Consider the following 461,679-nt stretch of genomic DNA (forward strand, 5'->3'; position numbering starts at 1 on the left):
GCTTGTGTGAAAAAGACTTACGTCCGACAATCATAATACTAGGCCTAAAATTAAACTTTAGCTAATATGCTTAGCCCTAACCTAGAGGCCTATGTAGAAAATAATTTAATCAATTTTGATATAATAATAATTGGTGTAATATTAATAATGATACACTATTCCTGTTTAGATAGTAGGCTAGGTATATTGCGAGCTATTTTTATTTATTGTTGTCCATGTACGTACTCTAATATCTAATAAACCTGGCGCTAGTTTCCTTCGGTTGTATTTTGACTCCAAATTTGATAACTAACTTTATCGTGTGAATATACCACACCTTAGGCCCTGTTTCTGCTGCCAACTAAATACCGTATATTATACGGTATTTTTTTAATACCGTATATATACGGTATATTTTTGGCAGCAGAAACTGCGCTCATAAAAAATATACCGTATTTTGTATACCGTATTTTCCCCACAATTAATGAATTTACAGGCGTGTTTCACTATTCACGAATTTCGCTTATTCAATGTTCAATATTTTTGTTTCTATGGAGCGCAAAAAGAGCCACGATAACAGAGAACTAAAACTCAGTGGAATGCGTCAATTTCTCTTGCATTTATTGGTGATAAACATGTTTAATTACAATATATTTGTTAATTTGTCAATAAAAATCTGTAATATGTTACTGCTGATACTGTTCTGTTTTCAAAGATTAATAATCGATCCTTAATCAGCATCACCACCTAGCCTAGACCTAGGACATCCTTGTTATTGTCACGATCTTTTTGGTTATCCGCACTTGGCGGATAACCCCTTGTTATTGTCAGGATCTTTTTTTTTTTTTGGTTATCCGCACTTGGCGGATAACCCCTTGTTATTGTCAGGATCTTTTTGGTTATCCGCACTTGGCGGATAACCCCTTGTTATTGTCAGGATCTTTTTTTTTTTCTTTTTTTTTTTCTATGTTCTTCTTTCTTTCCACGATTTTTGTTCGCAGCGTATCTCTAATTCTGGCCAACATATGATTGTATAACTTTATCAAAAGATTGCTCTGTTGCTGTAGATGTGCAAGAAACTTTTTTTTTTGAATTTCGAGTAGCGCAGCGTAAGTTACGCGCGATTTTATGAATTTCAATGATTGATCATAGATTAAAAACCAAAAGCCATTTTCTATTGAAACTTGGTGAAAATTTAAGTTATATCATGCGCAAACTTTCTATGGATTAAGAATGGCATGTTTCACATAAAGTTATGCGCGCACGCGCGCTCAAAATTTCAAAATGCGCAAATTTCATTTCTAATCAACTTTCTACGCGTTTCATGTCATTTTGAGCATTTCAAAAATTCCAACAAATGCGCATTATTTTTACGCGCGCGTGCGCACGTAGCGCAAAAACATCTTTGTTTTGCTTGATTTTTGTTTTTTCAGCCTTCTCTAGTAATTTTACCAACTTTCAAACAATTTCGACTTAAAATCACGTCATACGAGCACGTAAAATTGAACAATTTGCGCGCGTTTTTGATGAAAAAGTTCAAAAATTCGTGAAAATTATGCCTTTCTTTAAAAAGTTATAAATTCTAAACTCTGTGGTGAAAATTTTTAAAATTACATATTCTGGTAGTAGATGAGTTGCAGATATCGAATCATGTATCAATATGGCTAACAGGACATTTTGACGTCATCGTATGGCCACTCGAATATAAAATATAGGATTTTTGTCTCTTTCGCATAGCTCATCAAATTTAATAGAGCGCATCTCCACTTATCCGTATTCCATTTCCCCCCATTTTGTTATATTGTCTAGGCCAATCAATTATCTTTTGCATGATCTACCATTTTTTAAATTGTGATGACGTCATCATGTCCAAAAGCGTCAATAACTATAGGGTCCCTTATTTTCACCTATTCTGCACTGTATGTAGTACGTATACAGAATATAGTGTATACCGTATATACTTTGACGTGACGCAAAATAGAGAGCGCACTAACATTTTCTCAATGGCATAATCGTTTTTCTGCGCGCAATATTCTAACGTATGAAGTGCACGTGGCGTTTGCGCTGCGGATAACCTAACTCGTCCGTAGTGACGAGTTCAAATCTAGTTTTTTTTCTTTTTTTTTTTTTTTTTTTTTTTTTTCTATGTTCTTCTTTCTTTCCACGAATTTTGTTCGCAGCGTATCTCTAACTCTGGCAAACATATGATTGTATAACTGTGTCAAAAGATTGCCCTGTAGGTGTAGATGTGCAAGAAACTTTTTTTTATGAATTTTGAGTTGCGCAGCGTAAGTTACGCGCGGTTTTATGAATTTAAATGATTGATCATAGATTAAAAACCGAAAGTCATTTTGTATTGAAACTTGGTGAACATTTAAGTCATATCAAGCGCAAACTTTCTATGGATTAAAAATGGCATGTTTCACAGGAAGTTACGCGCGCACGCGCGTTTAAAATTTCAAAATGCAAAAAATCAACTTCTAATCAACTTTCTACGCGTTTCATGTCATTTTGAGCATTTCAAAAATTCCCAGGCATGCGCAATTTTTTTACGCGCGCGTGCGCACGTAGCTCAAAAACATCTTTTTTTTGTTTGATTTTTGTTTTTCCAGCCTTTTCTAGTAAATTTACCAACTTTCAAACAATTTGGAGTTAAAATCACGTCATACGAGCACGTAGAATTGAAAAATGTTCGCGTGTTTTTGATGAAAAAGTTCAAAAATTCGTGAAAACTATGCCTTTATTTAAAAAGTCATAGATTCTAAACTCCGTGGTGAACATTTTTAAAATTTCAGATTCTGGAAGTAGATGAGTTGTAGATATCAAATCATGCATCCATATGGCTAACCGGACATTGTGACGTCATCGTATGGCCACTGGAATATAAAATATATGATTTTTGTCTCTTTCGCATAGCTCATCACATTTAATAGAGCGCATCTCTACTTATCCGTATTGCATTTCCCCCCATTTTGTTATATTGTCTAGGTCAATCAATTATCTTTCGCATGGTTAACAATTTTTAAGATTGTTATGACGTCATCATTTGCAAAAGCGTCAATAACTTTGGTCACTTATTTTCACCTATTCTGCACTGTATGTTGTACGTATACAGTATATAGCGTATACCGTATATACTTAGACGTGACACAAAATAGAGGGCTCACTAACATTTTTTTCAATGGCATAATCGTTTTTCTGCGCGCAATATTCTAACTTATGTGTCATGCGCGTGGCTTTTGCGCTGCGGATAACCTAACTCGTCCGTAGTGACGAGTTCAAATCTAGTTTTTTTTTTTTTTGGTTATCCGCACTTGGCGGATAACCCCTTGTTATTGTCAGGATCTTTTTTTTTTTTTTTTTTTTTTTTTTTTTTTTTTTTTTTCTTTATTCTTCTTTCTTTCCACGAATTTTGTTCGCAGCGTATCTCTAATTCTAGCCAACATATAATTCTATAACTTTGTTATAAGATTTGCCTGGATCTGTAGATGTGCATGACATTTTTTTTTTCGAATTTCGAGACGCGCAGCGTAAGTTACGCGCAATTATATGAATTTCAATGATTGATCATAGATTAAAAACTAAAAGTCATTTTGTATTGAAACTCGGTGAAAATTTAAGTCATATCATGCGCAAACTTTCTATGGATTAAAAATGGCATGTTTCACATAAAGTTACGCGCGCACGCGCATTTAAAATTTCAAAATTTGTAAAATTAATTTCTAATCAACTTTCTACGCGTTTCAGGTCATTTTGAACATTTCAAAAATTCCCACGCGTGCGCAATTTTTTTACGCGCGCGTGCGCACTTAGCGCAAAAACATAAATTTTTTGATTGATTTTTGTTTTTTCAGCCTTTTCTAGTAAATTTACCAATTTTCAATCAATTTCGACTTAAAATCACGTCATACGAGCACGTAGAATTGAACAATTTGCGCGCGTTTTTTATGAAAAAGTTCAAAAATTTGTCAAAATTATGCCTTTTTTAAAACAGTCATAGATTCTAAACTCCGTGGGGAACTTTTTTAAAATTTCAGATTCCGGAAGTAGATGAGTTGTAGATAACAAATCATGCATCGATATGGCTAACCGGACATTGTGACGTCATCGTATGGCCACTCGAATATAAAATATAGGATTTTTCTCTCTTTCGCATAGCTCATCACATTTAATAGAGCGCATCTCCACTTATCCGTATTCCATTTCTCACCATTTTGTTATATTGTCTAGGCCAATCAATTATCTTTCGCATAATCTACCATTTTTTAAATTGTGATGACGTCATCATGTTCAAATGCGTCAATAACTTTGGTCACTTATTTTCACCTATTCTGCACTGTATGTAGTACGTATACAGTATATAGTGTATACCGTACACACTTAGACGCGACACAAAATAGAGGGCTCACTAACATTTTTTCAATGGCATAATCGTTTTTCTGCGCGCAATATTCTAACTTTGGTGTCATGCGCGTGGGTTTTGCGAGGCGGATAACCTAACTCGTCCGTAGTGACGAGTTCAAATCTAGTTGGTTATCCGCACTTGGCGGATAATTGGTTATCCGCACTTGGCGGATAACCTCTTGTTATTGTCAGGATCTTTTTTTTTTTTTTTCTTTTTTTTTTTTTTCTATATTCTTCTTTCTTTCCACGAATTTTGTTGGCTGCGTATCTCTAATTCTGGCCAACATAAAGTTGTATAACTTTGTGAAAAGATTGCCCTGTAGCTGTAGATGTGCAAGAAACTTTTTTTTATGAATTTTGAGTCGCGCAGCGTAAGTTACGCGCGATTTTATGAATTTCAATGATTGATCATAGAATAAAAACTAAAAATCATTTTGTATAGAAACTTGGTGAAAATTTAAGTCATATTATGCGCTAACTTTCTATGGAGAGAAAATGGCATGTTTTACAAAAAGTTACGCGCGCACGCGCGTTTAAAATTTCAAATTGCGAAAAATCAATTTCTAATCAACTTTCTACGCGTTTCATGTCATTTTGAGCATTTCAAAAATTCCCACGCGTGCGCACTTTTTTTACGCGCCCGTGCGCACGTAGCGCAAAAACATCTTTTTTTTGCTTGATTTTTGTTTTTTCTGTCTTTTATAATATATTTACCAATTTTCAATCAATTTTGCCTTAAAATCTCGTCATACGAGCACGTAGAATTAAACAATTTGCGCGCAATTTTGATGAAAAAGTCCAAAAATTTGTCAAAATTATGCCTTTTTTTAAACAGTCATAGATTCTAAACTACGTGGTAAACTTTTTTATAATTACATATTCTGGTAGTAGATGAGTTGTAGATATCGAATCATGTATCAATATGGCTATCAGGACATTGTGACGTCATCGTATGGCCACTCGAATATAAAATATAAGATTTTTTTCTCTTTCGTATAGCTCATCACATTTAATAGAGCGCATCTCCACTTATCCGTATTCCATTGCCCTCCATTTCTTTATATTGTCTATGTCAATCAATTATCTTTCGCATGATTCACCATTTTAAAAATTGTTATGACGTCATCATGTGCAAAAGCGTCAATAACTTTGGTCACTTATTTTCACCTATTCTGAACTGTATGTAGTACGTATACGGTATATAGCGTATACCGTATACACTTTGACGTGACACAAAATAGAGAGCGCACTCACATTTTTTCAATGGCATAATCGTTTTTCTGCGCGCAATATTCCAACGTATGACGTGCACGTGGCTTTAGGACTGCGGATAACCTAACTCGTCCGTAGTGACGAGTTCAAATCTAGTTTTTTCTATGTTATTCTTCTTTCTTTCCCCGAATTTTGTTCGCAGCACATCTCTATCTTGTGGCCAACATAAGATTGTATAACTTTGTCATAAGGTTGACCTATAGCTGTAGATGTGCAGCCAAGCTTTTGGACGATTTTGGAGTTGCGCAGCGTAAGTTACGCGCGATTTTATGAATTTCAATGATTGATCATAGAATAAAAACTAAAAGTTGTTTTGTATTGAAACTTTGTGAAAATTTAAGTGAGATCATGCGCAAACTTTCTATGGATTAAAAATGGCATGTTTCACAAAAAGTTACGCGCGCACGCGCGTTTGAAATTTCAAAATGCGAAAAATCAATTTCTAATCAACTTTCTATGCGTTTCATGTCATTTTGAGCATTTCAAAAATTCCCACACGTGCGCAATTTTTTTACGCGCGCGTGCGCACGTAGCGCAAAAACATCTTTTTTTTGCTTGATTTTTGTTTTTTCAGCCTTTTCTAGTACATTTACCAATTTTCAATCAATTTCGACTTAAAATCACGTCATACGAGCACGTAGAATTGAACAATTTGCGCGCGTTTTTGAAGAAAAAGTTCAAAAATTCGTCAAAATTATGCCTTTTTTAAAACAGTCATAGATTCTAAACTCCGAGGTGAAAATATTTAAAATTTCAGATTCTGGAAGTAGATGAGTTGTTTTTCTCGAATCATGCATTGATATGGCTAACCAGACATTGTGACGTCATCGTATGGCCACCCGAATATAAAATATAGGATTTTTTTTTCTTTCGTCATAGCTCGTCAATTTAATAGAGCGCATCTCTACTTATCCTTATTCCATTTCACTCAATTTTTTTATATTGTCTAGATCAATCAATTACCTTTCGCATGATCCACCATTTTAAAAATTGTGATGACGTCATCATATTCAAATGCGTCAATAACTTTGGTCACTTATTTTCACCTATTCTGCACTGTATGTAGTACGTATACAGTATATAGTGTTATACCGTATATACTTAGACGCGACGCAACATAGAGAGCGCACTAACATTTTTCAATGCCATAATCGTTTTATTTTTTTGCGCGCACTATTCTAACGTATGACGTGCACGTGGCTTTTGCACTGCGGATAACCTAACTCGTCCGTAGTGACGAGTTCAAATCTAGTTTTTTTTTTTTCTATGGTCTTCTTTCTTTCCACGAATTTTGTTCGCAGCGTATCTCTAATTCTGGCCAACATAATATTGTGTAACTTTGTCATAAGATTGACCTATAGCTGAAGATGTGCAGCCAAGCTTTTTGACGATGTCAGAGTCGCGCAGCGCAAGTTACGCGTGATTTTATGAATTTCTCTTATTTAAGATAGATCGAAAACCAAAAATCATTTTGTATTGAAACTTGGCAAAAATGTAATTTATATCAAGCGCAAAGTTACGCTCGCACGCGCGTTTAAAATTTAGAAATACGAAAAATCAATTTCTAATCAACTTTCTACGCGTTTCAGGTCAGTTTAAGCATATCAAAAATGTCTGCGCGCGCGCAAAATTTCACGCGCACTTGGCCATGTATCGCAGTAAAAACATCTTTTTTTTTCAGCCTTTTCTAGTACTTTTACCAACTTTTAAACAATTTCGAACTAAAATTACGTCATGCGAGCACGTCGAATTGGACAATTTGTGCGCGTTTTTTATGAAAAAGTTCAAAAATTCGTTAAAATTATGCCTTTTTTAAACAGTCATAAATTCTAAACTATGAGGTGAACTTTTAAAAAATTACATATTCTGGAAGGTGATGAGTTGTAGATATCGGATCATGAATCAATATGGCTAACCGGACATTGTGACGTCATCGTATGGCCACTCGAATATAAAATATAGGATTTTTGTCTCTTTCGTCATAGCGCATCACATTTAATAGAGCACATCTCTACTTATCCGTATTCCATTTCCCCCGTTTTTTTATATTGTCTATGTCGATCAATTATCTTTCGCATGATTTACCATTTTTAAAATTGTGATGACGTCATCATGTTCAAAAGCGTCAATAACTTTGGTCACTTATTTTCACCTATTCTGCACAGTATGTAGTACGTATACAGTATATAGTGTATACTGTATATACTTAGACGTGACACAAAATAGGGAGCACATTAACATTTTTTCAGTGGAATAATCGTTATACTGTGCGCAATATTCTAACGTATGACGTGCATGTGGCGTTTGCGCTGCGGATAACCTAACTCGTCCGTAGTGACGAGTTCAAATCTAGTTCTATTTTATTTTTTAAAAGGTTAACGAAACCGTGTACAGTATCAATAGTAACATTTTTCCTTACTGACAGTGACAAAATCTATTGAAATTGTACGTGATTTTCACCAAATAATGCGTTAAATATATGGATTTCACAGAGTTTTTAGCCCTCTAATTAATTTTGCTCTTTTGGCGTTCCATAGAAACCAAAATATTGAACATTGAGTGTGCGAAATTCGCAAACAGTATGCGAGAAAAACGTCTGTAAAATCACCAATTTAACGGATTTATTGTTACTTTTATGTGATTTTTCTTTATTAAAGTAGGCCTACTAATTCTAAGGTGTGGTATTCAGGATAAAGTTGGTTAACAAATTTCGAGTTAAAATACAAGGCAGGTGCAAAAGGGAACTAGCGGGCCTAGGCTACTTCAATTTCGGTGATTTCCTGCCTCGCATTTTTGGATTTGATAAAATGATGCCTCGCATTTATTGATGATGGTATAAACGATGCCTCGCATAAATTTCTGACTTGTCTCGCTTGCCTTCCCTGCCTCGCGTGCCTCGCACTTTGTTACTACCCACATAGATGCGAAATTCGCATGAGAAAAACGTCTGTAAAATCATCAATTTATTTAAATAATTTATTGTTATTTTATTGATTCTTATTCATCTAATTCTAAGGTGTGGTATTCAGGATAAAGTTGGTTAACAAATTTAAAGTTAAAATAAAAGGCAGGTGCGAAAGACAATTATTGGGAATTTTGGATCTTAGGTTTCGTGATCTTAGGTCTTAGGGGCGTCTTAGCTTTCGTGATCTTGGGTTTCGTGACACCCTTGTTCCATTAGAGGTAATCTGTGATGGCGCTAGTAGATAGGGAAGATCTGTACTGCCGTTCTTTGCAAGAAGATGGGGAAGTCCGGTAATATGTCATGATAATGTAACAAGCCATTGATGAAGTAAAATCACGAATACATTTGGCTGATTGTCGTTGTTTTAGTCGTCGTCAGAAGTTTATCGACCTACATCTATTTCTCATTATAACACAAGTTCATTTGGAATTTTCAGTAAATTACCAATGGTTTATTCAAAGTCAACACTGTAACTAATCCCTTACTATTCAATCAAAATGTTATTATTATACTACTATATTGTTGAAAAATGGATGGCATGATATGAAAATGGATTGATAGTAAAACGTAACAAAGATACGTTCTTGTCTGGTTGTCATGCACTGATGAAAGCGGAGGATTATTTTTGTAGCGTTCCATTTAAAATAAATTTTGTTACATAAATTTTGGTTGTAAAGGTCGTTAAATTCATTGGCGCCAGCGTTACTTCTTTTACCAATTTTAACAATTAAGCTAACGTAACATCAAAACATTCAACAATGATAAAATGCCCTGCAACTCTAGAACTACTTTATGACTAAGCCTATCAAGTTCCGGGTCCTTTTTTAGAGAACACACTAACTAACTTTTTTTTTCTTGCGTCACTGCGGTACTTCTGGTACGGTAATAAATAAAATACTATTAATCTATATATAAATTTACGTAAGGGCAAAATTCGGTAAATCGCGCCTTACTTCTAGAATTTTTACTCGATGGTATATAAAGTTGGTTCGTACTTTCGGTACTGATTTTAACCACCTGATGTAACCCTGTTTACTAATTAAATTGAGTTAGATAATTAGTTATTGACGATTAAAACGAATTTAGGTTCAACGATTTGCCCCAAATAGGGGTGTTTTCCAATCGTGGTATACACTGTCTAATGGATGTCCAACTTGAAAAATACCCGCACACAATAATACGAGGACGCTTCGCATTTTCCTATCTCCTCCTACGATAATTGTTTTTAATAGCTGAAAACCGGTTGAACTGCTCGAGTACAGCATCATAATGTTGAAGACAGGCCGATTTTCTTTAAAAAATACTATTTTGATAGATTTAATTTACGTTTTTACAAATGTATTGATTTGCGATGAATGCAACATTCCAATCTCTCAGTCTGCCAGTTTGGTTTAACACAAGTAGGTAAATTTATGAGCCCTTGGAGAATAAACTTGCAATACTTTGACAATACAGTACTGCAAATAACCATTTTTGGTCGTCATTTGAATCGAACATTTCTTACTGTGAATAGATGTAAAAAAAATATATACAAACATTTCTTACTGTGAATACTGTTAGATGTAAAAAAATATATACAAATAAACTTTATTACTGACAGTTGCTTCTCAATGTTTGCATTAATTAATAATTACAAAAAATATAAACGTTGTAGTGGTGTATCGTTACATGTTACTTTACTATTTCAATCGACTATGACAGTGACAGTTTTAACAAAGTATTAAATCGCAAATGTTTTACTATATTTAGTCACCGTTAGTGGTATATTATTTATAGGCCTATAAAAAATGAAAACAATATTTCGTTACTGACGTGGATAAAGAATATATTTAAAAATTGTTCCTCTTTGTACCTATCCTCTTTCCCATCCCTCAACCCTAATTGGGTTTCTTTAAATGAATAAACAATTTGGACTCATTTTGTGTTAAGTTTCTCTTTCGGAAGTAATTCCCAGGGTGCTAATTTTGGTTGACTACATAAATCATTGTGTCTACTTATTCGTTTCTGTAAACGACAATGTATTATAGTCCTGCGGTACGTGCATTTGAAATCGCCAGATTTTTTACCCTGAAATTACTGTGTATTCGAGAACCATCTGTGGGCACGACCTAGATGGTACGCGAGCGAAGCGAGCGTACCATCTAGTTAATGTAAATTAATTATTATTATCAATTAATGATTTTAAAAAGTTAAACTGAAAAATATGAAGCTGCTGCTATAAATATTAAGGAAAACGTTAAATTGTATTATTTTGAATTAAATGCTAAATAAGTCGGCAGTTAATTAAAACCACAATTTCCAAAATTAATTTTCATTTATTCACTATAAACTGTACAATAAATAATAAATATAAACAAAGAAATTAATTATAGGAAATTTGCAGAAAGAAGCAAAATTTGCTCTGCTACAGGTATAATTCTCTGTTACTACGAAAATTCGATTACATCTAATATTAGGGACGTATACGTACGGAAATGAAGATAAATAGGGTACTACACGGAAAAACAACGCAAAATTATGATTTGGCCTGGAAAAACGCAATAATTATGAACAAATCGACGACCCATATGACGGTTTTTTCCCGTCATATTTTTTTTTTATTTATTTATTTATTTCGGTATATAAAACATTACAAAAAGCAGAACAAGTCTGAAATTATTGTAGCACATTATATAAAAAATTTACATTACAGATAAAAAATACAAAACAATTTACAATATGCATAAGAAAAATAAATATACTGTACATTAATCATTAAAATTTATCTAGTATTTTAAAAATATTTATCAAGGTTTTAATTTATTTTAAGCAATATATACAATAGTATTAATTTAAATGAATTTATTTATTTACTTATAAAAATCCTATATAAAAAAAAATTATTTCGAGTTGAGCAGATTAACAATATACGGTACAGCAGACCGTTTATATCTGTCGGTTTTGCATTTAGGCACTTCCAGATTTCCACCATTGGATCTAAGGTTTAATTTTCGCTTGCGGCAAGGAGGGAGCATATCTCTGTGCAAAGCCGATTATATGAGACCCTGACCAAAGGAAAGCACCAGACTTTCCCTCCTTGCCGCAAGCGAAAGGAGTTGCATCTCCTCTAAAGCTAAATCGTACGATATATAATTTTTTCCCAGGATAGTTCTTAGAGCTCTTTTTTGAACAGCTTCAATTTTATGTGCTAATTTTTTAGTAATTGCACCATGCCACACAGGGCATGCATACTCAAGAATAGGTCTAATATAGCAACAGAACACCTTGATCAGGTCATCCACAGATGCGCGAGACCTCCTCATCACAAATAAAGCAAACATCTTTCGAGATGCCTTAGAGACTATGTCTGTGACATGCATGTCCCATTTCATATTATCTTGAATAGTAACCCCTAACAATTTGAGGTTGCCAACACATTCAAGGATAGTATTGTTGAGGGTGAATGGCTGGAACTCACTAGCATTACGCAAAAAATTAATTGTCATAACATGGCATTTAGACGGTTTAGGCAACATATTGTTAGCTTTACACCAGTCATCCAAATCATCAAGGGAGACCTGTAAATAGGAATTATTGTTTTTTTTCACGACTTCACCTAGAGTGAGATCATCCACATACTTCTATCTTCTGCAGCTTCCTAGACTGGCATCATTAATTAGGACCAGAAATAAAACTGGGCCCAATTTAGTGCCCTGGGGCACGCCGCAGGTGATCTTTCTTGTACCCGAGATGGTCTTACCCACTCTGGTATTGATGCCTCTATTAGTAAGGAAGCTGCAGATAATGGGTATTATGGATGATCTCAATCCGATTCGTATCTCTCATCAGGAGAGAGATACATCATCTCCCTGCTCTCATGATGCGCACACCACAAGCAACTAGCCAATCAGAAATTCATTCTGCGCATGCTCAGAAACTTATCTACACTTATCTGTGCGCGGTATAATAGGCCTATTGGTGACTGTTGTGCATTATGCCAATTTACACATTTTCTCTTCCAGACTGGACTTCCATAACGTATAAATATGGATATTGTATACGATGATGGGACTCAATTTTAATTTAGTGGCAGAAACAACATTTATTTTAAGGGTATTGCTCGGGCCACTAGGGCAATACTCCTGGGTCCGCCTCTGAATTACTCATTGAAACTTTCAATTGCTAAAAAGTATGTGATCTATTAAAGCATCTTATAATGAAATGTAATATCATTACTTTCTTACATGTTGATTACCAAAATATCTTAGTTTTGTACATGAGTTTTGATTGATTGATTTTAAAAGTGTTTTTTTTTATCACACATAATGTAAGAAAAAAATACTTTCCCAGACCCAGTGGGGTCTGCTTACGAGAAATTCAAAAGGTAAGATTATTTGCAAATACTGTTTAAAGAGAGGAATTTGTTCAAATCCATATTCCTTTTTATTTTTCAGATTGGTGCCATTTTATAAAATGGCAGACATTGATATGGCAAAAATTGCTATTACAGGTCAAACATTCTTGTATTTGAAATCTAATGTTGGTAAATGCTATGAAGGTATCAAGTATCTGTGGCTACGGTTCTGTCTCTTCGATCATTTAGATTTAGGGGACATCACCCGAAGAGACCACACATCACATGATTTATTTAATTTGTTAGAAAACAAAGGCCTTATCACTCCTAACAATGTTAAAATTCTCTTTGAAATTGCCGAACTATCACAATTGAAGGAAGCTGTAGATCTTGTCAGTCAGTATATGAAAGACAATGTGCAGAGTACTGATGGTTATCAACAGTTGTCACCATATAGGAGAACCCTGTTTAAGGCATTGAAACAAGTTGACCCAGATACCTACTTGCGGATTATTGCTTTCTATGAGCTAAAGAACTTTAATTTCCAGTCTATATGGGATGTAGTACTTAAACTTGAGATTAATTCAAGTTTAGACAGCACACCAGGCAAAATAAGGAACTTTGCTAAATGCCTTGAACAGCGTGCACAAAATGTTTTGCTAAATAGAGGTATGTAGATCTCTGAAGTTTCTTTTGAGGTCCTATTCTTTATTTATATTAGAAATTCTATTTTTATATAATTGAATGTTTTGGTTATTAATGATGAATAAACATATCTCAAATTCGTGATACCAAATCATCCTTGAGTCACATTATCAAAATGTTATTATTTATATTAAGCAAGTAAAGTACATAAACCATTTTGGAAATCTGCAGTTTAATTGGATTGTTAAATTTGCTATTATCGAAATAATGATAATTCAAAATAGAGTAGTATCAGTTTCAAGTTTTTTTTTATGCCCAAGTGATTTTATTGCTCAGCTGTTGTAACAATATCCCCTTACTACATTTTATAATTATATTCAGTTTTGTTAACAAAAATCAATACATAATTTTTTGGAAGGTGCAATGATTTCGTTGAATTTCAACTCCGAGACTAATCTGAGTTTGCTTAATGAATGTGCTGAATCTTTTGGGCAAGAAAGTGGATTGGACCAAAGTTTTTCATTGTCATCTGTCAAGTGCAATGGAGTTGGAATCACCGATCCAAATTCATCACTATTTTTTCGACTGCAAACAAATAAACGAAAAGCTTTAAAAAAGCTAATGAAGATGCATTTGAGTGACAAGCTGATTGAGGGTTTGGCAGACATTTTAAATACCAAAAGACGAAAGTTTTCGAAAAACTGGAAGACCTACATTGACTTGGAAAAGTACAAAGAAGCTTTGAAGGAACTAAAGCATAAAGGTATAATGTAATGGAAGATAACATTTTGAGATAAACCATTAGGTGATATGTAGAAAAAAAAGTAAAATGAAATAGGAGTGTTTCTACTAATTCTATTCTCTTATGTTATTTATGAGGCAACGTTTTTTAGGAAAATAAAAAAATCAAAATGATGACATATTTGTTTTTGTCACAATTAGAAGGTTTATTAAAAATTAAATACAGGATTTTTTTTTTCTTGCAGATTATACTGCAGGACAGGAAAGCAATCATGGTAATTTGTAATTTTCAATTGCTCCATGTTTATTTTATTATATTATTATTTATATTATATTATTATTATTTTAAGAATGTATTTACAAAGGTTTTTGTTAGTTGAGATAGGCAATGGGGGTATCAAATGGTAAAAAAAGTGAAATCTATGAGAACTAGGTATGTACTTGGTAAAACGAGTGTTTATAAGCTTGACCATGGTTTAGAACAATTATTGAAGGCTGAGATGCCTCACAAATACGATCAATACTCGGGATATTCGTAAAGACCAGTACATAGGTCTCATGCCAAATACATTTTTTACCCATTTTCTACTACTCCACATTACTTAATTGATTAATTAATTTTTTTTGTGTGTCTTCCAACATATTTATGGATTAGCCTCTACCTGATGGACCACCTTTCTTCCAGGGAGATGACATCTTCCTGCTTTTTTAAAGCAATATTTATTCTATCAGAAATTTTAAACTAAGCTTTGATTATTCATGTTAAGTACTGTAGTAACTGTTACTTAAAAACTTTATTTTCCAATTTAGGCGTGCAATTAGTAGTAATTCTTGTAAAGAAAGAAGATTCTGCCAATGGCAGCAAACAGCCAAATGCTCTGAAGCTCCTTTTCAAATTAATGGACAAACAGAAAGAGTGGAGTACGGAAGCTGTTGATGAAGTTCATGGAACAATAACAAAGCTTACTGCTTATTTTAAAGAAAAACATCTACTATTTCAGAAGGTAGAAACTGGAAGTATAGTGTTGCATCTCATGTCACATGACACTAAAGCGTTGAAAGAGCTGTGGAAAATGTATTGTGATAAAACTCTGCATAAAGAATTGGCAAAGATATTAGCAGTTCACTACCAATCGATTGACATTACAATTAATGGATCAAATTACAAAAATGCACTAAAAAAACTGGAAGAATTTGGTAAGAAATTTTACTTTCTTGTAAAGTGTAAAAGAAGAACTGAAATGATATTAAAATACATGTTTATTAGGTATTATTATACAAACAATGAATGTTTTGCATTCATTGAACGGACAGAATATTTCATGAATTGAAAGATTGATTCATTCATTCATCAATCATTCAACTCATAACAATATTATACATACATATATACCTTTATTCTTATTGAAATAAAACTATAAAGATATTTTAACAGATAAAGATCGTACAGCAAAACAAATTAAGAGATCATCAAGTCCAGATCCAGGTAATTTATAATCATATTTGTGTATTTTTTCTATGCATGTATGAACTTACAAATAACTTGTTGTATGTTTGAAAAACAAAACAGAAAGTATGAAGTTTACATAATCGCTTTTTAATTAATTGTACATCAGTCAGTAATCAGTCATTTGTCGTTTTGTATATTTTAAATTGTATTGGCTTTTTCTGTGTTACTAACCTGAGAAAACAGAATAGTACATTTCTCTATGCAGGATCCTTGCCATCATTTATGCTATGAAACTATATTTATAAAGGATGAGTAAATAAATGTGAATTGAATTTAATTTAATTAATTTTTAGCAATTTTATGTCAACATGAATTTCCTTTTGGACAAATAAAATGAACTATGAACTATAATGATACATTGTGATAATGATAATAATATTGAGCGCTTCTAAACTAAATTTGACTGTACATTAGTATTGGTATGGTCGCCTGTGCGGTATTTAAATAAATTACGCCTATTATTCTTCAAAATCCCACCATAGAAACCATTGGAATTGTTTATCACTGTGTGAGATCTAAAAGAGTGCTTTCTCTGACCTTCCCTCCTCATAATCTGAATTTGCTTTATCCTACCATAACACATTTTTATATACTTTACACACAATTTATTTAATTTTTATTGTATAACTCACTCTTTTTAATAGATGAATCTTCGGCATCAAAACAATTCAGACATTCAAAGGACTTTGAAGGTATGTTTTGTTCTAGCAAAGTAAGACATCTTCACCACACAGTAAACCTGATTAAACAAACAAATTGCAATACGTCAGCAAGGAATTTAGTCAGTATAATGTGATTGAAATCATTTGAAAGGGTGAAAATCATTAGGAGTAGCATAATTGAGATGAGCAAATAATATTGCACAAATGAAAGGTTCTTTGTTTTTATGCATTCATTATGTTTAAACCTAATAGATGAAACTTCTTCTGAAAGTGGACATTCTGTATTATCCGATATGGATTATGAAAGTGTTGGATCTGATAGTGGTAAGTTCTCAATATATGCATGCGCAACAAAGATCAAATTGATACACTATTCTTTCACTAATACATTCACAATGTGGAAACTTCAGAAATATACACTATTGTGTCAAAGACAAATAACTAATATAACTAATATAATATAACAAATATAACTAATATATAGTATAATGCATTACTTTCTTGTTATTGGAATTGGATTGAAAAGGGATTGGATTTGGTTTGCATTCTGTACCTGATTTTTTAAATCCATAGACATAAAGTAAACATATAAAACAATATTTATATTTATCTAAAGTTTATTGAAAATTGAGATACAAATAAACAATTTGCATATAATGGTAATTTCTTTAATATTTCTACTATTATTTACACTGTATGTATTCACATTTATCGTAAGAATCAGCTGCTTTGACAATTTCTGTATTTTCGTTTTGTTTTAAATTTAACCCACATTCTTTTGCATAAAAAATATATATCATACGTTTTTGTTTCTTTTGTTCCACAAATAGACCCTGAAATAACAAAAGGACAATTTGAAGAAGAATTTAAATCCATTGAAGGTAGGTTTAAATATGAGTTTGTGCAACTAACCAATAACCATTATTAAAGCAATATATCGAAAGTTCTATTTGATTTTTTTTAAACAGGTTCAATAAGCTTCTATGAAAGTCGTAGAAAAGAAGTTGAAGAAGAACTTTCTTCAGCTTTAGGTGAGTCCTCATTCAATAATTTAATAGAGACTAAATCACAATTGTAATAAAGAAAATCAATTAAAATGCTTATTTAAATGCTTAATTAATTTTATTATCTCTTTTTATTAGGTTTTCTAAAAATTTATGAATCCCTTAAAGAAGAACATTTAAGTAAAGGTATGTTAAACACTATTTATATTTGTCTAGTCACATTATTATCACGAAATGGTGACCCAAATTACATGGTACATAGGTATGAAAAAAATGTCAGATGTTACTATTAAAATGTACTGTATATAAGGCAACCACAGATATATATGAGCATAATCTCTAAAACATTCTATATGATTTTAATTATTAGTTCATGGACAATCATACTCTGAAATATCTGTAAGAGAACTTGAAAAAGAACTCAAATCCATTGAAGGTAGGTTCATGTAAATAACAATAGTCTGTAATCACAATATTAACCATTAAAACAATTGTTATTAAAGCCATACTTGTTTTAACAGGTTCGTTAAATTTCTATGCATGGCAAAAAAAAAAAGCAGAAGAGGAACTTGCTGAAACGTTAGGTGAGCAATTATATGACAATAATGATTTCATAATTTCATCATTGTGAATCGGATTATGTAAAAGACTAGGACACAGTGGAGTTTGGATTTTAGTCATGCAACAGGGAAATTTAAGGCCGTGTTTCCGCAGCCAAAACAAAGTTATCGGTTAATTTGTTAACCAATAAAGTGCGCATGATCAGTCATTACCAAACAACCAGATACCCAATCAGATCGCAACAATTTGTTCTCCAGGTTAAACATTATCGCATTTATCCGATAATTATCTGATTTGAATGAGATAATTATAGGTTAATTTTTCTCGAGTGGAATTGTTTAAGCCCCGTTTCCACAGGCAATTTATCGGTTAATTTAAATGGTTTAATGTTCTATTTGCCATATTTTTATAAGGTTTACTAATACGTTTTGAATCGCTGAAAGAAGAACATGAAGAGGTTAAACGTAAAGGTAGGTCACTATTTATTTATAGCAGTAATATTTTTATTTGCTGTGAAAGCACTTATAATATGCTGTATTTGATTTCTTTGACTAGGTGCAGGAGACTTTGAAATGCAGGAAGAAGTAGTACTTGAACCATCTAAAGGTTGGTGTCAAAGAAATACGTTCCTTTATTTTGTAACATACCAGAGTGTATCTTTGCCATTTGGCTACTTATCATGTATTTATTGCATTTATGTTGTAACACTAGAAAAGCATAATTGTTTTAAATTGTTTGTATGATTTTGTTTCAATAATGGGAACTATACAAAAAGTGGAATCATTGGGAACAAGGCCATATATATAATATACATGGCTACAGTCGCGAGCTCAAATTTGAGTTAGAGTTTACCGACCGACCATCCGACCGACATAGTGCGACATGCGACTAAAAGCAAAATTATAAATTAAATAGACTCAATTTAAAATTCTTATAAAATACATTAAAAATATGATAAAACATACAAATATTGCAACATTTAAAATACCGAATTGGATGCAAAGTAGAGACATTATATGCCGCTCTCTACAGGCTGGTTTTCGGTGTCGCATTATTTATTGGCCTATTACGATACGACTCTTCCCTGATGTAACAAACTTGCTATTAAATACATAAATAGAATTATAAACAAATGATTGTCGGCAACATTTAGTTTTTTTTGTTCAGAGTGATCAGTCTACCAGTTTGGCTAAGCTAAAAGAATTTATTTAGAGGGTGATCGGAATCTTGACAAATTTTATTTACAGTTTTTACGATACGTCCCTTTCATGACGTGAAATAAGAGGTTCAAGGCTAATACCGATGATTTTACTGTACCCATTTTAGCTAGTTTGATTTTTTCCCTTTGAGTTAGATTCGAGAACCAGGCAATAGAGCCGAATAAAAGAACACTTCTGATAACGCTATCAAATAAAGGTTAAGAATTTCACAAGTGATATTGAAGGTTTTAAATTTTCGGAGGAAAAACATTCTCTGACTTGCTCTTTTGGTTATGATAATGTGTTGGCTTCCCAGTTAAGGTTTTTATCAAGCATAACGCCAAGATACTTAAATTCCTCGACCATTTCAATATTTTGTTCATTGATAGTATTGGCAATTGGAAGTATTCTTTTTGAGCGTCTAAAGTAAAAAATGATCTCGTTAGTTTTAACAGGTCAGTCTAATAACCGAAAACGACCATAAACAATAAAAAAACAACCGAAAACAAAAATTTTAAAAATCTAAATACAGAAAACAAACTTGTATAATTTGTTTTAATGTCGCCCTCTACGTGTTTGTTTCTAAAGCTAAGACCATATGTGCCGGCTTAGCGCACCTGCCGCCGCATTTGAATAGTATTTTAGCACACGAATGACTCGTTAGGTATACGTAGTTCTAGTGGACGAATCACTATACATTCGTCATATCATGCAAGGGATTGTATCGTGCGATGCTGGTGCATTTACAGTTGTTGTAAGTAGCTAAGTTCATAATAATGTATTACGATATACCGACTTAACTTAACCTAAAATTGATCTTGATAGATTACTACTGTACGTTGTTATCTTAGTACATATAGGCCTATTATTTATGATAGCTTTCTCGCCGGCATTGGCTGGTGTGGTACTGTTTGTAGGTAACACTTCACATAGCCAGGATTTGCGTATTGTTTGCCCGATGGGCTTGGCTCCCGTGCTCTATTATTATTATTGTTATTGTTTCAGTTACCATATAACCGCTTTACATATTAAATTGTACGGATCCAAAGTGCTGTGTTCGTGTTGTATTATAACCGGTGTGGTTATCTGTCTGGATAGCGGGCAGCCGGTATCCGTGAGGCCAGAACAGTAAAACAACTATTTGTACATCGCATGAGAACCTCAGTGGAGATGTCTTCGAAAAAAAAAGCAGTAGAGCAAGTTCACGACGCTTATCCGTGTATTCGCAGCTCGCATTGACAGCCGCAGAGGCTCGGGCAGACGCTGCAATGAAGAAGGCACGCCTAAACTATACAAAAGAAAAAAGCAAAGTCCAAGTAGAAGCAGCGAAGGCCAAGGCGGCATACCAATCGTTGCTGGATGAAGAGGCTGCTGCAGCTGCAGAGGCTAGGTCAAAGGTGCTTGACCAAGAGCTTCTCGAACTCAATGTGGATGACTTCAGTGACGATTCCTTGGATGGTGTTCCTGCAGTTGAGCGTAACCGTCTCGTAGAACAATACTTAAAAAGCCTTCCTAACCAGACCAAACCGACTCATTCGACACCTAAGATGGCAGAGGCAAAAGCAGTTATTGGAGAAACCAAACTCGACTCATCAAAGGGGGACGTTTCTGACTTTCTTCAAGGCATGATGCATATATACGCTCGTCGGGATCTCGTCACGGCTTGTATACCAAACTTCGACGACCAACCTGAAAGTTTCCGGGCATGGAAGTTATCGTTCCAGAACGCAATCCAGGATATTCCTGTGACGCCATCGGAACAGATTGACCTCATTCTAAAGTATACTGGACCTGAATCAACCGAGATCGTACGGAGTGCAAGGGCTTTTCACATTTCCAACCCAGCTAAGGGATTGTCTGTTGTATGGGATCGGCTAGAAGAAAAGTATGGTACTCCCGAAATAGTAACTACAGCTCTAATTAATAAGCTGCTTAATTTTCCAGATATACCGAAAAGTCAGTACGAGCAACTGAGGAGGTTTGGAGATGCTATCCAAATGGTACAGCAAGCAAGAATTGATGGTGGTCTTCCCGGACTTGACTATTTAGATACATTTCTAGGCGTCAATCCTCTGGTGTCAAAGATGTCACGAGATCTTCAGGAGAAGTGGCGTTCTCGAGCCTTCCGTTACAAGCAAGACTCGGATGGTAAATTCCCACCATTTTCATTTTTCTCCAAGTTTGTTACAGAAGTGGCTAAAGAACGAAACGACAGGAGCCTGATGCTCTCCGACGCCGTGGAACAGGGGAAACAGAGTAACCCGAAAAGATCGACTACGCCCAAAGCTACCTACCATGCTAATATCCTGGCTAAGTTGACAGGTGTTGACAAAACCAACGATACCGACGTCGATGTCGAGACGAAGTGTCCCATTCACAAGACTCCTCATCATCTGTTGCGTGATTGTAGAGCTTTCCTCAAGATGTCTACCGATGTGAAACGAGCACTACTGAGAGAATTGGGGTATTGCCTCCGGTGCATCGCATCTACTTCACACGTAGCTAGGCAGTGTAAAGCCGACATCGAATGTTTATTGTGTGGTAGCAAACGGCACCTGGACGCCCTGCATGCAGATAAGCCGAATACAGAAACCAGCCAGCAAAGCGGGGAGCAAGTCAACATTCCTACTGATGATAAAGGCGCCCAAGGCAACGTTTTCGCTAATAAGTGCACCAAGATATGCCACAACGTGCCGACAGCAAGGTCCTGTTCCAAGATATTTTTGGCTTGTGTGTATTTGAAGGGCATGCCTGAGACGGCTATTACCACTTATATTGTCTTGGACGAGCAGAGTAACAGGTCACTCACTAGGTCTAAGCTGTTCGACTTGATGAAGATCGATGGAGCGCCAGTTCCATACACACTTAAGACTTGTTCGGGCGTTACAAGCACATCTGGTCGTCGTCTCACTGGACTCGTCATCGAATCGAATAGTGGTGTATGTATACCTGCTCCGCCGTTAATCGAATGCAACGTCATTCCTGATTGTAAGACGGAGATACCTACTCCAGAGGTAGCTGAATGTCATCCGCATCTGAAGTCCATTGCTAAGGAAATCCCAAATCTCGACCCTGACGCAGACATATTAATCCTCCTGGGACGTGACATACCGCAAGTTCATAAAGTGCGTGAAGTGCGTAACGGCCGAGATGCTGCTCCGTGGGGCCAGCGATTGGACCTCGGATGGGTGGTAATGGTAGAAGTCTGCGTAGGGAAATCACATCATAGCACCAACATTAACACGTTTCAAACCCACACCATGCCTACTGGACGACCTTCATGTTTCAACCCTTGTACTAACCTCTTCGGAATTTCTCATCATCCACCTGTATATTCAGACCATGTAGGGTGCGACGTCTTCAACCTCTCAAAACATGACAATAAGATTGGTAGCTCTACGGAAGATAGGCAGTTCTTGAAGGTAATGGAATCTGGGTTTGTGAAAGGCGTTACAGGCAACTGGGTAGCACCACTTCCATTCCGTTCGTCAAGGCCTACGTTACCCGACAACCGACGTACCTTGCTGAAGTCCTTTTCACGAAAGCCTAAGATGAAACAGCAATATCTTCAGTTTATGACTACTATGTAGGTAAAGGGTCATGCGGAGCAAGTTATTACAGGTTGCTTACCCAAAGAACGATGGTACCTCCCACATTTCGGAGTGTACCACCCGAAAAAGTCGGACAAAATCCGCGTCGTGTTCGACTCAAGTGCTAAATATCGGGGTGTATCGCTAAACAGTGTGCTGATAACCGGACCCGACCTCGTCAACAGCCTAATCGGCGTTCTAATTTGGTCTCGAGAAGATACAGTTGCCTTTATAGCAGATATAGAGCAAATGTTTCATTCTTTCCATGTGAAGGAACAGCATCGTGATTACTTGAGATTCCTGTGGTTTAGGAATAACGACCCGGAAAGTGATATTGTGGATTACAGAATGAAGGTTCATATATTTGGAAACGCACCGTCGCCTGCTGTTGCCACATTCGGATTGCGCAAAACTGCTCAAGTTGCATCAGAAAGGTTTGGCGAAGATGCTCGAAAGTTTGTGGAACACAATTTCTACGTTGAAGACGGCCTGAAGTCCCTCCCAACTCCAACAGATGCTATTGACTTGTTGAAACGTACACAGTCGATGTTGTTAACCGGTCAGTTGAGACTCCACAAAATTGCATCTAATAGCCTCGAGGTGATGAATGCGTTTCCAGGCGAAGACCACGCTGGAGATCTACGGGATCTCGACTTTCCATCACAAGAACCTCCCATTCAAAGGTCACTGGGAGTGTATTGGGACATTAAGCGTGATGACTTCACCTTCAAGATTAGTCCAGTCGAGCGACCCTTCACCAAACGAGGAGCATTAGCCGAAATCAACAGCATCTACGACCCTTTTGGCATTGCCGCACCAGTTTTAATTGAAGGTAAATGGCTGTTGCGTGAGATGACAAGGGATAGTTCACTTGATTGGGATGATCCCTTACCAGAGCAAACACTATCTACATGGCGCAACTGTCTGCTTTTGTTACCTACCCTGTCGGAGGTGCGCATCCCTCGTGCATATACACCTGTTCCTACTACTGAAGCGACCAGGCGGGAACTACACACGTTCGTTGATGCTTCCACCCAAGCTATCGGTGCTGTCAGCTATCTCCGGGTTTCCGACAAAAGTAGAAACGTCTACGTAAGCTTTGTTTTCGGGAAGGCGAAGTTAGCACCCAAACAAGCAACAACGGTGCCGAGGCTCGAACTGTGCGCCGCAGTGTTAGGTGCTGGCATAGCAGAGCTCATTGCAGACGAACTAGACCTGAAACTGGACAGGATGGTTTTTTACTCGGACAGCCGTGTGGTACTTGGATATATTTCAAATCAAACAAGAAGATTTTATGTATATGTTAGCAACAGAGTAGAACGTATTCTCAGAACCACACAACCAGCCCAATGGCGATACATCGAATCCGGGAAAAATCCAGCCGATCTTGCTTCGAGAGGCATTTCTGCCTCAGATCCGACGTTGTCGGAATGGATGATTGGTCCTGCGTTTCTCCGTAACCAGTATCTTCACTTGAATTCAGCCGACGAATATCCAGTCCTAGAAGAAGATCCCGAAGTTCGGCCAGTGGTTCACACGTACGCTACGGTGGCCAAACCTAAAGTCACCACGATTGGATCGGAGCGATTTCAAAGGTTCTCTGATTGGTTCAGACTTTTACGAGCAGTTTCTAACTTGGTTCATATAACACGTTCATTTTCCCACAGACATACCAAACCAGATGGGTGCAAAGGTTGGCACATATGTGCATCATCTACGACACTGGATGACTCAAGCCGAATTGTTATAGGCGCCAGCCAACGCGCTGTCTTTGCAGATGAGCTGGAGTTTCTGGAGAGTGGTAATCCGCTGCCTAAGTCAAGTGCACTCATCAAGTTGGACCCTTTCATAGACGAAAATGGACTTCTCCGAGTTGGCGGTCGTCTTAAGAACGGTGGGATGGGAGAGCTGGACACACACCCGATAATTATACCAGGGTCACATCACGTGTCCGACTTAATCATTCAATATTACCATGCACAAGTCCAACATCAGGGAAAGCATTTCACGCGAGGAGCTATTAGAAGTGCTGGATACTGGATTGTGGCGGAGAAACGAAGGGTCGACAGTATCATTAGCAAGTGTATCAAGTGCCGGAAGCGTAGAGGCAAGGAACTGGGTCAAAAGATGGCGGACTTGCCAGCTGAGCGCTTGTCCATGGCCCCTCCTTTTACGTACGTTGGCCTAGATGTATTTGGACCATGGATAGTGTCATCACGTAAAACGAGAGGAGGTATGGCGAGAGCAAAACGTTGGGCTGTACTGTTTACATGTATGTCTTGCCGTGCCATTCATATTGAGATTACAGAGTCTATGGACACGTCAAGCTTCATCAACGCCTTGCGGAGATTCCTTGCCATTCGTGGACCAGTAAGTCAGATTCGATCAGACTGTGGCACAAACTTCATGGGAACGTGTAACGAGATTGGTATACTTGGCACCGATGGTGGAGTCAAGAAATACCTGTGAGTGGTTGTTTAATCCTCCCCATTCCTCCCATATGGGCGGAACATGGGAAAGGATGATTTGCATATGCAGACGCATCCTAGATTCTATGTTTGCCGACTTAGGACCTATCCAGCTGTCACATGAGGTTCTGACGACACTTATGGCAGAAGTTACGGCGATTGTGAACTCAAGACCGCTTACGCCGATACCAAGTGATCCACAATCTCCTGATGTGCTAACACCAAATATGATTTTGACTCAAAAGTCTAATCACGTGAGGGCCCTCTTGGTATCCGTTTTACCAAGAACGACTTAGTTGGAAAGCAATGGCGGAGGGTGCAATACCTGGCCGATACGTTTTGGTCCAGGTGGAAGAAAGAATATCTTCCCCTTCTACACGGTAGAAGGAAATGGCATCGTGTAAGACGATGTCTGAAGGAGGGCGACCTCGTCCTAATGAAGGAAAGGGCAATTCATCGAAATAATTGGCCAATGGCAAGAGTCACAAGCACTCTTGAAAGTAGTGACAAATTGGTGAGGAAGGTGGAATTAAAAGTGAGCCGAGATGGTTCAACCAAGCTGCTTTCTAGACCAAGCCATGAACTGGTGTTACTGATTCCGGTAGAAGATATGGAGTGAAGGATTGTACGGTGTAAAATATCATGTTCATTCCTTTAAGAAGCAGAATTTTAGTTCAATAATTAATATGTTTTTCATATGTAATTTTTAAAAGTAGTGGTATACTTTGTATACCAAACGGGGAGTGTGCCGGCTTAGAGCACCTGCCGCCGTAAAGCGTGGCTCATTTGAATAGTATTTTAGCACACGAATGACTCGTTAGGTATACGTAGTTCTATTGGACGAATCACTATACATTCGTCATATCATGCAAGGGATTGTATCGTGCGATGCTGGTGCATTTACAGTTGTTGTAAGTAGCTAAGTTTATAATAATGTATTACGATATACCGACTTAACTTAACCTAAAATTGATCTTGATAGATTACTACTGTACGTTGTTATCTTAGTACATATAGGCCTATTATTTATGATAGCTTTCTCGCCGGCATTGGCTGGTGTGGTACTGTTTGTAGGTAACACTTCACATAGCCGGAATTTGCGTATTGTGTGCCCGATGGGCTTGGCTCCCGTGCTCTATTATTATTGTTATTGTTTCAGTTACCATATAACCGCTTTACATATTAAATTGTACGGATCCAAAGTGCTGTGTTCGTGTTGTATTGTAACCGGTGTGGTTATCTGTCTGGATAGCGGGCAGCCGGTATCGGTGAGGCCAGAACAGAGAACCTCAGTGGAGATGTCTTCGAAAAAAAAAGCAGTAGAGCAAGTTCACGACGCTTATCCGTGTATTCGCAGCTCGCATTGACAGCCGCAGAGGCTCGGGCAGACGCTGCAATGAAGAAGGCACGCCTAAACTATACAAAAGAAAAAAGCAAAGTCCAAGTAGAACCAGCGAAGGCCAAGGCGGCATACCAATCGTTGCTGGATGAAGAGGCTGCTGCAGCTGCAGAGGCTAGGTCAAAGGTGCTTGACCAAGAGCTTCTCGAACTCAATGTGGATGACTTCAGTGACGATTCCTTGGATGGTGTTTTTTAATGTTGCCCTCTATTGATGGGTGTTTCTAAAGACCATAACAGAGAGAAGACCATGCGCGCAAAAGCCAAGGAAGACCCTACGAAATGGTAGTGTTCACAAAATACAACTAAAAAGAGTACAAACTCAATGATAACACCGTACATTTACTTACAGAATCTGTAAACATATTTTGATTTTAGTCTTTCGATTTTTTATCCAGAAACCAACGCAGCTACTCCTCACACACACACACAGAATACAGATAATCATGATCAATTTAATCATAGATTTTCAAAAGAATATTAATATTAGGGACTAGTAAGTGTACTTAAAACAAGCTCATGATAATGACATCTGTTCAGTAAAATTACCATAGTCGAGTTATAAAATATAAAATATCATTTTTATCCTTAATCACTTGAAAATGTGCGCATAAGCAATGCTATAGGTAAAATCATGCTTTGTTTTTGAAAATCGAAAAACTAAAAACGAAATGTGTTTGTAAATGTAAGGTGTTATCATTGAAGTTGTAAGATTTTTAGTTGTATTTTGTGCACAATACCATTTCGTAGTGTCTTCCCTTGGCAACTGTGCACGCGGCCTTCTCTCTGCATGGTCTTAGCTTTAGAAATCATCAATAGAGGGCGACAAAATATTATACAAATTTGTTTTCAGTATTTAGATTTTGTAAAATTTTATTTTCGGTTTGTTTTCGGTTGTTTATAGTTGTTTTCGGTAATTAGACTGACCCGTTTTAACTGTATTTAAGGTTAGGTAAATATTACCACACCATGTGGCAAAATCAGTTATTGACTGACTATAGTTTAATTCATTATTAGGCCCATCCTTAATAGATCCAGTTATAACACTGTCATCGGCATACTTAATTTAACAGCAGCAAATTTAATTTTAAACTCATTTGTATATATGCTGAACAGAAAATTAACTTAATATTAAATTGCACAAAAAATCTATTTGAACAAATGGACAACCTGACTTTTGGATGAAACACCTTAAATCACCGTTGAATGCCAACAATTTACAATTTAAATGTCAAGGCTAAGTAGTGTTTTAGTATTCATTAAATTAAAATAACTTTTTTAATTTTTTTACAAATTTATATTTTGATACTAAGGTCAACTAAAAAAGTATGAAAAGCTTAAAGAAGAACTTCAAAGAAATCTTGATTCAAGGAAAGAACGTAAGTTTAAAGACTTGTTGTCCCTCTGAAAAAAAATGATTCACTTTGAGCAAAAATAGGTGAAACAGGTGATAGCTTTTTCTATCCAAAATGTTTTGTTGTTGTTAAAATATACTAAAATATACTAAAATATAGGCCTATACAGATATTAGTATCTAAAATCTACCTTGGGTTGTTTATTAGTAATTACTTATTTTCCATAAATTCAAAATGGCTGCCATTTGAAAAATTTTCCTTAATTTTCTCTTTAACCACTAAGTTTGTTGTAAAGAATGTTTTAAACACATACAAACATTATCCTTAAAATTCAGAATAACTAATTTAATTTTGCCTTTGAGTCTAGGTCAAAGGTCAATTTATTACACTATACACAATTATTTTATATCTTAGTATTAAGAATGTATTAGGTACAAATATAAATGTGGCCTTAAAGCTTTAAAATAACATTTAATCTGTGCTTTCTTCTGGAGATACAATGTTAAAGGTCAAAGGCTTAAATGACCCCCACACTTTTTTTTTAATTATTGAATAAGCCATTTTAATGTTACAATAGTTAATCACTTTGACAAAAAAATTGATGGAAACGAAAAATTATTTAACCTAATAAAATCATAATTTAAAAAAAGAGTAGTAAACTGGAAGCCCATTTTCTGAAATTCAATGGGTTTGTATTTGATTTACTGTTTTTAATTTTTTTAAGCTAAATCATTATTTTTTTAATAACCTAATTAAAACTACAAAGGGACTACAGAAAGGGATGTGATATCCATTATAATATCCAAAGAATTTAGATTTTCACTCCGATGAAGTACATGGTGACTGAGTTGTTCCATCCAACCCAATATATTTATAGAAAAGACAACTTCAAAGAAGGGACACAGACAAGGCTATCAAGTTGTTTGATAGCCTTGCATACCAGACTAATGAAAGTGGTCTATTCTGTTGGCCAGGGAAAGATTAACAAAAATCAGGAGACACCTCATCTTGTGATTAAGTTCTGGACATGGGCACAAGTTTGAGCATTGAAGTAGTGAAGGGAAAAACAGGTTAAAAGCAACAAAATACAGTACATGGGATATGAGAGGTCTACACTACGTACATTTTTTTATATCTTTATGTATGCCTACCTATATCCAGTGAACAAAAAAATCGATGTTACGTTATCATATGGCTAGTCAAAGTTAAACAGTACAGTAGTTTTTTTCATTTCCTCCTTCAAAATTATACAAATTTCAAGAGGCGCGCACCACGCTTCTACGTGTCCAATTTTCTTTCAAGACTTGTATCCTTTTGCTCAAATCATTTTCTTCCGAAATTGTCATCTTCATGTTTAATTTTGATAATGTCATCATACAAAAAATTAGAACATATGTGAGTTCCGTAATTTCACCTATGCTACAGTACGCTGTATATAGATATATAGTATACAGTATACTGACAGTAAATAATATTCTATATGACACATAATTGGCACAACTCAGCACTAGTGTATAATGCATCAGGTCATAGGATGGCACACGTCAACATTTTCAATCGTATTTTAACGTACGTGCATCGTTTTGTGACGAATTAAATTATAGTTATTAATTTACTGTATTTTTGTTGTTGTTCTCATACATTCTTACAGAGTTGATAGAAAAATATCTCCTTACACAACAGCAGCGCTACATATTTACACCACAACTTCAGAATCCGGGTTCCATGGTTGATGTAAAAGACATTTTCTTGGATTTGGCCATGTGGAAGAAAAAGAAAAATGAACCAATAACACTAGGTGGTATGTTAGATTTGATCAAATCCACACCTGCATGTAAGGTTCTTGTGGAAGGCGAAGCTGGCACAGGTAAAACAACCTTATTAAGGTACTTGGCATATAACACTACTAAGCATTCAATTAAAGCTTTTGAAGGTAAAATTGTATTTCTGTTGAACATAAGAGAGTTAGATGTAAATGATAACATCTTTGATTTGGTTGTAAAGCAACTGGATATGGAAGACTTTAGTATGAAAACCAATCTTCCACAAGATTCAAAGTCAATTGAACAGTTCATAGTAAAGCATGATGATAAAATGGTCTTGATGTTAGATGGGTTAGATGAATTAAGGTTTAAGAATACAAGCTTGATTAGACTTTTCAGAAAGGAAAACTTAGGAAAGAGTGTTGTGATACTTACATCAAGATCAGGGAATCTTAATGAATTCACAAAAGTAAGTGATTTACATGTTAGAGTTAGTGGATTTAAGGAATATGCTATGGGAATGTATATTGACAAATACTTTGAGTATCAACCACAATTGGGATTATCCCTGAGAAAGAAATTGGGTATTGGCAAACAGGTTTGGGATCGTAGACATGCAGAAGTTTATTCAGTGTGCAAGAATCCACTGTTTCTTTATTCAATTTGTATTGTGTGGGAAGACATGCAAAGTCTTCCTCGGAATAAAACTGACAGTGTTAAAGAAATTATTCGCAATATTTTGAATCAGTTTAACAAACAAGGAAATGAAAAAAGAATGATTTCTAAATTTGAGGATATTCCAGTGGAATATGCAAATGCTATGATTTTGTTAGGAAAGTGCATGTATAACAGCTTGAGAGTAAATCAACTTTCAATAAACAAAAAAGACCTACAAGCCAATGACGCTACAGTTGACTTGGCTGTGAAACTAGGATTTGTTTATAAAGATTTGGCAGTTAGTAAATCTAACTTTGAAGTGTGTTACATGCCTTTTCACAAGTTGATTGCAGAGGCATTAGTAGGATTTTATTTGTGTAAACTATGTGAAGTAGAAGGTAGGGAGAATGATCAAGGACAATTACTAACCCCATTGGATGATGGTGATTGGGAGGTGATCAAAGAAAGTGAACATTTAGAGGAGGCAAGAGATTTTGCAATTGGTTTTCTTGGTTCTGATGCTGGTATGTTATTAAAGCATTTGATTTCAAATACTTTATCTTATTGTGATCAATTTTTTCGCAGTTTTTATGAGACTTTGTCAGCTGACCGCAAAAGCAAAGTTCTTGCCTACATTTTAGGTCTTTCTAATGTAGTTAACTTTGACATGCATAATTCCAATTTATCAGGAGTTTTAATGAATGGAATGATTAGAGAGTGTTCTTTTAAAGGAATTAAGTTGACATTACATGCTCTCAATATTAGTGAAAATAACATCAGCGACATTGATGGTACTTTACTGGGTGTTTTCTTAAGTAAGTCTCCTAAGCTGCACAAACTTGACTTGCATGATTGCAAACTATCCGGTAATGTAATGAATGAAATGATCAGAATACATGCAGGAGATGAGTTAGAATTACAAGACCTTTGTATTGGGAATAATGATATCAGTGACATTGATGGTACTTTATTGGGTGTTTTCTTGAGTAAGTCTCCTAAGCTGGTTAAGCTTGACATGCAAAATTGCAAACTATCAGGTAATGTAATGAATGAAATGATAAGAGTGTATGCAGGGGATAAGTCACAATTAGAAAATATTAGTATTAGGAATAATAATTTCAGTGGCATTAATGGTACTTTACTGGGCTCTTTCTTGAGAAAGTCTTCTAAGCTGAATACTCTTTACATGGATAATTGCAAACTGTCAGGTAACGTAATGAATGAAATGATCAGAATACACGCAGGAGATGAGTTAGAATTACAAGACCTTTGTATTGGGAATAATGATATCAGTTGCATTGATGGTACTCTACTGGGTGTATTATTGAGTAAATCTCATAAGCTACTTAAACTTTACATGAATGATTGCAGACTATCTGGTAATGTAATGAATGAAATGATCAGAGTGTATTCAGGAGATGAGTTACAACTTCAAGAACTAGATATTGGGAATAATGATTTTAGTGCCATTGATGGTACTTTACTGGGTGTTTTCTTGAGTAAGTCTCATAAGCTGCTTAAACTTTACATGAATGATTGCAAACTATCAGGTAATGTAATGAATGAAATGATCGGAGTGTATTCAGGAGATGAGTTAGAAGTACAAGAACTTGATATAAGGAATAATGATTTCAGTGACATTTCTGGTACTTTATTTGGTACTTTATTGAGTAAGTCTTCTAAGCTTCATAAACTTTACATGAATGATTGCAAACTGTCAGGTAACATAATGAATACAATTATTAGTGCGTATTCAGAAGGGTTACAAATACAAGAGCTTTATATTGGGAATAATGACATCAGTCATATCGATGGTACATTACTGGGTACTTTCTTGAGTAATTCTCCTAAGCTGGTTAAACTTTACATGAATGATTGCAATCTATCTGGTAGCATATTTAATTCATTGATCATAGTATATGTAGGAGATGAGTTACAATTACAAGAGCTTAGTATTAGAAATAATGACATCAGTCATATCGATGGTTCCTTACTGGGTGTTTTTTTGAGTAATTCTCCTAAGCTGGTTAAACTTTACATGAATGATTGCAATCTATCAGGTTCCATAGTAAATGAAATGTTCAGTGGGTATGTAGTTGATGAGTTACAATTACAAGAGTTTTATATTGGGAATAATGATATCAGTGGCATTGATGGTACTTTACTGGGTGTATTCTTGAGTAGGTCTCCAAAGCTGCTTAAACTTGACATGAAAGATTGCAAACTATCAGGTTACATAGTAAACGAAATGATTAGAGGGTATGTAGGTGATGAGTTACAACTTCAAGAACTAGATATTGGGTATAATGATTTTAGTGCCATTGATGGTACTTTGCTGGGTACTTTTTTAAGTAAGTCTCCTAAACTGCATAAACTTTACATAGATGATTGCAAACTATCAGGTAATGTAATGAATGAAATGATCAGAGTGTATTCAGGAGATGAGTTAGAATTACAAGAGCTTAGTATTACGAACAATGATATCAGAGAAATTGATGGTACTTCACTGGGTGTTTTCTTGAGTAAGTTTCCTAAGCTGATTAAACTTTACATGGATAATTGCAAACTATCTGGTAATGTAATGAATGAAATGATCAGAATACATGCAGGAGATCAGTTAGAATTACAAGACCTTTGTTTTATGAATAATGATTTCAGTGACATTAATGGTACTATACTGGGTGTTTTCTTGAGGAAGTCTCATAGGCTGCTTAAACTTTACATGAATAACTGCAGACTATCTGGTAATTTAATGAATAAAATGATCAGAGTGTATGCAGTAGAAGAGTTGGAATTACAAGAACTTGATATTAGAAATAATAATTTCAGTGACATTGATGGTACTTTACTGGGTGTATTCTTGAGTAGGTCTCCTAGGCTGCTTAAACTTTACATGAAAGATTGCAAACTATCAGGTAATGTAATGAATGACATGATCAGAGTGTATTCACGTGATGAGTTAGATTTTCAAGAACTAGATATTGGGTATAATGATTTTAGCGCCATTGATGGTACTTTACTGGGTACTTTTTTAAGTAAGTCTCCTAAACTGCATAAACTTTACATGAATGATTGCAAACTATCAGGTAATGTAATGAATGAAATGATCGGAGTGTATTCAGGAGATGAGTTACAACTACATGAACTTGATATTAGGAATAATGATATCAGTGGCATCAACGGTATTTTACTGTGTGTTTTCTTGAGTAAGTCTCCTAAGCTGCTTAAACTTTACATGAGTGATTGCAAACTATCAGGTAACATGATGAATGAAATGATGATATTGTATTCTGGAGATGTGTTACAAGAACTTGATATTAGGAATAATGATTTTAGTGCCATTAATGGTACATTACTGGGTGTTTTCTTGAGTAAGTCTCCTAAGCTGCTTAAACTTTACATGAATGATTGCAAAATATCAGGTAACATAATGAATGAAATGATCAGAGTGTATTCAGGAGATGTGTTACCATTACAAGTCCTTTGTATTGGAAATAATAATTTCAGTGACATTGATGGTACTTTACTTGGTGTTTTCTTGAGTAAGTCTCCTAAGCTGATTACACTTTACATGGATGATTGCAGACTATCAGGTAGTGTAATGAATGAAATGATCAGAGTGTATTCAGGAGATGTGTTACCATTACAAGTCCTTTGTATTGGAAATAATAATTTCAGTGACATTGATGGCACTTTACTGGGTGTTTTCTTGAGTAAGTCTCCTAAGCTGCTTAAACTTTACATGGATGATTGCAAACTATCAGGTAATGTAATGAATGAAATGATCGGAGTGTGTTCAGGAGATGAGTTAGAATTACAAGAACTTGATATTAGGAATAATGATATCAGTGGAATTGATGGTACTTTACTTGGTGTTTTCTTGAGTAAGTCTCCTAAGCTGATTAAACTTTACATGGATGATTGCAAACTATGTGGGAATGTACTAAATGAAATGATCAGAGTGTATTCAGGAGATGTGTTACCATTACAAGTCCTTTGTATTGGAAATAATAATTTCAGTGACATTAATGGTACTTTATTGGGTGTATTCTTGAGTAAGTTCCCTAAGCTGCTTAAACTGTACATGAATCATTGCAAACTATCAGGTAACATATTGAATGAAATGATCAAAGTGTATTTAGAAGATGAGTTAGAATTACAAGACCTTAATATTGGGAATAATAATATCAGTGACATTGATGGTACTTTACTGGGTGTTTTCTTGAGTAAGTCTCCTAAGCTGCTTAAACTTTACATGGATGATTGCAAACTATGTGGTAACGTACTAAATGAAATGATCAGAGTGTATTCAGGAGATGTGTTACCATTACAAGTCCTTTGTATTGGAAATAATGATTTCAGTGACATTAATGGTACTTTACTGGGTGTATTCTTGAGTAAGTTCCCTAAGCTGCTTAAACTGTACATGAATCATTGCAAACTATCAGGTAACATATTGAATGAAATGATCAAAGTGTATTTAGAAGATGAGTTAGAATTACAAGACCTTAATATTGGGAATAATAATATCAGTGACATCGATGGTACTTTACTGGGTGTTTTCTTGAGTAAGTCTCCTAAGCTGCTTAAACTTTACATGGATGATTGCAAACTATCAGGTAATGTAATGAATGAAATGATCGGAGTGTATTTAGGAGATGAGTTAGAATTACAAGAACTTGATATTAGGAATAATGATATCAGTGCCATTAATGGTACATTACTGGGTGTTTTCTTGAGTAAGTCTCCTAAGCTGCTTAAACTTTACATGAATGATTGCAAAATATCAGGTAACATAATGAATGAAATGATCAGAGTGTATTCAGGAGATGTGTTACCATTACAAGTCCTTTGTATTGGAAATAATAATTTCAGTGACATTGATGGTACTTTACTTGGTGTTTTCTTGAGTAAGTCTCCTAAGCTGATTACACTTTACATGGATGATTGTAGACTATCAGGTAATGTAATGAATGAAATGATCAGAGTGTATTCAGTAGATGTGTTACAATTACAAGAACTTTATATTGGATATAATGATATCAGTGACATTGATGGTACTTTACTGGGTGTTTTCTTGAGTAAGTCTCCTAAACTGCATAAACTTTACATGGATGATTGCAGACTATCAGGTAATGTAATGAATAAAATGATCAGAGTGTATGCAAGAGATATTTTACAATTACAAGTCTTTTGTATTTGGAATAATGATTTTAATGACATTGATGGTACTTTACTAGGTGTTTTGTTGAGCAAGTGTCCTAAGCTGGTTAAACTATACATGCATGATTGCAAACTATCGGGTTTTGTAATGAATGAAATGATGAGAATGTATGGAGAAAACGAGTTGGCACTACAAGAGTTTAATATTGGAGGTAATTATATCAGTGACATTGATGGTACTTTACTGGGTGTTTTCTTGAGTAAGTCTCCTAAACTGCATAAACTTTACATGGATGATTGCAGACTATCAGGTAATGTAATGAATAAAATGATCAGAGTGTATGCAAGAGATATTTTACAATTACAAGTCTTTTGTATTGGGAATAATGATTTTAATGACATTGATGGTACTTTACTAGGTGTTTTCTTGAGCAAGTGTCCTAAGCTGGTTAAACTATACATGCATGATTGCAAACTATCGGGTTTTGTAATGAATGAAATGATGAGAATGTATGGAGAAAACGAGTTGGCACTACAAGAGTTTAATATTGGAGGTAATTGTATCAGTGACATTAATGACACTTTACTGGGTACTTTCTTGAGTAAGTGTCCTAAGCTGGTTAAAATCGATATGCATAATTATAAGCAATCAGATGCCATAGCAAATGTCGTGTACTATGCCTCATGTTAATATCACTGAAAAATAGGTATTCTTTATGGTACTACAAATATTGTTATCAACAAGTAGGATACTTTTTTTCAGGAGCACTTCTTATTGTCACTACGGTCTGGAATTGACCCATATAGAAAACCAGGTGCTTTTGTAAGCCAGGCGAGTAGTTTAATCATGCTATGGTGTTTTAATTACCATAGTATTTGTAATATTTGGGTATTAGGAAATATAATAGGTTACTTGAGTTATGTTTCTATTTGTTTACATTAGATCATTAATGTTTAAGTGTACTGATATGTTTTATTGTCTGGCAAATTGCTGACAGCTGACTTAAATCTAATTATTTATATTAATATAGTTTTTGATTAATGTTTGACTAAACATTTGTTTTTTACTTATTATTGTAGCCTATGTTCATAGTGGTATTAATCAATTACACAGAGTCTTGAAATCCAACTATAAATACAACACTTTATTGGGTTGTCCTGACATAACAGTCTAAAAACATCCACCTTGAAGACCCACAAGGTCTCACCCCTCTATGAGTGACGTTCACTTATAGGGTTACATTATTATCTCTAGCATTTAACAAGTTTTCTTCTGAACTAATCAAAAAAGTAGTATCCCAACCCAAAACTGAAGATAGAAATATATGGTATAAATTCATCATAAAGCGTGGGTACAGTGTTTGGGGTCATGGCTCATATACGGCCTTGTAGTTTAGCAGTATTTAAGTAAGAAATATTTAATCCATAATAGGTCTATCATCTGTTAGTATATTTTGAAATGCAGATGCTTCTGTAAATAAATGTCTTGGATACATACATACATACTTGGATGATTACTATATATAATTACTATGTTGTAAATAAACATTGAAATATTATAATAAAAATTTAAATCTAATATTTGTATTCTGGTTGATTTATTACAATGTTGTTATAGACCTGTTATAGACTGTTTTTTAGCTAATAAATAAAAAAAAACCCTAGTTGATTAGACCACTCTATCATAGTAATGGCCTTTCATAAAAACTACTGTAACAATTGAATTATATCTAGCTAATACGGTTTATTTGATCGTGTCCAAAGAAAGTTTGAGGTACTCTACCACTCACACCTGCAAACTTTAATTATCTTGCTTTGTCAAGAAAATTAAAATACCTGGTTCTAAAATATAAGCTACAATATTCCATGTACAATATGTTGGCAAATTATAATGAAGCTCTCGCATTTAGACAACTACTGCTGGAGACTCACCACCATACATTACCCTTTAGAGGTTTAGAACAACCAATTGGCAAGGAGGCAAATCAACCAAATCAGCAATTTGGACAACATAGGAACTAGTTATGTCATGGTAAATTCATTATGTGTATGCATGTACATTGAGTAGTATAGGTTCTAGACACATATGGCATTTCATACGTACAATACGAAAAATCCAGACAAAAATTGAAACGCCGACTGATGGACTATCATGAAAAAGACAATAACTACAGACTTGGGGCAAGTCTACTTGAGCTTGAAATATCCAGAAATTGAAACGCAGACTGGTGGACATGAAAAAGATAATAGTCTAAGACAACCAATAACACTATGCAATATGCATAGTTGTAAATCATAGGTCATTTCAAATCAGAGTGATTGAACCAAAAGGCAATAACTACAGACTTGGGGTAAGTCTAAGACAACCAATGGCACTATGCAATATACATAGTTGTAGATCATAGGTCATTTCAAATCTGAGTGATTGAACCAAAACAAAATAAAACAACACAACTTTGTATCTGAAAATAAGATGCTTTATATTCTTTACCATTGCCCGTGTACTACTCTACGCCCGGTAAATTAAGTATTGTTTTTATGATATAAATTAGTATAAAGTACATGTTATTAATAGGATAAAATGTTAAATGTCATTAACATGTATTTGTTTTACCGGAAAAAAGTTAAATATAGGAATATTATTAAACTTTCCTTCGTGAAAACGCGTAAACACCAACACGCCCGGTCACGCTATCGTAGCGCCCGGTTGATAAAGTCGAACTGTTTATACGGCAGTTTTTACTAAATAAATTGCATAAAAAAAACAATTAAATATCCAAATAGCATTTAACATGATGTTGGCATGTAGTTGATAACATTTTTTATCATGAAAATACTACCGGTGGTCCAGCCTTTGATTAGTGAAACCGTCACAAAAAGTTGTATACATCCCACCCAGCGGGCAAAACACGTTGGATTGACGTTGAATCAACGTCGAACCCTGACGTCGACACGCCGTTGAATAGACGCTGGATATGAAAGGTGGATCGACGTCATTATGCCAACGTTGTATCAACGTCGGATATCAACGTTTCATTGACGTCTAATTACGACGTCGATACAACGTTGAATTGTAGTTGGATTTGAAAGGTGAATCGACGTCATCTTTTGACGTTGTGTCAACGTCGGAAATCAACGTTGCATTGACGTCCAGCCATTGGATTTGAAAGGTGAATCAACGTCTTCTTTGTGACGTTATGTCAACGTCGGAAATCAACGTTGCATCGACGTCCAGCCTTGAAGTCGACGATACGTTGGATTGTAGTTGGATTTGAAAGGTGAATCGACGTCTTCGTTGCGATCCGACGTTGATGTCAGGTTGTCCGACGTCGCGACCTAATTTCAACGTTGATTCAACGTCGGTATGCCCGCTGGGTAGTGAGTGAGTGGCCGAGCGGTTAAGACAGTGGAACCGTAATCACGTAGCCATAACATCGGCAGGGGTTCGAGGCTCACTCACTCCATGGTTCTGGTGGTAGAACGAGTCTTCTCGGATAAGGACTATAAACCGTAGGTCCAGTGTACACAACTTGCTCGTGTGCACTTTAAAGAACCTAGTACATCTTTCGAGATGAGTAGGGGGTTACCCCGGTGTATTAGTACATCACAGCCACTGATCACCAACTGGGCCCTCTGGGAGATCAGTCTTTGACTGAAGAGGTTACCCAGTATAAAGATAAAACAAACAAACTCCAGGTTGTGAAGCATATTAAGCTATTAGGAGTTTTGATCCAAGACGACTTGAGGTGGAATTCACATGTTAACGAAATAATTACAAAGGCTTCCCGTAGGTTATATACACTGTATTTTACGTAGGGCTATAAATGCCCCAGTTGACGATATGAAATGTATTTATTTGAGTTACATTCGCCCTATATTGGAATACGCCTGCCCTGTATGGCATGGTGCCATTACACAAAAACTTCATACCTAACTTATTGAAAGGGCTAAAAAAAGGGGCCCTAAAATTATTCCTGGCCTTAACTACAATTCATATAAATTAGCTTTAGAATTTTTAAATTTACCTTTGCTAAAAGTCAGGCCTGATAATCTAGTACTGACTTTTGGCAAGAAGCTGTCGAACTCGGACAAGTTCAGTTATTTGCTCCCCCTCCCTATCCGTAGTATTCCTCGTGTTTTCCGAAGCAATGGCAAGGTCAAATATCAACACTACAAACTGAGAACCGAAAGATTAACAATTTCACCAATCCCTACAATAATTAATATGCTAAACAATAGTTCATAGAGCCAAAGCGACAAAGTGATATTGTTGTACATTTTATTTCATTTTTATTACACCCTTTTTATTGTTATGCAAGTAAATTGTACAGTAATTTTGTAAATGCAATGTTTTTAGCCTTGCGGCTACTTTTTGTAAGTTTTATACGCGAATAAATAAATTTAAAATCATTTTTACCATTTTAAGATTCATTTAAACAGTAGAACAGGGCATTTAAGATTTTTGCTTGCAAATTTAGTTTATTTGGGGACTATACTTATTGGTTGCCTTGTTATGTAGGGCCATGAGCATTTAAGATTTTAAGGTTTGTCTGTAATTAGTTTGTGAATCTACATTTTTTTTACTGAAATGGTTACCTGGAAACAGAGGACAATTTGCAGAATCCAGAAAAACTCATCTGGCGTTGGGGAGGGTAAAATGGTACAAAAGGTTTGGGCATTAAAAGGAATTAGGTACTGGGGACCATGTCATGGCATAGAAGCTTTTTGAGCTATTTATTTCCCTTTAATCAAAATTATGGACAATTTCTAATATAAATTCTATGTAATTCTATCTCTTTCCTCACATTTTTGTTTATTACTGAAATTTGCATTGGACACCCACCCACGAGACTTCCGCTCGCATCCACCCCCAGGGGAAGTACTAGGCTCCGAATGGAGCATGTAACTGAGTTGTTAGTTGTTGTAGAGAGCCTCTATCAAATTGGTATTCAACTGGGGGGTGTCACGAAACCTAAGACCACGAAAGCTAAGACCCCCTAAGACCTAAGATCACGAAAGCTAAGACCCAAGACCTAAGATTACAAATATTTATCTTTCGCACCTGCCTTGTATTTTACCTTCCAACATTTATTCTGAATACCACACCTTAGAATTGGCACTTTCATGAAAAAGAATCACATAAAAAGTAACAAATACATTTTTAAATTGATGATTTTACAGACGTTTTTCTCGCATACAAAATGACTAGCCTACAGTACACTGGTAGGCCTACCCCATGTTCAATGTTTTTGTTTCTATGGAACGTCAAAAGAGCAAAAATTATATAGAGGGCTGAAAACTCTGTGGAGCGAGTCCATCTACAGTGTGGATGGAACAATGTAAAATTTAAATTGTAATGATAATAGTATAATCATGCAAGTACGAAGAAATAAATACTGGCAAATAAATTTTAACTTAAAAATCATGATAAGTTTTTTTGTTTCGTTTTCTTTCTGTTTTTATACTTGTACTATTATTGTTGCTCTTTTGGCGCTCCATAGAAACAAAAACATTGAGCATGGGGAGCTCGAGGAGTTACATTACAGTATACAAAGAAACACGTCTGTAAAATCATCAATTTAAAGGATTTATTTATTTGTTATTATGTGTTTCTCCTTCTGAAAGTACTTATAAGTCCTAATTTTAAAGTTTGGTATTCAGGATAAAGTTAGTAAACAAATTTGGAGTCAAAATACAAGAAAGGCAGGTGCGTAAGAAAAACTTCCCCTGAACCAACACATTGGAGTAAATATATACCAACAAACAACCCGTCAAGTTTGTTTGTTGTAAAGAAAAATATACATTTACTCAACGGGCGAAAATAATGTGAGTTTATCTGTGTTTTGCGGTAGTATTAAATTATATTTATGGTAATAAATAAAACCTACTGTGTTTAAATTATGTATGGATAAACAAGTATTGTTTTTAAGCTGTAGTATATCTTAGAATTTGTAATCTTAGGTCTTGGGTCTTAGCTTTCGTTAGGGGGTCTTAGCTTTCGTGGTCTTAGGTTTCGTGACACCCTTCAACTGGGAATGCTACTAGGTGAAAGTTCATCAAATCATCAACTTTGTGTTAATTTCACAGTACTAACTACACTATCAAACTAGTTTGACAAAAAAAAGTGTGATGTGCTCAAACCGCTCAAATATGGTATAGTAGTGATATGTCGACATCACACAGCCACTGTAACAGACACTAATAACTCATCAAGATGGCCCCTTGATTGTCAGCATACGCTGTTTAGGGTCACCCTCTATAAATAAGGTGAAATAAAAATCATGTCCATATTTGGGCATTTTTTGTCACATAAAGTTTAATAGTGTAGACAGAACTTAAGGAATAAACTTATAGAAAATCCAAAATAGAATGATTACACTATTGTACTTTTTGATTTTAAATAATATGAGGTATTGCAGCTGGTCCCTTCACCCATTTGAAAAGGTAACACTGTAGTAGTAGTGCAATAAGGATTGTTGAAGTTGCTCAATCATGTTATTCTTCAGATGATCTGTTATTGTGTAGGACGTCAGTATTGTTCGTTAGGTTTTATTTATCCAAGCCCTTACAATTAGTGTAACAAGCAGGTTTATTAATTCATTAAATATTCAGAGAATATTGCGATCATATTTCAAATGAAAAAAAAAGAACATTTTTTTAAATAACAATGCATGAAAAATAGGAATGTTTGCATGATGTCATTAAATTGATCTGACCAAATTTGCTTGTAATGGCCCATTAACTTAGTGTGTGGTGACACCGTGTAGGGGCATGTTAATTTAATAAAATATATGTAAAAAAGTGGCAGATTTTGGCACAACATTTTAAGACAAATATTGTGCTATGCGTTGGCCTAAGACTGTATGTAGGCCTACGTGTAACAAAAATAAAATGGTGAACTGGCAAAATTAATATTGGGCGTTTGAATCTAAGGTAACAAGGTTCATCGAATCAATTAATCCATTTTCCAAAATCTAACTGTGAGTATACTCATATTATTATTGTAAAAATATATATATATACTGAAATTTAGAGCATTTAGATTTTGTCGTAACAAAATATTCCAAATATTGCATTTATATCATTCTTTTAAATTGATTTGTACTAAACGGTTACAAATTTGTATAACAATAATCTATTGATAGTCAAATTCGATAATGAATTGGCTCCTAGCATGTTATTGTTATGCTTCAATTATTTTGTACAAAAGATAATTAGTATTCAGTCAGCTTCAGCTGTGGCCTGTGCAGGGACCCGGTAATAGGGTGTGTAAAGTAAGTAACTACTGTAGTGAATCTGAGTGGTATAAGGATAACACTATGGAATTGTGTCGATTATAGTGGTACAGCCGCACAAATGTAACCAACAGAAATAATATTGTTTTAGCAAGCATGTAAGTTAACATTAGTTACAGTAACTACTGTGCATTTTAGAAATACGACAGACCATTTAGATGAAGGAATATTACACCAAGATTTATTTTGATTAACAAATGTTATCTACTGTACAAAACATAGTCTGGGTTCCAGACGGAGTTTTTTCTTAATATTAGTAAAAAGATAAATATTTTGGCACATATGGCGTTTCATACGTATACTACTTGATTTTGGATTTTCAGACAAAAATCGCGGTTGAAATAAAAACAAATAAATTTAAAAAAAAGATAATACAGACTTGGGGCAAGTCTATACAAAACAGTAAGAAATGAAAAATGTAATGTTGCACATGACTGAATGTAAATCTTACTTTCAAGATTGTGTATACACAATACTTCAAACAATGTCAATTGCATTATTATTTTCATTTTATTTAACCACAGAGGTTGTTCTTCTCTGGGTGTTTTATAACAGTACTGTACTAAATTATATTGTGGAGGAATAATTCCTCCATTTATACAGACCATGCTGGGTATTTATTTATAATATCTATCAATTTTTTTTTGTAGACATGCAGAATGTGATGAAATGACAGACTCTAAAGACAATGGCAGAAGACAAATTGAGCATCTTGAAAAGAGATCTCAGTAAATTCTATCAAGGAGAACGGTACCTTTGGTTGAGATTCGTTGTCTTTGATCACATAGAATTGGGAGATCTTACTCGTACAGATGTCAATGGACATACATTGTTTAATTTACTCCAAGATAAAGGTTATGTAAAACCTACTAATGTCAACCTTTTATTAGAAGTTACACAACTAACATGTTTGGCAGCTGCAATAGAGCTGGTTACTCAATATATGCTTGCTAACAATGTCCAACATTGTGATATAAAACGATTGTCACCATACCGAAAACAACTGTTTAAAGCCTTAAGAAAAGTAAATCAAAACGATCTAATTAATGTTATTGCTTTCTATAATTTGCACCATAATCCAAACCTAAATATTTGGGAAATAGTGTTTGACCTGGAGGAACAGAAGAAGTTAACACAAGATGCAGATAAACTCCAGTGTTTTGCAGATCTTCTTCAGACAATTGCAAAAGATGAACTATGTAAGTAACAGGGGTTTAGGTGGTTATTACATTCAAATATATGCTTTTTTTAATGTTTTAATTATTTAACTATATTTCATGATAAAGGATATTTTTATCATGAAATATGCTATTTTGCAATTAAAGAATGACTAATGAATGAAAACTATAATAAACTAAATTCTAATAAATATTTTAATTGAATAACGTTAAATTATTTTTATTTGCATACAACGCGACTCTATAGCTCATTATGTCGGTTGGTAAACACTAATAGTTCACGAGATAGCATTTTTTTGCAATTGTTATCCAAAAATGAGTGAAAATGGTTATTTTACTTATACACGGTCACAATATAACACAAATTAAAACATTTTTTTTACATCCACTCCTATATGACTGGAGCAGTTTTTAAAAGTTGCTCGAAAAATATTGAAGAATATATTATTAGCTATTGATATTTAAAAAAAATAAAAATATCAAATTTTACCCAAAAAATGAAAAAAAATTGTTTATTTTAAAAATATTTTGTAAAATAATGACTGAAATGACTTTTAATGAGAATCAATGTTTAGTATAATTCATCAGCTTTAATTTGAGCCTAATTTTTAAGAAACGTTCTGTGCCATAAAATAAAAATACTGGTAAAATGTGGGTCAAAAAGTAGGTCCTTGACCTCTGACCCCAAGACCCAGCACTCACAACACTTAAGAATTGGGTTTTCAGATGTACCAAAGTATGTCACACACAGAAATCATATTAAGACCAATGGTAAAATATGTGCACTATATTGATCCATCTCTCGGACTAGAACTCAAATTTGTGCACGCAACTGCAGCCTTGTTTTAAAGGCTATTTGTTTGGTATTTTCAGGAAGAAGTACTTTTCAATAATATAACTTTGAAGTTTCTGAACGTGCACAGAATTTTCGACTTTGCATCTATGTAGTCTAGTGACACATTAAAATGAATGGCTGTTATATTTATTTTAAAACAAATTCTGATTTTTGTGATTTTCAGTAATTTCATAAAATCATATGCAACTATAGTATAATAAACAATTTATCATACATGACTTTCTAATAGTTTATCTTTTATTTTTGTTTAGGTGGAAGCCTTCCAACGTATATCAAACCATGTAGAGATATCCAACATTTGCCAGCAAACTTTTTTAAGCTTGCACTGCTTCCTGATGCCATAGGTTATGTCAAGAAAATATTTAATAACATTTTACCTGTATTCCCATTTGCCACTGTCAATGAAGCAAGAATGAGTATACATTCAAATACATCTATAATATTTGATCTACGTGTATACGATAGAAACGCCCTGTTTAATTTATTGAACCTGTACTGGGAAAATGTACTTATCAAGAAGTTAGCAATCATATTAGTACCAGAAAAGACACAACAGTTCTTAGAAAACTGGAAAATAAAGATTCATGATAATGACAAAAGTCAAGCTTTTAAGGAACTAAAGGAAAAAGGTAATTGTATTCAATTCAGAAAAATCGGTCAGTCTAATTACCGAACCGAAAATAACCGAAAACAACCGAAAACAACCAAAACAACCATAAACAACCAAAAACAACCGAAAACAAACCGAAAACAAAATAAAATAATCTAAATACCGAAAACAAATTTTGTATAATATTTTTTTTAATGTTGCCCTCTATTGATGGGTGTTTCTAAAGACCATAACAGAGAGAAAACCGCGCGCGGAAAAGCCAAGGAAGACCCTACGAAATGGTAGTGTGCACAAAATACAACTAAAAATCGTACAATCAATCAATGATAACATCGCATTTACTACAGAATCTATAAAAATATTTTAATTTTAGTCTTTCGATTTTTGATCCAGAAACGAACGCATTTACTCCTCACAATAATTGTGAATCACGTTAATCCATACTAGAAAGTAAATTGACTATGGTTAATCATGATCAATTTAATTATAGATTTTCAAAGATAATAATATAAAAATGATATTTTTAAGAATATTGATATTAGGGACTAAAGTATACTTAAAACCAGCTCACGATAAAGGATTCACAATATAATCTATTCAGTAAAATTACCGTAGTCGAGTAAATAACGTTTTTATCCTTAATCACTTCAAGGGACGAAAACGCAAAGTTAGGTAAAATCATATGCTTTGTTTTGAAAAGACTAAAAACGAAATGTGTTTTGTAAGTAAATGTAGTCTACGGTGTATTTCATTGAATTTGTACGATTTTGAGTTGTATTTTAATTGTGCACACTGCCATTTCGTAGGGTCTTGTCTTCCTTGGCTTTTGCGCGCGCGGTTTTCTCTCTGTATGATGGCCGGTCTTAGCTTTAGAAACACCCATCAATAGAGGGCGACATTAACAAAAATATTATACAAATTTGTTTTTGGTATTTAGATTTCTTTATTTTGTTTTCGGTTTGTTTTCTGTTTATTTTCGGTTGTTTACGGTTGTTTGTGGTTGTTTTCGGTTATTTTCGGTTGTTTTCGGTTATTTTCGGTTGTTTTCGGTTGTTTTCGGTAATTAGACTGACCCAGAAAAATTAACAGCTTTTTGCTGTTGTTTATATTAACTCTAACAAATGTTTATACAAAAATTGAAAAATAAAGTACTAAACCTAGCATAATGTTCTATCTTTTTGTTTTGTTTCCAAATCAGATCTGCTTATGTTTTTACAATATAATATATCGTACAGTCTTTATGGACTAAACCTTGACTTACAATTATATATGTAGTGATTAACAATTCATAAATTATCTTACAGATGAAGTTGTAACCAAAAATAAACATGAAAGTTGGAAAGGTAATTTCTGTTTTGTTTCTATTGTATGTTTTTAAAATATTAAAGTAATCTCAAATCTAAACATTTTAAATCAATCTTATTAGAAACGAATAAGCAAATTTATTTGTAACATATAAATAAAGAAGAAATGAAGATATTAATACTAATGCATGATTGAGAACGTTTGTAGCATAACCGAGACGGTGAGATATTCTAAACACAATTCTCTAAATGCAACAATAACCCTTGCTCGAAAAGGTCTTTAGGTCAGCATTTATTTATAGGATTTATCTGTTTTTATAGTTTATTCACAAATGAAACTTGTTTTTTTTTGCCTTTTGTTAGGTGCAAAATTATTAGTTCGTCTTGTTAAACAGCAAAGTGATAGTGAACTCCCTGGACTGGAAGAACTATTTGGCAATCAACAAAGGTTAGCAAAAGTATGGACAGAGATAAACAAACAGCTTACTACATATTTCCAGAGTATTGGTATAAAGTATGAGTATCTTGGATCTGGAAGCATAGTGTTATATCTAGTATCATGTGACTCTGGATCTATGAAAGGGCTATGGGAAATGTATGTCAGCAAAAAGCTGCACAAAGATTTAGCAAAATTATTGGTAGCAGATGAATTCCAGCACATGTTTGCACAACACTTTATTGTTGAGATTGATATACAAGACTATGAAACTGCAATCAGGAAATTAGATGGAATAGGTAAGGAATCATAATACTTTAAGTAAATAGTTTTTGAGGATCAGATGAACATGTAGAAATAGGCTATTACAGTTTAAATTTGACTTTTCGTTTACTACCAGTGTCAAATTATCATGTAATTCATTCATTCATTCAATCTTTTATTTCGGAAACTCTGGTCCATAGAAAGTAAATTACATATAAATGAAATAAATAAAATAAACAAAATTACTACTACTCATCTCAGGCCCTTTGATGTATGTAAAAATTGTGTAGCATATCTTTTTTGTGTGTGCAGTGCTTGTATTAATAGCATCTCACACAATGAAATTCTCTATCTCAGTAGACTTTTATGTTGACTTGTACATCGAGAACCTTGAAGTTATATGTCTAAAAAAATAGTTTTAGCCTAAAATCTGCATTGATAGCTTTTAATGCAGGGATGTAAAACAAAATAAATACATTTTATTTTGTTTTTACAGTTGCAGTTGGACCACCAAATACAGATTCAGGTATGTTGTACTTTAACAGAATAAATAATTTTAAAGCTCAAAAATTTGTATTCCTATATCATCAGATATATAATTATTCTGCATAAAAATTATTCCGATATAGCAATATTTAGTGAAAATTTGACTTATTTTATATGAGTAAATATTTATTGACTTTCAAAGATTGTAAAGATTTTAACTGTTTTGATGACAGATTGGTTTTCACAGCCATGTACCCATAGTGAGCTTGAGTTTACCAAGTTTAACTGGTTTAAATCACTATTTCAGTGTGCACTACCTGAGTAGGCTTACATTACATTTTTTTCAACAGTAGAATGTTAATGTGAACATTAAATACCGTAAATCTTCTAATAGTAACCCACACTCTAATAGTAACCCCCTTCTAATAGTAACCCACACTCTAATAGTATCCCACACTCTAATAGTAACCCACCTTATAAGTCAATCTATAATAATAACCCACTACTCTATTAGTAACCCATTGTGGTTACTATTAGAGTCAGAAAAACTTATGATGCAGCCGTATTTTGAAAATAAAGAGATAATGCATGTTGATCTCGGGAGTTGGTGAGGATTGAGTGTTTTAAAAAGTTTATAACATAAAGTTAGAGTTCAGCGAAATTTGTTTATTCGTACTGTTTTATTATTTTACTATGAGGTGCTGACCGGAAAAGTTGGGGGTGGGTTACTATTTTCAGGTGCCTAATTTAAGATTAGTAATACAGTAGTAACCCACTACTCTAATAGTAACCCCCCTTCTCATAGTACCCCACCCTAGAAAACAACCAAAGAATAATAACCAAGGGTTACAATTAGAAGATTTACAGTATCACCTTTAATGTCTATTTTATCTCTATGCTTGTGGAAACCTCCCTGAACCTTCTGTTCTAGCACAAATTGTTATAGTGCAAAAGGTGAATATGGTCATTTAGACAAGATTAGTGATATAATTTATATTTTCTTATCAAACAGAAACATTTGGAGACTCTCATTCATCTGTGATTAGCAGCATGGAGCAAGGAGCAGAATTTGGTTATTTACATTTTTTTTCTCATTTCAATACATAAAGAAACCCAGAAAAACGACCACCACCCATTTAATTTCATATTTTAGCATGTATGCAGACCCCCACCTAAACCCTAACCACTGTCAGCCAATAGCTTTTAATGTTTCAAGCTGGAATCAGTGGTTTATTAAAGAAAAGTTTACTTTTAAACAAAAGGTGTGTTATAACAAAAAATGAATGTTTTTAATCATCAAATAGAGAAAATATTTCAGTTGTCTTAGTCTTGTTAAGTAAAGCAGTCATCTTTCAACTCATGAAATAGTCTCACCATCCAACTGATAAACATTCATTATTTATGTAATATTATACCAAAGTGTACATTTGTGTATAGTGACAATAGAGTTCATCTTATCCTTATAGTATGGATGTGTATGAATTTGTTAACTTTTTACAGGTCAAGTTGGAACATTCGAAAGATCAAGCCCAGATCTAGGTATGTTATGTTAAAGAGTCACAAATTTACTTCAGAAAAAAGTTCACAGCTGTCACGGTTATAATACATATTGTTGCATAGGATTATATTTTATAATAAACAATAACAATTTGAAACCTTTATTACTGTAACTGGTTCAAAACTGTGATGACCTCCCAGAATGTATAACCAAGATTATTCGTTTATATTATTTTTAAAAAGGAGTTCTCATTATATTAGTCTTTATACTATTTAAAATTGTATTGTCAGTTACCCTATTTTATAAATAAAGCTTTGCTTCATGCATTACCACCCCCCCCCCCCCCTCCCACCTTTTTTTGCGTTGTCCTTAGGGTCCTTACAAGACACGGCACTGCCTTCTAGTTTGTGACCATATCAACAGTTAATTTATTTTAATTGATTAATCTATGTTCAAAATGTTGATTACTGTTGATAAATAAATGTATATGAAATTAACTTGGAGCAAATACCTTTCAATAAAGTTAATTTTTTGAACATCATCTGAGCTTTTAATATACAAGAATACAATGCAGAATGGGAGACTATACCTTTCACATACCAAAACCAAGGACTCATTCTTAATAATGGTACATATACATAATGGATTTTTTAGTCCTAGAAGAAGCAGCTACTTCTGTTAGTGAACATTACATGGTATCTGTTATGGATCTCAAAAGTGTTGGATCACAAAGCGGTGAGTTCTTATATGCTGATATCAAACTTCTTGTGTATGCAATCGTGAAGGAAATTATTCTCTAATAATCTTAATCTTAGTTATTCATTTTGACAAAAAATTGGATCCAAACATTTTTTTTACCTAAAAACAACTGTAATTAAAAGCAAAAAAATAATAAAATTTTCTGCCAGCCAATGGTTTTTTGTTGAATTTAACCATGAAAACATAGGCCTATATATTTTTTTTGGAAGAACTTGATTAAAGCTACAAAATGGTCAATTCAAAATCTGATTGATTGATTTGTCATGTTTTTGGGGAAAATACATCTTTAAGTGTAAATTTAAAAGCCACAATTTGGAATTGGCACTGTGAGATGGTATACACTGTGCATTCACTATTTTTATACCCTGAACATTTGTAGTAACACAAATCAAATTGAAATATTTTGTGAACATTTTTTACTTTTACAGTTATTTTATTTTAATTGTTGATAAATAAATGAATATTAAATAAAATGAACCTATAGCTACCTTTTAATAAGGTTAATTTTGTGAACAGCATCCGAGCTTTTAATATATGCATTTTTAAATTTTAAAGATGAAATTGGAACATCGGAAAGATCATTTCCAGGTATGTTTGTTGTATTATGTTAAAGGGTTGCTCCTGGTTTAACATTAATAATAACTTTTTCCATAGTATTTCCTATGCAACATTGATTGTCCTTTTGTAATAAACAATACAGATTTTAAAACTGGAGTTTGCATAGGAACCTTGTAACCTCTAAACTTAGCAACTTTAAAATGATAAAAATATTTGTTATTATACCTATGTTCATTTATTTCTAAACTTAGCTGTCTCTGACAGTGGACGTTACACACTCTCTGTTATAGACCAAAGTGTTGGATCAAAAAGTGGTGAGTACATTAAGATACAGTAGGACTTGAAAAACTACCTCATTTGTCCCTTTGACATCATAACCGCAAACTCTTCCTTTGTATCAGTGAAAATAATAATACAGATTAAACAAAATGTAAATGAATAGATTAATAGTTAATGCCTTAAATAAAGTCAAGTAAAATGTGCGAATTGAGATCAAAATAATCATACTGCATGACATGATCAACAGTTAAAATAAATGACACAAAGAGCACTGTGACAATTAGATAACAATGGTAATAAGCACTAAATAAGAAAAATAAAGAAAAAAGGGCAAAGTAGTATATAGACAATATCATTAATAAGAGGTGGATAATATATTTTTATGGAGATGATAAAGTAATAGGCTGTAAACATATTTGTATTTAAATTAGGAATTAAGAAAAGAAAGAATACAAGTAGAAAAAGTGGGAGACTTTTCTGCCAGTCACATGTTGAAACCAGCATACACATTCTTTGTTATTTTTGGTTTTTTTTAGTCCTAGAAGATGCAGCTACTTCTGTTAGTAAGCACTACATAGACTCTGTTAAGGACCAAAGTGTTGGATCACAAAGTGGTGAGTTCTTATATGCTAATTAAACTTCATGTGTATGTAATTGTGGAAGAAATTGAGATTTAATTGATACTCTCTTATAATCTTAATTAAGTGTAAATTTAAAAGGCAAAATTTAAAATTGGTATGATAGATGGCACTATGAAATGGTACATTTTTAGCAACACACAACACAACTAAATAAAATTTGATAAATGTCTAGTGAAAGTGATTTTTTGTATGACTAAATATGTATTGACTTTCAAAGATTTTAAATATTTTGACAACAGATTGATTTTCACAGTCATGTACCCATGAACAACATAAATACTTTTAATACATGAAAATGTATTATTAAAATGAAAAGGTTCAAATATATGAGTTGGTGTGTTTGTTTAGGAGAGTGACTCTAACCTCATTCAAATTACTAAATATGCTATTATTATTTATATAAAACCTAGCTGCTTCTGGAAGTGGACGTTACACGCTCTCTGTTATGGACCAAAGTGTTGGATCAAAAAATGGTGAGCTCTTACCTTTAAAGATAGGACTTAAGAACTAGCTCATTGTCACGAACTCCTCTCACGTATGTTTCCGAGCGGTTGAAAATACCTTAGGAACTCCCTTGTGACATAAAAGTATACACACAAACAACTCAAAAACAAAGCTTTAATTTCAATCAACTTTAACTTTTAACAATCCAGTAAGCACTTTAAACAACAGCTTCACAATAACTTTACAATATAATATCCAACCTCTAATCCAACCTTCTTCTACAAAATAAATGCTTCAATCAAAAATCCTTCTCCCTTTTACAATTGTCATACTTCCCCTTATATACAAGATGCTCCTATCCTTCTAGATCATTCTTTATACTTCTCATTATTACATGATTACAGTTTCTATTAATAGCATACTGGAATGTTCCTGATTGTTCTTATTAATTATACATGGTTTCTTAAATCAAAACATCTTATTCTAGAATGTTCATGTAAATACTATGTTACTCTATATGTTAGGGAATGGTAATTTATTACACTCATGCAAAGTTTACCTTTCTATCAGTAAACAATAATAATAGTTTATAGATAAAAGTAAACTTTATGGCATGATCACCAGTCACGAAAAGCAATAGGAAACAGTTGAATAAAATTGGTGATTGGCCGTAAATGTATTTGTATAAAATTAGGAAAACTTGCATTAAAGAAAGAATACAAGGAAAAAATGTAACAAGTTGTAACCAGGTTTGCATACTGATAAGAGGCCTGTTTTTGTTCCAAGATGTTCCAAGTTGTTACTGCGCGCGTGTGTTGCCCTGGTATTGAACTGACCAATCATATATTAATCAAATAGAGCGTATACAATTTGCTACAAGATAAAACAAGGATTATGAATTACGCAGAAACAAAAGTTGCAAGTCGTCTTTCCATTTATTTGTTCACAATACTGAACCCATCAAGTTGCCTGGTAATTCAAAGTAGTCCTTCTAATAGATGTTAACATGATAAAGAACATAACTAACTAAATAAAAAACGCCTTTAGGCTGAAAAAATGTATAAGGAAAGTGTTATTTTAAAAATAATTTAGAATTTACAAGCACATCATATATAGTTTTTTAAGTGTTTATGTAAAAGTCATAATTAAAAAGTTCTATATGATTTTTTATTAGCTGCACAAACATACTCCAACACGACTGATATTGAAAAAGAAATAAAATCTGTTGAAGGTAGGTAAAAATATTGGTCCATTTAAATGAAAATAATAGTAATAGTCTCTATAATCACAATGACAATCATTGCTGAAAACAAATTGTTTTGACAACCATTATTGAAAGTTCAATGTGATTTGTTTATCAGGTTCAATAAGGTTCTATGCAGGTCGTAAACAAGAACTTGAAGAAGAACTTGCTGAAACTGAACGTGAGTCATCATTTAGAAACTAATTATTAGTAGAACAACTAACAAACTATATGAGGAATGAAAAAAATGGGTTTGTTACTATTGTAATTAGTGATGAGTTAACTCAAAGGTCAGAAATGTCATTTCCTGTCATTTTTTACTATAATGTCCAATTAGACTGAATACGCATGTATACCTTCTGATCAATTTGAGACCAAAATTACCTTGCTGTGACCAGTGGTTTTCAAAATGTAAGGACCTATTGGTATTTTGGTCTTATAACCTTTCACCTTGACCTTTTGCCACATTTTCAAAATGTGTAGCCAAGGCAAAAATGATTGTTTGACCATTCTAAACCAATTTCTGAAGTCAAATTCTCTGGACCTCAAAGACGTGCATACAGTACAGTAATAAGAAAGCATTAACAATTTGTAAATAATAATTTATTTTTTTATTATTACAGGTTTATTAAGACTCAATGAAAATCGTAAGCAAAATCAAGAAGAAGAACTTTCTGAAACAGAAGGTGAGTCATAATACATAATATTATTACATATTGTTGATTTGTTGTCATGTGCATTTTATTTGGTACACATATACTGTACTTGCTTGCTCCAGCATTTAATTCTGACCCAGAGTTTTTCGGAGAGATAGATGCCATGTTTTGCGTCTGGCCAGATGAAAGGGGCTACCTGTACATTTATAGATGTTGTGGCCCACAATAATTAAAAGATGAAGCAAAATGAAAAGGTACAATTACGTTGGCTACATGCAGTGTTTGTTGAAGGCATCCATGCTGAAGGGATTTTAATGTACTGGTACATGTCTTGAACTGTTTTGATATTGCACATAATTTTGTGTTACGTTCCTGTGCTTGGAGGATGACTGTTGTTGATGAAGGATTCTGGTGGTGAGAGGATGCATTACCCATACGGGGAATTCATCCTGTCACCTACTGATTTTGATGTTGGAAGGGAATGTTGGGATAGTGTCTGTACTTACATTGGTCGTGTATGTTGTTTAGTCTAATAGTGCATCTATCTGTCTGACGGCTTAGTTTTATCAACTATGAACTTGTCTTGATGAAAATCAATTTGAAATTTCCAGGTGTCCGAATCATGGCACTGTCCTAACCATGGATCATTGAGGTACATGAATATTGAAAATGTGACGAGTTTTAAAATACATTCCTTTTCACTAAATAATCTTTCGCATGGTGAAGTCCACGATTTATAAATTTACACCTTTAATGATCTTCGATTGTAAAATCTAAACAGTTACTCCTAATCGTTCAAATTTGGTATCAATTTGAACAAAAAATATAACATTTTCACGTACATATCTATCATTAATATTGAGGGAATATTGTTAAATTAAGAGTTTTATAGAAACAGTACTAGTACTAGGAGGTTACGGTCCAGGGGAAAAATACCGGGGGGAGGGGGTTTAGGGGAATGTCCGTGGGTGAAATGTCCAGGGGGAAAATATCCTAGAACCGATTTCACAACATTAGGATATTATTATTATTATTATTTACATGTTTATAAGCATTATAAATTATAGTTACGTCCTGTAATTTGTGAGTTTCTTGCGGTTGGATCCATGTTAAAAATAATATTACTTTTAAAGCAGCTGGCCTATATACAAATATAAAGTGTCTGAAAACCTGGCCTTTGGCATTCTATTTAAGACAAAAGTGGAAAAATAATTGAGCGGCTTTAGAAGTTGCATACTTTTTAATTGTGCATTATTCACATGCACAACACATGATGTGAAATAAATCAATCAAATGGCAATAATACATTCATAAAAATGTATTATTAAAAGTAAAGTACAATTAAAGTGTATTCATCACATGTATCGCATGTTAAAATGCCAGCATGTTAAAATGCCCATGCCAGCTCACTCAGTTGGTTCTATTGTTTTTTTTGTATGTCGTGTTTTTCATGTATTTTATATTTGGCAATAAAAGAATAAGAATAAGAAAATACAATAAAAGAAAAATAATGAAATAATCAAAAAAACTTGATACCATTTTATTTTATGTCTTTTATAGATTTACTAAGCCACTATGACTCGCTTAAAGAAAAACTTAAAGAGATTATAAGTAAAGGTAAGTTTAACACATTCAAGAATAGCATTAGAATTTATAAAAAATGTTGTAAAAACCTTAACTGTATTTGATTTCTTTTGATAGGTAGAGACCGTGAAATGCAGAAGAAAGAACTACTTTTGCCAACTGAAGGTAGGTTTTGGAGACAATTTCTTATATAACTAGAGGGCACTCTACCTTCAATATATTTTTCCTACATACAAATTTCCTCCTGAAAAAAAAAATTTTGTTTGTTTGTGACTTGACACTTTACTCTGAACCTTAAGTTCAACAGAGTTTTGAAGCAAACTGTGACCTGTAGAAAATGAAATATATATATAATATATTGTAAATAGTTTTTGTGGATTGTGACCTTTGATCCTACAACAAAATTCAACTACAGTACTCTTAGATGATGGATACAAATTGAATTTTGGCAAGAATTTGGTTGATAGATCATTGTGACCAACTGTACTTTTTTCTGTTCTTTTTTTATTTTTTATTCCAACTTTTATCTACTGGTTTTATATATATTTTGTATTTCTTTATTGTCTAATTAATTTATTTTCTTTATTTATATATATTTTTTTTTTTTTCCTTCTCTTATTTAAATATTTTGTAAAGGCAATCCCGTCACAAGATTGTAATCTTTTTGGGATTTGCCTTCGTCCATTTTCTTGTTTTATCACTTGCCATTTTGTTTTTGTTACTTTTGTCTTTTGGACGTGAATAAATGTTCCTTGAATTGAATTGAAAAGTAAAGATAGGAAAAAATCATAGTAATCATAGTATAAATATTGTGGAAGCTCCAAGTAAGATGATGTATTTGATTTTGTTTTTTGGAAAGGTGTTGGAGGCCGTGAAATACAGAAAGAAGAAATACTACTTGTTTCAACTGAAGGTAGGATTTGGAAACAATTCCTTACATTATTAGTTCTAATATCAGATAAATAATGAATTTGGACTTCTAAAGTAAACCTCATTTAGCTCTGTGTAATAATGAAATGTATACACAACGTGCACACCAAAAACCAAAATACATACTGTAAATAACAAAACAGATTCAAAAATTGAAATACATAAGTGCCTGTCATGATCAATCATTAGATCATTACAATTTTGTAGAAGAATGTTTACAATGTATAAGATTGTTGTAATAAGATGTTCAATTTGGTTTTGCATAGCTAAAGGAGACCATGGGATGCAAAAAGAAGAACTACATCTTTCAAAAGAAGGTGCGTTTTAAGAATACAAATTATTTTATTATAGTGCAACATTTCATTGTTTCTGATCATGATCATAGCACACATAATCATGATGTATTATGCTTATTTTGGAGATGAGCAGATGCAATCCAAATCTTTTCCTCTCAACTGTCCCGGATATGTACTTTACCTGTCTCACACAAGATATAGACTGTGGTAGTCACTGAGATTTGATTCTTTATTCTTAGAGCATTGACGAGAGACAACCTCTACCCTTAAGCCTTGTCTACACTATCAAACTTTATGTGACAAAAAAAATGTGGTGTGCCCATATATGGACATGATGATGTCATATCACTACCATGTTTAAGCATAGCACTACCATATGGGCTAATTAAGTAGTCTGCATGATTACAGTGCTTGCTTTTCAATTGATTTACTATATTCAGGTGAACTTCTAAAAAATTATGAAAGACGTAAAGAGGAACTTCAAGAAAACCTTTATTCAACTAAAGAGCGTAAGTTTATAAATTAGTGTTTTAAGTACTTTATACACATTACATTACAATTGTATTAACTTTATATGAAATTGATAACACAATAAGAATTTTTCATTTGATAACTAATGAATCAAATTAGCAGTTATAATTTTGTTATTATTGTGATTGTTGATTATAAATAGACAAAATTGGATTATATTTAAAAACAATTTGGGCAGTGAAACATGAAAAGTACAGTATGAATATTTTTACCAGAGCCAAAAGTGAAATAGCAAGTACTAATTAAATATAAATAAGTTCACAACCTTTGTGCTCGGATTATAAGAAGAGAAGCACAGAAAAGTTGTTTTAATTAAAACTTTTCCAGGTCGCATACTACAAGTATTATTCCCAATTTGCTTTTAAATGGTAGACATAAAACACAAAAACTGTTTCACTTATTTGTTTTTTGTTAATTTAGGAATATGGTAAGTTCATTGATTAATCGTTAGCAAACATTTTCTATAGAAAAAGAGTCTCGTTTTATATTTTGTCAAACATTCTGCGGGATAATGTTCTATCATTATTAAATTACAATAAACTATTTTCTATAATTAGACAAATATCATAACCATAAATTTTAAATTTGTTTTTTATTCTAGTTATTTGTACTATTTCTTGTTTACAGAACAAATAGAAACGTATCTACTTAATAGACACCAGTGGCACAACATCAACAAATTTACACCAAAAATTTGTAATCCTGATTTTGTAGTTGATGTAAATGATGTTTTCAGTGATTTGGAATTCTGGGAAAAGAAAAGAAACGAGCCTATAACGTTAGATGGTATGTTAAATGTTATCAAATCCAAACCAGCATGTAAAGTTCTTATAGAGAGTGAGATGGGTACTGGTAAAACGACTTTATTAAGATACTTAGCATACAATGCCAAGGAGACTATTAAAGCCCTTGAAGGTAAAATCGTATTCCTTTTAAATGCAAGAGAGTTAGATACAAATAAGAGCATCTTAGATTTGATGGTAAAGCAACTGAAAATGAAAGATTTCAGTGCAAGGACCAATCTTCCACATGATTCAAATTTGATTAAACGATTCATAGTAAATCATGTGGATAAAGTTGTGGTGATGTTAGACGGCTTAGAGGAATTAAGGTTTAAAAATACAAACTTAATTACAATGTTGAGAAAAGAAAACCTAGAGAAGAGCATTGTGATACTTACAACAAGGTCAGGGAACCTTGATGAATTCATAAAAGTGATTGATATACATGTAAGAGTTGCTGGATTTAGTGAAGATTCTATAGGAAAGTATGTTGACAAACACTTTGGGTATTTTGGTAAACCAGAATTGGGAAATTCCCTTAGAAAGGAATTGGGTATTGGCAAACAAGTTTGGAATCGTAAACACCCCGAAATTTTTTCATTGTGCAACAATCCCATGTTTCTTCTCACAGTTTGTATTTTGTGGGAAGATATGCAATGTCTTCCTCATAATAAAGCTGACGTTGCTAAAGTATTATTTATTAATATTTTGAATCAGTTTGAAAAAGAGAAATACCCAAAAATCTCTAAATTTAAGAAAATTCCATTGGAATATGAAAATGCTATGATTTTGTTGGGGAAAAGTATGTTTAACAGCTTAAAAGTAAATCAAACCTCAATAAACAAACGAGACCTTAACGCCAACAAGGATATTGTTGACTTGGCTTTGAAACTTGGATTTGTTTATAGACATGCACCAATTGGAAAATCTAACTTTGAAGTGATTTACATGCCTCTTCATAAATTAATAGGGGAGTCATTGGTAGGGTTTTACTTGTGCAAATTATGTGAAGCAGAAAGTGTGGAGTGCACAAAGGATACACAAGAATTGCTTACCCAATTGAGTGATGATGACTGGCAGATGATAAGAGAAAGTGAGCATTTAGAGGGGGCAAAACAGTTTGCAATTAATTTCCTTGATGGTGATGCGGATAAATTATTAAAGCATTGGATTACAGATAATGTATCATATCAAGATCAATTTTTCCGCAGTTGTTATATGACTGTGTCAGCCGACTGCAAAGGAAGAGTTCTTGCCCACATTTTAGGCCTTGCTAATGTAGTTAACTTTGACATGCATAATTCCAATCTAACAGGTGATGTAATGAATGAAACGATTAGAGAGTGCTCTTATAGAGGATTTGAGTTGACATTACATGCTCTAAATATTAGTGATAATTACTTTAGTGACATTGATGGTGTTTTACTAGGTAAGTTTTTGAGTACATCGCCTAACCTGATTAAACTTGGCATGCATGATTGTCAACTATCAGGTAATATAATGAATTATATGATTCTAACATATAAAGGAAATGAGTTGAGATTGCAAGAGCTTGATATTGGAAATAATGATATCAGTGACATAGATGGTACTTCACTAGGTACTTACTTGAGTAAGTGTCCTAAGCTGGTTAAACTTCGCATGTATGATTGCAAACTATCAGGTAATGTAATGAATGAAATGATGAGAGCGCATGCAAGAGATAAGTTAGAATTACAAGAGCTTGATATTAGGAATAATGATATCAGTGACATAGATGGTGCTTTACTAGGTACTTACTTGAGTAAGTGTCCTAAGCTGGTTAAACTTTACATGGATAATTGCAAACTATCAGGTAATGTAATGTATATAATGATGATAATGCATTCAAGAAATGAGTTAGAATTACAAGAGCTTAATTTTACGAATAATGATATCAGTGGCATAGATGGTGCTTTACTAGGTACTTACTTGAGTAAGTGTCCTAAGCTGATTAAACTTTACATGGTTAATTGCGAACTATCAAGTAACGTAATGAATGAAATGATGAGAGTGCATGCAAGAGATAAGTTAGAATTACAAGAGCTTGATATTAGGAATAATGATATCAGTGACATAGATAATACTTTACTAGGTACTTACTTGAGTAAGTGTCCTAAGCTGGTTAAACTTCGCATGTATGATTGCAACCTATCAGGTGATGTAGCTTATATTGTGGTCAGAGAGTGTAATAATAGAAGAATCATGTTACTAATGTAGTGTCATATCATTGAGAAGTAGGCATCTCAAAGTTGTTTATTTTATTACTTCTTATTGTATTACTGCCTGGAATGCCATGATAGACAATGCAGGTGCTTTTGTAGGCCAGACAACAGTTGTGGTGGTTTGATTGCCATTTAGTATGATTTGGGTATTGTAGTAACTTTACTGGGTTACTTTGGGTTATGTTTTTTTAATTTTTTTATTTTATAACATAGCATTTGTGTTGTTCAGTAATGTTAAGTGAAAGTGCTATTAAACTATGTGGTATTTAAATCATTTGTATGAGTTGTTTCAGAATGTGTTTTTAAAAATCAATCAATTTTTAGACCTGAACACATTGAATTTTGTGTGGCATTATTTACATTGTTAATACTGTTATAATAATGATGTGTTAATTTTTTTTCAATTTGAAAATGTTTGTGTATGTTTTTGTTTACAGTAATATAAACTTATAATATCTATATTATAAGTGAGAGAGTTTGTCTGTCTGTTTGTCTGTCTGTTTGTTTGTTTGTTCTTTATACAAAATTTTGTTACTGCACATAATCTTACATATGGGGTATCAAAATGCCTGCAATTGTACCGGGAATGTCCTAAGCTATATTTCAACATCATCCGCCACCTAGGATCCATGTTAGGGACCAAAATGTGGTCAAAACCCCCACTTTCGATGTTTGTTCGTTATACAAATTTCTGTTTCTGCACGTAACCATACGTATGGGGTATCAAAATGATGGCAATTGTACCCGGAAGGTTTTAAACTACATTTTAAAAAATTCCCCCGACTCCTGGGGTTTTTGTGGGAGGGGTGGGGAGGGGGGGGTGTGGTGGTTTGTGATGTCAGTTTTGCTAGGGCTCGGGGTTGTAGGCTATCGAATTGTAAAATTATACTACAAAAGTTTGACAGTATTTTAATTATCCTCACCAAGGCGTATATAGATATACATATTTTATTCATTAACCAATATGACACCTATTCAATTACACATTTAGCAAAGTACTTTAACCATATCCAGCTATGTATCGGTCTCTTGGATTTTCTCATTACAGACATCCATTCCTGTGTGAACATACACACGTTGTTTACCGTTACTGTGTTCAACTACATTACGATGCCTCCAAGGAAAAAACGTCCATTGTGGGAGAGTGGATTTGGGAGTTGTGAGTTGGGAGTTGTGGTTCAGGGGATAGTGGGGGTTTTGCTTTGCTATTGTGTTTGGATTTAATTATTCCTGGGAAGCGGCTGTGAGTTTGGGATGGGGATTTAGGCCTATCACCATGACCGAAACTGTATTTGGAATGTTTTAAACTACATTTGAAAACTGCCACTTCAACACATCACCCAGTGTATCTGGGGTGTGTTTGTAGGGGGAGGTGGAAGAGCGAAAATATTGGCGTAATGAAGTAGCCTATATGCTTGGAATTGTACTAGGAAAAGTTACTATATTTGAACTGTCTAGGGGAGGAGTTAAGGTTTGTTGATTGTGGCTGGGGTGGTGAGAGGAGAAAGAAGGCTGGGGGCCCGCAGTATCTAAATTAGATATTTTAATTATCAGCCAATATGACACCTATTCATTTACACAATTTACAACATACTTCAACCATTATTAGACCCATCATAGCTATGTATACTCCTCTCAATTTGAAGCTTACGTTGAATTGAATTTGTCCATCACTGGGAAGAATTTGTTTTTAAAAAAGAGTATGGGGTGGTATAGAAGAAGGGTGGAGATTGGTGAGTATAGACAGATACTGGCGTCGGGTGTTGAGAAGGCTTTAAACTAATTTTGAAACCCGCCCTGGGGCGGGTATAATTGCTAGTAATATTATAACAATGCCTTACTTTTATTAAATTTGAACATTGTGTGTATTTTTTTGTTTATAGTGGAATATAGCTATTTTTTATAGTTTTTAACCGATTGACTACAAATTTGTTTTGCTTATTACTATCACTAGTATTTAAGTTTTTTCTGAAGTAACCAATGAATCAAAATCAACCCAAAACTGAAGGTAGAAATGATAAAACGGTACACAAAGTAATCATCAAGTGTGGTTACAGTAGTTGGGTCATGGCTCATTTGAAGATTTGTAGTTAGCAGTATTATGTAGGAAATATTTAATCCATAATAGTAGGTCTATAGTCATCTGTTTATTTTGAAATGTAGATACTTCTGTAAATAAATGTCTTGAATATATATTGAAATATTATACACAGATAATTATGTTGATATTTATCACTATATACAATTATTATATTGTAAATAAAAAACTTTAATTTTGTCACCAACTCTATATCTTACAGTGGAATTGATGTGGAAACTGACCATAGAATAGTAAAAAGAAACCAAAAAAGAAATGTAGAGTAATTGACGTAGAAAAATTAATTGAAAGGACTAATCAAGAAAAATACCAGGATAGAGTGAAAGAGTCATTAGATACAGATAAACTAACTAACGTTGACGTGACACATTTAAACGATGGGGGCTTATTGCAGACGTCTGTAAAGATGCAGCAATAAATGTAGTAGGATTCAAAGAAACTCTAAAAGTAAATAAAATACAAAATGATGAAATTAAGAAACAAAAGAAACTTAGGCTAGAAATAAACGCATGCAAACAAAATGATGATAGGATTAAAATGAAAAAACAACGAAATATAGTACTCAAGGAAATTCATAATAAGATCAAATATGAGGAAGAAAAAACAATAAGTAGACAAATTGAAGAACTAGAGAAAATAAAAGATGAACCAAATAAAATGTTTCAAGCAATAAGACATCTAAAAAGAACAGAAAAAACAGATAAGAGTTTTGTATACGACTGTAGAAATAGCATAATTACCAATGAGACAGAACAAGTAAAAATTATAACTATTATAAGTTATTTCAGAGAAGTCTATGAGAAGAAAGGAGTTGAGAAGAACCTAGGAATTGATAAGATAAGGATGAAAAATCCATTTAAGATAGAAGAAATTAAATTAGCTGCTAAGAAACTGAAAAATGGGAAGAGCCCAGGGCCAGATGATGTTCACTCTGAACTTATAAAAATATGCACCTGACAACATTTTCAGTAGTATTGCAACTATGTTCAATGATAATGGTTATGACAGGAAAAGTGCCCCATGATATCACAGAAGGCATCATAGTTCCATTACATAAACCAGGCAAACAAAAGGGTATCGTAAAGAACGTTAGACCAGTTGTCCTCCTCAATATCATTAGGAAACTTTTGGCCATTTGCCTTATAAATAGAATTGATGATAAGCTTAGGACCATTATACCACCCTCACAGGCAGCATACTGTAAAGGAAGGAGTGTCACTGAACATGTGTTTACTCTCCGAACACTAGCAGAAAAAGCAATCACATCATCAGACTACGAAATAAATGTACTCATGTTAGACATGAGCAGTGCCTTTGATACTGTAGACAGGAAAAAATTAATTGATATAATATCTCACATCCTTGAACCAGAAGAACTAAATATTATCAAATTCCTTATAGAACAAGTAGATCTTAGAGTAAGGATTGGGAAGGAAATAGGCGACCCAATTAAATCAAACATAGGAGTACCACAGGGAGACTGTCTTAGTCCCATCCTTTTCATTACATATCTAGCACATATCCTACAAAAATATGAACAAGAGCAACAACAAAAACAAAAACAATATACACCTGAATTTACATTAAACATCAATATGCAGAAGATATACATAAATGAAATAAATACAGACATTCCACGGTATCTACAAGACTTATAATCTAAAAGTTAACCCGTCAAAAACAAAGATTTTAAAATAAAAAGGAAAGGAAATGAAGACTGGCGAAACTGCAAATTCCTTGGAAGTAAATTGGGAACCAGAGAGGATGTTAATAACAGAAAACGTCTCGCATTAGCAGCTTTCAGCAAGATAAATCACATACTCCAAAATAGAAAAATAACAATAAACCTGAAAATAAACGATAAACGTATATATTACAAGCATCTTTCTGTATAATTGTGGACAATGACAGCATCACTAAAAAGCGAAATCGATGTCTTTCAAAGAAAATTTCTAAAGAGAATAATAGGCATAAGGTGGCCGGAGAAAATAAAAAATGAAGATTTGTACAAAAGAACAGGAGAAATTGAGTGGAGTAAGAATGTAAAGAAAAGAAGGCTGACATGGTATGGTCACCTGCTCCGTTTAAATGAAAATACACCAGCTAAGATCGCACTCGGAGAGGCTCAGAGAAAGACCAAAAGACCAAAAGGAAGACCAAAAACAACATATGGCAAACATAAAAAAGGAAACAGAACTTTTCACACGCGGACCTATACACATGCTTGCTCAAAAACGTACTGAGTGTCGAACACAAGTGAGACGCGCAATGTCTAACGACGATTAGCGTTTTAAGAGAGAAATAAAAAGATCTGTTGTAGACTGGTTATTTTTACTCTATAACTCACTATGTCGGTCGGTCGGTAAACACTAAATTACTCAAATTTGCGCACACGACTGCATCCATGTATGGCCTTGTTGGCTATAAGTTTTAACAAATAGTTGATTAGACCACTCTATCATAGTAATGGCCTTTCATAAAAACTACTGCAATTGAATTGAATATTTAGCTAAGACTGTTTGTTTGATCGTATCCAAAGCAAGTTTGAGGTACTCCTACCACTCACACCCACAAAGTTTAATTATCTGGCTTTGTCAAGAAAAATACCTGGTTTTAGAATATAACCTATGATATTCCATGTACAATATGTTGGCAAATTAATGAAGCTTTTGCATTTAGACAACTACTACTACTGGAGACTCACCACCGTACATTGCCCTTTAGAGGTTTAGGGTTAGTAACTATAGTTAGACAATTAACATTGAGAACAACTAATTGGAAAGGAGGCAAATCAACCAAATCAGCAATTTGGGACAACATAGGAACTAGTTATGTCATGGTAAATTCATTATGTGCATGCATGTACATTGTACGGTGGCTGATTTCCGCCAAAGAAATTTTTTTTTTATAATAATACGGCGTAAGGGCGTTATAACGCCGTATTAGGGCGTTATAACGCCGTATTAGGGCGTTATAACGCCGTAATTAGGGCGTTATAACGCCCTAATACGGCGTTGGGGCGTTATAACGCCCTAAATATACAATCTGTTCACACGTACATGCGCATGCGTAGTACATCAACAAACCTCTCGGCGCATTCACAGATTTTAGAAAGTCACGTGGTACATTACTGGCCATCTTTGTGTCCAACTATGCCTATGTTGTGTATGGAGTCGAGTCATGTGCTTAAAAAATGTATAACATTCACAAGGTTTTAAATATCAAAACAATCAAGGTTTTTGTTAAGATAACGCAATCTTAAAGTTACTGCGAAGATGATTTTAAACAACAAAATGTAAAAACAATGCATTACTACAGAGAATCGCTGTAGGCCTACAAAATAAACACGTAGAGCCAGCCAGCCAGAGCCGTTAAATTAAATGGATTAAAGCTATTTTTTTTTTGTTTTTTTTTTAAATCATCAAAAAATAATGTTATTATTGTTTTAACAAAAACCTTTAAAAAAATTGATTCAATCCATTCAAAGTCGCAACTCTTTATGGCTCTGGATTTGTTGATGTACTACGCATGTGCATGTTGTACGTGTGAACGGATTGTATAATTAGGGCGTTGTAACGCCGTAATACGGCGTTATAACGCCGTAATACGGCGTTATAACGCCCTAATACGGCGTTATAACGCCCTAATTAACAAAAATGTTTTCTTTGGCGGAAACCAGCCACCGTAACATTGAGTAGTATAGGTTCTAGACTCTGTTTTGCACATATGGCATTTCATACATATTATACATGGGCTTGAAAAATCCAGACAAAAATTGAAACACTGACTGATGGACTAACATGAAAAAGACAATAACTACAGACTTGGGGTAAGTCTTGGATCGACAACCAATAACATATGCATAGTTGTAGATCATAGGTCATTCCAATTCAGAGTGATTGAACCGAAACAAAATAAAACAACACAACTTTGTATCTGAAAATAAGATGCTTTATTTTCATACATTAAAGCAACAACATTTAACATGCATGATAAGGCTAAACAAATTATAATAAAATTATACAGAAAAATGTTTCAAGTTAGCTACTATTAATGTAATGATTAAAACATTGATTACCATTGATATGGTAACAGCAAAAATTGAACATTTGTATATAATCCAATTGGACAACATTTTGTAAATTAAGTGGCAGAATTATACTCAGAAAACAACATTTTAGCTGGTTTTCACTATGCAAATTGAACATTACTCAGCTCTGATTGGTTGATATTTCTTTTCTTCATATCACAAAAAATAGATAGAAACATGAATACATGCATAAAGTAATGCTTTTGATTTGCCGAAAATAAATTCACCCAGTGGAAAACAGGCTTTACACTTGCCTGATTTTAGTAATACCCAAGTCAGATGAAATTAAACATAAAACTAAAGGTACAACACTAAACTAATGTAAGGGAGGATGTTGTGTGAACAGAACCTTATTGGAAACAAAAATGATCAAGGTAAACATTTTCATATGTCTTATGACTGATAATGTACTTGAGTTGCTTATTAAATGATTAATAATAGTTAATGGGATGGTACTCGTTGCTTCATATAATAATATTCAAACATAATTATTAAAATATTAATAAAAGCTGCTGTATAATTAATTATAGCACAATACTAATAATATTAACATAAAAGCATATATAAGTCATAATGATTATAATACAGTGTTACAATAAACTAAATTAAGCTCTATTTAATAAATTCTAACTAATATTTAATTTATTTTTTAAACTGAGATAAAATTAAATATTATTTACTAGGCCTATACAGTACCTAGACAGCCAGGTATTATATGAATATAAGAGGATTTATATGTTTATTGTACATGATTTCATACCCAACAGTGTCACACAAACTGTCAATGTATTTAAAGAATTGACATGCTTAACAAATGTCTAACCTATTCTTTCAAAGTAAGGTAAACATAGTCGCATGGTACACATTGACGTACCTACAAGAAATAAAGTGGTGCAGTGATTACAAAAAAAAAAGCGAAAAATCTGTGTAGACCACAGGGTTGTCAAAGACCACTGTGAAAAAGTGGTCATGTTGAAACCTTACAGTACTGGTGACTATGGCCCTGGTATTAATTTACTTGTATCCATATAATAAAGTAATGTAAAAATATTATATTAATATTTTAGCACCATTCATATTTCAGATACATTTAAAAATCTTTGACAATTTTCTTTTGGAACAGATTAGGATGACTGTTTGAGGCAGTACTCATAGCTATTCCACAACATGCGCTTATTTTTGTTTCTTTGTACCCTCAGTACAAAGAAACTAATATCTGTTATTTAATAAAATTCTTAAATAATTCTTAAAACATTTTATAGACACATATAAGAGAATAAAATTATTCAATAAATTTTTTCGTTATCAAAATAGATTGGTCAAGATGATCACACTTCTTATTTAAAAATACGTTCTGTTGCATTTTGTAATTTAAAGTACTGGAATGGCCTATACAATGTTAAAGTTACACCAGCTAGAAGGAAGAGTGGAGAGGGAAAGGGGACAGTTTGTTTAAAAAAACATCCTTTATAATGGATGTCATAATAAAAGCTGATCTTTTTTTATATATTTTAAAATAAAAAACTACCCTTTTGGAAGCATCCTTAAAATTGGTGAATACCTACCCTATGTATGAGCCCCATCCCTTATAAGCCAATCCTCACACACCCCTAACTTAAAATGCACATGACTATTAAGTCAGTAGAGTTTTTCTTTATTAAAAATGTCATCGTCTCAAAATATACATAATGTAAAATTAATGGCAATGTTCGTTTATATCAACCACGATAGCTTTTTTCCAGCCGAATAAGAAATATCCGAATCCAGCACCGAGGGCGACAGATATGCATAGCCAGCCGTTGTACGTCATGAAGATAAGCATAAGGAAGTAACTGATGGTTACTTGGACAATATGTAAAAACGTCTGCAGAAAATGAGCACCACTCAACCAACGAGTTCTAAAAGAAAACAGACATTATATATTAGTTTTACACGATAAAATAAAACATTACATTTTATTTCCACATTTGTGCAAATGACATTCCAATTACAACAATTGTTTTTATAGTATATTTGGGATATGTACCAACCATGTTTTTATGACGACATATCATCAGCTTAAAGTAAATACCGGAATACATATTGAGGGCACTTTACTTTTGTTAAGACAGTGGAACCGTAATTACGTAGCCATAACATCGACAAGGGTTTGAGGCTCACTCTCTCCATGGTTCTGGTGGTAGAACGAGTCTTCTCTGATAAGGACTACAAACCGTAGGTTCAGTGTACACATCTAGCTCATGTGCACTTTAAAGAACCTAGTACATCTTTCAAGACGAGTAAAGGGTTACCCCGGTGTACTAGTACATCACAGCCACTGATCATAACTGGGCCCTCTGGTAGAGCAGTCTTTGATTGAAGAGGTCGCCCAGTATAAATAAAATATTTCAATAACATGATTAGGTGGTACAGCAGGGTACATTCTCCTATCATAGTTGTCCTGTCTATTTGTAATTTCTACCATGGTTGTGGTACATAATACTTTAACCATGATTGTGGTAAACCATGGTTGTGGTATTATTTCAGCCATAGTTGTGGTACACTATGGTTGTGGTACAATATTCCAACCATGGTGTGGTACACTACTAGTTGTGGTGCATTTCAATACTTACTCTCCCGAACCATGTGTTTCTGTCAAAACAGTTTCACTTCCTTTCGCAATTTGCATAGTCTTATAGCGTACGTTGACAACAGAACGACGCAGCAACGTCTCTCGCATCACTTTAAGTCCCTCATACAAGATGGCAAGAAAAAACACTGCAATGCATGATCCTACAAGGCCTATAAAAGAAATAAAGAAAAAGTTCTTAAATTAAAAATGATATTTCACTTGAATGAATGTATAAATGAACATTTTAGAAAAAATACAAACCAAATTTCAGTGAAATTGATAGGTGGGTCAGTCATTGACGTGGAATCCAGAGAGGAAGAGGCCAGCCTAGAAATATCTGGCAAAGGGACCAACAGGCAGACACCAAAAAGGCTGGCTTTGCATGGAGAGTCTTGGATAGAATAGCCAGATAGAAGACCTTACAGAACTAAAAAAATGATTTTATGCTAGTTCCTTACCTCCAACTGAGCTGACTTCCCATTCTTCAAATAAAATTGTTACATGGGTACTAAGGTAGAACGTCATCTAAAAAGAATAAAATTTTATTAATTAACCATCATTAAAAAAAAATATTTAGTACTGCCAAGAAGACACAATCAATAAGTTCTTGTGTATAGTTTATTGGTTGTAAACAAATCTCATTATTTGCAGTTCTCCAAATAGATAAACACCGCCCTCAATCTAGAAAATGATCAACATAATTCATAGATTGTGTGGCAGAACTCTATTGACTTTTTCAAACAGTTGCTGAAAACTCATTGCCAATTTCTACCTAGTTTGAGCCTTGTGGTCATAGCGCTTTACAGACAATTCATTTTGGTTAGGCGCTATACAAAAGACAATTATTATTAATTGGCTCCTGTGTACATTCATTCAGTTTCAAGACAATTCATGTACAGTACAGTATTTATCATATCTTTTTTTTTATATCCATGAAAAAACCAATAAACAATCGTGGCGAATCTCATAACATTAAATAAAATATAAAAATTGGATGTGTCAAATGTTATTGTACATTCTGTGTGTAAAGGAAATTAGGAATTAGCTAGTTACAGTATTGGCTGAAATCCAGACAACAAACACCATTTCACATTACATCATAGAGATATTTAGTTCACTAAAATAACGCTATGATATTATCTTGCTTAAAAAGGTGTATACTGTATGTACAATTACAAACAGTGAGAGTTACCAGAAGACACAGTCAATGTTTACATTGTTGCTTCATATTGTAATTTAAGTACAGTATTTGACCTTTGTACATAAGTAGGTCAATTGGCGACATTTACATACCACTTAAAACATGAAAAGTATATTATTACCAAGAAAGAAACTATAAGTTAACTATTATAGCTTGGTTTACAAACTATGATGAAACGCATGACTGTAAGCACAGTGCAAGTAAATTGACCAATCACAACATCATGGATCATCCAAACTGTCGCTGGTGATTGATCAACTCACTTGCGTTACCAGACAAAAAGGGTATACACCAATAGCAACGTACTACATTATTTGCAATTCATTACATATTATTAATTATTTCTTAGTTTATTATAAATATACATCCCTTAAATCTTAAGATTAATGTATGTTGTGGTGTAAACATTCAGGTAGATTTGGGATTAATTTCTTTAATCTTTTAATCGTAATGTTCAAACATTTTGATCACACAGCGAATGCATGCTCAAAATTACATAACAGTGTTGAGGTTATCAGATGTCTGAGTCATTAATATGTTAGAAATATAGTTTAAGTAAATAGATGTCGACAGAAACATACTGTATGAAGCAATAGAGATGCATTTAGGTAGACTGACTGGTATTGTTTGGGCAAGGTACTTAGTGTTTACCCAAGTTGGAATACGTGACCAGTAGGCCTATGTGAAGGTCACTTTGAGCTATCGTGGTCCCACTAACAATGACGTTAGAGCCTGTTTTCCTGTCGACATTAGTCGACGCTATCATCGGCGCGATCTTCTACAAAAACAGTGAAATGTTAAAAAAGGTACTCGCTATCGTTATCATTTCAACTTGATCGTTTTCAAACGATTGTCGTTGAACTGTTAACGAACAAAGACGTTAGCGTCGAATAACGTCGACAGGAAAAAAGGCTTTATAACATACCTGAGTGTATATCCTTACTTTTTGATTCGTGTATTATTAGGTATCACATGTTGATCGTTATTTTGATACGTGCTCACGATTAGGTGGTACATTGCATGTTGAAGTATTTGTACAAATATTGTGCAACAAAAGAATGGTAATTGTCTGTAACGTCTCTATTCAACAGCCAAATCTCGAGCACATTTTTTTTTTTTTTTTTTAATTATTTTCGTTAAAATTTTACATAAAAATACAAAAATCTGTTAAAAGGGTTAACATTTGGTAAAATACAGATAAAATACATGGTAAAAAATCAAAAAATTGGTGTGTGTAAGGGTACACTGTAGCATATAATAATCTATTTAGTCTTTGACATACAGTCATATACAGTGTGTATAAAACAAATAGTGAATGTTTTGTATTTGTGGAATTGATAGAATACTTTCATTTATTAAAAGATGTATTTGGTCTATTCAATGATGCAATTTGCCAGTTCATCTATCAACTATGAAAATATTTTATCCATTTCACTCAGGTACATAACTATTTGTATGCTTAACCTCACTATATGGTCTCTGACCCTGCTTCTGCTGCAAGCAAATAACGGCTTTATTAATACTGGAGTAAAATAAATTACCTCTACATTATTTCAGCAAACATTTCTAAACTATAAATATGTTGGAATACTAATGTGATCCAGTTTTTAGCTGCAAGGCAAAACCAAAGTTTGATATACTTTGGTTTTTTATTTTTGTACCTGCATCATCATCGTATGACTATCACCATGATCTCCGTGGTCCATAGTATGGTCCATAGTGTGGTCCATATGTCCAGTATGGTCCATAGTATGGTCCATATGTCCAGAGTGGTCCATATGTCCAGTATGGTCCATTGTGTGGTTCATTGGCATTGCTGTTGTATTCATATCCATATTCATTTTCTGAAACAAGATCATGTTTAATATACATAATACATATCTACTCTAATTTGAATAATAAAATACAATTTTTAAGATGAAAAAATTGTTTTTAAACTGAAATCCAACATAAAATAAGCATGTAATATAAGCAGGAGCACCTCAGCTGATTCCTTCCATAAATGTTCCAATGATTTTAATTTTACTCATAAAAAAAAATATACAGTAGTCAAAAGTATGTTCCAAATAGTTTCTGCAATGATGACCTGCACTGAGCTAAGTCAAGCAGAAAGTCAACAGCATTCAACCACAATTCCATCGTAACATAGTAATCTGATTGGTCCAATTAGTTTATGTTTCCTATTAATATGGTAGTATCTCTTTTACGCCGATGGTAGAATTCAAGTATTAAGAGAAAACATTAAGATTACTGGGGTAGTCAGTGGAGGATCCAGGATTTTTAAATATAGGGAGGGGGGAGGGGCAGGGCCTAAAAATAGTGAAAAAAATGGCTGAGCTTAATTGTATGTCCAATCTTTTGCATTATAATTTGGATCAACCACTGATAATATTTGCCGGTAAAATTTGTTTTTACATGACCTGGCAGGAAAAAAAACTGCTAGTTCCTGGCCAAGTTTTTGTGTTTAAATAAAGTAATTATTATAATATAAGTGACCTAACAGGAGAAAAGATATGGAAGGTTGGATACTGTAACTGAGCTAACGTAGTGCCAACAGGGTGTGGTCAATTTAACTAGGTCGCCCATATATTCTTACATACAACAGTCCTAGAAGTGGAATTCAAATCAACTTTCCCAAAAATAGGATTCAATTGTTAAATAAATATGGTTTTCATATCAAATCGTTGAAGATATATTATTATACCAGCAGGAGGTCTATGTTGAACAAAATCATAAAATACAATTCCAGTTGTTCATTTAATGACAAGTGTGCTATGCCAGTGGAGAAACAAAGCAGCCATGTCCTTTTGTCTATTACAAACTTTTCAACTAAATAATTATAAATCAAAGTTTTGTACATTTTTAAATCATCATAAACCAGGTCCTAACAACTATACATGAAGAAGAAGGAATTGGATTACACTCGAATAATAAATTTAAAGGATGCCCGAATTTAGCTAAATTAGGTGATGGGATTATACCATATGTGAGCATGGAATTATACTTGGTCAATAAAAAAACATATTTTTTACCATCAATTTTAGGAAAACATATGACCAATGAAGAGAAATTTACCAGCTTCCAATACCACCTCGCACCTCCAAATAATTAGCAATGATGAATAACAACAGGTCTGTTAACCAAAAGGAATCAGTTAACATTTTCAGATAGTGAGTTTCAATAATAATAATACGTAAATAAATTTACCTGGTCGGTAAACAATTGGTATCTTTGGTTACTAAACCATTAACTTGAGAATGTCTACTTGTCACGTAGAACAATTTTCATAAAAATATGTGATATTAATATAATTTATAAAACGGAAAGATCTAATGACATTTACAGATGTTTCAAATTTTCTGATGAATATTTTGTCATCAGTATAGTTTGTAGGTGGTGTTCATTTTCTCTCCATATGGACTTAAATATAAAAATAATATGTCATTAGTTACAATGATGTCATGCTTTCCTGTTCACCTGGCATTCTCTTTAAAAGGTGTCCATATGGAATAACAACAATTAGACCCACAGAGAATAAACATGATCTTTTAAAAGCGTTCATGTATGGCATAATTATCGCTGCGTAGGTTCCATTTATAAATGCTAATTAAACTTGTAATCAAAACAATTGCTGTGTATTACTATCTAGTAGTAGTACAGAATAACTCTTCTAGACAAATCTCTCTCAAATTATAATTATAAAATCCATCAACATTTCATGTTCTTTAATTTTATATAACAAAATTCTATTGATGATAATTAAACAGTTCAACATTTGATAACAAAAATGTAATGGTGTAATACCCTATACAGTACTAAAGTGCTACTTATAATGCACTACATTATAGTTCATCATTCTAATTTACTGTCAAAACTTACTACTGTATGAAAATAATCAAAATATCAAATATAGTTATCTAATGTGATTTTTACAATTTTCTGTTCTTTGAATACATAAAACAAAATTCTATTATAATAACTCAAAATTATTTAGTATTTTTATTTAAATTGATGATGCAATATAGTCAGTTCTAATGGATTTCAGAAATCTAAATCCGCTAATCAAAAATCTTACAAAAAATAATCCAACTTATAATCAGTTTATAGTGTTTGATCTTTATGGTTTCCTGTTCTTTGATTTAGTAAAACCACAGATTAAATTTAAGATCAGTAGAAAGTGCTGGACTACAATGATATTTAATTTAAACGAAACAAATTTAATTTTTAATAAATCATGTTATTAAACCCTTATAATAGCATTTGAAATATTGTTAAGAACTAACAATACAATATTATTTATTCAGAGTTTTTCTGAAATCTATCAATCGGAATTACAAAACTGTATACATGTAATTTATTTTTACTAACTATTTCTGGAAATAAAATTGCAGATACAATAGAACACACTATTAAGGGGACACCTCCATTAAAAGGACACTTTCTTGCGTTGTAAAATGAATGACAGTAAATATATTTAATTTTAATTTAGATTAGATTTAACACATATCAAAATAATCTTAGCTTATGTATATACTGATTAACACAGAAAATCCCTATTCAGGGGACATCACTATTAAGTAAACACTTTTTTTCAGTTCAGGTGTTCCTTAGAAATGATATTCAAAATAATATTTTTCCTCTTTACTTTATACCAGAAAGATTATTTGTTAAACAGATGTTTTGATAGTAAACTGTTTTATAATTAATGCCAATATTAACAAAGCTGAATCTTTAGGGAGCATTGTATAAATTAGCACATTCAAATATAAGCTGGTACTACCAGTTACTGTAAATATAGATAAATAGAAACATTGTTGTTATGATTTTCTAATAAACTTGGCAATATAAATTACACACAGTAGGGCCTACATGTTTTGAAAACATAATGGATACATTTTATGGTTTTATTGTAATATAATAATACAGAATAATAATGAAGATTATCTTATTCTATGATCATGTGATTACAGTCCATTGTTGCATAAGAAAACCTTGTGAAGTGTGTAATTGTGTAAAATGATTTCATTGATAACAAATATTCTATTGGCGTCCAACAGTACAGTGGAAAATCTGTTTTGTTATTATGGGATCAAAGTGGGTATATAAAATAGAGATGACATACATTCTATGTTGCCGTAGGTCTATTTGTACACCACACAATGCACAGTTAATGTCAAAAAGAGGATTTACTACTGTATATTATAAAGAATGTTGTTTTTTAATTGAAATGTTTATAAAAATTTAAAAACTTATTTTAATGACATCATTTGCGGATTGGGTAAAAAATTATACGCCGTGGCTAAAGATACGGTACCGTATTCTAACTTCTGTTTACTAAAGGTACGGTAAAATTGCATTACGTCATAACCAGCCAATGGGGTGCTGGTACGTGTGTGACGTCATCGTATAAGGACTTTGTGGATTTTTTTCATATCGCGAAAACAGTGTGATCAACCGCATTTTCTTGATGCTTTATTTATCGCTATTATCGCCGTCGTGTGTGACAAAAACTAAATGTAGCCTACGTCTGTTATTATTATTGAAAAGCCAAAACATGTTGATTTTAATTCTAGAATACAGAAAACCGTTTCAAAAGAGGCCTAGGCCTACTTATTACGTACTATAACCTCATTATATGAGTTTAATTGTTTGTGTAGAGAGGGAAAGCGATGCCAGGCGGTGTACATCGTGTTCGGCCGCAAACGGTTTCGGCCGCAATGTTTTGAATGCCCATATAAGGCGTTAAGATTGTTAAGATTGTATATAATAAAATAATTTTCATTTTTCTCTATCTGTGATGAATCTAACTGTATCTGAAAAGAAATCGTAATATTATATACAATAATACAAATGTAGAGAAAAATCGGTAAAGCAATGCACCCCTATTTTTTTAATGGAATAAGCCACGGAGATCGCTAATCTAAACAATGCATTTAATATAAACAATGCAAGCAAGCCTGGCGTTCCATACTAAATACATGCGGCCGAACACGACGGTGTACATCGTGTTCGGCCGCAAACGGTTTCGGCCGCAATGTTTTGAATGCCCATATAAGGCGCTATGTATGGAGCGCCAACCATGCATCAACTTCAGTTTGTTCTGCTGGTCTTTTCATTGGGTTATTCCATTCAAAAAATGTGGGTGCATTCTATTCTAACGTGATCGATCGAAATTGACCGACATAAAATGTACGGCGTATTATATTACTTTCTGTGATATAAGTATTATTTAGAATGCTGTGGTGTGGATATATATACGTTTATTATTATTATAATAATAATTTTAAACGGGCAATAAACTTGTACTTGTGTCTTGTACATTTACTCTTGCAGGCCTAATGTGTTCTAATAAAAACAGAAATGACCATTAAATCAGTTAATAATACATTAAGTATTTTAAAACTCTGGTTATATAGGCCTAATTGTATGTCTAATAATATTGTATATTATCAACAATACTTAAATAAGCCTATGCCTTCGTAAGAAAATAGGAGGAACAAAATAACATTACAGTATTTCGAAATTCCTTTTTTATAGCGATTTTTGGAAAAATTAATATTTAGTAAGGCTTGAATTATTTCAGGATTATACAGTTCCACATTAAAACCTACCAACATTGGATTGCGAAAACTCTGAAAAGGCTACTACTGCTATTGTTTTAAAACAATGAGGGAGTGTCTTGAATTCCATCTTAGACAATGAAGGTGGTGTAGCATGGTTGTTTTTTATTAACATAACAATGAAATGTGTTACGTTTCGTGTCTTCAATTTGTTGAAGTGTTATTAACAGCAAAGTTAAATATAAAAATAATGGTGAATTATTTTATGTTTTTAATAATTGGAGGGAAGCTAGCTTGCTTGTTGTATGTGATTAATGGAGATGTTGATATTAATGTTACATTTTATTATGTTATTTATCCAATATTTACTATTTTTATAAATTGTCACGATTGTTGTAATTCAGTTTGTTAACTGCAAGAACAATTTAAATAAATAAACCTTGCTTATTATTGTTGTTGCGTCCGTTTTCACTTACGTTTCTTTTCTTACGTTATGTTAATATAATATGTTCTTTATTGGTTTTATATTTATTTTACTCTGTACAGTATTTGTAAAAATAAATGTTAATAAATTGAGGTATACATTACAAATTATAACTTATAGAAGTGCATATCCTTAAATTAATCTAATGACAGTACTGTATATAACTTGCATTCCTTTCAGTCTTAAATATAATCGTTGGGGCACATTTTCCGACCGGTACAAAAATGAAAACATTTCATTTTCTTATGTCATTATTTATAATTCAATCTTTATATAAGAAAAAAGAAAGCATGATTTTATGTTCAATATCACAAAATACACATTAAATCTCATTTGATTTATAAATAACATTTTGTTGTACTTAGTTAATAATAAAACGTCAGATATTTAAGGTAAGGTAAGTGATCTAAGTATAACATCGAAACTTTGCTGTATAATGTCTAATTTCATAACGTGATTCACTAGTTATTACAAAAGTTAGTAAAAAGACTTAAAAAAAAAACAGTTGTTTGTTTGATTTCATCGTAGTGTTACATGAAAAAGGAAATTTTGTAAATATATAATTTTGTGTGTTTTCGCTTCCATCGTTATTCATTTTGGTTTGATTTATTACAGTTAGGCCTCTAAAGTTAAAGTTTAAAAGTATAGTCACCTACAAAAAGCGCATGATGACACAAGCGCAGTCGGTTACTTGCAAGAAATTTGGCTAAACAATGACCATTATTTATTAATAACGCTTTTAAGTTAGGCGTTTACCGTCACACAATACACACACACAAAATTCGGTACATTTTAAGGATTCTTTTTTTGTAATCGGTAAAACAATAACCGGAGCATGGAGGTCAATGACCGGAGTGCGCGCATCTTTATAAGAGAACCTCATTTTAGGGAATATTACTTATTTCTGAATTGCCATCTGAATTGTTAACTACACTTTTACTGATTATCTACGAACCATGAACGATTGTATTTGAATGTCGCGAACCCGTAACGGAACAGCAAGAAGGACCGTTTTGCGAAGAGTGTCAGAGATGGCAACATCGTCGGTGTGACTCAGGAGTGAAAAGAGGAGCAGCGTACAGGTTAGCCGTCGAAGAGGGTTTTATTGATTGGACATGTAGAGACTGTGCTCCAGAAAACAACGTCCAACCGGTGCCGCAACTAGAGATTTTTGCAGCCGACCTTGGAGACTTTTTGGAACCAATCGTTCATAGAAGAAGAGGTACTGAATCTTTACCCTGAACCGCAACCAATACAAGAGATGCCTGCTGTTGATGATGACATCGTTACTTATCGGCGATTAGCAGGAACAACAAAACGTGGGAATGTAAGTTCTTAAAATATTTATAATCTATTCTTTGTAAATTTTTTTTTTATTATCGCATTTTCTTGTGAAAACCAACTTAACCTTCTGTTGTTTCAGGACTCGCTTGTAGACAGTCATGGGTACCAATATACAGAGAAGATTGATAAAAGACGGGCAAATACAACATGGAGATGTTTTCTCAGAAACAAGAATGTGACGTGCAAAGCAACAGTGTTGGAGAAGAATGGAGTTGAAACATTGTGGGACGAGTACCGCGAGGGCCAACGTAGTGTACGTTCTCAAATGCTTGCCGCGAGTAAACTTATCACTCGTGATGCTCGCGTTGAATAGTGCTAATGTTATGTATGTTAGTTAAATTAGTTAACAAATTAGTAAAAATCGTATGTTAGTAATAAACATTAAATATAATTTTTAAATATTTGCAAAATACGTTAGTTAAGAACTTTTGTAAAATAACATGTTATTGCTAGAAATAAAGTCAATTTTAATGTATGTAAAGAAGTAAGATATTAGTAAAAATCGTATGTTAGTAATAAACATTAAAAAAGATATTGTTTCATTGTTACATTTTAAACTATTTGCAAACTATATTACTTATTAGTTAAGTAGTTTTGTAATATAACATGTTATTACTAGTAATAAAGTCAATTTTAATGCATGCTAGTGGTTAGGCCTATATATGAAAAAAACAATTATAAATATAAATGTTATATTATATGTTTATTTATAAAATATGGTAGTTAAGTTAATTCGTTTGTAAATTCTCAAACTTATAACATGTCTAAATAAAAATACAGGAATTGATAATAAATGTGTTAAGATTGTATATAATAAAATAATTTTCATTTTTCTCTATCTGTGATGAATCTAACTGTATCTGAAAAGAAATCGTAATATTCTATACAATAATACAAATGTAGAGAAAAATCGGTAAAGCAATGCACCCCTATTTTTTTAATGGAATAAGCCACGGAGATCGCTAATCTAAACAATGCATTTAATATAAACAATGCAAGCAAGCCTGGCGTTCCATACTAAATACATGCAGCCGAACTCGTTGGCGGCCGAACAAGACGGTATTCTGCCAGGCTGGGGCCAGCTACATGTGTGCGCTGATTTCTGTGACTCGTCAGCCCTGGGACTACTGTCTAAATCATAGTATTTGAGGGCCCCTTTATTGTCCGCATTTGCTTGTTGTTTATGGTCACCATTGTACAAACAAAGTTTAATAAAAAATATAGGCCTAAATAGGCCATTTGGAATAAAAATAAAACCCTCGTCTGCAGCGCACACACATCCACACAGCCTGGCGCCGCCGATAGGAATTCTACATATAATACAACAGACACGATATGAAAAAAAATCCCAAGTCCTTATACAATGACGTCACACACGTACCAGCACCCCATTGGCTGAATATGACGTAATGCAATGTTACCGTACCTTTAGTAAACAGAAGTTAGAATACGGTACCGTATCTTTAGCCACGGCGGTATTAATTAATATTGCATTCAATTCAATGCTACAGTTACAGTATGTGCGATGTCCTTCTTGTGCGTCCGTCGCCTTGCAAATAACGCAATGTGTTTGTTCGTAAAACCATATCACATATTAACTCCATTGGCGAAAACGCGTAAGCTTGTTCATAGATAAAGTCATGTTTTTTGATAACATAACGATTAAAATCGAAATCTTTTTTTGGAATCTGTAAATTCAAGGTGTTATCACGATTTTGGTCGGATTTTGAGGACACTACCATTTTGTAGGGTCTTCACTTTCGAGGTCTTCGCTTTCGACACACCCTACCTACTATGACATGCATGCCTATATAACATGACACTTGATATCATTTTAAATCATACAAGCCTACCGCCGACCGGGCCATACCAGGCGTAGATTAGTAGTATGAACGCTATGTATTCAGGCCTAGGCTAGGCCTACTTAGGATGGGCTTACTTCTCAACCAACCTCCTGCTTAACTCTACCACTACTGTCACTCTAGTAGTACTAGTAGGTTAGGCAGGCCTGCCTGGTGTCGCGGCCTGGTCACTACTACGAGTAGGCCTAGCTAGCTAGGACGGCCTAGCTTCGCCTTATTGTATTTGTAGGCCTCATTATAGAGTACCTAGATATACATCGACACTAACTTTCATACAGTAAAACAACTCACTTCTTTTTATTGTATGGATCAAATTGAAAATAAAAAAAAAGTTAAATTTAAAATACTGTTAATGACGCTCTGAATATACCTCCAATACCATATTTTTATAGTAATTTCTGAGAATGATTCAAAATTAAAGATAAATATCGCATTTCCTTATTTTAGTAGTGCAAATATTGTTATAAGTTAGCATACCGTCGAAGAACCGAAGAAGGAAAACGAAGCGGTGGTGTTCCACCAGGCGGGCGGCCGGCTGCGATTTTTTTTTTCGTACATAAGTTGGGGACCCTCTCATGAAACGTCACAAAATAAACATGAATAATTCATGATTAAATTTTCTTGTTCCGTGTGCACCCAAGCGTATAGCAACAAGAAGTGGTTACACAAGTGCGGTACGATTCTAGGCCTATCTCCGCTGTTGTTGCGGCGTGCGATTTCATAGAAGAATAGCGGCGTTTTGTGTGGATTGTCGAAATAATCAGCCTTTAGTTTATGGTGTTTTTAATATAATTTATTACTAAAGAATTACGTGTTAAAATTATAATTTCTATTAACATTATTAGGCCTAATTATTAGTCTCTAAACCCATGTCTATTCTAGGCCTAGTAGTAGCTGTGTGGGTGTGTGTTACGTGTGTGTGTTAGGTATGACACAATCCGAGTAATAAGTCAGCAAAATTAAACAATAAACATTACACAAAAATACATTTTTTATTCTCGTGGGTCTAATCTTCCCATCTCATGTGTTCATATACGCGCATTTTTAAAGTTCCTGTAACTGCCCTAAAAATAATGCGAGTGATAGTCGTTATTCAAGTCCAACACCCAAGGTGCTCCTTTATTCCTGTTTCTTGAATGTGAACCAGATTACTAAAACAAAACATAACAATGACCTATAAATGCATGTCTAGCAATATATGTGGCTCCTTAAGCGTCAAACTGAAAAGTTTTGTATTTAAGTTAAAACAAACAATATAAAAGACGATCCCTTAAACTAATTAAAAATGCAAAACCGTGTCGTCATAGCAACCGCTAACAAAATCCTTGCGGTTAACTCCTCCTTCCTCTACAACGACGCGACACCTACATGCCATTGACATTGTATACGTAAATCAATTAAAATGATCACATGAACTATAAAGTTTTGCGAAGATTATTATAACTATAGTATCCAGGTGCTTAAAGGGGGGTTCCGGGTTTAAAATGAATAGTAAAAAATGTAAAATATATTTGTTTGTCTCTTGAACGGTAAAAGTTTCAATTTATATAAGCGCCCAGTGAAGCAGAACGAAGGCTGTGAAATCAGGCCAGATTACAAGTGCAGCTACGGCAAAATCACACTGTGGTTACAAATTCGTGAAATGGTCCATCTTCCGACGACTCGTTATCAAAAACCATATCAATTACTTTTGTAAAATTATACTTATCTGATGTAATTTTAGTCGGTCTTCCCATTTATAAAGTCAATTTTTTATGAAAATTCATCAAAACAGTGAAAAATTAGATATGTTTGCACTTTACGTTTGCCGATTTTCGCACCGACTTAGGAAAAAATCAAAATCAATGAAGCGTAACGTATACTGTACATTCCTGCTGAGGCTCGAGCGAGACGAAAATACACGTGCTCTCTCTGCTGCCCATGCCTGGCATCGTCACGTGATAAGCAGATACAACAATACCAAACTGGTCGGGTCGAGTATACCCCGTCTATATAATCACAACATGAACGATGTACAGTATTTGATTGAAGGTCGACTTGACCTACCGGTATAGATAATATAGCTCGAATTAGAGAGTTGGAATATTTGTGTAGTGCAGCCTATAGTAAAAGGCCTGGTAGTATCAATTCGCATAGGGTCTACTACACTAGCTAGCTCAATTTTTAACTGGGCCGGATCAGCTAGGTCTCCTTCCTACTACCTGGTCTACTTGCTTGATGCATGAGTATCCGCTTTTTTGGAGAGTAAACTAAGCCTATTTTATTTTAGGCCTACTTAGACGATCGGGACACCATACGTGTGGACGGCGATCGGACCTTGTTTTGCTTCAATATTTACAGCCGATTTTGTAGAACGTTTTAGGTTTAGATTGTTTAGGAGTTTGGTTGATAGGATGGGTTTTGTTATTTATGGGCCAATCGTCTAGTAGTAGGCTAGCTAGGCCCATGGGCCCCATTGTTTTAACGTAGCCATCGTGGCATGGAATCCCTAGTCAGAATGGCTCTCGCCCATATTATTATTAGGCTAGGCCTAGAGTAGTATTGTACGTGAAGCCGATAATACGATCTGTACTATAGATAATAGAGGTATAAAAATAGTATAATTTATGACTCCGTATCTGTACTAAATTTTGTATTTCATTAAATGTCAAATAAATATATGCTACTACTGTTATTATTACACTTTAGGCCTAGCTTAGAAAATCTACAAAAAATGTATTTCACAATGATTGGGTGGTCGTCGTTTGACAGAGGAGAGAGATGTAAATTAGTTGACAAACACAACGTACATGACGTCGCGAGTTTGGAATCCACTGGTGACGTGATTTTGTGAATATCTCATGAATATTAATGAGCTTCCCTAAGCTGCTGAAAAACAGACTTTCCATGAATTTACCCTAAAATGTATATGAAATTTAATTTTTTTAATTTCTCGTTATTACTTCTTCATTCTGACATGTCTATATTGTTATAATATTTTTTATTTAATAAATAAACGATATTTAAAACCAATTTTAAACCCAGAATCCCCCTTTAATGCAATGCAGTAACTTTAACAATGAATTATTAATACTAATACTTTAGTAAATGATTAAATTAAGGTACAACGGGTCAAAGCCATATCTCATCAATATATAGGCCTAGCTAGGCCTAGCTAGGTAACATAACCGAAATTAATGGCGTCTCAATAGAACTTGGCCTAATAACATTAAATCTGTATGAGTTATTGATCAATAAATGTAGCGGAATGCAGCTTACCGAAAATAGCAAAGTCACCCGCTATCTGCAGTACATAAACAATTCAAGTAAATATAAAAAATTAAACAATATACGTCAATATCCTATAATAAAAGTCACTAGCTGTGATCATACATCCTCTCCTCTCTAATGCAAGATACCTCTCTCCTCACATGGTCCTAAAATGACGTCATTTTCTTAATAATGCGCCCTCTCTAAATATAAACTAGTTTGGGACCAAACAGTTCCTTTGAGTACATGCATATTGTTTGATAATAAAATAGCAGAATTAAAAAATTACAGTACACAAATATTATGCACATTTTTTATTCTTGTGGGTCTAAGCTTTCTTTGGGCTATGTCCAATGAATTTACTACTTAGTCTAATGTCTTGCCTAGCTGTCGATTAGCCTCGACACATTTTGCATAGTGGTGTGTGTGAGAAGAAGAGTGCGCGAGCGCGAAGGCAATCACGTCACGTGAATTGACCTAGGATCCTAGGCCTACTGTAGAAAGAATCGTATCGCAGTTTAGTTGTGCTCACTTCTTGTTGCTATACGCTTGGGTGCACACGGAACAACAAATTTAACTGATGAATTATTCATGTTTATTTTGTGACGATATGTACGAAAAAAAAAATCGCGGCCGGGAGTTTTTTTCGTACATAAGTTGGGGACCCCCTCATGAAACGTCACAAAATAAACATGAATAATTCATCAGTTAAATTTTCTTGTTCCGTGTGCACCCAAGCGTATAGCAACAAGAAGTGATCGATACTTTTACAGTAGGCCTAGGATTCTAAGTCAATTCACGTGATTGCCTTCGCGCACTCTTCTTCACACACACACACACCACTATGCAAAATGTGTCGAGTCGATGCTAATCGACAGCTAGGCAAGACATTACACTAAGTAGTAATTCATTGGACATAGCCCAAAGAAAGCTTAGACCCACAAGAATAAAGAATGTGTATAATTTGTGTACTACTGTATTTTTTTAATTCTGCTATTTTATTATCAAACAATATGCATGTAATCAAAAGAACTGCGCGTATATGAACACATGAGATGGGAAGGTTAGACCCACGAGAACAAAAAATGTATTTTTGTGTAATGTTTATTGTTTAATTTTGCTGACTCTAACACACACGTCACACACACCAACACAGCTACTACTAGAATAGACATGGGTTTAGAGAATAGTAATTAGGCCTAATAGTATCAATAGAAACTATAATTTTAACACGTAATTCTTTAGTAATAAATTATATTAAACACACCATAAACTAAAGGCTGATTATTTCGACAATCCACACTAAACGCCGCTATTCTATTATGAAATCGCACGCGGCAACCACAGCGGAGATAGGCCTAGAATCGTACCGCACTTGTGTAAACTACTGTAATCACTTCTTGTTGCTATACGCTTGGGTGCACACGGAACAAGAAAATTTAACTGATTAATTATTCATGTTTATTTTGTGACGTTTCATGAGGGGGTCCCCAACTTATGTACGAAAAAAAAAATCGCGGCCGGCTATACTACTCTAGCCGGTTTCGATCCAAGTCGGCCCTAAACCGTCTCGGCCAAAGTCAAGTCGGCCCCAAGTCAAGTCGGCCTCAAGTCAACTCGGCCTCAAGTCAACTCGGCCTCAAGTCAACTCGGCCTCAAGTCAACTCGGCCAAAAAATAATCGGTCAAATCGGCCCCGTTAAAGTATGGAACGCAAAAAGTGCAAATGAAGGGGATTGATAAAATAATATTTCTTCTTTTTTAACTATGAATAATTCTGACTTTTAATGAATATTATTATTTAGACAATAATATATTTAGCAAAAAAAATAGGAATGATTTCACCAACTTTCCTTTAATTATTTACGTTTAATACAATTTCGTAGCTGAGCCTCCCTGCGCGTTTCCCAGCTTTTTCGATATCTACAACTGTTATGTGTTTTTGCTGACCGGGCGATTCCCCTTTTTTAAAAACGCAAATCATGCACAAAAACGATGTACGATCATTTTTTCTATGGCCAAATGGTGGAACGTAGGCCTCCGTCTTCGATTTCCTAAAATACGGTACCTGCACGTGTTTTTTTGTAACACGCGGGTACTTCTATTCATATCGGCAATGAGTTCATTTTTTTATAATTATGATATTATATTTTTTATTTCTTCATTTTTTTTAAAACGTGGATAGTAAGAATCGTAATAATATTAAGCACTTTTTGCGTTACATACTTTATTGTGGCCGAGTTGACCGATTAGTTTTTGGCCGAGTTGACGTGAGGCCGAGTTGACTTGAGGCCGAGTTGACTTGAGGCCGAGTTGACTTGGGGCCGACTTGACGTGGGGCCGACTTGACTTTGGCCGAGACGGTTTGGGGCCGACTTGACCTGCACCCCTCTAGGTCTGGACTACTAGCTAGGGTCTGGACTACTGATACTGAATAGGTTACATGGCCTAGCTTAAACTAATATTAAAAACTTAATTTTTACATTTATTTTGAATTATTTCAAGTTACAGTGATAATATTATTTAATTGTAATAATAAATGTTATGTATTTATTATACACATGTTATCTTCGCATTTATTATGTTTTATTTTGAGTTATTTAGTTTCCAATAAATTATTATAATACCGATTGTCTGGTAGAATTTTGTTGCGCAATTTGAAAATTTACAGTTCGTTTTCAAATTGCGCAAAGGTGTCATATTGCGCAAGAACTATCTTGCGCAATTTACAAATTGTGCAGCGCAATTTAAAATTGCGCAAAGATTTTCTTGCGCCATTTTAAATTGCGCAAGAATTGTTTGCGCAATTTCAAATTGCGCAAGGATTTTTTTGCGCAAATCGTTCAAATCGCGCATAACATAACCACGTTGTTCTTCACTAATAGCGAGCTTTCGTTTTAGTACGGAAGTAGTTCAGTACGGTAATTTGAACCGAAATGTGATCTACGCATGCTCAGAAATTTAAGACTCGCCGTAGCGCTAAATTTCAGAACGGTAGTGAGAAGAAATAGCGTCCTGTCTGAAACGAACATTCAGCTGTGTATTTTAATACAAAGGACACGATGGAAGCAGTATCGTCAAAGGCAAAGCAGTTTAATCAGTCGTTATTATAGCTTTATGTAATCAAACATAGACTAGGCTATAGCATATTAAATGAATGTTCATTAATGTAGTGCTCTAGATCAGTGATGCCAAATATAAAATAAAAGGCGAAAGGCGAAAATCGTTATGTCTAAAGATACGGTACCGTATCCATACTTTTAAAAACTAAAGGTACGGTAATTATAGAGGGCGCTATGTAATGTGGATGTTAATCAAATACTGGTTATTGCATTGGTTTTCTGCAAGCCAGCTGTGTAGCCTAGTGGGCATGTGACGAGGCTTTGGCTTAAGGGGTTGGGGGTTCGATACTCTTCTTGACGTCTTTTTTTAATTTTTTTTTTATAGTTTTTAATTTAAGAGAGATTATTTAGAGGGTTAGGTTTTTAATATTTAGGAAGGAGTTTAATATTTAGGAACGAGTTTAATATTTAGGAACGAGTTTAATATTTAGGAACGAGTTTAATATTTAGGAACGAGTTTAATATTTAGGAACGAGTTTTATATTTAGGAACGAGTTTTATATTTAGGAACGAGTTTTATATTTAGGTACGAGTTTTAGGAATGCAATTTTACCGTACTTTTAGCAAACGGAAGCGCCCTCTATAATTACCGTATCTTTAGTTTTTAAAAGCATGGATACGGTACCGTATCTTTAGCAACGGCGAAAATTATAAAACAAAAACCCCAAAGGCACTACAGTATGTTTGCAAAATGTTATACAGTTAGCACAAGCAACCAGAAAATAATATTGAAAAAAAAATTAAATTTGGAATAATAAATACTGTTCATTGAGATAGCATTAGAAACACTGTAAAAAACTGTTTACTATTATGATGGGCAATATTCAGTATACAAATACAGGTACTGTACGCAGAAAATATATCTACAAAAACTGTAACACTAACACATCACTTTCATATTTTCACTTCACTTTCACAAAATCAAAAATGATTATTAATATATTGAGTTGTTATAACAAGATAAAAAAGTACTTTTCTCGAGTGCTGTATAGTACTTACCTACTAGACTAGTCTTATACAAATCTACCGGAAAATAAACTGTGTTCAGTAATTGTGAAGAAGGTGGGTCTGGTGTCAAATGATGAAGATGCTGGTAGAGAGAGCTGGTGGTGGGTGCAGAACCGTGCAGTGAGTGGTGGTAGGTTTGGCCTAAGTTTAAGGACAAATCACACGGTAGTTTTCGTAGTATCTAATAGTAATACTATATAATTTAATAAAATCTTAACAATATTATTATCACTAATAATGAATTACCAGAAAAACTAGTAAATTAAACAACGAAACAAGTGAAAAACTTTCGTTTTTAAGGAAGTATAATCTTACCTTTATCAAAAACTGGTCTCCAACTGTGTTTTTATTTGTTGTTGAACTTTAGCCACATAGCACATGTCGCCCTCATCGTAATTATTTTTTTATAGAGGGCGCTGATCAATATTATTGTTTCTAAAAAAAGTTTATTAAAAACGATGTGTTTAATACATTAAATGGAGAACAAAAACTACCATAATACTCGTTTACCTAATTTCAATTATAAGGTATATAATGTTAGGATCACTTTTAGAGCAAAATTATGTTAGGGTCTCATTCATGTACAACTTTAGCCTAGAGACTCTAGCCTAGCTAGGCCTAACTAAACTTCTAATCCTATCTACTAAGTCTATACTCATACTGTACTGTATGCAGCAAGTGCCAAGGCAGCACCTACTAGGATATGGATAACTCCTCCATCTACACTTCATAAAGCCTAGTAATAGTAGCATAGCTTAAGCATAGTGTTAACTACCCAGTATCGACAGGGGAAGAGAGAAGTGTGTGGAGTAAAAAATTATTTGTTGACCATTCTATTTTTTCAGAGAAGAGAACAAAGCAATCCGACTGATCAACATTCATTTCACCAATCTGAAAAACCACCTTATCCAAGTTTCCGACAAAATGTTCCAGAAATCAGCGATTATTGGGACAAAAAAAGGAGGGAGTTTCCGCCAAGAGGTCACCAATCTTGGCTAGAGCATGACCAACCAAATCCACCCAGAAGAGAGGAAGAGTATCCTGGTCACAGGTTCGACAATGAACCTTGGACAAGTGGCAGCCGACATGAAAAGCGATTCTCAAATCGATATGATCACAGTGATAGTTATACATCAAGTTATCAAGAAGATCAGTGGAATCCCAGAATGACAGACTTTTCAAAAGAAGCAAGAGAAGGACACCGACTTGAAAGAGAATCTTCCTCTGAAGGAATTCAAAGAGATGATTATAACCAACAAAGAACAAGATACAAACATCAGTCATATAGTGACAGAAGACCAGATGGATATTCCTCTTCAAAGTCTTCATCTGGACGCCAGACTTCTCATAAACGTCGATCAAGAAGCAGGTCACCACGGCACAGGTCATACCAATCTGGAAAACACCAGAGATTAAATCCCAGCTCTGTTTCATCACCAGTGTCAAACAGATCGCCATCACGGAAGGAATATCGTGGCAAGAGAGAGGATCATAGATATAGGAGAGAGAAGGAATCTTCATTGGCAAGTGAGCGGAGAGAAGATTCACCATTGAAAATGGATGGTGTGGAGGATGATGTTTCCATGAAAGGGTGTGTAATTATAATTCTTAAGCTTTAAGATAGTGATATGACATCATCATGTCCATATATGGAAATATCATTTTTTTTTTCACATAACGTTTGATAGTGTAGACAGAGCATTATTATCTTCAGACACTCCTATAAAAGAAGACCCTATTAAGACTTGTCTACACTATCAAACTTTATGTGATGTGCCCATATATGGACATGATGATGTCATATCACTACCATATTTGGGCACATCACATTTTGTTGTCAAACTAGTTTGATAGTGTAGACATAGCTTAATATTCATCATCTTTCATTCCTTTAACATCATTATTTTTTTTTTTTTAGGTCAATATCGAGAAAAGACAGGTGGGATAACCTAGAGAAAGAAGCTGCATTTTTCACCACATCTCAAAGCAGCAAAGAGAGGGTAAAAGATGATGAGCAAGAAGAGAAACAGGTAACCCCTCCCTGGATACAATGTTCACCAAAAGAGAACTTCTACATAAGTGAGCCTAGCAAACAGAAGGTATAAACTGTACTGCTTTCTCCTATTTATATGTATCATTATTATCATATCATCCTTATCATGTTATCATCATCATCCTCATTATATTCCATCAATATCACATTTAAACAGAAAAATTAATAGAAACTAAAATTCCTAAAAACTATTGTCTTCATTTAAAAAAAGAATCAATCAACGATGGCTGCAACAACTAAACTGGAAGAACTTCTTGAGAAATTTCAAACACAAATAGTTGAAAGGGGCAAGAGGGTACGGGCAAATCAACCACCAGTTGAACTTCCAGCACCAAAACGACATTGGCATGTTCATAAAGGTATTTCTGATTACTGTTTTATCCTATCATATATTATAAAAAATTAAAGATTCTGAGAAAATTAATCAATTACAATATCTTTTAAAAATCAATTATCTTTATTTAAATCGATGCAAATCTAGTTAAATAATTTTTTTTTACAGACTGTTCTGACTCATCATGCTCATCTTCCTCATCTAACTCAAGCACATCAGAAAGTGATTCTGAAGACTTTGATCCTCTGGAATCTTTTAAGATCAAAGAACAGCATCCACATCGTCTTCACAAGAACCTCTGGTACAATGATGCTGGAGAGGTTGGTCATGTTTACTATCAAAGCTTCAGTGTCAGCAAGGGAATTCAAAATAAATGTTGTTTTTAAAAGTTTAAAAAAAAAATTGATTCTTTATTTTTAGCTTAATGAAGGCCCATTGTGCAGTTGTACACCAACAGCAAGGAAGATAGGGATTCAACACAATATATTTCCAGGAGAAACAGCTATTCCTTTGTGTGACCCACTTACTAACAATGCTGGCAAACTTCATCACTATCGGATTACAATGTCTCCAGCTAAAAATTTCTTGGTGAGACTCAACAAACTTAAAATTGAAACTATCATTAGTTTAAACTTTTTCAGTTGCTGTTCCTAATATAATTTTAAAATTTAATTATTTAATGGCCATTTTTAAAAATATATAAAAATGTTTTTTTGTTGTAGTTTTAGTTAATATAACCTATATGGATAACTAATTGGAATAAGCTCATGCAATCTTATTTCAAAAGAAGTATTATACTAATGATATTTTAATATAAAATGACGACATTAAAACATATTTTTTTGTAGAACATAACATTGGGAATGTTGATTGAGAGCATAGAGATGTGAACTAAACTATCTCTATGTTGAGAGCAAACATTTACTTTTTTTAGGCCTTATATCAGAATTTTTAATTTATAGACGCATCAGCCAACGGTGATAGAGTACGATGACAGGGAGTACATCTTTGAAGGTTTTTCATTGTTTTCACATTTCCCGTTAGATGATATACCTACGTGTACTGTTATCAGATTCCAGATTGAATACACAATACACTTTTTACCTGAAGCCATGCCTGAGGTAGGATTATTGTTATGAGGACAGTATTATTTTATGATACAACATTAATGCTTATTTACTGTCTGAGCCACTGTTACTACTGTAAATCTTGCACATTTTATTCAGTATAGTACTTGCTTTGTCTTTGCATCTACAAAGTCAATTATCGAATATCATCTTGATTTTTTAGCATACTGTACTAATACAGAACATGCATATTAATTTTCAGGAAAATTGATAATTGCTGACTTCATAAAAGCTTGTTATATATTAGTCAAGTTATGTGTATCTTCAAGTATCTAGCAAGCCCTATGTCGCTTTGCATTTGTATTTTGTTCAGTTCCTTAATTTGTTTATTTTAATTAATTTGAAATATCTAATTATATAGAATTTCACAATTTGTGGTATGGATTTGTTTGCCAATTTCCTGTTTGATGAGGTACTTGAACTACTTGATTTCCATTACAAAGGTATGTGAACTTTGACCTTTAAGGTACATTCACACTTTCGTTTCATGGAACTGAAGATACTGTTATCACATGTGATCAGATGTTATCATGCAACAATTTATTTTCAGCTAAAGAGGGTTGCCAGCTTTTCCATTTTATGCCTCGATTTGCCAGATCACTTCCCAACAATGGCAAAGAGATCCTATCTATGCACCATGTGATGCAGGCGCTTCTACGTAAAGGTCACAGCTTCATGGACGTCCTGGAGGAGATGAAATGGCAGCAGTACGATGACATTGATTGGCAGAGTTTTGCGGAAGACATGAAGAATTCAATCTTAACATTTCCTGGCAAGGTAACATACAATTTTAATTTGTCATTTTAATACTTGTAAATTGCTATACCTAGAGGTTAGAGGTCATTGAATTTTAGGATTTCATTTTAGAACTCCCATCTCAAAAAAATGTTTACAGATCTGGAACTTTTTTCTGGCGGGGTAACTATTCAATTTTAGGTTTTTGTTTCATTTCACATGTTATAGATAACAAAAAGTCTTTCCTTACAAAATTTTGTACAGGCAGAAATTAAGTTGATTTTCTATAATTTGTTTAGCTAAATTTGTTTGTTACTTCTTGTTGCAGAAGCCTAGTTCTATCCGTGTCGACCAGATAGACAGAGAAGAAGAAGAAATGGACCAGCCTCAACCATTTCCTACCATAGTTCACTTTGGAGTGCGACCTATTCAACTAACATACGCTGGCGACCATCAGTACGGCAAATATAGCTTTTTTCTAATTTATATTAATAGTTATGTTAGGAGTTAGGACATTTACTATCATAAAAAAGACCTGAGTTCAATTCCTGATAACAACTCCTGTTCCACACAGTTGTCAATGAGTGTCTTGTTAGAAATACTAGAGGGGAACGTTGAGGAAGGAACTGCCCACCTTACCACATAATACAAAGGTTTAGTACAATGAGCTCCTAACAGCTAACTCCTTTACGTTTAAAATGAATATGAGACTTACTTTTTAATAGTCGTGTTAAGTAGCAGATGTTTGTTTTTTTTTCTGTTCTAACAACTTTTTTTTTACATTTAGATATCAAAAGTTGTTCAAGTCTATCTTAAAGCTACAGCATCTCATTTCAAATAAACCTAAAGTAACAGCAGCTGACCGACGAAAGCTTACAGAGCGATCGGAACAACTACAGGCCATACGTCTTTCAAAGAACATGTCTCGTGAGGTTACGGCAGAACTGAACTGTGAGGGCGCCTATGTGACTGGCCTAAAATCTGATATATGTCAGGTATGATATGCAGATTAAGGTCTCACTTGGAGTTATGTTAAAATTCATTTTTAATTTATTACATTGTTAATAAATCTTTTCTTTTTTCCCAGCATGCCTTAATGCTTCCTGTTTTGGTGGACCATATACGATACTTTACTTGTCTTCATAATTTGGAGAAATCTATTGGTTATGTATTTACAGATAAAGTTCTACTGAAGGTATCGCTCTTTCTTTTTATTTGATTATGACTAATATTAAAAGGCAAAGAAAAGGTACTCTACACTCTTTTTGTGTAAATTTACTTAGAAATCTAAAGCAGTATTTATATGAATAAAATTTGTTTGATTTTTCCCAGCATGCTATGACTCATCCGTCGTTCGGCCAAGGTTACGGCATGAACCCAGATCACGTCAGAAACTCGCTTTACAACTGCGGCATGCGGCACCCGGACTATGGGGATGAAAAAGGCAAACAAGAAATGTACAACCGCAAGAAAGGAATCAACATACTCATAAACACGATGTCAAAAATGGCGCAGGATGATGAAACGCCCTCTCACATCCATCATTACGAACGGCTAGAATTTCTAGGTGATGCCGTTGTAGAGTTTATCACCAGCACGCATTTGTACTTGTTGTTTCCAGATATTGAAGAAGGAGGGCTGGCAACGTTTCGTCAAGCTATTGTGCAGAATCAACATCTTGCTGTTTTAGCCAAGGTTTGTACATAATGGTTTTTCTTAAAGTTTTTTTTTTTTAAATTAATTATTTTTCATTGACAGTGTCAATCATCACCAATCTACAAAATCGTCTTTGTTGTATTCATGTATATTTGTTTAAAGAGGTACAGTGTAGAGTTATGATAATTCATAGGCTATTACACTGTTTTTTGTGTCACTTTTTATACTTTAAAACTTAAATAAATAAAAAAGATGCTTTCTAACAAATACTCAATACATTTGAGATGTTTTATAAATCTACCTTGATTTATAATTAAATTAATACATTGTTATTTTTCAGAAATTGAAGTTAGACCACTACCTACTCTACGCACATGGACCTGATCTTTGCCGTAAATCTGACCTTCGACACGCCATGGCTAACTGCTTTGAAGCGTTGATGGGTGCTATGTATCTTGAATCGGGCCTTGAATATGTCAATAAAACGTTCTCAAGTGTTCTCTTCAATAAACAAGTGCTAAGAGATATCTGGAATGGATGCCCTAGACATCCTCTGCAGGTGAGATCTAGCCGTGCATACAGTATGATTTTAAGGTTATTGGAAAAGTGTATGGCACAGCCCCTCTTTTGAGATACCTTTACTCGGGGAATACCCCCATTAAGGGGACACTTTCCCATCAAAATATGTTTTAACACAAAAGTGAAATATAGGTTTTAACACTACGACCAACCCTTTGTTGGGTCCTGAAGGTGTCCACTTAATACAGGTTCTAGTGTTACATAGTACTATAGTAAATTTAACTTAGATTTGGTTTATTTGTAGATTGAATGTCCTGATGGTGACCGTCACATGATAGAATCATATCCAGTCCTTCAGGTAAATATAAACAATATTAGACTTGCCAATAATAATGTTTACAACAAGCCGACAGTCAAATCAACCGGTGGAGTCTGTTGGTTTTAATGATTAGAATAATTATGATACCTTTTAAATATTTGAATGAATGATCCAAATTTCCATTTGTTTCAGAAATTAAACCAGTTAGAAGATTCAACTGGTATTTATTTCAAGAATATTCGTCTTCTGGCTCGAGCATTTACGCAAAGAACTGTGGGATACAACAACCTTACAAGGTAAAATAAGTATGTCCGGTAGTTCTTTATATACAGTATATTATACTGTAGTTAAGTATCTTGACAAACAAAAATGAATTTAGAACACCCCATTTCAGAATGGTATAGTCCACAGATGACCAACTACAATAACAGTCCATCTATAAAGATAATGAACCACACTCTTCATAAAAACAGTTTTATTGTTTTAGTTCATCATCAATTGTTTTAATTATCAGTAGTAGTTATTACTAAATATTTTAATACATTCATATTACAGAGGCCATAATCAACGCATGGAGTTTCTTGGTGATTCAGTCTTACAAATTATCACGTCATGTTACCTGTACAGGCATTTCCCAGACCATCATGAAGGACACTTATCGGTAAGTTGGTATTGACATTTTATAAATAAAAAATATAACATTACAAAGATAGACATTATTTAAAAGCTGAAGTATGATGTGTATCTACCATTCAAATTATTTTATTACAACAACAAAATTATAATAATTACTCTAGTAGCTACAAAAAAAAAACAGCATTACAAAGAAATTATTTATTGAAGTATGGTGTATCTACCAGTTAAATTATTTCATTACAAACAGCACAATTATAATAATAGAAGTTGTTGCTGGAATCAATAGCATTTTAAAATATGCCTTTAGTAAATATATTTTGATTATTAATATATTAAACCTTTTTCATTTTAAGCTTCTTCGAAGTTCTCTAGTAAACAACCGAACACAAGCAACAGTTGCACGAGAGCTAGGCCTAGATAATTACATAATTGATGTTGATACTCGTAGTAAAAAACCTGGACCGCAGCCTACGAAGACAATAGCGGATTTACTGGAAGGTATGTATGAAACGGTATGTGGATTGGTGGTTATGATGCTTGACTACCAATCTAAGGGTCCTGGGTCCAAGTCCTGTCCTATGTCATGGTTTTTTCTCATGAAAATTTGCAATTTCACACTTGTAATAAGTCTTTGTTTATGTAGAGCATCTTTTGTATGTTTGTTGTGTGAACAGGAGAGCCACCTTTGAGAGAAGGACAGTGATTGAGTTCACTTGTGGTTATCCTTGGCAATTTGCCTAAAGTTAAATAAAATATTTAAAAAAATAAAATAAAAAAAACGGTACATGGATAAACCATTGGTATCTTATCACCGTTTGTTCATGATGATGTTTTATATTGACTTTGTTGAATCGACTATAATGTATTTTATCCGTTTATTTTATATTGACACTGTTGATTCGTCTATTTGTTATTTAAATATTTTTATATAGTTTATTATATATCATTGTTGTTACTTTGGGAGTACGGAACCTGAACTCTTGTTATAGTGATTAGGTTCATTTTTAGGTTCCTGCCTACTCCCTTAGTTTCTGTGTTTTTGTTTGTTTGTAACTGGTTTTTGGCAATAAATAATAATAATAATAATAATGATTGTTTATGTTGTTTTTGTTGGCAATAAAGTAAAGTAAAAAAAATGTATAAAACATAGCATCCAATGGTTGAATTGTGAATTATATTTACAACATTACAATAAAAGAATTCATAAAATGGATCAGAATTTCTTTCATTAATTTATACCTAATCATTTTATTTAAACAGCTTTTCTTGGTGCTCTGTATGTTGACCGTGGACTGGAATTTGTCCAAGTTTTTTGTGATGTCTGTTTCTTCCCAAGACTAAGTGTAAGTTGCATGCTGAAAAGAAGTAAACAATAGACTAACTGCAGATATGCAATACATTGCCATGATTAATTTATTTTGGTATTGTTTGAAAAATAGTCATATTCTAATTTGAATATGGCTTAATAACATTGTGTGCTCAATAAACATAATACATAATTGATAATCAGAATCGGCCAACCTAGCCTTCCTTCAAGTTTTGCTTGGCCAACAAATCAAGTTTTTTTAGGCTGGCAATAAGAGTGTGATAGGTATACTTTAAGTTCTGTCTACACTAACAAACTTTATTGACAAATAATGTGATGTGCCCATATATGGACATGATGATGTCAGCACTACTATATATGGGCATATCACTACCATAATTGGGCACTTTTTTTGTCCAACTAGATAGTGTAGACAGAGCTTAAGATAACTTTTATAAGATTGCCATTAAACATGTGACTTGATTTATATTGTATATGTCATATATTTATTTTTATCATCAACTAGGAATTTATCAGAAGTCAGGATTGGAACGATTCAAAGTCACAACTTCAACAATGTTGTTTGACATTAAGACAAGAAAACAAAGAACCGGAATTACCTACCTATAAGTGAGTCTACATGTTTTGTACAATATAACATTACATACTGTATAACATTATAGAGAAACTAGACATTAATTCATTAGTTTATAAACAGTAATAATGTATGCTATTTGTGATGTTAGGGAGAAATGCCAGGTCAATTTTGATATATATATATGTTTTGAAATAGCAGTTTTTAGTCCTCACTCGCTTTGATGTTTATACGCTAGCCCTACATACAGTATCTGCGCTTTGTTTAAATTTTTCTTGGATTATATACTGTATAACATTATTATATAGAGGTATTACATTGTATCAATATAACATTGTTGTTTTCATGTGACAGGGTTATTCAACAGACTGGTCCAACAAACACTAGGCGATATACTGTTGCTGTATATTTTAGAAACAAACGAATTGGAACAGGAACAGCATCAAAGTAAGCATTTAACTTTAAAGACAGTTTAGATGATTACCCAAAAAAGATTGCTAAATAATTGAAAAAGTTAAAGAGTAAACACAATGTAATTACTGGAGTAACTGCAGTAGCATGATCCCTAATTGTATGTACCGGTATTCATTATAACATTGCTAAAAAAACAATTCATAAACTCATAAACAATGCTCTTCTACAGCTAGTTTCAATCCCTCCCACTGTGTGAACTTGCCATTGTTTCTGGCTTTCACACCAGTCCCACCCTTTCCACTTATATTCCAAGTTTCCTGGACTTTCTGCATTCTCACTCCTGAGGACCATCAAAGCATATTGATTGAAACGTCTTTTCAGAACTAATATATGTGGTGTTGTACTACAAACTTATATCGACATTTATTGTTATTATTAGTGTTCAAGATGCACAGATGGCTGCTGCAAAAAATGCCCTGGAAACTTGTAAGTTGAGATTTTTTAAAGTATTTTGTTACAAAAAAAGGCACAATACACATACGTAGTAAATTCATCATGTTTGTAGTATACAAACTTATGATATTTATCTATAGGCTATTAACTTAGCAGACAACTGAAATAATAGACCAAACATCAATCAATCAATATAATAAGATTGTATTTTTTTTTACAATAAACTTAAATTATAAGTGATGATTTCTCTTTCTTTTTTTAGATGACTTTCCACAACTTCAGCATCAGAAACATCTTCTGGGAAAGGTTCATCCAGATCAAAATGAAAGGCAAGAAACATCACAAGGAAGGATTAAAGACAAAATGAGGAAAGATAGAAGAGAAGGAAGGAATAGAGACAGAAGGAAAAACGACAGAAGAGACAATGAAAGCTGCTATAGAGAAAGAGAAGCAGAAAGAACGTTTAAAAGAAGACGGATGGATTCACCATGGTAGAAAATGAATAAAAGTAGTACAGTGCATAGTTTAATAAATGACAATCTATTTATAAAATTGTTTTACAGTGGCACCACGTTGAGTGTGAAAAGCAGAGGTTTTGTTAATTCTTTTGTCAACAGGTGGAAAATACAGTACTGTAAAAATGTGTTACCACACCTCTACAGAATATTCCCTGGAAAAGACTTAGTTCAATCTAGGTTAAAAAACGTTGTAGTACTTTTGTCAAATACTCTCCGTATAATGATAATAAAGGCAATTCATTGTGAAGCAAGGAAAGCAGACTTTAGGATGTATAATTTGTGCTATACTTTATACTTCACTTTTAGGCCATTATTTACTCTGCTCTTTGTTGTTATATTCCATATTGTACAGTAAATAGTGCTTTAAATTCCCAATAAAAAAACATGAATATTATTTAGTAAATCAAGTATTGTAACATGAAATTAGGCAAGTACTGTACAGTACTGCGAAATATTGTTTACAAATAAATATTTATGTATGCATAATATTTAAAATAATATAAAGGCAACGCGCCTACTATATGACGTCACTAAATTCACGTCACATGCGAGGTATATTCAGAGCGTCATTTCGACGATCGAGCATTCTCTACTTCTACGGAGCGCCATTTATGCCTTTATTTACTTACGAAATAGAAATAGTACTTCGGTAGCTGCTCCAGTGGACCAAATTTAGCACTAGTGGAGCGCAGTGATATAAAATAGAAATAAGTCACTAATTTTAATATCTTAACAAATTCTATGTTTATTAGGCCAGTAAATGAACATGACATTAAGAAATATATTGATAATCTAGATATAAGTAAGTCACCTGGTAATGATGGAATTGGTGCTCCTTATATTAAACCATTTTTGCAATGCCAACAATACCGATTAAACATATTGTTAATATATCATTGACAACTGGTTGCTTTCCAGATGAATTAAAGATTGCCAGAACTGTGCCTATATTTAAGGGTGGCGATGAAAATGACATAAAAAATTATAGACCTGTTTCAGTCTTGCCTTGTATTTCTAAAATTTATGACAAAGAAGACCAAGTTTATCGAATTTAGAAGCATGTATAAGAAAAAAGATACCAATAACTAATGATTAATGATGTTGAAATTGAAAGAGTTAGTAAAATTAAGTTCTTAGGTGTCATTCTTGATGAGTTTGTAACATTCCATGATCACATAGATATCATTACTATGAAAATTGCAAGGGTCATTGGTGTAATGAACAAACTTAAATATATTGTTCAATCAGATGTTTTGTTAATAATGTACAACTCGTTAATTTTACCTCACCTAATATATGCAATAACTATTTGGGGAGTTGCGGGGGCAACAAAGCTACAGAGAATACATATACTTCAAAAACGAGCGATCAGAATTATATGTAAAGTGCATTATCAGCATCCATCAGCAAATTTATTCTATAACAAAAACCTATTGAATATTTTTGACTTGTATGACAAGTACACTGCTGTATTTATGAGTAATTTCCGTATTCCTCTAAAAAGAACAAATATAGGACAAAGAAGTATATACAGTATTTGGAACCGTTTACCTGAAAACATAAAGTGTGAAACTAAAATCGGAAAATTTAAAAAGGAAATACAACAACTATTAATAAATAAATACTCACTCATGTAGAGTTCACTTTTGTTACTTTTACTTTTTATTTCTATTTGTACTTTTATTGTTTTATTTGCTAATTAGATATCTGTATTATAGGGTAATGCGCTTAAGAGCTTCAGCTCATTGCATATCCGTTTTGTATCAAATAAGTTTATAGAAATATTCTTGTGAAAGAAATACTGTATTATTTTGTTGTTGATACAAATAAATGGTACGTATATATATTTAAGTCCGAAACAAAAGGATGGAAGAACTATTGTACGGAAAACCCGAACAGATCTGTTTTGTACGATATGATATTGTGTAAGGTGATATGTATTAAATTGCAAGATTAAACAAATATTTTATTTTTGTTCTGTATTATATTATTTTTTTGGTTGTTCAAAAAACACAAAATTATGCCAGATTATGCTAAAAACGGCTAAATAATGCCAAAAAGCATAATAATGCCAGAAATGGCAACTATGGTCTCAGTGCCCGACTAAAAATAAAGTTGTCTTTGGCTGCGGGTTCCTGTCCGCTGGATGTTGATTGATTTTGGCCACATGTTTTCATTCCTGTGTGTTTTCTAATAGGGACATGTTTCATAGCTTCTTTCCAATCATTTGTTTCTTTCATTGCTGATAGTATCTTAATTACTTGATCTAAAGTCAGAGACTTATGCCCACCACTTCCCCACTTTAAGTAGTAATCAATTGGTAATCGTACATGAGAAACATTTAATCTTTTTGCAATACCTAAAGACAATCCTTTTTGTATTTGAGTTGCATCAACAAAAGCACCAATAACGTACGTCTTAGTGTCATCAAATGTGCGCATTATGTTTGGTGAATCTGGCGACAGATAAATAATGTTCTCTTTTGGAAATTTTTCCAGTAAAGATTGTGAACTCATTGTCACCATCATCTTATTGTATGCGTCCTTTGTTGTTGTACGCACAAATTCTTTATGCGATAGTGAACCCTCTAGGTGGTTAACAAAGTGTATGTGAAAAGACTCCTTAGCTTTCTTATTTGCATGTATTACATAACCATTTGCATACTTAGGGCGATAGCATCTCTTCGTTGCATATACTGGTCATAGCAAAAATCAAACACAACATTCTGACCAAATTTCATTCCTTGAGACAGTTTCCAATTATCAGACTCCAAAATACGTTGATTCCTTTTGAGAAACAACGTATTTGCTAATGGTGTTTCATACTCCTTACCCTTACCAAAGGAGAATGCTTAAATAGCCTTCGCTAACCATTCACTAGGCATTCGAATGCTAATTTACAGGTAATTTTTAGAATTTAGGCATTCATGGTTAAAACCACTTAATCGGAATGCTAAGAAAAGTTTCCAAGCATTCTTTAGGAATGCTTACAAGAGTCAATAAGCATTCAGAAGCTATCCCGAATGGTAGTGTGAATGCTAAGTTCATTGGTAGCATTCAGGGAGATATTTTGAATGGTAGTGTGAATGCTAAGATCATTGGTAGCATTCAGGAAGAGATTTTGAATGGTAGTGTGAATGCCAAGATCATTGGTAGCATTCAGGGAGATATTCTGAATGGTATTGTGAATGCTAAGAACATTGGTAGCATTCAGGGAGATATTTTGAATGGTAGTGTGAATGCTAAGAACATTGGTAGCATTCAGGGAGATATGTTGAATGGTAGTGTGAATGCTAAGATCATTGGTAGCATTCAGGAAGAGATTTTGAATGGTAAACAGGGAAATAATTGAATGCTCAACCAATCAGATCAATCCTCACCAACTGCCAAAAAAACAACCACCAATTCAAATTCAAGAGACCAAATGGCTAGAAAAAGGCTGAGTTGAGTGAGTGAGGATGCCTACAGTAGACTGCAGCCTTCCTTCTTTTTACAGCTTACCTGCTGGCAAACCTGACACAGATTTTGCTGATATAAAAGGTATTGTAGCTAGTTGCTATACTTGTTCTTTTATCATTCTGTATTTGGCTACTAACTAGCTAGGCCTAATAATAATAGGAGGATCAGTATAGCCACACACAGCCTACTAAGTTGAGTTCAGCAGAGAGGGACCAGGGCTAGGCTACAGTAGATAGTGAGTGGTTTGGGATTCAGTGGTGGTGATACTATCAAAAAGTCCTATCAAAAGTCGAATCCCCTAAGTCACTCCCTGGTTATATTGTGTAGCTGGCCTAGGCTAGTTATAGTATACTCTAGAACCACATTGTATCACTTATCAAAAAGAAGGGCTAACTAAACTATAAAAGCAATTTTAAATAAAAGCGGTTTTCACTCCATCGTTTATTTTATTATAAGACAATGGGATGATGGAGGCATTTTTATGCAATGGCAGATTATTTCCTTAATTCCAATATTTGAAATGAATAAAAACAGTAACACAACATGTATTTATTTTAAAAAGGGTAAATATTAAATAAAATCCTTTTTATTAAACCTGAATGATACTAATATAATAGTCCTTCTACAGACTAGAGAATATAGTGCATAATTCAGTTTTATCTGCTATATACTGACTGTTCATAAAGGAACATAGAAAACAAAATAAAGAGTCCAACAGGAATGCATTGGACAAATCATCTGTTGATGCCATTAGAGGTATTTAACTATAAATTTTAAACCTATTTTAACATGTTCATGTCTTATAAACATGCCTTCAATGATCAATTAAATATGAGGGAAAATTGAATCCCACCATTTCTCTTTGTTTTAATTGCTTAATCATTCTTTTTATCTTTAATTTCTTTTCACAGGGTGTCGGTTTTTTATTTCATTAACATATTTCAATATTTTTTTTTGCAGAGTATATCAAGGTCGTGGCAGTAAAAAATGATTGGACTCCTGTTAGCCTGGTAGAATTTAACAAGAAGTTTGTGTCTAAATGCACCAATGCACGCAGGAGTCTATATAAATAGATAAATATTTTATATATAATTTTTATTTTCATTTATCATATCTTTATATTCTCAATTTTGTCCAAGTATTCTCACTTGCACAGATAAAGTGCTAGTGTTGCCAATAGCTCTGCTAATTGATAATTTTTTAGCTTTTTGCTTACTTTAGTTTGTATCTCCATTGAGATCCACAGCATTGTCATTTTTTTCAGTAATTTGCCTTTTATATATAGTGTATATATATATTTCTTTGAAGATGCCTCCATAAGGAAATTCATGGTGTCAATTGAAGTTTTATATTAAATATTTTAAAGTAGTTAATTTTGATAATTGTTCATTTGTATATGGCCTTTTTGTCATATACAGTATAAGTATTACACTCTCTTGCTGTTTATACGTTTGATAGCTTTTTGATACTTTATTTCTGTTTGGGAATGTTAAATATCCAGTATCGACGAAAATATATTAATTAAATTTGATTTTTTAATAATTAAAGTAAAGACATCTTTTATTTTAATGTCTCTTATTGTATATTTGAAGAATTTTTTCGCTTTTCATTTTAGATTCTTCATAAAAAAAGTGAGAAATCTGGATCACAACATTTCCCACTGTAGAATTTGAATGCTTTAGCATTTAATTCGCTCACTAGCATTCACAGTGTAACAGTGTACCAATATTTGAATGTGTAGTTTTGAATGCTAGACCACGCCCACTAAAAAAGCTCAATAACACATTCATCTACTAGCATTCGAATGCTAGGCTAGCATTCGAATGCTAGCCTAGCATTCCCCTACTAGCATTCGAATGCTAGGCTAAGCCTTCCAGATTTAGCATTCGAATGCTAGTATAGCATTCAACTAGTAGCATTCGAATGCTACTTTTAGCATTCGAATGCTAGTGCTACCATTCATGCTTAGCTCATTTACATAATTCGGCTCCCTGGAAGGCTTAGCGAAGGCTTAGTGAATGCTAAGAAGCATTCGAAGGAAGGCTTAGCGAAGGCTTAGCGAAGGCTTAGTGAATGCTAAGAAGCATTCGAATGCTAAATTCAGTCATTGAATGCTTATATACCACTAGTATTCGAATGCTAAGTATTAGCCCTTCGAATGCCAATAATAGCATTCCAGGAGTAGCATTCGAATGCTTTGTGAATGGTAAGCGAAGGCATTCAGCTTTGGTAAGGGTACTTTCTTCGGATTCTATTTTTCTTTGTTCCCGTTTTTCAAGACGCTTTTCCTTATCCTTCAGTCGCAAACACTCTCTACGATACATGAAAGTCATAAAGTTTTTCCTTTGCTTTTTAGATTTGATAGAAGCAAAATGTTCTAAATCTGCATCACTGATTTGTTGTGGGACTTGTCTGCCTGAAAGCCTCATTTCTTCTATTAACTCTCTTGCCTCTTCAAGTCCTCTATCATAAGACGTTTCTTTACTAGATTCATTTGTAATAGAACAGTAATATCTTGATTGATAGATATGTTTCTTTTTAATTGTTCTTACCAATTTCAAGAGGTGATACATTTCTATCTGTGAATTTAACGCAAAAATAATTATTGAATAACCATGGTAACCAATCAATGGCAATTCCAACTTTCATTATGCACAGACAGTTTAGTCATGAAAAGGGCAACTTCTTAATAAAACAAAGCCTAGGTACACTAAGCTATCGCCCCGTAAAATTTTATGATATAAAATTTTATCAAGTATATGCTAAAATATTGATTAGGTTTATTCAGAAACTGAAGACCGCCCTCTGTGATAAGTGATGTTTTGTAGCGTTGAACATATTGCGGAAGTTTTAACCCATTTAAATTTGTTTCTGGAAAGAAATATAGGCTATGTATATAACACTTAACATGTACTTGATATCATTTTAAATCATACAAGCCTACCGGGCCATACCAGGCGTAGATTAGTAGTATGAACACTATGTATTCAGGCCTAGGCTAGGCCTACTTAGAATGGGCTTACTTCTCAACTAACCTCCTGCTTAACTCTACCACTACTGTCACTCTAGTAGTACTATAGTAGGTAAGCAGGCCTGGTGTCGCGGCCTGGTCACTACGAGTAGGCCTACTAGCTTCGCCTTATTGTATTTGTAGGGGGTGTGTCGAAAGCGAAGACCCTACAAAATGGTAGTGTGCACAAAATTCGACCAAAATCATACAAAATCGTGATAACACCTTGAATTTACAGATTCTAAAAAAATATTTCGATTTTAATTGTTATGTTATCAAAAAACATGACTTTATCTATGAAAACAAGCTCACGCGTTTTCACCAATGGAGTTAATATGTGATATGGTTTTACGAACAAACACATCGCGCTATTTGCAAGGCGACGGACCTTGCACAGAGCATTGAATTGAATGCAATATTAAATGTTACTTGTTGCGATAACTTTGTAGCACACGTCGCCTACAATTTAAAACCATAGCCAATTGTTTATAAGTATAGAAATAAACTACATAAAAGTAAATTGTAAAAAGTAAAGGATGGCGGTAGGCTTTTTGAGGCTTATTTTAGAGCCTATATAAAAAGTGTCCGTATTTTGATTTCATATGTTGCTATGTGTTTTTTATCTATAATATTTGCCTATTGTTTATTACTGTATCTAAATGTATAAATAAATACAATATATAGATATTCATTTTCCTGTATTGTATTTAAACTTTTACATTTTCCCATTGTATACTATTGCTGTTTTACTTAATCGGCAGTTTCAAAATGTTTTGTAATGTATTCATAATAGACAAATAATATATCGGTATCAGAATATTTAGTGTGGTTGGTGAAACGACAGTACTATGTAAAGAAAAATTTAAAAAGTAAAATAAATATTTCATTAACCAACGTATAAACCACTAACAAAAAAATCCTACCGCAACGTATCGTATCGATGCGCAACGTAAGAAAATATTCATCTATCTATTTTGCATCCCCTCCCGGTGTGTTGAACACGTCGATTCCCACTTGTGATGACACGCAATAAAGGTTATTTCCTTACGGCGCACTTTGCGTGGATACGTTGTGTCGATCTGAAAACCAATTTCAGCTCTTAAAATATTTCCCGGGCCGATGACAGTTCGTCCCAATAGCTTACCGTGAAGTAACGAAACTTTATTTTATATTTTTTTATTGTCAAAATCAAAAATTATACTGTATTCAAATTATGATTTGACAAAAGGCTAATAGAAGGAACAATAGGCATCACATTCTGAAGATTTTGCTCGATCGTTAACCCGTTATAATAGTATATAATTCTCTTAGATTTGTTTGTGTATAGTGTCAATTCTATATTTAAATGGTCATTACACAACCGGTAACCTGTTTTTTTAATTTTGTTAAATTCATGGCAGGGATATGCAAACATTAGAAGCGGGACGTCGACAATCTGTTGAAAATCGGGAGACTGTTGAATAGTCGTCTCATCCACAAGTGAGATAGAAGGTTGGGGGTTAGAGTGGTTAAGCCCGATAAAAATTCACCATCACTTAATAAAGATGTATAGAGAGTAACTCTTTTTGTATTCACCACAGGCAATGCTTCAGAAGTCAGTTTCTTTTTTTGTTTACTTTGATGATGAGGACAATTGTGGTTGGCGGAAATGGAACTTCATTAAACATGTCTTTTGACAGTGTCAGTAAACGTAATACCGATATGAAAAAACACCCGTTTTAATATCGTCACTTATCACATTGCAACCGTAAACAAAATCGACAACTTGTAATTTTGGAGCGAATATTTTTTATTTCAATCTTTGTTTTGTATGGCTTTTGTCTTTGTTAACGTTGAAATAATGGCGTGGTTCCCACTAGCAACGCAACGCAAGGACATAACGCAACGCAAGTGAATTGACCAATCACAAGCGATGGCTTATTCGCTTGTGATTGCTAACAGGGGTGGCGCCAGGATCTTCCCGACGCGGGGGCTACATTCCCCGACGAGGGGGCTATGCGAGCGAAGCGAGCATCACTAGGCTGGGGGCCGCCAAGGGCCCCCGGCGGGGGTCCAGGGGGCGAAGCCCCCGGAAGCAACGCGTTCTAGCGTCATTTGAGGTCATTTTAATCAGATTTAGGGTAGCCATTTTTTCCATTTTTTATAATGCATAAATAAAATACTGCGTGCAAAAAAACGATGCGCGATGACTGTTTCAATCTATATTTTTCAATTTAAAAAATAAAAGTTCAAAGAAAATTTAGAAAAATAGAGTTTTGGAGGTCCCGGAAATTGAACTTATTATACTTCAAAACATGAAACAAAATATATAAGTCCCTATCAAGGTTGTGACTGAGCTAAGAAATGTTTGAAAAATAGATGTTAGGTCCCGGAAAATGCACTTCTTGTACTTCGAAATATGACCAGCTTTATTATTGGGGCTGAGCTAAGAAACTGTTTAAAACTAGAGCTGCAGGTCTTCAAAAAATTGCATTTTATACTTCGGAAAAATCAGGCCTAGAGGCTTAAAAAAAGCAAGCGTAGACCTTTTTCAGTCGGGGAAATAAGTTTATTCCTCCCAAGTGTATGAGTGCGTACCATCTGGACTCCCGAGTGGTGAGAAATTCATGACATACAGGACATTGAAAATGTAATAACTTAGCTATAATAAGATGTTGGCTAAGCGAAAATGGCATGTTTTTTTGTTTAGTAATGGATGAAAAATTTATTTTAGGTGCCCCGGCCCACGGTACAGAAGGTTACTTGTAAATTTAAAAAATTGGTGAACATACGAACAATTAACATAATTCGTTTTTGCTGTAGTGTAGCGTACGTCGACGCAGTACACGATGTAACCGTCAGTAAACTTCGCCTGGAAAATAACTACAGTACACATTTTGGTCCCTGGATGGAACATGATATCACGCGTCTCGACCCAACGTTGAACGATTCGTACAAAGGGATACCGCCAGACAAGTGCGAACCTAGCTATTGTTTAGTAGTAAGTTAGATCGCTGGCAATAATGAATGCATATAAAGTGCATAATATCACTCTGACGTACTCTCACGGTCATTGAAACGTCGCGGTTTTCTAGGCGCTGAAGCTAGCTACGAAGTGAACGCGAACGCTTTTTACTGTATATTATATTCCCCGACAAAAAGTACCCGTGTTCCCTTCGGTAACCGTCGGTAAACTTCGCCTAGAAAATAACTACATTACACATTTTGGTCCCTGGATGGAACTTGATATCACGCGTCTCGACCCAACGTTGAACGATTCGTACTGAGGGATACCGCCAGACAAGTGCGTACCTAGCTAATGTTTAGTAGTAAGTTAGATCGCTGGCAATAAATGAATGCATAAAAGTGCATAATAGCCCTCTGACGTACTCTCACGGTCAATGGAACGTCGTGGTTTTCTAGGCGCTGAAGCTATATGAAGTGAACGCGAAAGTTTTTTACTGTATATTATATTCCCCGACAAAAAGTACCCGTGTTCCCCGACGGGGGGGCTAGGCTCCCCGACGAGGGGGCTAGAGCCCCCGTAGCCCCCCCGCTGGCGCCACCACTGATTGCTAACTGTCATTGGTTAGTTCCGCCAACCACAATTGTCCTCACCATCAAACGGTAAAAAAAAAGAAACTGACTTTTGTTTTCAAGCATTGCCCGTGGTAAATACAAAAAGAGATACTCTCTATAAAGTGATGGTGAATTTTTATCGGGCTTAACCACTCTAACCCCCCACCTCCTATCTCACAGGCTTGTGGATGAGATGACTATTCAACAGTCTCTCCCGACTTATTATAGATAATAAACATATATCAACATATTTAAATGCAAAAAAAAAAGGATCTCTAAGTTGTATTCACGCGTATAACTTTTTTAAAAACAAGTGTAAAATCTATGATACGGACACTTTTTATATAGGCTCTAAAATTAGCCTAAATAGGCCTATCGCAATCCTTTACTTCTTACAATTTACTTACTGCTGTAGTTTATTTCTATACTTTTCTATACAATTGGCTATGTGACATAAAGTTATCGGAACCGTAGTAATACTGTATTAATTCGCCGTGGCTAAAGATACGGTACCGTATTCTAACTTCTGTTTACTAAAGGTACGGTAAAATTGCATTACGTCATAACCAGCCAATGGGGTGCTGGTACGTGTGTGACGTCATCGTATAAGGACTTTGTGGATTTTTTTCATATCGCGAAAACAGTGTGATCAACCGCATTTTCTTGATGCTTTATTTATCGCTATTATCGCCGTCGTGTGTGACAAAAACTAAATGTAGCCTACGTCTGTTATTATTATTGAAAAGCCAAAACATGTTGATTTTAATTCTAGAATACAGAAAACCGTTTCAAAAGAGGCCTAGGCCTACTTATTACGTACTATAACCTCATTATATGAGTTTAATTGTTTGTGTAGAGAGGGAAAGCGATGCCAGGCGGTGTACATCGTGTTCGGCCGCAAACGGTTTCGGCCGCAATGTTTTGAATGCCCATATAAGGCGTTAAGATTGTTAAGATTGTATATAATAAAATAATTTTCATTTTTCTCTATCTGTGATGAATCTAACTGTATCTGAAAAGAAATCGTAATATTATATACAATAATACAAATGTAGAGAAAAATCGGTAAAGCAATGCACCCCTATTTTTTTAATGGAATAAGCCACGGAGATCGCTAATCTAAACAATGCATTTAATATAAACAATGCAAGCAAGCCTGGCGTTCCATACTAAATACATGCGGCCGAACACGACGGTGTACATCGTGTTCGGCCGCAAACGGTTTCGGCCGCAATGTTTTGAATGCCCATATAAGGCGCTATGTATGGAGCGCCAACCATGCATCAACTTCAGTTTGTTCTGCTGGTCTTTTCATTGGGTTATTCCATTCAAAAAATGTGGGTGCATTCTATTCTAACGTGATCGATCGAAATTGACCGACATAAAATGTACGGCGTATTATATTACTTTCTGTGATATAAGTATTATTTAGAATGCTGTGGTGTGGATATATATACGTTTATTATTATTATAATAATAATTTTAAACGGGCAATAAACTTGTACTTGTGTCTTGTACATTTACTCTTGCAGGCCTAATGTGTTCTAATAAAAACAGAAATGACCATTAAATCAGTTAATAATACATTAAGTATTTTAAAACTCTGGTTATATAGGCCTAATTGTATGTCTAATAATATTGTATATTATCAACAATACTTAAATAAGCCTATGCCTTCGTAAGAAAATAGGAGGAACAAAATAACATTACAGTATTTCGAAATTCCTTTTTTATAGCGATTTTTGGAAAAATTAATATTTAGTAAGGCTTGAATTATTTCAGGATTATACAGTTCCACATTAAAACCTACCAACATTGGATTGCGAAAACTCTGAAAAGGCTACTACTGCTATTGTTTTAAAACAATGAGGGAGTGTCTTGAATTCCATCTTAGACAATGAAGGTGGTGTAGCATGGTTGTTTTTTATTAACATAACAATGAAATGTGTTACGTTTCGTGTCTTCAATTTGTTGAAGTGTTATTAACAGCAAAGTTAAATATAAAAATAATGGTGAATTATTTTATGTTTTTAATAATTGGAGGGAAGCTAGCTTGCTTGTTGTATGTGATTAATGGAGATGTTGATATTAATGTTACATTTTATTATGTTATTTATCCAATATTTACTATTTTTATAAATTGTCACGATTGTTGTAATTCAGTTTGTTAACTGCAAGAACAATTTAAATAAATAAACCTTGCTTATTATTGTTGTTGCGTCCGTTTTCACTTACGTTTCTTTTCTTACGTTATGTTAATATAATATGTTCTTTATTGGTTTTATATTTATTTTACTCTGTACAGTATTTGTAAAAATAAATGTTAATAAATTGAGGTATACATTACAAATTATAACTTATAGAAGTGCATATCCTTAAATTAATCTAATGACAGTACTGTATATAACTTGCATTCCTTTCAGTCTTAAATATAATCGTTGGGGCACATTTTCCGACCGGTACAAAAATGAAAACATTTCATTTTCTTATGTCATTATTTATAATTCAATCTTTATATAAGAAAAAAGAAAGCATGATTTTATGTTCAATATCACAAAATACACATTAAATCTCATTTGATTTATAAATAACATTTTGTTGTACTTAGTTAATAATAAAACGTCAGATATTTAAGGTAAGGTAAGTGATCTAAGTATAACATCGAAACTTTGCTGTATAATGTCTAATTTCATAACGTGATTCACTAGTTATTACAAAAGTTAGTAAAAAGACTTAAAAAAAAAACAGTTGTTTGTTTGATTTCATCGTAGTGTTACATGAAAAAGGAAATTTTGTAAATATATAATTTTGTGTGTTTTCGCTTCCATCGTTATTCATTTTGGTTTGATTTATTACAGTTAGGCCTCTAAAGTTAAAGTTTAAAAGTATAGTCACCTACAAAAAGCGCATGATGACACAAGCGCAGTCGGTTACTTGCAAGAAATTTGGCTAAACAATGACCATTATTTATTAATAACGCTTTTAAGTTAGGCGTTTACCGTCACACAATACACACACACAAAATTCGGTACATTTTAAGGATTCTTTTTTTGTAATCGGTAAAACAATAACCGGAGCATGGAGGTCAATGACCGGAGTGCGCGCATCTTTATAAGAGAACCTCATTTTAGGGAATATTACTTATTTCTGAATTGCCATCTGAATTGTTAACTACACTTTTACTGATTATCTACGAACCATGAACGATTGTATTTGAATGTCGCGAACCCGTAACGGAACAGCAAGAAGGACCGTTTTGCGAAGAGTGTCAGAGATGGCAACATCGTCGGTGTGACTCAGGAGTGAAAAGAGGAGCAGCGTACAGGTTAGCCGTCGAAGAGGGTTTTATTGATTGGACATGTAGAGACTGTGCTCCAGAAAACAACGTCCAACCGGTGCCGCAACTAGAGATTTTTGCAGCCGACCTTGGAGACTTTTTGGAACCAATCGTTCATAGAAGAAGAGGTACTGAATCTTTACCCTGAACCGCAACCAATACAAGAGATGCCTGCTGTTGATGATGACATCGTTACTTATCGGCGATTAGCAGGAACAACAAAACGTGGGAATGTAAGTTCTTAAAATATTTATAATCTATTCTTTGTAAATTTTTTTTTTATTATCGCATTTTCTTGTGAAAACCAACTTAACCTTCTGTTGTTTCAGGACTCGCTTGTAGACAGTCATGGGTACCAATATACAGAGAAGATTGATAAAAGACGGGCAAATACAACATGGAGATGTTTTCTCAGAAACAAGAATGTGACGTGCAAAGCAACAGTGTTGGAGAAGAATGGAGTTGAAACATTGTGGGACGAGTACCGCGAGGGCCAACGTAGTGTACGTTCTCAAATGCTTGCCGCGAGTAAACTTATCACTCGTGATGCTCGCGTTGAATAGTGCTAATGTTATGTATGTTAGTTAAATTAGTTAACAAATTAGTAAAAATCGTATGTTAGTAATAAACATTAAATATAATTTTTAAATATTTGCAAAATACGTTAGTTAAGAACTTTTGTAAAATAACATGTTATTGCTAGAAATAAAGTCAATTTTAATGTATGTAAAGAAGTAAGATATTAGTAAAAATCGTATGTTAGTAATAAACATTAAAAAAGATATTGTTTCATTGTTACATTTTAAACTATTTGCAAACTATATTACTTATTAGTTAAGTAGTTTTGTAATATAACATGTTATTACTAGTAATAAAGTCAATTTTAATGCATGCTAGTGGTTAGGCCTATATATGAAAAAAACAATTATAAATATAAATGTTATATTATATGTTTATTTATAAAATATGGTAGTTAAGTTAATTCGTTTGTAAATTCTCAAACTTATAACATGTCTAAATAAAAATACAGGAATTGATAATAAATGTGTTAAGATTGTATATAATAAAATAATTTTCATTTTTCTCTATCTGTGATGAATCTAACTGTATCTGAAAAGAAATCGTAATATTCTATACAATAATACAAATGTAGAGAAAAATCGGTAAAGCAATGCACCCCTATTTTTTTAATGGAATAAGCCACGGAGATCGCTAATCTAAACAATGCATTTAATATAAACAATGCAAGCAAGCCTGGCGTTCCATACTAAATACATGCAGCCGAACTCGTTGGCGGCCGAACAAGACGGTATTCTGCCAGGCTGGGGCCAGCTACATGTGTGCGCTGATTTCTGTGACTCGTCAGCCCTGGGACTACTGTCTAAATCATAGTATTTGAGGGCCCCTTTATTGTCCGCATTTGCTTGTTGTTTATGGTCACCATTGTACAAACAAAGTTTAATAAAAAATATAGGCCTAAATAGGCCATTTGGAATAAAAATAAAACCCTCGTCTGCAGCGCACACACATCCACACAGCCTGGCGCCGCCGATAGGAATTCTACATATAATACAACAGACACGATATGAAAAAAAATCCCAAGTCCTTATACAATGACGTCACACACGTACCAGCACCCCATTGGCTGAATATGACGTAATGCAATGTTACCGTACCTTTAGTAAACAGAAGTTAGAATACGGTACCGTATCTTTAGCCACGGCGGTATTAATTAATATTGCATTCAATTCAATGCTACAGTTACAGTATGTGCGATGTCCTTCTTGTGCGTCCGTCGCCTTGCAAATAACGCAATGTGTTTGTTCGTAAAACCATATCACATATTAACTCCATTGGCGAAAACGCGTAAGCTTGTTCATAGATAAAGTCATGTTTTTTGATAACATAACGATTAAAATCGAAATCTTTTTTTGGAATCTGTAAATTCAAGGTGTTATCACGATTTTGGTCGGATTTTGAGGACACTACCATTTTGTAGGGTCTTCACTTTCGAGGTCTTCGCTTTCGACACACCCTACCTACTATGACATGCATGCCTATATAACATGACACTTGATATCATTTTAAATCATACAAGCCTACCGCCGACCGGGCCATACCAGGCGTAGATTAGTAGTATGAACGCTATGTATTCAGGCCTAGGCTAGGCCTACTTAGGATGGGCTTACTTCTCAACCAACCTCCTGCTTAACTCTACCACTACTGTCACTCTAGTAGTACTAGTAGGTTAGGCAGGCCTGCCTGGTGTCGCGGCCTGGTCACTACTACGAGTAGGCCTAGCTAGCTAGGACGGCCTAGCTTCGCCTTATTGTATTTGTAGGCCTCATTATAGAGTACCTAGATATACATCGACACTAACTTTCATACAGTAAAACAACTCACTTCTTTTTATTGTATGGATCAAATTGAAAATAAAAAAAAAGTTAAATTTAAAATACTGTTAATGACGCTCTGAATATACCTCCAATACCATATTTTTATAGTAATTTCTGAGAATGATTCAAAATTAAAGATAAATATCGCATTTCCTTATTTTAGTAGTGCAAATATTGTTATAAGTTAGCATACCGTCGAAGAACCGAAGAAGGAAAACGAAGCGGTGGTGTTCCACCAGGCGGGCGGCCGGCTGCGATTTTTTTTTTCGTACATAAGTTGGGGACCCTCTCATGAAACGTCACAAAATAAACATGAATAATTCATGATTAAATTTTCTTGTTCCGTGTGCACCCAAGCGTATAGCAACAAGAAGTGGTTACACAAGTGCGGTACGATTCTAGGCCTATCTCCGCTGTTGTTGCGGCGTGCGATTTCATAGAAGAATAGCGGCGTTTTGTGTGGATTGTCGAAATAATCAGCCTTTAGTTTATGGTGTTTTTAATATAATTTATTACTAAAGAATTACGTGTTAAAATTATAATTTCTATTAACATTATTAGGCCTAATTATTAGTCTCTAAACCCATGTCTATTCTAGGCCTAGTAGTAGCTGTGTGGGTGTGTGTTACGTGTGTGTGTTAGGTATGACACAATCCGAGTAATAAGTCAGCAAAATTAAACAATAAACATTACACAAAAATACATTTTTTATTCTCGTGGGTCTAATCTTCCCATCTCATGTGTTCATATACGCGCATTTTTAAAGTTCCTGTAACTGCCCTAAAAATAATGCGAGTGATAGTCGTTATTCAAGTCCAACACCCAAGGTGCTCCTTTATTCCTGTTTCTTGAATGTGAACCAGATTACTAAAACAAAACATAACAATGACCTATAAATGCATGTCTAGCAATATATGTGGCTCCTTAAGCGTCAAACTGAAAAGTTTTGTATTTAAGTTAAAACAAACAATATAAAAGACGATCCCTTAAACTAATTAAAAATGCAAAACCGTGTCGTCATAGCAACCGCTAACAAAATCCTTGCGGTTAACTCCTCCTTCCTCTACAACGACGCGACACCTACATGCCATTGACATTGTATACGTAAATCAATTAAAATGATCACATGAACTATAAAGTTTTGCGAAGATTATTATAACTATAGTATCCAGGTGCTTAAAGGGGGGTTCCGGGTTTAAAATGAATAGTAAAAAATGTAAAATATATTTGTTTGTCTCTTGAACGGTAAAAGTTTCAATTTATATAAGCGCCCAGTGAAGCAGAACGAAGGCTGTGAAATCAGGCCAGATTACAAGTGCAGCTACGGCAAAATCACACTGTGGTTACAAATTCGTGAAATGGTCCATCTTCCGACGACTCGTTATCAAAAACCATATCAATTACTTTTGTAAAATTATACTTATCTGATGTAATTTTAGTCGGTCTTCCCATTTATAAAGTCAATTTTTTATGAAAATTCATCAAAACAGTGAAAAATTAGATATGTTTGCACTTTACGTTTGCCGATTTTCGCACCGACTTAGGAAAAAATCAAAATCAATGAAGCGTAACGTATACTGTACATTCCTGCTGAGGCTCGAGCGAGACGAAAATACACGTGCTCTCTCTGCTGCCCATGCCTGGCATCGTCACGTGATAAGCAGATACAACAATACCAAACTGGTCGGGTCGAGTATACCCCGTCTATATAATCACAACATGAACGATGTACAGTATTTGATTGAAGGTCGACTTGACCTACCGGTATAGATAATATAGCTCGAATTAGAGAGTTGGAATATTTGTGTAGTGCAGCCTATAGTAAAAGGCCTGGTAGTATCAATTCGCATAGGGTCTACTACACTAGCTAGCTCAATTTTTAACTGGGCCGGATCAGCTAGGTCTCCTTCCTACTACCTGGTCTACTTGCTTGATGCATGAGTATCCGCTTTTTTGGAGAGTAAACTAAGCCTATTTTATTTTAGGCCTACTTAGACGATCGGGACACCATACGTGTGGACGGCGATCGGACCTTGTTTTGCTTCAATATTTACAGCCGATTTTGTAGAACGTTTTAGGTTTAGATTGTTTAGGAGTTTGGTTGATAGGATGGGTTTTGTTATTTATGGGCCAATCGTCTAGTAGTAGGCTAGCTAGGCCCATGGGCCCCATTGTTTTAACGTAGCCATCGTGGCATGGAATCCCTAGTCAGAATGGCTCTCGCCCATATTATTATTAGGCTAGGCCTAGAGTAGTATTGTACGTGAAGCCGATAATACGATCTGTACTATAGATAATAGAGGTATAAAAATAGTATAATTTATGACTCCGTATCTGTACTAAATTTTGTATTTCATTAAATGTCAAATAAATATATGCTACTACTGTTATTATTACACTTTAGGCCTAGCTTAGAAAATCTACAAAAAATGTATTTCACAATGATTGGGTGGTCGTCGTTTGACAGAGGAGAGAGATGTAAATTAGTTGACAAACACAACGTACATGACGTCGCGAGTTTGGAATCCACTGGTGACGTGATTTTGTGAATATCTCATGAATATTAATGAGCTTCCCTAAGCTGCTGAAAAACAGACTTTCCATGAATTTACCCTAAAATGTATATGAAATTTAATTTTTTTAATTTCTCGTTATTACTTCTTCATTCTGACATGTCTATATTGTTATAATATTTTTTATTTAATAAATAAACGATATTTAAAACCAATTTTAAACCCAGAATCCCCCTTTAATGCAATGCAGTAACTTTAACAATGAATTATTAATACTAATACTTTAGTAAATGATTAAATTAAGGTACAACGGGTCAAAGCCATATCTCATCAATATATAGGCCTAGCTAGGCCTAGCTAGGTAACATAACCGAAATTAATGGCGTCTCAATAGAACTTGGCCTAATAACATTAAATCTGTATGAGTTATTGATCAATAAATGTAGCGGAATGCAGCTTACCGAAAATAGCAAAGTCACCCGCTATCTGCAGTACATAAACAATTCAAGTAAATATAAAAAATTAAACAATATACGTCAATATCCTATAATAAAAGTCACTAGCTGTGATCATACATCCTCTCCTCTCTAATGCAAGATACCTCTCTCCTCACATGGTCCTAAAATGACGTCATTTTCTTAATAATGCGCCCTCTCTAAATATAAACTAGTTTGGGACCAAACAGTTCCTTTGAGTACATGCATATTGTTTGATAATAAAATAGCAGAATTAAAAAATTACAGTACACAAATATTATGCACATTTTTTATTCTTGTGGGTCTAAGCTTTCTTTGGGCTATGTCCAATGAATTTACTACTTAGTCTAATGTCTTGCCTAGCTGTCGATTAGCCTCGACACATTTTGCATAGTGGTGTGTGTGAGAAGAAGAGTGCGCGAGCGCGAAGGCAATCACGTCACGTGAATTGACCTAGGATCCTAGGCCTACTGTAGAAAGAATCGTATCGCAGTTTAGTTGTGCTCACTTCTTGTTGCTATACGCTTGGGTGCACACGGAACAACAAATTTAACTGATGAATTATTCATGTTTATTTTGTGACGATATGTACGAAAAAAAAAATCGCGGCCGGGAGTTTTTTTCGTACATAAGTTGGGGACCCCCTCATGAAACGTCACAAAATAAACATGAATAATTCATCAGTTAAATTTTCTTGTTCCGTGTGCACCCAAGCGTATAGCAACAAGAAGTGATCGATACTTTTACAGTAGGCCTAGGATTCTAAGTCAATTCACGTGATTGCCTTCGCGCACTCTTCTTCACACACACACACACCACTATGCAAAATGTGTCGAGTCGATGCTAATCGACAGCTAGGCAAGACATTACACTAAGTAGTAATTCATTGGACATAGCCCAAAGAAAGCTTAGACCCACAAGAATAAAGAATGTGTATAATTTGTGTACTACTGTATTTTTTTAATTCTGCTATTTTATTATCAAACAATATGCATGTAATCAAAAGAACTGCGCGTATATGAACACATGAGATGGGAAGGTTAGACCCACGAGAACAAAAAATGTATTTTTGTGTAATGTTTATTGTTTAATTTTGCTGACTCTAACACACACGTCACACACACCAACACAGCTACTACTAGAATAGACATGGGTTTAGAGAATAGTAATTAGGCCTAATAGTATCAATAGAAACTATAATTTTAACACGTAATTCTTTAGTAATAAATTATATTAAACACACCATAAACTAAAGGCTGATTATTTCGACAATCCACACTAAACGCCGCTATTCTATTATGAAATCGCACGCGGCAACCACAGCGGAGATAGGCCTAGAATCGTACCGCACTTGTGTAAACTACTGTAATCACTTCTTGTTGCTATACGCTTGGGTGCACACGGAACAAGAAAATTTAACTGATTAATTATTCATGTTTATTTTGTGACGTTTCATGAGGGGGTCCCCAACTTATGTACGAAAAAAAAAATCGCGGCCGGCTATACTACTCTAGCCGGTTTCGATCCAAGTCGGCCCTAAACCGTCTCGGCCAAAGTCAAGTCGGCCCCAAGTCAAGTCGGCCTCAAGTCAACTCGGCCTCAAGTCAACTCGGCCTCAAGTCAACTCGGCCTCAAGTCAACTCGGCCAAAAAATAATCGGTCAAATCGGCCCCGTTAAAGTATGGAACGCAAAAAGTGCAAATGAAGGGGATTGATAAAATAATATTTCTTCTTTTTTAACTATGAATAATTCTGACTTTTAATGAATATTATTATTTAGACAATAATATATTTAGCAAAAAAAATAGGAATGATTTCACCAACTTTCCTTTAATTATTTACGTTTAATACAATTTCGTAGCTGAGCCTCCCTGCGCGTTTCCCAGCTTTTTCGATATCTACAACTGTTATGTGTTTTTGCTGACCGGGCGATTCCCCTTTTTTAAAAACGCAAATCATGCACAAAAACGATGTACGATCATTTTTTCTATGGCCAAATGGTGGAACGTAGGCCTCCGTCTTCGATTTCCTAAAATACGGTACCTGCACGTGTTTTTTTGTAACACGCGGGTACTTCTATTCATATCGGCAATGAGTTCATTTTTTTATAATTATGATATTATATTTTTTATTTCTTCATTTTTTTTAAAACGTGGATAGTAAGAATCGTAATAATATTAAGCACTTTTTGCGTTACATACTTTATTGTGGCCGAGTTGACCGATTAGTTTTTGGCCGAGTTGACGTGAGGCCGAGTTGACTTGAGGCCGAGTTGACTTGAGGCCGAGTTGACTTGGGGCCGACTTGACGTGGGGCCGACTTGACTTTGGCCGAGACGGTTTGGGGCCGACTTGACCTGCACCCCTCTAGGTCTGGACTACTAGCTAGGGTCTGGACTACTGATACTGAATAGGTTACATGGCCTAGCTTAAACTAATATTAAAAACTTAATTTTTACATTTATTTTGAATTATTTCAAGTTACAGTGATAATATTATTTAATTGTAATAATAAATGTTATGTATTTATTATACACATGTTATCTTCGCATTTATTATGTTTTATTTTGAGTTATTTAGTTTCCAATAAATTATTATAATACCGATTGTCTGGTAGAATTTTGTTGCGCAATTTGAAAATTTACAGTTCGTTTTCAAATTGCGCAAAGGTGTCATATTGCGCAAGAACTATCTTGCGCAATTTACAAATTGTGCAGCGCAATTTAAAATTGCGCAAAGATTTTCTTGCGCCATTTTAAATTGCGCAAGAATTGTTTGCGCAATTTCAAATTGCGCAAGGATTTTTTTGCGCAAATCGTTCAAATCGCGCATAACATAACCACGTTGTTCTTCACTAATAGCGAGCTTTCGTTTTAGTACGGAAGTAGTTCAGTACGGTAATTTGAACCGAAATGTGATCTACGCATGCTCAGAAATTTAAGACTCGCCGTAGCGCTAAATTTCAGAACGGTAGTGAGAAGAAATAGCGTCCTGTCTGAAACGAACATTCAGCTGTGTATTTTAATACAAAGGACACGATGGAAGCAGTATCGTCAAAGGCAAAGCAGTTTAATCAGTCGTTATTATAGCTTTATGTAATCAAACATAGACTAGGCTATAGCATATTAAATGAATGTTCATTAATGTAGTGCTCTAGATCAGTGATGCCAAATATAAAATAAAAGGCGAAAGGCGAAAATCGTTATGTCTAAAGATACGGTACCGTATCCATACTTTTAAAAACTAAAGGTACGGTAATTATAGAGGGCGCTATGTAATGTGGATGTTAATCAAATACTGGTTATTGCATTGGTTTTCTGCAAGCCAGCTGTGTAGCCTAGTGGGCATGTGACGAGGCTTTGGCTTAAGGGGTTGGGGGTTCGATACTCTTCTTGACGTCTTTTTTTAATTTTTTTTTTATAGTTTTTAATTTAAGAGAGATTATTTAGAGGGTTAGGTTTTTAATATTTAGGAAGGAGTTTAATATTTAGGAACGAGTTTAATATTTAGGAACGAGTTTAATATTTAGGAACGAGTTTAATATTTAGGAACGAGTTTAATATTTAGGAACGAGTTTTATATTTAGGAACGAGTTTTATATTTAGGAACGAGTTTTATATTTAGGTACGAGTTTTAGGAATGCAATTTTACCGTACTTTTAGCAAACGGAAGCGCCCTCTATAATTACCGTATCTTTAGTTTTTAAAAGCATGGATACGGTACCGTATCTTTAGCAACGGCGTAAAAAAATTGGCTTAGAGATTCGGCCTAGGGCCTAGGCCTAGCCTAGCTAGCCTAGGCTAGTAGTAGTATAATAGAGGGCAAACCAGTGGCCTAATCGAACTAACTAGCCTAGGGCCTAGCTGCGATACCCTAGCTGCTGGCATTTAGGCTATCCCTACACGGTCCTACAAATAAACACAACTTGCACAAATAGGAGGTCTAGATACGTAGGACCCCCTACTCAATAGATGACAGAAAATGACAAGTTCAATAATATTGATAAAAACTAGCTAATCAAATTATCTTCAATTCAATCCTGCTTTGCTTAAAACAAAGGAGTTGTTTACTTTATTAGATTTATAACAACTCCCTGCCAATGTAGCTTAAAGTATTTATCTTATTGTCATACAATATAAGATATATGTAGATAAGCTTGTGTACATTTTATTATTTTTATCTTGATTTTTTATTTATTTTTTTTTCAAAACAGGCAGAAGAAATTAACACAAAAAAGAGTACAAACCGGTTAGTTAGATCTTTTTGGATAATTCAATAGTGCTCACTTTTTTACATTTATTTTAATATATTATTATTGTAAACTTTTTTTTTGTATGCATAAAACATATAATATTATATATTAGTATGCTTTTTTCAGTCTGAAATAAATGTGTTATCAATGTCAATCAATATTAGCATTATTAATTGTATAAAGTGGATAGTTCATTCAAGCTATATTATTTATTTTCATTTATTACTTCATTAGATTAAAAACTCCTACACTGAATTGATGAGAAAAATATTACATTAAAAAACACTATCATAAATTATGTGATTTTATTATTTATTTCAGCATGATCTGGGACAACCAAAAGGATCAGATTCTAATAGGAGAAGTAATCTTGGCTAGACCTTTTCAGTCCAAGAAGGGCACAACTGAGCGGGGAAAGGCATGGCAGGCTGTTGCTGATGCAATGAAGGCCCGTGAATACAAAGTTGACAGGCGGGCAGTGCGAGATCGCATATCTAATTTGATGGATAAGGTGAAAGGAAAAAATAACAAAGAAAAGGCAGCCAGTGGAATTGCAGTGGAGGAGACAGATGCAAATAAGGGAAAGTATTGAAGAATTCATCCAAGAAGAGGAGGATATAGAAATGTTACCAAAGGAAAGAGGAGATGAAGAGAAGAAAAAGGCTGATGGTGCAGAAATGAGAAACATTTGGAGAAACGCGGAAAAGGTAATGCCAAATTTATGTAAAATGTAGAGGCAGATTAAAGTGTTTTTTATCCCCCTCTTCCTTAGTTTAGTTCTTATTTTTGTAAATTTATTTTTAGGCTTGATGTTGAAAGTAACACACCAAAAAGAAGGAATAGTGGGAATGACACAATCGGTATCATTAAAAAAAAAATGGAGATAGATCAGCAACTTCGAAGGGAGGAAATGGAGAGAAAAAAAGAGGAAGAAGAACGAAAGAGGGCAGAAGACAGAGGAAGAGAAAGACGATTTGAGGCCTTCCAACAGCAACAACTGCAACAACAACAACAAATGCAGCAGCAAATACTTCAACAACAGCAACTCTTGCAACATCAAAACCAGCAAACGCAAACACTGATGATGGCATTTCTTAAGTCCATGGAAAAGAAAAACTAGATCCTTGATATATTTTTTTATTGTGCTAATCTGTGCAATATACTTTCTACTATAGTTGTTTTTATATATATTTATGTGTTTATTAATGCATGCCTTTATTTATATATACTTATACCATTGTTTCTTTCAATCTATTAATTATTATCTTGAATGTTTTGAATACCATTGATGCCAAAGAATATGTAGTTTAAATCAAAGAAGTTTTGTTTCTATATGAATGAGCATTAACAAAATATAATTAATACATGCTTTTCAATATCAATAAATAGAAACATTTATTTACCTTACGACGTTTTAACATAATACCGGTAATTCAGCTATCACTTTAGTCACAATTACAATAATTTACATTTTAAAAATACACTAAATATTTGTTCTATTGCAGGTGTATCTTTAGTGTTGGTATGTTATATACAGTTAAGTGTTTAAGAGTTTTCCAGGATTTTTATTTAAACTGGAACCATTTTATTTCTTTAAATCTATTAAAGGTTCTCTTGTATTACAGTTAGATGTTTATGAATGTATATATGTATATGGTTACAATAAAAATATTTATATGAATAACTTCTTAAATTTAAATGGAAACAGTTATTTACTTTATAATTATACAATTTTTAATAAATTCAATATCACTTCTATCACAATTATTTACAATAATTTAGAAAAAAAAATACATTCATTGAAAATATTCTTCCAGCGATGGCGGTTCAAGTTCAAAATAGGCAGATGTATTGTTCTTATACACACATGTATGTGCATTTGTAAGTATTCCAGAAACAATGTACATTTTGCCACATGCACTCAATTGCACTTTCTGAGACTTCTTATAGTCTGTAAATTTAAATATATTTACAATGTCACCAAATAGCCATTCAACGCTAATTCTGACTTTGGACATTGCCGCGTTGAAGGCCACTTGTTCTGGTGTTATTCGTACCGTCGGGAAAGGTGCTTGCAATTGTGGGCGCAATGGGTACGCAGGATCACCATACACGCACAATACATTTCCCTGTGGATCATGTGATCTGGCCTCAAGCTCTGTCAACAGACCCGATTCACGAAGGAGAAATGCATCATGTCTCTTCCCTTCCACAGGTCCATATAGGTGAGCTATGAGGCCATTGGGAGCTGTCACTGACTGGAATTTCATGGCATGGATTCTTTTGTGACCATTATACATAACTTGTTGATGCTGATTTGGTCGGCATATTGGCCTTACGGTTCCATCAACGAACCCCCAACAGTTCCTCAAAGCAGCACCCTTTGTGTGTGTTGCCTCAGAAAATTCCTGTAAATGTTGTGGGGATAACCATGGCTGATCTAAGGATGAGATCCGATGTCTATGGATGTCGAAGATGTAGTTGGTCATCCACTTAAACGCCAAGTAAAGCTGTGGTACTGAACGTCCATAGTCCTTGATAAGATCTCCATATCTACAAGGATATGCATACCTTTGGAGTGTGATGCACAAAGCCTCAAGTCCATCAATTTTCGACTTATTCTCCAGAATTACAGTTGGTGGCACCCCCAAAGCATGTTTCAGCCGGTAGATATCATTTTTCTGGAATCTAAGGGAAATAATAATACACAGTATATTTTAAATCTCATAATAGATAACATACATGATACTGGACATGTTATGGGCATCATATATTAATTTAATATTTAATCAACATTTATTACTAAATAGTAGCTTCTGTAGATAGTATAGTAGCCTACTAGGGCTATACATAAAAGAAAGCAATACCTTCAAGGTATATGGAAGTATAATTGTTAGTAACCAATGTTAAATGTATTTAAGCTTTATAATGCCTTAACGTTATCTAGCCCTACCTAGTAGTAGATTATAAATTGATAAATAAAGTGCTACCCTGATTTAGCCTGATGGTCGGCTTACCTGAAATAGCTGTTGCATTCATCATCGTTGAATTTATCCAAGTTGAATTGATATTCATCACTTTTATACTGAAAATCAGGATTACTTGGGGAATTCATACTATACAACATAATGAATTCTTCCTCGTCCAGAACATCTGATATATAGCAGGCCCGTAGCCAGGGGGGTTTTTTGGGGTTCGGGCGAACCCCCCCTTTTGCGCGAAATGCGAACCCCCCTTGAAAAACAAAGGCCCCACTTCCAAAATCGTGCAATTAATTATCAATTATAGCAGATTTTTTGGTCATTTTACTTCTATTGACTATGTTTAAATCGATCGAATATACAGATTGTCCGATGTCAAAGTCACTGCTGAGCGTGATATCGAGAGATTGTTGAGAGATGATGGTTACTAAATATGACAGAAAAATGGACTGACCAATCGCGTGCTTCGGCCGGGCTTTTCGGAACGCACAAGATCACGTTCAGTTCAGTTCAATCGTTTTGGGGATTTTTATTTTTTTCCTGGAAATATTTTTCATTAAACCAAAGAATTTCACTCTTTAAACTTGAATAAAAATGGTGCTGAGTTAAATTGGTACGTGTACGTAGGCCTACCGTATATTTCGGTGTATAAGACGCACTTTTGACACGCAAATTTGACCTCTAAATGTAACCCTAATTAATTTAATTACCTACTAATACTTAAATTAATTAAAAATAGTGTAGGCCTACTACTCTGCAATGTAGGCCTAGCTAGTTACTCACTCCTGTCTAACCACAGTGTGGTAACAAGTTTATTGAATTTTTAGTTAAGGTAAATTGTCATCCTCGACTGTATTAATTAATATTACAGTACGCATTAGATATTCTACCCAGGCCTAGCAATACTCTCTGAACTCGCGGGTGTGTATTCTAGCAGCATGCAGCATCATCACAGCGCAACACATTTATGGAAGAGTCCATTAATTACGGTGGTGTCACATTTTATTTATTTACACAATAACTATTTCCCTTGATCACGGTGGTTTATTTTTATTACATCTCTATGTCAACAATCACATAATTTTATAATCATGTAGTCAATAGTTCGTATGTCAAGCGATATCTAAAAGAGTGTGTTGTTATTGTGTTAAGTAGCTTCCCCTAATCTTATAGTGTATATGGCCAACAGTGCTGGCCACCAGGCAAGGAGCACATGGTTAGTGCTCTCTCCTCATATATTGCTGTAATGCATGCATGGAAATAGGAAAGATTTTCATATAGGCCTACCCAACATGATATTCCTGGTTTATTATCAGCCCAAAAAACTGAACATCATTTGGATTGATTTTATAATGGTCATACACGTCCACACAATAAGAAGGTATATATTTAAATAATATGAAATTAAAGTTACTTTTAAAGACCCCTTCCCTGCAATTTTGGACGTTTTTTGGAAAATAATACATATATATCACTTTAAAAACATTAAACCATGTCATTCCTTGTCTTAAATGTACGTTTTATGGTAAATTATGATAAAAAGTGAGAAACAATGCACTACCTAAGTAGCTCGCGGCGATCGACTTCTCGTGGACGGTTTTGTAGGCCTAGCTGGTAAACATCGATAACGTACGAACATCGTACGCTAGCTATATACCTAACCTGACGTTGTATAGTTGCTGCATTAATTGTCTTTCTATTTTTGCCAGACTCCGTTGATACAAATTGGGGAAAACCCGGTATTTTCGCTGAAAAGTTAGGAGTCTTCCATTTGTTTTGGCTTCACGATCGATCGAAAAGTGGGCGAATTACAGGTGAAAAACAAAAATATCAATCCGCGCGCAATGCATTTTGGGATTTATAGCGGGCCGCTATAATTAGAATCGATTTATTTTTCACATTTTTAACCGTTTAAAGACGAAAAAAGTTATCGCAATAGGACCATATAGTATTATTTTTACATTAAATATAGTTTGTGATCTTAAATTAAATCTAAAAAACGTAGGGAATGGGGCTTTAAATAGACATAGGCTAGCCCTACCCACACAGTGCATCGTAACTGAAACAATATGGGGATTTCCCTTTTCATTGAACGTTCAGTTGAAGTAGAGACTGATTACGATGTAATAAAGGCAATCAAACAAAATTATATCATTTGATTCTAATATGTCTCAAATATCGTTGTTTTATTATTAAAATACCATTGTTTTGATTGTAAAATGTTTAAATTTCGGCCTAGAAATAAGTGCGTCTTATGCATCGACTACATAAAAAATACTAATATTTCAGTCTCCGTTATGGGTGCGTCTTATACACAGGTGCGACTTGTACACCGAAATATACGGTACTATTTGTTTTTTATGTTTATAGGATAAGAAATTACTTAGGGCCTAATATAATATACTTTTTTGCAACAATAAAGCTGTATTTCATGATCAGTACTACTAACTTCCATACTGTACTATATAATTTCTCTGCATAACCCAAATTTTAGTGGGTAAAAAATGTCTCTGTAAGCTTATTAAAACAACCGAAATTGCTCTGAGAGCCAAAGCTTCCAGGGGGCGAAGCCCCCTGGACCCCAACCGGGGGCCCTTGGCGGCCCCCTGGCCCCCAGCCTACAGTTGCTCGCTGCGCTCGCAAAATACTTGGTGTCAAGAAAACCCCCCTCTGATGCATTCTGGCTACGGGCCTGTATAGGCAGCAACAAGAGCATCTCGTACCCTATGTAGGTTCGCCATGTTGTGAGATGCTGAAAGTCGAGTCAACTGATGATGGTACCTGATACATCGCGCACATGTTCCCGTCGCGCCCGTGAACAAAACGAAACAGAAACAGACATGACGGGAGCCTAGTAAATGAGTACGGTCACGGTTGGTTAAACCGGCCGTACTGCACGTTTACCCATTTACCGTACTAAAACGAAAGCTCGCTATTATGATAGAGATCCTGCTGCAGACTGTCTGCCATGCGGAATGTCTGCCAGGCGGTATGTCCGCCAGAGGAACACATTCTCGACGATACCATTTTTTTAGAGGGAAAAATATTTGTACTTTGTTTCTGTAATGTCTGCAAGGCGGTATGTCTTCGAGGGGAACACGTTCCTGACGATACCATTTTTTAGAGGGAAAATATATGTATTTTGTTTCTGTAAGTAAATTGCGTTACTAAAGCGTTACTTTTCCTAGAGTTGCGTCGACATATCCAAATGGCAGTTTGAAAGACCATTATTATTATTAATCCGAGGTGGTTTGTATATCGAATCTTTTCTGTTCCGTTTTTATATACAATATTTTTATCAGTAGAATATTCAGTGAATCTAACCTGTTTCTTGCAGGCGGTTTATACCATATCTTACTCTTAGATCTCCACATAAAGAAGCGGATAAATACATTAAAAAATAACATAAAACTATAACAACCTTAAAAAAACAAATTAATGCTAGACATCACACAACGTAGGCCTAAAAAATAACTGCATTGTCCGTAGGAACGGCTGAAAACCGTCGCCGGTGGCCATCCTTTGCATGTAACTATTATTAACTAGCATAGCTAGGGGCCTCCTGCGCAGCATACGAAAAATATTACGGTAGTGTTATACTACTGTGTAGGCCTACTACATTGGCCATTATTTACCGAATTACTGTATATCTTCATAATTTCAAAATCATATTAATTTTTCATATCATTTTTATTGTTTCACAGAACATACAGTAAAAAACAGATCACAAGAAAAAGACCAATTGTTAAAAATGATGTACGAATCTAAAAAAAAAGGCTTTTTATAGGCTGAGTTTCCAAAGGACATTAAACATTACAATGTAAAACATAAAAATACTTCCTAAACTTAAGATATAATTTATAAATTCCATAGGAGCAATTAAGCGTATTAACTATCATGCATATTGATAGATTGACTTATTGTTTGTATTTTTTAAAAGAAAGTTCGGATAATAATTTAATGTTTAATCAATGTAACCGTCATTATGATTATTGTTTTAAATACACCCTAATTAAAGTAGCATATCTTTCAGAATACTACAAAATACTGTAGCAGAAATTATTACAGACAAACTGTAAATTCAAGCATACTGCACCCTTCAACCACGGAGGTAAAATAGATACCTCCATGCTTCAACACAGTGCATTTAATTAAGACATTTGTAATACTGTAAAACGATAGGCTTGCAGACGAATGGACAAATGATATCTCCAAGCAAAAATAAGGTTAAGTTAGTAAAAATTGATAAATTAGGTTATGAAAATATTCATGCCTGTATCTACTATTCTTTTTAATATTTTAAATCAACCAAAATATCAATGTTGATTGTAGAATAATCAACTAAATCCAAGGTAGAAATCTTATCATTAATTCAATGTTGAATTCGCGTTGAGATAACATTAGTAAACAAACGTAGGCGCGCCTAATTGTATTGATTGAAAATACGGCATCATTTCAAACGTTAACCAATGTGAAAACATGTTGTCATTTCAACCAAAATTGTCAACTGGATTTCAACGTTAAATTAAAGTTTATAAAAAAACATACTAACTTGTTTAAAACACAATCTAATTTTTAACCTTTATCAATGTTGAAAACATGTTGTCATTTTAACCAAAAATGCCAACTAGATTTCAACGTTGAATTAACGTTAAAACAAAGTTGATAAACAAACGTGTTATTTGTTAAAATCATGTTGCCATTTTACCCACCAGCTCGATTTTAACGTTAAATAGTCGTTGAAATGAGATTGATAGAGAAACGTAAATGGGGTTAAAACATAAAAACATAATTTCAACTTTTTTTTCAATGATGAAATGTTGCCATTTTAACCAAAAATGCCAACTCGATTTTAACGTTAACTTAACGTTGAAATGAGATTGATAAAGAAACGTAATACTGTAATGGGGTTAAAACATGCCATCATCATTTACAACCTTTATCAAAGAATATATATCACAAGAATGAGTATTCCGCGATTTTTGCATGAGAAATTTGTAACAGAGAGCTCCAGTGAGTGATGCCCGCCCTCATAAGGGCGGATGTATACATACTAAATAAGACTTGATTTAATAGATATTATACATGTCACATTAAATAGAATTATGATAATAGTTTTTGCAATTTTAAACTATTTTATAATACATATTTATTAACAAACTAGTGTACATTCACTTTTACAGACAATTATTTACTAACATGCTAAGTTAGTTCACAAAAAAGGCCTAACACAGCAACACCAAAAATCAATGAATCGTTACTCAGCATGGCCTATTCTTTACCATTGCCGTGTACTACTCTACGCCCGGTAAATTAAGTATTGTTTTTATGATATAAATTAGTATAAAATACATGTTATTAATAGGACAAAATGTTAAATGTTATTAACATTTATTTGTTTTACCAGAAACAAGTTAAATATAGGAATATTATTAAACAATCCTTCGTGAAATCGCGTAAACACCAACACGCCCGGTCACGCTATCGTAGCGCCCGGTTGATAAAGCAAACTGTTTATACGGCAGTTTTTACTAAATAAATTGCATAAAACGAACAATTAAATATCCAAATAGTATTTAACATGAAGTTGGCATGTAGTTGATAACATTTTTTATCATGAAAATACTACCGGTGGTCTAGCCTTTGATTATTGAAACCGTCACAAAAAGTTGTATACATCCCAGATACATCCACACTTATGGCGGCGCCCTACCACATGGACAATATTACTGTTACAGGGAAAATCGCGGATTACTCATTCTTGTTATATATATTCTTCTGCCTTTATTCAATGATGAAAACATTGTTAAAAAACACTACCTACTTTCAATTTTTTGAAACACATTATTTTAACCAAAATCAACTGGATTTAAACGTTAAATTAACATTGATAAATAAACGTTAACGGTTAGTTATAAAGATAATTTTCAACATTGAATCATCGTTTTGAATACGCTGTTAACATGATGTTGAAATGATGTTCTGTGCCCGATGGGATAGTTTTAATTTGACTTGAAATTCCGAATTACTTTCCGTTTACTAAATTCCGTGGCCACACACTCCGCATCGGCTTCTTGGTAGCTTAATCCGTATTTCTTGCGGACTAGGTAGATTATTGCTTCCTTTGCCGCAACTAGTGTTATGTAATTTTCAGTATTTCTATAAAGGGAAAAATAAAACAATTTAATAATATTCTGTATACCGTACCGTACTTTAATGTTACAGTGTAGAGGCGGTATATTTTAGGGTAGGACTGGCCCGTCGAAGCTAAAGCGAGTCGAACGGTATTAGGGTGGGCAAATAACTGAAGTACGCAATTCGTTTTTGGGACGTTGTACGGTTTTTTTTTCATTATGAGTGTATGGAGACTTATTGACAAATTACAACAACATTACGTGTAATTTGGAAACATATCTGCTATTGATTCCGAATTGATCATGGAGTTAAACTCTATCTAATGTACATTTTTTTTTTTTAAATAAAAACAATCCAAGATAAATTTGAAGTAGTGACGTGAACCTCTTTCCTCCACTACGCATCCCCTCATCATCACCCCACCCAACACATCTTTCAACACCCTTTAGAGTCAAAATATCAGTTTACTTACAAAACATCTTCTCTGCAATGATTGCTGAGCCTTGTTGCTGACGGGGGAAGATTGTATATACATCTGATCGCCTTTGTTGTGTATGGTTTTCTGTTAAAGGTTAAAACAAATATGATGGATAACAGTTAATCATTGGGTATATAGGCCTATGTAACAAGTTATGAGGATTGGACACCAATTGCATTTCAGAATATATTTTTTACCTTGGGTCTTGCCATGTGGAGTATGTCATTTTTCTTAGCATTTGCTCTACTAAATGAAAGTAATCCTACGTAGAAAATAAACTATTAACGATTATTTCATGTCATTACTGCAAAGCACATCACAATACATTATATTTTATATTTCTGTTTTTCTTTAAAATTGCGTGTGTACAAAGTAACTTACGTCAGCATCCAAGAATTTGGAAGCAAACCCAAGTCAGTCCTTTTGAATGTACAGGTATTTATCATTGTCTGTATTTTGAAAATATTCCATATGCCGTTTCCTAAGAGAAAAACAATAGGCTACTGATTGCAATGTTATGTTACATGTGTAGCATGAGACATTACAATAAGGAGTCTTTGCTTAACAAACTTGCTAATGTTAATTGGGAGTCAACTTTATCATGTAACAAAGTAAATGAGGCTTGGTTTAAGTTTAAAACTGTATTTTTAGGTGTCATTGACGAAATAGCTCCTGTGAAAGAAGTTAGAATTAAATGTAGAACTGAACCTTGGATGAATGATAATATCCTTCTGGATATTCGTCAAAGAGACAAACACCTATTTTTATTTAAGAAATTCCATTGTAAAGACATGTACTCTAAATATTGTAAATTAAGAAATAAGATACAAAGAGATGTTAAGAAAGCTAAATCAGAATATTTCAAAACTAAGATTGAGGAAAACAAGGGTAATCCCAAAAAACTTTGGCAAACCCTAAAATCTACAGGTTTTAGTCAACAAAGTAAATCTCAAAATACAATTGTACTTAATAATAATGGTCATCCATGCACTGAACCATTTTCTGTAGCTAATCTCTTCAACAAATTTTTCACTAATGTTGCTTCTTTGTTAACTGATAAATTACCAAATTGTAATAATATATTTGGTGTTAATACTACACCCTTCAAACAATACTATAAGAACAAAGGGATAAAGAAGAACAGTTTCGTTTTACAAACTATATCTAATGATTTTGTACTTGACCAACTAAATTCTTTAAATCCTAGCAAAAGTACAGGACTTGATAACATTCCTGCTAGATTTCTTAAGGATGGAGCTAATATTATTGTTCAGCCAATAACACATAATTGTTAATTTATCATTATCTCTAAAGGTTTTTCCTAATGATATGAAATTTGCTAAGGTCACACCATTATTTAAAAAGAACAATAGGCAGGAAGTTAGTAATTATAGACCTATTAGCATCTTACCAGTAATATCTAAGATAATCGAAAAAGCTGTTTTTGTACAATTACATAACTATCTCAATGAAAACAATGTAATTAATGATTTTCAATCAGGTTTTAGAGGAAATTATTCTACTGATACTGCTTTAATTAATTTAACCGATCATATAAGATCTGAAATATCTAAAGGTAACTTTACAGGTTTGGTAGTCCTTGACATACAAAAGGCTTTTGATACAGTCAACCATCAGATATTATTGCAAAAACTGGTTCATATGGGCATTGATAAAGATTCTTTATTATTGTACAGAAAAGGTCGGACGACTACACACAGGTTAGCAAATGAGTAGATATACCACGGGAATAAGTTTGAGATGAATCTGTTTATTAAACGTCTCATTCAATTCTACAAATAAATACAGAAAAGAATCATAAACAACCTTTAACCTTATACCATAGCATATAACCTCAATAATCATTTACAAATCTCCATACAAACATTCAATCATAAATAAACTGTTAAAAGCATAATCAAATATAAACAATACTGAGTATTAAAATACAGATACAATAATGTTTCTCATACACTTGTCATTAATGTTCTTGGTAACTTTCATCATAATACCACATTTTACATAGATTTTAACATGACTCACAACTTTGCCGGGCATAAATACTTCCAGATTATACAGCGTACAGTTTCTACAGTTACGTTCTCAGGTTAGCAAAAGCACATGAATAACTCCATAGCCTAAAACAATATAATTATATTCATTATGTATCAATATCCCTGCTTAACTCATACGTATAAACAAACCTCCATTCAGAACAAAAGGCTGCGCAACTCTGATCTATAAATAATGTTAACCTACAGCAAAGTTAAGTCGACGCGAGGTCAGATACGAATCACCCATGCGTGACGGATCAAATTCAGAGTGAACATTCTTATGCAACCGGTCTATACCTAGAAATTCTAAGTTACATACATAGCATCTAAAGAATCAACATTATCATGTGAACCAATATATCGGATACTAAATTTAGCCTAAATATATTTTAGGAATATTACAAAATGTTTCGGTCTATCATCATAACAACCTTGTCTTATATGGTCTACCGTATCACTCAAAATGGCGGCTACCACGATGCAGCACATGTTCAAGATAAATCTCATAATTAAAGGCAAAATATCGTAACTATGACTAAACAAATAGTATCACATAAATATAATAAACTTACATTTATCATTGTAATTTACACAAGCAATCGTACGGAACAGATCACGGAAATATAGACGGAATTTCCGGACAGCTCAATTACACATGTCTACAGTAACTCGACTATAGCTGAACTGTACCACACAACCGTAGGTGGCAGCAAATATTACTCGATCGTATATAAGATTATCGCAATAATCCTACAATTATGGTTTGAATCATATTTGAAAGATCGCAAACAAATTACATCAGTAAATGGCGTTCAGTCTCAACCATGTACTATATCTAGCGGAGTTCCGCAAGGTAGCATTTTAGGACCTCTTTTATTCATATGCTACATGAATGACATCCCAATTAGTGTAAATTGCAATATTATGTTATATGCTGATGATACAATATTGTTGTCTTCTGGTAATGATATTAGACAAATAGCTAATGATTTAAGTTCAAACCTGGAATCATGTAACAACTGGCTTATAAACAACAAACTATCATTACATCCTGATAAAACTGAATCAATATTGTTTGGTACTAAAAGAAAACTTAAGAATGTTCATGATTTTGCTGTTATGTTTAAAAATAAGTTGATATGTAAGAAGAATATGATCTCATATCTTGGTTGTTTGCTTGATGAAGACCTGTCTGGAGAATCTATAGTTCAAAAAGTTCTTAGTAAGACTAATTCAAGACTTAAATTTTTGTATAGACATTCTGCATGTCTAAATTTCTTTTCTCGTAAAATTTTATGTTCGGCACTGATTACTTGTCACTTTGACTATGCATGTTGCTCCTGGTTTTCCGGTGTTTCTAAAAAACTTAAACAAAGACTCCAAACCAGTCAAAATAAAGTTGCTAGGTTTATATTAAATAAAAATAATCGTGCACATATTGGTAAAGACGAACTGAACCAAATCGGTCAATTATGTCTAGAGGATAGAATTTGCCAACTCAAACTTAATCATGTTCATAAGATTTTTTATGGAAAATCAGTACCTTATTTGACTGAAAAGTTTCAAAGAGTTTCATCTAACCACCATTATATGACTAGAAGTAGTGTCAATGGTTTTTCAGTTCCTATATCTGATAGTCAGATATCTAAAACGTTTTATTATACAGGCATAAAGGCATGGAATAACCTACCTCATTCCATTCAACAAATAGAAAACAAATTTAATTTTAAGAAAAATGTTAAATCACATTTCTGTTCTACCAAATAATTTTATAAGTCAATCATAATCTTTAATTTAACTTGTTTTTTATATTATTGTTTTTGTAATATTTACGTGTTTAATGCAATACTTTGTAATGTTTATATTTTTTATTTTAGATTGTAAAAGGATCCCAATGGAAATAAGCTGATAAGCTTTTTGGGCTATCCTGGAAAGTCTTTTATAAATGTATTATTTGTAATGTCCGTAATTTATGTTATCACTTTGTATGTATTTTTTATGATGATTTTCCAAATAAATTCAAATCAAATCATAGTATATGTGCATAACCTTATTATTTCAGTTACTTTTTTTATTGGTTGTACTTACTTTGCTTCGGGCACATTCTCTGACATAACTGTCATTACGTATGACGACATATCATCAAACTAAAGATAATTTAGAAAGTGTAACAGTTATATGAACCAACACAGGATTTTCAACAGGGTAATGAATGGTTTAAAATGTAGATTAAACCGGGAAAATGGGGCTTAGGCCTACAGAAAATATTGTGTGTGATGTTGGTGATAGGAGTTGGTGTTTTAATTATTTTACACTTTGTAACCAAATTTACCTGTTCATTAATATTATTCGGATGTTAATAATGTGTCATCGCACCGGTTGTCACTGTGCGCTTCCTGACATAAAGAAATAATTAACTACAGTAATACCTTTTATTAATCGAACACCTTTGGTACCCAACGTATTGTCTTCCAAATAGCCCTGTTCAGAAGGAACTGAACAAGTACATACTTCCTAATTTATATGGTTTGAAAGGCAGAATAAACAGGGGAAAATGGAGCTCAGGCCTACAGGAAATAGTGTGTTTGATGTTAGTGATAGGAGTTGGTGTTTTATTTATTTTACACTTTGTAATCAAATTTACCTGTTCATTAATATCTTCGGATGTGTCATCGCACCGGTTGTCACTCTGCGCTTCCTGAAATAAATAAATAATTAACTACAGTAATAACATTATTTATTTAATGGGACCCCTTTGGCACCCAAAACATTGTCTTCCAAATATTGTTCAGAAAACAACAACAGAAATTGTCCTAATTTCGGAGGGCTTTACTTTACTGAATTTTTACAAATATTACATTAAAACGAACATTAGCTGTTACGAAATGTGTTTGGGCCTATTAGGTACTATTATAGGACTTACCGTGTGTTGTATTTGTTCTGCAGTAGAATAGTGCAGCCCTTCTATGTATGCAAGATATATAGTTGGTAGCTCTGTGCCTACCATACAAGGTGGTTGGTTCTTGTCATTGTTGATGAAACGATCTTTATGTTTGACTGTAACATCCATGCTGCAGCCGTTAGTACAACCTGATCCCCCCACACACCTGGCGTTCGGACTCCTTCAATATATGCATCCCAAGTCATTTCCATGTCATTTAAGTCATGCGCCACTCTTTCCTGTAAACAAAAACAAAATCCGTATTGTATAGTGGCATAAAATCAATTATTCCTTTTGGCGAGGCGGACAGAAGTAGAGTACAATATCACAACCGATCTTAATGTATGAGTGTTCAATTCTGATTCATTATTCAAACATATTATAAAGCATAATCAATGGAAACTTACTACTTTGACCGGATGTAATTAACATTTAAACAAGTCTCTGATTAATTAACTTCAGTTCAGTATCTTAAGCAGATTAACAGTTGGTAGATCCCTAAACATCACAGTATAAATATCTTAATGATATTTACTACAAACTGGTAAATTAACAGAATTAAATTACTTATAAAAACATCGATGCGAGTCAGCTGCTCGCCATGCTGGATCTACGCTAGTTTATTAGAGACAAGAAAGGACGCCCTCAATGTTAACTAAATAAATATCTGTTTCACACGAAACATCCTCCCCCACGATGCGACAATGTCGCATCAAATCTAGCACTACATTGCAATACTAATAACTTTCGGCTGGGCATATTACAGCTATCTTGTTGATAGGTCGGCTGAAATGTCCGGTGGCAGTTTTTAGTCGCGTGGAAGCGACTCTATAGTTCACTATGTCAGTCGGTCGGTCTGTCTGTCTGTCTGTCGGTCTGTCTGTCTGTCTGTCGGTCCGGTATCACTATGCGTTTTATCGCTTTATGACCTTATCTTGATATCAGTTTAATCTAGCTAAGTCAATTTTTCACAGAATATTCCTTATGGCCAGGAATCGATTTGGTTATGTTTTCACGGTGCGCAATAAAAAATTACGCGGTCTACGCACGATTTAACGAAATCACGTTTGTAATCATATCTTAACAACCATGAATCACAATTAAATAAAATTTGGTACTCATAAATTTCAGGGCATAAATCATCATATGGCAATACAATTACGTGCGTAGCGCATGTAACGCATGCGTACGCGCGCTTAAAATTTTCAAAATTTATTTTCGATGAAATAAGAGTACGTTTCAGGCAATTTTAAGCGTTTACAAAATTGCCATGAGTGCGCAGATTTTTGCGCGCGCACTGCGCGTTATATGTTATTGCGCACTCTTTTTGCCCGATTTCTCTTTTCTTGACTTACTTTTCAACTCGAAATTACGTTATACGAGCACGTCAAAAGTGACAGGCTACGCACGTGTAAATTTAAAAAATACAAATGTTTTTTAACATTTCAACATTTTTAAACATGTTCAGTAATTTCGGTCAGTATAGTTCACTATGTCGGTCGGTCCGTCTGTCTGTCGGTCTGTCTGTCGGTCTGTTTGTCTGTCGGTCCGGTATCATTATGCATTGTAGCACGCGATTTAATGGCTGTTGGCCTTGTTACTTTAATGTTGCGGATTCGACCATCGGCTCCGGGATACACTTCGGTGATTCTTCCAAGGTGCCACTTCCCACGAATAGCATTCGGGTCTGAAAGTATTACCACATCATTCACTTTTACGTTGCGTCTGTCTACATTCCACTTGCGTCGAGGTACTAACAGTGGAAAGACGTCTCTAGTCCACCGCTTCCAGAATGCATTAACTATCTTCTGTACATATTCTAATCTTTCTCTCGGGTTCTTGCTTGGCCGGAATGGTCCTTGAGGTACTCTACTAGATGATCGACCTAACAAGATATCGTTGGGGCAGATATATTTAACATCATCTGGATCATTTGGAATTCTTCCAATAGGACGTTCGTTGACTAGGTTGGCTATTTCTTGAAAACATGTATGAAGCTCAAATGGTGTCAGTTTCTGTTCACCTACAGCCTTCTTCAGTGCCAACTTGCAGCTTTTTACTAGTGCTTCAGCGCACCCATTTTGGTGTGGAGCGAGTGGGGTGGTGAATTTCCAGATTACTTGTTGTTCAGCACAAAATTCCTTTAATTCCTCTTTGCTCCAACCTTGGATCATTTGTCGCAGTTGTCTTTCAGCACCAATAAACTGTGTACCATTATCACTCTGGATCATTTTCGGCTTTCCTCGGATTGCAAAGAATCGTCTAAGTACTAACAGAAACTCCATCGTAGAACAATCGGTTGCTACTTCCAGGTGTACAGCTCGGGTGTTGAGGCAAGTAAAGATGACTCCATAATGTTTTGCTGTCTTGTTTCGGCTAATTTTGACAATATATGGCCCGAAATAGTCGCATGCTGTATAATAGAAAGGTGATGTATCAGAAGCCATTCTTTCTACAGGAAGATCAGCCATAAATTGCGTCTCAGTTTGGTGTTCCATGGTTCTGCATTTTACACAACGAAATTTAATCGTCTTGGCTAAATTCGTCACACCAATTATCCAGTATCTGCTTCGGACTTTAGCAGCTGTGGTAGCAACTCCGTAGTGACCCCGCTCGTGAACATTCCGTGTAATCAGATAGGAAATATGGTTATCTCTCGGTAGTAATACTGGATGACGTTGGTCGTACGACAATAGACTTTTCGAAGCTCTTCCTCCTACGTATAGTAACTTATCTTTAAGGAACGGGCTTAAGGATTTCAACTCTCCTTTCTGAATTCTGACATTAAGTTGTTTCTGAGCATCAAAAATCCAGTACTCTTCCGCTATGTTTAATTCTTCCGCGGAAAGTGAACCCTCATTTATACTGCATTTCGCCTTCAGGTTAGCAATAAATCTAAAAACATACGCTGTGACTCTGATTAACTTCCTCCAGCAGGAAAACCTTTCGCTGTCGATGACGACTTTCTTCTCTGCGCTTACCATTAACACCGTCTTATCTTTCTTCCTTTCTTGATCTATTTCTTTAGTGTCCGCTTTAGGAATAGACTTTGGCCACTGTTCTTCCGGTGACTTCAGAAAGGCTGGTCCATTTTTTCCATTCATTCTCCAGGTTCTTTATATTAATACCTCTGGATACTTGGTCGGCGATGTTGTTTTCTCCTGGTATATGACGCCAATCAGATGGATCTGTATGACCCTGAATTTCAGCAGATGCATTAAATACAATTCTTACAGGTGTCGATTTTTTCTCTGATCTGATAATGGCGTGGTGTGGCAGGTAACATATTGGTCCATCATAAGTCGCTATTTCATTCTCTGACAGTTTCCAGGAAAAACCTAATTGTACCATTTCTTCCATTTGTTGCTGATAGCATTTCATGTGTGATGGGTCTTTTTTCAGTCGATTCTCAGTCGAGACTAGCATTCTCTCGGCAAGCAGTTGGTTGTCAATTAGCTTTGAAGCATCCTTTTTCCATGGGTATGGTATTTGCCACTTGTCTCCAACCTTTTTACAGGACTCCCACATCACGTTGTACTCTTGTCTCTCAGAAGGTGTCAACTTTAGTTTATCAGATGGTGATTGATTACAGGAACAATTTGGCAACTGAACCCCCATTTCTTCTGTTCTCCAAAACTTAGATAAATCGGTCTTCTCAGTTAAGTTGATAGTTAACACTGTCATATTATGTTTGTGGTGGTTGTTGGATGACCCGAATGTTACCCAGCCTAATGGTGATTTTCTGAGTAAGTAGCCATCTACTTGCCTGGTCTCTCCGCTATGCATCATAGGATAGTCTACACCAATTAGAACATCAACCGCACCATCTCCTCGGCTCAACGTACAGCCTAACTCTCGTTCTAAACTCTTAATGACATTCTTGTTGGGCTTTTTCACATTGGCTATCTCAGGAACTCCAATAGCAGATATCGTATGCTCTTTCTGGTTAGCTAAGATTGTGACTCGGTAGATTTTGGTCTGATGGGCTTGAATTTCATCTCCTAGGGTACCAATGTCAATACTTATTGGTTTTCCTTCCAGGTTGAGTCCCTCTGTTACAGTTTGTCGAATTAACGTTACGTTAGCTCCCGAATCGAGCATGACATTACCAGCTATGTGATTGTCACCAACACCTAACCTCACAGTAATTACAGGTAACACAACATCATTGGCATTTGCAGCTACACTAGCTAAATTATTAGTAGGAGTTTGGTGAAGAAGTATATGATGGTATGACTCGCACTTGTCTTTGCTGCATTGCTTTCGTCGGTTGCAAGTCCTCATGTTGTGGTTTTTGGCGGCTCTCTTCAGACAACTAAAACAGGCATGTACTTCTTTTGCCATCTTTAGACGGGCTGCTGCATTTAATCCTGCTATCACGGTACACTGGTCTGGCCAATGATCATTGGTGTTACAACCCCAGCATTTCTTCCAAGTAGACTTATGTTGGTTTGCCTTCTGTTGATTGGATTTATGTTGGTTATCTGGTTTGGCTTGACCATCTATTTCCTGCTGTCCCATATTAACTTTACCTTGAGCAGGTGACTGGGTACTACGGACGGCTGCAGTGGCTCTCATTCTAGACCTCATTTCTACTTCAAGAAACTTAAGCAAACCTTCTAAGGAAGCGTCTTCTTCTTTTTGTTGTAGACATCTTGCATACACTTTCCTATCCTCTGTGGTTAGTTTCATCTCAATTAGGGCTAGCATATGATTATTGTTCATATCCGCTTCCTTACCAACTTGTTTTAGTATGTTCAAACATCTTCTGACTAGGTGTGAGAACTCACAAAAGCGATGATCTTTTCCTTCTTTAAGCACTCTAAACTTTGATATATCTTGTGTCACAGCATCTGAAATTATTTTTGGATCCCCATAATATAGATCTAGGTACTTCCAGCATGCAACATAGTCGGTTCCTATTCCCTTTAGTAACTCTAATGGTTTGCCTGTTAGACTGGTCCTCAGTATTGAAACAGCATCTCTTGGTTCATAGACAGGTTCAATCATGTGTTTAAAGTCATCTCTAAAGGTCCAGTATTCTCTGACGTCTCCACTAAACACAGGTAACTTTGGTTTTTCAACCCTAGGTTTCAGTTTTATCTGGCGTGTCTGCATAGTTGATGAAGAATTCAAAGACTCGATGACTTCACTAACTGGATCTGACAGGGCTGCAGAATTAATCGAAGCAGGTGGTGACTGATTAGACAGTCCGTGTACTTGTACTGGTAAGGGAAGTTGAGGTGGATTTTTTTTCAGAGCCATTTTGTATTTAGCCTTAATTGCTAAAAACTCATCCATACATGTCTGAATATATTCCTCCTCCTTGTTGTATGCTTCCTCATCTTTAATCATTTCGCAATACTCATCGTGTCTGTCTTGTAGTCCATGAAAGGCCAATTCCAGTTTTCCAAATTCTGTTTGGATTTCCTCAACGGATTCATCATGATCAATCAGGTTGTCCAGGTGTTTCTTCTGCCTGGTGAATCTGGACTTACTTGTTCGTCTCTTCATTTTCTTTTCCTCCATCACTCCTCAGCGGTTTACAATAGTAAATTGAATTGTGGCGAGGCGGACAGAAGTAAATATACAATATCACAACCGATCTTAATGTATGAGTGTTTATTTAACACCATTCAATTCTGTAAAGATTGAATAAAAACAAAGGTTACAGTAAAAGTCAACCTGACTAAAAAGCTCATGTAAATATAAAGATGAAACATACATAAAACATTATTTCAATATTAGATTAATGCATCCATAATCATCAACCCTTTCAATAATGACTTGTCATTAGACAGTTAACAATATTCCTTTCATGTTCAATTCTGATTCATTAATTCAAACATATTATAAAGCATAATCAATGGAAACTTACTACTTTGACCGGATGTAATTAACATTTAAACAAGTCTCTGATTAACTTCAGTTCAGTATCTTAAGCAGATTAACAGTTGGTAGATCCCTAAACATCACAGTATAAATATTTTAATGATATTTACTAAAAACTGGTAAATTAACAGAATTAAATTACTTATAAAAACATCGATGCGAGTCAGCTGCTCGCCATGCTGGATCTACGCTAGTTTATTAGAGACAAGAAAGGACGCCCTCAATGTTAACTAAATAAATATCTGTTTCACACGAAACACCTTTGTTGTTGTACACGTTAGATAGTGCTTTAGAGGATTATTTAGAGTTCATCATAATTCTATTACAAGGACTTTTAAATGACATAATAACTTCACACCTCCCAATCCTCCTTGTGGTCGTCGAGAAAATCTGCCACAGCATTCCTCATGTCAGCCTGAGTCAATCCATGCCATTGCAGAAGCATGTTGGATTCTTGTGCAAGGGCATGGTAGAGACAATTGCCATCACCAGGGGTTGGAGGGTCACATATTTTGAGTCTGGCATCATAAAGTTTTTTCTGTAATAGATTGTTTCTTTCTACTTCTTGCTTAAACGCTCTGCTTGTTTCATTTAAGGCATCTAACAATGCCAGAGATTCTGCAACGTAAGCTAAAATAAATAATATTAGATAAATACCTTCATGAAAATGTATACGTAGGCTATGTGTATTTTAGCGTCGCTTATGATACATTGTTATATAGTCATGCGTTCGTCTTAAACTAACTATAAGTTTTTGTACAAACACAAGCGATACAAACCATTCATTTCTTCTGTCCATTTTTCTGGGAGTGAGTAAAACAATCTGCTGACATCAGATTTATCAGGACCTTTAAAAATAAGAACAGTTAGTTATGCCAAAACTATAAATCGTTTAAAATTGTGTTATTTAAACTAACGATAAGTCTCAATTTTATTACTTTTTAAAAATATTTTTACCTTCTCTTGAAGCATGGAGGTCTACTAAAATGTGTGCAATCTCGCTTTTTAAATCATCAGTGCCTGCAAATGTGTGAATAATAAACTTTACAAAACATAATATTACTTTTAAATATCCTTTTATCTATTATATATGCAAATACATTGTTGAAAATACTGAGATTTTTTTAATCTACAAAGATATATGTAAGTAATTATTGTGAGTGTTCTGTGTAACCTACTTCGATTTTTAGTCGCGTGCAAACGAGAATCTACAGCTCGCTATGTCGTTCGTTTGGTTGGTCGGTCGCTCGGTCGGTCGGTAAACATTAACTCAAATTTTAGCAGGCGAATGCAGCCATGTATATGACCTTATTTCATTACTATTGACTTACTATCTTCCAGATTGGCATTAGTATTCATACATTTATGGTCTTCTTCTGGCACATGGGAGCGGGCTTCTTCTGACATAACATCAAATGAAACAACATCATCTAACAAAATTCAAATGACATGGTGGGAAATTGTACTGTTTCATCTTAAAGTATGTTCGTTGTTTAGGGGTTTTCATGTTGTAGGTTACATGTTTATCACATTAAACCATGAATTGTAAATGTTCTTATTGGCCTACATGATTACTTCTCGAATAGTATAAGTTGTAACGTTACTGTACCATTTATGTTTTCGACTGGAATAAAGAAACAACTATCAATTGATTTATAGTTATTTGTGTCAGAGTCGTCTGATTCTATAAAATAAAACACAATTATTTAAAAATGATATGACGGTACTCTTTACTACTGTACTGTGATGTGTCCAAAACTATTTCTAGTACAACTTACCATTACTTTCATCCGAAATTTCGGGTAAAGGCACGTCTATAAAGAGAATAAAAAAGAGAAAAGAACAATTATATACATACATACAAATTATAACATTTGGGATATTAAAACAATTGGAACAAGTACGTACCTGTCGACATACCGACAACTGCTTTATGGAATCGGTCGATCATAAGCTTCTTTCCAAATACTTTTTCCATATTTGCAATATTCTTCGTGTTCAATGATACATTATGACCATCCAAGATATCCAAGGAAGGCAAAAATATGTGAAGATGCTTTCATATTGTTCAGAAAATGTATGTCCCTTACTCTAGACCTATGTAACTGCTCTGCAACCTGTGTATTCAGCATGCCTTTTAGTTGTGGACATATGCCAACTCGACGCAATACTTCACTATCTTTATTTGTGTTGGACTGGTGGAACGTGTCATAAAGACAAAGACTGGCATTATCGTCTACACTTTCTAAATATGTGGTAAGTGATGGATACATATCATCCAGTGACGGCAGGTGTACTGACACACATCCCTCCTTTGCAGCTTTGATGTTTTGTTCTGTTGGTTCTAATAGACGACCTTCGTGTGGTTTGAACATTTTGCCTTTTGTTCGTTTGTTACCATGTCTTGCAACCATATGAGGCATGTCGCATATAATAACTGGTGGTTGTTTTGCAAAGGACTTTATCAAATCTACGTGATCCCTAGGTCTCTCCGCACGAACTAAAAACTTCACGCCGTAAACAATTCTGTGGGGGCAACTTGCCGAAAGCCAACCGCCTAAAATGAAAATGGAGAATTCATTATTAATGTATTAAATTACTTATACATCTCTCATGTTCATAATCAAACTGTAATAGTGTATTAATTAGTAGTGGTAGTAATTATGTGTTATTACAGAATCCATTACCATTACTCAGTCTTACTAATATTTTTTTTTTTAAACTGATAAAAACATACCTGAAGCACCCCAGACATTACTAAAAACCTTGTTGAACACACTATCCTTCGATAAATGTGAGCGTATTCTCAGAACTATGTCATGTTTTGAGCCAGTTGCCTGTATGCCGCACGTTTTGCATAGATGTTTTAGCTGACTCACCTTAATTATTGTAAACAAAAATATTGTTGTTAAATATTGAAATATAGGTCTACATGTAAACTGTCTGAAATATTAGGCATTAGGCCTAGTTTTCATTTTGTTACTATGTTGATGTACGACTACACTATTTGTATTCCAGTTGAGCTATACGTACTTTAACATGACGAGAATGTAGCATTTCAAGTAGCCGCTCCTCAGATGTCTCACGACAGTCGACCTCAAGTTGAGATGTTTCTCGGATTACCTTTCGGTGTTCTGAATTAGTAGCCCTATTTGCTCTTGTTTTCTCACCAATATATGGAGCCCAGTTTGTGTACGCCGCTTTGACACTAAATGGGTTGTTTTCCTTCTCTGTTTAAAATATATAAAAAAAAACATCGATTTAAACAACAAATTAACTGTTATGCCTATTTGTATTAGTCATTTTTGTATTTTTATTTACCTGCAAGTAATCCGTTGATAAGTTTTTCTTTTTTAATCTGTGACCAGAAACTCTGTACGTCTACCATGTCGTTTTCTTCATTAAGTTCTGGAAGTTCTAAACCTGAAACTTTAATTTGTAAAATTTCGCATTAAGTTAATGTAAAACTGTAATTGAGGCTGTAATAATTACTCTCCATGGATGGTTTTCTTATCTAATATTCTTACAAAAAAAAGTAAAGGGTTGTACCATCCAATGAGAAACACGCCTTTTTCTGTAAATCTGTTATAAGTACAGGCGGTTCGATGCCACAGGTTACACACGTAAAGTTGTAGGATCTTTGGCTTAGGGCCTCAAAGTGTTCCAGTCCACGTATTATTATGCTCGTTGGTAGTTTTTGGTTTAAAGTATTTTCCAAAGCTGCTATCACACTTCCGACAGCTGTATGACTCTGAAATGTAAATGTTCCCGATTAGTACAATCATTCACTATTAGATGGTGATATAAGATGCATGGTAATATCAAAATGTTACATTTCTCAAATTATTACATTCTTACAGGAGAAATAATTAAAACGTTCCAACAACGTACGAAATACACACAGAGAATCGAATTAAAATCTACTTAATACAATGTCATGCACAATACAAATAAATTTAAGTAAATATATTTTGATAATGCAGTATTACCATTTGGCTGTGACGCAAAAACTCCAACAAATGCAGAGAAATCGTCCAATTGTCATTGAAATTATGAATACCATCTTTGTGTTCTTGGTATCGATAAGGCAATGCACATACGTTACAAACTTTTATGTACATGTGCACATCTGTAAAAGGAAAAGGTAAAAACGGTATATAGATTGTAGATGACCAAACGATACAACTTCCGCAACGTTTTAACGTTTGCAAAAATTATGCAATATTTGGCGTCCGTTCTTGTATACAGTAAATCTAATCCGTCTTTGGTATCTTAACACTTTGACTGCCAGAGGTTTTTCCAGTTAGAAAGTGCCACCGCCAGCGTTTATAGCCCAATTCGATGTTTTTATCAAAGCTGATTGAAACTATGTATGTGATCTGATTTACATGTAATTTAGACTAAAATAATCAAAAAGATTTTAGCTTTACAATGGTACCAAGAACGATTTTCAAATCGCAATATGTAAATCGTAATAGTAAAATGAAAGTAACCCACTTTTTGAGTTTTTCGTAGTTTTGCGCAAGAAAGTCGAGATATACGCGATTTTGTGCAAGACATCACAATATGAAAATATCGCCCGGTGAGATCAACAAACAACGAAAAATTACTTACACGGCACCGGTAGGCCTATAAAAACAAGTTATCACTATCGAAAAATGTATTATATTTTATAAATCTTACATCAATGTTTCGCCAAAATCCACATAGTAAAGACACCAGGCCTAGTTAACTAGGCCTAAAGTTGGTCCAGAACCGTTTTACGACCGGGCCTAGGCTATAGCCTAGTACTACTACTAGCCTAGCTAGTAAAATGATGATAATATTCATACCATGTCTAAACAAGTTTGTTGCGTGAAACTCGGCCACTTACAGTGAAGCACCAAAACAATTAGGGTATACATACAATAATAAAATTAAAGACTTCATATTGAAAATTCATCCATTATTTTTTATTCAGATAACAAACAAGCATTCCAATCCACATAAACCTTTGTAATGCTTCGGCGGCATAGCTAGCGCGCGACCGATACACAATGCGCCAAACCATCGCTGTACGCGCTACTGTGATGCGTGGTGTATATTATTTCTACAGGTACCATTATGACAATCGTTCGTAACCAGATTAGTTACTTTCAAAAAGTAAAATATTCACGGTCCAGACCGAATATAGTGTCCATATTTATAGTATATACCAATAATTAACCTATCTACCGGATTTCGTAAAAAAACGCGAAAAACGAAGATCTTCGTTTTTGGCAGTCAAGCGTTGTGTTTCCAAAAACGAAGATCTTCGTGTTTGGCAGTCAAAGTGTTAAAAACAAAAACAAAAATGTGACCAACCTTTAATAATACCATTCATCGTTATGATAGATGCATGTCTATTGATGCATTTTGGCAATCCCAACAAAGGGTTATTCAGACAAGAGGTGCAGGTAGTTTCGGCAGGAATCAGTTCATGAACATCACCTAGATCAACTTTCATTAATTCTTTTGGCAGGGGATAGGAAATTTTTTTTATTTTCCCAATGCATGACCATCTTTTCCTTTAAGAATCTTGTTGGAGGGTACCCATGATTTCTAGAATGACTAGGTACTTGACTTTCTTCGAGAAAAGAGCTAGTGTTTACTTGATGATATTCCGTGTCCGATGCTGTCTCAAATGAGAACCACCTAGCCAACACCTAATGTAAACTCGCTTTCCCCTTGGACACTTACAGTGCCATTCGTTTTCTGCTTGTGCGTAGTACACTACAACTCTTTGCAATCTGCTGTAATAGCTAACAAGACCACAAAAAACTGAATAGAAAAAGCAATTGTTTGTTTTGTAAAAATTTAAAATTGGATAAACACTGACATGTCCTGAACACGTTGCTGTTGAGTTCAACGTTATTGCCGATTTAATAGTTTCTTCTGTGTACAAGTTGTGAATTTCAGACATCTTCTTTAGGTTTTCAGGGGCCAAACGGGGCTGTTGCACGTGTGGTTGACTTCCTGCAACAGACAGAAGATGCTTGCATTCAAACCACGTTATGCCACTGTGCTTTGCTACATTTGATGACATGCAACATTCGTCTACCTCACAGTACAACGTGGTGTCTCGACCAATTGTTTTTTTCTTAACGTGTATCGGATGCCCAGACCTATTATCCAGTTTAACTGCAAATATACCTTCTTGCAAATCTACACAAACTGCAGGTAGAAAATGAGTATGTATGCTTTCTGATTCTTTGTGCGCTCTCATCTGGTGCATTTTAAAATTTTTTTTAAGCATTGATCTGCCACAATCTTTGCAAATTGTTTCTATTATCAAAACTGGCTCTGCAGAACTACTTTTCTTTCTGTGTTCTTTCTTTTTTCAGCTTTTTGAACTGGCTTTCTACTTGGTTTCTCCGTCGTAGTGTTGACCGTTTTTACTTCTTTGCCCAAAGCAAAATGTTTTACAGTACCCGATGGTTGATGACTGCGATTTATGTGTTCTTCTAGTCTAGATGCCTTTGGAAAAGACTTATAAGTGGGTTTACAGTACGGACAGTGCCAGTGACGACGGTTACTTGGTACACCGGAAAAACACTTACATAGTAATGACTTGTCATCTAAAAAAGTGAACAATGAATAATGCACAAAGTTGTGATTCCATTTAACGCATTTATTTATTGAATTAAAGACAATACCTTAACCGTTTTTATAATAAAATAATGCAATAAAAAAATCCACATACCATCTACCTCGATGTGTGAACCCCAATGTACAGATCGCAAGTGACGTTTCACTTTCCATCTGATATTGGTAAACGAACACAGTGCACAGTGCCATCCCTGACAATGACGTTGTTCATTACAGCGAATAACCCTGCTTCCAGCATCCTCCACATTGACAATCGATAGACCTGCAAATTTGTTTTGACACTCATTTTTCGAATAGTATTAATTTTGTTCAAAATACTTTCACTCGACCGCAATGATATACAAACATTCGGAAGATTAAACAATTTTAATTATAAAATATGAATTAAGTTATAGAATAATAAAAGTACGGCTACTTACGGACACAAACTCTAAATTAATGATGCCCTCGGACACAAACTTTTTAAATTGTGGATGTATTTTATGCGCGGCCCATCAATAAACACAGTGTGCAAAATTTGAGCACGCTGTTTAGTGGTTTTTGAGGAGATACGTAAAATACGCGAAATGTAGTAGCGTGATGAAAATGGTCTTGGGCTGAATGCGTGACAATTGTTTGATCGATTACGCCGAGTGCATATTTTTTTTCCAACAATGCGTGAAAGGGCCGCCGTAGCGATAGGTTTGAAACAGACGAGGAAAAGATGCTTTGAATATGATTATTAATATAAAACATGACGATCTCTGCTGGGGAATTGGGGTGGGTGGGTAGTGAAAATTAAAAATTTTAGACAAGACATCATACCATATGTATGCTGTATAATGCTTCCTCGCGTGATTCATTAAAAATCATTTAGATATTGTCCGGGGCCAAAATCGGTCCGGCCGGACCAGTTTTGGCTCTACATTTGTGGCCAAAAGCAGTCCGCCACTGCCAAAATCTGTCTTGGTTTTTCTTCTGTCGATTTTAATTTTAATTAAATTATTACTAGGTCTAAGATATTGTTATAATGTTGGATAAATACTATATATAGATAGATGTATTTTCTCCAAAAATATATGAATAATTTCGATATGCGCACCATAATATTTGTAAGACCGGACCATATTTGGCTGCCAAAAACAGTCCTACTGCCCAGACTGATTTAATCGAGGCCGGACCAGTTTTTGACGACCAAAATTGGTCCCGCTGCTCATGTTTTAGCAGCCATTAATGGTCCCCCGGGCCGATTTTGGCAGCCAAAACTGGTCCGTCAGACCGATTTTGGCCCGGACCGATTTTGGTGTGACCGTCCCGGCCCGAATGATGAAAAGATAGTTGGCCGACCGTAGCCAGCATGAGATAGGCGAGGCGTTCATCTCGTCTGAAATTTTCAATTTTCACTACCCATCTAAATTCCTCACCACAGATCGTCATACTCTATATCAATAAAGTAATTATATTTAAAGCAAATTTGCCTCGTCATTTTTTTAACCTTTTGTTATGGTCTTGCTAACACAAATACAAATTGAAAAAGTAATATACTCACTCAGTGGTTTATCCATTTCGTGGTGTGTGACAATCATTAAACTTACGTATGTAGTAATATTAGCGTAAGGGAAAAGTTCAATATAAGACAAGTACATGGTAAGATGACGTGACAAATTTATTCATAGAAATTCAGCCAATAAACGGGTTGGGCAGATTTGTTGAACTACTGCACTATTGCAAAATATTGAAATGAATCCACATTGTAACTGTTGAGTAACTCCTGGTGGTCCATTTGTTTTCCCTAACAGCGGAATTTTATTTGTTTTAATTTTTATTTTCTAGGCAACAGCCTAATATATTTACCGAATTTCAATCATTATGTACAAGTTTCTATATTATTAGAGCCGGCCTATAAACTACTTCGGATATCTGTTGTGGGGACTTTTCCTTCTTTATCATTTTGATCTTTCTCAACACGACCTAACATGAACTCCCTCCCATCCCCTCCCCAACCAAGCTAAAGTACATTCAAAACCAGAAAAATGATTTAGTTTTAAAATAACGTAGGCACTAAGTCCAAATATTCCGTCTGGTGGACAAACTGCATTTTTTTTTTATAGAGAGAAAAGAGAGAATGAAAGTGATAAGGTTACACTTCATAGTCAGCGGCTAACTCAATTTTTTTTTATAATGTGTATTACTAAGCGGTTTACACAACTTTAATTTTGCATGCCACTATTATAAGCATTTTTTATATTTTAAATAGATTATTATTACAAATAAAGAGGAACCTGGATGTGAATTATGTAATGATGTAGAATATAATCTAAAGCCTTGTCTACACTATCAAACTTTATGTGACAAAAAATGTGATGTGCCATGTATGGGCATATCACTACCTTATTTTAATTTGGCACATCCCACTTTTTGGGTCAAACTAGTTTAATAGTGTAAATGGAGCTTTATAATCAACATTTATATCATAATTCAATTGAGTTCACCAATTTGCCCCAGAAACGTTCAGTGAAGACATTGACCAGAGTGTCTTTGGGAACAAATAGTTCTCCAAAGAAATACACTTTGCATAACCTTTGAACTTTTCTATCATTTAAAATTCACACTATTTAACTGACCGATCCATCATTTGTAACATCTAAAGATACCGCGGGCATCTGTCACTGACTCTGGTGGACAAACTGCATACTGTATTAGGCATAGTGTAAAACAAACTGCATTTCTCTGCTATTTTTAAACGGACATTAAAAAACGGCACGATTTATAGTCAAGACATAATTTGTCACCTTCTGGAAATATTACATTTAAAAAAATTAAATGTATATCATAATATTTTTCGATGACAGACAGAATATTGTAATTCAATAAACTCTCTCTAGTGGAAAGTTTGGCTATCTTTTAAGTTATACCAAATATTGGCACGTTTTTGGGCGATGAAATCAACGGCTTATCTGATGTTTATATAGAACGTACCTGTTGCTATATGTATTTGATCCATATAAATGTACTAAATACAAATTTATGTAAAGATGCCCGTAAACTCTCTCTGGTGGACACTTTAGTTACACACGGTGTAGGCCTATCCCTATACACACCATACCCCCTACACACCATACCCCCTCCCACCCCCTCCGTTAAACATATCGACCAAACATGAACTCCCTCCCCCCTGCTCAAATCCACGATCACACCCAGACAAATTATTTAGTTAAAAAATAACTTAGGTCCAAAAACTCCCTCTGGTGGACAAACTGCATATTAGGCCTATATCTATATTAAAACAAACAGCATTTCTCTGCTATTTTTAAACGAACATTAAAAAAAGGCCCGATTTATAGTAAAGACATAATTTGTCACCTTCTGGAATTATTACATTTAAAAAAATTATATGTATATCATAATATTTTTCGATGACAGACAGAATATTGTAATTCAATAAACTCTCTCTAGTGGACAGTTGGGCTATCTTTTAAGTTATAACAAATATTGGCACGTTTTTTGGCGATGAAATCAACGGCTTATCTGATGTTCATATAGAACGTACCTGTTGTTATAATTTGTAATTGATCCATATAAATGTACTAAATACAAATTTATGTAAAGATGCCCGTAAACTTTCTCTGGCGGACACTTCAGTTGCCTATCCCTACACACCATACCCCCTCCCCCTCACCCCCTGTTGCTATAATTTGTAATTGATCCATATAAATGTAAATATAAATTAATGTAAAGATGCCCTTAAACTCTCTCTGGCGGACAATTCAGTTACACACGGTGTGGGCCTGTCCCTACACACCATACCCCCTCCCATCCCTTCTGTTGAACATATTATCTCCTCTCCCCACCTTCTTTCGTTCAAACAAGAACTCCCGGCCCCTCCCATCCAAGCTCAAATACACTCACACCCAGACAAATTATTTAGTTAAAAAAGTCAAAAACTCCCACTGGTGGACAAACTGCATATTATTATATTTATTATTAACTGTTATAATATAGAGGGTGCAATCTGTAACGTAGTACCTAATATTCTAGACGGTCCGTAATATATTGCACCCCCTAAAATAGATGGTTATTAAACTATTAGGCCTATAGGGTGTGCAATCTGTCATGGGGGTACCTTTTCTATACACAGTCGACCGTAATATATTGTTGGTGTATATAGATACTGGAAGGGTGTAATCTGTCACGGGGATACAATATTTTTAGACTCCCAGAATTGGATTTTGTATCCATTTGCAAAAACATGACAAAAGGAGAGGACCAAGAATTATTGTTTATTATATAAATTATTTGATTGAAGACAGTGTTCAGTTTTCGAGATCCTGGTGGTATAGGTACATGTGGTATGTGTCCATCTTATCTGACCAATTGAACTATTGTGGTTTAGCGTTGAAATAATTAACATTCTTAATCGTATTTTTCCAGTGCAATCTGTCACATAGGTACCTAATAGTCTAGACTAGCTCTAGACAGTCCGTAATATATTGCACCCATCTATAATAATAGTTATTTACTGTTATATTATAGGGTGTGCAATCTGTCATGGGGGTACATTTTCTATACACTGAGTCGACCGTAATATATTGTATCCCTTGGTGTATATGATACTGGAAGGGTGTAATCTGTCACCGGGATACAATATTTTTAAACTCCCATCATTGGATTTTGTATCCATTTGCAAAAACATGACAAAAGGAGAGGACCATTATTATTTATTATATAAATTCTTTGATTGAAGACAGTGTTTAGTTTTCGAGATCCTGGTGGTATAGGTACAATGCGGTATGTGTTCATCTGATTGAACTATTGTGGTTTAGTGTTAAAATAATTAACATTCTTAAATCGTATTTTTCTGACACAAAAAAAAGGTTCAATATGTCACGGGGGTACCACATATTATAGACAATCCGTAATATTGCACCCTCTATAATAGATGGTTAACTGTTATGTTTCGGGCGCAATCTGTCATGGGGTGGGTAGGCGCTACCTATATTCTAGACAGTCCGATGGTATATCGTATATAGTTAAGTTAGGGGTTGCAATCTGTCACGGGGGTACCTGATCAGACAGTCCAAAATATATCTACTCCTTTATTAGGCCTATAGTATTAACTGAGAGTGAATCAGACGTTCGAAAAAAAAAAAAAAAAAATAATACAATAATAATTCAATTCAAATTTTATTTCAGAGAAACTTTCCATAGCAACAAAAGAAATGAAATACAGTAGGCCTACATTTGATTCTGTACCAAAAGTGACGGGCTACGCACGTGTAAGTTAACAAAATGGTGAAATATGTTAAATTTTAAAATTAATATATATCGTTAGAATGCTCGGGAACACCTATTTTTTATTTAATTTTCTTGAAGTGTATGTATCATATGTATGATTTATTATGAAATTAGAAGAACAAAAGTTGATTAAGTCATCATTAATGCCATATTAAATTTTGTTACGGCTCATTTTTAGTTTAGCGCCCTCTATAATTAAAGGTTGTCTAATATGTCCGCTCACAAAGATAATGTGTTCTATGCGTAGGTCTATCTAGAAGAGACACAAACGTAAGTTTTAATCATCTAATGAATAATATTGTGATAATAATAAGAAATTATGATTAATGCAGTAGTTGATTGAAGTTATATTATAGTTAAATTTGACTCCGAACGCCGTCTAAATGGTGCGTGGAGTGTAGGCCTATCTGTGGCCAAGATTGAAAGCATGTTCATGCTTGTTTTATAATGTTGTAACGTTCGCAATTCTCCCGCGGTTGTCATGGGATGAAATCCAGTGTGATGCGGACGGTGCTCGTTCCGCTTGATTGAGCACGGCTCTATTCAAGAGCTATTTACACGGAAGTGTTTGTTATTGTTATGTTTGGAGCTCCGTAAGAGTTATTTAAACGTAAATGCTTGTTATAATACAAACATGTTATTATCTTTTGTTTCTAGTTGAAACCACCACCATCATCATCATCATCATTATCATCATCAGTAAAGTCAGTCTTTATTCAATAGCTGATCATCATCAGCGTCATTATCGTGATCTTCATCACATCGGCAAGTTGCCATGGCCATCGCCATTGAGAGTTGAATAAAGTGTTTGATGCGTTACAAGTTGTCTGTGATTGTTTATTTGATCGTTCAAGTGAAAACCTACGCCCAACAGTAGAGGCTGTTACAGTTTCAAGTTTATATTCTAAAGTACGATGGCGTTATCAGATGAACGAGAACGCAAGTCCACTATCAAGGGACAAGAATATGCAACCGAAATGAAGTATAAAGCTCTTGGTATAGCCTGGAAGAACCTACAGAGGAGTTCGGAGGAGCTGAGAAACTATATGAATGAGAATCCGCCAGTGACGGAAGCAAGATTACGATACACAAAGTGGATGACTTCTTATGAAGCATTCATCCTGGCTAATGACCAATATTGCAACACACTTAATGAAGATGCCCTGCAAGATCATGACAATGATTGGTTTTGTGAAAAAACTGTTTATGCAGAAAATAGAAAGTCGGAAGCAGAAAAGTGGTTCTTGAGTAAGGAAGTAGTACAGCCTGTGGCAGGGAAGGCAAAGACATCCAAGTCTCGTAGTAGTATGGGATCTGTGGCTAGAAGACAGGAAGAGTTGAAGCGGTTAGAAGAATTGAAGAAGCAGAGTCGGATTCTGAAAGAAAAACAGGAAAGTGAGAAGAAAGTCAAACTGTTGGAAATCGAACTAGAGCAAGAGAAAGAGAGAAATGCTCTAGATAAGGAAATGGCAAGGTCAGAGGCCAGACAAGAGATGCTAGAAGAACTGGAAGCTGAAGAAATTTCTCTTAGTCAAGATTTGGAGGAAGAAGAAGCAAGCAGCTTGAGTGGGCCATCGTCAGGCGATGACCAGTCCTCCGTGAAGCAAACTGCAAGGATACCTTCAGTTGCAGTGTCACCCAAGGTTAACAAGGTCAAGCAACCCGCTGCTAAAAAACCAGAGAAAAGAGTTAACGACGCCATAGTAGAAATGAGGAAGCCCAAATTAGAAATAAAGAAGTTTAATGGAAATTGTATGGACTTTAACAAATTCATGCGACAATTCAAAACACGAATAGAAAGTGGCTGCACCAACGATGACAGAATGGCATATTTAGAACAATTCACTACAGGAGAGGCTCAACAAATTGTTATTGGATACTCCTACTTGGAAGCGGAAGTTGGTTATCCAGCTGCAATGAAAGAGTTGAAAAGACGTTACGGGGATCCAGAGGTGATCGCAAACTCATATGTAAAAAAGCTGCTATCTTGGGCACCCATCAAGGCAAATGATCCAAAGGCCCTAGATGAGTTTTCAGTGTTCTTTATGGAATGTAAGGCTGCTACACTCTGCGTTGGGAGTCTAGGTGTGTTAGAGTTCTCTGAAAACATAAGGATGACCATGGAGAAGCTTCCGCAATACTTGCATGATCGTTGGAGAAATGTGGTGGAGGTTCACCGAAATCAACAAAGGCCCATACGCTTCAGTGACATTGTAGACTTTACACAGAAAGAAGCCAAAAAGCTTAATGATCCGGTTTATGGCAAAACCCCGGTATCTCGTGAGACCACAGAGCTACAAAAGAACAAACGCTCGAATACCACATTTAGCGTTCAGTCATCCGACACAGCCAAACCCAAGATGTCGTGTCATTATTGTCAAGAGCAACACTGGCTGTCGCGTTGCCCTGGTTTTAAGGCTAAGTCTGTGGATGGCAGAAGGAAATTCGTACGAGAAAAGAAGCTTTGTTGGAATTGTTTTAATAAGGGACACTTTGCATCGTCTTGTCCGAAACCAAGTTTTTGTAAGATGTGTGCAGAAAAGCATTCATCCTTCTTACATCCAGTCTCTCCTCCAAAGGGTGAGCATACCACAACACAGCCTGCTGAAAATCAAAAGGCAGCACCTCCTGAGACGCAAGCACATTCGTTACCAGCCACGTCCACGTCATTGGCAGTTGCAGGCAGCTACCAAAGAATTGGCTTGTCAGTTGTACCAGTCCAGGTTAAGGCTGAGGGAGGAAAATCTATAATTTCAACTTATGCTTTTCTAGACAATGGCTCGAATATTACATTTTGTACAGAAGCACTTGCGCAGAAGTTAGGTGTCAAGGGCAAAGGCGTTGACCTTAACCTTATGACAATGGATGGTCAATCTGTCACTAAATCGACAACAATATCTCTAGAAGTGGCAAATCTATATGGATCAAGTCAAGTAAAGATTCCAAGAGTATATACCAGACAATCCATACCAGTGTCAACAAACACTATTGCAAGTCAGGCAGAAGTTGATAGGTGGCCTCACCTGCAAGGAATATATATTCCGTCTATCACTGCAGAAATAGAGTTATTAATTGGTCAAGATGTACCGGAGGTACACCAACCTTATGAAGTGCGAGCCATGCAAAATGGCGGTCCATATGCCACTCGAACTCTGTTTGGCTGGGTGGTAAATGGCCCTTTGAGTTCTTGGCAAGAAAACAAGATATGCGGCTTCGTTGGGAATCTAGACGAGCAGTTCAGAAAATTCTGCAGCATCGAGTTCAATGACCTCGAATCAGATCAGGTGACAATGTCACAGAGTGACATACAGGCATTAACAAGTATGGAGGAATCTGTGACATACAAGGATGGACATTACCATGTTGCTATGCCTTGGAAGGCTTCCCCATCAACATTACCAAACAATCGTGTATTGGCCGAACGCCGACTCAAAAAGTTGCAGGCTGCACTGTTAGCAGCACGCTTGGACACAATGATAAGAGAAGAGCTTAAGGAAATTAAAATTGACCAGTCCGTGTGTTGGACCGACAGCACGTGTGTGCTCAGATATCTGAGCAACGACGAAACCAGGTTCAAAACATATGTGGGAAATCGAATCCTAAGTAGGACAAACAAGGACCAATGGAGGTTTGTGAATTCAGCTGAAAATCCGGCCAACCTAGCTTCCCGTGGGATGACGGCAGAGGAAATGATGACGAGTGAAATGTGGTATTGCGGTCCAAAATTCCTCACACAAAATGATTCCAAGTGGCCAGAGATGCCAGACGATCTCGCCCTCAGAATGAATGACCCCGAAGTAAAGGGCGTAACAGCGTTAGTTGTGGCCGAAATCAACACCACTCTGGATGAAATAACTTCACAGTTTTCAAGTTGGAAGACACTGTCAAGAGTTACTGGCTGGGTGCTACGATTCACGAATAACTTAAAGAATGTTAAACACAAGAAAACGACAGTACAGAAGAGGACAAGCAATCAAGTTGTGGAACCTCTCTCAGTGGATGAACTGAAGGAAGCAGAACTGGTACTCATCAGACGTGCCCAGAAGCGTTCGTATCCTGAGGAATTCAGAAGCTTAGAGACAGGCAAGACAATAAAGTCAACTAGTCCACTAATTAGGTTGGACCCGAAATTAGAAAATGGTGTATTGAAGGTTGGAGGTCGACTGAGTATGGCCGATGTTAGTGGAGATCTGAAACATCAGATTATACTACCAAGGTCCAGTGATCTGACTATACTCATCTTAAGACACTACCACAACTGTACTGGGCACTCGGGCGTCAATCATGTCCTATCTGAGCTGAGGCAAATTTACTGGCCAGTAGGAGGACGAACAATGATCAAAGGGATCAGTAGGAAATGCGTTCAATGCAGAAGAAGAAATGCTCCGACAGCACATCAAAAAATGGCTGATCTGCCAGCCGAGAGAGTTACACCAGCGCACCCGCCTTTTACCTTTGTGGGGATTGATTGCTTTGGACCATTTAAGGTTAAAAATGCTAGATCAGTGCTGAAAAGATATGGAGTGATTTTTACCTGCTTATCAATCAGAGCAGTGCATCTGGAGGTCGCGTCATCATTGGACACAAACTCATTCTTAAATGCTTATCGACGTTTCGTTGCTAGGAGAGGCGTACCAAAGCATATCCGGTCTGACAATGGAGGAAATTTTATTATGGGGCAAAAGGAGCTTCGATCGGCCATTAATGATTGGAATCAAGGACAGATACACCAATACCTCTCGCAGAATCACGTGGAATGGAAATTCAATCCTCCGGCAGCTTCCCATCAAGGTGGGGTTTGGGAAAGATGCATTCGCACAGTACGCAAGGTGCTCAGCTCGCTGATGGAAGAACAAACAATCAACGATGAAACATTGCAGACGCTGTTCTGTGAAGTCGAAACGATAGTGAATGGGAGACCAATAACAAAGGTGTCAGATGATCCAAAAGACAATGAGGCATTAACACCGAATCATCTTTTACTATTGCGAGCAGGTCCCAGCCTTCCACCAGGACGATTTGTTGCAGACGATTGCTACGTGAGAAGGCGCTGGCGCCAAACTCAGTATCTCGCAGATGTTTTCTGGCGTCGCTGGCTCCGGGAATATTTGCCTGCACTTCAAGAGCGACAGAAATGGTGTAAGAAACAGCAGAATGTTGCGAATGGCGACATTGTTTTGGTTCATGACCCATCGGTTCCACGATGCTCGTGGCCGCTTGCTCGAGTGATAGAGGTGCTCCAGAATGATTCAGATGGAATGGTGCGTTCTGTGAGATTGAAAACGTCGGTTGGAACTCTAGTAAGACCAATCACTAAGATCATACTTCTAGAAGTCAACCGAAATGATTAGACATGCACATTGTGTGATGTTTGCCAGTGATATATTTGGATTTGGCTTATGTGAACTTTATAAGAGACTTATTACCTTTATTGTTTGTCGTTACCCGTAACATATGTATATATAGTAAAGGCTCGATTTAATCGCCTTTAAGGGGCCGGGATGTTACGGCTCATTTTTAGTTTAGCGCCCTCTATAATTAAAGGTTGTCTAATATGTCCGCTCACAAAGATAATGTGTTCTATGCGTAGGTCTATCTAGAAGAGACACAAACGTAAGTTTTAATCATCTAATGAATAATATTGTGATAATAATAAGAAATTATGATTAATGCAGTAGTTGATTGAAGTTATATTATAGTTAAATTTGACTCCGAACGCCGTCTAAATGGTGCGTGGAGTGTAGGCCTATCTGTGGCCAAGATTGAAAGCATGTTCATGCTTGTTTTATAATGTTGTAACGTTCGCAATTCTCCCGCGGTTGTCATGGGATGAAATCCAGTGTGATGCGGACGGTGCTCGTTCCGCTTGATTGAGCACGGCTCTATTCAAGAGCTATTTACACGGAAGTGTTTGTTATTGTTATGTTTGGAGCTCCGTAAGAGTTATTTAAACGTAAATGCTTGTTATAATACAAACATGTTATTATCTTTTGTTTCTAGTTGAAACCACCACCATCATCATCATCATCATTATCATCATCAGTAAAGTCAGTCTTTATTCAATAGCTGATCATCATCAGCGTCATTATCGTGATCTTCATCACATCGGCAAGTTGCCATGGCCATCGCCATTGAGAGTTGAATAAAGTGTTTGATGCGTTACAAGTTGTCTGTGATTGTTTATTTGATCGTTCAAGTGAAAACCTACGCCCAACAGTAGAGGCTGTTACAAATTTAACAAAATTAATTTCGACAATCAAACAAATTATACAATTTTCTTAGGCCAAAATAACAAACTTAACATTAACTTTCTTCCTTAAGAAGTTTATAAAGTTAAAAGTATATAGTTTGACAGTGCATCATTTTTAAAAATCTTTAAAGATGTCATCATAGTAAAACATTATAATTCATTGCGGTATGTAATAATCTATCTGCACCAAAGTGGTTACTGCATAGTAAATACACGGAGGAATATTTCCATATTTTTTAGTCAGTTGTGTATGGCTCGGTGGTCTTTGCTCGTGTCTATAGCATTTAAGGTACCGAGTTCGAGTCTCACCTTGGGAAACGAAACAAAATAAGATATTTTTTTGTATTATCCGTATTGTTTGTTCAATTGTATTTCTTAGTGTATAGATTATACAGATGATTTATAATGAAATTTATTTAAAAACACAAAATGTGGTTTATGACATTATATACGCAGAAGGATCTTTGATCGGATTATGAAACCGGCTATTGTATTTGCGTTAGCAAGATCCTATCATATATTATAAATAACTAAAGATTCTGAGAAAATCAATCAATCAAAATATCTTAAATCAATCAATTATCTTTATTTAAATCAATGCATATAACCTATAATTCGTCATAGTGACGAATTAAATCTAGTTAGTGAATTATTTCTATTTTATATCACTGCGCTCCACTAGTGCTAAATTTTGTCCACTGGAGCAGCTACAGTAGTACTGTATTTCGTAAGTAAATAAAGGCATAAATGGCGCTCCGTAGAAGTAGAGAATGCTCGATCGTCGAAATGACGCTCTGAATATATACCTCCGCATGGCGGACAATCTGCAGCAGCAACATGCAATTGCAGTAACCTGCTTGGAAGCGTTTTCTCCACTTTAGTTAAGCCTACTTATACCTAGTATTTCTGCTATTTCTATAATGTCATCAATAAGATCAATGAAGGTAAAACAATTTGCATTGTAAAATATACATTTCTATTAAAAGTACACTAGGGCTAGTCGTAGGGGCTAGCCTAGCCTTAGCTAGGCCTACTAGGCTAGTTAGGCCCTAGGCCTATATTAAAAGCTACGCCGTGGTTAGGATTCCGGCACCTGAACTCAACTGCCCAATCCGACACGCTATTGCGCATGCCCAGAGCTCTGGGAAGTGAATAATTAATAATTAAAATACGACTACGCCAGGCGTTAAAATAATTATTATTATATTTATAAGAATATATAAGAATAAGAATCATTATCTATCTAAGAATCGTAATAATGCTGTAATTAGTCCGACCCCGACTTCCCGAACAGTTTTTTCACACATCCACGCCGCGGTGTGGCTGCCGTCAACAAATCAACTTGTGATTGCATGTTATGTACACTTATGTACACACACAGTATAATGCGTTATATGAAATCTTTTATTTTGTACTTGAAAAATCATAAACTAGTCATGTAATTATATAATTCATAATTATTTATATGAAGTTTATAAATATGAATGAAGCGACCACTTTTTAATTACAAAATAAATAGGCCCACTGGTCACGTCTAACTGGTAGGCCTACTATTACTATTAGTGGATCCCGTTAGTAGGCATCTAGGCCAAAGATTATAGTTCGCTGTGTGGCGCAGCTATGAAATGACCCATCGCTAGCTGTTGACATGATAACAAAGATAGTGTAGTAGGAAGATGTTACACTTCCTATTCGTTCAATGCAAATAAAAGCGAGACAACATGGAGCTAAATTTAAAGGGCGCCTCGCACGTCGAGTAGGGATACGGAAAGTTATTGTATAGGAAATAGGCTATTATAACAGTAGAATAATATGATTGTAAAATTAAGATTTAATACGAATTAACATATAAAATGTAATGTTATCTTTATAGAAAGTGCAAATGAATCATATTTATATGTTTTGGAATACAAATTTGTGTTTCAATTACCTGGAATTGTTTAGGTACCTGGAATTTATCTACCCGTATTATTTCTTTTATTTTAATGTTTTTATTTGCAAATCAATTGAACTTTTTAAAATTATTTAATATTAATTGTTTATCATTGGACATAGAAAATTTAATACCTAGCTTTAGAAACACTTCTTCATCAGAGTGAATAAATATATTAGGAGCCTAGTGGTAAATAGGCCTACAATGTGTATGCCTATATAATAATCCATTACGTATGGTTTATTTCTAAGGGTAATAAAAGAGAATAGGTAGTATGGCATGTAATCAATAATCAATCAATCAATCAATATTTATTATAATCAATAATATTATACAAATAGTCGATCTGCATAAACTGAATACGGTACCAGTAGGCTTGAACATTATAGGAATTCAGGACTACGAGTATGTTTTTTTACTGAAAAAAAACCAATTATTGTTAATTATCTATTAATTTTAATAATTTAATAATACTGTAACTAATTATTATATTATGCTTGTAACACTACAAACTTTCTTGCATTCATCGTAATTGTATATGCCCTGATTATGTAACGCCTAACAATATTGATAATATTAATTATAAGCCAATAAGTTCATTATTGGTAAGGTTTTATCAAGGAAAAAATATCCGCGTGGAGGCCTACTTTACCCTCTTTTATACTACCCTTACAAAAAATGTTCTATCTATAGAAGTTTTAGAATTCTATGTTAATTCTATAGAAACAGATACCTAATTTCTATAGAAACGAATTTACAGATTCTACCCCTAGAGTTTTAATTTATAGAAATTGCAGAAGAATTGCTATAATTTATTCATAAATCATATATTGTTTGTCAACAACAATACTGTATACTGTAAAATTAGCATTATGACTTCAGACTTATTGGGGTTTACCAAGATAGGTAAGAGTTTTTATGGGTACGGGTTGGTTTGGGTACGGGTTGGTTTGGGTACGGGTTGGTTTGGGTACGGGTTGGTTTGGGTACGAGATGACCACCATCCATTCATGAATGCGTCTACAGGCGCGCGTAAGCCTCCTCCTGATCCTAGCTCAGTGTTTACAGTCATGTCATGACAAAACTCACTCCAAATAAATGTATTAACAATTAAAAAGATCCAAAAACAGTATGAAAACATCATATTAATTTTTAACTTTGTATAATAAAGACAAAAAAGAAGTTTTTGTTGGTTTTTTGTGGCTTATTTTTACAATTTATTGCCGAAAACACCATTTTCATTGGGCTTTGCCATTGCGTTCCTCATGTTTCAGATTCGTCTATCCCTACTCGTCGTGAGAGGTTCTCATCTTCCTACTACACTATCTTTGATGATAAGTATAGAGTCGCCAATTACCTTGCTCTGGACATGCGCAATAGCGTGTCGGATTCCCTAACGCTAGGCAGTTGAGTTCCGGTGTCGGAATCCTAACCACGGCGTAAAAGCTATATGATGGCTTTTAATTTTAAAGGCATTGGCTAGGCCTAGCTAGCTAGCTAGGCTAGGGCCAGGCCTAGGCTAGCCCTATCTTCAGAATGATGACTGGACATCGCTGATTTCAGCACTATAATCCAGTGTGTTTGCAGCTTACGGTACGCCACGTGTGTTCGGTTTTATTTATTTATCTATGAACTTTTTATGAATTTATCAAGGGCTTGCTCAATCAAATGCGGCTTTTTGAGAGAGAGAGCCTACCTAGGCTAGGCTAGCTAGGCCTAGGCCTACTTCCTTTTTGGCCCTAGGCCAATCTAATCTTCTATCTAGTAGGCCTAATAAGCTCTGTTCTGTAGTAGTAGCCCTATCTAGAACTACTATAGGCTAGAGCCTGACCAGGCTATCAAGTAAGGTAGGCCTAGTAGCTCAAATCGTGATCTTATAAGCTTTTATTTATAACTTGTCAGCGTCTAAACAACCAGAAATTTGCCATTGAATATAAAATAAAATATTCTATAAAAATAAAATATAAATATTAATAAATAACAATTTCGTTTTTTTGTACTGTAGGGTTTGGTTGGCCTTGTGACTGGCGGGGCATCGGGTCTTGGTAAGGGAACAGCTACCAGACTTGTCCGTCAAGGTGCTCAAGTTGTGATTGCTGACCTGCCTAACTCACCTGGCAAAGAAATTGCTGAAGAACTAGGAGAGAACTGTAGATTCGCTGCTGCAGATGTATGTATCAATCAATTATAAATTATTATTTAATAAATTTTATGAACATATATTCGGTCAAAAGAATCATTTAGTCTCAAGAAATATCATTAGCTTATTTTCCTGAATTCACTTATAGATGATTACCCCGGTCTACTAGAGTAGTAGTACATCACATCCACTGAAAATAACTAGGCTCTCTTGGAGACCAGTCTTTGACTGAAGAGGTCACTCAATAAACCTTTCTTTCTGATGCTTTTGAAAAATGATCTTTCTTAAAAAAGGGGATATCCATGATGCAAATAATGATCTGTACTTTCGTGCTGTATTTTTATTTTCAGGTAACATCAGAAGATGACGTGAAGAATGCCATTGCCTTAGCGAAGAGTTCATTTGGAAAGGTTGACATTGCAGTTAACTGTGCTGGTATTGGTATCGCATTGAAGACATACAATTTTAATAAAGGCAGAGCACATCTATTGCATGAGTTCCAACGGGTTTTATTGGTATATATTCAAAATATTCAGTTAACAAATACCTCCTTTCTTGATCAAAAGAATGATTCATGTCAAATTATTTTATCTGTAACTTCAGAACATGAGATATGTATGTAACATTGTAAAGTAATATGTAAAGACACAGGTTTAAAACATCTCTAAATGCCAATTTTCACAGACGGGCAGTACTAATGGTATTAAAAATATAGAATCTATGTTATTCATTATGACCATTTTATACAAATAACGCAAAGCGGACGGGCGGTTTCCGCTCAGGATAGATAATAGATTCTATGTGGGGGAAGCTACAGTTTTCCGCTGACCGTTACCGCTCGTCTGTGTAAATTGGGCCTTATGTTTCTTCGTAGGTGAACGCAGCAGGCTCCTTCAATGTTATTCGTTTGGTCGTTGGTGAAATGGGTAAAAATGAACCAGATGCTGATGGGTTACGCGGTGTTATAGTGAACACAGCGAGTGTAGCGGCGTACGATGGTCAGAGGGGACAGGCGGCTTACTCGGCCTCTAAGGGTGCTATTGTTGGAATGACTCTACCAATTGCTAGGGATCTGGCAAGTCAGGGGATACGAGTTAACACTATAGCTCCAGGTAAGGTCAAGGGTTGCGGTACCAATTCATATTGATTATTTTATTGACCAGGTCACAAATGAATTTATTTATTGCGGTATATTGTAATACAGTAAAATTTCCAAAGCAGTAGCTCATGCTATGAATGAAAAATCTAAAAAGTTAAAATCACAATAGCAAAGACCAGAATGAACAAATTTTTTTTTCAGGATTATTTGATACCCCCTTGTTAGCAAGTCTTTCGAAGAAGGTGCGAACGTTTCTTGGACGTACTGTACCCTTTCCTAGTCGCTTCGGTAGCCCTGAGGAATATGCACACCTGGTAGAGAGTATAGTGGCTAATCCAATGATGAATGGAGAAGTTGTACGACTCGATGGAGCGTTACGTATGCAGCCTTGAGAATTTTAATAATTTGAACAAAAAATTAAATCAATACATTTTGAAATTAAAGATCTAGCTGGTAAATTATGAATTACCAAATAGTATTGAGGTTAGTGTGAATATCATCATTAGTAAAATGTCTCTCTATTTTACAAGAGGTTCCTCTTAGTATGCATAAAGGATAGCATGAGAACGAGGGCTGGTTCTTTAACATATCTTCTACTACAGTATAACTGGTTCAACCACTCCAAACCTAATACAGTACACTATAGTTACTTGTCCATGAAAAAGAAAATCATGAAAAAATAATAAATGATGTATGAAAATAAACTTTCTCTCTAGTGGACAGTTGGGCTATCTTTTACGTTATAACAAATATTGGCACGTTTTTGGGAGATGGAATCAACGGCTTATCTGATGTTTATATAGAACGTACCTGTTGTTATAATTTGTAATGATCCATATAAATGTACTAAATACAAATTTATGTAAAGATGCCCTTTAACTCTCTCTGGCGGACAATTCAGTTACACAAGGTGTAGGCTTCCCTTCACACCATACCCGCGCCCCCCGCACTGGTGGAAAAATTGCATATTAGGCATATCTTTAGGCCTATTAAAACAAACTGCATTTCTCTGCTATTTTTAATCGGACATTAAAAAACGATACGATGTATAATCAAGACTCATAATTTGTCACCGTCTGGAAGTAGGCCTATCACATTAAAAAATTAAATGTATATCATATTTTTTTCGGTGACAGAATATTGTAATTCAATAATTCAAACTCTCTCTTTAGTGGATAGTTGGGCTATATTTTATGTTATAACAAATATTGGCACGTTTTTGGGCGATGAAATCAACGGTTTATTTGATGTTTATTGTATAACGTACCGGTTGCCTGTTATAATTTGTAATTGATCCATATAAATGTAAATTAATGTAAAGATGCCCTTAAAAGTTCTCTCTGGCGGACACTGTTACAGTTACACACAATGTAGGCATATCCATTCAAACCATACCCCCTCCCACCTCCTCCGTTTAACATATTATCGACCAAACATTAACTCCCCCCCCCCCTCCCCATCTAAGCTCAATTACACGATCACACCTACTAGACAAATTATTAATTTAGTTAAAAAAGTCAAAAACTCCCACTGGTGGACAAACTACATATTAGATAGTTAAGTTAAAACTATTATATTATAGGGGTACAATCTGTCACAGGGGTACCTAATATTCTAGACAGTCGACCGTAATAATTGCACCCCCTATAATAGATAGTTATTAAACTGTTATAGGGTGTTCAATTTGTACGGGGGTACCTTTTATATACTGTCGACCGTGATATATTTTATCCCTTGGTGTATATAGATACTGGAAGGGTATAATACGTGGATACAATATTTTTAGACTCCCAGCATTGGATTTTATATCCATTTGCAAAAAACATGACAAAAGGAGAGGACAAAGAATTAAAGATGTATTGTCCCCCTTAAAAAATATTTTTTAGTGGGATTAACATGATTAAAACTAAAAAATAACCTATTCAAAGTCTGATTTAATTAATTTGTAATTTAATGTTATTGGGGGACAATACATCTTTAATTTTGTTATATACATTATTTGATTGAAGACAGTGTTTAGTTTTCGAGATCCTGGTGGTATAGGTACAATGCGGTATGTGTCCATCTTATCTGACCAATTGAACTATTGTGGTTTAGTGTTAAAATAATTAACATTTTAAATCGTATTTTTCTAACACACAAAAAAAAGTGCAATCTGTCACGGGGGTACCAAATATTAAAGACAATCCGTAATATATTGCACCCCCTATAATAGATGGTTAACTGTTATGTTTGGGGGAGCAATCTGTCGCGGGGGTGGGTAGGCCTACCTATATTGAGAGACAGTCCGATGGTGTATACCAACGTTAGTTAAGTTAGGGGTTGCAATCTGTCACGGGGGTACATCAGACAGTCCGAAATATATCTATTCCTTTATTATAGTATTAACTGAGAGTGAATCAGACGTTCGAAAAAATAAATAATACAATAATAATTCAATTCAACTTTTATTTCAGACAAACTTTCCATAGCAACAAAAGAAATGAAATACAGTAGGCCTACATTTGATTCCGTAACCATCAACAAAACTAAATTATAATGAATTATTAATTAAAGACAGTGTGCAGTTTTTGTGGTCCATCCAGTACACCGTCCGTTATCTGACGAATTAGAAATATTATTAATATTATCATTGTAATAAACAAGCAAATATAATCATTTGTTATACAAGAACTACAATGTGGTAGGGTTACTAGGCCTACAGTAAAAGGTATACCAATTATACGGTTCAGGTGGTGATTTGAATATTCTGTAAAATACCCGTTGATTTCATGGGGTACACCTATTCTAGCCCGAAAAAATATTATTATATTACAAGAGTGTTGGTGTTACGGATGGGTCTCTAAATAGCTGTGTATCCCCAATTATTATTTCTTTATACACGTGTGTAGGCCTATGTGATGCATTTAATGTTTTTGGGCCTCTTTAATTGGCGTACGTCCGTTTTCCTTTGTAAAAATAATAATAAACAATTAAACATAATGTCACATGGGCCTAAAACAACTTAAAATTAAACAAATAATTATAATTATATTAAAGATAAAATTTGGAGAGCGCTATAGGGTGCAAGATAATAATAATAACAATATTTAATAATAGGCTTATAATGAGTTATATATGTTTATGAGTATGCCCTTTATCAATGCATGTGAGAGTACTTAAATTTAAAAGTACTAAAATTTTAACAAGCTAAAATATTCTGTATCCACAAAACATGCGTAAAATTTGTAGGAGCATGCAACGTATTATTGTTGTAATTCAATAGGGGGTTTACTCTGTTGCGGGATACTAAAATTGTAGAACAGTGTCTGTACCACTACCAGAGATATTTCAATGGCTCTGTTATAAATGTAAAAATAGCGCCCTCTGTTGCCAATATTTTCTAATTCGTCAATATCACAATAGACAATTGTAAAAGGTCATTTATTAATTAAAAAGAACAAGAAACTACACACAGTATATCAAATACCAGTATAAGTGATAACAATACGAATAATTGACGGTCTACCACACTGTAGATACAGTAATTACCCACTGTAAAATGGAATCGTCGGGCAATTTGACAAGGTACCGGTTGGCGGACACAAACTCCCTCTAGTAGACATACCGCATGGCGGACAGTCTGCAGCAACATGCAATTGGGCTTACCACACATGCCATACATAACATGACATTGGCTAGAGGCTAGGCCAAACAATTTTCAAAACTTTCAAATGCTGATTTCTAGCATAAAATAAACTTCTTCTCCTACCTTAAATGCAAGCACACGTTCGATATGAATACAGCTACTACTGTAGTAGCTGTATTCATATCGAACTCTTCTAATAGTACTAGAAGATCTCTTTCAAATGAATTTAATACTAAGTCGAGAGAATTTGTAAAAAGATGTTGTCTGTTGGCAACATCTTATCATTGTTGTGAATGTGTGAAACATGTGTTGAGAAGTCAGATATTAATTACGTCACTTTCCAATGCTCTGATTGTTCAACAATTTGAACACTGTAGTGACGTCATCAGTGCTCTCAGTGCTCTGATTGGTCAAATTAGGCCATTGAATTGAACAACTCATTGTTCCAATTCTACAGCACACATTGGGTTATTTGTAGCGCAAAATCCACGGCCCGATCTTCTCTGTCAAAAAAACAAAAAAACGCAAAAGAAATTGGAACGGTCCGCGTGGGGTCATTAAAAAGTCGTGTGGGGTAATTAAATTCTCATGAATAAACATGAGCAATGTCTGTGAGGGGCCCCGTTGCAGGCAAATGCTCGAAAATAATTCCCTGTTAGCTAAACACAACTCCCTGGCTAAACTTTAAGAAAAGTTTTTACTTTTGAAAAAAAAAGAGGGCGGGCTTTACACTGCTTTTGCTAATAATTCTTTTTGATAGGTTTATTGTGTAACAGGATTTATTTATTTAAACAACAAAACATACCCTGTGTACTACGGTACAAAGATGTTTTGTTGGAAAAATGTGTTGTAACTAGGATTTTTTAATATAATCAACAAAAATCATACAGTTATTAATAATTATTTATTTTTATTTAAGAAAAGTTTTAACTTTAAAAAAAAATATATATATATATACTATACACTGCTTTTATTAATTGTTTGGTAGGAATATTATGTAACCAGGATTTATTTAAACAACAAAACATACCCTGTACTATAGTACAAAGATTTTTTGTTGAAAATGTGTTGTAACATACAGTATTTATTAATTTATTTTTATTCTAAAAAGTTTTCCCTCTGCTTTTTTGTAAGGGCTTGGGACCTTCAAATACAAAGAGCAATGATTTGAGAGTAAATTATTGTTAATCATTTAAAAGGTAATTATAATAATAAACTTTAATTATTTTCTTACAAATTACAGAATTCACTACTTTAATCATTGCTCTTTGCATTCGGCAGCATTAAAAACTTTTTTTTAGTGTCGTGCAGTGACTGGACATCAATTCCGCAGAATCAATTCCAAGTTTTGATGGCATTTCCTCCACCAAGGGTATTACAGACACGATATACCCAAATTCGGGTGTACGGGGGAACCCATTCCAGGTTTTTATACACCGCCCAGTATTCGGTGTTGGCGATAGCTGGCTGTACTGTCCGACACCCGAAGATGCCACGCCACAGTAGCAACAAAGTTGGCCAGACACTCGGCTAAATTCTGTCACATACACACACTATTTCCGCAAAGTCAGAATTTATTTCTTCTGCTGTTTACGGAGGCGACGTTGAGCAGCCATAGCAGTTTTCCACTCTTCCATGGTTTGATTTGACTTAGCAGCACAATACCAAGTCCCGTAATACTGAGCGTGGTTTTCCATCAGTCTCGGTTGTTTGCACTGAGAACACACACTCACTGATGTTCTTGGCTTGTAGCGTTTTACTTGTTTACCTTCAGCTATTCTGTTCGCTGCTTGTTTCCTGTAGTAGGCGACGCTTCTAGGTATCGGTGTCTCTACAGGAAGGCTGCTGCTGCTACTGGCTGCAGGGGCAGATGACGTAGAAGGTAGTGGTGGTATTGCCATCTTACCCGGTGGAACTGGAATTGACGTTTTGTTCCTTACTGTCGCTTGCCCAACAGTGCTCTCTGGCAGGACAAATGTGAATGATGGAGCGATCGTCGACGTGTATAGCACTGCTGGCTTGATCAAAGGTTCGGGCAAGGCTCTAGAGGTGACAAGCTTGGGTTTGATTGCAGATATGCCAGATTCCAAGACTTGCCGCTCTTGCTTCTTCGATGTTCTGTTGTACCTGTTGAAAATAAGCAAAATAATTGAAAATGAGATTGTATTTATAGCAAAAACACCACCACCACCACAGAAACAGAAAGTAAGAAACTTACCACTGTATCAGTGTGGTACGGTTTATTTCCATCAACTGAAGCGGAGCAAACGACGAAAGGTGTCCGTTCGTTAGCACTTTGCGACGGATGTTCTTGTAACCCTTGACGATGAGGGGCCAGCGCTGCGATCGGTTGCCTCCGACTGAGATGACGGTAGATGGGTAGGCTTCACAGTTTTGTTATAAGGCACTCCATGTACCGATTACAGTCTGGCCATTGGGCTGGTCCGGTGTTTTGACCCAAGAAGCATCTGTAATATTTAAAAAGAATATTGTATTAACATTTGATTAAATTAACATCAACTCGCATTCATCACATCAACCAACAAATTGAACAAAAAGTAGAAAACTGTCTTACCGTCTAGTGCTTTCGACACCTGGGATTACAGTCGTTTTACTCCTTTTGAACCTGCCCTTGGACAGGTAATCTTGATGTCGTGATTGGCGTTTGATGATTTTGTCATAAGGGTCGAGGTTGTTCCATAGCTGTGTAATCTGCTCGGCTTGAGTTTTACTTATGACCCCACTGTCTTCTTTGAACTGGAATAGACAGTCGGCCAGGGCTTCTACCTTTGCATACCCTGAGATGTTGTCCGGTCCTGCAGAATCCTCGAGCTCCTGTAATTGTTTTGAATGTGAATTTTAAAATGTTTTCCGTATATTTATGACACTCAAAGGGAAGAGGGAAAAACCAAAAAAAAAGTAAAAGAACAGAACAAACTCATTGTCAACAGTCATTCATTAAAAATATTAGGGTTATATAAGAGACAAGTTCCTTAAAAAATGAAGAGACAAACAAAATATATGTATATACACAATATAATAATATTGATTAAAAAAAAACTACTTACAGTGTCGATAGGAGCTGCGTCTTCTTCAGCATCACTACCATCATGTGATGATGGAGGCTGCTGCGGGATCGGCGAGGGTTGCCTAACTTCCGGAGGCGCACGATGATGACGTCCACCCAATCGGCGAAGTGATGGAGGTTCGTAGTCCGGTTGAGTTTTGTCATCATACCCTTCGTCAACATCGAAAGTGTACACTTCTTCGTCAAAGTCTGCATCGTCACTTTCATCATCTGAAAAGTGAGTTTCGAGTACTTTGTTCGTTTGGTTGTACAAGTACTCGACTCCGATGAGCTCCCCGGTGTACTTGATCGGAAGGACAAAACTGTTGTACAACTTCTTACCAAACACTTGCTCTGCCAGTGTGTTCAGGCCATGCTGGTGTAGCCCACTGTATGTGTTGGGATGTGGGGCTCCAGACTGTGTGGCAGCTACTGCCCGATTTGTGTTCCATCGCATAAGTCCATCCATCAGGTAAGCCTGAAAGTGAACGTCGCTAGCACGCTCACCTGTAAAGCAAAACCAAAAATGATTGTTAAAAAACAATAAGTAGTTCCATCGTACAAGTCCATCCATCAGCTTGGAAATGAAAATCAACCTGTTAAAAAAAATGATTGTTAAAACAGCAGTTACAGTTTCATCACACAAGTCCATAAATCAGGAGGCTTGGAAATAAAATTGTCAGCATGCTCACCTGTTAAGTAAAGTGGAAAATAAGTAGATATCAAATAATAATGAATACCTGGAATGAACCTGTTGAGGTGAAGATGGAACGATTCCAAGGAAGTGGAGCCTCTTGCACAACGGTAGACTGGTAAGGTGACTCCACCCTTGATCATCTCACTGGTTTTAACATAGAGCTGAATGCCTTCTGGGTCCTGAATGCAGGCAACGTGTCGCTCTTGCGAGTTCCAGATCTCCCAGGTACGGTCAGAGTCCAAGAGTGGGACGCCCAACGTGTCGCGGCCTTCTTCACCATCGAGCGAAGTGAGGAGTTCTCGGATCAGGTTAGCTGTCTCCCGAGTTCCTCGTGTAGTTCTGCGACAATGCAAAGCAAACTCCCTCTTGCTTGTTTTGCAAGATGATGTCATCTGTCGGGTCGGAGTGAGCTTTGCTGGCGATGAGCTGTCCACGCTTGGCACGCTTCAGGCTTAATTGCTGATGTTACCTGCCCACTACTGCCATGTTTGCGTCGTGTATGACTAAAACATCAAAACAAAACAGTTTAGTTACCTTTATTTTTGATCAATTGTTGTTTGTATAATGGACTATACCCCAAAGATCCTTGGAAATGTATTTGATGAAGCAAAAGCGCGAGGTACCCAGGGATGTCACCAGCTTTTTGGAGTGCTGGTCGGCAAATTCCGCCCGGGGGGGGGGGGGGGGGGGGGTACACCCCCGTGGGTATACCCCCGGGGGTTGTCGTTATTTTAGCGAAACATAAAGAATTATGAAAATAAATAACAACAAATTGCGTCAGGTCTAGGCCTAACCTTGTACCACCGGGGGGTCGCCGTTAATATTTGCGAAAACAAAAAAAACGCATACGAAATGAATAGCAATAGATCGCGTCAGTCTTAGGCCTAGCCTTGGTAGACACTACGACCACTACTAGGCCTAGCCAAGGCTTAGATAGATGCCCCAAAATCTGAATTCCACAAAAACAGGCGCTTCCTTATTTAGGCCTAATCCCTAATCAAATACTGTAGATAAATTATTAGCCTAGACCTTAATACTACTTGTTGCTCGATATAATGTTCGTGTTCTTTTGCGCGAGAGTTTTTTAGCGTATTCACGAATTCCGGATTTTTTGTTTCACAACTGTGCGGCAAGCATGTAGTGCATGGCCGGCAAGAACAGACACGTGTTTATCCAGGGATGTGTAATTATTGTACCATGCTCGAGGGTGTCACGAAACCTAAGACCACGAAAGCTAAGACCCCCTAAGACCTAAGATCACGAAAGCTAAGACCCAAGACCTAAGATTACAAATATTTATCTTTCGCACCTGCCTTGTATTTTAACTCCCAACATTTATTCTGAATACCACACCTTAGAATTGGCACTTTTATGAAAAAGAATCACATAAAAAGTAACAAATACATTTTTAAATTGATGATTTTACAGACGTTTTTCTCGCACACAAACTGTTTGCGAATTTCGCATGACTAGCCTACAGTACAGTAGCAGTAGGCCTTCCACCATGTTCAATGTTTTTGTTTCTATGGAACGTCAAAAGAGCAAAAATTATATAGAGGGCTGAAAACTCTGTGGAGTCCATCTACAGTGTGGATGGAACAATGTAAAATTAAAATTGTAATGATAATAGTATAATCATGCAAGTACGAAGAAATAAATACTGGCAAATAAATTTTAATTTATAAATCATGATTTGTTTCGTTTTCTTTCTGTTTTTATACTTGTACTATTATTGTTGCTCTTTTGGCGCTCCATAGAAACAAAAACATTGAGCATGGGGGGAGCTCGAGGAGTTACAGTGGGTGCAGGTCAAGTCGGCCCCAAACCGTCTCGGCCAAAGTCAAGTCGGCCCCACGTCATGTCGGCCCCAAGTCAACTCGGCCTCAAGTCAACTCGGCCTCAAGTCAACTCGGCCTCACGTCAACTCGGCCAAAAACTAATCGGTCAACTCGGCCACAATAAAGTATGGAACGCAAAAAGTGCTTAATATTATTACGATTCTTACTATCCACGTTTTAAAAAAAATGAAGAAATAAAAAATATAATATCATATAAAAAAATGAACTCATTGCCGATATGAATAGAAGTACCCGCGTGTTACAAAAAACACGTACAGGTACCGTATTTTAGGAAATCGAAGACGGAGGCCAACGTTCCACCATTTGGCCGTAGAAAAAATGATCGTACATCGTTTTTGTGCATGATTTGCGTTTTTTAAAAAGGGGAATCCCCCGGTCAGCGAAAACACGTAGCAGTTGTAGATATCGAAAAAGCTGGCAAACGCGCAGGGAGGCTCAGCTACGAAATTTTATTAAACGTAAATAAAGGAAAGTTGGTGAAATCATTCCTATTTTTTTTGCTAAATATATTATTGCCTAAATAATAATATTCATTAAAAGTCAGAATTATTCATAGTTAAAAAATTGTGAAGAAATATTATTTTATCAATCCCCTTCATTTGCACTTTTTGCGTTCCATACTTTTACGGGGCCGAGTTGACCGATTATTTTTTGGCCGAGTTGACTTGAGGCCGAGTTGACTTGAGGCCGACTTGACTTGGGGCCGACTTGACTTTGGCCGAGACGGTTTAGGGCCGACTTGGATCGAAACCGTTACAGTATACTGTACAAAGAAACATGTCTGTAAAATCATCAATTTAAAGGATTTATTTATTTGTTTTTATGTGTTTCTCCGTCTGAAAGTACTTATAAATCCTAATTTTAAAGTGTGGTATTCAGGATAAAGTTCGTCAACAAATTTGGAGTCAAAATACAAGAATGGCAGGTGCGTAAGAAAAACATCATCTGAACCAACACAATGGAGTAAATATATACCAACAAACAACCCGTCAAGTTTGTTTGTTGTAAAGAAAAAAATATACATTTACTCAACGGGCGAAAATAATGTGAGTTTATCTATGTTTTGCGGTAGTATTTAATTATATTTATGGTAATAAATGAAACCTACTGTGTTTAAAATTATGTATGGATAAACAAGTATTGTTTTTAAGCTGTAGTATATCTTAGAATTTGTAATCTTAGGTCTTGGGTCTTAGCTTTCGTGATCTTAGGTCTTAGGGGGTCTTAGCTTTCGTGGTCTTAGGTTTCGTGACACCCCCATGCTCGACGATCATGAACGAACTTGCCGGGTCTCACTGAACCATGCCCATGTTTTTTTATTTTTTTTAATAGTTCGTAGAGTACAAAAATGTAAAACTAGTAACATAATATAATTAAAGCAGGGTGACAAAACATTCAGCAATTAAAAATTATTTTGTTTGGGTCTATGTAGTTGTACATTTTTAATTACTGCGTACTTGTTTGTATTTTTAATCTGTGCAAAATAAAACGCTTGAATGGTCGCTTTGTGAACTTTAAACATGTACACTGTGCTGTGTAGCACGTTGTTCGCCATGACTCACAAGCTGTAACAATGAATACCAGGGCAGGGTAGGCCTGGTATTGTGTTACAAATAAAGTAACGTACGTACCCACGGAAACATTTGCTGTAGTCTTTTGTCTTATCTATATGAGGCTAGCTTGTCTGTAATTAACGATGTGCTAGGTAAAATGTTTCAGTACGAATTTTAGTAAGGCCTAGGCCTAATATAAATATCGTAATGATTAATAAATAATAGTGGTGGTCGGCAGCCTGTAAATCCTGGTCGGAAATGTTGAGTGCTGGTCGGGGCCGACCAGCGTGGTGACATCCCTGGGTACCGTAACCATGGATTTTCACACACTCAAACCATGGAGGATATCTATATATTTCCTCCATGCCTAAACTATAGACATTTTACTTATATTTCTAAAGGCACCAAAAACAAATTCATTGAACTGTCTGTCCTGTAAAGCTATCCTTCAAGAAACCAATAATTCATGAATTGTGAAAAATGCAGAATGTATTTGCCATTTGGTCACTGGATTACAACATGCACAATGTGGATAAATGATAGTTATTGTACTAATAATTGCAACACCTCTGTAACATAATTCTATATTCAGTGCAATTAAAACAAGGACAAACTATATTCAAATAAAATTTTGATAATGAAAGCTATAATGGAGTTGTGTTTGATAAAACTTACAATTACTAACTTTGAGAGTGAACAAGAATAACAGGAGGTTGGTACTTACGCTGGATGATGGTGTGGCCACACCCTAGGAATTTCATCTGAAAATTAATACATTTATTTATAAATGATAATGGTTGAATAATATAATAAATGTTGGTTACTATGTATCAAAATGATTAATTAACAATTCAATGATTGAAAATAAAGGCATAAAAGAGAATTGGATTGTGAGATGTTCAGTACATGCCTTGTTTGTATCTGCTTAAAATGGATATGAAAGGATTTTAAAATTACACAAAAAGGACTTTGTATGAATCCTTTTAATGTTAATAAACAGCACACAAAAAATTAGATTCAAATACCTAGTAGAAATTGAGAAATAAACAAATTAAATTTTGGTATAAAACGTCCGCAAAATGGCCGACCAACTGGCACGCCATCTTAATTTTTATGAACGTTCTATACGCACGTACGAGATCGTCAAATTTAGAGTTTGAAACACCCGGGGTTGTAGCCACGGCAGCAGTCGTTTTGTGATTGGTTAATGAATTTTAATACAGTCCAATCACCGCCTTGTCTCGTTCGCGGACTGTGTGGTGTAAACAAAATAAACAAACCCATCCTACACGAGACTCGCGTGTTGCAAGCTCCCTGTTGCTGCAGTCGTAGAAAATATCGATATTTCACAAATCAATAAAAAGTTATGTCTGCAAAGATTGTACGTGAAAAGAAGAAAGTGTGTATTTGTACTTCTCACACTAAACCACTCACGCAGACTACAAATTAGGCTAGGTCTAGTAGACTATAGTTTCTTCTAAATTCGCTAGTAATAGGCTCTAGGCCTACACATGGAGTTACTCCATGGCCTACAGTACAAGAGAGTAGCAGTCGCCGGTCCACCGACGAACCTCCAGGAAGTGGACAAGGCGCGGGCGTAGACGTATGTAAAAGGCGACGTAAATAAAAAAGGTAAGCTTGTGTTGAACTTGTTTTTGGCTCTGACTTTTGTTATTGACTAATGTAGTAATATAATAATACTAATAATTAAAGTAGAGCAGAGGAGGTGAGGCCGAGAGGATTATTATAGTTTAGTTAGTAACTGTAGTGTAATTAAATAATAACCTCTTTCTGTTTGTTACCAAGTCATAAAATATAATACTTACTATAGGGCCTAGAGGTAGGATTGAATAAAAATAATAGTACATTTCCATCCATTTATTGGTCTTATCTTTGCAGATTTATGGAATCAACAGTACATGAGATGGCTTTGAAGAACTGTAATAGTACTAGTAATAAAATTGTAAACATCAAATTATATGGCAGAAATAGTGTGTGGAATGAATTTTATTGAACAAATGTATCATAATGAGTTTGGAACAAGCAGGATTTTTCAAACGGGACATAAATTACTTTTGAGACCTCAGTGATACATTTTAATTCTATCAACACCAGCCAGCTCCATCATATTCAAGAGATGGATTCTTTCATAAATGTCCATTGTACATAGTATTTGGCTAAATAAATAAAAAAAGAAGTACAGTAGTGGTTTATTTGTTTATATACCCACACCCATTTAGATGGTTAAAAACAAACACTATATGATGCACTGCTACTAGTGTACTGTCCGGTAGTACATTACCATAGTTACAGTATGACTGTAACCCTAGCACTCGCGTCTAAAGAATTCTATTATGCATATTTTAATATTCTTCATAAATATTTAGTTCTGTAATTTTAATTGTCTGCGCTCATTCTATACTTGGTGTCTTAGTATGCTGCATAAATGTATCGTGCAAGCATGATCCAAGTAGCATCTATTATAAAGTACTCTGGGTATCTTTCTATTCACCTGAAAAAAGGAAAATGAATAAGCACATGTTTATCTGCCCTCAAAACAAAATAATAATTTAGTATAATGTATTATGTAGGTTTGATCAACAGTTTAAAATAGCAATGCTCAGTATCTGTTACCTTAATATTATAATTTGACTCTAACATTTGCGCTTCCATTCCAATCAATAAATACATTTGCTTATCCCGTCCATCAATTATCATAATTGCACTCCAATTATAGACCTGTAGGTAGGTAAAAATACAAATGAATTGTTTATTTACTGTATACTGTACTGTATATGATACAAGCTGAAATACCCCTAACTAGGCCTGGCCTGTTATAACCTTTATTACTACATTAGAGAAAATCCAACTCTATTCATTTTAATATTGGGAATCATAATATTTAGTATTCAGTGTTGCCTAGCCTACTAGCTAGTAGGGCGGCATGTAATAACAAAAAAATATTTTAATAATACGTTAGTCAGGAAACTACAGCACACAACAATATTAATAAATGTACTTACAAATAATGTGTATATACATAATACAGTAACACAATTGTGCCTACCATTAACACCCTCAACGATACATCAAGGAGCATACGCTCTCAGCTCACCTCTGGCCGGGCGGCGATTTTTTTTTTCGTACATAAGTTGGGGACCCCTCATGAAACGTCACAAAATAAACATGAATAATTCATCAGTTAAATTTGTTGTACCGCGTGCACCCAAGCGTACAGCAACAAGAAGTGATTACACGAACAACTGCGATACGATTCTTTCTACAGTAGGCCTAGGATTCTAGGTCAATTCACGTGATTCTTCTTCACACACACGCCACTATGCAAAATGTGTCCGAGGCTAATCGACAGCTAGGCAAGACATTAAACCAGGGAGTTGTAAATTTACAACTCCCTGATTAAACTAAGTAGTAATGGACATAGCCCAAAGAAAGCTTAGACCCACAAGAATAAAAAATGTGTATAATTTGTGTACTGTAATTTTTTTATTCTATTTTATTATCAAACAATATGCATGTACTCAAAGGAACTTTAAAAATGCGCGTATATGAACACGAGATGAGAAGATTAGACCCACGAGAATAAAAAATATATTTTTGTGTAATGTTTATTGTTAAATTTTTCTGACTTATTACTCGGACTGTGTCGTCATACCTAACACATACACACGTCACACACCCACACAGCTACTACTAGAATAGACATACATGGGTTTAGAGACTAATAATTAGGCCTAATAGTATTAATAGAAACTATAATTTTAACACGTAATTCTTTAGCAATAAATTATATTAAAAACACCATAAACTAAAGGCTGATTATTTCGACAATCCACACAAAACGCCGCTATTCTTTTATGAAATCCCACGCGGCAACCACAGCGGAGATAGGCCTAGAATCGTACCGCACTTGTGTAATCACTTCTTGTTACTATACGCTTGGGTGCACACGGAACAAGAAAATTTAACTGATGAATTATTCATGTTTATTTTGTGACGTTTCATGAGGGGGTCCCCAACTTATGTACGAAAAAAAAAATCGCGGCCGGGCGACTAAACACCGTATCCATCCAGCAGTCATCACTACTAAAAAGGCCTAGGCCTAGCTAGCTAACCGTTTCTTCAAAACGATGTTAACACCCGTGTTAACAAGACGATGTGGACGAATTTCCATCAATTTCAGTTAATTACAACGAAATAATAATAAAATGAATGTTTCAATAATACACGTGTATAATAAATAGTGAAATAAACATCGGTCGAGAGAGAGGCCAAGGTGGTCGACTCTGTGATTCTCACGCATGCGCAAAATAACTCCGTGTACCCAGCAAGATAGGCATTTGGCTATGAATTTCGTAAAAGATGGCCTTGAAAAACGAAATTAAAATCCGTTAAAAAAAAAACTTGGTTGATAATATGAATTAATTTTATTCGATTAGGCTAACATACTTATCCAAGAATAAAAATATCAAAGCAATAAGTAATTACTACCATGCTTTTGCATCAATCAATGATTTACTGCTAAATTCCTATCTCTGTAATACAAAAATAACTTTTAGTGACGTCACAAAAAGTTTTTCACAGGTTTCTCAGGGGCGTTTTGAGGGCGTTGTCGTCCTCCAAAACATTAAGTATGACTATGGCAAGCTTAAAACTGATTGATCTACACGTTGAGCCAATAAAATGATATTGCTAGGAACCCTTTCATATCCATTTTAAAGCTAGTGATGTGCCCAAATATGGTAGTGATATTCCCATATATGGGCACTTCACATTTGTTGTCACTTAAAGTTTGATAGTGTAGACAGAGCTTTACTCTCATTACTCATCCTTTGCTTGGGATATTAAGTTGATCACGGAACCTAGTACTGTTGGTCCATCAGATATATAGCATCATGAGCATTAATGGGTGCTGGTCAGTATACTGGTACTATCATTATTATATAAAAACTTACTGTATATGGATCAAGAGGTGTCATCTGTTGTGTCAAGGTGGGATTTGTTGGCAGGGGTGACGTCTGCTTTGGTTTGGTCACGTTTGTGTTTGATTTTGCAAATTCTAATCGTATCGTTTGTGGAATGTCTGGATCAAAACGAACACCCTAAATGTAAAGTAATTCAGATAAAAAATAAGTGCACAAGATCTAGTAAATAAGTGCAATCATGTACATGGTATAATAGACCTGATAGAAAACGATTAGACATTCCATGTTTTAATATGTATTTTACATATATACAGATTTACAATTACAAATCATTCTATCAAATAAATGACCCTTTTCTTGTAATTTGGACAAACTTTTTTTTTTATAAAATAGGCCTAACTATAGGCACAATTAAAACGATCTAAATTTGCTAATAAATCCACAATTTAATGTTTATTTCAATTTTACTAACTAAAACAGAAATGTGTTAACACCAGGGAAGAGTTAAATTGTAATTTAACTCTTCCCTGGTTAACACTAACTGTGAATACTCCTAAAAACTACAGTACACTATGATAAAGAGGCTTATAGTTCATTTCTATTAAGACCAAATATTAATGCTAATCACATTTTGTGTTCTTAAAATCAGTCACAAAAGCTGACATTTCCTGAAGCTATCAACAGTAGGGCAGCAAAGTGGTTGACCTCGCGAATTATTACCAAATCAAAATTTGAATTGCCGCCATCTTGGAATCGCGATAAAGCAAGTAGTGCGGAATTACAAAATGCAGCAAAAAAAAATTTCAATAACATTTAAATAGCATATTCATACAATTAAATTTATATTAATAAAATTCAACTAAGGATTTTACGAAAGATAGGCTACTTAAGAAATACTGCCGCGATCGGTTCCCCCACACGGCGTAGGGTACCGCAGTGCTAAGGGGCCTAGGTAGGAAAAAATCTGATTTTACCTGTTAAACATGCTTGAACCAAGGCCATTTTAATATATATTATCCAGATTATATATCAAAACAAACTGATAAAAGGATTTGTTGATTTGCTTCTGATGAGAAAAGTGCCGGATTCATTTCGCTGACGGCGAATGAATACACGAATTCTCGCCATTTTCTAGCACTAGCCTTGGGTACCCAGACAGCTGATAACGATTATATTCGATTGTCCAGACGTCTCTGCTACTGGTGCTCAATACTACAGTATGTATTACCATGGACCTATAGGTCCATGGTATTACTGTACATATAGCACTGTATGTTTAGTTTTTGCTTTCTTTATGGCAAAATAAATATTTAATTTTTATTATTGCTTATTTTGCTTTAACTTTATCCAAGAAGAAGTAAATATTATTATATATATGCATATTACAGTCAAGTTGCAACTGCCACGAATCCACTCCACTTTGGTTACTAACTAAATAATTAATAGTATAAACATCATAACTAACAAACAAATTAACAAGTTAATAAATTAACCACCATTAAATAATTTTATTTACAAAAAAGTATTTTACATACAGTATAACATGTAATATCTTATTTACATCGAAGTAAAATATGCCTATCAAACTATCTTGCTCAGGCTAAAATATCAAGTTATATATGTCAATATTTGAGTTAAATCATCGCGATAATAAAAAGACATCTGTTACGTACATCAATTTACAAATATCAAAATAGGATTGTTTTTGCAGCACAAGATGAATCACAAGTCAGATAGTTTATTCTTAGAAACCTGAAAGAAAAAAAAAACACCAATAATGAGCTATTCATAGTTAAATAATTTTAATGTCAACTTTAGTCATCCTAAATTTTGTCGCCATGATCACTACTATACACAATACTGTATATATAAATATCATATGTACGACCATCCAAATTACCTCATCCTACCTACAGTCCTTCCTAGCCTAGGCCTAGGCTACATTATTGTCATATATTTACAAACCTCCAACAGCCACAACGTATTTTCTTTTCTTTGGCAAAGAATTTCCCGTAATATAGTCCTAAATTGATTAAATAAATCAAAAGGTCTAGGCCTAGGCCTTTCTTTAAATATCCGACGATATATATCCATAATCCAGTGGATATAGATTCAACATTTTAAACATAATAATAATATGGCTTCACATTGATTATAATAAGTCGGCGATATGCCACTAAAAACTAGCCTGCGGCCCTCTCTATCCGCCTACAAATAGCACTGGGTTTCCGTCAAATGGGCTAGGCCTAGCCTAGGCCTAGATAATACTACAAGTTGGGTACATTTTTTTACAACCAAATAATCTACAATTATATTGCAATATTTACCAAACTAGCACCAAATCAAAAATAATAAAGCTACTAATAACATATTTTGGTATATTAACTGGTTTAAAAACGGATTGCACATAGTGATTTTGAAGGATTGAAATTACTCAACCACACGGCCTGTACTAAACATACGAATCCAAGATGGAGTCTGCTTAGAATATATCCCCAGCTTTGAACGGATATTGAATCCGTCCCACAAGCTGAACCAAGCTTAAACTTTCAGAAAAGATAGATTAATAACCTAATAACCAACCACTAAGTTTTTATAAAGGTTCCGTGCTGATGAGAAAAGTGCCGGATTCCCTACGAAACCAAACAAATAAATCATGTAGCCTACCTCAACGAACACCTCCATCAGCACTTTTTTCTTCAATAAGCTCTGTCGTCCTTTCCTGGGCTATTTATACCAAAATTTTGTGGCGGGAATAATCTTCCATATTAGGAGTAACAATTTCCAAATATAGAAAGATATAATTTAACCCGGATGGTGGAAATTGCAGCAGATTTGTAAGGGTATTCCCATGCAAAATGCTTGCCGCGAAGTGAAAAGCGAACCGGAAGTCACTATAACTTGGCGATGCTCAGTGACCTGCGCAGTTAAAAAACAGCGTTTTAACGGTTAAATGAGCACTTTGCTGCTCGACTGTCAAAACCATCTCACATTTAACGGTTGAAAATAATAAGCTGTTATAACACATATCTGTACAAAAGAGATGTCTGTTTCACGACCTACGTAAACATAGCTTAAGGCTTATGCCATATTTAGCGACAACTAACAAGACTCCACCGATAAGTTTTTAATAGAGAATGCATCTATATATAAATTTACGTAAGGGCAAAATTCGGTAAATCGCGCCTTACTTCTATAGAATGTTTACTCGATGGTATATAAAGTTGGTTAGAATCTCGGTACTGATTTTAACCGCCTAATGTAACCCTGTTTACTAATTAAATTGAGTTAGATAATTAGTTATTGACGATTAAAACGAATTTAGGTTCAACGATTTGCCCCAAATAGGGGTGTTTTTCGATCGTGGTATACACTGTCTAATGGATGTCCGTCTTGAAAAATACCCGCAGACAATAATACGAGGATGCTTCGCATTTTCCTATCTCCTCCTACGATAATTTTTTTTAATGGCTGAAAACCGGTTGAACAGCTCGAGTACAGCATCATAATGTTGAAGACCTAGGCCGCTTTTCTTTAAAAAATACTATTTTGATAGATTTAATATACGTTTATACAAATGTATTGATTTGCGATGAATGGAACATTCCAATCTCTGTTCCACAAGTGTCTATTCCCTCAGGCGTCGTAAAGGCAAGTACTGTATACTCATAACAGAAATTCGATCCATTTTTTGTTCAATGTGCTGCAGAGGTTGGATATAATTTTTTTTTAACGGATAATGAGCTAGCGTTTTCAGTCGCCGTATATTATGTACAAATCTTTATTATTGCATTTAAACCACCCACATCATCACCCTTCCCTCACTGGCATGAGTAGCGTTGTAAAGCCAGTAGAGGATAGGCCTACGGTGCATCAAATCCCCTAAACGCAGAACAACTTTGGTGGGTAGGGTAGGAACCAACTTAAGTATGAATTGGCTCTAAGAAACAATTGAAAACCATTAGGCCTACTAATAAAGTTGAGTTAGATAATTTAATTTTATTGACGATTAAATCGATTTTATGATTTTCCCCGAATAGAGGTGGTTTTCACAAATTGTTTTACATTATATAAACATACACGTCGTAGTGATGTATCGTTACATGTACTGTACTATTTCAATCGACTAGGACGGTGATAGTTTCAACAAAGTGTTACATAGCAATGTTTTACTGTGTTTAGTGATATATTATTTGTAAAACATGAAAACAATTAATATTTCGTTACTAAATGGATAAAGAATATATTTAATATATTTAAAAATTGTTTCTCTTTGCACCCACCCTTCCCCATCCCTCACCCCTAATGTTACATACAAAACACAAATTAAGTTTAAATTTGACTTAAACAATTGGTCTCATTTTGTGACAAGTTTCTCTTTCGGAAGTAATTCTCAGGGTGCTAATTTTAGTTGAGTACATAAATCAGTGTCTATTTATTCGTTCCTGTAAACGACATGTATTATTGTACGTACATTTGAAATCGCCAGTTTTTTAACGCTGAAATTATTATGTATTCGAGAACCATCTGTGGGCACGACCTAGATGGTACGCGAGCGAAGCGAGCGTACCATCTAGTTCTTTTAATTACAGTAGTTCAAAGGGTCAAAGGTGAAAATATATAACATTATCTGTTACATCTTAAGGGAAATGAATAAAAAAGAATTATTGTATTTTTTTAAATATGTCGTCATTAATTTTTTGCAAAACAATGTGTTGCTTGTAGTTACTATCACTCCAAGCACTTGCATTTCCATAAACTCCAAGACTTGTTTTATATTGTATAAGTTAGTTTCAAATCGGAACGTCCCTAGCATATCATACCAGAGTATCAGTTAAATGCATTTTTTTACTTTTTACATTACATCATCGTTTACAAATTTATGTCTAAATTATATTCTAGCATTTTGTTGTTGTTTTCATCGCTATTGGTTGTAACTGAATAAAATAAAATAGATAAAAAAATATATGGTTGTATCATAAATAATGTAATATTGATACTGACCTGTAGTGCTTGTTTTGCTGATTCTGCACAAGCATTGCTTTCAAAAGTTACAAATCCTACGGGCTATAAAATAAATAGAAAATGTTACACTTTGCTTTGTACATTGCAACACTAATTTTCACTTGATTAAAAATTCATATATATGATATTTATAATGTATTACAACCCGACATATTTTGTCTAGACTGTCTTCACTTTATATTCACATCAACTTTACTTTCCTAGTATTACTAAAGAAGATGGTTATAACAAAAGAACCAAAACGTTAAGATATTCTCGGTTTTCTTGTGTTCGGGAAAAACCACAAACCTTACTCTACTTTAATGCATATTATTACTATTATTTCAATCTTTTATATATAGATACAAATATTATATATAATTTATATAACATGATATAGTATTTTGATGATTTCAAACTGGAATTTATTATGTTGCACTTTCAGACCTTTCCAAAAAGTAAACGATACTTTACTTGCTGCCCTCTGGAGAAAGAGTATGTAAGTATTGCTTATTTGGACAATACTGGTCGAATTCAATTTTTAATATATTATTTCAGACAAAATAACAACAAAATTATCTTCAAGATTATTAATTTTGTCATTCCTTTTCTATTTTTCAACAAATGTCTTTTTCCCCCATTATTTAACTGTTAGTAAATATTGTATTGTAAATACAATCGTTTTTATCAACTATCTTTCGCAGGAGTTAAAAATATTGTAATTTTTATGACGTCATCATGTCTAAAAATGTAAATAACATGGGTCATTTATTTTCATCTTTACAGTAAATTTCAATCCGTTATATCTCGTCAGAATAAAAAGTGATAATCATGATTTAAACGTTTTCTTGAAGTCATTGGATTGTAGATACCAATTCACGTAAATATTTTGCCAATCAGATGTTGTGATGTCATCATATAATGGCCAATTGAATAAAAAAAGTTGTATTTTCATATTTTGAGTCATAGTTCATGACATTTAAAAGAGCGCGCATCCATATTCTACGTTTCCAAATTTCTTCAACGCGTTATTTTGTTGTTGCTCAGATAATTCCCTTCCAAAATTGTTATCTACGTGTTTAGTTTTGATGACGTCATCATGTTAAAAATTAGATTAAAAGATGGGTCTCAAAATGTCATCTATGCTACACTGTATATAACATACAGTGTATTCTGTTATAATACCGCAATGATATAGGTACAATTCAGCACTGTAAACATATTTAATTCATGTCATAGGATGGCATAATAATTCTCGACGTTCATAATAGTTTAACGTACGTGCATGTTGCGTTTCCTAGTTCTTATGATTCTTCTTTATTTCTCTCTGTACAGATTTTGTGTAACAAATATCTCAAAAAGTTTAATGTTAATGATTACCAAAATTTCACAATGTCTTTTAAATACTTTAACTTAGTCCTAATAAGCTTTTCAGAGTGATCACTCATCCGTGACGTCATTTATACGCCATTTTGTGAAATCACATTATCAATCATATCTCCATAATTCATTATCACATATTAACGAAATTCACTACACGTAAACTTCAGGTCAAGGGTAAAAACATTAGCAAATAAAAACGCACGCGCACGTATGGTCATGCGCGTGAAATCGCGCGTTAAAAATTTAAAAAGCTCAAAATTAAGTTTTGATCAATTTAGAGCATGAATTGGGCCATTTGCGTGTTTCAAAAAATTACTGCGCAAAAACACGTTTTTCCGCGCGCGATACTTAAAAAGCGTAAAAATACGATTTTTTGTACAAATCGCATTCTACTCACCATCCTTAGTACATTCACCAAATTTGAGTCAGTTCCGACTTAAAATAACGCTATACAAGCAGGTTAAAAATGACAAAATGCGCAAATTAATTGCATCAAAGTGCTGAAAAATGGTGAAAAATAAGGCATTTTTAAAATGAAAATATTTCTTCAGAATGCACGATGACCCCCAAATGTTTTAACTTATTCTGGAAGCCATTGAGTTGTAGATATGAATTCATGTACATATTTTACGTACAAAATGTTGTTACGTCATCAAATGGCCACTTGAATTTAAAGTTTTTTTTTCTTTTTAGTCATATTTTATCACATTCAATAGAACGCATCTCTGTTATGTTGTGCCCGATTTTCGCTCAAATTTTAGTATGTGATTGCTCAATTAATTGACTTTCTCAGGACTTGCCACTATTTTTATTTTGACGACGTCATCATGCGTAAAAACTTGAATAACGTAGGTCGTGTAATTTCACCTTCGCCGTAAATTTGAATATCTTACAGCTCTTCAGAATTGAAGGTTACCTTGATGATTATAATTTATTATGAAAGCTGAGGAAATGTAGATATGAATTCATATACAAATCAAGCCTATCGGATGTTGTGACGTTAACATATGGCCAGTTGAAGTTAAAAAGTAGTTTTTTCATCTTTTTCATCAAAGTTATAAATTCAAATTCAAAATTTTATTAACATTCACCTTAACATCAAGGTATGGTTAACAACATTAACAAAACAAAAAAAAAAACAAAAAAAACCCCAAATATATAAAAGAAAAAGCAATAATAAAAGCATTCAATGTTGCATAAAGGTCGCTCAGTATCAGGTGGAGGCCTGAATAGTCGAGCGCCTTTCAAACGCCGAACATACATATTTCATCACTGGCTTGATGATATCGGGATCATTTGCACCCATAATAAATAAAAACTTATCATTTTGTGACATATTTTTTAAGTTTACATTAAAATCTAGATCCGAGAATAATGCCGTTCTGATGTCATCATAAATCTGGCAATATAGCATAAGTGGATCTCATCTTCAATATCGCCGCCTTTACAAAGATTACACAATCTATTGTTTGCATCTGGGGTGGATTGCTATAAAACAGTCTTAACTGATGGTCTTAACTCCCCGATTAAAGCCGGCTTTATCTGATAGACGGTCTTACTAAAGCCACCCCTGTTAGACCATTGCTATAAAACAGTCTTAGATAAGACCGCGTAAAGTAACAAATTGAGGGCGTACTTTTCACGTAGAATACCAAATAAGGTAATGTTCGTCATGCTTGTTCAATTCACAATTTATTAGTACGTACATTTCTACGCAAGAAAATCTATTCTAGGGCTATATAAGAATAAAATCACCGTTATTATTTGATTTAACACTTAAAACTCGTTCTAATGGTTGTCTTTAACGATAAATAATACGTAAAAGAAAAAAAAAAGAGAGGTTTAAGACTGTTTTAAGACTCCTTCGAGTAGGCTTTAATTTTAAAGACCGTTTACAGGTTAGACCGCGGTAAAGCAATGGTCTATAATGTAAGACTACTTGCTACGTCACAAATTATAGCCGGCTAAGCGCTAAGACCGGTTATAGACCGCTTATATCAATCCGCCCCTGTTTTGGGGATTGTGTAGCGACCTCTCTCGATTTCGAGAGCATGCGCACTTAGTCTTAGCTTGCCAAACTGACATCTTTTATTTCTTTTATATAATAACGTATAATTCTCTATACAGAAGGGATTTTTATATGTACAAAAGGATTGTAATTTAGGTTGATGGTTTTGTATCATATTAAGCCATTGGTTATCATACTTTTTTTGTATTTTTGATAAAATATGTAAGTTAAAATTAATGTTTACATTACAAGGCCTTTGCCAGATATGTGTTGCCTCGATAGATTCCAGAACACGTCGTATTCCAGAGGCCTTTTTGGCATGCATACTGTGTGTCTAATTTTCTATTCTCCAAAAGGGCATTGTCATATTATTGATGTTGTGATTCTCTGTGTTTAGAGAAGGATGCTTTAGACCAGGTCCGCCTTATTATTAGCCAATCAAAATTGTATAATTTTTGGAGGGAAAATGTTATCCTCCTCTGAAGCCTAAAATTTGCATGTCCAGTATAAAAGTGGAATGTAATAGATATTAAGGGAGAAGAGAGTATCAAGAAGAAGAAGAAGAAGAAGAAGAAGAAGAAGAAGAAGAAGAAGAAGAAGAAGAAGAAGAAGTGACAGTGCCTACTCTACGGGCCTGTTAAATTAGTAACCAAAAAGTTAAATGGTTACGAAGATCTGGATTCCTGACAGTTTTTATACCGTACCGTGCGTTGTTTGGATATTACAACGAAGAAGAAGTACTGTTGAGCTCAAGACTGTTGGATATTCATCAGAGAGATATATATTCACCGGGATCTGAAAGAAGAAGACTGAAGTAACAGAAGGAAGCCCAGTAAATTTTGAGAAGATTTGCAAAGCTGACTTTTGTAAACTATTTTTATTTCGAAAGTAAATTTTTGTACGGAGCGAACTTGGAACGTTGTTTGTGACTTTGAAGTAAATCAATGTCTTATATATGTATGTGGATTTCATATTTTTTACATATCTGAATGGAATCAAGGTAATACAAATACTTTTATAACATATTTTGTATACATAAGTTTACATATTTCATTAGTAAAATTGTTATTAGCATGACAACTTTAAGATCGGGTAAAAATATAGATAAGACTATGTCAGAAAAAGATACTAGGGAAGATATGGTTGACCAAGAAGAGGTTGACCAAGTCAATGAAATGTATGATAACATGGCTAGGGATATTGATTTGCCCGAAATACCCAGCGGTATGCCTAAAGATATGATGCTCAAATATTTTCGAATGAAGTTCGAGGCCGAGGCCGAAAACAAAAAGTTAGAATTACAATACCAACAAGACCAATTAAGATTAGAAGCAGATATAGAGCAAAAGAAAATAGATATAGAGCAAAGAAAAATTGAATCACAAGAAAGAGTGAAAATGATGGAATTAGAAATTAGGTCTAGCTACAGTAATGCTAGGAATATAGTAGATGAAATGAAGGAATCAGATGATATTGATATATATTTTAGAACATTTGAACTTGGCAGAAGCCACAGGTTGGGATAAGAATACGTGGTCCGCTAGGTTAGCACCTGAACTGTCTGGTAAAGCTAGGACAGCATATGCATCCTTAACCGTAAAAGAATGTGTAGATTATGATACCTTAAAGAAGGCAATCTTAGAAAAGTATGATGTGTCCGCAGAGACCTACAGATTTAAATTTAGAAATTCAAACAGAGTTAAAGATATGTCCATCAGGGAATGGCTGAATGAGCTCTCCCATTATTTAAAATGTTGGATGAAATGTGCTAATGTAAAAGAAGATGATGATGCAGGCATTATTGAAATGATTATAATGGAACAGGCACTTGATAAAATGCCTGAAGATCTGAGGCTTTATCTTAGAGATAAACAAGTAAATAAGAGCTATGATATGGCTATGATAGCCGATGATTATATAGCTAATACAGGTGGCCGTGGCTATTGGAATGCCGTAAATTCTGAAAATAAGCCTACGTATTATAAGGGCCAAGAAAATAGTAAACCTAAGAATAGTACGACTCAGAATAACCCTGGAGCTAGGCAGCAAGGATACAATAGGTATCGCGGAAGGGGAGGCAAATTCCATAACTATGGTAGAAATTTCCAACAGAGAGAACCTTCAAATGAATGGATTAATGGCCTATGCTTCAATTGTAAGGAGAAGGGACATAAGATAGGGGATTGTCCTAAGATGGTAGCAAAAGGAAAGACTAGTGACACTAAGAAGGGCCCAAATGTGAAAGATGGCTTAAGATGTGAAGAAATAAAATCAGATAGACCCCAAGTAGTTATGGATAGTGTAGAAAATAAAATGGAGAAGTGTACAATACCAGGAAAATTAGAAGGACAGGATATAACTATGCTTAGAGACTCGGGATGTACCCAGTCAGCTGTTAAGGAAAGTCTAGTGCCTAACAAATGTTACTTGCCAGGAAAATGGGTTACGTTAAGAGGTATAGGAAGCGATATTACCGTCCCCTTAGCTGAGGTAGCTATAGAAAGTAAGATAGTGACAGGAAAAGTGATTGTAGCCGTAATCGAAGGATTACAGAGGGACATGTTATTGGGTCATGATTTGGACCAGAATTGTGGGGAAACAATGGCTAAAGAAATGTTCGTCCTAACTAGGGAGCAAGCCAGAATAGAAAATGATGTTAGAATACAAGACGAAATGATATTGTTAGGGAAAGATAGTAACTTTAAGCCGATAGAAGAGCCGCCTAAAGAAACTAATGTACAATTGTTGAAAAAAGTAGTAAATGACAACAATAAAACTAAGTGTTTAGATGATATGAATGGAACAGAAATGAATAATTTGTTTGACGAAAATGAGGATAAAACTAAAGATAAAACAGTCAAACTTAAAACTTATGAACAACAGCACAAGCTGAACCTAACTAAACAAGAACTGATCAAATTGCAAACTAAGGATGACTCGCTCAAAGGAGTGTTTGACAGGGTAGTCCCTATAGAAGAAATAGGTCAGCATAGGGTATGTTTCTTTATGAGACAAGGTATATTGATGAGAAATTGGAGTAGTATTAAAGATAAGAATAACCAAGTGGAACAGATTGTATTACCCACTCAGTGTAGACAGGGTGTATTACACTTAGGTCATAATGTGCCATTTGCAGGTCACATGGGTGTTGAGAAAACTAAAAGTAGGGTCCTGAACCAATTCTATTGGCCAGGTATATTTAAAGATGTGGTAGTCTATTGTAAAGTCTGTAAGGAATGCCAAAAGGTAGATAAGGGTAAAAGTAAAAGGAAACATACTTTGATACCATTACCGATTATAAGTACACCATTTAAACGTATAGCGATAGACATTGTTGGACCCTTATCTAGAACAAGCGTTAATAACAAATATATGCTTACTATAATTGACTATGCTACGAGATATCCGGATGCTATCCCGTTACCCAATGTTAGAGCTGAAACAGTAGCCAGGGCTCTAATAGAAGTCTTTACTAGAGTAGGATTACCTAAAGAGATTGTACAGTACATGATCAAGAAACTAATTTCATGTCTTCAATTATGCAATCTATATTTAGTATGTTGGGGATTAATCAATTAAAGACTACAGTGTACCACCCCCAAAGCAATGGGCTTGTTGAAAGATTTCACGGTACATTGAAAAATATGATAAGGACACTTACAGTTAAGCAAAGAAAAAATTGGGATAACTACAAACCCCCCTTTCTGTTTGCATACAGAGAAGTTCCTAGTAAAGCGACGGGCCATTCACCTTTTAAATTGCTTTATGGTAGAGAGGTGAGGGGACCCTTGAGTTTACTCAAAAGTAATTGGGTAGAAGATGAAGAAACATCTACTGATGTTATCAAATACATGTTAGACATAAGAGAAAAAATGGAGGAATTAATGAAAGATGCTAATGTAAACAAACTTGAACAACAAGAAATTATGTCCCACAATTATGACAAGAATGCTATTGATAGAGAATTTGTAGAAGGGGACAAAGTGTTGATATTCCTTCCAGTAGGAAATAGTAAGTTAGACAGTAAATGGCAAGGCCCCTTCACTGTTACAAAAAAGGTCAATGATGTAAATTATGAAATATACATAGGAGGTAGAAGAAAAGAAAAACAAATTCTACATGTTAATAATATGTTAAAGAGATGGTATGATAAAGTAGAAATAAGTAAAGATGGTTATTATGTAGTAACAAATGTTCAGTCGATAGAAGAAGTGGACTTAAATGAAACAGTCCATGACAATGAGTTAGATAGTGAAATAGACATAGGATTGTCTTATCATCAATCACAAACATGGAGAGATGTTAACGTTAGTAGTAATTTAAATGATACACAAACTAAACAATTAACAGAATTGTTAAAGTACCAACAGAATGTATTCTCGGATGTACCAGGTAGAACTCACTTAGTGACACATGAAATTAAGACTAGTGGTGAAATGCCTATAAGGCATATGGCATATACAGTAGAACGCCCCAAGCATTAAAGGGTAAATTGAAAGAGGAATTAGATAGTATGTTGGCTATGGGTATAATAGAACCTACAGTTAGTGCCTATGCTGCACCTATTATTGCCCTGAAGAAAGGCCAGAATCAAATTGGAATGGTGACAGATTTTAGATCACTAAATAAGAATACACAATTTGACCCTTATGTTATGCCTCGCATAGACGAAATGTTGGATGAGGTTTCATCCGCAATATACATAACTACGTTAGATCTAACTAAAGGATTTTACCAGGTGCCTCTGGATCCTAAGACCAAAGACAAATCAGCATTTATTACACAATTTGGACAGTATTGTTACAATGTACTTCCATTTGGTATGCAAAATAGCTCTAGTACTTTCCAAAGATTAATGGATAAGGTATTACAAGGTACTGAGGGATATGCTAAGGCATATATAGATGACATATGTATTTATAGTCAAACTTGGAAAGATCATATTTTTCATTTGAATGATGTATTAGAAAGATTAAGTAGTGCTGGATTGACAGCAAAGCCTTTGAAATGTAAAATTGCCTATGCACAGGTAGAATTTCTGGGGCATAAGATTGGTAATGGATAAATTAGACCCATGATTGATAAGGTTGAGGCTGTGGAAAAGTTCCCCAGACCTTTGTCTAAGAAACAAGTCCGATCATTTCTCGGATTAACTGGCTATTACAGAAAATTTGTACAGAACTATGCCGATATTGCTAAGCCATTGATCGATTTAACTTTAAAGAGTAAAAGTAATACCGTTAAGTGGAATGAACAATGTGAAAATGCCTTTGTAACTTTAAAGAAACGACTTACTGATGATAATGTATTAAAAGCCCCAAATTTTGATAAGATGTTTATATTGCAAACCGATGCCTCATATTATGGCATAGGTGCAGTGCTGAGCCAAATAGATGGTGAGGGTAATGATTATCCCATTGTGTACTTAAGTAGAAAGTTATCTGTACATGAGCAGAGATATTCTGTTATTGTTTGGGCTATCAATAAACTTAAGTATTATCTGTATGGTTGTGAATTTCAAGTTCATACTGACCACCAGGCATTGAGATGGATGGACTCAATGAAGGGTGCCAATGTTAGACTTATGAGATGGGCTCTGTTTTTACAAGGATATAAATTTAAAGTTATTTACAAGAAAGGATCATTAAATGGAAATGCAGATGGATTAAGCCGTGCATAATAATATTATAGAGGTGTTATTTGTAGATAGTTTATAGTAATATGGTTTTAAATGTTAAATTTTTGGAAAGATTGACACAATCTTTTTCCCAAAAAGGGGAATGTCATATTATTTATGTTGTGATTCTCTGTGTTTAGAAAAGGATGCTTTAGACCAGGTCCGCCTTATATTATTAGCCAATCAAAATCGTATAAATTTTGGAGGGAAAATGTTATCCTCCTCTGAAGCCTAAAATTTGCATGTCCAGTATAAAAGTGGAATGTAATAGATATTAGGGGAAGAAGAGAGAATAAGATCAGAGTAGATAAACGGAAAGATGATAAAGAAAATAAGGCTTGACTGGTAGTGGTAGAAAGATGTATTAATTGAGTTACAAGGAATAAAAGTTCTAGTTGAGTTAAATATACTTTTTGTATGAGTTATCATTCAGGGACAGCTGTGTACGTCGCGTGGAAATATATACGCCTGAGAAAGCTCGGAACCAACTAAAATAAATTCACTACATGTCCCTTTGACTAATTCAACAAGAAACATTTATTTTTAAAAATTAATATTTCGAAAAACAGTTGGTCATTTTGAAGTATCATCTATAATTCATCGGGTATTTTCGAACTATAACTCCCCAAAATCTTATTCGTTTTTGTTTAAAAGCGTATATAAATTACAAAAATAATTATTTTTATTGGATTGAAAAAAAAAATTACTGTACGATACTATTACAAATCGTTTGTAATGACATGTTCAGAAATATTTAAGAACTTGCCTCTAGACATTTCCTTTTAAAAACACTTGGCATATTTTTTTTCCAATAAAAAAAATTGATTCGTCTTTGTTGTTCAACACAGTGTCTTTCTTTCAAAAAATAAAAAACACATTAGGCCTACATTTTAGTACCCTTTTTTGTAAAACATTTCAATAAGCAACGTACTTAACCCCGTCAATTTTGATAACTAGAAATGTTTACATTTGCTGATCACATAACTATCATCTATTAATGCATTGTTTAGGCCTATTTTGTTTAAAAGCGTAAGCCTAAAGGTAAAAACCTTATTTACATACTGTATTAATCTGGTATTACAAATATTTTTCTTTCATCTCCCAGGCAAACCCTTTCCAACATGTTTTTTATAACTTTTCATTTTGTTCGTGTAAAAAACTCTGAATTAAGTAAACAGATTTATATTAATTGTCAGTGCACAAATGCAATTACACATTTTCACTACACATACATAATCATCCTTTACGGATGTTACCTTGCAGCAATCAAAATGCATCCATCGTTGGCAATTATCGCACTGCACCCATTTTACGTTGCTGCCTGAAGGTCTAGTACAAAATGGCAAGTCGCACATTTCATGTTTGTTTGCTGTTGAATTCTGCATGAGCCGTTCTTTTATGTAAATCATGTAGGCAGGACAATGGTGCTGTCGCAGAACCCTTGGTCGTACAGATGCCATGATTGCTTCGGCATTCTACAATTACAACGGTATAAATCGATCACTCTATGTATTGCATTTTTATTGATGTTAATTATATCTAAATTAGGAAAAATTGTACTGTATATATTGTATTAACTTTACCATAAGTAAGAAAATACCGCAACTGCTGCCATCCGTTTGCATACCCGAATTATACTTTATTGGTGTGTACGTCTGATGCTCAAACCCTGTCAACTTTGACCTTGCTCTTAGGAATCTTCTGTGATAATATAATGATAAAAAAAATCATACTGTAGCCTACAAGGTTTCGAAATATATATATATATATATATATATATATAGAGAGAGAGAGAGAGAGAGATGGGTGGGGGAGTTGAGAGGCGGAAAGAGGGACTAGTGCTGTGTTAAAGTGTCGCTATCCAAGCGAATTTGAACAATACTGCGAAAGCCCCAGTGGTCTAATGATTAAGAAATCTACATATCAAGCAGAAGGTTCCTGGTCTGAATTCCGATTGGAAAGACTTCTTCTCATTCTAACAGAATCTCACAGATTTACTCATCTTTATCGTTTATTATACCTTATAGGCCTATGTATATAAAAACATATTTCTGATTTGTGGTAAATCATAATTTTAAATCTATGATCAATATGAAGGCATGAGAATGTAATATAAGTATTTACCCCCAGTGCTCAATGAAAGTATTTTCTGTGTTATGATTCTTGACAGAGTTAATGATTCCAATGGTTTTCTTTTTGCTGTTGGCTACTAACAAAAACCAATGTCTATTGTAACAAATTGGAAGCATTACCCACTCGTAGGATTCCAAAGCATCCTTAAAATAACAAAAATAATTGTAAAATATATAACATGTAAAGTTGATAATGATCGACAGTACTGCTAATAGTTAAATACTAACGTTACCTTTTCATACAACCAATCTTCATTTTGTTTCTTTCCCCATTTCAAGGCTAGGAAGCAAGGCAGGACAGGACAAAGAGCTGGTCACAATATTCGTTCTTTAGCAAGTTAAAATAGGCATGGATAACCTGCAATTAAATAAAAATGTTTAATTATAAGGATCGAAACTTGGTAAACTCAAATGTTGGTAAATTTATTTATTGTTACATTAAATTATTACTTATTACATTAGTTAGATTTTTTAATATCGAATTTCAACACAGTGGGCCTCTCAATGGTGGCCACTTGGTGACAATCCTACCTGTTCATTCAACCACTTGCCTGGACGTAATGTTCCCATGTCCCTATAAGTGAGTGAAGTTGTTCCAACTTTTGGTTTACCTCTAAGGGATTTTTTAATTTTCTTGTGAGTTGAAGATGCGATGGTTTCAAACTTATAGTTTCGTTTACTTCTTCAATTGAGAGCCCTTCGGTTTGAATTATTGGGATGAGGGCAACAACCACCTGCATTATTGTTGTTGGATCTCCTACCTCACCTGGCAACAATTCTGAGGCACGTGAACATAATTGTAGGTATCTTGCCTCGTACACCTCTTCGTCTGATCGGAGAGCCTCTAGCACCAATCCATGTGCTGGGGTTGTCACTTCAGCCCCATATTTTATTTTGTGGGGAACATATTTATGTGGGGGGCATCGCGCTTGGTCGGTCGCTTTCCATGTACTCCATCCGCCGCCTTCCTCTTCGTCGACTTTTTGGCGGTCTGGTCCACTGCCGGCTCCTCCTCCTAAGCCCGACGACCACACTCCTTCACCAGCTCTTCACCAAAAGAGGCGATGAGAGCGATCACACAGCGCCAGTGTATGAGAGCCGACGGGTGACTGATAACCGGAGCTATCGAGAGAGGCGGGGGGCTCTTCCCCCAATCATCCGTGTCAACATAAGGATGGCACTACGAGTTTTCCTATCCGGAGGTAGGACATCAGTGCCATCCCCCATAAGGATTTCTACCAAATCTTTAATAACAGAATCATCTGAAAATGTTAATAAATGAATAGTAAGTAATTAAATAATGACGGTATATACCATTTTACATTCAATTAAAATCAATCACACCATTAAAATTGATGCTTTCCTTTGGGATAATGGGCACACAACGACTACACACTAGTGGGATTATAAAGACAGGTTATTAAAAAGGCTGAGAATTATACTCATGAGTTGTGTGTCTGTTTCTCATCATCAAAACATAAATAAATGAGTTTATAGAAGTATAATATATACTTATATACATAATCGACGCGATTATGAGATCATGTTCCGAATATGAGCACTGTTTCTATAATTTACAGTATGATTTATATATATATATATATATATATATATATATATATATATTCAGGTTGAAATTTTCAGACCGTTTGGATAGAGTGCTCAATACCAAGGTAGAGCATAAATAAATAAATAAAATAACAGCAGAAAACTTGGTTACTTCATTGTTTTAATCACTACAAATTTGTTTCGTACGACCAGCATGTAGCTGGCCGCACTCTTCAGGTGAAATATAAAACATAAGTGACACAGTTGTCTCATAGTGCTTAATAGAAGTGAGTCATCGGGAAGTCGTATACAATAGCCTATTGTTTTAGATAAACTGTTTGGATCTGCAATTTAGTAAGAATTTTTTAAATGCAAACCTTACTCAAATATTAACAAAAGATGTAATTTATGTATATATGAAAAGTATGTTATTATATGTCAACCAGAGCTATGCTCACTGAACCGTAAGAACGAGTTAGTCTCTACTTGTAGACATAGGAAAAAATTCTTACTAAATTGCAGATCCAAACAGTTTATCTAAAACAATAGGCTATTGTATACGACTTCCCGATGACTCACTTCTATTAAGCACTATGAGACAACTGTGTCACTTATGTTTTATATTTCACCTGAAGAGTGCGGCCAGCTACATGCTGGTCGTACGAAACAAATTTGTAGTGATTAAAACAATGAAGTAACCAAGTTTTCTGCTGTTATTTTATTTATTTATATATATATATATATATATATATATATATATATATATATATGTGTATTAATTATACACTTGGGAGACAATTTGGCGTTTCAATCTGATACTTGGGAGACAAATACTTTTGGGAGACATTTTGATGTCTCCCTAATGTTAACATACCGTAAAAAACACCGTCTGCAGTTGTAACTTAAGATTTGAAGCAGTCTTTCAATTCAAGTACATGTCTAAACACTTAGAATAGTTGATTTTAGTCGTAGGGGTGTTTATTTTTAAAATTAAACCCTATAAGAATAAAGGGGGTTATATGTCGTGTTGTATGTATATGACACTTGGTAGACATTCAGTATTTCTTGAATTTTCAACAAAAAACGGATTATATGTTTAGCAAATTAGTTTAGTAATGTTTCCTTAATGATTCTAAATCTGGAAAATTTGCTATACCTGAAATTTAAAATAAACATTGTATTTATTGAAGTTTAATTAAAACAACACCATCATCAGGCGAATTAAAACTTTGAATTCAAAGATCCCACTCCTCCACGCATGCGCAGTGTGCATGCATCGGGCGGTGCGCGAAGCGAGAAGAGGATCGGCGGGAAGCGAGCCGTGGGGTGGTAGTGAAAAACTTTTTTGATGCTTGGTATGCATAAATTAACTACTAATATTTACTAGGCTAGTTTGAATAAAATAAAACAACTAACAACCAATAATATACAGGTCTATTAAGGCTAGTGAGGCTAGGCCCGGGCCAGCGAGAGGGTCTACAAACAAGTACCCTTATTCTATACGATACGTCGTCTAGGCCTAGGCCTAGGCCTAACTAGGGCTAGGTAGGCCTAGCCTATTATGCCAAGTAGGCCTAGGTAGGTAGGCTAAGCCTAGGCTACTAGATAGGTAGGCCTATAGGGCTACTACTAGCTAGCGGGAGAGGCCTTATTAGTTAGGCCTTGCCCTGGCCTAGTCTAGCCTAAAAAGAGAGTAGCCTAGCCTAATATAAGGCCTAATAGGCTAGGCCTAGGCTAGCCCTACTACTACGTACTAGTCTAGGCCTAGCCTAGGCTATATAATAATAAGCTTAGAAGGTTAGTTAAGGCCTCCTATGCCTACTAAAGGTTATAATATTATAGGCCCTCTAGGCCTAAACCTACAAAAATGTTGACATTTACAATGTCAAATTCAAAAGGATGCCCTAGCTCTAGGCCTAGCCTAGGCTAGGCCTAGGAAGAGTTATAAAATACAACTCACTCTACTAAGTATAGAGCTAGGCCTACCTAGGTAGACCCCTACTAAGCCTAGAGTAGGCCTACCCTATGCCTAGGCTACTTTCTACTTCTACAGGCCTAAAGTAGCCTAGTAGTAGGCACTAGTCTAGGTTAACTTTTAGAGGGTTAGCCTATTTTTTAGGTAGCTATGCTTAGTACTCTAGTAGAAGTGGTAGGATATGAGCCAGGTTTTTCTGTGACTTTTTTTTATGATTCTCATTCATATGGGATTATGGGGGCTATGAAGGCAGTACATAGGCAAGTACAGCACTTTGAAGTGCTGTAGGTCTTGTTTGTCTGTTAAAGATAGTCTTTAGGTTTACCATCTCATAAGTCATACCCTCTAAAAACTGATGTGCTTAGTAACCTATACTAGTACTACACAGACAAGCATATTGTATACACTGTATAAACTAAGTAAGCCTAAATCTACTTTAACCTTACGTTAAAATGACAGTCAATTCTCAGCTGTATCACAAATTTCATTTTCAATTTCAAATAATTTTCCCTCAAAACAGAAGTAATGTTATTAGCAAGTGTACTCACTCAATGCTTGTGGTATACATTGTGTATAGTAATTAAGTGCATTTTGATTTTATAGCTATTCAAATTCTAGTTTTTTTTTAAACTCTAGGAAGGTAATCAATCCTGAAACCAAAGGCACTCTCTTTTGAAGATGTGTTTAGAGATTTAAAGAAATCGTAAGTACACATAATATGAATTATATACACATAGGGTTGATACGAGGCCTAATTCAATTATTTCCATTAAGCTTATTGATTACGTTTGACTATCATCAAATCGTTGACTTTAATTGAACTTGACTCAAATTAATAAAACCCATGTCTGTCTGTCTGTCCGGGTTTATTGAAAGACTAGGGGTTGCACGATCTTCAAACTAATAAGTAACCCTGAGGATATAGGTGAGTATGAATCTGATAAATGATGTTTTAAATTACATTTGAAACTTGCTCTGGGGTAGGTATACTTACTGGTAGATAAAAAACATTATTACTGTATTATTATACATTCCAGATGTGGCCAATTAAAAAAGTAGAGTTAGTTAATGTTTAAAAGTGAAATTCAAAATGGTAAGGTTGCAAATCTACAAATGCAAATATTTTCTGTACAATTAAATTCGGCTGACCTATGAATATATTAATCTAGTAATTTAGTTGAATGAGAATTTTACAACCATTTTCTGACTTGTATATTCTTTTTATTTCAGAGGTAGAATAAGGGATGACGACTCATCAAGTGATGAGAAACGGCTACTATCTTGACTACCACGGAAGTGTAAATATTTACCAAATTGAATTGCTCAGTTTGTAATTTTTAATTTGCATTTCATTGTATAGCCCATTTTTCTAAAAAGTTAAGCTCTTTTTCAATGTTGAATTATAAGAATTTTCTTGATTTTTGATTGTAAACACTAGGAAGACATGATGATCGTTGTTCTTCCAAACCGCTTTCAGAAAATGATTATCAAAGTTATTAGAAATATTTATATTTTTAAATAAGCAATAGAACGAAAAGTTATTGTAGTAGACTAAACACTTTTGTTAGCAATGTTGATTACAAAATTGTGTAGTATTTTGATAAGTATTTTCTGTTAATTTCAGTGGTACAATAAGGAGTGGCAACTCATACAGTGAAGATAATTCAAACCAAACTACTTTCTAACCAACAAAAAAAATGTAAATATTTGCCAAATTAAATTGCTATTTAACACGATGCACTTGTAATTTTTAATCATGTATCTTGGAATAGTCTATTTTTCAAAAGGGACTAGGAATATTTATATTTTTTAATAAGCAATAGAACAAAGAGTTATTGTAGTAGACTAAACACTTTTGTCAGCAATTGAAAATTGTCTAGTATTAATTATAAATTTTTTTGTTTCAGTGCTACTGACTGTAACAAAACGTTGTTCACCAAAAAAACGTAAATATTTATTTAATTGAATGTCCATAATAAAACTGCTGATACTTTTGTAAATTGTAAACTCAGATTGGTTGTACATAATGTTGGATGTCACTATCTCTAATAGTTTATGAGTATATTTCACTATATGTTATTTGTAAATGTTGCTACCATCCTACTGTATGCTGTCATTGGGTTTAAAAATGTATACTTTTATATTATAAATTGCTAATTTTTTATTTAGATTGCGACCAGTAAAGACAGCATATGACATATTAGATGGTCTTACATTCTGTGGTCTAAGAATTGTACGTATTTATTAACTCTTCTTAACTTTTTTTGAAGGCAATTCAGATATCACTGAACAGTTTTGTTCACCATCTAATATGACTTAGGAATATATGAATAAATATAAAACAATTCTCTATGACTTCTTTGATATTTCACAGATGACAGGTTGATGGATTCGGAAGAGGAGATAATTGAGAAAAGAAGAAAAAGAAAGAAAGGTATGCAGAAATATGTGCTGTTTGTGTTTTAAATGTGGCTAAATATTTTTTAATTTGGCAAAAAAAACCAAACCTTTAGTTAAATCTTTGTCTAGAGTATGAGCGACTCCACTACTACAATAGAGTACATAGAAACGTTGCACTCCCTCCTCCCCCATAAAGGGTCTGGTTCAAAAGTTTTATTACCAACCCAGATCTTTGCTCTTGGTACCCCAGAATCAATTTTTTGAAGGCAATTCAGATATCACCGAACAGTTTTGTTCACCATCTAATATGACTTAGGAATATATGAATAAATATAAAACAATTCTCTATGACTTCTTTGATATTTCACAGATGACAGGTTGATGGATTCGGAAGAGGAAGAGGAGATAATTGAGAAAAGAAGAAAAAGAAAGAAAGGTATGCAGAAATATGTGCTGTTTGTGTTTTAAATGTGGCTAAATATTTTTCAATTTGGCAAAAAGAAACCAAACCTTTAGTTAAATCTTTGTCTAGAGTATGAGCGACTCCACTACTACAATTGAGTACATAGAACCGTTGCACTCCCTCCACCCCCATAAAGGGTCTGGTTCAAAAGTTTTATTACCAACCCAAATCTTTGCTCTTGGTACCCCAGAATCAATTTTTTGAAGGCAATTCAGATATCACCGAACAGTTTTGTTCACCATCTAATATGACTTAGGAATATATGAATAAATATAAAACAATTCTCTATGACTTCTTTGATATTTCACAGATGACAGGTTGATGGATTCGGAAGAGGAAGAGGAGATAATTGAGAAAAGAAGAAAAAGTTTGAAAGGTACATGCGGGAATATGGGCTGTTTGTGTTTTAAATGTGGCTAAATATTTTTAATCAAACCTTTAGTTAATTTTTTGTCTAGAGTATGAGCGACTCCACTACTACAATAAAGTACCTATAAACGTCGGACCCCGTCAATCCAGATCTTTGTTCTTGGTTTCTATTAATCGATTTTTAGGGAAATGCAAATATGAAAAAGTAACCCTTAGCTTTATAAATGTTTTTTGCTCGAAATGTTCTGAATTGTCAGTTAAGAAAATATGATGTATTGTTTAAATTGTTAACCTCTCTTAATTGCACTAAAAAAATGTAATTAACTAACATATTTTTCATTGCAAGTGAGCAAAATGATGAAAAGAAAATGCTTTTATTTACAGGGAGAATGTACACAAAATGGAAAACAAAAGATGAAAGAAACTTAAAGAAACACTTCAATGACATAATAATTGGTACAGCAAATAAGACTATACCTTGTGAGTAATGATTTTTCTGAATTATTTAGTACAGTAAATCCTATGTAACAGTAGTATTTAACTGTTATTGATAATTAAATCCCTTGTGTACAGTTAATACTTTTATTCTGTTTTTATAGATATCATTTAAGGCCAAAAAATGTATATTTATCATTTCTGACTGCTTCCTTTTAGATGTCACTTTTAAATATGGAGAGGAAAAGCATTTTTGTATCGATGGCGATTTAGTGCCAATTTCTAACAACTAGATGGTACGCTTGCTTCGCTCGCGTACCATCTAGCATCATGTCTATGCTGCCAATCAGCTTGATCGGCGCTTTCTCGTCTGTCCACGACAGTGGCTGTATGAACTGGTACACCAGGTGTAACCCCCCTACTTGTCTTCGAAATATGTACTAGGTTCAGCAGTGTGTGTACACTGGACCTACGCTTTATAGTCCTTATGCGAGAAGAAAAAAAAAACAGGGCATACTCTTTTCAAAAAGTTTGGATGTTTTTTTTTCATGTAATAACACATAATAAACCATCAATTAATAATTAGAGATATTATTATTGTTTTTTTTTTTGTATTGTAGCTAAGAATGAAGCTTTGACATTTTTAAACAAATATATGCTGCATGAGAGCTATCCATGGAAGACCGTAAGATCAAAAGTTATGAATGAACGAGTAAAGAGGCAAAAACAAATTAAAGAAAGAATGGAGATGTGAGATGTCATAAAAAATCAATGTATTAACAATTTGCAAATTGTTAATATATTGATGTAGCAGTCCAAATACATTGCATGCTAATATCAGCTCTATTAACAATTTTCTTAAAGATGTATTGTTGATAATAGTAGGCAATTTATTGAGACTGCAATGTGTTAACAATTTACCTAATGGCACAAGATTTGATTCTGATTCAATTATATAATTGCTGTATTACAATTTCCTGTAATATTGATAATAGTATGCAATTTATTGAGACTGCAATGTGTTAACAATTTGCCTAATGGCACAAGATTTGATTCTGATTCAATTATATAATTGCTGTATTACAATTTCCTGTAATATTGATAATAGTATGCAATTTATTGAGACTGCAATGTGTTAACAATTTGCCTAATGGCACAAGATTTGATTCTGATTAAATTATATAATTGCTGTATTACAATTTCCTGTATTGTTGATAATAGTATGCAATTTATTGAGACTGCAATGTGTTAACAATTTGCCTAATGGCACAAGATTTGATTCTGATTAAATTATATAATTGCTGTAATACAATTTCCTGTAATATTGATAATAGTATGCAATTTATTGAGACTGCAATGTGTTAACAATTTGCCTAATGTCACAAAATTTGATTCTGATTAAATTATATAATTGCGGTATTACAATTTCCTGTAATATTGATAATAGTATGCAATTTATTGAGACTGCAATGTGTTAACAATTTGCCTAATGGCACAAGATTTGATTCTGATTAAATTATATAATTGCTGTATTACAATTTCCTGTAATATTGATAATAGTATGCAATTTATTGAGACTGCAATGTGTTAACAATTTGCCTAATGGCACAAGATTTGATTCTGATTAAATTATATAATTGCTGTATTACAATTTCCTGTAATATTGATAATAGTATGCAATTTATTGAGACTGCAATGTGTTAACAATTTACCTAATGGCACAAGATTTGATTCTGATTAAATTATATAATTGCTGTATTACAATTTCCTGTAATATTGATAATAGTATGCAATTTATTGAGACTGCAATGTGTTAACAATTTGCCTAATGGCACAAAATTTGATTCTGATTAAATTATATAATTGCTGTATTACAATTTCCTGTAATATTGATAATAGTATGCAATTTATTGAGACTGCAATGTGTTAACAATTTGCCTAATGGCACAAGATTTGATTCTGATTAAATTATATAACTGCTGTAATACAATTTCCTGTAATATTGATAATAGTATGCAATTTATTGAGACTGCAATGTGGTAACAATTTGCCTAATGGCACAAGATTTGATTCTGATTAAATTATATAATTGCGGTATTACAATTTCCTGTAATATTGATAATAGTATGCAATTTATTGAGACTGCAATGTGGTAACAATTTGCCTAATGGCACAAGATTTGATTCTGATTAAATTATATATTTGCTGTATTACAATTTCCTGTAATATTGATAATAATATGCAATTTATTTTTATCTGTACATAATTGTATATGTAATGCTTGCATAAATGATTTTTATTTATTTTTTTTTGACGCAACTTTTATGAAATTGATTGCCGCCGATGTACATCGTATATGTCAATAAAATATTATTACTATAGCATGCAATTTATTGAGACTTGCTACACTATAATTACTGTGTACTCTATGTATACATTATTTTATTTAATGTGAAAACAGTATCAATTACTTTGTTTGTACAATCTTCACCTTACAAGCTAAAATTGTTTCAAAGTTTAGATATTCTGTTAAATTGAATAGGTTTGGCATTTGGACTCTTAATAAATCTATCTTAAAGAAATTGCGAATTTGTTGAACTTCTTTATTTTGAGTAAGTTTGTTGCTTGATCTAATTCATTCGGGCTGGTTTAACTTTCAGCTAGGTTACAAAGCGAAATAAAGTGTTCTTTTTATTTAAAAAAATTGAATTTTTATTTTGAATACTGTATTATAACACATTTATATTTTTAGTAGAATTGTCTGAAGATGATCTTTACAAAGCATTTTTAACAATTTGTACCATATTTTAACACCTTGATATTAATCGTGTTGTAGATTTTCATTTCGAGGGTTAATTATTGTTAGCATTTTATGCCCCCACCCTCTTAAAAACCCTTCTGAACAATTAACAAAAAACATTTTTTTATTCATCAATTTAACATTGGTATGTTTTTTTCTATCAATAATAATAATTGGAATGGTTTTAATGAGCTTTGTACTGGTATTGTTGACTTTGCACTATTTTTGCACTGTTTAATCTGTAAATAAGACATTTTTATACTGTAATATGTTATGTACACTGTCAAGTCTCCCAAATGTACATTTTAGAGTTTGAAAAACAGTTGGGAGACAAAAATAACAACTTAAAACATATATATCTTACAGTTTAATTGTTATTATAATTTTTTTTGTTTTTAAATATGTAGTAACATGCCTTTAATGAAATAAAATGAAAGGGTGTATGTAAAATATATGTCAAAGTATAATAATCAGCCATTTTGTCATTGTCTCCCAAATATACAAAAAAATAGCATGTCTCCCAAAGTGTTAATTTAGTGGTATATATATATATATATATATATATATATATATATATATATATAAATGACTCTGTTTTAAACAAAATTATAACAAATACATATCAAGAATGGTATTTGTGTTTTGTATTTTTTAATCGGCATATTATGAAAATATTAATAAATTCAAAATATTTAGTCATTAGGCTTTCTTATTGAAGGAATAACCTTGAGTAGACTATTATAGATTTCTTAATATAGTACGTATGCCATATAATAATTGTTTTCCAGTATATCACTGGATAGTTTAAAAATTGTGCAATTATAAATTAAATAAACATAAATTAAATAAACATTAAATCCGGTGATATATGCCTACAGGAAATTATACTATTTGTTTAAACGGTACGATATAAGGATATTTACAGTTTTTCTTACCATATGTTTGTTAACGTCATCAGATATAACAATCTTGGGCCTGTTTCTGATGCCAACTGCTCAAAATACGGGGGTCAGTCTAATTACCGAAAACAACCGAAAATAGCCGAAAACAACCGAAAACAACCACAAACAACCGAAAACAACCGTAAACAACCGAAAACAAACCGAAAACAAACCGAACAAAAAATTAAAAAAATCTAAATACCGAAAACAAATTTTGTATAATATTTTTTTTAATGTCGCCTTCTGTTGATGGGTGTTTCTAAAGCTAAGACCATACAGAGGCGCAAAAGTCATGGAAGACCCTAATAAATGGTAGTGTGCACAAAATACAACTCAAAATCGTACAAATTCAATGAAATACACCGTAGATTACATTTACTTACAAAATCTATAAACACATTTCGTTTTTAGTCTTTTAAAAAACAAAGCATGATTTTACCTAACTTTGCGTTTTCGTCCCCGGTTTTCGCGGTCAGTCTAATTACCGAAAACAACCGAAAATAACCGAAAACAACCATAAACAACCGAAAACAACCACAAACAACCGAAAACAACCATAAACAACCAAAAACAACCATAAACAACCGAAAACGAACCGAAAACAAACCGAAAACAACATAAAATAATCTAAATACCGAAAACAAATTTGTATAATATTTTTTAAATGTCGCCCTCTATTGATGGGTGTTTCTAAATCTACTAAGACCATAACAGAGACAAAAAACCGCGCGCGCAAAAGCCAAGGAAGACCCTACGATGACAGTGTGCACAAAATACAACTAAAAATCGTACAATCAATCAATTGATAACATCGCATTTACTTACAGAATCTATAAAAATATTTTAATTTTAGTCTTTCGATTTTTGATCCAGAAACCAGCGCATTACTCCTTACAATAATTATGAATATGTTAATCCATAGTATAGAAAGTAAATTGACTATGGTTAATCATGATCAATTTAATTATAGATTTTCAAAGATAAATTATACAAAGATACTAGGGACTATAAAGTATACTTAAAAGAAGCTCACTATAAAGGATTCACAATAAAATCTATTCAGTAAAATTACTGTAGTCGAGTAAATAACGTTTTTATCCTTATCGCTTCAGTATTCACTTAAGTGACGAAACCGGGGACGAAAACGCAAAGTTAGGTAAAATCATGCTTTGTTTTTGAAAAGACTAAAAACGAAATGTGTTTATAGATTTTGTAAGTAAATGTAGTCTACGGTGTATTTCATTGAATTTGTACGATTTTTAGTTGTATTTTGTGCACACTACCATTTCGTAGGGTCTTCCATGATTTTTGCGCCTCTGTGTATGGTCTTAGCTTTAGAAACACCCATCAATAGAGGGCGACATTAAAAAAAATATTATACAAAATTTGTTTTCGGTATTTAGATTTTTTAAATTTTGTTTTCGGTTTGTTTTCGGTTTGTTTTCGGTTGTTTACGGTTGTTTTCGGTTGTTTATGGTTGTTTTCGGTTGTTTTCGGTTATTTTCGGTTGTTTTCGGTAATTAGACTGACCCCCGGTTTTCGTCACTTTATTAAGTGAATACTGAAGCGATTAAGGATAAAAACGTTATTTACTCGACTACAGTAATTTTACTGAATAGATTTTATTGTGAATCCTTTATAGTGAGCTTGTTTTAAGTATACTTTATAGTCCCTAGTATTTTTGTATAATTATCTGTGAAAATCTATAATTAAATCGATCATGATTAACCATAGTCAATTTACTTCTATACTATGGATTAACATATTCACAATTATTGTAAGGAGTAATGCGCTGGTTTCTGGATCAAAAATCGAAAGACTAAAATTTAAATATTTTTATAGATTCTGTAAGTAAATGCGATGTTATCATTGATTGATTGCACGATTTTTAGTTGTATTTTGTGCACACTACCATCGTAGGGTCTTCCTTGGCTTTTGCGCGCGCGGTTTTGTCTCTGTTATGGTCTTAGATTTAGAAACACCCATCAATAGAGGGCGACAATTAAAAAATATTATACAAATTTGTTTTCGGTATTTAGATTATTTTATTTTGTTTTCGGTTTGTTTTCGGTTGTTTATGGTTGCTTTTGGTTGTTTGTGGTTGTTTTCGGTTGTTCAGGGTTGTTTTCGGTTATTTTCGGTTGTTTTCGGTAATTAGACTGACCGAAAATACGGTATAAAAATACGGTATAAAATACGGTATTTTTTATACCGTATTTTTTAGTACCCCGTTTCTGCTAACAATACTTCTTCGGTGGTCGTGTTAAATTTCATCTTTTTTACCCAAATTGCCATTCATTTATTTGGTCGATAATTAAAGGAAGATTTACGTCTCACTTTCAACAGCCTAGCCCTAGTGATAGAGATGTTGTGAGAGCACAGAAAACATCGTAATGGGGACAATTAATTCGTTCCTTCCCCGAGTTATTGTATTTTGCAATGTTGTACTGCTTTCACAGGCTCTTCAGCTTTGAGTTTACTTGCTTTGGAGACAAGTCTATTCCATACTCCTGCTTTATTTTTTAGAAATGTCGTTATAAATGTGGTTGTCCCTTTTATAACCTTTTAGTTGGCCAGACAATTTAGCTTCCCCACACAAATTTATTTAGTAAAACTGTGACGTCTTCGCTCCACATTTTTGCCGAATATATATATACACGTGTGTAAAACAGCTGACAGCGACAGAAAATAAAAACACGAATGTTGACCTTTTGTCATGTAAAAAAAAAATACGGCATTTTTTATTGGCAGCAGAAACGGGCACAAAAAATACGGTATAAATTTGTAAATACCGTATTTTATCCACAGATTTTGTGGGGAAAATACGGTATACAAAATACGGTATATTTTTTATGAGCGCAGTTTCTGCTGCCAAAAATATACCGTATATATACGGTATTTAAAAAATACCGTATAGTATACGGTATTTAGTTGGCAGCAGAAACAGGGCCACATTTCAGCATCTTGATGTACCTCCTTTTAGACTGAACATTTCCGAATATTTTGTTTCTGTTTCAGGACCGCGAATCTGGAATGATCTTGATGATAAACTAAAGCATTTTAAATCTCTTTATACTTTTCGTAAATATTTAAAAAAATATCTTATTTCTTGTTTGTTGAATCCTTTGACGAATGCTAACAAAGGAAAAAAGTTTATAAATACATTTGAAGTTCTTAAAATTAGTACTACTTTATTTTGCTATTTGTAATAAAAACGCAAAATAATCCACCGATGTGTAATGATTTGGAGATAATACATTGAAATTGTATTCTCCTGAAAGGAAAACATATCTTATCCACACAAGTACTATTTACGTATCGACAATAAATTTCAGCATCTTGATGTACCTCCTTTTAGACTGAAAATTTTCGAATATTTGGTTTCTGTTTCAGGACCGCGAATCTGGAATGATCTTGATGATAAACTAAAGCATTTTAAATCTCTTTATACTTTTCGTAAATATTTTTAAAAATATCTTCTTTCTTTATACTAATTCTAATATTATTATGATTGTAGTACACTGAAAGTATCTATTTTTATTTCATCGATTTTGTTTTTATTTATTATTTTATGTAGTAAATTGTATTAGTTTAAATGTATGTGTAAGAAACTTCTTTTCTTCTAGAGAAGACCCCAAATGATGGCTTATTACTATGTTTTTATTTATGTACACACCTATAATTATAATTATACTGTATAATGCCATTGTTGAATAAATAAATGTTTTTTGAACTTGAACTTGAACTGTCAATAAACTATCCTGTTGTATGGGAGCATAGATAAGCACAAACAAAAATACAGTTTTTTTTTAATGGTTTGATTTTACGGACAACCAAGTAGTACGGACAACCAAGTAGTACGGACAACCAAGTAGTACGGACAACCAAGTAGTACGGACAACCAAGTAGTACGGACAACCAAGTAGTACGGACAACCAAGTAGTACGGACAAGTAATTTTTGACAGTAAATCTGTCTTTGATTTGAAATTATACATTAGTTTGTATACAATATACTCTCTAATAAATAATGTACATACCCTATTCATAAAACCGACAAAATAAATAATCAATATTTTGTATTTACATAACTAATTTGTAATTTAAAGCTAAGCCAATCTAATAATTATTGTTTCAGGCATACATAAATAAAAATAAATTAATTACAATTTGAAATGGATGGTAACTTACCCTTTGAATGGTGTGGACGGTCTAAATGTTTGTTTTGTGCTTGCTGTACGTTTCTGAATCTTCGGATGACGATGACGTTGTCTTTTGATGACATATTAGTCCAACCAACGAATTGTCCATTAATGGTACAAAATGATTGGGCATCCAGATTTTTTTTGCAGAAGAACGTAAAGATGTGCTCCGGCGGTCCACATAATATAAATTGGGTGAAGTGTACGATGAGATTCTTCACGTGGATAAAATGTTCTGTTTAATATTCTGTGAATTCGGTCAGTTACACCATTGTACGGCGGGTAAACTGAAATTAGTTCTTGACCGATAACACTCGATAATGCCTGCATTTGCCAAGCGGATGAGTAACCACTTTTATGGCCACAGTCGAGACACGAATGTTTGTAATCTGGACTAGCTAATGCGATTTTGGAATACTGATGCATGTCCTTATAAAATGTTTCATTTTGAACCATGTCAATGAATGTTCTTACACGGAGTTCCATTGCTTGTAACGGATTTCCCGTTAATGAAACGGAAACATCATTAAAGAGACACCTACCATCTCCCGCAACAGACATAGGTATCAAATTTGTTCCTCCACATTTACTTATTATCGCTGTTGAAACTTTATCGATAATGTACTGGCCACATGGAGAGAAATCGGGTAAATGAAATGGATCATTACGTATAGAAACAACTTTTCTATTTCTGCAATTTTCTTAATTTCGATTGCTGTGGTAATTGCTTCTTGGATGCGGGTTATCGAGGCATAAAAGTCAAAATGTCCAAAGGGACTACAACATTGCTTGCATGAGTAATCCAGCGGTGAATCGCCCAGAGATCTTAAATTATCTTCTGTTAAATGTTCGCAGTGTATGTGAAACCAACGGCGGCAATAGTCACAATGAACGGAATTTTTCTTACTATATTATATATTAAGTGTAGTCTTTCTATGTAGGATTTTCCCAAGTACTGTAGTAAACTTTCCAACCAGGAAGGGTGCAATTCTTGATAAAGTTTTTATGAACTATCCAGATATAAATACTGCACCCAAACCGCAAACGACTAGCCCCACTAGGACGCAGTGATCACAACGACATCCTAAAACAGAAGTCCCGCGAAATATGTGTCATAAAAATTAAAACTCAACCGTACCGTGACGGCTCTGTAAGATGTTTCGGACAGTGGGTTACAGCATATGAATGGGATAACGTGTACAATATAGTTGATGCTGAGTCAAAAACCGACGAGTTTATCTCTCTGCTAAATGGAGCATACTCCGACAAGTTTCCAGTTATTACTAAGCGTGTGAGAGAAGCAGATCGACCATGGATGACATCTAAAGTTCGGAATCTACTAGATGCTCGACAGAAATCGTATGAAAAGCATGGTAAAACGCAGGAATGGAGGAATCTCCGTAACATGGTGCAAGCTGGAATTAGAGAAGCCAAACAGTCGTATTATCGTAATTCCCTAAAGAATCTAAAGTCTAACAATGCAGCCAAATGGCATAAGAGGGTTAAACAACTCTGTAACATGAAAAAACATACTACATTTAGTATGCCTGGCCATTCCGATGAAGATATTGCGGAGAACATTAACAGCCATTTCTCCAGTATTTGCACTAAGTTAACACCATTAGATATTAAAACGTTGCCTGCTTATTTGCCAGCAAATGATAAACCCCCATATATTTTTGTCGGGCAAGTAAAAGCATTACTTAGCAAATTAGTTCCAAGAAAGGCAGGTCACCCCGATGACCTACCTGCACGGTTAATTAGAGACTTTGCCCCTGAATTAGCTCCACCAATTGCTGATATTTTTAATTGTGGCCTTAAAGAAGGAACATTCCCTAGCGCCTGGAAAAAAGCAACCGCCATTCCAATTCCTAAGGTTAAAGGGGGATTCTGGGTTTAAAATTGCTTTTAAATATCGTTTATTTATTAAATAAAAAATATTATAACAATATAGACATGTCAGAATGAAGAAGTAATAACGAGAAATTAAAAAAATTAAATTTCATATACATTTTAGGGTAAATTCATGGAAAGTCTGTTTTTCAGCAGCTTAGGGAAGCTCATTAATATTCATGAGATATACACAAAATCACGTCATCAGTGGATTCCAAACTCGCGACGTCAAGCTTGTACGTTGTTCTCTCTCCTCTGTCAAACGACGACCACCCGATCATTGTGAAATACATTTTTTGTAGATTTGCTAAGCTAGGTCTAAAGTGTAATAATAACAGTAGTAGCATATATTTATTTGACATTTAATGAAATACAAAATTTAGTACAGATTACGGAGTCATAAATTATACTATTTTTATACCTCGAATTAATAGTACAGATCGTATATCGGCTTCACGTACTAGGCTAGGCCTAGCCTAAATCATTTTATTCATGCCGGGGTGAGAGCCATTTCTGACTAGGGATTCCATACCACGATGGCTACGTTAAAACATTTGGGCCATCATTCATGGGCCTAGCCTAGCTAGCCTATTACTAAACGATTGGCCCATAAATAACAAAACTCAGTCACGATTCCAAACCCATCCTATTAACCAAACTCCTAAACAATCTAAACCTAAAACGTTCTACAAAAATCGGCTGTAAATATTGAGGCAAAACAAGGTCCGATCGCCGTCCGCACGTATGGTGTCCCGATCGTCTAATAAGTAGGCCTAGTTTACTCTCCAAAAAAGCGGATACTGCATCAAGCAAGTAGACCGGTATTAGGAAGGAGACCTAGCCTAGCCTAGCCGATCCGGCCCAGTTAAAAATTGAGCTAGCTAGTGTAGTAGACCCTATGCGAATTGATACTACCAGGCCTTTTACTATAGGCTACACTTGTTAAAATTAGCAATACTGCTGTACTTATGTCCCGACTTATGTTTACAAATATTCCAACTCTCTCATTCGAGCTATATTATCTATACCATTCCGGTAGGTTGAGTCGACCTTCGATCAAATACTGTACATCGTTCATGTTGTGATTATAGACGGGGAATACTCGACCCGACCAGTTTGGTATTGTATACTGTATCTGCTTATCACGTGACGATGCCAGGCATGGGCAGAGAGAGCACGTGTATCGTCGTCTCGCTCTCTCCTCGCTCAGCAGGAATGTATACGTTACGCTTCATTGATTTTGAAGGCTTTCCCTAAGTCAGTGCGAAAATCGGCAAACGTAAAGTGCAAACTTATCTAATTTTTCACTGTTTTGATGGATTTTCATAGAAAATTGACTTTATAAATGGGAAGACCGACTAAAATTACATCAGATAAGTATAATTTTACAAAAGTAATTGATATGGTTAATGATAACGAGTCGTCGGAAGATTGACCATTTCACGAATTTCCTATTCTGTAACCACAGTGTGATTTTGCCGTAGCTGCACTTGTAATCTGGCCTCATTTCACAGCCTTCGTTCTGCTTCACTAGGCGCTTATATAAATTGAAACTTTTACCGTTCAAGAGACAAACAAATATATTTTACATTTTTTACTATTCATTTTAAACCCGGAACCCCCCTTTAATAGTGTTAAATCACTTAACAACTTAAGGCCGATTTCCCTTACCCCCATACTAGCCAGAGTCTTTGAATCGTTTTTAGTTAAGTGGATCGTCGAGAATATAAATATTAGCTTAGATTTTAGACAATTTGGAAGTAGGAAGAAATCATCGACCTCCCATTATCTTATAAGCTTAATTGACTCGGTGCTCAAAGATCTTGAGTGTAGTGGAACTTACGTTAATCTGTATGCAATTGATTTCACCAAAGCTTTTTGACCTTGTTGACCACTCCATTTTTATAAAGAAGTTAATCGACATCGGGGTGAGGTCGTCTATAATTCCCATCATCTGCAGCTTCCTCACCGATCGCACCCATGAATACCAAATATACTGGATGTACATCTACTTCTAGTAAGATAATCTGTGGCGTCCCGCAGAAAGTTTTTGAAAAGATTATCCATAATCAATTATACAATTATCTTACAAAATGTAAAGTGTTAAGCAACAATCAATATGGATTTAGAAACAAACACTCAACTTCTCATGCTATGATCGACTTGGTCCATAGAATATTAAATGCATTTGAAAAAAAGGAATATGCACTTACTACCTTTATGGATTTGTCAAAAGCGTTTGACATTATCGATCACAGTATTCTGTTGAGCAAATTGGGGCATTATGGTATAAGAGGCATCGTTTTAATGTGGTTTAGAAGCTATTTACGTGGCCGCAAACAATATGTTTATGCCAACGGTAGATCATCATGTTTAAAAGACACCAATATAGGGGTGCCACAGGGTTTTGTTTTAGGACCACTTTTGTTTTTAATTTACATCAATGATATAAGTCGAGCAAGTAGTAAAATAGATATAATTAGTTTTGCTGACGACACAACATAACAAGGGGAGATGACCCTACAATGTTAAACCATACTAAGAATATTGAACTAGAAAAAATAAACGTATGGCTTAAAGCAAATAAGCTGTTACTGAATGTCAGCAAAACTAATTACGTTGTTTTTAGAACTAACCAAAAGAACTTTGACAGAAACCAGTTTAAAATAAAAATGAATAATGTGTTATTACATAGAAAAGAAAATGTGACATTTCTAGGTGTAATTTTAAACGAAAATCTTAACTGGAAACATCACATACAGCTTATTAGGAAAAACATGTCTAGGGCAATTGGTATACTTTTAAAAGTAAGAGAATTCTTTCCTCATAAAGTCCGTATTAGTCTTTATAACACCTTAGTATTACCTCACCTTCAGTATGGTAACTTAATATGGGGAAATACATACAAGAGCACGTTAGAAGTAATACTAATACTCCAAAAGAGAGCTGTAAAATGCATTACCTTCTCTAAATCCAGACAAGCCTCAGAGCCAATGTTTAAGAAACTAAAAATATTAAACGTTTATGATATTTACAAAGTAAACGTCATAGGATTTATGGCAAACGTAAAATTCAATGAATTACCACATCACATTTTAAATATTTTTAATTACTGTGACAGTAAGGAAATTAGACACCATATTCGTACTTTTCTGGACCTAGATAACATCTCATAAAGAAGATCAGCAAACGAAGGGAAGTAAACAATTAACTGTTTCTTTTTCTTATTAAACATTTTAACTCTATATTATTACCACTTACATAAATTGCATGCATCCCTTTCTTTTATCATCATGAATAATAACTGCATGCTAATTTATTGACATCTAAATAACACTGCGGACACTTTTCCTGTTTTTCTTCACCTCATGCTTGCGTTATTACTTTTATTAATTTTGTTTTCACTGCAAAGTTGTTTGACTCCTGTTCTTACTTTTTCCATGAACATTTGCTTGTTCTTTCCTTTGTAACTTACTTAAACTCAGAGACTGTTTTTGAACTTGTATACTATCTTATACCGTTACTTGTATTTATTGTTATTGTTCTTTGTTATGTCCAATGTTTATTCTGACAAAAATGAAACTGATCGTCTTTCTAATTTAGTTTTTAATCCATTCTCATTTAATGATAATCATAATGCTAATATTGATCCAGATCTTCAATTTTTTACTGATTCTATGAATAAATCTAATTATTTTCATCCAAGTGATTTTTCTAAATACTAACGAAATTGATAATAAGAAAAGCTTTTCCACCATACACTTCAATTCCAGAAGCCTTAGTCGTAATTTTGATTCGATTAATATTCTTTTAAATTCCTTAAATTTCAACTTTGATATAATTTCTATTACGGAAAGTTGGTTGAAGCATGACAGCCCTTTACTGCATATTCCAAACTACTCTTTTATTTCTAAACATAGACATGTGAAAGTTGGCGGTGGTGTAGCAATGTTTGTTCGAAATGAACTTTCATTTAAAGAAAGAGAAGATCTGTCAATTGACCAATCTATTTGTGATTCCCTATTTATTGAAATTGAACAAAAATCAGCCAAAAACATTATTGTTGGCACTATATATAGGGCCCCTTCACTAGATACGAATGCATTCCTAGATAAAATAGAGCTATTACTTAGTAACCTTTCCAATGAGAACAAGACTGTTTTCTTACTAGGTGATTTTAACATTGATATTTTAAAATACGAATTAAGTAATCATTCTTTCAATTTTATAAATACCATGTTTAGCAACATTTTTCTTCCTCTTATTCACCGCCCCACTAGAATTACTGCTACTACTGCCTCATTGTTAGACAATATAATTACCAACCAAACGGAATTTCCCAACCACAATGGAATAATTTATAGTGAGGCCACTGACCATTTACCTATTTTTAACATATCTTCTTTAACTAACATTGTCCATAATTCGAGATCTGAACTTTCAATGTTGTATACTAGGAAAATTAACGAGCGCAATATTGAAAGTTTTAAGTTAGATTTGCAAGCAACCTCGTGGGACCATGTTTTTAATTCACAAGATCCAAATGAGGCATATAATTTATTTGACACCACATTTAAACATATGTACGATAAAAACTTCTCCCTTGAACAAAGAACAAATAAGAAACGCAAACTTTCCGCCGTTTCCGCTGCCAAAGGTATACCGTAGGCCTATATGTACGGTATTCAAAAATACCGTATTAAATACGGTATTAAAAAATACTGTATTAAATACGGTATTTACTTGGCAGCAGAAACAGGGCCCTAGACATTACCACATAATATAAAATTAAATTAAACCATTTCGGGCCAAACTTGGGGCCTGTTTCTGCTGCAACTGCTCAAAATACGATATAATACTACGGTATAAAATACGTATTTTTTAGTACCCCGTTTCTGCTAACAATACTTCTTGGGTAGTCGTGTTAAATTTCATCTTTTTTACCCAAATTGCCATTCATTTATTTGGTCGATAATTAAAAGTCTCAATAAAGGAAGTTTTACGTCTCACTTTCAACAGCCTAGCCCTAGTGATAGAGATGTTGTGGGAGCACAGAAAACATCGTAATGGGGACAATTAATTCGTTCCCTCCCCGAATTATTGTATTTTGCAATGTTGTACTGCTTTCGCAGGCTCTTCAGCTTTGAGTTTACTTGCTTTGGAGACAAGTCTATTCCATACTCCTGCTTTATTTTTTTAGAAATGTCTTTATAAATGTGGTTGTCCCTTTTATTAATTGGCCAGACATTATAGCTTCCCCACACACATTTATTTAGTAAAACTGTGACTTCTTCGCTCCACATTTTTGCCGAATATATCTATACACGTGTGTAAAGCAGCTGACAGCGACAGAAAATAAAAACACGAATGTTGACCTTTTGTCATGTAAAAAAAAAACACCGTATTTTTTATTGGCAGCAGAAACGGGTACAAAAAATACGGTATAAATTTGTAAATACCGTATTTTATCCACAAATTTTGTGGGGAAAATACGGTATACAAAATACGGTATATTTTTTATGAGCGCAGTTTCTGCTGCCAAAAATATACCGTATATATACGGTATTCAAAAAATACCGTATAATATACGGTATTTAGTTGGCAGCAGAAACAGGGCCAAAGTGTCCATTTAATATGTGGTTATACAGAAAAACTGAGGTACTGTTTGTGGATTTTGATATGTCAAATTAAATATGTTTTTTAAATATTTTTATTATTAATAGGCCTATATCTTTAATATACTAGCAATGCATTTAAAGGCCAGGTGTGGGAAAACAAAATTCTATTGATCATACATTCCAATAATTATCTATCTATAGTTTCCCTTATGTTTCATAATTTTTTAGAGTTTATTTATTTTACACAAGCTTAAGTTGTTGAAAATAAGCAATTTCTTATCAGTGGGGGGATAGTTCAAATTACACAGTAAAATCTGTATTCTTTTGTACACAAATTTTGTCAATAGAGAGGCATTTTAAAAAGCTATGAAAAATAAACGGTGTGGTAAAAAATATTATTAGATGACTAAATATAGGTAATATAACTTGAATATTACATTTCTGATATTTTTATTCAACTTCAGATTTTTATTTTCATGCTATAGCAAAAAGTATCCAGCATATATCCACCATCTTTTTTCACCGTCTATAGGGAGTCACCAGACATTTTATTACATTAGGTTAACTACCTAACTACTAAAAAAAGTCTTCCTGGTTTTTATGGAAGAATTTTGCCAAATTTTGTATCTTGATTTCTGTTACAAATATTTGATTTATGTACAATTAACCAAATATTATATTTAAAATCCATGCCTGTACCTGAATAAGTAGAAATAAAACATATTATGACAAACGTTTTAAACAATAATGAATAATATTAAAGCGTATAACCATGGTGAAATAAGTTAGATGTAAATTATTTATTGATCAACGGTTTCTCTACACAAAACATAAAAATCGAACTATGTATAACCATGTAAGCTAGAGTTCTTGGTCTTCCGTCCTTTGATGGTCGTATAAATTACCTATTGATTTCCTTTGTTTCCAAGTGTCTCTATAACAAATATAATTTTAAAATGTTTTATTTTGTTCTGTTTAACCTCAGGCGTGACAATGATCTAAGATTTGTTCACAAGTTTAGTAGGACCGACAATTCAAAATTTTCTACATTTAAGCAGTTTCCACGCTCATATAGGGTACCTCAGGATCTTAGAAATACGCTCCCGATTAACTTAGGCTTATTTATTAATAAATTAAAATGTTATTTTAAGCAAAATATTTCCTTTTATTCTTTTACAACTCATTGGCCATTAATCCACGAAAAATGGAAACTTCATTTGATTAAATTAAATAGATAAATTAGGCTGCAAATAAAAATTAGCTACTTTAAAATCCTACCGTCTTATTATAACATTCATTTTAAAATGCGGTTATCAAAATAGGAATAATTACATTTTTGTGAAATTCGCCACTTACTGGCCTGGATCAAAATGCCAAATTGGACCTGACATACTGAATTGTACAATGAAACCTAGTTGTTACGTTCACTAGAAGGCATATAACTCATACTAAATGGGAAATTTCCGAAAAGATCTGGGAAAAGTTAGATGGCAACACGTGTACCGCTAAAACAAAATCATCAAACACTATCAAAGAAGCTAAGAAAGGCATAAATATACCAACACAAATTAATTACAATCGATAAAAAACTCGAATGCAAGAGCAGTTTTTAGTCGCGTGGAAGCGACTCTATAGTTCACTATGTCGGTCGGTCGGTCGGTCGGTCTGTCTGTCTGTCTGTCTGTCGGTCTGTCTGTCGGTCTGTCTGTCTGTCTGTCGGTCCGGTATCACTATGCGTTTTATCGCTTTATGACCTTATCTTGATATCAGTTTAATCTAGCTAAATCAATTTTTCACAGAATATTCCTTATGGCCAGGAATCGATGTGGTTATGATTTCACGGTGCGCAATAAAAAATTACGCGGTCTACGCACGATTTAACGAAATCACGTTTGTAATCATATCTTAACAACCATGAATCACAATTAAATAAAATTTGGTACTCATAAATTTCAGGGCATAAATCATCATAATGGCAATACAATTACGTGCGTAGCGCATGTAACGCATGCGTACGCGCGCCTAAAATTTTCAAAATTTATTTTCGATGAAATAAGAGTACGTTTCAGGCAATTTTAAGCGTTTACAAAATTGCCATGAGTGCGCAGATTTTTGCGCGCGCACTGCGCGTTAAATGTTATTGCGCACTCTTTTTGCCCGATTTCTGTTTTCTTGACTTACTTTTCAACTCGAAATTACGTTATACGAGCACGTCAAAAGTGACAGGCTACGCACGTGTAAATTAAAAAAATATAAATGTTTTTAAACATTTCAACATTTTTAAACATGTTCAGTAATTTCGGTCAGTATAGTTCACTATGTCGGTCGGTCCGTCTGTCTGTCGGTCTGCCTGTCTGTCGGTCTGTTTGTCTGTCGGTCCGGTATCACTATGCATTGTAGCACGCGACTTAATGGCTGTTGGCCTTGTTTTTTCTCTGTGTCGGTCGGCGGTCGGCAAACACTAAGGCAAATTTGCGCATGCGAATGCAGCCATGTATATGGCCTTGTTAAACCGGCAACCAAAGAGTAATAATGATGATGACGGAAATTAAAGATAACTTGCGGAAATGCAACCCATTGGAGCTCCGGTCAAACGCAACCTGTATACCATAAAATCTGATCATCCACACTTGTGTGCCATCGCTAATTAGAGTTTAAAAGAAACATACTAATCTAAGAATGAAGCGATGGATGAATGTGGACGATTTTTTAGTATGATGGGTACCAGCTTTCTTGAGTAATCGTAGAGGCCGAGTAAAACTGAATAACTGTTTGTCATGATGGATGGTTAACCCCAAATGGAAGAATACCGCAAGGATCATGGCTTGGACCCGTGCTACGTTCATCAATAAATTACAAACGATCCTTCCAATATAGGCCTATAATATAAACTTTATTTATTCACAAGACTGATGTACATAGAGCACAAGCCGTTCAATCAACATTGATTGGTTTTTCACCACCGTTTCGCGCATGGTGAATATTGATTCCTCTACGTTTAGATTCGTAGGATAACCATTCCATACTCATAAAAGAATGGTTATCAATAGTTTCAAAATTTGATGGAGGGAATATGGCAATTGAATCAGGTTTTAAAAAATTTCGGGCAAAAACGTAACTACATGCTGATGCTATTGTAATAAGCCCTTTTGAAAATGGATCAACCCCGTCTTTATCGACAGTATCATTGAGTACCGTTACTTGTTTAAAGATATGTCTAAAAGTTAGACAACTTAACACTTTCTTAAAATATCAACATCACTGATACAATAATCGGTTAGTTCTTGTCTGAGGCTAAATATTTCGTTTTGTTTTTTTATTGTACCAAGACAAAAATTCATCTCTCACAGATGATGACATTGAATCCGGATCATACAATGAGGGGTCGGGGTAAGGCCCTACATAATCTATATTTTCACGAGTGTTGAACCTATGAGGGAAAAACCCTTTCTTCAACTCGTTAATTCCAAATGTTTTGGGTAATTTACTAAGGGGCATAGGAAGAAAAGAAAGGGAATCTATGAACCGAATTGACGTATTCTTTACCTTAAGGGACATTATCTTCCCACCCCTAAAAATGGGTTCCGGAATAATACCTTCGCCGTGTAAATACTTCATGATAAAGTAACTGTCGTACCCCTGAAAATTATGAGCAATGCATGTTAAATTTGAGTTATAAGGATACGAATTAAAGATATAATCACAGAATTTATAACATGCATCGCCTCCTTCAAAAATTTTGGTTTTATCCCCGCAAATTTCGCATTGATCAGAGAGTCCTTATCCTATGTTATACAATTTAAACAAGTTTTTTGTAAAACGCATAAATTAGGATTGTGAACCCCCGTTTCTTGTTGGGTACATTCAAAATCGAAAAAGAAATATTTTTCCACAGACTTCTTATCTACATCGTTAGTCTTGTTAGTTTTCGTATCAATTACTTTTTTCATGTAGCAAAGATGACCTGTTTGGACTTTTAGATTACATACTTTACACGTATATTCATTGCATTTATGATCCTTCTTAATGAAACGATTGCACTCCTTACAGATTTGTTTAATATCACAAACCGTTTTTGTACCATTTTTTGAAGATTTGTGATTGTTAAAACATTTTTTATTTTTAAAAGAACGATTACATTCATTACATGAAATGATAGTTACTGATTCCAATGAAGGAGTGCAATCATTGGAGCGACATAGCTCACAACTGAATTTACATTTATGTTCAAATTTTTTGTTGTTACCTTTGAAACACAAATTACAAAAATAATTAACTTCAAAAAATGCAGTTAATTTAGTTATTAAGTCATAGTGGTTATCGTGGTGATACAAATATATTTGTTTTTCTCTATGTTTGCCACTGAATAAAATCGAATGTAAATTATCCTTGGAGATAACGATAATTTGATAATTTGGTAACGCTTCCTGAAAACGCTTAAGCTGAGTTATCCCACAAGGACCCTTATCTACCCCAGCCCTCGATAAAAGACTTTCAGCCGCTTCTTTTTGTAAATTAAAACCCCGTCTAATATTATCCCATCGCTTTCTATTATTTAATTTACCTTCCAACCATGAAACACCTGTGACAATAGCTCTCGCGCAGCAAATTTGTTCGTCGTTTTCATTTTGAATTCTAATTAAACATCGCGCACCTTTTTTGGTTTTATCAATACCTTTTTTAAAGAAATTATTACTACCGCCTCCAAACGGCATGGATATGTGTTGAATGTTAAAGGTTAACCCATCCCCCACTAAAATATCCATGTGCGATTGAAGGACTTTAGTTATCTCAGCTAAAATGAATTCTGGCGTTAGATGTTCTCTTAATAAAAAAGGTAAGGAAATTGGTATATCTAAACCGTTAGCGTTAATAACAAGCCTAACTCTATCATGTGGTTGAACATTTTGGCATAATGTATTCAGCACATGTTCAAATTTCTAACTAATAAAGGTAAAACATCAATAACACGAAATTGGTCTAACCCTACTAAAGTAACTAAATGATCACTTGAAAATAAATTAAAACGTTTGTTGAACTTATCTCTAAGTCTCCTTATAATACAAAAATCTTCAACATTTACAGCGTTTATGTTACGCTCATCCTCTTCCTCTTCCTCTGAATCAATGCGAGGTCTCTTAGCAGGCTAAAATACAAGAAAAAATAATAATAACAATTTACTCCATTTATATTATATTTTATCATTGAAAAAAATAAATAAATAAATAAAGATCTATAAGTAAAGAAGAAAACAACCGTACAAGCTTACCATTTGTTTACGAAAATTTCCAGCTCCATGCTGCACTAATTCCTCGTCAAATTCATTATTATCTTCTTCATTATTCTCGTAATATCTTTTCTCTCCTCTTCTCTTACCGTGCTAAAATATGAATAAAACAGACAGACTAAGAACAATAATTTATATCTTACATAATTATACTATTTATAAAAAAAAAACAATGTTTAAAAAAAGAACTTACCATTACTTTACGGTATTTTCCTACTCCTTCATAATTAAATTCAATCATATCTTCTTCGTTATTACTGCTTCTATTCAAAATACCGTACTGTAATACAAAATGTTTTTTTTATATTAGACTAACGCCCGTATTCTTAAACCGGACTTTAGTCGTAGTTCGAGCTAAAACTAAAAAAATGACGTCATTTTAATTCATAAACCGAACTTCAACTAAATCACCGACTAAATCAGGCCAACCTCGACTAAATCGAGACGGATTTTGATCGATTTTTTTAGTCCTGGAGGGGGCAGACTAAATGGTCGACTAAATGGTTTTTAAACGATGTTTATAAAAAACGTAACAGTCATTGAGTTGTTATATTGGCCAGATATTGAAGAATGAAATATCTATATTTATATTAGCTTAATTAAATATACATTGGTATAAATTATAATAATGAAAATCATCTTTATTTACAACTGTATACAAATTACATTATTTTCTTCGCGCAAGTCCGACTTGAGCTACGTCACGCCATAGCGACATTTGCGACAATGGGAGATGCGGCAATTCACCACGCGATGGAATGTTTAGGGGGACTAGCACTTTCTTGTCACGCTATGAAGTGCGTGGTTCGTGGCGATCATACTTTGTTGGGGGCCTAGAAAATATAAAAGTTACCGTACCGCCATGGTTCCTAAATATATTTTTAAGATTTTATTTGTTGTTAATCAAATATACTTCACTGTTAAATTAATACTGATATTGTTCTAATAATTAACGATTAAAATTATTTTTCATGTATATAGTCCTGATGCGTAAAAAGTGTTGTAAGAAATGGAAAGTGATATCAATGCGCAAAATTTCGTCTGCTCCTCAAATACTCTCTTGTCATTGGCCAATGTATAGCCTCTGTTACCCAGACGTGTGCAACTCGACTAAAAGCTCGACTTCATTAAGTCGAACTGCAAACTTCGACTACTTCGTTTTTTAATCGAATTTGAAGTAATAGCTCGAACTACGACTTTTCCAAGTCGAACTTCGAACTACGACTAAAGTCCGGTTTAAGAATACGGGCGTAAATATCATATATTATTACCATTTTCAAAATAAATTTATAGAAATAGTAACTTACCATTTCATTACATAATTCGTTCTGATCATCAATTAACTCTTCTATACATCGAATCTGAAAATTAAATAACAAAACCCATGTAACAGACAGAACAAAGAAGTCATTCTTAATAACATTTGGAAAATAATATACTTAATTTTTTTTTTTTTTTTTGTACAAATTTATTCAACTTACCATTTCATCGTTGTCATCAAGAATTTCTAACAAAAATTCCTCATTACCGCTAAGACTGTTGTCTTCAAATTCTTGTTCATTACCGGTATGCACGTTAGAATTCATCTTTTAACCTCGTGTAGCGGTAATACTTTGGAACTAGTACTAGAGTTTGAGTGACTTCGATGTAATTGATAACACTGACATAGAATTTCAAATTATACCCCCCCCCCCCGATATTTAAACATAACAAATTAATTTATGCATGACATCAGAAGCGTCGTTTTTATTTCTTTTGTTTTTTCCTTTTATGATTTAAATTAAAGTTAAAATTGTATAGATAAGTTACAGTAAACTTTAGTATGTCAAACACCCCGTGTCACTGCTTTCGATTTATCCCCTTTGTTAACAAATCCGGAAGATGGTTAATTACCTGTCGGTATAGTTCAATCAAGACATACTTATTATTTAACTTCATTCATTCTTATCTTTTTGTTTTATTCATTGTTATAATATCCGGATCAAATAACTTATGTCTTTGGATTATGTCGGCATACATCAAGCAAAAACCTCAATTAACTAGTTTTAATTAACCAGGTGCATCTTTATTGACTCTATGACTATTTCAAATCTTACAAAAACTATATTGTCTCACTTCCTTACCCTATGTTAACCATTGTATTATAATCCGAAACATAACACCTATTGACTGTACTTCAACCATTGTAAACATTTTGTTCTCATCACAAGCAACTAAATTACCATATCATTTTTTATTTAATATTTATTAATTTTATATTATAATGTATATTAATATATAACAAATCTATATAACAATTCTAGTGAAATGATATACTCTATTGTCTTATACTATCCCCATTGTTAACCATTGTTATAATCACGACTGACTATACCATCTACCCCTCTACTTGTATTGTATTTACTTTTACCCGTTCATGTTGGTATGATCAATATTTGCTCAAACTCCATTTTATCGTTATGTTTGTAGTATTTTAGAGATTCCCGATCATCGTAATAATGATATAACTAGAATTCGTAACCGTGTGTTAGATTCCACGCGTATTATATACATATTGTCTTACTTTAATTCCTTCTCTCGTTATTCACCCGATGTAGTTTGATCAAACAATTGTACCTGGGCCTGAAAGGTTAGTTGTTATGGTACAAGGAATCGGCCCGGAAAATAATTTGTTTTCTTTTCTGTTAAATTATTATTATGTTTGTGAATTGTGTATTGCAATAGATTTGTTTAATGAAATTAAATTAATTAGGCCTATGTTTTGACTTATTTTACTGTCAGTGTAAATTTGTAAAAGTAGTTTTCCTACTTTAATTCACGGTAAATTTATTTATCGACTTAATTTAATTTGTTTTTTTTTTCTGTTGTTGTTAAATTTAATTGCAAACACACATAATAAATGATTGTGATTATAAATATTCTGTTTACTTCTTTTAATTTTAAACAGTACAATAGATCTGTAATGTAAAGCTATATTTTATATATAATAAGTAATATTACAAAGATAAACATACAAAATGTATAAAGCATAGATTAATTAAATTTAAATACAATTTCTTTATTTCAAATTGAATTTCATTTTCTACGTGTTTTCAATTTTAAATCTTTTAAGAAAGACACAATACGTACTGCTAAAAAAATAAAACGCACACAAAAGAAAACAAATTTGAGACGCACGATATATAACGACGGTTTCAATAAAAAGGCATATTATAAATGTATTTTTACCAAATTTATAAAGTAAAGTATATATATATACATTGTTTCGCAACACATGTACATACAACGAGTCCTGTCACAAATCTGCCGACATTTATTTTTTTTATCGCTCATCATTTGTTCTAATACATAATACAGCGCTTCCGAAGAAATATCTTTACACAATTCTAACACATTAAAATTGTTTTCCAACTCTTTACAAGCACGAATAGTACTCTGGAGGATGGGTGAATCCAAAACAATTAACCCCGTCAATTTATATTCAATGTATGCTAAAACTACTTCCTCTAAATCAACCATAACGCTCGACAAAACAAATGATAATGGATGTAATTACCAAGAAAGTTACAACTTAAAACATTTATTTTTGTTTTTAAAAAGAAGTTGTAACATAGAAACTAATTTTGTCAGGAAATGTGTTTTTATTATTATTTACTTAATTGTACATACTTAAATAACCTTTATTTTCAAATCCTAAAAATGTCTTTGGATTATATCGCCAAAGATCAAGCAAGACATACTTATTATATCACTTCATTATAGTCTTCTTTTTATTTTTGTCTTTGTTATAAAATACCCCGTATTAATTATATGTCGGAAGACACCTTTAACATATATTGTTATATACCCTGAAACACAATACCTATTGTTTCATACTTCCTAGTAATTTGTTTTTCAGTAATTTGTACATCTGACTAATACTTACAATTTTGCCTATATTTTGCCTGTAAACGCTATTTAACTATTCATTCTTATCTATTTTTATTTACCTGTCATTATGTTAAATAAAACATATTCTAAATTAAATTTATATCATGTTAGATATATTTTCAAGAACATTTGTTACATACAAATAAATTTGTAAAGAAATTTGTTACATAAGATAAATTTGTTAAGAAGTTTGTTTCATAAAAATATTTGTGTAGATAAATTTGTTACATGAAAATAAATTTTTCAAAATATTTGTTACATAAAAATAAATTTGTAAAGAAATTCGTTACATAAATTTATTTTTTACAAGAAGTTTGTAACAGAAAATTATTTTGCTAAGAATTAGTTGCATCAATTGATTTTATCAACCGTATGTAACATAAAGAATTATTTTGTTGAAAAAATTATTTTGTCATTCAGTCCATTTGTTCAGTAGGCCTAGTTCGTTTAAGTTTTTAAGAATTATTTGTGTAATATTCTTGTAAATAAGAGAATTTATTTTTAACCTTTGTAATTATTTTATAAATATCATTTATGCAATATTTTTGTGTGTAAATATTTGAATTTATTTATACTTTTTGTATGGAAATAATTATACTAATATTAAATATCATTATTTGTTTATAAATTTAATTGTGATTATAGATTTATTCTTTATAAGTATGTCGATTAATTTCAGAATCAAAAACTTGTTACATAAGAAAAAAAAAAGGTCATGAAATTCGTTAAATAAAAAAATAATTTATCAAGAATCTTTTTACATAAATTTTATTTTATCATTAAATTTGTTACATAAAAATAATTTGTCAAGAATCTTTTTGCATAAAATTTATTTTGTCATTAAGTTTGTTACATAAAAAAAAAATAATAATTTTTTCATGAATCTTGTTACATTTTTTAAATTTTGGTTTTCAACTACTTATATGAAAATTCAAGTTAAGAACGCAGTATAATGACAATGACTGGGCGTTTAGTAACACCTTTCACCGCGGTGATTAGCGGACAGACTTCCTCCGATAACTCGGTATTTGTTAACAATCTTTTAGAAAATAATTTACTTTAAAAAAATAAAACAAGTCGTTTGATGATATGACATAGTGTTATGGCGAATATCAAACTTAGTTAGAGAAGTAAATACTGTTTCTGTTTACATGCGTGTCATAGTAGAGTTTGTAATTACGTTTTTTCAATATAAATGTATTATTATGTTGTCGATAGTTGTGTAATGTCGTGATGTGGTTTCCCGATTAATCGTACGATCAAAACGGTACTGGGTATGATCAACTAGCGTTCGTGTTCCCACCGAATCATCCATTCATAGAAGTACTGATGAAGATATCAATCTGTGGCGACAATAGAATGGACCCGAGACCTGGCTATCTTCGACTTTTAAATAATAGAAAGTTTAGACAAATGTTTTTGTTAAACTAGAAATGTACGCTGTATGTATTATAGGAAAATGGTTGTAGTTTTCAAAATTACGTTGTATAAGTTGCGATGTGAAAAACTGTTATTTGATCGTTAGTTGTCGTGTACATAAAGCAAAAATATAAATAGCCTATAATAAAATAAAATAAAAATCGTTAGTAAAACTTTTAAAAAGAGTAAAGATATAAGGAAGAAAAGCAAAGAGATCATGGAGCGGCTGTACCAGAATATACAACACTAAGTATTGTAAAGTTAAAAACAAAAAATTTAGGCGATCTTGTCAAAGGTCAAGCGCCTTCAGCCTGCCACGTTTCGATATTCAATATTGAACTTGACCTCGTGAGGTGGTTTCCCGATTAATCGTACGATCAAAACGGTACTGGGTATGTCGTGATGTGGTTTCCCGATTAATCGTACGATCAAAACGGTACTGGGTATGATCAACTAGCGTTCGTGTTCCCACCGAATCATCCATTCATAGAAGTACTGATGAAGATATCAATCTGTGGCGACAATAGAATGGACCCGAGACCTGGCTATCTTCGACTTTTAAATAATAGAAAGTTTAGACAAATGTTTTTGTTAAACTAGAAATGTACGCTGTATGTATATAGGAAAATGGTTGTAGTTTTCAAAATTACGTTGTATAAGTTGCGATGTGAAAAACTGTTATTTGATCGTTAGTTGTCGTGTACATAAAGCAAAAATATAAATAGCCTATAATAAAATAAAATAAAAATCGTTAGTAAAACTTTTAAAAAGAGTAAAGATATAAGGAAGAAAAGCAAAGAGATCATGGAGCGGCTGTACCAGAATATACAACACTAAGTATTGTAAAGTTAAAAACAAAAAAATTAGGCGATCTTGTCAAAGGTCAAGCGCCTTCAGCCTGCCACGTTTCGATATTCAATATTGAACTTGACCTGACGTGGTTCCACAATATCTTTATATGAAAATGGTAGAATTGATAGAAAATAATAATTAATTCAAAATTTACCTAAAATGGTATTGAACTGAATCGATGGATGTCTTGTCGTTGTATGGTTTTGGTTTGGTTTAAAAGTATGTTCGATAAAGTGCGTGAGCGTATTAGAATGAAATGCTAGCGTATACAATGTGCGCGATGTCAAGTTGTGTACTGTGTGGTACATGTAAGATTATAAGTGTATCGTACATTGTAGTAGCAAAGATTATATAGCGCCGCTACGCGGCGCAAGATAGGTAACTGTTGCCAAGCTCCTATCTTATAACACTACGCGCCCAGTAAATCCATGGACGCCATTCGGGCGGACAGGTTATTATTGTGATTTAAATGTAAATGGTTTAAATTTTGCGGTCCGCCTCGAAGTATCTGTGGTTAACCATCTTTATGATTGATTCATGGAAAAGGGAAGAAATTATGTAAACAAAGTAAAATAAAAGTTTCTTTGGGATCTGGACACTTTCCGATTAATTCTGTGTGTTTACATTGATATGTTTGGTTAGACAACTTCGTTCTTTAACCGAAATATCGTGGATATTGCCTTGACAACGACTTTATTCCGGTTCAAACTTGTCCGCCGGAATGGCGTCCATGGATTACAAAGGTCTCACCCAGTTACCTATACAATCTTTGTTAGTAGAGCGAAAATAACATAGGTATAAAGGTAGGATATAAATAAGTAGTATAGGATGTATAGAAAAAGGAATGGGTTGTTAGTTACAGGAAAGATTTTGAATGTGAGGAATGACTATGATGGTTAACTCCCACTAGAGATCTATGTCGGCACCTAGGCCTGTATAATGTCGTGATGTGGTTTCCCGATTAATCATACGATCAAAACGGTACTGGGTATGATCAACTAGCGTTTGTGTTCCCACCGAATCATCCATTCATAGAAGTACTGATGAAGATATCAATCTGTGGCGACAATAGAATGGACCCGAGACCTGGCTATCTTCGACGTATATAACAATATATGTTAAAGGTGTCTTCCGACATATAATTAATACGGGGTATTTTATAACAAAGACAAAAATAAAAAGAAGACTATAATGAAGTGATATAATAAGTATGTCTTGCTTGATCTTTGGCGATATAATCCAAAGACATTTTTAGGATTTGAAAATAAAGGTTATTTAAGTATGTACAATTAAGTAAATAATAATAAAAACACATTTCCTGACAAAATTAGTTTCTATGTTACAACTTCTTTTTAAAAACAAAAATAAATGTTTTAAGTTGTAACTTTCTTGGTAATTACATCCATTATCATTTGTTTTGTCGAGCGTTATGGTTGATTTAGAGGAAGTAGTTTTAGCATACATTGAATATAAATTGACTGGGTTAATTGTTTTGGATTCACCCATCCTCCAGAGTACTATTCGTGCTTGTAAAGAGTTGGAAAACAATTTTAATGTGTTAGAATTGTGTAAAGATATTTCTTCGGAAGCGCTGTATTATGTATTAGAACAAATGATGAGCGATAAAAAAAATAAATGTCGGCAGATTTGTGACAGGACTCGTTGTATGTACATGTGTTGCGAAACAATGTGATATATTTCTCAATAATAACCCTTTACTTTATAAATTTGGTAAAAATACATTTATAATATGCCTTTTTATTGAAACCGTCGTTATATATCGTGCGTCTCAAATTTGTTTTCTTTTGTGTGCGTTTTATTTTTTTAGCAGTACGTATTGTGTCTTTCTTAAAAGATTTAAAATTGAAAACACGTAGAAAATGAAATTCATTTTGAAATAAAGAAATTGTATTTAAATTTAATTAATCTATGCTTTATACATTTTGTATGTTTATTTTTGTAATATTACTTATTATACATAAAATATAGCTTTACATTACAGATCTATTGTACTGTTTAAAATTAAAAGAAGTAAACAGAATATTTATAATCACAATCATTTATTATGTGTGTTTGCAATTACATTTAACAACAACAGAAAAGAAAAACAAATTAAATTAAGTCGATAAATAAATTTACCGTGAATTAAAGTAGGAAAACTACTTTTACAAATTTACACTGACAGTAAAATAAGTCAAAACATAGGTGTAGTGAATTTATTTTAGTTGGTTCCGAGCTTTCTCAGGCGTATATATATAACTCCACGCGACGTACACTGTCACTGAATGATAACTCATACAAAAAGTATATTTAACTCAACTAGAACTTTTATTCTTTGTAACTCGATTAATACATCTTTCTACCACTACCAGTCAAGCCTTAATATTTTCTTTATCATCTTTCCGTTTATCTACTCTGATCTTATTCTCTCTTCTTGGTTTATCTACTCTGATCTTATTCTCTCTTCTCGTTTATCTACTCTGATCTTATTCTCTCTTCTCCCCTTAATGTTTATTACATTCCACTTTTATACTGGATATGCAAATTTTAGGCTTCAGAGGAGGATAACATTTTCCCTCCAAAATTTATACGATTTTGATTGGCTAATAATAAGGCGGACCTGGTCTAAAGCATCCTTCTCTAAACACAGAGAATCACAACATAATAATATGACAATAGGCCTAATTAATTTAATTTCATTAAACAAATCTATTGCAATACACAATTCACAAACATAATAATAATTTAACAGAAAAGAAAACAAATTATTTTCCGGGCCGATTCCTTGTACCATAACAACTAACCTTTCAGGCCCAGGTACAATTGTTTGATCAAACTACATCGGGTGAATAACGAGAGAAGGAATTAAAGTAAGACAATATGTATATAATACGCGTGGAATCTAACACACGGTTACGAATTCTAGTTATATCATTATTACGATGATCGGGAATCTCTAAAATACTACAAACATAACGATAAAATGGAGTTTGAGCAAATATTGATCATACCAACATGAACGGGTAAAACTAAATACAATACAACAGTAATTGAAATTAAAATAAAACACTTGACAAATCATTGACAATAAAACTATTTTCTTTTCAATACGTTCATGACAATACCGCTTGAAAAAATCGCTACATCAAAAATGTTGTTTTTGAATGGTAGAGAGTGAGATTTTGGTTTACGGGTTATTTTGTTAGGATTAGTTGTTGTTATTTTTTCCAGTCCGATTCCTTGTACCATGCTACCAACTATTTCAAAATTGACTTCCTTTGATTTTTGGAAATTTAAAGTCAAACAGTTTGTCTGAATCAAATTTTATACACATTATTTTTCCAAATCCTCCCCATTGTTCATCAATTTCGTTTGAATTTACGTTGAATGGATTTGTGTAATGTATATGTATCTTGCTTGCTCAGTCAGTCTTGAACTTGTCTCTTGGTAATATTTAAATCGTATTTTACCTTTTGATAAAGTCGGTCCACACCACCAAAACTATTAGGATGCTTAGGATCGTAATATACTTTTCTTAAGTACTCATCCATACTCATTACCCTCATTCACCCAAATGAAAATTATAAAAATAAATAAAATACTTAAATAACACGCAAAGATCAAATTCATATTCGTTGTTGTTGCTTTTAAAAGAAAAAACACAACCTTTATTTTAACACATATTCTATTTCAATATAATTTACAACCATAATAATAATAAATTTACCGAAAAGAAATAAGAATTATAAAAATATGTAACATTAATTTAAAAAGTGTTAAGATATTATTTTAAATTTGTACAAATTACATTTGGTAAAGAATCTTATTAAAAAGTTCTGAATCATTTGTAATCAACTTTATGGCTTTAGCGAACGCATCAACATTTATACAACGTAAATGAAAGTAGTTTTATTTTAACACACATTCTATTTCAATATATTTTACAACCATAATAATAATAAATTTACCGAAAAGAAATAAGAATTATAAAAATATATAACATTAATTAAAAGTGTTATGATAATATTTAAATTTGTTTAAATTACAATTGGTTAAGAATCTTATTAAACAGTTCTGAATCATTTGTAATCAACTTTATGGCTTTATCGAACGCATCAGCATTGATACAACGTAAATGAAAGTAGTTTAGCGCCCATTCAAAATGGGTAGCGCTATTGTCCACAAGTTAAAATTGAAGTAGAACCCTGTAACTTCTTTCAAATAATCTCGAAGATCTTTCAGGACCGGTGGCCATGGCAAGGCTGGTACTATATTGCCTGAATATTATGTTAAACCCGTATCACCATAAGAAACCTGTCAAGTTGAAACATACTATTAAAAATATGATTACAATTATAATCAGTTGGATTCTGATTAACTGTTACTCTGTTGCATAAAACAAAAACAGTGCGGTAAAACAAAAACAGTGCGGTAGGCCGGTAATTAAAATGTAAACATGCATCTTTTTTAAACGTAATAGTATGTAGCCTATATTAACATCATGACACCATGAAGTAAAATAAAGAGAAACTAACCTGTTTTCTAGGTATATTAAACCATCTACCAAACACTTTCACCTTTGCAAGATCACCTGTAAAATAATCAATCTCTTCCTCACATTGTTTATACAAATTATCAGCTGAGCTTTTATAAAGAAGTTGAATGTAATTACAATCTAAATTTTCTCTCGATATTTTGTGTACTGGAAATTTAAAATATGGGGAAATCATCTGCCGCTGATCAGATTTGATTAGCTTCCGAGTGAAATCTATTTCATTACTTTTACGTGCCTCTGTTGGTTCCTCTGAGTAGTCATCCTTTACCATACACACTAAAATAATGTATGCATGATGTCAGTAGCGTCCCTCTTTGCCTCCTTTTTGTTTTATTTTAACAGGAAACAAAGAATTCTCTATGTAAAACGTAAACCATTTAAATGAAAATGAAAGTTAATTTAAAGTTAGAAATAATTATTGTTTGTTTTACCTTTTTTTAAAATAAAGAGTGAAACTAACATCTTGCTTGACGTCACACAATTCATACATTGCGAAGCTCCATTGTTATAATTTCTGGCCGAAATTAAGTCGGTATAGTTCGGTATTTGTCGTTGTTACTTTTTATTGTTGTCATTGATTAACTTCCAAAACCAAACAACTCTATTGTCTTACTTCCTTACCATCATTAACCATTGTCTTTTTCAAATTAAATAACATCTCCATTGTTTTACTTCCTTACCATTGTTTACCATTGTATTAATTATAATAGGAATAACTAATGTCATCCACTCAAACGCCCTCTACGGGGGCTGCACCTGCATGTATTACTACTCCCCTACCTTGCCATTGGGTCTTTTGTTGATGTGGTTTTGACTCTGGTTGCGATTGTTGACTTTGTTGCTGGGTATGAGCACTGCCTAGAGTCGATTGTTTTAACATTTTCTCAATTCTGCTCATTCGCTCAATCAAATCGTTATTTTGGACTGAATGAGATGCAGCCACTGCGTTGCGGCTTTGCCCTTTAGCCTTCATCTGTCTATTTGATGTTTCTTCCTCCCACCGTCTCACTTTTCCTAGTAGGGTAAGATATGTTGGTGGTGCTTCTTGTAATTCTCTTAAACGCAAGTCCACTAACAGCAATGGTTCGAAGATGTTGCCCCTTATGAACTGCTTCAGAATTGCGGCATTCATCCTGTCTTCTGATATACCTCCCTTTTGCAGAACATGTCGTAAAGAATCCTGCAGTCGTGTGAGGTAATGTGATGGCATTTCCCCTGTCTTTTGCTCAATCGAAAAGAATTGTTGGAACAATTCTTCACCTGTAAGCGTTGAGCCATACACTACCTCCATAGCTTGCAGATAATCTTTTGCTGAAGCTGATGGGTTTTCTCGCCGGAGGTCATCAATAACATCCAACGCTGGAGAATGGAGTGCCTCACGTAGTCGCCTTTTCTTTTCAGCTTGTGAAACCTCTGTCTCCGATTCTTCAATAAGGGCCTTTGCCTGTGTCCTCCATACATGATATGGGTCTTCGTCTTTCCTTTTGTCAGTTCGGCCAGAGAATACTCTAAGTTTTCGGTAGTTTACTGACAGTCTAGCCACATTTAGCAATTCACTGTGATGAGTTGAATGACTTGGTTGGGGTGACGTGGAGGGAAGTAATGATGAAAACTCTTCTACCCGTTTGACTATAATCGTAAGATTTATTGTGTCATCTTCTTCAGAGATTTCAAATTCTTCTGGAATGTTCATATCTGCTGTTTTCAATGACAGTCTAGCTAATATGAAAGTTTTCTTGAAGTCATGTTTGTCGATTTCGTCTCTTCGTTTTATCTCTTCAACTGGCAGAGCACCACACAACTTTCTATATAGCCTGTGAGTAGCCACTGTTGTTCTAGGCGCAGACAGTAAAATTGACCTATCAATAGGGTAACCTACAAGATTATACTCTATTAATTTCGACATCTTGGCTCTTTTTAACTACTTAGAAATAAATAAAACCTACTTATCAGAATACTGTAATTACAAGACGTAAATAATGGTGATTAACCACACACACAATAGTAATAAAATATATATTACGTTTCCCGGACGAGCCCCTAATTTGTAACCCGAGTTTCTAGCAAGAAACTAAAATTTCCAAAAAGTATTAAATAATCAAATCAAGGAAAACGCCTTATAAATTAAAATGTAGATTTATTCCTTTGACATCAACTTGTCGGAATTTACATAAAACCAATATTATTTATTCACAAGATAAAACATTAAAGTGTCCACAAAACTAAAAGTTTATATTAAAATTGAGTCTTCAGTTGAAACAATTCCGACTTGAAAGGTTCCACAGTAGAGTAAATGTTATCAACGAAATGTTCCGACCAATGGTGTAATAATTGCAATAATGAGTCGTAAATTTCAAAAGTAGTGTTTTCTCATCTAAGAAAAGAGAAAATATATACATATACTATATTATAACTATAAAAGAATTTAAATCAAATATCATTTGGTACATAATTAAAATACCACAATGTTTGCAAAATAACCTAGGCTATGATAGACAATCAAACAAAATAAAACATAATCCGTCAATACCGCCAGGTTCGATTAACACTGATTGGTAATGATTATTCACACTACTCATTAAAACAATAGTTACATTATATAGTTAGAGGTACTTCGTTTGGTAAGTATGCTAATACTTGATACCAATATAACGACATTGCAACGCAATGAATAATAGCAATAGGGTCATTCCATACCAAATCACCCAAAAAAAATGACATTTTAAACCCTACTTTCTTGAAATTTGCTCAAATTTGGTTTTTGGGTTATTTTTAGCCAAAAAACCTGAAATTTTTAATTTGAGCGCCCTACGACCAACGGTTCGTGCGCTGCGCGCCGTCGTTTCTTCGCGATTTTGCGCAAAATCGACGCGGCAGACTATACTTAAATGACCGTATCTCCGTAACGTGTGGACCGATTTTGTTGTGACGGGTATCTTTGGAAAGCTAATTGTTAAAGCTATCCAAATCTTCCATTTACTTTTGAGATAGAACTATTTAAAAGATGTATAACTTATTCTATTCCATTTGACCTAGGATTTGACCTTGTGGGACAAATTTTTTTTAGATGAAATTTTGTGAAAATTATCTCCTACATGATATTTACATAATATAAAAAAATTGGAGATATATTATTTTTTGTTTGCTTTCTAGCTCATTTCAAAGTTGGCTTACTTCAACAATTCTGGTATTTCTATACAGTGTAGATGTATTGTCGACATTATATCACTACCAAATTTACCTCTTAATACTATGGGTGTCACTGTCAGATTATTTAAGACTATAACAATGCTTTAATTATATTTTCATGCTCCATACAAAATAATTATTACTTAGGTAAACATCTGTACACCATTTGACTACCCCATTTGGTTAGCCAAGGATGTACCATCAGTTTATTGCACTCTTTTCACACTTTCAAGCAAATTGAATCTTGAATTTTTTTTGTTTGATGATATAAATTTTGAAAACATTGATTGTTCTTTGTATTTTGTTCACTTATTTCTTCACTCATAATTAGGCTATAATTACGTTATAAACGGCATGGACCGGGGTGACGATACGTGGGTTGGGGCAAGTAGGGTGCAGTCATTTCAAGTAAAAATACCACTTGCCCCGGTCCATGCCGTCTAGCTGCCATTTTATGCAATTTTAAAACATTACTACAATTTTAACATTTTTATAAAAAATGCAATATAACCGCATAAATTTATAGGGCTATAATTACGTTATAAAACGGCATGGACCGGGGTGACGATACATGGGTTGGGGCAAGTAGGGCCCAGTTATTGCATAAAAATACCACTTGCCCTGGTCCATGCCGTCTAGCTGCCATTTTATGCAATTTTAAAACGTTACTACAATTTAAATTTTTTTAATAAAAAATGCAATATAAATGCATGATATATAGGGCTATAATTACATTATAAACGGCATGGACCGGGGTGATGATACATGGGTTAGGGCAAGTAGGGTCCACTCATTTCAGAAAAATACCACTTGCCCCGGTCCATGCCGTCTAGCTGCCATTTTATGCAATTTTAAAACATTACTACAATTTTAACATTTTTATAAAAAAATGCAATATAACCACATAAATTTGTAGGGCTATAATTACGTTATAAAACGGCATGGACCGGGTTGACGATACATGGGTTGGGGCAAGTCGTAATTTTATGCATTGACTACTACTACTTGCCCTAACCAATGTATCGTCACCCCGGTCCATGCCGTTTATAACATAATTATAGCCTTATAAATCATGTGGTTATATTGCATTTTTTACAAAAACGTAAAATTGTAGTAACGTTTTAAAATTGCATAAAAAAATGGCAGCTAGACGGCATGGACCGGGGCAAGTGGTATTTTTACTTGAAATGACTGCACCCTACTTGCCCCAACCCACGTATCGTCACCCCGGTCCATGCCGTTTATAACGTAATTATAGCCTAATTATGAGTGAAGAAATAAGTGAACAAAATACAATGAACAAAAATGTAAAATAATGATGAACAGCAAAGAACAATCAATGTTTTCAAAGTTTATATCATTAGGCCTAATATCATCAAACAAAAAAAATTCAAGATTCAATTTGCTTGAAAGTGTGAAAAGAGTGCCATAAACTGATGGTACATCCTTGGCTAACCAAATGGGGTAGTCAAATGGTGTACAGATGTTTACCTAAGTAATAATTATTTTGTATGGAGCATGAAAATATAATTAAAGCATTGTTATAGTCTTAAATAATCTGACAGTGACACCCATAGTATTAAGAGGTAAATTTGGTAGTGATATAATGTCGACAATACATCTACACTGTATAGAAATACCAGAATTGTTGAAGTAAGCCAACTTTGAAATGAGCTAGAAAGCAAACTAAAAATAATATATCTCCAATTTTTTTATATTATGTAAATATCATGTAGGAGATAATTTTCACAAAATTTCATCTAAAAAAAATTTGTCCCACAAGGTCAAATCCTAGGTCAAATGGAATAGAATAAGTTATACATCTTTTAAATAGTTCTATCTCAAAAGTAAATGGAAGATTTGGATAGCTTTAACAATTAGCTTTCCAAAGATACCCGTCACAACAAAATCGGTCCACACGTTACGGAGATACGGTCATTTAAGTATAGCCTGCCGCGTCGATTTTGCGCAAAATCGCGAAGAAACGACGGCGCGCAGCGCGCGAACCGTTGGTCGTAGGGCGCTCAAATTAAAAATTTCAGGTTTTTTAGGTAAAAATAACCCAAAAACAAAATTTGAGCAAATTTGAAGAAAGTAGGGTTTAACCCATTGGGTGATTTGACATGGAATGACCCAATAGCTATTCAAACGTGTGTCTATCAACATACTAACCTGACTATTATAAACTCAGGATGGTTAATGAATCCATTCAATAAACTAAATTATAAACTAAAAGGTAATTAAATGTATAAAAATAAATGTCGCATAAAGCGGAAATCAAAAATAAGTGTATAATACAATAGTCTCAATTCTACAATCACACTCCAATTGTCTCTAGGTCAATCAATACCAAGAGTGTACTGCCATCTAGTAAATGACCCACATTTACCAGAATCGTCCTGATACACTCATAAAATTAAAAGTATTAGCAAAAGCAAGTTAATCACTTCAAGACCCTTTAACTTAAAACGGGAGAGAACAATGTGTGATTGCAGAACCTTACTTTACAGTAACATAAATTACCAAGCGCAATTGCAAATGGTATCACAAAAGTTATAAAATATAATCAAAGTTAAGTATCACATAACTAATCTAAAGCATTGAGCCAATGCAAACATAATGCATAAACCTAATCTTCATAAGCTTAAATCTCAAATTAAGTTATATTAACAAATTTGTTAAATATAAAATAATATAATTGATAGGTCTTACCTAAGAAAAGAGCCAAAATATGAAAAAGTGACTTTCCTTTAAAGTTGTTAAAAATGTATAGATGTTTCTTGTGAGCAGGCACAAGTGGAAGTGAGGTATAATCATCAGAAATGAAGATAATCACCTTAGTTGCCTAGCAACTTGGCAAAACACATTCCTTACTTCCCAAACAGTGGTCACTTTGACCCACTTGGGGTAACCTTTGTTGCAATTAAGCTGCATTCTTTTCTACTGACCTATAAACTATATTTATATACATTGTAAAAACAGATACATTCAAATGAATAAAATCAAACAGAAAGATATAAGAAAGATATAAATGGTAAAATATATTCATAAAAAATCATAGGGTTACATATGTACAGTGGAATCATTACAATACCTGCCCTGAAGGATGACAAATAATAATGTCTTACTTGTCATACGTCAGGGCAGGTATACGACTATGTATAGTGGAATCATACAATACCTGCCCTGAAGGATGACAAATAATAAATGTCTTATTTGTCATACGTCAGGGCAGGTATACGGCTATGTACAGTGGAATCATACAATACCCAGTGGCGTATCCAGGATTTTGAAGTTGGGGGGGGGGGGGGCAGGAATTGCCAATTTGCCGACAAGATTGGTGTCATAGTATGTTGTATTCATATTACAATAAAGAAAGAATTAGGAAAATCTGATTTGTAGTTTTCGAAATATAGGGTCTAAAACATCGCCGAAAATGATCGTTTTTAGCCACGAAAGAAGTAAAACAATTTGCGGCCTCAGTCGACAATTCTATTAACTACGCCATTTTTGGTTAAAATAATTACATATAATTACGTTTTTTAGTAATTTATTTTATATATCACCATTGGAAATATCAATAAAACATGTTATTAAAATGCTTATAAAATATCATAAAGTTGTTTACTTAACGGAATTCGGACAAATTCATTGCTTTAACTTTGTGTAGTAACATAACGATCATAGACTTGCCCCAAGTCTGTATTTATTGTCTTTTTTTTTTTATTTATTTGTTTTTATTTCGACCGCGATTTTTCTCTGAAAATACAGACTTGTGAAACACGTATAGAAATCAATTTGCAGACCGCAAACATCCGATAAGAATGACGTAGGTTACGATACCGTATTTGGCTATATGGGGCGGGCGGTATGTAAATATGGATTTCGAATCAACCAATGATCATTTTGTTTCAAAATGAAAAAGATAGAGTACGTACAGTGCTGAATGTACGATCGAGACTGAACAACTGTTGAAATATAAAATCGTGTTGCCAAGTTGTTTTGTTTATTAATTGTTTAGTCCTGGCCTAGGCCTCCTTCGTAGGGATACTCAACTCGTACGTATGACCTGCCAAATAGAACGCCAATAAGGTAGGCCTACATACCACCACCGACCGGCACACATCACCAGGGCTAGTACACCGGCACAGTACACAACAGGGCTACACCACCACACAGAACAGGACGGGTATGGCTGGGTGGGAAGTAAATTAAATTATCTCCGCATAATAAATGATCCATTCAATGTTTGATTTGCGGAGAAGCTAGCCTATCATATCAAGACGAGTTTTCATGTTCTTGGGAAAAATCCCATCAAATGTTTACCAGACTACTAGGCATATAAAATCATTTCTAGCTTTCAGAAACTGTCATCAATGTACCGCCGTACCCAAGTACACATTTAGTCTAAACTAAACGTAATATAGCGCATGCGCATCGTCTTAGATGTTGAGTCTTTGAAATTCTGAAATATGAATATTAAAACTGTGTACGAGTGAGTAGCCAATCGCATGCAGCTGAAACTAGTCAACCGGATAATCGTATGCACCAAGAATTCTTGGTGTCAAACCACGTGACTTGTGCGTGTTTCCCCAGACGGAGTATCCAAACTCAAGTAATACACGTATGAAACGCCATATGTGCAAAAATATTTATATTTTTACTAATAATTATTAAGACAAAACTCCGTCTGGAGCCCAGACTATCGATCAGAGAGATTCATGGTACGCGCGAGAGAAAACATTCCGCTGCGGGTGATTGATCGCATCCACCAATCAAATCAGCTAGAATCCTAAATCATTCAACCGTGAGAAATGCCAATCGCGAGAAAGCTCAGCTTTGATTGGCTTACGATGACATCATATCACAAAATGGTGGTTTTGTAGTTGAGCCTCACGGAATATTCTGTTCCAAAAATGAAATACATGGATATTTTTACTCGGGGTACCCGAGTCTAGGACTTACTCATTTTCTTCTCTTCTTCCATCTGGACACTATTGAGTAAAAAGTGCGATTTTTAAAGTACTACTCGCTCCCCTCCCTTATTAGTTGTAGTATTGAGCTGGGAATTGGCATGAATATACTACAGGGACATGTCCTAAAATCTATAGAACCGGATTTTTAAATTTCAAACCGGATGCAGCCATATGACGTCTCGAAGATGGTACCATATAGCCGTATTTGGTAGGTTATTGATGTGTATGTGACGTCACATCCCGTCTTATGACGTCATTACAGCTTCATTTTTTAATTAATTTGTTTAATTAAGAAGCCACAATGTGTGACACACTCCACAGCGTTATGTAGTTATATGCGGCTTCTTGGCGTGGTTATCACGTCTGTTTAACACGCAGAAGGTCCCCGGTTCGAGCCCGGGCGAAACCTTTTTTTTTTAACTTTATGGTGAAAAGTACTGTATACGCAATATGATATACAGTATATCTTATTTTTATTATTTTTTAAAATATTTATTTTGTGTAATCGGTAATTATCACTTTTACACATGTTTATCTTGCTTTGTGCTTATTACCATAATAATTTATTTGTAATTTAAATGGATTAAAAAACTTTGTGTAACCCACATTTTTGGTGTAAGAGGTTTCGTAGTGTAGTGGTTATCAAGTCTGCTTAACGCGCAGAAGGTCCCCGGTTCGAGCCCTCATGGCGAAACCATTTGTCCTCAAAGCTATAGAGCCGGATTTTTTATTTCAAACCGGATGCAGCCATATATCACGTCTCGAAGATGGTACCGTATAGCCGTATTTGGTAGCGCGGTTATTGATGTGTATGTGACGTTACATCCGGTTTTATGACGTCATTACAGCTACTTTCGCTGTACCCCGAGTATTGCACATTCGTGCTTGTTTATGGTATATGTGCTTTTTCTTTAAAAATTTAGAATAATAAAGGCCTCATATCGAGAAAAAAAACCGGGTTTTTGGCACTTATAATAAATATATCTTAGACAAAAAAGCACATGGCATGTGGAACTATAATCTCTTAGCGTAGGAAGACATACAAATCCCAGGTCATGAGAGGCTCAACTGCATGCAAAAACAAGGTTTTAGGGTAAGGTCAAAGACTTTTGAGTAAACAATCTACCGCGTACGGCCGTACGTACGTGCTACACATTTTTTACGTGTTTCGGTAGATGTAATGAAAATAAAAAACAGTTGATCTGAAGGGATCAATGATGATATGATATGTAAATAAACAAACACTCAAAAGAATTATGTTTACAGTTCAATTATTGTCAAAACAAATAGTTTATTTTTTTCCCCGGCACCTTTGTTTGCCGACGGCCGCAATGATGTGCCGACGAAAACGAAATCAGGGGGGGGGGGGGCCGGCCCCTACTGGATACGCCACTGACAATACCTGCCCTGAAGGATGACAAATAATAAATGTCTTATTTGTCATACGTCAAGGCAGGTATACGGCTATGTACAGTGGAATCATACAATACCTGCCCTGAAGGATGACAAATAATAAATGTCTTATTTGTCATACGTCAGGGCAGGTATACGGCTGTGTACAGTAGAATCATACACTACCTGCCCTGAAAGATGACAAATAATGTCAAGGCAGGTATACGGCTATGTACAGTGGAATCATACAATACCTGTCCTGAAGGATGACAAATAATAAATGTCTTATTTGTCCTACGTCAGGCCAGGTATACGGCTAGCGATATTTCTTTTCGTACATAAGTTGGGGACCCCTCGTGAAACGTCACAAAATATACATGAATATTCATTAGTCATATCAATAAGGTGTGACGTAAGAATTAAGCTAATTACAATTCGCTAATGCAAACGATTTCTGTCGAGCCGTCTGCGTAGTCGAGTGGATAAGACTATGGACTTTAGCATGTCGATGTATGGGGTTCGATTCCCATGAGCTACTTCTTTTACTTTATAGTGAGAGACAGATTATTAAGAGGGTTAGGTTCAGTTATATTTAGGAAGTAGTTCGGCTTTCTTTCACATGGGGTCCCCAACTTATGTACAAAAAAAAAATCGCATACGGCTATGTACAGTGGATTTGCCGGAATAGTAGGCATAGATTAGTATTCGTTTACGTTGATTCTCCTTTTTTCTACAGCTTATCTAACTTCAAATACATATAAACATATATTTGTGTTTATCTCGATTTTTTGTAAAAATAATCATGATTATGTATTATTTATGCTTTTGACCTATTGTATCGTTATACTGTTATCCAATTGTTTTCGCGCCGCGGCTCTAGCCAGCTATGTCCCAGGAGGACACATTCATTAATAAGCTGTTTCATAGCGATAGCTTTAGTATCTAAGGCTGACAGTTTTGTGAATTTGGAAACTCGACTAAAATTTATAGGTAGCTGCTGGACCCCAAAAAACGTCTGGGAGAAGAGAGTCTATATGAAAGCCTTTGCTGATAATACTGTATTATTGAGATGTAGACGGAAATCTGTAAAATCTTGTTCAATAAATAATAACTTCGTTTTTGCTGTCAACGAGGCCGGTATTATAATAAGTCACTGTCAAATAATCATTTGATAATGGTCAAAACTTTATTTTGGCTCTGTCAACATAAAGGGAGGTATTTACAATGACTTTCTTTTGACTGTCAATCTAGGCCAATGTTATAATAATATGCCGTCAGATATTAAATCATTGAAACAGTCCTACTAAATTTTTTTTTGGTTATCATATGCCGTGGGGGGGGGGGGGGGGGTCCAATCAGTTATCGTCAGAAGGTGAACAATCAGTCTAGGTAGCAGCAGCAGATTATTAGGAACGCCTGCTCCATTAATTAATCCAGAAAAAGGTTTGTACATTATCTATTTGTTTATTAGCCTTCTCATAACACAATTATATTTTCTTTAAAAAAAAGGTTTTATAGGCCCTAAGTGGTTTCAACATTTATGATAGTAATGTCACAGTTCTGTGTCTGGACGCAAGTTCATAGACCTACTAGTTATATTATTCATATTAACTGATACTTACTCTTCATTTACCGTAAAGTTCAGTTTTAATGAAATATATAATATAAATTGGCTTCGTAACAATTAATTAGTGTTGAAAAGGTTAGTTTTTTGGTGATAGGTGAAAATGACATATAACTTCGTAATCAATTTATTTTTTTTTGTATAAAGGCCCAATTACACTATGACGATAACGACGGACGATAAATATATAGCATGCATTTTTTTTACATAAACCAAAAGAAATTAGAAAGGTTTTCGTTCTAGACCTATAGGATAATCATTTATGCTGTCTTTGATAAAAATAATGTTTTTCAAATTCCAATCAAATGACGTCATGATAAATAAAAACAATAACATCGCTGTATTGTCACGATATTATTGGTCTTACTAATCATGACGTCATTTTATTGGACGTGTGAAAATATAATTTTCATCAAAGTAATTGTTTATATTTCTTTTGGTTTATGTATTAAAAATGCACATTTGTCTATTTATCGTCGATCGTTATCGTCCTGGGCCTTATGCTGTAAATGTTCAATTAATTGATCATTCCGATTTTATTAGTTGGACTCTTGCACAGTTGCTATATAGCTATAGATAGCTATCTAATCGTTGTTGTGTAATATCATTTCGAACCATATTAAAATCATAAAGAGATTCATATTCCTTAACATGTGGCTGTGCATGGAAGTCCGGTCTACAAAAACTCGGGCCCGGGATCATTGTTATTGGGCCTGAAAGTGTTGGGGAATTCATAATTATACTTAATATTATATTTATATATATATATATATATATATAATTATATTATTATACAATTGAAAGCAAAACCCGTTGAATCTCAAATCATTACGACTAGAAATTTGGCTTATCAATCAAATAAATACTTTCGTTCAAAATGAAACTCCACCCTAAATAATCAAAAGATTGAACTCGAAAACGTACCGTTTTTTTTTTATTGGGTATGTTGAAACATTTCAATATTCATTTAAAAAAGTACATTAATTATGGTATTGATCAGTGGCTATAGAGGCGTAAAAACCCTCGGTCAATATCATGTAAAATGCACTGTGGAAGGGTCATTATTAAGACTGCAAAATTGGGCTTATCAACAAATAAATACTTTCGTTCAAAATGTAAAATCAAGGCTGAAAAATTGGGCTTATCAACAACAAAATATTTTATTATTAGATGCGATAACATCAAGGATAATCAGTATAATTATTAATAATAGCCACTGTTACTAGTGTTATTCTACATGCTAAAGTAAATAAAAATCCACTAGAAAACAAACAAGTCTGAATGTTATGCTTATTAGCCATGTTATGTTTGTTACTGTAGGCCTATGATTGTTTGCAATGTCCACATATTATTTCCGTGGGCATATCCATAGTGTATCACTCACAAAAAAGACGTGTGAGGTTCTTTCTTTAGATTTTGAAGAATGATTTGTGTTACAGGTTGACACATGAGTCAAATGCTCAAGATATCGGCTAACGCCATGGGACCCTTGGCTTATCAATGAATAATAAATACAGTACTACTTTCGTTCAAATGAAATCGGAATCTGACCGTTTCATTAAATTGGGTGTGATTAGGCCTAAACATATAATAATTTATTAAAAAGGTACAATAAAAACAAATGCATCAGAGGCGTAAAGAACCCACGGTCAATATCATGTAAAATGTATATGGTATAAGCACTTAGGAAGGGGTCATTATTATTAAACTGGAAAATTCGGCTTATCAACAAATAAATACTTTCGTTTAAAATGCAAAATAAGACTGCAAAATAGGGCTTATCAACAAATAAATACTTTCGTTCAAAATGTAAAATAAGACTGCACAATTAGGCTTATCAACAAATAAAATACCTTTTTTTTCAAAATGTAAAAATAAGACTGGAAAATTGGGCTTATAAACAAATAAATACTTTTTTTCAAAATGTAAGAAAACATTTTTTAAATATCGTCGTCGACACCACGAAGTGACACTAACCGCGTAATTGATAAAAACAGCGTTTCGAGAAAAACGCGATTGAAGAAACGAGCTTCACAAAACCCACGATTTCGTCCTCAAAAAAATGTCACTAAGATTTTTAATTTACATACATACAAAGTTATACAATCCAGCTACCGATTACTTTAATTTAATTTTAATCATATTAATTAATTACCAAGTAAATTAAAGTTAAACATTAGTGTCACTTCGTGAAACCGAAAAATTCATTTCCCTACGTAGTTTACGCTTACGAAGTGACACTAATGCAGTTAGTGTCACTTCGTGAAACCGCAAATTCCATTTCACCGCGTATTTCTACTGCGTTGGAAGTGACACTACTGTGTAATTCATATCTTTCCAATGCAATGATCTTACATCATAACAATTATGTATGGTCCTTGATAAGTGAACACTATTATATATACAATTACAAACATTCATGTCTCTAGCCCTGCCTGCACTATCCGACTTGCTTCATCTTCCATTTCCATCAAATTTTTGCTCAAGAACTATCTTTTCCTTGCTTATCACATGGCCATCTCCTCTGAGATGGCCATTTAATGTATTGTTTTCATTGATTTCTCTTTTGATTCTATTCATTTTCCATTATTTTAGTTTGTTAGTTTTCATAAATTCTATTTATTTTTATTTAATTTTTAATTGTTGTATGTTATTGTCTTTTTTAATTGCATTTTTGTGAGGTTCTCTCTATCTAATGATCACCTTCGACTGGATGGACCACCCTAGTAAAATATTGTTGAAATAAATAAAATCAAACTTAATGTGACCAACATTAATGTGATGTGCTTATATGAACACAATGGCATAATATCACTACCATATTTGGGCACATCATACTTTTTTTGTCAAACTAGTTTGATAGTTTAGAAAGGGTTAGGTTATTTATAAATGAAACAACCACATCAAATAAATCTAAAAACATAGGTTGACCTACTTTAACACTTTTAATAAAAACATAAAATTACATAGACATATAAATAGGCCTATCTGGAATGTACAGTAAGCATAATGTACATATTCATTTTTTTTTTCCATATTATTAAATATAAATTATTTTTTCAACATTGAACAATTAATAATTCAGTAATACAGCCAGTATTAATTTATATCAAAAATTATTCTCTATTGTTATAAATCTTTAAAATACTTAATCAATGTCATTACATAATTTTATTCTATTACCAGTATGCTTTTTAATTTATTCAATCCATTGTTCTGTGATGTACACATCATCTAAAATGCTCATAGGCCTATAACATAAACACTTGCTACAGGCTGCCTACAACCTCCCCTTTTTAAACCTTGGACTTGATACCTTCTCCCTTAAATTGATGTAGATAGATTGCTTGTTGATCGAATGGCCCCTTATCTTATTTTCTTGAAACTGTTCTGAAAAAAAAACACACATTTTAACAGTGATTTCTTATTATTGTTAAAAATCAAGCAGAGTAGTTTAATCTAGCTAGAGAGTCTACTCTAGCCAAGTAGTAGTACTACTACTACTACTATTCCCTGAGCATACGCATACTCTAGTTTTTGTTAGGCCTATGCTAGTCTTAGAGGACCTAACTAACTAGGCCTACTAGTACTAACCGAACAATGTACGTCAGGCCAGATGCTAGCCTATAGTTAGATCTGGGCAAGCTAGCTATGCCTAAACGTTACAGTAAAGTAATAGGTCTAGGCCTAGCCTAGGCCTACTTGTGCCTAGCTAGTAGTAGGCTAAAAGTGTGTCAAATTACTGTTTTATAAATTATAAAATAAATATATAATAGGCTTCGACATAAGGGATACATGAGCAGACTAAAATTCTTTAAATAAACTAATTAACTTACCGTCTTTCTTGATAAAATTTAATGTTGTGGAGTGTGCGTCCAGATCACCCTAGCTAGGCTGTAGGCTAGGCCAAAACAGTAAACAAACGCGCAAAATTCATTACCCGTGGCACTCGCAAGCAGCACATACGGGTATTTAATAAATAGTGTCACTTCGTAAAAACGCAAATTCCATATGATGGTGTTTTTTGATATTGACTAATTAATGTAATTAGTTAATTAATGATATTTGAATGTTTATATTTTGTGAAAACATAGAGTTCGATGTACATAATCAAAATATATATATATATATATCCAAATCAAAACCCATGGTTTAATAAGTCTATTAAGGATCTGATACGAAATAGAGACAGGGCTTTCAGATCAAATGATAAGGATCTATTTAGGAAATCAAAATACGAGTTAAGAAAGGGAATAAATAAAGCCAAGAGAGAATATAAAAATAGGTTAGAGGAAGATATATCTTCCGGCGATTCCAGAGAGTTATGGAAAAGCTTAAATAAAATAACTAACTACAAACCAAAATCTGATAAAATTAACTCAAATGATGACCTACCCCAACGACTGAATGATTTCTTCAGTCGTTTTGACACTCCCCCTCTCCATGAAGACAATAATTATGAAAATGGTAATGATGTACCGTTAGTTGTTCTTGAAGAGAATACTTGTATTGAGTTTAGTAGATGTAAGTCAAATAAGTCAGCTGGTCCAGACGGTATATCCCCTATGCTTGTTAAACATTGTTGCAAACAGATTGCCCATATTTTTACATACATTTTCAATTTCTCTCTTATATCTCAAATTATTCCGCGATGTTTTAAAGATTCTATAATAGTTCCAATTCCGAAACGTTCCAATCGAAACCCTGAATGATTATCGACCTATAACATTAACATCGGTTCTGATGAAATGCTTTGAACATATAGTCCTTAATTACCTAAAGGCCAAGTGTCCTCGAGATCTTGACCAATATCAGTTCGCCTATAGACCAAACCGGTCTACCGAAGATGCTGTATCGATCACTTTGCATAGGATCTTAGAGCATCTCGAACGTGATAAAAGATATGCTAGGATTTTATATATAGATTTTAGTTCAGCATTTAATACGATTGTACCGTATAAGTTACACACTAAGATGGTTGAAATCGGTTTCGATATTTCTATATGTAACTGGGTGTTAAACTTTTTAACCGATCAACCCCAACGTACTAAAGTGGGTACCATTATATCAGATAAGCGTATTATAAATACAGGTGTACCACAGGGCTGTGTACTGTCGCCCTTTCTTTTTACTTTATTTACCTATGACTGTGTTACCTACTACAGTAACTGTCACATCGCTAAATTTGCGGATGATACTACCATTGTAGGTCTAATCAATGATGACAGTGATGAGTCTAATTATCGCAACCAAGTTAAACGAGTTGTAGACTGGTGTAACGAAAACAATCTGTTCTTGAATGTATCTAAGACTAAAGAAATGGTTGTTGACTTCCGTAAATCACTTAATGTCAAATATCCAATATTTATTAATGGTATATCAGTTGAGTTTGTAGAAGAATTTAAATTCCTGGGTATTTATATTTCAAATGATCTGAAGTGGCATATTAACACACGTAACATTATTAGAAAGGCCCAAAGAAGAATCTACTTCCTACGTAGACTTAAATCATTTGGTATAAACTCTGAAATAATGTCGTCCTTCTATAGGTCAGTTATAGAGAGTGTAATAACGTATTCTTTAACGGTATGGTTCGGTAGCGCTACCGAAAATGAAAAGCATGACCTAAATAGAATAGTCAAGACCGCATCGCGTATAATTGGATCTACACAACTGCCTTTGGAGAACATATTTTCGGATCGTCTTCTGAAAAAGGCAGTGGCTATCAAAGATAAATTCCAGATTTTTAGGTTAGTGTCACTTCGTAATGCCGACGACGATATAATCCTTAAGCTCTGTCTATACTATCAAACTAAATATGATGTGACCATAGTATATAGACATGACGATGTCATATCACTACGATATTCGGGCATATCACTACCATATTTGGGCACATCACACTTTTTTTGTTAAACTAGTTGGGACAGTGTAGACACAGAACTATGTGTTCGAAACATAAGTCGGAATTGGACTGACGCGATTGATTTAATTGGGTATTTTTATTAATGTAATGATTCATTAAAAACTATAGGCCTAATACCGATACGCGTTTGGTATTGATCAATGGTGCAAAAAAAACCTGAGAAATAATGTTATAACGCGATTTGGTGATTGCTTAGCAATAATACAACCCATACTATTATTATAAATACCTATTACAAATCCATTCATATAACTTTTCATCGCGAACCGAAAATGTATAAATGTTATTCTACAGACAGTAATTATATATTCAAAAGCCATATTATTATTATTATTAATACCTAAATGCGATAGTAATAACCACATAAACATACATTAATTCCCAATACAAGTGTGTGCGTTTAAATCTAGAAAGAAACGACTGTGCTGACAGGCCAATGACATAAATCACAAGTAAAGTCCCAATTGTTCACTTGCGTTTTGATTGGCCGACCTATTATATTAGATTAATGAAGACTGTTCTTACAACTGTCCAGTCAAAAAGTTACGCGGCGTTTTTTGTAAGAAATATATCTTGTTTAGTTTTATTTCTATGTATAAGTTTTTGTTTTTTTTTCAGTCAGACATTTTAGCTTTTTTAGTTTATACATTGATAGACCAGTTAGATATACCAATAACTAATCATTAAACAAATAAAATCTTGTACTTGCTGTTTGCTATATCTATAATTTCAAGTACATATAAACATATATTTGTGTTTATTTCGATTTATGTAGTAATTTTATCATGATTATGTATTATTTATACTGTTCACCTATTGTACCTTTATTCTGTTTTTTGGTTTTTTTTTTTAGTTTTTTTTTTTTAGTTTTTTTTTTTTTTTTTTATTTACTTTGTACGTATAAGTATTTTTTTTTTCTGTCTGACATTCTGTAAGTAGGCCCTAATGTGTATTTACTACTGACCTATTGCATCGATTTATTGATTTGCTCGTTATACAATTGTTTTTAGGTATCTACTCAAGTGTGCAATTATTACTGTACATTTGCTTTTTGTTTGTTTTTTTTTTCAATGTAAGTTAATTATGTAAGTTTTATCATCATTTACCTTTTATATGTTGTTGTTTATATTTGTATGGACGAACCACCGAAAGGTGTGTGCCACTGATTCGAAAGTGAGTACCAATAAATACTGAATACTGAATACAGCATAAACATAACCCGATTATGATATCTAATAATATCTTTTTCAAAAATGTTTGGTAGGCCTACACTTTAATTCCATGTATATTAACCTATATAGCTGTGGGATGTCTGGGAAAGCGATATACATAATTATTAAGTACTGTAATAAAATAAGCGACATGTGAGTAAATACTGCATGGCCGGACGCGATTTTTTTTTTCGTACATAAGTTGGGGACCCCATCATGAAACGTCACAAAATAAACATGAATAATTCATCAGTTAAATTTTCTTGTTCCGTGTGCACCCAAGCGTATAGCAACAAGAAGCGATTACACAAGTGCGGTGCGATTCTAGGCCTATCTCCGCTGTGGTTGCCGCGTGCGATTTCATAATAGAATAGCGGAGTTTTGTGTGGATTGTCGAAATAATCAGCCTTTAGTTTATGGTGTTTTTAATATAGTTTATTACTAAAGAATTACGTGTTAAAATTATAGTTTCTATTGATACTATTAGGCCTAATTACTAGTCTCTAATCTAAACCCCTGTATATTCTAGTAGTAGCTGTGTGGGTGTGTGTGACTTGTGTCTTTGGGCTATGTCCAATTACTACTTAGTTTAATGTTTTGCCTAGCTGTCGATTAGCCTCGACACATTTTGCATAGTGGACGTGTGTGTGAAGAAGAGTGCGCGAAGGCAATCACGTGAATTGACCTAGAATCCTAGGCCTATTATTGTAGAAAGAATCATATCGCAGTTGTTGTTCCGTGTGCACCCAAGCGTTCTTCGACATAGCCCAAAGAAAGCTTAGACCCACAAGAATAAAGAATGTGTATAATTTGTGTACTGTATTTTTTTAATTCTGCTATCAATTATCAAACAATATGCAATGTACTCAAAGGAACTTTAAAAATGCGCGTATATGAACACATGAGATGGGAAGATTTGACCCACGAGAATAAAAAATGTATTTTTGTGTAATGTTTATTGTTTAATTTTGCTGACTTATTACTCGGATTGTGTCATACCAAAGATAGTGTAACTATCTTTGGTCATACCTAAAGGCTGATTTCCTGTCGACGTAAGAACATCACTTTTGTTGCGACTACGTCGATTTGTCGTAAGAAATGCGGATTTTACAGGAAACCGATTACGATCGAAAATTTACAAAATCGACGCAACGTAAGAAAAATGGTAACGACAAACGATTTTACAGGAAACCGATGACCTAACAATTGTTGCGTTACGACGTTTTCTTCCGATTTTACAGGAAACCGGGATTTTTGATCTTACGCTTGAATGAACGCCATTGCGTCACGTTTCTTACGTCTCTTACGAAAGTTGACTTGAAGTCAACTTTCGCAAGAGACGTAAGCGCAATCGTAACAAGCAACCAATGAGCGACAAGAGTTATGACGTAATGTGTATGTCCTTATAGTGAAATAAAGCCGGACAATAACATTTGTATGTATTTACTACTATAATTTTAGCCCACTTTACGATGTTGTACATACTTTACAAATGCACAGTAGTTTCAATATAGGCCTAATAATGTTCTAATCAGGGAGTTTACAACTCGTATCAAAATCTAATACTCTTATTTATGGACGTGCAATAAACAATCAGCATCGGTAGAAACGTCACGAAAATGAACATTTGCAACAAGATAAGATATAGAAAGCCCCTTTGTAAGCAATATAATATTATTATGTAACTTTAAAAAAAAATTGTTTGCTTGATTTTGTATAATTTATATTGTTTTGTTAAATTTATTCTTATTATAGGCCTGTAAATAATGGATATCTTACTGCGGTAGTACTATCTCATGCTCGATTAGAGTATGCCTGGGCCCATAGGCCAAGGCCTAGCCTAGGGCCTAGGTAGGTCTAATAATAATAGGAATCCCGAAATGATTTGCCTTTTTTTAATTTTGAAAACTATTTAAGGCTAGGCCTAAAGGGCCAGTATAATTCATTCATATTTTGATTCATACAATAATACATAGGCCTACTAGCCTAGGCTCCTTATAGGCTAGTTTGATTAGATTTTGGTCAAATCAATTCCTATTAGTACAGTATTAATTAAGTATTATTACTAATACTAGGGCCTAGCCTATCTACTAAAAATAATATGTTGGTGTGCTGCACTGACACTGATGCTGAGTTGCACTGACACTGATGCTGAGTAGCTACAGGTACAATAACATCATTCAACATTTCGCGCGAAAAATGATAAAACCCGCTCTAAAAAGAAACACCAATCAGAGATGTTGTTTCAAATACGTCATAAATCTGACCGACGTAAGAAAAAAATTTCAACTTTCGTAACAACACTAAAATCGACGTAAGCATACGACGTGTGTTTCACAGCTAAAATTTCAACTTTCGGGAGCAGCATAACTACAGATGTTTTTCTGCGGCCCGACACGATCTTGACTAACGTCAACGACGTCAATTTTTTCTCAACTTTCGTAAGAGACGTAAGAAACGTATGAAACGCAAGAATCGTTGCAAAATTCGACTTCTTACGTCGACAGGAAACCAGCCTTAACACACACACACGTCACACACATCCACACAGCTACTACTAGAATAGACATGGGTTTAGAGACTAATAATTAGGCCTATAGTATTAATAGAAACTATAATTTTAACACGTAATTCTTTAGTAATAAATTTTATTAAAAACACCATAAACTAAAGGCCGATTATTTCGACAATCCACACAAAACGCCGCTATTCTTCAACAGCGGAGATAGGCCTAGAATCGTACCGCACTTGTGTACGTGTAATCACTTCTTGTTGCTATACGCTTGGGTGCACACGGAACAAGAAAATTTAACTGATGAATTATTCATGTTTTTTTTGTGACGTTTCATGAGGGGGTCCCCAACTTATGTACGAAAAAAAAAATCGCTGGCCGGACTGCAAGTAAAATACGATACATATATGATGACGTAGTAAATATCTACACATGCGTAGAAGATCTCCTGGATTGGAGTAGGGAGATTTAGATCCTTCCACGTGGTTACACCTCCATGTTGGATTTATAATTATTATTGTAGTATTGGAGGTATATTCAGAGCGTCATTACAGTATTATAAAATTTAACTTTTTTTAAATTTTCAATTGGATCCATACAATAAGAAGAAGTGAGATTTTTTACTGTATGAAAGTTAGTGTGGATGTATATCTACTAAGTACTCTATAATTAGGCCTACAAATACAATAAGGCGAAGCTAGCTACTACTAGTCTAGGCCTAGCCTAGGCCTAATCGTAGTGACCACCAGGCCGCGACACCAGGCCTGCCTAACTAACCTACTATAGTACTAGAGTGACAGTAGTGGTAGATCAGAGTTTAGCAGGAGGTTGGTTTCAGTTTCAGTTTTTATTTTCCAATAAAACAAGTAAGTGTCATGAATATATAGCAAAAATGGAAGGATGACCAAAAAAGAGCAAAGCTCGTACAGTATTTGGCCACCTTAACAAAATAATTAAGACATGATACTACAAACATAATTGAAGCACAGGACGAGACAATACTAGCTAAACATGTTGGCATATGAACTCAAAGATAGTGCGATAAAATCAAAAAAGCAAAAGAACAATGTACATGTAAACATATTTGTAACACTCATTGATAAGTTAAGAGCAAATTATTTTTATACAACTTTTTAAATACTTTGACAGATGATGAATTACGAATAGAAGCATCAATAGTGACAATACTGTTCCATAAAATTGGACCATGTCCTCTGATAGTGTTTCTACCCATATCGGTAACAAAATTATAAGGACGATAAGTATTAAAGGACCTGATGCCATAATTATGAACTGAGTTTACTTTAACAAAATAATTAGAAAAGTTAGCTGGTAATAAATTATTCTTAAATTTGTACATGAAAACACCTTTTGATATCTTATGAATATCATACACAGTTAAGTTGTTAAGACTAGGGATAACGATGCAAAATTAAAAGTTGTTATTTTTCAACCAATTTAAACATTAGTATTTTGTTTCAATATTCCAATGAAAAGAAAGAATTACGAAAATCTGACTTGTAGTTTTCGAAATATAAGGTCTAAAACATCTCCGAAAATGATCGTTTTTGGCCACGAACGTTTTAAACAAATTGCGCCCTCAGTCGACAATTGTATGAACCACACCGTTTTTCGCGAAAATAATTACAAATAATTACGTTTTATAGTAATTTATTTTATATATCAACATTGGAAATATCAATAAAATATGTTATTAAATGTTTACAAAATATATAAAATTGTTATTTAACGGAATTCGTACAAAATCATTGCTCTAAATTTGTGTAGTAACATCAGTACAGATAGACCATGTGACTTCGCGGTACACGCGAGAGAAAACATTCCGCTGTGGGTGATTCGCGTCCACCAATCAAATAGCCAGGATTCAAAATCATTCAACCGTGAGCTCTGCCGATCGCGGGAAATCTCAGCTTTGATTGGCTTACGATGACATCATATCACAAAATGGTGGTTTTGTAGTTGAGCCTCACGTAATTTTCACAATTTTATTTAAAAAATGAAATAAATGGACCTGCTTTATGGTATGTGTGATTTTTCTCTAAAAGATTTAAATAATAAAGGCTTCATATACATGGCATGTAGAACTATATTATCTTGGCGTAGGAAGACAAACAAATCCCAGGTCATGAGAGGCTCAACTACAAAAACAAGGTTGAATAGGGTTAGGTCACTGGACCGTTCGAAGGTTTTTGAGTAAACAATCTACCGCGTATGGTCGTACGCGCTAGACAGTACGATATTTTAACCACACTTTTTACATGTTTGGTTGAATGTAATGACGATAAAAAATAGTTGATCTTATGGAATGATATGTAAATAAATAAATACTCAAAAGAATTATGTTTACAGTTCAATTATTTTCAGAATAATATTACATAAAAATGTGTTTACCAATGGACAAATAATCGCGTCAATGACATAGCGCGCATGGTAACGTACGCGGAGTTGAATCGTGGCAATAACAATGGAGTCAACTCTCGGTAACCCTATTAAGACTAGCAAATAATGGTGGTTGAATGCTCAAGGAATTGAGAATTTGTGCATAAACGCATTATGCGCTTTTGTTTGCGATAAACAGTTTCAAGGCGACAGTTATTGTGGTCAGCCCAAATCAAGCTGCAGTATTGAATATGAGGAAGGACTAGAGTCTTGTATAAGGATGATAGAATTACATTGACATGTAAAATTGGTTTTAGCCTAAAAAGAATACCAGAATATTTTGAAACTAAGTTTGTAATATGGATTGTATGTTGATTCCAGGTTAAGCATTCGTCCATTATTACACCAAGAAATTTACAACTAGTTACACGAGAGATGTTATTATTATCAATGAAAATGTTAAGGTCATTGTAAACACGGTTACTATATCTGTTCTTAAAAATCATATAATTAGTTTTATTAGCATTAAGCGATAACTTATTTGCTTTAAACCAACTCGAGATAGTCGAGAGATCGGAATTAACATTATCAACTAGACGGTTTAGAACATTATCTGAAATTATCTGCATATAAAATAAGATTGGAATGTTTACAGATGTTGCTAAATCATTAATGTAAATAATAAAGAATAGCGGGCCTAAAATTGAGCCCTGTGGAACACCACAACAAATGTTTAAAGAAGAAGAACTATGATAATTAAAAGAGATATATTGCTTTCTATCCGTCAGGTAACTTCTGAACCAATCAATCAATCAATCAATGGTTGAAAAGTAAGCCCATCCTAAGTACGCCTAGCCTAGGCCTGAATACATAGCGTTCATACTACTAATCTACGCCTGGTATGGCCCGGTAGGCTTGTATGATTTAAAATGATATCAAGTGTTTTCGAGTTTTTCTCGAAAACAGAGACCCCAGCAGGGCATCACGTATACAAAACCCAGGAGAGCAAATCGCTCTCCTCAAATTACCGAGGAGAGCAATTCGCTGTCCTTGCAAAAATTTTAAATCGCTCTCCTCAAATGTTTATGTAAATATGTAAAAAAATTACAATGTTTGAATTTGACCACAAAAGTTAAATTCTATTGGTTTTGCTACCAAAAAAAAATTATTAGCGCACACTGCCGCTATAATCTATTACAGTATATTATAATCTATAAATCTTTTATTAATAAATACAGGGCTGAAAATTAACCTTTAAACCATAGTGGCCAGCAGGGCCAGTTGAAGTTGAAGGATGGTCGCCCTTATTAAAAATGGCTGGCCCTTATTAATTTTGTGTACATTTTTTTTTTGTGCCAAAAGGGAATTTATCCCCACCCCTCCAATTATATCATTTATTACTTTTGATAATTAAATTACTCTCCCCAAAATTCCTCCCTCCCCCACTCCCCTCCTACACCCACATTCACACACAATATTTTCCGTGGGGATCGTCATTGAAAAAAATCAATCCAATTTTTTGTATGGCCTGGGTAGGCCTAGATTGGGTTTCAGGAGCCTGCCTGGAGAATCCTGACCAACATGTCTTTAGCCTAGGCCTAGCTTTTCTAGCCTAGCTTGTTGGCCTACTACCTGTATTTCATAAATTATACAATTCTAACATGCAATAGCCATTAAAATATTGATAATAAGTTACAAAGTATCATTTTAAAATAATTAAGAAAGATATTTAATCGTGTTTACATGTGTCACACATGCACGCACAATTTGGGGAGAGCTACCTTCTAGAAGATGATGACGTCACACGTGTTTTGAGGAGGATTTGAGTGACCAAAATTGGTTGGAACTTTTGAAGAAATAATTCATCAATGACATAATTAAAGCAACTAAGCTTTTTAAATAATAAACATTATATTTAGGCCTCCTATTAATGTTTCCTTTTAAAATTAAATATATTTTATAAACTCGTTCCATAAAAACATGCAGTAAGCATAAAAGGAACAATTATTGGTTGCTGTAAAGGAGGTATTTCTATGACACCGTACTGGATGCACTATGAGGCGACGAAGTAAACTCGTCCTTGAATGCAGGCAGGGGAATCCCCTTGTTTGGTACCTAACCTCGCACTGTGAGATAGAGCGTGATTAATTGCTCTCCTTGAAGGTTGTTGATCGCGCTTGCGATCCTTAAAAACGAGGGACTGCTTGTAGCTTTTCCATCATATCCGGAGATTACACACGTCACGTGTATACAAAAGTTGTACGTCCGGTCGGCCTCGTGTTTTATTAGTAGACTAGCTAGCTAGCTAGACTCTGTTGTTGTTTACTTTGCTTCGTCGTCGTCGAGTATCACTCCGCCGCCTTCTCGAGCTTTTATAATTTATAATGATCGATCGCTGCTGTTCGTTCGCGCGCGAGTCGAGAGTAGGAATAGTCACGATCATCATCAGGCAGGGGTGGCGCCAGTCGAAAACAAAAACAAGTGTTGGCAGCTAACCTCTAATTGTAATATGTCATGGATTATAAAAGTAACAACAACAGGTATCTTGGCATGCCTAGACCTAGATGTCTAGGCTTGTCATTGTAAGCGTTTCTCACATTGTTAACTTTAAAAATCCACGTGTTTTTAGGCCTCTTGACAGAAAAATCAACACTGTCAAAAGCTAGGCTCTATTTTGAAAATTAAGGAGCACGATAAATTGCTCTCCTCGAAGCCTGTTGAGGAGCGCGGTCGCGCAGGCGCTCCTTAAGGCCGGTGCACACCGAACGCGAAGCCGCGAAGCGTCATGCGTCACGCGTCATTCGACGGATCGCTTTGAAAGTTGAATTGTCATGCGGCTATTAGTTTTTCTTGTCGGTTCCCACTAAACGCGTCACGATCTGCTGATTCGGCGCGATTGCTAGGGTGCTCCAGGTTGGATCTGCATACAATGAATAGTGTAAGTGAAACCAGGGAAGAGTTAAATTAAAATTTAATTTAACTCTTCCCTGGTTAAACCAATCACAGTGTTTGGTTTTGGTGGGAAAATGTTATCCTTTTCCAAAGCCTGAAATGTGCATGATTGTGTGTATATTAACAAGCAGTCAAACATCGTATCACAAGGACAGAAGAAGATGTATCCAATATCAATACAGTTACAAGAATTAAAGCGTTTATTGTTGATTACACGTACATGTGATCTGCTGAGTATATTTATTAGTGGTGTTACAAATATCTTTTGCAGCGTCAGCCTACCAATCAACAGAGGTGCAATTATAATTACAGTCACATTGCAACAACATTTTATAACCATATAAAACATTTCATATAAACACGAACTGGGAATCTCCATGGGTTGACCAACTATAGCATAGGTGTTTAGCACCTGTTTGGTCTTTCCGTGCCTCCTTTTATAATTGTTTTGTCTTCTTATGTTTATGGCAGAAATTGAATAAATAAATAAATAAATAAATAAAATAAACTATAGGCCTATATATTAATGTAAAGTTTTCACATTCATTTTCTAATTATTATTAAATATTATATTATTCATGACAAAACATACAGTTTTTTTCTCATTTGATTAAATGTAATAAATATCCCAAACTCATATTTACACTTTATATTATCTTATGACTTTTTTTTCACATAAATACACTTATTTAAATAGTGAATCATTGTTTTTAAAGGTATCATTAAATAATTAATCATTACATTGTATATTATCTTATGACTTTTTCACATAAATACACTTATTGAAATAGTGAATCATTGTTTTTAAAGGTATCATTAAATATCAACCAGATTTTCTTTTTTACTACTCCTGAATACTTTCGCAAAATAATATCAAAATAATAAATTTAAAAGGTATCATCCCAAAGAAAAAATGAAAATTGAAGAAATATTATTATTGTTAAAAGTGAATAACTAACCCTAAAGTGTTACTGTATAGTTTACTGTATTACACACACAACGAAAATGTTTTAAATTATAATTTTCAGGAAGACAATATATCTTGTCCAAAAAATGACACTAAACTTAAAGAGGTATTGTCCCATAGAATCATGAAAAATGAAGATGATTAAAATCAAATTTGAATAGGCCATTTTGTAGTTTTAACAAAGTTAATCACTTACATAGAAAAAAACCCAACAAAACTTATGTTTTCACTTATAAAATGAAAAAAATTCCATTAGCTGGCAGCCAATTTGACTATTTTTTTTAGTATTGGAGTATAACAAAACATATACATATATTTCCATGTGTTCTCTATTGCTAAAAAAAGACATTCAGTTCAGCTTTCCTTCTATAACCACTTAATAAATACTAGTTACAGTCCAACTCCTCCTTAATCTCTTCCATTTTCTATTAAAAAAAAATGAAACAAGTATTAAAAAATTGCTATAGTAAGGCATATTGCTCAAATCATTTTTTTCTGGCCAATGTATGTCACCAACTGACATACCTATTTAAAAAAAAGTCTATACAAACCTGTATCAGCCTCATAATTGCCAGTCCACGTTTTTGAGGAGCAATTGCTCTTAATTCCATGGCAATAATATACTGGCCGCTTAAACTACTAGCTTGGTCATTGGTGGAGTTTGTAACGCTGGTATTGGTAATAGCCTGAAGGATCCCATTTATCAATGTTCATCTAATTGACCTAAAAAAAAAAAAAAAACAGTATTTATGTATTAATATTACTACTACTAGGCCTATCCTAGCCTTACAACACTAAATCAACTAAATATTAGGCCTAGGCCTATAAATATTAATTAATAATAATAAGTAGGCTAGGCCTAGGCCTAGTAGTAGTACTACTGTACTCATATTTAGTAGTAGGCTTAACCTAGGCTAGGCCTGGCCTAGCACATAGTAGACTAGTAGGGATTAGTAAGTATTATGTAGGCCTATAAGTACTACTTGGCATGGCCTAGCCTACTAGGGTATATGTAGCCTAGGCTAGGTAGGCCTAGCTAGGCCCTAGTATTGCCTAAACCTAGGTAGGCTAGGCCTAGGCTAGAAATAGGCTTGCCAACTCACTTTACAAATTGATCTCTGACGCGTTTTATGCCTAGTTTTTCTGGCATTCTTCTACACAGATGTTTGTCTGAAATTATTGTCTTCATGCATTAATCCTTATGTTTCTGTCTGTGTATGACTTACTTCCCTTATCGTAAAGACAAGAAGGGTAAGTATTTCCATAAAGACCTCGCTCGTCGGCCACCATTTTTTTGCCGTCGGTGTCGTCGATTAGAGATATTCCTGGCTTCTGATTGGTTGACGACCGCGAACCGCGCTCGCGACGCCTCAAAAAGTTGACCAAGGTTCAACTTTTGAAAATTCGCGTGCGAAGCCTTCGCTGCTGTCGTTTTCAACGCGTTGAAGTTGAAATTCGACTATCGTACACTGTTCGCTTGCATGTTCACACTGGAAGCGTCCGTCGCCTGCCGCGTGCGTCACTTTTTAACGCGAAATTCGCGGCTTCGCGTTTGGTGTGCACCGGCCTTTATAAATGATGCCCTGAGACCCCCACTAAAACGTCTCAATATTAAGTCAATATTACGTTATATAAGGGGGTCTCTGTTTTCGAGTTTTTCTCGAAAACAGAGACCCCCACTAAAACGTCTCAATATTACGTTATATAGGTGTTCTCTGTTTTTTAGAAAATCTCGAAAACAGAGACCCCCACTAAAACGTCTCATTATATTGGGGGTCTCTTTTTTCGAGATTTCCCGAGACCCCCTAATATAATCCCTGTTTATTAAGAGTGTTGCAAATACCCACCAGCGAGCTTGGTCATAAATTATTAAAACCCAACTTTTATCGCAAAAACCGTGAATTTATGTTTATTTATTTATCAATTTATTATTTTTTTTTAATTCTTTTCTTTTTTAAGGCTCGCCCCAACACAATATATTTGTCTTCATCCTCCAGTCTGCCTCAAAGTCTGACCTCATATCATTTTGTTATTGCATTGTAAGTTATTATCTTTTATGCTTGTAAATAAATGTTAAAACTAGTGTCAGCTTTTGAAATATTCTCTCGCTTTTTAGCTTCTAAATAAAAGGCACAGCATGCATTTATACATCTTACTTCTACGACGTCGACCTTTTATTCCAAAATGACAGTCTTTTCACACGCGTTCAAGAATTCATCAATCTCTTCTTTATCGTTGCAGCATGTTCTTTGATCGGTATATCAGTTACCGTTTATTACTGATTCATTCTGTGATTTTGAGACGTTTTAGTGGGGACCCCCTATATAACGTAATATTGACGTAATATTGAGACGTTTTAGTGGGGGGTCTCTGTTTTTGAGAAAATCTCGAAAACAGAGACCCCCTATATAATGTAATATTGAGACGCTTTAGTGGGGTCTCTGTTTTCGAATTTTTTTCGAAAACAGAGACCCCCTATATAACGTAATATTGACTTAATATTGAGACGTTTTAGTGGGGGTCTCTGTTTTCGAGTTTTTCTCGAAAACAGAGACCTCCTATATAATGTAATATTGAAACGTTTTAGTGGAGGTCTCTGTTTTCGAGTTTTTCTCTTAAACAGAGACCCCCTATGTAACGTAATATTGACTTAATATTGAGACGTTTTAGTGGGGTGTCTCTGTTTTCGAGAAAATCTCGAAAACAGAGACCCCCTATATAACGTAATATTGACTTAATATTGAGACGTTTTAGTGAGGTCTCTGTTTTCGAGTTTTTCTCGAAAACAGAGACCCCTATATAACGTAATATTGACTTAATATTGAGACGTTTTAGTGGGGGTCTCTGTTTTCGAGTTTTTCTCGAAAACTGAGAAAACGTAATATATTGACTTAATATTGAGACGTTTTAGTGGGGGTCTCAGTTTTCGAGAAAATCTCAAAAACAGAGACCCCTATATAATGTAATATTGAGACGCTTTAGTGGGGGTCTCTGTTTACGAGAAAATCTCGAAAACAGAGACCCCCTATATAACGTAATATTGACTTACTATTGAGACGTTTTAGTGGGGTTTAGCTCGCCAGAAACGTGCTGCAAAATTAAGTGACCTAGCCTTGTGCGATACAGACCACAAGAACCTCATTTGGCAATGTCACTTCATTTGGCGTTACAGGGGTCTCTGTTTTCGAGTTTTTCTCGAAAACAGAGACCCCCTATATAATGTAATATTAAAATGTAATATTTAGTGGGGTCTCTGTTTTCGAGAAAAACTCGAAAAGAGATTTGACGTAATTTGACGTTTTTTCATATCAAAAATGTATATAATTTTAGCACATACTTGATAAAATTTTATATCATAAAATTCTACGGGGGCGATAGCTTAGTGTACCTAGGCTTAGTTTTATTAAGAAATTGCCCTTTTCATGACTAAACTGTCTGTGAATAATGAAAGTTGGAATTGCCATTGATTGGTTACCATGGTTATTCAATAATTATTTTTGCAGATAGAAATGTATCACCTTTTGAAATTGGTAAGAAGCTTACCATCAGTGTGTAAAAACAGCGTTCCTGTATCAGTGAAGAATAAAACAAGTACGTTATGGATATCAGTGAGCCAATTTAAAAACAAATTTATCTATCAATCAAGATATTACTGTTCTATTACAAATGAATCTAGTAAAGAAACGTCTTATGATAGAGGACTTGAAGAGGCAAGAGAGTTAATAGAAGAAATGAGGCTTTCAGGCAGACAAGTCCCACAACAAATCAGTGATGCAGATTTAGAACATTTTGCTTCTATCAAATCTAAAAGGCAAAGGAAAAAGGTTATGACTTTCATGTATCGTAGAGAGTGTTTGCGACTGAAGGAGAAGGAAAGGCGTCTTGAAAAACGGGAACAAAGAAAAATAGAATCCGAAGAAAGTAAGGAGTATGAAACACCATTAGCAAATACGTTGTTTCTCAAAATGAATCAACGTATTTTGGAGTCTGATAATTGGAAACTGTCTCAAGGAATGAAATTTGGTCAGAATGTTGTGTTTGATTTTTGCTATGACCAGTATATGCAACGAAGAGATGCTATCGCCCTAAGTATGCAAATGGGTTATGTAATACATGCAAATAAGAAAGCTAAGGAGTCTTTTCACATACACTTTGTTAACCACCTAGAGGGTTCACTATCGCATAAAGAATTGATGCGTACAACAACAAAGGACGCATACAATAAGATGATGGTGACAATGAGTTCACAATCTTTACTGGAAAAATTTCCAAAAGAGGACATTATTTATCTGTCGCCAGATTCACCAAACATAATGCGCACATTTGATGACACTAAGACGTACGTTATTGGTGCTTTTGTTGATGCAACTCAAATACAAAAAGGATTGTCTTTAGGTATTGCAAAAAGATTAAATGTTTCTCATGTACGATTACCAATTGATTACTACTTAAAGTGGGGAAGTGGTGGGCATAAGACTCTGACTTTAGATCAAGTAATTAAGATACTATCAGCAATGAAAGAAACAAATGATTGGAAAGAAGCTATGAAACATGTCCCTATTAGAAAACACACAGGAATGAAAACATGTGGCCAAAATCAATCAACATCCAGCGGACAGGAACCCGCAGCCAAAGACAACTTTATTTTTAGTCGGGCACTGAGACCATAGTTGCCATTTCTGGCATTATTATGCTTTTTGGCATTATTTAGCCGTTTTTAGCATAATCTGGCATAATTTTGTGTTTTTTGAACAACCAAAAAAATAATATAATACAGAACAAAAATAAAATATTTGTTTAATCTTGCAATTTAATACATATCACCTTACACAATATCATATCGTACAAAACAGATCTGTTCGGGTTTTCCGTACAATAGTTCTTCCATCCTTTTGTTTCGGACTTAAATATATATACGTACCATTTATTTGTATCAACAACAAAATAATACAGTATTTCTTTCACAAGAATATTTCTATAAACTTATTTGATACAAAACGGATATGCAATGAGCTGAAGCTCTTAAACGCATTACCCTATAATACAGATATCTAATTAGCAAATAAAACAATAAAAGTACAAATAGAAATAAAAAGTAAAAGTAACAAAAGTGAACTCTACATGAGTGAGTATTTATTTATTAATAGTTGTTGTATTTCCTTTTTAAATTTTCCGATTTTAGTTTCACACTTTATGTTTTCAGGTAAACGGTTCCAAATATATACTTCTTTGTCCTATATTTGTTCTTTTTAGAGGAATACGGAAATTACTCATAAATACAGCAGTGTACTTGTCATACAAGTCAAAAATATTCAATAGGTTTTTGTTATAGAATAAATTTGCTGATGGATGCTGATAATGCACTTTACATATAATTCTGATCGCTCGTTTTTGAAGTATATGTATTCTCTGTAGCTTTGTTGCCCCCGCAACTCCCCAAATAGTTATTGCATATATTAGGTGAGGTAAAATTAACGAGTTGTACATTATTAACAAAACATCTGATTGAACAATATATTTAAGTTTGTTCATTACACCAATGACCCTTGCAATTTTCATAGTAATGATATCTATGTGATCATGGAATGTTACAAACTCATCAAGAATGACACCTAAGAACTTAATTTTACTAACTCTTTCAATTTCAACATCATTAATAAATAAAGTATAGTTATTGTTATCTTTTTTCTTATACATGCTTCTAAATTCGATAAACTTGGTCTTCTTTGTATTCAGACTCAATTTGTTTGCAGTAAACCAATCACTTAATTTACTTAATTCTGTATTTAAAGTGTTAATTAAAAGGTTTATATCTTTGTGCTTAAAAAAATACGTTAGTATCGTCAGCGAAAATGACAAATTCTAAATATTTACTACTTTCAACAATGTCATTTGTATAAATTATAAATAGTAACGGCCCAAGAATTGAGCCTTGTGGTACTCCATATTCAATCAGTTTTAATTCTGATTTACAATTTCCCATGTGAACATATTGTTTTATATGACGTATATAAGTAGCTCTTAAACCATTCAAGAACAATGCCCCGAATACCATAAAATTTGAGTTTTTGTAAAGAGAATGTCATGATCTAGGAAGGTCTAGGAAGACGCCGATACTTATCATTTGTTCATCTATTGCTGAAGTAATTTTTTCTATTGTTTGTGAAAGTGCATGACTCGTAGAGTGGTTTTTGCGAAAACCAAACTGATTTATTAATGATGTTAAGTTTGTCAAGGTATTGAGTCGTTGATCATACACAACCCTTTCATAAATTTTAGAAATACAAGGCAAGACTGAAACAGGTCTATAATTTTTTATGTCATTTTCATCGCCACCCTTAAATATAGGCACAGTTCTGGCAATCTTTAATTCATCTGGAAAGCAACCAGTTGTCAATGATATATTAACAATATGTTTAATCGGTATTGTTAGGCATTGCAAAAATGGTTTAATATAAGGAGCACCAATTCCATCATTTACCAGGTGACTTACTTATATCTAGATTATCAATATATTTCTTAATGTCATGTTCATTTACTGGCCTAATAAACATAGAATTTGTTAAGATATTAAAATTAGTGACTTATTTCTATTTTATATCACTGCGCTCCACTAGTGCTAAATTTGGTCCACTGGAGCAGCTACCGAAGTACTATTTCTATTTCGTAAGTAAATAAAGGCATAAATGGCGCTCCGTAGAAGTAGAGAATGCTCGATCGTCGAAATGACGCTCTGAATATACCTCGCATGTGACGTGAATTTAGTGACGTCATATAGTAGGCGCGTTGCCTTTATATTATTTTAAATATTATGCATACATAAATATTTATTTGTAAACAATATTTCGCAGTACTGTACTTGCTTAATTTCATGTTACAATACTTGATTTACTAAATAATATTCGTGTTTTTTTATTGGGAGTTTAAAGCACTATTTACTGTACAATATGGAATATAACAAAGAGCAGAGTAAATAATGGCCTAAAATAAAAGTATAAAGTATAGCACAAATTATACATCTTTCCTTGCTTCACAATGAATTGCCTTTATTATCATTATACTGAGAGTATTTGACAAAAGTACTACAACGTTTTTTAACCTAGATTGAACTAAGTCTTTTCCAGGGAATATTCTGTAGAGGTGTGGTAACACATTTTTTACAGGAGTACTGTATTTTCAACCTTAATAAAACCTCTGCTTTTCACACTCAACGTGGTGCCACGGTAAAACAATTTTATAAATACCATGGTGAATCCATCCGTCTTCTTTTAAACGTTCTTTCTGCTTCTCTTTCTCTTTAGCAGCTTTCATTGTCTCTTCTGTCGTTTTTCCTTCTGTCGTTTTTTCTTCTGTCGTTTTTCCTTCTGTCTCTATTCCTTCCTTTTCTTCTATCGTTCCTCATTTTGTCTTTATTCCTTCCTTGTGATGTTTCTTGCCTTTCATTTTGATCTGGATGAACCTTCCCCAGAAGATGTTTCTGATGCTGAAGTTGTGGAAAGTCATCTAAAAAAAGAAAGAGAAATCCTCATTAATAATTTAAGTTTATTGTAAAAAAAAAATACAATCTTATTATATTGATCGATTGATGTTTGGTCTATTATTTCAGTTATCTGCTAAGTTAATAGCCTATAGATAAATATTATAAGTTTGTATACTACAAACAAGATGAATTAACTATGTGTATTGTGACTTTTTTTGTACCAAAATCCTTTAAAAAATCTCTACTTGCAAGTTTCCAGGGCATTTTTTGCTGCTGCCATCTGTGCATCTTGAACACTAATAGTAACAATAAATGTTGATATTAGTTTGAGGTACACCATGTATATTAGTTCTGAAAAGACGTTTCGATCAATATGCTTTGATTGTCTTCAGGAGTGAGAATGCAAAAAGTCCAGGAAACTTGGAATATAAGTGGAAAAGAGTGGGATTGGTGTGAAAGCCAGAAACAATGGCAAGTTCACACAGTGGGAGGGATTGAAACTAGCTGTAGAAGAGCATTGTTTATGAGTTTATGAATTGTTTTTTGAGCAATGTTATAATTAATACCGGTACATACAATTAGGAATCATGCTAAAAATTATTCTACTACATTTTGTTTACTCTTTAACCTGTTTATGCAATTATTTAGCAAGCTTTTTTGGGTAATCATCTAAACTGTCTTTAAAGTTAAATGCTTACTTTGATGCTGTTCCTGTACCAATTCGTTTGTTTCTAAAATAAACAGCAACAGCATATCGCCTAGTGTTTGTTGGACCTGTCTGTTGAATAACCCTGTCACATGAAAACAAAAATGTTATATTGATACAATGTAATATACAGTATAATAATGATAATAATACAGTAAAGTCTTTCTGACTTATATGACCCTCCCCACCCCCCCCCCCCCACCCCACATGATTACTTCATTGTATTTTTTATCCTGTATGTATGTTATTTAATTATAAATAAAAAAATGAAATTAAATTAAATAATCCAAAAGGCAAATTTACTGAGGAAAAAAACAATGTTGACTAGATCTCTATGATAATATTATTGTATTATAATTTCTTCATTCAGGCTAATGAGAATATAGTTTAAATTTCCTCAAATTTCCTCATTTTCACTGTTTATAAACAAATGATTTAATGTCTAGTTTCTCTATAATGTTATAGTGTATTTAATGTTATATTGTACACAACATGTAGACATACTTGTAGGTAGGTAATTCCGGTTCTTTGTTTTCTTGTCTTAATGTCAGACAACATTGTTGAAGTTGTGACTTTTAATCGTTCCAATCTTGACTTCTGATGAATTCCTAGATGATGATAAAAATAAAAAGGTATAATATACAATACTGTATAAAATCAAGTATGTTTATTGTCAACTGCAGTATTATATTACGGAGTACACACATGTTGTTATTAGGCCATATTCAAATTAAAATATTAATACCAAAATAAATTAATCATGGCGATGTATTACATATCTGCGGTTAGTCTATTGTTTACCTTTTTTCTTAACTTAATATAGCAACTTACACTTAGTCTTGGGAAGAAACAGACATCACAAAAAACTTGGACAAATTCCAGTCCATGGACAACATACAAAGCACCAAGAAAAGCTGTTTAAATAAAATGATGAGGTATTAAAAAAGTACGAAAGAAATTCTGATCCATTTTATGAATTCTTTTATTGTAATGTTGTAAATATAATTCATAATTCAACAACTGGATGCTATGTTTTATACTTTTTTTTACCTTATTGCCCACAAAAACAACATAAACAATCATCATGGACAAACGGTGATAAGATACCATGGTTTATCCATGTACCGTGTTTCATACATACCTTCTAATAAATCTGCTATTGTCTTTGTAGGCTGTGGTCCAGGTTTTTTACTACGAGTATCAACATCAATTATGTTATTATCTAGGCCTAGCTCTCATGCTTGTGTTCGGTTTCATGGATTAATAATCAAAATATATTTACTAAAGGCATATTTTAAAATGCTATTGATTCCAGCAACAACTTCTATTATTATAATTTTGTTGTTGTAATAAAATAATTTGAATGGTAGATACACATCATACTTCAGCTTTTACATAATGTCTATCTTTGTAATGCTGTTATATTTTTTATTTATTAAATGTCAACTTACCGATAAGTGTCCTTCATGATGGTCTGGGAAATACCTGTACAGGTAACATGACGTGATAATTTGTAAGACTGAATCGCCAAGAAACTCCATGCGTTGATTATGGCCTCTGTAATATGAATGTATTAAAATATTTAGTAATAACTACTACTGATAATTAAAACAATTGATGATGAACTAAAACAATAAAACTGTTTTTATGAAGAGTGTGGTTCATTATCTTTATAGATGGACTGTTATTGTAGGTGGTCATCTGTGGAACTATACCATTCTGAAATGGGGTGTTCTAAATTCATTTTTGTTTGTCAAGATACTAAACTACAGTATAATATACTGTATATAAAGAACTACCGGACATACTTATTAAGGTTGTTGTATCCCACAGTTCTTTGCGTAAATGCTCGAGCCAAAAGACGAATATTCTTGAAATAAATACCAGTTGAATCTTCTAACTGGTTTAATTTCTGAAACAAATGGAAATTTGGATCATTCATTCAAATATTTAAAAGGTATCATAATTATTCTAACAACAGACTCCACCGGTTGATTTGACTGTCGGCTTGTTGTAAACATTATTATTGGCAAGTCTAATATTGTTTATATTTACCTGAAGGACTGGATATGATTCTATCATGTGACGGTCACCATCAGGACATTCAATCTACAAATAAACCAAATCTAAGTTAAATTTAATATAGTACTATGTAACACTAGAACCTGTATTAAGTGGACACCTTCAGGATCCAACCAAGTGTTGGTCGTAGTGTTAAAACCTATATTTCACTTTTGTGTTAAAACATATTTTGATGGGAAAGTGTCCCCTTAATGGGGGTATTCCCCGAGTAAAGGTATCTCAAAAGAGGGGCTGTGCCATACACTTTTCCAATAACCTTAAAATCATACTGTATGCACGGCTAGATCTCACCTGCAGAGGATGTCTAGGGCATCCATTCCAGATATCTCTTAGCACTTGTTTATTGAAGAGAACACTTGAGAACGTTTTATTGACATATTCAAGGCCCGATTCAAGATACATAGCACCCATCAACGTTAGCCATGGCGTGTCGAAGGTCAGATTTACGGCAAAGATCAGGTCCATGTGCGTAGAGTAGGTAGTGGTCTAACTTCAATTTCTGAAAAATAACAATGTATTAATTTAATTATAAATCAAGGTAGATTTATAAAACATCTCAAATGTATTGAGTATTTGTTAGAAAGCATTTTTTTTATTTATTTAAGTTTCAAAGTATAAAAAGTGACACAAAAAACAGTGTAATCCTATGAATTATCATAACTCTACACTGTACCTCTTTAAACAAATATACATGAATACAACAAAGATGATTTTGTAGATTGGTGATGATTGACACTGTCAATGAAAAATAATTAATTTAAAAAAAAAAATCTTTAAGAAAAACAATTATGTACAAACCTTGGCTAAAACAGCAAGATGTTGATTCTGCACAATACAGTAGCTTGACGAAACGTTGCCAATCCTCCTTCTTCAATATCAGGAAACAACAAGTACAAATGCGTGCTGGTGATAAACTCTACAACGGCATCACCGAGAAATTCTAACCGTTCATAATGATGGATGTGAGAGGGCGTTTCATCATCCTGCACCATCTTCGACATCGTGTTTATGAGTATGTTGATTCTTTTCTTGCGGTTGTACATTTCTTGTTTGCCTTTTTCATCGCCATAGTCGGGGTGCAGCATGCCGCAGTTGTAAAGCGAGTTTCTGACGTGATCTGGGTTCATGCAAAGAATATATATCACAAGAATGAGTTTTCCGCGATTTTCCCTGTAACAGTAATATTGTCCATGTGGTAGGGCGCCGCCATAAGTGTGGATGTATCTGGGATGTATACAACTTTTTGTGACGGTTTCAATAATCAAAGGCTAGACCACCGGTAGTATTTACATGATAAAAAATGTTATCAACTACATGCCAACATCATGTTAAATACTATTTGAATATTTAATTCCTCGTTTTATGCAATTTATTTAGTAAAAACTGCCGTATAAACAGTTTGCTTTATCAACCGGGCGCTACGATAGCGTGACCGGGCGTGTTGGTGTTTACGCGTTTTCACGAAGGATTGTTTAATAATATTCCTATATTTAACTTGTTTCTGGTAAAACAAATAAATGTTAATAACATTTAACATTTTGTCCTATTAATAACATGTATTTTATACTAATTTATATCATAAAAACAATACTTAATTTACCGGGCGTAGAGTAGTACACGGCAATGGTAAAGAATAGGCCGTGCTGAGTAACGATTCATTGATTTTTGGTGTTGCTGTGTTAGGCCTTTTTTGTGAACTAACTTAGCATGTTAGTAAATAATTGTCTGTAAAAGTGAATGTACACTAGTTTGTTAATAAATATGTATTATTTTTGGTGTTGCTGTGTTAGGCCTTTATTGTTCTAGGCGAGTAATGTTCATATCAATCAAACTAAATGATTGATATCTATCTCACTAAATGATTGATATCTATCTCATTATAGTGTTAGGTCTACATTGTTGTTGCCCAATTCATTTTATATTGTACAGTTCCTACCTAGTATTCTATATGTTTATTTCTTGTAATTTTGTATTTTTAGGTGTCAGTTCAATGGTACTGTAGTTACTGTAGTTGAATTGTTTTGACTCTGACATGTTGACCTACGTCGACTTTTTATTGTAATTGTTATTTTCTATATCATGTTTTTTTTTTTTTGTATATTTCTCTTGGATGCACCTTCCATTTGGTCGAGTGCCACTGTTGTAAAAGTGTAATCTCCAAATAAATTATTATTATTATTATAAAATAGTTTACAATTGCAAAAAATATTATCATAATTCTATTTAATGTGACATGTATAATATCTATTAAATCAAGTCTTATTTAGTATGTATACATCCGCCCTTATGAGGGCGGGCATCACTCACTGGAGCTCTCTGTTACAAATTTCTCATGCAAAAATCGCGGAATACTCATTCTTGTGATATATATTCTTTGGTTCATGCCGTAACCTTGCCCAAACGACGGATGAGTCATAGCATGCTTGGAAAAATCAAACAAATTTTATTCATATAAATACTGCTTTAAAATTCAAAACGAATTTACAAAAATCTTTACTTGCCTTTAATATTAGTTTAGAAAAACCTCTAAAAATATTTTGCCATACCTTCAGTAGAACTTTATCTGTAAATACATAACCAATTGATTTCTCCAAATTATGAAAAAAGTATCGTATATGGTCCACCAAAACCGGAAGCATTAAGGCATGCTGGGAAAAAAGAAAATATTTATTAACAATGTAATAAATTAAAAATGAATTTTAACATAACTCCACGGTGAGACCTTAATCTGCATATAATACCTGACATATATCAGATTTTAGGCCAGTCACATAGGCGCCCTCACAGTTAAGTTCTGCCGTAACCTCACGAGACATGTTCTTTGAAAGACGTATGGCCTGTAGTTGTTCCGATCGCTCTGTGAGCTTTCGTCGGTCAGCTGCTGTTACTTGAGATTTTTTGAAATAAGATGCTGTAGCTTTAAGATGGACTTGAACAACTTTTGATACATAAATGTAAAAAACTATGTTGTTAGGAGAGACAAAAACAAACGTCTGCTACTTAACACGACCATTAAAAAGTAAGTCCCATATTCATTTTAAATGTAAAGGAGTTAGCTGTTAGGAGCTCATCATTGTACTAAACCTTTGTATCATGTGGTAAGGTGGGCAGTTCCTTTCCTCAATGTTCCCCTCTAGTATTTCTAACAAGACACTCATTGACAACTGTGTGGAACAGGAGTTGTTATCAGGAATTGAACCCAGGTCTTTTTTTTATGATAGTAAATGTCCTAACTCCTAACATAACTATTAATATAAATTAGATTCTTATTGACACCGCCGTACCATGCCGAGGCAGAATAGTCAAATGTACATTGTATTAAAGCAGTGCTTAATAGTTTACGACATTTTTTATTCAAGCACGAACTTTGCCTATGTAAAAACTTCAACCTTGACTTAACTTTACTGATAACACTAGTTGCAATAATATCACATGATACATATTGGTCTAAATAAATACCCAAATATTTAACTTGCTTAGTACTTTTGATTCTACGGCCCATTAATTCTACAGAAAACTCTTTAAATTTGTTAATCTTCGCTCTGCTATTATAGGCTAGTCAATCTAGCAAAAAAAACAGCCCAAAGTGAAACAAATTGCAAACAGAGATTTTTCTTTTTTAAATGGTCATATATGATGAGGAGATCAAAATTTGAGCATCACACCTCTGTCACTCATCCCGATGATATGCAAATTAGCTTAAATATGCAAATTAGGGTGAAATTACAAGGTTACCATATCTCAAAAACTACTAGTCCGAGAGAGTTGATTTTTTCACTGATCTATTCAAAATGTATATATTTATATTTACTCTAATGAAACATTTTACGAAAAAATGACCGGAAGTACCACATTTGACCTTCGACCCCATTTCTCAATGTTTGCATATACAATGTGTGACTAAAATGTCTGTAGAGACTTTATTTTGCCCTCAAATGACCCAGACATAGGTTCCTAATAGCCCTACGCTCGCGCTAACCGCTCGCCAATTCGCCAATGGCGACTGGAGTCTCCATTTGGCGAAAATAATTATTGCCTCGTTCGCCAAATTGGCGAAAACACATTTCCAAGCCTAGGCCTAGCCTGATCGGCGTGACTTCTTATGGGAGCGACAATTCGCCACACTTCGGTACTTTCTGACTCGGGTACACTTTTTACCACCACAGCATTTTATGTGACGACGTCACGATCGCCTTATTCATTTTTTTTAGTTCTGTTTAAACATGCTCAGAGCGTGCCTCGATGACGTTTTAATGACACACAGTTAATGTGATTGGTTCGTGGCCGGCCGGCCGTCGTCGACGTGATGATGAGCGAATAAAACTAAAAGGGGAAGTCCCTATTCTTCGACGACGTAGAAAATGAACTTCGAGAAGAAAATGTAAACAGCAACATGTGGACGAATACTTCCGTAAACGAGGCTGTTCTGTTATTTAAAAAGGGGAATTTTAAATTTAACAAAGTAATTACCTCAATAGTATAATGTTAACATGTTTAATTTGATTTCCCTTTCGATTATTCTAACCGAAAGTTGCGCTTTAAATTGAATAGCTAAGAAACAGCGTATACTACAACGGCAACCCTGGCCAAAGCGCGTTTCGGCCGCCTACATAGAATGGGTTACGGCCGCTGCATAGCAAATTCAAAGCTTCTTAAATTTCTGCGGTACATTTCTTCCTAACGTACTTGTTTTATATAATAGATTGATAAATATTCCACTTATTAAATAATTTAATAAATCGGTAAAATTGACGTTTCGAAGCAAATATTCCATGATGAGAGGTGACATTTTTCGACATGCCTCGTGTGCGGCGAAGTATAGTTCAGAAAATGGAACAGTCCACTGCGGGGGTTATCCAATCATTAATTAACGCGCTAATACATGCATACCATGCACATTGCCTGGGCGACGGTAATTTAGTAATAAGCGGAGAACTGAATCCCCCGTAAGGAAAATGGTAAACACTGATATTTATGGTAGGGATTATTTTTTTCAGTGGTTAAGATAAGATAAGATAAGATAACTTTTATTGATCCTCAAAAAGGAAATTCATTGCTCGTCATAATAACAAAGAAAACACTATAAAAACAAATATAGCATAAAACCATTCATATAAAAACATCTAAAAAATTACAATATAAAATTATCTTCTTGACTTCCTGTTGTACTAGATGATACCGGAGGGAATAAAGGATTTAGCAAATCGATTTGTTTTCACACTGAGGAGCCTCAATCTACCACTTGGATTAAGTTGGTCTATGATCACTTTGTGGAGAGGATGAGAGGCATCCGACTCAATGCGTTCGAAATCTTTCTGGAGGTGTTCTAGGTGCACATCGGTAAAGGAAGGCAGTTCCAGACCAATCATTTTACCAGCCCGACGGATGAAAGTTTCAAGGCGTCCTTTATTCCCTCCGGTAACATTACCAGCCCAACAGGAGAGGCAATACGTCCAAACACTACATATAACGGATCTATAGAACGAAAGTAACATCAAATCACAGGAGTTAAATTTATTTAAAGTTCTCATACAATACATTCTGGGACTTAATTTTTTGCTGATGAAGTCTATATGGTCTCCCCAACTCAGTTTATCATTGAAAACAATTCCTAGATACTTGTACTGGTCAACAATTTCAATTTCTTTACCTTTGATAGTGATTGGTTGAAAATTAAATTTATGTTTAGTCCTAAAATCAATGATCATCTCCTTTGTTTTTGATGCATTTATTTGGAGATAATTATCGTCACAAAATTTTACAAATCTTTGTATTTCGCTACGATAATTTTCATCATTGTTTGAAACTATGAGACCAATAGTACTAGTGTCATCAGCGAATTTAACAACGGGGCAAAGCTCATCATTTAAAGATCTGTAATCCGCTGTATACAAGGAATATAATTTAGGTGCGTTGACAGTACCCTGAGGAACACCGGTGTCAGAGGTTACGATTTCTGACTTAACACCATTAATATTAACAAATTGTTTTCTATCACAAATGAAATTTAAAACTAAACGAACAATCGGACGGGGAAACTCCATATTCAACATTTTGTCTGCTAAGATATGGGGTTGTATGGTATTAAACGCAGATTGAAAATCAAAATACATAATACGTGCCGAGTGGCCTTTCTTTACATTATCTAGATGTGAATACAATTTATGTAATTTAAAATAAATCGCATCACTGGTACTACGGAGTGATCGGTAAGTAAATTGCAACGGGTCTAACACTTTTTCAGCATAAGGTTGCATAATTTTAAAAATAATACGTTCCAATATTTTCATCGCGACAGACGTGAGTGCAACGGGTCTCAAATCATTCATGCTGTTAATCTTAGGTTTCTTAGGTACCGGTATTATGCATGAAAGTTTCCAAATATCCGGGAACGCATGATAAGAAAGACACATATTGAAAATAAATGTAAATATACCATCAAGGTGAGGGGAGCAGACCTTAAGTACTCGTGGTGGGATTCTATCCGGCCCAGCAGCCTTCGATGAATTGAGTTTCATGAATTCGTTATGTACATCAGAAATGCTTATACTAAATTTGGGATCATCTTCAGTCACCCGACACAAGCTAAATAGAGCCTCTCTTTCTTTTTTAAAATCATGAACATTAAAACGGTTATAAAATTCATTTAACTCATTAACATATTGCACAGTAACATTCGGAATCGAGGTGGGTGTATTACCACCGTTTGTGTAACCACTCATAAGTTTCATACCCTGCCAAACTTGTTTCATATTATTAGACCTGAAGTTATGTTCAACTTTTTTCCTATAAATGTTCTTCTGTTTCATTATTTCAGATTTAATCTCTCTAGTCAATATTTTCATACGATTAGAGTCGCCCATCTTAAAGGCTTTACGTTTCTCACACAACAGTAATTTAACGCCTTTCGTGATCCATGGCTTGTTGTTAGGGTAGATTTTCACTTTTTTAACTGGAACGCATTTATCAATACAAAAGTTTATGTACGAGCTCACTGCATAAGTAATACTATTCAAATCTTCATCCTCCGTAAAAATATCCCAATCGGTAGATTCAAATTCCGCTATCAGGGCTTCCTCGGCTTCAGGAGACCATTTACGTACATTAATAATTTTTGGTTGGCATGTCTTATTTAACGGGCGATATTTAGGACTGAGTAAAATCAAATTATGATCAGATTTGCCCAAGTTCGGTAGTGGGGTCGAAATATAGGCATCCTTCACACTAGAGTAGCATAAATCAAGAATCGCGTTGTCCCTCGTTTTACATGTAACATGCTGATAATAAGTGGCCGTTGTTTTCTTGAGCTTGCATCTGTTGAAATCGCCATTGATAATTACAAGCGCCTCAGGGTGACTACACTCAATACCTTCGATAATTTCTGCGATCTCATTTATAGCAGGCTTTTCAAGCTTTTTGTTAGGTATGTATACCATAACATTGATAACATGCGAGAACTCTCTCGGAAGATAGTAGGGGCGAATACCAACAACCAGCACTTCCGAGTGTGGCGAACATTTATGAAGCTTAAGCGTAGAGTTATTTGGATGACAGTATTTCTCATTAATGTAGAGGCAAAGACCACCACCGCCATCTTTGTTCGCTTCGGCTGTACGATCCCCACGAACAGATTTAAAGCCAACTACTTGAATATGTTGATCGCTATGCTTATCGCTCAGGTGGGTTTCCGTGAATGCAAGTAAGCTGGCATTCCTAAAATCGATGAAGTGTTCTACGTTTGCTCTGAGTAAATCGACTTTGTTATTCAAAGATCTTACATTTCCAAATATTAAAGATGGTATAAAAGGCTTACATTTCCTTCGTTGTAGTCGCTTTCTGACCCCACCAGCTTTGCCCCTTTTCCGAAGCCTGCGACGTTGTATCTCAGATGGTAATTCAACGTGTGCCGGTAGCGGTGAGGTCGACCTCTCGCCCATGGAATGCAAATCAGATGACGTGTACGCAATTCCACCGCCCGGCTTACTCAATCCACACAGTAAGAACAGCCAAAATATCAGCAAAAAATACAGAAATTTCAAAACTTTCACATACAACATAATGTATAAATCAAATGACTTCTTCCACAATACAATACAGTCCAAATATACGAAAATAACGTCAAAAAATGAGTAACAATAGAGACAATGAGACGAGCTGTGTCGCCGTGTTGCACAGCGCCACTATTGGTTGGTTGGTCTTGTTGGCCTCTTCGCATGAGGTCCACGCAAAGTCAAATAAAACGATGTGGTTTTATCAAACAGAAATATAAATTAGCTTTAATTCAATACTAAATTAGCCAAATTTTGATAATGAGAAAGACTCAAAAATTCAATTTTTATCGTTAAAATTGACATATGAGGCGGATGTACATAATAATAATAACCGATTTACATATCAAAATAAAGAGTATTTAAAGCCTGATAACATGCAACAAAAATTACTCCACCACTTATTATGGACCTCGTGCGATCGGGTGCGAAAATGGGTACGGTAGGTGTTTTCCAAAGTTATTTTTAGCGCGCGGATTTCGGCTCACCGGCTTTTGTACCTCATTTTTAACTCGCGTTTTGTATTAAAATATTTAATAAACATAGATTAAAAATATATAAAAACAATCCCTTAAACAAGATCTTCCCAGGCATATAATTTTTATTCTCATGGGTACATAAGAAATAGTATATTTTTAACTTCAAAGACACGTCACTTTTTGAAATTTCACGAACGTGTTAAAATCGCAGTAATGAAAATCAGCTTCATTGGGATACCTAATAATAATATAAATGTAAAAGAAGTAAAATAACAAACAAATACATGCATTATTTATTTAATAAACATTTTTGCGAATTTTTATGGTTTTTTAAATTTGGCTAAAGGATTTTCAATTTGGCTAATGTTTTTCAAAACCTTTCGCCATTCTGGCGAACAAAAATTTGACCTTAGCGCGAGCGTAGTGAAGCCAGCATAGGATCACTTTGTAATTCCCAAAATCACACCTTTGTCACACACCTCGAAAGCATGCAAATTAGTAGTACAATTTAAATAAAATATGCAAATAAGGGGAAAAAATTACAGTTGTCCTATATCTCGAAAACCACTAATGCTAGAGAGCTGATTTTTTCACAGCCGTATTCAAAATGTACATATTTCTATTTGCTCCAATGAAACATTTTACAAAAAATTGACCGGAAGTATGACATTTGACCCTCGACCCCATTTCTCAATGTTGCATATATAAATGAAACTAAAATGTCTGTAGAGACTTTGTTTTGCCCTCAAATGACTCCGATACAGGTTTCTAATAGCCAACATAGGACTGTTTAGTAGATCTCAAAATCACACCTGTATCACTCACCTCCAAAGTATGCAAATTATTAGTACAAGTTACATGAAATATGCAAATTAGAGGGTGAAATTAAAGGTTCCTATATATCGAAAATCACTAAGGCTAGAGAGTTGATTTTTTCAATAACTTGTTCAGAATGTACATATTTATATTTACTCTAATGAAACATTTTACGAAAAAATGACCGGAAATACAACAATTGACCCTCAACCCCATTTATTAATGTTTGCATACATAATGCGACTAAAATGTCTGTAGAGACTTTGTTTTGGACTCAAATAACTCGGATACATGTTTCCTATAGTCAGCATAGGACCGCTTTGTAATTCCCAAAATCACGCCTTCGTTTTGGCATGGTTGGAATTCCCTTTTTTCGTATTAGTTTATGTACAGCGCTTAGAGGTTACACAACATTAGGCGCTATAGTAGAGCAGTTAATGACATGAGCTGTGCATTTTATTACCAAAGCATGAAACTTGGCACAAAGTTTCTTTGATGTATATAGATTCAAAATATCGAGGGGTGCCAAGTGTCCAACGTCCGGTATGGCGGCCATCTTGATTTCAAAATGGCCACCATAAAAACAAAAAATGTTCATATCTTGGCAACTATACACATTAGAGACTTAATTCTGGTCTCAAATTGTTCACAAACTATATATTTCTATTTGCTCTAATGAAAAGTTTTGTCAAAAAATGACTGGAAATGACGTTTCTTACAGTTTGACCTTTGACCTCGTATTTGTATATCTCTGTAACTACTGGTCATTTTCAATCGATTTTGGTGTCATTTTGTTCAGAATAAATACATTTATATTTGTAGTAATGAAACATTTTCACATAAAATGACCGGAAATACAACTTATGACCTTTGACATTAATTTATTGATTTTTAATTATGTGAATATACTGTATGTGGTTTTTGTTGGTCTAAAGTGCACCTAATTTTGAACTTTGACCTGATAGGTGTAATTATATTAAATGATTAATGGACTTAAATTGTATATACTACATAAAATTGGTAAATTTGTGCTTGGTGGTACCATTAGTTCAATGATGTTGGCACCTTCTGATTCGCTAAAAGTTTTAATAGTTTGACAGAGGAAATAACATACATGTTATTGAATACCGTAAAACCTCGAAAAGGTGATAGTATGAGCTTCTTTTCGAGACAGACTGTATTTGAATGTCAAATGAATAGTAGGATGATCGTGTTTATATCAATATATTATTAATGACCTTACAAAGAACCCTTTCTATTTCAACAATTAAGCCACAGTTATTCTACAATTTATTGTTTTCCAAGTGGTAGGCCTATTTTGATTGCATGTTATTTTTGTATGCTTCCTCGGTTAATATGGTCCTAACCCTCCTTCTTTGTCTGTAGATGGTCTTATACCCCATTCTTTATCTGTGGATGGTCTTATACCCCCTTCTGTGTCTGTTGATGGTATGATTACACCCCTTTCTTTGTGTGTGGATGGTCTTACACCCATTTTTTTGTCTGTAGATGGTCTTACACCCCTCCTTTGTCTGTGGATGGTCCTACACCCCCTTCTTTGTCTGTGGATGGTCCTACACCCCCTTCTTTTTCTGTGGATGGTCCTACACCCCTTTCTTTGTCTGTGGGTAGTCTTATGTACCCTTCTTTGTCTGTGGAGGGTCTTACACCCCTTTCTTTGTCTGTGGACGGTCTTATACCCCTTTCTTTGTCTGTGGATGGTCTTATACCCCCTTCTGTGTCTGTTGATGGTATTACACCCCTTTCTTTGTCTGTTGATGGTATTAAACCCCTTTCTTTGTGTGTGGATGGTCTTACACCCCTGTCTTTGTCTGTAGATGGTCTTATAATCCCTTCTTTGTATGTGGATGGTCTTACACCCCTTCTTTGTCTGTGGGTGGTCTTACATCCCCTTCTTTGTCTGTGGATGGTCCTACTCCTCCTTTTTTTGTCTGTGGATGGTCTTATACCTCTTCTTTGTCTGTAAGTGGTCCTATACCCCTTTCTTTGTCAGTGGTTGATGGTCTTACACCCCCTTCTTTGTCTGTGGACGGTCTTACACCTCCTTCTTTGTCTGTGGACGGTCCTACACCCCCTTCTTTGTCTGTGGATGGTCTTACACCCCTTTCTTTTTCTGTGGATGATCTTATACTCCCTTCTGTGCCTGTGGATGATCTTATACCTCCTTCTTTGTCTGTTGATGGTATTACCTCTCCTTCTTTGTCTGTGGATGGTCCTACACCCCCTTCTTTGTCTGTGAATGGTCCTACACCCCTTCTTTGTCTGTGGATGGTCTTATACCCCCTTCTTTGTATGTAAGTAGTCCTATACACCTTTCTTTGTCAGTAGATGGTCTTACAACCCCTTCTTTGTCTGTGGACGGTCCTACACCCCCTTCTTTGTCTGTAGATGGCCTTATACCCCTTCTTTGTCTGTGTATGGTCTTATACCCACTTCTTTGTGTGTGGATGGGCTTACACCCCCTTCTGTGTCTGTGGATGGTCTTATACCCCCTTCTTTGTCTGTGGATGGTCTTATATCCCCTTCTTTGTCTGTGGATGGTCTTATACCCCCTTCTTTGTCTGTGGATGGTCTTACACCCCCTTCTTTGTCTGTGAATGGTCTTACACCCCTTCTTTGTCTGTGGGTGGTCTTACATCCCCTTCTTTGTCTGTGGATGGTCCTACTACTCCTCCTTTTTTGTCTGTGGATGGTCTTATACCCCTTCTTTGTCTGTAAGAGGTTCTATATCCCTTTCTTTGTCAGTGGTTGATGGTCTTACTGTACACCCCCTTCTTTGTCTGTGGACGGTCTTACACCTCCTTCTTTGTCTGTGGACGGTCCTACACCCCCTTCTTTGTCTGTGGATGGTCTTACACCCCTTTCTTTTTCTGTGGATGATCTTATACCCCCTTCTGTGCCTGTGGATGATCTTATACCCCCTTCTTTGTCTGTTGATGGTATTACACCCCTTTCTTTGTCCGTTGATGGTCTTACACCCCTTTCTTTTTCTGTGGATGATCTTATACCCCCTTCTGTGCCTGTGGATGATCTTATACCTCCTTCTTTGTCTGTTGATGGTATTACCTCTCCTTCTTTGTCTGTGGATGGTCCTACACCCCTTCTTTGTCTGTGGATGGTCCTACACCCCTTCTTTGTCTGTGGATGGTCTTATACCCTCTTCTTTGTCTGTAAGTGGTCCTATACCCCTTTCTTTGTCAGTGGATGGTCTTGCACCCCCTTCTTTGTCTGTGGACGGTCCTACGCCCCCTTCTTTGTCTGTGGATGGTCCTATACCCCTTTTTTTTGTCAGTGGATGGTCTTATACCCCCTTCTTTGTCTGTGGACGGTCCTACACCCCCTTCTTTGTTTGTAGATGGCCTTACACCCCTTTATTTGTCTGTGGATGGTCTTATACCTCCTTCTTTGTGTGTGGATGGTCTTACACTCCCTTCTTTGTCTGTGGATGGTCTTATACCCTCTTCTTTGTATGTGGATGGTCTTACAACCCCTTCTTTGTATGATGGTCTTACACCCCCTTCTTTGTCTGGACCCACTACTTTGATTGATTAAATTAGACATTGTTTCTTGTATGATTAGGAAACCAAGACCTTTAAAGTGAAAGTCCACAGGTGGATGCCTAAACAGGTCTTGTACAAAACAGTATATTGTAGGTCCATGTCACTAATTTGAGGATTACGTTAATAATTATATTGAGATGTCTTTTACGAATTGATTTAGTTCCGATTTTGCTAAAAAATCAATGACTAGAGAAAATCGAGGAAAAGGATTTAGATGAAAGGTTTACAGCAAAGGTCCATTGCCATAAAAATGGAATACATTTTTTTAGATGCAACGAAGAAACGATTGACACATCACAGTTTAGCAAACAAGTCGGCATAGATGAGCTCAGTGATCTGTCATACTTTATGCCTATCATATCACATCAAAAGTTAAAAATTCAGAATAATAATTCTGTGTCATTTATTTCGGTAAAAAAATTAGGTGCATTTATACCAATTAAACCACATACAGTATGTTCACATAATTATATATGTCAAAGGTTATAAATTGTATTTCCAGTCATTTTATGTGAAAATGTTTCATTACTAAAAATATAGATGTCTCTATTCTGAACAAAATGACACCAAAATCGATTGAAAATGATCAGTAGTTACCGAGATATACAGATAAGAGGTCAAAGGTCAAACTGGAAGAAACGTTATTTCCGGTCATTTTTGGACGAAACTTTTCATTAGAGCAAATAGAAATATGTGGTTTGTGAACAATTTAACACCAGAATCAAGTCTCTACTGTTTATAGATGCCAAGATATGAACACTTTTTGTTTTTATGGTGGCCATTTTGAAATCAAGATGGCCGCCATACCGGACGTTGGACAATTGGCACCCACCGATATTTTGAATCTATATACATCAAAAAAACTTTGTGGAAAGTTTCATGCTTTGGTAATAAAGTGCACAACTTGGCTATTTTTATGGAGTTAACTGCTCTACTACTATATAAATCCAGGATATTATTAGGTTATATGCATGATATGCATATAACCTCTTGATTCTGTCAGAATCTTTATTTATTTCTTTATTTATTTATTAGGTTATATGCATTATCATGCATATAACCTCTTGATTCTGTCAAAATCTTTATTGGTTATCCGCCTCAAGCGGATAAGCATTTGTTATTGTAGTGTTAATTTTTTTTTTTTTTATTGGTTATCCGCCTCAAGCGGATAAGCTCTTGGAATTGTAGTGTTACTTTTTTTTTATTATTCTTCTCTATTTCCGCCGATTTTTGTGTTCAGCTTTTCTCTGCAACCTGTTAACATAACATGTTGTAACTTGGTAAACATTTAGACATTTAGCTGAAGATGTGCAGCCAAGCTTTTGGACGCTGGCAGAACCGCGTAGCGTAAGTCACGCGCGATTTTCAAAAAATCCTAAGTTGATCATAACTTCGAAAAAGATGAATATTTTTTAACGTAATTTTCAGCCATGTTTGCTTCACATCAATTGCTAACTTTTTTATCGCTACCGAAATGTGTAACATTGGAAAGTGCGCGAGTAAACGGCGTTTGAAATTTTAAAATGCTCTAAATCAATTTCTGATTAAATTAGAGCACGATTCAGGTCATTTTAAGGGTTTGAAAAATTGCCACCAGGTGCGCACATTTTTACGTGCGCACGGCGCAGGGAACACGTATGAGCAATTCTTTTGCACGAGTTGTGTTTTTCAATCTTCGGTTAACAATTTTACGTTATTTTAATCACTATTCAACTTGAAATGACGTTCTACGAGCACGTTAAACATGACTGGTTGCGCACGTGAAATGTTAAAACATTGTGAAAATGTTGCAAAATATGTATACTTTTAAAAATGATACAGTTCATCAGAATGCAAGGTTACCCCTATTTTTTATTTTATTTTCTTGCAGTGTATGAATCATAGGTCTGATTTATTATAGTGTTGAATGTTAAAACGTGTTTGATGGCTACATTATTTGCATATTAAATATAATTTTTGAAATTTTTATCATCAAACAAACAAAAACTTTTTCAAAGAGCAAAACAATAAACATAACGTTTATCTTTTTTCTTCACATGTTAATATATAAAACTAAAAAGTATGCACTTTCATAATATGTCACTGGTTAAAATTTGTGAAGATTTCATCATAGTGAAAATTATGATATAGTTTGGTAAGTAATAATCTATTTGCATCGAGTGGTTCACGACATACCGAATGGACGAGTTAACTTTCTTCGGATTCTCTTCAGCAGGTGCTCATATGGCTCGATGTGTAGTGCCACCGACTTTGGTATCAGAGGTACCGAGTTCGAATCCCATCACGGGAAAGTAATTAAAAAACAGGATTTAAATTGTTATTACACTGAAAGGGCAGTTTTACTTTTGAATAGGCTACTTTTTTTGGAAAAGTCATAACTGAGAAATACTTTAATACGCAAGATAAGTTTTGTTGCGGGCGGATAACCAAACTCGTCCTCAAGTGACGAGTTTAAGATCTAGTTGGTTATCCGCCTCAAGCGGATAAGCATTTGTTATTGTAGTGTTACTTTTTTTTTTTTTTTATTGGTTATCCGCCTCAAGCGGATAACCTTTGTTATTGTAGTGTTACTTTTTTTTTTTATTATTCTTCTTTCTTTCTCGGATTTTGTGCACGCGTTTTCTCTTTAACGTGTTAACATAACATGTTGTAACTTCGTCAACATATACACATTTAACTTAAGATGTACTGCCAAGCTTTTTGACAATGTCAGATCCGCGTAGCGTAAGTTACGCGCGATTTTCTGAAAATCTTAAATCGGTCATAACTTCGAAACCGATAAATATTTTTTAACGAAATTTTCAGCCACGTTTTCTTCACATCAATGGCTAACTTTTGGAATGTTTAACAAATTTTTGGAGATTAGAAAGTTTTCGCGTAAATTGCGTTTGAAATATTTTACTCTTCTTATTTTGTGCACGCTGTTTCTCTTCAACGTGTAAACATAATATGTTGTAACTTGTTCAGCATTTAGACATTTTACTGAAGTTTTCCAGCCAAGCTTTTTGACGATGTCAGAGCCGCGTAGCGTAAGTTACGCGTGATTTTCTGAAAATCTTAAATTGGTTATAACTTCGAAACAAATGAATATTTTTTAACGTCATTTTCAGCCACGTTTGCTTCACATCAATAGTTAACTTTTTAACGCTACCGCAATTTGTAACATTAGAAAGTGCGCGCGTCAATGGCGTTTGAAATTTTAAAATGCTTCAAATCAATTTCTGATTAAATTAGAGCACGATTCAGGTCATTTTAAGCGTTTAAAAAATTGCCACTGGTGCGCTCATTTTGACGCGCGCACAGCGCAGGGATCACGTTTGAGCATTTCTTTTACACGATTTGTGTTTTTAAATCTTCGGTTAACAATTTTACGTTATTTTATTCACTTTTCAACTTGAAATGGCGTTCTACGAGCACGTTAAACATGACAGGTTGCGCACGAAAACGTCAACAAATTGTGAAAAAGTTCCAAAATATGTGTACTTTTAAAAATGAAACAGTTCATCAGAATGTAAGGTTACCCCCATTTTTTAATTTATTTTCTTGCAGTGTATGAATCATAGGTGTGATTTATTATAGTCTTGAATGTTAAAAAGTGTCTGAAGGCTACATTATTTGCATATTAAATGTAATTTTTTAAATAATTATCATCAAACAAACATAAACATATTCAAAGAGTAAAACAATAAACATAACGCTTATCTTTTTTCTTTACATGTTAATATATAAAACTTGAAAGTATGCACTTTCATAATATGTAACTTTTTAAAATTTGTGAAGATTTCATCATAGTAAAAATTATGATTTAAGTTCATTATGTAATAATCAACTTGCATCGAGGGGGTTCACTACATACCGAATGAACGAGGATTCTTTCTTCGGATTTTCTTCAGCAGGTGCTCATATGGCTCGATGTGTAGTGCAACCGACTTTGGTATCAGAGGTACCGGGTTCGAATCCCGTCACGGGAAAACAATTAATTAAAAGGGTTTATTTGGTTATTACACTGAAAGGGCAGTTTTAATTTTGAATAGCCTACTTTTTTTGGAAAAGTCATAACTTAGAGAAGTACTTGAATACGCAAGATACGTTTTGTTGCTGGCGGATAACCAAACTCGTCCTCAAGTGACGAGTTTAGATCTAGTTATTCTTCTTTCTTTCTCAGATTTTGTGTACGCGTTTTCTCTTGAACGTGTTAACATAACATTTTGTAACTTGGTCAACATATAGACAATTAACTGACAATGTACTGCGAAGCTTTTTGACAATGTCAGATCCGCGTAGCGTAAGTTACGCGCGATTTTCTGAAAATCTTAAATCGGTCATAACTTCGAAACCGATAAATATTTTTTAACGAAATTTTCAGCCACGTTTTCTTCACATCAATGGCTAACTTTTTCGCTCTTCAGCAAATTTTTGAACACTAGAAAATCTGCGCGTAAACTGCGTTTGAAATTTTAAAATGCTCCTAATTTGTGCACGCTGTTTCTCTGTAACGCGTTAACATAACATTTTGTAACTTGTTCAACATATAGACATTTTACTGAAGTTGTCCAGCCAAGCTTTTTGACGATGTCAGAGCCGCGTAGCGTAAGTTACGCGTGATTTTCTGAAAATCTTAAATTGGTTATAACTTCGAAACAAATGAATATTTTTTAACGTCATTTTCAGCCACGTTTGCTTCACATCAATAGTTAACTTTTTTAACGCTATCGCAATTTGTAACATTAGAAAGTGCGCGCGTAAATGGCGTTTGAAATTTTAAAATGCTTCAAATCAATTTCTGATTAAATTAGAGCACGATTCAGGTCATTTTAAGCGTTTAAAAAATTGCCACTGGTGCACACATTTTTACGCGCGCACGGCGCAGGGAACAGGTATGAGCATTTCTTTTACACGATTTGTGTTTTTAAATCTTCGGTTAACAATTTTACGTTATTTTATTCACTTTTCAACTTGAAATGGCGTTCTACGAGCACGTTAAACATGACAGGTTGCGCACGAAAACGTCAACAAATTGTGAAAATGTTGCAATTATGTGTACTTTTAAAAATGAAACAGTTCATCAGAATGCAAGGTTACCCCCATTTTTTATTTTAATTTCTTGCAGTGTATGAATCATAGGTCTGATTTATTATAGTGTTGAATGCTAAAACGTGTTTGATGGCTACATTATTTGCATATTAAATATAATTTTTGAAATATTTATCATCAAACAAACATAAACTTATTCAAAGAGCAAAACAATAAACATAACATTTATCTTTTTTCTTTACATGTTAATATATAAAACTTGAAAGTATGTACTTTCATAAAATATCAGCGTTTAAAATTTTTGAAGATTTCATCATAGTAAAATTTATGATTTAAGTTTGATATGTAATAATCAACTTGCATCGAGGGGGTTCACGACATACCGAATGAACGAGGACTCTTTCTTCGGATTTTCGTCAGCAGGTGGTCATATGGCTCGATGTGTAATGCAACCGACTTTGGTATCAGAGGTACCGGCTTCGAGTCCCGTCACGGGAAAACAATTAATTAAAAGGGTTTAGTTGGTTATTACACTGAGAGGGCAGTTTTAATTTTGAATAGCCTACTTTTTTTGGAAAAGTCATAACTTGGAAGTACTTGAATACGCAAGATACGCTTTGTTGCTGGCGGATAACCAAACTCGTCCTCAAGTGACGAGTTTAAGTTCTAGTTATTCTTCTTTCTTTCTCAGATTTTGTGTACGCGTTTTCTCTTGAACGTGTTAACATAACATTTTGTAACTTGGTCAACATATAGACAATTAACTGAAGATGTACTGCGAAGCTTTTTGACAATGTCAGATCCGCGTAGCATAAGTTACGCGCGATTTTCTGAAAATCTTAAATCGGTCATAACTTCGAAACCGATAAATATTTTTTAACGAAATTTTCAGCCACGTTTTCTTCACATCAATGGCTAACTTTTTCGCTCTTCAGCAAATTTTTGAACACTAGAAAATCTGCGCGTAAACTGCGTTTGAAATTTTAAAATGCTCCTAATTTGTGCACGCTGTTTCTCTGTAACGCGTTAACATAACATTTTGTAACTTGTTCAACATATAGACATTTTACTGAAGTTGTCCAGCCAAGCTTTTTGACGATGTCAGAGCCGCGTAGCGTAAGTTACGCGTGATTTTCTGAAAATCTTAAATTGGTTATAACTTCGAAACAAATGAATATTTTTTAACGTCATTTTCAGCCACGTTTGCTTCACATCAATAGTTAACTTTTTTAACGCTATCGCAATTTGTAACATTAGAAAGTGCGCGCGTAAATGGCGTTTGAAATTTTAAAATGCTTCAAATCAATTTCTGATTAAATTAGAGCACGATTCAGGTCATTTTAAGCGTTTAAAAAATTGCCACTGGTGCGCACATTTTTACGCGCGCACGGCACAGGGAACAGGTATGAGCATTTATTTTACACGATTTGTGTTTTTAAATCTTCGGTTAACAATTTTACGTTATTTTATTCACTTTTCAACTTGAAATGGCGTTCTACGAGCACGTTAAACATGACAGGTTGCGCACGAAAACGTCAACAAATTGTGAAAATGTTCCAAAATATGTCTACTTTTAAAAATGAAACAGTTCATCAGAATGCAAGGTTACCCCCATTTTTTATTTTAATTTCTTGCAGTGTATGAATCATAGGTCTGATTTATTATAGTGTTGAATGCTAAAACGTGTTTGATGGCTACATTATTTGCATATTAAATATAATTTTTGAAATATTTATCATCAAACAAACATAAACTTATTCAAAGAGCAAAACAATAAACATAACATTTATCTTTTTTCTTTACATGTTAATATATAAAACTTGAAAGTATGTACTTTCATAAAATATCAGCGTTTAAAATTTTTGAAGATTTCATCATAGTAAAATTTATGATTTAAGTTTGATATGTAATAATCAACTTGCATCGAGGGGGTTCACGACATACCGAATGAACGAGGACTCTTTCTTCGGATTTTCGTCAGCAGGTGGTCATATGGCTCGATGTGTAATGCAACCGACTTTGGTATCAGAGGTACCGGGTTCGAGTCCCGTCACGGGAAAACAATTAATTAAAAGGGTTTAGTTGGTTATTACACTGAGAGGGCAGTTTTAATTTTGAATACCCTACTTTTTTTGGAAAAGTCATAACTTGGAAGTACTTGAATACGCAAGATACGCTTTGTTGCTGGCGGATAACCAAACTCGTCCTCAAGTGACGAGTTTAAGTTCTTTCCTTAGCACTATTTTGTCCGTGAATTATCTTGATATCAGTTTCATCTATCTAAGTCAATTTTTCAGAGTATATTCCTTATGGCCAGGAATCGATGTGGTTATATTTTCACGATGCGTAATCAAAAATTACGCGGTCTACGCGCGATTTTACGAAATCACGTTTGTAATCATATCTTCACAAGCATGAATCACAATTAAACAAAATTTGGTACTCATAAATTTCAGGTCATATTTCATCATATGGCAATACAATTACGTGCGTAGCGCATATAACGCTTGCGTACGCGCGCTTAAAATGTTCAAAATTGTCAAAATTTATTTTCGATGAAATTAGAGTACGTTTCAGGCAATTTTAAGCGTTTAAAAAATTGCCATGAGTGCGCAGATTTTTGCACGCGCACTGCGCGTTATACGTTAATGCGCACTCTTTTTGTCCGATTTCGGTTGTACAACCTTTCTTTAATAATATCATCATATTTTATTCACTTTTCAACGCGTAATTGCCTTATACGAGCACGTCAAAAGTGACAGGCTACGCACGTGTAAGTTAACAAAATGGTGAAAATATGCTAAATTTTAAAATTAATATAGATCGTCAGAATGCTCGGGAACACATATTTTTTATTTAATTTTCTTGAAGTGTATGTATCTTATGTATGATTTATTATTAAACTAAGGGAACAAAAGTTGATTAAGCCATAATTAATTGCATATTAAATTAAAAAAAAATCATTTCGACAATCAAACAAATTATGACATTTTCTTAGGCCAAAATAACAAACTTAACATTAACTTTCTTCCTTCAAAAGTTCATATATTAAAGTTAAAAGTATATAGTTTGACAGTGCATCATTTTTGTACATTTTAGAGATGTCATCATAGTAAAAAATTATAATTCATTGCGGAATGTAATAATCTATCTGCACCAAAGTGGTTACTGCATAGTAAATACACGGAGGAATTTTTCTACAATTTTTAGTCAGTTGTGTATGGCTCGGTGGTGTGTGCTCGTGTCTATGGCACTCAAGGTACCGAGATCGAGTCTCACCTTGGGAAACGAAATAAATTTTTTTTTTTATTATCCGTACCGTATTGTTTGTTCAAATTTATTTCTTAGTGTATATATTATACACATGATTTATAATGAAATCTAGATAAAAAATAACTTATGTCTTTATTATTATGTAACAGCAAATGTGGTTTATGACATTATACGCAGAGGGATCTTTGATCGGATTGTGATACCGGCTATTGTATTCGCGTTAGCAAGGTCCTATCATATATTATATATTATTTAAAGAATCTGAGAAAATCAATGAATCAAAATATCTTTTAAAAATAAATTATCTTTATTTTAATTATCAATGCATATAACCTATAATTCGTCATAGTGACGAATTAAATCTAGTTTATTTATTCTTTCCTTAGCACTATTTTGTCCGTGCATTATCTTGGCATCAGTTTAATCTAGCTAAGTCAAGTTTTCAGAGTATATTCCTCATGGCCAGGAATCGATGTGGTTATATTTTCACGATGCGTAATCAAAAATTACGTGGTCTACGCGTGATTTTACGAAATCACGTTTGTAATCATATCTTCACAAGCATGAATCACAATTAAACAAAATTTGGTACTCATAAATTTCAGGTCATATTTCATCATATATGGCAATAAAATTACGTGTGTAGCGCATATAACGCTTGCGTACGCGCGCTTAAAATGTTCAAAATTGTCAAAATTTATTTTCGATGAAATTAGAGTACGTTTCAGGCAATTTTAAGCGTTTAAAAAATTGCCATGAGTGCGCAGATTTTTGCACGCGCACTGCGCGTTAAACGTTAATGCGCACTCTTTTTGCCCGATTTCTGTTTTACAATCTTTCTTTAATAATATCATCATATTTGATTCAGGTTTCAACTCGAAATTGCGTTATACGAGCACGTCAAAAGTGAATGGCTACGCACGTATAAGTTAACAAAATGGTGAAAATATGCTAAATTTTAAAATTAATATATATCGTCAGAATGCAGGGGAACACCTATTTTTTATTTCATTTTCTTGAAGTGTATGTATCATATGCATGATTTATTATCAAATAAAGAGAACAAAAGTTGATTAAGTCATCATTAATTGCATATTACATTTAAAAAAAATAATTTCGACAATCAAACAAATTATGACATTTTCTTAGGCCAAAATAACAAACTTAACATTAACTTTCTTCCTTCAAAAATTCATATATTAAAGTTAAAATTATGTAGTTTGACAGTGCATCATTTGTATACATTTTAAAGATGTCATCATAGTAAAAAATTATAATTCATTTCGGTATGTAATAATCTATTTGCATCAAAGTGGTTACTGCATAGTAAATACACGGAGGAATTTTTCTACAACTTTTAGTCAGTTGTGTACGGCTCGGTGGTCTGTGCTCGTGTCTATGGCATTCAAGGTACCGAGATCGAGTTTCACCTTGGGAAACGAAATAAGATTTTTTTTTTATTATCCGTATTGTTTGTTCAAATTTATTTCTTAGTGTATAGATTATATTATAATTTATAATGAAATCTAGATAAAAATTAACTTATGTCTTTATTATTATGTAACAACAAATGTGGTTTATGACATTATACGCATATGGATCTTTGATCGGATTGTGATACCGGCTATGGTGTTCGCGTTAGCAAGGTCCTATCATATATTATAAATAATTAAAGATTCTGAGAAAATCAATCAATCAATATATCTTTTAAAAATCAATTATCTTTATTTAAATCAATGCATATAACCTATAATTCAGTGACGAATTAAATCTAGTTATTATTATTTCTCAATATTTGCATATAATGCAACTAAAATGTATGTACAGACTTTGTTTTGGCCTCTGTAGAAGCCATTGCTTCTAGTTTAATTAATATTGGGCAAAATATTTGGTTTTCTGTGGCAACCTATTGCATATGAGGAGGTTGCATGGTAACATGCCTTTTTTTTTGTGTGAAAAGGAAAGAAGACAGGATTTAAGAAGTTAGTTGGAGATTATAAGAGATAAATAGAGAGAGATTTTAGAAAGTTTTTGTATAAATTACTGAACCATAAGCCAGGGAAAGTTTACAGAATTCGGTAAGCTCAATTCTCTTATCGAATATAGTCATTTTGTTGTGTTATTTGAGATGTTATTTATGGCTGGTACTTTCGGTAGGCTAGGCCTAGGCCTAGATAACTTTGTTTTAACTTTCAGGGACCATCTCATAAGTGAGATACCTGTTGCTTCTATGAAAGCATAACAGTTTATATGCTTGTTTTTTGGTTAAATTGTTGTTTGAATAGCTAATATTTATGCTCATATTATAATAGTAATAGTAATACTGGACAACAATTATGCATTATTATAGAAGACTGTATTAATTGCAGTTGTTGCTGATGGATCAATGTTAATATTATCATTCTGTCAATTGTTTAAATAGGTCATGTTAAACCAGTTTAAATTAGAACCAAGAACATTATAATTAATAGTTAACCATACTATTATGTCATTTTTTATGTTTATAGTTAATCAACTCTATCACGGTATTGGTAAATAAAGACTTAAAGGAAGCATATAACCGTGTGATATTTCGATTCTCGACTCATATATTTCTCTGGACCCTCGACAGTAATATCATTAACGAATTCTCTTTTTAACTAAGAAGATGAGTGAAACGACTCCAGCAACTAAACCTAAAGATACTAATCCTGATGCTAAGGCACAAAGGGAAAGAACCATGATAGAAAAGGGACTGACCCATGCCATTGAAGTAAAAAGAAAGAAACGTGGCAGTATAATTCAAGAACTAAAAAAGGTGCAAGTGTCAATTCAAGAAGCACAATCCAAAAGTGAAATACAAGACAAGTATAAGGTATGGATTGGATTGTATGAAAGCTTTTTAGATGAACATGATGAGTTGACCAAATTACTAGACGAAGAAGAAAAGCATCAAGATTATTGGAAAAACTTCGAGCCTACAGAGAGGGCTCTGAAGGAATTTAAAGAACAGACAGAAGACTCACTAAACGAAGATCCAGTACAAAGAGTGAGCATAGATCCTAATGATAGCGTATCTCAAGCTGTTTCTCGTAAATCAAGCAGAAGGTCAAGCGGTGGTCAATCTGCCTTGTCCGCTGCTAAATTGAATGAAATTCAAAAACAAGCTGACTTAAATGCAGAGATGGCGGCAATAGAAGAACGTGAGGCGATTGAGCGAGCTAAGTTGGACCTGAAAAATAGAGAAGCCAGACTTGAGCTAAGAACAAAACTGGAGGCTTCAGAAGCCAAACAAAGGGCGATTGAAGAAGTCCTTTCATCTCAAAGCCAAGTCTCCATCGCACAACCATACCAACCTGGTGTGAACGTAGATGCCAACTTATTTGTGCCTACCCTTAGTCAATTACCAGCCACCACCACACCTGAGAGGTTGTTAGCTACCACCACACCTAAAAGATTGCTAACCACCAACACACCGGAAATTAACGACAGGTCAGATGGTCAAGCAAATACTGAAGCGTTGACTTCAGTGATAAAAGAACTTAGAAAACCTGTCTGCGAGATAAAAAAGTTTGATGGAAACCCGATGGAATATAAGAAATTTATGAGGCAATTCAACAACAGGGTCGTGAAGTTTACGGAGACTGACGATGAGAAGATATACTATCTTGAACAATTCACGATGGGAGAAGCGCTAAACATAGTTGAAGGTTACAGCTATCTGGATGCCAAAATAGGATATTCGGCAGTACTTAAAGAGTTTGAAGAAAGGTATGGAGACCCACAGGTGATTGCAGAAGCCTTTATAAAAAAGGTAATAACTTGGCCAGCAATAAGTAACTCAAAGTCCTTAGACGCCTTTTCTATATTTCTAAATGAATGCTCAAGTGCCGTCGAATGTATCCAAGCTATGCAAGTCTTGGAATATTCAGAGAACATAAGATCAATAATTAAAAAGCTACCTTACTCATTGCATGAAAAATGGAGAAGCACAGTGCAGAATCTAAAGGACCGAAATGTGATTGTTTCTTTCAAAGAGTTAGTGAAGTTTGTTAAAAGGGAAGCTAAGAAGGCAAATGACCCAACATATGGTAGGGACGCTTTAGCCTCGAACGGACCTAGTAGCCGACTAAAAGCTGCTACACAAAATCTTCCAAAGGGAACGAAGGGAAGCTTTGCAACCAGCGTACAATCACAGGATGAAAGAACCGATTCAAGGTCACAACATGGTACATCAAAACCGGCAGCCACTAGGTCATGCTACATTTGCAAAAAGGGAGATCATAAAATTGAAAAATGTGATGTGTTCCTTGCAAAGACTGTGCCGGAAAGGGTTAGTCTGCTACAAGAGAATAGAAGATGTTTTGGATGCTTGAAATATGGACATCGATCTAAGGAATGCCGTAATCGAGCAATATGCTCAACATGCAGCAAGCGACACCCAACGCTTCTTCACCGAACTAATGAGCAAAGTCAGGCAGTAGCAACAGAAAATAAAACACAAGTAACTCAAACTGAACAACCTCAAAATAATAGCACAGGACCCTCTTGTCGTACAGGGGCCGGAGACACACTGTGCACTATGGCCATCGTGCCCGTAATGGCTAGGTCTCGGAAGAATGGATTGGCTATTGAGACTTACGCATTTCTAGACCCTGGTAGTAGTGTTTCATTTTGTTCTGAAAGGTTAAAGGAACAATTGGGTCTTGGAGGCCGAAAGGCAAGAATCACGCTTGATACCATGGGCTCGCAATGTTTGCTAGACACCAGCATTGTCAATGGACTTGAGATATGTGATCTTAAAGGAGAAAACTCAATAACGTTACCTAGTGTATACACCAAAGATGGCATGCCTGTTACAAAGGCTCACATACCAAGAATGGAAGACATAGCTCAATGGTCGCATATGAAAGAAATAGAGCTTCCATCCATAGATGCCGATATAGGGCTCCTAATCGGTAATGCAGTAGCAGAAGCTTACACGCCTCTACAAATCATCACTGGGCCTCCTGGAAGCCCCTATGCTTCGAAAACAGCTTTAGGTTGGATTCCGTGGAATGTTGTGAGAAAGAACCAAGGTGAAGAATACAAGAATGAGAGTTGTCCCGCCAACCGTCTAGAAATAAAGGCAATTGAAGAACGGGAAGAAATTAATAAGCTTAACCGCACTGTGGAGAAAGCCATTAGCATTGACTTTCCAGAAAGGGATAAGGAAGAGCAACAAGAACACTCACAAGATGACCGTAAATTTTTGAAAATAGCAAACGAGACAATGGGATTTAGGAATGGCCACTATGAGACAGCTCTTCCCTTTAAGGACAGAAAACAGATAATGCCGAATAATCGTGCAATGGCGGACCAAAGACTGCTGTCGTTAAAAAGGAAAATGGAGAGAAACCAAAAGTTTAAAGAGGACTATATTGCATTTATGGAAAAGCAGATAAGACAGGGACATGCCGAAAAGGTCGTGAAAGATAACATCAATTATGGGAGAACTTGGTATATTCCTCATCATGGAGTGTACAACCCAAATAAGCCAAATAAGATACGTGTCGTCTTCGACTGTGCGGCAAAGTACCAAGGAATTGCATTGAACGATGTGCTACTACAAGGCCCGGATCTTACAAATAGTTTAATTGGAGTTCTAGTAAGGTTCCGTCAAAATGAAATAGCTCTTATGTCCGATGTAGAAGGTATGTTTCTACAGGTTAAAGTTCCTGAACATAATCGGGATTTTATGAGATTCCTCTGGTGGGAAGACGGTAATATGGAGAATGAACCCAGCATATATAGAATGACTTGCCATCTATTTGGAGCGACTTCTTCGCCATCATGTGCGAATCTTGCTCTGCAGAGAACAGCTACAGATGTAGGTGAAAGATATCCTCAAGAGGTGGTGACAGCCATAAAAAGAAACTTTTATGTAGATGATTGCTTGGTATCAGTTGAGACTGAAGCAAAGGGAATGGAACTAGCCAAAGGTCTAAGAGAATTATGCGCAGAAAGAGGATTTAGGCTTACCAAATGGATCAGCAATAGTAGAGCTGTATTGGAGTCAATCCCAATCAATGAACGAGCACCTGAATTTAAGACACTGGATTTAGATAATGCAGAGTTACCAAGCGAAAGAGCACTGGGTGTATGTTGGTCAGCAGAAACCGATAAGTTGGGCTTTGACATTAAGTTACCTGATAAACCACCTACCCGCCGCGGACTGCTTTCTGTGATAAGTTCTGTTTTCGATCCGCTAGGATTAGTCTCACCTTTCGTCCTTCCTGCTAAACTGATTCTACAAGAATTATGTCGTAAGGGTTCCGGATGGGACGATAAAATTGATGAAGTGGACTTCAGGCGATGGCAACAATGGCTTGATGAGCTAAAACGGCTACAAGAATGGAACATGCCTAGATGTTACATAAGTAAAGGCCTTGGAGAAATAGCTTCACGTCAGCTTCATGTATTCTCTGACGCAAGTGAGAAAGGATACGGAATGGCAGCATATATGAGATATGAGGACAAACAAGGTAAAGCTAGATGTTCGCTAGTGTTAGCCAGAAGCCGAGTTACTCCTTTAAAACATGTTACTGTACCAAGACTAGAGCTCACTGCTGCAACCATGGCTGTTCGTGTAACTAAGATGTTGCTAGATAAATTAGATGGAGTAGATGAGACCGTTTATTGGACAGATAGTCAAACTGTTCTGCGCTACCTAAACAATACCACCGCACGATTTAAGACATTCGTAGCAAATAGAGTGACTGCAATACTTGATGCCTCGAGCCCTACACAATGGAAATATGTACGCAGTGCTAATAATCCGGCTGATGAAGCATCACGTGGAATGAAAATCGATGAGTTTCTAAAAAATGATAGATGGACTCATGGTCCTGAGTTTCTACAGAAATCTTCCGTAGAATGGGAGAAGTGGCAAGAATCACCAGCCTTAAATGTGATACCACTTGACGATCCAGAGGTAAAAAGACAGGCTCATGCAGCAGTTGTAAATGAAACGCAATCTGCAATGTGCCGATTAGTTGAAAGGTACTCAAGTTTCCGAAAGCTGAAACGTGCTGTAGCATGGCTGTTGGCTATAAAAGGGAGACTACGGCAAAGGGTATCATTAAGGAAATCTGTAGAGAAGAAATATGAAAACGAACCTGACTCTAAAGAAAAAACCGAGAAGGTTATTGCAGAAATAGAGAAATGGAATGGACCACTTAATCACAGTCTAAACTTGCTACAACTTCAGGTTGCAGAGAAAGAAATAATCAATCATGAGCAGCAAAAATACTTCAAAAGGGAGATTCTTGCACTTAAAACAGGAAATAATGGCTTGAGAGCCCGCGCAATGAAAGGAAGTGCGATACGCAAACTTGACCCGGTATGGGAAGATGATTTATTACGAGTCGGTGGCCGTTTGAACAAGTCAACCCTCGATGAGTACGCCAAGCACCAGTTAATAATACCTAAAGATTCACAGATTGCACAAGCTATGATAATCGACACCCATAAACAACTTGGCCACCTTGGAAGAAACTCAGTTTTATTTGAGCTGAGAAAAGGATATTGGATACCTGCAGCCGTGTCGGCTATCAAACATATAGTTACAAGGTGTATAACATGTCGTAAACAACATGCAAGAGTAGGAGAGCAAAAGATGGCAGATTTGCCGTCGGAACGTGTGACCCCAGATAAGCCTCCATTCGCGAACACTGGTATGGACGTGTTCGGTCCTTTTGAGATTAAAAGAGGAAGAAGTGTATTGAAAAGATATGGCCTGATTTTCACTTGTTTAAACTTACGGGCCATTCATTTGGAAGTCTTGTACACAATGAATACAGATTCTTGTTTGAATGCTATTAGAAGATTTGTGGCCAGAAGAGGAGAGGTCATGTGCATAAGAACTGACAATGGAACCAACTTTGTTGGTGCAGAGAAACAATTAAAAGAATCAGTGAATTCTTGGAACCAAGCCAAAATTGAAACCTGGTGTCATCAGAAAAACATAGAGTGGAAGTTTAATCCACCCGCAGCCTCCCATTTTGGTGGGGTGTGGGAACGGCAGATTAGAACAGTTCGGCAGGTAATGAAGGGACTTCTCGCTGAACAAGCTATAAAGATGGATGATGAAGGGCTCTGTACCCTATTTTGTGAAATAGAATTGATAGTCAACAGCCGTCCATTGACTAACTGTGTCAAGCGATCATGAAGATCTGAGTCCTATAACTCCATACATGCTCCTGACCCAGCGGTCAACACAATCACTACCACCAGGCGTATTTGACAGAAAGGATGTTTACGCTAGACGGCGCTGGAAACAAGTTCAATACTTGAGCGATCTATTTTGGACAAGATGGCGAAAGGAATACCTACCAACATTACAGCAACGACAGAAGTGGTTGAATCCTCGTCGTAATTTTCAAGTAGACGATGTGGTGCTCATAGCTGATAACACATTACCGAGAAATTCATGGTCTTTAGCAAGAGTGATGGAAGTACGAAGAGATGCAAAGAACTTTGTTAGATCATGCTAAATCATCAGTAATCGAAAGACCTATAGCTAAATTATGTTTGCTCTTAGAATCTGAGAAAATTGATTAGTATTGTAATATGTTAGTTGAAACTTATACCATTTATGAATGACTGATTCAGTTCTTTAGTAGATTTTGTAGTAGTTTAGTAATAGTTTAAATTAGTAAACTATTAAGGGGCCGGAATGTAGAAGCCATTGCTTCTAGTTTAATTAATATTGGGCAAAATATTTGGTTTTCTGTGGCAACCTATTGCATATGAGGAGGTTGCATGGTAACATGCCTTTTTTTTTGTGTGAAAAGGAAAGAAGACAGGATTTAAGAAGTTAGTTGGAGATTATAAGAGATAAATAGAGAGAGATTTTAGAAAGTTTTTGTATAAATTACTGAACCATAAGCCAGGGAAAGTTTACAGAATTCGGTAAGCTCAATTCTCTTATCGAATATAGTCATTTTGTTGTGTTATTTGAGATGTTATTTATGGCTGGTACTTTCGGTAGGCTAGGCCTAGATAACTTTGTTTTAACTTTCAGGGACCATCTCATAAGTGAGATACCTGTTGCTTCTATGAAAGCATAACAGTTTATATGCTTGTTTTTTGGTTAAATTGTTGTTTGAATAGCTAATATTTATGCTCATATTATAATAGTAATAGTAATACTGGACAACAATTATGCATTATTATAGAAGACTGTATTAATTGCAGTTGTTGCTGATGGATCAATGTTAATATTATCATTCTGTCAATTGTTTAAATAGGTCATGTTAAACCAGTTTAAATTAGAACCAAGAACATTATAATTAATAGTTAACCATACTATTATGTCATTTTTTATGTTTATAGTTAATCAACTCTATCACGGTATTGGTAAATAAAGACTTAAAGGAAGCATATAACCGTGTGATATTTCGATTCTCGACTCATATATTTCTCTGGACCCTCGACAGTAATAGCCTCAAATGACTCGGATACAGGTTTTTTTATAGCCAGTATAAGTCAAGCACCTCGAAAGTATGCAAATTAGTAGTACAAGCTATATGAAATATGCAAATTACAGTGAATTGCCTTATGTATCTCGAAAACGCTAATGACCGAGAGAGAGAGATATGGCAACTTTCTTGTACTACTGATTTGCATACTTTCAAGCGAAGTAACAGAGGTGTGATTTTGAGAATTACTAAACAGTTCTATGCTGGCTATAGAAAACCTGTATCTGGGTCATTATTGAAAAAAAAATTTATCGAAAGTATGACATTTGACCCTCGAACCTATTTCTCAATATTTGCATATAATGCAACTAAAATGTATGTACATACTTTGTTTTGGCCTCAAATGACTTGGATACAGGTTTTATATAGCCAGTATAGGATCGTTTAGTAATTCCAAAAGTCAAGCAACTCGAAAGTATGCAAATTATTAGTACAAGTTATATGAAATATGCAAATTACAGCCTTATGTATCTCGAAAAACGCTAATGACCGATTAGATATGGCAACTTTCACCTCTTGTACTACTAATTTTCATATTTTCTAGGGAAGTAACAAAGGTGTGATTTTGAGAATTACTACAGTTCTATGCTGGCTATTGAAAACCTGTATCTGAGTCATTTGAGGCCAAAACAGTCTGTACAGATATTTTAGTTGAATTATATGAAAATATTGAGAAATAGGGTCAAGGGTCAAATGTCATAATTCAATCAAGACAATTTTTGCATAAAATGTTTCATTACAGCGAATATAAATATGTACATTCTGAATCAACTCTGAATTCAAATCAACTCTCTAGCATTAATGGTTTTCGAGATATGGGAAGACTGTAATTTCACCCCTAATTTGCATATTTCATGTAACTTGTACTAATAATTTGCATACTTTCAAGGTATGTGAAAAAGATGTGATTTTGGGAATTACAAAGAGGTCCTATGCTGACAATAGGAAAACTGTATCCGAGTCATTTGAGTCCAAAAAAATTATCTACAGACATTTTAGTCGCATTATGTATGCAAACATTGATAAATAGGGTCAAGGGTCAATTGTTGTATTTCCAGTCATTTTTTCGTAAAATGTTTCATTAGAGCAAATATAAATATGTACATTCTGAACAAGTTTTTGAAAAAATCAACTCTCTACCTTAGCGGTTTTCGATACATATAGGACTCCGAACCTGTAATTTCACCCCTAATTTGCATATTTCATGTAACTTGTACTAATAATTTGCATACTTTGAAGGTGAGTGATACAGGTGTGATTTTGAGATTTACTAAACATTCCTATGTTGGCTATTAGAAACCTGTATCCGAGTCATTTGACGGCAATACAAAGTCTCTACAGACATTTTAGTTTTCATTATATATGCAATATTGAGAAATGGGGTCGAGGGTCAAATGTTATAGTTCCGGGCATTTTTTTGTAAAATGTCTCATTACAGCAAATATAAATATATACATTTTAAATATTTTAGTGAAAAAATCAACACTTTAGCATTAGCGGTTTTCGAGATATGGCAACGGTGTAATTTCACTCCCTAATTTGCATATTTAATATTACTTGTACTACTAATTTGCATACTTTCGAGGTGCGTGACGAAGTTGTGATTTTAGGAATTATAATACAGTTCTATGGTTGGTATTGAAAAACAATATCCAAGTCATTGAGTCCAAAATAAAGTCTCTACAGACATTTTAATCACATATTTATGTAAATATTGAGAAATGGGGTCAAGGGTCAAAATTTGGTACTTCCGGACATTTTTATGTAAAATGTCTCATTAGCGCAAATATAAATATATATATTCTGAACCAGACTGTGCAAAAATGAACTCTCTACGATTAGTAGTTTTTAAGATATGGTAACCCTGTAATTTCACCCTAATTTGCATATTTAAGCTAATTTGCATACCTTCGGGATGAGTGTCAGAGGTTTGATGCTCAAAAAATAATTACCTTATCATATGTAACCATTTAAAAAAAAAAAATCTCTGTTTGCAATTTGTTTCACTCAAAATGCTAGATTGACTAGCCTACTACGGTACCAAAGATAATACTTTCGGTTTTGCCAACATGTAAAGATAATTTGTTTTCAGTTAACCAGTCCTGGCACTTAGCTAGGACAGTACTTAATTTATGAGCGATTTTGGTGGCATCGTGATGAGAATACAGAATCGTAGAATAATCAGCATAAAGATTTTTCAGCGCATTGTGCATGATGGTTTGTCATCACATGTTGCTAATGCTTTACAGTAAGTCCTAGGCAGCATGGTTTTGTCTCTGGGAGATCATGTCAAACCAACCTCGCACTGCTTCTTGCTACATCATACGATGCAATTAACAGCAAGAAGCAGTGCGATGTGATTTACACTGATTTCTCTAAGGCTTTTGATTCCGTTTCCCATGATTTGCTTATTTTTAAACTTTCAAAATTTGGTTTATCCGGTTCACTGTTAAGTTGGTTTAAAAGCTATTTAACTAATAGACAACAGCGTGTTGTCATTGGGGGAGAGACATCTGATTGGCTCCCTGTGTTATCGGGCGTTCCGCAGGGCTCGATCCTGGGCCCGCTTTTGTTTAATTTATTTATCAACGATCTTCCTTTAAAATTTAATCATTCCGAGTCTCTTTTATTTGCTGACGATCTGAAATTGTTTAAAGTGATTACCACTCCACAGGATGCTTTTTCACTTCAGGAGGATCTGGATGGTCTCGTGGAATGGACGGAGAAGTGGGGGATAAAACTTAATGCTAATAAATGCAAATATTTATCTATAACACTTAAAAAAAGGCCTGTGCTCTTCAATTATAATCTGAGTGGACATGATCTTGAGATGGTTTATGTATGGAAAGATTTAGGTATTTTTATTGATAGTAAATTAAATTTTTGTTCACATATTAATCATGTGTTGTCAAAAGCTAATAGAATGATGGGCTTAATATGGAGAAATTGTAGGTTTATGAACGACGGCAGGGCACTTTTATCTTTATACAAATCTATTATACGTCCTCACCTTGAATATTGTTCCGCAATTTTCAATTCAATTTCTCCATGTCAGGCCCGTCGAATCGACACTGTTCAACGGAAGTTTGTTCGATTCCTGTCTTATAACTGTGTTAATTTTGCCTTTTCCATTGATTCTGTCAGCAATCGTCGAACGATATCTGATATGGTTTTTTTATATAATATTTTAAATTCTAAATATGACTGTTCATTAATTTCACTATTTAGTTTAAATGTTCCTGGTCGTACACGAAATAGACATTTATTGCATATTCCTTTTAGCCGTGTCGACTGTACTAAGAGGGGACTTTTTCATAGACTACCTTATACATTTAATAATCTAAATAGCAATCATATCGATATTTTTAATGATAGACTTGGTTATTTTAAGAGGACGATGATGTGTTCACTTCTTGAACAGCCTGCATAACCTGTTTTAATTGAAATTGTTTATGGCATGCCAATCTATGTTTTATATATATATATATATATATTTTATCTGTATTTTATTGTTAACCGTTTTTGATGTTGTATTGTTTTATGTTTCAAACCTGTTAGTGGCGGTATTTATCGCTGTTGGTTTTGATTGAATAAAATAAAAAATAAAAATAAAAAAATTGAACATCAGAATCAATACAAGAAGCAATATCATTTAAATAACTTAGAAAAAGAATAGGGCCCAAGATGCTACCTTGCGGTACACCTTGAGTAACTATAAGAGGTTCAGAGCAGGTACCATTCACACTGACAACTTGTGTGCGGTTAGCGAGATCAGATTGAAACCAGTCAGTACACTTAAAACCCATGCATTTTAGCTTGTTAATTAAAATCACATGATCGACGGTATCGAAAGCTTTTTGTAAGTCAATTAGAACCATTCCAGTAAGAAGGCCTTTGGACTTATTGTTTTTTAAACCGTCGATGAGATTTATGAGGTTGCTTTCAGTTGAATGGGCCTGCCGAAAACCGGATTGATAGGCATAAAGTATATTATTTTTGGAAAGATACCTTTCAACTTGTATAGCTACAGATTTTTCAAGAATCTTAGATACCGTAGGCAGAATACTAATCGGCCGATAATTCTCAACACTTGTTCTAGTATTTTTCTTAAATAGTGGGGTAACTTATAGCAGTTTTAAGATCATGAGGAAAACAATTAGTTTTAAACGAAAGGTTAATGATATGAGCTATCGGTTCAGCCAAGATTATCGCACCGTCACGTAAAAATCTTGTGGGAATATTATCTAGACCGACGCTTTTGTTTACATTTAGGCTTTCGAGTTGAGTTTTAACAAATTCTATGGTAACAGGCTCCAGCTTAAACATGTTTCCTTTTAATTTAACGTAGTATTTATGAAGATCGTTACTGGACATGGTGAAAAAACCTATGCATTTTGGGAGTTTTTTGACGAGTTTTGACGAGTGTTGACGCAACATTCGTGAAAAACTCATTAAAACGAGAGGCAACGCCTTTTGGACAGAAAGTTTGTTTACCATTGTCATCGAGAACGATTTTAGTGTTTGTTTTACATTTCTTCTCGTATCCGAGCTGTTTGAGGGTTTTCCATAATTTTTTAGGGTTGTCTTTATTTTCATCAATCTTATTGAGAAAAAAATTAGATTTAGCTTTTTTGATCAGCCGCTGAGCTTTGTTCCTAGAGGCACAATAATATTTGTATATATCTAGATTAGTTTTATCTTTCTTGAATTTTTTTAAAAGTGTGTCTCTTACTTTGATTTCATTAGCAATTTCGGAGGTAAACCAGGGTGCTATGTTTTGTTTAAGTCTAACTTTTTTTTATTTTTGGCGCTATTGAGTCGATCACCTTAATGATGATATCTTTAAGAGTTAACCACGCGATATTTACATCGTCATTATTAGTGACAACAGACCAATCGATATCATTAAGTGTTTCAAGATAGTTATTTACATTATAGTTTTTTAAAGATCGTAATTTAGCGGAGTTGTGTTCATTTTTATGAACATGAGAGGTATTCTTTTAGCGCAATAAAAGAAAATGGTCACTAAGGCCAATATTAATTACTCCAGATTGCTTCACATTATTTTGTACATTAGTAACAATGTGGTCCAAACATGAGCTTTTTTTTTTTTTGATTTATAATTAAATTAATACATTGTTTTTTTTCAGAAATTGAAGTTAGACCACTACTTACTCTATGCACATGGACCTGATCTTTGCCGTAAATCTGACCTTCGACACGCCATGGCTAACTGCTTTGAAGCGTTGATGGGTGCTATGTATCTTGAATCGGGCCTTGAATATGTCAATAAAACGTTCTCAAGTGTTCTCTTCAATAAACAAGTGCTAAGAGATATCTGGAATGGATGCCCTAGACATCCTCTGCAGGTGAGATCTAGCCGTGCATACAGTATGATTTTAAGGTTATTGGAAAAGTGTATGGCACAGCCCCTCTTTTGAGATACCTTTACTCGGGGAATACCCCCATTAAGGGGACACTTTCCCATCAAAATATGTTTTAACACAAAAGTGAAATATAGGTTTTAACACTTACGGCCAACACTTGGTTGGATCCTGAAGGTGTCCACTTAATACAGGTTCTATTGTTACATAGTACTATATTAAATTTAACTTAGATTTGGTTTATTTGTAGATTGAATGTCCTGATGGTGACCGTCACATGATAGAATCATATCCAGTCCTTCAGGTAAATATAAACAATATTAGACTTGCCAATAATAATGTTTACAACAAGCCGACAGTCAAATCAACAGGTGGAGTCTGTTGTTAGAATAATTATTGCATCCCTTCAACAGATAAACCTAAAGATGCTTTCTAACAAATACTTCATACATTTTAGATGTTTTATAAAATCTACATTGATTTATAAATAAATTGTTAATACATGTGTCTTATGTAAGTTGTCATTCATCAAGGTAATGGCATAAGAAAAATTACATTTTTAATTATTATTGCAGAAATTGAAGTTGGACCACTACCTACTTTACGCACATGGACCTGATCTTTGCCGTAAATCTGACCTTCGACACGCCATGGCTAACTGCTTTCAAGCGTTGATGGGTGCTATGTATCTTGAATCGGGCCTTGAATATGTCAATAAAACGTTCTCAAGTGTTCTCTTCAATAAACAAGTGCTGAGAGATATCTGGAATGGATGCCCTAGACATCCTCTGCAGGTGAGATCTAACCATGCATACAGTATGATTTTAATAATAATAATAATAATAAGCTTTATTTAATCACGGATACTTAACTCAACTAAAAGTTGTTTTTCAGTAAGACCGTGCTCAAAGGAAAACACCAACAAAAATAAATGTAAAAAGCAGATATCAAATCAAATAATAAAACAATTACAGAAGCAAAAACCAAAAGCAGATAATAAAACAATTACAATGAAATAAAATGAAACAAGGATACACTTACTAACTATAAAATTAAATAATACACTACATTTAAATAAAGCTACATGAAATTAGCAGTTAACAGTTAAGGTTATTAGAGCACAGCTCCTCTTTTGAGATACCTTTACTCGTGGAATACCCCCATTAAGGGGACACTTTCCCATCAAAATATGTTTTAACACAAAAGTGAAATATAGGTTTTAACACTACGACCAACACTTGGTTGGGTCCTGAAGGTGTCCACTTAATACAGGTTCTAGTGTTACATAGTACTATATTAAATTTAACTTAGATTTGGTTTATTTGTAGATTGAATGTGCTGATGGTGACTGTCACATGATAGAATCATATCCAGTCCTTCAGGTAAATATAAACAATATTAGACTTGCCAATAATAATGTTTACAACAAGCCGACAGTCAAATCAACCGGTGGAGTCTGTTGGTTTTAATGATTAGAATAATTATGATACCTTTTAAATATTTGAATGAATGACCCAAATTTCCATTTGTTTCAGAAATTAAACCAGTCAGAAGATTCAACTGGTATTTATTTCAAGAATATTCGTCTTCTGGCTCAAGCATTTACGCAAAGAACTGTGGGATACAACAACCTTAATAAGTATGTCCGGTAGTTCTTTATATACAGTATATTATACTGTAGTTAAGTATCTTGACAAACAAAAATTATTTTAGAACACCCCATTTCAGAATGGTATAGTCCACAGATGACCACCTACAATAACAGTCCATCTATAAAGATAATGAACCACACTCTTCATAAAAACAGTTTTATTGTTTTAGTTCATCATCAATTGTTTTAATTATCAGTAGTAGTTATTACTAAATATTTTAATACATTCATATTACAGAGGCCATAATCAACGCATGGAGTTTCTTGGTGATTCAGTCTTACAAATTATCACGTCATGTTACCTGTACAGGCATTTCCCAGACCATCATGAAGGACACTTATCGGTAAGTTGGTATTGACATTTTATAAATAAAAAATATAACAGCATTACAACGATAGACATTATTTAAAAGCTGAAGTATGATGTGTATCTACCATTCAAATTATTTTATTACAACAACAAAATTATAATAATTTCTCTAGTAGCTACAAAAAAAAATATAACAGGATTACAAAGAAATTATTTATTGAAGTATGGTGTATCTACCAGTTAAATTATTTCATTACAAACAGCACAATTATAATAATAGAAGTTGTTGCTGGAATCAATAGCATTTTAAAATATGCCTTTAGTAAATATATTTTGATTATTAATATATTAAACCTTTTTCATTTTAAGCTTCTTCGAAGTTCTCTAGTAAACAACCGAACACAAGCAACAGTTGCACGAGAGCTAGGCCTAGATAATTACATAATTGATGTTGATACTCGTAGTAAAAAACCTGGACCGCAGCCTACGAAGACAATAGCTGATTTACTGGAAGGTATGTATGAAACGGTATGTGGATTGGTGGTTATGATGCTTGACTACCAATCTAAGGGTCCTGGGTCCAAGTCCTGTCCTATGTCATGGTTTTTTCTCATGAAAATTTGCAATTTCACACTTGTAATAAGTCTTTGTTTATGTAGAGCATCTTTTGTATGTTTGTTGTGTGAACAGGAGAGCCACCTTTGAGAGAAGGACAGTGATTGAGTTCACTTGTGGTTATCCTTGGCAATTTGCCTAAAGTTAAATAAAATATTTAAAAAAATAAATAAAAAAAACGGTACATGGATAAACCATTGGTATCTTATCACCGTTTGTCCATGATGATGTTTTATATTGAGTTGAATCAACTATAATGTATTTTATCCGTTTATTTTATATTGACACTGTTGATTTGTCTATTTGTTATTTAAATATTTTTATATAGTTTATTATATATCATTGTTGTTACTTTGGGAGTACGGAACCTGAACTCTTGTTATAGTGATTAGGTTCACTTTTAGGTTCCTGCCTACTCCCTTAGTTTCTGTGTTTTTGTTTGTTTGTAACTGGTTTTTGGCAATAAAAATAATAATAATAATAATAATGATTGTTTATGTTTATGTTGTTTTTGTTGGCAATAAAGTAAAGTAAAAAAAATGTATAAAACATAGCATCCAGTGGTTGAATTGTGAATTATATTTACAACATTACAATAAAAGAATTCATAAAATGGATCAGAATTTCTTTCATTAATTTATACCTAATCATTTTATTTAAACAGCTTTTCTTGGTGCTCTGTATGTTGACCGTGGACTGGAATTTGTCCAAGTTTTTTGTGATGTCTGTTTCTTCCCAAGACTAAGTGTAAGTTGCATGCTGAAAAGAAGTAAACAATAGACTAACTGCAGATATGCAATACATTGCCATGATTAATTTATTTTGGTATTGTTTGAAAAATAGTCATATTTTAATCTGAACATGGCCTAATAACATTGTGTGCTCAATAAACATAATACATAATTGATAATCGGAATCGGCCAACCTGGCCTCCAAGTTTTGCTTGGCCAACAAATCAAGTTTTTTTAGGCTGGCAATAAGAATGTGATAGGTATACTTTAAGTTCTGTCTACACTAACAAACTTTATAGACAAATAATGTGATGTGCCCATATATGGACATGATGATGTCAGCACTACTATATATGGGCATATCACTACCATAATTGGGCACTTTTTTTGTCCAACTAGTTTGATAGTGTAGACAGAGCTTAAGATAACTTTTATAAGATTGCCATTAAACATGTGACTTGATTTATATTGTATATGTCATATATTTATTTTTATCATCAACTAGGAATTTATCAGAAGTCAGGATTGGAACGATTCAAAGTCACAACTTCAACAATGTTGTTTGACATTAAGACAAGAAAACAAAGAACCGGAATTACCTACCTATAAGTGAGTCTACATGTTTTGTACAATATAAAATTACATACTGTATAACATTATAGAGAAACTAGACATTAATTCATTAGTTTATAAACAGTAATAATGTATGCTATTTGTGATGTTAGGGAGAAATGGCAGGTCAATTTTGATATATATATATGTTTTGAAATAGCAGTTTTTAGTCCTCACTCGCTTTGATGTTATGCTAGGCCTACATACAGTATCTGCGCTTTGTTTAAATTTTTCTTTCTGGGATTATATACTGTATAACATTATTATATATTACATTGTATCAATATAACATTGTTGTTTTCATGTGACAGGGTTATTCAACAGACTGGTCCAACAAACACTAGGCAATATACTGTTGCTGTATATTTTAGAAACAAACGAATTGGAACAGGAACAGCATCAAAGTAAGCATTTAACTTTAAAGACAGTTTAGATGATTACACAAAAAATATTGCTAAATAATTGAAAAGTTAAAGAGTAAACACAATGTAATTACTGGAGTAACTGCAGTAGCGTGATCCCTAATTGTATGTACCGGTATTAATTATAACATTGCTAAAAAAACAATTCATAAACTCATAAACAATGCTCTTCTACAGCTAGTTTCAATCCCTCCCACTGTGTGAACTTGCCATTGTTTCTGGCTTTCACACCAGTCCCACCCTTTCCACTTATATTCCAAGTTTCCTGGACTTTCTGCATTCTCACTCCTGAGGACCATCAAAGCATATTGATTGAAACGTCTTTTCAGAACTAATATATGTGGTGTTGTACTACAAACTTATATCGACATTTATTGTTATTATTAGTGTTCAAGATGCACAGATGGCTGCTGCAAAAAATGCCCTGGAAACTTGTAAGTTGAGATTTTTTAAAGGATTTTGTTACAAAAAATGTCACAATACACATACGTAGTAAATTCATCTTGTTTGTAGTATACAAACTTATGATATTTATCTATAGGCTATTAACTTAGCAGATAACTGAAATAATACACCAAACATCAATCAATCAATATAATAAGATTGTATTTTTTTTTTACAATAAACTGAAATTAGAAGTGATGATTTCTCTTTCTTTTTTTAGATGACTTTCCACAACTTCAGCATCAGAAACATCTTCTGGGGAAGGTTCATCCAGATCAAAATGAAAGGCAAGAAACATCACAAGGAAGGATTAAAGACAAAATGAGGAACGATAGAAGAGAAGGAAGGAATAGAGACAGAAGGAAAAACGACAGAAGAGACAATGAAAGCTGCTATAGAGAAAGAGAAGCAGAAAGAACGTTTAAAAGAAGACGGACGGATTCACCATGGTAGAAAATGAATAAAAGTACAGTGCATAGTTTAATAAATGACAATCTATTTATAAAATTGTTTTACCGTGGCACCACGTTGAGTGTGAAAAGCAGAGGTTTTGTTAATTCTTTTGTCAACAGGTTGAAAATACAGTACTGTAAAAATGTGTTACCACACCTCTACAGAATATTCCCTGGAAAAGACTTAGTTCAATCTAGGTTAAAAAACGTTGTAGTACTTTTGTCAAATACTCTCAGTATAATGATACTAAAGGCAATTCATTTTGAAGCAAGGAAAGCAGACTTTAGGATGTATAATTTGTGCTATACTTTATACTTCACTTTTAGGTCATTATTTACTCTGCTCTTTGTTGTTATATTCCATATTGTACAGTAAATAGTGCTTTAAATTCCCAATAATAAAACATGAATATTATTTAGTAAATCAAGTATTGTAACATGAAATTAGTCACTGAATGTTAATATCTTTTCGTATGTTAATACACTGTGCTCAAGTGGACCCAATTTGGAGCCAGGGGAGCACAGTGATATAAAATAGAAATAAGTCACTGAATGTTAAAATATTTTCGTATGTTAATACACTGTGCTCAAGTGGACCTAATTTGGCGCCAGTGGAGCACAGTGATATAAAATGGAAAAAAGTCACTGAATTTTAATATCTTTTTGTATGTTAATACACTGTGCTCAAGTGGACCCAATTTGGAGCCAGTGGAGCACAGTGATATAAAATAGAAATAAGTCACTGAATTTTAATATCTTTTCGTATGTTAATACACTGTGCTCACGTGGACCCAATTTAGCACGCGCGACAGTAAGCACAGTGATATAAAATAGAAAAAAGTCACTAAATTATAATATCTTTTCGTATGTTAATACACTGTGCTCAAGTGGACCCAATTTGGCACCAATGGGAGCACAGGGAAATAGTCACATACAAAAACATCGAGAAAAAATACTTCTGGATTTCAAAAATATTTCAAACTTGGTATATATGTTCAATATCGGTTACTCCATCCGTAAAGCAAAAGAAAAAATAGTTTCAAGCCATATCAGTGATTTTAGTAATTTTCGTTAGTTTAAAATGTATATTTATGATAGAACATAGAATTCCAACACATTTTTTAAACTTTAAATTTTGATCGCCATAAAATAATTGTCCTACACATTTGAAATTTGGTAGTATACGTTCAATAGGTTACTACACGTTCAATATGTTACTACATAATTCATATTTTTAACATATGTCTTTTTTTTTAATCACTAAAGTTAAAAAAAATGTGTTGGAATTGTATTTTCTTTCATAAGTATTTATCTTAGACAAACGCAAGTTATTAAAATCACTGATGTGGCTTGAAACTAATTTTTCTTCTGCATTACGGATGGAGTAACTGATATTGAACTTATATACCAAGTTTGAAATATTTTTGAATTCGATAAATATTTTTTCCAGAAGTTTTTGTATGTGACTATTTCCCTGTGCTCCACTGGCGCCAAATTGGATCCACTGGAGCACAGTGTATTAACATACGAACATTTCTTTTGTAAAAAAAAATACTCCTCGATTTCAATATTATTTTCTTGGTATATTTTTTATTTTAGTTTCTCAATTTACAGGGAAAAAATCGAAGAGCATAGTGTATTAACATACGAAAAGATGTTATTATTTAGTGACTTTTTTCTATTTTATATCACTGTGCTCACTGGCGCGCGCCAAATTGGGTCCACGTAAGCACAGTGTATTAACATACGAAAAGATATTATAATTTAGTGACTTTTTTCTATTTTATATCACTGTGCTCACTGGCGCGCGCGCCAAATTGGGTCCACGTGAGCACAGTGTATTAACATACGAAAAGATATTAAAATTCAGTGACTTATTTCTATTTTATATCACTGTGCTCCCCTAGCTCCAAATTGGGTCCATTTGAGCACAGTGTATTAACATACGAAAAGATATTAAAATTCAGTGACTTTTTTCTGTTTTATATCACTGTGCTCCCCTGGCCCCAAATTGGGTCCACTTGAGCACAGTGTATTAACATACGAAAAAATATTAAAATTCAGTGACTTATTTCTATTTTATATCACTGTGCTCCCCTAGCTCCAAATTGGGTCCACTTGAGCACAGTGTATTAACATACGAAAAGATATTAAAATTCAGTGACTTATTTCTATTTTATATCACTGTGCTCCACTGGCTCCAAATTTGGTCCACTTCTTGAGCACAGTGTATTAACATACGAAAAGATATTACAATTTAGTGACTTATTTATATTTTATATCACCATGTGCTCCCCTGGCTCCAAATTGGGTCCACTTGAGCACAGTGTAATAACATACGAAAAGATATTAAATTTAGTGACTTATTTCTATTTTATATCACTGTGCTCCACTAGTGCTAAATTTGGTCCACTGGAGCAGTTATCGTAGTAGTATTTCTATTTCGTAAGTAAATAAAGGCATAAATGGCGCTCCGTAGAAGTAGAGAATGCTCGATCGTCGAAATGACGCTCTGAATATACCTCTGATTTTTATATAAAAAGGCAAAATGTAAGGGTTACATTTTTGTTAATAACTTGGGATTTAGTGAACAGATTTTAATTTTATTTGTAGATCCAACATTACGTCATTAGAGGTCACCGACGTCCTTTATCAAAAATGATTTTTTCTCAAATTAACTCTTAATTCAGTTAAAAAAAAAAAACAGATTATGAAAACTGATGTGGAGGACAGAAAGCTGATTCACTTAAAACATTCACAACATCCACGACATCTATGAGATATCAACATTTATTATATTACATAAATACAGATAAAATAATATGAGCATAGTTTATGAATGGGCAAAATTGTACTTGCTAGATTTCTATGAACTGCTGAATAAATGGGTCTGGCCTGCCATAGTGTTACTGTATATAGGCTACTCAACTATATCATTATATTTGATGAAGGTATACTTCAGCACAATCTAATTTTAATTTTCAACATTATTACAACTAACAGAATGCCTGGCTGATAAATCAGAAATTAATCGAATTATTTGGAAATATTAAAAATTACTGAAACTAATGCGTAAAACATACTTTATACTTGATTATACTTGATGTTGAAACTTAGAAGCCGAAACTTAGAAGCCGTAGCTTGTGTGTTCCTCAACATGTTTCAATATATTATCTTGTCTACTATAGGGGGAAAACATGTTAGATTGTCTTTTTATGTTGGCTGGTATACACAAAATATGCACTTAGTATGCATGTCAAAATATCACATTCATAAGATATTAAAGATAGGCTGCCATGAAGTTGTGTCTCCTCCTTCTTTGCTCATACTTGGCATCAACGCGGACCTGGTCAGACCCCAAAACTTGTCAGGCTTCAGCTTTCGCTTGGTTGCACTGAATTTCCACCCCATATGACTTGAGCAGTGTCGACACTGAATTATTGTCCATGCATATCTATTAAGAAATGATAACACGGAAAACACAAACCGCAATGATGACGTACACTACTGCAGTAGATTCACTACTGCAGTAGATTCTGTTGTTAAATTATAGGTAAGTCCTACATATATGTGCTGTATTGTGACTTGATAATTAGTTAAGGTTTAACATCTATACATACCCTGGAAACCAGCTGTTTTCTTTTGAGGGCCGACCAATCAAGTTGAGATTTTGAGCTCGATAAAGAGTCAATGTTTCATGAATATAGCCACCAGGGTTAACATAAGCTGCCATGGGACCATCAAGAGACATACTACAAAATTAAACATAATTAAATTATTTATATTTTACTTTCTGTTTGTGGAGTTTCTGGAGTGGAGTTGTGGCCTGGTGGTTACGATGCTTGGCTGCCAATCCAAGGGTCCTGGGTTGAAGTCCTGTCATATGTCAGGATTTTTTTCTAATGACAATTTACAACTCCACTCCCAAAGACTTGTAATAAGACTTTGTTAATGTAGAGCATCTTGTGTATATGTTTGTCTCGTGAACGGATTGCCACCTTTAAGAAGGATAGTGAATGAATTCGCTTATGGTTATCCTTGGCAATTTGCCTAAATAAATAAAAAAAAATAAAAAAATAATCACCTGAAAATATTAATAAAATGTTAAAACTTACCAAAAAACATCAGTCTTGTTTGCAATCTGGTGACCGCATCTCTTACAACATAGTAATGTACACTGAAAGAAGATAGTACACATGTTATACTACAGTTGACACTACTGCTACTACTTCTGCTAGACCACAACCTACCTTCTTTAGTAAGTCAAGCTCACAACATTACTAATTGGTTTAAAATAATAAATCAAAATACTTACGGCTAGCGCGCAGCAGACGATCTTTTTTTTTTCTGTAGGTACATTAACAACTACTCTTCTGAAAATCATTATAGTACTGCGTCAGGTTGTTCTTGGTTGAATGCCGACATCAAGCACTGGTTTCAAAGAATGGCAATCTTTTTGCCCGCAGCTTCTTTGGTTTTTCTACCTTAGAAGACCGACGTGTTCGACTGTGCAAGGATTTTTTCGTTAAAATCAAAGACCCCAGTCACAGATTGAATCATTTGTTACCGGAGGCTCCTTCTGCTGCTTATAATCTTAGAAGACTCCGTGAGTTCTGTATCCCTAGAGTTAAAACTAACCGTTCAAAAACGTTTATTATTAATCACGGACTATTCCAAAAATGGTAAACATTTAGTGTTCTGTTTCCGCGACCTTCCGTACCATTGTGTGTAAATATTATTGAAAATGTTTGAAGTTTTTAACATTTTTTAAATTTGTAACAATTTTTAAAACTTTTACATTTTTATACTGCAGGCCTTTATCAATATTCTGATGTTTTCAGTTTAACTTGTTTTTTAACATTTTGAATATATATTTATTGTTTTTATATTAAGTGATGTTTAATTGTAATTTTGTTTTAATATTTTGATTGTATGTTCTACCTTTCTAAATGTCTTTTATATTTTTATATTGCATTTTATTTTTCTGAGTGAAACGCTTTTGTTAAACTTCAATCTTTCGTTTGATTGCAATAAAGTTCTATTCGTATTCTCTTTGTAGGCTTCTTTGTATCTTGGGTCTAATCAACTACAGAGTGAGAAACCTTACCAAATTTAAATAACAATTATGTTGGCTGCAGTGATGAGCTTTCTCAATAATTAGCCACAAAGTAATTATGTAACACATCATTGTAACGCTTGGACCTCATGTAATCATGTCACGTGTTTTGTCCAATTAGGCTCGACTTTTTAGTTCAATATTTAGGGATACTCAAATACAAATTATCTATAAAAAGGAATAAGGACCACTTCTTTTTCTTCTGTCACGTTGGTACCCCGACCCTCCCCTGCTGGTGCGTTCCCGTTCTGTACTGAGTTTAAGAGTAGTAAATATTATATTATGCGTAAATGCTCTACATTATCACAATTATTAGGCGTTTAGTAAGTACATATACTTACTTACAGAACAAAATACTTATTAAAATCTCGAGTTCTTTGTATCTTCAAAATGCGCAATATTATATCACGCCCTCTGTTGCTCCCTCTTTATTTCCAAGTACAGTATTTCGCTCAGTTAATTCTAGACTTTATTTTAGTTAGATTAAACAATAGGACTTGATTGACAGTTGGCTTTGAGAAATAAATGACTGAAATGTTTCACACTTTTCGTTAGAAACAAAGACACTGGTGAATAGGCTTGTATTCAATTAGTACTAATTACTGACATGGTTGCCAACTAAACAACCAACCAATGTCTAATTATAAATACAGGTATAATGAACTCATTTCTAGCAAAAACCAACATAAAGTCAAAATAGAATATAATATTATTAATGAGCTTTATTTATTCACACAAACTCTATGATGGAACATAATACAATGTATGAATGAATCATTATCAGATTTTAGTTTCAGACTTTGGCTATCTACTTATATTTTGGTCTCAGTGCCCGACTAAAAATAAAGTTGTCTTTGGCTGCGGGTTCCTGTAAAGCGCCTTTGAGCATGATTACTCATGAAAAGGGCGCTATATAAATGTCATTTGTTTCTTTCATTGCTGATAATATCTTAATTACTTGATCTAAAGTCAGAGTCTTATTCCCACCACTTCCCCACTTTAAGTAGTAATCAATTGGTAATCGTACATGAGAAACATTTAATCTTTTTGCAATACCTAAAGTCAATCCTTTTTGTATTTGAGTTGCATCAACTAAAGCACCAATAACGTACGTCTTAGTGTCATCAAATGTGCGCATTATGTTTGGAATCTGGCGACAGATAAATAATGTCCTCTTTGGGAAATTTTTCCAGTAAAGATTGTGAACTCATCGTCACCATCATCTTATTGTATGCATCCTTTGTTTTTGTACGCACCAATTCTTTATGCGATAGTGAACCCTCTAGGTGGTTAACAAAATGTATGTGAAAAGACTCCTTAGCTTTCTTATTTTCATGTATTACATACCTCATTTGCATACATAGGCTGATAGCTTCTCTTCGTTGCATATACTGGTCATAGCAAAAATCGAACACAACATTCTGACCAAATTTCATTCCTTGAGACAGTTTCCAATTATCAAACTCCAAAATACGTTTAGGATTCAATTTGAGAAACAACGTATTTTCTAATAGTGTTTCATACTCCTTACTTTCTTCGGATTCTATTTTTCTTTGTTCCCGTTTTTCAAGACGCTTTTCCTTATCCCTCAGTCGCAAACACTCTCTACGATACATGAAAGTCATAAACTTTAACCTTTGCTTTTTAGATTTGATAGAAGCAAAATGTTCTAAATCTGCATCACTGATTTGTTGTGGGACTTGTCTGCCTGAAAGCCTCATTTCTTCTATTAACTCTTTTGCCTCTTCAAGCCCTCGATCATAAGACGTTTCTTTACTAGATTCATTTGTAATAGAACAGTAATATCTTGATTGATAGATAAGTTTGTTTTTAAATTGGCTCACTGATATCCATAACGTACTTGTTTTATTCTTCACTGATACAGGAACGCTGTTTTTACACACTGATGGTAAGCTTCTTACCAATTTCAAAAGGTGATACATTTCTATCTGTGAATTTAACGCAAAAATAATTATTGAATAACCATGGTAACCAATCAATGGCAATTCCAACTTTCATTATGCACAGACAGTTTAGTCATGAAAAGGGCAATTTCTTAATAAAACTAAGCCTAGGTACACTAAGCTATCGCCCCGTAGAATTTTATGATATAAAATTTTATCAAGTATATGCTAAAATTATATACATTTTTGATATGAAAAAACGTCAAAATATTCAAATTTGTTTCTGGAAATAAATATAGGCTATGTATATAACACTATAACATGTACTTGATATCATTTTAAATCATACAAGCCTACCGGGCCATACCAGGCGTAGATTAGTATGAACGCTATGTATTCAGGCCTAGGCTAGGCCTACTTAGGATGGGCTTACTTCTCAACTAACCTCCTGCTTAACTCTACCACTACTGTCACTCTAGTAGTACTAGTAGGTTAGGCAGGCCTGGTGTCGCGGCCTGGTCACTACGAGTAGGCCTACTAGCTTCGGCTTATTGTATTTGTAGGGAGTGTGTCGAAAGCGAAGACTTCGAAAGCGAAGACTTCGAAAGCGAAGATCGAAGACCCTACGAAATGGTAGTGTGCACAAAATTCGACCAAAATCATACAAAATCGTGATAACACCTTGAATTTACAGATTCTAAAAAAATATTTCGATTTTAATTGTTATGTTATCAAAAAACATGACTTTATCTATGAAAACAAGCTCACGCGTTTTCACCAATGGAGTTAATATGTGATATGGTTTTACGAACAAACACATCGCGCTATTTGCAAGGCGACGGACGCACAAGAAGGACCTTGCACAGAGCATAGAGATATTATAGTGAACTATAATATCTCTATGCACAGAGCATTGAATTGAATGCAATATTAAATGTCACTTGTTGCGATAACTTTGTAGCACACATCGCCTACAATTTAAAACCATAGCCAATTGTTTATAAGTATAGAAATAAACTACATAAAAGTAAATTGTAAAAAGTAAAGGATGGCGGTAGGCTTTTTGAGGCTTATTTTAGAGCCTATATAAAAAGTGTCCGTATTTTGATTTCATATGTTGCTATGTGTTTTTTATCTATAATATTTGCCTATTGTTTATTACTGTATCTAAATGTATAAATAAATACAATATATAGATATTCATTTTCCTGTATTGTATTTAAACTTTTACATTTTCCCATTGTATACTATTGCTGTTTTACTTAATCGGCAGTTTCAAAATGTTTTGTAATGTATTCATAATAGACAAATAATATATCAGTATCAGAATATTTAGTGTGGTTGGTGAAACGACAGTACTATGTAAAGAAAAATTTAAAAAGTAAAATAAATATTTCATTAACCAACGTATAAACCACTAACAAAAAAATCCTACCGCAACGTATCGTATTGATGCGCAACGTAAGAAAATATTCATCTATCTATTTTGCATCCCCTCCTGGTGTGTTGAACACGTCGATTCCCACTTGTGATGACACGCAATAAAGGTTATTTCCTTACGGCGCACTTTGCGTGGATACGTTGTGTCGATCTGAAAACCAATTTCAGCTCTTAAAATATTTCCCGGGCCGATGACAGTTCGTCCCAATAGCTTACCGTGAAGTAACGAAACTTTATTTTATATTTTTTTATTGTCAAAATCAAAAATTATACTGTATTCAAATTATGATTTGACAAAAGGCTAATAGAAGGAACAATAGGCATCACATTCTGAAGATTTTGCTCGATCGTTAACCCGTTATAATAGTATATAATTCTCTTAGATTTGTTTGTGTATAGTGTCAATTCTATATTTAAATGGTCATTACACAACCGGTAACCTGTTTTTTTAATTTTGTTAAATTCATGGCAGGGATATGCAAACATTAGAAGCGGGACGTCGACAATCTGTTGAAAATCGGGAGACTGTTGAATAGTCGTCTCATCCACAAGTGAGATAGAAGGTTGGGGGTTAGAGTGGTTAAGCCCGATAAAAATTCACCATCACTTAATAAAGATGTATAGAGAGTAACTCTTTTTGTATTCACCACAGGCAATGCTTCAGAAGTCAGTTTCTTTTTTTGTTTACTTTGATGATGAGGACAATTGTGGTTGGCGGAAATGGAACTTCATTAAACATGTCTTTTGACAGTGTCAGTAAACGTAATACCGATATGAAAAAACACCCGTTTTAATATCGTCACTTATCACATTGCAACCGTAAACAAAATCGACAACTTGTAATTTTGGAGCGAATATTTTTTATTTCAATCTTTGTTTTGTATGGCTTTTGTCTTTGTTAACGTTGAAATAATGGCGTGGTTCCCACTAGCAACGCAACGCAAGGACATAACGCAACGCAAGTGAATTGACCAATCACAAGCGATGGCTTATTCGCTTGTGATTGCTAACTGTCATTGGTTAGTTCCGCCAACCACAATTGTCCTCACCATCAAACGGTAAAAAAAAAGAAACTGACTTTTGTTTTCAAGCATTGCCCGTGGTAAATACAAAAAGAGATACTCTCTATAAAGTGATGGTGAATTTTTATCGGGCTTAACCACTCTAACCCCCCACCTCCTATCTCACAGGCTTGTGGATGAGATGACTATTCAACAGTCTCTCCCGACTTATTATAGATAATAAACATATATCAACATATTTAAATGCAAAAAAAAAGGATCTCTAAGTTGTATTCACGCGTATAACTTTTTTAAAAACAAGTGTAAAATCTATGATACGGACACTTTTTATATAGGCTCTAAAATTAGCCTAAATAGGCCTATCGCAATCCTTTACTTCTTACAATTTACTTACTGCTGTAGTTTATTTCTATACTTTTCTATACAATTAGCTATGTGACATAAAGTTATCGGAACCGTAGTAATACTGTATTAATTCGCCGTGGCTAAAGATACGGTACCGTATTCTAACTTCTGTTTACTAAAGGTACGGTAAAATTGCATTACGTCATAACCAGCCAATGGGGTGCTGGTACGTGTGTGACGTCATCGTATAAGGACTTTGTGGATTTTTTTCATATCGCGAAAACAGTGTGATCAACCGCATTTTCTTGATGCTTTATTTATCGCTATTATCGCCGTCGTGTGTGACAAAAACTAAATGTAGCCTACGTCTGTTATTATTATTGAAAAGCCAAAACATGTTGATTTTAATTCTAGAATACAGAAAACCGTTTCAAAAGAGGCCTAGGCCTACTTATTACGTACTATAACCTCATTATATGAGTTTAATTGTTTGTGTAGAGAGGGAAAGCGATGCCAGGCGGTGTACATCGTGTTCGGCCGCAAACGGTTTCGGCCGCAATGTTTTGAATGCCCATATAAGGCGTTAAGATTGTTAAGATTGTATATAACAAAATAATTTTCATTTTTCTCTATCTGTGATGAATCTAACTGTATCTGAAAAGAAATCATAATATTATATACAATAATACAAATGTAGAGAAAAATCGGTAAAGCAATGCACCCCTATTTTTTTAATGGAATAAGCCACGGAGATCGCTAATCTAAACAATGCATTTAATATAAACAATGCAAGCAAGCCTGGCGTTCCATACTAAATACATGCGGCCGAACACGACGGTGTACATCGTGTTCGGCCGCAAACGGTTTCGGCCGCAATGTTTTGAATGCCCATATAAGGCGCTATGTATGGAGCGCCAACTATGCATCAACTTCAGTTTGTTCTGCTGGTCTTTTCATTGGGTTATTCCATTCAAAAAATGTGGGTGCATTCTATTCTAACGTGATCGATCGAAATTGACCGACATAAAATGTACGGCGTATTATATTACTTTCTGTGATATAAGTATTATTTAGAATGCTGTGGTGTGGATATATATACGTTTATTATTATTATAACAATAATTTTAAACGGGCAATAAACTTGTACTTGTGTCTTGTACATTTACTCTTGCAGGCCTAATGTGTTCTAATAAAAACAGAAATGACCATTAAATCAGTTAATAATACATTAAGTATTTTAAAACTCTGGTTATTTATATAGGCCTAATTGTATGTCTAATAATATTGTATATTATCAACAATACTTAAATAAGCCTATGCCTTCGTAAGAAAATAGGAGGAACAAAATAACATTACAGTATTTCGAAATTCCTTTTTTATAGCGATTTTTGGAAAAATTAATATTTAGTAAGGCTTGAATTATTTCAGGATTATACAGTTTCACATTAAAACCTACCAACATTGGATTGCGAAAACTCTGAAAAGGCTACTACTGCTATTGTTTTAAAACAATGAGGGAGTGTCTTGAATTCCATCTTAGACAATGAAGGTGGTGTAGCATGGTTGTTTTTTATTAACATAACAATGAAATGTGTTACGTTTCGTGTCTTCAATTTGTTGAAGTGTTATTAACAGCAAAGTTAAATATAAAAATAATGGTGAATTATTTTATGTTTTTAATAATTGGAGGGAAGCTAGCTTGCTTGTTGTATGTGATTAATGGAGATGTTGATATTAATGTTACATTTTATTATGTTATTTATCCAATATTTACTATTTTTATAAATTGTCACGATTGTTGTAATTCAGTTTGTTAACTGCAAGAACAATTTAAATAAATAAACCTTGCTTATTATTGTTGTTGCGTCCGTTTTCACATTTCTTTTCTTACGTTATGTTAATATAATATGTTCTTTATTGGTTTTATATTTATTTTACTCTGTACAGTATTTGTAAAAATAAATGTTAATAAATTGAGGTATACATTACAAATTATAACTTATAGAAGTGCATATCCTTAAATTAATCTAATGACAGTACTGTATATAACTTGCATTCCTTTCAGTCTTAAATATAATCGTTGGGGCACATTTTCCGACCGGTACAAAAATGAAAACATTTCATTTTCTTATGTCATTATTTATAATTCAATCTTTATATAAGAAAAAAGAGAGCATGATTTTATGTTCAATATCACAAAATACACATTAAATCTCATTTGATTTATAAATAACATTTTGTTGTACTTAGTTAATAATAAAACGTCAGATATTTAAGGTAAGGTAAGTGATCTAAGTATAACATCGAAACTTTGCTGTATAATGTCTAATTTCATAACGTGATTCACTAGTTATTACAAAAGTTAGTAAAAAGACTTAAAAAAAAAAACAGTTGTTTGTTTGATTTCATCGTAGTGTTACATGAAAAAGGAAATTTTGTAAATATATAATTTTGTGTGTTTTCGCTTCCATCGTTATTCATTTTGGTTTGATTTATTACAGTTAGGCCTCTAAAGTTAAAGTTTAAAAGTATAGTCACATACAAAAAGCGCATGATGACACAAGCGCAGTCGGTTACTTGCAAGAAGTTTGGCTAAACAATGACCATTATTTATTAATAACGCTTTTAAGTTAGGCGTTTACCGTCACACAATACACACACACAAAATTCGGTACATTATTTAAGGATTCTTTTTTTGTAATCGGTAAAACAATAACCGGAGCATGGAGGTCAATGACCGGAGTGCGCGCATCTTTATAAGAGAACCTCATTTTAGGGAATATTACTTATTTCTGAATTGCCATCTGAATTGTTAACTACACTTTTACTGATTATCTACGAACCATGAACGATTGTATTTGAATGTCGCGAACCCGTAACGGAACAGCAAGAAGGACCGTTTTGCGAAGAGTGTCAGAGATGGCAACATCGTCGGTGTGACTCAGGAGTGAAAAGAGGAGCAGCGTACAGGTTAGCCGTCGAAGAGGGTTTTATTGATTGGACATGTAGAGACTGTGCTCCAGAAAACAACGTCCAACCGGTGCCGCAACTAGAGATTTTTGCAGCCGACCTTGGCGACTTTTTGGAACCAATCGTTCATAGAAGAAGAGGTACTGAATCTTTACCCTGAACCACAACCAATACAAGAGATGCCTGCTGTTGATGATGACATCGTTACTTATCGGCGATTAGCAGGAACAACAAAACGTGGGAATGTAAGTTCTTAAAATATTTATAATCTATTCTTTGTAAATTTTTTTTTTATTATCGCATTTTCTTGTGAAAACCAACTTAACCTTCTGTTGTTTCAGGACTCGCTTGTAGACAGTCATGGGTACCAATATACAGAGAAGATTGATAAAAGACGGGCAAATACAACATGGAGATGTTTTCTCAGAAACAAGAATGTGACGTGCAAAGCAACAGTGTTGGAGAAGAATGGAGTTGAAACATTGTGGGACGAGTACCGCGAGGGCCAACGTAGTGTACGTTCTCAAATGCTTGCCGCGAGTAAACTTATCACTCGCGATGCTCGCGTTGAATAGTGCTAATGTTATGTATGTTAGTTAAATTAGTTAACAAATTAGTAAAAATCGTATGTTAGTAATAAACATTAAATATAATTTTTAAATATTTGCAAAATACGTTAGTTAAGAACTTTTGTAAAATAACATGTTATTGCTAGAAATAAAGTCAATTTTAATGTATGTAAAGAAGTAAGATATTAGTAAAAATCGTATGTTAGTAATAAACATTAAAAAAGATATTGTTTCATTGTTACATTTTAAACTATTTGCAAACTATATTACTTATTAGTTAAGTAGTTTTGTAATATAACATGTTATTACTAGTAATAAAGTCAATTTTAATGCATGCTAGTGGTTAGGCCTATATATGAAAAAAACAATTATAAATATAAATGTTATATTATATGTTTATTTATAAAATATGGTAGTTAAGTTAATTCGTTTGTAAATTCTCAAACTTATAACATGTCTAAATAAAAATACAGGAATTGATAATAAATGTGTTAAGATTGTATATAATAAAATAATTTTCATTTTTCTCTATCTGTGATGAATCTAACTGTATCTGAAAAGAAATCGTAATATTCTATACAATAATACAAATGTAGAGAAAAATCGGTAAAGCAATGCACCCCTATTTTTTTAATGGAATAAGCGACGGAGATCGCTAATCTAAACAATGCATTTAATATAAACAATGCAAGCAAGCCTGGCGTTCCATACTAAATACATGCGGCCGAACTCGTTGGCGCCCGAACACGACGGTATTCTGCCAGGCTGGGGCCAGCTACATGTGTGCGCTGATTTCTGTGACTCGTCAGCCCTGGGGCTACTGTCTAAATCATAGTATTTGAGGGCCCCTTTATTGTCCGCATTTGCTTGTTGTTTATGGTCACCATTGTACAAACAAAGTTTAATAAAAAATATAGGCCTAAATAGGCCATTTGGAATAAAAATAAAACCCTCGTCTGCAGCGCACACACATCCACGCAGCCTGGCGCCGCCGATAGGAATTCTACATATATAATACAACAGACACGATATGAAAAAAAATCCCAAGTCCTTATACAATGACGTCACACACGTACCAGCACCCCATTGGCTGAATATGACGTAATGCAATGTTACCGTACCTTTAGTAAACAGAAGTTAGAATACGGTACCGTATCTTTAGCCACGGCGGTATTAATTATTAATATTGCATTCAATTCAATGCTACAGTTACAGTATGTGCGATGTCCTTCTTGTGCGTCCGTCGCCTTGCAAATAGCGCAATGTGTTTGTTCGTAAAACCATATCACATATTAACTCCATTGGCGAACGCGCGTAAGCTTGTTCATAGATAAAGTCATGTTTTTTGATAACATAACGATTAAAATCGAAGATGCAGATGACACTACAGCAGCATTTGAAGCCTTCTTTGACGATGAAGATGATTCAGTTTCAGTCATGGGCATAGCTTTCTCAAGTAACAATAATTGGCTGTACAGCCATTTAACCAAGCCAGTGAGAGAATGATCTGTGTCGTTGTCCCTAACTAACGCTTTTATAGTAAGCTATTCTGTGTTCTTCTGGTAACTTCTGTTTTATTTGGCTCAGCATGATTTTGCTGTTCAATTCTCCAGATAAACCAATGGAAGTTCCTGGAGATGATATTTGAACATAAAGCATGCAATTTGAATTTTATTTATATCGTATATTTAACATTTTTAAACTTTGTAATAGTGGTTTGGAGGCTGTTAATATTATAATCATACAGCATTTATTTTCACATGCTATTAATGATGCATTTATTGGTGGTTAATTGTCATGTCAACAATCAAGGTTCAAATCCTAGTTATTTTATAGTGTAAGAATTTTTTCCTATCCATAGATTTCAGATGTGTCTAGTTTTAATGCCAAGATACAGAGCCACAAAAACAATCCTATTGTCTTGGAGGTCAAATAGGAGGTCAAATAGACCTAGATATCAAAAACCTTAATCATGTGATGCTGTTGGCATTCAGTATGTACTGTATGATATGATTGCCTACGTTTTTGAGTAATAACGCACCTTCCCTTCTGGAAATACATCGTCAATTGATACAAAGTATGCTGGGATACGATGACCCCACCATAGTTGTCGAGATAAACACCAATCTCTGTTAAAATTTACGAAATTGTTAAAATTTACGAAAATTGGTAAAATGATAAAAGTTTTGTGATATTAATAATGATAACAATGATGTAAGCAACAAATCCTTGAAATCTCCCTGATTGATGATTGTGATAAATGTTGACAATGATGCTGGGTGATGATATAATGACATTGATTATGATGATAATGATCTGTTGATGAAAAACAAACAATATGTCAAAGTGCTTTGACTGTATTCTGGAGATTCAGAGACTTGACTAAGATGGATCATCTTAGAAACTCACCTGCTGTTCTTTAACCACTGGTTCCATGTTTTTATATGCATGTCAGGGATAATCTCCAAATCTCCATCTTCAACTGCTTTCACGGCAGCAACGGCCATTTCAGTGCAGTTTACAAACCATTGAGATTTTATCAGTGGTTCTACAATGTCCTTTGAACGACTAAAATATTGAAATGTTAATAAGTTAATTATATGTGTATTATATACCTTATACAATTATTAGGAAGTGATCTGGTATAACATCAAAACAATAACATTCCAGCTTCATAGTTATAATGTAGGAAACCATAGAGGTATTATATTGGAAAAAAGAAGTGGTTAAAAAAGGTATGAACAGTATCATCAAGTTGCTTGATGAGGGTATGCTTAGTCCTAAAAATGTTTAACTTACTAAGCTTACAAAAAGCTTTCACATTAAACAATCACTGCTTTGTAATTCTACCGTTTGTGAAAAAGTTTTTTTTTTTTAATTCTGATACATACAACATTAATTATTTGTATGTTATAACATCATAGCAGTAGTAGTATTCTCTAGGCTTACCTGCATACTGGGACCACCATTGAGTTATATTTACTGCCTCTGTACAAGTTTCTCTCCTTGAGGGCTTCCAAAACTGCTACCCTAGCATGAAATCTTTTCATTCCCTAACCCCAACAAAAAGTAATAAACGACTGTTTAAATTTATACAGTACCATAATGGATGGTAAAGTTAGTTAGAGTACTGTACAGAAATTGTGGCTAGAAACGGCCACTTTCCGCAGACAAGCGGTAACGGTAACAAAAATATAAAATCTATGTTATTCCTTATGACCATTTACACAAAACGCGGAGCAGACAGGCAGTTTCCCCTCAAGATAGATAGATTTTCCACATACCGTTACCGCTCATCGGTGTAAATTGGCCTTTATAAAGGTTAGCAAAATATTATTATGTACCTGAAATTGAGAAGCAGTGTCAGCAATGTTGCCATCTTCATTGATGACTGTTATTGTTGGAAGGTTGTGTTTCTGCCCAATTTCATAATCATTGTAGTCATGACCAGGTGTTATCTTAACAGCACCTGTAAACAAATGAGTTCTATGAAACAGCTCAGTTTGCACTTGAGGTATGTTGAGCAGCTAAGTTTTCATAGATTATACTGCGAGTTGAAATACACAACAATTCACAGTTAAAAGTAAGAAATCTATCAACTGTATGGCTAAACTTGAAGTAATAGTTTGCAATTGGCTTTTTGCTATAAATTTAAAGATTAACAAACCTTTGTTCGATCTGCTAGTTATTAGCTTAGTGTACAGTAGTGTAACATAGCATAAGATAAAAACATCATTCCATCAATAAGTTACTGTTTTTACATACTTTAGATCCTTATTAAAAGGACATCTGGTACCACAAAGTATTAAAAAAAATATATTTAGCTTTGTTCATTTCAGAGAGAAGTGTCCAACTACTAGGTTGTGCTGTATACAGTGGAGTGGATAACCGAGTGGTTAGAACACTTGACTGTCATACACATAGACCCGGGTTCAATTCCCGACAACTCCCAGTCCACTCAGCTGTAAATGAGTACCTAGTTGAAAAAACTAGGGAGAAAAAAGCCGGCGTGGAAAGGAACTGGCCACCCTACCACATAATGCCGAGGCTTAGTACAATGAGCTCCTAACAGCTCATTCCCCTATGTTCAGAATGAACACGGGACTCACCTCACCTCACCTCACTGTATACAGTAAGTATATTTTGCTAGTGGAAACCACATTTTAGTGTCAGTTAATGTGAAGTAAAAATAATAATACAAGTGCAAATTAAATACAGATCAGGATATTTTCTCTAGATGGAAACCCAAACTTTATGTGACAAAAAATGTGATGTGCCCATATATGGACATGATGTCATATCACTACCATATTTGGATATCACTACCATATTTGGGCACATCACACTTTTTTGTCAAAATATTGTAGACAGAGCTTTAGACAGACAGTCCTAACTACATAAAAAGGGTAAACACCAATGTAAACATTAAACTTTACTTGTTGAGTTTTTCTTCCCAATTATCATCAGTAATTGGTTCTCACAAACTTGACATGGCGTTCACATTCATTCATTACTGTTCTTGCTTTCACAACATCATAAGCTACTGGGTTTGGTGCAACAAGCTTCACCACATCTATGTTGCTCTCATTTTCTCTAGAAACAAGAAATCGTTAATCATTAAAATATGTAAATAAGATTATTATTTAATTATTAAAGCCCCCTTCCCTACGTTTTTTAGATCTAATTTAAGATCACAAACTATATTTAATGTAAAAATAATACTATATGGTCCTATTGCGATAACTTTTTTCGTATTTAAACGGTTAAAAATGTGAAAAATAAGTCGATTCTAATAATTATAGCGGCCCGCTATAAATCCCAAAATGCATTGCGCACGGATTGATATTTTTGTTTTTCACCTGTAATTTGCCCACTTTTCGATCGATCGTGAGGCCAAAACAAATGGAAGACTCTTAACTTTTCAGCGAAAATACCGGGTTTTCCCCAATTTGTATCAACGGAGTCTGGCAAAAATAGAAAGACAATTAATGCAGCAACTATACAACGTCAGGCTAGGTATATAGCTACAGTAGCGTATGATGTTCGTACGTTACCAATGTTTACCAGCTAGGCCTACAAAACTAAGCCTAGCTAGGCTAGGCCTAAGACCGTCCACGAGAGGTCGATCGCCGCGAGCTACTTAGGTAGTGCATAGTTTCTCACTTTTTATCATGATTTACCATAAAACGTACATTTAAGACAAGGAATGACATGGTTTAATGTTTTTAAAGTGATATATATGTATTATTTTCCAAAAAAACGTCCAAAATTGCAGGGAAGGGGTCTTTAAGATTATAAATGAAATTATAAAATTTGCCAAAAAGAAAGAAAGATAGGCCTAGACCGATATACTTGGATTTTCAGTTTCTCATTTATATATTAAATGAATCTATTGTCTTGTGCAAGTACGGTAGACAGCGTAAACATTTTTATTCAATAATATGCTAACCACAGTACACTCACATGATTGTCCTGTCTGTCCGTAAGCGTAAGGTACGAGGAACGAACAAACACTTTGCTGGTTTAGCATGACTAGCATCAGGGTGTGTACTCCATGGCCTAGCATATCCATGATCAAGCATGACAATGTCAAGCTCCCTTTCACCGGCTGATAGTTGATATAAGAATGGTGATGCCACACTAGGGCGATGTTGTATAGGCGATCCTAATGATGACATATTGGACGAGTCTAACTACAGTCCACACTAATGCACTATACTACTGGATTTCTGACTGAAACGAAGATATATAATATAAATAATAATATTAACACATCCATAGTTAGGCCTATTTAATTTAGCATTTTCATCATTTCTAAATACTACTAAAAAACAGGCATATTATGCTTATTATAATTTAGTTTTGTTGATGGTACAGAATCAAATGTAGGCCTACTGTATTTCATTTCTTTTGTTGCTATGGAAAGTTTCTCTGAAATAAAATTTGAATTGAATTATTATTGTATTATTTATTTTTTCGAACGTCTGATTCACTCTCAGTTAATACTATAGGCCTAATAAAGGAATAGATATATTTCGGACTGTCTGATCAGGTACCCCCGTGACAGATTGCAACCCCTAACTTAACTATATACGATATACCATCGGACTGTCTAGAATATTAGTCCAGTCCCTAAGGGGAGAAAAAGAGGTGGGATGTTACCACACTGGATACAAATTTTTCAGTATAGCAGTTTGGTAGAGTATAGTGTGGAGATGCCAAAACAAAGTTACTGGAAATCTGATTTGACCTCTGTGACCTCTGACCTCAATTTTTATATTTTTCTATTATATAACTAAAAATCGCCATATCTTGACAACGCATGGACATTTTACATTTATTTTTTTTTCAAAATGCTTGGAAGATATATATTTATATTCGCTATAATGAAAAAAATTGTACAAAAATGGCCGCAAAGGCTTTATTTTTCAGTTTGACCTTTGACCTTGATTGCCTAATATCTCAATAACACGCAATCTCAGAGATTTGAGAATGGGCTCAAAATGTTAAGAAAATAAATCTAATATTTAGTCTAATAGAAACTTTTTTCAAAAAATTACCATAAATTAAGCTTTTTTGACCCTTGACCTCTAATGTTTGAATATGTCAATATCTCGGTAACTATTTTTCCTAAAAAGTTCAGTTTGGTGTCAAATTGTTTAGAATATACACATTTATATTTGCTCTAACAAAATATTTTGTCAGAATTCAATTGGAAATGTCATTTTGAGCTATGACCCATCGTTTTGCATATATTTAGCAATTAATAATCTATAAAAAGAGATCGAGAGAGGGGAGGGGGTTGGGGTGGATGGAGAGACACATATTTTTGTTACATGTTACACAAATGTTAAACTCTGTCTACACTATAACATTTTTATGCGACAAAAAAATGTGATGTGCCCATATATGGACACGATGAATGACATATCACTACCATATTTGGGCACATCACACCTTTTTTGTTAAACTAGTTTATAGTGTAGACAAACATGTAAAAAATATGTGTCTCTCCATCACCCCAACCACCTCCCCTCTCTCGCTTTTCCAATGCTACTGCATGCATCTATACACATCCAAATGGCCGGAATTGTACTGGAAAGTTTTTAGCTACATTTGAAAATAAGTCCCAGAGGATGGGTGTATTGTAATGTTATCAGAATTATGGCAATTGTTTGTAATGGGAAAGTTTTAAAACTACATTTGAAATATTTGCTAATAATATCACATGCTATTAAAGATATACTTATTTTCCCCCTGACAAAAGTAATTTTGACAAATATTTTTGTTGAATATGCAATTTTAATGTCACACATAATAGTTTCACCAAAAATTGGATTGAAAAAACATGATATAGTGCATACCCAAAAAAACTGTAATTCAAAGCAAAAAATAGGCTGGAAGTCAATGTGATTTTGGTTAAATTAACTGTTTATTTTGTCTTTAAAGTGATATTTACTCTATATTTTAGATTAGCTCTTTGATTAAACACCTCTTCCAATGCAGTGAAGATCTTAAGTGTTGCCTTGTCTTACTAATCTTTCTTAACTTCTCTTTGAACGATCGTAATCAATATTTGTTGAGGTATAATATTTCCCTCTAATATATGGTAATGCCTGTTTTATTGAGTCAAATGCTTTCTGATAATCTCTAAATCAAAGATTTGGTGATATTCATTTCCTTTTTATTTTAGTTGATTGACAAACTGTATAAGATGGTCCTACTGTATAAAGCCTTATATATTGGTTTATTTACTTATAGTCGGTCTCTGATTTTGGTTTTTGATTACTTTTGTAAATTATTTGTGTACATGTTAAAATGTTCGTTTGGTCGGTAATGGTTGATGTCAGTTTTGTCATGTTTTTGTGGATTAAAGTATAATTATTATTGCTTCTCTTAATTTCTTCTGGTTTCAAAGATTTTGTTGTATAGTGTTATGAGCTGGATGTGTTATTGCCTCATCAAGCCAAGATGGTAATTTTGACTGCTCACTGGTTTGTTTTCCTTTTATATTCCACTGCAGTATGTTCTTGAAAAGAAATCAGCCTTGTAATTAATTTGTCTTTGATCCTTTTCAGATTTCTAATATTTTAAACATATGTTTTTCTTTTCTTCGCTTTTTCCTCACTGTTTCAAACATTTTATTTTTTCAGCATACTTCAAGCAATTAATTGATAATTAGGTCATATGTTTTATGAGTATCAAATCGTATTGGTTAATTCTTCTTTTCTTTCTTTAAGATCCTGATTTTCTTTCTTTTTTTAAAATGTTATTTAACTTTTAAGTTTATCTAATTTTTTGTTGATATTAAGTGTTGCTCTTACGGTGTAGGCCTACCATGCGATGGAATTATATATTGAAATTAAATTAAACATTAAGCTTTAAGAAAATTGTAAAAGGCTAAATATGATATTGAATGTAGTTCTGGTCCATTAAATCTATATTTTAGGTATATTATTATAAGTATGACACACGCACGCTTAACAGTATATCCTGGTCATACCTCAAACTGGCATTTCCAGTAAAAATATGATAACATCTTCTATTAGAGCTAATATAAATGTTTACATTTTGAACATTTTGACACCAAGTTGAACTTTTTATGACATTTGGTTACAGAGATACAGACATATTTAAACATTAAAGGTCAAAGGTCAGTAAATGACATTTCCTGTGGATTTGGAAGAACATGTTTAATTAGAGTATATATAAATATGTATGCTCTTAACAATTTGAAACAAATTTCAAGAAATTTTGATCAGTAGTTATTGAGATATAGTAAGCCGAGGTCAAAGGTCAAAACATTGAGAAATTACATTTCCGGTCGTTTTTTTGGAAAAAGTTCTATTAGAGCGAATATAAATATGTACCCTCTGATCTATTTGACACCAATATCATTTCAATTGTCAAACCCGTTGCGGAGATATGGCTGTTTAAGATAGAAATATAAAAATTGAGGTCGGAGGTCACAGAGGTCAAATCAGATTTCCAGTAACTTTGTTTTGGTATCTCCATATCATGTTCTATCAACATGCCAAAGGGCACACTTGTATCCACTATGGTAACATCATTTCCCCTTAGGGACTGGACTATATAGGTAGCGCCTACCCACCCCCATGACAGATTGCGCCCGAAACATAACAGTTAACCATCTATTATAGAGGGTGCAATATTACGGATTGTCTATAATATGTGGTACCCCCGTGACATATTGAACTTTTTTTTTGTGTCAGAAAAATACGATTTAAGAATGTTAATTATTTTAACACTAAACCACAATAGTTCAATCAGATGAACACATACCGCATTGTACCTATACCACCAGGATCTCGAAAACTAAACACTGTCTTCAATCAAATAATTTATATAATAAATAATAATGGTCCTCTCCTTTTGTCATGTTTTTGCAAATGGATATAAAATCCAATGATGGGAGTTTAAAAATATTGTATCCCGGTGACAGATTACACCCTTCCAGTATCATATACACCAAGGGATACAATATATTACGGTCGACTCAGTGTATAGAAAATGTACCCCCATGACAGATTGCACACCCTATAATATAACAGTAAATAACTATTATTATAGAGGGGTGCAATATATTACGGACTGTCTAGAGCTGGTCTAGACTATTAGGTACCCCTGTGACAGATTGCACTGGGAAAATACGATTAAGAATTATTATTATTATTTTAACGCTAAACCACAATAGTTCAATTGGTCAGATAAGATGGACACATACCACATGTACCTATATCACCAGGATCTCGAAAACTGAACACTGTCTTCAATCAAATAATTTATATAATAAACAATAATTCTTGGTCCTCTTCTTTTGTCATGTTTTTGCAAATGGATACAAAATCCAATTCTGGGAGTCTAAAAATATTGTATCCCCGTGACAGATTACACCCTTCCAGTATCTATATACACCAACAATATATTACGGTCGACTGTGTATAGAAAAGGTACCCCCATGACAGATTGCACACCCTATAGGCCTAATAGTTTAATAACCATCTATTTTAGGGGGTGCAATATATTACGGACCGTCTAGAATATTAGGTACTACGTTACAGATTGCACCCTCTATATTATAACAGTTAATAATAAATATAATAATATGCAGTTTGTCCACCCGTGGGAGTTTTTGACTTTTTTAACTAAATAATTTGTCTGGGTGTGAGTGTATTTGAGCTTGGATGGGAGGGGCCGGGAGTTCTTGTTTGAACGAAAGGAGGTGGGGAGAGGAGATAATATGTTCAACGGAAGGGATGGGAGGGGGTATAGTGTGTAGGGACAGGCCCACACCGTGTGCAACTGAATTGTCCGCCAGAGAGAGTTTAAGGGCATTTTTACATTAATTTATATTTACATTTATATGGATCAATTACAAATTATAGCAACAGGGGTGAGGGGGAGGGGGTATGGTGTGTAGGGATAGGCAACTGAAGTGTCTACCAGAGAGAGTTTAAGGGCATCTTTACATACATTTGTATTTAGTACATTTATATGGACAAATTACAAATAGCAACAGGTACGTTCTATATGAACTGAACATCAGATAAGCCGTTGATTTCATCGCCCAAAAACGTGCCAACATTTGTTATAACTTAAAAGATAGCCAAACTTTCCACTAGAGAGAGTTTATTGAATTACAATATTCTGTCTGTCATCGAAAAATATTTTGATATACATTTAATTTTTTTAAATGTAATATTTCCAGAAGGTGACAAATTATGTCTTTACTATAAATCGTGCCGTTTTTTAATGTCCGTTTAAAAATAGCAGAGAAATGCAGTTTGTTTTACACTATGCCTAATACAGTATGCAGTTTGTCCACCAGAGTCAGTGACAGATGCCCGCGGTATCTTTAGATGTTACAAATGATGGATCGGTCAGTTAAATAGTGTGAATTTTAAATGATAGAAAAGTTCAAAGGTTATGCAAAGTGTATTTCTTTGGAGAACTATTTGTTCCCAAAGACACTCTTGTCAATGTCTTCACTGAACGTTTCTGGGGCAAATTGGTGAACTCAATTGAATTATGATATAAATGTTGATTATAAAGCTCCATTTACACTATTAAACTAGTTTGACCCAAAAAGTGGGATGTGCCAAATTAAAATAAGGTAGTGATATGCCCATACATGGCACATCACATTTTTTGTCACATAAAGTTTGATAGTGTAGACAAGGCTTTAGATTATATTCTACATCATTACATAATTCACATCCAGGTTCCTCTTTATTTGTAATAATAATCTATTTAAAATATAAAAAATGCTTATAATAGTGGCATGCAAAATTAAAGTTGTGTAAACCGCTGAGTAATATACATTATAAAAAAAATTGAGTTAGCCGCTGACTATGAAGTGTAACCTTATCACTTTCATTCTCTCTTTTCTCTCTATAAAAAAAAATGCAGTTTGTCCACCAGACGGAATATTTGGACTTAGTGCCTACGTTATTTTAAAACTAAATCATTTGTCTGGTTTTGAATGTACTTTAGCTTGGTTGGGGAGGGGATGGGAGGGAGTTCATGTTAGGTCGTGTTGAGAAATATCAAAATGATAAAGAAGGAAAAGTCCCCACAACAGATATCCGAAGTAGTTTATAGGCCGGCTCTAATAATATAGAAACTTGTACATAATGATTGAAATTCGGTAAATATTAGACTGTTGCCTAGAAAATAAAAATTAAAACAAATAAAATTCCGCTGTTAGGGAAAACAAATGGACCACCAGGAGTTACTCAACAGTTACAATGTGGATTCATTTCAATATTTTGCAATAGTGCAGTAGTTCAACAAATCTGCCCAACCCGTTTATTGGCTGAATTTCTATGAATAAATTTGTCACGTCATCTTACCATGTACTTGTCTTATATTGAACTTTTCCCTTACGCTAATATTACTACATAAGTTTAATGATTGTCACACACCACGAAATGGATAAACCACTGAGTGAGTATATTACTTTTTCAATTTGTATTTTTTGTTAGCAAGACCATAGCAAAAGGTTAAAAAAATGACGAGGCAAATTTGCTTTAAATATAATTACTTTATTGATATAGAGTATGACGATCTGTGTTGAGGAATTTAGATGGGTAGTGAAAATTGAAAATTTCAGACGAGATGAACGCCTCGCCTATCTCATGCTGGCTACGGTCGGCCAACTATCTTTTCATCATTCGGGACGGTCACACCAAAATCGGTCCGGGCCAAAATCGGTCTGGCGGACCAGTTTAAGCTGCCAAAATCGGCCCGGGGGACCATTAATGGCTGCTAAAACATGAGCAGCGGGACCAATTTTGGTCGTCAAAAACTGGTCCGGCCTCGATTAAATCAGTCCGGGCAGCGATTTTTTTTTTCGTACATAAGTTGGGGACCCCCTCCTGAAACGTCACAAAATAAACATGAATAATTCATCAGTTAAATTTTCTTGTTCCGTGTGCACCCAAGCGTATAGCAACAAGAAGTGATTACAGTAGTTTACACAAGTGCGGTACGATTCTAGGCCTATCTCCGCTGTGGTTGCCGCGTGCGATTTAATAATAGAATAGCGGCGTTTTGTGTGGATTGTCGAAATAATCAGCCTTTAGTTTATGGTGTGTTTAATATAATTTATTACTAAAGAATTACGTGTTAAAATTATAGTTTCTATTGATACTATTAGGCCTAATTACTATTCTCTAAACCCATGTCTATTCTAGTAGTAGCTGTGTTGGTGTGTGTGACGTGTGTGTTAGAGTCAGCAAAATTAAACAATAAACATTACACAAAAATACATTTTTTATTCTCGTGGGTCTAACCTTCCCATCTCATGTGTTCATATACGCGCAGTTCCTTTGATTACATGCATATTGTTTGATAATAAAATAGCAGAATTAAAGAAATACAGTACACAAATTATACACATTCTTTATTCTTGTGGGTCTAAGCTTTCTTTGGGCTATGTCCAATGAATTACTACTTAGTGTAATGTCTTGCCTAGCTGTCGATTAGCCTCGACTCGACACATTTTGCATAGTGGTGTGTGTGTGTATGAAGAAGAGTGCGCGAAGGCAATCACGTGAATTGACTTAGAATCCTAGGCCTACTGTAAAAGTATCGTATCGCAGTTGTGTAATCACTTCTTGTTGCTATACGCTTGGGTGCACACTGAACAAGAAAATTTAACTGATGAATTATATATTCATGTTTATTTTGTGACGTTTCATGAGGGGGTCCCCAACTTATGTACGAAAAAAAAAATCGCGTCCGGGCAGTAGGACTGTTTTTGGCAGCCAAATATGGTCCGGTCTTACAAATATTATGGTGCGCATATCGAAATTATTCATATATTTTTGGAGAAAATACATCTATCTATAGTATTTATCCAACATTATAACAATATCTTAGACCTAGTAATAATTTAATTAAAATTAAAATCGACAGAAGAAAAACCAAGACAGATTTTGGCAGTGGCGGACTGCTTTTGGCCACAAATGTAGAGCCAAAACTGGTCCGGCCGGACCGATTTTGGCCCCGGACAATATCTAAATGATTTTTAATGAATCACGCGAGGAAGCATATACAGCATACATATGGTATGATGTCTTGTCTAAAATTTTTAATTTTCACTACCCACCCACCCCAATTCCCCAGCAGAGATCGTCATGTTTTATATTAATAATCATATTCAAAGCATCTTTTCCTCGTCTGTTTCAAACCTATCGCTACGGCAGCCCTTTCACGCATTGTTGGAAAAAAAATATGCACGCGGCGTTATCGATCACACAATTGTCACGCATTCAGCCCAAGACCATTTTCATCACGCTACTACATTTCGCGTATTTTACGTATCTCCTCAAAAACCACTAAACAGCGTGCTCAAATTTTGCACACTGTGTTTATTGATGGGCCGCGCATAAAATACATCCACAATTTAAAAAGTTTGTGTCCGAGGGCATCATTAATTTAGAGTTTGTGTCCGTAAGTATAGCCGTACTTTTATTATTCTATAACTTAATTCATATTTTATAATTAAAATTGTTTAATCTTCCGAATGTTTGTATATCATTGCGGTCGAGTGAAAGTATTTTGAACAAAATTAATACTATTCGAAAAATGAGTGTCAAATCAAATTTGCAGGTCTATCGATTGTCAATGTGGAGGATGCTGGAAGCAGGGTTATTCGCTGTAATGAACAACGTCATTGTCAGGGATGGCACTGTGCACTGTGTTCGTTTACCAATATCAGATGGAAAGTGAAACGTCACTTGCGATCTGTACATTGGGGTTCACGCATCGAGGTAGATGGTATGTGGATATTTTTATTGCATTATTTTATTATAAAAACGGTTAAGGTATTGTCGTTAATTCATTAAATAAATGCGTTAAATGGAATCACAACTTTGTGCATTATTCATTGTTCACTTTTTTAGATGACAAGTTATTACTATGTAAGTGTTTTTCCGGTGTACCAAGTAACCGTCGTCACTGGCACTGTCCGTACTGTAAACCCACTTATAAGTCTTTTCCAAAGGCATCTAGACTAGAAGAACACATAAATCGCAGTCATCAACCATCGGGTACTGTAAAACATTTTGCTTTGGGCAAAGAAGTAAAAACGGTCAACACTACGACGGAGAAACCAAGTAGAAAGCCAGTTCAAAAAGCTGAAAAAAGAAAGAACACAGAAAGAAGTAGTTCTGCAGAGCTAGTTTTGATAACAGAAACAATTTGCAAAGATTGTGGCAGATCAATGCTTAAAAAAAATTTAAAAATGCACCAGATGAGAGCGCACAAAGAATCAGAAAGCATACATACTCATTTTCTACCTGCAGTTTGTGTAGATTTGCAAGAAGGTATATTTGCAGTTAAACTGGATAATAGGTCTGGGCATCCGATACACGTTAAGAAAAAAACAATTGGTCGAGACACCACGTTGTACTGTGAGGTAGACGAATGTTGCATGTCATCAAATGTAGCAAAGCACAGTGGCATAACGTGGTTTGAATGCAAGCATCTTCTGTCTGTTGCAGGAAGTCAACCACACGTGCAACAGCCCCGTTTGGCCCCTGCAAACCTAAAGAAGATGTCTGAAATTCACAACTTGTACACAGAAGAAACTATTAAATCGGCAATAACGTTGAACTCAACAGCAACGTGTTCAGGACATGTCAGTGTTTATCCAATTTTAAATTTTTACGAAACAAACAATTGCTTTTTCTATTCAGTTTTTTTGTGGTCTTGTTAGCTATTACAGCAGATTGCAAAGAGTTGTAGTGTACTACGCACAAGCAGAAAACGAATGGCACTGTAAGTGTCCAAGGGGAAAGCGAGTTTGCATTAGGTGTTGGCTAGGTGGTTCTCATTTGAGACAGCATCGGACACGGAATATCATCAAGTAAACACTAGCTTTTTTCTCGAAGAAAGTCAAGTACCTAGTCATTCTAGAAATCATGGGTACCCTCCAACAAGATTCTTAAAGGAAAAGATGGTCATGCATTGGGAAAATAAAAAAAATTCCCTATCCCCTGCCAAAAGAATTAATGAAAGTTGATCTAGGTGATGTTCATGAACTGATTCCTGCCGAAACTACCTGCACCTCTTGTCTGAATAACCCTTTGTTGGGATTGCCAAAATGCATCAATAGACATGCATCTATCATAACGATGAATGGTATTATTAAAGGTTGGTCACTTTTTTGTTTTTGTTTTTAAGATACCAAAGACGGATTAGATTTACTGTATACGAGAACGGACGCCAAATATTGCATAATTTTTGCAAACGTAAAACGTTGCGGAAGTTGTATCGTTTGGTCATCTACAATCTATATACCGTTTTTACCTTTTCCTTTTAAAGATGTGCACATGTACATAAAAGTTTGTAACGTATGTGCATTGCCTTATCGATACCAAGAACACAAAGATGGTATTCATAATTTCAATGACAATTGGACGATTTCTCTGCATTTGTTGGAGTTTTTGCGTCACAGCCAAATGGTAATACTGCATTATCAAAATATATTTACTTAAATTTATTTGTATTGTGCATGACATTGTATTAAGTAGATTTTAATTCGATTCTCTGTGTGTATTTCGTACGTTGTTGGAACGTTTTAATTATTTCTCCTGTAAGAATGTAATAATTTGAGAAATGTAACATTTTGATATTACCATGCATCTTATATCACCATTTTTAATAGTGAATGATTGTACTAATCGGGAACATTTACATTTCAGAATCATACAGCTGTCGGAAGTGTGATAGCAGCTTTGGAAAATACTTTAAACCAAAAACTACCAACGAGCATAATAATACGTGGACTGGAACACTTTGAGGCCCTAAGCCAAAGATCCTACAACTTTACGTGTGTAACCTGTGGCATCGAACCGCCTGTACTTATAACAGATTTACAGAAAAAGGCGTGTTTCTCATTGGATGGTACAACCCTTTACTTTTTTTTGTAAGAATATTAGATAAGAACACCATCCATGGAGAGTAATTATTACAGCCTCAATTACAGTTTTACATTAACTTAATGCGAAATTTTACAAATTAAAGTTTCAGGTTTAGAACTTCCAGAACTTAATGAAGAAAACGACATGGTAGACGTACAGAGTTTCTGGTCACAGATTAAAAAAGAAAAACTTATCAACGGATTACTTGCAGGTAAATAAAAATACAAAAATGACTAATACAAATAGGCATAACAGTTAATTTGTTGTTTAAATCGATGTTTTTTTTTTATATTTTAAACAGAGAAGGAAAACAACCCATTTAGTGTCAAAGCGGCGTACACAAACTGGGCTCCATATATTGGTGAGAAAACAAGAGCAAATAGGGCTACTAATTCAGAACACCGAAAGGTAATCCGAGAAACATCTCAACTTGAGGTCGACTGTCGTGAGACATCTGAGGAGCGGCTACTTGAAATGCTACATTCTCGTCATGTTAAAGTACGTATAGCTCAACTGGAATACAAATAGTGTAGTCGTACATCAACATAGTAACAACAAATTGAAAACTAGGCCTAATGCCTAATATTTCAGACAGTTTACATGTAGACCTATATTTCAATATTTAACAACAATATTTTTGTTTACAATAATTAAGGGGAGTCAGCTAAAACAGCTATGCAAAACGTGCGGCATACAGGCAACTGGCTCAAAACATGACATAGTTCTGAGAATACGCTCACATTCGAAGGATAGTGTGTTCAACAAGGTTTTTAGTAATGTCTGGGGTACTTCAGGTATGTTTTTATCAGTTTAAAAAATAAAATATTAGTAAGACTGAGTAATGGTAATGGATTCTGTAATAACACATAATTACTACCACTACTAATTAATACACTATTACAGTTTGATTATGAACATGAGAGATGTATAAGTAATTTAATACATTAATAATGAATTCTCCATTTTCATTTTAGGCAGTTGGCTTTCGGCAAGTTTCCCCCACAGAATTGTTTACGGCGTGAAGTTTTTAGTTCTTGCGGAGAGACCTAGGGATCACGTAGATTTGATAAAGTCCTTTGCAAAACAACCACCAGTTATTATATGCGACATGCCTCATATGGTTGCAAGACATGGTAACAAACGAACAAAAGGCGAAATGTTCAAACCACACGAAGGTCGTCTATTAGAACCAACAGAACAAAACATCAAAGCTGCAAGGGAGGGATGTGTGTCAGTACACCTGCCGTCACTGGATGATATGTATCCATCACTTACCACGTATTTAGAAAGTGTAGACGATAATGCCAGTCTTTGTCTTTATGACACGTTCCACCAGTCCAACACAAATAAAGATAGTGAAGTATTGCGTCGAGTTGGCATATGTCCACAACTAAAAGGCATGCTGAATACACAGGTTGCAGAGCAGTTACATAGGTCTAGAGTAAGGGACATACATTTTCTGAACAATATTTTTTTTTTTTTTTGTATTTTGTATTAATATTTGTCCTCAGTGAGGAAATTCGGATTAGGCCCTCCACGGACCCACGGCAGCCAGCAGTGCAGCGCCTACCAGATTAGGCAATGAGAGTAAAGCATCTTGCCTAAGGATGCAATTAGTATGGTACAGATAACCTCGAACCCATGCCTATCACATGCTAGTCGATATTACCATTACACCATCACTCTCCAGTATATACAGCACCCGCCACGATTTCTAGACGGTCTCCCATCCAGAACGCAACCGGGCCCAACCAATATGAAAGCATCTTCACATATTTTTGCCTTCTTTGGATATCTTGGATGGTCATAATGTATCATTGAACACGAAGAATATTGCAAATATGGAAAAAGTATTTGGAAAGAAGCTTATGATCGACCGATTCCATAAAGCAGTTGTCTCTCCAGTATATACAGCACCCGCCACGATTTCTAGACGGTCTCCCATCCAGAACGCAACCGGGCCCAACCAATATGAAAGCATCTTCACATATTTTTGCCTTCTTTGGATATCTTGGATGGTCATAATGTATCATTGAACACGAAGAATATTGCAAATATGGAAAAAGTATTTGGAAAGAAGCTTATGATCGACCGATTCCATAAAGCAGTTGTCGGTATGTCGACAGGTACGTACTTGTTCCAATTGTTTTAATATCCCAAATGTTATAATTTGTATGTATGTATATAATTGTTCTTTTCTCTTTTTTATTCTCTTTATAGACGTGCCTTTACCCGAAATTTCGGATGAAAGTAATGGTAAGTTGTACTAGAAATAGTTTTGGACACATCACAGTACAGTAGTAAAGAGTACCGTCATATCATTTTTAAATAATTGTGTTTTATTTTATAGAATCAGACGACTCTGACACAAATGACTATAAATCAATTGATAGTTGTTTCTTTATTCCAGTCGAAAACATAAATGGTACAGTAACGTTACAACTTATACTATTCGAGAAGTAATCATGTAGGCCAATAAGAACATTTACAATTCATGGTTCAATGTGATAAACATGTAACCTACAACATGAAAACCCCTAAACAACGAATATACTTTAAGATGAAACAGTACAGTATTTCCCACCATGTCATTTGAATTTTGTTAGATGATGTTGTTTCATTTGATGTTATGTCAGAAGAAGCCCATACATGTATGAATACTAATGCCAATCTGGAAGATAGTAAGTCAATAGTAATGAAATAAGGTCATATACATGGCTGCATTCGCCTGCTAAAATTTGAGTTAATGTTTACCGACCGACCGAGCGACCGACCAACCAAACGAACGACATAGCGAGCTGTAGATTCTCGTTTGCACGCGACTAAAATCGAAGTAGGTTACACAGAACACTCACAATAATTACTTACATATATCTTTGTAGATTAAAAAAATCTCAGTATTTTCAACAATGTATTTGCATATATAATAGATAAAAGGATATTTAAAAGTAATATTATGTTTTGTAAAGTTTATTATTCACACATTTGCAGGCACTGATGATTTAAAAAGCGAGATTGCACACATTTTAGTAGACCTCCATGCTTCAAGAGAAGGTAAAAATATTTTTAAAAAGTAATAAAATTGAGACTTATCGTTAGTTTAAATAACACAATTTTAAACGATTTATAGTTTTGGCATAACTAACTGTTCTTATTTTTAAAGGTCCTGATAAATCTGATGTCAGCAGATTGTTTTACTCACTCCCAGAAAAATGGACAGAAGAAATGAATGGTTTGTATCGCTTGTGTTTGTACAAAAACTTATAGTTAGTTTAAGACGAACGCATGACTATATAACAATGTATCATAAGCGACGCTAAAATACACATAGCCTACGTATACATTTTCATGAAGGTATTTATCTAATATTATTTATTTTAGCTTACGTTGCAGAATCTCTGGCATTGTTAGATGCCTTAAATGAAACAAGCAGAGCGTCTAAGCAAGAAGTAGAAAGAAACAATCTATTACAGAAAAAACTTTATGATGCCAGACTCAAAATATGTGACCCTCCAACCCCTGGTGATGGCAATTGTCTCTACCATGCCCTTGCACAAGAATCCAACATGCTTCTGCAATGGCATGGATTGACTCAGGCTGACATGAGGAATGCTCTGGCAGATTTTCTCGACGACCACAAGGAGGATTGGGAGGTGTGAAGTTATTATGTCATTTAAAAGTCCTTGTAATAGAATTATGATGAACTCTAAATAATCCTCTAAAGCACTATCTAACGTGTACAACAACAAAGGAATAATTGATTTTATGCCACTATACAATACGGCTTTTGTTTTTGTTTACAGGAAAGAGTGGCGCATGACTTAAATGACATGGAAATGACTTGGGATGCATATATTGAAGGAGTCCGAACGCAAGGTGTGTGGGGGGATCAGGTTGTACTAACGGCTGCAGCATGGATGTTACAGTCAAACATAAAGATCGTTTCATCAACAATGACAAGAACCATCGAACCACCTTGTATGGTAGGCACAGAGCTACCAACTATATATCTTGCATACATAGAAGGGCTGCACTATTCTGCTGCAGAACAAATACAACACACGGTAAGTCCTATAATAGTACCTAATAGGCCCAAACACATTTCGTAACAGCTAATGTTCGTTTTAATGTAATATTTGTAAAAATTCGGTACAGTAAAGCCCTCCGAAATTAGGACAATTTCTGTTGTTGTTTTCTGAACAATATTTGGAAGACAATGTTTTGGGTGCCAAAGGGGTCCCATTAAATAAATAATGTTATTACTGTAGTTAATTATTTATTTATTTCAGGAAGCGCACAGTGACAACCGGTGCGATGACACATCCGAATATATTAATGAACAGGTAAATTTGGTTACAAAGTGTAAAATAAATAAAACACCAACTCCTATCACCAACATCACACACAATATTTTCTGTAGGCCTAAGACCCATTTTCCCGGTTTAATCTACATTTTAAACCAATCATTACCCTGTTGAAAATCCTGTGTTGGTTCATATAACTGTTACACTTTCTAAATTATCTTTAGTTTGATGATATGTCGTCATACGTAATGACAGTTATGTCAGAGAATGTGCCCGAAGCAAAGTAAGTACAACCAATAAAAAAAGTAACTGAAATAATAAGGTTATGCACATATACTATACACATGTAACATAACATTGCAATCAGTAGCCTATTGTTTTTCTCTTAGGAAACGGCATATGGAATATTTTCAAAATACAGACAATGATAAATACCTGTACATTCAAAAGGACCGACTTGGGTTTGCTTCCAAATTCTTGGATGCTGACGTAAGTTACTTTGTACACACGCAATTTTAAAGAAAAACAGAAATATAAAATATAATGTATTGTGATGTGCTTTGCAGTAATGAAATAATCGTTAATAGTTTATTTTCTACGTAGGATTACTTTCATTTAGTAGAGCAAATGCTAAGAAAAATGACTTACTCCACATGGCAAGACCCAAGGTAAAAAATATATTCTGAAATGCAATTGGTGTCCAATCCTCATAACTTGTTACATAGGCCTATATACCCAATGATTAACTGTTATCCATCATATTTGTTTTAACCTTTAACAGAAAACCATACACAACAAAGGCGATCAGATGTATATACAATCTTCCCCCGTCAGCAACAAGGCTCAGCAATCATTGCAGAGAAGATGTTTTGTAAGTAAACTGATATTTTGACTCTAAAGGGTGTTGAAAGATGTGTTGGGTGGGGTGATGATGAGGGGATGCGTAGTGGAGGAAAGAGGTTCACGTCACTACTTCAAATTTATCTTGGATTGTTTTTATTTAAAAAAAAAAATGTACATTAGATAGAGTTTAACTCCATGATCAATTCGGAATCAACAGCAGATGTTGTTGTAATTTGTCAATAAGTCTCCATACACTCATAATGAAAAAAAAAACCCGTACAACGTCCCAAAAACGAATTGCGTACTTCAGTTATTTGCCCACCCTAATACCGTTCGACTCGCTTTAGCTTCGACGGGCCAGTCCTACCCTAAAATATACCGCCTCTACACTGTAACATTAAAGTACGGTACGGTATACAGAATATTATTAAATTGTTTTATATTTTTTTTTTAATTACATAACACTAGTTGCGGCAAAGGAAGCAATAATCTACCTAGTCCGCAAGAAATGCGGATTAAGCTACCAAGAAGCCGATGCGGAGTGTGTGGCCACGGAATTTAGTAAACGGAAAGTAATTCGGAATTTCAAGTCAAATTAAAACTACCCCATCGGGCACAGAACATCATTTCAACATCATGTTAACAGTGTATTCAAAACGATGATTCAATGTTGAAAATTATCTTTATAACTAACCGTTAACGTTTATTTATCAATGTTAATTTAACGTTTAAATCCAGTTGATTTTGGTTAAAATAATGTGTTTCAAAAAATTGAAAGTAGGTAGTGTTTTTTAACAATGTTTTCATCATTGAATAAAGGTTGTAAATGATGATGGCATGTTTTAACCCCATTACAGTATTACGTTTCTTTATCAATCTCATTTCAACGTACCTAGTCCGCAAGAAATGCGGATTAAGCTACCAAGAAGCCGATGCGGAGTGTGTGGCCACGGAATTTAGTAAACGGAAAGTAATTCGGAATTTCAAGTCAAATTAAAACTACCCCATCGGGCACAGAACATCATTTCAACATCATGTTAACAGTGTATTCAAAACGATGATTCAATGTTGAAAATTATCTTTATAACTAACCGTTAACGTTTATTTATCAATGTTAATTTAACGTTTAAATCCAGTTGATTTTGGTTAAAATAATGTGTTTCAAAAAATTGAAAGTAGGTAGTGTTTTTTAACAATGTTTTCATCATTGAATAAAGGTTGTAAATGATGATGGCATGTTTTAACCCCATTACAGTATTACGTTTCTTTATCAATCTCATTTCAACGTTAAGTTAACGTTAAAATCGAGTTGGCATTTTTGGTTAAAATGGCAACATTTCATCATTGAAAAAAAAGTTGAAATTATGTTTTCATGTTTTAACCCCATTTACGTTTCTCTATCAATCTCATTTCAACGACTATTTAACGTTAAAATCGAGCTGGTGGGTAAAATGGCAACATGATTTTAACAAATAACACGTTTGTTTATCAACTTTGTTTTAACGTTAATTCAACGTTGAAATCTAGTTGGCATTTTTGGTTAAAATGACAACATGTTTTCAACATTGATAAAGGTTAAAAATTAGATTGTGTTATAAACAAGTTAGTATGTTTTTTTATAAACTTTAATGTAACATTAAAATCCAGTTGGCATTTTTGGTTAAAATATATGACAACATGTTTTCAACATTGAATAAAAAGGTTGAACTTACATTGTGTTTTAACCCCATTATTACGTTTGTTTTTAAATCTTATTTCAACGTTAATTTAACGTTGAAATCCAGTTGACAATTTTGGTTGAAATGACAACATGTTTTCAACATTGGTTAACGTTTGAAATGATGCCGTATTTTCAATCAATACAATTAGGCCTACGTTTGTTTACTAATGTTATCTCAACGCTAATTCAACATTGAATTAATGATAAGATTTCTACCTTGGATTTAGTTGATTATTCTACAATCAACATTGATATTTTGGTTGATTTAAAATATTAAAAAGAACAGTAGATACAGGCATGAATATTTTCATAACCTAATTTATCAATTTTTACTAACTTAACCTTATTTTTGCTTGGAAATATCATTTGTCCATTCGTCTGCAAGCCTATCGTTTTACAGTATTACAAATGTCTTAATTAAATGCACTGTGTTGAAGCATGGAGGTATCTATTTTACCTCCGTGGTTGAAGGGTGCAGTATGCTTGAATTTACAGTTTGTCTGTAATAATTTCTGCTACAGTATTTTGTAGTATTCTGAAAGATATGCTACTTTAATTAGGGTGTATTTAAAACAATAATCATAATGACGGTTACATTGATTAAACATTAAATTATTACCCGAACTTTCTTTAAAAAAATACAAACAATAAGTCAATCTATCAATGGAATTTATAAATTATATCTTAAGTTTAGGAAGTATTTTTATGTTTTACATTGTAATGTTTAATGTCCTTTGGAAACTCAGCCTATAAAAAGCCTTTTTTTAGATTCGTACATCATTTTTAACAATTGGGATTTTTCTTGTGATCTGTTTTTTACTGTATGTTCTGTGAAACAATAAAAATGATATGAAAAATTAATATGATTTTGAAATTATGAAGATATACAGTAATTCGGTAAATAATGGCCAATGTAGTAGGCCTACACAGTAGTATAACACTACCGTAATATTTTTCGTATGCTGCGCAGGAGGCCCCTAGCTATGCTAGTTAATAATAGTTACATGCAAAGGATGGCCACCGGCGACGGTTTTCAGCCGTTCCTACGGACAATGCAGTTATTTTTTAGGCCTACGTTGTGTGATGTCTAGCATTAATTTGTTTTTTTAAGGTTGTTATAGTTTTATGTTATTTTTTAATGTATTTATCCGATTCTTTATGTGGAGATCTAAGAGTGAGATATGGTATAAACCGCCTGCAAGAAACAGGTTAGATTCACTGAATATTCTACTGATAAAAATATTGTATATAAAAACGGAACAGAAAAGATTCGATATACAAACCACCTTGGATTAATAATAATAATGGTCTATCAAACTGCCATTTGGATATGTCGACGCAACTCTAGGAAAAGTAACGCTTTAGTAACGCAATTTACTTACAGAAACAAAATACATATATTTTCCCTCTAAAAAATGGTATCGTCAGGAACGTGTTCCCCTCGCAGACATACCGCCTTGCAGACATTACAGAAACAAAGTACAAATATTTTTCCTTCTAAAAAAAATGGTATCGTCGAGAATGTGTTCCTCTGGCGGACATACCGCCTGGCAGACATACCGCATGGCAGACAGTCTGCAGCAGGATCTCTATCCCCGAATCAAAGATAGTGTACACTATCTTTGCCCGAATGCACGAAAACACCAACAATCCAAAATGTAAGAGCACCCTCTATCTATTCAACATTGCGCCACCACGTGTATCTAAACCAAAAGCCTACTTGCTAATTTTAATATTTCTATAATTTAGAAAACAATTAGATTTATCATATCACCTTTGATAATTATAATGTTAAATTTCAACTATCCAGATGCGAATTTTAGGTTGGGTTTTAAAAAAACTCGACTTCATAATATGCTTCAATTTCGAATATCTGCTTAAAACATATTTATTTATTTATTTATTCTGCCATAAACTTTTATTCACAACATATTAGTAGGCCTACAACACAATATATTGCATGAATTTTTTTTAAATATTGTTTTTTTTTTTAAATAGAGATATGTGACACTGTATTTGTCGAACATGTATGGTACCATATATTTACATATGCTTAATACGAAAAGATATTAAAATTCAGTGACTTATTTCTATTTTATATCACTGTGCTCCACTGGCTCCAAGTTGGGTCCACTTGAGCACAGTGTATTAACATACAAAAAGATATTTAAATTCCGTGAATTATTTCTATTTTATATCACTGTGCTCGCCTGGTGCCCAATTGGGTACACTTGAGTACATTGTATTAAAATACGAAAAGATATTACAATTCAGTGACTTATTTCTATTTTATATCACTGTGCTCCACTGACGCCAAATTGGGTCCACTTGAGCACAGTGTATTAAAATACAAAATGATATTAAAATTCAGTGACTTATTTCTATTTTATATCAATGTGCTCCACTGACTGGCGCCAAATTGGGTCCACTTGAGCACAGTGTATTAACATACGAAAAGATACTAAAATTAGTGACTTATTTCACTGGTGCTAAAAATTTGGTCCACTGAACCAGTTACCGTAGTACTATTTCTATTTCGGAAGTAAATAAAGGCATAAATGGCTGAGGTTGAGGTGCGACATAAATTCATCAAATGACAAATCAAAGAAAACAAAACTTAGGAAAGAAAGAAATCAAATCATAAAGAATATTCATACTGAACTTAATAAAGAAAAAGAAGACACACTAAGAGAAAAGATAGCTGACATTGAAAAATTCAAAGATGACTCAACAAGAATGTACCAAGCAGTAAAAAACCTAAAACTTAACGAAAATAAAAGACTTGTGGTAGAAACAGAGTTCGGTATAACAACAAACGAAGAAGAGCAGGTAGAAATAATTAGCAAATTCTTTGAAAACGTCTATCACAAATCACAAGAAAAACCTATAAACGAAAACATTAAACCTATTGAAATGAAGTCTCCCTTTACAAGTGATGAAGCTGCCAAAGCAGCGAAATGCTTAAAAAATAATAAAAGCCCAGGAAGTGACCAAGTATACTGTCATGACGTCATTTGTTTTCAATTTGTGATTTGCGTGCCAGTGCGCGTACAATACGCAGACTGAACGAAATCATATACATGGTATCGTGTGAGATATTCATGCAGTGTAATCATCTTTATTTGTTATTTGGAACCCTTTGGGTGAGTTTAATTAGAATCGTTTATTAATATGTTTAGCCAGGAGTCTGCAGGGGCAGTCTTTGAGTTGTGTATACCTTTGAAAATTAGATATTTCATTGTTGTTAAAGTTCATATATCTAGGCCTCACTTGACGTTATCACTTCGTTTAAGTCGAGTCGGCGTACGAGTGTCTACGTCTTTCTATTACTATAGAGGGGGTAGTCGTACTATTCTTTATTATCATATGTTTCGAAGTATTTGTTGACTACAGAACTATCTACTTAGTGTATTTTGTTTGTTCTTATAGACAACCCAACACAGTTGTTGAATAATAATAAATCTAATAAAGACAACATATTGCAACAACGTGTTCACCGATTCCACAACAGCTTCAACAACTAGTGAAATAATTACAATGGCAGACTTAAACAAACTGAAGCTTACCAGACGGAACAGCAAAGGTCAGTTAACAAGGACTCTGTCCATGATAGAATCACTACTTAAAGAAAATTGCAAACCAGATGTTTTAAAAACTTACATTATCAAGGCGGAGGAACAGTTCAGAAAAGTTGAGTTAAAACACTCTGAACTGATTGATGTAATTGAAGACCAGGGAGAATTTGAAACGGAAGAGAAATGGATGTCAGAATGTGAGATGGATTTCCTTCAAAAGTTGGTATGTGCAAAACGGGAGATTACCCTGCGCCACTCACAATCTACAGTCGATGTACCATTCTCAACTCCAACAACTCCTCTTCAAACATCAGCCTCAACGCAGCCTGCTGGTACGGTTGCCTCGCCGCCTGCATTCAGTTCACCTACACCTCGACCTGCTATGGCAAGGTCAACGCCTACCATGGCAAAGATGAAGTATCCTACATTTAATGGCAACATCCGGGATTACAAAAGATTTAAAGAATTATTTACACATTGTGCAACTAATCTAACTGAGATTGAATGTTTCTACCAGCTAACTGAATCTATGATTAACAGCAAAGAAAGAAACATGGTTAAAGGATGTATCGATGTGGCTAGAGCTTGGGAAGTGTTAGATGAACGCTACGGAGACAAAGACAGAGTGGTTGATAGTCTGTTGAAGGATCTAGAGAATTTAAAGTCCTATGAAAGTAAGGACAAGATCAACATTCCAGCCATGAGTCGTTTTGTCCAAACCCTTCAAACGTTTGAAACCAGAGCGGAAACCATTGGTTTATCTGGAGAATTGAACAGCAAAATCATGCTGAGCCAAATAAAACAGAAGTTACCAGAAGAACACAGAATAGCTTACTATAAAAGCGTTAGGGACAACGACACAAGTCATTTTCTCACTGGCTTGGTTAAATGGCTGTACAGCCAATTATTGTTACTTGAGAAAGCTATGCCCATGACTGAAACTGAATCATCTTCATCGTCAAAGAAGGCTTCAAATGCTGCTGTAGTGTCATCTGCAGAAGGATACAAGTCAGACTACAATAGAAATCCCAAGTGTGCACTGCATCCAACTGCGAATACTCATTTCTTAAATAGTTGTAACAAGTTTCGAAGTTTGTCTCAAAAGAAGAAATATGAAGTGATGAAAAAGAACAGAATCTGTTTTAGATGTGGTCACCACAATTGCTCTACTGGTAAACCTCCATATGATAAGAATTCCTGTCAATTTGCGGCACCTTGTGGAACTCCATCTTGTGGAAGTAACCTTCACTTTCCGGCTGTTTGTCCTGTCTTGTATGAAAGAAAGGATCAACCCAATCTTAATTGCAATGCTCAACCATTTCAACCAGCGGATTCAACCACAGTTGTTAAGCAGGCAGGCATGGTCACCCACAATGGAGAAAGTAAATTATAAGTGACTTTACCTACTGTTATGGGGTACCTGAGATGTGGCAAAACCCGCCGTCTAGTGCGTATCTTATTGGATGGTGGAAGCCAAGCGACACTTCTGAGATCGGGACTCATTCCACTTACTAATCAAGATGTTTATCAAAAACACGATCTGAGTCTGGTTGGTGGTAAGAAAATTACTAAGAAACTACGATTGCTGAATTGCTACATTGCAGACGTAAATGGTACATGGTCTTGTCCACTCACCGTCACAGAAATAGACGAACCCTGCGGAGATGCTCCTGTAGTATACAAAGAACAGCTTAAGCAATACAGTCATCTAAATGAAATTGATTTACAAGTTGCTCCATACCCAACTATTGATGTACTGCTTGGTGTCGATAACACACACTTAATGATTTGGGAAGAGTACCTCCGAGGTGAATGTATCAATGAACCTGTAGCCGTGAAATGTCCTTTTGGATGGTTTATCCAAGGAGGACAACTCACCACATCAGCACTCTTCAACTATGTTAATGTGTCTGCAGTTGGACCAATGGAAGATTTTCTTGGCATTGAGACAATGGGTTTAGAACCAAAGAAGTCCAAATGCTCTGAACATCTTACAAACCGCAAGGCAACGGAAGCAATTGATCAGAGTGTAAAACAACTGCCAAATGGAACTTATGAAATTAGATTGCCTTGGAAAAGGGCACCAAATGACCTTCCAGATAACTATGGGTATGCTGTGAAGAGACTGAAGAGCATAGAAAAGCAATTTGAGAATAGAAGCATAGAATGGGAAGTGTATTGCGAACAAATGAAAGATCAACTTAAAAGAGGTGTCTCTCGTCGAGTGACAGAAGCAGAGCTACAAAGAGATAGAGAGGCTGGAAAGAAGATGTGGTTTTTACCACACTTTGCCGTAACCAAAGAATCCAAAACAACACCTGTGAGAGTGGTATATGATGGGAAGGCAAGATTTCAAGGCCATTCTCTTAATGATTATTTATATAAAGGAGAAAATGTTAATACAGATCTTTTTGATGTTGCCTTACGATTCCGAGAAGACGAAGTTGGTATAATTGCTAACATTAGTAAGATGTTCCAGGCTATTAAAATCAGTTCTGATGATGCCCGCTTTCATCGATTTGTGTTCAGAGAGAATCCTAACCATCCAATTCAAGTGTACGAGTTGACGACTGTTACATTTGGTGACAAGCCATCACCAACTGCGGCTATTGTGACTTTGAGGCATATAGTATCTGAGCATGCACCCGGTGATAAACAATTAGAAAGAATTGTTACTGACCAGTTTTACATGGATGATTTGAATGAATCTGTTACTGATGCTAATGAGGCCGACAACTTAGAGTCTAAACTCATTGAGACTCTGAAGAAAGGAAACTTCAATATCAGGAAATGGCAATCCAACGTTAGGAATATGTGTGATGAATCAGAAGACGCCACTGCTGCAACAGCTTTGGGAACAAAGTGGGACCTTGTGAACGACACTCTAAAGGTCAAAGAGGTAAAACTAATTCAAGGTCTAACCCCAACTAAACGTAGCATTCTGAAACAAACCGCTTCTTACTATGACGTAATCGGTATGCTTTCCGGTGTCCTTGTCCGACCGAAAACACTGTTACAAAAACTGTGGCAACTAAACATTGATTGGGATACACCACTTAACCAGAGAGGTGAACTTTGTGCTATTCTCAGTGAAATCAATAAAGACCTTGAAAAAGCAAGTGACATAGAAATTCCAAGATGTCTTATTCCAGAGCCATTTAGAGGAAAAAGACCATTACCAAAAGTATCTCTGCATGGTGCAAGTGATGCTTCAGAAGATGCTATGGGTATCGGAGTTTGGCTAAGGTGGTCACATGAAGAGTCAACTGAAGCTTATTTGTCGTTTGTGTGCGCCCGAGCCAGACTCACACCACTTAAACAATCAAGCATCCCCATGAAAGAACTTCAAGCAATTCTGCTGCTTTCAAGGCTGATGCTCACTGTAAAGAATGCTTTGAGGTTTGACATAGTTTATTCAAAGATTTGGACAGACAGTATGACTGCCATCAGTTGGCTGAGAGGTCAATCTAAATCTTTCCGATCGTATGTTGCATACCGTGTAGGTGAGATCACTTCTGAATTTGACCCGATCAAAGATATTGCCTTTGTACAATCAGACCAGCACACTATAGATATTGTTTCAAGAGGAGGAAACATTGACGATATGAAGCAAGTCATCGATGGACCAGGGTTCCTACGATCACCACCAATCTCTTGGCCTAAAACTCCGACAAATGTTCAAGTAGCTCCTGAAGATGGAGAACAAAAGAAATTCCATGTCCGTAATGCTAATACACTAACACTCAAAATAAAGGCTATCCCTGAATTTGAAAGAATACTTGATCCCACCAAGTTTTCTAGTTGGCCAAAACTTAAGATGGTAACAGCAAGAGTTGTGTCCTTAAAGCAGTTACCAAAGAACCAATGGTTAAAGAAGTTAACTTCACAAATTTCTGAGTGGCCTTCACCACATGCATTGAAGGAAGCTGAGTTGCTTTGGATCCGACAGGGACAGGCTGAGATAAATTTCAATGATCACAACATCATGAAGCTAGATCCAGTCTTCGATGAGAAAGAAGGAGTGTACCGTGTTGGTGTGGATGGATTAAGAATGCACCACTGTCGTATGACATAAGACACCCTTACCTACTACCGAAGGGAAGCCATATCAGTTTACTGATTGTTCGGGATAGACACAGACACTCTTTACATGGGGACCACCTGAGAACCGCATCAGAGGTCAGAAAGAAGTTTTGGATTATTGGGGATACCAACATCTCAAAAACAGTTGTACGACAATGTACTATTTGTAGGAGACACAAAGGGAAGCCAATAGAGCAGGAGATGGCTGACCTACCAGACTTCCGAGTGAAACCATGCTCACCGCCATTTAGTTCCACACTCGTAGACTATCTGGGCCCAGTTAACGGTAAACTGAACAAAAATACCACCACAAAAGGATATTGTGCAGTTTTTACGTGTGCCGTAACTAGAGCTGTACACTTAACCTGTGTCCAAGATCTTATTACCCAAGCGTTCCTACAAGCAATGGAACGATTTGTAAGCATCAGAGGAGCACCATCTTTGTTGGTGAGTGACAATGGCACATGTTTCAGAGGGGCTGACAATACAATAAATGAGTTGAATTTGAGACTATACCAGACGAAGATACGAGAACAATGCCAACGTTATAATGTGCAGTGGCAATTTGGACCACCAGGTGAACCTCATCACCAAGGAGCTGTTTATCGCATGGTTCAAGAGGTGAAGAAAGGCATGAGACCGTTGGTGAAAGCTGATAGACTAACATTTGTTGAATGGGAGACGGTGTTCTGTCAGATATCTGGTCTTATCAATAGTCGACCTTTGACAGCCAAGTCATCATCGCCCCTGGATCACCCGCCAATAACTCCTAATCATTTCCTGATTAGAAGAGGTGATTTACAGTGTCCGGAAGTACCGTGTGAAGAATTCCATGGAAATTTGAGAAAACGGAGAGAAATTTGTAACTCTATGGTGAATGGTTTCTGGCACCGATGGATGGAGTGTATCCATAAGCTCTCACCAAGACTTAAATGGCAGAAATCAATAGAAAATGTAATGGAAGGTGACATAGTGCTTGTCATTGGTGAGAACAAGAAACGTGGTAGTTGGAAAATGGCAGAAATCAGTAAAGTTTATCCAGGGAAAGATGACCTTGTTAGGATTGTTGTCATAAGATTTGCAGATGGTATCAATGCTAAGAAACCAGTTACTAAGTTGATCATGCTAATGAAGAGCACCGAACGTTCAGACATGTAGTGATATGTGGATCAGATGATGTTCCTTGACCACTTTGATTGATGATTTAAAGTGTAATTGACATTTATGAACTTTTCATTGTTACATTTAAAGTTGTAGACTTACTTATTGTTACTAGTTGTGACCATCCGTCACTTTTTAGGGGGCTGGGATGTCATGACGTCAATTGTTTTCAATTTGTGAGTTGCGTGTCAGTGCGCGTACAATACGCAGGCTGAACGAAATCTTATACAATTTGGTATCGTGTGAGATATTCATGCAGTGTAATCATCTTTATTTGTTATTTGGAACCCTTTGGGTGAGTTTAATTAGAATCGTTTATTAATATGTTTAGCCAGGAGTCTGCAGGGGCAGTCTTTGAGTTGTGTATACCTTTAAAAATTAGATATTTTATTGTTGTTAAAGTTCATATATCTAGGCCTCACTTGACGTTATCACTTCGTTTAAGTCGAGTCGGCGTACGAGTGTCTACGTCTTTCTATTACTATAGAGGGGGTAGTCGTACTATTCTTTATTATCATATGTTTCGAAGTATTTGTTGACTACAGAACTATCTACTTAGTGTATTTTGTTTGTTCTTATAGACAACCCAACACAGTTGTTGAATAATAATAAATCTAATAAAGACAACATATTGCAACAACGTGTTCACCTCATTATTTCTCACCGATTCCACAACATATACTCTGAAATGGTAAAATATGCACCTATAGAAGTTATAACCACATAGCAGAAATATATAACCAAACAGCTAAAACAGGAAACATACCTAAAGAAATCAACGAAGGCATATTGCATCCAATACCGAAACCAGGCAAGAAAAAAGGTCCACCAAAAAACATCCGACCCATCATCCTACTGTCAGTTCTTAGGAAAATGCTAGCACTATGCTTACTAAATAGGATAAACGACAGATTAGATGAACATGTCCCTGTAACACAGGCCGCGTATCGCAGAGGACGAAGCACTACCGAACATGTACATACATGCAAAATGTTAGCAGAAAATGCAATTGCGTCATCTAACTACGAAATAATATTACTACTACTTGACATGACCAGTGCATTTGACACTGTGCGGAGGAATACTCTATTCGACATACTGACACATATATTACAAGATGATGAACTACACATGTTGAAAGTTTGATAAACAATGTAAAATTAAGCGTTCGAATTGGAAAACAGACAGGAAAATTGTTTACTACTACACTAGGAGTACCACAAGATGACTGTATGTCTCCGATACTGTTCACACTATACCTAGCAAAAAGGCACTCGAATCAGCAAACATAACACCACTACCCCTACAACAGCTTAATATCCAGATGCAGTATGCAGATGACATTTCATTTATTAGCGACTCAAAAGAACACATAACTAAAATAAAGAAAAAAGTAACAGAGAAATTAGCAGAATTCAATCTAAAGATAAACGAAAGTAAAACAGAAGAATACCTAATAGGAAGAAACACCGATATTAAATGGGAAGAATGCAAATACCTCGGTAGTAACTTGGACACAGAAAAGGACATTAAAAGAAGAAAATCACTAGCAGCTATGGCATATAACAATAACAAGCTGAAGCCGTCGCTAGAACACAACACGATGTCTATAATAATAGACGTGAAATCCCGTTTGTTTGACGCATACATAGCAAGTATTTTCCAACAGTGAACTCTGGGTACTAAACAAAAAATTACAAGAGAGTATAGATATATAGGCCTATCACAGGAAAATGTTGCGAAAGATGATAGATAATAAATTAACAGATAGAGTGTGTAACACTAAAATATACGAGATAACAAAACAAGATTCGTATAAAACACATAACATAAATTTAGTTACAGAAATAGAAGCATCGGAAGAACCAATCGCACCGATCGGACTTTAAGGTAAAATATATAATAGTAGACCAAGATATAGGATTGTCAAATTAAGCTGATGAACTCAAAATGATGATTCACGCCCTCTGACAAAAAGGGCTAGGCCCCCCCTAAGGTCTACCACCTTGTTGGCTAATAAAAACCCGTAAACGTTGGTTGTAAAATGTGTAGTACCCCCTCTCTCTTAGTCTTAGAACTTGTATTTTCCTCACACTTTTTCACTCTCAACAGGCCACAGCACAGCATCCTCAAACACCTAATGAACTTATCATATATTTAAACTCAAAATCTAGGCTACTCCATATGAAACAAATGCATCAAGCAAAACCGAGAGCACATATAGCCTCCTTTCTAGATAGGCCTGTAGTAGTACTAGTAGGCGGCCTACTAAGCATTGCTAAAAACATTTCACATTGGATTATTTTGTGTTGATAAAACTGTGATGTGTATCGTCAAAAATGCATTTTACGTTGTTTCTGGTAGAAAAAATAAATAAATAAATAAATTCAGGCGTTCAACCACCACATGGTAACAATTTCGGGAGGTTTACATTTAATAATAGTTCAACTGATTTGTATCGTTTTTAAGGAATTTGACGTGTTTCTATGATATGACACTTTTGTAATGGATATGACTTAACTGATTTTACGCATTTTTAATTCATTGTAAATCAACAATCCAATGTTTTACAGGTCAGATACTAACAGAAATAACCTTACTTACACAGTAAACGTGAGTTTGAAAAATGTTTTTATCTTAAACCAACATTTTGGGAAATTCAGGAGTTTGGGAGATTTGATGAAAATTTGGAAGGCACCCTAAGAACAAATACCAATTTTTAATAGAAAAAAGTGTGTTGGTTTCTACCAACAAACTAGCACATAATAAAATATAACCTTAATGAATTCAAATTTGGTTTACAGTTAGATTTCAAACGACTATTGAGCTGTGATTAAATAATGTGATTTGTATTAATAGCCAGTTTCTATAGTGATACTTCCCTCGAACTTCCTCCTGAGTTTTTAACAGCAGGAGAATCGCATTAACCTTTATTTAATGAAGATTCATGATGTGGTGAGTCATGCATATAGTTATTTGATCTTCAATTCTGATATTACACACAGTTAGTGGTAAACATACATAAAGTCTGCTTTAGCTGTAGGAATACAGTACATTCAATCAGAAGAGAAAATAGATTTTAAAGCGTTCCCTAATGGTGTACATGTTTGATTTGCTAAAAGGTTCATCTGGAAACGAGAATCTCGGAACACGATCGCGATATTGAACGCATGTAGAATTTTCATCACCAAGGTTTTGTGGATAGTATAGGAGAGTTGCTTAGTGTCAGAATACATGCAGAGAGACTACAGAGAGGTAATTAGAAAAAAGTTTCTTACTGTACACCAGTCTTTCAATCAATTTAGTACTTTACTGCTGTACTTACTAACTATACTTCAGTTGAAGTATTGGATGGTAAGTCACTGTATTTAAATGTAAAATGTATTTTTGTGTGTTTCTGTACATACAGGGTACATACCTTTTTATTTCATCTTATAAATTCAAATTATAAAAACCTACTACATCATACAGTAGGCTATTGTTATGGACATTATAGGGTTTTTCTCATTACAACAATGATAATACTATAGTTTCTTTCAGATAGAATGTAGTTGTGTGTGCAAAATGCTCTAATGACTAAATAATTAGTTATAATAATTTAATGATCTACAGTACAGTACCCACAAGTTCACCATCAGGAACCCACTACTCTACTTCTTGTTATAGCCACTCATTCGTTCAATTATCCACCATTTATTATCTGCTCAATCTTTAACTCACTCATTAACCCATTCATTTTTATTTTAGAATTTAAAATAATAAATTAACATATTACAGTCTAGTACTCAATGTTTTTTTCCCACTTGATGTGAGAGACTAATATGAATGTGAATGTCATGTTCTTAGGAACATACATAACCTGTGAATAATGGCACGTTTCCAAAATGGCACATTGATATATCATGTGTTGAAGTGATTAACAGTTAAATGCCTACATTAGGAGAAGCTCACATTAATGTCAGAAACATAAATTATATTTCACAGTAGTAAAAACAATATATTGTTATTAATTGAATTGGTTAATAATTTAAAAAGTGTATTTAACACAAAGCTACAGTACATGAATAATTAAAAACTATTTATTTTGAGAATTTTGTGATAAAATAGATTGTTTGCAACCATTTTGGAGACATGTCAATATTTTTGAGTGAGGAAATTAAATGAGGCACAATAGGAAATTGCAATTATTAACATTTCCTTAAAAAGAACATTTTGATCGTTTTATTTTAAAATCAATTTTAATTAATATGATGGCAGTCTGTTCAGGTCTGTTAAATGCTATGATTGACACATTCTGAACATTTGTTATTATGCAATATAGCACATAGTAGCAGTGTACAGAGTAATAGTAAAATATTCTCTCATTTGTCTGTTAACCACCGTCAGACCCATTAGTACTGCCACCTTCTATGATGAATTCGCAGAATATGCTTCGGATATTCTATCGTTACATAGTTCTGTAATATTTTCGGGTGACTTCAACATTCATATGAACAGCAGCAATGACCCGGATAAAATAAAATTTGACGATGTACTTGAGTGTTTAAATCTTGATCAACACGTGTCTTTCCCAACACATCGTTCGGGAAATACTCTTGATTTGCTAATAACGAGGGGTAAGGACACTCTTTGTGTTACCGAGCCCGTTTCAAATTATTCCATCAGTGACCATTGTTTTGTAGAGAATATTTTATCGAGACCAAAACCGAAATGTTACCGTCAAAAGAAAAAGTTTCGAAAGATAAATAAAATAGATCACACGAACTTTGATGAAGCTTTGTCTCAAGTAGTTATATCATCAACGAATATCGATGATATCGACGATTTGGCAAATCACTACAACACTCAACTACTTGCTGCTCTGAATAAGCATGCTCCTATTGTTGAGAAAACTACCACTGTCAGAAGATCGTTACCTTGGTTTGATGACGAGGCTAATGTGTTGAAGAAGCAACTTCGTCGTGCTGAGAAGACCTTACGGAAGTCTGCCACCGACGAAAATAGGTCAGCTTACAATGATCTACGCAATTCATACAAACGTTATCTTCGTTTAGCCAAGTACGAATTCATTAAGGGTGCTATCAAAGAAGCTGGCAACAACTCAAAAAATCTTTACAAGATCGTGTTTGAACTCATTGGTAGACGTAAAAATAACCCACTTCCACCACATGAAACTGATAAACTGTTAGCAGACGACTTCATATCTTACTTTATGGGCAAAATAGAGAAATGGGAGAGGAATTGGAACACTTCCCTTTGTATGAACAAGAACGGCTAATGGCAAATGAATTTATTGCATTTCAGGAAGTTAGCGAAGATGATGTTAGGAAGTTGATCATAATGCGCAAAACCAACAACCTGCTCCACTGACCCCCTACCGTCGACACTGGAGAAACACCATCTGGATACACTTCTACCACTTATTACAAGGATGATCAACAACTCGTTGTGTAACGGCGTATTTGCTCATAGATGGAAAATATCAGTTATAAAACCGCTTATAAAAAAGAATGGTGTTGAATGTATCCTCAGGAATTATAGGCCAGTAAGCAATCTGTCCTTCGTATCCAAGCTGGTTGAACGCGCATGCTTGAACCAATTCATAGCCTATGCAGTCGAGCAGCAAAGTGCTCATTTAACCGTTAAAACGCTGTTTTTTAACTGCGCAGGTCACTGAGCATCGCCAAGTTATAGTGACTTCCGGTTCGCTTTTCACTTCGCGGCAAGCATTTTGCATGGGAATACCCTTACAAATCTGCTGCAATTTCCACCATCCGGGTTAAATTATATCTTTCTATATTTGGAAATTGTTACTCCTAATATGGAAGATTATTCCCGCCACAAAATTTTGGTATAAATAGCCCAGGAAATGACGACAGAGCTTATTGAAGAAAAAAGTGCAGATGGAGGTGTTCGTTGAGGTAGGCTACATGATTTATTTGTTTGGTTTCGTAGGGAATCCGGCACTTTTCTCATCAGCACGGAACCTTTATAAAAACTTAGTGGTTGGTTATTAGGTTATTAATCTATCTTTTCTGAAAGTTTAAGCTTGGTTCAGCTTGTGGGACGGATTCAATATCCGTTCAAAGCTGGGGATATATTCTAAGCAGACTCCATCTTGGATTCGTATGTTTAGTACAGGCCGTGTGGTTGAGTAAATTCAATCCTTCAAAATCACTATGTGCAATCCGTTTTTAAACCAGTTAATATACCAAAATATGTTATTAGTAGCTTTATTATTTTGGATTTGGTGCTAGTTTGGTAAATATTGCAATATAATTGTAGATTATTTGGTTGTAAAAAAATGTACCCAACTTGTAGTATTATCTAGGCCTAGGCTAGGCCTAGCCCATTTTTGACGGAAACCCAGTGCTATTTGTAGGCGGATAGAGAGGGCCGCAGGCTAGTTTTTAGTGGCATATCGCCGACTTATTATAATCAATGTGAAGCCATATTATTATTATGTTTAAAATGTTGAATCTATATCCACTGGATTATGGATATTTAAAGAAAGGCCTAGGCCTAGACCTTTTGATTTATTTAATTAATTTAGGACTATATTACGGGAAATTCTTTGCCAAAGAAAAGAAAATACGTTGTGGCTGTTGGAGGTTTGTAAATATATGACAATAATGTAGCCTAGGCTAGGAAGGACTGTAGGTAGGATGAGGTTATTTGGATGGTCGTACATATGATATTTATATATACAGTATTGTGTATAGTAGTGATCATGGCGACAAAATTTAGGATGACTAAATTTGACATTAAAATTATTTAACTATGAATAGCTCATTATTGGTGTTTTTTTTTCTGTCAGGTTTCTAAGAATAAACTATCCGACTTGTGATTCATCTTGTGCTGCAAAAACAATCCTATTTTGATATTTGTAAATTGATGTACGTAACAGATGTCTTTTAAAAATAAAAAAAAAAATTAAAATTTTTATTATCGCGATGATTTAACTCAAATATTGACATATAACTTGATATTTTAGCCTGAGCAAGATAGTTTGATAGGCATATTTTACTTCGATGTAAATAAGATATTACATGTTATACTGTATGTAAAATACTTTTTTGTAAATAAAATTATTTAATGGTGGTTAATTTATTAACTTGTTAATTTGTTTGTTAGTTATGATGTTATACTATTAATTATTTAGTTATTTAGTAACCAAAGTGGAGTGGATTCGTGGCAGTTGCAACTTGACTGTAATATGCAAATATATAATAATATTTACTTCTTCTTGGATAAAGTTAAACCAAAATAAGCAATAATAAAAATTAAATATTTATTTTGCCATAAAGAAAGCAAAAACTAAAAATACAGTACTATATGTACAGTAATACCATGGACCTATAGGTCCATGGTAATACATACTGTAGTATTGAGCACCAGTAGCAGAGACGTCTGGACAATCGAATATAATCGTTATCAGCTGTCTGGGTACCCAAGGCTAGTGCTAGAAAATGGCGAAAATTCGTGTATTCATTCGCCGTCAGCGAAATGAATCCGGCACTTTTCTCATCAGAAGCAAATCAACAAATCCTTTTATCAGTTTGTTTTGATATATAATCTGGATAATATATATTAAAATGGCCTTGGTTCAAGCATGTTTAACAGGTAAAATCAGATTTTTTCCTACCTAGGCCCCTTAGCACTGCGGTACCCTACGCCGGGTGGGGGAACCGATCTCGGCAGTATTTCTTAAGTAGCCTATCTTTCGTAAAATCCTTAGTTGAATTTTATTAATATAAATTTAATTGTATGAATATGCTATTTAAATGTTATTGAAATTTTTTTTTGCTGCATTTTGTAATTCCGCACTACTTGCTTTATCGCGATTCCAAGATGGCGGCAATTCAAATTTTGATTGGGTAATAATTCGCGAGGTCAACCACTTTGCTGCCCGACTGTATGTTGAGAACAATACCTTATTACCGGCGTACCAATCTGCCTATCGGAAAGGTTTTAGCACAGAGACGGCTTTGGTTAAGTTAACCAATGACGTACTCTGGAATATGGAGCTGCAAAGGGTGTCTGCGCTGGTATGTATAGACTTGTCAGCCGCCTTCGACACAGTGAACCACGAAGTACTCCTCGACGTTTTGCAGAACAAATTCGGAGTGGCCAATGCGGCATTGAACTGGTTTGATACTTACCTTCGTCCTCGATTTGCCAACGTAACAATCGGCGAAACTAACTCGGAGACAGCCAATTTGTCCTTCTCTGTACCTCAGGGTAGTATATGCGGTCCAGTTCTATACACCATATATGCCAGCACTTTACAAGATCATATCAGTAAGTTTGATATTTCTGTGATGGGATATGCCGATGATCACTCAGTGTATGATTCATTTAATCCAAATTATAGTTCTAGTATGGAAAATACAATCACCAAATTACAAGAGTACCTCATATCCATCAACGACTGGATGAAGTCCAACAGACTAAAAATGAACGGTGAAAAAACAGAGTTCATACTATTGGGAAGCAGAGCTCAACTCCTGAAATGCGAGAAAGATCATATCATCGTATGTCAGGACAGAATACCACGTGGTTCATCTGTAAAATACCTTGGTGTTAATATCGACGACCAGCTATCTTTCAAGAACCACATACGTGATAAATGCAGAACGATAGCTGTTAATTTATACTATATTCGTCAAATCCGCAAATTTCTCTCCAAGGACCTTTGCCAACAACTAGTTCAATCGCTCGTGCTGTCACATATTGAATACGCCAATGCATTGTATTATGGTCTACCTGCTAATACCCTTGCTCCAATAAAGAGGTTACTGCACCAAGCTGCGAAAATAATTGTCAGGAAAGGTCGGTATGACAGTGCAACTAATGCCATGCGATCTTTGTACTGGCTTCCGATGTCTCATAGATGTCAATTCAAAATAGCATGTCTTGTATGGCGTTCGCTTAAAGGTTCCGCTCCAAGTTACCTGAGAGATATTCTTACTGTGCGGAATGTTTCTCGCAGTACTCGTTCAAGCACCAGCAATTATAACCTGACAATCCCACGAACTAAACGAAAGACATTTGCTGACCGTTCGTTCGCCGTAGCAGGACCCAAAATTTGGAACAGATTACCAAGTCACATTAAGCACTTAGACGACTATAATCAGTTTAAAAAACATTTAAAAGCACTATATTTCAAAGAATGTTACGATACTAATTGATGTGAAGCGCCGCTGATTATAATTAAATGTTGTATAAATGTGCGCTATACAAGTAATAATAATAATAATAATAATAATAATAATAATAACTATCTTCAAGTTTATTTCTCTTCTCATCTCATAGAAAGAAGTGCTGGACACAAATAAAGCTTTACAACAATCAGGCAAAGTATTAAACCCATCAAGGCCCATGGGGTCATATTTGACCCGTCACATGACTTAGTCATGTGATTTTACTAGGCAAATGTTTTAACAAAAAAAATCACTGCAAGACCCATAGGGACAGATAAGGCACAGTTTGAGATCAACAGGAAGTCAATTGAGCCTAGAGTATTTTGTTACAGTGTTTACACAATGGCTTCTTCAAGCAGGTAAGCATGCTTCGTTGTCTTTGGATCTTCTAAAGCCTATAACACCTAAAATATTGTGTTATTTGTTTTAAAAACTAGATAGATATTATCAATAGACTTTATAGATCATGATTATTACAAAAAATAAGTTATAAATTACTTAAATATTTTATTTGGTAGGCGTTTTAAAAAATGGGGACATATATGTCCCTATGGCCCTCTATGTTGTGAAACATGGGTCATATATGTCCCAATGGGTCACCATGCTTGTATTGTGTTATAATTATCCAAGTTCATATGTCAATAATTTATAGAATGTTAGATCTTATTATGACTTTAAAAATACTACACCATATTATTCATTTTCAAAAAGTATTATTTTCTTATAAAATTATTATTTTTATTGTGTCTAATTTATAATTGTCATTTTTTATTATATTTTTTTTTTTATAGTAATCGCCAACATAATTTTGCGCGGAAATCATCTTGCCGGTAGCAATCTCATGTCAGAAAAGGAAATGCAGAAAAAAAGGAAGGAGAGCATGTGACTGGAGAGTAGAAGAGTCGAGTAATGTAGTAGTTGTTAGCTGGTTGGACACAAAACGAGTAACTTTAATTTCAATTTATGCTGGCGTTGAACCAACAGACAAGGCTGGGACAAAGGGAAAAAAGAATTTTTAGAGGTTACAAGACCATCTATTGTAAGCCGGTATAATACCCATATGGGAGGAGTTGACTTAATGGATGCTTGCATTGCCAGATACAAATATCACATCATTTCAAAGCGTTGGTATCTGTATTTGTTTTGGCAAGGTGTGTACATAGCCCTTGTGAATGCTTGGCTTCTATATCGCCGGGAATGCAAAGAAGTAGGCGTCGCAAAGAACTCAATTTTGAATCAAAGGAAGTTTCAAGCAATAGTTGCACAAACACTCATACAAATAAACACTAAAAAACCATGCAGACCATCAACTTCAGTTGCAGCTAATATTCAACCTGTAAAGCGTCAACAAAAACGCCCACTTGCAAACGACGATGTAAGGTTGGATAAGGTTGCCCATTGGCCACTAAAAGATGAAAAACGCCGTCGTTGTGCTATCTGTAAAGTCAACAAGACAGATACAACATTTGAAAAATGCAAAGTAGCTCTTTGCTTTACAGAGAAGAGGAATTGCTTTAGAGAATACCACAAAAATAGACTTTTCATAATTGTATCAATACAATTATAACAATAGAACAATCACAATTTTTGTTTTTTAATAAGAATTTGGATGTGTAAAATTGTAAATAGCATAACAAATCTTTTTACTGAAACTTATGATGTGATTTTTTGATCTTTTTTTGGAAATGTCAATATTTTGTTGTTAAAAAAAATGATTTGTTGTCTATTATAACCCATTGGGACATATATGACCCATTACCCAAAACAGGGTCAAAGGTCAAAAGGGCTCAAATTAACATATGGAACTGATTCATGTATGTGTAAAAAGTAATACAAACTTGGTAAATATTTTTTATTAACAATAAAATTATGTTTGGGCCTTGATGGGTTTTAATAGAGAAAGCAGATGAATTGGAATTGTTAAGACAAACACAGAAAAAAAATTGTTGCCTCAATGGAGAGGCTACAGGTGTGTTTACCAGGTAAGATATTGTAATGTTTTGTTGAATAGTTTTTTAATACAGTAAAGTCATATGTTGTATGGGTGTAGATGTTGTGTATCTCAGTTGAAAAGTGGATGACTGAGTCGCTTAGGATTCACTGACCATACAAGGATTATAATTATTCCAACCACTTTATGAGTGCTAGCGGTTGTGGCGTTGCGCCTTAGAACTTATCTTTTCGGAAAAAATTCTGCGCATTATAAATATGAATTGAATTGATTATTTGCAAATTTGCCAAATTATTCCACCCATCATCTACATCATTCAACTTTCTTGTTTGAGAATACAACATATGAAGTGTGTTTGACATGGGAGTTGTCAGAGGAAGTTGCTATGCTGTTGAACTTTGCACACCACCATTTGTTTAATCTGTTTGTACAGTATGACGACAAATTCATTTGTTTCATTTCAACCAATTATAATTGGAAAATAATTAATTGGTGTAATTTTAAAATTTAGTTATCCTTTAGTTGTAGAATCATTTTAAGAAACATCACATCACTTATCAAGTACACAAGTAATATTTATACATGAATACATTCGTTTTATTGTGTTATTTATGCAGTATATTACATATTTATTTTGCTGGAGTAAAAATTTGTTTGTTTCTTTTTAAATAGTTTAATTAAAATAATTTAAACTAAATTCCATATCTGTGTTTCATTTTATGTTATGTTAGATACTGTAGATACACTAATAGAATAATATAGAATCTTCTTTTAACTCTTATAGCAGTATGAACTGAATTATGAAACATTATACCACTATTATACAGCTGACTCTTGTTTAATTTCATATTGTATGTTAATATCAAATGCTGATTGCTAGCCAGCATTCATTGAACAACCATCATATTTCAACTGGTGGTATTAAGTGTCATATTGATGAGACTGCTATTGTGTACAGAGTGTATTTATAGACTGTTATACAATATTGTTACCAGGGTGCTGATATTGATATCGTGAATAATGTATGAATGCTTCTTAAAATGACTGAGCCACAATGTCAAAGTTAACAACTATTGCATGTTCAGTTTCAGTGAGAATCAATTCCGTGAATTTTGTGATCCTCAATATGTGCTTCTTAACAATAACTGAGCCACAATGTCAAAGTTAACAACTAAATAATGCTTCTTAAAATGACACACAATGTCAAAGTTAACTGTACAATAATAGTATACATTCAGTTTTAGTGAGAATCAAATTTTCAGAAATCTGAATACAAATTGTTTCATTTGTGATCTTCCATTGTTATGAAAAATCATAAAACTAGTCATGTAATTATATAATAGTAGTAAAAGAGGTACTTCAGACCCGACCTTGGTGTATTTCATAATTACGTAATAGTTATGTAATTTCCGCCAGGTGTTTCTAATGAAGGTTGTTCTTTTCATAATTACGTAATAGTTATGTAATTTCCGCCAGGTGTTTCTATTGAAGGTCATTCTTTTCCTGTTATTGTAATAATTATGTAATTTCCGCCAGGTGTTTCTAATGAAGGTCGTTCTTTTCCTGGTTTTGTAATAATTATGTAATTTCCGCCAGGTGTTTCTAATGTAGGTCATTCTTTTCCTGGTTTCGTAATAATTAAATTATTCTTAATTAATGAATTTCCGCCAGGTGTTTCTTTGTCTCTTAATTATTAATTTTTGGCGCGAGGTTCTGGTACGTGGTGAGTGACGTCATTACTTTATTTACGATTTAAGACGGTGTAACAAAGTGAATCGGTTATTGTTGTACTATTTTCCAGTTGTTTTGCCTATTTTTTGAATTTTTTTAAATTTCTTTATTTAGTAATCAAGGTTAAAAAACAATAAAAACAATGCAAAAAAAGTAGAAAAAACAATTGCACAGAAACACAGGCCTTGATTACAAGGAATGCCAAGAAAAGTTAAAAACTTATTTCTACTTGGGTCCTAAAAACAAGGAACTGATAAAGAACATACAAATTACATTAAAGAATCCTTAAAAAATGGCATAAAAATATAAAAGTTTAAAAATAACAGTTTATCTAACACTTATCAAAAATTTAATCCTAATTTACAGTTTTAAGAAAGATTTATAATAAGAGATATATACAAAAATTGATTTATTGCACTAAAGTAACAAAATTACAATTATTATTATTATATTTATATTATTTATTCTTAATTTACAGATTACAGAAAATTATTGATTTACTGCATTATGCTAAAACCTTTTTATAATTTATTGCACATGAGAATTAAATGTTGAGGAGATGCTTTTTTAGTGACAATTTAAAATTTTCTAATGAAATATTACTTTTAACATATAATGGTATAGCGTTCCAGGCTTTTATTGAGTTGTAATAAAAAGTTTTTTGTTCGCAGCCCTTAATTATTGGAATCCTATAATTTAAATTTGTGGCACTACGTGTCCTTCTAGAGTGGTAATCAACAATACGAACAAAGTTACTATTTAGATACATTAGAGCAGAATTATTAAAAATTTTATATACATTGCATAAACATTTGAACTTAACTCTTTCTGGGACGTTCAGATATCCGATTGATTTCAGCTCAGATTGACCAACATGAGATCTCGAATCTGATTGAGTAATAAATCTGAATATTTTGTTTTGAGTAGTCTGAAGCCTGAGTTTGTGAACCTGAGAAGAGTCCTTATACCATGCTGGGGAAGCATAGTCAAAAAGATGCTGAATTAGAGCTGAAGAGAAAAGTTTCCTACTACCAAATTGTGCTATTTTTTAATAATTTGTGAAACTAATTTGTATTGTTTACCGCATGTTACAATTGATGATTTCCTACAGATAATAAACCGTTTTGGTGGTTATAGTAGTATAACGTTTTAAGCAGAATCACACTCTATGAAAAACAACACATTTTAACCATGAGGTGTAGATAAAATGCAAATAAAATGAGTTGGTTTTTAAAAGTAATCATAAGTACACTTTTTACAAAATATACGAACAACATGGAGGACTGCAAACTATACGAGTATAAACAAGTAATATAACTCTGCTAGAGAAACACTATCGATATTAACAAACGTAATTATAAACAATGAGATGGTGTAAACACCGAAAAACATAGGTTACTGTATAACAATGCAAGAAAAACTTGTTATCCCCATTATCAATTGTTTTCTCGTGTCGCTATGTTGACTTTAAAAAAAATTGTTTTATCGTAGGTCGAGTACAAATTGGCAAGGTTTAGTTGAATGGGACTCCCACACACCTCTCCCACACTCATTCAGAGTACTGTTCTTGTTTGTTATGAGTTGTCAAGAAAAAGTAAAGATATAAAGGATTTGTGAAAAGATATTACACCTGATGAGTTAAATAATGTGTTGGCTAAAATGATGAGTGACCAACAAAATACATATCAGTAGACTTGTTACAGTACGGTACGGTACTTGCAGTATGTGCATGTGTTGCGACGCAATGCGAAACTGTTTTACAATTGGAAAACGCTAAACGCGTCTCCTGTGATGGACACAATTTAAAGTTATTATAAATTCATAACGAAAATGATTTGTTTGGTGTATTTTCTTTTGTTTTGTCTATTATTTATATAAAAATTAATATATATTTATTAATGTGTACGTGTTTCCTTAATTTGTAATTTCCAGAAACTTCTACGCAAATCAGTAGCTCAGTCTTGTGATTGGTTAATTGTTCTTGTATGATAAACCGTTTAAAATAGTGACGTCATGTTTTTCAGCCTAATATTGTGCCTCGATGATTTCATCAATACCACCAAAAATAAACCATTTACTGTGGAACTTTTTTTTTTAAATGGTGCTAGATTAAGGGATTTTTTCATCATCTACGGTAAATTAAAACATTCAGAGAACTATAGGTAACAATCAATAAGAGGATATTTACAAAGAACCGTTAAAATGTAGGCCTATGCCGTTATAAGATTTAGCCTGCAAAGCGAAAAACAAGGCCTGTAAAAAAATTAATAATGCTTATGAACAGCGGAAGATTCATAACAAGAAAAACAAAATGTCGGTAGATAAACGTGTAGAAAAAAAGTGACAATATTTATTAAAACCAAAGTAGTTCTAAGAATATCTAATGGCAATAACCTGCACGTAAACAAATTTCCATTTTTGGCTCCGGTTGAAGGTCTTGTTTTCTGTTAAAATGTATTAAGTGTCAAGAAATACAATTGGTAACCAAAATGTCTTTCTGTATTCGATAATTATGATTTCTCTGAGTTTGTTTGTTGTTGTTGCAATTATGATAAAAGTAATATTAAATAATACACAGATATCGGTCATTTCTCACGATTGAATTCATAATTTTTATTTACAATACCACTTACAGTAAAACTATCGTAGATGTACATGGTCTTTATTGTAATAATATTAATCACACATATGTAGATAAATCATTGATACATGTACGAAAATATGTGCTATTATTAGTGTTATTATAACGTGTTTTTTTTTTGTTTGTTTTTTTTGTGTTTAATCTACCAGTCCGTTTCAAACGTTACAAGTACCTATTACTCTTGAAATTACGATTAAAATGCTTTAAAGAAAAACTTACACACTTATTAAAAACATAAAAAATTGTATTTAACAATTAGAAACACATTACAAGTTACTTTTAAGAAATTATTCGTAAAGTTAATCATTATCCACAAAAAGAAAAACAATCACATGATTATTAACGATCAATGGAATTAGGCCTAGATCTAAATGAATTAACTTCAATACAATAATACAACCATTTGTAGGAATATCATCACAAAAATAATTCAACTGGTACTACTATACTAAATGAGAACAGATCATGAACAGTTGATATTCTTGAGATCTACAATCACTATTAAAGACTGCAATGTTTGCGTAACATTTCTCTCATCTTTTAATATCTCTAAACCTGAGATTTATTCTTGGTAGCTTGATGGATTGATTTTTAGGAAGTGAATGGTACCAGTACTCATTAGTGGGATAATTCATCATTAATAATGTACCGTGTTTAAGATCAACAGTTACTGGCTCAATGATTCTTTTGGGACTCTTACCTCGCGCATCACCATGTCGAAATCTAAACATACGTGTTTGCCCCAATGATACAGAGGCGATTGGACTAAAGTGATCCATGTCTTTCTCATCGTCTTTGTGTTCGCCAATGTAATCACTTCCAGTAGCATATCTATAGAGTAACAACAAAATACAATAGAAAATAAGATATTTTAAGATGAGACTAAAAAACCCCAATTATCCATTAAAACAATCTTATCTAACAAATTGCAGAAATCATCCAGTATGAATACTGATAGTGTTCAATCGTTTTAGAGGTAAACTATGGACCCTTTTAATCAATAAAAAAAATAAATAAATAAAATAATAAACAAGAATAATTACCGGTTGACCAAAACAAAATTGAAGTAATGTCCTGTAGCCGATTTTAAAAGGTCGCGGAGATCTTTCAGGAATGGTGGCCACGGTAAAGCTGGTACTGTATTGCCTGAATATTTGTAAGTTAAGCCCGGATCGCTAAACGAAACCTGCAGAGAGGAAACCATACAAAGAAAGTCATTTATTATTTGGCGAGATGTAAATGAACACGCCTAAATAAAATAATTTACAGTAAAAGAGTAAATTATACCTATAGCTGCACAGTAAATAAAGAAAAACAAAGGAAACGATATACAAGTAATTAACAAGTCATTAATACAAAACCACGGATAAAAACATAATGGAACTAACCTGTTTTCTAGGAATATTAAACCACTTTCCATACACTTTCACCTTTGTAAGATCACCGGTAAAATAGTCAATCTCTTCCTCACATTTTTTAAACAAGGTATCGGCTGCTCCTTTATCAAGAAGTTGAAGGTAATCATAGTCTAAATTTTCCCCTATTATCTTTTGCACCGATAACTTATCAGGAGGTAGCAATTGATGTTCTGAATTGAATAAACGTCCTCCATTATCGTTTTTGTCAACACCCCTTCAACAGAAGCTGCATTATCATTACCAACCTCCTCAATCATCTTTTGTATTTCACCGTGTTTTTCAATTAACTTGAACCACTGACTCTTTGAAAGGTTTACACATTTTTTACCGGGTTTAAACTTTCCTCCTTCTTCAGACTGGTAATAGCGGCGAATACACACAAATTGTTCTTCTTTCCAGTTACTAACTACCACATGAATTATGTCCGAAAGTGGGATTCTTATTGCCTCCACCATGTTAATGTCTCTTTGTAAGTCTTCCAGTGACTGGAGAATTAAATTGATATTGTTAAAAAGTTTTTGCCACAGCAGAACGGGTAAATTATTACCTAGAGGTCCAGGTTTGAAGGCACCATATTCTTCCGTTTGGTAATACTCTCTGAGACAAACATAAACATCGTCACCCATCGTTGGGCCACTACATGGCGTTTTTCAGACAAGAAAATCCGATTCTTTGAAGTTATGGAAATCTTTGGTACATCATCGGTCATTACGGCAAAATCCCGGGCGCTCATTCCTGAGACTTTACTAAAACCATTACACTCATCTGTTTGACCATTAAAAGAATTCCTAGGATCCAATATATTCGCTGATGTAGAAGCAATCGTTGGTATTTTTAAACTGCTACACTCGTCAGCTTGACCATTAGAACTCCCCATAACTCTTTTCATTGTCCTACGGGCTTTCTCACCAATTGCTAATTTCGGAGAAGGTAAACAGTTGAAACTCATGTTTATAGACTGTAGAGAGTTACAGAGAGCGAAACGAATGATCGTTGACAACTCTGAACGATTACGCTTGAATCAGATCAGATATATATATACAGTTATTAATTGATTTTTTCCTGTCAATTGTTTCGCTGCAACATGTGCTAATTAAAGCATTATTAACTTTTTTGTTTGTTTTCCGGTCATTCGTTTCCGTGACACGTGCGAAACACAATTTAAATGTCCTCGCACAACAGCTTAAAAATAGTCTCTGAATTAATCAGGATATTTACAAGAAAATAAACGAAATGTCTATACCGAGGCAATGAATATTCTCCGTGCATATTTAGTTCGTTGTAAACGGTATCGGCTGAAACATACTTCTTATCCAGAACCTCCCGATAAAAATAGAGACTTCATACAACAGAAATCATGATCTTTTTGACTGCTCCTGTCAAATTCACAACCATAACAAGCCGCTTTACTTAACAACCAGCACTGGGCTAACACTTGAGCAACAAACAATTGTTTAATCAAACGCTTCATTTTCAACAAAAATTCTCTCTCCACCTCGTCTACGTACGTAAATATACAACTTGTAGGCCTGTTACTCCTCTCGACTCCTTCATCTATTTCGACGGGGATAACCTCTTCGGCCTCCCTGGAACAACAGTCTCCTCATCATCGCTAATTATTATAACAGTATCTGCACAACTCCCTTGCGAAAAATATATACTTCCAGACATAGTAAAATACTGTAAAGAGATTCTACGCAAAGATAGGCAAAACAACTGGAAAATAGTACAAAAATAACCGATTCACTTTGTTACACCGTCTTAAATCGTAAATAAAGTAATGACGTCACTCACCACGTACCAGAACCTCGCGCCAAAAATTAATAATTAAGAGACAAAGAAACACCTGGCGGAAATTCATTAATTAAAAATAATTTGATTATTACGAAACCAGGAAAAGAATGACCTTCATTAGAAACACCTGGCGGAAATTACATAATTATTATGAAACCAGGAAAAGAACGACCTTCATTAGAAACACCTGGCGGAAATTACATAATTATTACAATAACAGGAAAAGAATGACCTTCAATAGAAACACCTGGCGGAAATTACATAACTATTACGTAATTATAAAAAGAACGACCTTCATTAGAAACACCTGGCGGAAATTACATAACTATTACGTAATTATGAAATACACCAAGGTCGGGTCTGAAGTACCTCTTTTACTACTATTATATAATTACATGACTAGTTTTATGATTTTTCATAACAATGGAAGATCACAAATGAAACAATTTGTATTAAGATTTCTGAAAATTTGATTCTCACTAAAACTGAATGTATGCTATTATTGTACAGTTAACTTTGACATTGTGTGTCATTTTAAGAAGCATTATTTAGTTGTTAACTTTGACATTGTGGCTCAGTTATTGTTAAGAAGCACATATTGAGGATCACAAAATTCACGGAATTGATTCTCACTGAAACTGAACATGCAATAGTTGTTAACTTTGACATTGTGGCTCAGTCATTTTAAGAAGCATTCATACATTATTCACGATATCAATATCAGCACCCTGGTAACAATATTGTATAACAGTCTATAAATACACTCTGTACACAATAGCAGTCTCATCAATATGACACTTAATACCACCAGTTGAAATATGATGGTTGTTCAATGAATGCTGGCTAGCAATCAGCATTTGATATTAACATACAGTATGAAATTAAACAAGTGTCAGCTGTATAATAGTGGTTGTGTACTGTACAGTATGAATATACATGTATAGTATTGTTACCTTACTGAATAAGTTCATGATTAAAATGAAGAATTCTTATGAAAATTAATTATTTAAGTTCAGTGGCAAACATAACAGTAAATAAATGGGACTGAACCAAAAGGACATAAGTTCACAAAGAAAAAACATATTTTTTTACCAAAATTAAAATGGAATTAGACATTAATTTTCTACATAATAATATCTATATTTAAACAATTAAACAAGAATAACAATTAATATATCAGTCCCACTTTCAATTCAGTACCAAAGTGATTAATTAATAATAATAGTTTATTTCATCCTTGATTGTCTATTTACTACTGTCATTCCCATTAAAACCATTTTCTGGCATAATTCAGTTCCTACTGCTATAAGAGTTAAAAGAAGATTCTATATTATTCTATTAGTGTATCTACAGTATCTAACATAACATAAAATGAAACACAGATATGGAATTTAGTTTAAATTATTTTAATTAAACTATTTAAAAAGAAAAAAACAAATTTTTACTCCAGCAAAATAAATATGTAAAATACTGCATAAATAACACAATAAAACGAATGTATTCATGTATAAATATTACTTGTGTACTTGATAAGTGATGTGATGTTTCTTAAAATGATTCTACAACTAAAGGATAACTAAATTTTAAAATTACACCAATTAATTATTTTCCAATTATAATTGGTTGAAATGAAACAAATGAATTTGTCGTCATACTGTACAAACAGATTAAACAAATGGTGGTGTGCAAAGTTCAACAGCATAGCAACTTCCTCTGACAACTCCCATGTCAAACACACTTCATATGTTGTATTCTCAAACAAGAAAGTTGAATGATGTAGATGATGGGTGGAATAATTTGGCAAATTTGCAAATTATCAATTCAATTCATATTTATAATGCGCAGAATTTTTTCCGAAAAGATAAGTTCTAAGGCGCAACGCCACAACTGCTAGCACTCATAAAGTGGTTGGAATAAATATAATCTTTGTATGGTCAGTGAATCCTAAGCGACTCAGTCATCCACTTTTCAACTGAGATACACAACATCTACACCAATACAACATATGACTTTACTGTATTAAAAAACTATTCAACAAAACATTACAATATCTTACCTGGTAAACACACCTGTAGCCTCTCCATTGAGGCAACAAATTTTTTTCTGTGTTTGTCTTAACAATTCCAATTCATCTGCTTTCTCTATTAATACTTTGCCTGATTGTTGTAAAGCTTTATTTGTGTCCAGTACTTCTTTCTATGAGATGAGAAGAGAAATAAACTTGAAGATAGTTATTATTATTATTATTATTATTATTATTATTACTTGTATAGCGCACATTTATACAACATATAATTATAATCAGCGGCGCTTCACATCAATTAGTATCGTAACATTCTTTGAAATATAGTGCTTTTAAATGTTTTTTAAACTAATTATAGTCGTCTAAGTGCTTAATGTGACTTGGTAATCTGTTCCAAATTTTGGGTCCTGCTACGGCGAACGAACGGTCAGCAAATGTCTTTCGTTTAGTTCGTGGGATTGTCAGGTTATAATTGCTGGTGCTTGAACGAGTACTGCGAGAAACATTCCGCACAGTAAGAATTTCTCTCAGGTAACTTGGAGCGGAACCTTTAAGCGAACGCCATACAAGACATGCTATTTTGAATTGACATCTATGAGACATCGGAAGCCAGTGCAAGGATCGCATGGCGTTAGTTGCACTGTCATACCGACCTTTCCTGACAATTATTTTCGCAGCTTGGTGCAGTAACCTCTTCATTGGAGCAAGGGTATTAGCAGGTAGACCATAATACAATGCATTGGCGTAATCAATATGTGACAGCACGAGCGATTGAACTAGTTGTTGGCAAAGGTCCTTGGAGAGAAATTTGCGGATTTGACGAATATAGTATAAATTAACAGCTATCGTTCTGCATTTATCATGTATGTGGTTCTTGAAAGATAGCTGGTCGTCGATATTAACACCAAGGTATTTTACAGATGAACCACGTGGTATTCTGTCCTGACATACGATGATATGATCTTTCTCGCATTTCAGGATTTGAACTCTGCTTCTTAATAGAATGAACTCTGTTTTTTCACTGTTCATTTTTAGTCTGTTGGACTTCATCCAGTCGTTGATGGATATGAGGCACTCTTGTAATTTGGTGATTGTATTTTCCATACTAGAACTAGAATTTGGATTAAATGAATCATACACTGAATGATCATCGGCATATCCCATCACAGAAATATCAAACTTACTGATATGATCTTGTAAAGTGCTGGCATATATGGTGTATAGAACTGGACCGCATACACTACCCTGAGGTACAGAGAAGGACAAATTGGCTGTCTCCGAGTTAGTTTCGCCGATTGTTACGTTGGCAAATCGATGACGAAGGTAAGTATCAAACCAGATCAATGCCGCATTGGCCACTCCGAATTTGTTCTGCAAAACGTCGAGGAGTACTTCGTGGTTCACTGTGTCAAAGGCGGCTGACAAGTCTATACATACCAGCGCAGACACCCTTTGCAGCTCCATATTCCAGAGTACGTCATTGGTTAACTTAACCAAAGCCGTCTCTGTGCTAAAACCTTTCCGATAGGCAGATTGGTACGCCGGTAATAAGGTATTGTTCTCAACATAAGCTATGAATTGGTTCAAGCATGCGCGTTTAACCAGCTTGGATACGAAGGACAGATTGCTTACTGGCCTATAATTCCTGAGGATACATTCAACACCATTCTTTTTTATAAGCGGTTTTATAACTGATATTTTCCATCTATGAGCAAATACGCCGTTACACAACGAGTTGTTGATCATCCTTGTAATAAGTGGTAGAAGTGTATCCAGATGCTGTTTCACCAGTGTCGACGGTAGGGGGTCAGTGGAGCAGGTTGTTGGTTTTGCGCATATGATCAACTTCCTAACATCATCTTCGCTAACTTCCTGAAATGGGAGCTTGTAAAAACAAAAATAAAAGAATTTTCAATTGCATACGGAAAACAAAAAAATAAAAACCAGAATAAAAAGAAAGAAAAATTACAAAAACAAATAAAAAACTTAAATGAAACAATTATGAATACTCAAAATTGTGATATAACCATTGAAAATAAAATTGAAAACAAAAAAATAGAGCTTGAAAACATTTATAATGTAGAAGCAAAAGGCGCGCAAATTAGGTCCAGAGTAAAATGGATAGAGGAAGGCGAGCGGAATACAAAATACTTTCTTGGGTTAGAAAGATCCAAAAGTAAAAAGAAACACATAAAAAGTTTAATTACTAAAGATGGGAGCTTAGCAACGAGCCCAATTGATATTTTAAAGGAACAAATACAACATTTCGAAGGTTTATACGCAAAAAATGTTATAAACCCTGGAAAAATTAATAAATACCTTTGTAATTCTATTATAAACAAGCTTTCAGAAATAGAAAAAGAAAATTGAGAAGGTTACGTCACTATTGAGGAATGTAAAAAGGCCATTTCAATGATGGAAAAAAATAAAACACCTGGATCGGATGGTCTAAGTGTTGAATTTTATGTGTTCTTTTAGAATAATATTAAACATTTAATTTGCGATGCGTTAAATGAAAGTTATAATTCTCAAGAATTATCCTTTTCGCAAAAACGAGGTGTAATCACCCTTTTGTTCAAGGATGGAGAAAGAGAAAATTTGAATAATTGGCGTCCCATTACCCTCTTAAACACCGATTACAAAATTCTTGCACATGTATTAAGTAACAGACTTAAAATGGTTATTAAATCAATAGTAAGTTCAGACCAAAAAGGTTATATAAAAGGCCGTTTCGCTGGTGAAAACATTCGGTTAATAGAAGACCTGCTTTATTATACAGAGTGTAATGATATCGAAGGGGCAATAATTACCGTAGATTTTAAGAAGGCTTTTGACTCTATTAGTAGAGATTTTATGTTCAATGTTCTAGAAAAGTTTAACTTTGGAATGTTCTTTTGTAACTGGGTAAAAGTATTATACAATAACGTTGAATGTGTCACAGTTAACAATGGTTGGGTTTCAAACAATTTTAAAATGGAAAGAGGTATTAGACAAGGTTGTCCTCTATCTGCTCTGTTATTCATTTTAGTGGTTGAAGTAATGGCATCTAGAATAAGAAACAAAGATGACTATAAACTTCCAAATAATGAAAATAACATAGAAGCTAGAATAAGCCAATTAGCCGATGATACTGTTTTGTATGTTGGTAATGACAAAAGTATTAAGTCAGCAGTCAGTGTAATTGAACGTTTTTGTGAAGTATCTGGAATGACACTAAATAAAAAAAAAACCAATGCTTTTTGGATTGGTAAATGGAAGAACAGAATAGATAGACCTTTAGAATTAAATTGGGTAAAACACCCAATCAAAATTTTAGGCATATATGTAGGGTATAATACAGAAGAATGTACCAGAAAAAACTGGGATGTTAAATTAATAGAGCTAGAAAAGACTTTAAAACAATGGAATGCTAGAAATCTCTAAATTTTTGGTAGAATAATAATCCTGAAAAGTCTTGCACTATCTAAATTAACATATGCTTTTTTTTTTCTCTTTCGTGGGGGTCACCCACATTTATTCATTCCTTTTACAAATATAAATTATATAACATACATACATTTTTATAAAAATAAAGAACAATAAAATGCAATATATCAGCTAAAAAGTCACTATATCTATACATGTACATAAAATCGATGGAGTAAAAGTATGCTTTAAAAACGTACATTTTATGTTTATTGCAAGTTATAGTAAAAGTACAACTATTTATCATTTAAATTTACTTTATATTAAGAAATGTATTAAAAAGTAGCTGTTTCTTTTATTATATCTTAAATCAGTACTCACAATTTGTTTCTTTATTTCTTTTGACCTTATATTACATCCGTTACAAATATATACACACATACACACATTAATATACCTATTTACATTTACGAATCAGTTTAATCTAGTTATTATAAACACATTATATGCTACTTTTTATGTTTTGGCCTTGTATAACATTTGTTTCATTCCACTATTTCTATTCCTTTAAAGTTCTTTTCTTACTATGTTGGCCCTTTAAAATTAACATATGCTGCAAATATCACTGATGTTCCAAAATATGTATATACAAAAGTTACAAATCTAATATATAATTTTATTTGGAACAATAAAAGGTAAAAGATAAAAAGAAAAACTCTAATTGGTGATGTTGAGATGGGAGGCATTAAAATGCCTGATTTTACTCTTCATGTTAACGCACTCATGTGTGGCTGGTTAAAAAGAATTATGAATGATGATGGTGCTAAATGGAAAAATATTCCAATGTATTATATTAAAAAAATATGTGATGTTAATGTTTTACTTAATATGTCATGTTATAACATTATTGATGTTAATTCTGATAAAATTCTACTGTTTTACAAAAATATGATAAAAGCCTACATAAATTATAACAGAATCTCTAAAAAAAAACCCTGAAACTTATAACGATATAATGAATGAGCAACTGTGGGGAAACCACTACGTTAAACTAAAAAAAAAAACGCTTTTCTACAAGCATTGGATTGACAGTGGCATTATCAGTATTAAAGACATTGTTAATAAGAACACTTTTTTAACATCGAACGAAATACTGGTGAAACTACAATGTAAAACAAACTGGTTAAATGAGTATTTGTGCATTATTAAGGCAATACCAATTCAATGGAAACGTATTATTAAGGAGGTAGATATTTTCAATTGTGATGATAATGATGAAGTAGTTGGGACTAAGTATGAGATTAATACTACCAAACTAATATACTCATGGTTTGTGAAAGAATATTTCATTATTCCAATGTCACAACTAAAATGGGAAGAGTACTTCAATGATAACAACATTGATTGGAAAACTTCTTGGTTACGGAAAGTATGTAAAATGAAAGATAAGAAACTAGCACAATTCAATTATAAGATGTTACATAGAATACTGCCTACCAACAAACGGCTGTATCAGTGGAAAGTTAAGGAAACACAAACGTGTGACAAATGTGGAGAAATTGAAAATGAAAATCATTTGTTTTTTAGTTGTAGATTTATTCAGAAATATTGGAGGAAAATGCTTAGTATCTTTGTAAGTTTAAATCACAATAATATATCATTTAAACAATTAATACTAGGAACGGCAGATAAGCTAATAGATTATATTTACACTTTTGCAGCATTTACTATTTATAGAATAAAAATGTTATCTGCACTAAATAAGCCAGTGGGTAAATCTTTATGGAATTCATTTAAAAGCAATATGTTATATAACATTGAATGTGAAACATATAACAATAAAGAAACAAGTATAGAAAAATGGGTAGCTTTAAGAAATAAGATTATGATAATATAAATTCTAATTTGATACGATTAACCGAAAAGGAATTACAGTGATACGGGTTACTGGTGGTACTGAGCTATTATTGTTTTTTTTTATCATGTATATAAATATATTGTATAATCCGGGTTGTAAAATGAAAACAAACAAATGAAAATGTGTGAACTATTTTAAAACGGGATAGATGATAATGATGATCCTGTCAAGTGTATAACAAAATATAAGAAAATTAATGAAAAAAGGAGTAATACAGAATTCATATATGTAAAAATGTTACTTATGAACTGTAACGACATTTACAAGGTAAATAATACGATTTTATGTAATATGAGATAATATGAATGTGAATAAAAGTGGTGTTTGCGCCACAAAAAAAAAAAAAAAAAAACTTCCTGAAATGCAATAAATTCATTTGCCATTAGCCGTTCTTGTTCATACAAAAGAAAGTGTTCCAATTCCTCTCGTATTTTCTCTATTTTGCCCATAAAGTAAGATATGAAGTCGTCTGCTAACTGTTTATCAGTTTCATGTGGTGGAAGTGTGTTATTTTTACGTCTACCAATGAGCTCAAACACAATCTTGTAAAGCTTTTTTGAGTTGTTGCCAGCTTCTTTGATAGCACCCTTAATGAATTCGTACTTGGCTAAACGAAGATAACGTTTGTATGTAATGCGTAGATCATTGTAAGCTGACCTATTTTCGTCGGTGGCAGACTTCCGTAAGGTCTTCTCAGCACGACGAAGTTGCTTCTTCAACACATTAGTCTCGTCATCAAACCAAGGTAACGATCTTCTGACAGTGGTAGTTTTCTCAACAATAGGAGCATGCTTATTCAGAGCAGCAAGTAGGTGAGTGTTGTAGTGATTTGCCAAATCGTCGATATCATCGATATTCGTTGATGATATAACTACTTGAGACAAAGCTTCATCAAAGTTCGTGTGATCTATTTTATTTATCTTTCGAAACTTTTTCTTTTGACGGTAACATTTCGGTTTTGGTCTCGATAAAATATTCTCTACAAAACAATGGTCACTGATGTAATAATTTGAAACGGGCTCGGTAACACAAAGAGTGTCCTTACCCCTCGTTATTAGCAAATCAAGAGTATTTCCCGAACGATGTGTTGGGAAAGACACGTGTTGATCAAGATTTAAACACTCAAGTACATCGTCAAATTTTATTTTATCCGGGTCATTGCTGCTGTTCATATGAATGTTGAAGTTACCCGAAAATATTACAGAACTATGTAACGATAGAATATCCGAAGCATATTCTGCGAATTCATCATAGAAGGTGGCAGTACTAATGGGTCTGACGGTGGTTAACAGACAAATGAAAGAATATTTTACTATTACTCTGTACACTGCTACTATGTGCTATATTGCATAATAACAAATGTTCAGAATGTGTCAATCATAGCATTTAACAGACCTGAACAGACTGCCATCATATTAATTAAAATTGATTTTAAAATAAAACGATCAAAATGTTCCTTTTAAGGAAATGTTAATAATTGCAATTTCCTATTGTGCCTCATTTAATTTCCTCACTCAAACATATTGACATGTCTCCAAAATGGTTGCAAACAATCTATTTTTTCACAAAATTCTCAAAATAAATAGTTTTTATTATTCATGTACTGTAGCTTTGTGTTAAATACACTTTTTAAATTATTAACCAATTCAATTAATAACAATATATTGTTTTTACTACTGTGAAATACACTTTATGTTTCTGACATTAATGTGAGCTTCTCTTAATGTAGGCATTTAACTGTTAATCACTTCAACACATGATATATCAATGTGCCATTTTGGAAATGTGCCATTATTCACAGGTTATGTATGTTCCTAAGAACATGACATTCACATTCACATTAGTCTCTCACATCAAGTGGAAAAAAAAACATTGAGTACTGTAATATGTTAATTTATTATTTTAAATTCTAAAATAAAAATGAATGGGTTAATGAGTGAGTTAAAGATTGAGCAGATAATAAATGGTGGATAATTGAACGAATGAGTGGCTATAACAAGAAGTAGAGTAGTGGGTTCCTGATGGTGAACTTGTGGGTACTGTACTGTAGATCATTAAATTATTATAACTAATTATTTAGTCATTAGAGCATTTTGCACACACAACTACATTCTATCTGAAAGAAACTATAGTATTATCATTGTTGTAATGAGAAAAACCATATAATGTCCATAACTATAGCCTACTGTATGATGTAGTAGGTTTTTATAATTTGAATTTATAAGATGCAATAAAAAGGTATGTACCCTGTATGTACACAGAAACACACAAAAATACATTTTACATATAAATACAGTGACTTACCATCCAATACTTCAACTGAAGTATAGTTAGTAAGTACAGCAGTAAAGTACTAAATTGATTGAAAGACTGGTGTACAGTAAGAAACTTTTTTCTAATTACATTAAGTCTCTCTGCATGTATTCTGACACTAAGCAACTCTCCTATACTATCCACAAAACCTTGGTGATGAAAATTCCACATGCGTTCAATATCGCGGTCGTGTTCCGAGATTCTCGTTTCCAGATGAACTTTTTAGCAAATCAAACATGTACACCACCAGGGAACGCTTTCAAATCTATTTTCTCTTCTGATTGAATGTACTGTATTCCTACAGCTAAAGCAGACTTTATGTATGTTTACCACTAACTGTGTGTAATATCAGAATTGAAGATCAAATAACTATATGCATGACTCACCACATCATGAATATTCATTAAATAAAGGTTAGTGCGATTCTACATTTGGAAATTACCTGACATCAATATGATGGATTATGATTATAGATTTAAAAAAGAATTGGAACACGTAAGCTACATTTGAAAATTACCTGCCATCAATATGATGGATTATGATTATAGATTTTAAAAAGAATTTGAACATGTAAGCTACATTTGAAAATTACCTGCCATCAATATGATGGATTATGATTGTATAGATTTAAAAGAAAATGTGAACAGGTAAGCTACATTTGGAATGAACATGTTAAGGGCATCAGTTTAAGATCATTCATGCAAAGGTTTCCGTCATCTTTAGCGTTGTTACAGCGGCATAAAGCTGTACATGGTAGTTTTGACTTCTTGCACCTACATCTATTGGTTATGCATCGTGTCTTGCATCCACAATAAATCATCTCTAACGAAGCAGTAGGAATAGCTTCATTTTTCAGAAGCACTGGTTGAAGTTTACCATTAGATAGCTCCCAACCAAAATCTGTTGGTGATGGCAAATGCTGGATTGGCGATACAGCTTTTTTCCATACGAGTGCTTGGAAGTGTGCTCTTTTTATATGTTGGTGCACTGCATCACTTGTTGGAGGTAATGCCTATAGTTTTTTGTTTTTTTTCAAAAACCTAACTTCATTGGTACTTTTAACTTGACCAACACCGTAAACGTAGCAAATGAATCTTTCCGATTTCATAATAACTTGGTCACTGATAGGTTTTTTCCCATGTCTTTAATTAGTTCATAATTTTTGTTTAATACTTCCCATGCCGATGCATTTGAGTGACCACTTAGATATGAACAGGGAAGAGTTAAATTACTGTATGTATGTATTAATGTAATTTAACTCTTCCATGGATATGAGGTAGTATCGCATCCACTAATAGTGTGGAATGGAATCAGTGCTTTTGCATAACCCTCGGGCAAGGCTTGAAAAATGTCTTTTATAGATACTTTCTTTTTTTGGATGTCCCTGTCATCATCCATTTGGATACCATGCTTTGGTAGTGAGACACTAGAATCACACGTCTGTATCCCTAGAAGCAACACAACTGTGTCGTATCGGACATTGGCAGCATGACAAGTCTCGTGTCCGATTCTTCATGATCTGCGACCAGAGACAACGTAGACTTTTGATGATTTAACAACTGATTCTTTCATAAATCCACCAGCTGTGACAATTTCTTTGTCTATAGGAGCTTGACGAATCAACTCCTCTGATAGAAATCGTGCCAGATCTGCTTTATTATCTTGTAATGCCAAAAAGTTTGACCAGCAATTTGGCAGCGGTATTTCATCACTTTCTATAATTCGACGAATTGGTCTCTGTGTTTTGGTTCATCTTTGTCTAGTGGTGTCCTTTATCGACAGTTTTAAGTTAGGCATGACATGTTAAAAAAAAAAACCAGAGGCATTACCTCCAACAAGCGATACAGTGCACCAGCATATAAAAAGAGCACACTTCCAAGCACTCGTATTAAAAAAAAGCTGTATCGCCAATCCAGCATTTGCCATCATCAACAGATTCTGGTTGGGAGCTATCTAATGGTAAACTTCAACCAGTGCTTCTGGAAAATGAAGCTATTCCTACTGCTTCGTTAGAGATGATTTATTGTGGATGCAAGACACGATGCATAACCATATAGATGTAGGTGCAAGAAGTCAAAACTACCATGTACAGCTTTATGCTGCTGTAACAACGCTAAAGATGACGGAAACCTTTGCATGAATGATCAAAACTGATGCCCTTAACATGTTCATTCCAAATGTAGCTTACGTGTTCACATTTTTTTTCAAACCTATACAATCAAAATCTATCATATTGATGGCAGGTAATTTCCAAATTTCCAAATGTAGCTGACATGTTCAAATTCTTTTTTAAATCCATAATCCATCATATTGATGGCAGGTACTATACAATCATAATCCATCATATTGATGGCAGGTAATTTCCAAATTTCAAATGTAGCTGACGTGTTCAAATTTTTTTTTAAATCTATAATCATAATTCATCATTTTGATGGCAGGTAATTTTCAAATGTAGCTTACATGTTCAAATTCTTTTTTAAATCTATAATCATAGAAACACACATGTTTTAAACAATTTCAAAAGAAAAAGAAATTCATAAGACCACAATTTTCAAAGTTATATTATTATTATATTATTATATTTGACTAATAGTTCAAAGGTCAATAGTTGTAGAATCGGCCATTTTTTGTAAAAACATTTCATTATAATATATATGAATGTATAGTTTCTGAACAATTTGAGCCCTATTTCGTGTCTCTCCGATTATTGGTTACTGAGATACGATAAATCAAGGTCAAAGTTCAAAATGTCAGAAATAAGACTTGCATTCATTTTTTGAGAAAATGTGTCATTAAAGTGAATATGAAAACATATATTTAAAGCATTTTGAGACCAAAATTAATTATCTGTGACTAGTGGTTCTCGAGATATAGGGTAATTATAAAAAATGGCCGCCATTTTAAATTATGCAAATTAAGGGCTTAGATGGCCGAATTTCGCTTGGGATCCACCATATTCGTAATCAGCGAGGTCGAAATATCCTAAATCAAGTGGATCCCAGCTTCTACCCAAAAATGCTTCTTACACCATATTTCAGAGGAAATAGAACTTGTCTATAATATGATGCTCAATTTGGTTTTGGATAGCTAAAGGAGACCATGAGAAACAAAAAGAAAAACTACATCTTTCAAAAGAAGGTGGGTTTAAACATAAATTATTTTATCGTACTGCAACATTTTATTGTGTCAGATCATTATCATAGCACACAATAATCATGATGCATTATGCTTATTTTGGAAATGGGCTGATGCAATCAAAATCATTTCCTCTCAACTGTCTCAAATATGTACCTTATCTGTCTCACACAGGATACAAACTGTAGTATAGTCACTGAGATTTTTTCCCTATTTTTCAATGAGGATTTTAAAGACAACATCTTCCCCCTTCTTACATGCCCTCCCATAATAATAATACTAATTAAGAAGCAATTATTTATTAATTTCATAGGTGAACTTCTAAAAAATTATTAAAACTTTAGAGAGGAATTTCAAAAAAACTTTCATTCAAGTAAAGAGCGTAAGTTTGTTAAACTAGCATTTGAAGCACTTTAATAAGGGTGTCTAGAAAACTCAGATCTAGAAAACTCAGATCTCAGATATATCTGAGTTTTCTAGACACCCAAGAATTTGCCATCTATTTGTTTGTGACAAAATTATGAATACAGTAACTTTGTTGCTTAATGGTCTGCAAACATTTCCTATAAAAAAGATACTTTACATTCTGTGGTGCTAATGCATTTTTTTTATTATAATGTTTAGGGCTAATGTTCTATCATTATTACATTACAATAAACTATTTTGTAATTGTAATTAGACAAACAACATAGCCATACATACGGTGACCATTGATTGAATTTTGAATTGATTTTTTATTTCTAGTTATTTGTACTATTTCTTTTTTACAGAACAAATAGAAACGTATCTACTTAATAGACACCAGTGGCACAACATCAACAAATTTACACCAGAAATTTGTAATCCTGATTATGTAGTTGATGTAAATGATGTTTTCAGTGATTTGGAATTCTGGGAAAAGAAAAGAAACGAGCCTATAATGTTAGATGATATGTTAAATGTTATCAAATCCAAACCAGCATGTAAAGTTCTTATAGAGAGTGAGATGGGTACTGGTAAAACGACTTTATTAAGATACTTAGCATACAATGCCAAGGAGACTATTAAAGCCCTTGAAGGTAAAATCGTATTCCTTTTGAATGCAAGGGAGTTAGATACAAATGAGGGAATCTTAGATTTGATGGTAAACCAACTGAAAATGAAAGATTTCAGTTCAAAGACCAATCTTCCACCTGATTCAAATTTGATTAAACGATTCATAGTAAATCATGTGGATAAAGTTGTGTTGATGTTAGACGGCTTTGAGGAATTAAGGTTTAAGAATACAAGCTTAATTACAATGTTGATAAAAGAAAACCTAGAGAAGAGCATTGTGATACTTTCATCAAGGTCGGAGAACCTTGATGAATTCATAAAAGTGAGTGATATACATGTAAGAGTTGCTGGATTTAGTGAAGATTCCATAGCAGTGGGACAGCCAGTCGACAAATCGTGTCAAATTTTGACTCGGAGAGGGCGCCCTACTTTTCTAATTTAGTTCAAAATTGCTAAATTTTAGGGTGTTGGAAAAACACAATATTTGTAAATTTAGCTGATATCGGAAAAATATTGTTAGTGAAATAAATTCATAAATGGTTTTAATATATTGTCATGTAAAATTAATGTATTTGAACAAAACGATAATCTGTAATTTAACGGCAAAATCAACCAATGTCTTTTTTTCGAAATTGTACCCTAGAAAATCTTCTATATTTAGGCAAATTGCCAAGGATAACCATAAGCAAATTCAATCACTATCCTTCTTAAAGGTGGCAATCCGTTCACGAGACAAACATATACACACAATGCTCTACATAAACAAAGTCTATATTACAAGTCTTTGGGAGTGAAGTTGTAAATTGTCATTAGAAAAAATCCTAACATATGACAGGACTTGAACCCAGGACCCTTGGATTGGCAGCCAAGCATCATAACCACCATACATTCTAATACAACGTATATTATTACTTGTTTATTTATCACAGTATACATTTTAGTTGAGGAATATTTATCATAACTATTATAATAGCTTTTATACGAGTCTGAGGCCTAGCCCTATTAGCGACCGATTGTTCCAGGAGCGGAAAGTCACTTAGTGACGTTGTGATCGGGCGCGTCGGGCCTAGCTAATATTAATAATATGACCTGAAATAAGCGGCTAACAAGAACTGTTATATACTTGCTTACAATTGTTTTGTTATTGATGAACAAACAAGCAATTTATAGATTGAATAACAAATTATTTATTCATTTATTTTGGGTAAAAACATGTACAAACTAGTACTGTATAATATAAATTATAATAACTAGATGGTACTCTCGCTTCGCTCGCGTACCATCTAGGTCGTGCCCACAGATGGTTCTGGAATACATAATAATTTCAGCGTTAAAAAACTGGCGATTTCAAATGTACGTACCGCAGGACAATAATACATGTCGTGTACAGGAACGAATAAATAGACACTGTGATTTATGTACTCAACTAAAATTAGCACCCTATTACTTCCGAAAGAGAAACTTGTCACAAAATAAGACCAATTGTTTAAGTCAAATTTAAACAAACTTAATTTGTGTTTTGTATGTAACATTAGGGTTGAGGGATGGGGAAGAGGATGGGTGCAAAGAGGAAAAATGTTAAAATATATTCTTTATCCATTTAGTAACGAAACATTAATTGCTTTCATGTTTTACAAATAATATACCATTAAACACAGTAAAACATTGCGATGTAATACTTTGTTGAAACTATCACCGTCCTAGTCGATTGAAATAGTACAGCACATGTAAAGATACATCACTACGACGTGTATATGTTTATAATATAATGTAAAACAATTTGTGAAAACCACCTCTATTCGGGGAAAATCATAAATTCGATTTAATCGTCAATAAATATTAAATTATCTAACTCAACTTAATTAGTAGGCCTAACGGTTTTCAATTGTTTCTTAGAGCCAATTCATACTTAAGTTGGTTCCTATCCTACCCACCAAAGTTGTTCTGCGTTTAGGGCATGTGATGTACCGTAGGCCTATTCTCTACTGGTTTTACAACGCTACTCATGCCAGTGAGGGAAGGTGATGATGTGGGTGGTTTAACTGCAATAATAAAGATTTGTACATAATATACGGCGAGTGAAAACGCTAGCTCATTATCCGTTTAAAAAAATTATATCCAACCTCTGCAGCACAGATTGAAAACAAAAATGGATCAAATTTCGAGTATACAGTTCTGTACTTGCCTTTACGACGCCTGAGGGAATAGACACTTTCATCGCAAATCAATACATTTGTATAATCGTATATTAAATCTATCAAAATAGTATTTTTTAAGAAAATCGGCCTGTCTTCAACATTATGATGCTGTACTCTAGCTGTTCAACCGGTTTTCAGCTATTAAAAACAATTATCGTAGGAGGAGATAGGAAAATGCGAAGCTTTCTCGTATTTTTGTGGCGGGTATTTTTCAAGATGGACATCCATTAGACAGTGTATACCACGATCGGAAAACACCCCTATTTGGGGGCAAATCGTTGAACCTAAATTCGTTTTAATCGTCAATAACTAATTACCTAACTCAATTTAATTAGTAAACAGGTTACATCAGATGGTTAAAATCAATACCGAAAGTACGAACCAACTTTATAATTATACCATCGAGTAGAAATTCTAGAAATAAACCGAGATTTACCGAATTTTGCCCTTACGTAAATTTATATATAGATAGTAATATAAACTAATACAGTATTAATAAAATATAAAATAGGCCTAACATACAATAAATATTCAATTTTTAAGGTCTACCACATGACAATAACATAATTTACAGAGTATAGTGTAGTAGGTTTGCATTCAACATAAATATATGTATTGTAATTCATCTAAATCCTCTGCAACATATATATATATATTTGTAATTCAACATTTTGTTTTAAATAATTAAATTATAGTTTGGGTATGACAATGTCGGTAGGTACCGGTGTCATCTTTTCATCCACTTCACTCTCAGTTTGAAGTCACAAAGACAAAGAACTCTGCATCATCAACGATTCCTGAAAGTGTCAGAAAAAATAATAAATATTATTTTAAAAAAATGTTAATGTCTGGTTGTATATATAATTATAATATTATATGATGACATAAAAGTAAGGCAAATGGAAGCTGTATTTTATTAATTAAATTACAGTATTTACTATTATTATTTATATAATCTAGGCCTACTAGTACTAGTAGCCTGCTAGGCATCTATTGAGCCTAATAAATCAAATAATAAATGAAAAATAAAATAATAATTTTATACTGATTGAAAAAAAGTATTTTTTTTTGCGGGGATCAGATCACCAGGCTAGGCCGGCCAGGACCAATGATACTCGTAATCAGTAAAACTTAACGACTATCGGATCAACATCAACACAGTACAACACACGTCTCGCTATCGCCTATACTGACACACGTGTCTCGCTTTGCCGAAACCACGCTCTCAGCTAGAAAATGTACCTACCTTTCGAGGCCTGAGAATACACCAACAAATTTTGAACAGGATAGAAATATATCATACTCGATTAAACTAATATTATTCTTGATAAAACAATTGATTATAATTTTTTTAATTTGTTGGGATGCACCTCCGACTATTCAGAAAATGGACAACAAAACAGTAGTCAAATCGTACCACATTTATAAATTTCACGAGTCCCGACTTCAGTCGCCGAATGTATTGTATTAGCTTCGGTTTCTTTGAAGGAAACCAATTGGTTATTCAATAATACTTATTAGGAAATGCTTTTACCATAATAGGTAATGTTGGTCGGTTCTTAAATATTCATGAGAGCTTAAAATATAACAGCACTTATTTGCTAGGCGACGAAAAATCGTGGTTTCAGTTTTCAACGATAGGTGGCGCTTCAAAATCGTCAATGCGGAAGTAAGTCGATTTTACACGATTTAACGGTCAAAACGCGAAGTGGCTTTCCCACTGATAGGAAAGTATTTTGACAAACACTTTGGGTATTTTGGTAAACGAGAATTGGGAAATTCCCTTAGAAAGGAATTGGGTATTGGCAAACAAGTTTCGAATCGTAAACACCCCAAAATGTTTTCATTGTGCAACAATGCCATGTTTCTTCTCACAGTTTGTATTTTGTGGGAAGATATGCGAAGTCTTCCTCATAACAAAGCTGACATTGCTAAAGTATTTTTTATTAATATTTTGAATCAGTTTAGAAAAGAGAAATACCCAAACATCTCTCAATTTCAGCAAATTCCATTGGAATATGAAAATTCTATGATTTTGTTAGGGAAAAGTATGTTTAACAGCTTAAAAGTAAACCACCTTTCAATAAAGAAAAAAGACCTTAACGCAATAGCAAACAAGGATATTGTTGACTTGGCTTTGAAACTTGGATTTGTTTATAGAGATGCACCAATTGGAATATCTAACTTTGAAGTGATTTACATGCCTCTTCATAAATTAATATGGGAGTCATTGGTAGGGTTTTACTTGTGCAAATTATGTGAAGCAGAAAGTGTGGAGTGCACAAAGGATACACGAGAATTACTTACCCAATTGAGTGATGATGACTGGCAGTTGATAAGAGAAAGTGAGCATTTAGAGAGGGCAAAACAGTTTGCAATTTATTTCCTTGGTGGTGATGCGGATAAATTATTGAAGCATTGGATTACTGATAATATAACATATCAGGACCAATTTTTCCGCAGTTTTTATACAACTGTGTCAGCCAACTGCAAAGGACGAGTTCTTGCCCACATTTTAGGCCTTGCTAATGTGGTTAACTTTGACATGCATAATTCCAATCTAACAGGTGATGTAATGAATGAAACGATTAGAGAGTGCTCTTATAGAGGATTTGAGTTGACAGTACATGCTCTAAATATTAGTAATAATTACTTTAGTGACATTGATGGTGTTTTACTAGGTAAGTTTTTGAGTACATCGCCTAACCTGATTAAACTTGGCATGCATGATTGTCAACTATTAGGTAATGTAATGAATGAAATGATGAGAGTACATGCAAGAGATGAGTTAGAATTACAAGATCTTGATATTGCAAATAATGATATCAGTGACATAGATGGTACTTTACTTAGTACTTTCTTGAGAAAGTGTCCTAAGATGGTTAAACTTTACATTTATAATTGCAAACTATCAGGTAATGTAATGAATGACATGATGAGAGAGCATGCAGTAGATGAGGTAGAATTACAAGAGCTTAATATTAGGAATAATAATATAAGTTACATAGATGGTACTTTACTAGGTACTTTCTTGAATAAGTGTCCTAAGCTGGTTAAACTTTACATGTCTAATTGCAAACTGTCAGGTTATGTGATGAATGAAATGATGAGAGTGCATGCAAGAGATAACTTAGAATTACAAGAGCTTAGTATTGGGAATAATAATATCAGTGACATAGATGGTACTTTACTAGGTACTTTCTTGAGTAAGTGTCCTAAGCTGGTTAAACTTCTCATGTATAATTGCAAACTATCAGGTAGCGTAATGAATGAAATGATGAGAGTACATGCAAGAGATAAGTTAGAATTACAAGAGCTTAGTATTGGGAATAATAATATCAGTGACATAGATGGTACTTTACTTAGTACTTTCTTGAGGAAGTGTCCTAAGATGGTTAAACTTTACATGTCTAATTGCAAACTGTCAGGTAATGTAATGAATGACATGATGAGAGTGCATGCAAGAGATAAGTTATAATTACAAGAGCTTAGTATTGGGAATAATAATATTCTTAATTAATGAATTTCCGCCAGGTGTTTCTTTGTCTCTTAATTATTATTTTTGGCGCGAGGTTCTGGTACGTGGTGAGTGACGTCATTACTTTATTTATGATTTAAGACGGTGTAAGAAAGAGACTCGGTTATTGTTGTACTATTTTCCAGTTATTCTGTCTATTTTTGCGTAGAGTATCTCTTTACAGTATTTCATTATGTCTGGAAGTATATATTTTTCGCAAGGGAGTTATGTAGATACTGTTATAATAATTAGCAATGATGAGGAGACTGTTGTTGTTCCAGGCAGTGATATAGATGATCGTTACACGGAGGCCGAAGAGGTTATCCCCGTCGAAATAGATGAAGGAGTCGAAAAGAGTAACAGGCCTACAAGTTGTATATTTACGTACGTAGACGAGGTGGAGAGAGAATTTTTGTTGAAAATGGAGCGTTTGATTAAAAAATTGTTTGCTGCTCAAGTGTTAGCCAAGTGTTGGGTTTTAAGTAAAGCGGCTTGTTATGGTTGTGAATTTGACAGGAGCAGTCAAAAAGATCATGATTTCTGTTGTATGAAGTCTCTAGAAGAACAGATTGAATATTTTTATCGGGAGGTTCTGGATAAGAAGTATGTTTCAGTCGATATCGTTTACAACAAACTAAATATGCACGGAGAATATTCATTGCCTCGGTATAGACATTTCGTTTATTTTCTTGTCAATACCCTGATTAATTCAGAGACTATTTTTAACACTTTGACTGCCAAACACGAAGATCTTCGTTTTTGGAAACACAACGCTTGACTGCCAAAAACGAAGATCTTCGTTTTTCGCGTTTTTTTGCGAAATCCGGTAGATAGGTTAATTATTGGTATATACTATAAATATGAACACTATATTCGGTCTGGACCGTTAATATTTTACAGTTTGAAAGTAACTAATCTGGTTACGAACGACTGTCAAAATGGTACCTGTCGAAATAACAAACACCGCGCATCACAGTAGCGCGTAGAGCGATGGCTTGGCGCATTGTGTATCGGTCACGCGCTAGCTATGCCGCCGAAGCATTACAAAGGTTTTTGTGGATTGACATGTTTGTTTGTTATCTGAATAAAAAATAATGGAGTCATTTTCAATATGAAGTCTTTAATTTTATTATTGTATGTATACCCTAATTGCTTTGGTGTTTTACTGAAAGTGACCGAGTTTCACGCAACAAACTTGTTTTGAAATGGTATGGTTATTATCATCAGTTTACTATCTCCTAGGCCTAGGCTAGTAGTACTAGGCTAGCCTAGCCCTAGTCGTAAAACGGTTCCGGACCAACTTTAGGCCTGGTTAACTAGGCCTGGTGTCTTTACTATGTGGATTTTGGCGAAACATTGATGTAAGATTTATGATTTATAAAATGTAATACATTTTTCGATAGTGATAACTTGTTTTTATAGGCCTATCGGTGCCGTGTAAGTAACTTTTTCGTTGTTTGTTGATCTCACCGGGCGATATTTTCATATTGTGATGTCTTGCACAAAATCGCGATTATCTCGACTTTCTTGCGCGAAACTACGAAAAATTCAAAAAGTGGGTTACTTTCATTTTACTATTACGATTTACATATTGCGATTTAAAAATCGTTCTTGGTACCATTGTAAAGCTAAAATCTTTATGATTATTTTAGTCTAAATTACATATAAATCAGATCACATACATGGTTTCAATCAGCTTTAATAAAAACATCGAATTGGGCTAAAAACGCTAGCGGTGGCAGTTTCTAACTGGAAAAACCTCTGGCAGTCAAAGTGTTAAGCTGTTGTGCGAGGACATTTAAATTGTGTTTCGCACGTGTCACGGAAACGATTGACCGGAGATAACAATCATTATCTTTTTAATTACTGTACTGGGCTACTTCCCTACTGAGCTGCATATATATCCTGATTCAAGCGTAATCGTTCGTTTCACTCTCTGTAAATCTCTACAGTCTATAAACATGAGTTTCAGCTTTTTACCTACTCCGAAATTAGCAATTGGCGAGAAACCCCGTAGGACAATGAAAAGAGTTATGGGGAGTTCTAATGGTCAAGCTGACGAGTGTAGCAGTTTAAAAATACCAACGATGGCTTCTACATCAGCGAATATATTGGATCCTCGAAATTCTTTTAACGGTCAAACAGATGAGTGTAATGGTTTTAGTAAAGCCTCAGGAATGAGCGCCCGGGATTTTGCCGTAATGACCGATGATGTACCAAAGATTTTCATAACTTCAAAGAATCGGATTTTCTTGTCTGAAAAACGCCATGTAGTGGCCCAACGATGGGGTGACGAGGTGTATGTTTGTCTCAGAGAGTATTACCAAACGGAAGAATATGGTGCCTTCAAACCTGGACCTCTAGGTATTAATTTACCCGTTCTACTGTGGCAAAAACTGTTTAACAATATCAATTTAATTCTCCAGTCACTGGAAGACTTACAAAGAGACATTAACATGGTGGAGGCAGTAAGAATCCCACTTTCGGACATAATTCATGTGGTAGTTAGTAACTGGAAAGAAGAACAATTTGTGTGTATTCGTCGCTATTACCAGTCTGAAGAATGAGGAAAGTTTAAACCCGGTAAAAAAGGTGTAAACCTTCCAAAGAGTCAGTGGTTCAAGTTAATTGAAAAACACGGTGAAATACAAAAGATGATTGAGGAGGTTGGTAATGATAATGCAGCTACTGTTGAAGGGGGTGTTGACAAAAACGATAATGGAGGACGTTTATTCAATTCAGAACATCAATTGCTACCTCCTGATAAGATATCGGTGCAAAAGATAAAAGGAGAAAATTTAGACTGTGATTACCTTCAACTTCTTGATAAAGAAGCAGCCGATACATTGTTTAAAAAATGTGAAGAAGAGATTGACTATTTTACCGGAGATCTTGCAAAGGTGAAAGTGTACGGAAAGTGGTTTAATATTCCTAGAAAACAGGTTAGTTCCATTATGTTTCTATCCGTGGTTTTGTATTAATGACTTGTTAATTACTTGTATATCGTTTCCTTTGTTTATACCTATACACATTTATTGTCGATTATATTGAGTTCTGTTTCAAAATTACAGGCCTACACAAAATAGTTAAATATGATAATGTTAATTTTTAGTTAGTCATTTGCGAAAATGGCTGTCAAATTTATTTAAAAGTGAAACAAAAAAAGTGAGATTAATAAAGCTAGATGAATGATCTTGGTCAGGGAATCCATTATGTTTATACATTCAGATACATTTAATAGTTGTTATATTGTATTATCTGAAATTGTCTCATTTTTTTTCTAAAATGTGCAAAAAATCGTATCTAAATAAGCTAGATACATCATTGTGATTTTGGTTTCCAATCATGTATTTCAGACAAAGTATTTGATTTAAAATAAAAACACAATGTTGGCATTCATGGAATACACTTAATATTTATGAATTGATTTAATGAGAATTAACTATGATATGGGATCTTAATTAATTATTTTTCATCAGATGGATGATGATAATAATATTAATTTAATAGATGGTCGGAAATGGCACTCACACGTTATATAAATGTATTAGCAATTGATGTGTTAAAAATGAAAACTGAGGTACTTAGCGTATAAAAAGGTGACATTTCCTCCAAAGGCCTATTTTGAGTAAAAGCATCACCACATAGCACATTGCGCAAGTCAGCGTTTGCACATGGCAGAAAAGAGTGCTTGCCCAGGGCCATTAAGACTTGTTGTGAAGGGAATTTTGTTTTGATTACGTTGAGTGGGCGTACGTCTAGGGGAATCCCCGAAAAAAAAGTGCACTTTCGGTGAAAAAGTAAATTCAATGCTTATTATAGCTCAATATTTATTACATTATAATTTGTTGAGGAAAATAAATATATCAATAAATAGATATTGATACAGTTGAGTATGTAATGGTTGCTATCTATATATAAATTTACGTAAGGGCAAAAATTGGTAAATCGTGCGTTATTTCTAAAATGTTTACTCGATGGTATATAAAGTTGGTTCGTACTTTCGGTACTAATTTTAACCACCTGATGTAACCCTGTTTACTAATTAAATTGAGTTCGATAATTAGTTATTGACAATTAAAACGAATTTAGGTTCAACGATTTGCCCCAAATAGGGGTGTTTTCCGATCGTGGTATACACTGTCTAATGGATGTCAATTTGAAAAATACCCGCACACAATAATACGAGGACACTTCGCATTTTCCTATCTCCTCCTACGATAATTGTTTTTAATAGCTGAAAACCGGTTGAACAGTTCGAGTACAGCATCATAATGTTGAAGACAGGCCGATTTTCTTTAAAAAAATGCTATTTTGATACATGTAATATACGTTTTTACAAATGTATTGATTTGTGATGAATGGAACATTCCAAATTATTTGGTTTAACCATAGAGGTATAGATTTAGATTTATGGGCCCCCTTGGAGAATAAACATAAATAGTATTGCAATGCTGTACAATACTGTTAATTAGGTATTAACCACTTTTGATCGCAATTTGAATCGCAAATGTCTTACTGTGAGTGTTGATACTGTTAGATATAATATAAACAAATATACAAATAAACTTTATTACTGTGAGTGTGGGTAGGCCCTACTGTTAGATTATAAACATATAATATACAAATAAATAAACGTTATTATTGACAGTTGCTTCTCAACGTTTGTAATAATTAATAATTTAAAAATATATAAACGTACGTAGTGGTGTATTGTTACATGTACTTTACTATTTCAATCGACTATGACAGTGAGAGTTTTAACAAAGTATTAAATCGTAAATGTTTTACTGTATTTAGTGGTATATTATTTATACTGTAGGCCTATAAAACATTAAAAACAATATTTCGTTACTGAGTGGATAAGAATATATTTTAAAATGTTTCCTCTTTGTACCTATCTTTTCCCCCATCCCTCAACCCTTAATGTTACATACAAATCACAAATTGGGTTTGTTTAAATGAGTCCAAAAAAAAAAAATTTGACTCATTTTGTTTCTCTCTCGGAAGTAATTCCCAGGAGGGTGCTAATTTTAGCTGACTACATAAATCATCGTGTATATTTATTCGTTTCTGTAAACGACAATGTATTATAGTCCTGCAGTACGTACATTTGAAATCTCCATTTTTTTCTCGCTGGAAAATACTGTGTATTCGAGAACCATCTGTGGGCACGACCTAGATGGTACGCGAGCGAAGCGAGCGTGCCATCTAGTATTGTAAATTACAGTACATGTTACCATAGTTATTATAGTGTACTCTATTTTTAGGGGGTTGCCCACAAGTCCAGGGCCGTCGATAGTGATTTTGTTAACCACCCCTAGATGGCCGGAAATGGTACACTCGCATGTAAAATTCATAAATGGCACATCTAGCTCGCCGTAAATGACACTCTATATCGGAACAATAATAGAGAGCTTTCGCTATCACGGATCGGGAACGAGAACCAGCATTAATTACCGGTTCTCGATCTCGTACTCGTTTTAAGAACATTGTAGTTTCGTATCCTCGATCACCGATAATATGAAAACTATAGGTGGCAGCAGAGTTCTGATACGCTTCAAAGCAGACGATATAAACAAAAACAAACTACTGTAGGCGTACTTTAGTAGTAGTACTGTGTACACTCGATCGTAACTAATCTAGCCTAGGCCCAGGTCCTAGAGTACTATTAAAGCAACGTGAAAATGGCCGAAAATTTGGTTGATTTTGCCATTGATAATCATGATGAGGATCTATTACAGTACGCTTTAGATAGACAGGTATTTGAAAGAAATTCATCAACTTTTGATGTCAATTACGAACGTTTCAATCTTGACAATTTATCTAATGCCCAGTGCGTTGATAAATTTCGGTTTTCAAAGGAAAACATCCGGAGGTTGATAAGAGTTCTTCGTCTGCCAGTAAACATTGTATGCAGAAACAATTGCATTGATTGTTGCTGCAGAAGATGCTCTCTGCATGATATTAAGACGCCTTGCATTTCCTAATAGACTCACTGATCTTGAACAATTATTTGGAAGGCCTTCATCCACTCTATCCTTAGCCATCAATGAAACCATTGATTTAATTTACACTGAACACAATCACTTACTTACTCAATTAGACCAACCATGGCTCGATGAAGATCATCTATCATTCTACTATGAGCTGATTCATGCAAAGGGTGCACCACTGAATAACTGTTTTGAATTTATAGATGGGACTGTACGTGCCATATGCCGTCCTACACGTTTTCAACGTGCTGTCTTCAATGGACACAAAAGAGTTCATGCTTTGAAGTTTCAGTCAATTGTTCTTCCAAACGGGCTAATTGGAAATCTATATGGTCCAGTTGAAGGACGTCGGCATGATGCAGGGTTTTTAAGAGAAAGTGGCATTCAAGACCAACTTAGTGCCTTGCCACAAACTCAAGAGGGAGGTCATTACTGCTTGTATGGAGATCCAGCGTATCCTATACGCCCATGGCTGATTTCACCATTCAGACAAGGAGCTGCTAACTTAGATCAGCGTCAGCAGGAGTTCAATAATGCTGCCATGTCTTCTGTACGTGTTTGTGTGGAGTGGGTATTTGGAAAGATACTACAGAACTGGGCTTTTGTGGACTTCAAGAAAGACCTTAAGATGTTTTTACAACCAGTGGCAAAATACTATATTGTGGCTGGTTTGCTAACCAATTGTCATACTTGTTTGTATGGGTCAGTAACTGGATCATTTTTTGAAGTCGAACCCCCAACACTCGAGGAGTATTTGGGCAACGCTTAATTAATTGAAAACTATAATAGATCCTCAACATAATTATCAATTGCAAAATGTATTTATTGCACTACTACTACCATAGGTCAAAATTACTTTTCAATTACTATATTTATAAACAGTCTACTATGCTAAATTTCATATTTATGTATTGTCCCTTGAAACACAAAAAAATAAAGGTAAAAATATTCTAAATTTAAAGTGGCCATATCAAAGTAATATTAAAGTTATTCACTTTAAGTTGAAAATTCGAGCCAAAAACAACAAGTTTACGTAATAACAGGTAAATTGGTTTGATTACGTTTCATCTGGAAAATCGTCGCGAGCGAAAGTAAACAAAGATTTCACACCATGTGTACGCATTATGCATATGCTAATTAGGATTGTTTACAACTCGACATGGTTGAGAAGGTATTTTCACACAGATCATAAGGAGTTTTATGATTATGCATACAGAGTAGCCAAACAAGCGCGTTTCATTATGGGATATGTTTTGATCGAAAACTTTGACTGGAAGTCAGAGTTATTTTCTTAACAAAAAACGTCTGTATTTCAGTTTAATGATTTTTTTTTTTAAACATTTTTTTGGTGATAGTTAATAATTATTATGATACTTCAAAATGAGCCACCTTTTTTTCGAAATCTTTAATTTTTAATTTTTTTGGAATTAGTCAAAGGGACAATACATCTTTAATATATAAATAATTAATGTTTATTAGTTGAATAGTGAGAATAAATAAATTATTTATTGGCAAATGCCTTCAAACACTCTATTAGTGCGCGCGCCCCTCTCTTCTTTTTCTCTCTCTCTTCTGAAAACCGCCTCCTCCCTCTGCAACTGCAGCTCTTGCCTTCTAACCTCCAACTCCCTTTCCTTAAGATCCAGTTCTCTATTCTTCATAGTTGTATAATTATGAAGTGAATTTGTCTTCAGCTTTTTTTTTTTCACTGGTTTTATCTGCCATAAAATATAAAAACAAAGTACAGTATAACACCATTATAAATTTTGAAAGTATTAACCCTTTCTGAAGATGTTTAGGAAAAAAGTCTGGGTTTTCAGTTTTATGACATAATTTGTAATGATATATTTTAAAATATAAAATATGGGACCAATCAAATAGATTTTTTTTTTCACTGAATGAGGTTTTACATATGATTTTGCTAATCATTGCTGTGTCACCACCCAGGGTAAAATGTTCATGCTTGTTTTCAAAGAGTTAAAGTTTATAATTACTTTAACTTTATATATATTACCTCTATTTACTGGACCCAATGTTTCCAATGCTCTTTTTCTAATTTCTAAACCTGATTCAAACAACACCTCTGATTTAGTATTTTGCTTGATTTGTTGCTTCGGGCTCTCATCCTTCAGGGTAGTTTGTTCTGTTAACAGCTGTTCTCTCTCCGAATATTCTTCAGCACATCCCAATCTGTAAAATTACATTGAATTTCTGGTAATTTAAAAGCAGGTTAATGAAAACTTTATACATACATTTATTTATTTAGCACAGTGGGTGAAAAGTATTATTACCTTTTTTTATGCAGATGTCCTTATTTTGTAGACATTAGAAAAGCTTACATACCTCATTTTTACTTTATGTTTCCAAATAGTTATGTTAACTATGAAGAATTCATAAATACACTTACTTTCTTAGTGATTCTAACTGCTGCGACTTAAATATCCTCAAGAGCGTTTCAACCCTCTCTTTAACTGATCTCGTGTTTACCTGCAAGGTGGATGGACGAAACACCTTGAGGGCAACATTGAAATTTGAAGCCACATCGTTCCATTTTTCTCCATTTTCATAAGGGTTTAGTGACAAGACCTCCTTCAGCAGCATTATGTCCGTTGCTGCGCAATACCTTATGGTTTTTTTGCTATAAAGAAATAAAAGTTATTATATGATTTCAACTATTTTCATAATACTAATAGACCATTCAGTGTTTTTAACACTCATTATTAATTTTAGGCCTATACAGAAAAGTTCCATAACGAAAATAATCAATAATCGATCGAATAATTGATCATTTTAAATGACGAATTAGGCCTACCTATTTTCTTTCTGACCCAGTCCAAGCTCTTTATTTAACAGCTCCTGTTAATTAAAATTGTAAATATTTTGGTGGAGAATATAATATTTTTACAGCTAATTAGTAATTAGGCCTAGCCTAGGCCTAGTTATAAGTTAGGCCCTAGCTGTTTAATAAATTATACACGCCATTAGTGACTAGCCTAAGCCTAGTAGTATTAGTAAGTAGGATCGGAGGCCCTGGCACCTACAACGTCTAAACTAGCCTAGGCCTAGGCTAGTTTAGGCCGCCTCCTCCTCTAGCTAGGCGTAGGCTAGCCTAGGCCTAAACTAAATGTTTTCTGACTAGGCCTATGCCTAGCCTGCGGGCAGGCCTACCTAGGCCTGGGCCTACCGAAAGTTCACAAATATATAATTTAGATTAGTGTTGAGATGAGTCTAATTCTTATTTTAATAACTTATATCAGGAAAAGTACATGAAACGTTTTTTGCTATTGGTCAAAAGTTTAACTCACCATGTCGCGACGTCGTGTATTTCTCGATTTGGCAGACGAGAACCAGCTCCTGTATCGGGCCGGCTAAACTACGAGCATTAGTTAATTAAAATTTCACATAAACTAATGACGTCATACACAAAAAAACCTTTACTTTCTCGGCGGCTCGTTCCCGATCGAGATACCGAAAGCTCTCTAATATCATCGTACCCCGCCGAGTTTTTTCCGCCGATAAAGTACGCGAGTAATATCATTTTTTGTGCGTTCAATGCAAACGTCAGAGGAAGTCCTCGACGAAGGTACTTCCGCTAAGTTAATAAATTCTGGCAATTATAATCAATACAAATTAATTATTATCAATTAATAAATAAAAAAAGTTAGACAATAATATGAAGTTGCTGCTATAAATATATTGAGAAAAAATTGTATTGTTTTGATAAATAAGTCAGTTAGACCACAATTTACAAAATTCATTTTCATTTATCCACTATAGACAGTAGTAACAGTACAAAAGTGTTGCTTAAACTACACTTCAGAAAAGAAAATATGATCGAAATTTGCAGAAAGATGCAATTAAACACTGTTATTTCAAAGTTCGGAACGTCCGTAATTACTATTGGCCCAATATTACGGACATGAAATAACGATAAGTCTATAAGACTATAGAGATACCGTACTTAAATGATAGGGAATTCCCAGCAAAATGCAATGATGATGGACAAATCAATGACCAATATGATGGGGTTTTCCACGAACACAGTGTGTAGTGGCATTTCGTACCTTTTCATGACGCACACAAGCAATCCAAACAGTTATTCTGAGCATGTTTAGAAAAATTAAGCTGACCGCCGGTAAATTGACTGCTGGTTGATTTGACGCTGCAGTTTATCAATTTACATAGGCTCTGTTACAGCTTGAGTACGACGCATTTGGCGTCCCATACTTTATTTTTAAATTACCTTTCTTGCTTCTCATGTTACCGAGGTTACTGTGTTGTTTTCTCCGAAAGAGAGCAGTCATCTTCACCATGTTTCATTCCAAAAGGCATAGTCGCAGATAGATGTATGTTTTTATATGCTTTTAATTATTATCATACATTTAATTAATAACTTAGGAATCATATGACGTAAGATTTAGTATTTGTAACTTTATAGTTTTCTTTATTTTGTAAGTTTAAGTTTCGAGCATCCTTGATTGTTACCATCCATTGTGTACAGCATTATGCTAGCCTAAAAGATGCGATTAGCGCTGTTCGCCCGACTATATAGATTAGTTGGAAGCTTTTAATTATGTTATAACTTTATATATTATGATTGACATTCATCGTATTCTGTGGTAGATTTACCCACGATATTGTAGTTTATGTGATCAACATTTTAGTAGTTCATGTGTAGTTAGTTTAGCTATGTAATTGGAAACTTATATTTCAATATAGAATTCTTCATGGATAGACCATGTGAGTTATCACGGCGTGCAGAATTATGTTCGTTACGCTTGACTGAGCACAAGTAGTGCGCAGCTGCAGAATAGGCCAATAAGATTGTTTATATGTTATATAAAGGAATCGACTATAGAAATCATCAGTATGCACAATACAGTGCTTAATTAGTATTTTGATGTTAATTCTTGTTTATTTTTTCTATTAAATTTCAGTTAAAACCGTTTGACACAATAACGCGTTACAAGTTTCTGTTATTTGCCTTTTACACGTGACTGGAGGTCACATTTTAAGTTTTAAATCTTTGTGAGTGGAAACTTGCAAGAATACGATGTCACAAGCGGGATCGTCAGTGAGCAGGAGTGGTAGTCATGTGAGCATAAGCCATGCTCGTGCGAGAGCTGATTTGGCCATGGCAAAGGCACGTGTTGAATTTGCTAAGAAGAAAGTTTCTCTATTAAGAATCAAAGCTATAGCTGAGGCAGACGTTCAACTGTTAAATGCAGAAGAAGATGAGGCAGTTTGTCAGGCAAGAGCAGACTCCTATTTGCAATCATCTGAAGATGATGATTATGATTTCGACACCTACAGCGTGTGCGATGATGTCAGCGATGTGATGAGCAAAGAGTCTAGTATTGAATCTCTTGAACCAATTCAATCTTCATCACACCTCGACCCTGAACAATTACCATCACCATTGTTGAACAAAGTACCTGAATACAAGCCAATACCACCACCACCATTATTTACCCAAATTAAAGATTACAAGCCAGCTTCACCACCACCACTGATGAAATTTGCTCCACCTCTACCAAACCTTGACCAATTACCACCAACATTGTTGAAGAAGAAACTCTGTCGGAACTGTTTAACGCATGGACATTTTGTTTCTTTGTGCCCGAAGAACAGTTTTTGCAAAAATTGTACCCTGAAACATTCGGGCTTCCTTCATACTCCAAAACGACCTGTTAGAGCTGATGCTAATGCGACTGCACATGCAGCAGCAGTTCCAACTCCAGATCAAAGTAGTAGTGCAATCACCACTCAACTCAATAATTCAAGGTCATCAATGGCAGTTAACGGAAATGCGACACGAGTAGGTCTAGCTGTAGTACCTGTCAAAGTAAGGTGCCCAGGAACCAGAAAGACAATCAAAACGTACGCATTTTTGGACAATGGATCAACTGCAACCTTCTGCACAGACGCCCTAGCTCACAAATTAAATGCGAAAGGCAAGAGAGTCCAGTTAAAATTAACCACAGTAAACGGTCAATCATCATCGGAATGCAACCTCATCTCATTAGAAATTTCAACCCTGAATGGTGATGCAGTCTTTACAGCACCAAACGTTCACACAAAACCAAAATTGCCAGTCTTAAAAAGTGCAATTGCCACGATAGATGATATTAAGAATTGGGTGCACCTGGAAGGGGTAAACATAGATACCATTGATGCAAATGTTGATTTGCTGATTGGGGGAGACCTACCAGAACTACACCAACCATATGAAGTGAAACCAGCTATGAATGGTGGGCCATACGCCACACGAACAGCTCTTGGTTGGGTTGTGAATGGTCCGTTGACTTCAACTAGATGCCAAGTTCAAAACTGCAATTTTATCTGTGCAGAACCACTGGAAGAGCAGTTTAAGCAATTTTGTAACATTGAGTTCAATAATATCCCAACTGAGAAGACAGTTATGTCTCGGAACGACCTTCAAGCACTACAGATGATGCAAGCATCGACTAAATTCAAAAACGGCCATTACCAAGTATCGATGCCATGGAAAAGCCCACCTGAGGAATTTCCAAACAACAAGGCTGTGGCGCTGAAAAGACTCAATCTTCTAAAATCTAGGCTGATCAAGGACAGTACACTTCACACGAAGTACACACAATTTATGAACGACCTGTTGTTAAAGGGCTACGCAGAAAAGGCGTTGCAGAAAGACCAACCTAGATGGTATTTGCCACACCATCCGGTGTTGAACCCACAAAAGCCAGGAAAGGTTCGAGTAGTGTTCGATGGGTCAGCTAAGTATCAAGGTGTTTGCTTAAATGATAAACTTTACCAAGGTCCTGATCTTACAAACACATTAGTCGGCGTACTACTGCGCTTTCGTCTGGGACCCATCGCCTTTGCAGCGGACATCGAAAAGATGTTCTACCAAGTAAAGGTTGGAGAGACTGATAGTCACTACCTATCACACTTATGGTGGGAAGACGGCAATCTGAATATGAACCCACAAGAGTACCAGATGGTTGTACATCTTTTCGGAGGAAAGTCTTCACCTAGTTGTTCCAATTTTGCTCTCCGGAAGGTTGCCAAAGACCATGCGGATGATTTTGATCCTGTTGTAACTAACGCAGTCAACAACAACTTTTAAAGATATAAAGATATACTTTTATATTTAAGAAATTGACCTTTGTATCGGAATTCAGATAGGTTCACAAACTTGACCCAGAAAGTCCGAAGGAGAGTTTGTCCAGATGTTTTAATGACCATTTAGTTTATAATAGAATCCCTAAAGAAAACACTTAGCTTAATTTTGTGACTTTCCCATCGTTAAAACCAGGAGTGATTGACACTATTTAAGTACAGATTTGACAGTGTCATCCATCACAGAAATACCTTATGATACCGTTAATCACTCCCACTTAAACACCCCTGGATCAACTTAGGACCAATCGTTACCCTCACAGATGATGTAATGACATTATGCAAATGAACTGAGCCAATATACCCCCAAGTTTCAGAAGGGCCCAGACACATCTTACAACCACGCCACGGAACACACACCATACAGCCACTTCTCCAGAAGCAGACCTACACACTTCACACCTCACTGACAGCATCATTGAATGTCCGTTCCTTATGTATACTTATAGTTGTATATTGTACTGAAGTATTACACTGAATAAATAATATATGTGTTACGACAGTCAAGCGAGTCAGAGTCCTTCATTAGTACCTCAACAACGAAACATTATATTACATGGTGGAAGACCCAAATTTCATAAGGAACGGAGTGAGAAAACAAGAAATAAACACTTAACAAGACACGAAGACGAAGACGAAGACAAAAATAACCATATTTGTTTGAAAGGAGAGAAATTTACTTTGACTCAAAAGACAAGCTGAAATTATATTTGAATGAGATCGAGACAAGCAGAAATTTGATCAAATTATTACCATTGGATGAAGACAAAAAAAGATAATCGAGGAAGTAAGCTGAAATTATATTTGAATGAAATCGAGACAAGCAGAAATTTTATGAAATTATAACCATTGGATAAAGACAAAGAAGATAATCGAGGAAGACCCAAGAAGAATCAAAACAGAAGCAAGCGGACAAGAACTGTTTCGTTTAGAGACTTTCAACTTCACGCCGTTTTTTTCGATCGTTTTTTAACATTTACTTTTTGACCATTTTGAACATTGATGAACACCTATCGCATTTTTTTTAATTCGTTGTTTGAAAATTTGAACATTGATGAGCACCTTTAACATTTTTTTAATTCGTTGTTTGAACATTTAGACATTTTTGAACACTTTTTGCATTCCTTTAATTCATTTTTAATTGGATCCGAAGCATTTGGGGTAAGTCAAAACCATTTTGATTTTTGATTTGTAACCTTTATTGAAAAAGTGAGAGTTTACATATATACACACTAAAATTGTTTTTTAAATTGTTAAAATAATTGTTGAATAAACCCGCCGATAATAACGATAAAATCCAAAACACCATTAATGTAGTAAATGACGAAATCAATGTTGAATTTGTAGACGAACACGATAGGACACCCACCCAATTGCAATCAGATACCCTTACACATCCAACTAAAGTAGAACCCCTTAACTTGCAACCTTACATTGACTGTGTAGAGAATAACATGGGATTAGCAGCCCCATTCCAAATGAAAGAAGAACAAATAAAGGAACAAACTAATTTAATTATGACAGCACCTAATGATTCAAATATGACATTAAACCGAGGTAGATTTAAAGCAGGACATTTCCAAGTTTTAGTTTCATATTCTAAACCGACTTCAGCCAAACGCAACACTGATGAAACAAAACAAGAATCTAATGATCGCAAATTTTGGTGGAATATTGACAGATATAACGATACAGATAAATTGATTAAAGAGATCATTAATGATAAACAGATACCGATAAGTGGATCGCCAAAACGATTCATAAAACGTTTGTATAATGCAACGAATTACTGATTTAATTTTTTTGCAAGATTATTTTTAAATTACGACATTTGCTAAATTATTGATAGCATAGTCTACGTATTTGATGAGATTTGTTTAATAATGATGTGATTTCAGTTAAAAGAGAATTGAATTTATGTTTAAGTATTGATTTTGTAACGAGTTTTTTGATAAAGATTAATTTTGAATTTTTATGATCGATATATTGAGATATTGAAAAGAACGACAATCATTTTGTAACAAATATTTTGTTGAACCTTTGAGTCGTTAATCTCAAGCATTAATTAATTGATATACAATAACAGGAGATTTTCTTAGTACTTTTAATTGTAATTTTTTTAACATTGAGTACAAAAGTCGAATTTGCCGACCGATTGAAATCGTAATTACCTGTAAATATATATGCTTAAATCGATAAAGTTGTGACGATAACGATATATTGTGGATAAGTTTGTGTCAACGGGACACACACATTTGTTTCTTTAAAGTTTTAAGTGATTAAGTTTGATATTTTGATTTTAGGCTAATCAGCCACAGTTTCTTGAGTTTTATGTTTTAATTTGATGATTTATGTTTGAAGACCATTAGAACGCGATGAGTTGTCGCACGATTTGATGTATGTTCAATGTAACATACTATTTTTAAGTTTTGTAATTTTATTTTTAACTGATTTATGTTTGATTTACGCGAATTTTTATACCAAATTCATTTTTAATTTCATTTTTTAAGAGAGAGAAGAGAGAGAGTGAAAGTGATAAGGTTACACTTCAGAGTCAGTGGTTTTGGCTAACTCAATTTTTGCATATATGTATAATAATGTTTTTTTTTCTTTTATATAACTTTAATTTTGCATGCCACTATTATAACCATTTTTATATGTTAAATAGATTAAAAAAAAAAGAAAGGGAAACAGAGGGATGTGATATAAAGATATACTTTTATATTTAAGAAATTGACCTTTGTATCGGAATTCAGATAGGTTCACAAACTTGACCCAGAAAGTCCGAAGGAGAGTTTGTCCAGATGTTTTAATGACCATTTAGTTTATAATAGAATCCCTAAAGAAAACACTTAGCTTAATTTTGTGACTTTCCCATCGTTAAAACCAGGAGTGATTGACACTATTTAAGTACAGATTTGACAGTGTCATCCATCACAGAAATACCTTATGATACCGTTAATCACTCCCACTTAAACACCCCTGGATCAACTTAGGACCAATCGTTACCCTCACAGATGATGTAATGACATTATGCAAATGAACTGAGCCAATATACCCCCAAGTTTCAGAAGGGCCCAGACACATCTTACAACCACGCCACGGAACACACACCATACAGCCACTTCTCCAGAAGCAGACCTACACACTTCACACCTCACTGACAGCATCATTGAATGTCCGTTCCTTATGTATACTTATAGTTGTATATTGTACTGAAGTATTACACTGAATAAATAATATATGTGTTACGACAGTCAAGCGAGTCAGAGTCCTTCATTAGTACCTCAACAACGAAACATTATATTACAGTAGACGACTGTCTCAAATCCGTAGACAGCGAAGAGACAGCCATTGAGCTTGCCAAGGGATTAAAGAATTTGCTGACTCGTGGAGGTTTCAACTTGACCAAGTGGGTCTCAAACTCCAACCAACTTGTGTCCACGCTCACAGACAGTGGACAGAATGCTTCAACATCATTGTTTGGAGGGGAACAACAAAGAGCACTGGGAGTACACTGGTTTGTAAAACAAGATGCACTTGGTTACGTTATTTCTCCAAAGAAGCAACCCAGCACAAGAAGGGGAATTTTGTCTGTAGTAGCATCCGTCTACGACCCTCTAGGACTAATAACACCATTCATATTAAAGGCAAAGCTGCTACTCCGAGAACTGTGTTTGATTGGATGCAAATGGGACGAACCTATTCCAGTAGAACTACAGATTAAATGGCATGAATGGTTAAAGGAACTTCAGAGTCTTGATAAGTTGAACATTCGACGTTGCTACAAACCGTCAGATTTCGGCAACGTCACGTATAGAGAGTTACATCATTTTGGAGATGCATCATACACGAGCTATGGAGCTGCATCCTACCTTTACCAGAAGGACGAGTGTGGAAACGTATGCGGGACCCTTGTGACTGCGAAGTCAAGACTTGCTCCGGTCAAGACCCAGACAATTCCTAGATTGGAACTACAAGCAGCTGTCCTGGCAAGTCGCCTTGACAGAATCATTCGAGAAGAGCTGCATGAAATAAAAATCGATAGAACAGTTTGTTGGACAGACAGCACATGCGTGTTGAGATATTTGAACAATGAAGAAACGAGATTCAAGACATTTGTTGGGAATAGAGTGACAACAATTCTTAATCAAACAACTAAGGAACAGTGGCGACACGTCAGTTCCGCTCAAAATCCAGCCGATCTAGCCTCACGCGGAATGTCTGCAGAGGATATGATGACAAGTGAAATGTGGTTCACTGGTCCCAGTTTCTTGATGGAAGATGAAAGTGAATGGCCTCAAATGCCTACCGACTTTAATACTATCGTAGAAGATCCAGAAGTAAAAACTGTAAACGCTGTAACCGTTAAATTAAATGACGACAGAATAAATGACCTCATCAACCGCTTTTCAAGTTGGACCAAGTTGATAAAGGTTTTTGCTTGGATACTACGATGGCGACGCAGAGTAAAGAACAAAGGTACCAACATTAACAGTTTCATATCCGTTGATGAGTGGAAAAACGCTGAGACAGTAATTTTCAGATACATACAAAATCAAGCACTTCACTCTGAAGTTAACCATCTCCAAACCAATCAACAAGTCAAGAAGGGTAGCTCTCTCATAAAGCTAGATCCAATTGTAATGAACGGTTTGATGCGAGTAGGTGGTAGATTGAAAAGATCTGAAATTAGTGATGCAGCAAAACATCAAATTATCCTTCCAAAGAATCACCATGTAACCTTACTTAGCCTACGACACTATCATGCTATTTCCGGACATTCTGGCGTAGAGCATACACTGGCGGCGATACGTCAACGATTCTGGCCGATCGGTGGAAGAGTAAATTTGAAGTCAGTTGTTCGCCGATGTGTTAAGTGCCGTAAGAATACAGCGCCAGTAATGCAACAAAAGATGTCCGATCTACCAGCTGATCGCGTTAAATCTACACCACCATTTACCAACATTGGAGTGGACTGTTTCGGTCCATTTTACGTGAGACAAGGAAGGTCAAGTGTTAAAAGATACGGAATCATCTTCACTTGCTTAACTGTCAGAGCAGTTCACCTTGAATTATCAAGCTCCTTGGACACTACCTCGTTTATTAACGCTTTAAGGAGATTTATTGCCAGAAGAGGAACTCCAGTAGAGATTCGCTCTGACAATGGAGGAAATTTTGTCAAGAGGAATAAGGAGTTAAAGGCTGCAATTGAACTGTGGAATCAAGACCAAATTCACCAATACCTCCTGCAACGACATATTGTGTGAAAATTTAACCCTCCTCTAGCCTCTCATTTTGGCGGAGTGTGGGAAAGGTGTATTCGAACAGTACGTAAAGTTTTAAGTGGATTAATACAGGAACAAATATTGAAGGAGGAAGGATTAAGAACCCTGTTTTGTGAGGTAGAAAGCATTATCAATAATCGACCACTTACAAAGGTGTCTAATGATCCGAAGGATAGCGAGCCATTGACTCCGAATCACCTATTGCTGTTACGCACAGGTTCTCAACTACCACCAGCAACACTTACGCAAGATGATGCTCATGCAACCAAGCGCTGACGGCAAGTTCAGTACCTGGCCGACTTATTTTGGCGTAGATGGAAACGAGAGTACCTGCCCTCTCTACAGGAAAGGCGCAAATGGCATCACAAGCATGGAAACCTCAAGGTCGGTGACGTTGTAATCGTTGCGAATGAGTTAACTCCACGGAATTCATGGCCGCTGGCAGTGTCGTGGAAGTATACACAAGCACTGCAGATGGTCTTGTTAGATCTGCTAAAGTGAAGACTAAAATGTCAACTCTCGTTAGACCAATCTCAAAATTGGTATCGCTTGAAGTCGCAAGTGATTTGTTTTAAGATATGAACTTTATGAACCTTTATTTTAATCTTTATGTAGTTAGTGTAACTCAAGCTTATTGTTTGAATTTGTAAAGGCTGGTTAGTGGCGCCTTTAGGGGCCGGTGTGTTACAGCTTAAGTACGACGCATTTGGCGTCCCATACTTTATTTTTAAATTACCTTTCTTGCTTCTCATGTTACCGAGGTTACTTTGTTGTTTTCTCCGAAAGAGAGCAGTCATCTTCACCATGTTTCATTCTAAAAGGCATAGTCGCAGATAGATGTATGTTTTTATATGCTTTTAATTATTATCATACATTTAATTAATAACTTAGGAATCATATGACGTAAGATTTAGTATTTGTAACTTTATAGTTTTCTTTATTTTGTAAGTTTAAGTTTCGATCATCCTTGATTGTTACCATCCATTGTGTACAGCATTATGCTAGCCTAAAAGATGCGATTAGCGCTGTTCGCCCGACTATATAGATTAGTTGGAAGCTTTTAATTATGTTATAACTTTATATATTATGATTGACATTCATCGTATTCTGTGGTAGATTTACCCACGATATTGTAGTTTGTGATCAACATTTTAGTAGTTCATGTGTAGTTAGTTTAGCTATGTAATTGGAAACTTATATTTCAATATAGAATTCTTCATGGATAGACCATGTGAGTTATCACGGCGTGCAGAATTATGTTCGTTACGCTTGACTGAGCACAAGTAGTGCGCAGCTGCAGAATAGGCCAATAAGATTGTTTATATGTTATATAAAGGAATCGACTATAGAAATCATCAGTATGTACAATACAGTGCTTAATTAGTATTTTGATGTTAATTCTTGTTTATTTTTTCTATTAAATTTCAGTTAAAACCGTTTGACACAATAACGCGTTACAAGTTTTTGTTATTTGCCTTTTACACGTGACTGGAGGTCACAGGCTCTTCCAATCCTGGACTTCTATAACGTTAATAGTTATTATATTATGATGAAATAGGATCTAAATTTTAATTTAGTGGCAACTGGGGCAAGACCCCTGCGTCCGCCCTGATATTAATATTAACTATACCATTGGATCTGCCTCTGTAGAGTTTGCATTCATGACATCAAAGGAACAAATGAGGTCGTTCTCAAGTCCTATTTTCAAAGGTAATTAAAGAACTTACCACTTTTTGATCCAACACTTTGGTCCATAACAGAGAGGGTGAACCTTCCACTTTCAGAGGAAGCTAGGTTTGGAGATACAGTTTGAACAATAGTAATAGCATCCTTATCAATTTTAAGTTAATGAGGTTAGAGTCACTCTCCTAAGCACAGCAACTCATATATTTGAACCTTTTCATTTTAATAATATAGTTTTATATGTATTAAAAAGTATTTATTCAATTATACATGGCTGTGAAATCATATTTGAAAATAAATAAATATTTAGTCATATACAAAAAATCAAACTTTCACTAGACATTTATCAAATTTTACTTAGTTTTTTGCTTTGCTACAGATGTACACATGAATAAAGAACATGCACATAAAGCACACCATCAGTGCTAACTAGAGTACCATGTCAATTTTAAATTTTACCTAAATTTAGACTAATGGATTATCAAGTGTATCAATTGGATCTCAATTTCCTCCAGCATTACATACACATGAAGTTTGATCAGCATACAAGAACTCACCACTTTTCGATTCAACACTTTTCAGATCCGTAACAGAAATAGCTGCATCTTCTAGGAATAAAAAAAAAACAAAATAAAAAAAAAACAAAGGATGTTTAAGCTGGTTTTTTACTCAGTTAAGTCTTACATTTTCCTTGTATTCTTTTTTTCCTTTTTTTTAATAGTTGATGCTTATCCCCAGTTTGTAACCAGTTGCTCTTTGTGACTCTTATTTACTGGTGACCATGCCATAAATATCATTTATTTTGGTCTCCATTCGCACATTTTACTTGACTTTATTTGAGTCATTTAACTTACTTACCGTATATATCTGCATTACGTTTAATCTGTATTATTAATTTCATTGGTACAAAGATATAGTTTGCATTTATGCCGTTAAGGGACAAATGAGCTAGTTTTTAAGTCCTATCTTCAAAGGTAAGAACTTACCACTTTTTGATCCAACACTTTGGTCCATCACAGAGAGCATATAACAGCTACCTTCAGAAGCAGCTAAGTTTAGGTACAAATGAAAATAGGATAATAACAAGTGGCAGATAAATTGAATGAAAAAGTGTTGGACGTTGCTATTGATCGTGTGAGATTGTGAGTTTGAATGCAAAGCCCATCGCATTGCTTGTATCGTCACTTACTTTACTTATGTTTGCCTCTCTCCACCCAGGTGTAAGTCTACATAATGTAGGTATAGGTCAAAACAACTACTCTTATTACTAGCTGCAACATTATGTTTTATCAACATTATTACTACAGATGGTGGATTTAAATTTACTACATTTTACTTGGTAAAAATGTTTATATCCATATCAATTTAACAACCTTCTGATCCTTGCTCATTGCTTCCGATCGAGTCTTCAGAATTTTCTGTTTAATAGGCAAACAATAATAATAACATTAAATCTGTTTAAGGTTGAATAAAAATAAATAAATACAATTTAAAATTGGAAAAACCATGGTTGACTTAATACAGAGCAGATAAAATAAAATAAAGCAATAAACAGAAACCATAAAATGAAAAAGCAATGCATTTACCAGACAATCTTATAAATAGTCTAATTGTAAAAGATTTAATTGCATTGTTCATCATCAACCACATTGACATCTCAGCAACTTACCTGTTTCTGATATTCCTGGTTCCTTTATGTATGTGGTTGGACATTCTTCAGAAGCCATTTTTGCTTGGTCCAATTTTTCTGTAAAGAAAAAAATTCAGATATTCATTTATTTATTGTAGTTTTAAATTTTGATTTTTATAATTAATCCCATTTCAATATTTTAATTTAATTTGTATTATTTCATCTAGTACAGTTAGTGATAACTACTTTACACAGTACCATAAAGTAAAGTGGAATGTGAAATTTATGATGAAAGTTGGCACCTATGTGGAAACTGGTGACTAAAATGAAAATGGTACCGCAATTTCAGTATAAATTTGTTAATTACAGTAGGTACTATAAGCTTTATTTAATAGTCGTTTTGCAAATCTTATCTTATGAACTATCAGTATAATAGAATATTTCTGATTGTTGACCATCATCACAGTGCTTGTTCATAGTGGTCGTATGAACTTCAAAAGACATATTTACATTCAATGTAACAGGAATTTTTGTTAAACATTTAAAAACCATTAAGTTGTCGTAGATGTCGAGAAACTAAATCAGTTGATGAACCTTCTCTGATTTCTTTTTTCCAATTTCACAATTTGCCATCCTTACCATTTTGCAAATGTCTTAAACTAAGATAAACTCTTACCTATTTCCTCTAACTTTGTCACAGCAGCTTTGTAATCTTTATAATGAATTATAACACCGACAAATTCTTGTTTCTGAAACTGGTCAACTATTGTTTCTAAATCTTTGTGCAACTTTCCACTGGAATACATTTTCCAAAGGTCTTCCAATGCGTTAGTGTCATATGCAGCTACACGTAACACTAAGGATCCAAATGCTGCTTCCTTAAGTTATAAACACAACTGTTTGAAACAAGCAAACAGCTGATAAACTCCACTAACTCCACTGAGAAATGAATCCTTAGCCAATTCCTGTCCTCTTTCACTGTTATTTTTATAAAGACTTAACTTTAAATGGACACCTTCAAAGATAAAAACACATTACAAACATATTATTAATTTCTTAAGTAATAGAATTAATCGTTGTCAAAATGTGGCACATTTATTTTAGTTTGTCTTTTTATATATTCAGTTGTATTGTACTACAAAATGTACAATAGAACTTTGTATTTATCATTTTGTATTATCAATATAAAGGCAGAATAGCTTATCTAGAGATAATGCAAACACATTACAAACAAATTTATTCAATATGCTTTTAATGTGTATATTATAAATATATATAAAACTTATACCATCTATGATGATAATACCTTTGTATGTTTCCATGTCAGTTTGGGATGATTGGCCATCTGCAAAAGAAATAGAGTATCCGATAATAATTTACCTTTTCTAAACAGAACATTTGATAGAATGAGTACCGTAATGTCAGATATAGAATTACTATTAACCTATTAAGTTTTTTTTGTTTTGTCCACCACGCTATAGTATAGTTGGCAAAAGCCACTGTAATTAAAGTTGTATTAGAGACAATATATAGAGACAAACAATTTTTGACTTGTTCTTGCTATTACCTTTTCTCTGCAGTTCTCTTACAGCAACATCGTACTCTGGTTGTTCTATCTTCCAGTTATCTATTTCCTGCTGTTGTGAATCAATCATGCATGCTAAACTCTTGAGAAGCTCTTTAGTTGAATGTACTAACAATAAGTGTGCAAAGCCAGTTAAATTATGTATATCTAGCTTGAGAATAAGTGAAGCAGATGTGGGGTCCATACAAAATTGAAAATCATCTAACTTGACAATTGGGCTTACATCTGCAAAATATGTTTTGAGGTGATCCCACAAGTTGAAACGTGATTCACTTGTTACATAGCAACTTATTGGAAGTTCTGCACCTACAGTATAAAAGAAAAAAGGCTTTAATTTCATTATGGCTACCACAAATTGAATATTAAAATACTGTATACAATTTGGAAAACTGTTTAAATTGCCTTAAACTGGTATTGGTTACAATTTTAAAGTTACCTGGTAGAGTAAGGCTTATAGGGGGTGCTAAAACCTGCAAACCCTTGCAATCCTCCAAAAAAAAATCATCAAACCAACACATTGAATCATATACCGTAGTGTACAGTATGACTCACTTGGTATAGTTTGTCAATACATTTTAATTACTTATTTTGTGGTAAAACGCTTTTCTTTTTTTGTTTTAAAAATTAGTTTTAACAAAGTGAGTTGTGATTCAATCACTTTTGTGTTGGTTTGATGGAGTTTGCTATGTTTTTTTACGATTTACTACTATTTATAGAATTGAAGATTCAAAGATCAAAATGATAGAAAACAATATAAAATACTCTTCATTCTTATCAATGAACAAAAAAAATTAAAAATAATTAGAATTACAAATAGCTCACGAGGTGTATTTTATATTATCATACGTTCTACTATAATGTAATGTATAAAAAAGTACCTCTATCAGTAGTAGATTCTTTGCACATTCATTAAGACGAAGTGCAAATATTTCTATTTTGCCAGGTTCATTTGCTAATTTTCCATTACTCTCTAAGTGGAATACTACCTCCCAAATATCTTTTGAGCCAAATGCTGACAACAGTTTGTAGTAAGCAATAACGCGCAATAAACTTCCTCCGTCAACTTTTTTAAAGATTCAAACAATTGTTTCCGAAATGGTGATAATCCTTGTATATCAATATTCTGAACTTCATTATGCTTAATATACTCCAGTACAAAATCTTCAGCAGCCTTAACTTCTGTGAGCCTTGTAATCTCCAACAACAGGTTGACATTAGTAGGTTTAATATAACCTTTTAGCTCAAGCTTATTGAATAACTCATGCGCTATTACTAGTGTATCCTTGTAATAAAAGTCCCATGAATCTAAGGAATCGCATAAGCAGAATTTTAACCAAAAATAATGTTCACCATCATAGTGTTTGTTAAGATTAGCTTTCAACTCATCAAATTTCTCATTCAAGTCTGCCATGATTTCATTGCATTTTGATTTCTCTGGGGAAAAAATGATGTTTTCACTTTAAATTCTAGTTGTGATATAGTTAATATTAAGTGGTTTAGAGGATGCAATGTTTATTAGGGTTTGCTTTGTGAAATCTCTAATTTTCACAAGAAAATTCAACCAAAACCTTTAAAGCAATGTCAATTATTTTTTCCATAAATTTCTAGTCATGAAATAATCAATATTAAGTGGTTTGGAGGAGGTTTGCGCAAAGTTTGTGCAGTTTTGCAATACCCTGAATAATTAGTACGATCATCTTAATCAGGACAATACGCAAAGCTACTATACAGTACAAGACAGTACCCTACTGTATGTGAATTACTGTAGTTTGAAAAGATTCATGCTAGGGTTCAATTAGGAAAAACAAATATCTGAGGAAATGAGATGAAGTAGCTAGCGCAGCTCAACATTCCTCAACAACTTTTATTTACATTGGTCATACGTTACATTCTTTCGAACTCCCTTAACATACTGTACTACCATGGAGGAAGGGCATACATAGGGCCTAAACATTTTTAAAATTTTGGATTTTTATTTTTTAAAAAGAATGTGTTTTGCGCCTCTTGTATCCTATATATTTATATTATAAGTGAGAGAGTTTGTACGTCTGTCTGTGTGTTTGTTTGTTCGTTATACACATTTTTGTTACTGCAGGTAATCTTACATATGGGGTATCAAAATGACCACAATTGTACCGGGAATGTTCTAAGCTATATTTCAACATCATACGCCACCTAAGATCCAAGTTAGGGACCAAAATGTGGTCAAAACTCCCACTTTCGATGTCTGTAGCCCCCTCGTTTTTAATAAAAATCTATTTATCAAAAAAACATTTTAAATATGTCCAGTGGTTCGATCGTGTATGGGCATTTGCTTAGGTAATGGAAATAAAACTACTTGATCTGATGCCATGAATGGTGTACAGTCACTATAAAAATACAGCAAAAATTCCATTCTATTTGGGGTTAATGTTATCTGGCATTCAAATATGTCTCATTCCCACAACAACCAATGGCACGGCATGTCTACACAGTAGAACCAATGGTGACTCCATAAGTGGCTTTTGTTTTGGGTGGACTACAGTATGACCTAGCATTTGAGGTGTCCAATTGTGTGGCCTCTGTAGTCATGATTGATTTGGTAATGTTTAGTAAACTGATTTAGTAAATTAATTCAAATATGAAGTAAAGTAACTAATCGTAACATTTGGCGCAATATTAATTTCTATTGATTTAGACTGCAATAATAATAACATTTATTCAACATCAACAGACACTTTACATTGTTTATGGTCAAGACACACAGAAGTGGCTTGTCTTTGTAGTCCCTAAGCATAAAACATAGACGGACGCATTACAATTACAATAAATGACAATTTTGATAGAAAGGCGAGAAAAAAATTTAAAATCCTAAAAAAAAAATAATCATGGGGGAGTTAAACATTTTAGAAGTAATGCAAATAGTTACAACTCCATGATGCAGTGTACCCCTCCAATTTGGACTACCGTCGGATTTCAGAGATCTCGCTCCTGACGGCTGACTTTGGCAGCCAGCCGCAACCGTCAGTGAGTCCTGGACATCCCCAGCGTCCATCTAGGCTGTAATGTGTGTGTACACCGATTGGATGAGGAGTGGACTGGTCCACAATTGGAGGGGTCATGCGTCTTTAGCGTTAAATCTAAATTAATAATTATATAATAATAGTAGCCATCATATACAATTCCTGCATTTTGCTAGTACCAGAAAAAGTAATAAAAGAGGTGGATAAATTAATTTTTAAATTCATTTGGGAAACTAAGAAAGAGAAAATAAAAAGAAAAACCATGTGTGCCAATTACAGTCAAGGTGGTCTAAAAATGGTAGAATTCAGATCTCAGGTAATATCTTTCCAAGTTAAATGGTACAGGAGACTGTATGAAAACGATGATGCCAAATGGAAATATTTACCTACATTTTATATAGAAAAGATAGGCCCAAAATCATTAACCTCAAATTTATCAAAAGTTCCGTGTAATATATCCGTACCACCATTTTACCTCTCAGTTTTTAAGTCTATAGCAGTAGCTAATGCTTGTAATAATAGATTAAATAAGGAACCAATAAGCTATGATGACATTATTAATCAATCATTATGGGGTAATGAGTTCATATGTATTAAAAAGAAGCCGTTATATAACTGTAACTGGATTAGTTCAGGGTTTTTAAAAATATATGATGTAATAAATAATAATGTGTTTAAGCCTGCGATAGAGATAAAAAGAAGGTTAAGATGTACACAAAATTGGATCAGTGAATATTCATGTATATTGAAAGCCATTCCAAAAGAATGGAAATGTATTTTAAAATCAACACATGACATTAATGTAAATGATATACCTATTACAAACAATAAGGTCTTAAATATGACGTCTAGACAATTATATAGATTCATAATAGATGCTCAATATATTACACCTACGGCACAGGTTAAGTGGGAATCCATATTTGGTAATATGCCATGGACAAAAATATGGGTTAAAAAAGTTTCTGGTCTTAAAGAAAAAAAACTGGCACATTTTAATTTTAAATTGTTGCACAGAATATTGCCAACAAATGAAAGATTACATAGGTGGAGACTTGTAAATTCCCCATGTTGTGACACTTGCAATGTTATTGAGAATGATAAACATATGTTAGTAGAGTGCATAACAGTAAAATGTTTATGGAGAGAGATAAACGAAATAATTAGAGCAGTAAGCATACATATTCCTGTTTTTTCTTTCAAAAGACTTTTATTTGAAACTGACAATAATTACGTAAATAAATTATACACTTTAGGAGCATTTTGTATTTATAAAGTAAAGATATTAAGTTTATTGGAAAAAGAAAAAAAAATCAATCTCCTACAAATGTTTAAATCTGAAAAAAAGATAAGAAATATGTAAATCTGCAGGTATACTGTATATGCTCAACCAGATTAAGGAAGAAAATATGTAAATGAGATACCATGAATGATGAATCTATTATGTTTTTTTTTTTTTTTTTTTTTTTTTTTTTTCTTGCTACTATACTGTATGTTTTGTAAACATGTATACCTTGATGATTTGAAAACAAAAAGACAAAATGTGAAAAGCTTTTTATAGATTGATGATAAAAAAAAAATGATGAAGGATAAGAAGGTTTAGGTTTAAGTGGGGAAGTGTTTTCATCAAAGCTTTCATATTATAGGTATATACCGTATAATATGTAATTTGCACATTCTTACTGCATGTGGAATTTTGAAATGATAAAAGAATATTGCCAACAAATGAAAGATTACATAGGTGGAGACTTGTAAATTCCCCATGTTGTGACACTTGCAATGTTATTGAGAATGATAAACATATGTTAGTAGAGTGCATAACAGTAAAATGTTTATGGAGAGAGATAAACGAAATAATTAGAGCAGTAAGCATACATATTCCTGTTTTTTCTTTCAAAAGACTTTTATTTGAAACTGACAATAATTACGTAAATAAATTATACACTTTAGGAGCATTTTGTATTTATAAAGTAAAGATATTAAGTTTATTGGAAAAAGAAAAAAAAATCAATCTCCTACAAATGTTTAAATCTGAAAAAAAGATAAGAAATATGTAAATCTGCAGGTATACTGTATATGCTCAACCAGATTAAGGAAGAAAATATGTAAATGAGATACCATGAATGATGAATCTATTATGTTTTTTTTTTTTTTTTTTTTTTTTTTTTTTTCTTGCTACTATACTGTATGTTTTGTAAACATGTATACCTTGATGATTTGAAAACAAAAAGACAAAATGTGAAAAGCTTTTTATAGATTGATGATAAAAAAAAAATGATGAAGGATAAGAAGGTTTAGGTTTAAGTGGGGAAGTGTTTTCATCAAAGCTTTCATATTATAGGTATATACCGTATAATATGTAATTTGCACATTCTTACTGCATGTGGAATTTTGAAATGATAAAATGGTTAAAAAGAAAAAAAAGAATGTCTAATTTTTTTAATGGATCATTAAACACAAATGTTGTTAAATGATAATGTATGTATAAAAAAATAATAGAATAAATAATAAGTAAAAAAAAAATAATTGAATGAACCCACATAGGAAAAAAAAAAGTTAAATGAAACTTTGATGGGTTATACTGTAGATGCAAAAAAGGATAATCTGTTGGAAATAAATTTTGTAAACATTTAAAGATCAAAAAAATCAATGTTAAAGGATGAGGAAAATATAATGTTAACAGTAAAAAGTTAGTAAGTAATTAGTATAACAGAGAATATGCATTGTTTAAATGAAAATATGTTTGCATAGATAAATCCAAAGAAAAATAAAATGGGACAAACCCATGGGATGGATTTATTAAACATAAACGTATTATAATTATATGAAATAATATGCATGTAGATGAAAAAAAAAAACAAAAACAACTATGTAAGAAAAAATAAGCTTTGTTAATGAAAATGTGTTATAGATAATATGTATAAAAAGAGGAAACTATGTAATCAATGTGGTTAAATGATAATGTATGTATAAACAAAATAATATATGGAAATAGTTTTTTTTTTAAAGAAAATAAGTAAAAAAAAAAAAAAGTGGAGTGAATCCACATAAGAGAAGAAAGTAAAAAAGTTAAATGAAAATTTAAGAAGTTATAGATGCAAAAAAGGATCTGCTGGTTTTGTAAACATTAAAGAACAAAAATATTAACATTAATGTTAAAGGATGAGAACAATATTATGTTAACAGTAAACATGTAGTAAGTAATGAGTATAACAGAGAATATGCATTGTTAAATGAAAATGTGGTAGATGAAAAAATCAAAAACAACTATGTAAGAAAAAAAAAAGCTTGTTAATGAAAATGTGTTACAGATAATATGTTTAATCAATGTGATAATATGTAAACAAATGAATAAATAAGTATATGTATACAGATGATTAAACAAACATTGTAAATATAATGATATGTATAGTGTATAGTGAAAAATATATGTAAAGAGAACAGTGGTTTGGAAATAAAAGTGGGATGAACCCACATAAGATAAAAAAAAATAATAGTAGCCATCTTGCTTAATATACTACCCCAATATTTTCATTTAGTTATACACTGTAATCAAAGCATGGTAGTATAGATCAAGTTATCAAGTCTACGTAAGTCTTCTTTAGTGATGCAAAAACAATTTTTTTTGTAAATAGTTATATACTTACACACTTGAAGATAATATGAATTATGTTTGTGTGATAAAAGCCACTATATTCCACAGCAATTCCATAGGTAATTATACTGTAAAAACTCTATGATTTATAACGTATACTCTTAATTATTTTTCCTTATTAACGTATTAAACAAACACTAAGTCCATGCAGAACAGTTGACTGAATTTCTCAGATCTTTTGTACAAAATACTTAAAGCATAACATGTCATCAGTATCTAGTTTGAATATAAATAGTTTATTGTTATAATAATAATTGTTATGCACCTTTTCATTCAATTTTGAACCATACAAAGTTCCATACAAATTCCAAAGTACAGTACTGTATAATTAGGTATACTGTAGAACAGCATAGAGATATCATAGTGAACTATTATATCTATGAGAACAGTAATGCAACATTTTTAGAAAATAGAATAATTTAATATATACAAAATGTAACTTATTGCTGTGAATTTCTGTATTTAAATTACTCAATAGTGCTCAAGAAGTTGAAAATGTCTAAATTCATATAACGTATGTACAAAATACTTAAAGCTTTGTTATACAGGACTACAAATTGTTCACACTTCATCATTCAAAATACAAAGGCAGAAGAACGGCTTAGTTAGAAATAATAAGGGCAAAGGGACCACCTGCAATACTTCAATTTCTGCATTATTCAGAATAAAAATGTACAATAGTGTAGTTAATTCATTCTATTTTGGAATTTCTAAGTTGATTCCTTAGACAAATTATATATGGATTATTTACCTCCGCCAAGGAGGTATATGTAATCGGTAGCGTGTGTTTGTTTGTTAGCAGAATTACTCAAAAAGTAATTACAACATCTTTACCAAAATGAATATACAGATAGATATGTGGTCAAGGACCATTCCATTAAATTTTGAGACCATGGTCCCAATTCTGGACCACTTTTTAGTATACTTTTCAGACCTGCTAGTGTTAAAAGATAGGACAGAATTTTTCAAAAGCCGGCGAGCAGTCTTAAAGTAACAAGTAAACTAACATTGCATTTTCTAGAGAACTACTTGTCCAAAAAACTTCATTTTTGTACAAGAGGCAAGATTTATAATTTGTGATTTGTAATTTTAAAACATAATTTGATTTAATGTGCACGTTTTTTGATGCGAGTAGTTTAAAAAACCTATTTCTTTTTAAATTCACCCATTTGATTTTCGCGTTGCTGTGCTATTGTTAGTCAACTGAAGCTATTGTTAATTGAAATTCTTGTTACATAACCATAACAACAAAGACATGCTTGTAGTGAAATTAGCCTAAATCCCAAACAACATTAAAACATAATATTTTTTTCTTACCGAAGAAATGTTATGCAGGAGAATTTTAAAGTAGGCGGATGTATGCACTCTCGGAGTGGCTTTCTAGTTATAATATATATAGAATATATATAATAATCTCAGGAGTTTCCCGATATTTTGACTCATCAAATCGATCTCGATAAAATGTAATTTTTTAATTTAAAAAAAACACACAAAGATAATGGAAAATTTATTTTTAAGATGGTAGCCAGTCAAGTTGGCCCTAAACCGTCTTGGTCAATTCCAAGTCGGCCCTAGGTCAAGTAGCCTTACAAAACATGTGCAGGTATCGTTTATTATTAAATGCTCATAAGCTATACACAAGGCAAAAAATGTTTTCCTAAGTCTCTGGAGAGGTGGGAAAGTTTCTGTTGAAGTCTTTTCATGATTTGGTTTTGCCTAAAGTGTCAATCAATTTTTCAATATTTTGTAACTCTTGCACAAGTTGTCGGATCTAAAAAAATAAATAAATTAAAAAAATTAATATTACAACCAATATTTCCTATTTTATGTCATTATTAATCTCATGAATTATTCATGATTTCTGCCTAACCTGATAGGGAGAAAAAAATGATGCATTCTGGCCTACAAAAAAATACTAATAATAACCTTTCTTATTATTTTATAAGAGGTTATTTTTTACTTACTGTGAACAGTTACATATTTATAAAATAAATTGTTTTCAAATTGTAAGTTCCTGACTAACCTTGTTGTTGTTTTGTTGTTGCTTTTCACTTGGAACTTTCTCGTTGTAATTTGGTATTTCTGTTGTTTTTTTCAGCATTGAAATTTGAGATTTCAGTTTAGTTTCTTGCAATTTAAATTTACTTAATAAATTTGATACGTCCACCACTCCCTGTAAATTACAGAAAAACAACAAACTTAATAAAAACACAAATAATAATAAACAGTACACGACATACTACAGTAGAGTGTCAATAAAGGGTATATTGGCCATTCGCTGTTTTCTATATTAATAAAAATTTTTAAAGAAAACTGTGCTGCTGTTTGATTTTGATTTGCCGATTGACTGATGACCAAAATATGTCATTTTATCCACTGTGCGCTTGCAGAGATATTTGGATGTGTTTCTTCGCTCCCCACCTTAACACAGGTTACATGATTTCTAGGTCCAGGTGACAACCGACAACACTTTAATTGACCTAGGTCTAACAATTCACAAGCTATTACTTAGTATAGCGGAGTGACCGGTCTGAGGGTCAAAGTTTTATTTTAAACTGTGGTCATTCCATGCCATCATGGACTACTGTATGTATTTTTGTATTTTTATGGCCAATAAAGAAATGAATGAATGAATGAAAGTATACAGGACAAAGAACATATCTCAAGTTGCACAGCAACAGTACATGAAGGTGAAATGGTAGAAACTGCACAACCAGTAGGGGTAATGCCATTAGATTAAAGCTCTACTGAACCTACCTCAAGTTGCACAGCAACAGTACATGAAGGTGATATGGTAGAAACTGCACAACCAGTAGGGGTAATGCCATTAGATTGAAGCTCTACTGAACCTACCTCAAGTTGCACAGCAACAGTACATGAAGGTGATATGGTAGAAACTGCACAACCAGAGGGAGTAATGCCATTAGATAGAAGGTCTACAGAAGCTGCTTTAGTTAATGTTTTTATATCATCTTGATAACTGCACAGTATAGAGTAAACATCATTTGTTGAACACACAACAAAAGCTAAAAAAAGGAGAAAAATATATACATTTTACTACCTAAAAAACTACTATAAACAATTGTTTTCAACAATTTATAAATTTTATTATTTAAAATACATCCAGAAACCGATCCTTGAATTAAACAAAATATTGAAAATCCATTTTAAAAAAGGCATCAAAAGCCATACCATTTACTTGGGTAACCTCATATTGGTTTTTAAGTGATCGTATTCCTCTAGCAACATCCAACATCAAATCTGTATTATTCTCTAGGATTGCATCCTTATATGGGAACTATGAATATTCAACAAAAAACATTAGAATAAATGATTATTCATCAAAGTCATTTGAATATTTTGTATCACATATTTTTTGTGGACAATGAGAAGACAGCAATTATGATGATTATGATGGGATGATGGGGTAACAGTAATAAAAATGACAAAAGAGCTAATGTTATTAGAGATGATCATGATGATAATAAAATAACCTTCTTTAAAGATGTATTGTCCCCCAAAAAACAAGAAAAATGAAGATTAATTAAATCAGACTTTGAATATGTTATTTTGTAGTTTTAATAAAGTTAATCACTTAAAAAAAATAATGTTTTCACAAATAAATGGTTATATTCAACCAAAATCCATTGGCTGGCAGCCAATTTGACCATGTTTTGCTTTAAATTACATTTTTTTCAGGTAAATACTTTTTTTTTCGATCCAATTTTTGGTCAAAGTAGATAACTATTATGTTACATTAAAATGGAAATATACATTTTTAAATTAGTTTAATAATTAAATGTCGGAGATGGATTTAAATAACTTTTTCAACTTTATATATGCATAATAAAAAAAAAACTTACTTCTTCAGTAGTTGGGTATTGTGCAACACAAATGCTAAGAACATGTTGTAGGCCGGGTAATCTCTGATACAGCTCCTCTGTAAGGTAAGGCATGAAGGGGCTTAGAAGCCTCAGGCCTGCCTCAATACACATGAACAGTACAGAGCGTGAAACATTACCAGAGCCTGATTCATCATTATATAATGAAGGCTTGATGGTCTCCTTTGTATAATAAAAAGAAAAGATTGTAGGTAATTCTTCAAAAACCAGGCACCTTGGCCTTATTCACTGGATTTGTTATATTAGGCATCTCAGAAACTAGCAGCTGATAAACATTAAACAGTTTCTAGTGCAATAAAATGTTTTAATTAGTATTACTGTATATACTTATTGATATCACTAAACTTAATATCAATTGAGCACTTTTGTGTTTAATCTAATTGATATACATATATAGTATCTCATACCAGGTACACATCACACAGACATTTGTGCAAAAAGTGACGTATTGCTGATGTAACGACTGTCAGGTTGTAATCATGAAAACCTGAATTACAAATTTCCACTGTATGGCTGAGCTTAGAAAGGATCCAGCGGTCGATAGCTCTGCTGTTTTGCATAACCTGGAGGCAATATACAGAGAAAAATAAATTCAATAAATTGAGAATTGCACAATTACAAAACGTTTGTATTGAATCCAATTATATAAAAATAAAATAAATGTAACATACATCTTCTTTAATCATCAGCTTAAAATCACTTCCAAAGTGAGTGTAACCAAACTTGACAGCATTGCAAATCTTGTTACAAAAATGTCTGTACTTCACAAGCTTCCGAACATTCAAGTTTAAACCCACACCTTAAAAAACAAAACCGTTTTGTTTCGTTATTTATTTGACCAGCATAAAATCAATACAATTTTTTTTTTAAAGATGAAAAAATGCTGTATGGGGCCAGCTTAAGCTGATTCAGCTACCCATCATTTTTAAAAATGTCAATAAAATTTGTCAGTAAAATGTACAATAAACAGATAGTAATTATTTGCACTTTCTAAATCTCAAGAGTGCATTTGCCCAAATAAATGACCACAGAAATATATGTGTGATTCTTGTAATAATATAAATAAGTTATATTGTTTTATATGAATTATTCATTCATTCAATTTAGATTTATTACAAGGATAACCATAGTGATTTGACAGGATGTGAACCCAGGACCATGAGATCGGTAGGCAAGCATCTTAACCACTAAGCTACCACTCCACTCTTTCTTTGAATTATCAAGCAGGGGAAAAGAATTTGTACATACTGTGAAAGGAATCATTACCTAAAAACATTTTTCCTCAGGCCCTTAAAATAAAGAACATTTCAGTATATAGTACCTTGAGTATCGTAAGTGCAAAGGGCTAAGACCATCAGTTCCACATTCTGGAATGCCATTTGGAAAGTTTGCCCTTTGACCTTTCATAGCAGCTTTCAATTCTTTGTTGTCATGTTTCAAGTTGCTGTTTTTTAGCCGGTCTTGCATAGCATCAAATGATACACCCTCTATAACGTCAATAGGGTCAATGACGTTACCAAGCGATTTGCTCATTTTGCGTCCATGAGAATCTTTTACCATTGAATGGAGGTATACCTGAAGAAAATGACAAAATAAATAGTTCTTTTTAATTAATTTGTAAAATGTATAAAATATAATTATAGATAATAGCTTTAAAAATGGAGTAATTATTTTCATGTTCTTAGAGAAATTGGTTTTGTTATTAAAGTGTTTTATTGTTTATGGTTTTTTCAGAAGTATAGGAACTCACTGGTTTGTTGGCTATTCCTTATTTGAAGATGATGTTTGTTTAAATTGAAGATAATCTAACCTTTGATTTTTCACAATTACCTGTTTAAATGGAAGTTCTCCTGTTAGCCTCTGTCCCAGCATCACCATTCTTGCAACCCAGAAAAACATTATATCATAGCCTGTTTCTAGCACAGTAGAAGGATAATACTGTGACATGTCAGGAGTCTAGCAAATAAATAATGCAATAATGTTTATCAACTCTGGTGTCATTGAATCTGCATTCCTAGCAACATATCTATAATCTAAATTTGTTCTATGCTACTACACCATCTCTCTACTTTCAGTTAATTGTGTCTTTTTTTCTTGTGATGCCTTCCAATCCAAAAGGTCAAAGGTTCAATCTTGACTTAGTGCCAGTGTTGTAACTCACAACTCTTTCAACTCCACTCCCTAAGCCTCAAATAAGACTTAGTTTATAAGCATGATACATTATTAAATAGTTTATCCATCCTGTAATTGGCGAGTTACTCGCTATTAGTTGCGCATGAAATTAAACTTTTTTTTAAATCCAATCTTTAGATTTTCATTCTTTGGCCTTTATTTCAATGTTTTTTTCTACATTTCTACAATTCAATTTGATTTCACTTAATACAAGGTACTTTTTCAGAAATAAACAAACTTGAAATAGCTCAATATCACAAACTATATTATTTTTAATTATATCTTACCTCAACAGGCCATCCATGAATGGCAAATGGGAATAAACCAGATGAGAACCACGTATCCAAGACATCATCATCTAAAAAAGACATTTATTGAATTGGATGTTAATCAAACAAACTACTGTACCACTAAATTAAATCTTAAAAAAAGATTAAATATACAAAATTTATAACTTCCAAATTTTAATAACGTGGAAAAAGTTATTTGTTTTTGTACCTTGTCTTAATTTAATCTTGCTTGATGGTACACTAAACCGTTCAGCTGCTTTTTTTCTAGCCGTCTTCTCCGTGTGAGCGCTCACCCAATATTTTGAATCAATGTCCTATCAAGAAGCATGATTATTTTATTAATATTATAATCATACAGCATTCAGCATGCTATTAATGAATAAGGTTAAATTTTTATGTCAACAATCAAGGTTCAAATCCTAGTTATTTCAAAGTGTAAGAATTTTTTTCTATCCATAGATTTCAGATGTGTCTAGTTTTAATGCCAAGACACAGTGCCACAAAAACAATCCTACTATCTTGGAGGTCAAATAGACCTAGAGATCAAAAACCCTAGTCATGTGATTCAGTTTGCATTCAGTATGTATGCTATGATTGCTTTGCCATACACCTATGTTTTCTGTGAAATAACGTACCTTCCCTACTGGATATCCATCATCGTCAATTGTTACAAAGTATGCTGGGATACGATGACCCCACCATAGTTGACGAGATAAACACCAATCCCTGTTAAAATTTATGAAATTGTTAAAATCATGACAAAGAGTTTTGTGGTTATAATAATTATAACAATGACGTCGACAACTAATCATTGACATCTCTCTGTTTGATGATTGTGATAAATGTTGACAATGATGCTGGGTGATGATATAATGACATTGATTATGATGATAATGATCTGGTGATGAAAAGTATTTGAAAAACAATTGCATGTAATGTCAAAGTGCTTTGATTTTATTCTGGAGATCCAGAGACTTGACAGAGGGATCATCTTAGCTCACCTGCTGTTCTTTAACCACTAGGTCTGTATTTATTACGGTCTTCTGTCGGCAGTCTTTTTGAGCGAAATGTTGAGCGCCCGACTGAAAACGTTCTGATACTATATTGAGAATGAATTGTTTATGATCTTTTTTTCTCGGCATCGTTCTGGATGGACTGGACGTTCGCTATAATAATTTTATGTTTATTAGTTGGCCTGTTCGTTGAGGTTCACCTGTGTTGGATCGCGTGTCTCTACGTTTACATCGTGGGAAATTTATATTTATATTCGCCGTTGAGTAGGTAAACACGCACGAAGGAAACGATTACGATTAAAAAATATTATATTATATTTACAACTTGGTCCTCCGCCAGTTAAATTTAACACATTAATTTTACACCTTACTTCACTAAGAACATCGTAGGGTTGTTTATTTAGGTTACGAACTCCCTACGAAGTTCAGAATGTAGTTCATTGAAAGTTGTTTATTGAGGTTACGAAGTCAAACAATGGAACCTACGAAGCCAACAACGTAGCCTACGAAGCTACTTCGTAGGTAAAGTTGCAGTATTTTCTTTCTGTATTGTAGGTCAATAGTTTGAGTGATTCCATGTTCCAAAAGTTAACTTTAACGTTTTTGCATGTGGTAAATTCACTCTTTACCACAAGAAAAATAAAATCGCAAAAATAAAAGGTCGCGAATAAATAGAAACAAAAATTTGCGCTTTACATACTCTGTCGGCGGTAAAAGGGTATACCTGTACTGATTTGTTTGTCTTACTGCCGGTTGTAAATAATAATTTAATATCACGCTCTCAATGAATTCACTTGTATGTAGCGCGTTTAACACCAGTACACAGTAAAACAATGTGCAGTCAGCCGTATATAGGGGCGGGCCATAGTCGAACATGCATATTGGCGTCTAGACGCAGCCAAATCAGACGGGTTTTGGGACGCGTTTTTGGGTAAACAATAGAAAACGCGTCTGGACGCTGATTTGTGGTCTGAAATAATTTGTAGAAGACGCCTTATATATACAATTATTAGGAAGTGCTCTGTTATAAGATCAAAACAATAACATTCCAGCTTCATAGTTATAATGTAAGAAACCATAGAAGATTTATATTGTAGAAAAGAACTGGTTAAAAAAGGTATGAACAGTATCATCAAGTTGCTTGATGAGGGTATGCTTAGTCCTAAAATTTTTTAACTTACTAAGCTTACAAAAAGCTTTCATATTAAACAATCACTGCTTTGTAATTCTAATGTTTGTGAAAAAGTTTTTTTTATTATTCTTATTGAACACATAAACATTAATTTATTGTATGTTATAACATCATAGCAGTAATAGTATTCTCTAGGCTTACCTGCATACTGGGACCACCATTGGGTTATCTTTACTGCCTCTGTACAAGTTCCTCTCCTTGAGGGCTTCCAAAACTGCTACCCTAGCATGAAATCTTTTCATTCCCTAAACCCAACAAAAAGTAATAAACGACTGTTTAAATTTATACAGTACCATAATGGATGGTAAAGTTAGTGTCAAGGAGTACTGTACAGAAATTGTGCCTAGAAACTATGTGTTACGGCCAATTTCCGCAGACAAGCGGTAACGGTAATAAAAATATAAAATCTATGTTATTCCTTATGACCATTTACACAGAACTCGGAGCAGACAGGCAGTTTCCACTCAGGATAGATAGATTTTCCACATACCGTTACCGCTCATCGGTGTAAATTGGCCTTTATAAAGGTTAGCAAAATATTTTTATGTACCTGAAATTGAGCAGCAGTGTCAGCCATGTTGCCATCTTCATTGATGACTGTTATTGTTGGAAGGTCATGTTTCTGCCCAATTTCATAATCATTGTAATCATGGCCAGGTGTAATCTTAACAGCACCTGTAAACAAATGAGTTCTATGATTGTAATCAGCTCAGTTTGCACTTGTTGAGGTATGTTGAGCTGCTAAGCTTTCATAGATTATAGTGCGAGTTGAAATACACAATTCACAGTTAAAAGAAATCTATCAACTGTATTTATTTATTTATTTATTAAATTTTTTGTCTTTAAGCAATGTGGCCAAGGATTACCAATAGTAAATTAATCACTGTCCTATCACATAGGTGGTAATTTTGTGAGCCTGTTCAGCGGGGTAACCCCCTACTCTTCTCGAATAATGAACTGGGTTCTTTGAAGTGTACACAGGTTATAACTGTGTACACTGGACTTACGGTTTATAGTTCTCATCTGAGAAGAGTTGTTCCACCATCAGAACTATGAGCGAATCGACCTCGAACCCTTGCCGATGTTGTTGGCTCTTTAGATACAGTAGACAGCGCCCTGCCTTAACCACTCGGCCATTTGACTATATGGCTAAACTTGAAGTAATAGGCTGCATTTGTCTTTACGATAACAATCCTTTGTTCGATCTGCTAGTTTTTAGCTTAGTGTAGAGTAGTGTAACATAGCATAAAATAAAAACATCATTCCATCAATAAGTTACTGTTTTTTACATACTGTAGAATCCTTATTAAAAGGACATCTGGTACCACAAAGTATTCCCTTCATAGGGCTTTATGTTAAAAAAAATATTTCCCTTGTTCATTTCAGAGAGAAGTGTCCAATTACTAGGTTGTACTGTATACAGTAAGTACATTTTATAGAACAGTATTTTCTTACCGGTCCCAAACTCTTTATCGACTGATACATCACCAATAATCGGAAGTCTCTCTCCTGTAAATGGATGTATTACAGCACCCCCTATGAGATGCGCATATCTTGGATCATCTGGATTGACAGCAATGGCTGTGTCACCAAGCATTGTCTCAATTCTTGTTGTCGCAACTACAATCTCACCTGCCACGAAAATTATTACTTAAAGTAGTAAGAGTTATCAGTGAAAATAAAAACACTATTACTTTAGTGACGTGTTTCTCAACATACTATAATAAGTTGAAGATCTATACAACAAAAATCTCTCCTGCTACAAAGATGAACTAATTTATGTTCTATAAATAAACTAAATAAAAGCTCTATTCCTTTATATCTGTACATCGTAAGCTCTGTCTACACTATCAAACTTTTATCATGTGAAAAAAAATGTGATGTGACCATATATGGACATGATGATGTCATATTTGGGCATATCACTACCATATTTGGGCACGCACACTTTTTTTTCAAACTAGTTTGATAGTGTAGACAGGGTTTAGTGCTGTGTATACACATTTGAACAGTCTGATTGATATGGACGGAATCAATTACATTCCTATCAAGAGGTACCCACTTCTGTGTTGAGCTATTGGCCATGGTTTCTTCTTGAGCTATTTGCCAAATGTTAATAAATAAATAAACTGTTATTACTGTTTCACTGAGTCTATGCATGCTTATTCTTCTTACCAGAGTTTTCTAAAGGGTATGCAAATTCCTCAAGACATCCAAATAATACTTTATCTTCATAACCTGGAACAGACAATAGGCTTCTACCACTTATAGGCACTTGATCAACCTGTAGTTAAAAAATCTTAACATTTCTCTAACCCAATATATTGTTAATTGCTGTGTCTAAAAAGATTTCCAAATATTGCATACAGTAGTCAAATTAAATCAACATTTATTTCTTTCAAATTATGCACTTTATTACTTCCTGAGAATTACAGCTTTCAGTGCAATGTTATCATGCATTTGAAAGGTCTCAATATTCATAATAATTGAGGGTACAAGTTACAGAAAATCAGGGGACTTAACCAAGGCCGTTGTCAGCAATAACATAGCTCACATTACTTTGAGAAAATGTGTTGACAACGTACGAAGCGTTGGGTGAGTTTTACTTAATAAGAACACTTGCATTAAACATATTTTGAAGGAGATGAATTTATATATTTTTATTCATAATAATCTCTAAACAGTAGTTCATCTGTGTTTTAGTACTCACTTCAATATCTGAAATTGCAGACTTCAAAGCACATGACCAGTTGACAAGGCTGTTGCTACGGTAAATTGTACCGTCTTCATGAAGTTGAACAAACGCTTCAGTAACAGCTCGTGAATAGATCTGAAAATGAGAAAACATGCTGCAAAATGTATGCATACAGATACAAACACAGTAGACAACTTTGGAACCCAAACAAGTGTCTCTCTTAAAAGGAGTATCCACTGAATAGGGGGTGGCTGTAGTGTTAAAACATATATTGCCCCTAGCTGTTTTACATGAAATTAGGGGTGTCCCCTTGAATAGGGCTGTCCCAAAGAAGGGTTACTATTGCACTAGATTAGATATCGTATGTACAATTCATTTGTGATTTGTGAATGCATCTCTGTGATATTTTATCTCAACCACAACTAGTCAAAAGTTTCAAAGAAACTGTGCATAATTTTATTCACAGGAAATATCAAAGTTCATTTATAATACTAAACCAGCAATAAAAGTTGTTTATGTTTATAAAGCATATTGAACCAGAAACAACCGGCATTGGGCTGTAACATTGTAGCTCATGTTCTCTTGTGCTGAATTTGTATATATTCATTTTATTTTTTATTTGACAAGTTATTAAGCATTCGCACCTTATCCATTGTAAATCTTTCTCTTGTCCAATCCAAAGAAGCTCCAAGTCGTTTTAGCTGCTTATATATTTCATCTTCTTTTCTGTATAAGAAAAAATGCTGCTTATTATTATTTACAGTGAAATAACTAATGAATAATATAAAGTATTTATTGTAAATTTTAGTCTTGTAATTAAGAAATTGAGATATCATCCACAAGTTGTGATTAAAAATAATAACTCACTGTTCTTTCCATTTCCAGACTTCATTTGTAAATTTCTCGCGACCTAGGTCATGTCGAGTTTGACCAGTATTCGACAATAACTGTTTCTCAACAACAACCTGAGTTGCGATACCGCCGTGATCACAACCTGGCAACCATAGTGTTTCTCTGCCACACATTCGATTCCTAATATAAACAGATTATAAATGTAATTTATTTTGCTTGTTTAATATAAAATATACGGAATTCAAATAATTACTTCTATTTTGTGCCTAGCAAACCTGGATAAACCAACTATAGTCTATTCTCCTTGAAGAGCAAAATACAAATTAAAAAATAGAACACCCCTCTTCATAAATGGTATAGACTACCATACCAGATAATTTATATTTAAATGTTTTGTCATTTTACCTACCATCTTACTATACTATCTTCTATGGCTACTGTCAGTGCATGTCCAAGATGAAGATTGCCAGTGACGTTAGGGGGAGGTAAACACATAACATACGGCTCGCTTTTAAGTTCAGACTATGTAACAAAATAGGCAAATTTATTGTACTCAGACTGTTATATTATCAGAAAATATTAGAGAAGTTTCGCAATCTTACGAATACGATAACAAAAACAGATACGTCACGCACACGTATTCGTTTTCGTAAGCCATAAAAAAATCTGTTTCGCATGGCAACGAAATATCGAGGCGCGTCCAAAATATGACTGCGGTAAATTTGAGTGAAGCGCAGGTACGTGTTGCTTGGTGCTTGGCTGCCTAGGCCTAGCATAACATCAAAGCGAGTGAGGACTTTAAAAACTGATCAAAATTGACTTGGCATTATAGTAAATTACTTTAGTAAATTACTTTTAATAAATCTATAATTATATTATAATCATGAATCATTCCTGATTCAAATGCAAAATGTGCAAAAATAGATCAAAAACTATACTCATTTTGTAGTTACAAATATGACTGGTGATATTTGTCAACACGAATACGCTTTACGAATATAAAATGGGGATCAGCTCAAAAGTTTCACAAATGTATGACGTATCCGTTTTCGTTATCGTATTCGTAAGGTTGCAAAACCTCCCTAATATGAGTTAATAATTGTTTGAATTGGATTGAGTTGAATTACTATTATTTACAAATACAGTCAACTCTGAAAACCGTAAACTCTCCCCAAACCAGACTTTTCTCGTCCAAAGTTCAAAAGGTCCCAAATTCATTTTTACCATTCAAAACACATCCTGAATAACAGACTTTCTGGAAAACCAGACATATTTGAAAGGTTTCCGATATTGGGAGAGTTGACTGTATAATTAGAGTATAGCTGCTCCAACTGTAGTAATTGTTTAAAAAAAATCTATGATAGAAAGTGATGAGAAGGCCAAGACAAGAGAATTGGTGTTTACCGCAGTACATTAGTTTGAACCCTGGGATATTTTTTTTTGGGTGATGGCATGGCACTTTCTCAAGTTTTCTTGAACATATTTCACTGTTCTTTACTTAAAACCATTAAAATACCTTTTGCTTGGGTTTAAAAAATCCCATTTCCTGCCACCACTCATACCATGCAGCTTCAACATAGGATGGACTGTATCTCTGGTGAAGGGGTTGAGATGTGTCTGTAAAAAGAATGTATTTTTGTGATAAACAATCTTAATAATTCATTATTTCATTTCTCATGTTATTTAGTTTTGTCTTATGATGGTTATCTATAGACAAAAGTTAACTGAAATAAAATACCAAACACTATCAATATTAATTAGATGTTATTTTATTGTATATTTGTATCTGATGAGCTATGTAATTTTCTTATGTCTCAATAATAGAGAAAAGTAATAGAGAAACTGGAGAACGTCGAGCGGTGTAAATGATTGTTCTACCTTTCTCCTTTTTTTTATCTTAGGATATTTTATGAATCATTTTTGTGCTCATAAACATTGTATTAGGCGCTCTATATAAGACTACCATTACATTTTTTACCATTACAGCTAAATTAAAACTGTTTTTGGTCACAAGAAATTGATTCATTTATAAATTTACCTTTTTTATCACCTGGCTTATATGGTATTTCATATCTTATCACTTCATTTTCATTCCACTTTGGTAATACTGATGAATTCTTTAATAAAAATATAACTAAATATCACTAAATTCATTTTTTAGGAATTCATGTTTAATAATAATAATCAAACATTTATATACAAAAGTATAAAAAGATAATTAAAGCAATTTAAGGAAAATATAAATTAATTTTTAAATGAGAAAAAGGTTAGTGAAAGTTTGATCAAATGTTTAAGCTTCCACCATAAGTTTACAAATGTTACCAAAGACATGACAGCATATGTTATCAATCATCTGCTCCATCTAACTCAGAATACAAGTCTTAGTTATTGTTTTCTCTTACCACTGTTTCTTGACAGGATATTATTTTGTCTAGTCTATCTTGTATTCTTCTTAGTTTTTGTACCATCGCTTGTGATTTGTTAGTTGGATTTGTGGCATCACTATTGCAACATCTAATGAATGACCCATTTAAGAGTTGATAAGATAAAACATATGATCTTGTCTTATAACTGCATTGTTTATTTGAAAACTTAACATTAGAAATGATGTGCCTTGGTGTACGTAGCTGCTGCCTTACGAACATCTGTAAGAAATCAAGTATTTCAATTAGGAGTATGCAGTGTTTAATTAATGAAATTCAAAAAAAGCCAGAAACACCAAATGTTAGTGCCATATTATGATATAGGTAGGCCTATATTATTGTTTCTTTTATCTTGAAATCCCAATTTAGGTGCGAAAGTACATTAGTTCCCTAAATTAGTATTAATATTATGTTGTGAGTGTGAAAAATGAAAATTTAGGTGACAAATCAAAGATATAACGGTGTGGTGGGAAACTGCAGCAGCGCCGGCATCATCACGTCCGACGTCGTCGTATCGCCAGCAGCTGCTGCTACGTTCCCAGTTACATTACTCGAGATGTTTGGCTAATCTGTACCAACAAAAAGCACTTAATTGACAAATACCAATTACTTTTGTAATTTATAGAAAAAAACGAAACCAGTGTAGGCCTACTCAATTTACAGATACAGATACAGATAACTTTTATTGTCCAACCTAAACTGGAAATTGCATTTTGCTCACTTATCACACAAAAATATCGTATAAGAATATCGTATAAAAATAAAGTATAAAAATAAAGTATAAAATGTAGAATAGCAATATAAAAATACACAATGATTAAAATAGTACATCATAAAATTACAGCTCAAAAATATTTAAGTTAAAATTACAGATCATTACAAAACGGTTTAAAAAGTGTCTTATATTTCATTATTAATTATATTTTATATTATTAATATTGTTATTATCAAAATTATTGTAGTTACCTCTTAAAGTCATCGTTAATTTTTTTTAATCCCAGCTGGGAGAAACGAATTTGAGTATCGACCCGTCCGCGCCAACACCGGCCTCAGTCTACCACTTCTACCAATGTGGCAGCGAAGAAGATCCGAATGAAGGGGGTGGTTTTCCTCCTCCATGATCGCCTGTAAACCATTTTTCAATCGTTCTCCGTAGTGACAATCGTAGACTGAGTCCGCTGTCAGCGCCGACGAGCCAATCACTCTTAATGCCCTTTCTAATACTTTACATATGCGGCCCTTATCTCCCTTGTTTATGTTCTCACCCCAGCCTAATACTAATAGGCAATAATTCCAGATTGAAAAAATAACAGATGAATAGAACATAGCCTAGTAAGTATCTCTTCCCTAACCCTAAAAACTTTCATTTTCCTCAAACAGTACAGTCTAGTATTTAATTTTTTAATTAGTTGATCAACATGCTCTCCCCATGATAAATTATTGTCATACGTTACCCCAAGATACTTATATGTTTTAACGATTTCTACGATTTATCTCGTGCCACTACTATTGCATAAGCCAAATGGCAAATTTCATCACACTATATCCGTCACACATAAATGATTTCAACCCGTGTGTTGCATGGGCACGCTTTTATACACCTTTAAAACAATAGAAATTACATAATTATGAATATATATATATATAACAATTAGAATTTTGTATAAAAAATATTATTAAAATTTGTTTATATTTTGTGTGATATTTTAGGAAATTTATTATAGGAAAATTACAAAATTTATCTGTAATACAAATTAAATGATTGTGTAAAAGGTTCATTTTCAGGGAAGGTATACGGCTATACAGTGGATTCCGGAATAGTAGGCATGATTAGTTCGTTTACCATGATTCTCCTTTTTCCTACAGCATAAACATAACCCGATTATACTATCTTTTTCAACTGCTGCAAATGTTTGGTACACTTTCATTCCATGTGTATTATAGCCTATATAGCTGTGGGATGGTATGAGAAAGCGATATACATTTAAGTAATACGGTATAAAATAGCGATGTGCGAGTAATATACTACATGGCCGGACCGCAAATAAAATACGATATATATATATATGATGACGTAGTAGATATCTACACACGCGTAGAAGAACTCCTGGATTGGAGTAGGGAGATTTAGATCCTTCCTTTCTGTGGGGGCCGCCATTTTGAACCTTTTACACAATCATTTAATTTGTATTACAGATAAATTTTGTAATTTACCAAATTTCCTAAAATATTACACAAATATAAACAAATTTCAATAATATTTTTTATACAAAAATCTATTTGTTATATATATATTTTCATAATTATGTAATTTCTATTGTTTTAAAGGTGTATAAAAGCCTGCCCATGCAACACACGGGTTGAAATCATTGATGTGTGACGGATAAAGTGTGTTTTGTGATGAATTTTGCCATTTGGCTTATGCAATAGTAGTGGCACGAGATAAATCGTAGAAATCGTTAAAACATTTAGGTATCTTGAGGTAACGTATGACAATAATTTATCATGGGGAGAGCATGTTTATCAACTAATTAAAAAATTAAATACTAGACTGTACTGTTTGAGGAAAATGAACGTTTTTAGGGTTAGGGAAGAGATACTTACTATGTTCTATTCATCTGTTATTTTTTCAATCTGTTCAATATATTTATTATTTGTCATACGTCAGGGAAGGTATACGGCTATACAGTGGATTCCGGAATAGTAGGCATGATTAGTTCGTTTACGATGATTCTCCTTTTTCCTACAGCATAAACATAACCCGATTATACTATCTTTTTCAACTGCTGCAAATGTTTGGTACACTTTCATTCCATGTGTATTATAGCCTATATAGCTGTGGGATGGTATGAAAAAGCGATATATATTTAAGTAATACGGTATAAAATAGCGATGTGCGAGTAATATACTACATGGCCGGACCGCAAATAAAATACGATATATATATATATGATGACGTAGTAGATATCTACACACGCGTAGAAGAACTCCTGGATTGGAGTAGGGAGATTTAGATCCTTCCTTTCTGTGGGGGCCGCCATTTTGAACCTTTTACACAATCATTTAATTTGTATTACAGATAAATTTTGTAATTTACCAAATTTCCTAAAATATCACACAAAATATAAACAAATTGTAATAATATTGTTTATACAAAAATCTAATTGTTATATATATATTTTCATAATTATGTAATTTCTATTGTTTTAAAGGTGTATAAAAGCGTGCCCATTCAACACACGGGTTGAAATCATTTATGTGTGACGGATAAAGTGTGATGAATTTTGCCATTTGGCTTATGCAATAGTAGTGGCACGAGATAAATCGTAGAAATCGTTAAAACATATAAGTATCTTGGGGTAACGTATGACAATAATTTATCATGGGGAGAGCATGTTGATCAACTAATTAAAAAATTAAATACTAGACTGTACTGTTTGAGGAAAATGAACGTTTTTAGGGTTAGGGAAGAGATACTCACTATGTTCTATTTATCTGGTTTTTTTTCAATCTGGGATTATTGCCTATTAGGCTGGGGTGGGAACATAAACAAGGGAGATAAAGGCCGCATATGTAAAGTGTTAGAAAGGGCATTAAGAGTGATTGGCTCGTCGGCGCTGACAGCGGACTCAGTCTACGATTGTCACTACGGAGAACGATTGAAAATGGTTTACAGGCGATCATGGAGGAGGAAAACCACCCCCTTCATTCGGATCTTCTTCGCTGCCACATTGGTAGAAGTGGTAGACTGAGGCCGGTGTTGGCGCGGACGGGTCGATACTCAAATTCGTTTCTCCCAGCTGGGATTAAAAAAATTAACGATGACTTTAAGAGGTAACTACAATAATTTTGATAATAACAATATTAATAATATAAAATATAATTAATAATGAAATATAAGACACTTTTTAAACCGTTTTGTAATGATCTGTATTTTTAACTTAAATATTTTTGAGCTGTAATTTTATGATGTACTATTTTAATTATTGTGTATTTTTATATTGTTATTCTACATTTTATACTTTATTTTTATACTTTATTTTTATACGATATTTTTATACGATATTTTTATGTGATAAGTGAGCAAAATGCAATTTCCAGTTTAGGTTGGACAATAAAAGTTATCTGTAACTGTATCTGTATCTGTAAATTAAGTAGGCCTACACTGGTTTCGTTTTTTTCTATAAATTACAAAAGTAATTGGTATTTGTCAATTAAGTGCTTTTTGTTGGTACAGATTAGCCAAACATCTCGAGTAATGTAACTGGGAACGTAGCAGCAGCTGCTGGCGATACGACGACGTCGGACGTGATGATGCCGGCACTGCTGCAGTTTCCCACCACACCGTTATATCTTTGATTTGTCACCTAAATTTTCATTTTTCACACTCACAACATAATATTAATACTAATTTAGGGAACTAATGTACTTTCGCACCTAAATTGGGATTTCAAGATAAAAGAAACAATAATATAGGCCTACCTATATCATAATATGGCACTAACATTTGGTGTTTCTGGCTTTTTTCATTTGAATTTCATTAATTAAACACTGCATACTCCTAATTGAAATACTTGATTTCTTACAGATGTTCGTAAGGCAGCAGCTACGTATACCAAGGCACATCATTTCTAATGTTAAGTTTTCAAATAAACAATGCAGTTATAAGACAAGATCATGTGTTTTATCTTATCAACTCTTAAATGGGTCATTCATTAGATGTTGCAATAGTGATGCCACAAATCCAACTAACAAATCACAAGCGAGGGTACAAAAACTAAGAAGAATACAAGACAGACTAGACAAAATAATATCCTGTCAAGAAACAGTGGTAAGAGAAAACAATAACTAAGACTTGTATTCTGAGTTAGATGGAGCAGATGATTGATAACATATGCTGTCATGTCTTTGGTAACATTTGTAAACTTATGGTGGAAGCTTCAACATTTGATCAAACTTTCACTAACTTTTTTCTCATTTAAAAATTAATTTATATTTTCCTTAAATTGCTTTAATTATCTTTTTATACTTTTGTATATAAATGTTTGATTATTATTATTAAACATGAATTCCTAAAAACTGAATTTAGTGATATTTAGTTATATTTTTATTAAAGAATTCATCAGTATTACCAAAGTGGAATGAAAATGAAGTGATAAGATATGAAATACCATATAAGCCAGGTGATAAAAAAGGTAAATTTATAAATGAATCAATTTCTTGTGACCAAAAACAGTTTTAATATAGCTTTAATGGTAAAAAATGTAATGGTAGTCTTATATAGAGCGCCTAATACAATGTTTATGAGCACAAAAATGATTCATAAAATATCCTAAGATAAAAAAAGGAGAAAGGTAGAACAATCATTTACACCGCTCGACGTTCTCCAGTTTCTCTATTACTCTTCTCTATTATTGAGACATAAGAAAATTACATAGCTCATCAGATACAAATATACAATAAAATAACATCTAATTAATATTGATAGTGTTTGGTATTTTATTTCAGTTAACTTTTGCCTATAGATAACCATCATAAGACAAAACTAAATAACATGAGAAATGAAATAATGAATTATTAAGATTGTTTATCACAAAAATACATTCTTTTTACAGACACATCTCAACCCCTTCCCCAGAGATACAGTCCATCCTATGTTGAAGCTGCATGGTATGAGTGGTGGCAGGAAATGGGATTTTTTAAACCCAAGCAAAAGGTATTTTAATGGTTTTAAGTAAAAAACAGTGAAAGATGTTCAAGAAAACTTGAGAAAGTGCCATGCCAACACCCAAAAAAAAAATATCCCAGGGTTCAAACTAATGTACTGCGGTAAACACTAATTCTCTTGTCTAATTGGCCGTCTCAGCACTTTCTATCATATATTTTTTTTTAAATACAATTACTACAGTTGGAGCAGCTATACTCTAATTATACAGTCAACTCTCCCAATATCGGAAACCTTTCAAATATGTCTGGTTTTCCAGAAAGTCTGGTATTCAGAATGTGTTTTGAATGGTAAAAATGAATTTGGGACCTTTTAGACTTTGGACGAGAACAGTCTGGTTTGGGTAGAGTTTCCGGTTTTCAGAGTTGACTGTATTTGTAAATAATAGTAACTCAATTCAACTCAATCCAATTCAAACAATTATTACCTCCGCCAAGGAGGTTATGTTTTCACCCCTGTATGTTTGTGTGTGTGTTTGTGTGTGTGTTTGGGTGTTTGTGTGTGTGTTTGTGTGTGTGTCTGTGAACAGCCTGGAGGCCACAGTTTTTATCCGATTCTAACCAAATTTGGACACAATGATCTATGCCCAAAAAGCTCGGACGAGTTCGAATTTGAGGGGGAAAGGTCATAGGTCAAGGTCACAACTAACAAAAAACTATTTTACTGTCTAGAGACCACAGTTTTGATCCGATTCTCACCAAACTTAGCCACAATGATCAATGACACATCATATAATTGTGGTTACATTTTGAAGGGTCAGGGTCAAAGATCAAGGTCCACCAAAAAAAATAAAATAAAAAATAAAAAAATAATTAAAAAAAAAAACCCTCAGTGGGGCTTGAACCAGCGACCTCAACTGTGAGAGGCTGGATACATAACCATTACACCACACTGTCATCCACAACTTTGTAGTGTGCAGTTAACATATTTACACTTAGAACTAATAAAAAAAAATGTTAAAAAAAAATATTCAGGGGGCATTTTATGTAGAGGAATTTTACAGTAGGCGGAGGTTTGTACTCTCGGAGTACCCTCTAGTTAACTCATAATATTGTCACATAATATAACAGTCTGAGTACAATAAATTTGCCTATTTTATTCTATTACATAGTCTGAACATAAAAGCGAGCCATTTGTTATGTGTTTACCCCCTCCTAATGTCAATGGCAATCTTCATCTTGGACATGCACTGACAGTAGCCATAGAAGACAGTATAGTAAGATGGTAGGTAAAATGACAAACATTAAAATACAAAGTATCAGTGGTATTGGTAGTCTATACCATTTATGAAGAGGAGTGTTCTACTTTTAATTTGTATTTCGCTCTTCGCTCTAGGCACAAAATAGAAGTAATTATTTGAATTCCTTATATTTTATAATAAAAAAAGCAAAATAAATTACATTTATAATCTGTTTATATTAGGAATCGAATGTGTGGCAGAGAAACACTATGGTTGCCAGGTTGTGATCACGGCGGTATCGCAACTCAGGTTGTTGTTGAGAATCAGTTATTGTCGAATACAGGTCAAACTCGACATGACCTAGGTCGCGAAAAATTTATAAATGAAGTCTGGAAATGGAAAGAACAGTGAGTTATTATTTTTAATCGCAACTTGTGGATGATATCTCAATTTCTTAATTACAAGACTAAACTTCACTATAAATACTTTATATTATTCATTAGTTATTTTACTCTGTAAATAATAATAAGCAGCATTTTTTCTTATACAGAAAAGGAGATGAAATATATAAGCAGCTAAAACGACTTGGAGCTTCTTTAGATTGGACGAGAGAAAGATTTACAATGGATAAAGTGCGAATGCTTAATAGTTTGTCAAATAAAAAATAAAATGAATATACAAATACAGCACAAGAGAACATGAGATACAATGTTACAGCTCAATGCTGGTTGTTTTGGTTCAATATGCTTTATAAACATAAACAAATTTTTTTGCTGGTTTGACCTATGACATTTCCTGAGAATAAAACTAACCACAGTTTCTTTGAAACTTTTGACTAGTTGTGGTTGAGATAAAACATCACTAAGATGCATTACAAATGAATTGTACATACGATATCTAATCTAGTGCAATAGGAACCCTTCTTTGGGACAGCCTTATTCAAGGGGACACCCCTAATTTCCTGTAAAACAACGAGGGGAAATATACTGTATGTTTTAACACTACAGCCACCCCCTATTCAGTTATTCCCCTATTCCCCCTATCAAGAAGGACACTTTGTTTGGGTCCTGAAGTTGTCTACTGTGTTTATATATATACGAATACATTTTTCAGCATGTTTTCTCTTTTTCAGATTCATTCACGAGCTGTTACCGAAGCGTTTGTTCGACTTCATGATGACGGTACAATTTACCGTAGCAACAGCCTTGTCAACTGGTCATGTGCTTTGAAGTCTGCAATTTCAGATATTGAAGTGAGTACTAAAACAAAGTTAATGAAATACTGTTTAGAGATTATTATGAATAATGATAGTTTCCAATTACATAATAACATTGTACAAAATACTATAATTCTCTAAAATAATAAAGTGCAATGAACAAACATGCATATCATAATTTGAAAGAAATACTGTATGCAATATTTGGAAATCTTATTAGACACACCCATTGGAAAAATTATATTAGAAAAAAAAATTACTTTTTAACTACAGGTTGACCAAGTGCCTATAAATGGTAGAAGCCTATTGTCTGTTCCAGGTTATGAAGATAAAGTATTATTTGGTTGTCTTGAGGAATTTGCCTACCCTTTAGAAAACTCTGGTAAGAAAAATAAATATTGTATATGCATAGAGTTAAACAGTAACAGTTTATGATAGAAATCTAAATAACTCCCTCTATATCAATCACAAATCAACTTATTATAGACTGTTGTGTAAACACATCACTAAAGGAATAGAGCCTTTTTTTGAGTTACATTATTTTAACTGATACATTTGACTATTTTAAATACAAGGAGAGATAGTAGTTGCAACGACAAGAATTGAGACAATGCTTGGGGGCACAGCCATTGCTGTCAATCCTTATGATCCAAGACATGTGCATCACATAGGGGGAGCTGTAATACATCCATTTACAGGAGAGAGACTTCCGATTATTGGTGATGTATCGGTCAATAAAGACTTTGGGACAGGTAAGAAAATACTGTTGTATATAAAATGTACTTACTGTATACAGTGAGGTGAGGTGTGTCCCGTGTTCATTCTGAACATAGGGGAATGAGCTGTTAGGAGCTCATTGTACTAAGCCTCGGCATTATGTGGTAGGGTGGCCAGTTCCTTTCAACGCCGCCTTTTTTCCATAGTATTTTCAACTATGTACTCATTTACAGCTGAGTGGACTGGAAGTTGTCGGGAATTGAACCCGGGTCTATGTGTATGACAGTGTATACAGTACAACCTAGTAATTGGACACTTCTCTCTGAAATGAATAAAGCTAAATATATATTTTTTAACATGAAGCTAAGCCCTATTAAGGAAATATTTGGTGGTACCAGATAATAATAATAAAAATAATAATAATAATAATGGAAATTTGCAAAGTGCAAGCATACGTCTAAAAAAGACGCTTACTGCGCTACTGACAACAAAGAACATGAAAAAAAGTTACAAATCTTAAAGACTACAAACATCACAAATACGCTACAAGTTTTCTGGATAAGACATGGGGAATAAATGAGTCTTTAAGCTAGACTTGAATGTATATAATGTACTAGAGTTTTGAATATGAGATGGCAGGCGATTCCATAGCATTCCTTTTAATATGGATTCTACAGTATATAAAAACAGTAACTTATTGATGGAATAATGTTTTTATCTTATGCTATGTTACACCTGTACACTAAGCTAAACTAGCAGATCGAACAAAGGTTTGTTAACCTTTAAATTTATAGCAGTAAACACAAATGCAGCCGATTACTTCAAGTTTAGCCATAATGGCCGAGCGGTTAAGGCAGGGCGCCGTTTACCGTACCTAAAGAGCCAACAACATTGGCAAGGGTTCGAGGCTCACTCGCTCGTAGTTCTGGTGGTGAAACAAGTCTTCTCGGATAACGACTATAAACTGTAGGTCCAGTGTACACAGTTATAACCTGTGTGCACTTTAAAGAACCCAGTTCATTATTCGAGAAGAGTAGGGGGTTACCCGCCCTGGTAAGCTGGCTCACAAAATAGCCCCTGTATCAGGGGGATTACCACCTATCTGATAGGACAGTGATTAATTTACTATTGGTAATTATTGGCCACATTGCCTAAACATATAAAATAAAATTTTTAAAAATAAATAAATAAATACAATTGATAGATTTCTTACTTTTAACTGTGAATTGTGTATTTCAACCTGCTGTATAACCTATGAAAGCTAGAAGCTCAACATACAGTACCACCTCAACAAGTGCAAACTGAGGTGTTTAAGATTACAATCATAGAACTCATTTGTTTACAGGTGCTGTTATGATTGCACCTGGTCACGACTACAATGATTATGAAATTGGGCAGAAACACAACCTTCCAACAATAACAGTCATCAATGAAGATGGCAACATGGCTGACACTACTGCTCAATTTCAGGTACACTTAACTTGTCAATAAAAATATTTTATAAAGGCCAATTTACACCGATGAGCAGTAACGTGGAAAACTGCGTAGCTTGTAGAATCGTAGAATCTATCTATCCTGAGGGGAAACTGTTGGTCTGCTCCAAGTTCTGTGTAAATGGTCATAAGGAATAACATAGATTTTATATTTTTTATTTTTTTATTATTTGTTATACTTGTCTATGGAAATTGGCCGTAACACATAGTTTCCACTGATTGTCTAGGAAAATTTCTGTACAGTACTCCTTGACACTAACTTTACCATCCATTATGGTACTGTATAAATTTAAACAGTCGTTTATTACTTTTTGTTGGGGTTAGGGAATGAAAAGATTTCATGCTAGGGTAGCAGTTTTGGAAGCCCTCAAGGAGAGAAACTTGTATAGAGGCAGTAAAGATAATCCAATGGTGGTCCCAGTATGCAGGTAAACCTAGAGAATACTACTACTGCTATGATGTTATAACATACAAATAATTAATGTTTATGTGTTCAATAAGAATAATAAAAAAACTTTTTTACAAACAGTAGAATTACAGTGATTGTTTAATATGAAAGCTTCTTGTAAGCTTAGTAAGTTACAATTTTCTAGGACTAGGCATACCCTCATCAAGCAACTTGATGATACTGTTCATACCTGTTTTAACCAGTTCTTTTCTACAATATAATACCTCTATGGTTTCCTAAATTATAACTATGAAGCTGGAATGTTATTGTTTTGTTGTTATACCAGATCACTTTCTAATAATTGTATAAGGTATATAATACACATATAATTTATGAACTTTTTAACATTTCAATATTTTAGTCATTCAAAGGACATTATTGAACCACTGATAAAACCTCAATGGTTTGTAAACTGCACTGAAATGGCCGTTGCTGCTGTGGAAGCAGTTGAAGATGGAGATTTGGAGATCATCCCTGATATGCGTATAAAAAGATGGAACCGGTGGTTAAAGAAGAGCAGGTGAATGTACAAGATGATCTCTCTAAGACAAATATCTTGATCTCCAGAATACAGTCAAAGCACTTTGGCATTGTGTTTATTTTTTATCACCAGATCATTATTACATAATCAATGTCATTTATTATATATCATCACATATTTTTATAACCAGAAAACATTTTGTTATCATTTTAACAATTTCGTAAATTTTAACAGAGATTGGTGTTTATCTCAACAACTATGGTGGGGTCATCGTATTCCAGCATACTTTGTGACAATTGACGATGATGCATTTCCAGAAGGGAAGGTACGTTATTACACAGATAACATAGGTGTATAACACATAGCAATCATATCATACAGTACATACTGAATGCCAACAGCATCACATGATTAAGATGTTCGATATTTTAGTCTATTTGACCTCCTATTTTAATCTTCAAATCCTGGGTTCAAATCCTATTTGACCTCCAAGACAGAATTGCTTTTGTGGCTTGTAGTATGTGTCTTGACTTCGGATTAAGCGTTAAAACTAGACACATCTGAAATCTATGGATAGAAAAAAATTCTTCTAAAATAACTAGGATGTGAACCTTGATTGTTGACCTGAAAATTTTAACCTTATTCATTAAAAGCATGTGAAAATAAATGCTGTATGATTATATTAATAATAATTATTAATAAAATAATCATGCTTCTTCACAGGACATTGATTCAAAATATTGGGTGAGCGCTCACACGGAGGAGACGGCTAGAAAAAAAGCAGCTAAACGGTTTGGTGTGCTAGCAAACAATATTAAACTAAGACAAGGTAAAGAAAACAACTTTTTCAACGTTTAAAAAAATTTGGTTTGTATATTAAATTGGTTATCCGCACTTGGCGGATAACCTCTTGTAATTGTCAGGATCTTTTTTTTCTTTTTCTTCTTTCTTTCCACGAATTTTTTTTGCAGCGTATCTCTAATTCTGGCCAATATAAAGTTGTATAACTTTGTCAAAAGATTGCCCTGTAGCTGTAGATTTGCAAGAAACTTTTTTTTTTAGAATTTCGAGTCGCGCAGCGTAAGTTACGCGCGATTTTAGGAATGTCAATGATTGATCATAGAATAAAAACTAAGTCATTTTGTATTGAAACTTTGGGAAAATTTAAGTCATATCATGCGCAAACTTTCTGTGAATTAAAAATGGCATGTTTCACCAAAACTGACGCGCGCACGCGCGTTTAAAATTTCACAATGCGAAAAATCAATTTCTAATGTCATTTTGAGCATTTCAAAAATTCCCATGCGTGTGCAATTTGTTTACGCTCGCGTGCGCACGTAGCGCAAAAACATCCTTTTTTTGCTTGATTATTGTTTTTTCAGCCTTTTCTAGTAAATTTATCAATTTTCAATCAATTTTGACTTAAAATCACGTCACACGAGCACGTAGAATTGGATAATTTGCGCGCGTTTTTGATGAAAAACTTCAAAAAATCGTCAAAATTAGACCTTTTTTAAACAGTCATAAATTCTAAACTACGTGTTGAACTTTTTTAAATTACATATTCTGGAAGTAAAGTTGCATTTCTCGAATCATGCATTGATATGGCTTACCGGACATTGTGACGTCATCGTATGGCCACCCGAATATAAAATAAAGGATTTTTTTCTCTTTCGTCATAGCTCGTCAACTTTAATACAGCGCATCTCTACTTATCCGTATTCCATTTCACTCAATTTTTTTTATATTGTCTAGGTCAAATCAATTATCTTTCGCATGATTTACAATTTTTTAAATTGTTATGACGTCACCATGTTCAAAAGCGTCAATAACTTTGGTCACTTCTTTTCACCTATTCTGCACTGTATGTAGTACGTTTTCAGTATATAGTGTATACCGTATATACTTAGACGTGACGTAAAATAGAGAGCGCACTAACATTTTTTCAATGGCATAATCGTTTTTCTGCGCGCAATATTCCAACGTATGACGTGCACGTGGCTTTTGGGCTGCGGATAACCTAACTCGTCCGTAGTGACGAGTTCAAATCTAGTTCTTGTTTAAGATTTAATTTATTGGTAGTTTGTTTGAATAAAATCCAATTCAATAAATGTCTTTTTTAGATGATGATGTCTTGGATACGTGGTTCTCATCTGGTATAATTCCATTTGCCATTCATGGATGGCCTGATGAGGTACGATATAATTTAAGAATAGTTTGTGATATTGAGCTATTTCAAGTTTGTTTATTTCTGAAAAAGTTCCTTGTATTAAGTGAAATCAAATTGAATTGTAGAAATGTAGAAAAAAACATTGAAATATAGGCCAAAGAATGAAAATCTAAAGATTGGATTAAAAAAAAAGTTTAATTTCATGCGCAACTAATAGCTATTTAATAATTTATCATGCTTATAAACTAAGTCTTATTTGAGGCTTAGGGAGTGGAGTTGAAAGAGTTGTGAGTTACAACCCTGGCACTACGTCAAGATTGAACTTTGGACCTTTTGGATTGGAAGGCGTCACAAGAAAAAAAGACACAATTAACTGAAAGTGGAGAGATGGTGTAGTAGCATAGAACAAATTTAGATTCTAGATATGTCAATATGGTTGGTGAAATTCAGTCCAAAATACGCAGAATTTTTTCCAAAATACGTCAAGTTGAGGGCGCTATAGTAATCCAAAATACGCGAGTCTTTCCAAAATACGTCGACTTGGGGGCGCTATTCATTTCCAAAATACGCGAATTGTCCAAAATACGTCAAGTTGAGGGCGCTAGTCATTTTCCAAAATACGCGATTTGTCCAAAATACGTCAATTTGGAACCACTTGTAATTTTCCAAAATACGTCAATTTGAGAGCGCTATTCATTTTCCAAAATACGCAATTTAAATAACTCCTTTACTTCTTCTAACCAATTAATTATTGATATTATTTTAATCACAATACCATGCTTTTTATTATTATATATTATATGAAATAATTATTATGTTAGATTTCAGATTAGGTAACTTATTAGACCATAAGTACTGTACATTAAATTGAAAGCGATGTTGGTCTGTCGAGCTCGGGAAAAATATCGATTTTGTAGATCACCAAATATATAACACATACCTATGACTATACTTAAATACTATATACGTACATGCTGGTTTTGTAGCCGGTTTATGCCGCATTTAAACTAGCTACGTCTGGCAACGCAATCGTACATCGTTCAGACATTATTAACGTATATTATAGGCACTGTCTATTGACTGATGTTGGCATATATTTGTTGTTTTTCAGTAATAAATGATTACATTGAAAAATAATAATTGGCTACTCTATGACATTTTATTTACAAAAAATTATGCCTTCTAATACTTTCATTTATAACTAAAATGTACTTGTTTGTTTTATTCCAAGAAACTTTTTTTTAATACATTAAACTGTAATTTTACCTTACACTCTCAATATGATACATTTGGAAAGGCTCTCGTATTTTGGAAAAAAAGTTTGCCGCCCTCAAGTTGACGTATTTTGGAAAATTACTAGCGGTCCCAAATTGCAAATTGACGTATTTTGGACAAATCGCGTATTTTGGAAATAAATAGCGCCCTCAATTTGACGTATTTTGGACAATTCATGTATTTGGGATAATTTATAGCGCCCTCAACTTGACGTATTTTGGACAATTCGCGTATTTTGGAAAATGAATAGCGCCCTCAAGTCGACGTATTTTGGAAAGACTCGCGTATTTTGGATTAGTATAGCGCCCTCAACTTGACGTATTTTGGAAAAAATTCTGCGTATTTTGGACTGATGTTCACCAACCCGACTCAGATATGTTGCTAGGAATGCAGATTCAATGACACCAGAGTTGATAAACATTATTAGGTTATATGCATGATGCATATAACCTCTTGATTCTGTCAGAATCTTTATTTATTTCTTTATTTATTTATTTATTTATTTATTCTTTCCTTAGCACTATTTGTCCGTCAATTATCTTGATATCAGTTTCATCTAACTAAGTCAATTTTTCAGAGTATATTCCTTATGGCCAGGAATCGATGTGGTTATGTTTTCACGGTGCGCAATCAAACATTATGCGGTCTACGCGCGATTTAACGAAATCACGTTTGTAATCATATCTTCACAAGCATGAATCACTTTTAAACAAAATTTGGTACTCATAAATTTCAGGTGATATTTCATCATATGGCAATAAAATTACGTGCGTAGCACATATAACGCATGCGTACGCGCGCTTAAAATGTTCAAAATTGTCAGAATTTATTTTCGATGAAATTAGAGTACGTTTCAGGCAATTTTAAGCGTTTAAAAAATTGCCATAAGTGCGCAGATTTTTGCGCGTCAAACGTTATTGCGCACTGTTTTTGTCCGATTACTGTTGTATAACCTTTCTTTAACAATATCATCATATTGTATTAACTTTAACAGCGTTATACGAGTACGTCAAAAGTGACAGGCTACGCACGTGCAAGTTAACAAAAGGTGAAAATATGTTAAATTTTTAAATTAATATATATCGTTAGAATGCTCGGGAACACCGATTTTTTTATTTCATTTTCTTGAAGTGTATGTATCATATTTATGATTTATTATGAAATTAAGAGAACAAAAGTTGATTAAGTCATCATTAATGGCATATTAAATTTACAAAAATTAATTTCGACAATCAAACAATTATAACATTTTCTTAGGCCGAAATAACAAACTTAACATTAACTTTCTTCCTTAAGAAGTTCATATATTAAAGTTAAAAGTATATAGTTTGACAGTGCATCATTTTTAAAAATCTTTAAAGATGTCATCATAGTAAAACATTATAATTCATTGCGGTATGTAATAATCTATCTGCACCAAAGTGGTTACTGCATAGTAAATACACCGAGGAATATTTGCATAATTTTTAGTCAGTTGTGTATGGCTCGGTGGTCTTTGCTCGTGTCTATAGCATTCAAGGTACCGAGTTCGAGTCTCACCTTGGGAAACGAAACAAAATAAGATTTTTTTTATTATCCGTATTGTTTGTTCAATTGTATTTCTTAGTGTATAGATTATACAGATGATTTATAATGAAATTTATTTAAAAACACAAAATGTGGTTTATGACATTATATACGCAAAAGGATCTTTGATCGGATTATGATACCGGCTATTGTATTTGCGTTAGCAAGATCCTATCATATATTATAAATAACTAAAGATTCTTAGAAAATCAATCTTTCAAAATATCTTAAATCAATCAATTATCTTTATTTAAATCAATGCATATAACCTATAATTCGTCATAGTGACGAATAGAGAGAAATGGCGAACCGACGTCTAAAATCCGAGTGGGTATAAAATCATAACAAACCGTTGAGGGCGGCACATTTCCTATGTTTATACACGTGAATCATGGCGTCGTCTAACCAATGTTGTTGCTGTAACGCTCATAATTCTTTTTCTATTTGTGTATTTAGTCATCCATCATTCACAATCATATTCCTAAAAATATCTCATATCTATCTGTAGGTCTACATTAGACTAGGCCTATAGTATTATAGTAGAATAGTCTTATCAAGTATTCATTACTGGCGGTAGCCCCCCGGCAGGAAGCATCACTAGCCACATAACAAAATGGCAGTTGTCAAGCTGAAACTAAATGCTAGGCCTACGTCTACTAGAGATGCTCTATTTAGTCTTACTACCTAGCTAGGAGAGGCCTAGCAGCACCCTAGCTAAAGTAGTAGTAGTACAGTATGCAATAAAGAATTTCCAATATTATTATTATTATTATTATAATAACCGATAATCCGTGCTAGGCTCGCTCGAGTAGGCCTGCTCGAGTAGGCCTGCTCGAGTAGGCCTACTCTACTCGAGGTCAACACAGCATCAGCGAAACTATCTAGGGCCTAGAGCTGGGTCCAGTATATAACAAAAACGCGTCTTAATTCAATCCAAATTGAAATAAAATATGTTAAGATTTGCCCATATAACATTAAAATTGTTAAGAGTGTTGCAAAAAAAAAAAGATACTGCTATTATGTGTGTTTTAAACGTTCTTTTCTAACTACCTTTTTATTAACTCAACCCATCGGAATTTCCCATACAAAAACATGTGGCGAAATGGTTTGTTTACAATCTATACCCACTCGGTGAAATTTGAGTGACGTCATCGCGGTTCACCATTTCTCTCTATTAAATCTAGTTGCATTATTTATTTGCTAGACTCCTGACCTGTCACAGTATTATCCTTCTACTGTGCTAGAAACAGGCTATGATATACTGCTTTTGTGGGTTGCAAGAATGGTGATGCTGGGACAGAGGCTAACAGGAGAACTTCCATTTAAACAGGTAATTGTGAAAAATCAAAGGTTAGATTATCTTCAATTTAAACAAACATCATCTTCAAATAAGGAATAGCCAACAAACCAGTGAGTTCCTATACTTCTGAAAAAAAACCATAAACAATAAAACACTTTAATAACAAAACCAGTTTCTCTAAGAACATGAAAATAATTACTTACTCAATTTTTAAAGCTATTATCTATAATAATATTTTATACATTTTACAAATTAATTAAAAAGAACTATTTATTTTGTCATTTTCTTCAGGTATACCTCCATTCATTGGTAAAAGATTTTCATGGACGCAAAATGAGCAAATCGCTTGGTAACGTCATTGACCCTATTGACGTTATAGAGGGTGTATCACTTGATGCTATGCAAGACCGGCTAAAAAACAGCAACTGGAAACATGACAACCAAGAATTGAAAGCTGCTCTGAAAGGTCAAAGGGCAAACTTTCCAAATGGCATTCCAGAATGTGGAGCTGATGGTCTTAGATTTGCCCTTTGCACGTACCATATTCAAGGTACTATGTATACTGAAATGTTCTTTATTTTAAGGGCCTGAGGAAAAATGTTTTTAGGTAATGATTCCTTTCACAGTATGTACAAATTCTTTTCCCCTGCTTGATAATTCAAAGGAAGAGTGGAGTGGTAGCTTAGTGGTTAAGATGCTTGCCTACCGATCTCAGGGTCCTGGGTTCACATCATGTCAAAT

General features: G+C 34.1%; 34 protein-coding genes, 8 long non-coding RNA genes and 2 pseudogenes across 58 annotated transcripts in view; 20 read left to right on the forward strand and 24 right to left on the reverse strand.

Annotated features, from left to right (window-relative positions):
• The first annotated feature begins 13,110 nt into the window (after positions 1 to 13,110).
• On the forward strand, positions 13,111 to 15,276 carry LOC140047779 (uncharacterized). Its single transcript, XM_072092813.1, has 4 exons — positions 13,111 to 13,622; positions 14,017 to 14,361; positions 14,585 to 14,621; positions 15,150 to 15,276. The coding sequence occupies exons 1-4, from the start codon at positions 13,358 to 13,360 to the stop codon at positions 15,274 to 15,276; spliced, it is 774 nt and encodes a 257-aa protein (XP_071948914.1). The 5' UTR covers positions 13,111 to 13,357.
• Positions 15,277 to 15,508: 232 nt separating this feature from the next.
• LOC140046358 (uncharacterized) lies at positions 15,509 to 17,373 on the forward strand. Its single transcript, XR_011844766.1, has 5 exons — positions 15,509 to 15,536; positions 15,775 to 15,825; positions 16,494 to 16,541; positions 16,764 to 16,835; positions 17,342 to 17,373. It is a non-coding gene; the product is annotated as an uncharacterized lncRNA (long non-coding RNA).
• LOC140046357 (uncharacterized) lies at positions 17,364 to 17,899 on the forward strand. The gene is made up of 4 exons (XR_011844765.1): positions 17,364 to 17,392; positions 17,480 to 17,542; positions 17,654 to 17,701; positions 17,886 to 17,899. It is a non-coding gene; the product is annotated as an uncharacterized lncRNA (long non-coding RNA).
• A 5,215-nt stretch (positions 17,900 to 23,114) lies between these two features.
• Positions 23,115 to 25,334, forward strand: LOC140047780 (uncharacterized). The gene has a single exon (XM_072092814.1). It carries the CDS (start codon positions 23,115 to 23,117, stop codon positions 25,332 to 25,334), a length of 2,220 nt encoding a protein of 739 aa, XP_071948915.1.
• A 27,729-nt stretch (positions 25,335 to 53,063) lies between these two features.
• LOC140047781 (NLR family CARD domain-containing protein 4-like) lies at positions 53,064 to 60,537 on the forward strand. Its single transcript, XM_072092816.1, has 11 exons — positions 53,064 to 53,100; positions 53,452 to 53,508; positions 53,639 to 53,701; positions 54,144 to 54,206; positions 55,737 to 55,793; positions 55,878 to 55,925; positions 56,620 to 56,673; positions 56,957 to 57,007; positions 57,427 to 57,495; positions 57,938 to 57,944; positions 58,119 to 60,537. Exons 1-11 carry the CDS (start codon positions 53,064 to 53,066, stop codon positions 60,535 to 60,537), a joined length of 2,925 nt encoding a protein of 974 aa, XP_071948917.1.
• A 6,044-nt stretch (positions 60,538 to 66,581) lies between these two features.
• On the reverse strand, positions 66,582 to 88,524 carry LOC140047308 (high affinity copper uptake protein 1-like). 2 transcript variants are annotated; one of them, XM_072092246.1, is made up of 6 exons: positions 88,486 to 88,524; positions 88,162 to 88,311; positions 72,204 to 72,386; positions 69,800 to 69,866; positions 69,343 to 69,511; positions 66,582 to 68,628 (listed from the first exon to the last, which is right to left on the reverse strand). In XM_072092246.1, exons 3-6 carry the CDS (start codon positions 72,381 to 72,383, stop codon positions 68,427 to 68,429), a joined length of 618 nt encoding a protein of 205 aa, XP_071948347.1. In that variant the 5' UTR covers positions 72,384 to 72,386; positions 88,162 to 88,311; positions 88,486 to 88,524; the 3' UTR covers positions 66,582 to 68,426. The 2 variants fall into 2 exon arrangements, with proteins under 2 accessions (XP_071948347.1, XP_071948348.1); XM_072092247.1 differs by lacking the exon at positions 88,486 to 88,524 and having other exon boundaries at positions 88,162 to 88,351.
• Positions 88,525 to 88,593: 69 nt separating this feature from the next.
• Positions 88,594 to 100,781, forward strand: LOC140047302 (ribonuclease 3-like). 2 transcript variants are annotated; one of them, XM_072092235.1, is made up of 23 exons: positions 88,596 to 88,697; positions 89,016 to 89,761; positions 90,089 to 90,269; positions 90,435 to 90,582; positions 90,726 to 90,877; positions 90,978 to 91,145; positions 91,520 to 91,678; positions 92,046 to 92,127; positions 92,235 to 92,461; positions 92,748 to 92,875; positions 93,207 to 93,414; positions 93,507 to 93,614; positions 93,752 to 94,114; positions 94,416 to 94,634; positions 94,899 to 94,952; positions 95,106 to 95,209; positions 95,469 to 95,574; positions 95,903 to 96,047; positions 96,810 to 96,892; positions 97,382 to 97,485; positions 97,805 to 97,897; positions 98,304 to 98,350; positions 98,580 to 100,781. In XM_072092235.1, exons 1-23 carry the CDS (start codon positions 88,647 to 88,649, stop codon positions 98,810 to 98,812), a joined length of 3,909 nt encoding a protein of 1,302 aa, XP_071948336.1. In that variant the 5' UTR covers positions 88,596 to 88,646; the 3' UTR covers positions 98,813 to 100,781. The 2 variants fall into 2 exon arrangements, 1 of the variants encoding a protein (XP_071948336.1); XR_011844925.1 differs by lacking the exon at positions 98,580 to 100,781 and having other exon boundaries at positions 88,594 to 88,697; positions 96,810 to 96,914; positions 98,304 to 98,319.
• On the reverse strand, positions 100,675 to 106,670 carry LOC140046618 (tRNA methyltransferase 10 homolog C-like). The gene is given in 3 exon segments (XM_072091311.1): positions 100,675 to 101,482; positions 101,485 to 101,668; positions 104,417 to 106,670. Coding segments are annotated over 3 exon segments (1,197 nt in total). The 5' UTR covers positions 104,867 to 106,670; the 3' UTR covers positions 100,675 to 100,919.
• A 15,149-nt stretch (positions 106,671 to 121,819) lies between these two features.
• On the forward strand, positions 121,820 to 123,541 carry LOC140046361 (uncharacterized; annotated as a pseudogene).
• A 7-nt stretch (positions 123,542 to 123,548) lies between these two features.
• Positions 123,549 to 124,992, reverse strand: LOC140046360 (uncharacterized). 2 transcript variants are annotated; one of them, XM_072090981.1, is made up of 2 exons: positions 124,852 to 124,992; positions 123,549 to 124,515 (listed from the first exon to the last, which is right to left on the reverse strand). In XM_072090981.1, the coding sequence occupies exons 1-2, from the start codon at positions 124,867 to 124,869 to the stop codon at positions 123,631 to 123,633; spliced, it is 903 nt and encodes a 300-aa protein (XP_071947082.1). In that variant the 5' UTR covers positions 124,870 to 124,992; the 3' UTR covers positions 123,549 to 123,630. The 2 variants fall into 2 exon arrangements, with proteins under 2 accessions (XP_071947082.1, XP_071947081.1); XM_072090980.1 differs by having other exon boundaries at positions 123,549 to 124,522; positions 124,852 to 124,986.
• Positions 124,993 to 128,486: 3,494 nt separating this feature from the next.
• Positions 128,487 to 136,684, reverse strand: LOC140047299 (uncharacterized). Of its 6 annotated transcripts, XM_072092229.1 has the most exons (7): positions 136,406 to 136,684; positions 136,127 to 136,180; positions 135,571 to 135,629; positions 131,810 to 131,909; positions 131,626 to 131,690; positions 131,423 to 131,512; positions 128,487 to 130,974 (listed from the first exon to the last, which is right to left on the reverse strand). In XM_072092229.1, exons 1-4 carry the CDS (start codon positions 136,550 to 136,552, stop codon positions 131,843 to 131,845), a joined length of 327 nt encoding a protein of 108 aa, XP_071948330.1. In that variant the 5' UTR covers positions 136,553 to 136,684; the 3' UTR covers positions 128,487 to 130,974; positions 131,423 to 131,512; positions 131,626 to 131,690; positions 131,810 to 131,842. The 6 variants fall into 6 exon arrangements, 4 of the variants coding, with proteins under 4 accessions (XP_071948330.1, XP_071948331.1, XP_071948334.1 ...); XM_072092230.1 differs by lacking the exons at positions 135,571 to 135,629; positions 136,127 to 136,180; positions 136,406 to 136,684 and adding exons at positions 133,472 to 133,566; positions 134,055 to 134,211; XM_072092233.1 differs by lacking the exons at positions 135,571 to 135,629; positions 136,127 to 136,180; positions 136,406 to 136,684 and adding an exon at positions 134,055 to 134,211.
• A 24-nt stretch (positions 136,685 to 136,708) lies between these two features.
• On the reverse strand, positions 136,709 to 139,407 carry LOC140047782 (uncharacterized). The gene is made up of 2 exons (XM_072092817.1): positions 138,025 to 139,407; positions 136,709 to 136,759 (listed from the first exon to the last, which is right to left on the reverse strand). The coding sequence occupies exons 1-2, from the start codon at positions 139,405 to 139,407 to the stop codon at positions 136,709 to 136,711; spliced, it is 1,434 nt and encodes a 477-aa protein (XP_071948918.1).
• A 40-nt stretch (positions 139,408 to 139,447) lies between these two features.
• On the reverse strand, positions 139,448 to 142,556 carry LOC140047303 (uncharacterized). The gene is made up of 2 exons (XM_072092236.1): positions 142,302 to 142,556; positions 139,448 to 142,065 (listed from the first exon to the last, which is right to left on the reverse strand). Exon 2 carries the CDS (start codon positions 141,950 to 141,952, stop codon positions 139,460 to 139,462), a length of 2,493 nt encoding a protein of 830 aa, XP_071948337.1. The 5' UTR covers positions 141,953 to 142,065; positions 142,302 to 142,556; the 3' UTR covers positions 139,448 to 139,459.
• Positions 139,766 to 268,817, forward strand: LOC140047306 (tRNA methyltransferase 10 homolog C-like). Its single transcript, XM_072092239.1, has 4 exons — positions 139,766 to 139,770; positions 262,014 to 262,031; positions 265,383 to 265,462; positions 266,927 to 268,817. The coding sequence occupies exons 2-4, from the start codon at positions 262,019 to 262,021 to the stop codon at positions 268,091 to 268,093; spliced, it is 1,260 nt and encodes a 419-aa protein (XP_071948340.1). The 5' UTR covers positions 139,766 to 139,770; positions 262,014 to 262,018; the 3' UTR covers positions 268,094 to 268,817.
• LOC140047984 (uncharacterized) lies at positions 143,103 to 143,687 on the reverse strand. The gene is made up of 3 exons (XR_011845012.1): positions 143,647 to 143,687; positions 143,273 to 143,335; positions 143,103 to 143,163 (listed from the first exon to the last, which is right to left on the reverse strand). It is a non-coding gene; the product is annotated as an uncharacterized lncRNA (long non-coding RNA).
• LOC140047876 (uncharacterized) lies at positions 143,970 to 144,428 on the reverse strand. Its single transcript, XR_011844985.1, has 3 exons — positions 144,224 to 144,428; positions 144,094 to 144,129; positions 143,970 to 143,999 (listed from the first exon to the last, which is right to left on the reverse strand). It is a non-coding gene; the product is annotated as an uncharacterized lncRNA (long non-coding RNA).
• On the reverse strand, positions 144,497 to 147,184 carry LOC140047783 (HMG domain-containing protein 3-like). The gene is made up of 8 exons (XM_072092818.1): positions 147,148 to 147,184; positions 146,305 to 146,444; positions 145,865 to 146,066; positions 145,637 to 145,744; positions 145,349 to 145,545; positions 145,053 to 145,194; positions 144,621 to 144,872; positions 144,497 to 144,510 (listed from the first exon to the last, which is right to left on the reverse strand). Exons 2-8 carry the CDS (start codon positions 146,434 to 146,436, stop codon positions 144,497 to 144,499), a joined length of 1,047 nt encoding a protein of 348 aa, XP_071948919.1. The 5' UTR covers positions 146,437 to 146,444; positions 147,148 to 147,184.
• LOC140047784 (uncharacterized) lies at positions 155,131 to 159,567 on the forward strand. Its single transcript, XM_072092819.1, has one exon. It carries the CDS (start codon positions 155,131 to 155,133, stop codon positions 159,565 to 159,567), a length of 4,437 nt encoding a protein of 1,478 aa, XP_071948920.1.
• On the forward strand, positions 161,253 to 166,756 carry LOC140047301 (3-hydroxyacyl-CoA dehydrogenase type-2-like). The gene is made up of 5 exons (XM_072092234.1): positions 161,253 to 161,410; positions 164,405 to 164,569; positions 164,890 to 165,054; positions 165,414 to 165,651; positions 165,840 to 166,756. Exons 1-5 carry the CDS (start codon positions 161,387 to 161,389, stop codon positions 166,028 to 166,030), a joined length of 783 nt encoding a protein of 260 aa, XP_071948335.1. The 5' UTR covers positions 161,253 to 161,386; the 3' UTR covers positions 166,031 to 166,756.
• Positions 170,688 to 171,616, reverse strand: LOC140046363 (uncharacterized). The gene is made up of 2 exons (XM_072090982.1): positions 171,485 to 171,616; positions 170,688 to 171,393 (listed from the first exon to the last, which is right to left on the reverse strand). The coding sequence occupies exons 1-2, from the start codon at positions 171,514 to 171,516 to the stop codon at positions 170,841 to 170,843; spliced, it is 585 nt and encodes a 194-aa protein (XP_071947083.1). The 5' UTR covers positions 171,517 to 171,616; the 3' UTR covers positions 170,688 to 170,840.
• On the reverse strand, positions 171,653 to 173,422 carry LOC140047785 (uncharacterized). Its single transcript, XM_072092820.1, has 4 exons — positions 173,074 to 173,422; positions 172,335 to 172,840; positions 171,842 to 172,101; positions 171,653 to 171,734 (listed from the first exon to the last, which is right to left on the reverse strand). Exons 1-4 carry the CDS (start codon positions 173,420 to 173,422, stop codon positions 171,653 to 171,655), a joined length of 1,197 nt encoding a protein of 398 aa, XP_071948921.1.
• LOC140046364 (uncharacterized) lies at positions 178,573 to 179,570 on the reverse strand. The gene is made up of 3 exons (XR_011844767.1): positions 179,510 to 179,570; positions 179,077 to 179,181; positions 178,573 to 178,954 (listed from the first exon to the last, which is right to left on the reverse strand). It is a non-coding gene; the product is annotated as an uncharacterized lncRNA (long non-coding RNA).
• Positions 196,880 to 197,849, reverse strand: LOC140046366 (uncharacterized). The gene is made up of 3 exons (XR_011844768.1): positions 197,823 to 197,849; positions 197,582 to 197,733; positions 196,880 to 197,158 (listed from the first exon to the last, which is right to left on the reverse strand). It is a non-coding gene; the product is annotated as an uncharacterized lncRNA (long non-coding RNA).
• Positions 200,394 to 206,043, forward strand: LOC140046367 (uncharacterized). 3 transcript variants are annotated; one of them, XM_072090986.1, is made up of 11 exons: positions 200,395 to 200,492; positions 201,749 to 201,815; positions 202,343 to 202,410; positions 202,737 to 202,811; positions 203,020 to 203,058; positions 203,282 to 203,345; positions 203,487 to 203,546; positions 203,883 to 203,948; positions 204,286 to 204,351; positions 204,729 to 204,824; positions 205,400 to 206,043. In XM_072090986.1, exons 7-11 carry the CDS (start codon positions 203,498 to 203,500, stop codon positions 205,531 to 205,533), a joined length of 411 nt encoding a protein of 136 aa, XP_071947087.1. In that variant the 5' UTR covers positions 200,395 to 200,492; positions 201,749 to 201,815; positions 202,343 to 202,410; positions 202,737 to 202,811; positions 203,020 to 203,058; positions 203,282 to 203,345; positions 203,487 to 203,497; the 3' UTR covers positions 205,534 to 206,043. The 3 variants fall into 3 exon arrangements, with proteins under 3 accessions (XP_071947089.1, XP_071947087.1, XP_071947088.1); XM_072090988.1 differs by lacking the exon at positions 204,286 to 204,351 and having other exon boundaries at positions 200,394 to 200,492; XM_072090987.1 differs by lacking the exon at positions 203,883 to 203,948.
• LOC140047786 (uncharacterized) lies at positions 222,255 to 225,759 on the reverse strand. Its single transcript, XM_072092821.1, has 3 exons — positions 225,712 to 225,759; positions 225,501 to 225,611; positions 222,255 to 225,377 (listed from the first exon to the last, which is right to left on the reverse strand). The coding sequence occupies exons 1-3, from the start codon at positions 225,757 to 225,759 to the stop codon at positions 225,153 to 225,155; spliced, it is 384 nt and encodes a 127-aa protein (XP_071948922.1). The 3' UTR covers positions 222,255 to 225,152.
• Positions 268,818 to 270,720: 1,903 nt separating the features above from the next.
• LOC140047788 (ribonuclease 3-like) lies at positions 270,721 to 276,705 on the reverse strand. Its single transcript, XM_072092822.1, is given in 18 exon segments — positions 270,721 to 270,926; positions 271,153 to 271,199; positions 271,602 to 271,694; positions 272,114 to 272,217; positions 272,441 to 272,523; positions 272,751 to 272,890; positions 272,993 to 272,997; positions 273,061 to 273,166; positions 273,418 to 273,521; positions 273,665 to 273,718; positions 273,983 to 274,106; positions 274,108 to 274,190; positions 274,490 to 274,525; positions 274,528 to 274,820; positions 276,077 to 276,113; positions 276,238 to 276,339; positions 276,433 to 276,590; positions 276,593 to 276,705. Coding segments are annotated over 18 exon segments (1,824 nt in total). The 5' UTR covers positions 276,642 to 276,705.
• LOC140047304 (ribonuclease 3-like) lies at positions 276,594 to 315,485 on the forward strand. Of its 2 annotated transcripts, none has more exons than XM_072092238.1 (13): positions 276,594 to 276,710; positions 309,573 to 309,791; positions 310,057 to 310,110; positions 310,382 to 310,600; positions 311,135 to 311,188; positions 311,342 to 311,445; positions 311,696 to 311,801; positions 312,137 to 312,281; positions 313,047 to 313,129; positions 313,619 to 313,722; positions 314,037 to 314,129; positions 314,535 to 314,581; positions 314,812 to 315,485. In XM_072092238.1, the coding sequence occupies exons 2-13, from the start codon at positions 309,648 to 309,650 to the stop codon at positions 315,042 to 315,044; spliced, it is 1,386 nt and encodes a 461-aa protein (XP_071948339.1). In that variant the 5' UTR covers positions 276,594 to 276,710; positions 309,573 to 309,647; the 3' UTR covers positions 315,045 to 315,485. The 2 variants fall into 2 exon arrangements, with proteins under 2 accessions (XP_071948339.1, XP_071948338.1); XM_072092237.1 differs by lacking the exon at positions 276,594 to 276,710 and adding an exon at positions 303,688 to 303,853.
• On the forward strand, positions 296,835 to 303,110 carry LOC140047789 (uncharacterized). Its single transcript, XM_072092823.1, has 2 exons — positions 296,835 to 297,000; positions 297,430 to 303,110. The coding sequence occupies exon 2, from the start codon at positions 297,570 to 297,572 to the stop codon at positions 303,108 to 303,110; it is 5,541 nt and encodes a 1,846-aa protein (XP_071948924.1). The 5' UTR covers positions 296,835 to 297,000; positions 297,430 to 297,569.
• Positions 315,486 to 318,193: 2,708 nt separating the features above from the next.
• Positions 318,194 to 319,282, reverse strand: LOC140047309 (protein cereblon-like). The gene is made up of 3 exons (XM_072092248.1): positions 319,159 to 319,282; positions 318,664 to 318,795; positions 318,194 to 318,497 (listed from the first exon to the last, which is right to left on the reverse strand). The coding sequence occupies exons 1-3, from the start codon at positions 319,239 to 319,241 to the stop codon at positions 318,314 to 318,316; spliced, it is 399 nt and encodes a 132-aa protein (XP_071948349.1). The 5' UTR covers positions 319,242 to 319,282; the 3' UTR covers positions 318,194 to 318,313.
• A 1,557-nt stretch (positions 319,283 to 320,839) lies between these two features.
• LOC140047307 (tRNA methyltransferase 10 homolog C-like) lies at positions 320,840 to 330,972 on the reverse strand. Of its 5 annotated transcripts, XM_072092240.1 has the most exons (3): positions 330,819 to 330,972; positions 330,451 to 330,538; positions 320,840 to 322,108 (listed from the first exon to the last, which is right to left on the reverse strand). In XM_072092240.1, exons 1-3 carry the CDS (start codon positions 330,914 to 330,916, stop codon positions 321,284 to 321,286), a joined length of 1,011 nt encoding a protein of 336 aa, XP_071948341.1. In that variant the 5' UTR covers positions 330,917 to 330,972; the 3' UTR covers positions 320,840 to 321,283. The 5 variants fall into 5 exon arrangements, with proteins under 5 accessions (XP_071948341.1, XP_071948342.1, XP_071948343.1 ...); XM_072092241.1 differs by lacking the exon at positions 330,451 to 330,538 and having other exon boundaries at positions 330,819 to 330,917; XM_072092242.1 differs by lacking the exons at positions 330,451 to 330,538; positions 330,819 to 330,972 and adding an exon at positions 322,421 to 322,839.
• A 251-nt stretch (positions 330,973 to 331,223) lies between these two features.
• On the reverse strand, positions 331,224 to 332,891 carry LOC140047310 (valine--tRNA ligase-like). Its single transcript, XM_072092249.1, has 3 exons — positions 332,846 to 332,891; positions 331,754 to 331,878; positions 331,224 to 331,462 (listed from the first exon to the last, which is right to left on the reverse strand). Exons 1-3 carry the CDS (start codon positions 332,871 to 332,873, stop codon positions 331,355 to 331,357), a joined length of 261 nt encoding a protein of 86 aa, XP_071948350.1. The 5' UTR covers positions 332,874 to 332,891; the 3' UTR covers positions 331,224 to 331,354.
• Positions 332,873 to 419,565, reverse strand: LOC140047790 (KAT8 regulatory NSL complex subunit 3-like). The gene is made up of 4 exons (XM_072092824.1): positions 419,514 to 419,565; positions 419,001 to 419,063; positions 333,873 to 334,142; positions 332,873 to 333,002 (listed from the first exon to the last, which is right to left on the reverse strand). Exons 3-4 carry the CDS (start codon positions 334,085 to 334,087, stop codon positions 332,873 to 332,875), a joined length of 345 nt encoding a protein of 114 aa, XP_071948925.1. The 5' UTR covers positions 334,088 to 334,142; positions 419,001 to 419,063; positions 419,514 to 419,565.
• On the forward strand, positions 346,833 to 352,469 carry LOC140046373 (uncharacterized). 2 transcript variants are annotated; one of them, XM_072090995.1, is made up of 14 exons: positions 346,837 to 346,986; positions 347,081 to 347,116; positions 347,211 to 347,285; positions 347,467 to 347,541; positions 347,852 to 347,914; positions 348,024 to 348,092; positions 348,242 to 348,513; positions 348,664 to 348,924; positions 349,150 to 349,203; positions 349,389 to 349,447; positions 349,554 to 349,653; positions 349,768 to 349,832; positions 349,946 to 350,035; positions 350,476 to 352,469. In XM_072090995.1, exons 1-14 carry the CDS (start codon positions 346,917 to 346,919, stop codon positions 350,567 to 350,569), a joined length of 1,383 nt encoding a protein of 460 aa, XP_071947096.1. In that variant the 5' UTR covers positions 346,837 to 346,916; the 3' UTR covers positions 350,570 to 352,469. The 2 variants fall into 2 exon arrangements, with proteins under 2 accessions (XP_071947097.1, XP_071947096.1); XM_072090996.1 differs by lacking the exon at positions 349,768 to 349,832 and having other exon boundaries at positions 346,833 to 346,986.
• On the forward strand, positions 356,714 to 359,377 carry LOC140047791 (uncharacterized). The gene has a single exon (XM_072092825.1). It carries the CDS (start codon positions 356,714 to 356,716, stop codon positions 359,375 to 359,377), a length of 2,664 nt encoding a protein of 887 aa, XP_071948926.1.
• Positions 359,587 to 360,543, forward strand: LOC140047792 (uncharacterized). Its single transcript, XM_072092826.1, has one exon. It carries the CDS (start codon positions 359,587 to 359,589, stop codon positions 360,541 to 360,543), a length of 957 nt encoding a protein of 318 aa, XP_071948927.1.
• On the reverse strand, positions 376,383 to 378,439 carry LOC140047793 (DNA oxidative demethylase ALKBH2-like). Its single transcript, XM_072092827.1, has 5 exons — positions 378,113 to 378,439; positions 377,830 to 377,975; positions 377,461 to 377,704; positions 377,116 to 377,258; positions 376,383 to 376,903 (listed from the first exon to the last, which is right to left on the reverse strand). The coding sequence occupies exons 1-5, from the start codon at positions 378,437 to 378,439 to the stop codon at positions 376,606 to 376,608; spliced, it is 1,158 nt and encodes a 385-aa protein (XP_071948928.1). The 3' UTR covers positions 376,383 to 376,605.
• LOC140046376 (uncharacterized) lies at positions 389,234 to 393,566 on the forward strand. Its single transcript, XR_011844771.1, has 4 exons — positions 389,234 to 389,356; positions 392,031 to 392,081; positions 392,392 to 392,460; positions 392,849 to 393,566. It is a non-coding gene; the product is annotated as an uncharacterized lncRNA (long non-coding RNA).
• On the reverse strand, positions 406,376 to 407,460 carry LOC140046377 (uncharacterized). The gene is made up of 3 exons (XM_072091000.1): positions 407,232 to 407,460; positions 406,839 to 407,014; positions 406,376 to 406,542 (listed from the first exon to the last, which is right to left on the reverse strand). Exons 1-3 carry the CDS (start codon positions 407,423 to 407,425, stop codon positions 406,496 to 406,498), a joined length of 417 nt encoding a protein of 138 aa, XP_071947101.1. The 5' UTR covers positions 407,426 to 407,460; the 3' UTR covers positions 406,376 to 406,495.
• On the forward strand, positions 409,878 to 411,932 carry LOC140047794 (uncharacterized). The gene has a single exon (XM_072092828.1). It carries the CDS (start codon positions 409,878 to 409,880, stop codon positions 411,930 to 411,932), a length of 2,055 nt encoding a protein of 684 aa, XP_071948929.1.
• LOC140047795 (uncharacterized) lies at positions 415,175 to 417,255 on the forward strand. The gene is made up of 2 exons (XM_072092829.1): positions 415,175 to 415,190; positions 415,298 to 417,255. The coding sequence occupies exons 1-2, from the start codon at positions 415,175 to 415,177 to the stop codon at positions 417,253 to 417,255; spliced, it is 1,974 nt and encodes a 657-aa protein (XP_071948930.1).
• On the reverse strand, positions 419,458 to 422,448 carry LOC140047797 (uncharacterized). Its single transcript, XM_072092830.1, has 7 exons — positions 422,154 to 422,448; positions 421,893 to 421,931; positions 421,263 to 421,601; positions 420,626 to 420,703; positions 420,330 to 420,374; positions 419,943 to 420,005; positions 419,458 to 419,564 (listed from the first exon to the last, which is right to left on the reverse strand). Exons 3-7 carry the CDS (start codon positions 421,390 to 421,392, stop codon positions 419,458 to 419,460), a joined length of 423 nt encoding a protein of 140 aa, XP_071948931.1. The 5' UTR covers positions 421,393 to 421,601; positions 421,893 to 421,931; positions 422,154 to 422,448.
• A 6,779-nt stretch (positions 422,449 to 429,227) lies between these two features.
• LOC140047311 (uncharacterized) lies at positions 429,228 to 431,633 on the reverse strand. The gene is made up of 3 exons (XR_011844926.1): positions 431,586 to 431,633; positions 430,852 to 431,001; positions 429,228 to 430,599 (listed from the first exon to the last, which is right to left on the reverse strand). It is a non-coding gene; the product is annotated as an uncharacterized lncRNA (long non-coding RNA).
• An 18-nt stretch (positions 431,634 to 431,651) lies between these two features.
• On the reverse strand, positions 431,652 to 444,346 carry LOC140047798 (valine--tRNA ligase-like; annotated as a pseudogene).
• Positions 444,347 to 447,049: 2,703 nt separating this feature from the next.
• Positions 447,050 to 461,679, forward strand: part of LOC140047799 (valine--tRNA ligase-like) — a 30,592-nt gene continuing 15,962 nt past the window's right edge. The window contains exons 1-18 of the mRNA XM_072092831.1: positions 447,050 to 447,201; positions 448,087 to 448,198; positions 448,484 to 448,562; positions 448,983 to 449,083; positions 450,204 to 450,316; positions 450,515 to 450,679; positions 450,823 to 450,904; positions 451,405 to 451,524; positions 451,762 to 451,870; positions 452,064 to 452,240; positions 453,551 to 453,675; positions 454,023 to 454,126; positions 454,508 to 454,666; positions 454,862 to 454,952; positions 455,351 to 455,456; positions 456,751 to 456,821; positions 460,843 to 460,968; positions 461,230 to 461,488. Coding sequence (XP_071948932.1) covers positions 447,050 to 447,201; positions 448,087 to 448,198; positions 448,484 to 448,562; positions 448,983 to 449,083; positions 450,204 to 450,316; positions 450,515 to 450,679; positions 450,823 to 450,904; positions 451,405 to 451,524; positions 451,762 to 451,870; positions 452,064 to 452,240; positions 453,551 to 453,675; positions 454,023 to 454,126; positions 454,508 to 454,666; positions 454,862 to 454,952; positions 455,351 to 455,456; positions 456,751 to 456,821; positions 460,843 to 460,968; positions 461,230 to 461,488 — 2,251 coding nt within the window. The remainder of the gene's footprint in view (positions 447,202 to 448,086; positions 448,199 to 448,483; positions 448,563 to 448,982; positions 449,084 to 450,203; positions 450,317 to 450,514; positions 450,680 to 450,822; positions 450,905 to 451,404; positions 451,525 to 451,761; positions 451,871 to 452,063; positions 452,241 to 453,550; positions 453,676 to 454,022; positions 454,127 to 454,507; positions 454,667 to 454,861; positions 454,953 to 455,350; positions 455,457 to 456,750; positions 456,822 to 460,842; positions 460,969 to 461,229; positions 461,489 to 461,679) is intronic.

Source organism: Antedon mediterranea, chromosome 4 (genome assembly GCF_964355755.1).
Source record: "Antedon mediterranea chromosome 4, ecAntMedi1.1, whole genome shotgun sequence".
In the NCBI taxonomy this organism is placed as follows: Eukaryota; Metazoa; Echinodermata; class Crinoidea; order Comatulida; family Antedonidae; genus Antedon; species Antedon mediterranea.

Bases quoted from the DNA above. Each gene is read 5' to 3' on its own strand.
- LOC140046373 (XM_072090995.1), top strand. From the start codon at position 346,917: ATGGAAAAAGTATTTGGAAAGAAGCTTATGATCGACCGATTCCATAAA. The intron at 347,286-347,466 runs GTACAGTAACGT...GAATTTTGTTAG, and splicing joins TCCAGTCGAAAACATAAATG to ATGATGTTGTTTCATTTGAT. The intron at 349,448-349,553 runs GTAAGTACAACC...TTTTTCTCTTAG, and splicing joins GAGAATGTGCCCGAAGCAAA to GAAACGGCATATGGAATATT.
- LOC140047301 (XM_072092234.1), top strand. From the start codon at position 161,387: ATGTCATCAATAAGATCAATGAAG. The intron at 164,570-164,889 runs GTATGTATCAAT...TTTTATTTTCAG, and splicing joins GTAGATTCGCTGCTGCAGAT to GTAACATCAGAAGATGACGT. The intron at 165,055-165,413 runs GTATATATTCAA...GTTTCTTCGTAG, and splicing joins AGTTCCAACGGGTTTTATTG to GTGAACGCAGCAGGCTCCTT.
- LOC140047299 (XM_072092229.1), bottom strand. From the start codon at position 136,552: ATGGATGTTACAGTCAAACATAAAGATCGTTTCATCAACAATGACAAG. The intron at 136,181-136,405 runs GTAAGTCCTATA...TATTTATTTCAG, and splicing joins CAGAACAAATACAACACACG to GAAGCGCAGAGTGACAACCG. The intron at 131,910-135,570 runs GTAAGTACAACC...TTTTTCTCTTAG, and splicing joins GAGAATGTGCCCGAAGCAAA to GAAACGGCATATGGAATATT.
- LOC140047791 (XM_072092825.1), top strand. From the start codon at position 356,714: ATGGGGTACCTGAGATGTGGCAAAACCCGCCGTCTAGTGCGTATCTTA.
- LOC140047785 (XM_072092820.1), bottom strand. From the start codon at position 173,422: ATGACATCATCTTGCAAAACAAGCAAGAGGGAGTTTGCTTTGCATTGT. The intron at 172,841-173,073 runs GTATTCATTATT...TTTGCTTTACAG, and splicing joins CCTCAACAGGTTCATTCCAG to GTGAGCGTGCTAGCGACGTT. The intron at 172,102-172,334 runs GTAAGTAGTTTT...AAACAATTACAG, and splicing joins ACGCAGCTCCTATCGACACT to GAGCTCGAGGATTCTGCAGG.
- LOC140047792 (XM_072092826.1), top strand. From the start codon at position 359,587: ATGGCTGACCTACCAGACTTCCGAGTGAAACCATGCTCACCGCCATTT.
- LOC140047783 (XM_072092818.1), bottom strand. From the start codon at position 146,436: ATGTACATAAAAGTTTGTAACGTATGTGCATTGCCTTATCGATACCAA. The intron at 146,067-146,304 runs GTAATACTGCAT...TTTACATTTCAG, and splicing joins TTTTGCGTCACAGCCAAATG to AGTCATACAGCTGTCGGAAG. The intron at 145,546-145,636 runs GTAAATAAAAAT...TATTTTAAACAG, and splicing joins TATCAACGGATTACTTGCAG to AGAAGGAAAACAACCCATTT.
- LOC140047790 (XM_072092824.1), bottom strand. From the start codon at position 334,087: ATGTCATCATTAGGATCGCCTATACAACATCGCCCTAGTGTGGCATCA. The intron at 333,003-333,872 runs GTGAGTGTACTG...TCTTGTTTCTAG, and splicing joins CGGACAGACAGGACAATCAT to AGAAAATGAGAGCAACATAG.
- LOC140047303 (XM_072092236.1), bottom strand. From the start codon at position 141,952: ATGGAGGAAAAGAAAATGAAGAGACGAACAAGTAAGTCCAGATTCACC.
- LOC140047786 (XM_072092821.1), bottom strand. From the start codon at position 225,759: ATGATTGAATTTAATTATGAAGGAGTAGGAAAATACCGTAAAGTAATG. The intron at 225,612-225,711 runs GTAAGTTCTTTT...TTCATATTTTAG, and splicing joins GAAAATACCGTAAAGTAATG to CACGGTAAGAGAAGAGGAGA. The intron at 225,378-225,500 runs GTAAGCTTGTAC...CTTGTATTTTAG, and splicing joins GAAATTTTCGTAAACAAATG to CCTGCTAAGAGACCTCGCAT.
- LOC140047794 (XM_072092828.1), top strand. From the start codon at position 409,878: ATGTCACAAGCGGGATCGTCAGTGAGCAGGAGTGGTAGTCATGTGAGC.
- LOC140047781 (XM_072092816.1), top strand. From the start codon at position 53,064: ATGTTCCAAGTTGTTACTGCGCGCGTGTGTTGCCCTG. The intron at 53,702-54,143 runs GTGAGTCATCAT...TTATTATTACAG, and splicing joins AGAACTTGCTGAAACTGAAC to GTTTATTAAGACTCAATGAA. The intron at 55,926-56,619 runs GTAGGTTTTGGA...TTTTTTGGAAAG, and splicing joins ACTACTTTTGCCAACTGAAG to GTGTTGGAGGCCGTGAAATA.
- LOC140047309 (XM_072092248.1), bottom strand. From the start codon at position 319,241: ATGTGTACTATCTTCTTTCAGTGTACATTACTATGTTGTAAGAGATGC. The intron at 318,796-319,158 runs GTAAGTTTTAAC...TTAATTTTGTAG, and splicing joins AACAAGACTGATGTTTTTTG to TATGTCTCTTGATGGTCCCA. The intron at 318,498-318,663 runs GTATGTATAGAT...ATTTCTTAATAG, and splicing joins GAAAACAGCTGGTTTCCAGG to ATATGCATGGACAATAATTC.
- LOC140046363 (XM_072090982.1), bottom strand. From the start codon at position 171,516: ATGGAAATAAACCGTACCACACTGATACAGTG. The intron at 171,394-171,484 runs GTAAGTTTCTTA...TATTTTCAACAG, and splicing joins CGTACCACACTGATACAGTG to GTACAACAGAACATCGAAGA.
- LOC140047304 (XM_072092238.1), top strand. From the start codon at position 309,648: ATGGCTAACTGCTTTGAAGCGTTGATGGGTGCTATGTATCTTGAATCG. The intron at 312,282-313,046 runs GTATGTATGAAA...TTATTTAAACAG, and splicing joins AATAGCTGATTTACTGGAAG to CTTTTCTTGGTGCTCTGTAT. The intron at 313,130-313,618 runs GTAAGTTGCATG...ATCATCAACTAG, and splicing joins GTTTCTTCCCAAGACTAAGT to GAATTTATCAGAAGTCAGGA.
- LOC140047780 (XM_072092814.1), top strand. From the start codon at position 23,115: ATGTTTCATTCTTTCCATGTGAAGGAACAGCATCGTGATTACTTGAGA.
- LOC140047307 (XM_072092240.1), bottom strand. From the start codon at position 330,916: ATGGCCGTTGCTGCCGTGAAAGCAGTTGAAGATGGAGATTTGGAGATT. The intron at 330,539-330,818 runs GTGAGTTTCTAA...AAATTTTAACAG, and splicing joins CAGTGGTTAAAGAACAGCAG to AGATTGGTGTTTATCTCGAC. The intron at 322,109-330,450 runs GTGCGTTATTAC...TTAAATTCACAG, and splicing joins ATGTATTTCCAGAAGGGAAG to ATAGAAATGTATCACCTTTT.
- LOC140046367 (XM_072090986.1), top strand. From the start codon at position 203,498: ATGGATTCGGAAGAGGAGATAATTGAGAAAAGAAGAAAAAGAAAGAAA. The intron at 204,352-204,728 runs GTACATGCGGGA...TTTTATTTACAG, and splicing joins AAGAAGAAAAAGTTTGAAAG to GGAGAATGTACACAAAATGG. The intron at 204,825-205,399 runs GTGAGTAATGAT...TTTGTATTGTAG, and splicing joins AGCAAATAAGACTATACCTT to CTAAGAATGAAGCTTTGACA.
- LOC140047310 (XM_072092249.1), bottom strand. From the start codon at position 332,873: ATGATAATTGGGAAGAAAAACTCAACAA. The intron at 331,879-332,845 runs GTAAAGTTTAAT...ATTTGTTTACAG, and splicing joins TGGGAAGAAAAACTCAACAA to GTGCTGTTAAGATAACACCT. The intron at 331,463-331,753 runs GTACATAATAAT...TGTTGGGGTTAG, and splicing joins ACACTGCTTCTCAATTTCAG to GGAATGAAAAGATTTCATGC.
- LOC140047779 (XM_072092813.1), top strand. From the start codon at position 13,358: ATGAAAGACAATGTGCAGAGTACTGATGGTTATCAACAGTTGTCACCA. The intron at 13,623-14,016 runs GTATGTAGATCT...ATTTTTTGGAAG, and splicing joins AAATGTTTTGCTAAATAGAG to GTGCAATGATTTCGTTGAAT. The intron at 14,362-14,584 runs GTATAATGTAAT...TTTTTCTTGCAG, and splicing joins GAAGGAACTAAAGCATAAAG to ATTATACTGCAGGACAGGAA.
- LOC140047308 (XM_072092246.1), bottom strand. From the start codon at position 72,383: ATGAATATGGATATGAATACAACAGCAATGCCAATGAACCACACAATG. The intron at 69,512-69,799 runs GTAAGGAACTAG...TTTCTTTTATAG, and splicing joins GGAAGTCAGCTCAGTTGGAG to GCCTTGTAGGATCATGCATT. The intron at 68,629-69,342 runs GTAAGTATTGAA...GTTTTCTTTTAG, and splicing joins GAAACACATGGTTCGGGAGA to AACTCGTTGGTTGAGTGGTG.
- LOC140047302 (XM_072092235.1), top strand. From the start codon at position 88,647: ATGGAGAACAAAAACTACCATAATACTCGTTTACCTAATTTCAATTAT. The intron at 93,415-93,506 runs GTATGATATGCA...CTTTTTTCCCAG, and splicing joins TAAAATCTGATATATGTCAG to CATGCCTTAATGCTTCCTGT. The intron at 94,635-94,898 runs GTGAGATCTAGC...GTTTATTTGTAG, and splicing joins GCCCTAGACATCCTCTGCAG to ATTGAATGTCCTGATGGTGA.
- LOC140047789 (XM_072092823.1), top strand. From the start codon at position 297,570: ATGAGTGAAACGACTCCAGCAACTAAACCTAAAGATACTAATCCTGAT.
- LOC140047797 (XM_072092830.1), bottom strand. From the start codon at position 421,392: ATGTATTCCAGTGGAAAGTTGCACAAAGATTTAGAAACAATAGTTGAC. The intron at 420,375-420,625 runs GTAAGTTGCTGA...CCTATTAAACAG, and splicing joins ACCAGGAATATCAGAAACAG to AAAATTCTGAAGACTCGATC. The intron at 419,565-419,942 runs GTAAGTTCTTAC...TTTTATTCCTAG, and splicing joins AAGTGTTGGATCAAAAAGTG to AAGATGCAGCTATTTCTGTT.
- LOC140046360 (XM_072090980.1), bottom strand. From the start codon at position 124,961: ATGTTGTATAGTATGAATTCCCCAAGTAATCCTGATTTTCAGTATAAA. The intron at 124,523-124,851 runs GTAAGCCGACCA...TATTTCCCTTAG, and splicing joins GAATGCAACAGCTATTTCAG to ATTCCAGAAAAATGATATCT.
- LOC140047793 (XM_072092827.1), bottom strand. From the start codon at position 378,439: ATGAGTTTCAACTGTTTACCTTCTCCGAAATTAGCAATTGGTGAGAAA. The intron at 377,976-378,112 runs GTGACGATGTTT...TTAATTCTCCAG, and splicing joins ATGTAGTGGCCCAACGATGG to TCACTGGAAGACTTACAAAG. The intron at 377,705-377,829 runs GTTTAAACCCGG...CTTCTGTTGAAG, and splicing joins CAGTCTGAAGAAGGAGGAAA to GGGTGTTGACAAAAACGATA.
- LOC140047782 (XM_072092817.1), bottom strand. From the start codon at position 139,407: ATGGTAAGCGCAGAGAAGAAAGTCGTCATCGACAGCGAAAGGTTTTCC. The intron at 136,760-138,024 runs GTAACAAGGCCA...TCATACATTAAG, and splicing joins GTCGAATCCGCAACATTAAA to ATCGGTTGTGATATTGTACT.
- LOC140047784 (XM_072092819.1), top strand. From the start codon at position 155,131: ATGGCGTTATCAGATGAACGAGAACGCAAGTCCACTATCAAGGGACAA.
- LOC140046377 (XM_072091000.1), bottom strand. From the start codon at position 407,425: ATGCTGCTGAAGGAGGTCTTGTCACTAAACCCTTATGAAAATGGAGAA. The intron at 407,015-407,231 runs GTAAGTGTATTT...GTAATTTTACAG, and splicing joins CAGTTAGAATCACTAAGAAA to ATTGGGATGTGCTGAAGAAT. The intron at 406,543-406,838 runs GTAATATATATA...ATTTTATGGCAG, and splicing joins ATTGGGTCCAGTAAATAGAG to ATAAAACCAGTGAAAAAAAA.
- LOC140047306 (XM_072092239.1), top strand. The intron at 265,463-266,926 runs GTAAGTTATTAT...TTATTTTTGCAG, and splicing joins TATCATTTTGTTATTGCATT to ATAGAAATGTATCACCTTTT.